The sequence below is a fragment of the Petromyzon marinus genome, chromosome 71 (assembly GCF_048934315.1).
Source record: "Petromyzon marinus isolate PM22_M1 ecotype Great Lakes invasive population chromosome 71, UKy_Petmar_22M1.pri1.0, whole genome shotgun sequence".
Taxonomy (NCBI): Eukaryota; Metazoa; Chordata; class Hyperoartia; order Petromyzontiformes; family Petromyzontidae; genus Petromyzon; species Petromyzon marinus.
Genome location: NC_133737.1, coordinates 2,767,087 through 3,343,706, shown reverse-complemented (window position 1 = coordinate 3,343,706; position 576,620 = coordinate 2,767,087). Strand labels below are relative to the sequence as shown.

The window sequence follows — 576,620 nt, the reverse complement described above, 5'->3', positions numbered from 1 at the left end:
CCGCAGGATACAGTTCTTACAATTAAGATTATTATGCATTAACTTAGGAAGGAACCACTCAGATTCTTCTATGTTAAGCAACTTTAATATCTAAAAACACTCTAATATGTGAATACACTTATGATCAGAATTGTCAACACCGTACTCTGAAGCTGTCCTACTCATTGATCCGTACAATTAACCCTCAATGGTTACGGTTGTTAAAATTGAGCAACAGAACGATCAGCTAACTCCTCAGAGTAGCACGACCATACACGGCGATAGGAAAAGACATTAAAGAAATATGATAATCTTCATACAAAACGTGCTAAAGAAATGTGCCAAATGGCAAAAGTAGGCATCAATGAAATCATTGGTAAGAGTATGCAATTGTAATAAACGACTTCGACAACGACTCTGGACTGGTGTCTTTTATTTAACAATGTCTGCACAGCTCCGCATTCTCTCTCTCTACGGGCAGTTCTCTCACTTTCCCGTCTGCTGCTGCACTCCATCTCCCTCTCGCTTTCTCTCCCCGTTCACGCCGCTGGCTGGCAGCGTGCCCAGAGGGGAGACGGCTTCGCTGGAGGTTCGCCACGTGGTCGTTGGCAAGGAGAGGTAGAGCGGCGATGCAGTCCGGACCCGAGGCTCCCACACCGACCCCGAGTCCTCTCCTGCCTCTGCTTATATGCCCCCCGGCGGAGCAAAGCTCTGCCTGCGGCCACGCCCTTTCGTGGAACCCTCCAGATGGTTCCAGAATATTCCCCGTAGCTCCGCCCGTTACCTTTGGCCTAGAATGAATCCCTACTCCAGATTGGATACCGGTTACCCAGCGGTGGTCGTGCAGATGTCCCCTGTAACCCCCCAGCTGGCACTCTCTCATTACACAATTAACAAAATGTCCTGATCCAAGTGTGCATGCTATGTGCCTGTTTGGCTAATGCGGTTTCAGGAAAGGGCGGTCGTGCACAGATGCCATATTTTCTGTCCGTCTGCTACAGCAGTGGTGTAGGGAATTCCAACAAGACCTACATCTCTGCTTTATTGACCTGGTCAAGGCCTATGATACCATCAGTAGGCCTGGGCTCTGGGTTGTTCTTCGTGCTTGTGGAGTCCCTGACCCTGTGCTCACGATCATTAAGGACCTTCATGATACTCTTTGGTTCTATTCGGTAAAGTCACGTAGGTAAAAAATAAAACCTTCATGATGGTGAGCGGGCCCGGGTAAAACTGCGTGGCCGGGAGTCAGAGCCATTCCCTGTACACCTTGGGGTGCGAGAGGGATGTCCTCTGGCTCCCACATTATTTAACATCTATTTTGACCACGTAGTTCGTGAAGCCTTCAATAGCTGTACCGGGGGAATCTCCATTTGGTACAGATATAATGGGAGGCTGATCGATGCCCGGGTGCGGTCAAGGGATGGCTCCCTATTGGTCAACCACGTTATGTATGCCGATGATTTGGTAATAGCTGCTCATTCAGAGGAGGAGTTGGAGACGCTGCTGCTGAGACTGGAGCGTGCCACTAAGAGATGGGGCCTTACCATCAGCCCCACCAAAACTAAGCACCTGCCTGGGTATTTTGTACCATCGGACACTCCACCCCCACAACTCCCAATCGGTCATGAGGCAGTTGTGGAGTTGAGAGTTTCCCATACCTGGGCAGTGTGCTCATGACTGTCTCCGGTTTAACAGCAGAGGTCTCACTCCGAATCAGCCGAGCGGCAATATCTTTTCATCGGTTGCATAACGCTGTGTGGAAGCTACCTGATCTGTCGCTCCGCACTAAGCTTCAGGTCTTCTCGGCCACGGTCATTCCCTCCATTCTCTATGCTTGCGAAACGTGGACCCCCTTAATGGAACATCTTCACCGGTTAGAAACATTTAGGCTAGCCTGCCTACGATCCATCCTGGGTTTAACCAGGCTGGATTGTGTGAGGAGCTCACAAATCCTTGAAAAATCTGGGCAAGGTCCCATCGGTGAGCTCCTCCGGTAGGCAAGGCTGCGTTGGCTGGGTCATGTAGCCCGCATGCCCAGCCACCGCATGCCGAAACAGCTTTTGTTCGGCCAGATCGAGGGGGCTAAACGGGCGCGGCACGGGCTAGAGAAGAGATGGAGTGATGTGGTACAGGAGGACGTGGAGCTGAGTGGACTTGCCGATGACTGGTACCAGCGGTGTCAAGATCGGCCTCTGTTGGGGAGGCTCGTGAAGGATGCTACTGGGCAGTTGGAGGCAGTCACCCTCCAACAACAACGGAGGGTGGAGGAGCGACGCTCACAACAACGAGCGGAGCGCCAGGTGGCTAAAGCACAGCAGGTTGGCACAGTAGGGGGCACAGGTGGTGCATCAACCAGTCATCTCAGTCAGTCGACCCGTGGCACCTGGGTCTGCCCCGTGACCTCCTGCCAGCGGGCGTTTGACACTTCACGTGGCCTCAAGGTGCACATGGCCTGGCACAAGCGTTGTGGTGACGTCACCGCCACTTAGTGGCGAATGGCAGTTGTTGTTGTTTGGCTAACAGATGGTTATTGGCTAATAGGACATCAATTAATTTGCGGGAAAGATTCTGTGATTAAAAGCAAAATCTCAACACAATAGTATTCCTGCGAGTTTGTAGATTCGTAACATAGACGCTTATAAATGTTTAGTGTGTTATCAACTAATTCATTCGTAAGCTTATGCAATTAATGAAAACGAATGACTTAAATACTTCTAAACGACGGTATTCATGTAATGCAATGGACAGAACAATGCTTTTCACGATCAACTAATAGTTAACACCACATTGGGATGGTAACCCTTTTCGAAAGCAAGATAACTTTTTGGAACAATATTATTAGTACCAATATGCACGTTATGTGTGTGTGGGTGTGTTGTCTTCTTGCTAACTATTGAGTTAGCGGCTTCCGAGGTGCAGTGTTCCTTGTACAGAAAACCCCTCAGGTCTCCAGCAGGGGCGCTGGGTTGGCGTGTGTCGAACACGTGGCGCTCTCGGCTGCTTCGTCAGTCTCTCTCCACCACTGGGGTGGTTGCCAAGTCAGCACGCTGGTCACGCTGTCGGCGGTGCCCGTGCTGGCAGGGATGATGGGTCTGGCTCCATCTGTGTCGATGTGCGCGATGATCCCGTCGCCAGACACCGCTCGCAGCTCGTCCTCTGGTTGCGGCGCGTCACCCCCCTTGGCACCAGACACTGTTGATCCTCGTAGACTGTGGAGCGAATTGGACAGACGCCTGTCGTCTCCCCCCCCCCCCCCCCCCTTCTTCAAGCGAGTCCTCTTCCAGTTGTCTGTACGACTCGTGCTGCACAGAGGACAAGCTACAGATCAAGTTATATTGGTCCATGTCAGTCTCTGATCCGACCCTCAACTAAACTTCACCTGTGGGTTGCGCTTTAAAGGGGCACTCACGAATAGTGGTTGCACCAGTTTTCCCTCGAAGGGTTGACTTTGATCGGAGCACAATTAGAACGATTGTCACTCTATGATCGTATGTGTTGGTTGTACACAGCGACCTCGCAACCGGGAATAGTAATGCTACAGCACTCTTCCCCACATTTGTTTTGTAATACTGCGAGAACCAGCCTTGGCTGGCAGCCTTTCTCAATGATGCAAAAACATTGATTTAAACGCTCCATGATGCGTGGCTTCTGCTCCCTATCAATTTGCCAGTCACAAGAAAATCTCCGGAGCTTGCCACTCGCAGTACTGATTTATGTTCTTGCCTTCTTGCTTACATCTGAATTTTTCACCTCTGGCTCTTTCTTCTGACAAAGGGGCAGCTGTTTTCCTTTTTAAGTCGCTTGGGCTGGTTGTTGTCCAGATGTCTTTATAACCGCCATGTTTCCGTTCACGTTTTGGGCAGCGTTCCCCACGCTCTCATCACGGGTTGGAAGGGTTAAAAAAAATTCGCCTCAGACTCAAAAAGGGGCGATCTGGCATTTAAAGTCGTGACCTATTGTGCACGGGTTTGCTTGCTGTCGCCATGTTTTCCGTCCTCTCATCACGGGTTGGAAGTTAAACAAAAAAATAATTTATATATCTTATAGCTTGGCACTGTACTACTTTACACAGTTTTGACTCAGCAAGCGACTCAAAGTACGTTTTGAGCAGCGTTCAAAGCACTCGCGTCGCGTTTTGGAATTCTTGCGTGGTATTTGATAGATTAGGGGGAGGCGTCCTCTGCATACATAATTTACTGCTACCATGTGCTGTTAGCTACTGGAACACAAAGGTGATTGGTGAGGCTCTGATCCCGTGGAATACATATTATCTTGGTCGTGTGTGATTGACATATTTCGCATTGTATCTCTTCTGAATGGCCCTAGGTCTAATACTTTCATAATCATTATTTGGTTCATGCTTAACCAAGATTTGTGGTATACCATAGTTGTTACCAAGGTTATTCCGAGGGTTTATTAACCTTTGTTCCCCGTCTGTATCGCCAAGGATTCTTGCTTCTTATTCTCAAGTTACATTTTCATGTCTTGAGGTTGAAGATATAGCTAAGCTTTTAACTTTACTGTTGTATTTAAAAAAACACCCAGTCAGCTCGTAAGGATTAACTGCCCTTGGGTGGATTTCGCTGTCGAGGGAGGTTTGTGACTCCTGCTGTTTCCGTCTTGTTTGTTTTATTGTGGGTTGTTTCCTTTATGGAGGCCTTCTCTTGAAGTCAACTGGGGATTCCCGCAGAATCTCATGAATCCCACTTAGGGTTTGCCGTTTTTATTACATTGAATGACTTCCCAAGCAGGCTTGTGAGTAATTATCCTCCAGCTGTCTTTGTGTGGCAAGGCAGGAGGCAACGGGGGAGGGGTGAGGGTGACTCACCCTTTCCGTGCCCCAGCGCTACATCCAGATCAAAATAATTACAAAAAAATTGGCAGAATCATTCTTAATATACATTTTTGGAAAAGGTATATAGACAACGTGCTCTTCAAGTGTTTGTGATGCGATATGATACCAAACTCCGAGTTGCTGAGGCGAATAAGCAAGCACCATATAAATGCTAATATTAGTATTATAACGGAGTGAATGCTTGGTAGCTTATTGGCTCTGGCTCCAAGTTAGAGACCTACCCAACCCACAGGTCAGCAAATACTAGCCGCTCTTATTCTGCAGGTTGAACCTAGGAACTGAGAGTTCAACGTCACTTTATTTTCATTAAAGGCCTGTGACAAAGGTGAATCTATTGGAGCTTCATTGTCTCAAGCTTACACATCTACCGGGTCTCCATTTGACTTTGTATTGTCTAAGAAGTCCACCCACACCTCCACTTCCACGAACTGCTGGGAGTTGCCTTGCTCTGCCTCACAGTCAGAATTCTCCTCCTGCTTCACGTTGCCTCCATCGATGTTAAGGTCCAATATTGGAGTTGAATCTTCATCTTCACATTTTATCATCACTTCTTCGCTCTTCACCATCACTTCTTCACATTTTACCTTCACTTCATCGCTCTTCACCATCACTTCTTCACATTTTACCTTCACTTCTTCGCTCTTCACCATCACTTCTTCACATTTCACCTTCGTCACTTCAAATTTCGCCTTGATACATTTCATAGTGTCCAAGCTGGAATTCACTTCTGGTTCTTTTTTCAGGAGGGATGGGCTCATTGTAGCACTTTGACTTTCACAAGTCAATTTCAGACTACACTCCTTGGGGATCTTCTGATGCCTGTGTGTTCTCTGGTGTCTATGAAGATGTGGTGAATGTGAAAACGCCTTCCCGCACACAGTGCACTTGAAGGGTTTATCTCCTGTGTGTATTCTCTGGTGTATTTTAAGATTTGACGACTCTGAAAATGCCTTCTCACACACAGTGCACTTGAAGGGTTTCTCTCCTGTGTGTGTTTTCTGGTGGCACTGAAGAACTGATGACCGTGCAAATGCCTTCTCACACACAGTGCACTTGAAGGGTTTATCTCCTGTATGTTTTCTCTGGTGCCTTTGAAGACTTGATGACCCTGTAAACACCTTCCCGCACACAGTGCACTGGAAGGGTTTCTCTCCTGTGTGTGTTGTCTGGTGTATTTTAAGATGTGCTGACTCTGAAAATGCCTTCCCACACACACTGCACTTGAAGGGTTTCTCTCCTGTGTGCGTTCTCTGGTGTTTTTTAAGTTGTGCTGACTCTGAAAATGCCTTCTCACACACAGTGCACTTGAAGGGTTTCTCTCCTGTGTGTGTTCTCTGGTGTTTTTTAAGATTTGATGACTTTGCAAATGCCTTCTCACACACACTGCACTTGAAGGGTTTTTCTCCTGTGTGTGTTCTCTGGTGGATCTGAAGATATGATGACTGTGCAAACGCTTTCCTGCACACACTGCACTTGAAGGGTTTCTCTCCTGTGTGTGTTGTCTGGTGTAGTTTAAGATGTGATGAATATGCAAATGCTTTCAAGCACAAAGTGCACCTGAAAGGGTTATCTCCCGTGTGTGTTCTCTGGTGTATTGTAAGATATGATGACTGTGCAAATGCCTTCTCACACACATTGCACTTGAAAGATTTCTCTCCTGTGTGTGTTCTCTGGTGTTTTTTAAGATTTGATGACTTTGAAAATGCCTTGTCACACACACTGCACTTGAAGGGTTTCTCTCCCGTGTGTGTTCTCTGGTGGCTCTGAAGATCTGATGACTGTGCAAACGCTTTCCTGCACACACTGCACTTGAAGGGTTTCTCTCCTGTGTGTGTTGTCTGGTGTAGTTTAAGATGTGATGAATCTGCAAATGCTTTCGAGCACAGAGTACACTTGAAGGGTTTATCTCCCGTGTGTGTTCTCTGGTGTATTGTAAGATATGATGACTGTGCAAATGCCTTCTCACACACATTGCACTTGAAAGATTTCTCTCCTGTGTGTGTTCTCTGGTGTCTTTTAAGATGTGATGACCATACAAATGCCTTCTCACACACAGTGCACTTGAAGGGGTTCTCTACTGTGTGAGTTCTCTGGTGGCTCTGAAGATCTGATGACTGTGTAAATGCCTTCTCACACACATTGCACTTGAAAGATTTCTCTCCTGTGTGTGTTCTCTGGTGTTTTTTAAGATTTGATGACTTTGCAAATGCCTTCTCACACACAGTGCACTTGAAGGGTTTCTCTCCTGTGTGTGTTCTCTGGTGGCCCTTAAGAACTGATGACTCTGTAAATGTCTTCTCACACAGAGTGCACTTGAAAGGTTTCTCTCCTGTGTGTGTTCTCTGGTGTTTTTGAAGATTTGATGACTGTGCAAATGCCTTCTCACACACAGTGCACTTGAAGGGTTTCTCTCCTGTGTGAGTTCTCTGGTGCTGTGTCAAATTTCCAGTATGATCCGTGCTATTTGCATACTGGTCGCATTCTTTCCTTATTGCACCGAGCTGCGCTGAGTGCCTTTGCTCCATCAGACCAATTCTGCAGAGGAAGTGTCAGCTGCCGACAGAAAAACATATTCACACCATCTACGTCAGTATTGAGGCACAGAGGAATTAATATATAGTCACACATGACTTACACGTCTATACTTATTCATATATTCATGATGAAGTTGAAAAGATTCCCCAATTCATCACAGGGGCTGTGAAGCCACACAATGAGAGGGAAAATGGTCATAAATGCCTGGATGCCCTAGTATCTTCAAAATGAATGTTTACCCAAAACTCAAAGCACACAATTTCGGCTATCTAGCGACAAAAGGAATATTTAAGAAAAATTCAGCTAACATAGGAAAGGGTGTGAAAGTAATACTATTTGTATTATGCAGAAATGTATAAATGAATGTTAAATCGAAACTTTGAGGTGTGAAGCCAGGGTCAGATTTGCTTGAATGCTCGGATGAACAGATCTAACTCCAGCTGCATATGTCCTGAGATATTTTCCTGACTTTCCATTCTTATAAAAAGTCCCAGAGGAAAACTAAAACAAACTATCGTTTTGATTTAACCTCCATGTTCAATAGTTAATATACATTACTGCAAATACAACCTTGACCCTGTCACACACTGGCATGGTAAAAAGGTGGTGGTATGTCCAGAACCATTCCTTGCGCCTTCATCTGCTCAGTATTAATGCTTCCTCACTTTACCATGTAATTAATTTAAGATCAATCAACATAGCAGAGGCCCACAATAAGATCTTCTTTCACTTTCACTATGTAACACATTTTTTGTCCCTGGGTAGCAAGTGTTATTTTTTAATTGGTTATTCCTAAAAAGTATTCCTCAGAAACTGTGCTTTTGTGATCAGGACTTTATGTAAAGGAATGACACAAATGCACATGTTTTCTCATTGAAAATAGGTACATTTCAAAATATCACTGTCCATTTTCTGTACTTTTGAGGCATAAGAAATTAGAAAATAACATTTACTACCCAGGAACAAAAAAATGTAGTTACACAGTGTTATTAATGGATTTGATGATTAACTTGCTTTTGTGTCCTGTTCACAAAAGCAAAGTTTATGGGGAATAATATCAATTTTCTGTACTGTTGAGGCGTAAGCAATTAGAAAATAACACTTACTACCCAGGGACAAAAAAAATATATTTTTGTTACAGTGTTATCAATCATGTTTGCTGTCGGTGATAATCAAACTAATTTTTAGTTCATAATGCAGTGAAATAACTGCACTCCAGCTCCCCACAAAGAGTAACACTTAAACACACATACATTTCACATGGATCATTAACATATTATATGAACAAAACATCCACCATTCATGACGAACTGGAAGTAACCTTATGACAATGCTAATGCCATGATAGGTGCAATTTAAGGCCATGTAAGTGTGGATTCCTTGTCAGCAGATAATGGGAATGATCCAGGTGTCAAGGGATGACTGACAGATGAAACAGCTGTGCTCCCCACTGTCTTGCTGGGTTTTAAGAACACAGCTTTCCACCCTTTAATGTGAGTGTCACTCCTCCGACCTCATCGTTGTTGCAGAGCAAATATCTCCAACTGCCCTGCAGCATACCTCACGGCCTCCTCCACAGAGGCCAATATTGACACTACTGATACCAGTCATCGGCGGTTCCTATCACATCCACATCCTCCAATCTCTTTTCTAGCCATAGCCATGCCTGTTTAGCCTCTAATATCTAGATGAACAGAAGCTGCTTGAGCATGCAGTGTCTGGGAATTCGGGATTCATGACCGAACCAATGCAGCCTCGCCTGTCAAAGAGACTCATGATTATAGTCTATATTAAGGATCTGTAAGCTTAATACAAAATAGTCTCGTTGAATCAAGGATGAATCACAGGCAGGCCAGCCTTAATTGTATAAGCCAGCACAGATGGTCATTTAAATAAGTTCATATTTTGCATCCACAGAGTAATATCTGTGGCCAAGAAGAATCACAGCTTTGTTGGTTCGTTTCTAAAAACGCTTGTCCTGGTGATGGTCGCGGTGGCAGCATGCTGAGTAGGCGGTCCAGGCCTCCCTGTCTGGTAGAGTTCCAGGGGAAGTCTATTGGGGTCATCCTTACATATATTCTATTAATATCACTGCTAGAGCCTGGTCCAGAGGTTGTGTGGTCGCCAACAAACGACTCGTGGACGCGTGACCAATGTAACCCAGTCGGGCCAGCTCAAAATGGCTACATGGTGCCATCCTATGCACCAAACATCCGTAGGATGAAGGGTGAGGGGCAGGTGCGATGCCAGTATGGCAGGAAGAGGGATGGTCTCAGGCGGGCTAGACCTTAGCGATGGACACTCACAGCTTTGTATGGAGCAAAAAAGTACAGGCACCTTCCACACAGTGTTACAGTCTAATGAAAAAATGCTGCTTGACTAATTTTAAGTGAGATTCTGACTGCCAAACCAGAGCTGGTTGTGAACACATTAACCAGGTAAGGAAGCTCCTCCACCACTTGTAGAACTGCCTGATTATTCATGGAGAGTTGAACAGGTGCAGTGTTGTATGGCATGAAATTCCCAGGCAGGTGATTTATTTTTGTGGAACATTTGCAAGGCCCCATTTCATGATGGAATTATCAAGCCACAGAACAAGATTCCCTAAATTCCATCTCATTAAGTAACCATTACCAGATCATCAGCAGATGTAACATAGTTGACCAGCAGGGAACAATCCTTTAACTATAACCAGGCGTCAATTAGCGTATCATTGTAACCGCAACAAATGTAATGGTTTTTACATGACCATTGGGAGCTTCCCAAACTACATAGTTATTGAAGATGCTATGTAATGTAATGCATGGGGCCAGAGTGAATTTCTGTCACAAGCCAAGCTGAACAGGATATGGCTTCGATTCCTGGTCACGCATCTTTAGACCATCCTGCCCAAAATAATACAAATCCTCAAATAATGTGAGCAGAGGCATAGATTTGAAAACAAATAACCCAAAGCCCCAAGCCTATTTATGGTACATATCGGCCTTAATTAAATCAAGAATGCAGAGATCTAGTTTCTGTTGAAAATCCGTACACCTCTGCTGTAGTCAATAGACAAAAAAATACAGCAGCCCCTTGCATATCGCGGAGGTTACGTTCTTGGAAATTGACGGGCGAAAGCTAAAAGCACGATATTATATAATTAAGCCTTACCGGAGTAATGGCGTTAGGTAAACTTCAACTAAAATTGACAACATCACAATTGAAATAGGTACTGTACTGTATTCCAAATAAACTAAACAATTGAAATAACATGGAGAAACCGTATACAATAAATACTCCAAGACAAGAAATAGTATAAATCTATAAAGATAAAGCAGACTTTGCGCTTGTGTAGATTTTTTTGCTAACCAAAATGCGCAAACACACCCCAAACCTTCCATGCGTACTCACAGGTGAGTTAGTGGTGTGCGTTGCACTATTTTTATCTTACCTACTCACCTTCAACACCTGTAGTACCACCTGTACACTCCAACCCCTCCCGCTCCTCACCTCCCCCCTCTCTTTCTCTTGCCATGTGTTAAAGCCCGGGAGCATTCTCACTACTTACGGTTTTCCACACATGCAAACACATTATGACATTTCATATCCTACAATTCCACGCACTCACCATAACATAAGTGTCTCCACTGCACTGCTATATTTGTTCTCATATTTACCACGTTATCCTTCCCTATTATCAGCCCTGCGTTTTTGCCGCCAAATTTATCCACTTCCGGCTCCTTACTGTCCTCTCTGCACGTGCCCGGCTCGCCTCTAAAACAAACTGCAATATTTATTTTAAAAAAATAGGTACTATTCTAAAATATTTACATCTACGTACCAACACTACCGACCTCCTTCTACATAACATAAATGCTATACAACAGCTACGACTAAATACATCAAGTCTACATCGCCTGGTAAGGAATAAAAAGCATGCAAATACATGCAATAGCGTTCAAATAATGATACATGTACACAGACCACCACACACATACTATTAATACCAACAACAAGCACTACAAACAGTTACTTTGTTCCTTTGCGGCTATGGCTTCACATTCCTAAAACGATTACACATTCAACTATCATTTCCTTAATCTCTATACAGCATTCACACACACACTCACTATTTACTCTTTTTCATTATTAACTTTGACCTCCACCTATGCTCCTCGCGGAAAACGTGCGCTTCTCTTCACCAAAGCCAATTACAATATCATGGGACATCCTTTGCCAGTACCAAAATACGAGAATAGGTTTCCCCCTTTTTTTTCTGGCAACAAACAGGTGTTAAGTTATTAGAACACCAAACTGAAACCTTTTTACGAGGAATCATGTCTGCATTAACCACAAAACTTGTGGTCAGAATGCAAAAAAAACATACTCTTGATAGTATATGCATTGTTAAATGCAATTTCAACCGAGAAGATGGATTCTGGCTTAGTAACCATTGGAAAGATGTTATAAACCATTTCGGTTCTTAATTGATTGTATTTTACGGTGACCTTCAGACCGCAGCCCTTTTGCTGGCATTGCCTCTTAATACCTCTCACACCACGGTCAATGGTATGGTTTATAACATGTAGTATTAATAGTATAACATTGCAATGTTTAACATAACTCATAAGGCAATATATATCATTGTAATTGCATAGTGAATATACAGCAGTGTGGTATATAGTTGGGTTCATAGAATAAAAGATAGTGTAATGTCACAAGTCTAATATTCAATTTCGATTAATATTATTATTGTGTTATTTTATTTGAGCAATTTATTCTTTTATTCTCATTCTACGTGACTTTACCGAAAGAACCAAAGAAGAAGTCTAATATTTTATAGTTTAAAGTATAGGGTAGTGTAAAGTAACGCATTGTATAATTCAAAGGTGGAATTTGTCTATGGATATGATGTTATACCATGTAGTTTAGATTGGAAGCTATAATATTGTATTATATAGTAGTCCAGTTTATAGCATAGTCATAGGGCAACTCAGGACACAGCAGCGCACCTTGGCTGTTTATCTTGTTTTTCTTGTCTGTATTTCCAGCCCCCTCCCTCCTCCGCTCCGGAGTTGGTGCTGGTAACATGCAAAAACAAATTTTAACTCCGCCCACACAGCTTAATAGACGCGGTCCATGCTTGACAGCGTTCATTCAAGCTCTGTCTTCACCTGAAGGAGGCCACTTGTGTTGTGGCCGAAACGTCGTGAGAATTTTATTGTTTTCTTTTTATTATTTTATTTCCATTCTACGTGACTTTACCGAAAGAACCAAGAAGATATATGCATTGTCTTTGAAATCAATTGGCCCACACCATACAGCTTTCTTTTGAAGCCTAGTCTCAAAACGGTGTTAGACCAGAGGACGCCAAAAGGCGTACAGCACAAAGACAAGCATTATCAGAGTAATGCGAGCTCGGGGTGAGCAACTACATCATGTTTTTGTTTGCATTCTGACCACAGGTATTGTAGTTAATGCAGACACGATTCCTTGTAGAAGTTTTTTTTTGTTGCCAGAAAAAAGGGGAAAAAACCTATTCTCCTATTTTGGTACTGGCAAAGGAGGTCCCATGAAATAGAAGATATAACTCATGCTTCAAAATTACATGTTTTGACACCAACCAATTCATCCCGACATCTGGCTACATGCCCACATTTAAAGTGCAGGGCCAGGTACATAAACGCATTGGCAGTCTGCTGCCACTACCTAATGACCAACCTACATTACCACAGATCTACTTGGATGTCTGACAATACTAGACAGGCTCACCAGCATTGCAAAAAATGTTATCAACACCAAGATGCAAGTCATTGCTGTGGCAAGACATGCTCCATAAGAAAAACTCTTCATGTTCACAGTTTCAAGTGTGCCATAGAGAAGATGACTTCAGAGTACAATGTTGTCATTCATGCCGACTAAACTCCAGTTGGTCAACATGAGTGCCGCTTAAATGCACTCACATCTGAAGTCGCTGTCATGATGACTGCTGAACAACATGTCCCTCAAGGCATCGTCTTGCAACTGAGGAACAATACACTAAACAAAAATGAAACAACGATCCTATGATGCTTTTCAATGTCTACATATTTTCTGGCAAGGTGATGATGGTAACAATTTCCTACTTCGCCAAAGTGACCCAGCAACAGGCTTGTCAACACAAAATAAGATTTCCGCCATGGACTTCTTTGCCTTCAGTATCATGGTGCGAAAAGCCAGCTTCGATCTCTTCTTGAAATGCAAAGAGCTCTTCCACCAATTTGCTGTCGACATGTATGCCAAAATTGAAGCTTCATTCGATTAAACCCACCAGATAGAAAAACATCCAACATTGTCTATGAAACTCTCCAAGGGCAACGAATTTAAAAGCCGTCTTACGGATATATATTTGGAGTTCGCGTGTCTCTCTCCCCGTGGTCGCGTGGATTTTCCTCCGGATACTCCGGTTTTCCCCTCCACATTTAGAGTCAACATCACCACGCGTTTAGAGTATTTGACAGATATGCATTTAAACACGTTGATAAGACACTTTGTTGTGGGCAGGTCGCTTCTGAAAAAGAGCGGTATAGCAGCTCAAGTAGGCTATGCCTGGTGAAATAAAAAAAAACTGTATAAATATTTAAAAGAAACAAAGTTTCAAAGTAGTGAGCCAGGTGAAGACAAATTAAACTTCAGCAGAGAATTAAAGCAAATGCAATCAGGCGAGGGCAGGAGGCAAGGCCCCGCGTTGTAATGTTCCAACCTGGACATCGATTCCATAGTCGCTGCTACTCAATTAATATCCCTACGAGAGAGAGAAGGAGCGAGGCTCTACCTGGGTAAACAACAACAACCACAACAACAACCACCACCACGATGTGAACTTCTCACCTCGGATCTCAGTGAGCGCGCGCGCAGTGCAGCAGCTTCCTGGTATCTTGTGACGTCCGCGGCAGCAGGTGACATGACGTCACTTGCGGGGTTCAAGACATAATCCCCTCCCCCAATGAGCAGCGATGTAATTAAATAAATTTTGTTAAATTTCGATTTAAAGCTTTCGTGACTGCAATGATTCATCTTCCTTGGTTCTTTCGGTAAAGTCACGTAGAATGAGAATAAAATAATAAATTGATAAAATAAAATAACACAATAATATTCTCACGACGTTTCGGCCACAACACAAGCGGCCTTCATCAGGTGAAGGGACGAGACTGTCTGGGAGGACAGCGCTAGAGTGAAAGAGCCACGTTCAGATCACGACCTTTAAGCTGTGTGAGAGGAAACAAAGCGCCTTGACAAAGGAATTAGCATATAATTTAGCATTGAAATGGCTGAGTGATTAGCTTGTGACTGGTCACAGAAATAGCTATGTTAAAAGTTAAAGCATACACATCCTCAGAGGCACCCCTTGATAAAGGAATTAGCATAGAATTTAGCATTGAAATAGCTAAGTTAAAGCATACACATCCGCAAAGGCACCCCTTGACAAAGGAATTAGCATAGAATTTAGTATTGAAATAGCTGAGTGATTAGCTTGTAACTGGTCACAGAAATAGCTACGTTAAAGTCAGAGCATACACATTCACCGAGGCACTTTGTACAAATCAAACAGGAGAATTTAGCATTGAAATAACTAGGCGAATTTAGCATTGAAATAACTGAGTGATTAGCTAGCGACTGGTCACAGAAATGACTATGTTGAAGTCAAGGCCTACACATGTGAGCTATTCACAGTACTATATAGTGAACCAATAAAAAACTAAAATATAAATTACCTTAATGTTATCCATAAACTCTATATTCTCCAATCAGCTAAGCTACCAACAATAAGTCGTTATATATCACAATGCTATATGGTGAAAAATGGGTGGATTCTTACCCTCAACTTTAGCACCACGGATAGCTACGGGCCCCGTTCAGACGGACGAGTTCATCCATGGTCGAAACAGAGGAGGGGGAGAGAGACAGCTGCGAGGCGCTATTATACTCCATGTTGTAAACCATACCATTAACCGTGGTGTGAGAGGTATTAAGAGTCAATGCCAGCGAAAGAGCTGCGGTCTGAAGGTCATCGTAAAATACAATTAATTAAGAACAGAAATGGTTTAAAACATCTTTCCAATGGTTACTAAGCCAGACTCCATCTTCTCGGTTGAAATTGTCTCTGTGCTTGTATATGTGAATGGCCTCATGAACGAATCTCTCATGGTAGCCGGTTGGTTTGCAAAGAACCTCCGTCTTGGAGAAGTCAATGTCATGTGAGCCCACTGAATTATAACAGTGATCTGCCACGGCAGAGGAGTTCGTCCTACCGTGTTTCAAGTCTGCTTTATGTTCGCGGATGCGGTCCGAGATATGTCGTTTGGTTTCTCCAATGTAGCTACTACCACAGAGGCACTTTAGTTTGTAAACGCCCGGGTACTGTATGTCTGGAACAGCATCTTTTACAGATGGAACTAAATCACGGATTTTATGTACTGTGTTGAATCGGACCTGGATCTTGTGTTTATTCAGGATTTTGGAGATCTTTTTAGTGACCCCTGCAATGCAGGGTAAGGTGATGGTTTTGAGTGGCTCCACAAGAGGATGCTTCTTCATGACTGGAGTGATGGCTTTGCGGATTGTGTAGTCGGAGTAACCATTAGCCCTGAGAGCCTGGTGTACGTGCTTGAGTTCACTGGTAATGTGTTCCTGGTCGGAAATGCATTGGGCTCTATGGTATAGAGCAGTGGTTCTTAACCTGGGTTCGATCGAACCCCAGGGGTTCGGTGAGTCGATCTCAGGGGTTCGGCAGAGCCCCCGCCACGGAGGTCCGGACACACTTGAATTATTGTGTAAATTTGTGATGACACACACGGCCCGCTTGGCCATCACTGGCTGCAGATGATCATGCTACACTGTTTGGCCAATCAGCGCTGCGGGGAATTTAGTGCGTACTCAGTAGTCAACGTGTGACTGTTGTCGTACGTCGTGTGATTTCTTTAATATTTTATCCATACTAACTATGTCGGGCAAAATAAGAAAGTGGTCGGACGAATATGTACAACATGGATTCTCATGTATCACGGAACGTGATGGGAGTGAGCGTCCTATCTGCATGATTTGCAACGCCAAGTTGAGCAACTCTAGTCTTGCACCGGCAAAACTAAAGGAATACTTCTTGAAGCTGCATGGAGACGGGGAATACAAGAACACAACACTTGCTGAATTCAGGGTGAAGAGAGCCAGATTCGATGAAAGGGCCACTCTGCCTGCTCTTGGATTTGTACCTGTTAACAAACCGATCCTGACAGCATCGTACAAAGTTGCTTACCTGATCGCAAAGCAGGGCAAGCCACACACCATTGGTGAAACACTTGTGAAACCAGCTGCATTAAAGATGGCGAATCTGATACTCGGAACAGCGGCCGAAGGTAAATTATCCCAAATTCCCCTTTCAAATGACACCGTCAGTGACAGAATAGAAGACATGAGTAAAGACATCTTGGCTCAAGTAGTCGCGGATCTGATTTCAAGCCCGGCAAAATTCAGCCTTCAACTCGACGAAACCACAGACGTTTCTGATCTAAGCCAGCTTGCTGTTTTTGTACGCTATGTGAAAGACGACATGATAAAAGAAGAGTTTTTATTTTGTAAGCCTCTTACAACAACAACGAAGGCAGCCGATGTGAAGAAGCTTGTGGATGACTTCTTCAGAGACAACAATCTTTCATGGGATATGGTTTCTGCAGTTTGTACGGACGGAGCTCCAGTCATGCTGGGAAGAAAGTCTGGTTTTGGTGCGCTAGTAAAGGCCGATGCACCACACATCATTGTGACGCATTGTATTCTGCACAGGCATGCGTTGGCAACAAAAACCTTACCTCCAAAAATGGCAGAAGTATTAAAAACTGTGGTGGAATGTGTGAACTATGTGCGAAAAAGTGCTCTGAGGCACCGCATCTTCAGTGAGCTGTGTAAAGAAATGGGCTCTGAATTTGAGGTACTTCTGCTCCATTCTAATATTCGGTGGTTATCCCGGGGACAGGTGCTGAATCGTGTTTTTGCCATGCGTGTGGAATTAGCCCTGTTTTTGCAAGAGCACCAACACTGCCATGCAGATTGCTTCAAAAATCCTGAGTTCATTCTCATTTTAGCGTACATGGCTGATATATTCGCAGCTCTCAATCATCTCAATCAGCAGATGCAGGGTGGTGGAGTCAATATCATGGAAGCGGAAGAACACCTGAAGGCTTTTCAAAAAAAGCTACCGTTATGGAAACGACGAACAGAGAACAATAACTTCGCAAACTTCCCGCTTCTGGACGACTGTGCAAGTAAGATCGAAGATGTGTCTGGAATCGGAGATATTTCTGTATCCACGGAACTGAAGCAAACAATTGCCACGCACTTAGATGAGCTTGCAAAGTCTCTCGACGGATATTTCCCTACAAGAGAGTCATATCCAGCATGGGTGAGACAGCCGTTCACGTTTGCTGTTGAAACAGCAGATGTCAATGATGAATTCCTCGACGAAATCATTGAAATTCAGCAGAGCCAGGTTCAACAGCAACTCTTCAGAACAACAACGCTCTCAACGTTTTGGTGTCGACAAATGAACAAGTATCCAGTTATTGCTAAGAAAGCCCTGGATTTTTTTATACCATTTGTTACAACATATCTTTGTGAGCAATCCTTTTCGAGGATGCTGGACATAAAAACGAAGAAAAGGAACAGACTTTGCTGTGAAAATGACATGAGAGTGGCACTTGCCAAGGTGAAGCCACGCATATCTGAACTGATCTCTCAAAGGCAACAGCAGAAGTCACATTGATTTCCAGGTATGTAATTTGTTGTGAGTTTATGCATTGTGTTGGTTTTATTCTTTGAACAAGGTAATGTTCATGCACGGCTCATTTTGTGTACCAGTAAAAAACATATCTAGGTCTTGAATTTGAAAAAAATCACATTTTATTTTTCACTAAAGAGGGGTTCGGTGAATGCACATATGAAACTGGTGGGGTTCGGTACCTCCAACAAGGTTAAGAACCACTGGTATAGAGTCTTGATGAGGGAGTTCTTCTGGGATGGTTGGTGGTGGGAATCCGGTTTCAAGTAAGCATCTGTATGGGTAGCTTTCCTGTAGACAGAGTGGCTCATTGAACCATCATGTCTCCTTTTAATTAAGACATCCAAAAAGGGTAGTTTGCCATCTTTTTCGACCTCCATGGTAAATCTGATGGCTGGGTGTATGGAATTGATGTGGTCGCGGAATTGGTCTAGAGCAGGCTGGCCATGTGGCCAGATGACAAAGGTGTCATCAACGTACCTCTTCCATAAGGTCGGGCTTAGAGTGGCAGTCTGGATGGCGTCAGTTTCAAATTTTTCCATGAATACGTTGGTTACAACCGGAGATAGGGGGGAGCCCATTGGGGTGCCCTCAGTTTGTTTGTAGAAAGTTCCATTCCAGGTGAAGTATGTGTTGGTTAAGCAATGTCTCACCAGGGGGGGTACATCAGTATGCAGTCCTTGATGAACCAGGTCTTCAATGATAGCGATGGTGTCAGGTACCGGGATTTTGGTGAACAAGGACACCACATCAAAACTGACAAGCAGGTCGTCTGGGGACAGGGAAATGCCTTTGATTGTCGATACCAGGTGAGTAGAATTTAGTACCGCAGAGGTGTTTTTTCCAGTGAAAGGTCGCAGTATATCAGCAAGAAAACGTGCCAGTTTGTAGGTGGGGGAGTTGATAGTAGAGACGATGGGACGAAGGGGTGTATCTTCTTTGTGTATCTTTGGAAGGCCATATAATCTTGGTGGTCTGGCAGCAGAGGGTTTCAACGAGAACTGTTTGATCTCATCAATTAATGCTGTTGAATCAGAGATGATTTTGTTCGTTTTGGTGACCAGGCTGTTGGTGGGATCTCTTTTTATTTTTATATAGCTGCCATCGTTGAGTAGCTCTTGAATTTTGTTGTTATATTCTGTTTTGTCCATGATGACAGTGGCATTGCCTTTGTCGGCTGAGAGGACGACAATATCATCCCTCTTTTTTAATTGAGATAATTCAAAACGTTCGTCTTTGCTGATGTTGCTGGGTGGCAACTTAGCGTTTTTGAGGGTTGCAGCGATTTCAGATCTTGCTACGTCTGCAGAGATGTGACTCAAGCCCTTGAGTGCAACGTCGACATGGGCAATGATATCATTAACCGGTAAGTGTCTCGGTGTGACAGCAAAGTTTAGACCTTTAGCTAAAACGGATTTCAGACCATCAGAAATGGAAATGTTACTGCGATTCTATACCATAGAGCCCAATGCATTTCCGACCAGGAACACATTACCAGTGAACTCAAGCACGTACACCAGGCTCTCAGGGCTAATGGTTACTCCGACTACACAATCCGCAAAGCCATCACTCCAGTCATGAAGAAGGATCCTCTTGTGGAGCCACTCAAAACCATCACCTTACCCTACATTGCAGGGGTCACTAAAAAGATCTCCAAAATCCTGAATAAACACAAGATCCATGTTATCCGCGAACATAAAGCAGACTTGAAACACGGTAGGACGAACTCCTCTGCCGTGGCAGATCACTGTTATAATTCAGTGGGCTCACATGACATTGACTTCTCCAAGACGGAGGTTCTTTGCAAACCAACCGGCTACCATGAGAGATTCGTTCGTGAGGCCATTCACATATACAAGCACAGAGACAATTTCAACCGAGAAGATGGATTCTGGCTTAGTAACCATTGGAAAGATGTTTTAAACCATTTCTGTTCTTAATTAATTGTATTTTACGATGACCTTCAGACCGCAGCTCTTTCGCTGGCATTGACTCTTAATACCTCTCACACCATGGTTAATGGTATGGTTTACAACATGGAGTATAATAGCGCCTCGCAGCTGTCTCTCTCTCCCTCCTCTGTTTCGACCATGGATGAACTCGTCCGTCTGAACGGGGCCCGTAGCTATCCGTGGTGCTAAAGTTGAGGGTAAGAATCCACCCATTTTTCGCCTTATAGCATTGTGATATATAACGACTTATTGTTGGTAGCTTAGCTGATTGGAGAATATAGAGTTTATGGATAACATTAAGGTAATTAATATTTTAGTTTTTTATTGGTTCACTATATAGTACTGTGAATAGCTCAGATGTGTAGGCCTTGACTTCAACATAGTCATTTCTGTGACCAGTCGCTAGCTAATCACTCAGTTATTTCAATGCTAAATTCGCCTAGTTATTTCAATGCTAAATTCTCCTGTTTGATTTGTACAAAGTGCCTCGGTGAATGTGTATGCTCTGACTTTAACGTAGCTATTTCTGTGACCAGTTACAAGCTAATCACTCAGCTATTTCAATGCTAAATTCTATGCTAATTCCTTTGTCAAGGGGTGCCTTTGCAGATGTGTATGCTTTAACTTAGCTATTTCAATGCTAAATTCTATGCTAATTCCTTTATCAAGGGGTGCCTCTGCGGATGTGTATGCTTTAACTTTTAACATAGCTATTTCTGTGACCAGTCACAAGCTAATCACTCAGCCATTTCAATGCTAAATTATATGCTAATTCCTTTGTCAAGGCGCTTTGTTTCGTCTCACACAGCTTAAAGGTCGTGATCTGAACGTGGCTCTTTCACTCCAGCGCTGTCCTACCAGACAGTCTCGTCCCTTCACCTGATGAAGGCCGCTTGTGTTGTGGCTGAAACGTCGTGAGAATATTATTGTGTTATTTTATTTTATCAATTTATTATTTTATTCTCATTCTACATGACTTTACCGAAAGAACCAAAGAAGATCAATTTTGTTAATGAACAAGGCCCATAGCGGGGTACACCTTCCTCCCCCGTCTCACGCCGATGAGGTAATGCAGTGGTGACGTCAGAAAGCGGGGTTCGGGTTTAAGTTTATTTAGCTTCCTATTCCATTGCTTCCTCTGTTGAACATTGCCCCCTTGGGTGCGTGAGCTCAACAACAACGTGGACATTATTGTGTGTGTACACTATGTATACAATTTGTGTGTGTGTGTGTACACTGCGTATCCACTGTGTGTGTAAATTTTAACTTAAAACTTTCGTGACTGCAGGAATTCATGTTCTTGGTTCTGTCCGTAAAGTCACGTAAGATAGAAGATAAAAATAATAACATGAAATTAAATTTTTTAATAAAATAAAAATAAAAGCAAAAAAACCCACAACGTTTCGATCGCAACACAAGCAGTCTTCATCAGGCGGAGAGAAAAGAAGGCAAGTGTGGTGCCGCCGCAGCGGAGCCGCTCCAGCGGAACCGCGCCCACCACCGCGGCGCCATCACCGATGCCGCGGATTTACCGCCACTCTCCCGGAGCCGGTGCCTTCTCAGACGTCCGCGTTTTGGCCCCTGCACAGTCGTGAGGCCGCTGCAGCAGGGCCGCTCTGCCGAGGTCGTGCCCACCGCCACAAAGCCGCCACCGGGGGATGTCGACGCCGACGCGGCGCACCCTCACCACCGCCTCCCCCCCCCTTCTCCCTCCGACACGAACGTACACACGCCCCACGTAGAGCCGGGAAATTAAGCGATCTTCCCCCTGTAGCTGACATGCACTGCGGCGCCGCGACCTAATATTAAAGTTGCATGGTCACGGCAAGGGCCATCGAACCACCGCGAGTGGAGCCACACACACACAAGCACGGGTCAGTGGACTGGTAGCGGGAGAACAGAGAGCGGACGTCGGTGAGATCACTGCGGCAACGTCACCCGAGCTGGGATCCGGGCATCGATAGGGCAGGAGAATCCGAGCCCCTGATTGGACGGGAGGCCAAGGGTCTGAAAGAGCAAAATTCCTTTGTTGTAGGTAGGATAAAAGGAGGGGGATTGGGGTAGCAGCGGGGTTCTTCTTCTTCAAGATCATCGCGGTCCCGGGAGCAGGAGAGTCAGCCATCCGAGACGTCCGTGAGACGTACTCCAGCATCGACAGGCTCGCCGCCTCATCCCCTTACAGCGGTCAGTACATCGGGGAGAAGTAACTACGTGTGAGAGAGGCGTAAGTTTAGGCGTTTTAAATCCAGGATAGAGAGCGGGGCGATCGGTAGGAAAAATCGACTCGAAGACCTCCGATGGATAGATTAGCGTCCACTGACCATACCATCACAGGTAAATAAAATTCGCTAGTGGGGGGATAAAACTGTGTTGCGTGGTCTTTTGGGAGCGTGAAGTGGAGGGCAGTGTGCGCTGGGTGTCTACGTGTATGCGCGGCTGTGCACCTCGAGACGAAGCGTGGGGTGTTTACGTGCCCGCACGATTGCTCACAATAGTGCTTAGCGATCGCGTACCTGGGTGGCTGTGCCGCGGTCACGCACCCGCACAAGTGTCTGATCGCGAGATAGCTAATTAAAGCGTTGAGCGCACGCGTATTTGCGCGACTGTTTGAGCGGGACCTTTAACTCAGAGCCAAGCGAGTGTCCCCAATCAGCGGCGCGCGCACGGCAGAAACCCCGCCCGCCCGTCCCCCGGCTCCAACCCCCTCGCGTGCGATTGGTTTGTTTAGGGGCAGAGGGTAGGGGCGTGTTTGTTATTGTCGGCACACGTGGAGCGCGGGTGGGAGGGAAACACGCGCCGCGCCTGTTTGTTTACGGGCGGTACAGAGATTTACTGGCGAGCGCGCTTACAGCCCCACCCCGCCGTTGCAAAGTGTAGCGCATCGCAAGCGCAAAGCGTACGAGCCGCTAATTAAACTATGCAAACGCGGTCGACATCCCAGGCAGAGGTACAGGGGGGCGAGACGTTAGGGGTCGGTAGTCTGGACCTGACAGAGCAGCCGGGGGGTAGCGGTATGAGTGGAACGGGGGAGTCGGTGCGCAGCAGCCCCGACAATTCAGTGATGGCGGGGGACGGTAGCCCCCACACAAGCCTCCAAACGGCAGAGGAAGTGTCAGCTACAGACAGAAAAAAACATATCAACACCATCTATGTCAGTATCAAGTCACAGAACAATGCATATAAACACAGTCACACATGACTTACACGTCCATACTTATTCATATATTCATGATATGGTGAAAGAGATTCCCCAAATCATCACAGGGCTGTTAAGGCACAAAATGACAGGGCAAGTGGTCATAAATATGGCTGGACGCCCAAGTATCTTCAAAATGAAGTTTACTCAAAACTCCAAGCACACAATGTAGGCTATATAGCAATGAAAGAAATATATTTTTTAGCAAATTTCAGCGTACATAGCAACGAGTTTTTAAATAGTACTTGTATTATGCATTTATGTATAAATTAATGTTCAATGTAAAGCCAGGCTCAGGTTTGCTTGAATGCTCGGATGAACATATCTCACTTCAGCTGCATGTGCTGTGTTAATTTTTTGACTGTCACCATGCTCATAAAACAGTTCCAGAGGAAAACTAAAATAATCTATTGTTTTGATTTAACCTCCATGTTCAATAGTTAATATACTTTACAGCAGATACAAACTTGATACTGTCACACACTGGCATGGTAAAAATGTGGTGGTGTGTCCAGAAACATGCCTGGCCGCCTTCATCTGCTCAGTATTAATGCTTCGTCACTTCACCAATCAATTAATTGAGGATCAATCAACATAGTGGAGGGCCATAATAAGTTCAGTTTTCACATATCAATCATGTTTGCTGTCAGCAATAATCAAAATCTAATTGTTGAGTTCATAATGCAGTGAATACCTCTTACATACACATACATTGCACATGAATCAGTGACAGATATTTAAAAAAACAGCCACCATTCATCACTAATTGAAGTAATCTTGTCACAGTGCTCATGCAATGATAGGTGTAATTTAATGCCATGTAAGTGTGGATCACTTGTCAGCAGGTCATGCGAATGATCCAGGTTTCAAGGGATGGCTGACTGAGATGATTTACAGATGCACCAGCTGTACTCCCCACTGTCTCGCTGCATTTTTGTTGTTTACCATTATTAAGCAAATAAGTTTTCGAATATTACAAACCTTATGTTTGTGTGCAGATAACTGTGCTTCATTGTTTACTAGTATGAAACTAATAAGTTGGCAAATATTACAATAATGTTTGTGTGCAGAAAACAAATTTTTCATTATGCGGTTGCTAAATATTTCCTTTTTTAGGTGCGTCTTCATGACGCAGCGACGGTGTACTGCCAGTCTGTGCTGTGGACTGCTGCCTGATGATTCATTAACGTCAGTGCACTGCCACTCTATTATCTACACTGCTAATTTTGCTTTTGCCCATTATGAGTGTATGCCAGTCTATAATCTGTTGCCTGCTTCTTTACCTCACTCAGTGTTCTGCCAGCCTTTCATGTCGACTGTATCCTGCTTTTTCACCTGCTGCCTGTATTGCCAGCTTTTTATGTCCACTGTACCAATGCTTATGTCATTGAGTAGGCACACTGGCAGTCTATCATCTAGACTCTAGCCTGCTTCTCAACTTACCTGTGCGTTCTGCTGCTATTTTATGTACACTTTTTTCAGCTTATTTCTTCTATGCATTTCTATTGTTTCGATTGCTCACGTCCCGCTATTTACTCATACCTAGTACTGCGATGCTGATAGCTGTCATAATCGGGGATTGATGTGCACGTTCATATGTGTGGTTGCGTTTAGGTCCATGCGTCTGTGTGTAAGTCCATGTGTGTGTCTGTCTTTTTCGAACCGACAACGCCCGATGTGTGTGTGTACGTCGAAGTGTTTGTGTGTGTCAGTCCAAGTGTGCGTGTCAGTCCATGTGTGTGTATCAGTCGCTGTGTGTGTTAGTCGATGTGTGTGCATGGCCCCATGTCAGTGTGTAAGTCAATCTGCGCGTGTCTATGTGTGTCAGTCAATGTGTGTGTACGTGCATGTGTATGTGTGTGTTAGCACAGTAGAGGGCACAGGTAGTGCATTAGCCAGTCATCTCAGTTAGTCGACCCGTAGCACGTGGGTCTGCCCCGTCACCTCCTGCCAGCGGACGTTCGACACTTCACGTGGCCTCAAGGTGCACATAGCCTGGCACAAGCGTCGTGGTCATGTCAACGCCACTTAGTGGCGAATGCCGGTTGTTGTTTTGTGTGTGTGTACATACATGTGTGTGTGTGCGTAAGTCCATGTGTGTGTCTCAGTCCATGTTTGTGTGCCTCTATGTGCGTGTGTCAGTCCATGTATATTTGTGTGGGAGTCTATGTGTGTGTCAGTCGATGTGTGTATGGCAATGTGTCTATGTGTGACAGTCCATGTGTGTGTGTGCGTCGATATGTGTGTGTGCGAGTCTATGTATGTGTGAGTCGATGTGTGGCTGTCAGTCGATGTGTGTGCGTGGGTCAATGTGTGTGTGTAAGTGCCTGTGTGTGTCTGTAAGTCCATATGTGTGTGTGTAGGTCAATGTGTGTGTGTGACTTGATATGTGTGTGTGTCAGTCCATGTGCATGTGTGTTCGTCGCTGTGTGTGCGTGGCTCCATGTTAGTCAGTATTAGTCCATTTCGTTGCGTGCCTGTAGGTCCATGTGTGCGTGTTAGTCCATATGTGTGCTTTATTCACTTGCTCAGGGCCTATGATACCATCATTAGGCCTGGGCTCTGGGTTGCTCCTCATACTTTTCGAGTCCCTGACCCTCTGCTCACGATCCTTAAGGACATTCATGATGGTGAGCGGCCCCACATCAAACTACGTGACCGTGAATCAGAGCCACTCCCTGTACATCTTGGGGTGCGACAGGGATGTCCACTGCCTCCCACATTCTTTTACATATATTTGGACCACGTACTTCATTACGCCTTCAATGCCTCTACCGGAAGAATTCACATCTGGTACAGATACAATGGGAGGCTTATCAATGCCCAGGTGCGGTCAATCGATGGCTCCCTATTGGTCAACCACGTTATGTATGCCGATGATCTGGTAATTAATGCTCACTCAGAAGAGGAGTTGGACGCGCTGCTGCTCAACCTGGAGCTTGCCACTAAGAGGTGGGGCCTTACCATCAGCCCCACCAAAACTAAGCACCTGCCTTGGTATTTTGTACCATCGGACAATCCACCCCCATAACTCACAATTGGTGATGGGCCAGTTGTGGAGAGTGCAGAGTTTCCCATACCTGCCCAGTGTACTCATGACCGGCTCCGGTTTAACACCAAAGGTCTCACTCTGAATCAGTTGAGCGGCATTATCTTTTCATCAGCTGTGTAACACTGTGTTGAAGCTACCTGGTCTCTCGCTCCGCACGAAGCCTCACGTCGTCTCGCCCAGGTCATTCGCTCCCTTCTCTACACTTGCGAAACTTGGACCCCCCTAATGCAACATTTTCGCCGGTTAGAAACATTTAGGCTGGCCTGCCTACGATCCATCCTGGGTTTAACCAGGCTGCATTGTGTGATGAGCTCACATATACTTGAAAGATCTGGACAAAGTCCCATTGGTGACCTCCTACGCCAGGCAAGGCTGCGTTGGCTGGGCCATGTAGCCTGCATGGCCAGGCAAAGCTGCGTTGGCTGGGCCATGTAGCCTGCATGCCCAGCCACCGAATGCCTAAACACCTTTTGTTCCGCCGGATCGAGGTCTCTAAACGGGCGCGGCACAGGCTAGAGAAGAGATGGAGTGATGTGCTACAGGACGATGTGCAGTTGAGTGGACTTGTCGATGACTGGTACCAGCGGTGTCAAGGTCGGTATCTGTGGAGGAGCCTCGTGAAGGACGCTACAGGCCAGTTGGAGGCAGTCGGCCTCCAACAACAACGGAGGGCGGAGGAGCGATGCTCACAAGAACGAGCGGTGCACCGTGTGGCTAAAGCACAGCAAGTTAGCAGGGTACAGGGCACAGGTGATGCATCTGTCAGTCATCTCAGTCGACCTGTGCCATCTGGGTCTGCCCCGTGACCTCCTGCCAGCAGGTGTTCGACACTTCACGTGGCCTCAAGGTGCACATAGCCTGCCACAAGCGTTGTGGTGACGTCACTGCCACTTAGTGGCGATTGGCGGTTGTTGTTGTTCAGTCTATGTATGTATGTGTGAGTCGATATGTGTGTGTAACTCTGTGTGTTTGAGTCGATTTGTGTGTAACTACGTCTCTCAAGTCGATGTCTGTGTGTGTGAGTCCATATGTGTTTGCGTGCGTGTAAGTCAGTGGGTTTCTATGTGTATGGGTCCATGTCTGTTTGTAAGTCCATGTGTATCTGCCTTTTTCGTCCGGGCAACGCTGGGTTCTAACGGCTATATAACCTATAAATGTCACGGTTTGTCTGTGTGTCTGTGTGTGTGCGGCCCGAAACTTGTGAAGGATTTGGCTCGCATACCATGGGGTTACGTAAAAAAAAAGTAGCCAGGTACTACGCCATAAGCCCCGTGTTGAGCCAGCGCTATTCTGATTTCACGTCCATCAACTTTAAAGTAGTTTAATTAGCGATTTAGTGTTGTTTTCGTTTAAAGATGTATTACACTAGCGAGACGTATCTGGCGTTGCCCTGGCGAAAAAGACACACACACATCGACTTGGACACACACACAGACATCGACCAACACACACAAACACATCGACTTACACACACACAGATATGGACTCACACACACAGCCATCCACTTTAGATACACACACATGGAGTTACATACACATATCGACTGACACACACACATTGACTTACACACGCACATATGGACTCACACACACATACACATCGACGTACACACACTGACACACATAGACTACAATAACAACCACCATTCGCCACTAAGTGGCGGTGACGTCACCACGACGCTTGTGCCAGACCATGTGCACCTTGAGGCCACGTGAAGTGTCGAACGCCCGCTGGCAGGAGGTCACGGAGGAGGCCCAGGTGCCACAGGTTGACTGACTGAGATGACTGAGATGACTGGCTGATGCACCTCCTGTGCCCCCTACTGTGCAAACTTGCTGTGCTTTAGTCACCCGGCTCTCCGCTCATTGCTGTGAGCGTCGCTCGTTGTTGTGAGCGTCGCTCCTCCGCCCTCCGTTGTTGTTGGAGGGCGACTGCCTCCAACTGCCCATTAGCGTCCTTCACGAGCCTCTTCCACTGAGGCCGATCTTGACATCGCTGGTACCAGTCATTGGCAAGTCCACTCAGCTCCACGTATTCCTGTACCACATCACTCCATCTCTTCTCTAACCCGTGCCGCGCTCTTATTAACTCCTATCTATCCGACCGAACAAAAGCTGTTTAGGCATGCGGTGGCTGGGCATGCGGGCTACATGACCCAGCCAACGCAGCCTTGCCCACCGGAGGAGCTCACTGATGGGACTTTGCCCAGATCTTTCAAGGATTTGTGAGCTCCTCGCACAATTCAGCCTGGTTAAACCCAGGATGGATTGTAGGCAGGCCAGCCTAAATGTTTCTAACTGGCGAAAATCCTCCATTAGGGGGGTCCACGTTTTGCAAGTGTAGTGTTGTAAGGACGAGCAGACTTCTTTAGGAGGCACACTCTGTTTATTGTATTATTTCCTTATACAACGCTTAACACACACAGAGGGATATTCGGTCCCCTCACCCGATACCCTAGGGAGGTACAGCCTCCGGACCTGGCGGGACTCACACGTCTACCGCTAACCTCCTTGATACCTAAGGAGGTACAACCTCCGGACTTGGCGGGACTCACACATCTACCGCTATCCTAGTCCTCCGGCTAGGACCTAGGGGAGGCTATCTGACCCACCGCTGGCCCGGTGGGTCCTGACCACTGGGTATGCCGAGCCTTAGCCCTTAGAAGGGCTGAAAGGCTGGTCCAGGGTCCTAGCTAGGCTTCAGCCCAGTCTTCTGTTTTCGTGCAGGGAGAGAACTCCACGAGGTCCGTTGGGTCACCCGTCTTATACCCCTTCGTGGCCAGGTAGAACCAATCATACATTCCCACGTGGAACCGTCTGATTGGTTCGCACCAAACCCTGGCCACGATCCGTTTCACCTCGACTGACCCCAACCGTTGTACCCAGGGGTAATGCTGCACCGCCCTGGTGGCAACGCAGGTTACGCAACAGCGCGTAGTTAACACCTCTACATCACCCCCTCCTTCGGAAGCTCCAGCCGTCCCGGCTGCAACAATGGGAAACTCCGAAATTACCAATGGTAGAAGAATTGTGAGTGTGCCTCACGAACAACAAGAACAATTCAACCCCTATAAATACCCCCCTTAACAACATAACGTATGTACAAGGCACTAGACATGCCAAAAAAACATTATAACAACCGGCGAGATTTTGCGCGCGTGCGTTTCGCGGGACCATCGTAGGGGATGGCAGGCTTTGTCGGCGGCACAAGGGAAGGAGGAGGATGAGCCAGAGCATCCGGTGGGCCTTTATGCATCTCCACGGGGACACCTGCTGTTCCACGGTCCATTGAGGCCGAACGTGGCCTGCATGGAGCCGTCACTCCCGCGTCATCTGCAGGAGGAATGACACGCCTGCGCTGCAGGTTAGGCACCAACGGGGCAACATCCGGCTCGTCGGACGCGTCGCACACTCGGCCCCCATGTCGTGTGTGTTGTGGAGGGACGCGTGGCGTGACGAAGGGTTTTAACCGAGAGGGGTGAACGCACCAGCGACGCCGTCCCCAGCTAATTTTAACACATTGGGGACGCAGGACTTCCACTACCTCAACCGGGCCTCGCCATGGTCTGAGGAGTTTGGCCGACGTGGACACCGGCACCTGGGGGCAGTGGAGCCATGCCCTGTCTCCCGGTGCCCACCGATGCGTGTACGACCGAGGGTCCCGCAGTCGCAAATTCGCCCGTTGGCGGGAAGCCGAATTTTCAATGGCGGCCTCCCGTGCCTCGGCCAACTTACGGAGGTTGAATCGCAAGTGGTCAACGAGCTTTGACTTTTGCGGTGGCTGTTCGATTTCCAGCCAAACGTCGGCGGGAGGAAAGGCATCCCTGCCGTACATTAGAAAGAACGGGGAAAATCCCGTCGCCGCGTGAGGTGCCATACGGTATGCGGCGAGGACCCCCGGAACCTGCAAGTCCCAATCGAGGTGGGATTCATCGACCTGATGGCATAACATAGCGGTGAGAGTTCTATGAAGGCACTCCACCATGCCGTCGGTCTGGGGATGGTAGGGCGAAGTGCGCACTTTCTTAGTGCCCAACAGGCGGCACACATCAGTCAGCAAGGCTCCCGAAAAATTTCTTCCCTGATCGGTCAGCAACCGTTCTGGTGCGCCCTTGTCCAGGACGTAGCCTTGAACAAAGGCGTCCACAACGGCCGCCGCCGACTGGTTGGGGAGGGCCCAGGCCATAGGCCACCGTGTAAAATACTTTACCCCAACCAGAAAGTACTTATTACCCCGTGGCGTAGTAGGAAAAGGGCCCAAAATATCGAGAGCCACCAACTCATTTATACGAGAGACCGAAATGGGTTGCAGGGGTGGACATGCCGGTTTAGCCGGCGGTTTACGTTGCGCACAATGGGTGCATCCCAGCAAAATGTCAGTGACGTCGCGCAGCATGCCCGGCCAGAAAAATTGCAACCGCAACAACCCAATGGTCTTATGAACACCCAGGTGCAATAAACGCTCATGCGCCGCCCATACGGCCTTGCATCGCAAGGCGGATGGCACGACGATTTTATGTTGACACGAGTCAGCATCCCAATGCATCAACAAGCCACGCTTCATGACAAATGAATTAAATTTGCCCTGTCTTGGAACCGCATTATTCGCGTGGCGACGCAACCTCAATAACGAAATGTCCTCGCCCTGGTGCCGACCCCATTCGGCCAAAGTTAGCCCCAGCAAATCGTCACTGGCCATTGGATCTGCATGATCCAACATCGGCGCTGAGGCGGCGGGAAGTGCGGCTGACACCGTTGTGAGAGGCGCGACCTGCGCAGGCAGTGGCGGCTTACAACGGCCCGAGCCCAAAAAACACGCACATTTTTGAGCCGGCGGAAGGCGAGACAACGCATCGGCATTCGTGTGTTGTGCACCCCTACGGTAAGTGACATTGAAATCGTAGTCCTGAAGGACTTCGAGCCACCGAGAAAGCTGCCCAGACGGTTGGTCAACCCGCAGAGCGTACTGTAAAGCCGAATGATCAGATCGCACGGTAAAATGCTGACCATACAGGTACGGCCTGTATTGCTGAATAAAAAAAACAATGGCCAGCAGCTCACGTCTGGTCACACAGTATCTTTGTTCAGCAAGAGACAAGACTCTGCTACCATAGGCAACAACCCTTTCAATGCCATCAACTTTCTGTGACAGAACACCCCCAATCCCCGTATTGCTAGCGTCGGTGTCCAACACGAATGGCACGGAAAAATCGGGGTACGCAAGGGACGGTGCCGTCACGAGCGCGTTCCGCAAGGAGTCGAACGCAGCTTGTTCTGCGTCCCCCCAATGAAACGCCACCCATTTTGACGTAAGGGCGTGGAGCGGCTTGGCAATCGTCGCGAAGCCAGCAACAAACCGGCGGTAGTACGACGCAAAACCAATAAAACTACGAACATCGCCCGCAGATGTAGGGGTCGGCCAATGTTGAACACATTTGGTTTTTTCAGGGTCGGTAGAGATGCCCGAGCGGTTAACTATGTGGCCCAGATAGCGCACAGACTCACGCAGAAGGTGACACTTCTGCGGCTTGAATTTCAAGTTAGCGGCCCGCATTTTCAAGAAGACAGCACGCAACCGTTCGATGTGTTCGCCGAACGTGCGGCTAAAGACGATGACGTCGTCAAGATAAATGAGACATGAGTCCCACTGGAGCCCAGCGAGGACCAGCTCCATGAGCCTCTGGGACGTCGCTGGGGCCGAGTGGAGACCCATTGGCAATCTATTAAACTCGAAAAGGCCCTGTGGTGTCCGAAAAGCAGTCTTAGGTTTTGACGATTCGTCGAGGGGGAGTTGCCAAAATCCCGACAGAAGGTCCAAGGTGGAGAAATAGTGCGCCCCTGCCAGGGCATCCAATGACTCGTCCATACGAGGGAGAGGGTAGGCGTCCGCTACCGAGATTTTATTTAGGCGCCGAAAATCAACGCAAAAACGGAGACTGCCATCGTGCTTTTTGACCAGCACTATTGGAGCACCCCAGGGACTAGCGGAGGGAGAAATTATATCGGCCTTCAGCATGTCATCCACAGCCGATTTAACTTGCTGTTTCTCCGCCGGGCTAAGCCGAAACGGGTTTTGTCGAATCGGGGCAGCGTCACCAGTATCAATGTGGTGACGCAGCAGCTTGGTGCAGCCAATATCAAATTTAGATTTACTAAAGACATCGGAAAATTCTCGCAGAAGAGCGCGCAATTTAATTCGCTGCGAATGAGACAGATCACCCGTGTCTGTGCAGAGCGCATCCAACCATCTCTCATCCGATTCGGAAGGAGGTGGGACCTGCGGCGTGTCATGCACGTGTCCCGCGACTCCGGTCCCCAACGGCACCGGGGTCGCGTGAGCGAGCACAGTTCCTTGCGGAATGACGGTTGTGGACAATCCGACATTCAAAACCTGCAAGAACGGCTCCCTGTCGGCTGCTACGAGGGTCTGTGCAGCCACCAAATCTAACCCCTTAGCAGCTGCGTTTGAAGGCCCCAGCAAAATGCCATGTGCCGAGGCCTCCGGGGCTAGCGGTTTTTTAAGTTGCAAGGGCACGAGCATTTGTGTCCCTGGCGGAATGCGGACTGTGCTCGCAACAAACGCCTGCACCGAGGCACTAGCCATGCGCGGATGTGAGGGTGTGGGCAAGAACGCCATCCGTCGACCCGACGGGAGTTCGATGCAGCCTTGATCTACAAGGATCTTAATAGGCATTTTCGCGAGAAAATCAGTGCCTAACAAACACGGCACGGCGAGGGAAGAAGAGACCAAAATAGGCCCTGCCAATTTAATGTCTCCAATCGAAATTTGCGCCCGAATTTGCCCAATAATACCAAGTGAACTGCCATTAGCGGCGAAACACGGGATAGAAACCCGTTCCAAGGGGCGGCATCGTACGGGCAGTATATTGTAAATCAGATCCGAAATGATCGTAGCCGACGCACCAGTATCGACCAACACGCGAAATTCCACACCCTCGATCGATCCGACAACCACGGACGAACCTGCCGTCGCCGCGACTACCCTATGGGCCAACTCGGACCACTGCCCAGGTCCGAGTGGCCGCGAACAAACGCCAGAATACCCCCCATCACACGCCGAATCGCGAGCCCTTCTTATGGTGCGTTGCAGTGTGTATGGTGTGAATGAGGGCCGAGCGTGAGAGGCGTCGCGACTTGCCTGGTTTTGCCGCGATGCCGTGGACGTCCTGTAGTCTTGGCCCCGGGATGCGGAGGGGCGTCGTCGAGGCGCACGGCAGTCAGAGGAGATGTGGCCTCGTCGGCCACAGTTGAAGCACGTCACGTCGCCGCGTGGAGCAGGCCGTCCCCGCTGCTGGTCATTGCGGCGACCACCGTGGTCGGACGATCGCCGGCCCGTTGACCTGGTCGCCATGAAGGCCCGGTTGGGGGAGAACTCGGCGTCCCTGCTGGCAGGCTCCGACGTCGAAGCCGAGGCGGCGATGGTCGATTCCGTGTGGAGCAGCAGATGTGCGTGGATGCACCGAGCGGCTCGTAGCGAGCACATACCGTCGTCGTCCACCGCTTGGATGACGATGCGCAGCTCGCGCGCCAGCTCCAGCATCTTCTGGAGAACGATGGCATCGATGGCCTCGTCGTCCATGCGAGGGTAACCCACTCTTGCCATCGCCAGTAGAGCGGTCCGGAATGCCAACGGAGACTCTTTAGGGCGGCGTCGCCTGCGAGGGTAACCCGCTCTTGCCATCGCCAGTAGAGCGGTCCGGAATGCCAACGGAGACTCTTTAGGGCGGCGTCGCCTGTCGTAAAATCGGCTGCGGACGTCGGATGGAGGCCCGTACACGTCGGACATCCGTCGGAGGGCCGATTGAAGAGTCGCCCTTTGTTGCCTGGGGATGGTGAGGAGCGAGGCGAGAGCGTCGTCATCCAAAGTGGCCGGTAGTGCGCGGAGCGCCTGTGCGTCCGACCAGCCCACCATCTCTTGGTGGCTCAGGAAGCGACGCTGGAACGCCGCCCAGTCGCCCCCTTCAGATGTGAATTCTCGGAAGATGGGCAGGCGTTGTTGGAGGGCGGACGTCGTCTCCCCCTCAGCTTGTACCGTCTTGAGCCGGAGATCGGCGATTTCCCGGCCGATAGAGTCTACTGTACCGTGTCGGTACAGTGATGACGCGGCGTCCGCTGAGGAACTTGAATCCGCAGCGTCGCGTGCTGATGACGTTGCGGGTTGTGATCGGCCCCCCGCATTCCCAGGATGCCCCTGGCTTCCGCTTCCGGCGGAATCACGTGGTTCCCCGGCGGGAAAATCAAAATGTCTGCCCCGACCGATGGCGGGAACGTCTGCCGGCGGTTGACTCGGCCTGCCCGCAACCTCCAAGTTGATCTCTTCGAGAATGGAGGCCGCGGCATGTAGGAGTTGAGCGAGACGGCCGTGTGCTGCCCTGAGTCCGTCCCCCATGGCAGGGGGAGCAACCGGCTGCTCAACCGGTGGCTGGGCGGCCGTCAACGCGGCAGCGTTTTCAGCGGAGCTGGTGATGCTTGCAGGTGAGACAGCGTTATCTTCGTTCTGGCTCCGCGCGTGGGCTGAACTTCCGGTTTCCATTTCCAACCACTTCTGACTCCAGTTGTAGTGTTGTAAGGACGAGCAGACTTCTTTAGGAGGCACACTCTGTTTATTGTATTATTTCCTTATACAACGCTTAACACACACAGAGGGATATTCGGTCCCCTCACCCGATACCCTAGGGAGGTACAGCCTCCGGACCTGGCGGGACTCACACGTCTACCGCTAACCTCCTTGATACCTAAGGAGGTACAACCTCCGGACTTGGCGGGACTCACACGTCTACCGCTATCCTAGTCCTCCGACTAGGACCTAGGGGAGGCTATCTGACCCACCGCTGGCCCGGTGGGTCCTGACCACTGGGTATGCCGAGCCTTAGCCCTTAGAAGGGCTGAAAGGCTGGTCCAGGGTCCTAGCTAGGCTTCAGCCCAGTCTTCTGTCTTCGTGCAGGGAGAGAACTCCACTAGGTCCGTTGGGTCACCCGTCTTATACCCCTTCGTGGCCAGGTAGAACCAATCATACATTCCCACGTGGAACCGTCTGATTGGTTCGCACCAAACCCTGGCCACGATCCGTTTCACCTCGACTGACCCCAACCGTTGTACCCAGGGGTAATGCTGCACCGCCCTGGTGGCAACGCAGGTTACGCAACAGCGCGTAGTTAACACCTCTACACAAGCATAGAGAAGGGAGGGAATGACCGTTGCCGAGAAGACCTGAAGCTTCGTGCAGAGCGACAGACCAGGTAGCTTCCACACAGCATTATGCAACCGATGAAAAGATACTGCCGCTCGACTGATTCGGAGTGAGACCTCTGCTGTTAAACCGGAGCCGGTCATGAACACACTGCCCAGGTATGGGAAACTCTCCACTCTCTCCACAACTGCCCCATCACTGATTGGGAGTTGTGGGGGTGGAATGTCCGATGGTACAAAATACCCAGGCAGGTGCTTAGTATTGGAGGGGCTGATGGTAAGGCCCCACCTCTTCATGGCATGCTCCAATTTCAGCAGCAGTGTCTCCTACTCCTCCTCTGAATGAGCAGCAATTACTAAATCATCGGCATACATGACGTAGTTGACTAATAGGGGGCCATCCCTTGACCGCACCCGGGCATCAATCAGCCTCCCATTATATCTGTACCAAATGGAAATTCCCCCAGTACCGCTATTGAAGGCTTCACGAACGTGCTCAAAATAGATGTTACATCATGTGGGAGCCAGAGGACATCCCTGTCGCACCCCAAGGTGTACAGGGAATCGCTCTGACCCCTGGCCACGTAGTTTTACCCTGGCCCGCTCACCATCATGAAGTGACATACTCACATGGAGCCATGCACACACATCGAATAACACACACACATCGACTAACACACACAGCGACTGACACACGCACACACACATCGACGTACACACACAGACATCTGGCGTTGCCCGGGCAAAAAAAGACACAGATACACATCGACTTACACACACACACATGGACCTAAACGCACACACATATGGACTCAAACACACACACACATCGACTCACACACACATCGACTTACACAGCAATCCCCGATGATGCCACAGCTAGAGCAATTTTCTCTCTCGAGCGAACCTTAGCGAGGAGCAGTTTGAAAACAAAAGTCTTCCCAGTACTGGCAGGTGCATAAAGAAAAAGACTCGATTTGTAGTCTCAGTGTCTTCTAAGATTTTCGTGTAGGCTCCTATTTGTGCATCCATCAACTTTGGTTAATTTTCCTAATTATGTTAAAGAACCTGTAAAGCATAATAGCATATTTAACGTAGGATCTCTTGAGCAAGGACATGCAGGTTGTCCCTGTAGGGTGTTGGTAGTTCCATAGACGTGAGGTATTTTCCACCAACGGAGTGCAGTTTTAGATTTAAAGCTTTCGTGACTGCGAGGATCCATACTCTTTGGTTCTATTGGGTAAAGTCATGAAGGAGTATGAAGGTCTGTTTGGAGATGACATCAAAAAAGTTGACGTCGAGGTTTGTGTTTTCTCATTGAGCTCCGTGGAGGATTTCCTCACTCCTGCCCTCTTTGTATTTTTGCCAGAGTCCCATGGGGTTAGATGGGCTGCAAACTTGAAGATTTGTGCAGAAGAGCAATGTCAGTTGGAAAAGGGACTGACCAACAAAAGCTTCTGTCATAGCTTTATGAAGATGGTGATCATGCACAAGAATTGCACGAAGATTGCAAGCTTCCCTGTATGTTTGACAAACAACTCCTTCCACTTTTATTTGGTTCTTTCGGTAAAGTCACGTAGAATGAGAATAAAATAATACATTGATAAAATAAAATAACACAATAATATTCTCACGACGTTTCGGCCACAACACAAGCGGCCTTCATCAGGTGAAGGGACGAGACTGTCTGGTAGGACAGCGCTGGAGTGAAAAAAAGCCACGTTCAGATCACGACCTTTAAGCTGTCAGAAGAAACAAAGCGCCTTGACAAAGGAATTAGCATATAATTTAGCATTGAAATGGCCGAGTGATTAGCTTGTGACTGGTCACAGAAATGGCTATGTTAAAGTTAAAGCATACACATCCGCAGAGGCACCCCTTGACAAAGGAATTAGCATAAAATTTAGCATTGAAATAGCTAAGTTAAAGCATACACATCCGCAGAGGCACCCCTTGACAAAGGAATTAGCATAGAATTTAGCATTGAAATAGCTGAGTGATTAGCTTGTAACTGGTCACAGAAATAGCTATGTTTAAAGTCAGAGCATACACATTCACCGAGGCACCTAGTACAAATCAAACAGGAGAATTTAGTATTGAAATAACTAGGCGAATTTAGCATTGAAATCACTGAGTGATTAGCTAGTGACTGGTCACAGAAATGGCTATGTTGAAGTCAAGGTCTACACATCTGAGCTATTCACAGTAACTGGGTATACAATACAATGTATAATGAATACTACATAGTGAACCAATAAAAAACTAAAATATAAATTACCTTAATGTAATTTTCCAAGACGGAGGTTCTTTGTAAGCCATCTGGCTTCCATGAGAGATTCGTTCATGAGGCTATCCACATATACAAGCACAGAGACAATTTCAACCGAGAAGATGGATTCTATCTTAGCAATCATTGGAAAGATTTGATAAATCATTTCAGTTCTTGATTGATTGTTCACGCTTACAGTGGCTTTCAGACAGCATACATAAAAACAAATTTCGTCTCCCCCCTCCTCTTTTCAAAAAATAGATGGACTAGTCCTGGGCAAACTGCCAATCGTTGCGCGTGACGCAAACGTTATTTTTATATATATATATAAATAAATATGCCGTTTTCAAAATAAATTTATGCAAACCGACACACCTGATGATGACCGTTTGAGTTATGGTCGAAACGTCGTGAGAATTTTTTATTGTTTTATATATATTTTGTTATTTTGTTGTTTCTCTTCAACGTGACTTTACCGAAAAAAGAAAAAAAAAACTAAGAATATACCTTAATGTTATCAATAAACTCTATATTCTCCAATCAGCTAAGCTACCAACAATAAGTCGTTATATATCACAATGCTATATGGCGAAAAAATGGGTGGATTCTTACCCTCAACTTTAGCAACACGGATAGCTACGGGCCCCGTTCAGACGGACGAGTTCATCCAAGGTCGGAACAGAGGAGGGGGAGAGAGACAGCTGCGAGGCGCTATTATACTCCATGTTGGAAACCATACCATTAACCGTGGTGTGAGAGGTATTAAGAGTCAATGCTGGTGAAAGAGCTGCGGTCTAAAGGTCATCGTAAAATACAATTAATTAAGAACGGAAATGGTTTAAAACATCTTTCCAATGGTTACTAAGCCAGAATCCATCTTCTCGGTTGAAATTGTCTCTGTGCTTGTATATGTGAATGGCCTCATGAACGAATCTCTCATGGTAGCCGGTTGGTTTGCAAAGAACCTCCGTCTTGGAGAAGTCAATGTCATGTGAGCCCACTGAATTATAGCAGTGATCTGCCACGGCAGAGGAGTTCGTCCTACCGTGTTTCACGTCTGCTTTATGTTCACGGATGCGGTCCGAGATATGTCGTTTGGTTTCTCCAATGTAGCTACTACCACAGAGGCACTTTAGTTTGTAAACGCCCGGGTACTGTATGTCTGGAACAGCATCTTTTACAGATGGAACTAGATCACGGATTTTATGTATTGTGTTGAATCGGACCTGGATCTTGTGTTTATTCAGGATTTTGGAGATCTTTTAAGTGACCCCTGCAATGTAGGGTAAGGTGATGGTTTTGAGTGGCTCCACAAGAGAATCCTTCTTCATGACTGGAGTGATGGCTTTGCGGATTGTGTAGTCGGAGTAACCATTAGCCCTGAGAGCCTGGTGTACGTGTTTGAGTTCACTGGTAATGTGTTCCTGGTCGGAAATGTATTGGGCTCTATGGCATAGAGTCTTGATGAGGGAGTTCTTCTGGGATGGATGGTGGTGGGAATCCGGTTTCAAGTAAGCATCTGTATGGGTGGCTTTCCTGTAGACAGAGTGTCTCATTGAACCATCATGTCTCCTTTTAATTAAGACATCCAAAAAGGGTAGTTTGCCATCTTTTTCGACCTCCATGGTAAATCTGATGGCTGGGTGTATGGAATTGATGTGGTCGCGGAATTGGTCTAGCGCAGGCTGGCCATGTGGCCAGATGACAAAGGTGTCATCCACGTACCTCTTCCATAAGGTCGGGCGTAGAGTGGCAGTCTGGATGGCGTCAGTTTCAAATTTTTCCATGAATACGTTGTCCCCAGACGACCTGCTTGTCAGTTTTGATGTGGTGTCCTTGTTCACCAAAGTCCCGGTACCTGACACCATCGCTATCATTGAAGACCTGGTTCATCAAGGACTGCACACTGATGTACCCCCCCTGGTGAGACATTGCTTAACCAACACATACTTCACCTGGAAGGGAACTTTCTACAAACAAACTGAGTGCACCCCAATGGGCTCCCCCCTATATCCGGTTGTAGCCAACGTATTCATGGAAAAAATGGAAACTGACGCCATCCAGACTGCCACTCTACGCCCGACCTTATGGAAAAGGTACGTGGATGACACCTTTGTCATCTGGCCACATGGCCAGCCTGCTCTAGACCAATTCCGTTACCACATCAATTCCATACACCCAGCCATCAGATTTACCATGGAGGTCGAAAAAGATGGCAAACTATCCTTTTTGGATGTCTTAATTAAAAGGAGACATGATGGTTCAATGAGCCACTCTGTCTACAGGAAAGCCACCCATACAGATGCTTTCTTAAAACCGGATTCCCACCACCATCCATCGCAGAAGAACTCCCTCATCAAGACTCTATACCATAGAGCCCAATGCATTTCCGACCAGGAACACATTACCAGTAAACTCAAGCACGTACACCAGGCTCTCAGGGCTAATGGTTACTCCGACTACACAATCCGCAAAGCCATCACTCCAGTCATGAAGAAGGATTCTCTTGTGGAGCTACTCAAAACCATCACCAAACCCTACATTGCAGGGGTCACTAAAAAGATCTCCAAAATCCTGAAAAAACACAAGATCCAGGTCCGATTCAACACAATACATAAAATCCGTGATCTAGTTCCATCTGTAAAAGATGCTGTTCCAGACATACAGTACCCGGGCGTTTACAAACTAAAGTGCCTCTGTGGTAGTAGCTACATTGGAGAAACTAAACGACATATCTCGGACCGCATCCGTGAACATAAAGCAGACTTGAAACACGGTAGGACGAACTCCTCTGCCGTGGCAGATCACTGTTATAATTCAGTGGGCTCACATGACATTGACTTCTCCAAGACGGAGGTTCTTTGCAAACCAACCGGCTACCATGAGAGATTCGTTCATGAGGCCATTCACATATACAAGCACAGAGACAATTTCAACCGAGAAGATGGATTCTGGCTTAGTAACCATTGGAAAGATGTTTTAAACCATTTCCGTTCTTAATTAATTGTATTTTACGATGACCTTTAGACCGCAGCTCTTTCACCAGCATTGACTCTTAATACCTCTCACACCACGGTTAATGGTATGGTTTACAACATGGAGTATAATAGCGCCTCGCAGCTGTCTCTCTCCCCCTCCTCTGTTCCGACCTTGGATGAACTCGTCCGTCTGAACGGGGCCCGTAGCTATCCGTGTTGCTAAAGTTGAGGGTAAGAATCCACCCATTTTTTCGCCATATAGCATTGTGATATATAACGACTTATTGTTGGTAGCTTAGCTGATTGGAGAATATAGAGTTTATTGATAACATTAAGGTAATTTATATTTTAGTTTTTTATTGGTTCACTATGTAGTATTCATTATACATTGTATTGTATACCCAGTTACTGTGAATAGCTCAGATGTGTAGACCTTGACTTCAACATAGCCATTTCTGTGACCAGTCACTAGCTAATCACTCAGTGATTTCAATGCTAAATTCGCCTAGTTATTTCAATGCTAAATTCTCCTGTTTGATTTGTACTAGGTGCCTCGGTGAATGTGTATGCTCTGACTTTAAACATAGCTATTTCTGTGACCAGTTACAAGCTAATCACTCAACTATTTCAATGCTAAATTCTATGCTAATTCCTTTGTCAAGGGGTGCCTCTGCGGATGTGTATGCTTTAACTTAGCTATTTCAATGCTAAATTCTATGCTAATTCCTTTGTCAAGGGGTGCCTCTGCAGATGTGTATGCTTTAACTTTAACATAGCCATTTCTGTGACCAGTCACAAGCGAATCACTCGGCCATTTCAATGCTAAATTATATGCTAATTCCTTTGTCAAGGCGCTTTGTTTCTTCTGACACAGCTTAAAGGTCGTGATCTGAACGTGGCTTTTTTTCACTCCAGCGCTGTCCTACCAGACAGTCTCGTCCCTTCACCTGATGAAGGCCGCTTGTGTTGTGGCCGAAACGTCGTGAGAATATTATTGTGTTATTTTATTTTATCAATTTATTATTTTATTCTCATTCTACGTGACTTTACCGAAAGAACCAAAGAAGATGAATCCTTGCAGTCACGAAAGCTTTAAATCGAAATTTAACTCCTTCCACTGTTTAGAGGTCTTGGAAACATTTGGCCCTTTTGGCAACATGGAGAAGAATTGGGAGAAAGTAGCACTGCTAATTGTTGGGATGAACTGTGTAGACTCTTCCTAAGGCATAATATTCACCGTCATCAGCACGTCGCTTCCATTTATTTTTAGCAGTCCATGTACAGTAGGAGGGAACTTCATGGAAGAGCAGGTTGGCAGAAAATGGCTCACTTGGGCGCAAAGCAAAGAACACCATCAGGGTGGTATCTTGTATGCACTTGCCTGGGTATTTTGTACCATCGGAAACTCCACCCCCACAACTCCCAATTGATGATAGGGCAGTTGTGGAGAGAGTGGAGAGTTTCCCATACCTGGGCAGTGTGCTCATGACCGGCTCCGGTTTACCAGCAGAGGTTTCACTCCCAATCAGTCGAGCATTATCTTTTCATCGGTTGCATAATGCTCTGTTGGAAGCTACCTAGTCTGTCACTCAGCACGAAGCTTCAGGTCTTCTCGGCCAAAGTCATTCCCTCCGTTCTCTAAGATTGTGAAACGTGGACCCCCTAATTGGAACATCTTCGCCGGTTATAAACATTTAGGCTGGCCTGCCTACAATCCATCCTGGGTTTAACCAGGCTGGATTGTGTGAGGATGCGCACAAATCCTTGAAAGATCTGGACAAAGTCCCATCGGTGAGCTCCTCCGGCAAGCAAGGCTGTATTGGCTGGGCGATGTAGCCCGCATGCCCAGCCACCTCATGCCTTAACAGTTTTTGTTCGGACGGATTGAGGAGGCTAAACGGGCGTGACACAGGCTAGAGAAGAGATGGAGTGATGTGGTGCAGGAAGATGTGGAGCTGAGTGGACTTGCCGATGACTGGTACCAGCGGTGTCAAAATCGACCTCTGTGGAGGAGGCTCGTGAAGGACGCTACTGAGCAGTTGGAGGCAATCGCCCTCCAACAACAACGGAGGGCGGAGGAGCAATGTTCAGAACGAGCGCAGCGCCGGGTGACTAAAGCACAGCAAGTTGGCACAGTAGGGGTCACAGGTGATGAATCAGACAGTCGTTTCAGTCAGTCGACCTGTGGCATCTGGGTCTGCCCCGTGACCTCCTGCCAGCGGGCGTTTGACACTTCACGCGGCCTCAAGGTGCACATAGCCTGGCACAAGTGTCGTGGTGACGTCACCACCACTTCGTGGCGAATGGCGGTTGTTGTTGTTGATATGCATTCTTCTGTGCCTCAAAACTGACGTAGATGGTGTGGATATATTTTTTCTGTCTGCATTTGCACTTCCTCTGCAGATTGGTCTGATGGAGCAAAGGCACTCAGCGCAGTTTGGTACAAAAAGGCAACAATGTGACCGGTGTGCATACAGCACGGATCGTACTGGAAATTTGACAGAGCACCAGAGAACTCACACAGGAGAAAAACCCTTCAAGTGGACTGTGTGTGGGAAGGCATTTGCATGGTCATCAGTTATTCAGAGCCACCAGAGAGCACACAGAGGAGAAACGCCCTTCAAGTGCAGTGTGTATGGGAAGGCATTTTCAGATTAATCTGCTCTTAAAAAACACCAGAGAACACACACAGGAGAGAAACCCTTCAAGTGCACTCTGTGCGGGAAGGCGTTTTCACATTCACATCTTCATAGACACCAGAGAACACACAGGTATCAGAAGATCCCAAAGGAGTGTAGTCTGAAATCGACTTGTGAAAATCAAAGTGCTGCAATCATCCCTCATGAAACAAGAACCAGAAGAATATCCCAGCTTGGACACTTTAAAAGGTATCAATGTGAAATATGAAGAGACGAAGGTGAAATTTTAAGTGACGGTGAAGAGCGAAGTGAAGGTAAAATGTGAAGATGAAGATTCAACTCCAAAATCAGACCTTCACATCGATGGAGGCAACGTGAAGCAGGAGGAGAATTCCGACTGATGCAGAGCGAGGCAACTCCAAGCAGTATGTGGAAGTAGAGGTGTGGGTGGACTGCTTAGACAATACAAAGTCAAATGGAGACCTGGTAGATGTGTAAGCTTGAGACTACGAAGCCCCAATAGATTCACCTTTGGCATAGATTTTTAATGAAAGAACGTGAAGTTGAACACTCAATTGCTAGGTTCAGCTTGCAGAGTAAGAGCAGCCAGTTTTTGTGGACCTGTGGGTTAGGTAGATGTCTAACCAGGAGCGAGAGCCAATAAGCTCCCCATCATTCACTGTTATAATATTAGCATCTTTTTGTGCCTGCTTAATCGCTTTACAACTCGGATTTTTGTATCATATCCTATGACAAACACTCGAAGAGCACCCCCAAGTGCCAGCTCCCCCTGCGTGGCATAATGTGGCCCTGCACCAGTCTGCATGTGGACATGAGTCTATCAGTCGGGGAACGATGATTGATGTGTAATCTCCATTATTTAATTTCTGGATCTTTGGAATTACCCAAATATTGAACATGGCACCAACATGCAATGACCTATGCGTTTTGAATGACACAATAGTATGTTTTACATCTGTAATGACAGGGTGACACCTGCCGGCCTGAAGGGGTAATTATGATTATAGCTGCATTACGTAATGCCTTATTCTGAAGGGGTGTATCTGGGGTAAAGGTGAAGGGTGGAGTCAGTCGAGAAGCTCTAGGAACCATCCGGAAGGGTCTAGAAAGGGAGTGTGGCTATAGGTGGAGCTTGGCTGCGCCACGCTGATATAAGAAGCACCAAACCAGAGGTTCGGGGCTGGAGTGTGCGTCACTGCTCATCGTCATCTCTTTGTCTTTGACCACGTGGCTCTCCTTCTGCAAGACCAGCTCTGTCGTCACCGCTACGCTCCAACCATGAACACCTAACCAGTGAACTCAAACACGTGCACCAACCTCTCAAGGCGAATGGATATTCTGACTACACAATCAGCAAAACCATCACCCCAACCGTGAGGAAGGAGCCATCTGTGGATCCAAGCAAAACCATCACCTTGCCATACATAGGGGTAACCAAAACAATTTTCAAAATCATGAACAAACACAAGATCCAGGTCCGATTTAACACAGTACGTAAAATTCGTGATCTAATCCCATTTGTGAAGGACAATGTCTGACATGCAATATCCCGGCATCTACAAACTAAGCTGTATCTACGGCAACGGTTACATTGGGGAAACGAAGCGACATGTCTCAGACCGTGTTCATGAGCATGAGACCGAGTTGATACACGGTAGGACCAATAAGTTATGACTTGATTTGTGTCGTTTCCTTACCCCAGGGAACATATGCCCCGCCCACTTCACTCCACCGGCAGAGCTCTTGTGCCACGCCCATTTTTGAAACCTTATAAACGGTTGCCTTCGGTAACCTACCCCCTCTTTCCTCCTGAAGATGATCACTTGTGTTGTGATCGAAACGTCGTGGTTTTCATTTTTATATTTTTTACTGCCAGTACTCTCACTCAGGTTAAGAACCAGGCTACAGTCTACATTATAGACTGCCAGCACAACTCACCCAGCTGAATAACCATTGCTCCAGTCTACATTATAGACTGCCAGTACACTCACTTCGATTAAGAACCAGGCTACAGTTTACATTAGTGGGTATTTTTTTCTATCTACGTGACTTTACTGAAAGAACCAAAGAATATGACCTCTGGGGAATTTCCCCACCCAAGATCCTCCAAACTCGCTGGCGCCTTTTCTTTGCATCCAGCCATACCGTCTTTACATGGAGACTTGCTGACAATCTTTGCACAAGCTATAATTTTCAAATGGTTCTTGCGTTACAAGCTATGCCGCTATGGGCTTATTGTGGCACTTGGAATTTTACACCTCTAATGCAGACTCTGCTCCTTATGGATTTCCTTATGCGTGTTTCATTTTCAAAACACTTCAAACACAGTGTACTTGACGGGTTTTATAATGTGTTCCCTGGTGGTTGTGAAGATTTGATGACCGTGCAAACGTCTTACCACATACACTGCACCTGATGGGCTCCTATTCTGTGCGTGTTCTCTGGTGTCGGTCAAGATTTAATGACCGTGCAAATTAATTCCAAGACTCAGTGAACAGTCGTCACGTCCCGTGGACGAAGCGAGGCCTGCTCTTGGTGAGGTCACAAACCAGAGATATGGAGGTGCTGACGTCTCCAGAGGAGGCTTTTACATATTTAAGCCAACATGTGGTAAACAGCGGGATATCGATGGACACGGTTATTTAAGTTTTACTTAAACATATTAAAATTCAATAAAACCTAGGCTAGAATAGAAATCGGTAACAAAAATCCATGATGCATTTCAAATGTGCTCTTAAAATTATCTCCTTGCTATGAAATGGATCAGCAGACACGACGTCTCTTTCATTTATCGGTCTCTCCACGAAACAAAGAAATGTTTTACAGAAACTATAAATAGCACAGCCTTCTGGGAGTGCATTATTGATTCAGTGCAAGCCACCTGTGGACCGGTATTCGTGTAGTGTCTCAACAGCAGTCAGGCTGTCTTCATCCGATGGTTACGAACATCCAGATGTTAATCAGCAAGGAGCATTTCTAGTCCTAGTTCGAAAAATCTTAAATACACGTAATACAAAATAATAATTCATGTTGTAGAGAATGTATCTCCTATACGTAACTTTTAAGTGGTATGCCTTGTAACTGATTAATGATGCGAATGTTCCTTATTTAAAAGACAATGACTTGTTCCAGAGGGAGATGCTTCCTGAATCACGAAAAATACTAGTTGACCCGTATCACAAGAACAACAGCTCTTACGTGAGTTATCTGTACAGGTTACTTCCAAAACACACACTTTCTCCTAACAATCACGTATTCCATGTTTGACCCTTATAGACAAAATGTTACATGTGTAGGGGTGCTATGGGGAATAAACACATGGCACGGGAAGGTGTGGTTCACCCACACCTTGGTGGCTACAACAACGTCCGCTAAGGCTCCAGTGGGTATAAAGTGCGGGGAGCCAGGGAGCTCGGGGCAGAGCGTGGGGCCCGAGGCTGAAGCAACCAGTGAAGAAAGAAGGCCCGCTAGGTGAGTCCCTGGAACTCCTGTGACCGCTGCCCTTTTCAGGGCCGGCACAGCAAGCCAGTGGTGCGGCCCCAGAGCCCCAGAGTCAGAGTCCTTCTAAGGGCCGGTCTGGTCGGCGGGGTGCCGAGATCTGTGCCTAACCAGGGCCAGATCTGATAGCGTCCCTTAGAGCCCTACCAGGAGGAACTGGGAGCCTAGAGCTTAGGCTAGAGAGCCTGGGGTGTGTTCCTGAGTTATACGGGTGGAGGGGCCGCTACCCCTTCTAGTGTAACCCTTGTTAAGGTTTAAATAAATAGTGCTGCTTCTATTCTGCCGTCTCCGTGTCCTGGAACCCACTACACATGTACCCACAACATTAGACAAGTATTCATAAAATTATAACTCTAAATTATCGATAGGCATATTGACAAAATGTAATTACTGCACTGAAATGTACTTCATCATGTTATATCGTATTTACAAGAAGATGATCTCTGTCGGATGAGGCCTACACCTGTACCACTCATATTGAGGGAAAACAAGTGGTAGCGCATTCTCTTTTTGTTGCAGAGGTTCAAGGTTGAAGTCCGACAGGCATCCCCGGTTAGTCCAGGAACATTCATTACAAATATGCACCGTCTGCCAAACAGTTGATTGATTGTAAAACATACTGTCATTAAAACGAGTATGCGATTGCATGCTGTCGTTGTGGTTAAAATTGGGAAAATTCTAAACATTACCCACAAATTACGCAACTGAGTTAACACAACAATCATCGCCCCCTACTGACAGACTCATGCCCACATGGAGGCTGGTGCAGGGCCACCTTATGCCACACAGAGGCAGCTGCCACTTGAGAATGCTTGTTTTATCTAGTGTCTTGGAAGAAAAAATGTAAATAATAAAGCTGTGTTTGCATTAATTTATGCTAATTTATGAAAATATTGACATTAATGCGATTATGCAAATTAGGCACGGCTTCCTTATCTAGGGGTGTATTACCAATCGTGATAAAACAATAAAAAATATTGTAATTTTATAAAATTATGCTAATTCATGGAATTCTGTAAATTTATGCAATTGTAGTGACATCAGGGATGTCACTGTATGGTGCCGGCTCAAGAGGGTAGTGGTGTGCGATGTCCCTACACCGCGGACAGCACCGGGTGGGTTGCTGTGTGAGGCCGGCTCTAGCTCAGCACGGCGTGCGATGCACTGTCATCGCGTACACCCCGTAGGCGGGTGTAGTTCCAGCCCTAGCGGGGCTTGGTGAGTGCTCGGATAGCACAGAAACCACGAGCAGCGTGTAGTGCGGGATCCCACCAGGGGGAGTGGGAGAGTGTCAGCCCAGGGGCAGGGTTGCCCAGGGCCATGGCACTCTGGTTGACCCCGTAGACACGTGATCCGGAGTGTCCACAGAGAGGGCCCCAGGTGGGGGGAGGGGCTAGGGGGTGATCACGTGTCCGGGAGAGCTCTCGAGAGGGAACGAGAGGGAGTTAGAATGGTCGAGGTGGGCAGGGCCAAGGGCGGAGTGGCCCCAACCCCGAGGGGGTATAAGGTGGGTCCCTGGGCGGGACTGGGGTTCCTTGTTCTACAAGCTGGAAGCTCCACGTCTACAACCTGGAAGCTCTACGAAGCATCAACACGTGGTTGGGGACCCGAGTGAGGGTCTGATTCGTAGCTGTAACTCCTGCGTAGAGTAGTTATCTGGGTGGTCACCACTCCAGGCTGTATCTGGTGAAGGGGCAGTTACCCCTTTGTGTTAACGGGTTGATGTTACAAAAAATGTGTTGCATCTAAAGAACGTCTGCGACTCAGTTGGACTCGCTACACAATTATGCAGCTTCGTTGTTTCAGGTTGTATTACCAATTGTAATAACACAATTAAAAACGTGTAATTTTATAAAAAAAAAACAATTACGCAAATATATGAATTTATGTAAATGTATGTCATTATGTAAATTAGGCTCAGAATTCACATCTCACCGCAGGATACAGTTCTCATAATTAGGATTATGCATGAACTTAGGAAGGAACCACTCAGATACTTCCGTGTTAAGCAACTTTAATATCTAAACACACTAAAATGCAAACACTTATGATTGGAGTTGTCAACACCGTACTCCTTAAGTAGTCCTCATTGTTCCGTACAATTAACCCTCAATGGTTACGTTTGTTAAAACTGAATAACAGAACAATCGGCTAACTCCTCAGAGTAGCGAAACCATACACGGCTATATGAAAAGTCCTTTAAAAAATATGACAATATGCATATGAAACGTGCTAAAAAAGACATGTGCAAAATGGCATAATTAGACGTCAATTAATTCATTGGTAAGATTATGCAATTAACGAAATGTCCTGAAACAATCGTGTGCGTGCTAGTGTGCCTTTTTGGCTAACAGATGCTTATCAATTGACTAATGGGAGATCAATGAATTCGGAGCAAGATTCTGTGACCAAAAGAATAATCTCAACACAATAGTATTCCTGTGAGAGTGTAGATTCGTAACATATATGCTTATGTTTAGTGTCATCAATGAATTCACTGGTAAGGTTATGAAATTAACGAAAATGAATCAATAAAATACTTCTAAACGACCGTATTCATGTAACTCAATGGACAGAACAATGCTATTCACGATCAGCTAATAGTTAACGCACCACCTTAGGATGGCAACCCTTTTCGAAACAGATAACTTTTTGGAACGATATAATTAGTACCAATATGCGCGTTATGTGTGTGGGTGTGTATTGTCTTCTTGCTAACTGTTAAGTTAGCGGCTTCCGAGGTGCACCATTCCTTGTACCGAAAACACCTCAGGTCCCCAGGAGGGGTGCTGGGTCGGCGTGTGTGTCGAACACACGGTGCTCTCGGCTGCTTCGTCAGTCTCTCTCCACCGCTGGGGTGGTTGCCGAGTCGGCACGCTGGTCACGCTCTCGGCAGTGCCCATGCTGGCAGGTATGATGGGTCCAGCTCCGTCTGCGTCGATGTGCGCGATGATCTCGTCGCCAGACACCGCTTGCAGCTCATCCTCTGGTTGCCGCGCGTCACCCCCGTTGGCACCAGACTGTTGATCATTGTAGACTGTGGAGCGACTTGGACAGACAACGCCTGTCGTCTCCCCCCCCCTCCCCTCTTCAAGAGTCCTCTTCCAGTTGTCTGTACGACTCGTGCTGCACAGAGGACAAGCTACAGATCAAGTTATACTCTTTGGTTCTTTCGGTAAAGTCACGCAGGTATAAAATACTTATTTCTGTTGCTTGGGCTGTTTGTTTTCCGGATGTCTTTATTACCGCCATGTTTCCGTTAAGGTTTTGGGCAGCGTTCCCCACGCTCCTATCACGGGTTGGAAGTTGGAAGTGTTACTTTATTTGCCTCAGACTCAAAAAGGGGCGCTGTGGCCTTTGCAGTCGTGACCTATTGTGCACGGCTGTGCTTGCTGTTGTCATATTTTCCGTCCTCTCATCACGGGTTGGAAGTAAACATTTTTTTTACACCTCTTACAGCTTGGTACCATACAACTTTCCACAGTTTTGACTCGGCAAGCGACTCACAGTACCTTTTGAGCAGCGTTCACAGCACTCACATCGCGGTTTGGAATTAATGCGTGGTATTGGATATATTAGGGGGAGGCGCCACCCTGCATACATAATTTATTGCTACCATGTGCTGTTAGCTCCTGGAAGACAAAGGCAGTTGGTCAGGCTCTGATCCCGTGGAATACATTATCTTGGTCGTGTGTGATTGACATTACGCATTGTATCTCTTCTGACTGACCCTAGGTCTAATACTTTCATAATTATTATTTGGTTCATGCTTCACCAAGATTTGTGCTATACCATAGTTGTTACCAAAGATATTCCGAGGGTTTTATTAACCTTTGTTTCCCGTCTGTATCAACAGGGATCCGTTATATTTTGATATCCTGAAGTTGAAGATATAGCTAAGCTTCGAACTTTACTGTTGTATTTTAAAAGCCCCAGTCAGCTCGTATTAACTGCCCTTGGGTGGATTTCGCTGTCCGGGGGAGGTTCGTAACTCCTGCTGTTTCCGTCTTATGTTTGTTTTGTGGGTTGTTTCCTTCATGGCGGCCTTCTCTTGAAGTCAACTGAGGATTGCCGTTTTTTATTACATTTTATAACTTCCCAAGCAGGCTTGTGAGTAATTATCCTCCAGTTGTCTTTTGTGTGGCAAGGTAGGAGGCAGGGGATGGGACTCACACTTTCTGTGCCCCAGTGCTACATCCCAATCAAAATTATTACAAAAAAAAGTAGGCAATCACTCAATGTATTTTTTTGGAAAAGGCATATATACAACATGCTCTTCGAATGTTGGTGATGAGATGATGCAAAACTCCGAGTTGCTGAGGCGATTAAGCAAGCACCACATAAATAATAATATGAAAACATTGTGAATGCTTTGGAGCTTATTGGCTCTGGTTCCAGGTAAGAGATCTACCCAACCCACAGGTTTGCAAAAACTAGCCGCTCTTACTCTGCAGGTTGAACCGAGGAATTGAGTGTTCAACTTCACTTTATTTTCATTAAAGGCCTGTGACAAAGGTTAATCTATTGGAACTTCATTGTCTCAAGCTTACACATCTACCGGGTCTCCATTTGACTTTGTATTGTCTAAGAAGTCCACCCACACCTCTACTTCCACAAACTGCTGGGAGTTGCCTCGCTCTGCCTCACAGTCAGAATTCTCCTCCTGCTTCACATTGCCTCCATCGATGTGAAGGTCCAATTTTGGAGTTGAATCTTCATCTTCACATTTTACAGTCACTTCTTCGCTCTTCACCATCACCTCTTCACATTTGACCTTCACTTCGTCGATCTTCACTATCACTTCTTCACATTTTACCTTCACTTCTTCGCTCTTCACCATCACTTCTTCACATTTCACCTTTGCCTCTTCAAATTTCACCTTGATACATTTCATAGTGTCCAAGCTGGAATTTACTTCTGGTTCTTTTTTCAGGAGGGATGGGCTCATTGCAGCACAAGTCGATTTCAGACGACACTCCTTGGGGATCTTCTGATGCCTGTGTGTTCTCTGGTGTCTATGAAGATGTTGTGACTGTGAAAACGCCTTCCCGCACAGAGTACACTTGAAGGGTTTATCTCCTGTGTGTATTCTCTGGTGTATTTTAAGATTTGATGACTCTGCAAATGCCTTCTCACACACAGTGCACTTGAAGGGTTTCTCTCCTGTGTGTTTTCTGGTGGCTCTGAAGAACTGATGACCGTCCAAATGCCTTCTCACACACAGTGCACTTGAAGGGTTTCTCTCCAGTATGTTGTCTCTGGTGCTTTTGAAGACTTGATGACCGTGTAAATGCCTTCCCGCACACAGTGCACAGGAAGGCTTTCTCTCCAGTGTGTGTTGTCTGGTGTATTTTAAGATAAAATGAACTTGAAAATGCCTTCCCACACACACTGCACTTAAAGGGTTTCTCTCCTGTGTGCGTTCTCTGGTGTTTTTTCAGATGTGATGACTCTGTAAATGCCTTCTCACACACAGTGCACTTGAAGGGTTTCTCTCCTGTGTGTGTTCTCTGGTGGCCCTGAAGAACTGATGACTGTGCAAATGCCTTCTCACACACAGTGCACTTGAAAGGTTTCTCTCCTGTGTGTGTTCTCTGGTGTTTTTTAAGATTTGATGACTTTGCAAATGCCTTCTCACACACACTGCACTTGAAGGGTTTCTCTCCCGTGTGTGTTCTCTGATGGCTCTGAAGATCTGATGACTGTGCAAATGCCTTCCCACACAATGGGCACCTGAAGGGTTTCTCTCCCGTGTGTGTTCTCTGGTGGCTCTGAAGATCTGATGACTGTGCAAATGCCTTCCCGCACAATTGGCACCTGAAGGGTTTCTCTCCTGTGTGTGTTCTCTGGTGTATTTTCAGATGTGATGAATCTGCAAATGCTTTCGAGCACAAAGTGCACCTGAAGGGTTTATCGCCCGTGTGTGTTCTCTGGTGTATTGTAAGATAGGATGACTGTGCAAATGCCTTCTCACACAAAGTGCACTTGAAGGGTTTCTCTCCTGTGTGAATTCTCTGGTGTCTTTTAAGATTTGATGACCATGCAAATTCCTTCTCACACACAGTGCACTTCAAGGGTTTCTCTCCTATGTGAGTTCTCGGGTGCTGTGTCAAATTTCCAGTAAGATCCGTGCTGTTTGCATACTGGTCGCATTGTTTCCATTTTGTACCGAGCTGCGCTGAGTGCCTTTGCTCCATCAGACCAATTCTGCAGAGGCAGCATCAGAGGAAGCGTCAGCTGCAGACAGAAAAACATATCCACACCATCTACGTCAGTATCGAGGAACAGAGGAATGAATATATACACAGTCACACATGACTAACACGTCTATACTTATTCATATATTCATGAAATATTAAAAAAGATTCCCCAATTCATCACACGGGCTGTTAAGGTACACAATGAGAGGGCAAGTGGTCGTAAATATGCCTGGATGCATAAGTACACCATTTCGGCTGTCTAGCTATGAAGGGAATATTTAATAGAAATCCAGCTAACATAGCCAAGGGTGTTTAGAATAACACTATTTGTATTATGAGGAAATGCATAAATTAATGTTCAATCGAAACTTTGAGGTGTAAAGCCAGGCTCAGATTTGCTTGAATGCTCGGATGAACAGATCTAACTCCAGCTGCATATGTGCTCAGATATTTTCCTGTTTCCATTCGTTTAAAGAGTTCCAGAGGATTTAACCTCCATGTTCAATAGTTAATATACATTACTGCAAATATAAACTTGACACTGTCACATACTGGCATGGTAAAAAGGTGGTGGTGTGTCCAGAACCATGCCTGGCCGCCTTCATCTGCTCAGTATTAATGCTTCCTCACTTCATGAAATTAATTTTAAGATCAATCAACATAGCAGAGGCCCACAATAAGTTCAGCTTTCACTTACACTATTTTAGGTATGCCTAAAAAGTATTCCCCACAAACTTTGCTTTTGTGACCAGGACTTTACGTTAAGGAATGACACAAACGCACACGTTTTATCATTGAAAATAGGCAAATTTAAAAATATCACTGCCCTGGTCACAAAATGAAAGTTTGTGGGGAATAATAGCCATTTTCTGTACTTTTGAGGCATAAGCAATTAGGAAATAAGACTTACGACCCAGGGACAAAATTAAATTGTTTTGTTACAGTGTTATCAATAAAGTTTGCTGTCAGTGATAATCAAACTAATTGTTGCGTTTATAATGCGGTGAAATAACTGCACTACATCTCCCCACAAAATAAACTCTTAAATACACATACATTTCACATAGATCATTAACATATTATATGAACAAAAGAGTCACCATTCATTACAAATTGGAAGTAACCTTATCACAATGCTAATGCCATGATAGGTGCAATTTAATACCAAGGCAGTATGGATTTCTTGCCAGCAGATAATGGGAATGATCCAGGTGTCAAGGGATGACTGACAAATGAACCAGCTGTGCTCCCCACTGTCTTGCTGGGTTTTAGGAACCCAGCGTTCGACCCATTCATGTGAGTGTCACTCCGACCTCATCGTTGTTGCAGAGCAAATATCTGTTAACTGCCCTGCAGCATACCTCATGGGCCTCCTCCACAAAAGGCCAATATTGATACTACTGATACCAGTCATCGGCGGATCCGATCACATCCACATCCTCCAATCTCTTCTCTAGCCAATGCCATGCTAATTTAGCCCTTAATATCTGAACGAACAGAAGCTGCTTGAGCATGCAGTGTCTGGGAATGCGGGATTCGTGACCGAACCAATGCAGCCTCGCCTATCAAAGAGACTCAAGATTATATTCTATATTAAGGATCTGTAAGCTTAATACAAAATAGTCTGGTTGAATAGAGGATGAATCATAGGCAGGCCAGCCTTAATTGTATAAGCCGGCGCAGATGGTCATTTAAATAAATTCATATTTTGCATCCACAGAGTAATATCTGTGGCCAAGAAGAATCACAGCTTTGTTCATTCGTTTCTAAAAACACTTGTCCTGGTGAGGGTCGCGGTGGCAGCACATCGAGTAGGGCGGTCCAAGCCTCCCTTTACCTGGAGACAGACTCTAGCTCAACCTGGGGAATTCCAAAGTGATCCCAGGCCAGCCAAGCGACATAGTCTCACCAGCGTGTCCGGGGCCAGCCCTGGTATCTTCGTCCAGTGGGACGTGTGTGGTAGAGATCTAGGGGGAGGCCATTGGGGGTCATGCTTACATATATTCTATATTGATATCACCCTTAGAGCCAGGTCCAGGGGTTGTGTTCGCCAACAAGAGACTCGTGGCCGTGTGACCCATGTAACCCAATCGGGCAAGCTCAAAATGGTTACGTGGTGCCATCCTGTCCACCATACATCTGCATGATGAAGGGTGAGGGGCAGGTGCGATGCCAGTATGGCAGGGAGAGGAATGGTCTCATATGGATTAGACCTTGGCGATAGACAATCACAGCCTTGTATGGAGGAAAAGTCCAGGCACTGTCCACACAGTGTTACACAGTCTAATGAAAGAATGCTGCTTGACTAATTTTAATTGAGACTTTGGCTGTCAAACCAGAGCTGGTCGTGAACACATTAACCAGGTATGGGAGCTCCTCCACCACTTGTAGAACTGCCTGATTATTCATGGATAGTTGAGCAGGTGCAGTGTTGTATGACATTAAATTCCCAGGCAGGTGATTTATTTTTGTGGAACATTTGCAAGGCCCCATTTCATGATGAAATTATCAAGTCACGGAACAAGATCCCCGAATTCGATCTCATTATGTGGCCATTACCAGATCATCAGCAGATGTAACATGGTTGACCAGGACGGGACGATCCTTTAACTAAAACCAGGCATCGATTAGCATATCGTTGTAACCGTAACAAATACAATTGTTTTTATATGACCATTGGGAGCTTCTCAAACTACATAGTTATTGAAGATGCTATGAAATGGAATGCATGGGACCAGAGTGAATTTCTGTCACAAGCCAATTTGAACAGGATATGGCTCCGACTCCTGATCACGCAGATTTAGACCGTCCTGCCCAATATCATACAAATCCTCAAATAATGTGAGCAAGAGGCATAGATTTGAAAGCAAAAAACAACCCAAAGCCCAAGTATGTTTTTTTGTTTGCATTCTGACCACAAGTATTGTGATTAATGCAGACATGATTCCTCGTAAAAATTAGGTTTCAGTTTTGTTGCCAGAAAAAATGGGAAAAACCAATTCTCATATTTTGGTCTTGGCAAAGGAGGTCCCATGATGGAGATGCTCACCCCGAGCACTCATTACTCTGATAGTGCATTGTCTTTGAGCTGTACGCCTTTTGGCGTCCTCTGGTCTAACACCATTTGAGATGTGGCTCGAAAAAAGCTGTCTCTGGTGTGAACCAATCAGTTTCAAGGACAATGCATATATTATCAAAGTATGTTTTTTGTTTGCATTCTGACCACTAGTATTGTGGTTAATGCAGACATGATTCTTGTAAAAAGGTTTAAATTTTGTTGCCAGAAAAAAGGGGAAAACCCTATGAAAACCCTATTCTTATATTCAATACTTAAGCCTTACCTGAGTAATGGCGTTCGGTAAACGTCAACTAAAATTTACATCACAATTGAAATAAGTACCGTACTGTATTCCAGATAAACTAAACTATTCAAATAAACATGGAGAAAAAATCTACCAAAAATAGTCCAAGACAAAAAAATAGTCTAAATCTATAAAGATAAAGCAGACTTTGCGCTTGTGTAGATTTTTTCATGAACCAAATTGCGCCAACACACCCCAAACTTTCCACGTGTACTCACGGGTAAGTTAGTGTTTTTCGCACTAATTTTAGCTTACCTGCAAACTCCAACCCCCCCCCCCGCTCATCACCTCCCCCACCCCTCTCTCTCGACATGTGTTAAAGCCCAAGGGTTGCCACACATGCAAACACATGACATTTCATATACTACAATTCCACGCACTCACCATAACATAAGTGTTTTCATTGCACTGCTATATTTGTTCTCATATTTACCACGTTATCCTTCCCTATGTAGGGGTGCTATGGGGAATAAACACATGGCACGGGAAGGTGTGGTTCACCCACACCTTGGTGGCTACAACAATGTCCGCTAAGGCTCCACCCCCTGTGGGTATAAAGTGCGGGGAGCCAGGGAGCTCGGGGCAGAGTGTTGGGCCCGAGGCTGAAGCAACCAGTGAAGAAAGAAGGCCAGCTAAGTGAGACCCTGGAACTCCTGTGACCGCTGCCCTTTTCAGGGCCGGCACAGCAAGCCAGTGGTGCGGCCCCAGAGCCCTTCTAAGGGCCGGTCTGGTCGGCGGGGTGCCGAGGTCTGTGCCTAACCAGGGCCAGATCTGATAGCCTCCCTTAGAGCCCTACCAGGAGGAACTGGGAGCCTAGAGCTTAGGCTAGAGAGCCTGGGGTGTGTTCCTTAGTTATACGGGTAAAGGGGCCGCTACCCCTTCTAGTGTAACCCTTGTTAAGGTTTGAATAAATAGTGCTGCTTCTACTCTGCCGTCTCCGTGTCCTGGAACCCACTACACCTATATTCAGCCCTGCATTTTTGCCACAAAATTCATCCACTTCCGGCTTCTTACTGTCCTCCCTGCACGTGCATGGCTCACCTCTAACACAAACTGCAAGTTTTTTAAAAATGTACTATTCTAAAATATTAACATCTACGTACCAACACTACCGACCTCCGTCTACACAACATAGATGCTATACAACAGCTACAACTAAATATATCAAGTCTACATCGCCTGGTAAGGAATAAAAAGCATGCAAATACACGCACTAGTGTTAAAATAATTATATATGTACACACACCACCAAACACATACTATTAATACCCACATCAAGCACTACGGACAATTACTTCGTTCCTTTGCGGCTATGTCTTCACATTGCTACAACGATTACACATTCAACTATCATTTCCTTAATCTCTATATAGCATTCACTCACACACTCACTATTTACTCTTTTTCATGCTTATTAACTTTGACCTCCACCTACAATCTTCATCGCGGAAAACGTGCGCTTCTCTTCACCAAAGCTGATTACAAGTTCTGCAATTGCTGCACCTAGAGGTAATGAAACTCCTTAACACAAAGTTAGAAAGCATGCTGCCTGGGCTGCACCTGCAGATAATGAATATCCAGATCACTAAGAAGAGCATGTTGCCAGGGCTGCGATGGCTGCACCTATTGATAATATGACGACACTCCTGAACACCAAGAAGCAAGACGGCCTGCTGCCAGTGCTGCGATGATCTACACAGAAAACCAACACATCACAAATGGCTGCTGCCACAGCTAATCAAACTCCTGTCCACCTACAAGCAAGGCAGCTTGCAAACAGGTGCATACCCTGCAGCCAAAAGGAAAAGTCTTTCGTTTCCACATTCCTCACTTCATTTACACTTCTGATTCATTAGTTGCCATTGGTTCCATGTCTACTTCTTGCAGCTACTTCCATGCAATGACATGGAAAGGAATCCCTCCAGAGGGCTATGCTGCAAATGCACCATGGTTCAGCTGCCTACAATTAATGACCATCCCGAGCATATTAATGTATTGATACCTGCCAACACTACCTATGCAAGCCAATTCCGAAGCATGAGTTCTATGTTTTGGCACCAACCAACTCATCACAACATCTGGCTACATGCCCACATTTAAAGTGCAGGGCCAGGTACATAATCGCAAGTCCTATTGCTGTGACATGCTCCATAAGGAAACTTTTATGTTCACAGTTTCAAGTGTGCTATGGAGAAGATGACTTCAGACTACAATGTCATTCATGCCGACTAAACTCCACTCCGTGAGAATTTTATTGTCTCATTTTATTTTATTCTCATTCTACGTGACTTTACCGAAAGAACCAAAGAAGATAAACTCCACAGTCAACATGAGTACCACTTAAATGCATTCACCACATCTGAAGTCGCTGTATTTCTGACTGCTGAACAGCATGTCACTCAAGGCATCGCCTTACAACTGAGGACCAATACCCTAAACAGAAACGAAACACACCGATCATATGATGCTCTTCAATGTCTACTGATTTTCTGGCAAGGTGATGATGGCTTCAATTTCCTACATTGACAAACTGCTGTCGAGATGTATGTCAAAATTGAAGCTTCATTCGATTAAACCCACCAGATGGCAAAACATCCAACATTGTCTATCCTGAAGCTCTCCAAGGGCAACGAATTTAAAAGCTGTCCTCATTATGAAACAAAGCGCTGCGATTGTATAACACAAACGAAACCGTGACAATATACACACGTTTACAGACTTCAATGGCAGGATTCAATAATTCAAATAAAGCCAGCATTGCAAGACATTGCTCTTAATATTTGATTACTGAGACCTGTGTGAAGCCGGGTAACTTAGTTATTACCGAATAAATACGATACTTCTGATGATCATGTTTGTGCCTGAGTGGGGAGCGGTAGTGCAATGGTTAGCGTGCTGCGCTATAAACCCAGAGACCTGATTTATACTCCCAGAGAGTCAAGCCACAACATTTGGCTGTGCCTGATGAAGCTGGCTGTAATTTCTGGCAGTCGTACTCAGATTGTAAATGTTGTGGCTTGGCTCTCTAACACACAACCGGTGTGCTGTACTAGTGACAACCCTTACTAATTGGCTGTGTCGAGTGGTGGCGGGTTTTAACGACACCTCTATATATTGACGCGATCTAACCCAAACAAACCTGTATTAAGGATGTATATTTCAAATGTGCGTGTCTCTCTTCTCGTGGTCGCGTGGATTTTCCTCCGGATCCTCCAGTTTTTCCCTGCACATTTAGAGTCAACATCACCACGCGTTTAGAGTATTTGACCGACAGACATTTCCACACGTTGATAAGCCACTTTGTTGTGGGCAGGTCGCTTCTGAAAAAGAGCGGTATAGCAGCTCAAGTGGGATTGGCCTTGGTAAGATAACAAAAACTGTAGAAATATTTCAAAGAAACAAAGTTTCAAAGTAGTGAGCCAGGTGAAGACAAATTAAACTTCAGCAGAGAATTAAAGCAAATGCAATCAGGCGAGGGCAGGAGGCAAAGCCTCGCATGGCTAGGCCCCGCGTTGTAATGTTCCAACCTGGACATCGATTCCATACTCAATGCTACTCAATTGATATGCCTACGAGAGAGACGGAGCGAGGCTCTACCTGGGTAAACAACAACAACCACCACCACCATGACGACAACAACAACCACGATGTGAACTTCTCACCTCAAATCTCAGTGAGTGCGCGCGCAGTGCAACAGCTTCCTGGTATCTCGTGACGTCACGCGGCAGCAGGAGGGGACATGACGTCACTTGCGGGGTTCTACACATAATCCCCTCCCCCAATGAGCGGCAATGTAACTGAATAGATTATGTTAATGAAGAATATGTCAGTAAACTCGCGGTGGATGCGGGGTTGGGGGGTGAAAACCTTGGTGACATGACGTCACTATTGGGGTACACCTTCCCCCCTCGTCTCACGCCGATGAGGTAATGCAGTGGTGACGTCAGAAAGCGGGGTTCGCGAGTTTAAGTTTATTTATCTTCCTATTCCATTGCTCCCTCTCTTGAACATTGACCCCTTGGGTGCGTGAGCTCAACAACAACGTGAACATTATTGTGTGTGTACACTATGTATACACTGTGTGTGTGTGTACACTGCGTATCCACTGTGTGTGTAAATTTTAACTTAAAACTTTCGTGACTGCAGGAATTCCTCTTCTTGGTTCTTTCCGTAAAGTCACGTAGATAGAAGATAAAAATAATAACATTAAATTTATTTTTTAAATAAAATAAAAATTAAAGCAAAAACCCCACGGCGTTTCGATCGCAACACAAGCAGTCTTTCGATTTAAAGCTTTCGTGACTGCAATGATTCATCTTCTTTGGTTCTTTCGGTAAAGTCACGTAGAATGAGAATAAAATAATAAATTGATAAAATAAAATAACACAATAATATTCTCACGACGTTTCGGCCACAACACAAGCGGCCTTCATCAGGTGAAGGGGCGAGACTGTCTGGTAGGACACTCCAGCGCTGTCCTACCAGACAGTCTCGCCCCTTCACCTGATAAAGGCCGCTTGTGTTGTGGCCGAAACGTCGTGAGAATATTGTGTTATTTTATTTTATCAATTCATTATTTTATTCTCATTCTACGTGACTTTACCGAAAGAACCAAAGAAGACAAGCAGTCTTCATCAGGTGGAGAGAAAAGAAGGCAAGCCTCCAAATGGCAGAGGAAGCGTCAGCTACAGACAGAAAAAAAATCAACACCATCGATGTCAGTATCAAGTCACAGAATAATGCATATAAACACAGTCACACATATTTGTGGTCAGAATGCAATTACACGTCTATACTTATTCATATATTCATGATATGGTGAAAGAGATTCCCCAAATCATCACAGAGCTGTTAAGGCACAAAATGACAGGGCAAGTGGTCATAAATATGGCTGGAAGCCCAAGTATCTTCAAAATGAATGTTTACTCAAAACTCCAAGCAAACAATGTAGGATATCTAGCAATGAAAGAAATCTTTTTTTTAGCAAATTTCAGCGTACATAGCAAAGAGTGTTTAAAATACTACTTGTATTATGCATTTATGTATAAATCAATGTTCAATCGCAACTTAGGTGAAGCCAGGCTCAAGTTTGCTTGAATGCTCGGATGAACATATCTCACTTCAGCTGCATGTGCTGTGTTAATTTTACGACTGTCACCATGCTCATAAAACAGTTCCAGAGGAAAACTAAAATAATCTATTGTTTTGATTTAACCTCCATGTGCAATAGTTAATATACTTTACAGCAGATACAAACTTGACACTGTCACACACTGGCATGGTACAAATGTTGTGGTGTCTCCAGCAACATGCCTGGCCACCTTCATCTGCTCAGCATCAATGCTTCGTCACTTCACTAATCAATTAATTGAGGATCAATCAACAGTGGAGCGCCATAATAAGTTCAGATTTCACATATCAATCATGTTTGCTGTCAGCGATAATCAAAATCTAATTGTTGAGTTCATAATGCAGTGAATAACTCTTACATACACATACATTGCACATGAATCAGTGACAGATATTTAAAAAAACAGCCACCATTCATCACTAATTGAAGTAATCTTGTCACAGTGCTCATGCCATGATAGGTGCAATTTAATGCCATGTAAGTGTGGATCACTTGTCAGCAGGTCATGGGAATGATCCAGGTGTCAAGGGATGACTGACTGAGATGATTGACAGATGCACCAGCTGGACTCCCCGCTGTCTTGCTGCATTTTCGGCACCCAGCATTCCACCCATTCACGTGAGCATCGCTCCTCTGACCTCATCGTTGTTGCAGAGCAAATACCTCCAACTGCCCAGCAGCATACCTCACGGGCCTCCTCCAGAGGCCGAACTTGATACTCCTGGTACCAATCATCGACAGGTTCAATCACCTCCAAATCTTCCATTCTCTTTTCTTGCCAATGCCATCCCTGTTTAGCCCCTAATATCTGGACTAACAGAAGCTGCTTGAGCAGGGAATGCGGGATACATGACCAAATCAATGCAGCCTCGCCTGCTAAAGCGACTCAAGATTATATTCTATATTGGTATATTATGGATCTGGAAGCTTCTAATACAATATAGTCTGGTTGAATAGAGGATGAATCATAGGCAGGCCAGCCTTTATTGTATAAGCCAGCACAGATGGTCCTTAAAATAAGTTCATATTTTGCATCCACAGAGAAAGGAGGAATATCTGTGGCCAAGACGACTCGCAGCTTTGTTCGTTCGTTTCTAAATCCGCTTGTCCTGGTGATGGTTGTGGCGGCAGCACATTGAGTAGGGCAGCCCAGACCTTCCTTTCATTGGCGACAGAATCTAGCTCTTACTGCGGAATTCCCAGGCATTTCCAGGCCAGCCGAGCGACATAGTCCCACCAAAGTGTCCTGGGTCGGCCGCGGGGTCTTCCCCCAGTGGGACGTGCCTGGTAGAGTGCGAGGGGGAGTCTATTGGGTGGCATCCTTCCAGATATTCTATATTTATATCACCCCTAGAACGAGGCCTGGGGGTGGTGTTCGCCAACAAGCGCCCGGTAGCTTGGTGACCCACATCACCCATTCGGGCCCAGTCTAGAATGGCTACTTGGCGCCATCCTGTGCGCCGACCTTCCACAGCATGAAGGGTGAGGGGCGGGTGCGATGCTAGCATGGCAAGGAGAGGGATGGTCTCAGATGGACTAGACCTTGGCGATGCACACTCACAGGTTTGTATGGAGCAAAAGTCCAGGCAGCTTCCACAGTGTTACAGAGCTTAATGAAAGAATGCTGTTCGACTAATTTGAAGTGAGACTTTGGTTGCCAAACCAGAGCTGGTCGTGGACACTTTAACAAGGTATGGGATCTCCTCCACCACTTGCAGAACTGCCAGATTATTTATGGAGAGTTGAGCAAGTGCAGTGTTGAATGACATGAAATTCCCAGGCAGGTGATTTATTTTTGTGAAACATATGCAAGTCCCCATTTCGAATGTAATTGAAGCAATTGGCGGGACCCCGGGGACCCATCACTGCCCCGGGGTGGGAAAAACCGCGTAGCGACACGAGTCCTGCATTACCGACAACAAAACTAGTGTCAATCGATTGGCCTTGTCGAGAGCTGCTCGGGGCACAAAGTTTCGCAAAAAGTTGAAAAATTACATAAACACGTAAAATTCACTGCGGGAGCGGGCTCGCCATGGCAAAGAAGTTAAGGATCGACGGCTGACCGGAGGGCGTTGTCGCCGCGCGCGACTGCGGCGGACGCCCGGGCTTGCGTTTGGCCGGTGGGGTGGCGCCCATCGTGTTGATCGCCGCCTGCTGGCACTTGTTGGCGCGAGTCTGGGCGGGCGGCGCGTTGCTGTTGGGATCACGAGTGGGCGAACTGAAAAATAATAATTATTGATCAGATTTTTGCGGGACCCCAGGGTCCCGCCAAATGATTCAATTGTCCAGGCACAGAACAAGATTACCTATCTGATTGAGTAGCCAATACCAGATCATCAGCAGATGTAACATGGTTGATCAGCAGGGAACGATCCCTTAACTGTAACCAGCAAATCATTATATTCTTGGTTCTTTCGGTAAAGTCACGTAGAAAGGAAACAATAAAATAAAAAATATATAAAATAATACAATTCTCACGACGTTTCGACTGCAACACAAGCAATCATCATCAGGTGTGAAAACCACAGCAATAATTTTATTGTTTTATATTTTAATTATTTTATTGTTTCCCTTCTACGTGACTTTACCGAAAGAACCAAGAATATGAATCCCTACAGTCACGAAAGCTTTAAATCAAACTTCAGCATATCATTGTACCCGAAACGAATGCAATTTATTCATATGGCCATTGTGAGCTTCTCAAACTACATAATTATTGAAAATGCTATGTAGTATGGTTTTTTTATGACCATTTGGAGCTTCTCAAACTACATAGTTATTGAAGATGCTATGTAATGGAATGCATGGGACCAGAGTTAATTTCTGTCACAAGACAATTTGAACAGGAAATAGCTCCGACTCCTGGTCACACAACTTTAGATGAGCCTGCCCAGAATCATAAAAATCCTGAACGCATGTCAGCAGAGCAGCAGTAACATAAAAAAACAACCCAAAGCCCCAAGCCTCTTTATGGTACTATAGGCCTTAATTTAATCAAGAAAGCAGAGATCTAGTTTCTGCTAAAAATCTCCTCTGCTGAAGTCAAAGGACGCAAAATACAGTAGCCCCTTGAATATTGCGGAGGTTACGTTCTTGGAAAGTGACGCGCGAAAGATAAAAGTGCAATATTCAATACTTAAGCCTTACCTAAGTAATGACTTTAGGTAAACGTAAACTAAAATTTACATCACAATTGAAATATGTACCTTACTGCATGTCAAATAAGCTAGAAACTAAACAATTCAAGTAAACAAAAAATAGTATTTTTTCTTTTTATATATAAAAGTCTCCGCGCGCGCTTGCGAGGGATTTGGCTTTCAAACGGTGGGGTTTAAGTCGAAAAAAATGTGTCAGTCAGCATTCCCCAAGCCCCGTGGTGGGAATAGGCTATTCCTTTTTCACGTCCGTCACCTTTAAATTAGTTAAATTAGCGTTTTTTGGCGATTTTCCATTATTTATTTACCTCCACGCCCCCCCCCAAGCTGCATGGGGGTTGCCCCTAGCAACGCATGCGTCTCATCGCGTTCAAAATGCAACCAAAAATACACGCAACCCTGATGGTAAATTCATCAAAGTGTCACGTCCTCTCCTCCTCCCCACCCCAATGTGTGCACTTACTACTCTAGGTTCGGTACATACTAATATTATAGCGCTATGATAGTTTTCTTGTAGGATTATTGTAGCTCAGGTAGAGGGATGGTGGGGGGGGGGGTGGCGGGGGTAGCGGCCCAGCCTGGCAATGTCTCACCTCCTCCGGCTGGCCAATCTAGGTGAGGCCGCGGGCTCTGCACGGGACTAGGTCTCACCACGCCAATGTAAAGTACAATTTCATTTAATCTTTCGCTAAGAACAGGTTTATTGTTTATTATTATTATTAAACAAATACGTTTTTAAATATTACAAACATTATGTTTGTGTGCAGATAACAACTCTGCTTCATTGTTTACTATTATGAAACGAATAAGTTGGCAAATATTACAATAATAATGTTTGTGTGCAGAAAACAAATTTTTCATTATGCGGTTGCTAAATATTTCCTTTTTTAGATGCGTCTTCATGACGCAGCGACGGTGTACTACCAGTCTGTGCTGTGGACTGCTGCCTGCTGATTCATTAACGTCAGTGCACTGCCACTCTATTATCTACACTACTAATTTTGCTTTTGCCCATTATGAATGTATGCCAGTCTATAATCTGTTGCCTGCTTCTTTACTTCACTCAGTGTACTGCCAGCCTTTCATGTCGACTGTATCCTGCTTTTTCACCTGCTGCCTGTATTGCCAGCTTTTTATGTCCACTGTACCAATGCTTATGTCATTGAGTAGGCGTACTGGCAGTCTATCATCTAGACCAGAGGTGTCCAAACTTTTTTTCCCGAGAGCCACATACAGAAGAATATACGAAGGACTGGGCCACTCACTAGATGTGAGGTACACTGCCTCACTTCTCATGCACTAATATTGGCAAAATAAATTAAATGCAGGTAAATTACGTTTGATAATTGAACATATTTGAAGAAAAAAAGCCTCGATCATAGCTCTCCATTAGTAGATTTTCATTTTTTTTCTACAAAAAGGTTGGCAGGTCATTCTCTCAGTGACAGCCTCAGATTGGTTCTTAGGGTGCTGATCCCCCTTCATTGTCCTGTATGAAGGGAGAGACAAGAAGAGAAATAGGAGATGTGGATATTTCAAGCTTATTACCCAAAAAAATTATTGGGCTTGTTAACACATCAACTAACGTTTGTTAAAAAAATGTCATCAACTTTAATTGACTGAATTTATTAAGTAATTGGGCTTATTAACAAATGCAAACTGCGTGTATTTTTAACTTACCTGTAATGGGAAGAATGTTGCGCTCAGTGGGAGCAGTGATGCTGCGCTTTGGTCTGAAGGATAGCTGGCAGGTCAGGAGTAAGTTTGGTGGTTGAGATGCGAAGGACGTCACGGAGATGGCTGGCGGTCGTTCTGGTTCTCAGTCTGCTTTTGTTCAGCGTTAATAGAGAGAATGTCTGCTCACAGATGTATATTGAGCCGAACAGACTCATCATTCGTTTTGCGAGTCGTCTCATCAGAGAAAACTTAGTCTTTTCCAAGCTCCGGTAGAAGTCAGGTAGGGCGAGAAGATAATGCTGATTCTTCAGAGAATCATCACACTGACTTTCGATCAGTTATAATTGCAGACTCTCCTCCACTTCTTTTGCATCCATTGAAAACGGAGCCGCAAACAGTGTGATTTCCTTCTCAATGACAGAAAAATCTTGGAAGCGCTGACTGAATTCTGTCATGAGAGATGTGATCACAGACACATATTCTCCCATTTTTGCAGAGAGCTTGGCATTTGGAAATGCGCATTTGATTTGGGTCAGCGTGGGGAAGTGCGCTACATTGAAGTTGCGCAGTTTGTGACTCGAAGAGATGGAACTTTGCACGGAATGCTTTCATGTGCGCATACAGCTGTGGTACCAGCTGCTCTTTGCCTTGTAGTCTCTTGTTCAGGGTGTTGAGATGATCAGTGAGATCAACTAAAAAAGCCAGGTCAGCCAACCATAAAGGGTCACTGATCTCATGGAGAGGTCTGCCCTTTTCTTTCAAAAACTTGTCGATATTTGATCTCAGGGAATAAAACCGCTGCAGCACGGAGCCGCGACTGAACCAGCTCACTTCAGAATGGTAGAGTAGGTCCCCGTATTCAGCATCGACATCAGAGAGGAACGCTTGAAATTATCTGTGGTAAAGCCCTCGTGCCCGAATTACGATGACAGTTTTCACAACTGTGTTCATCACATCACCAAGCTGGATAATCTTGGCACAGAGGGCTTCTTGGTGGTTGATACAGTGCATTTTGACAGCCTCACCTCCGCTCTCCCGCAGCTTGGCACTCACCATAGAGGCCATTCCTTTGCGCTCGCCTGTCATTGCTGTAGCCCCATCCGTTATAATTCCACACAGCTTGTCCCATTTAAGTCCAGCCTGGTCAATTGCATCAGACACAGCTTCAAACATGTCCTTCCCATATTCTTAGCTCTTTCGGTAAAGTCACGTTGAAGGGAAACAATAAAATAATAAAATATATATAAAATAATACAAATTCTCACGACGTTTCGACCATAACACAAACGGTCGTCATCAGGTATGTCGGTTTGCATCAATTTAGTTATTTATTTTTAAACGGCGTATTTATTTATTAAAAAACGTCAGCGCCACGCGCAGCGATTTGGCAGTTTGTTTAGAAGGACGAGTCCATCTATGTTCTGAAAAGAGGAGGGGGGAGACGAAAAATTAATGTATGCTGTCTGAAAGCCACCGTAAGCATGAACAATCAATTAAGACCTGAAATGGTTAATCAAATCTTTCCAATGATTGCTAAGCCAGAATCCATCTTCTCAGTTGAAATTGTCTCTGTGCTTGTATATGTGGATAGCCTCATGAACGAATCTCTCATGGTAGCCAGATGGCTTTGTGGCTTTGTAAGCCATCTGGCTACCATGAGAGATTCGTTCATGAGGCTATCCACATATACAAGCACAGAGACAATTTCAACCGAGAAGATGGATTCTGGCTTAGCAATCATTGGAAAGATTTGATTAACCATTTCAGGTCTTAATTGATTGTTCACGCTTACGGTGGCTTTCAGACAGCATACATTAATTTTTCGGTCTCCCCCCTCCTCTTTTCAGAACATAGATGGACTCGTCCTTCTAAACAAACTGTCAAATCGCTGTGCGTTCCTCCGTAATGCAAAAATTATCATCAACTCCCCGCAAAAAAAATTAACAGCTGTGCAGTGTCCGTGACATGGGTGCTCTCATCACATGCAATCGAGTAAAAATCGAAAGCACAAGCTTTATCTGACACTTGCTGTTTTAAGTTAGCCGACAAGTCTTCAATTCGCCGCACAACCGTATTTCTGGACATACTAACATCGTTGAAATCCTGCATTTTCTCCGGGCACATTATTCCCACGACTTTAGTGAGGCACTGTTTGATGAAGTCACCGTCTGAGAAAGGTTCCCATTGTAGGGCAATGAATTGAGCTACTTCATAACTGGCCATTGTTGCATTTTCTTGAGCTTTGTTAGCACGGAAAAACACCTACTGCTGCGTTAGCAGGCTAGCTGCCATTTGCTTTACCTTCTCTATCCACTCGGCACCAGTGTAGGACGTGAAGGTCTGATGTTTCGTTTAATAATTCCGTCGTACATTGTACTCTTTCATCACGGCAACACTCTCATTACAAATCAAACACACTTCCCCTTGGTTTCTATGAAAAAATATTCATTTTTCCACCGAGTCTGAAATTTTCTGCACTCGCTTGCAATCTTGCGTCTCTTCAGTTCCGGCATTTCTGGTGACCCTGAGCAATTTTTTCTTCGATTGCTTGCTTTGTGGAGGCGCTGCCTTGTTCAAGACAACAATAGCGCCACCTCGTGTTTAAACTAAGAAGTGCAATACAGTGGGCCATAGTCCATTATATTTTTAGACTTTGATACGGGCCAATTAAAAATGGATGGCCGGCTGCAGTTGGTCCGCGGGCCGTAGTTTGGACACCCCTGATCTAGACTCTAGCCTGCTTCTCAACTTACCTGTGCATACTGCTGCTATTTTATGTACACTTTTTTCAGTTTATTTCTTCTATGCATTTCTATTGTTTCAAATGCTCACGTCCCGCTATTTACTCATACGTAGTACTGCGACGCTGATAGCTGTCATAATCGGGGATTGCTGTGCACGTTCATATGTGTGTGCGTGTAGGTCCATGCGTCTGTGTGTAAGTCCATGTGTGTGTCTGTCTTTTTCGAACCGACAACGCCCAATGTGTGTTGTTGTATATGTGGTTGTTATGAAAATTGATGAAAATAATGAAAATTAAATAGAATTTGAAATTTGCATAATTTATCCGGAATTATGTTAATTTGTGTAAGTATGTGTATAAATTATGCTAATTCGAGAGGTAATCGTGTTAATTCATACGAGTGGGTGTGGTTATGTTAATGACAGCTTTTTGATAATCAGGCCCCACCTCGTCAACGAGGGATAATGCAATCAATCGTATGCAGTTATGCTAGGGTCAACTCGGCTTCTTAGTCTAACTTCATATTATCGATCAGTATAATACAATTATTCTCACTTCAATATTTATTGAGTATGGATTAGTGTGTTTATATTTTAGGTCTCCAAGTTCATATCATTCTCGCTTTAACATTTACTGAGTATGGATTAGTGTGTTTATGTTTTAGGTCCCCAGGTTCATATCTCGTCGCAGGATACAGTCCTTATGCAAAAATTATAGGAAAGAATCACACGACCACTTCTTCATTAATCAACTTATTTTCTAATTAAACCTTAACTCTAATATAGTATGTGAACTCTCAATCTCGGAACTTCAACACGGTATCAATACAGTATCATCACAACAGTGTGGTTTCACTTTGATATTCCCCCCCCCCCCCGCGTAACGCAATTGCTGTTAGTGAGAGAGAGAGTCGGTAAAACATGCGTGCAAGCTATTCTAAACAAAACCTTAACATTCTATGATGAATTATTATATTTGAAATTGGCCACACAGTACTCCTGGATGCTCATTCATCGATCCATAGGCAATCCTTATCATAACGCAAGATACTTAGAGATTATACGGCGATATTCGTACGAAAAGATAATCAAAAACAGTTATTATTCTCAAAGGCGCAAATCTCAATAGATCCATCGGCAAGATTATATGACTACAGAAATGGCTTGTAGTAAGGGCAGGCGATGGTGTGCACTTTTTCCCCCAAGATCTTTATCTTAAACCGAGTTTTAATTAGTTGTGGACTAGATCGCCTGATAAGGATCTGGTTGGACACACCATTCCCCACGTGAGCGTAGCTCTGCGGAAGGTGGCAAGAATCAATTCGTATTGATGGATCTGTTGGGAATTTATGCGATTAAGAGTACAGCCCAACTAAATATTAAGAAGGAAAATTATGATACTTGTAAAACGACGGACTGTTATCGCCCGATCTGTAGCGATGCCTTCACGTTTAGATGCTTCTCGTTTTGGGATTGTCCTCGTTCCTGATATAAATTGTTTTGAATAGTCAGTGTTCGGAGTTGATTCTTTACGTCAAACAGACGCCTGGTTGTTGTGTGGTGAGGGGGCGGTGCACGTCATACGTATCAGTCGATTCTCTACTCTTCGATGATTGATTCGGTTCGGGGACGTAGGTTGAGCAGTTGACACGCTGTTGCAGTTGCGGAACTCGAGCGATAGATGGCGCCCACAGCTCGCTCGCAGCGTGCACGGTGTGTTGAGTGTTGACCCGGTTGCGCAATCGGCGCTGGCGATGCACGTTGGTCGCACGTAGCCTTGTCGCTAAGCAGCGACCCTCGCCACTCCGGCGACAGCAGAGACCTCCGCGTCGGCAGAGCCCGACCCACGCAGGGGCGAGTTGAGCTGTCAAGCGGGTCTTGCCCGCCTGCAGATGAGCTGTCGGCAAGCTGAGGAGCCGAGCTGAGCTCAGCCGAGCTGAACCGAGCTCCGATGAGCCGGCCGAACTGAGTTGAGCTGACGAGCCCCTTGCTGACGAGATGGTGAGCTCAGCTGATGGGGTTAGCTGAGCTCCCGGTGAACTCAGCTGAGTTCCGGACAAACTGCTTCGAGGTGATGAGCTCCTTGCTGGTGAGCTGAGGAGCTCCGTTGAGGAGCTCCGTTGATGAGTTCCCCCGAACTGAGTTTTCAATGTTGTAGCGTTCTCTTTTATGCCAAAAATCCCTTCACTTGGACCCTTCCCACAAGGCGGAGCTTCTTCCGATTTTGCTGTCATGATCTGTCCGTATGTGTACGTGTGTCAGTGTGTGTCCTTGTGGCGTCATTTACGGCATATTCTGTTGTCCTCCTCTTTCCATAAAACACCAAAAAGTAAAACAACCAGATGATACAAATCGTCGAAGGCGTCTGTCTGCCTCTCTGTCTGCCGGTGCGAGAGGGAGGGCAAGCTTCCCTCTCTGCATCATGTCCCCGACACACAAGGGAATGGTTAAAAAGTTTTAAGTTAACACTTATCTCTCACAGTTTAGTATCGCACCACCCGCAGCCATGATTCTGTATGTAACCCAAGGTCTGTGTCAGCTTTCCATCGTGGTGTTTGACTCATGTCAAGGGAAGGTGTTTTCCCGAGCGTATACACACTCCTACCCCGCGCTGCAGGGAGACAAAGACGGCCGGGATCTCCCTTTCTCTCCGACCCTGGGTTTAACATCGCCCAAGTCATGCAATTTATGTTTGTGTAAGCGTAGTATAGTTCACGGTGAATAGCGTTACATTAATGTTATGTATGAACTAGGTATTGTGAATTTCTCTTTTAACTTCGCCTTGCCTGGTTTTTGCTGACGTGCTGGTATTCCAAGCCCCGGCAGTATCTGCCCCACACTCTCTGCCCCCTCGGGTTTTCAGGCTCTTTGCTTACGTTTGCAGTTTTTCTGTGCTCTTGTCTTTAATTTATATTAACTCTGCTTATTATTCGCTTATGGCTGGAGGTTAGCTAATTCATTTGGACTTAGGAAAATTCTGATTGTCATATGCTTCGGGTCAAGTTGTATAGAAGTTATTATAACATGGAAATAACATTTCACATTGAATTAATAGACGGGTGATGGTTCACTGATGTAGCTTGTGGCCTGGTCTAATTGGAGTGGGTGTGAAGATCAATAACTTTAGCCTATCCTGTTGTTAAATTCCGAACTTTAATGTTACTTTAATAGCAATGCAGAATAAATGAGCTTTTTGACTTAACTATTGCTAGGCTAACGGGAACTCTTGGTGACCCTAGGCTCCGCTTACGTCAACCACGCAGCTTGCCGCTGCTTAGCTGAGTCTGCGTCCTTGAGAGAGATAAAACACTTTTATCCTTGTTTCAACGTGGCCAGCCCACTCTCTGCTCTGGGAGTCATTATTCTTAATTTCAGGTCAACGGCCCTTCACGTTCAGACATGCGGTTGTTTAAATTAGCTCCCCCCCTTGCACACAGCCTGTGATAATGGCCTGGCCTTCGGGTGTTTACCTCAGTCTCTTGGAATTCGCTGTTCAGCACTTGGTCAGTGACCTCTGACCCTGGGAGTTATTATTTATTTAATTCACTGGCACGTCCTTGACCTGCAAATGCTGTTGCTGGGGGACTTGGGACTGTTTTATTCATTATTAAAATAAAAAAACACAATAGAAATATGTATCTATATGTATCGGAAAATTACTTGTTAATATTAAGATGGAAAAGGGGCCTATATACAACAGTGTGTACATCGATGTGTTTGTGTGTGTCAGTCCAAGTGTGCGTGTCAGTCCATGTGTGTATCAGTCGCTGTGTGTTAGTCGATGTGTGTGCATTGCCCCATGTCAGTGTGTAAGTCAATGTGCGTTTGTGTGTCTGTGTGTCAGTCAATGTGTGTGTGTACGTCCATGTGTATGTGTGCGTTAGCACAGCAGAGGGCACAGGTGGTGCATCAGCCAGTCATCTCAGTCAGTCGACCCGTGGCACGTGGGTCTGCCCTTTAGGGCCAGCGGACGTTCGACACTTCACGTGGCCTCAAGGTGCACATAGCCTGGCACAAGCGTCGTGGTCACGTCAACGCCACTTAGTGGCGAATGCCGGTTGTTGTTTTGTGTGTGTACGTACATGTGTGTGTGTGTGCGTAAGTCCAAGTGTGTGACAGTCCATGTGTGTGTGGCTCTATGTGTGTGTGTACATCCATATGTGTGTGTAGACACGTGTGTGTGTGAGTCTAAGTGTGTGTGAGAGTCGATGTGTGTGTGTGAGTAGCTCAACGTGTGTGTAAATCTATGTATGCGAGTGTGTGAGTCGATGTGTTTGTGTCACTCCATGTGTGTGTCTAAAGTCGATGTCTGTGTGAGTCCATATGTGTGTGTGTGCGTCTAAGTCGATGTGTTTGTGTGTGTGGGTCGATGTCTGTGTGTAGTCGATGTGTGTGTCTGTTTAATTCGCCCGGGCAATGCCCTTTACTTACCGCTAGTTAACTTATAAATGTCACTGTTTGTCTGTGTGTCTGTGTGTGTGCGGCCCGAAACTTGTGAAGGATTTGGCTCGCATACCATGGGGTTACGTGAAAAAAAAGTAGCCAGGTACTACGCCATAAGCCCCGTGCTGAGCCAGCGCTATTCTGATTTCACGTCCGTCAACTTTAAAGTAGTTTAATTAGCGATTTAGTGTTGTTTTCGTTTAATTATTTATTACACTAGCGAGAGTATCCGGCGTTGCCCTGGCGAAAAAGACACACACACATCGACTTAGACACACAGACATCGACCCACACACACAAACACATCGACTTACACACACACACAGATATGGACTCACACACACAGACATCCACTTTAGATACACACACATGGAGTTACACACACATATCGACTGACACACACACATTGACTTACACACACACATATGGACTCACATACACAGACGTACACACACACACAAACAACAACAACCGCCATTCGCCACTAAGTGGTGGTGACGTCACCACGACGCTTGTGCCAGGCCATGTGCACCTTGAGGCCACGTGAAGTGTCGAACGCCCGCTGGCAGGGGGTCACGGGGCAGACCCAGATGCCACAGGTCGATTGACTGAAATGACTGTCTGATTCACCACCTGTGACCCCTACTGTGCCAACTTGTGCTTTAGTCACCCGGCGCTGCGCTCGTTCTGAGCGTCGCTCCTCCGCCCTCTGTTGTTGTTGGAGGGCGACTGACTCCAACTGCCCAGTAGCGTCTTTCACGAGCCTCTTCCACTGAGGCCGATCTTGACACCGCTGGTACCAGTCATTGGCAAGTCCACTCAATTCAATGTATTCCTGTACCACATCACTCCTGTACCACATCACTCCTTCTCTAGCCCGGGCCGTGCTCTTATTAACTCCTATCTATCCGACCGAACAAAAGCTGTTTAGGCATGTGGTGGCTGGGCATGCGGGTTACATGACCCAGCCAATGCAGCCTTGCCCACCGGAGCTCACCGATGGGACTTTGCCCAGATCTTTCAAGGATTTGTGAGCTCCTCACACAATCCAGCCTGGTTAAAACCAGGATGGATTGTAGGCAGGCCAGCCTAAATGTTTCTAACTGGCGAAGATGCTCCATTAGGGGGGTCCACGTTTTGCAAGCATAGAGAAGGGAGGGAATGACTGTTGCCGAGAAGACCTGAAGCTTCGTGCGGAGCGACAGACCAGGTAGCTTCCACACAACATTATGCAACCGATGAAAAGATACTACCGCTCGACGGATTCGGAGTGAGACCTCTGCTGTTAAACCGGAGCCGGTCATGAACACACTGCCCAGGTATGAGAAACTCTCCACTCTCTCCACAACTGCCATATCACTGATTGGGAGTTGTGGGGGTGGAGTGTCCGATGGTACAAAATACCCAGGCAGGTGCTTAGTATTGGTGGGGCTGATGGTAAGGCCCCACCTCTTCATGGCACGCTCCAATTTCAGCAGCAGCGTCTCCTACTCCTCCTCTGAATGAGCAGCAATTACTAAATCATCGGCATACATAACGTGGTTGACTAATAGGGGGCCATCCCTTGACCGCATTCGTGCATCGATCAGCCTCCCATTATATCTGTACCAAATGGAAATTCCCCCGGTACCGCTATTGAAGGCTTCACGAACTACGTGGTCAAAATAGATGTTAAATAATGTGGGAGCCAGAGGACATCCCTGTCGCACCCCAAGGTGTACAGGGAATGGCTCTGAGTCCTCGCCACGTAGTTTTACCCTGGCCCGCTCATCATCATGAAGTGACATACTCACAAGGAGCCAAACACACACATCGACTAACACACACACATCGACTAACACACACACACAGCGACTGACACACACACTTGGACTTACACACGCACACACACATCTACGTACACACACAGACATTTGGCGTTGCCCGGGCAAAAAAGACACAGACACACATCGACTTACACACACACACATCTACATACACAGCAATCCCCGATGATGCCACAGCTAGAGCAATTCTCTCTCTCTAGCGAACCTTAGCGAGGAGCAGTTTGAAAACAAAAGTCTTCCCAGTACTGGCCGGTGCATAAAGGAAAACGACTCGATTTGTAGTCTCAGTGTCTTCCAAGATTTTCGTGTAGGCTCCTATTTGTGCATTCATCAGCTTTGGTTAATTTTCCAAATTATATTAAAGAAACTGTAAAGCATAATAGCATATTTAACGTAGGATCTCTTGAGCAAGGGCATGCAGGTTGTCCCTATATGGTGTTGGTAGTCCTATAGACGTGAGGTATTTTCCACCAACAGAGTGCAGTTTGTCATGAAGGAGTATGAAGGGCTGTTTGAAGATGACATCAGAAAAGTTGACGTCGAGGTTTGTAGTTTCTCATTGAGCTGCGTGCAGAATGTCCTCACTCATGCCTTCTTTGTATTTTTTGCCAGAGTCCCATGGGGTTAGATGGGCTGCAAACTTGAAGATTTATGCAGAAGAGCAACGTCAGTTGGAAAGGGGACTGACCAACAGAAGCTTCTGCCATAGCTTTATGAAGATGGTGATCATTCGCAAGAATTGCACGAAGATTGCAAGCTTGTCTGTATGTTTGACAAACATACAAATTTAACTCCTTCCACTGTTTAGAGGTCTTGGAAATATTTGGGCCCTTTGGCAACATGGAAAATTGGGAGAAAGTAGCACTGCAAATTGTTGGGATGAACTGGCTAGACTCTTCCTAAGGCATCATATTCACCGTCATCAGCACGTCGCTTCCATTTATTTTTAGCAGTCCATGTACAGTAGGAGGGAACTTCATGGCAGAGCAGGTTGGCAGCAAATGGGTCACTTGGGCGCAAAGCAAAGAACACCATCAGGGTGGTATCTTGTATGCACTTGCCTGGGTATTTTGTACCATCGGAAACTCCACCCCCACAACTCCCAATTGGTGATAGGGCAGTTGTGGAGAGAGTGGAGAGTTTCCCATACCTGGGCAGTGTGCTCATGACCGGATCCGGTTTACCAGCAGAGGTCTCACTCCGAATCAGTCGAGCAGCATTATCTTTTCATCGGTTGCGTAATGCCCTGTTGGAAGCTACCTAGTCTGTCGCTCAGCACGAAGCTTCAGGTCTTCTCAGCCAAAGTCATTCCCTCCATTCTCTACGATTGCAAAACGTGGACCCCTAATTGGAACATCTTCGCCGGTTAGAAACATTTAGGCTGGCCTGCCTACAATCCATCCTGGGTTTAACCAGGCTGGATTGTGTGAGGAGTGCACAGGTCCTTGAAAGATCTGGACAAAGTCCCATCGGTGAGCTCCTCCAGCAAGCAATGCTGCATTGGCTGGGCGATGTAGCCCACATGCCCAGCCACCTCATGCCTAAACAGCTTTTGTTCGGCCAAATCGAGGAGGCTATACGGCCGCGGCACGGGCTAGAGAAGAGATGGAGTGCTGTGGTACAGGAGGATATGGAGCTGAGTGGACTTACCGATGACTGGTACCAGCGGTGTCAAAATAGGCCTCTGTGGAGGAGGCTCGTGAAAGACGCTACTGGGCAGTTGGAGGCAGTCGCCCTCCAACAACAACGGAGGGCAGAAGAGCGATGCTCAGAACGACCGCAGCGCCGGGTGACTAAAGCACAGCAAGTTGGCACGGTAGGGGTCACAGGTGATGAATCAGACAGTCGTTTCAGTCAGTCGACCTGTGGCATCTGGGTCTGCCCCGTGACCTCCTGCAAGCGGGCGTTTGACACTTAAAGCGGCCTCAAGGTGCACATAGCCTGGCACAAGCGTCGTGGTGACGTCACCACCACTTCGCAGAGAATGGCGGTTGTTGTTGTTGATATGCATTCTTCTGTGCCTCGAAACTGACGTAGATGGTGTGTATGTTTTTTCTGTCTGCATTTGCGCTTCAACTGCAGAATTGGTCTGATGGAGCAAAGGCACTGAGCGCAGTTCGGTACAAAAAGGCAACAATGTGACCAGTGTGCATACAGCACGGATCGTACTGGAAATTTGGCACAGCACCAGAGAACTCACACAGGAGAGAAACCCTTCAAGTGGACTGTGTGTGGGAAGGCATTTGCATGGTCATCAGTTATTCAAAGCCACGAGAGAACACCAGAGGATAAACGCCCTTCAAGTGCAGTGTGTATGGGAAGGCATTTTCAGATTAATCTGCTCTTAAAAAACACCAGAGAACACACACAGGAGAGAAACCCTTCAAGTGCACTCTGTGCGGGAAGGCGTTTTCACATTCACATCTTCATAGACACCAGAGAACACACAGGTATCAGAAGATCCCTAAGGGGTGTAGTCTGAAATCGACTTGTGAAAGTCAAAGTGCTGCAATCATCCCTCATGAAACAACAACCAGAAGAATATCCCAGCTTGGACACTTTAAAAGGTAACAATGTGAAATATGAAGAGAAGGTGAAATTTTAAGTGACGGTGAAGAGCGAAGTGAAGGTAAAATGTAAAGATGAAGATTCAACTCCAAAATCAGACCTTCAGATCGATGGAGGCAACGTGAGGCAGGAGGAGAATTCTAACTCTGATGCAGAGCGAGACAACTCCAAGTAGTATGTGGAAGTAGATGTGTGGGTGGACTGCTTAGACAATACAAAGTCAAATGGAGACCTGGTAGATGTGTATACTTGAGACTACGAAGCCCCAATAGATGCACCTTTGTCACAGACCTTTAATGAAAAAACGTGAAGTTGAACACTCAATTGCTAGGTTCAGCTTATAGAGTAAGAGCGGCCAGTTTTTGTGGATCTGTGGGTTAGGTAGATGTCTAACCAGGAGCGAAAAGATAATAATCAATCAGTCGGGGGACAATGATTGATGTGTAATCTCCATTATTTAATTTCTGGATCTTTGGAATTACCCAAATATTGAACATGGCACCAACATGCAATGACCTATGCGTTTTGAATGACACAATAGTATGTTTTACATCTGTAATGACAGGCTGACACCTGCCGGCCTGAAGGGGTAATTATGATTATAGCTGCATTACGTAATGCCTTATTCTGAAGGGGTGTATCTGGGGTAAAGGTGAAGGGTGGAGCAAGTCGAGAAGCTCTGGGAACCATCCGGAAGGGTCTAGAAAGGGGGTGTGGCCATAGGTGGAGCTTGGCTGCGCCAGGCTGATATAAGAAGCACCAAACCAGAGGGTCGGGGCTGGAGTGTGCATCACTGCTCATCGTCATCTCTTTGTCTTTGACCACGTGGCTCTCCTTCTGCAAGAACAGCTCCATCGTCGCCGCTACGCTCCAACCATGAACACCTAACCAGTGAACTCAAACACGTGCACCAACCTCTCAAGGCGAATGGATATTCTGACTACACAATCCACTAAACCATCACCCCAACCGTGAGGAAGGAGCCATCTAAGGATTCAATCAAAACCATCACCTTGCCATACATAGGGGTAACCAAAACAATTTTCAAAATCATGAACAAACACAAGATCCAGGTCCGATTTAACACAGTACGTAAAATTCGTGATCTAATCCCATTTGTGAAGGACAATGTCTGACATGCAATATCCCGGCGTCTACAAACTACGCTGTATCTACGGCAACGGTTACATTGGGGAAACTAAGCGACATGTCTCAGACCGTGTTTATGAGCATGAGGCAGATTTGAAACACGGTAGGACCAATAAGTTATGACTTGATTAGTGTCGTTTCCTTACCCCAGGGAACATATGCCCCGCCCACTTCACTCTGCCTTCAGAGCTCTTGTGCCACGCCCATTTTTGAAACCTTATAAACGGTTGACTTCAGTAACCTTCCCCCTCTTTCCTCCTGAAGATGATCACTTGTGTTGTGATCGAAACGTCGTGGTTTTCATTTTTATATTTTTTACTGCCAGTACAACTCACCCAGCTGAATAACCATTGCTCCAGTCTACATTATAGACTGCCAGTACACTCACTTCGATTAAGAACCAGGCTACAGTTTGCGTGTTTTTTTTTCTATATACGTGACTTTACTGAAAGAACCAAAGAATATGACCTCTGGGGAATTTCCCCACCCAAGATCCTCCAAACTCGCTGGCGCCTTGCTTTGCATCTAGCCATACCGTCTTCACATGGAGACTTGTGAAATCTTTGCACAAGCTAGAATTTTCTAATGGTTCTTGCGTTACAAGCTAAGGGCTTATTGTGGCACTGGGAATTTCACACCTCAAATGCAGACTCTGCTCCTTATGGATTTCCTTATGTGTTTCATTTTCAAAACACTTCAAACACAGTGTACTTGACGGGGTTTTGTAATGTGTTCCCTGGCGGTTGTGAAGATTTGATGACCGTGCAAACGTCTTACCACATACACTGCACTTGACGGGCTCCTAATCTGTGCGTGTTCTCTGGTGTTGGTCAAGATTTCATGACCGTGCAAATGAATTCCAAGACTCAGTACACAGTCGTCACGTCCCGTGGACGAGGCGAGTTCTGCTCTTGGTGAGGTCACAAACCAGAGATAGGGAGGTGCTGACATCACCCACTCGTTATTTTGAGGTGACGTCTCGAGAGGAGGCTTTTACATATTTAAGCAAACATGTGGTAAGCAGCGGGACATCGATGGACACGGTTATTTAAGTTTTACTGAAACATTAAAATTCAATAAAACCGAGGCTAGAATACAAATCGGTAACAAAAATCCATGATGCATTTCAAATGTGCTCTTAAAATTATCTCCTTGCTATGAAACGGATCAGCAGACACGACGTCTCTTTCATTTATCGGTCTCTCCACGAAACAAATAAATGTTTTACACAAACTATAAATAGCACAGCCTTCTGGGAGTGCATCATTGATTCATTGCAAGCCCCCTGTGGACCGGTATTGGTGTACAATGTCTGAACATCCAGATGTTAATCATCAAGGGGCATTTCTAGTCCTAGTTCGACAAAATCTATTTAAACACGTAATACAAAATAATTTGTGTTGTGGGGAATGTATCTCCTATACGTAACTTTTAAGTGGTATGCCTTGTAACTGATTAATGATGCGAATGTTCCTTATTTCAAAGACAATGACTTGTTCCAGAGGGAGATGCTTCCTGAATCACGAAAAATACTAGTTGACCCATATCAGAATAACAACAGCTCTCACGTGAGTTATCTGTCCAGGTTACTTCCAAAACACACACTTTCTCCTAACAATCACGTATTCCATGTTTGACCCTTATAGACAAAATGTTAAATGTACCCACATTAGACAAGTATTCATAAAATTATAATTCTAAATTATCGACAGGCATATTGACAATGTAATTACTGCACTGAAATGTAATTTATATTATATCGTATTTACAAGATGATCTCTGTCGAATGAGGCCTACACCTGCAGCACTCAGATTGAGGGCAACCAAGTGGTAGTGCATTCTATTTTTGTTGCAGAGGTTCAAGGTTGAAGTCCGACAGGCATCCCCGGTTAGTCCAGGAACATTCATTACAAATATGCACCGTCTGCCAAACAGTTGATTGATTGTAAAACATACTGTCATTAAAACGAGTATGCGATTGCATGCTGGCGTTGTGGTTAAAATTGGGAAAATTCTAAACATTACCCACAAATTACGCAACTGAGTTAACACAACAATCATCGCCCCCTACTGACAGACTCATGCCCACATGGAGGCTGGTGCAGGGCCACCTTATGCCACACAGAGGCAGCTGCCACTTGGGGATGCTTGTTTTATCTAGTGTATTGGAAAAAAAATGTAAATAATAAAGATGTGATTGTATTAACTTATGATAATTTATGAAAATATTGACATTAATGCCCTTATGCAAATTAGACTCGGCTTCCTTATCTAGGGGTGTATTACCAATCGTGATAATACAATAAAAATATTGTAATTAAAAAATTATGCAAATTTATGGAATTCTGTAAATTTATGCAAATATAGTGACATCAGGGATGTCAATGTATGGTGCCGGCCCAAGAGGGTAGTTGTGTGCGATGTCCCTACATCGCGGACAGCACCGGGTGGGTTGCTGTGTGAGGCCGGCTCTAGCACAGCACGGCGTGCGATGCACTGTCATCGCGTACACCCCGTAGGCGGGTGTAGTTCCAGCCCTAGCGGGGCTTGGTGAGTGCTCGGATAGCACAGAAACCACGAGCAGCGTGTAGTGCGGGATCCCACCAGGGGGAGTGGGAGAGTGTCAGCCCAGGGGCAGGGTTGCCCAGGGCCATGGCACTCTGGTTGACCCTGTAGACACGTGATCCGGAGTGTCCACAGAGAGGGCCCCAGGTGGGGGGGGGAGGCTAGGGGGTGATCACGTGTCTGGGAGAGCTCTCGAGAGGGAGTTAGAACGTTCGAGAAGGCGGGCAGGGCCAAGGGCGGAGTGGCCCCGACCCAGGGGGATATAAGGTGGGTCCCTGGGCGGGACTGGGGTTCTTCGTTCTACAAGCTGGAAGCTCCACGTCTACAACCTGGAAGCTCTACGAGGCATCAACACGTGGTCGGGGACCCAAGTGAGGGTCTGATCCTTCGGAGCTGTAACTCCTGCGTATAGAGAGTTATCTGGGTGGTCACCACTCCAGGCTGTATCTGGTGAAGGGGCAGTTACCCCTTTGTGTTAACGGGTTGATGTTACAAAAAATGTGTTCCATCTAAAGAACGTCTGCGACTCAGTTGGACTCACTACACAATTATGCAGCTTCGGTGTCTCGGGTTGTATTACCAATTGTGATAATACAATGAAAAATTATGCAAATATAAGCATTTATGTAAATGTATGCCATTATGCAAATTAGGCTCAGAATTCACATCTCGCCACAGGATACAGTTCTCATAATTAAGATTATGCATTAACTTAGGAAGGAACCACTCAGATACTTGTGTTAATTAACTTTATTATCTAAACACACTAAAATGTGAACACACTTATGATCGGAGTTGTCAACACCGTACTCCTTAAGTAGTCCTCATTGATCCGTACAATTAACCCTCAATGGTTACGTTTGTTAAAACTGAATAACAAAACAATCGGCTAACTCCTCAGAGTAGCGAAACCATACACGCCGATATGAAAAGTCCTTTAAAAAATATGACAATATGCATATGAAACATGCTAAAAAAGACATGTGCCCAATGGCAAAATTAGACATCAATTAATTAATTGGTAAGATTATGCAATTAACGAAATGTCCTGAAACAATAGTGTGTGTGTGCTAGTGTGCCTGTTTGGTTAACAGATGGTTATCAATTGGCTAATGGGACATCAATGAATTCGGGGCAAGATTCTGTGACCAAAAGAAAAATCTCAACACAGTATTCCTGTGTGTAGATTCGTAACATATATGCTTATGTTTAGTGTCATCAATGAATTCACTGGTAAGGTTATGAAATTAACGAAAATGAATCACTAAAATACTTCTCAACGACCGTATTCATGTAACTCAACGGACAGAACAATGCTATTCACGATCAGCTAATAGTTAACGCACCACCTTAGGATGGCAACCCTTTTCGAAACAAAGATAACTTTTTGGATCGATATTATTAGTACCAATATGCGCGTTGTGTGTGGGTGTGCATTGTCTTCTTGCTGTTATGTTAGCGGCTTCCTTGTACCGAAAACACCTCAGGTCCCCAGCAGGGGTGCTGGGTCGGCGTGTGTGTCGAACACACGGTGCTCTCGGCTGCTTCGTCAGTCTCTCTCCACCGCTGGGGTGGTTGCCGAGTCGGCACGCTGGTCACACTCTTGGCAGTGCCCATGCTGGCAGGTATGATGGGTCCGGCTCCGTCTGCGTCGATGTGCGCGATCATCCCGTCGCCAGACACCGCTTGCAGCTCATCCTCTGGTTGCCGCGCGTCACCCCCGTTGGCACCAGACTGTTGATCATTGTAGACTGTGGAGCGACTTGGACAGACAATGCCTGTCGTCTCCCCCCCCCCCCCTCCCCTCTTCAAGAGTCCTCTTCCAGTTGTCTGTACGACTCGTGCTGCACAGAGGACAAGCTACAGATCAAGTTATACTCCTCTTTGGTTCTTTCGGTAAAGTCATGCAGGTATAAAATACTTATTTCTGTCGCTTGGGCTGTTTGTTGTCCGGGTGTCTTTATTACCGCCATGTTTCCGTTAAGGTTTTGGGCAGCGTTCCCCACGCTCCTATCACGGGTTGGAAGTTGGAAGTGTTACTTTTTTTGCCTCAGACTCAAAAAAGGGCACTGTGGCCTTTGCAGTTATGACCTATTGTGCACGGCTGTGCTTGCTGTTGTCATATTTTCCGTCCTCTCATCACGGGTTGGAAGTAAAACAAATTTTTTACACCTACCATACAACTTTCCACAGTTTCGACTCGGCAAGCGACTCAAAGTACCTTTTGAGCAGCGTTCAAAGCACTCACGTCACGGTTTGGAATTACTGCGTGGTATTTGATAGATTAGGGGGAGGCGCCACCCTGCATACATAATTTACTGCTACCATGTGCTGTTAGCTACTGGAAGACAAAGGCGGTTGGTCAGGCTCTGATCCCGGGGAATACATTATCTTGGTCGTGTGTGATTGACATTACGCATTGTATCTCTTCTGACTGACCCTAGGTCTAATACTTTCATAATTATTATTTGGTTCATGCTTCACCAACATTTGTGCTATACCATAGTTGTTACCAAAGATATTCCGAGGGTTTTATGAACCTTTGTTCCACGTCTGTATCAACAGGGATCCGTGCTTCTTATTCTCAAGTTATATTTTGATATCCTGAAGTTGAAGATATAGCTAAGCTTCGAACTTCACTGATGTATTTTAAAAGCCCCAGCCAGCTCGTATTAACTGCCCTTGGGTGGATTTCCCTGTCCGGGGGAGGTTCGTAACTCCTGCTGTTTCCGTCTTATGTTTGTTTTGTGGGTTGTTTCCTTCATGGCGGCCTTCTCTTGAAGTTAACTGGGGATTGCCGTTTTTTATTACATTTTATGACTTCCCAAGCAGGCTTGTGAGTAATTATCCTCCAGTTGTCTTGTGTGGCAAGGCAGGAGGCAGGGAATGGAACTCACACTTTCTGTGCCCCAGTGCTACATCCCAATCAAAATTATTACAACAAAAAGTAGGCACTCAATATAATTTTTTGGAAAACGCATATATACATGCTCTTTGAATGTTTGTGATGAGATATGATGCAAAACTCCGAGTTGTTGAGGCGATTAAGCAAGCACCATATAAATAATATTATTATGAAAATATTGTGAATGCTTTGGAGCTTATTGGCTCTGGTTCCTGGTAAGAGATCTACCCAACCCACAGGTTTGCAAAAACTAGCCGCTCTTACTCTGCAAGTTGAACCTAGGAACTGAGTGTTCAACTTCACATCATTTTCATTAAAGGCCTATGACAAAGGTGAATCGATTGGAACTTCAATGTCTCAAGCTTACACATCTACCGGGTCTCCATTTGACTTTGAAATGTCTAAGAAGTCCACCCACACCTCTACTTCCACAAACTGCTGGGAGTTGCCTCGCTCTGCCTCACAGTCAGAATTCTCCTCCTGCTTCACATTGCCTCCATCGATGTGAAGGTCCAATTTTGGAGTTGAATCTTCATCTTCACATTTTACAGTCACTTCTTCGCTCTTCACCATCACCTCATCACATTTGACCTTCACTTCGTCGATCTGCACCATCATCACTTTACATTTTACCTTCACTTCTTCGCTCTTCACCATCACTTCTTCACATTTCACCTTCGCCTCTTCAAATTTCACCTTGATACATTTCATAGTGTCCAAGCTGGAATTTACTTTTGGTTCTTTTTTCAGGAGGGATGGGCTCATCGCAGCACTTTGACTTTCACAAGTCGATTTCAGACGACACTCCTTGGGGATCTTCTGATGCCTGTGTGTTCTCTGGTGTCTATGAAGATGTTGTGACTGTGAAAACGCCTTCCCGCACATAGTGCACTTGAAGGGTTTCTTTCCTGTGTGTGTTTTCTGGTGGCTCTTAAGAACTGATGACCGTCCAAATGCCTTCTCACACACAGTGCACTTGAAGCGTTTCTCTCCAGTATGTTGTCTCTGGTGCTTTTGAAGACTTGTTGACCGTTTAAACGCCTTCCCGCACACAGTGCACAGGAAGGCTTTCCCTCCTGTGTGTGTTGTCTGGTGTATTTTAAGAGAAGATGAACTTGAAAATGCCTTCCCACACACACTGCACTTGAAGGGTTTCTCTCCTGTGTGCGTTCTCTGGTGTTTTTTCAGATGTGATGACTCTGTAAATGCCTTCTCACACACAGTGCACTTGAAAGGTTTCTCTCCTGTGTGTGTTCTCTGGTGGCCCTTAAGAACTGATGACAGTGCAAATGCCTTCTCACACACAGTGCACTTGAAAGGTTTCTCTCCTGTGTGTGTTGTCTGGTGTATTTTAAGATAAGATGAATTTGAAAATGCCTTCCCACACACACTGCACTTGAAGGGTTTCTCTCCTGTGTGCGTTCTCTGGTGTTTTCTCAGAGGTGATGACTCTGTAAATGCCTTCTCACACACAGTGCACTTGAAAGGTTTCTCTCCTGTGTGTGTTCTCTGGTGTTTTTTAAGATTTGATGACTGTGAAAATGCCTTCTCACACACACTGCACTTGAAGGGTTTCTCTCCCGTGTGTGTTCTCTGGTGGCTCTGAAGATCTGACGACTTTGCAAATGCCTTCCCGCACAATGGGCACCTGAAGGGTTTCTCTCCCGTGTGTGTTCTCTGGTGGCTCTGAAGATCTGATGACTGTGCAAATGCCTTCCCGCAAAATGGGCACCTGAAGGGTTTCTCTCCTGTGTGTGTCCTCTGGTGTATTTTAAGATGTGATGAATCTGCAAATGTTTTCGAGCACAACGTGCACCTGAAGGGATTATCTCCCGTGTGTGTTCTCAGGTGTATTGTAAGATAGGATGACTGTGCAAATGCCTTCTCACACACAGTGCACTTGAAGGGTTTCTCTCCTGTGTGAGTTCTCTGGTGTCTTTTAAGATTTGATGACCATGCAAATTCCTTCTCACACACAGTGCACTTCAAGGGTTTCTCTCCTGTGTGAGTTCTCGGGTGCTGTGTTAAATTTCCAGTACAATCCGTGCTGTTTCCATACTGGTCGCATTGTTTCCATTTTGTACCGAGCTGCGCTGAGTTCCTTTGCTCCATCAGACCAATTCTGCAGAGGCAGCGTCAGAGGACGCGTCAGCTGAAGACAGAAAAATATATCCACACCATCTACGTCAGTATCGAGGAACAGAGAAATGAATATATACACAGTCACACATGACTTACACGTCTATACTTATTCATATATTCATGATATATTAAAAAAGATTGCCCAATTCATCACACGGGTTGTTAAGGTACACAATGAGAGGGCAAGTGGTCGTAAATATGCCTGGATGCATAAGCACACCATTTCGGCTCTCTAGCTACGAAAGGAATATTTAATAAAAATTCAGCTAAGACAGCAAAGGGGGGAATAATAGCCATTTTCTGTACTTTTGAGGTATACGCAATTAGGAAATAACACTTACGACCCAGGGACAAATTTTTAGTTTTTTTGTTACAGTGTTATCAATGTTTGCTGTCAGTGATAATCAAACTAATTGTTGCATTTATAATGCAGTGAAATAACTGCACTACAGCTCCCCACAAAAATAAACTCTTAAATACACATACATTTTACATAGATCATTAACATATTATATAAACAAAACAGTCACCATTCATTACAAATTGGAAGTAACCTTATCACAATGCTAATGCCATGATAGGTGCAATTTAAGGCCATGGCAGTATGGATTTCTTGCCAGCAGATAATGGGAATGATCCAGGTGTCAAGGGATGACTGACAAATTAACCAGCTGTGCTCCCCACTGTCTTGCTGGGTTTTAGGAACCCAGCGTTCGACCCATTCATGTGAGTGTCACTCCGACCTCATCGTTGTTGCAGAGCAAATATCTGTTAACTGCCCTGCAGCATACCTCATGGGCCTCCTCCACAAAAGGCCAATATTGATACTGATACCAGTCATCGGCGGTTCCGATCACATCCACATCCTCCAATCTCTTCTCTAGTCAATGCCATGCTAATTTCGCCCCTAATATCTGGACGAACAGAAGCTGCTTGAGCATGCAGTGTCTGGGAATGCGGGATTCATGACCGAACCAATGCAGCCTCGCCTATCAAAGAGACTCAAGATTATATTCTATATTAAGGATCTGTAAGCTTAATACAAAATAGTCTGGTTGAATAGAGGATGAATCATAGGCAGGCCAGCCTTAATTGTATAAGCCAGCACAGATGGTCATTTAAATAAATTCATATTTTGCATCCACAGAGTAATATCTGTGGCCAAGAAGAATCACAGCTTTGTTCATTCGTTTCTAAAAACGCTTGACCTGGTGAGGGTCGCGGTGGCAGCACACCGAGTTGGGCGGTCCAGGCCTCCCTTTACCTGCAGACAGACTCTAGCTCAACCTGGGGAATTCCAAAGTGATCCCAGGCCAGCCGAGCGACATAGTCTCACCAGCGTGTCCTGGGCCAGCCCTGGTATCTTCATCCAGTGGGACGTGTGTGGTAGAGATCTAGGGGGAGGCCATTGGGGGCATGCTTACATATATTCTATATTGATATCACCCTTAGAGCCAGGTACAGGGGTTGTGTTCGCCAACAAGAGACTCGTGGCCGTGTGACCCATGTAACTCAATCGGGCCAGCTCAAAATGGTTTCGTGGTGCCATCCTGTCCACCAAACATCTGCATGATGAAGGGTGAGGGGCAGGTGCGATGCCAGTATGGCAGGGAGAGGAATGGTCTCATATGGATTAGACCTTGGCGATAGACAATCACAGCCTTGTATGGAGGAAAAGTCCAGGCACTGTCCACACAGTGTTACACAGTCTAATGAAAGAATGCTGCTTGACTAATTTTAATTGAGACTTTGGCTGTCAAACCAGAGCTGGTCGTGAACACATTAACCAGGTATGGGAGCTCCTCCACCACTTGTAGAACTGCCTGATTATTCATGGATAGTTGAGCAGGTACAGTGTTGTATGACATTAAATTCCCAGGCAGGTGATTTATTTTTGTGGAACATTTGCAAGGCCCCATTTCATGATGAAATTATCAAGTCACGGAACAAGATCCCCGAATTCGATCTCATTATGTGGCCATTACCAGATCATCAGCAGATGTAACATGGTTGACCAGCACGGAACGATCCTTTAACTAAAACCAGGCATCGATTAGCGTATCATTGTAACCGTAACAAATACAATTGTTTTTATATGACCATTGGGAGCTTCTCAAACTACATAGTTATTGAAGATTCTATGAAATGGAATGCATGGGACCAGAGTGAATTTCTGTCACAAGCCAATTTGAACAGGATATGGCTCCGACTCCTGGTCACGCAAATTTAGACCGTCCTGCCCAATATCATACAAATCCTCAAATAATGTGAGCAAGAGGCATAGATTTGAAAACAAAAAAAACAACCCAAAGCCCCAAGTATGTTTTTTTGTTTGCATTCTTACCACAAGTATTGTGATTAATGCAGACATGATTCCTTGTAAAAATAGGTTTCAGTTTTGTTGCCAGAAAAAAATGGGAAAAAACAATTCTTATATTTTGGTCCTGGCAAAGGAGGTCCCATGATGGAGATGCTCACCCCTGTTGTATATGAGCCTTCACCCCGAGCACTCATTACTCTGATAGTGCATTGCCTTTGAGCTGTACGCCTTTTGGCGTCCTCTGGTCTAACACCGTTTGAGACGAGGCTCGAAAAAAGCTGTCTCTGGTGTGGACCAATCAGTTTCAAGGACAATGCATATATTATCAAAGTATGTTTTTTGTTTGCATTCTGACCACTAGTATTGTGGTTAATGCAGACATGATTCTTGTAAAAAGGTTTAAATTTTGTTGCCAGAAAAAATGGAAAAATCCTATGAAAACCCTATTCTTATATTCAATACTTAAGCCTTACCTGAGTAATGGCGTTCGGTAAACGTCAACTAAAATTTACATCACAATTGAAATAAGTACCGTACTGTATTCCAGATAAACTAAACTATTCAAATAAACATGGAGAAAAAATCTACCAAAAATATTCCAAGACAAAAAAATAGTCTAAATCTATAAAGATTAAGCAGACTTTGCGCTTGTGTAGATTTTTTCATGAACCAAATTGCGCCAACACACCCCAAACTTTCCACGTGTACTCACGGGTAAGTTAGTGTTTTTCGCACTAATTTTAGCTTACCTGCACACTCCAACCCCCCCTCCCCGATCATCACCTCCCCCACCCCTCTCTCTCTCTCTTGCCATGTATTAAAGCCCAAGGTTTGCCACACATGCAAACACATGACATTTCATGCACTACAATTCCACGCACTCACCTTAACATACGTGTCTTCACTGCACTGCTATATTTGTTCTCATATTTACCACGTTATCCTTCCCTATTACCAGCCCTGCGTTTCTGCCGCCAAATTCATCCACTTCAGGCTTCTTACTGTCCTCCCTGCACGTGCACGGCTCACCTCTAACACAAACTGCAAGTTTTTAAAAAATGTACTATTCTAAAATATTTACATCTACCTACCAACACTACCGACCTCCTTCTACACAACATAGATGCTATACAACAGCTACAACTAAATATATCAAGTCTACATCGCCTGGTAAGGAATAAAAAGCATGCAAATACACGCACTAGTGTTAAAATAATTATATATGTACACACACCACCAAACACATACTATTAATACCCACATCAAGCACTACGAACAATTACTTCGTTCCTTTGCGGCTATGTCTTCACATTGCTACAACGATTACACATTCAACTATCATTTCCTTAATCTCTATATAGCATTCACTCACACACTCACTATTTACTCTTTTTCATGCTTATTAACTTTGACCTCCACCTACAATGTTCCTCGCGGAAAACGTGCGCTTCTCTTCACCAAAGCTGATTACAAGTTCTGCAATTGCTGCACCTAGAGCTAATGAAACTCCTTAACACAAAATTAGAAAGCATGCTGCCTGGGCTGCACCTGCAGATAATGAATATCCAGAACACTAAGAAGTAAGAGCATGTTATCAGGGCTGCGATGGCTGCACCTATTGATAATATAATGACACTCCTGAACACCAAGAAGCAAGACGGCCTGCTGCCAGTGCTGCGATGATCTACACAGAAAACCAACAAATCACAAACGGCTGCTGCCACAGCTAATCAAACTCCTGTCCACCTACAAGCAAGGCAGCTTGCAAACAGGTGCATACCCTGCAGCCAAAAGGAAAAGTCTTTCGTTTCGACATTCCTCACTTCATTTACACTTCTGATTCATTAGTTGCCATTGGTTCCATGTTTACTTCTTGCAGCTACTTCCATGCAATGACATGGAAAGGAGACCCTCCAGAGGGCTATGCTGCAACTGTACCATGGTTCAGCTATTCATGTATTGATACCTACCAACACTACCTATGCAAGCCAATTCCAAAACAACAATAGGAGATAGAACTCATGCTTCCAAATTATATGTACTGGCACCAACCAACTCATCCCGACATCTGGCTAAATGGCCACATTTAAAGTGCAGGGCTAGGTACATAATCGCATTGGCAGTCTGCTGCCACTACCCAATGGCCTACCTACATTACCACAGATCTACTTTCACATCAGACAATACTAGACAGGCTCACCAGCACTGTAAAAATGTCATCAACACCAAAATGCAAGTCCAATTGCTGTAGCAAGACATGCTCCATAAGGAAAACTCTCATGGTCAGTTTCAAGTGTGCTATGGAGATGACTTCAGCATACAATGAGGGCTATGCTGCAACTGTACCATGGTTCAGCTGCCTACAATTAATGGCCATCCCGAGCATATTAATGTATTGATACCTGCCAACACTACCTATGCAAGCCAATTCCGAAGCATGAGTTCTATGTTTTGGCACCAACCAACTCATCACGACATCTGGCTACATGCCCACATGTAAAGTGCAGGGCCAGGTATATAATCGCAAGTCCTATTGCTGTGACATGCTCCATAAGGAAACTTTTATGTTCACAGTTTCAAGTGTGCTATGGAGAAGAAGACTTCAGAGTACAATGTTGTCATTCATGGCGACTAAACTCCACATAGTCAACATGAGTACCACTTAAATGCATTCGCAACATCTGAAGTCGCTGTATTTCTGACTGATGAACAAGTCACTCAAAGCATCGCCTTACAACTGAGCACCAATACCCTAAACAGAAATGTAACACACCGATCATATGATGCTCTTCAATGTCTACTGATTTTCTGGCAAGGTGATGGCTTCCAATTCCCTACATTGCCAAACTGCTGTCGAGATGTATGTCAAAATTGAAGCTTCATTCGATTAAACCCACCAGATGGCAAAACATCCAACATTATCTATCCTGAAGCTCTCCAAAGGCAACGAATTAAAAAGCTGTCCTCATTATGAAACAAAGCGCTGCGATTGTATAACACAACCAAAAAACCGTGACAATATACACACATTAACAGACTTCAATGGCAGGATTCAATAATTCAAATAAAGCCAGAATTGCAAGACATTGCTCTTAATATTTGATTACTGAGACCTGTGCAAAGCCGGGGTAACTTAGTGCATGGGTGGGAAGCGGTAGTGCAATGGTTAGCGTGCTGCGCTATAAACCCAGCGACCTGATTTATACTCCCAGAGAGTCAAGCCACAACATTTAGCTGTGCCTGATGAAGCTGGTTGTAATTACTGGCAGTCGTACTCAGATTGTAAATGTTGTGGCTTGGCTCTCTAACACACAACCGGTGTGCTGTACTAGTGACAAACTGGCCACGTTCTGATTTAAAGCTTTCGTGACTGCAGTAATTCATATTCTTAGTTTTTTCGGTAAAGTCACGTTGAAGAGAAACAACAGAATAACAAAATATATATAAAACAATAAAAAATTCTCACGACGTTTCGACCATAACTCAAACGGTCATCATCAGGTGTGTCGGTTTGCATAAATTTATTTTTAAAAAACGGCATATTTATTTTAAAAAAAAACCGTTTGCGTCACGCGCAGCGATTGGCAGTTTGCCCAGGACTAGTCCATCTATTTTTTGAAAAGAGGAGGGGGGAGACGAAATTTTTTTTTATGTATGCTGTCTGAAAGCCACTGTAAGCGTGAACAATCAATCAAGAACTGAAATGATTTATCAAATCTTTCCAATGATTGCTAAGATAGAATCCATCTTCTCGGTTGAAATTGTCTCTGTGCTTGTATATGTGGATAGCCTCATGAACGAATCTCTCATGGAAGCCAGATGGCTTACAAAGAACCTCCGTCTTGGAAAAGTCAATGGCATGTGAGCCTACTGAATTAGAACAATGATCTGCTACGGCCGAGGTGTTGGTCCTACCGTGTTTAAGGTCTGCTTTATGTTCATGAATGCGGTCCGAGATATGGCGTTTGGTTTCTCCAATGTAACTACTACCACAGAGGCAACTTAGTTTGTAGACACCAGGGTATTGTATGTCCGGAATCACATCTTTTACAGACGGAACCAGATCACGGATTTTATGTAATGTGTTGAAACGGACCTGGATCTTGTGTTTATTCAAGATTTTGGAGATCTTTTTTGTGATCCCAGCAATGTAGGGTAAAGTGATGGTTTTGAAAGGCTCCTCAAGAGGGTTCTTCTTCACCTGGTATCAACAATCAAGGGTATTTCCCTGTCCCCAGACGACCTGCTTGTCAGTTTTGATGTAGTTTCCTTATTCACCAAGGTTCCTGTACCTGACACCATTGCAATCATTGAAGACTTGGTTCATCAAGGACTAAACACTGAGGTACCCCCCCTGGTGAGACACTGTTTAACCAATACATACTTCACTTGGAATGGAACTTTCTACAAACAAACTGAGGGCACCCCAATGGGCTCCCCCCTTTCTCCAGTTATAGCTAACATTTTCATGGAGAAATTTGAGACTGACGCCATCCAGACTGCCACTCTGCGCCCAACCTTATGGAAGAGGTACGTGGATGACACTTTTGTCATCTGGCCACATGGCCGGCCTGCTCTAGACCAATTCTTCGACCACATCAATTCCATACACCCAGCCATCAGATTTACCATGGAAGTCGAAATAGATGGCAAGATACCTTTTTTGGATGTCCTAATTAAAAAGAGACCTGATGGTTCAATGAGCCACTCTGTCTACAGGAAAGCTACCCATACGGATGCTTATCTGAAACCGGATTCCCACCACCATCCATCACAGAAGAATTCTCTCATCAAGACTCTGTATTATAGAGCCCAATGCATATCCGACCAGGAACACATAAGCAGTGAACTCAAGCACGTACACCAAGCTCTTAGGGCTAATGGTTACTCCGACTATACAATCCGCAAAGCTATCACTCAAACCATGAAGAAGAACCCTCTTGAGGAGCCTTTCAAAACCATCACTTTACCCTACATTGCTGGGATCACAAAAAAGATCTCCAAAATCTTGAATAAACACAAGATCCAGGTTCGTTTCAACACATTACATAAAATCCGTGATCTGGTTCCGTCTGTAAAAGATGTGATTCCGGACATACAATACCCTGGTGTCTACAAACTAAGTTGCCTCTGTGGTAGTAGTTACATTGGAGAAACCAAACGCCATATCTCGGACCGCATTCGTGAACATAAAGCAGACCTTAAACACGGTAGGACCAACACCTCGGCCGTAGCAGATCATTGTTCTAATTCAGTAGGCTCACATGCCATTGACTTTTCCAAGACGGAGGTTCTTTGTAAGCCATCTGGCTTCCATGAGAGATTCGTTCATGAGGCTATCCACATATACAAGCACAGAGACAATTTCAACCGAGAAGATGGATTCTATCTTAGCAATCATTGGAAAGATTTGATAAATCATTTCAGTTCTTGATTGATTGTTCACGCTTACAGTGGCTTTCAGACAGCATACATAAAAAAAATTTCGTCTCCCCCCTCCTCTTTTCAAAAAATAGATGGACTAGTCCTGGGCAAACTGCCAATCGCTGCGCGTGACGCAAACGTTTTTTTTGTTTTTGTTTTTTTAAATAAATAAATATGCCGTTTTAAAAATAAATTTATGCAAACCGACACACCTGATGATGACCGTTTGAGTTATGGTCGAAACGTCGTGAGAATTTTTTATTGTTTTATATATATTTTGTTATTCTGTTGTTTCTCTTCAACGTGACTTTACCGAAAAAACTAAGAATATGGCCACGTTCTGTTTACGTGACAAACCCTTACTAATTGGCTGTGTCGAGTGGTGGCGGGTTTTAACGACACCTTAATATATTTACGCGATCTAACCCAAACAAACCTGTATTAAGGATGTATATTTCGAATTTGCGTCTCTCTCCTCATGGTCGCGTGGATTTTCCTCCAGATCCTCAGCGAATTTAGAGTCAACATCACCACGCGTTTAGAGTATTTGATCGACAATTCTAGATTTAAAGCTTTCGTGACTGCAAGGATCCATACTCTTTGGTTCTATTCGGTAAAGTCACGTAGGCAAAAAATAAAGCAACAAAAATTACGACGTTTCGGCCACAACACAAGCGGCCTTCATCAGGTGAAGGGATCAAGCTGTCTCGAGGACAGCGCTGGAGTGAAACACAACCATGCTCAGACCGCGGACCTTTAAGCAGTGTGTGAGCAAACAAGGTGCCTTGACAAAGGAATTAGCATAAAAATTAGCATTTGATTGGCCGACTTTAGAAAAGAGGTGGTGTACGTGCCGGTGGACTTGCCGTTTGGCGCGGGGGTGGGGGAGTTTACCTATTGATGGTGTGAAAAGGGAATTTAAAAGAGCTGCGAAAGTTTGGGATACCACTACTTGAAAAATATACTGTACCATTGAAATTAGTTTAATGTTTAGTTCGATCTTTCCAATGGTTGCTTAATTTGAAACCATCTTCTCGGTTGAAATTGTATCTGTGTTTGTAGATCTGAATTGCCTCGTGAACAAATCTCTGATAAAAACCCGTGGGTTTGCAAAGAACCTTGGTATCGGAGAAAATTATATCGTGATCACCCACAGCGTTGTAACAGTGATCAGCCACGGTGGAAGAATTTGTTTTGCCGTGTTTCAAATCTGATTTGTGCTCGCGAATTCGGTCAGAGACATGTCGCTTTGTCTCCCCGATATAGCAATCACCGCAGGTACAACTCAATTTGTAAACCCCGGGGTACTATAAGTCAGGAATGACATCCTTCACGGATGGGATCAGATCACAATTGGTCTCTATGGTCAAAGACGTTGTACTGTCCCCTGACGATATTCTTGTCAGCTTCGATGTGGTCTCTTTGTTCACCAAGGTCCCAGTACCTGATACCATTGAAATAATTGAAAATTTGGTCCAACATGGACTAGACCCCAACACACCTGCACTGGTTAGGCACTGCCTCAACAATACCTACTTTACTTGGAATGGCTCCTTCTACAAACAAAATGAGGGTACCCCCATGGGATCTCCCTTATCACCAGTGATAGCCAATATTTTCATGGAGAAATTTGAATCAGACGCCATCCAGACTTCCACCCACAGACCTTCCCTGTGGAAGAGATATGTGGATGCCACTTTCGTCATTTGGCCACATGGCCTCCCAGCTCTGAACCTTTTCCTACACCACATCAATTCCAGACATCCCGCCATCAAATTCACCATGGAAGTGGAGAAAGATGGCAAGCTACCATTCTTAGATGTTCTGTTTGAGAGGAGACCTGATAGCTCATTGGGGCATTCTGTCTACAGGAAACCCACCCACACAGATTCCTACTTGAAACCTGATTCCCACCATCACCCAGCCCAAAAGAATTCTCTCATCAAAACTTTATACCATAGGGCTCATTGCATTTCGGACCAACACCACCTGACCAGTGAATTAAAACATGTACACCTGGCCCTCAAAAGGAATGGATACTCTGACCGTACCATCCGCCAAGCTGTTTCTCCCTCCATACAGAAACAACCACTTGATACTCCGGTCAAAACCATCACACTACCATATATAGCAGGCGTTACTAAAAAGATTTCCAAAATTCTAAACAAACACAAGATCCAGGTTCGGTTCAACACAGTACACAAAATTCGTGATCTGATCCCATCCGTGAAGGATGTCATTCCTGACTTACAGTACCCGGGGTTTACAAATTGAGTTGTACCTGCGGTGATTACTATATCGGGGAGACAAAGCGACATGTCTCTGACCGAATTCGCGAGCACAAATCAGATTTGAAACACGGCAAAACGAATTCTTCTGCCGTGGCTGATCACTGTTACAACGCTGTGGGTGATCACGATATAATTTTCTCCGATACCAAGGTTCTTTGCAAACCCACGGGTTTTTATCAGAGATTTGTTCACGAGGCAATTCAGATCTACAAACACAGACACAATTTCAACCGAGAAGATGGTTTCAAATTAAGCAACCATTGCAAAGATGTTCTAAATCGAACTAAACATTAAACTAATTTCAATGGTACAGTATATTTTTCAAGTAGTGGTACCCCAAACTTTCGCAGCTCTTATAAATTCCCTTTTCACACCATCAATAGGTAAACTTCCCCACCCCCGCGCCAAACGGAAAGTCCACCGGCACGTACACCACCTCTTTTCTAAAGTCGGCCAATCAAATGCTAATTTTTATGCTAATTCCTTTGTCAAGGCACCTTGTTTGCTCGCACACAGCTTAAAGGTCCGCGGTCTGAGCGTGGTTGTGTTTCACTCTGATCCCTTCACCTGATGAAGGCCGCTTGTGTTGTGGCCGAAACGGCGTGATTTTTGTTGTTTTATTTTTTACCTACGTGACTTTACCGAATAGAACCAAAGAGTATTTGATCGACAGACATTTCCAAAAGTTGATAAGCAACTTTGTTGTGGGCAAGTCGCTTATGAAAAAGAGCGGTATAGCAGCTCAAGTGGGCTTGGCCTTGGTAAGATAAAAAAAAACTGTAGAAATAATTCAAAGAAACAAAGTTTCAAAGTAGTGAGCCAGGTGAAGACAAATTAAACTTCAGCAGAGAATTAAAGCAAATGCAATCAGGCGAGGGCAGGAGTCAAGGCCCTGCATGGCTTGGCCCCGCGTTGTAATGTTCCAACCTGGACGTCGATTCCATACTCGCTGCTACTCAATTGATATCCCTACGAGAGAGAGAGGAGCGAGGCTCTATCTGGGTAAACAACAACAACAACCACCACCACGACAACAACCACGATGTGAACTTCTCACCTCGGATCTCAGTGAGCGCGCGCGCGCATAGAGTAGCAGCTTCTTGGTATCTCGTGACGTCACGCAGCAGGTGACATGACGTCACTTTTGGGGTTCATCACACAATCCCCTCCCCCAACGTGCGTCTGTTTAACTGAATAAATTATTATCTTGGTTCTTTCGGTAAAGTCACGTAGAAGGGAAACAAAATAATAAAAATATAAAACAATAAAGTTCTCACGACGTTTCGACTGCAACACAAGTAATCATCAGGTGTGAAAACCACAGCAAGAAAATTTGAAAAAATGTTTTAATGAAGGACCCATATTCATTGATGGGGTGTGGGAAGCTGACAATCTGGTGACCTGGTGTAGCCAGAACAACTTAGAGCTAAATGCTCTAAAGACAGTTGAGATGGTTGTGGACTTCAGGAAGAATACAGCACCACTCACCCCTATCACCCTGTTAGACTCCCCAGTAAAAATTGTAGAGTCCTTCCGCTTCCTGGGCACTATTCTCTCCCGGGACCTCAAGTGGGAATTGAACATCAGCTCCCTCACCAAGAAAGCTCAACAGAGGATGTACTTTCTACGGCAGCTGAAGAAATTCAACCTGCCAAAGACAATGATGGTGCAATTCTATACAGCGATCATTGAATCCATCCTCACCTCCTCCATAACCGTCTGGTACGCTGCTGCCACTGCCAAGGACAAGAGCAGACTGCAGCGTATCATCCACACTGCTGAGAAGGTAATTGCCTGCAATCTACCGACCCTCGAGGACCTGCACACGACAAGGTCTATGAGGCGAGCGAGGAAGATTATGGCCGATTTCTCCCACCCTGGACACTCTCTGTTTCAGCTACTCCCCTCCGGCAGAAGGCTTCGGTCCATCAGGACCAAAACCTCACGCCATAAAAACAGTTTCTTCCCATCTGCTGCTGGCCTGTTAAACAAGGCCAAGGGCTAACACTGTTTTTAACATTTGATCTACATAACGACACGTTGCTGATATTAACTATGTTTCCCTATTTGTATTTTTAAATTATATCTTAAAGCTATTTTATATTCGATATTTATTTAATTTTATATACTTCAGCCCCTTAGTGTTAGACTTTTAACCCTTATTATAGTAAGACTTGTTTAAAACTTATTTAAGATTTTAGATTCCTATATGTTGAATGTATGCACCATCCTGCCAAAGTAAATTCCGTGTCGGTGTGAACTTACATGGCGAATAAAACCCTTTCTGATTCTGATTCTGGATGCTGACCCCATCGCATTGAACTAGCGACGGTATTTAAGAATAAATTATGTTAATGAAGCCCCAGTGACTGGGCGTAACTTTGCCCAAAAGGATTTTTACTGCAACGGAAATCGGCAAAACCAGACATGACGTCACACTCAAAAGCGCCGTGGAGGGGGGTTGGGGGAGTGAATGCATTGGTGACATGACGTCACTATAAGGGTACACCTCCCCCAGGCGTCTCACGCTGATGAAGTAATGCAGTGGTGACGTCAGAGAGCGAGAGAGCGGGGTTTGAGTTAAAGTTATTTAAATTCATATTTAAATTCCCTTTCCATTGCTCCTTCTCTTGAACAGAGATCCCTTGGGTGCGTGAGCTCAACAACAATGTGAACATTGTGTGTACACACTGTGTGTCTATGTACACTGTCTTGGCACAGTCGGGGGCACAGGTGGTGCATCGGCCAGTCATCTCAGTCGACCCCTGGCACCTGGGTCTGCCCCGTGACCTCCTGCCGGCGGGCGTTCGACACCTTACGTGGCCTTAACGTGCACGTAGCCTGGCACAAGCGCCGTGGTAACGTCACCGCCACTTAGTGGCGAATGGCATGTTGTTTGTTACTGTTTGTATACACTCTGTATGCACATTGTGTGTACACAATAGGTCTACACTGCGTGTGTACACTGTGTGAGCGGTCCGAATCAGTCGGGCGGCATCATCTTAACATCACCTGCGCAATGCTGGTCTGTCGCTCCGCACGAAGCTTCGGTTCTTCTAGGCCAGTCATGCCCTCCCTTCTCTAGGCATGTGAAACGTGGACCCCTCTAAATGGAACATCTGCGCTGGTTAGAAACATTCAGGCTGGCATGCCTACACTCGGATTGCGGGAAGCCAAGTGGTCGCGCATTCTCTTTATTGCAGAGGTTCAAGGTACAAATCCGACAGGCACCCCTGGCTACTCCAGTAACATTAAACAAAATATGCACCGTCTGCTTAACCGTGGATGTAAAACATACTATTGTGTCATTCAAAACACATAGGTCATTGCATGTTGATGTCATTGTCAAAATTTGGGTAATTCCAAATGTCCAGAAGTTACATAACGGATGTTACACATCAATTATCGCCCCCTGCTGACAGACTCATGCCCACATGCAGGCTAGTGCAGGGCCACCTCATGCCACACAGGGGCAGCTGCCACTTCGGGGTGCTCTTCGAGTGTTTGTGATTGAGATATGATACAAAACTCCGAATTGCTGAGCCAATTAAGCAAGTTTAACACGTAGGCTTTCACGACCAATATCCTCCATAATATTTTTTTTGAGTTAATTCGCGTAAATATACGTGTCATTAAACCAGCCAATTAGTGAGGTTTGTCACGTAAACAGATCATGCCAATTTGTTACTAGTGTCGTGTCATCGGAGTGGGAGACGAGGTTTCTCAAGGGCCACCTTTATCAACACCTTCACAAGTTCGCCCTTGTACTCTCGAGTCGTCTACCCTAGCCTAAACACAACCCTGACCGTGTAACACCGATGGCGCTGACCGAGACAGCCAACAACTACCCGGCCGCGCCATATCTAGCGAAGACGGCAGCGACGAAGGTGGCGAAGATGACAGCGACGACAAGACGAGCCCACTCCCAGAACCGGCAGCCCTGAGCTCCCACTCTCAGCTGCTGTAATGCTGCCCAGCACGGCCTGGCTCCACCCTGGTCGCGCCTCCCTTCTCGAACCCACTGGCAGGTTGCAGGGGCTTCCAGATACGGTCTTCTGTGACCCTTGCCCCAGTTCCTCCGCCCTGCTGACACACCCGTGTATATGCTCACCGGCGTGTCAGCATCCAGCAGCTGCAACTGGTGGACAAGCAGAGCAACCCTCAACCCTGAGGAACACCACCAACACAAAAATTTTTTACCACAAAATAAAACCTTGGTTGAAACACTTCCCACGACCGTACAGTACAACTGCAGCGTCTCCCGCGAACCATCACCACATAGCGCAACACTGGGGCCCCCCGCGGACCGCCAACAAAAAAAAACCGCGAAGCCCACCCACCACGAACCGCCAACACATAGGACAACCCGCGGTGCCCCCAGCAAACTGACAACACGCAGCGCAACTGCGACATGGGCAAGAACCCCGTCAGGGACCGCACAACCGCGATGCCCCCCCCCCCCCCCCGCGAACCGATAACGCAACCCAAACAACATACACAACCCCCCCCAAATCCCACCTCACAAGGGAGAGTCAGCCTTTACCAGAATGTAGCTCACATGAGCTGGTCCTTGACACTGGTCAACCCCGCCTTGGCAGCGTCTGGCATTCCTTGGGGTTTCGAGGAACGGGAACAAAAAAACAAATGGGCTAAAGGGCACGCAGTAGCATCTAATCGGATAGAGCTCTTGACACTTAGCCCACTGCGGTCTCAGGAATCATGAGAATCGGTGGAGCTTGGGAAGATGTTGCCGGCGGATTGGAGTGCGTCGGTGGCGCTGCCAGCGCCTTGCTGACACCACGGCATTCTATGGTGATGTGGCCCAGCTGACCACACCTGAAACACTCAGCCGTGGGACCCCAGGGCAGAGGGGGTTGCCCCAGTTGCCAACCCACCCCATGCGTCCCCAGGCCACACACCACAGCCACTATGTCCTCCTCCCGTCACGGCCAAGCCTCCACTTTGCGCCAATGCTGGCGGGCCTCGTGGCCCTGAATTTCCTGGGCCACCTTCAAGGACATTATCCCCATGCCTTCGGTGAAGGGCAGGATGATCCCCGACTCCCACAACAACAGCCTTTCCGCCGCCAAGGTGTCGAGCGCCGCTTCACCCATCTGGGGGTACGCCTTCCGCCCCAGCACCGCCTCCCGGAAAGCGAAGGGCGTCTCGGCCTCCCCTCGCTTCCACTGGAGAAATCTCGTGTGGGTATCGCGCGGTAGCCCAAACATTTCCCCTTGCAACACCATCGACTCCGGCGCCCCTCTAATGCTGTCCCGCGCTCTACACAAAATAGCGCCCACCGGCCATGCTAAGCTCTCCACAGGCAAAATGGCTCCCACCACATGCGTGGTCTCCTGCCCGGGCTCCTCCGCTCTCCCATACCGACAGGGACTACCGCCAAGGTCCCCTCGTGACTCCTTTCCGCGCCGCTGGCCGTGGGGCGCCTCCCCTCAACACGGCAGTCCTCGGACATGCTGCGTGCTGGGCGCATGACTGCGGAGGATCGGGCTCCTCCCCCGCTGATTGGCCGCTGCTCTCCCTCTGATCCGCGGCTGCTCTCCCGCCGACGCGCCGCCGCTCTCCTGCTGATCCGCAGCCGCTCTCTCTCCGCCAACAGGCTTCATAACTAGGGTCCCGGGGCTGCTGGAGGGATGAACGTTTTGCCGTTCCCATCCTCCGACGACACTATAAGTGGGTTTTCTTCATCCCACTCCTGTCACCAGTTGTAGTGTCATCGTAGTGGGAAACACGGTTTCTAAGGGGGCACCTTTTTTATGAACACCTTCACAGGTTCACAGGTTCGCCATCGCACTCTCCCCAGTCGTCTATCCTCGCGTAAACACAACCCTGACCATGTAACACCGGTGACGCTGAGACAGCCAACAACTATCCAGCCGCGCAATATCTAGCGAAGACTGCAGCGACGAAGGCAGCAAAGATGACAGCGACGACGAGACGAGCCCACTCCCAGAACCAGCAGCCCTGAGCTCCCACTCTCAACTGCTTTTATGCTATAATATAATAGGGTTTTTCCCCTTTTTTTCTGGAAACAAAACTGAAACCTTTTTACAAGGATTCATGTCTGCATTAACCACAATACCTGCAGTCAAAATGCAAACAAAAAACATACTATGATAATATATGCATTGTCCTTCAAACTGATTGGTCCACACCAAGGGACGGCTTTCTTTTGAGCCTCGACCCAATTGGTGCTCGACCAGATGACGCCTTTTGGCGTCATCTGGTCGAGCACCAGAAAAAATGGGAAAAACCCTATTATTACATTTTGGTACTGGAAAAGGAGGTCTAATTATGCTTTTATGCTACCCAGCGCCGCCTGGCTCCGCTCGCGCCTCCCTTCTCGAACCCACTAGCAAGTTTCAGGGGCTTCCAGATGGGGTCTTCCGTGACCCTTGCCCCAGTTCCTCCGCCCTGCCGACACACCCGTGTATATGCTCACTGGTGTGTGTACTATTTGTCCACCACAGTTGCCGTTGCTGGACAACAGTCGGCGTTATTACACTACACTAGTACAGCACACCAGTGTGTTGGAGAACAAATCGCGTAGTGGCGGGTTCCACGAAACATTTATATTTACAAGATCTAACAAAAAAAAACATCTTATGGGCAATAAAGCACCACATGAATGCAAATATTATTATCATAACGTAGAGAATGCTTAGGAGTTTATTGGCTCTCGCTCCTGGTTAGACATCTACCCAACCCACAGGCCGCTCTTACTCTGCAGGTTGATCCTAGGAATTGAATGTTCAACTTCACTTTATTTTAATTAAAGACCTGCGACAAAGGGGAATCTATTGGAGCTTCGTTGTCTCAAGCTTCCGCATCTGTATTGTACGACTCCGGAGACAATAAACTGTAGAGGCAACTCATTTATTTCTCATAACTCACACTGTTTCACTCGCTAGCACATAGCACAACACTGACCGCCTAGCAACCACAGCACTGACGGACTAGTTAGCTGGATAACTATCTAGCAGTGGCAACGTCCAGCGATGACAAAGACGGCAGCGATGACGAGGACAGCAGCGTTATGAGACGACCCCGACTCCCACGGACAGCCTTGAGCTCCCTCTCTCGCCCCATTTTATCCTTCCAGGATCTGCCCTGGCCACACCCCCTTCTGGAACCATCTAGCGGGTTCTGGGAGCCACAAGATGGATCCCCCTTGGGTGTGTACACCTGCAATTGCTACACCTGGTCACCACTCAGCGCTGCTACACTACACATCTACCTGGTCTCTTTTGACTTTGTATTGTCTAAGAAGTCCAGCCACACCTCCACTTCTACAAACTGCTGGCAGTTGCCTCGCTCTGCCTGACAGTAAGAATTATCCTCCTGCTTCACGTTGCATCCATCAATGTGAAGGTCTGATTTTGGATATGAATCTTCATCTTCACATTTCACCTTCACTTCTTCGCTCTTCACTGTCACTTCATATTTCACCTTCACCTCTTCATATTTGAACTTGATACCTTTTAAAGTGTCCAAGCAGGGATTTTCTTGTGGTTCTTTTTTTATGAAGGATGGGCGCATTGCAGCACTTTGACTTTCACAAGCCGATTTCAGACTCAGCTCCTTGGGGATCTTCTGATGCCTGTGTGTTCTCTGGTGTCTTTGAAGATGTGATGACGATACAAACGCCTTCCCGCACAGAGTGCACTTGAATGGTTTAGCTCCTGTGTGTGTTATCTGGTGCTTTTTAAGAGCAGATGAACCTGAAAATGCCTTCCCACACACACTGCACTTGAAGGGTTTCTCTCCCGTGTGTGTTCTCTGGTGTATTACAAGAGCAGATGACTGTGAAAACGAGTACCCGCACAGAGTGCACTTGAAGGGTTTCTCTCCTGTGTGTGTTCTCTGGTGTCTTTGAAGCAGTGATGACCATACAAACGCCTTCCCACACACACTACACTTGAAGGGTTTCTCTCCTGTGTGTGTTCTCTGGTGTATTACAAGAGTAGATGACTGTGAAAACGCGTACCCGCACACAGTGCACTTGTAAGGATTCTCTCCTGTGTGTGTTCTCTGGTGTTTTTTAAGATGTGGTGACTGTGCAAAAGCCTTCCCGCACAGAGTGCACCTGAAGGGTTTCTCTCCTGTGTGTGTTCTCTGGTGTTTTTTAAGATGTGATGAATCTGAAAATGCCTTCCCACACACAGTGCACTTGAAGGGTTTCTCTCCCGTGTGTGTTCTCTGGTGTTTTTTAAGTTTTGATGACCGTGCAAATGCCTTCTCACACACAGTGCACTTGAAGGGTTTATCTCCTGTTTGAGTTCTCTGGTGCTGTGTAAAATTTCCAGTAAGATCCGTGCTATTTGCATACTGGTCCCATTGTTGTCTTTTTGTAACGAGCTGCGCTGAGTGACTTTGCTCCATCACACCAATTCTGCAGAGGAAGCATCAGAAGAAGCATCAGCTCCAGACAGAAAACAATATACATACCATCTACATCAGTATCAAGACAGAGGAATGAATATATACACAGTCACACATGACATACACATCTATACTTCTTCATATATTCATGATGAAGTTGAAAAGATTCCCCAATTCATCAAACGGGCTGTTAAGGCACACAATGAGAGGGCAAATGGTCATAAATGCCTGGATGCCCAAGTATCTTCAAAATTAATGTTTACCCAAAACTCAAAGCACACAATTTCGGCTATCTAGCGACAAAAGGAATATTTATTTAAGAAAAATTCAGCTAACATAGCAAAGGCTGTGAAAATAATACTTTTTTATTATGGTGCTGTGTCAAATTTCCAGTCAAATTTGCATACTGGTCGCTTTGTTGACTTTTTGTACTGAGCTGGGTTGAGTGCCGTTGCTGCATCAGATTAATTCTGCAGAGCAAAGTGGCAGAGGAAGCGTCAGCTGCAGACAGAAAAAACATATCAACATCATCTACATCAGTATCAAGTCACAGAAGAATGCATATATACACAGTCACACATGACTTACACGTCTATACTTATTCATATATTCAAGATATTCCCCATTTCATCACACAGGCTGTTAAGGCATACAATGAGAGGGCAAATGGTTATAAATATGCCTAGAAGCCCTAGTATCTTCAAAATAAATGTGAATCCAAAACACCAAGTACACAATTTCGACAGCCTGGCTATAAAAGGAAAATGTATAAAAGCTAAACTCAGTTAACATAGCAAAGGCTGTTGACAATACTATTTGTATTATGCATAAATGAATATTCAGTTGCAACTTAGGTGGAAAGCCAGGCTCAGATTTTCTTGAATCCTCGGAAGAACAGATCTAACGTCAGCAAGATATATATATGCCGTGTTAATTTGCCGACTGTTTCCATTCTTACAAAAAGTTCCAGAGGAAAAGTAAAATAAACTTTTTTTTTATTTAACCTCCATGTTCAATAGTTAATATACTTTACTGCAAATACAAACTCGACACTGTCACACACTGGCATGGTAAAACGGTGGTGGTGTGTCCAGAAACATGCCTGGCCGCCTTCATCTGCTCAGTATTAATGCTTCCTGACTTCACTTTGTAATTTATTTAAGGTCAATCAACATAGCAGAGGCCCATAATAAGTTCAGCTTTCATTTATCAAACATGTTTGCTGTCGGCGATAAACAAACTCTAATTATTGAGTTCATAATTCAGTGAAATAACTGCGCCACCGCTCCCCACATAGATACACTCTTACATACAAATGCATTTCACATGGATCAGGAACAGATTATATTAACAGACCCCATTCATCACAAATTGGAAGTAACCTTATCACAGTGCTAATGCTATGATAGGTGAATTTTAAGGCCACGTAAGTGCGGATTCTTTGTCAGCAGGTAATGGGAATGATCCAGGTGTCAAGGGATGACTGACAGGTGAACCAGCTGTGCTCCCCACTGTCTTGCTGGGTTTTAGAAACACAGTGTTCCACCCATTCATGTGTCACTCCTCCGACCTCATCGTTGTTGCAGAGCAAATCTCTCTTAACTGGCCCTGCAGCATACCTCACGGGCCTCTTCCAGAGAGGCCGATCTTCATGCCTGGCACCAATCATCGGCAGGCCCGATCACCTCCACATCCTCCAATCTCTTCTCTAGCCAATGCCATGCCTGTTCAGCCCCTAATATCTGGACAAATAAAAGCTGCTTGAGCATGCAGTGTCTGGGAATGCGGGATTCATGACCGAACCAATGCAGCCTCGCCTACCAAAGAGACTCAAGATTATATTCTATATTGATATCTTAAGGATCTCTAAGCTTATAATTACAATATAGTCTGGTTGAATAGAGGATGAATCATAAGCAGACCAGCCTTCATTGTATAAACCAGCACAGATGGTCATTTAAATAAGTTCATATTTTACATCCACAGAGTAATATCTGTGGCCAAGAAGAATCAATACTTTATATTCTTGGTTCTTTCGGTAAAGTCACGTAGAAGGGAAACAATAAAATAAGAATATGAATCCCTGCAGTCACGAAAGCTTTAAATAAAAAATCACAACTTTGTTCGTTAGTTTCTAAAGATGCTTGTCCTGGTGAGGGTCGCGGTGGCAGCATGCTGAGTAGGGCGGTCCAGGCCTCCCTTTCCCTGGCGACAGACTCTAGCTCATCCTGGGGAATTCCTCAGCGTTCCTAGGCCAGCCGAGCGACAGAGTAGCGCCAGCGTGTCCTGGGCCAGCCACAGGGTCCTCGCCCAGTGGGACGCGTCTGGTAGAGTTCCAGGGGGAGTCTATTGGGGTGTATCCTTACATATAGTCTATATTGATAGCACCCCTAGAGCCAGGCCCAGGGGTTGTGTTCGACCAACAACTGCCTCGTGGCCGCGTGACCCACATAACTCTGTAGGGCCAGCTCGAAAGGCTAAGTGGTGCCATCCTGTGCGTCGAACATCCGCAGGATGAAGGGTGAGGGGCGGGTGCGATGACAGTATGGCAGGGAGAGGGATGATCTCGGACAAACTAGACCTTGGCGATGGACACTCAAAGCTTTATATGGAGCAAAAGTCCAGGCAACTTCCACCACTGTGTTACACAGTCTAATTAAAGAATGCTGCTCGACTAATTTTAAATGAGACTTTGGGTGCCAAACCAGAGCTGGTCGTGAACACATTAACCAGGTATGGGAGCTCCTCCAACACTTGTAGAACTACCTGATTATTCATGGAGAGTTGAGCAGCTGCAGTGTTGTATGACATGAAATTCCCAGGCAGGTGATTTTTTTTGGAACATTTGCAAGGCCCCATTTCATGATGGAATTATCAAGGCACAGAACAAGATTCCATAATTCCATCTCACTGAGTAGCCATTACCAAATCATCAGCAGATGTAACATGGTTGACCAGCAGGGAACGATCCTTTAACTATAACCAAGCACCGATTAGCGTATCATTGTAACTGTAACAAATGCAATGGTTTTTACATGACCATTGGGAGCTTCTCATACTACATAGTTATTGAAGATGCTATGTAATGTAATGCATGGGGCCAGAGTGAATTTCTGTCACAGGCCAAGTTGAACAGGACATGGCTCCGACTCCTGGTCACGCAGCTTTAGACCATCCTGCCCAAAAACATACAAATCCTCCAATAATGTAATCAGAGGCATAGATTTGAAAACAAATAACAACCCAAAGCCTCAAACCTCTTTATGGTACTACAGGCCTGAATTAAATAAAGAATGCAGAGATCTAGTTTCTGTTGAAAATCTGTGCACCTCTGCTGTAGTCAATAGACTGAAAAAAACAGCAGCCCCTTGCATATCGCGGAGGTTACTTTCTTGGAAATTGCCGCGCGAAAGCTAAAAGCGCGATATTCAATACTTAAGCCTTACCTAAGTAATGGCGTTAGATAAACGTCAACTTAAATTTACAACATCACAATTGAAAGTACTGTACTGTATTCCAAATAAACTAAACAATTGAAATAAACACGGAGAAACCGTATACAAAAAATATTCCAAGTCAAAAAATAGTATAAATCTATTGTGAACCAAAATACGCCGACACACCCCAGACTTTCCATGCGTACTCACGGGTGAGTTAGCGTGCTTGTTGCACTATGTTTAGGTTACCTGCTCACCTTCAACACCTGTACCTTGCCATGTGTTAAAGCCCGGGGCATTTTAACTACTTCCGGTTTGCCACATGCAAACACATGACATTTCATATATTACAATTCCACGCATTCACCATAACATAAGTGTCGCCACTGAACTGCTATATTTGTTCTCGTATTACCATGTTATCCTTCCCTATTATCAGCCCTGCGTTGTTGCCGCCAAATTCACCCACTTCAGGCTTCTAACTGTCCTCTCAGTAGGTGCACGGCTCACCTCTAACACACACTGCAATATTTATTTGAAAAAACACGTACTATTATAAAATATTTACATCTACGTACCAACACCACTGACCTCCTTCTACACAACATAGATGCTATACAACAGCTACGACTAAATACATCAAGTCTCCATCGCCTGGTAAGAAATAAATGCATATACATGTACTATAGTTCAAATAATTATATATGTACAAAGATCCCCCATATAGCCTTAACAGACTGTAGGGGCAAGTGCTGTTAGCGAGCACCTATGAAGGCCGGAACGGTACACGAGGGGGTGGGTGGCCAGCACCACACCCGACCGCCTTTGTCTCCCTAGTGGCAATGTTTACACACCGCACCAGGTACTCATTTGAGGCTGAGTCGACCTAGGGGAGGCCCGGGACCGGTTCAGATAATCGTCACTGGTGTTGGCCGTGAGCGGGAATCGAACCCGGGTCGCCAGGTTCATAGCGCAGCGCGCTAACCGCTACACTATCGCTCCCCATATATGTACACACACCACCACACACATACTATCAATACCCACATCAAGCACTACAAACAATTATTTCGTTCCTTTGTGGCTATGTCTTTACATTTCTACAACGATTACACATTCAACTATCATGTCCTTAACAATCTCTATATAGCATTCACTCACACTCACTAAATCTTGACTTAAAGCTTTCGTGACTGCAGGAATTCATATTCTTTGGGTCTTTCGGTAAAGTCACTTAGACAGAACAATAAAATAATAAAAATAAAGCGAATGAAAAAAAATACCACGACGTTTCGATCGCAACACAAGCAATCGTCATCAGAAGAAGAAAGAGGGGGAAAGCTGCTGAGGCAAGCTGTTTTAAAGGTGTGAAATGGGTGTAGCTCAAGGGTCATAAACGAAGTGGGCAGGGCTAGTGATGTTAAAGTGAGAGAGATTAGCATGTCAATGTAAACGAATCTTTGTTGATAGCCAGTGGGTTTGCAGAGTACCTTCGACTTGGAGAAATCAGTTAGTGTGAGCCCACCGCATTAAAACAATGATCAGCCACGGCTGAGGTATTGGTCCGAGACATGTCGCTTAGTTTCCCCAATGTTAACTACTGCCGCAGGCACAGCTTAGTTTTTAGACGCCGGGGTATTGCATGTCAGGGATCACATCCTTCACAGATGGGATCAGATCAGAATTTTATGTACTGTGTTAAATCGAACCTGGATCTTGTGTTTGCTCATGATTTGGGAAATATTTTTGGTGATCCCTGCTATGTATGGCAAGGTGATGGTTTTGATTGGGTCCTCAGATGGTTCTTTCCCAACTGTTGGGGTGATAGCTTTACGGATTGTGTAGTCTGAATATCCATTCATCTTGAGGACTTGGTGTACGTGTTCCAATTCACTGGCTAGGTGGTGATGGTCGGAAATACAACGAGCTCTATGGTGTAGAGTTTTGATGAGGGAATTCTTCTGGGATGGATGGTGGTGGGAGTCAGGTTTTAGGTCGGCATCTGTATGGGTGGCTTTCCTGTAGACAGTGTCCCATTGAGCCATTTGGTCTCTTTTCGATTAACACATCCAAGAATGGTAACTTGCCATCCTTTTCCACCTCCATGGTGAATTTGATGGCTGGGTGTATGGAATTGATGTGGTTGACGAATTGGTTCAGAGCTGGTAGGCCATGTGGCCAGAGTACAAACGTGTCACCTACGTACCTCTTCCACAAAGACGGACGTAGAGTAGATGCCTGGATGGCATCCGTCTGAAAATTTTCCATGAAAACATTGGCTACAACTGGAGATAAGGGAGAACCCATTCGGGTACCTTCAACTCGTTTGTAGAATATTCCATTCCAGGTTAAGTAAGTGTTGGTGAGGCAGTGTCTAACCAGGGCCGGTACATCAGCATTCAGTCATTGTTGGACCAAATCTTCAATGGCTAGCTTCTTTGCCTGTCCTAGAACGAAAGCTGTAATATTTACGAAAAAATTAGCCAAGTATAATTGTATCTTGTGTAAATTGAATGACAGTGAATCTTGCAAGAAACACTTCACTGCATTTCACTGTAGCACTGTATATAACTGACCTTCAATTTGTTCTAATTCACTGCTCTGATACTTTATTATCTTCTGCTTTCGGTCGCTAGGGTTTAAATAAATTGGATTGCAATAATATATCTCGAAAATAACCGAGCACAAATTAGACTTATCTTTCGTCTCAAGCGTTGAATAAAAAAATAAAGACCCCAAATCTACTTTGTTGCTGCGTATAATTATTTATTAGATTCACTTTCATTTATTAGATTCACTTTCAATAAAGAAACGTGAAACTTCAAGTGAATTTGCGAAAAAATATTATTTCCGCTCGACCTTCTTAATGACGGGGGGTGCGGCATGTGGAGTGATTTCACGCGCGGGACACAAACTCCCTCATTAATAATCATGAGCGGATGATGTCACTCCACATGGAGCTTCCCCCCCCCCCCCATCAATAATCATGAGCTGATGACGTCACTCATGTGAACCACGCCCCCCACCCCCTCATTAATAATCAAGAGCAGATGAGTCACTCCACATGGAGCTCCCCCCCTTCATCAATAATCACGGGATTACGACGTTACTCATGTGGACCCCGGCCCCACCCCCTAAATTAATAATCATGAGCGGGTCATTATTTTCGATTGAATATTTCAGATTAACTGCAACACACCCGTCCTTGGATGCGCTAAAGGCTACTTTAATCATCATTTATAAGCAAAAATTAGACTTAACTTTTGTTTCAAATGCTGAAGGAATAAAGACACCAAATACACTTTGTTGCTGCGTAGAAATATTGATTTCATTACAAGCGAATTTGCGTAAAAAAAAAAATTTCTGATCGACCTGCGGGAGTGTAAAAATCCACCCGCTCATGATTATTAATGGGGGGGGGGGTCTCTTTTGTCACGTACGGATTAAGCATTGTGCTGCGTATATTTATTTTTGAATTTCTGTAAAGAAACGTCGTTATATTTGAAGCGACTTTGCGAAAAAAATATATCTTTCCACTCGACCTTCCGCGTGAGTGTAAAAATCCCCCCGCTCATGATTATTTTATTAATTATGGGGCGGGGGGTGCGGCATGTGGAGTGACGTCACGTGCGTTACACACATTTCTGGGCTATTATAGTAGTAATTGCAATGGTGTCAGGCACAGGAACTTTGGTTAACAAAGATACTACATCAAAACTAACGAGCAAATCACCTGGAGATCGTGAGATGTCCTTAATTAACGATACCAAGTTAGCTGAGTTAAGTACATCTGAGGTGGTCTTACCAGTGAATGGTTGTAAGGTCTCAGACAGAAATCGGGCCATTTTATAAGCGGGTGAGTCAATTGTGGAGACAATAGGATGAAGAGGTGTGCCTTCTCTATGAATTTTTGGTAAGCCATAAAATCTGGGTGGTCTGGCAGCAAAGGGTTTTAAGGAAAACCGCTTGGTTGGTTCGATTAAAGATGTCGAATCAGTGATGATATTGTTGGTTTTCGTAACCAAACGGTTGGTCGGATCTCTGTTGATTTTGGTATAGCTACCATCATTAAGTAGGTCCTCAATTATGTTATTGTATGTGGGTTTGTCCATGATGACAGTGGCATTGCCCTTGTTGGCTGAGAGGATGACTATGCCATCTTCTTTTATTTAGAAAGCTCAAAGCACTCATCCTTACTGATATTGATAGTAGGTGTCTTAGCGTTTGAGAATTTCTGCGATTTCCGATCTTGCCACATCTGCAGGAATGTGTCCCAAACCCTTAAGGGCTACGTCGACCTGGGCAATGATATCACCAACTTTGATGTGTTTAGGGGTGACTGCGAAATTCAACCCTTTATCTAGAACCGATTTTTAGGATGTCGGAAATTGGACTGTGACTCTGATTGATAACAATCTTGTCAACTTTTTAATGCGTGGATCTGGCTTCTTCTTGGAAAGGAGGTTGAACTTGGAAATCAGGTTATCTAAACATACCACTTCATCCTATAGTCTCCATCATTGACTCACCCACCTACAAACCGGCCCGATTTATGTCGAAGACCTTACAACCATTCACTGGTAAGACCACCTCAGATGTACTTAACTCGGCTCACTTGGTATCGTTAATTAAGGACATCTCACTATCTCCAGGTGATTTGCTCGTTAGTTTCGATATAGTATCTTTGTTTACCAAAGTTCCTGTGCCTGACATCATTGCAATAATTTAAGATTTGGTCAAACAATGACTGAATGCTGATGTACCGGCCCCGGTTAGACTGCCTCACCAACACTTACTTCACCTGGAATGTAACATTCTACAAACAAGTTGAAGGTACCCCAATGGGTTCTCCCTTATCTCTAGTTGTAGCCAATGTTTTCACGGAAAATTTTGAGACAGATACCATCCAGGCATCCACTCTACGTCCGTCCTTGTGAAAGAGGTACGTAGATGACACATTAGTCATCTGGCCACATGGCCTACCAGCTCTGAACCAATTCCTCAACCACATCAATTCCATACACCCAGCCATAAAATTCACCATGGAGGTGGAAAAAGATGGCAAGTTACCATTCTTGGATGTTTTAATTGAAAAGAGACCAGATGGCTCAATGGGACACTGTCTATAGGAAAGCCATCCATACGGATGCCGACCTAAAACCTGACTCCCACCACCATCCATCCCAGAAGAATTCCCTCATCAAAACTATACACCATTGAGCTCGTTGTATTTCCGACCATCACCACCTAGCCAGTGAACTGGAACACGTACACCAAACCCTCAAATGAATGGATATTCAGACTACACAATCCTTAAAGCTATCACCCCAACCATTGGGAAAGAACCATCTGAGGACCCAATCAAAACCATCACTTTGCCATACATAGCAGGGATCAGCAAAAAGATTTCCAAAATCATGAGCAAACACAAGATCCAGGTTCGATTTAACACAGTACATAAAATTCTGATCTGATTCAATCCCTGGCAAGCAATACCCCGGTGTCTACAAACTAAGCTGTGCCTACGGCAGTAGTTAACATTGCGGGAACTAAGCGACATGTCTCGGACCATGTTAGTGAACATAAGGCAGATCCGAAATACGGTAGGATCAATACCTCAGCCGTGGCTGATCATTGTTTTAATGCGGTGGGCTCACACGAAATTGATTTATCCAAGACGAAGGTACTATGCAAACCCACTGGCTTTCAGACCGCATCAATTATTTTCGTCTCCCCCCTCCTCTTTTCCGAACATAGATGGACTCGTCCATCTGAACAAACTGTCAAATCGCTCTCCGTGGTGCTAACGTTAAAAAAACCGCCACTTTTTTCAAATTGTCTTGTTGTGGTTTTCACACCTGATGATGATTGCTTGTGTTGCAGTCGAAACGTCATGATAATTTTATTGTATTATACTTTTATTATTTTATTGTTTCCCTTCTACATCACTTTACCGAAAGAACCAAGAATATGAATCCCTGCAGTCACGACAGCTTTAAATAAAAAAAATTCATGTAATTAAACTTAAGCAGAGAATTCATCAGGCGAGGGCAGGAGGCAAGGCCCCGCATAGCTAGGCCCCGCGTTGTAATGTTCCAACCTGGACATCGATTCCATACTCGCTGCTACTCAATTGATGTCCCTACGAGAGAGAGAGAAGGAGCGAGGCTCTACCTGGGTAAACAACAACAACCACCACCACCACGACAACAACCACCACCACCACAACAACCACAATGTGAACTTCTCACCTCGGATCTCAGCGAGCGCGCGCGCGGAACCGCAACTTCCTGGTATCTCGTGACGTCACGCGGCAGCAGGAGATGACATGACGTCACTTGAGGGGTTCACCACACAATCCCCTCCCCCAACGAGTGGTGATGTAAATTAATACTCTCTGGTTATCTCGGTAAAGTCACGTAGAAAATAAAATCGAACAATAATAGAACACGACGTTTCGATTGTAACACAAGCAACCGTCATCATATAAGAATGAATGATAAAACACAGACACGAAAACAACATAGGCAGACACACATGCAGAGAGAGACACACACCAAGACAAACTGGACAACGAATATGTACCGAGGCCTTAAATAGAGAGAGGGGGGAGGGGCCGGGGCAGAGAGAGGACTGGGGAGGTGGACAAACCAAGGGGACCAGCGGACAAACGAGGGGATAAGAAGGGAGCAGTGTGGAATTCCGGACCGCAGTGGCCGGAGGGGAGACAATTGTTTAGAGCAAGAAAAAATAAAGTTTTAGAAAGCAAATTTAGTAAAATTAATAAGTTTCAGTTTATTTATTTTGGTATAGCCCTGTGAGCCATTCGGCTCTTGAATCGGGTGCAACCACAACAAACAAAAAAACAAAAACACGAACAAGAAAAACATCTTAAAGTGTCTGTGTGTGACTGTGCAGACAGAAAATCCATGAAAAAAACCAGCAAAATATTCCTGAAAAAAAGCACCGCACACCAACGCTGTGTGCAAAAAATCCCAGTGGGAAAACTTAGATTAAGGCCATCAGTCTAACTCCGTACTACAACAAAACAAACATGTCCAAACCAAAAAACTTTTCGAAATCACCAAAAAATAAAGCCATAATTGCAACGTAACAGTGATCACAGGGACTGTGACCGAATTTTTACAATAAACTACATAAATAACTTGTAACACCAAATCCTAGAGCCATACCTGGCTGCATGAGTTACTCCACAACAACAGAAGCATCAGTCGGAGTATCATTTTTCAATGCACCTTTAAGATCAGCACGCTAAATCAAAATACAGATAATATTTTGCAGCGTCATCCGGAGCGAAACATTTTATTTTACGCCAATAGCAGTGGCAGCTAGGGGTGTACAACTCCTCTAGAGCAGTTTTGAGAGAAGATCTCATTGGTAGCGATTCAAGTTGCAGTTTATTGACAATACCATTTTAGACCCTCGGGGCATCAATAGCAAAGGCCTTCCTCCAGTTTTTGTACGGCAATAGGGAATGTGAAGCTGGTAAATGAGTGAAGACCTGAGGTCAAATTTGTTCTTTGAAACAGAGAGGAGATCCAGCAGGTAGTTTGCGGATTTTTTTGTAAGTACATCGTGAATAAATACGATCTGGTGCACAAGTATAATGCAATGCAACACAGAGGGGCGGTTAACACACCGTTAATGCATATCCTGGTTGATTAATGTTTTTCCGAAGATTTCTCAATTAGAAGTTAAGTGTGGAACAGACAAGCAAGGAGACATTTAGAGAGAGAAAAAGGAAGTTTGACAACAAATTTAGTAAAATTAGAGAGTGTAATGTAATGCAACACAGAGAGTCGGCTAAGACACAGTTAACACATAGCCTGGTACCTTTCTCACAAAGATTGATCAATTAGAAGTAAAGTGTGAGTTGTGATTTTCTTGCTCTAAACCATTGTCTCTCCTCCAGCCACTGTGGTCCAGAATTCCATACTGCTCCCTCCTTTGTCCCCTCGTTTGTCTGCTGGTCCCCTCGTTTGTCCACCTCCCCAGTCCTCTCTCTGCCCCGGCCCCTCCCCCCTCTCTCTATTTAAGGCCTCGTTGTCCTGTTTGTCTTGGTGTGTGTCTCGCTCGGTGTGTCTTTGTGTGTGTCTCTCTCTGCATGCGTGTCTGCCTATGTTGTTTCCGTGGCTGTGTTTTATCATTCATTCTTACCTGATGATGGTTGCTTGTGTTGCAATCAAAACGTCGTTTTCTATTGTTATTTGATTTTATTTTCTACGTGACTTTACCGAAAGAACCAAAGAGTAATTCCTGCAGTCACGAAAGCTTCGAATCTAGTTTGAATAAATTATGTTAATGACCCGGGCCCCAATGTGGAGTGAATGGGCTTGGCTGCTGAACCCATCGCAATGAACTCGCGACAGTATGTATAATTAAATTATGTTAATGAGCCGCCAGTGACTGGAGTTGGCTTTGCCCAACTAAGAATTTATATGTTCTTTGGGTCTTTCGGTAAAGCCACGTAGATAGAAAAAATAAAAATAATAACAATATCACAACGTTTAGATCCCAACACAAGCAATCGTCATCAGGTGAAAAAAGAGGGGGAAAGCTGTCAAAACGAAGGTACTCTACAAACCCACTGGCTATCAGCAAAGATTGCTCAGTTTGGGTAGGAAGGACGTTATTAACCAGGTACAGTCTTAACTGACTGTGATGTTTCCTTCCTACCTACCTATGTTAGCGGTTATTTTCAACTCTCTGAGTTACATTTACTAACACAGCCACCGTTAGCTGTGTTAGTAAAAGGCGGCTTGCCATCCTTTTCCACCTCCATGTGGCGATGGCTCTTTCTAAGCTCTCTCCGAGCTTACATTTAGAAGAAAATTTCTTACATTGACATGCTAATCTCTCACAATACAATGGCCACCCCCACAGCTTCGTTTCTGAGTCACATTCACTAACACAGCCACCGTTAGCCGTGTTAGTAAATGGCGGCTTGTCATCCTTTTCCACCTCCATGTGGCAATGGCTCTTTCCTAGCTCTCTCTGAGCTTACATTTACAAGCATCTCTCAACCTTTGTAAACAGCTCTTTGATTGGTGTAGACCTACTGCAGGTTACGGAGACCTCTCCTACATTAACATTAGCTGCCCCGCCCATCTCTAAACCTTTATAAACAGCCTGTCGCAGCAGCTTTCCCCGTATATTTTCACCTGATGACGATTGCTTTGTGTTGCGATCAAAACTTCGTAATAATGTTTTTTTCTTCTATCTACGTGGCTTTACCGAAAAACCCAAAGAATATGAATTATTGCAATCACGAAAGCTTTAAGTCAAGATTTAAGGATTTCTACTTGAACAAAAATCGGCAGTGACCAACCAGACGTGATGTCATGCTCAAAAGCGCTGTGGAGGAGGGGTTTGGAGGGGTGAATACCTTGGTGAATACCTCATGACGTCACTTACGGGGTACACCTCCCCCTCGAGTCTCACGCCCACGAGTTAATGAGTGGTGACGTCAGAGAGCGAGAAAGAGATCAGGATTCGAGTTTAAGTTTGCTTAGATTCAATTTCTATTGCTCCCTCTCTTGAACACAGACCTCTTGGGTGTGTGAGCTCAATAACAACAATGTGAACATTACTCTGTGGGTGTATACACTGTGTATGCATATACACTGTGTGTGTGTCTTGGCCTCGCTGTGCGCTGCGTTGCACCACTATCCGAGTAGTTAACCTCACATTCAATAAACCTTCAGAGCTAGGGTGAACGTCTGACTCCGATTTATTTAATGAATAGAACGAGGTAAAACTGATGAAAAAACACAGCACAAAATACAGCATCTGTTAATACTTGCAATATCAATACAATTGGTAGTGAATCTTGATTTGAAGTTTTCGTGACTGCAAGAATCCATGCTCTTCGTTTCTTTCGGTAAAATGACGTAGGTAAAATAAAATAAATTACAACGTTTCAGGTGCTTGTGTTGCGCCCGAAACATCGTGCTTTATTTCGGTAAAGTCACCTACGTGACTTTACCGAAAGAACCAAAGAATTGGTAGTGAGTTCATCTGAGTCGCAGACTCACTTCTTGGAGGCAACACATCTATTAATACCAACACATGGGGTAACTGCCCCTTAATAAGATAACAACCTATGGTGGTGGACCACCAGGCTAACTGCACTAATTACACCATAACTAGCTACAACGGACCGGACCAGAGCTTGGGTCCAGGTCCACGTGTTGGTGACTCTGTAGGACGTAGAACATAGATTCTTCAGGATGAACAACAGCCGCCGGTCCCTCTCAGGGACCCGGCTTATATCCTCTGTGGCGTGGCTGGCTTCGCCCTTAGCCACGACCACCTTCTAGAATCCTCGAGCAGGATCTTGACCCTGACATGTGACCACCCCTAGCCCCAACTTGGGGCCTTTGTGTAGACTTAACTGGTCACGTGTCCTTTGGGGTCAACGAGAGTGCCACGGCCTATTGTAACCCCATTCCCATGGCCGGCACTCTCACCCCCTATTCTCTAGGGGTCGGCACTGCACGCAGAGTGTGATGCCATCTAGCACTGTCAGTCAGTGCTCACCGAGCCCCTCTAGGGCCGGTACTGCACCCACATATGCGTGGTGTCCGTAATGTCAATACATCGCACGCCGTGCCTCTCTAGGGCCGGCATTACACAGTGACATCCGCGATGTCACTACATAATGAATGAACACTGCAGCATCATAACATTGTCTAAGATAACATGAATCTCAATAGTGGGTCCTGGATGGACCAGGCACCTACATTAGCACTGAATAGCTATGCAAAAATAGAATAAGCGACTGTGTTAAATAAGGTTTGTAACCACCACAGCGGCCAAATGGGGGCTTTGGACGGGTACGAGGGTCTGGTAACCCCTCAACCTTCAATTAATTACCACTAAACTACGAGGTAAAACATTTATTAAGCTTGTGCCGGAGGCCCCAGTCTCATGGCTCCCCATTTGGCGGAGCCAAATGGGGAGCCATGAGACTGTTGTGTGGATGCACCGATGCTGTTCCAGCATCGGCGCATCCACACAACATCATGGATGCATGCAGAGTCCAAGCAAGAACATCTGCTGGATTACATAGTGACAGAACAGCAGATGCGGGCCCATGTCCTTGACACCAGGACCTACCATAGAGCTGATCTGCCCACTGACCATCGACTTGTCATCTGTAAGATGCGCCTGCCATTCTTCCACTCCGGTGGTGGGTGTATACCCAGGACCCCATTCAAACATACAGTCGCATGATCTCAGCTAGCTGATGAAAGTTGCATGCGAGAATTTCATCATCACTTGTGGCTGGGGTTGGCATCGTCCCCCACTTCTCCTGATGTCGAAGGGAAATGGGCGAGGTTTAGGACTGTGGCTCATGCAGCTGCAATGGCTGCTTTTGGAACACGGTTCAGATCTCCTCAGAGACCCTGGCTGACAGAGGATGTGTTCAGGCTGGCTGAGAAAAAGCGACAGGCCCACTTTCATCGTCTACAACATCCCACCTCAGAGAAAAAGGAGGATTACCGCAGCCTTCGCTCGGAGGTGCGGAGAACCATGAGGCGCTGCAAGGATGGTTGGTGGTCGCGGGTTGCTGTGGGGATGGAGTCTGCCTCAATGGCCCGCAATCACAAATCGATTTTTAACTTCATCAAAAAAGTAACCTGAAGCGCCACACCTATTAGCATCATTAGGGAAAAGAATGGTGGTCCAATCTCTGACCCCCAGGAACAGGTTTGAAGATTTACTGAACATTTCTGTGAGGTCCTGGGGGAGGAGAAATCACTCAGCCTGGAAAACAATGTGGGAAAAAGTGGGGATGATGCTGCTAAGGCTGCAGTGCCTCAAATATGGGAGGAGGAAGTTACCCTCTGTGAGTGGCTGGCTGAGGTGCCATCTGTTGAGGAAGCACTGAATGTGATCCGGAACCTGAGACCAGGAAAGGCACCGGGCAGAGATGATCTCCCAAGCGAATTGCTGAGAGAGGGTGGCGATTATGCACATACTGCCCTACATTACATCATAACAACAGTCTGGACCACTGGATGGGTTCCACAAGATTGGAAGGATGCCCTGGTGGTCCCCCTCTTTAAGAAATGGAACCGCACAGACTGTAATAACTACAGGGGCATCTCACTCCTCAGTGTGCAAGGAAAGGTCCTAGCAAGGATTATTCAACATCACCTTGTCAGGCACACTGAGGAGAAGCTTTCAGAGCCCCAATGTGGATTCAGGAAAGGGCGGTCCTGCACAGATGTCATATTTTCTGTCTGTCTGCTACAGCAGAGGTCTAGGGAATTCCAACAAGACCTACATCTCTGCTTTATTGATCTGGTCAAGGCCTATGATACCATCAGCAGGCCTGGGCTCTGGGTTGTTCTTCGTGCTTTTGGAGTCCCTGACCCGCTGCTCACGGTCATTAAGGACCGTCATGATGGTGAGTGGGCCCAGGTAAAACTACGTGGCCGGGAGTCGGAGCAATTCCCTGTTCACTTTGGGGTGTGACAGGGATGTCCTCTAGCTCCAACATTATTTTACATCTATTTCGACCACGTAGTTCGTGTAGCCTTCAATAGCACCTGCCTGGGCATTTTGTACCATCGGACACTACTCCCCCACAACTCCCAATTGGAGATAAGGCAGTTGTGGAGAGAGTAGAGAGTTTTGCATACCTAGACAGTATGCTCAGGACCAGCTTCGGTTTGACAGCAGAGGTCTCACTCTGAATCAGTCGAGTGGCATTATCTTTTCATCTGTTGCGTAATGCTGTGTAGAAGCTACCTGGTCTGTCGCTCGCACAAAGCTTCAGGTCTTCTTGGCCACAGTTATTCCCTCCCTTCTCTACGCTTGTGAAACGTAGACCCCCCTAATGGAACATCTTCGCTGGTTAGAAACATTTAGGCTGGCCTGTCTTCGACCCATCCTGTGTTTAGCCAGGCTGGATTGTGTGAGGAACTCGCATATCCTTGAATCATCTAGACCAGTGGTTCTTAACCTGGGTTCGATCGAACCCCAGGGGTTCGGTGAGTCGATCTCAGGGGTTCGGCAGAGCCCCCGCCACGGAGGTCCGGACACACTTGAATTATTGTGTAAATTTGTGATGACACACACGGCCCGCTTGGCCATCACTGGCTGCAGATGATCATGCTACACTGCTTGGCCAATCAGCGCTGCGGGGAATTTAGTGCGTACTCAGTAGTCAACGTGTGACTGTTGTTGTCGTACGTCGTGTGATTTCTTTAATATTTTATCCATACTAACTATGTCGGGCAAAAGAAGAAAGTGGTCGGACGAATATGTACAACATGGATTCTCATGTATCACGGAACGTGATGGGAGTGAGCGTCCTATCTGCATGATTTGCAACGCCAAGTTGAGCAACTCTAGTCTTGCACCGGCAAAACTAAAGGAACACTTCTTGAAGCTGCATGGAGACGGGGAATACAAGAACACAACACTTGCTGAATTCAGGGTGAAGAGAGCCAGATTCGATGAAAGGGCCACTCTGCCTGCTCTTGGATTTGTACCTGTTAACAAACCGATCCTGACAGCATCGTACAAAGTTGCTTACCTGATCGCAAAGCAGGGCAAGCCACACACCATTGGTGAAACACTTGTGAAACCAGCTGCATTAAAGATGGCGAATCTGATACTCGGAACAGCGGCCGAAGGTAAATTATCCCAAATTCCCCTTTCAAATGACACCGTCAGTGACAGAATAGAAGACATGAGTAAAGACATCTTGGCTCAAGTAGTCGCGGATCTGATTTCAAGCCCGGCAAAATTCAGCCTTCAACTCGACGAAACCACAGACGTTTCTGATCTAAGCCAGCTTGCTGTTTTTGTACGCTATGTGAAAGACGACATGATAAAAGAAGAGTTTTTATTTTGTAAGCCTCTTACAACAACAACGAAGGCAGCCGATGTGAAGAAGCTTGTGGATGACTTCTTCAGAGACAACAATCTTTCATGGGATATGGTTTCTGCAGTTTGTACGGACGGAGCTCCAGTCATGCTGGGAAGAAAGTCTGGTTTTGGTGCGCTAGTAAAGGCCGATGCACCACACATCATTGTGACGCATTGTATTCTGCACAGGCATGCGTTGGCAACAAAAACCTTACCTCCAAAAATGGCAGAAGTATTAAAAACTGTGGTGGAATGTGTGAACTATGTGCGAAAAAGTGCTCTGAGGCACCGCATCTTCAGTGAGCTGTGTAAAGAAATGGGCTCTGAATTTGAGGTACTTCTGCTCCATTCTAATATTCGGTGGTTATCCCGGGGACAGGTGCTGAATCGTGTTTTTGCCATGCGTGTGGAATTAGCCCTGTTTTTGCAAGAGCACCAACACTGCCATGCAGATTGCTTCAAAAATCCTGAGTTCATTCTCATTTTAGCGTACATGGCTGATATATTCGCAGCTCTCAATCATCTCAATCAGCAGATGCAGGGTGGTGGAATCAATATCATGGAAGCGGAAGAACACCTGAAGGCTTTTCAAAAAAAGCTACCGTTATGGAAACGACGAACAGAGAACAATAACTTCGCAAACTTCCCGCTTCTGGACGACTGTGCAAGTAAGATCGAAGATGTGTCTGGAATCGGAGATATTTCTGTATCCACGGAACTGAAGCAAACAATTGCCACGCACTTAGATGAGCTTGCAAAGTCTCTCGACGGATATTTCCCTACAAGAGAGTCATATCCAGCATGGGTGAGACAGCCGTTCACGTTTGCTGTTGAAACAGCAGATGTCAATGATGAATTCCTTGACGAAATCATTGAAATTCAGCAGAGCCAGGTTCAACAGCAACTCTTCAGAACAACAACGCTCTCAACGTTTTGGTGTCGACAAATGAACAAGTATCCAGTTATTGCTAAGAAAGCCCTGGATTTTTTTATACCATTTGTTACAACATATCTTTGTGAGCAATCCTTTTCGAGGATGCTGGACATAAAAACGAAGAAAAGGAACAGACTTTGCTGTGAAAATGACATGAGAGTGGCACTTGCCAAGGTGAAGCCACGCATATCTGAACTGATCTCTCAAAGGCAACAGCAGAAGTCACATTGATTTCTAGGTATGTAATTTGTTGTGAGTTTATGCATTGTGTTGGTTTTATTCTTTGAACAAGGTAATGTTCATGCACGGCTCATTTTGTGTGCCAGTAAAAAACATATCTATGTCTTGAATTTGAAAAAAATCACATTTTATTTTTCACTAAAGAGGGGTTCGGTGAATGCGCATATGAAACTGGTGGGGTTCGGTACCTCCAACAAGGTTAAGAACCACTGATCTAGACCATGTCCCATCGGTGAGCTCCTCCGGCAGGCTAGGCTGCGTTGGCCGCATGCCCAGTCACCGTATGCCTAAACAGCTTTTGTTCAGCCAGATCGAGGGGGCTAAACGGGCGTGACACAGGCTCGAGAAGAGATGGAGTGATGTGGTACAGGAGTATGTGGAGCTGAGTACACTTGCCGATGACTGGTACCAGCGGTGTCAAGAACGGCCTCTGTGGAGGAGGCTCGTGAAGGACGCTACTGGGCAGTTGGAGGCAGTCGCCCTCCAACAACAATGGAGTGGGGAGGAGCAATGCTCACAACAACGAGCGGAGCGCCGGTTGGCTAAAGCACAACAAGTTGGGACAGTAGGGGCCACAGGTGGTGCATCAGCCATTCATCTCCGTCAGTCGACCCGTGGCACCTGGCTCTGCCCTGTGACCTCCTGCCAGCGGGAGTTCGACACTTCACGTGGCCTCTACGTGCACGTAGCCTGGCACAAGCATCGTGGTGACATCACCACCACTTAGTGGTGAATAGCGGTTGTTGTGTTGTGTGTATACGGCCCTTTTTCCATAATTAATATAAATAAAATATTTGCCGATATATTGTTTTTTCAAAGTGGCCGAAATAATGAATGAAAACACGCAATCCGAGAATCGCCAGGTTGCCAAAGTACGATTTACCCTGACCTGCTGACATTATTTTGACAGTTCACAAACACGCCCAGGGTCAGAGGTCACAGACCGAGCGCACAGCAAACTGAAGGATTGACGTAAACGCAGAGCCCAGGGTCGCCGAGAGTTCGCGTTAGCCGCAGACAAAGCAAAGCCAAACAGCTAAACCATTTACCCTGCATTGCTATTAAAGTAACGTTAAAGTTCAAAATTCAACAACAGGAGTAGGTTAAAATTATCGATCCTCACGCTCGCTCCAATTGGAGACCAGGCTATGAGCTACATCAATGAACCATTGCCCATTTATTAATTCAATACTGAATGTTAATTCATTTTTAATAGTTTCTGCACAACCGGACCGAAGCATATGGCAATCAGAATTTTTCCTAAGTCAAAACGAATTCTCTAACCTCAGGACATAAGCAAATAATAATGCAGTGTTAACTCAAAGGTTAGAGAGAGAGAAAGAGCCTCCCGGCCGCCTTTGTCTTCCCACAGCGCGAGAGAGCGGACAGAAGCCAGAGCCAAGTAATTATTGCAGCCACCTGCGCTCACGGGAAGGCTGGGAATCCGTAGATAACACTCCCCCACCGCAGCTAGAGGGATAACACACCACACGTGCAAGCAAAGAGGGGGGGGGGGGAAATTCCTTGCTAACGAAGGCGTCAGCAGACCGCAGCAAACAAATTGAGATGGGGAGATTACAAGACATGGTCACACGGAACATTGACACTAACACTATTCACCTTAAAATGACGATGCCCTTGCCCGTTACCCGACCCCACAGACACGAAAATTAATAAAAACTGAGGAAGAGCCGTTGAATTGAAATATATAAATAAATGATAAAAACCAGAGCCAAGAAATAATTGCAGCCACCTAAGCTCACGGGAAAGCTAGGACTCCGTAAACAACCTTGTTGAACATAAAACAAATAATAATTGAGTGACAGTGAACCAAGGGCAACAGAGAGAAGGAGAGACGCCTTTGTCTTCCCGCAGCGTGAGAGAGCAAAGATAGCACCAGAAGGCAAGGAATTATCACAGGATATCTGTGTTCAAGGGAGAGCTAAACCTAATGAACAACGTACACACCACACGTGCAAGCAGAGAGTAGGGGGCGAGGGGAGAGGGGCCTTGGAATGCGCGGCGTGTGTCAGCAGGACCCCAGGCGAGCAATGGTTTCATAAGTAACATTAGTGTTCACGCTATTCACCGTAAACTATATTCCGCTTATATAACCTTGCATACGCCAAGGAATACGAATTCCCAGGATCAAGAGGCCTACCTCTTAACCTAGGATATCAGAAATAAAATGATATAATGATAGCACGAGAAGACGAAGTTAATAAAGGGACTGAGGAAGGGCCAGGATGACGGGGTGAGTCACGACCTTGTCGAACATAAAACTACATGATACTTGAGCGATGTTAAACCGGGGGCCAAGTTGGCGCCACTTCGCGCCACTGTGCGCACCACTTCGCGCCAGAGTGCGCCACTTCGCGCCAGAGCGCGCCACTTCGCGCCACTGCGCACCACCTCGCGATACAACTCATCAGCAAGCGGATAAGACCAGCTTACCAGCTCAACTCATCCCTGCAGAAGATCGACCACCACCAACGCAGAAGAAGTCTAACCGTGCCCGCTAAGAGCGGAACGTGGGCCAGCCGCCAAGCCGACGGCACCACCGCGCACGCTACGAGCGAGCTGTGTGTGCCATCTACCGACGAGCCATCACAACTACAACAACGTGTCAACTGGCCAACCTACGTCAACCAGTGTGGGCCGAACCTAACCAACTACTGTGAGAAGAGAATCAACTAATACGTATGATGCACATTGCCCCACTACACGACAAATCAGGCGTCTGCTTGACATAAAGAATCAATTCCGAACACTGACGACTTAACACAATTCATATCACTCAAACATACACGGGTCCATAACCAAAAAGCCAATATTCTTAGTTCTTTCGGTAAAGTCACGTTGAAGGGAAACAATTGTTTTATATGTATTTTATATATATTTTATTATTTTATTGTTTCCCTTCAACGTGACTTTACCGAAAGAACTAAGACTATGAATTACTGCAGTCTTGAAAGCTTTAAATAAAAAAAGCCAATACTCAAGTCCGTAAACCATCAGTGGCTGTGAAGGCATCGCCGCAGATCGAGTGAACACTCCGTCGTTTATAAGTATATTAATAATTTTCCTCCTTAATATTTGTTTTGGGCTGTACTTCTAATCGCATAAATTACCAACCGATCCATCAATACAAATTAATCCTTGACACCTTCGCCACGGAGCTACGCTCACGTGGAGGAATAGCGTATCCAACCAGCTTCCTTATCAGGCGATCTGGTAAGGATATCAGGGGAGAGCGCGCACCCCACTTCACACCCTCACTCGAAGCCATTTCGGTAATCATATCATCTGTCTGATGGATCTGTTGATATATTTGTGCCTTTGGGAATAACTGTTTTGATCGCCTTTTCGTATGAATATCGTCATATAATCTTTAAGTACCTTTCGTTACTGATCGCCGCATGTACTCGCGTACTCTACAGAATACTCAACTGTTCCATGACCCAATGTGCTAACAACGTGATAAGGGTTGCTTATGGATCTATGAATGAACGCGGTACTGTGTGTGCAAATTCAAGTATAATTTTTCATAATAGAGTATTAGTTTGGAGCAGCGTACCGGTCTGTTGGCTGGACAGAGGAGGAGTCGTTGAGAACTTTACCTACGGCTCTTGATGATGACGGCCTCACAGTGTTCTGGGCCATCCCTGAGGAGAAGAGGGCTACGCTTCAGCATGCCTACAAGGAGATGTCTGCAGTATATGACCCACCGTTGGGCCCGAGAGGTGCCTGCAAGCGTGCAAAACCTTGCAAAGACAGACTGGGGTGGCTGCATGGATCAGAAAATCTCAGCTTGGAGACTAATGAGCTGGCCGACCATCCAAGATTATTGTGGAGCCATCGCAGAAAGAAACAGAGTCTACGGGGGAAGTGACAGCAGCGGATCACGGAGGGGACCAGCGGTGAGGGGGGATGCCAGGACGGCTCCGGGAGTGGCAATCTTGGACTGATTCGGCGCCTTTGCCATGGGTGCCCAAGCTCGCCTGCTCCACTGCGGCCAGCTTCGACACTTTGTGCGGGGATGCCAAGCATCATGGGGACATCATGGAGCCCCTTACTATTCACAAAATAAGACAAATGCAGTCATGCTAAATTTGCATTGCCTCTTTTTGGAGACCTCATTCCGACCTGGTCACGCAAGATTCATCAAATTGTGACAGTCGGTCCCCCCCAAAATTGACAAAAATAAAATGCTGCGATATTTGACATCCTGAGACATCTGCTTGAACATCTGTCCAATAATTTTTTTTAAAGAATATTTATTACTGGTCTAAATTAGCACCAATGGTATGATCAAATACGTCACATATTTGGCCATAACTCGACGAAATGTATTTTTATTGCATGTAATTTGGTGATCTTCATGTGATTCGAGTGCCTTATAAGGTTTACAAAATGTACGACTCTCGTCCGAAAGATAGCCGCTGGAGAGACGAACACAATCCATGCAAAACGCCGGATGCACTGTACTCAGCCCTTACATCTAACTAGAAAGAATCCGAGCAGGACTTGTAAAAATATCTGATTTAACACAGCACAGCAAAACCAGTTGCACCATTAAATTCCGCTTGTCCGGGCGAGTAGAATTCAATCACATTAATTCAATACGACGTTTCTTATGGGATATAATAAGCGACAACATTTGGACCCCAAACCAAGAGGATTCTGGGATGATTATGTTTTTTGGCAATAACTTTAGAATGAAACGTCACAGAACCATGAAGGCGGTACTCGTACTGCTCGTCTCGTCGAGCAGCATCCAAATATATGAGTGGTCAAGCTATGCGAAGTGAAATTGACGAGCGACCACTTAACACTATGTCCTAAAGGGATGATTTTTTTTGCTATTCACAAAATAAAACAAATGCTGTCATGCTAATTTTTATTGCCTCTTTGTGGAGACCTCCTTCCGAAGCGGACACGCAAGTTTAATCAAACTCCCCAAAAATTGACAACAACAAAATTCGAGAAAATACTAATCAAATAATCTCTGCGGCGTGGCTGGCTCCGCTCTTGGCCACCACCACCTTCCAGAATCTGCGAAGGATTTGGATCCCAACCACGTGACCACCTCTAGCCCCCACTTGGGGCCCCTTTGTAGACTTAACTGGTCATGTGTCCTCCCGTGTCTACCAGAGTGCCATAGCCTTTAGTACCTCATCCTTCCTCCGGCACTCACACACCCTGTCCAGTGGGGTTGGCACTGCACGCCAAGTGTGGTGCCATCTAGCACTATCAATCGACGCTCACCGGGCATCTCTCGGGCCGGTACTACACCCACGCCCTTGTGGTATCCGCGATGTTGTTACACAGCACGCCGTGCCTCTCTTGGGCCGGCACTGCACATTGACATCTCGCGATGTCACTACATGTCTACTGTCTGTACGTCGTGTATGTCTACCATGTGTGCACTGTGTGTACGTCTACTTTGTGTATACTGTGTATGTCTACGGGATGTCAAATATCGCAGCATTTTATTGGTATTTTCTTGAAAATTTTTGGTTAATTGTGGGGGGGACCGACTGTCAGAATATTATGAAAGTTGCGTTTCCAGGTCGGAATGGGGTCTCCAAAAAGAGGCAATAAAAAATTTAGCATGACTACCTTTGTCTTATTTTGTGAATAGCTTGTGGTCAGAATGCAAACAAAAAACATGTGGTGCCACCGCAGTGGAGCAGCTCGGCCGGCGCTACCCTCTCCTTGCACCCCCCTCCCCCCCCCCCCCACGAACGCAAGCACGCCCCACTAAACACTCACATGCACCCCCGTAGGCTCTCGAGGAGGGATCACCTGGTACAATGGGTTTTCACCCGAGGACCCCATTAACAGGGACGTTCCACGGTTTCCCCGGACCAGGAAATTGGCTGAGCCCCCCAGACCAGATTACATGGCGGCCCCCCCAAAAAGGAGGCATAGAGTTTTACAGGCCGCGATGAACCATACACAACACGGGGGATGGTACCCCAAGGCAAGCACCCTGCGGCAGTGTAAACAGTGGGGTGGGAGGGAAAAGCCCCTAGGCATATAGGAGGATTTAAGAGGGAGGGACCGAGGGGATTATCGGTGAGTCGGCGTGGGGAACGCAGGTACAGAGACAATGGAAAGGGGGGGATGACGTGACCCCCCCCCCCCCATGGCCAGAGTGCTCAAAACGGCCGCAACAAAGATTCGATTGGATGCGCAGGATGACGTCGAATGACACAGGGATTAATGGGCTTTGGAAACATAAGGAGGGAAGGAGGGCAAATTGGGTCAGAGTTCTTCTGGAGTGGCGGAGAATACCAGCCGCCCTCGGCGTCCGTGGGATGCCTGCAGGGTGGAGCTGAAAACGATTGCCCAGGCAAAGTCCCCGAGGCAGGCATCTTCCCCAACCCCCATCGTGCAGCTGGAAAGGTGAGTAAGTACGGGGGGAGGGGGCCAATTCAGCCCAGCTCGCAGTCAGCTCGAGCTTGGATGATAGACGCACTCTGCGAAGGCTAGGTGATAGGAGGTTAGGCGCTGTCCGAAGGGTGCTGGCTGGAGGGGGCCATAAACAGAAGTTCCCTATTCACTCCGAGAAATAAATCTTAGCACAGACTGACGTTTGACGCGTAGTGCATGTGTAAATAAGTTCCCGACGACTCACTCGGAGGCTAAGGTAAGTTAAGGGCTTCCGCCAAGGGTTTATTACAAATCTTTAACAATACACAGGGGTGAACAACTTCCCAGGGGTTAGGGGTCCCGGGCTAGGTCCCGATACAGCCAGCTGCCCTGTGCTGTCTCCTCTGCGCCGGCCGTGAGATCAACCAACACGGCTGACCGAGGAGCACAGCCACGTGTCGCCTGGCACTGTGCTCTCCCCTATCCCTACCCTCTTGCCCCTCGCTCCCTGTTCCCCACCTTCTCCTACCCTACTCTCCAGCTACGACCCCGCTTACATCACGGGGTCCCCCTTTTATCCTTGAGGAGCCGTGACGTCACTCTGCTGCCCCGAGCACATGACATCACGTCATCGCCCTGGACAGCACACGTGACGCCACTTCCTTATTCTACTCCTCTACATTACCCCCCCCCCCTGTGAAAAAAACAGCTGACCCGGCTGCAACCACCACGCCAGCGGGGCCCAACCCCCCCATTGAAGGCCGAACAACTAACCGTGCACGTGCTCGAAGGTAAAACCGGCTGCTAGAAAACCCCAACCTTAGGGCAGCACGGCATCCCAGGCATCACAGTAACAACAACAACAACCAAACGAACGGGAAAGAAAAAAAAGTAAGACGGCTTCTTCCGGCCGGCAGTGCCGAACGGGCGCCGGGGGCTGGAGCCCTACAAACGGCCGCCCAGGCCATCACCGAAGCCGCATCCCCCTTGAACGGGTATGCGCTGCCGGCCCGCTTCCCCGTGTGGCATCCGTCGCCATTGCAGGTGGGCTGTCAGCAGGCAACAGGCCCACCGCCGTAGCCTCCGGTGGCCGGGGGGTCCTCGCCGGCGCTACTTGGAAGGGCCCTGGGGGCACACAAACAGGGTGAACGCCGCCCCCTTCAACAGGACCCGGCAGGACAGGCACGACGGACGCATCACCCGTTGGCCACCCCGGAGTTGGAGGTGGATCCCCCAGGGTAGATGGAACATAGCGTTTGAGCCGGGACGGGTGCACTATCCACCGCCGGCGTCCGAACCGAATCCGGACACACTGCGGCCGGTGGACTTCCACGACCTCAACGGGACCCTGCCAAGGGCAGTGCAATTTGGCAGATGTGCCAACCGGGACCTGGGGACAATGCAGCCACGCTTTCTGGCCCGCTACCCACGGGAGGCCCGCTGCCTGGTGTTTGGGCAGCCACTCATTAGCCGCCTGCCAGCCAGCAGAATTCTTGGCAGCGGCCTGCCGTGCCTCACGCAGCCGGTCAAGCGCGACTTTCAAAGGGACCGGCACCGCCGACCCCTTCCTGGAGGACCCCACGTCCAGTTTGACATGCACCGGGGGCTCCAGCTCCCTCCCGTACATTAAATAAAAAGGCGAAAATCCCGTTGAGGCGTGAGGAGCCAACCGATACGCTGCCAAGACCCCCGGGACGAACCGGTCCTAGTCCGATTGAGATGTGTTCACATGGTGGCACAGCATGGAAGTGAGGGTGCGGTTCAAGCGCTCTACCATCCCGTCCGATTGGGGGTGGTAGGGCGAGGTGCGGATTTTCTTGGTGCCAAGGAGGTCACACACCTCCTTGAGCAGCTTAGACGAGAAATTCCGCCCCTGATCCGTCAACAATTGTTCCGGCGCGCCCTTGTCCAACACGTACCCCTAGACGAACGCCTCGGTGATAGAAGAGGCCGACTGATCGACCAAAGGCCACACCACAGGCCAACGTGTGAGGTACTCAACGCCCACCAAGAGGTATTTATGGCCCCATTGGGATGCAGGGAATGGGCCCAAGATGTTGAGCGCCACGAGTTCATTAACGCGAGAAATCCGGATGGACTGCAGCGGGGCCCGGTCCTGGACAACTGGGGCCTTTCTCCGCGCGCAGTCGTGGCAACCCTTCAAAATCAGTGTCACGTCACCCTCCACACCTGGCCAGTAATAGTCCCACTTAAGGGTCAATAGGGTCTTGTGGTAGCCAAGGTGCATAAGCTTCTCGTGAATGGCTCGGGTTAATTTACTATGCAGGCTAGTGGGCACAGCCACGCAATAGCGTCCCAATTGGGCATCCCAACGCATGAGGAGTCCGTCATGCACGGCAATCGCTGGGGCCGCCGACAAAGCTGAGCTCCGGGCCTTATGTCCGACGCGTCGCCGTAGCTTCAGCAGAGAGGAATCCTCCATCTGCAAGCTGGACCATACCTCCCGGGGGAGTCCCAGGCCAAAATCCGCGGGTGTCGCCGCACCTGGGGGGTGGCCGTCGCGGCCGACGCGACCAACTGGGCCGCGACGTCCCCTGGGGCCTTGTAACGGCTAGTGCCCAGGGCGCAAGCACACCCGCCGCCTGCCGGCAATCTGGACAAGCCGTCCGCATTTCCATGCTGTGCCCCCTTTCTGTGGATTACGTCAAAGGGGTAATCCTGGAGCACCTCGAGCCAGCAGGACAGCTGACCTGAGGGCTGACCAATCCTTAGTGAATATTGCAGGGCCGCGTGGTCGGTTCGGACCGTAAACCGCCTACCGTACAAGTAGGGCCTATACAATTGAACAAAAAAAAATATGGCCAAAAGCTCCCTCCGAGTCACGCAGTATCGCTGTTCCGTCGGGAACAGAACATGACTGCCATAGGCTACCACTCTCTCCACCCCGTCGACCACTTCGGCCAGGACTGCCCCAATGCCCGTGTCACTGGCATCGGTGTCGAGCAGAAAGGGTTTCGAGAAATTGGGGTACCCCAAGGGCGGCGCATCCGCCAAGGCCGTGCGAAGCGTTGCAAAAGCAGCCTCCTCCTCTGCGCCCCAGTGTCCCAAATACTTCACCGATGGTTGCATTTCTGGGGTTTAAATTTCAAGCCCGCAGCATGCACTTTGACGAACACAGCCTCTGTGGGGGCTACCGTCCCCCGACATCATCGAATTGTCAGGGCCGTTGGCCCCCGACTCCCCCGTAACACTCGTCCCACTACAGCTTGGCTGCTCTGTGGGGTCCGGGCTACCGACCCCCAATTCCTCGCCCCCTTGCGCTCCCAACTTTGCGGCTGCCCGCATCACCATGTTTCAATTGACGCAGTGGTCTGTTTTTACGCTCGCGGTGCGCTTTGCCGTTCAGAGGCGGTGTGCCGCAGTGAACGCGCTTGCCAGGAAAATCTCCGTCCCGCCCGTAAACAAACAGGCGCGGCGCGTGTTTCCCTCCCACCCGCGCTCCACATGTTCCGATAATAACAAACACGCCCCTACCCTCTGCCCAGCCCCGTACACCAATCGCACGCGAGGGGGTTGGAGCTGAGGGATGGGCGGGCGGGATTTTTGCCGTGCGCGCTCCGCTGATTGGGAACGCTCGCTTGGCTCTGAGTGGACGGGCCCGCTCAAACAGTCGCGCGAATACGCGCGCGCTCGGCGCTTTAACTCGCTACTCCGCGATTAGACAATTGTGCGGGTGCGTGACCGCAACACAGCCACCCAGGTACGCGATCACTGGGCACCACCGAAAGTCGCCACGTATGCCCGTACGCGCCGCACAGTACTGTACACAATTGCACGGGTGCGCGATCGCAACGCCGTCAAACCGGTATGCGAGCGCTACGCACTACTGTAAACAATCGTGCGGGTACGTAAACACCGCACACTTCGTCTCGAGGTGAACAGCCGCGCATACACGTAGACACCCAGCACACTCTGCCCTCCACTTCACGCTCCCAAAAGACCACACAACACAGTTTTATCCCCCCACTAGCGAATTTTATTTACCTCGAGTAACCAATTTTATCTACGTGTGATGGTATGGGTCAGTGGACGCTAGTCTATCCCTCGGAGGTCTTCGATTCAATTTCTCCTACCGATCGCCCCGCTCTCTACCCTGGATTTAAATCGCTTAAACTTACGCCTCTCTCCCTCGCACTTACTTCCACCTGCTGTACTGACCGCTGTAAGGGGGACGAGGCGGCGAGTTGTCTCTGTAGAGGGGCGAGCCTGTCGGTGCTGGAGTACGTCTCACGGACATCTCGGACAGCTGACTCTGCTGCTCCTGGAATCGCGATGATCTTGAAGAAGAACTGACTTGCTACCTGAATCCCCCTCCCTTTATCCTACCTACAACAAAGGAATTTCGCCGTTTCGGTCTCTTGGCCTCTCGTCCAATCAGGGGCTCGGATTTTCCCGCCCTATCGATACCCGGATCCCAGCTCGGGTGACATCGCCGCAGTGATCTCACCGACGTCCACTCTCTGTTCTCCCGCTACCAGTCCACTGACCCGTGCTTGTGCGTGTGTGGTTCCACTCGCGGTGGCTCGATGGCCCTTGCCGTGACCATGCAACTTTAATATTAGGTCGCGGTGCCACAGTGCATGTCAGCTACAGGGGGAAGATCGCCCAATTTCCCGGCCGCAGGAAACCATGAAGTTCGATCCCACTAGGGACTTCTGGACAAAAACCTATCAGCCGGCTGACCTTCCCTCCCGGCTCTACGTGGGGCATGTGTGCGTTCGTGCGGAGGAGGGGGGGGGTGGCGAGGGTGCACCGCGTCGGCGTCGGCATCTCACGGTGGCGGCTTCGCGGCGGTGGGCACGACCTCGGCAGAGCGGCTCTGCCGCGGCGGCCTCACGACTGTGCAGTGGGCAAAACGCGGATGTCTGAGAAGGCACCGGCCCCGGGAGAGTGGCGGGAAATCCGAGGCATCGGTGACGGCGTCGCGGTGGTGGGCGCGGTTCCGCTGGAGCGGCTCCGCTGCGGCGGCACCACACCTCAAGGCGTTGCAAGTGCTCGTCAAACGTACGCCCAAAAACAATAACGTCGTCCAAGTAGATTAAACAAGACTTCCACTGCAGCCCCGCCAAGACCATCTCCATGAGACACTGGAAGGTGGCTGGGGCCGAATGAAGACCCATAGGAAGCCGATTGAACTCGAACAACCCCTGGGGCGTGCGGAACGCTGTCTTGGGTCTAGAGGCTTCGTCCAGCGGCAATTGCCCGAAGCCGGAGAGCAAATCTAGGGTCGAAATCAACCGCGCGCCCGAGAGGGCATCCAGGGAATCATCCATGCGAGACAATGGATATGCATCAGCCACCGAGATCTTGTTCAATTTATGGAAATCGACGCAGAACCGGAGACTCCCGTCCCGTTTCTTGACTAGCACAATGGGGGCACCCCAAGGGCTAATAGAAGGGGAGACGATGTCCGCCGCCAACATTTCGTCGACAGCTGAGCAGACATGCTCCTTTTCCGCAGGGCTAAAGCGGTGGGAATTAAGTCGAATAGGGGCTGAGTCGCCCGTATCTATGTGGTGTTCCAAAAGAGGAGTGCGACCCAAATCAAACTTACTTTGGCTAAACACATCGGTGAACCTCTCGATGAGTTCGCGGAGTTGCTGACACTCCCCGATGCGTCGGAGTCCCCCACGCGCATCACGCCCGCCATGACTCCTCCATCCGGGGCAGCGCTCTCGGGTGGGGGAGACGGGGTCGTGTGCGCCAGGACGGCGCCGGCCGGGATTACGATCGGCGTGGGCCCCAAATTGAGGACCTGTAGAAAACGGTCCTGGCCCCCCGACACAGCCGTCATGGCGCCCACCAATCCCTTCGTCCTTGAAAAGTAACTCGACGGGGACAGGAGGATACCTGTCTCCGTGGAGCCCCCTTCGAGCGGTCTGCACAACCTAAGGGGTAGCAAGATTTGTGACGCTGGCGGCACGGTCACCGCCGCCCTATTCAAGGCCCGCATACTGGCAACCAAGAGAGACAGAACGGTAGGCGATTGTAGGAATTGCAGCCGCCTCCCTGACGGCAATTCCACACAGCCCTGGTCAACGAGAATTCGAATGGGCATTCTAGACAAAAAGTCGATCCCCAAGAGGCATAGAACTGCCAACTCAATCTCGTCACCCGAACCGACGCTATAACGTGGCCCAATATGCCCAAACTGCTGCCGTTCGCGGTGATACAATCCCCATGAACCGGCCTTAACGGACCGACGCTGCGGGGTAGCAGCTTGAAAACGGCCTCTGAAATAATGGTGGCAGACGCCTCCGTATCCACCAAGAGGCGAACTTGCACACCCTGCACGCAACCCGCCAACGCTAAGGAGCCAGCAGCTGCCGCCACCATCCGATGCGCCAACGTGTTCCAGTGGCGGGTCCGCCTGGGCCATCCAGTGGGTGACAATGATGGTGCACCCGACCCCTCGAGGATAACCCCCTGACGATGGGTCCTAGCCCCGCTAGATACATGAGGTGAGGGGAGCGGCCGCGCGGGTGATGCGTCGCGACTCGCCTGGGGCCCTGGGCTCGATGCCGATGAGGGTCCGTGAGGAGTTAGAGCCCCCTTGCTGAAGGCTCTCGGGGCATTCCTACAGCCCCGCTCAATGTGGACCTGCTGACCACAGCGGAAGCAGGTCACCGTGGCAGTGTCCTGCAGGCGGAAAGGTCCCGGCCGCCCCCGCTGCTCCGGAAGGCGACCACCCGCCCCCCTCCCGTGACGACCGGGCATCACCAGGGCCGCGAGGGTGTCCCCACCCTGAGAGGTGGCCTCCCCTTCTGGTGCCGGGATCCCTGCGCACGCCGCCATCCGGGGCTGTTGGCGGAGGGAGAGGTGCGCCTGGATGTTCTCGGCCACCGCCAATGACGTGATCTGGCGATCGCTATTGATGGACAAAGCGATCCCCAGCTCACGTGCCAGGTCGAGTAGCAGTTCCAGGGCCATCAAGTCCAGCGCCCTGCCCTGTACATCAGGGTATGCGGCCTGTGCCAGGGCCAGGAGCGAGCAGCGGAAGGCCAATGGCAATTCCCCCTCCTCCCGCCGCCGTAGCAAAAACTTCAGGCGTGCCCTGAACGGTGGCTCAAATACGTTGGCCATCCGGAGGTACGCCGCTGGAAGCGTAGCCTTATCGGTCGGGGAAATGGACTTGAAGACCTGCAGCGCCCTCTCGTCCAGGCAGGTTGGAAGGGCCCCCAACGCCTCCTCCATGGACCAGCCGAACGACATATACGCCGCGTCGAACCGGTCCTGGAAGGCCAAACAGTCGCCCCCTTTTGCGACAAACGGCGCGACGTGGGGTAACCGGCGCAGCCCTTAGCCGCGCGGCGCAGCGAGGTATGGAAGCCCCACGGCACCCACGGGCCACCCTGCAACCACGGCGTGGTGCGGCAGCATGGCAAGGTGCGGTGGCGCTGCGGCCCCCGTAGGCCACGCCGGAGACGCGGTGGGTGGCGGCTGAGTTGCGGCCCCCATAGGCCACGCGGAAGATGTGGCAAGGTGCGGTGGCACTGCGGCCCCCGTAGGCCATGCCGGAGACGCGGCGGTATAATATGGGCCCGCGGTGGCCCCTGCGGGCCACCTTGTAGGCGCGGCGACGGATAGAGCTGCAGCCACAGCCGCGGCAACCTCCTGCGATGCAGCGAGGGGCGGCGGTGTTGCGGCCTCCCCGGGCCACGCCGTAGATGCGGCGAGGTGTGGAGGCACCACAGCGCCCGTGACCCACCTGTCCGCGGCGCCGTACGGAGCCGCGGTGCCAGCGTGCGTGACTGCGGCGGCCTCCGCGGCTGCAGCAACCTCCCGCGACGCAGCGAGGGGCGGCGGCATTGCGGACTCCACTGGCCACGCCATAGTCGCGGCGGTATAATACGGGCCAGCGGTGGCCCCTGCGGGCCACCCCGCCGGCGCGGCGACGTACGGAGCGGCGGTGCCAGCGTGTGTGACCGCGGCGGCCCCTGCAGCCGCGGCAACCTCCCGCGACGCGGCATAGTGCGGCAGCGTTGCAGCCCCCGTGGGCCACGCTGGAGACGTGGCGAGCGGCGGCCGCGTTGTGGACCCCCCGGGCCACGCCGTAGATGCTGCGAGGTGCGAAGGTGCAGCAGCGGCCGCCGCCCACCCCGCAGGTGCGGCGGGATGCGGAGGAGCATTAGCGCCCGTGACCCACCTTGAAGGCACGACGAGGTGCGGGGCCGCGGCATCGCCAACGGCCAGCCCCGCGGCCCCGCCCATGTGCTGAGCCGCGGCAGCCCCCGCGGCCCCTCCCACAGGCGCGACGAGGAGAGTCGGCGTTGGGGCCCCCGTGGCCCACCCCGTAGGCGCGGCGACGTAATGCGGAGGCGCCGTGACTCCCGCGACCCACCCCGCATGCGCGGCGAGGTGTGGAGCCGCTGCAGCAGCAACGGCGACCTCGGGCGACGCGACGAGGGCCGGCGGCGTTGCGGCCTCCGTGGGCCTCGCCGCAGACGCGGCGAGGTGAGGAGGCGCAGCAGCGCCCGCGAGCCACCTCACAATAGCGTCAGCGTGGGGGGGCGCCGCGGCGTCCGTGGCGCCCGCGGCCCATCCCGCCGACGTGGCGAGATACGGCGGCGTTGCGGTCCCCGCAGGCCACGCCGCAGACGCGGCGAGGTGAGGAGCCACGGCGGCATCCGCGGCAGCAATGGCCGCAACAACAGCCGCCGCTTCCGGTGTCGCAGCGGAAATTGCGTCCACCAACATGGCCGCCACCTCCTGCAGCGCATGAAAAATGGCACCGACTTCCAAATTGGCGGGTGGCGAAACGGTGGGAATCCGCCGGTGCAACGCGGAGTGTGGGCCGGGTGGGTGCGTCCGCGCTCCCACCTCTGTAAGGGCGGCGGTGAGCTGCTCCATCGCCCGCAGGAGCAGCTGCGACCGCCCCTCGGCATCGCTCCCCGCCACCGGCGGCGGTGCGCTTGGACCCCCAGCCGCCGACACCTCCTACCCTGCTGAGTCCATCTCCACTAGGCTCGTCTCCGGAGCGCCGGACTGCCCCCGGGTCACAGCCAGAGCCTCCCCGACATCGTCGGCACTCTCTCGGCGTCCCGCCGGTGGATTCTTACGCCGCCCGCCCAATTTAGGCATAGCGACGGCAGCGTAACCACTTCTGACACCAGTTGTTGAGAAGTTCCCGACGACTCACTCGGAGGCTGAGGTAAGTTAAGGGCTTCCGCCAAAGGTTTATTACAAATCTTAACAGCACACAGGGGTGAACAGCTTCCCAGGGGTTAGGGGTTCCGGGCTAGGTCCCGACACAGCCGGCTGCCCTGTGCTGTCTCCTCTGCGCCGGCCGTGGGATCAGCCAACACGGCCGACCGAGGAGCACAGCCACGTCTAGCCTGGCACTGTGCTCTCCGCTATCCCTACCCTCTTGCCCCTGGCTCCCCGTTCCACCCTTCTTCGACCCTACTCTCCAGCTACGTCCCCGCTTACGTTACGGGGTCCCCGTTTTATCTTTGAGGAGCCGTGACGTCATTCTGCTGCCCCGAGCGCATGACGTCACGTCATCGCCCTGGACAGTACACGTGACGCCACTTCCCCATTCTACTCCTCTACACCTTGAACTTCTGCAATACAGAATGTGCTATCACTTGGTTTTCCTCAATCTGAGTGTTGGCATGCCAGCCTGAATGTTTCTAACTGGCGCCGAGAAGACCCGAACCTCCGTGCAGAGCGACAGACCAGGTAGCTTCCAAACAGCATTGCGCAGCTGATGAAAATATAATGCCGCCCGACTGATTCGGATCGCCCACATACAGTGTAGACATACGCAGTGTATACATGTATTGTGTAAACACAATCTACACACAGTGTACACACACACAGTGTACCCACACAGTCTGCACATACACAGTAACAAGAACAACAACCGCCATTCGCCACTAAGTGGTGGTGATGTCACCACGGCACTTGTGCTAGGCTATGTGCACGTTAAGGCCACGTGACGTGTCGAACGCGCGCCGGCAGGACGTCACGGGGTGGACCCAGCAGGTGCCATGGGTCGACTACCTGAGATGACTGACCGATGCACCACCTGTGCCCTCTACTGTGCCAAGACAGTGTACATAGACACTGTGTACACACACACTAATGTTCACGTTGTTGTTGTTGAGCTCACGCACCCAAGGGGTCTCTGTTTAAGAGAGGGAGCAATGGAAAAGGAATCTAAATAAACTTTATCCCCGCTCTCTGACGTCACAACTCCGCATTCCTTCATCGGCGTGAGACACCTGGGGGAATGTATCCCGCTGGTGACGTCATGTCACCAAAGTATTCACTCTCACCCCCGACCCCCCCTCCACCGCGCTTTTTAGCGTGACGTCACGTCTTGTTGGTCACTTGTCGATTTCCGTTCCAGTAAAAATCTTTATTTTACTTAAAGCTTTCGTGACTGCAGGAATTAATATCCTTTGGGTCTTTCTGTAAAGCCACGTAGATCGAAATAAATAATATAACATCACGACGTTTCGATCGCAACACAAGCAATCGTCTTCAGGTGAAAAATGACGATTGCCTGTGTTGCAACCGAAACGTCGTGATATTGTTATTTATTTATTTTTCTATCCTTATTTGGGCAAAGCTACGCCCAGTTACTGGCGGCTCATTAACATAATTTATTCAGTTGCACCGCCGCTCGTTGGGGGAGGGGATTGTGTTGACCCCGCAAGTGACGTCGCGTCACCGCCTGCTGGCGCGTGACGTCACGAGGCACCAGGAAGCTGCCGCTCCGCGCGCTCTCTCGCTGAAGTCTGAGGTGAGAAGTTCACATCGTGGTGGTTGTTGTGGTGGTTGTCGTGGTTATTGTTGTTTACTCAGGTAGAGCCTCGCATCTTCTCTCTCTCGTAGGGACATCAATTGAACATTACAACGCGGGGCCTAGCCATGCGGGGCCTTGCCTCCTGCCCATCGCCTGATTGCATTCGGCTTTAATTCTCTGCTTAAGTTGAATTTGTCTTCATCTGGCTCACTACTTTGAAACTTTGTTTCTTAAGTATTTATACAGTTTTTTTACTGGTAGGAACGAAGTTGTAAACTGAGTGTACCAGCCTACAATAGATTAATGTGTCCGTCCGTCCCCTTTCAATACTTTAACGAAGTGAAATCTCGTGCTGTTGGGGTGTAAAAATAAAATTGCGCAAAATTTCAATGTTCCTACCAGCCCACCCTGCAGGGACCTGTTTTAATCTCATGAGGCCAAGCTTAACGTGTGGAAATGTATATCGGTAAAATACTCTAAACGCATGGTGATGTTGACTCTAAATGTGGTGGCCCCGAAGCTTGCCATGACCGTGGTCATTTACAGCCAACGTTAGTTGAGCGTGGACAATTAGACCCAAGCCGAAACATTACATTTAAAAAATAATGTTTAAAAATACGTAATTTTTATGATAGAAATAGTTTTGTCATCAGTATACCAAGTTTGCAGTCGATGCCACATTGGGAAGTGGGTTAAAATTGAGTTACAAGATGTGAGGATAAAACAACAACAACAGAGTGAGGATCCGGAGGAAAATCACGCGACTATACATCCATAATACAGGTTTTTTTGGGTTAGATCGCGTAAATATATGAACGTGTCGTTAAACCCGCCACCACCCAACACAGCCAACTAGTAAGGGAACCAGAGAGTATAATTAGTAAGGATTGTCACATGAACGGGACGTGGCCAATTCGTCAGTAGTACAGCACACCGGTTGTGCGTTGGAGAGCCAAGCCACAACATTTACAATCTGAGTACGACGTTTTGCCAGTAATTACAACCAGCGTCATCAGGCGACAGCCAAATGTTGTGGCTTTCCTCTGTGGGAATATAAATCGGGTCGCTGGGTTTATAGCGCAGCACGCTAACCCTTGCACTACCGCTCCCCACTCATGCACAAACATTATTATCGGAAGTATAGTATTTGTTCAGTGATAACTAAGTTACCCGGCTTCGCACAGGTCTCAGTAATCAAACATTTGGTACTGGCAAAGCAGGTCCCATGATTAAGAGTAATGTCTTGCAATGCTGGCTTTATCAGAATGATTGAATTTTGCCAATGAAGTCTGTAAATGTGTGTACATTGTAACGTTTTTTTGGTTGTGATATACAATCGAAGGGCATGTTTTTTCATAATGAGGACAGCTTTTAAATGTGTTGCCCTTGGAGAGCTTCATGATAGACAATGTTTGATGTTTTGGCATCTGGTGGGTTTAATCCAGGGGTGGGGAACGTCCGGCCCACGGGCCGTATAAGGCCTGCAAAATCATTTAGTCTGGCCCTGCCAAGGCAAACGCAGGCGGGACTCAATTAAATAAATCTAGGAGCAAACCTGGAAAAGCAGTTGCGAGTAGCAACATCATCAATACCAGCTAACATCACATGCCTCACCAAAGAGAAACAGTTCCAGCCACCACAGGGGTTAATGAAATGTTTGACCAAATATAACAGGCTAATTTTTAAGTTGATAATGTTATGGCCCGCGAATGATGTTATAAATACCCAAATGGCCCTTGGCAGAAAAAAGGTTCCCCACCCCTGGTTTAATCGAATGAAGCTTCAATTTTGGCATACATGTCGACAGAAAATTGGTGGAAGAGCTCTTTGCATCTCAAGAAGAGATTGAAGCTGCGGTTCCTGAAGGCAAAGAAGTCCATGGCAGAAATATTTTGTGTTTGCAAGCCTGTTGCTGGGTCAGTTTGGCGAAGTAGGAAATTGTAGCCATCATCCCCTTGCCAGCAAATCAGTAGACATTGAAGAGCATCATAGGATCGGTGTTTAATTTCTGTGTAGGGTACTGTTCCTCAGTTGCAATACGATGTCTCGAGTGAAATGTTGTTCAGCAGTCAGAATGACAGCGACTTCAGATGTTGTGAGTGCATTTAAGTGGCACTTATGTTGAGCATGTGGAGTTTAGTCGGCATGAATGACAACATTGTACTCTGAAGTCATCTTCTCCATGGCACACTTGAAACTGTGAACATAAGAGTTTTCCTTTTAGAGGCTGTCTTCCCACAGCAATAGGACTTGCATCTTGGTGTTGATGATATTTTTGCTATGCTGGTGAGTCTGTCTAGTATTGTCAGCAATGCAATTAGATCTGTGGTAATGTAGGTAGGTCAATAGGTAGTGTCAGCAGACTGCCAATGCGATTATGTACCTGGCCCTACACTTTCAATGTGGGCGTGTAGCCAGATGTCGGGATGAGTTAGTTGGTGCCAAAACATATAATTTGGAAGCAGGAGTTCTATCTTCTATTGTTGTTTCAGAATTGGCTTGCATAGGTATTGTTGGCAGGTATAAATACATGAATAGGCTCGGGATGGTCATTAATTGTAGGGAGCTGAACCATGGTACATTTGCAGCATAACCCTGGGGAGTCTCCTTTCCATGTCATGCATGGCAGTAGCTGCAAGAAGTAGACAGGAAATTATTTATCTGTAGGTGCAGCCATTGCAGCACTGGCAGCATGCCGTCTTGCTTCTTGGTGTTCAGGAGTGTCATCAATAGGTGCAACCATCGCAGCCCTAGCAACAAGCTCTTGCTATTTAGTGTTCTTTAATTTCATGTCATACAACACTGCACCTGCTCAACTCTCCATAAATAATCATGCAGTTCTTCCTTATGTTGGAAGAGCTCCCATACCTGGTTAATGTGTTCATGTCTAGCTCTGGTTTGGGAGCCAATGTCTCACTTAAATTTAGTCGAGCAGCATTCTTTCATTAGACTATGTAACACTGTGGAAGGTGCCTGGACTTTTGCGCCATACAAAGCTTTGAGTGTCCATCGCCAAGGTCTAGTCCGTCTGAGACCATCCCTCTCCCTGCCATACTGGCATCGTACCCGCCCCTCACCCTTCATCCTGTGGATGTTCGACGCACAGGATGGCACACTTAGCCATTTCGAGCTGGCCCGACTGAGTTACGTGGATCACGCGGCCACGAGGCGCTTGTTGGCGAACACAACCGCTGGGCCTGGCTCTAGGGGTGATATCAATATAGAATATATGTAAGGATGCCCCCCAATTGACTCCCCCTGGAACTCTACCAGACACGTCCCACTGGGCGATGACTAGGCCTCGGCAAGGTAAGGTAATTTACCTTTTTTACCGGGTAAAAAGGTAAAGGGTAAAGGTCTCGACATGCCAAGGGGTAAGGTAAAGGGTAGGGTAAAGGTAGCTCGGAAGAATTACCCGGGAGGGTAAAGGTAGCGCGAAGTATTACCCGGTAAATACGGTACCTTGTTTACTGCTAAAAGCTCCGTGGCACAGTCTAGGGCCTCCATTTAATACGTTTTTTTTTTACTTTTTTAAAAACACGCTGTTATGAAATCTACGAGTAATGGCAGAACTCCACGACTCCAGGAAGTGGCCCCGAAGCTTGCCACAACGTAAGGGACCGTGGGCCAACGTCAGTTGACAGTGGATAATTAGACCCAAGCCGAAACATAACATTAAAAATAATGTTTAAAAATATTTTTATTTTATTTTTAATGATAGAATATAGTATTGTCATCAGTATGACATAAGTATACCAAGTTTGCAGTCGAAACCACATTGCGAAGTGGATTAAAATTGAGTTACAAGGTTTGAGGATACAACAACGACAACAACAACAGAGTGAGTTTAAAGAAAGTGTGTAAAATTGGAATAATCGAGAGTATTCTATATGAATAAAGCACTCTACCTAGCATTTACCTGTTATAAACCTTTTTCATGTGTAGTACCCTAGTAATTACCCTGTAATCGGGTAATTTGTATGGGGTAAGGGTAAAAGGTAGGGTAAAGGTAGGCTCTTTGCTTTTAACCTTTTACCTTACCTGCTGAAGGGTAAAAGGTAGGATAGAGTGATTGTATTGTGGTAAGGTAAAAGGTAGGGTAAAGGTAGGCTCGTTGTTTTTACCTTTTACCTTACCTGCTGAAGGGTAAAAGGTAGGATAGAGTGATTGTATTGTGGTAAGGTAAAAGGTAGGGTAAAGGTAGGCTCGTTGTTTTTACCTTTTACCTTACCTTGCCGAGGCCTAGCGATGACCCCGGGGCTGGACCAAGACTATGTCGCTCGGCCGGCCTGGGAAAGCTTGGGAATTCGCCAGAGAAAGGGAGACCTGGACCGCCCTACTCAGCATGCTGCCACCGCGACCCTCACCAGGACAAGCGTTTTTAGATACTAATGAACAAAGCTGTGATTCTTCTTGGCCACAGATATTACTCTGTGGATGCAAAATATTAACTTGTTTAAATTATCATCTGTGCTGGCTTCTACAATGAAGGCTGGCCTGCCTATGATTCATCCTCTATTCAACCAGACTCTGTTGTATTAGAAGCTTACAGATCCTTAAGATATCAATATAGAATATAATCTTAAGTCTCTTTGGCAGGCGAGGCTGCATTGGTTCGGTCATGAGTCCCGCATTCCCAGACACTGCATGCTCAAGCAGTTTTTGTTTGTCCAGATATTTGGGGCTGAACAGGCATGGCATTGGTTAGAGAAGAGATTGGAGGATGTTGAGGTGATCGGACCTGCTGATGACTGGTGCCAGGAGTGAAGATCGGCCTCTGTTGGGGAGGCCCGTGAGATATGCTGCAGGGCAGTTAAGACATATTTGCTCTGCAACAATGATGAGGTCGTAAGAGCGATGCCCACATTGTTGGGTGGAACGATGGGTTCCTAACACCCAGCAAGACAGTGGGGAGCACAGCTGGTTCATCTGTCAAGTCATCCCTTGACACCTGGATCATTCAAATTACCTGCTGACAAGGAATCCACACTTAGTTGGCCTCAAATTGCACGTATCATGGCATTAGCACTGTGATAAGGTTACTTCCAATTCGTCATGAATGGTGAATATCTTGTTTATATAATACTAGCAGGAAGTACCCTGCGTTGCCCAGGGGAAAAATATATTTAAAAACTTCTCAGCTTAAAAACATGACATATACAAATGAAAATAAAACTTTGATCATTACCTCATGAATTAAAATAAAAAATAAAACCCAACGTGTGGTGGGAAAAAAACATACGCTGCGAACGCCAAGATTCTATTCTTTAAATCGCGCAAAAGAATTGAAGGTTGTAGATTTCTTTAGAATCGGCCTATTCCTGTTTAATCGATACCACAAATGCTCACCAGATATCGATTCTCGCCAGTCCTGTATGCGGGTTGACGCCACACAATGAATTGGCATTCTCCCCCCTCCCCCCCCAAAATACAAAGTCTATTTTTATACTTTTTGCATTGTGTACAGTCTGGAAACTACCTACATGCCAAATTTCAAGTTTGTTGCATGTCGGGAAGTATGCTAAACATTTCAAACAGACACACATTCACAAATTTCCCTTTTTATATATATAGATGTTAATGATCCATGTGAAATGTATATGTATTTAAGAGTTTTTCTTTGTGGGGAGCTGTGGCGCAGTTATTTAACTGCATTATGAACTCAACAATTAGTTTGATTATCGCTGACAGCATACATGATTGATAAGTGAAAGTTGAACTTATTTTGGGCCTCTGTTATCTTGATTGGTCTTACATTTATTGCATGATGCCGTGAGGAAGCATGAATACTGAGCTGATGAAGGCGGGCCAGGCATGGTTCTGGACACACCACCACCTTTTTACCATGCCAGTGTGTGACAGTCTCAAGTTTGTATTTGCAGTAAAGTATATTAACTATTGAACATGGCGGTTAAATCAAAACAATAGTTTATTTTTTAGTTTTCCTCGAACTTTTTGTAAGAATGGAAACAGTCAGGAAATTAACACAGCACATATGCAGTTGAAGTTAGGTTTGTTCATCCGAGCATTCAAGCAAATCTGAGCCTGGCTTCACACCTCTAAGTTGCGATTCAACATTAATTTATGCATTTATGCATAATACAAATAGTATTATTTTCAACAGCCTTTGCTCTGTTAGCTGAATTTCTGCTTTTATAAATATTATTTTTGCAGCCAGGCAGCCGAAATTGTGTGCTTGGTGTTTTGGGTTAACTTTTTTTCAAAATACTAGGGCTTCCAGGCATATTTATAACCATTTGCCCTCTCATTGTGTGCCTTAACAGCCCATGTGATGAATTGGGGAATATCTTGATTATATGAATAAGTATAGACATGTAAGTCATGTGTGACTGTGTATATATTAATTAATCTGTGCCTTGATACTGATGCAGATGGTGTCGATATTTTTTTCTGTCTGCAGCTGAAGCTTCTTTTGACGCTTCCTCTGCAGAATTGGTCTGATGGAGCAAAGGCACTCAGCGCAGCTCGGTACAAAAAGACAACAATGCGACCAGTATGCAAAAAGCACAGATCGTACTGGAAATTTGACACAGCACCAGAGAACTCCAACAGGAGAGAAACCCTTCAAGTGCACTGTGTGTGAGAAGGCATTTGCAAAGTCATCAGTTCTTCAGAGACACCAGAGAACACACACAGGAGAGAAACCCTTCAGGTGCACTTTGTGTGGGAAGCCGTTTGCAGTGTCATCACATCTTCAAAGACACCAGAGAACACACACAGGAGAGAAGCCTTTCAAGTGCACTGTCTGTGAGAAGGCATTTGCATGGTCATCAGGTCTTCAGATCCACCAGAGAACACACACAGGAGAGAAACCCTTCAAGTGCAGTGTGTGTGGGAAGACATTTTCAACTTCATCTAGTCTTAAACAACACCAGAGAACACACACAGGAGAGAAATCCTTCAGGTGCACTCTGTGCGGGATGCTGTTTGCAGTGTCATCAAATCTAAAATCACACCAGAGAACACACACGGGAGAGAAACCTTTCAAGTGCAGTCTCTGTGGGAAGGCATTTTCAAAAGCATTTGCTCTCAAAATACACCAGGGAACACACACAGGAGAGAAACCCTTCAAGTGCACTGTGTGTGAGAAGGCATTTGCACAGTCATCAGTTCTTCAGAGCCACCAGAGAACACACACGGGAGAGAAACCCTTCAAGTGCAGTGTGTGTGGGAAGGCATTTTCAGGTTTATCTGCTTTTAAATATCACCAGAGAACACACACAGGAGCTAAACCCTTCAAGTGCACTCTGTGCGGGAAGGCGTTTGTACTGTCATCACAACTTCAAAGACACCACAGAACACGCAAGCATCAGAAGATCCCCAAGAAACCGAGTCTGAAATCAGCTTGTGAAAGTCAAAGTGCTGCAATGCGCCCATCCTTCATGAAAAAAGAACCACGAGAAAATCTCAGCTTTGACACTTTAAAAGGTATCAAGGTGAAATATGAAGAGGCGAAGGTGAAATGTGAAGTAACAGTGAAGAGCGAAAAAGTAAAGGTGAAATGTGAAGATGAAGATTCAACTCCAAAAATAGACCTTCACATTATTGGAGGTAATGTGAACCAGGAGGAGAATTCTGATTGTGAGGCAGAGCGAGGCAACTCCCAGCAGTTTGTGGAAGTGGAGGTGTGGGTGGACTTCTTAGACAATATAAAGTCAAAAGGAGACCCGGTAGATGTGTAGTGTAGCAGCGTTGAGTGGTGACCAGGGGTAGCAATTTTGGGTGTACCCACCCAAAAGGAAGTTATCCATCTTGTGCCTCCCAGAACCAGCTACGTGGTTCCAGAAGGGGGGCGTGGCCAGGGCAGATCCTGAAAGGATAAAAGGGGGCGAGAGAGGGAGCTCGAGGCTGTCCGTGGGAGTCTGGATCGTCTCGTCGTTGCTGCTGTCCTCGTCATCACTGCCATCTTTGTCATCCCTTGACATCGCCACTGCTAGATATTTAACCAGCTATCTAGTCAGTCAGCGCCGTGGTTGCTCGGCAGTCAGTGTTGTGCTATGTGCTCGCAATTGAAACTAAGTTATGATAAATAAATAAAAAGATGCCTCTACAGTTTATTGTCTCCGGAGTCGTACACTACAGATGTGTAAACTTGAGACAATGAAGCTCCAATAGATTCACTTTTGTCACAGGCCTTTAATGAAAATCAAGTGAAGTTGAACACTCAATTCCTAGGTTCAAACTGCAGGGTTGTGTTTACGCGAGGCTAGATGACTAGGGAGAGTGTGATGGCGAACCTGTGAACGTGTTAATAAAGAAGATACCCCCTTATAAACCATGTCTCTCTCTACGATGACACTACAACTGGTGTCAGGAGTGGGGTGAAGAAATAACCCACCTATAGTGTCGTCGGAGGATGGGAACGGTGAAACATTCATCCCTTCCGCAGCCCCGGGACCCCGGTTACGAAGCCCGTTGGCGGAGAGAGATATCGGCGGGAGAGCGGCTGCGGATCGGAGGGAGAACGGCGGCGAATCGGCGAGGGAGGACCCCGTTCCTCCGTGATCTCGTGTCCCGAGCACGCGGCATGGCCGAGGACCACCGTGTTGAGGAGAGCGCGGGATGGTGCATGAGGCGCACCACGGCCAGCGGCGCGGAAAGGAGACATGAGGGGACCCTGGCGGCGGTCCCCGTCGGTGCGGGAGAGTGGAGGAGCCCCGGCCGGAGACCACGCATGTGGTGGGTGCCAATTTGCCCTTTGAGGGCTTGGCATGGCTGGCGGGCGCTATTTTGCATAGAGCACAGGACAGCGCTGAAGTCGATTGCGCTGCAAGGGGCAATTTCTGGCCTATCATGCGACGCCCGCGCGAAATTTCTCCAGCGGAAGCGAGGGGAGGCCGAGACCCCCTTCACCCCAGATGGGTGAGAAGGCGCTCGACTCCTTTGCGATGGAAAGGCTGTTGGCTCTGGCACGGGCGTCGGGGATCATCCTGCCCTTCTCCGAAGGCATGGGGACCACGTCCTTGAAGGTGGTCCAGGAAATTCAGGACCACGAGGCCTGCCAGCATTGGCCCAAAGTGGAGGCTCGGCCGTGGCGGGAGAAGGACATGGTTGCTATGGTGTGCGGCCTGAGGACGCACGGGAGAAGGCCCCCGCAGGTGTATTGGCAATCGGGGAAGCCCCCTTTGCCCTGCCAAGGCGGGGGAGACCAGTGTCAAGGACCAGCTCACGTGAGCTACGTTCTGGTAAAGGCGGACTCTCCCTTGTAAGGTGGAATTCGATGGGGTTGTATATGTTGTTTGGGTTGCGTTATCAGTTTCCGTTCTAACCCAAAACAACTCTATTATAGATATTGATTACGAAACCCTAAGTGTTAAACCAGCTTAATTGCCTTGGCAATTCGGAGTTTTGTCTAATTTCTCATCACAAACACTCGAAGAGCACCCCCAAGTGGCAGCTGCCTCTGTGTGGCATAAGGTGGCCCTGCACCAGCCTGCATGTGTGCATGAGTCTCGCAGTAGGGGACAATAATTGATGTGTAATCTCAGTTGTGTAAGTTCTGGATAATATTTGGAATTTCCTAAATTTTGATAATGACACCAACATGCAATGACCTATGTATTTTGATTGACACTATGTTTTACATTCACTGTTAAGCAGACAGTGCATATTTTGGTCAATGTTACTGGAGTAGCCAGGGGTGCCTGCCGGATTTGTACCTTTAACCTCTGCAATAAATAGAGAATGCGCTACCACTTGGCTTCCCTCTGAGTGCTGGTATGCAAGCGTAAATGTGTCTAACTGGTGCAGATGTTCCATTTAGAGGGGTCCACGTTTCACATGCCTAGAGAAGGGAGGGCATGACTGTGGCCGAGAAGACCCGAACCTTCATGTGGAGCGACAGACCAGGTTGCTTCCAAACAGCATTGCGCAGCTGATGAAAAGACAATGCTGCCCGACTGATTCGGACCACCCACACACTGTGCACACACATGTATCTTGTGTACACACAATGTACATGCAGAGCATACACAGAGCGTACACACAGTCTACACAAACAGTGTATACACAAACACTTTAACAAGAACAACGACCGCTATTTGCCACTAAGTGGCAGTGATGTCACCACAGCGCTTGTGCCAGGCTATGAGCATGTTAAGGCCACGTGAAGTGTCAAAAGCCTGCCGGCAGGAGCCCACAGAGCACACTCAGGTGCCATGGGTCGACTGAGATGACTGGCCGATGTACCACCTGTACCCCCTACTGTGCCAACACAGTGTACATAGTGTACACACGCACAGTGTACCCACAAGGTTTACACAAACCAGGTACATACGCAATGTACACACACAGTATGCACATACAGAGTGTATACACAGTACAAGACCAACGACCGCCATTCGCCACTAAGTAGCAGTGACGTCACCACAGCGCTCGTGCCAGACCCAGGTGCCATGGGTTGACTGAGATGACTGGCTGATGCACCACCTGTGCCCCCTATTATGCCCACACAGTGTACACACACACAATTTGTACCCACACACAGTTTGTACACACAGCATGTTAATGTGAAATCGAGGAGTGGTGCAATCCAAAGGCATGAGAGTGCAATCTTAAGGACATGTGAGCATGAGAGATCTCAGAGAGAGGCATGGAGAGAGAGGGAGACAGAGTCGTAAATAACAGCTGACATAGGCATGTAGGATGGAAACAATACAGTCAAGACTTTACCTGGTTAATAACGTTCTTCCAATGATTGCTCAGTTTGTACCCATCCTCTCAGTTGAAGTTGTGTCTGTGTTTATATATATGGATGGCTTCATGAACAAATCTCTGAAGGTAGCTGGTAGATTTGCAGAGTACTTCCGTCTTGGAAAAATAAATTTCGTGTGAGCCCACAGCGTTAAAACAATGATCAGCAACGGCAGAGGTATTGGTCCTACCGTGTTTCAGATCTGCCTTGTGTTTATGAACGCGGTCCGAGACATGTTTCGTTTCCCCAATGTAACTGCTGCCGCAACCACAACTCAGTTTGTAGACACCAGGGTATTGCATGTCAAGAATCACATCCTTTACAGATGGGATTAAATCACGGATTTTGTGTACTGTTTTGAAATTAACCTGGATCTTGTGTTTGTTTAAGATTTTGGAAATCTTTTTGGTAACCCCTGTTAGGTAAAGTGATGGTTTTGGTTGGATCCTCAGAAGGTTGTTTCCGCATGGCTGGGGAGACAGCTTTGCGGATTGTACGGTTCGAGTATCCATTCATCCTGAGGGCTTTGTGTACGTGCTGCAGCTCACTGGTGGTCGGAGATGCAACGGGCACTATGGTGTAGTGTTTTGATGAGGGAATTCTTCTGGGCTGGATGGTGGTGGGAGTCAGGCTTTAGATAAGCATGCGTGTGGGTGGTTTGCCTGTAGACCGAATGTCCCAACGAGCCATCAGGTCTCTTGATCAAAACATACAGGAATAGCTTGCCATTCTTTTCCACTTCCATGGTGAATTTGATAGACGGGTGTATGGAATTTATGTGGTTGAGAAATTGGTTCAGTGCTGGCAGGCCATGTGGCTAGATGATGAACAAGTCATCTACGTATCTCTTCCACAAGGAAGGACGTAGGGTGGATGTTTGGATGGCATCTGTCTCAAATTTCTCCATGAAAACATCCGCTACCACTGGTGATAAGGAAGAACCCATTGGGGTACCCTCATTTTGTTTGTAGAATGTACCATTCCAGGTGAAGTATGTGTTGGTAAGGCAGTGCCTTAACAAAGTTGGTACATCTGGATTCAGTCCTTGTTGGACCAAGTCTTCAATGATTGCAATGGTGGCAGGTACAGGTACATTGGTGAACAGAGAGACTACATCGAAACTGACAAGCAAATCATCTGGAGACAGTGAAATGTGCTTGATTAAAGAAACTAAGTGAGCCGAGTTAAGCACAGCTGAGGTGGACTTGCCCGTGAAAGGAAGCATGGTCTCAGACAGAAATCGGGCCAGTTTGTAGTTGGGTGAGTTAATGGTGGAGACGATAGGACGGAGCGCGGTACCTACTTTGTGGAATTTTTGGAAGGCCATGAAATCTTGGTGGTCTTGCAGCCGAAGGTTTTAGGGAGCTCTGCTTGGTCTGATCGATTAGAGAAGTCGATTTAGTGATATTGTTTTTTGTGGCTTGGCGGTTTGTGGGATCTCTGTTGATTTTGGGATCGCTGCCATCATGAAGAAGGTCCTGAATTTTGTTGTAAGTGGTTTTATCTATGATGACAGTGGCATTGCCCTTGTCGGCTGAGAGGATGACAATGTCATCTCTGGTCAAACAGACTGTTAAAATCCCCCCTGGTGCACTTATGCTTATCCCCTTGCGTCTGCGGAAACAACTTGACCGGGAAACGACCGCGGGAGGGATGCTGTTAGTTCCCTCGAAAAAGGTGGTTCGAGGTCTAACTTTAGTGGGTGCACAGACTCTAGTGGCAAATAGCCAGCAACCATTTATTCAGGTTTTGAACGCCGGTTCGGAGACGTTCGTTATACAAGCGGGTACTGTTTTAGCTCACTCGTCTGTCGCATGTTGCGATGGGGAAAACGGCGGGACTATGAGAGTTGCGGTGGCTATGGGAAGGAAGAGATGTGATGAATTATGGATTGATGCACTCTGCTCTGAGAGCCCGTATTTATCCAAGGCACTGAGGCTCATGTTGCCTGCGCTTTTAAAGGAATTGTCGGATGTTTTTAGTAAAAGCAAATATGATATTGGCTGCATGTCTCTGTTACATCACCACATTGATACGGGGAACGCCGCCCCCATTCGCCAAAACCCATACAGATTGAGTCCTAAAGAGAAGGACCACGTGCGTCATGCAGTCGACGAGATGTTGGCCGCTGACATCATTTCCCCATCAAATAGCCCGTGGGGAGCCCCCATTGTGCTTGTGAAAAAGCAGGATGGGAGTCTGAAGTTTCGTGTCAATTTCCGCAAACTTAACAAGGTCTCCGTGGCTGATGCGTACCCGCTCCCAGGGATAGATGACTCCTTGGACGCTTTGCCGGGAGCGCGTTGTCCAGGTTCTGGCAGTTGCCCTTGGACAACAGTTCTAAACCTAAGACTGCGTCCCGTACACCCAAAGGGTTGTTCGAATTTAACCGGCTCCCGATGGGACTCCACTCAGCTCCTGCCACGTTCCAGAGGCTCAAGAAGTTGGTGTTGGCAGGGCTCCAATGGGACGCTTGTCTGATTGACCTCGACGTCATTGTTTTCGGCCGTACGTTCGAAGAACACCTGCAAAGGTTGCGTGTGGTTTTACTTAAAATGCGGACTGCGAAACTCAAACTTAAGCCGCAGAAATGTAATTTGCTGCAAAGGTCGTTTCGGTACATGGGGCACATTGTCAGCAAATCCAGGATAGCGACGGACCCAGATAAAACTGCGCACATAGCCAACCATCAAGTCGGTAGGTGAGGTACATAGTTTCGTTGGGTTTGCCTCCTATTATTGACACTTTGTTCGCGGGTTCGCCACAATCGCAAAACCTTTCCATGTCTTCACTGCAAAGGGACGAAAATTTCGATGGGGGGAGGAGGAGGCTGCGTTTGTCACGCTGCGAGACGGTCTGGTCAACGCACCTCCCCTTCGGTACCTTGATTTTTCTTTGCCCTTCGTTGTGGATACAGATGTAGTGACATCAGGGATGTCACTACATCGGGGTAACTGAAGGGGCAGTTACCCCTTTGTGTAAACGGGTTGATGTTACAATAAAAGTGTTGTCTCTAAAGAACGTCTGCGACTCAGTTGGACTCACTACAACTGGTGTCGGAAGTGGCCAACACGCTCGTTTATACAGCTAGCTGTAGACTATGTCTACGCGTCGCAGACCACGTACCTGGGCGTCGGACGGCTTTTGACGCTGGCGAAAGCCGCCTTCCCGAAGTTGGACCACGATGGCATCGACGCGTTGGTCCTGGAGAGATTGCTGGCTAACATTTTATCTTCTCTCTTTCCTTCCCCTTTCGCGGTAATTGTATTTAGTGTACATTTCCTATTGTTCGTTTGTGGTTGTTCGTTATTGTTGCACAGCAAATTTTGGGAGGCATTTTTGTTGGATTGCTGCTGTTATGGTTAAGGGGTTAGTGATCAGCCGGGATGGCTGTGTTTTATAAGGGGGGGTTATGTCGTGACGTAAATGGTGTCACTATGGTGTTTAGCGCCAACCACTGTCACAAGCGTGGAACTGTACATCTTGAGTCTTTCTCTGGCACCAGAGGGGGCATAGTTCTGGTGACGGCCTGAGAGAGGGCAAGTAAGGACGTGACAGTCTGCGTGAACATGAGAGAGCACGTGACCGGGACAGGGTAGTGGGGGGGGGGCCCAGAGGGGGCTTGAGGGACACGTAATGCTCGGTCGAGATCCTTCTGGTTCAATCCAGAAGGGAACGTGGCCAAAGGCGGAGCAAGGCCACGCTCGGGAGTATAAAGGGGAAGTCCAGAGAGCGATCGCGGCTGTTCTCTGGAATCAACGCTCGGTGCTACATCTCTTCGATCTTCGGTCTTCACTCGGCATAGTGGGTCAGTCAGAATGTGACTGACCCGGTTATGTAGTTGCCCTGTTGGGGTCTAGTTAACTTGTGTATGTTTAAGTAGTAGCCCTGTAGGGGCTGTGTAATATACGTATTGCCTCCAAGTTCAAGTGTGTGTCTCCGTGGAAACTACTACACACACAATGGACAGGAAGGACAATATCAAACGGCTCGCATAATGCGCATGCATAATGTAAGTTGACTAATTAATCCCCCCCCCAATTTGCACAAGAGCGCAGAAGTGTAGTCAACACACCTATGCTTCTATATAAGGAACGAAACAGGTGGACTGCACCACAAATCTGTCGCCTGATGAAGCTGGTTATAATTACTGGCGAAACGTCGTACAAAGATTGTAAATGTTGTAGCTTGGTTCTCCAACATGCCGGTGTGCTGTACTAGTGACGAATTGGCATGTTATGTTTACTTGACAACCCTTACTAGTTGGCTGTGTCGGGTGGTGGCAGGTTTTGATGACATATTTACGCGATCTAACCCAAAAAAACACTTATGGATGATATTGGTCATGAAAGCCTACGTGTTAAACTCAACTAATAACATCCATTATAATTTATGACTACATTAACCCCCCTCACCTATGGTGCTCGCACCTGATTTTACTCACAAGTGACATCACATTGACCCCCTCTATTTGACCGAATCAGGATTTTCTCCACAATTCTGGCTGTCACTTGATGAGTCTAGTTGTAATTACTGGCAAAACATATTAGAATTGTAAATGTTGTGGTTTACTCTCCAACACAACGGTTAGTGCTGATCTGGTAACCAATTGCCATGTTTTGTTTACGTGACAAACCTTACTAATTGGCTGTCTGGTGGTGGCGCATTTAATTACGCATTTATAAAAAAAACTATTATGGGTAACAAATGTACATGATCAATCAGTCCTTGTGACTTTTAAACAATTGTGGCTGACGTGGTTATAATTTGTAGTGGTTGTGTTCACAGTTGAGGGTGCAAAGGGGTTCCAGTTAAGTAGGTTCAGGTGTTCTAGAGTTGTAATGTTTGAATTGATTAGAGTGCATAGTCGTAGCGTAGTGACAGCACACCAAAGACGTGACAACACACCACATGCACCCACACTCTTTTATAAAAAATTATTGCACTCTCAAGTGCATTCACATATCCCCCACACGTGAAATGCAACGCGCACTAGTACACCTAATATGCATTCTCACGTGGGCGTTGTGCACACCCAACATTGTGAAAGTCCATACAAGGTGATCTTCGGGTAAGGACTGTGTATGTGAACTTTTTTCGTAACATACATAGCCAACCGTGTTAATTGGAGGTTCATTGTAAAGCATAAGCACTAGGAGGGAGCCTTTTTTTCAGGATCCCTGGGCACGTGTCTGATTCACTTCAACATTACTTCTATAGTGACTGATTCACTTAAACATTACTTCTATAGTGACTGGGAATGTCACTGTGTGGTGCCGGGCCTGCGAGGCCACAGCGGATATTATGTTATCATTATGTACAGCCCGCTTACTGGGCATAGTACCAGCCCTAGCGGGGCTTGGGGGAGCGCTAGTCAGCGCGAAGGCACCACGTACAGTGTGCGGTGCGGGCTCCCGGTGAGGGAGCGAGAGAGTGTCAGCCAACAAGGGTTACGTTGGGGTATGATATGCTGGTTGACCTGCCGACACGTGACTGGATGATATTGGTGGCGGGCCACCGGTGGAGGGGGGCCGCTGGGTGGTCATGTGGTATAGAAGGGCTCTCGGGAGCCTTCGGGAAAGAGCTCGAGAGATCAAAAATGTGGGCGCGGCGAGAGGGGAACCAGCCCCAGTCCGGGCCGATATAACGGGGGCCCCGTGAGGGGCTCGAGGTTCTTGTCTGTTGGTGGGAGAAGATCCACGTCGGGTTGAAGAAGCCTCTAGCCACGCGGCCCGGGACCCAGCTTGTGGTCTGGACCAGCATAGCGGGACCGTGTCTAGTTCTGCCGTAGCGTGGTTGGATAGGCGTTCACCACCTGAGTGTAGGTTACATTATGTTGTGTCGTTAATAAAAAGTGTTGCTCCCAAGACAACATCTGCGACTCAGTTGGACTCACTACACTTCTGTAGTGACGTTATTGGTGTCACTATGGTATTGGTGCCACCCAACGTCATAAGAGTGATACTGTGTGCCTGGAACCAGAATAAGTACTGTTTGCAAGCAGACTTTAGGGGGCATAGTCCTGGTGATGCCCTGAGAGAGGGCAAGCAGGGACATGGTAGTCTAGGTGAACACGAGAGGGCACGTGACCGGGACAGGGTAGTGAGGGGTGCCCGAGGGGGGCTTGAGGGATACGTGATACTCGGTCGAGATCCTTCGGGAAAGGTTTTGAAGGGGGTGTGGCCGAAGGCGGAGCGAGGCCACGCTCAGGAGCATAAAGGGGCAGTCCCGAGAGCGTTCTTGGCTGTTCTCTGGAATCAACCCTTGGCGCGACGTCTCTTCGATCTTCGGTCTTTGCTCAGCCACGTGGGTCAGCCAGCATGTTGCTGACTGACCCGGTTATGTAGTTACTCTGTTAAAGTAGTGTTATTACCCTGTTGGGGTCTAGTTAGTGTGTACTTGTATGTAGTTAGCCATGCTGGCGCTGTCTAATAAACGTGTTGCCTCCAAGTCAAGTGTGTGCCTCCGTATTCAACACTACACTTCCATGTTTAGCAGAATAACACAATTACTATATTGACTGGGTGGAATTGTCTATAAGGCTGAGCAGGTGGAATGGTTATACTTGTGGCATGTGCTCATTGGCCAGCTGATCCCATGGAGGGAATATAAAAAAAACTAGAGGGGCCAGCACATGTGAAATGGAGTCTAGACAGATTTGTAATCAGGAGTGTGAGAATAAGGTTGCATTGCATTCAACTTATTCACAGGCTTGACTGATTACATGGATGCATCCGGGGGTAGGCATCATCCAATCAGAGATGAGCTTGCTGTACAGCTTATATATATAAAAGTTTCCATGCGCGCGCTTGCGAGGGATTTGGCTCTCGAACGGTGGGGGTACATGTTGAAAAAAAATTGCCAGGCAGCACGCCCTAAGCCCCGCGTTGGGAATAGGCTATTCCATTTTCCCATTCGTAAACTTTAAAATAGTTGAATTAACAAATTAGTGCCATTATATTATTTATTTACTGTGCGACATTGACCGTACCAACTGACGACAATTGCCTGGGGGGGAGGGGGGTAGTGGGGTAGACCCTGCCAAGTTATGCGCGTTCGCTCGAGCTCACGGGGGACATTTTCTTTCACACGTTTAACTTAACATGCAATAAATATACACATAACGCTGCCGATATGCCTTCACAGTGTGATGTCCTTTTTGCCCCCCCCCCCCCCCAACACGATGCGTCCAGTTTATATGACAGAGTCCGTAAATTTATATATTAACCTGCTTAGATATTGTTGCACGGGTGGGGGGATGGTGGGGGGGGGGGGGTAGCGGCCCTTCCCCCAGCCTGCTATAGTGCCACCTCCGCCGCCTCGGCAATGTAGGCCAAGACGGGGGCTCTGTACGGGACTAGGCCTCACCACGCCTATGGTAAATACAAATTTCCCAGCTTCTTACGCTACAATCACGGACGTACAAAACTGTTGTTTTATTCATCACCTTGGAAATATTCTATTATTTTTGTTTGTGTGCTCACAACATTTTTTTTTCGTAACTTTCCCATTACTTTCATCTTTATTATTGCGTCAACTCACGGTCAAATACTCCTCTTTATGCAAATATCACCTTACTATTATTACATTACTTATCTTCACTTACAGCTTTCGTGACTGCAGGATTTCATCTTCTTTGCCTCTTTATGTTACGTCATGTAGCTACAAACATTTTCATACATTGTGCATGTCACAATGCCATACACACCATACAAATCGATTATTTTTGGTTTATTACTTGCCCTTTACTTTCATCTTCATTATTGTGTGAACTCACGTTAAAATATCATCTTTATTCTTGTGTCATATCACATTCTAATACAAATACTTTTAAAAAATATCACCTTCCTATTACATTTCTTCTCTTCACTTACAGCTTTCGTGACTGCGGGATTTCATATTCTTTGCCTCTTTCTGTTACGTCACGTAGCTACAAATTGTTTTAAAAAATTTGCATTTGTCACTATGCCATACACACCATACAAATCGTACACCTAATTTTTTGCCTTATAACTTGGCCATTGCTTACATCTTCATTATTGTGTCAACTCACGTTAAAATATCATCTTTATTATTGTGTTAACTCACGTTCAAATACACCATTTTTTTTAAATATCACCTTCCTAGTATTACATTAATTATCTTTACTTACAGCTTTCGTGACTGCAGGATTTCATATTTTTTGCCGCCCGGGTAAAACTACATGGTCGGGAGTCGGAGCCATTCCCTGTACACCTTCGGGTGCGATAGGGATCTCCTCTGGCTCCCACATTTTTTTACATCGATTTTTACCACGTACTTCGTGAAGCCTTCAATCTGCTACAGATACAATGGGAGGCTTATTGATGCCCGGCTGCGGTCAAGGGATGGCTCCATATTGCTTAACCATGTTATGTATGCCCATGATCTGGTAATTGCTGCTCACTCAGAGGATGAGTTGGAGGTGCTGGTGCTGAACCTGCAGCTTGCCACTAAGAGGTGGGGCCTTGCCATCAGCCCCACCAAAACTAAACACCTGCCTGTGTATTTTGTACCGTCGAACACTCCACCCCCACAACTCCCAATTGGTGATGGGCCGCTTGTGGAGTGGACAGTTTGCCATACCTGGCTAGTGTGGTCATGACCGGCTCCGGTTTAACAGCAGAGGTCTCACTCCAAATCAGCCCAGCGGCATTGTCTTTTCATCGGTTGCGTAACGCTGTGTGCAAGCTACCTGCTCCGTCGCTCCGCACAAACCTTCAGGTCTTCTCGGCCACAGTCTTTTCCTCATTTCTCTATGCATGCGAAACGTGGACCCCCCTAATGGAACATCTTCACCGGTTACAAACATTTAGGCTGGCCTGCCTATGATCCATCCTGGCTCTAACCACGCTGGATTATGTGAGGAGCTCACAAATCCTTTAAAAATGTGGACAAAGTCCCACCCATCAGCTCCTCCGGCAGGCAATGCTGCGTTGGCTGGCCCATGTAGCCCGCATGCCCAGCCACCACATGCTTAAACAGCTTTTGTTCCGCCAGATCGAGGGGGCTAAATGGGCGTGGCACAGGCTAGAGAAGAGATGGAGTGATGTGGTACAGGAGGATGTGCAGCTGAGTGGACTTCCCGATGACTGCTACCAGTAGTCTCAAGATCGGCCTCTGTGGAGGAGGACACTACTGGTCAGTTGGAGGCAGTCGTCCTCCAACAACGGGGGCAGGAGAAGCGATGCTCACGAGCGGAGCTCCGAGTGGTTAAAGCACAGCAAGTTGCCACAGTAGGGGGCACAGGTGGTGCATCAGCCAGTCGTCTCAGTCGACCTGTGCCATCTGGGTCTGCCCCGTCACCTGCCAGCGGGCGTTCGACACTTCACGTGGCCTCAAGGTGCATATAACCTGGCACAAGCGTCGTGGTGATGTCACCTCCACTTAGTGCCGAATGGCGGCTCTTGTTGTATGGTATTGTAATTTTTTACACTTTTCATGACTTTTTCTATCTGCGCCACTTTACCGAAAGACACAATCAATGTACATTAATTATGTTTGCGTGCAGACAATTATTTTTTGTATTCCATGCTTCTTTTGCTCAACTCTTGTACACAGAAACCTGGTATTTTTATCATCACCTTCAAAATATTCACATTTTCCTTTGTGTGCTCACAACTATTCTTTTCTTATTCACTTGCTCTGCATTCGTTTATTTTCGTGTCAAATCACCTTCATATAAAACTATTTTTTCAATAATCACCTTGCTAATATTACAATCATAATGCTTGTGTGTGGACAAATTATATTTATGTTCTAACCTTCTTCCACTAAACTCATGTACATAGAATGTGTGTATAAGTCGATGTGTATGTCTGTCTTTTTCGCCCAGGCAACGCTGGGTACTTACCGCTCGCATGACATAATTGAGTGCAGAAGTTAAAGAGTTGAAACGCAAAGAATTCTGGTGCCTTTTAAAAATATACATTTAGGATCATATTTCAATGGTTACATCGGCAATGATAGAGTATAAATGTTAACTGTTGGACATTGCTATTACAGTGGCCGTCAGGTGTGGCTGTGCCTTTCTGTATGCTCCCAAGGTGTTTTCGATCATTGTTTTTAAACGCACTTTCTTTTTTTAAAGCAATTTAATCCTTATATTATATCATGAGGCCTCCTTTGCCAGTACCAAAATATACTAATAGGGGTTTTCCCCTTTTTTCTGGCAACAAAACTGACTCCTTTTTCAAGGAATCATGTTTACATTAACCACAATACTTGCAGTCAAAATGCAAAAAAAACAAAAAACAATACTCTGATAATTTATGCATTGTCCTTGAAACTCATTGGTCCACCCCAGACAGCTTTTCTTAGAGATTAGTCTCATACGATGATCGACCAAATGACGCCAAAAGGCGCACAGTTCAAAGACAACGCACTATCAGAGTAATGAGAGCTCGGGGTAAACATCTACATCATTAGGCCTCCTTTGCCAGTACCAAAATATACTAATAGGGTTTTTCTCCTTTTTTATGGCAACAAAACTGACTCCTTTTGCAAGGAATCATGTTTATCATGTTTACATTAACAACAATACTTTTTTTGCATTTTGACTACAAGTATTGTGGTTAATGTAAATGATTCCTTGCAAAATGAGTCAGTTTTGTTGCCAGAAAAAATGGAAAAAACTCTTAGTCCTTATATTGTTTTATATACTTTTACATTTTCATAATTTAAAAACATGTTAAATGTCGGGCATGAACTGTTGCACTTGTTTGTTTTTCGTCCATTTGAGGGCGATATAATTGGTCTTAGCCTGCCATAAATGTATTAATTTTACATGATGGCAGGTTTCTCCTCAAGCCGACTGTACATCACAGCTGCTGGCTGTACTAACACATTAAACGTAGTGTAGTGTTTTTGATTTATAGTGCAGAGTATTTCGCCTGCATAGATTGATTACTTAATATCAAATCTGGGGCATAGATTAAGAAAAACGATACGAGAATCAAATACAATAACAGCAGTGTTGCAGGCCAGTCCTGCATTACTGGATGCCTTGTAATATGTTAATGTTACAACCTGGACTCCACTGCTTAGCTGGATTATCAAGAGCAAGTGAAGTTTTCATGAGATTCTTAGTGAGCGGCCATCTTTAGTTTGTTTGGGACAGGTTGAGAAGAAATGTATTATGATTAGGTCAATGGAAGCAGTGTAGTTGAGCAAGGTACAATACATCACAGAGGATCTGTTCAGGGAAGTGTTTTTCAGGTAATTGTTAAGGTTCTCTCCCTTTGCAGGGTTTCAAGATTCAAATGCGGCCGGCAGCTCTGGTTATTACAGCGGATGTTAAAATTCCTCCAATGGCATTCAAAATAAATAAGCCATTCCACGCGAATGTAATTGTTAACATTTATCAAATTTGAAGTATCCAAACGCTACCCACCTGAGATCAATCATCACCCCCTACTGGCAGACGAACGTTCACTTACAGACCGCTGCTGAGTCAACTCATGCGACACAGAGACAGATACACCATGGGAGTGGCCGTCGATTTTTTAAGATGAGATATTATACAAGCCACTTTGAGTTGCTGAGGCATTTAAGCAAGCGTCATATGAATACAATAGTATTAGTACAGTGAAGTAAAAAAGTATTTGATCCCCTGCTGATTTTGTACGTTTGCGCACTGACAAAGAAATGATGAGTCTATAATTTTAATGGTAGGTTTATTTGAACAGTGAGAGACAGAATAACAAAAATCCAGAAAAACGCATGTCAAAAATGTTATAAATTGATTTGCATTTTAATGAGGGAAATGAGTATTTGACCCCCTCTCAATCAGAACGATTTCTGGCTCCTAGGTGTCTGTTATACAGGTAACGAGCTGATATTAGCACACTCTTAAAGGGAGTGCTCCTAATCTCAGCTTGTTACCTGTATAGACACCTGTCCACAGAAGCGATCAATAAGATTCCAAACTCTCCACCATGGCCATGACCATAGAGCTCTCCAAGGATGTCAGGGACAAGACTGTAGACCTACACAAGGCTGGAATGGGCTACAAGACCATTGCCAAGCAGCTTGGTGAGAAGGTGACAACAGTTGGTGCGATTATTCGCAAATGGAAGAAACACAAAAGAACTGTCAATCTCCCTCGGCCTGGGGCTCCATGCAAGATCTCACCTTGTGGAGTTGCAATGATCATGAGAACGGTGAGGAATCAGCCCAGAACTACACGGGAGGATCTTGTCAATGATTTCAAGGCAGCTGGGACCATAGTCACCAAGAAAACAATTGGTAACACACTACGCCGTGAAGGACTGAAATCCTGCAGCGCCCGCAAGGTCCCTCTGCTCAAGAAAGCACATATGCATGCCCGTCTGAAGTTTGCCAATGAACATCTGAATGATTCAGAGGACAACTGGGTGAAAGTGTTGTGGTCAGATGAGACCAAAATGGAGCTCTTTGGCATCAACTCAACTCGCCGTGTTTGGAGGAAGAGGAATGCTGCCTATGACCCCAAGAACACCATCCCCACCGTCAAACATGGAGGTGTCAACATTATGCTTTGGGGGTGTTTTTCTGCTCAGGGGACAGGACAACTTCACTGCATCAAAGGGACGATGGGCGGGGCCATGTACCGTCAAATCTTGGGTGAGAACTTCCTTCCTTCAGCCAGGGCATTGAAAATGGGACGTGGATGGGTATTCCAGCATGACAATGACCCAAAACACACGGCCAAGGCAACAAAGGAGTGGCTCAAGAAGAAGCATATTAATGTCCTGGAGTGGCCTAGCCAGTCTCCAGACCTTAATCCCATAGAAAATGTGGAGGGAGCTGAAGGTTCGAGTTGCCAAACGTCAGCCTCGAAACCTTAATGACTTGGAGATCTGCAAAGAGTAGGACAAAATCCCTCCTGAGATGTGTGCAAACCTGGTGGCCAACTACAAGAAACGTCTGACCTCTGTGATTGCCAACAAGAGTTTTTCTTCTTCTTTGGTTCTTTCGGTAAAGTCACGTAGAATGAGAATAAAATAATAAATTGATAAAATAAAATAACAATAAAATTCTCACGACGTTTCGGCCACAACACAAGCGGCCTTCATCAGGTGAAGGGACGAGACTGTCTGGAGGACAGCGCTCCAGCGCTGTCCTCCAGACAGTCTCGTTGTCCTCCAGACAGTCTCGTCCCTTCACCTGATGAAGGCCGCTTGTGTTGTGGCCGAAACGTCGTGAGAATTTTATTGTTATTTTATTTTATCAATTTATTATTTTATTCTCATTCTACGTGACTTTACCGAAATAACCAAAGAAGATGAATCCTTGCAGTCACGAAAGCTTTAAATCGAAACAAGAGTTTTGCCACCAAGTACCCCAGCTAGAAATGTATTATGGTTATTGCATTACAAGCGATGGGCTTATTGTGGCACTTGGAATTTCACACCTCGAATGCACTCTGCTCCTTATGAATGTCCTTACACATGTTTCGGTTTAAAAACACTTCAAAGACCTTCAGTGTATTTGACGGGGTTTTTAATGTGTTCCCTGGCAGTTGTGAAGGTTTGATGACCGTGCAAACGTCTTACCACACCGCACCTGATGGGCTCCTCTTCTGTGCGTGTTCTCTGTTCTCGGTCAAAATTTGATGACCGTGCAAATGAATTCCAAGACAGTGCACAGTCGTCACGTCCCGTGAAAGAGGGGAGTTCTGCTATTGGTGAGGTCACAATCAGATAGGGAGGCGGGAGGCACTGACATCATCCACTCGTGACTTTCAGGTGACGTCTCCAGAGGAGGCTTTTACATATTTAAGTAAACATGTGGTAAGCAGTGGGATATCGATGGACACGGTTATTTAAGTTTTATTTAAACAGATATTAAAATTCAATAAAACCTAGGCTAGAACACAATCGGCAACAAAAATCCATGATGCATTTCAAATGTGCTCTTAAAATTATCTCCTTGTGCTGAAACAGATCAGCAGACACGACGTCCCTTTCATTTATCGGTCTCTCCACAAACAAATGTTTTACACAAACTATAAATAGCAAAGCCTTCTGGGAGTGCATCATTGATTCCGTGCAAGCCACCTGTGGACCGGTATTGGTGTACAATGTTTCAACAGCAGTCGGGCTTGCTTCAACCGATGGTTACGAACATCCAGATGTTAATCAGCAAGGAGTATTTCTAGTCCTAGTTCGACAAAATCTAAAAAACACGTAATACAAAATAATTAGTGTTGTGGAGAATGTATTTCCTATACGTAACTTTTAAGTGGTATGCCTTGTAACTGACGAATGATGTGAATATTCCTTATTTCAAAGACAATGACTTGTTCCAGAGGCAGATGCTTCCTGAATCACTAAAAATACCAGTTGACCCGTATCACAAGAACAACAGCTCTCATGTGAGTTATCTGTACAGGTTAATTCCAAAATACACACTTTCGCCTAACAATTACGTATTCCATGTTTGACCCTTATAGATACAATGTTACATGTACACACAAAATCAGACAAGTATTCATTAAATTATCATTCTAAATCATCAATAGGCATATTGACAAAATGTAATTTTACTGCACTGAATTGTGCCTCCTCATGTTACATCGTGATTTGAAGCTTTCATGACTGCAGGAATTCATACTCTTTGGTTCTTTCGGTAAAGTCACCTAGGTAGAAAAAATAATAGATCACGACGTTTCAGTCGCAACACAAGCGTCCGTCTTCAGGTGAGAGAAAGCTGCTGAAACAAGGTCTTATGTAGGCTTAAGATGGGTGCAGCCTCGGGGTAAGAGGGCGAGGCTAGAGATGAGGCTGTGGAAGTGGCTATTGTATTGTGAGAGATTAGCATATCAATGCACGAGCTTAGTATGCCACCAAATCGGTGGCTTACCGAGTATGAGAGTGCAATCTAAAGGACCTGTGAGCATGAGAGTGCAATCTAAAGGACATGTGAACATGAGAGTGCAATCCAAAGGACCTGTGACCATGAGAGTGCAATCCAAGAGGCACAAAGAGAAAGAAACAGAGTCGTAAATAACAGCTGACATAGGCAGGTAGGATGGAAACATCGCAGTCAGTTAAGACTTTACCTGGTTAATAACGTCCTTCCAATGATTGCTCAGTTTGTACCCATCTCAGTTGAAGTTGTGTCTGTTTATATATCTGGATGGCCTCATGAACAAATCTCTGAAGATAGCCGATGGGTTTGCAGAGTACCTTCGTCTTGGAGAAATCCCATACACCCGTCTATCAAATTCACCACAGACGTGGAAAAGGATGGCAAGCTAGCATTCCTGGAAGTTTTGATCGAGACCTGATGGCTTGTTGGGACACTGTCTACAGGATATCCACCCACACGGATGCCCATCTAAAGCCTGACTCCCACCACCATCCAGCCCAGAAGAATTCCCTCATCAAAACACGACACCATCTCCGACTAGCACCACCGAGCCAGTGAGTTGGAGAAAGTACACCAAGCCCTCAGGATGAATGGATACTTTAACCGTACAATCCACAAAGCTGTCTCCCCAGCCATGGGGAGACAACCTTCTGAGGATCCAACCAAAACCATCACTTTACCATCCATAGCAGGGATTACCAAAAAGACTTCCAAAATCTTAAACACAAGATCCAGGTTCGTATCAACACAGTACACAAAATCCGTGATTTGATCCCATCTGTAATAAATGTGATTCCTGACATGCAATACCCTGGTGTCTACAAACCGAGTTGTGATTGCGGCAGCAGTGACATTGGGAAAACGAAACGTGTCTCGGACCGTGTTCGTGAACACAAGGCAGATCTGAAACACGATAGGACCAATACCTCTGCCATTGCTGATCATTGTTTTAACGCTGTGGGCTCACAGGAAATTTATTTTTCCAAGACGGAGGTACTCTGCAAACCTACCGACTACCTTCAGAGATTTGTTCATGAAGCCAGCCAGATATATAAACACAGACACAACTTCAACCAAGAAGACGGGTACAAACTGAGTAATCATTGGAAGGACGTTATTAAACAGGTAAAGTCTTAACTGACTGTGATGTATCCATCCTACCTGCCTATGTGAGCTGTTATTTCTGACTCTCTCTTTGTGCCTCTTGGATTGCACTCTCATGCTCACAGGTCCTTTGGATGGCACTCTCATAGTAGGCAAGCCACCAATACGGTGGTATACTAAGCTCGTGCATTGATATGCTAATCTCTCACAATACAATAGCCACTTCCACAGCCTCAGGCAGACCATCTCTAGCCCCACCCTTTTACCCCGAGGCTGCGCATATCTCAAGCCTACATAAGACCTTGTTTCAGCAGCTTTCTCTCTCTCACCTGAAGACGGACGCTTGTGTTCCGACCGAAATGTCGTGATCTATTATTTTTTTTCTACCTATGTGACTTTACCGAAAGACCCAAAGAGTATGTTACATCGTATTTACAAGAAGTTGATATCCGTCCGATGAGGCCTTCACCTGCAGTGCTCAGACTGAGGGAAGCCAAGTGATAGTGCAAGGTTAAAATCCGACAGGCATGCCTGGTTAGTCCAGGAACATTAATTACAAATATGCACCGTCTGCTTAACATTTGATCGATTGTAAAACATACTATTGTGTCATTCAAAATGAGTAGGCGATTGCTTGCTGGCGTTGTGGTTAAAATTTGGCAAATTCGAAAAATTACCCACAAATTACACAACTGAGATTACACATCAATCATTGCCCCCTACTGACCGACTCATGCCCACATGCAGGCTGGTGCAGGACCACCTTATGCCACACAGGGGCAGCTGCCACTTGGGGGTGCTTGTATATAGTCTTGAAAAATAAGAAAAAAACATGTCATTTTTTGAAAGTATGCTACTGTATGAAAATATGCACATTAATGCAATTATGAAGATTAGGGTCAGCTTCATTATCTAGGGGTGTATTACCAATCGTGATAATACAATGAAAAATTTGTATTTTAATAAAATTGTAGTGACATCGCAGACGTCACTGTTTGGTGCCGACCCTAGAGAAGCACGGCGTGCAATGTACTTACATCGCGGACATCGCATACGAAGCAACATCGTGGATGACACTGGGTAATGCCAGCTCTAACGAGGCACGGCGTGCCATGTATTGACATCGCCGACACCCCGTACATGTGGGTGTAGTACCAGCCCTAGAGCGGCTCGGTGAGTGCTGATAGAGCGCTGAGTGGCACCATGCTCGGCGTGCAGTGCTGTCCCCTATAGGAGGGGATGTGAGGGTGCCGGCCATCAATGGGGTTAGTGTAGGCCATGGCACTCTGGTTGACCCTGGATGGCACGTGATGGGTAAAGTCTACACAGGGGCCCCAAGTGGTCATGTGTCGGGGCGAGATCCCGCGAGAGGATTCGAGGTGGTCGTGGCCAAGGGCAGTGCCAGCCACGCCACGACCCGTGATGATATAAACTGGGTCCCCAGAGGGACCGGGGTTCAGCGTTGTTGTTATCCTGAGAAGTCACCAACACGTGACCTGGACCCAAGCCAGGGTCCTGTCCGTTGTAGCTACTCCCAGTGTAATTAGTGTAGTTAGCCTGGTGGTCCACCACCATAAGTTGTTATCTGTTAAAGGGGCAGTTGCCCCTTTGTGTTCGTATCAATAAATGGATTGCCTCCCCTCGTTTGTCCGCTGGTCCCCTTCATTTGTCCACCTCTGCAGTCCTCTCTCTGCCCCGGTTCCTCACCCCTCTATTTAAGGCCTCGGCACAGATTCGTTGTCCTTCTGTTTGTCTTGGTGTGTGTCTCATTCTGGTGTGTCTTTGTGTCTCTATCTCTGCATGTGTCTGCCTATGCTGTTCCCGTGTCTTATCATTCAATCTTACCTGATGATGGTTGCTTGTGCTGCAATCGAAACGTCGTATTCTATTATTTGATTTTATTTTCTACGTGACTTACCGAAAGAACCAAAGAGTAATACAACATGCTCTTCGAGTGTTTGTGATGAGATATGATACAAAACTCCGAGTTGCTGAGGCAATTAAGCAAGCACCATATAAATGCTAATATTATTATAACAGTGAAGGATTGGGAGCTTATTAGCTCTGGCTCCTGGTTAGAGATCTACCCAACCCACAGGTCCGCAAATACTGGCCGCTCTTACTCTGCAGGTTGAACCTAGGAATTGAGTGTTCAACTTCACATTCTTTCATTAAAGGCCTGTGACAAAGGTGAATCTATTGGAGCTTCATTGTCTCAAGCTTACACATCTACAGGGTCTCCATTTGACTTTGTATTGTCTAAGAAGTCCAGCCACACCTCCACTTCCACAAACTCCTGGGAGTTGCCTCGCTCTGCCTCACAGTCAGAATTCTCCTCCTGCTTCACGTTGCCTCCATCGATGTGAAGGTCCGAATTTGGAGTTGAATCTTCATCTTCACATTTTACCGTCACTTCTTCACTCTTCACTGCTGCCTCTTCACATTTCACCTTCGCCTCTTCACATTTCACCTTCGCCTCTTCAAATTTCACCTTGATACATTTCATAGTGTCCAAGCTGGAATTTACTTCTGGTTCTTTTATCAGGAGGGATGGGCTCATTGCAGCACTTTGACTTGCACAAGTCGATTTCAGACTACACTCCTTGGGGATCTTCTGATGCCTGTGTGTCCTCTGGTGTCTATGAAGCTGTGGCGACTGTGCAAACGCCTTCCCGCACAGAGTGCAGTTGAAGGGTTTCTCTCCTGTGTGTGTCCTCTGGTGTCTTTTAAGATGTGATGACAGGGCAAACGCCTTCCCGCACAGAGTGCACTTGAAGGGTTTCGATCCTGTGTGTGTTCTTTCGTGGTTGTGAAGATATGATGACCGTGTGAATGTTTTTCCGCACACAGTGCACTTGAAATGTTTCTCTCCTGTGTGTGTTCTCTGGTGGCTCTGAAGATTTGATGACTTTGCAAACGTTTTATTGCACAAAAGGCACCTGAACGATTTATCTTCAGTGTGCGTTCTCTGGTGTCGTTTAAGAGATGAACCTGAAAATACCTTCCCACACAAATTGCACTTGAAAGGGTTCTCTTCCGTGTGTGTTCTCTCGTGGTCGTGAAGATTTGTTGACCGTGTAAATGCGCTCCCACACACAGTGCACTTGAAAGGTTTTTCTCCTGTGTGTGTTCTCTGGTGGCTCTGAAGATTTGATGACTCTGTAAATGCCTTCTCACACATAGTGCACTTGAAGGGTTTCTCTCCTGTGTGCGTTCTCTGGTGTTGTTTAAGATGTGATGACCGTGTAAACGCCTTCCCGCACACAGTGCACTTGAAAGGTTTTTCTCCTGTGTGTGTTCTCTGGTGGCTATGAAGATTTGATGACTCTGTAAATGCCTTCTCACACATAGTGCACTTGAAGGATTTCTCTCCTGTGTGTGATGTCTGGTGTCTTTTAAGATCAGATGAACTTGAAAATGCCTTCCCACACACACTGCACTTGAAGGGTTTCTCTCCTGTGTGCATTCTCTGGTGTTTTTTAAGATGTGATGACTCTGTAAATGCCTTCTCACACACAGTGCACTTGAAGGGTTTCTCTCCTGTGTGTGTTCTCTGGTGTCTCTGAAGAACTGATGACTGTGCAAATGCCTTCTCACACACACTGCACTTGAAGGGTTTCTCTCCCGTGTGTGTTCTCTGGTGGGTCTGAAGAACTGATGACCATGCAAATGCCTTCTCACACACGGTGCACTTGAAGGGGTTCTCTCCTGTGTGAGTTCTCTGGTGCTGTGTCAAACTTCCAGTACGATCCGTGCTGTTTGCATCCTGGTCGCATCGTTTCCTTCTTGTACCGAGCTGCGCTGAGTGCCTTTGCTCCATCAGACCAATTCTGCAGAGGAAGCGTCAGAGGAAGCATCCGCTGCAGTCAGAAAAACACATCCACACCATCTACATCAGTATCAAGGCACAGAGGAATGCATATATAAACAGTCACACATGACTTGCACGTCTATACTTTTTCATATATTCATGATATAGTTTAAATAATTCCCAAATTCATCACGCCGGCTGTTAAGGCACACAATGAGAGGGCCAATGGTCATGAATATGCCTGGATGCCCTAGTATCTTCAAAATGAATGTTTACCCTAAACTACAAGCACACAATTTCTGCTGTCAAGCTATGAAAGGAATATTTAAGAAAAATTCAGCTATAATAGCAAAGTGTGTTGAAAATAAAACTATTTGTATTATGCAGAAATGCATAAATGAATGTTCAATCGAAACTTTGAGGTGGAAAGCCTGGCTCAGATTTGCTTGAATGCTCGGATGAATACATCTAACTTCAGCTGCATATGTGCTGACATATTTTCCTGTTTACATTCTTACAAAAAGTCCCAGAGGAAAATTAAAAAACTATTGTTTTGATTTACCCTCCATGTTCAATAGTTAATACCCATTACCGCAAATAAAAACTTGACACTGTCACACATTGGCATGGTAAAAAGGTGGTTGTGTGTCCAGAACCATGCCTGGCCGCCTTAATCTGCTCAGTATTAATGCTTTCTCACTTCACCATGTAATGAATTTAAGACCAATCAACATAGCAGAGGCCCACAATAAGTTCAGCTTTCACTAACACTATGTAACACGATTTTTGTCCCTGGGTAGTGTTATTTTGTAATTGCTTATGCCTAAAAAGTATAGAAAATGGCTATTATTCCCCACAAACCTTCTTTTGTGACCAGGACTTTACGTGAAGTAATGACAAAAATGCACACGTTTTCTCATTGCAAATACGTAAATTTCAAAATATCACTGTCCTGGTCACAAAAGCAAAGTGTGTGGGGAATAATAGCTATTTTCTGTACTTTTGAGGCATAAGCAATTAGAAAATAACACTTACTACCCAGGGAAAACATTTTTTTTTGGTTACAGTGTTATAAATCATATTTGCTGTCGGCCATAATCAAAATAATTGTTGAGTTCATAATGCAGTGAAATAACTGCGCTACAGATCCCCACAAAGATAAACTCTTAAATACACATGCATTTCACATGGATCATTAACATCTTACCTATAAATGGCATTCTTTGTGTGGATTGACTCTCAATCGGCGGGGTTTACGTTGAATTTTTTTTTGCCGGGAAGTCGAAAAAGATGGCAAGCTACCTTTTTGGATGTCCTAATAAAAAAGAGAGCCACTCTGTCTACAGGAAAGATCCCCATACGGATGCTTACCTGAAACCGGATTCCCACCACCATCCATCACCAGAAGAATTCCCTCATCAAGACTCTGCACCATAGAGCCCAATGCATATCCGACCAGGAACACATAGGCAGTGAACTCAAGCACGTACACCAAGCTCTTAAGGCTAATGGTTACTCCGACTACACATTCCGCAAAGCTATCACTCCAACCATGAAGAAGGACCCTCTTGAAGAGCCTTTCAAAACCATCACTTTACCCTACATTGCGGGGGTCACAAAAAAGATCTCCAAAGTCTTGAATAAACACAAGATCCAGGTACGATTCAACACATTACATAAAATCTGTGATCTGGTTCCGTCTGTAAAATATGTGATTCCGGACATACAGTACCCTGGTGTCTACAAACTAAGTTGCCTCTGTGGTAGTAGTTACATTGGAGAAACGAAACGACATGTCTCGGACCGCATTCGTGAACACAAAGCAGACCTTAAACATGGTAGGACCAACACCTCGGCCGTGGCAGATCACTGTTATAATTCAGTAGGCTCACTTGACATTGACTTCTCCAAGACAGAGGTTCTTTGCAAGCCATCTGGCTACCATGAGAGATTCGTTCATGAGGCTATCCACATATACAAACACAGAGACAATTTCAACTGAGAAGATGGATTCTGGCTTAGCAATCATTGGAAGGATTTGATAAACCATTTCGGGTCTTAATTGATTGTTTACGCTTACGGTGGCTTTCAGACCGCATCCATTATTTTCGTCTCCCCCCTCCTCTTTTCCGAACATAGATGGACTCGTCCATCTGAACAAACTGTCAAATCGCTCTCCGTGGTGCTAACATTAAAAATAAGCGCCACTTTTTTTCCAATTTTCTTGCTGTGGTTTTCACACCTGAAGATGATTGCTTGTGTTGCAGTCGAAACGTCATGAGAATTGTATTGTTTTATATTTTTATTATTTTATTCTTTCCCTTCTACGCGACTTTATCGAAAGAACCAAGACTATAGTATTATTGTAGTGGGGGGGGGGGTAGCGGCCCAGCCCCCAGCCTCGGCCGGCTGGGCAATCTAGGCGAGGCCGGGGGCTCTGCACGGGACTAGGTCTCACCACGGCCTTCTGTCAGGTGAGTACTTTGTGCTATAGAGTCGATATATACTGCTACTAGCGGGAAATACCCGGCATTGCCTGGGGGAAAAATATATATTGAAAAACTTCTGAAAACTTAAAAACATAACATACAAATGAAAAGAAAACTCATTAATTAAAAATAAAATAAAACCCAAGCGTGCCAAGATTCGATTCTTTAAATCGCTCAAAGGAATCGAAGGTTGTATATTTCTTTCTAATCGGCCTATTCCCGTTGAATACAAGTTGGTTGCATGTCGGGAAGTATGCTAAACATTTTGAACAGACACACATTCGTAAATTTCCCTTTTATATATAAGATACAGTCAGCATGTACTACTGTAGTGATAGCAGGTACCACTACAGTATGTACTGCTGTAATCATACAGGTACCACCACAGTCGGTATGCACTGCTGTAATGAAACCAGGTACCACCACAGTATGCACTGCTGTAATCATAGCAGATCCCACCACACTCAGTATGCACTGCTGTAATCATAGCAGGTACCACCACAGTATGCACTGCTGTCGTGAAAGCAGGAACCACCACAATATGCACTGCTGCGGTGATAGCAGGAACCACCACAGTCGGTATGCAATGCTGTAGTTAAAGCAGGTACCACCACAGTCGGTATGCACTTCTGTGATAGCAGGTACCACCACAGTCGGTATGCACTGCTGTGGTGAAAGCAGGTACCACCAGTCAATATGCACTGCTATAGTAAAAGCAGGTACCACCACAGTCGGTATGCACTGCTGTGGTGATAGCAGGTACCACCACAGTGGTGATGCACTGCTGTAGTGAATGCAGGTACCACCACAGTCGGTATGCACTGCGTTAATCATAGCAGGTGCCACCACAATCGGTATACACTGCTGTAGTGAAAGCAGGTACCACCACAGTCGGTATGCACTGCTTTAATCATAGCAGGTACCACCACAGTCTGCACTACTGTAATCATAGTAGGTACCACCAGTCAGTATGCACTGCTGTAGTGATAGCATGTACCACCACAGTCGGTATGCACTGCTGTAGTGATAGCAGGTACCACCACAGTCGGTATGCACTGCTGTAGTAATAGCAGGTATCACCACATTCGGTATGCACTGTTGTAGTGAAAGCAGGTACCCACGCGGGGGTAAAAATATTTTTGAGAGGGGGAGGTCGACAATTTTCGGAAACCTTTTATATCAGCTATTTAACCCCCACTTTCTATAACTTTTTGGACTTCTGAAAGCGTCTTATAATTGTGTTGGTGGAGAAATGAACAAATGGACAAACGGCCCACCGGGCTTTCACAATAGTTTAGTATCTGTGTATGCATATGTAATGTTTTTAAGATAAGTTTTCAAATATACTCATTGGTTCTTTCGGTAAAGTCACGTAGGTAGAAAAATAAAACAAAATAAAAAGAATACGTTTGTAAATATGTTTTGCCCGGGCAACGGCAGGTACTTCCCGCTAGTCTTACCTATAAATGTCATTGTTTGTCTATCTGCGTATCTGTTTATCTGTATGCGGCCGAAAGTTGTGAAGGATTTGGCTTGCAAACTGTGGGGTTTATGTAAAAAAATAAGTAGCCAGGTACCATGCCATAAGCCCCGTGCTGAGCCAGCGCTATTCCGATTTCGCGTCCGTCACCTTTAAAGAAGTTTAATTAACGATTATTACACAGCGAGCGCTCGACCATACCAACTCACACGCGTTCGGTGGGGGGGGGGGCCCTACCAAGTCACACGCGTTCAGTGGGGGTGAGGGGGGAATTCTCTTTTGTGTGGACACTGCGCAAGGTAACACGCACAGATTCACAGCACCCTTCACAAATCGCCTCTTATAGGTTAAATTAACTGACAGGGATGAACCAATGTTTTTGAAGAAGAGCTTTATTCTGGATTCTTGAGACATAAGCAGCCACGCAATATCACTTACTGCACAGATGGCAAACCAATAAATATACTCAATTACGTCTTCATTCTATAATATTTACACTTGCCCCCTCAGTAGGGGGTTTGAGTAGTGATATTATGTCAATTACGCTTGATTGGTGCGCATCTGCTCATAGTTATAGGTCGATTAGGTTAATTTTGAATTCGTTGACTTTCATTAATTTGCTTAAGCAAATGTTTGCACCAAAATGGCAGAACACCCTCGCAGTCACTCCTAATTATTTACTTATTATACATGCATGCATTTCCCCTCTCCCTTGCTTCTTTCGCTAAAGGCACGTACATAGAAAACTATTATTTAAAAACGTATTTAGTCAATATGAAAGTGAGAGTGTGCGTCTGTACGTCCATGTGGGCGAGGGTCCATGTGTGTGTGCATTGTGTCTGTGCGAGCCCGTGTGTGTATGCGTCAATGTGTGTGCGAGTCAATGTGTGTGACAGTCACTGTTTGTTTGTGTACGTCCATGTGTCTGTGTGCGGTGTGTTTAAGTCGATGTGTGTGTCAGTCGATATGCGTGTGTGTCAGTCAATATGCGTGTAAGTCCATGTGTGTGTGTAGTTCCATGTGCATGTCAGTCTGCGTGTGTTTAAGTCGATGTGTTTGTGTGTTAGACGATGTGTGTGTGTAGGTCCATGTGTGTCAGTCGATGTCTGTGTGTGTGTGTACGTCGAATGTGTCTGCGTGAATCCATGGGCATTTGTAAGTCGATGTGTGTGTATAAGTGAATGTGTTTGTGTGTGGGTCGGTGCATGTGTGTTAGTCAATATGTGTGTTTGTGTAAGTCCATGTGTGTGTGTAGGTCCGTGTGTGTGACGCTACTGGGTAGTTGGAGGTAGTCGCCCTCCAATAACAACGGAGGGCGGAGGAACGACGCTCAGAACAACGAGCGGACCGCCGGGTGGCTAAAGCACAGCAAGTTGGCACAGTAGGGGGCACAGGTGGTGCATCAGCCAGTCATCTCAGTCAGTCGACCCGTGGCACCTGGGCCTGCCCCGTGACCTCCTGCCAGCGGGTGTTCGACACTTCACGTGGCCTCAGGGTGCACATAGCCTGGCACAAGCGTCGTGGTGACGTCACCGCCACTTAGTGGCGAATAGCGGTTGTTGTTGTGTGTGTGACTCTATTAATGTGTGTGTTTAAGTCCATGTGTGTGTGAGTCGCTGTGTGTGTGAGTCCAATGTGTGTGGGTAAGTCCAAATGTGTGTGTAGGTCTGTGTGTGTGCGAGTCTATGTATGTGTGTGCGCGATTCGATGTGTGTGTCAGTCGATGTGTGTGCATGTGTGTAGACAACTAATATTTATCTATTAAGTTCGTAATTTTTACAATGCTAATGTGTGTCTAAGTCCATGTGTGTGTGTCAGTCTATGTGCGTGCGTGAGTTGATGTGTATGTGTAAGTTGATGTGTGTGTCCTTTTTGCCCGGGCAACGCCGGGTACTGCCCGCTAGTATTATATAAACACAACATCGACCATTCATGATGAATTGGAAGTAATCTTATCACAATCCTAATACCATGATAGGTGCAATTTAACACCATGTAAGTGTGGATTCCTTGTCAGCAGGTAATGGTAATGATATAGGTGTCAAGGGTTGACTGACAGATGAACCAGCTGTGCTCGCCACTGTCTTGCTGGGTTTGAGGAACCCAGCGTTCCACCCATTCATGTGGGCGTCGCTCTTCCACCCTCATCATTGTTGCAGAGCAAATACCTCAAACTGCCCTGCAGCATACTTCATGGGCCTCCTCCACAGAGGCCGATCTTCACTCTTGGCAAGTCATCGGCAGGTCCGATCACCTCCACATCCTCCAATCTCTTTTCTAGCCAATGCCATGCCTGTTCAGCCCCTAATGTCTGGACAAACAAAAGCTGCTTGAGCATGCAGTGTCTGAGAATACGGGATTCATCACCGAACCAATGCAGGCTCGCCTGCTAAAGAGACTCAAGATTATATTCTATATTGATATCTTAAGCATCTATAAGCTTCTAATACAATATAATCTGGCTGAATACAAAATGAATCATAGGCAGGCCAGCCTTCATTGTACAAGCCAGCACAGATTGTCATTTAAATAAGTTCATATTTTGCATCCACAGAGTAATATCTGTGGCCAAGAAGAACAGCTGTGTTCATTAGTTTCTGAAAACACTTGTCCTGGTGAGGGTCGTGGTGGCAGCATGCTGAGGGCGGTCCAGGTCTCCTTTTCCCTGGAGACAGACTCGCTCATCTTGGGGAATTCCGAAGCGTTCCCAGGCCAGCCAAGCGGCATTGTCTTGGGCCAGCCCCGGGGTCTTCGCCCAGTGGAACATGTTTGATAGAGTTCCAGGGGGAGCCTATTGGGGGGCATCCTTACATATATTCTATATTGATATCACCCCTAGAGCCAGGCCCAGGGGCTGCGTTCACCAACAAGCACCTCGTGGCCGCGTGACCAACACAACTCAAAATGGCTTAGTGGTGCCATCCTGTGTGTCGAACATCCGCAGGATGAAGGGTGAGGGGCGGGTGCGATGCCAGTATGGCAGGGAGAGGGATGGTCTCAGATGGACTTGACATTAGCGATGGACACTCAGAGCTATGTATGGAGCAAAATTCCAGGCACCTTCCACACAGTGTTACAGTCTAATGAAATAATGCTGCTCGACTAATTTTAAGTGAGACTTTGGCTGCCAAACCAGAGCTGGTCGTGAACACATTAACCAGGTATGGGAGCTCCTCCAACACTTGTAGAATTGCCTGATTATTCGTGCAGAGTTGAGCAGGTGCAGTGTTGTATGACATGGAATTACCAGGCAGGTCATTATTTTTGTGGAACATTTGCAAGGCCCCATTTCAAGATAGAATTATCAAGGCATAGAACAAGATTCCCTAATCCATCTCACTGAGTAGCCATTACCAAATCATCAGCAGATGTAATATGGTTGACCAGCAGGGAACGATCCTTTAACTATGACCAGGCATCGATTAGCAAATCATTGTAACCGTAACAAATGCAATGGTTTTATTATGACGATTGGGAGCTTCTTAAACTACATAGTTATTGAAGATGCTATGTAATGTAATGCATGGGGCCAGAATGAATTTCTGTCACAAGCCATGTTGAACATGAAATGGATCGGACTCCTGGTCACGCAGCGTTAAACCATCCTGCCCAAAATCATACAAATCCTCAAATAATGTGAGCAGAGGCATAGATATGAATACAAATAACAACCCAAAGCCCCAAGCCTCTTTATGGTACAATAGGCCTTAATTAAATCAAGAATGCAGAGATCTAGTTTCTGTTCAAAATCCATACACCTCTGCTGTAGTCAATAGACATAAAATACAGCAGCCCCTTGCATTTCGCTGAGGTTACATTCTTGGAAATTGCCGCGCGAAAGATAAAAGTGCGATATTCTATACTTAAGCCCTACCTAAGTAATGGCGTTAAGTAAACGTCAACTAAATTTTACATCACAATTGAATTAAGTAATGCACTCCAAATAAACTATACAATTGAAATAAAGAAGAAACCGTACACAAAAAAATATTCCAAGATAAAAAATTGTGTAAATCTATAAAGATTAAGCAGACTTTGCACCTGTGTAGATTTTTTGTGAACCAAATTCCACCAACACACCCCAAACTTTCCACGCACACTCAACACCTATACCACGTGCACACTCCAAACCCCCTGCTCCTCAACTCCCCCCTTGCTTTCTATTGCCATGTGTTAAAGCCCGGGGCATTCTCACTACTTCCGGTTTGCCACACATGCAAACACATTTTGACATTTCATATACTACAATTCCACACACTCACCATAACATAAGTGTCTCCACTGCACTGCTATATTTGTTCTCACAGATCTACTTGCATGTCTGACAATACTAGACAGGCTCACCAGCATTGCAAAAATGTCATCAACACCAAGATGCAATTCCTGCAAGGTGATGATGGCTACCATTTCTTACTCCGCCAAACTGACCCAGCAATAGGCTTGCCAAAACAAAATAAGATTTCCGCCATGGACGTACAGTGAAACCTTGGATTGCAAGCATAATTCGTTCCGGAAATGTGCTCGTAATCCAAAGCACTCGTATATCAAAGCGAATTTCCCCATAAGAAATAATACTGTATTCATATAACAAAAATGTAATACAAAATACCTTTTTATATTTTTATTATTTAAATTTAATATAAAGTAATCAAATTTATTAATTGCATTTAATCGTGGCTGGTGTGAGGGAGACGAGAGAGTGGAGAGGAGGGTTATTGTGTAGGACGACATTCACTTGCAGTACAGTTACTAAAGAACAGTCACTACACTTGGACACAAAATTTAAAAAATGCTTTACGCACACACATGTGGTCACAACACTATACTGTAGTAAACAGTATACGCTCGCACGGATGTTGACTATACGAGTGAGACACGCCGACTGAGACCGAGCATGGGAGATGATTACTCACAATCCCGCATCGAGATAACCTTTGGCTGTTGTGATCACGTGACGCTCAGCAGACAAAGCGTATACTGTACGTACTGCTCGTATTGCAAGACATCGCTCGTTTATCAAATTATTATTTATAAAAATGTTTTGCTCGTCTTGCAAAACACTCGCAGACCAAGTTACTCGCAAGCCAAGGTTTCACTGTATTTGCATTCAGGATCATAGTATGAAACGGAGGTTTCAATCTCTTCTTGAGACGCAAAGAGCTCTTCCACTAATTTGCTGTCGACATGTATGCCTAAATTTAAGCTTCATTCGATTAAAACAATCAGATGGAAAAACATCCAACAATGTCTATCCTGAAGCTCTCCAAGGGCAATGGATTTAAAAGCTGCCCTCATTATGAAAACAAGCCCTGCGATTATATAACACAACCGAAAAACCGTTACAAAAACACACATTTACCGACTTCATTGCCAGAAATCAATTATTCGAACAAAGCCAGCATGGCAAGGCATTACTCTTAATGTTTGATTACTGAGGCCTGTGCGAAGCCGGGTAACTTAGCTAGTACTGAATAAATACTATACTTTCGATGATGTTTGTGCGTGAGTGGGGAGCGGTAGTGCAACAGTTAGCATGCTGAGCTATAATCCCAGCGAGCCGAATTATATTTCTACAGAGCCAAGCCACAACATTTGGCTGTCGCCTGATGAAGCTGGTTGTAATTACTGGCGAAACGTCGTACTTAAGATTGAAAATGTTGTGGCTTGGCTCTCCACCACACTGGTGTGATGTACGAGTGACGAATTGGCCACATTCTGTTTACGTGACAACCCCTACTAGTTGGCTGTGTCGGGTGGTGGAGGGTTTAACTACACATATATTTACGCGATCTAACCCAAACAAACCTGTATTACTAATGTATATTTGGCGTTTGCGTGTCTCTCTCCCCGTGGAATTTCCTCCGAATCCTCCGGTTTTTCCCTGCACATTTAGAGTCAACATCACCACGCGTTTAGAGTATTTGACCGACAGACATTTCCACACGTTGATAAGCCACTTTGTTGTGGGGAGGTCGCTTCTGAAAAAGAGCGGTGTAGCAGCTCAAGTGGGATATGCCTGGTAAAATAAAAAAAAACTGTAGAAATATTTAAAAGAAACAAAGTGACAAAATAGTGAGCCAGGTGAAGACAAATTAAACTTAAGCAGAGAATTAAAGCAAATGCATTCAGGCGATGGGCAGGGGGCAAGGCCCCGCAAGGCTAGGCCCCGCGTTGTAATGTTCCAACCTGGACATCGATTCCATACTCGCTGCTACTCAATTGATATCCCTACAAGAGAGAGAGAGAGATAAGATGCGAGGCTCTACCTGGGTAAACAACAACAACTACCACAACAACAACCACGATGTGAACTTCTCACCTCGGATCTCAGTGTGAGCGCGCGCAGTGCAACAGCTTCCTGATATCTCGTGACGTCATTCGGCAGCAGGAGGTGACATGACGTCACTTGCGGAGTGCAGCACAATCCCCTTCCCCCAACGAGCTGCGATGTTACCGAATAAATTATGATAATGAGCCAGGCCAATGTCGGGCGTGGATTCTGAACCCGTCGCAATCAACTCGTGATGGTATTTATGAATATATTATCTTAATGAGGTACCAGTGACTGGGCGTAGCTTTGCCCAAATAAGGATTTTTACTGGAACGAAAATCGGCAGTGACAAACCAGACGTGACGTCACGCTCAAACGCGCGGTGGAGGGGGGGTTGGGGGAGAATACCTAGGTGACATGTCGTCACTAGCGAGGTACACCTCCCTCAGGCGTCTCACACCGATGAGGTAATGCAGAGTGGTGACGTCAGAGAGCGAGAGAGAGGGAGGTTTGAGTTTTAGTTTATTTAGATTACTTTTCCATTGCTGCCTCTCTTTAACAGAGATCCCTTGGGTGCGTGAGCGCAACAACAACGTGAACATTATTGTGTGTGTACACTGTTGGCACAGTAGGGGGCACAGGTGGTGCATCGGCCAGTCATCTCAATCAGTCGACCCATGGCACCTGCTGGGTCTGCCCCGTGAACTCCTCTTCACGTGACCTTAACGTGCACATAGCCTGGCACAAGCGTCACTGCCACTTAGTGGCGAATGGCGATCGTTGTTCTTGTTACTGTGTGTGTGTATACACTGTGTATGTGCAGAATGTGCGTGTACACTGTGTATGTACATGGTGTGTGTACACCTTGTGGGTACACTGTGTCCTAAGTACACTTCTGGAGTCACGACCGCGGAGCAACTCTGCGAACGCCGCGATTCCCGTCCCGGCCCCCGCACTAAACACGCCACCCGCACGCAGCGCACCCACGTAGTGTCCTGGCTGGGGGTTGCCTGGCACATCTGGTTTTAATCCCGAAGGGGCCCCAGGGGGAGAGTCCCACGGTTTCCCGGTGCCAGCAGATTGGCCGACCCCCACAGGACAGGTTACATTGCGGTGCCCCTAAATTGGCTGAAAATTGTATGGGCGCAAAAAGAAAAGATTCCCTGGGCCAACTGCAATGAGTTGCTCACGACATTGGGGGGGGGGGGGGGTGCGGGAGGACAGAGGGTGGAATATTAGGCATAAAGAGCAGACCCGAAGACGCGAACTACTGGGCACGGGAGAACGATGAGAGAAAGGAACCTTGAGCAAGGAACCCTGAGCAAGGGACAATGGGTGGGGGCATAACGGACGCTCCAGGTGAGGGTGGGGCATCAGTTGTAAATTGAAAAGAAGGCGCGTGATTGGCTGCGCGACGCAACGCCCCCCGAGCCTTTGAAGTTTAGAGTAAAAAGGTGGCAGCCCTGGGACGATTGGGGGGGAGTTGTCCACAACCTCTGGTCCGTCACGACCCACTACCTGCCTGCCATCCTGCCTCTTCAAGCCGCTCACAGCATCCGTGTGATGCCAGCGAGTGCTGCTGCGAGACAGTGACTGGGCAAGTCTTCTCTCGTCCTTCTCCCTCCGACTCTCTCAGCGTCTGTTGGACACCACGAGTCCAGTTTCAAGGTACGGGGTAGGACGTTTGAGTAGCTGGGTTCATAGGCTAGGCTCTCCTCGCGAAATATTCCTCCTCCGGGTAATGTGTATCGGTGTAGTGTGATTTCTGTGTGTGGGCAGACCCTCGGCGTAGCATCTGTGATCTGTGTGTGGTGCGTCTGTGTGGAGAGACGGTGTGCCCGGCATGAGAGCGAGCGCAGGGCTGTAGCGTGGGTGTGGTGTGAGTGATTTGAGCATGCGCGTGAAGGCGCGTGTACTACAGCATATACGGACGCCGTCGTTTGCATGTGTTTAAGCTCGCATGCGTTTTTACGCAGCGCGCTTTACGCAGCGAGTTTGCACTGCGTGTTTGCATTATGCTGCCGGGTCCTCCGAAGCCGTAGCGCTGGCCGTATGGGAAGCATGCGCCTATAGAGTGTGCATATTCATACCGCCGCCGTTTCTTTTGATTAGCACTCGGCGTGTGCGGGATAACCTTCGTGGTGGTAAGCCAGCCATTCAGATATGTCCCTCAGAGAGGGCGCTGGCGCTGGAGAGCCGATCACCCGATCGGCGGGGGCCTGGCGAGAGGCGGCCGACGAGGAGGAGGGGGGAGTGGAGGGAGTGGACGTCGCGCCCCGCCCGCTCACGATGAGCAGGGAGGTGGACGTCGGCCCCCACACACTGTGTTGGCACAGTAGGGGGTACAGGTGGTGCATCGGCCAGTCATCTCAGTCGACCCATGGCACCGGAGTCTGCCCTGTGACCTGCCGGCGGGCTTTCGACACTTCACGTGGCCTACATGTGCACATAGCCTGGCAGAAACGCTGTGGTGACATCACTGCCACTGAAACATGGCGGTCGTTATTCTTAGTAAAGTGTTTGTGTATATACTGTGTATGTGCAGACTGTGTGTGTATGTACACTATGTGTGTATGCTCTGCGTGTACATTGTGTGTACACAATACGTCTCCACTGCGAATGTGTGCACACAGTGTGTGGGCGGTCCGAATCAGTCGGGCGGCATTATATTTTCATCATCTGCACAATGCTGTTTGGAAGCTACCTGGTCTGTCGCTCCGCATGAAGCTTCGGGTCTTCTCGGCCACAGTTATGCCCTCCCTTCTCTAGGCATGTAAAACGTGGACCCCTCTAAATGGAATATCTGCGCCGGTTAGAAACATTCACGCTTGCATGCCAACACTCAGATTGAGGGAAGCCAAGTGGTAGCGCATTCTCTATTTATTGCAGAGGTTCAAGGTACAAATCCGACAGGCACCCCTGGCTACTCCAGTAACATTAACCAAAATATGCACCATCTGCTTAACAGTGGATGTAAAACATACTATTGTGTCATTCAAAACACATACATCATTCTTGATTTGGCGCTTTCATGATTGCAGGAATAACTCTGTTTTTTTCGGGAAAGTCACGTAAAAATAACAAATAAAATTACATAATAGCTTACGACGTTTCGATTGCAACACAAGCAATCATCAGGTACAGAAGAGCTAAATTTAAGAGAGAGAGGAAACACATAACCGCAGATATATATACAGACACTCAAGTAGAGGGAATCAACACATACACCAGGGGATACAGAGAGAGACGGAGGAGCACACTAAATATATCTGCGGTTATGTTTCCTCTCTCTCAAATTTAGCTTTTCTGTACCTGATGATGATTGCTTGTGTTGCAATCGAAACATCGTACGCTATTATGTAATTTTATTTCTTATTTCTACGTGACTTTACCGAAAAAAACAAAGAGTAATTCCTGCAGTCACGAAAGCGCCAAATCAAGTTTAAACCACCTCTACGGGGAGGTATGAAGTCTGTGTCTTTGTGTTGTCTCTGCTGGTGTGTCTACCTTTGTGTCTTGGCTTGGGTTTGTGTCACTGTGCTGTCTCTGCCTGTGTGTGTGCCTTGGTGTCTCGGAGTGTGTGCTGCTGTTTCCTCCGCACCCCTATGTGCTTGACAACTTATGTCATCCACCCGCGCCGTCCTTTGATGTATACTCTCTTCATGCTAATTTGTGTCCCATTGTCTCTCAGTCCCAGCCCCGCCGTCTGTCTATTTAAGGCCTCGACACAGAGATGCTGCTTCACTGTGTGCATCTCTCCCCATGTGTCTCTGTGCTAACTCGTTCTGCTTGGATGTCTATATATGTGTATGCGGTCTGTATTCTATCACTCTCTTAAATTTCACACTTAACTTGCAATCTTTGAAATAGTGTAATCAACCAGACCATGCGTTGTGTTTTGACCGACCGTCTGTGTTGCTTTATATGGTTTCCAAATTTTGCTAAACTGTTTGATTTAGTGTGCTCCTCCGTCTCTCTCTGTATCCCCTGGTGTATCTGTGTTAATTCCCTCTACTTGGGTGTCTGTATATATCTCTGTGGTTATGTTTCCTCACTCTCTTAAATTTAGCTCTTCTGTACCTGATGATGATTGCTTGTGTTGCAATCGAAACGTCGTACGCTATTATGTAATTTTATTATTTCTTATTTCTATGTGACTACCGAAAAAACATAGATCATTGCATGTGGGTGTCATTGTCAAAATTTGGGTAATTCCAAATATTATCCAAAAATTACACAACTGAGATTACACGTCAATTTCATCATGGGATCTCCTTTGCCAGTACCAAAATATGAGATTCAGTTTTCTGGCAAAAGGCGTTTTGGCCTCCTCTGCTCTAATACCGTTTTGAGACTAGGCTCAAAAGAAAGCTGTCTCTGGTGTGGACCAATCAGTGTCAAATACAGTGCATATATTATCAGAGTACGTTTTTTTTTGCATTCTAACCAGTATTGTGATTAATGCAGACATGATTCCTTGTCTTCTTTGGTTCTTTCGGTAAAGTCACGTAGAATGAGAATAAAATAATAAATTGATAAAATAAAATAACACAATAATATTCTCACGACGTTTCGGCCACAACACAAGCGGCCTTCATCAGGTGAAGGGACGAGACTGTCTGGTAGGACAGCGCTGGAGTGAAAGAGCCACGTTCAGATCACGGCCTTTAAGCTGTGTGAGAGGAACAAAGCGCCTTGACAAAGAAATTAGCATATAATTTAGCATTGAAATGGCTGAATGATTAGCTTGTGACTGGTCACAGAAATAGTTATGTTAAAAGTCAAAGCATACACATCCGCAGAGGCACCCCTTGACAATGGAACTAGCATAGAATTTAGCATTGAAATAGCTAAGTTAAAGCATACACATCCGCAGAGGCACCCCTTGACAATGGAATTAGCATAGAATTTAGCATTGAAATAGCTGAGTGATTAGCTTGTAACTGCTCACAGAAATAGCTACGTTAAAGTCAGACCATACACATTCACCGAGGCACTTAGTACAAATCAAACAGGAGAATTTAGCATTGAAATAACTAGGCGAATTTAGCATTGAAATAACTGAGTGATTAGCTAGTGACTGGTCACAGAAATGACTATGTTGAAGTCAAGGCCTACACATCTGAGCTATTCACAGTACTATATAGTGAACCAATAAAAACTAAAATATAAATTACCTTAATGTTATCAATAAACTCTATATTCTCCAATCAGCTAAGCTACCAACAATAAGTCGTTATATATCACAATGCTATATGGCGAAAACATGGGTGGATTCTTACCCTCAACTTTAGCACCACGGATAGCTACGGGCCCCATTCAGACGGACGAGTTCGTCCATGGTCGGAACAGAGGAGGGGGAGAGAGACAGCTGCGAGGCCCTAGTATACTCCATGTTGTAAAACCATACCATTAACCGTGGTGTGAGAGGTATTAAGAGGCAATGCTGGCGAAAGAGCTGCGGTCTGAAGGTCATCGTAAAAATACAATTAATTAAGAACAGAAATGATTTAAAACATCTTTCCAGTGGTTACTAAGCCAGAATCCATCTTCTCGGTTGAAATTGTCTCTGTGCTTGTATATGTGAATGGCCTCATGAACGAATCTCTCATGGTAGCCGGTTGGTTTGCAAAGAACCTCCGTCTTGGAGAAGTCAATGTCATGTGAGCCCACTGAATTATAACAGTGATCTGCCACGGCAGAGGAGTTCGTCCTACCGTGTTTCAAGTCTACTTTATGTTAGTGGATGCGGTCTGAGATATGTCTTTTGGTTTCTCCAATGTAGCTACTACCACAGAGGCACTTTAGTTTGTAAACGCCGGGTACTGTATGTCTGGAACAGCATCTTTTACAGATGGAACTAAATCACGGATTTTATGTACTGTGTTGAATCGGACCTGGATCTTGTGTTTATTCAGGATTTTGGAGATCTTTTTAGTGACCCCTGCAATGCAGGGTAAGGTGATGGTTTTGAGTGGCTCCACAAGAGGATCCTTCTTCATGACTGGAGTGATGGCTTTGCGGATTGTGTAGTCGGAGTAGCCATTAGCCCTGAGAGCCTGGTGTACGTGCTTGAGTTCACTGGTAATATGGAATTGATGTGGTCGCGGAATTGGTCTAGAGCAGGCTGGCCATGTGGCCAATTCCGCGACCACATCAATTCCATACACCCAGCCATCAGATTTACCATAGAGGTCGAAAAAGATGGCAAACTACCCTATTTGGATGTCTTAATTAAAAGGAGACATGATGGTTCAATGAGCCACTCTGTCTACAGGAAAGCTACCCATACAGATGCTTACTTGAAACCGGATTCCCACCACCATCCATCCCAGAAGAACTCCCTCATCAAGACTCTATACCATAGAGCCCAATGCATTTCCGACCAGGAACACATTACCAGTGAACTCAAGCACGTACACCAGGCTCTCAGGGCTAATGGCTACTCCGACTACACAATCCGCAAAGCCATCACTCCAGTCATGAAGAAGGATCCTCTTGTGGAGCCACTCAAAACCATCACCTTACCCTACATTGCAGGGGTCACTAAAAAGATCTCCAAAATCCTGAATAAACACAAGATCCAGGTCCGATTCAACACAGTACATAAAATCCGTGATTTAGTTCCATCTGTAAAAGATGCTGTTCCAGACATACAGTACCCGGGCGTTTACAAACTAAAGTGCCTCTGTGGTAGTAGCTACATTGGAGAAACCAAAAGACATATCTCGGACCGCATCCGCGAACATGAAGCAGACTTGAAACACGGTAGGACGAACTCCTCTGCAGTGGCAGATCACTGTTATAATTCAGTGGGCTCACATGACATTGACTTCTCCAAGACGGAGGTTCTTTGCAAACCAACCGGCTACCATGAGAGATTCGTTCATGAGGCAATTCACATATACAAGCACAGAGACAATTTCAACCGAGAAGATGGATTCTGACTTAGTAACCACTGGAAAGATGTTTTAAATCATTTCTGTTCTTAATTAATTGTATTTTTACCATGACCTTCAGACCGCAGCTCTTTCGCCAGCATTGCCTCTTAATACCTCTCACACCACGGTTAATGGTATGGTTTTACAACATGGAGTATACTAGGGCCTCGCAGCTGTCTCTCTCCCCCTCCTCTGTTCCGACCATGGACGAACTCGTCCGTCTGAACGGGGCCCGTAGCTATCCGTGGTGCTAAAGTTGAGGGTAAGAATCCACCCATTTTTTTGCCAAATAGCATTGTGATATATAACGACTTATTGTTGGTAGCTTAGCTGATTGGAGAATATAGAGTTTATTGATAACATTAAGGTAATTTATATTTTAGTTTTTATTGGTTCACTATATAGTACTGTGAATAGCTCAGATGTGTAGGCCTTGACTTCAACATAGTCACTTCTGTGACCAGTCACTAGCTAATCACTCAGTTATTTCAATGCTAAATTCGCCTAGTTATTTCAATGCTAAATTATCCTGTTTGATTTGTACTAAGTGCCTCGGTGAATGTGTATGGTCTGACTTTAACGTAGCTATTTCTGTGAGCAGTTACAAGCTAATCACTCAGCTATTTCAATGCTAAATTCTATGCTAATTCCATTGTCAAGGAGTGCCTCTGCGGATGTGTATGCATTAACTTTTAACATAACTATTTCTGTGACCAGTCACAAGCTAATCATTCAGTCATTCCAATGCCAAATTATATGCTAATTCCTTTGTCAAGGCGCTTTGTTCCTCTCACACAGCTTAAAGGCCGTGATCTGAACGTGGCTCTTTCACTCCAGTGCTGTCCTACCAGACAGTCTCGTCCCTTCACCTGATGAAGGCCGCTTGTGTTGTGGCCGAAACGTCGTGAGAATATTATTGTGTTATTTTATTTTATCAATTTATTATTTTATTCTCATTCTACGTGACTTTACCGAAAGAACCAAAGAAGATGAATCATTGCAGTCACGAAAGCTTTAAATCGAAATGATTCCTTGTAATAGGTTTCAGTTTGGTGTTTTAACATCTTAACACCTGTTCTGTTTGCAGAAATAAGCGGAAAACCTATTCTCATACACATCAATTATCGCCCCCTACTGACTCATGCCCACATGCAGGTTGGTGCTGGGCCACCTTATGCTACACAGAGGCAGCTGCCACTTGGGGGTGCTCTTCGAGTGTTTGTGATGAGATATGATACAAAACTCGAAATTGCTGAGGCAATTAAGCAAGTTTAACACTTAGGCTTTTGTGACCAAAATCTCCATAAGAGGTTTTTTGGGTTAGATCGCATAAATATGAATGCGCTCTCTATAGTCGTCTAGCTGAGCCTAAACACAACACTGACCATGTAACACCGATGGCGCTGACGGAGACAGCCAACAACTATCCAGCCACGCAATATCTAGCGAGGACGGCAGCGACGGAGGCAGCGAAGATGACAGCGACGACGGTACGAGCCCAGTCCCAGAACCGGCAGCCCTGATCTCCTGCTCTCAGCTGCTTTTATGGTACCCAGCTTGGCCTATCCCCGCCCTGGTCGTGCCTTTCTTCTCGAACCCACGAGCTGCTTCCGGGGGCTTCCAGATGGGGTCTTCCATGACCCTTGCCCCAGTTCCTCCACCCTGCAGACACACCCATCTATATGCTCACTGGCGTGTGTACCCTGTTTGTCCACCGCAGTTGCTGTTGCTGGACAACAGTCGGCTGACATCCAGCAACTGCAACCGGTGGACAGGCAGAGCAACCCTCATCCGAGGAACACCACCAAACACAAAAAATTAACCACAAAAAAAACCTTGGTTGCAACACTTCCTGCGACCATAGAGTACAACCGCAGCATCTACTGCGAACCGTAACCACATAGCGCAACCCCGGCGCCCCCCGCGGACCGCCAACAAAAAGGACAACCCACGGTGCCCCCCGCAAACCGACAACACGCAGGGCAACTGCGGCATGGGCAAGAACCCCGTCAGGCACCACACAACCGCGACCCGCCCCCCCCCCCCAAGAACCGATAATGCAACCCACACAATATAAACAAGCCCCCCGAATCCAACCTTACAAGCCTTTACCAGAACGTAGCTCACGTGAGCCGGTCCTTGACACTGGTCAACCCCCGCCTTGGCAGGGTCTTGCAGTCCTTGGGATTTCGAGGAACGGGAACAAAAAAACAATGGCCTAAAGGGCACGCACTCTCCCTGAATTCCGCAGTAGCATCTAATCACATCCAGTCCCTGACACTTTGCACACGGCGGTCTCGGAAAGCATCAGAGACTTAGATCCGGTGGAGCTTGGGAAGACGTTGCCGGCAGGTCGGAGTGCGTCGGTGGCGATACCGGCACCCTGCTGACACCACGGCATTCTATGGCGATGTGGCCCGGTTGACCACACCTGAAACACTCGGCCGTGGGACCCCAGGGCGGAGGGGGCTTCCCCAGTTGCCAACCCATCCTCGGGGACCTTCTCACATGCGTCCCCAGGCCACAGGCCACACACCATGTCCTCCTCTCGCCATGGCCAAGCCTCTACTTTAGGCCAATGCTGGTGGGCCTTGTGGCCCTGAATTTCCTGGGCCACCTTCAAGGAGGTGATCCCCATGCCTTCGGCAGGACGATCCCTGACTCCCGTGCCAGCAGCCTTTCTGCCGTCAAGGAGTCGAGTGCCATCTCACCCATCTGGGGGTACGCCTTCCGCCCCACCATGAGCAAAAAGAATGACCCACCTATGATTATTAATGAGGGGGTGGGGCCGGGGTCCACATGAGTGACGTCATCATCCCATGATTATTATTCATAATGAAGGTTTTTGGGTTAGATCGCATTATTTATAAATGTCGCAACCATCAACCACCCGACACGGCCAATCAGTAAAAAATGTGTCACGTTGACAAAAGACAAATAGTTCACTATTTTAGCCCACCGGTGTGTTGAAGAGTGAATCCACAACATTTACAATTTTTGAGTACGATGTTTCGTTGGTAATCACGTTCAGCATCATCGGGCAATTTGCCAGAATAGTGAAGCCCTCCACCTGCTCCCGGTCTTAAATAGAGCAGCAGGGTGACGTCATAATTTAATCCAATCAGGTGATGTACAATTACAAGCCTTTCCAAATAAGGCGAAATCAAAAATTTATCACTCCGTACGCTTTACCTTTCAGAAGCTTTCCGAAGCATGGGAGGCTTCCAGAGTAAATTCCAATTTGCGCAAATTGGCAAATGAGCGGCTGAGGGGATCCCGTACGACCGCATATGAGTGGGTGCCAGGGGACAGAGCCTGGTTGTACTGTCCACAGGTACCGGTGGGTACGTCACCCAAATTCTTTAAACCCTGGAGGGGGCTGGTTGATGTGATTCGGGTCGTTCGACCAGTGTATTCAGATTCGCTTGGGTCGGCGGAGTTGGTTTGTACATCCCTCACGCCTCAAGCATTTCATCGCTCCGCGTGAGTTCGTTCTATCTCGACACCGCAGGGGCCGAGTATCAGATGTGTCCGGCGAGCTGAGGCGTGTACCCGCTGAGGTTGGTCCACTGCGGAGTCATGTGATTCCGTCCTCAGGTGCCGCGCGTTTAACGTCCCCCGAGCCACCGCCTGCACAGTCTCCACTGGATTCAGAAGAGGACAGCCGTGCCGCCGGTCGACTGCTCTTCGTGAGGTGCCGGGTTCGACGGGACATTTCCATGTTCCCCCGGGGACCTCTTGGGAGAGCAAGTCCACCTCCCCTGGGGGCCCAGCCACAAGGACTCGATCAAAAACTCTTCAGTTTTCGTGATCCCCATGCACGCACACTCCCACACCATGGATTGGTTGTCGCACTCGGCAGGCCATATCGGTTATTGGCTGAACCTAGCCTTTATTGTGCTTGTGGGTGTTGTTACACAGTGAGGGTGGGAGATGTTGGTGATGGAGGGGGTTCCGAGCGTTTGCATGTTACTGTGTTTTGTTTGATTTCTCTCTCTCTTCCCTTGTTGCCTATTGTTCTGTACTTTTGTCCCCTTTCCTCGATAGTTACTGTATAATTGTATATACAGAGTACATATTGTATAGATGGGTTTGGGTATTTATTTGTTGAGGCACGCTAAGGGTTTGTTCAACTGTTTGTTTTTCTAACGGGGAGTTAACAGCCAGGACGGCTGAGTACTATGAAGGCGGGGGGTGATGTAGTGACATCGCGGATGTCACTGTGTAGTTCCCGCCCTTGAGGGGCTCGGTGAGCGCTGGATGGCACCACGCATGGAGTGCAGTGCCGATCCTGAAAGGATGGGGTGTGAGTGCCGGCCACGGGAATGGGGTTACTTTGGGCCGTGGCACTCTGGTTGACCCCAGAGGGCACTGGACCGGTTTAGTCTAAACAGGGGCCCCAAGTGGGGGCTAGGGGTGATCACTTGTCAGGGTCAAGATCTTGCTCGAAGAGTCTGGAGGGTGGGCGTGGCCAAGGGCGGAGCCGGCCATGCCGCAGAGCATATAAGCCGAGTCCCCCAGAGGGACCGGCGCTGTTATCATCCTGAAGAAATCTAGGTTCTACATACCACGTCCTACAGTCTCCAATACGTGGTCCGGGACTCAAGCTGGAATCCGGTCCAGTGTAGCCAGTTACCGTGTAATGAGTGCAGTTAGCCTGGTGGTCCAACACCATAGCTTGCTATCCTGTTAAGGGCCAGTTACCTCGGGTGTTGGTATTATGCAAATTTATGGAATTATGTAAATGTATGCCGTTGTGCAAATTAGGCTCGGCTTCATTGCCTAAGGTGTATTACCAATCATGATAATACAATGATTCTCACTTTAACTTTTGCTGATCATGTTTTAGTGTAATTCTATCAGGTCTCAGAATTCAGATCTAACCGCAGGATACAGTTCTTAAAATTAAGATTATGCATGAACTTAAGAAGGAACCACTCAGACTCTTCTATGATAAGCAACTTTAATATCTAAAAACTCTAATATGCGAACACACTTATGATCGGAATTGTCAACACCGTACTCCTGAAGATTTCCTACTCATTGATACATACAATTAACCCTCAATGGTTACGTTTGTTAAAACTGAGTAAAAGAACAATCGGCTAACTCCTCCGAGTAGTGCGACCATATACGGCGGTAGGAAACGTCCATTAAAATTTGTACAATATTCATACGAAACGTGCTAAAGAAACATGCGCCTCATGGCAAAAGTAGACATCAAGTAGTTACAGTATGGATTCCTGCAGTCACGAAAGCTTCAAATCAAGATTTAAGATTATGTAATTAACGAAATGTCCTGAAACAAGTGTGAGTGCTCGTGTGCCTGTTTGGCTAACAGATGCTTATCAATTGGCTATTGGGACATCAATGAATTCACGGGCAAGATTGTGTGATCAAAAGAAAAATCTCAAAACAATAGTATTCCTGGGTGTAGATTGATAATAGTTGCTTATCAATGTTTAGTGTGTCAAATCATTCATTGGTAAGGTTATGTAATTAACGAAAACAAATTACTAAAATACTTATAAACGACCATATTAATGTAACTCAAGGGACAGAACAATGCTTTTCACAATCAACTAATAGTTAATGCACCACCTTGGGATGGCAACCCTTTTCGAAAAACACGGAGATAACTTTTTGGAACAATCATATTTGTACCAATATGTGCGTTGTGTGTGGTGTGTGTTGTCTTCTTGCTAACTATTGAGTTAGCAACTTCCGAGATGCAGCGTTCCTTGTACCGAAAACACCTCAGGTTCCCAGCAGGGGCACTGGGTCTGTGTGTGTTTCGAACACACAGCGCTCTCGGCTGCTTCGTCAGTCCCTCTCCACCGCTGGGGTGGTTGCCGAGTCGGCACGCTGATCACGCTGTCGGCAGTGCCCGTGCTGGCAGGGATGATGGGTCCGGCTCCGTCTGCGTCAATGTGCACGATCATCCCGTCCCCAGACACCGCTCGCAGCTCATCCGCTGGTTGCCAAGCATCACCCCCCTTGGCACCAGTCACTGTTGATCCTTGTAGATTTTGGAGCGACTTGGAGAGGGAGCGCCTATTGTCTCCTCCCCCACCCCCTCTTCAAGAGAGTCCTCTTCCAGTTGCCTGTATGACTCATGCTGCACAGAGGACACGCTACAGATCAAGTTATATCGTTATGTGTCAGTCTCTGATCCGACCCTCAACTAAACTTTTCCTGTGGGTTGCGATTTAAAGGGGCAATCTCACGAATAGTGGTTGCACCAGTTTTCACTCGAAGGATTGACTTTGATCGGAGCACAATCAGAACGATTTTCTCTATAATCGTAAGTGTTGGCTGTACACAGCGACCTCGACACCGGGAATAGTAATGCTATGGCACTCTTCCCCACGTTTGTATTGTAATACTGCGAGCACTAGCTTTGGCTGGCAGCCTCTCTCAATGACGCAAAAAAGCCTCTCCGTGATGCGTCGCTTCTGCCGATGCGGAGCTCCCTATTCATTTGCCAGTCACGAGGGCAATCCCCGAGCCTGCCACTCGCATTGTGAAAAGCAACAGTTTTTATTTTTAATGATCGCCATAAATGAATGCAAAGGTTCCTCATCCAGTCCAATTATGTGGTTGACGTGTGGATTTCAGCGATACCGCCAGGATGTGCATGGATGGAGCATTCATCGGTGATGTGCTTGATGGTTTGGATTTCTCCACAGTCCACAGTCACAGTTGGACGATTCTTTGAGCAGTACTGATTTCTGTTCTTGCGTTTTTGCTTATATCTGAATTTTTCCACCTCGCGCTTTCTTCTCACAAAGGGGCAGTGGTTTTCCTTTTGAAGTCGCTTGAGCTGTTTGTTGTCCAGATGTCTTCATTACCGCCATGTTTCCATTCACATTTTGGGCAGCGTTCCCCACGCTCCCATCACGGGTTGGAAGTTACATTCTTTTCTAATCACACTTGCAGTCTCTTTCAAAAAGGGGCGCTGTGGCTTTTGAACTCGTGGCCTATTGTGCACGGGTGTGCTTGCTGTCGCCATGTTTCCCGTCCTCTCATCAAGGGTGGGAAGTAAAAACAAGTATTTTACACCTCTTATAGCTTGGTACCATGCCACTTTCCACTGTTTTTACTCTGCAAGTGATTCAAAGTATGTTTTGAGCAGCGTTCACAGCACTCACGACGCAGTTTGGATTTCTTGCGTGGTATTTGATATATTAAGGGGAGTCGCCCCCCTGCATACATAATATACTGCTACCATGTGCTGTTAGCTACTGGAAGACGAAGGCGGTTGGTGAGGCTCTGATCCTGTGGAATACATTATCTTGGTCGTGACTGATTGACATATTTCGCATTGAATCTCGTCTGAATGACTTGAGGTCTAATACTTTCATAATTATTATTTGGTTCATGTTTAACCAAGATGTGGTATACCAAATATGTTAACCTTTGTTCCCCATCAGTATCGCCAGGGATCCGTGCTTCTTATTCTCAAGTTATATTTAGATATCCTGAGGTTGAAGATATAACTAAGCTTCGAACGTTACTGTTCTATTTTTAAAAAAACCCCAGTCAGCTCATGATGATTAACTGCCCTTGGGTGGATTTCGCTGTCTAAGGGAGGTTCGTGACCCCTTCTGTTTCCATCTTACGTTTGCTTTATTGTGGGTTGTTTACCTCATGGCGGCCTTCTCTTTAAGTTAGCCCCCCCCCCCCCATGGGTTTGCCGTTTTTTTATTACATTTTATGACTTCCCAAGCAGGCTTGTGAGTAATTATCCTCCAGCTGTGTGGCAAGGTCGGAGGCGGGGGGGGGGGTGACTCACCCTTTCCGATCCAAATGATTACATTTTTGGAAAAGGCATGTATACAACATACTCTTCGAGTGTTCGTGATACTCCGAGCTGCTGAGGAAATTAAGCAAGCATCATATAAATGCTAATACGATTATCACATCATGAATGCTTGGGAGCTTATTGGCTCTGGCTCTTGGTGAGAGATCTACCCAACCCACAGGTCCGCAAAGACTGGCCGCTCTTACTCTGCAGGTTGAACCTAGGAATTGAGTGTTCAACTTGACATTCTTTCATTAAAGGCCTGTGACAGGTGAATCTATTGGTGCTTCATTGTCTCAAGCTTACACATCTACTGGGTCTCCATTTGACATTGAATTGTCTAAGAAGTCCACCCACACCTCCACTTCCACAAACTCTGGGGAGTTGTCTCGCTCTGCCTCATAGTCAGAATTATTCTCCTGCTTCACGTTGCCTCCATCGATGTGAAGGTCCGATTTTGGAGTTGAATCTTCATCTTCACATTTTACTGTCACTTCTTCGCTCTTCACTGTCGCTTCTTCAAATTTCACCTTCGCCTCTTCAAGTTTCACCTTGATACATTTCATAATGTCCAAGCTGGAATTTACTTTTGGTTCTTTTATCAGGAGGGTTGGGCTCATTGCAGCACTTTGACTGTCACAAGTTGGTTTCAGACTACACTCCTTGGGGAGTGTAGTCTGATGCCTTTGTGTTCTCTGGTGTCTATAAAGATGTGATGACTGTGCAAACGCCTTCCCGCACTGAGTGCACCTGAAGGGTTTCTCTCCTGTGTGTGTTCTCTTGTGTCTACAAAGATATGATGACTGTGCAAACACCTTCCCGCACTGAGTGCACCTGAAGGGGTTCTCTCCTGTGTGTGTTCTCAGGTGTATTTTAAGATAAATTGAAATTGAAAATGCCATCCCACACACACTGCACTTGAAGGGTTTATCTCTTGTGTGCGTTCTCTGGTGTCTTTGAAGATGTGATGACACTGCAAACAGCTTCCCGCACAGAGTGCACCGGAAGGGTTTCTCTCCTGTGTGTGTTCTCTGGTGGTTTTTAAGAGCAGATGAATATGAAAATGACTTCCCACACACACTACACCTGAAGGGGTTCTCTCCTGTGTGAGTTCTCTGGTGCTGTGTAAAATTTCCAGGACGATCCGTACTGTTTGCATACTGGTCGCAATGTTGCCATTTTGTACCGAGCTGCGCTGAGTGCCTTTGCTCCATCAGACCAATTCTGCAGAGGAAGCATCAGGGAAGTGTCAGCTGCAGACAGAAACACATATTTCCCACCATCTAAGTCAGTATCGAGGCACAGAGGAATGAATACATACACAGTCACACATGAATTACATGTCTATATTTATTCATATATTCAAGAAATTCCCCAATCATCACACGGGCTGTTAAGGCATATAATGAGAGGGCAAGTGGTCAGAAACATGCCCGGAAGCCCTAGTATCTTCAAAATGAATGTTTACCCAAAACTCCAAGCACACAATTTAGGCTGTCTAGCTACGAAAGGAATATTTAAGAAAAATTCAGCTAACATAGCGAAGGGTGTTGAAAATAATACTATTTGTATGTAGAGATGCAAAAATTAATGTTCAATCGAAACTTCGAGGTGTGAAGCCAGGCTCAGATTTGCTTGAATGCTCGGATGAACAGATCTAACTTCAGCTGCATATGTGCCGATATATTTTCCTGACCGGTTTCCATTCTTATAAAAAGTTCCAGAGATAAACTATTGTTTTGATTCAACCTCATTGTTCAATCTTACCAATAAATGTAATTTTGTCTGTCTCTGTGTGCGCACGCTTGCGAGGGATTTGGCTCTCAAACGGTGGGGCTTACGTAAAAAAAAGTCAGGTACCATGCCGTAAGCCCCGTGGTGAGCAAGCGCTATTCCTTTTACCCATCCGTCAACTTTAAATTAGTTTAATTAGCGATTTAGTGCAATTTTTCTTTATGTATTTACTCTCGCCGCTCGGCGCGGGACAAAGCACGCATTTGCGCCTGCGCGAAACGCTGACAGGGGTTGCTCCTAGCAACGCACACACGATCGGCAAAAATTATAATTCGCGTTAAAAAAGCTTAAAAAATACACAAAACGCTGAGGTTAATTCTTCACAGTGTAATGTCCTCTTCTCCCCCCCCCCCACCCCAATGCGTGCAGTTACTATCGAGTCCGTAGATATTCATATTATAGCGCTTAGATAATATTATTGTAGCGTGGGTGGGGGTAGTGGCCCAGCCCCCCGCCTGTAAGGTGCCACCTCGGCCCGCTGGGCAATCTAGGCGAGGCCGCCGGCTCTACACAGGACTAGGCCTCACCATGGTATTGTTCAGTGCTAATTTCTTGCTTCGTTCGCTAAACTGATGTCCATAGAAAACGATTATTATATAAAAAAATAACTTAGCAAATCTTACAATAGTAATGTTTGTGTGTAGACATCTAATATTTCAAAATAAAGTTGCTACATATCAATTATTTATGTGTTTTTATTAAGCAGCGCTAGTACACTGGCAGTCTGTAATGTGGCCTGTTGCCTGCTTATTAATTTACGTCAGTGCACTGGCAGTCTATTATGTACACTGTAAACATTGCTACTGGCCAGGGTGAGTGTATGCCAGTCTATAATCTGTTGCCTGCTTCTTTACCTTGCTCAGTGTACTGCCAGTCTTTCATGTAGACTGTATCCTGCTTTTTAAGCTGCTGACCGTATTGCCAGCTTATTATGTCAACTGTAGCAATGCTTAGGTAATTGAGTCAACGTACTTGCAGTCTATAATCTAGACTGTAGTCTGCTTCTTAACTTACCTATGCGCTACTGCTGCTCTATAATGTAGACTTATTTTAGCTTCTTTCTTCAATGCATTTCCATTGTTTCGATTGCTCACGTCACGCTATTTACTGAAATGTAGTACTGCGATGCTGATTACTATGTTTTACTGCTAAATACGTTAGACTTTCCTAGCTACAGCCGATTACATTTCGTCTATCATTTTGTTACATTGGTGCGAAAATCAACTATTTGAAATTTGGCGTACTGCACCTTTTCTTTCCACCCAAGCGGGCAGCACGCAGGAATGTTCAATGCTCCAACTTTTGTTGAGGTTGCTGTTTTTACAGTGGGTGAGGAACATGGTAAGAGAGACATTATGCTTCGATACCAAGACAACACCATCAAATGATTTCCTGAGACAAACAGAGCATATGATGCCCTACAATACCACATTATACTGTGCCAAGGCCAAGATGGGTACCACGTACAGATTTCTAAAATTATCAAAGCTACAGGACAAAGACATCCTCACAAAACTGTCTCCTCTAAAGACGTGTATTCCTTCGTGAACATGGACATAGAAGGAGGAAACCACGTATTACGGTACACCAATCTCTTTCACCAGTATGTTGTCGATGAGTATGCCAAAAATTGAGTGAGCGCCTTCTTTACGTTCAACTGAATAAAAAAAGCCTGTGTGGACAGTGTGCTCATCTCAGGGACGCTATCAATGCCGACGCATATGCAAACGCTCAGAATGTGGGCAGATTAGTTATTTTGCCTTAATCCTTCACGGCTGGACCAAGATACATGCATGTGAAGACTCAGGATGCTATGCTTGTGTTGCAATCGAAATGTCGTATTCTATTATTATTTTATTTCATTTCTTTAATAATACTTTTTGCATTCTGACTGGAAGTATTGTGGTTAATGTAAACATGATTCCTTGCAAAAGGTTTCAGTTTTGTTGCCAGAAAAAAGGGGAAAACCCCTATTATTATATTTTGGTACTGGCAAAGGAAGCCTCATGATCTAGATGCTTACCCCGAGCCCTCATTACTCTGATAGTGCGTTGTCTTTGAACTGTGCACCTTTTGGCGTCATCTGGTCGAACACCGCATGAGACTAGCCTCTAAGGAAAGCTGTATCTGATGTGGACCAATCAGTTTCAAGGACAATGCATGCATTATCAGTGTGGTTTTTTTTTTGCATTCTGACTGCAAGTATTGTGGTTAATGTAAACATGATTCCTTGCAAAAGTTTTCATTTTTGTCGCCAGAAAAATAGGGGAAAAAGCCTATTATTATATTTTGGTACTGGCAAAGGAGGCCTCATGAAACTTTGCCTCTGTGTTGAGGCCTTAAATAGAGAGAGGGGGGGGGGGCAGAGAGAGAGGGGGGTAGAGAAATTAACAGAGGCGGCGGTGTTTCTCTGTGTGCCAATGTGTGTGTCTCTCTCTGTGTCTTTGTGTTATCTCACTCTGCTTGTGTCCGTCTATGTGTGTCTGTGTTTTGTCTCTCTCAAATTTAGCAATCTTTGGAAGAACGTAATTAACCAGGTAGGGTGTTGACTGTTATGTTAGCCGACTCTCTGTGTTATATTGCATTATATTTCTAAGATTACTAGGGTTTTCTCTTTCATTAGTACCTGATGATGATTGCTTGTGTTGCAATCGAAACGCCATATGCTATTATTTAATTATTATTTTCTTTCTACGTGACTTTACCGAAAGAACCAAAGAGTATTCCTGCAGTCAAGAAAGCTCTAAATTAAGTTCGAACCACCTCTATGGGGAGGTTTTAAGTTTTGTCTCTCTCCGTGTCTCTGTGTTGTCTCTCTCTGCTTGTGTCTGTCTTTGTGTCTCCATGTCTGTGTCTGGTCTCTCTCTCAAATTTCACACTTAACTTCTAATTTAGCAATCTTTGGAAGAACGTAAGCAACCAGGCTATGCGTTACCGTATTTTCCTGTATATAACTCGCGGGGTATACCACTTTTTACAAACAAAACAAGACCCTGTGGGGTATATGGAGGTGCGGGCTATCCCAAAAATATTTTATACGTGTGACATATAACTCGTTTAATTTTTTCATGGTAGGACTATCCACTATGCAACACTTACAGTTGACTGAAGAACTGCTGAATAAACCACTAACACTAAAATTGCACGTGTTATCACGTTTTAAATGATTGGAATTATTTGTACAATGTTTACATTTTCCCGTAAACTAAACATATGGCGGCCAAACCCTAGATATGAATATGAATAGAGCAGTATGGATTGCACAATGGGAAGGGTCTTAACAAGCGTCTACGAGATGTGGAATCATAATGGCCGAGTCCCTTAGGCCGCTGCTATTGGCTGAGCACTACCGGTATACAGTCGCGACCATGAGCTTTGTTTCAAACTTCCAATGGCTTTGTTGCCAGGAGACAATGGCGTTACCGTAGTGCCACTATTGTCTAAGCAGTGCGCAATCGACCAGTGCTAAAACTGTACAGGGGTAACTACCGGCAATGAGGTCGAATGCTGGTAAGCCGAACAGTACACTTACTTACTTACCTTCCAGTTATGTGTTACTTATATATTGGATATTTACTTTTGTTACTTATTTACTGTTTTAAGTTCACTCGTTTCCGGTTACCGTAGTTTGTTTTCTTTGTGCACGTTATGATTTTAATGTTAACAATTGATAGTGGAATGTATTACAAATGTAAAACTTTGTATTAATATGATGGAATTAAGCTCCGGTAAGAACGTTAAAGATATGAATGCATGCGGGGTGTATGGCGATGTGGACTATCTGAAATTTGTTTTACACAAAACGCTATTTTTGTGGGGTATATGCGTCTGTGGGTTGTACAGTGAGGGAAAAAAGTATTTGATCCCCTGCTGATTTTGTACGTTTGCCCACTGACAAAGAAATGATCAGTCTATAATTTTAATGGTAGGTTTATTTGAACAGTGAGAGACAAAATAACAACAAAATCCAGAAAAACGCATGTCAAAAATGTTATAAATTGATTTGCATTTTAATGAGGGAAATAAGTATTTGACCCCCTCTCAATCAGACAGATTTCTGGCTCCCAGGTGTCTTTTATACAGGTAACGAGCTGAGATTAGGAGCACACTCTTAAAGGGAGTGCTCCTAATCTCAGCTTGTTACCTGTATAAAAGACACCTGTCCACATAAGCAATCAATCAATCAGATTCCAAACTCTCCACCATGGCCAAGACCAAAGAGCTCTCCAAGAATGTCAGGGACAAGATTGCAGACCTACACAAGGCTGGAATGGGCTACAAGACCATTGCCATGCAGCTTGGTGAGAAGGGGACAACAGTTGGTGCGATTATTCGCAAATGAAAGAAGCACAAAAGAACTGTCAATCTCCCTCGGCCTGGGGCTCCATGCAAGATCTCACCTCGTGGAGTTCCAATGCTCATTAAAACGGTGACGAATCAGCCCAGAACTACACGGGAGGATCTTGTCAATGATTTCAAGGCAGCTGGGACCATAGTCACCAAGAAAACAATTAATAACACACTACGCTGTGAAGGACTGAAATGCTGCAGTGCCCGCAAGGTCCCCCTGCTGAAGAAAGCACATATACATGCCTGTCTGAAGTTTGCCAATGAACATCTGAATGACTCAGAGGACAACTGGGTGAAAGTGTTGTGGTCAGATGAGACCAAAATGGAGCTCTTTGGCATCAACTCAACTCGCCGTGTTTGGAGGAGGAATGCTGCCTATGACCCCAAGAACACCATCCCCACCGTCAAACATGGAGGTGGAAACATGCTTTGGGGGTGTTTTTCTGCTAAGGGGACAGGACAACTTCACCGCATCAAAGGGACGATGGACGGGGCTATGTACCGTCAAATCTTGGGTGAGAACCTCCTTCCCTCAGCCAGGGCATTGAAAATGGGTCGTGGATGGGTATTCCAGCATGACAATGACCCAAAACACACGGCCAAGGCAACAAAGGAGTGGCTCAAGAAGAAGCACATTAAGGTCCTGGAGTGGCCGAGCCAGTCTCCAGACCTTAATCCCATAGAAAATCTGTGGAGGGAGCTGAAGATTCGAGCTGCCAAACGTCAGCCTCGAAACCTTAATGACTTGGAGAAGATCTGCAAAGAGGAGTGGGACAAAATCCCTCCTGAAATGTGTGCAAACCTGGTGGCCAACTACAAGAAACGTCTGACCTCTGTGATTGCCAACAAGGGTTTTGCCACCAAATACTAAGTCATGTTTTGCAGAGGGGTCAAATACTTATTTCCCTCATTAAAATGCAAATCAATTTATAACATTTTTCGAGATGCCTTTTTTTCTGGATTTTGTTATTTTGTCTCTCACTGTTCAAATAAACCTACCATTAAAATTATAGACTGATCATTTATTTGTCAGTGGGCAAACGTACAAAATCAGCAGGGGATCAAATACTTTTTTCCCTCACTGTATGCGTATACGGCCTATATGGGAGACAATACAGTAATAGTGTGTTTATTGTATTACATTTCCAAATTTTACTAAGATTGTTGGATTAAGTGTGTTTTCTCTCTCTCTCTCTGTGTCCCTCGTGTTGTTGCTCTATTATTTCCTGCAGTCACGAAAGCTCCAAATCTCTCATTGATATGCTAATTCCTCTACCCCCCCCCCTCTCTCTTTCTGCCCCCTTGTCTCTCTATTTAAGGCCTCGACATAGAGGCATTGTTTCTCTGTGTGCCTATGTGTGTATGTCTCCGTTTGTATTTGTGAGTCTCTCCCTGCTTGTGTCTGTCTGTGCGTCTCCATGTCTGTTTTGTCTCTCTCTCGAATTTAGCAATCTTTGGAAGAACGTAATCAACCAGGTGGGGTGTTGACTGTTTTGTTGGCCGACTCTGTGTTGTTTTGCATTATATTTCCAAGTTTGCTATGTTTGTTTTCTCATTCATTTGTACCTGATGATGGTTGCTTGTGTTGCAATCGAATAGTCGTATTCTATTATTATTTAATTTCTTTCTACGTAACTTTACCGAAAGAATCAAAGAGTAACTCACGACTAACGAACGCGGCTTCTTTGAAAATACAAGCGGTAACTTGCACACCATTGAGTGCCAAAAATGTCATCTTCCTCATGCTCACATTTTGCGATGGATGAGGGAAAAAATTCATACAAGTAACATTGACACATTTATCAGTGCTGAGCTACCTGACCCCCATCAAGACCCTGCCCTTTTTTGTGGTCTGCAAGCAAATGGTCCATGGCCCATGTGGGCAGTTTAATCCAAATTCGGCATGTATGCAAGACTGCAGGTGTACTAAGAAGTATCCACAAAACTTATTGAAAGACACTCAGTCGAGCCATGATGGCTATCCTCTATATCATCGCAGAAATACTGAGCATGGTGGATTTGAAACAACGCTCAGACCTGCCACTAACTCTCAAATGAAGGTTGACAATCGGTGGATCGTTCCCTGCTGCCCTCTTCTGTGCAAGATCTTCGAGGCACACTTTAATGTGGAATTCTGAAATTCTGTGAAAGCCATCAAATATGTTTGCCCAGACATCAACAAAGGCTCTGACATGGCTGTCTTTGCCTTAAAAAACAGAGGGGCAAAGTGTGGATGAGGTTAAAAATGTTGTCCAAGTAAGATACATCAACAGCAATGAGGCAATTTGGAGAATTCTTGGCTTCGCCATCCATGAGCATTCCCCACAGTAATCCATTTGGCAGTTCACCTCGAAAATGGTCAATGCATCTACGTCACCAAAGGAAATGCCCAACAACAGGCCCTGGCTCCACAAGATACCACCCTGATGGCAATCTTTGTTTTGTGCCAGTGATCCATATGCTGTCAACGTGCTCTACCATGAAGTTCCCTCCTACTATACATGGATTGCTAAAAAAAAATGAAAGCGACGTGCTGCTCACGGTGATTCTGATGCCTTACGAAGAGTCTACACAGTTCATCTCCAACAATCAGGAGTGCTACTTTCTCCGAATGCTTCTCCATGTTGTCAAAGGGCCAAAATCTATCCAAGACCTCAAAACAGTGGGAGGAGTTGTCCGAAAACATACAGGGAAGCATGCAATCTTCGTGGAATTCTTGAAGACGATCAGCATCTTGATAAAGCTATGCCAGAATGTTCTGCTAGTCAGTCCCCTTCCCAACTGAGATTGCTCTTGAGCATAAATCTTCAAGTTTGCAGCCCATCTAACCACATGGGACTCTGACAAAAATACAAAGAGGGCATGAGTGAGGACATCCTCCACAGAGCTCAAGAAGAAAATCCAAACCTCGACGTCAACTTTTCTGATGTCATCTTCAAACAGGCCCTCATCCTCTTTTAGTGCAAACTGCACTCCATTGGTGGAAAAGACCTCACGTCTATGGGACTACCAACACCCTACAGGAGGGACAACCTGCATGCCCTTGCTCAAGAGATCCTACGTGAAATATCCTGAGGTTTAGAGCTTCTTCAATGTATTGAGAAAAATTAACCAAAGCTGATGGATGTGTAACGGTGTTATTGGGCAAATGCACACCGTCTCTGGGGGATAGCTACTACTTACCGATAGGGGTCAGTCGATGGGTTGAGCCAGTACCAGGGGAGTATGACCCAAGGGGTAAATAGTCAGCCGGGAAAATGGATCCTTGAACGAGTGGGCACAGCCCCATGGGGCAATGATGTCACCCTTCCAGAACCTGGTGGAAGGTTCGGGAAGGGAGGCATGACTAGGGCGGAGCAAGCCACGGAGCAAGATAAAAGGCCGGACCCAGGAGGGTCCGGGCAGTCGTGCCAGCTGAAGACAGAAGAGCCAGTGAAGACTGAAGACCGGCTAGCTAGGGGACTCTGGGACTCCTCTGATCCACCGTCCTTCTCAGGGCCGGGCAGAGTGAGCCCGTGGTGCGACCCGGGAAGCCTCAGAGCCCGACTTCTTTATCAGGGCTGGGTCCGTGTGGCTGGAGGTCGAGACCTGTACCGTGACCAGGGTCAGGTCAGCTAGCCTGCCCTAGGACCCTCTTAGCCGGAGGACCTGGGACCATAGCTAGGACTAGGGCGAGTTAGCCGAGGGCATATCTCCCCAGCTATCAGCGGGTGAAGGGGCCAATACCCCTTCAAGTGTAACGACTGTATTGTGTTAAGCTATGTCTTGTAATGAAGAAGCGTTGCCTCTACCAAGTTTTTCTACGCCGTTTTAAGAACCCACTACAGATGCACAAAGAGAAGCCTCCACGAAAATCTTGGAAGACATTTAGACTAAAAATGGAGTCCTTTTTTTCCTTGATGCACCTGGCAGTACTGGGAAGACCTTTCTTCTCAACCTGCTCCTCGCTAAGGTTCGCCAAAGGGAAAAAATTGCTCTAGTTGTGGCATCATCGGGGATTGCTGTCTAAGTCGATATGTGTGTCAGTCGATGTCTGTGTGTGTGTGTAAGTCGATGTGTGTGTCTTTTCCGCCTGGGTAACACCGGGTACCGTATTTTCCCGCATATAGCCCGCATACGCATATAACCCGCAGATGCATATACCCCACAAAAATAGCGTTTTGTGTAAAACAAATTTCAGATAGCCCGCACCTCCATATACCCCGCATGCATTCATATCTTTAACGTCGTTACTGCAGCTTAATTCCTTGTGTTGCAGTCGAAACGTCGTGATAATGTTATTGTTTGATATTTTTATTATTTTATTGTTTTCCTTCTACGTGACTTTCCCAAAAGAACCAAGAATATGAATCCCTGCAGTCACGAAAGCTTTAAATCAAAATTTTATTCCATCATATTAATAGAAAGTTTACATTTGTAATACGTTTCACTATCAATTGTTAACATTAAAATCACAACGTGCACAAAGAAAACAAACTACGGTAACCGGAAACGAGTGAACTTAAAACAGTAAATAAGTAACAAAAGTAAATATCCAATAAATAAGTAACATAACTGGTAGATGAGTAAGCGTACTGTTAGGCTTACCAGCATTCGACCTCATCATATTACAGCTATTAGACCGGTAGTTACCCCTGTACAGTTTTAGCACTGATAGATTACGCACCGCGCAGACAATAGCGGCACTACGGTTGGGCCATTGACTCCTGGCAACAAAGCAATTGGAAGTTTGAAACAAAGCTCATGGTCGCGACTGTATAGTGCTCAGCCAATAGCAGCGGCCTAAGGGACTCAGCAATTATGATTCCGCGTCTGGTAGATGCTTGTTAAGGCCCTTCCGATTGTGCAATCCATAGCTTCAGCTGAAACTTTCACACCCCCTACAGCCACTGAAAGTATTACAGTAAACAAAGGGCGCCCGTTTCATTGTACAAACAATTCGAATAATTTAAAACGTAATAACACGTGCAATTTTAGTATGAGTGGTTTACTCAGCAGTGCTTTAGTCAAAGGTTAAGTGTTGCATAGTGGATAGTCCTACCATGAAAACATTTAATGAGTTATGACATGTCACACGTGTAAAATATTTTTGGGATAGCCCGCACCTCCATATACCCCGCAGGGTCTTGTTTTGTTTGTAAAAAGTGGCATACCCCGCGGGTTATATGTGGGAAAATACGGTATTTCCCACTAGTAGTTAATATACTTTACTGCAAATACAAACTTGACCATGTCACACACTGGCATGGTAAAAAGGTGGTGGTGTGTCCAGAACCATGCCTAGCCGCATTTATCTGCTCAGTATTAATGCTTCCTCACTTCACCATGTAATTAATTTAAGATCAATAAACATAGCAGAGGCCCACAATAAGTTAAGTTTTTACTTATCAATCGTGTTTGCTGTTGGCGAAAATCAAACTCTAATTGTTGAGTTCATAATGCAGTGAAATAACTGCACCACCGCTCCCCACATAGATAAACTCTTACATACACATACATTTCACATGGATCATTAACATATTCTATAAACAAAACATCCAGCGTTCATGACGAATTGGAAGTACCATTATCACAGTGCTAATGCCATGATAGGTGCAATTTAAGGTCATGTAAATGGCCTTAAATTGGTCTCATATGGACTAGACCATGGCGATGGACACTCACAGCTTTGTATAGAGCAAGGGTCCAGGCACCTTCCACAGAGTGTTACACAGTCTAATGAAATAATACTGCTTGACTCATTTTAAGTGAGAGTTTGGCTGCCAAACCAGAGCTGGTCGTGAACACATTAACCATGTATGGGAGCTCCTCCACCACTTGTAGAACTGCCTGATTATTCATGGAGAGTTGAGCAGGTGCAGTGTTGTATGACATTAAATTCCCAGGCAGGCGATTTGTGTGGAACATTTGCAGGGCCTCATTTCATGATGGAATTATCAAGCCACAGAACAAGATTCCCTAATTCCATCTCATTAAGTAGCCATTACCAGATCATCAGCAGATGTAACATGGTTGACCAGCAGGAAACGATCCTTTAACTAAAACCAGACATCGATTAGCGTATCATTGTAACCGTAACAAATGAAATGTTTTTTATATGACCATTGGGAGCTTCTCAAACTACATAGTTATAGAAGATGCCATGTGTAGTGACATCGTTGGATGTCACTGTGTGAAGCTGGCCTGGGAGAGAGGCACGGCATGCCACGTATTGACATCGCAGACACCACTGAAGGTGGATGCAGTACCGGCCCTAGCGGGACTCGGGAAGCACTGACTGAGAGCAATGGATGGCACCACGCTCTGCGTGCAGTGCCAGCCCCTACAGGATAGAGTGCAAGGGTGCAAGCCACGAAACGGGGTTGCAAGGGGCCATGGCACTCTGGGTGACACCGGAGGACACGTGACCGGAGATGATGTTTGCGCGTGTTGCAATCGAAACGTCGTGATATTTTTTTATCCACTTTATTTTCATTTTTGTATTCTTTTATTATTCTTTGTTCTATCTATGTGACTTTACCGAAAGACCCAAAGAATATGAATTCCTGCAGTCACGAAGGCTTTAAGTCAAGATTAAACTGCTGTCAACGTGTATGCCAAAATTGAAGCTTCATTCGATTAAACACACCAGATGGCAAAACATCCAACATTGTCTATCTTGAAGCTCTCCAAGGGTAACGAATTTAAAAGCTGTCCTCATTATGAAACAAACAATTCCTGCGATTGTATAACAACCAAAAAACCGTGACAATATACACACATTCACAGACTTCATTGGCAGAATTCAATAATTCCAATAAAGCCAGAATTGCAAGGCATTACTCTTAATATTTGATTACTGAGATCTGTGTGAAGCAGGGTAACTTAGTTATTGCCAAATAAATACTATACTTCTGATGATCATGTTTGTGCATGAGTGGGGAGCGGTAGGTAGTGCAAAGGTTAGCGTGCTGCGCTATAAACAAAACGACCTGATTTATATTCCCACAGAGCCAAGCCACAACATTTGGCTGTCGCCTGATGAAGCTGGTTATAATTACTGGCGAAACGTCGTACTCAGATTGTAAATGTTGTGGCTTGGCTCCCCAACACACAACCAGTGTGCTGTACTAGTGACGAACTGACCACGTTCTGTTTACATGACAAACCTTACCAATCAGCTGTGTCGGGTGGTGGCGGGTTTAACCCCACCTTTATATATTTACGCAATCTAACCCAAACAAACCTGTACTACGGATGTATAGTTGGAGTTTGTGTGTCTCTCTCCCTGTGGTCGCGTGGATTTTCCTCCACATTTAGAGTCAACATCACCACGCGTTTAGAGTATTGATTGATATACATTTCCACACGTTAAGCCACTTTGTTGTGTGTAGGTCGCTTCCGAAAAAAGAGCGGTATAACCCTAGTGGGCTTGGCCTTGGTAAGATTAAAAAAACTGTAAAATCATTTCAAAGAAACAAAGTTTCAAAGTAGTGAGCCAGGTGAAGACAATTTTAACTTAAGCAGAGAATTAAATATATAGAAACACAGATACAACTTCAACCGAGAGGATGGGTACATACTGAGCAATCATTGGAAGGACGTTAATAGCCAGGTAAAGTCTTAACTGACTGATGTTTCCATCCTACCTGCCTATGTCAGCTGTTATTTCGACTCTCTGTGTCTCTCTCTAAGATCTATCATGCTCACATGTCCGTTGCATTGCACTCTCATGCCTCTTGGATTGCACTCTCATACTCGCAGGCCCTTCGGATTACACCCGTTGGGTTGCACTCCCTCGTCAAGGAGGCCGCTCTTCTTCTCATTTTCTACAGTTACATGCTCATATCTCACATCAACATCATGCTAATCTCTCACATTAACATAGCCACTCCCGTGCCCTCTAATTTCTCACATTAACATCATGCTAATCCCTCACATTAACATAGCCACTCCCGTGCCCTCTAATTGCTCACATTAACATCATGCTAATCCCTCACATTAACATAGCCACTCCCGTGCCCTCTAATTTCTCACATTAACATCATGGTAATGCCTCACATTAACATAGCCACTCCCGTGCCCTCTAATCTCTCACATTAACATCACGCTGATTTCTCACATTAACATCACTAGCCCCGGCCACTTTTTTTATAACCCTTGAGCTACACCCATTTCAAACCTTTTAAAACAGTCTGCCTCAGCAGCAGACCATGCTTTCCCACCTGATGATGGACGCTTGTGTTGCGCCCAAAACGTCGTGATTTATTTTATTTTAAACCTACGTGACTTTACCGAAATAACCAAAGAGTACAGAGAATTAAAGCAAATGCAATCAGGCGAGGGCAGGAGGTAAGGCCCCGCATGGCTAGGCCCCGCGTTGTAAAGTTCCAACCTGGACATCGATTCCATATTCGCTGCAACTCAAGAGAGGAGCGAGGCTCTTAACTGAGTAAACAACAACAATCACCACAACAACAACAACCACCACAACAACAACAACAACCACGATGTGAACTTCTCACCTCGGATATCTGTGAGCGCAGGCGCGCGGATCGGCAACTTCCTGGTATATCGTGACGTCATGCGACAGCAGGTGACATGACGTCACTAGCGGGACACACCTCCCCCTCGCGTCTCACGCCGATGACGCAATGCAGTGGTGACGTCAGAGAGCGAGTTTCGTGTTTAAGTTTATTTAAATCTTGACTTAAAGCTGTCGTGACTGCAGGAATACATTCTATGGGTCTTTCGGTAAAGCCACGGCCTCAGGGCGCTCTCCAACCTTACATTTACATACAAATACCATCTCTAGCCCCGCCCACTTACCCTTGAGGGCCGTCAATAAATGACGTCACGCAATTTTTGGCCGATATTTGACCACCCCTCCTTCGCCACATAGCGTCCCAAAAAGTCAAACCCCCCTCAAATATGACGTCACAAAGCTCTGCCCCCCCACAAAACATGAAACATGCTTCAAATCGGTTTAAACTATTGTCATTGTAGTGCGTATTTAGTGTGGCGCTGCACTCTGATGTTGTAGGAAAAAAACATTTATTAATAAGTAGAACGTGTTGTCTGTTTATTTAAAATTGCGCATTTTGATGTGACGTCACATTTCTCAACCCCCCCCCCCCCTCGTCACACATCGTCACAAATGTCTGACCCCCCTCCCCCCACTAGGTGTGTGACGTCATTTATGGACGGCCCCTTGGGCTGCACCCATGCCAGGCCTATTTCACGTCCTGCTTCAGCAGCTCTCTCGCTGTATTTTTTTTACACCTGAAGACGATCGCTTGTGTTGCCATCGAAACGTCGTGATTTTTTATTATTTTTATATCTGCTTGGCTTTACCGAGAGACCCACAGAATACCATGTGCATACACACACAATAATGTTCACGTTGTTGTTGAGCTCACGCACCCAAGGGGTCAATGTTCAAGAGAGAGGGAGCAATGGAAAAGGAATCTAAATAAACTCAAACCCCCCGCTCTCTGACGTCACAACTTCTCATTACCTCATCGGTGTGAGACGCCTAGGGGAGGTGTACCTCGCTAGTGACGTCATGTCACCAAGGTTTTCACCCCAACCCCCCCTTCCACCGCGCTTTGCAGCGTGACCTCGCGTCTGGTTGGTCACTGTCGATTTCCGTTGCAGTAAAAATCCTTATTTGGGCACAGCTACCCCCAGTCACTGGCGGTTCATTAACATAATTTATTGATAAATACCGTCGCGAGTTCACTGCGACTGGTTCAGCATCCACGCCTCATCACTGTACATGAGCCCGTCTCATTAACATAATTTATTCAGGTTCACTGCCGCCGGTTGGGGGAGGGGATTGTGTGTGAACTCTGTAAGTGACGTCATGGCATCTCCTGCTGCCGCGTGACGTCACGATATATCCGGAAGCTGTTGCACCGCGCGCGCTCTCACTGAGATCCGAGGTGAGAAGTTCACATCGTGGTTGTTGTTGTGGTGGTGGTTGTTGTTGTCGTGGTTGTTGTTATTGTTTACCCAGGTAGAGCCTCGTTCCTTCTCTCTCGTAGGGGTATCAATTGAGTAGCAGCGAGTATGGAATCGATGTCCAGGTTGGAACATTACAACGCGGGGCCTAGCCTTGCGGGGCCTTGCCTCCTGCCCCCGCCTGATTGCATTTGCTTGAATTCTCTGCTAAAGTTTAATTTGTCTTTACCTGGCTCACTACTTTAGTATCAAAATATAAGAAGAGCTTTTCCCCTTTTTTTCTGGCAACAAAACAGGTTTTAAGATGTTAACCTTTTACAATGAATCATGTCTGCATTAACCACATATACTTGTGATCAAAATGCAAATAAAAAACATGCTCTGATAGTACAGTATATGCATTGTCTGTGAACATGATTGGTCCACACCAGAGACAGATTTCTTTACGGTGTTAGACCAGAGGACGCCAAAAGGCGAACAGCACAAAGACAATGCCACTATCAGAACAATGAGAGCTCGGGGCGAGCAGCTACTTCATGGGACCTCCTTTGCCAGTATCAAAATATAAGAAGAGGTTTTCCCCTTGTATCATTTATAGATTTATACATTTTTTTTGTCTTGGAATATTTTTTGTATACGGTTTCTCAGTGTTTATTTCAATTGTTTAGTTTATTTGGAACACAGTACAGTACTTGATTTGAAGCTTTCGTGACTGCAGGAATTACTCTTTGGTTATTTCGGTAAAGACACGTAGAAAGAAAATGCATTAAATAATAGATTAGGACGTTTCGATTCCAACATACGCAATCGTCATCAGGTAGAATTACATTTCAGAGAGAGACAAAACACAGACACGGAGACACAGATAGACACAAGCAGAGAGATACAACACAGAGACACACAGAGAGACACACAACATAGACATGGCCTGAAATAGAGAGAGGGGGGGGCAGAGAGAGAGGTGGGTCTGCTGGAGTAGAGAAATTAGCATGTCAATGAGAGAGTTGTGTGGAAATCCACCCCGAAGCGGCCGGGGGAGAGAAAGAGTGAATGGACCTATGAGAGCCTGGTAAATTTTTAGAGAAAGAAATAGGCCGTTTGATAAAACAAACTTAGAAATGTTTTTGGAAATGTAATGCAATGCAACACAGAGAGACGGCTAACACACAGTTAACGCATAGGCCTGGTCGTTCTACCTGATGACGATTGCTTGTGTTGCAATCAAAACGTATTTTATTATTTAATTTATTTCCTTTTTACATGACCTTAACGAAAGAACCAAAGAGTTATTCCTGCAGTCACGAAAGCTTCAAATCAAGTTTGAACCACCACTATGAGGAGAATGTAAGTTTGTTTTCTCTCTCTGTGTCTCTGTCAAATTTCACACTTAACTTCTAATTTGGCAATCTCTGGAGATTGTAATAAACCAGCCTATGCATTAACTGTGTGTTTGCCGACTCTCTGCGTTGCATTGCATTACATTTCCAAGCATGAGAGTGCATGTGGATTGCACTCTCATGCTCACATGTCCTTTGGATTGCACTCTCATGCTAACATGTCCTTGGGATTGCACTCTCATGGTCACATGCCCTACAGTCCATCTCTCACAATGGCTGGCCCCACCCTCTTGCTCGATGTGGCAACCCCCCCTCCCTTCCCCTCTCTCGGGTCAACATAATGCCTCGTCCACAGCAGTCTGATTCTCTCACGTGAAGACGGTCGCTTGTTGTTGCGATCGAAATGTCGTGATCTATTATTTTTTCTACCTACGTGACTTTACCGAAAGAACCAAAGAGTATTGATTCCTACAGTCACGAAAGCTTCAAATCAAGATAGTACTTATTTCCATTGTGATGTGAATTTTAGTTGACGTTTACCTAACGTCATTACTTAGTAAAGGCTTAAGTATTGAATATTGCGCTTTTAGCTTCTGTGCGGCAATTTCCAAGAACGTAATCTCCGCGATATGCAAGGAGCTGCTGTATTTTATGTCTATTGGATTTTGAACAGAAACTATATCTCTGCATTCTTGATTTAATTAAGGCCTATTGTACCATGAAGAGGATTGGGGCTATGGGTTGTTATTGGTTTTCAAATATATGCCTCTGCACACATTATTTGAAGATTTGTATGATTTTTGGCAGGACGGTCTAAAGTTGCGTGACCAGGAGTCGAAACCATTGCCTGTTCAACATGGCTTGTGACAGAAATTCACTCTGGCCCCATGCATTATATTACATAGCATCTTCAATAACTATGTACTCTTTGGGTCTTTCGGTCAAGTCACGTAGATAGAAAATAACACAAGCAATCATCTTCAGGTGAGGGAGAAAGCTGCTGAGACAAGGTCTTATATAGGCCTGAGATGGGTGCATCAAGGTAGGTTGGTGGAGCTATAGATGGTCCAACCACAGAGGCTGGGGCAATGGCCTTTTTATTGTGAGAGATTTGCCTGTCCTGAGATCTGTCAACTTTAAAGTAGTTGAATCAACAATTTAGTGCTATTTTCATTATTTAATTAATTCCTCGCGTCGCTAAAGCTACCCTGGGGTTGCCCCTAGCAACGCACACGCGTCATCGGTGGAGGGGGGGTGGGGGGAATTTCTTTTTCGCGTTCAAAATGCAAAAAAATAGGCAACCCTGAGGCGAATTCATCAAAGTGTCATGTCCTGTTCTCCCCCCCCCCCCACCCCAGTGTGTGCACTTACTACTATAGGGTCGGTAGATACTAATATAGCGTTTGTTGTAGCGTGGGCGGGGGATGGGGGGGGGGGGAAAGCAACCCAGCTCCCAGCCTGCCAAGGTGCCACCTCGGCCGGCTAGGCAATCTAGGCGAGGCCGGGTGCTCTGCTCGGGACTAGGCCTCACCACGCCACTCTGTCAGGTTAGTACTTTGTGCTAAAGAGTCGATATACGGTAGTCCTCTACTTACGATGGAGATGTGTTACGACGACCCCATCGTAAGTAAAAAAATATCGTAAGTCAAAGATGGCCTAGCCGACCCAGGAGTCTTAAAGAATGGTGATAATTTAGCAAAACAGAGTAATTTACAGTACCGTATTGTATAAACTATTTACTGTATGTATTTATTAATTACAATTCTGTATTGCACAGTAAAATGTAAAGTAAAAAAAACAAGGTGAATTCTTAGCCTGCCGATATGAACTGCAATTTAATAAAGTTTTTTCAGGAAACAATCCTATCTGCTTTAAAAAAAACTTTTAACATGCATTGAACGTATTGTGGTAACCCTAAAAGGAAATCGCTAAAGCTACGTATCATACATGCATTTATCGTAACGTATCATATTGTACTGTACTCACCAAGATTTGTACGCTGCTGCGTTTGCCTGCCGTGCAAAATTTTAAATATTTTACAATTTTTTCGTATCACTATCGCCATCGTAAGATCGAGATATCGTAAGTCGGGCCATCGTAACTCGGGGACTATCTGTATACTTCCATAGAGTCAGCATGTACTACTGTAGTGATAGCAGCTACCACCACAGTCAGTATGCACTGCTGTAATCATAGCAGGTACCACCACAGTCAGTACGCACTGCTGTAATCATAGCAGGTACCACCACAGTATGCACTGCGGTAATCATAGCAGGTACCACCACAGTGAGTACGCACTGCTATAGTGAAAGCAGGAACCACAGTATGCACTGCTTGAATCATATCAGCTACCACCACGGTCGGTATGCGCTGCTGTAATCATAGCAGGTACCACCACAGTCAGTATGCACTGCTGTAATCATAACAGGATACCAGCACAGTCACTCGGCACTGCTGTAGTCATAGCAGGCAGCACCACAGCAGTATGCACTGCTATAATCATAGCACGTACCACAGTCAGCATGCACTCCTATAATCATAGCAGTTGCCACCACAGTCAGTATGCACTGCTGTAATCATAACAGGTACCACTACTATGCACTGCTGTAGTCAAAGCAGGATACCACCACAGCAGTATGCACTGCTGTAATCATAGCACGTACCAGGCAGCATGCACTCCTATAATCATAGCAGGTACCACCACAGTCACTATGCACTGCTGTAATCATAGCAGGTACCACCACCGTTTGCACTGCTGTAATCATAGCAGGTACCACCACAGTCAGTATGCACTGCTGTAATGATAACAGGTACCAACCATTATGCACTGCTGTAATAGCAGGTACCACCACCGTTTGCACTGCTGTAATCATAGCAGGTAGCACCACAGTCTGTATGCACTGCTGTAATCATTGCAGGTTCCACCACAGCCAGTATGCACTACTGTATTCATAGCAGGTAACACCACAGTCAGTATGCACTGCTGTAATCATAGCAGGTACCACCACAATTAGTATGTACTGATATAGTGAAAGCAGGTGCCACCACAGCATGCACTGCTGTAATAATAACAGGTACCACCACTATGCTGTGCTGTAATCATAGCAGGTACCACTATAGCAGTTTGCACTGCTGTAATCATAGCAGGTAGCACCACAGTTTGTATGCACTGCTGTAATCATTGCAGGTTCCACCACAGTCGGTATGCACTGCTGTAATCATAGCAGGTACCACCACAGTCAGTATGTACTGGTGTCATGACAGCTGGTACCACCACAGTCGGTATGCTCTGCTGTAGTTTTAGTTGATACTGCTATGGAGTTGGTAGATACTGCTATATACAGTTAGTAGATACTAAAACAGTCAGTATATACCACTACGCTCATTAAATACGGGCTAGTCAGTATATACTACTATACAGTCAGTAGATACTACTACTATAGTCAGTAGCTACTGCTATAGAGTCATAAGATACTACTATAGAGTTGGTTACTACCATAGAGTCGGTAGATACTACTTAGGGCCAGTAGATACTACTGCATAATACAAATTTTATTGTTGTGGTTTTCACACCTGATGATGATTGCTTGTGTTGCAGTCGAAACGTTGTGATAATTTTATTGTTTTATATTTTTATTATTTTATTGTTTCCCTTCTACGTGACTTTACCGAAAGAACCAAGAATATGAAGCTTTTGCTATGTTAGTTGAATTTTGTTTTTTTAAATATTCCTTTTGCAGCCAGACAGCCGAAATTGTGTTCTTGGTGTTTTGAGTTAACCTTTATTTAGAAGATACTAGGGCTTCCAGGCATATTTATAACCATTTGCCCTCTCATTGTGTTCCTTCACAGCCCGTGTGATGAATTGGGGAATATCTTGAATACATGAATAAATATAGACATGTAAGTCATATGTCACTATATATTCATTCCTCTGTGCCTCGATATTGACATAGATGTGGATTTTTTTTCTGTTTGCAGCTGACACTTATTCTGACAAGTCCACTGCAGAATTGGTCTGATGGAGCAAAGGCACTCAGCGCAGCTCGGTACAAAAAGACAACAATGAGACCAGTATGCAAACAGCATTGATTCTACTGAAGATTTGACACAGCACCAGAGAACTCAAAGAGGAGAGAAACCCTTAAAGTTCACTGTGTGAGAAGGCATTTGCATGGTCATCAGTTCTTCAGATCCACCAGAGAACACACACAGTAATGAAACCCTTCAGGTGCACCCTTTGCGGGAAGGCGTTTGCAGATTCATCACATCTTAAAATACACCGGAGAACACACACGGGAGAGAAACCCTTCAGGTGTAGTGTGTGTGGGAAAGCATTTTCCGATCCATCTGCCCTTAAAAGACACCAGAGAACACACACGGGAGAGAAACCCTTCAGGTGTACTCTGTGTGGGAAGCCCTTTGCACTGTCATCACATCTTAAAGAACACCAGAGAACACACACAGGAGAGAAACCTTTCAAGTGCACTGTCTGTGAGAAGGCATTTGCATGGTCATCAGGTCTTCAGATCCACCAGAGAACACACACAGGAGAGAAACCCTTCAAGTGCAGTGTGTGTGAGATGGCATTTTCACAGTCATCAAATCTTAACATGCACCAGAGAACGCACACAGGAGAGAAACCCTTCAAGTGCAGTGTGTGTGGGAAGGTATTTTCAAGTTCATTTTATTTAAAAATACACCAGAGAATACACACAGGAGATAACCCCTTCAAGTGCAGTGTGTGTGAGAAGGAATTTTCACAGTCATCAAATTTTAAAATACACCAGAGAATACACACAGGAGATAAACTATTCAAGTGCACTCTGTGCGGGAAGGCGTTTGCACAGTCACCACAGCTTCATAGACACCAGAGAACACACAGGCATCAGAAGATCTCCAAGGAGTGTAGTCTGAAATCGACTTGTGAAGGTCAAAGTGCTGCAATGAGCCTATCCCTACTTAAAAAAGAACCAGAAGTAAATTCCAGCTTGGACACTATGAAATGTTTTAAGGTGAAATTTGAAGAGGCGAAGGTGAAATGTGAAGAGGCGATAGTGAAGAGCGAAGAAGTGAAGGTAAAATGTGAAGATGAAGATTCAACTCCAAAATCGGACCTTCACATCAATGGAGGCAACGTGAAGCAGGAGGAGAATTCTGACTGTAAGGCAGTGCGAGGCAACTCCCAGCAGTTTGTGGAAGTGGAGGTGTGGGTGGACTTCTTAGACAATACAAAGTCAAATGGAGACCCTGTAGATGTGTAAGCTTGAGACAATGAAGCCCCAGTAGATTCGCCTTCGTCACAGGCCTTTAATGAAAAGAAAGTGAAGTTGAACACTCCATTCCTAGGTTCAACCTGCAGAGTAAGAGCGGTCAGAATTTGCGGTCCTGTGGGTTGGGTAGATCTCTAACTAGGAGCCAGAGCCAATAAGCTCCCAAGTATTCACTATGTTACAATAATAATATTAGCATTTATATGGTGCTTGCTTAATCGCCTCAGCAACTCGCAGTTTTGTATCATATCTCATCACAAACACTCGAAGAGCACGCCATTTGGAGTCCTCTGGTCTAACACCGTTGAGACTAGGTTATCTTGTGTGGACCAATCAGTTTAAAAGACTGCATATAATATCAGTGTTTTTTGTTTGCATTTTGATCACAAGTATTGTGGTTAATGCTGACATGATTCCTTGTAAAAGGTTTCAGTTTGGTGTTTTAACATCTCAACACCTGTTTCCATAAAAAAGGAGAAAACCTATTCTCACTCAAAAAGCATGTTGTATATATGCCTTTTCCAAAAATGTACATTAAGAGTGATTCTGCCTATTCTTTTTTGTAATAATTTTGATCGGGATGTAGCGCCGGGGCATGGAAAGGGTGAGTCCCCCCCCCGCCTCCTGCTTTGCCACACAAAAGACAGCTGGAGGATAATTACTCACAAGCCTGTTTGAGAAGTCATGAAATGTGAAAAAAAAACTGCAAACCCAAGGGGGGGGCTAATGAGATTCTACGGGAAATCCCCAGTTGCCTTCAAGAGAAGGCCGCCATAAAGGAAACAACCCACAATAAAATAAACATAAGACGGAAACATCAGGGGTCACGAACCTCCCTTGGACAGCAAAATCTACCCAAGGGCAGTTAATAATTGAGCTGACTGGGGATTTTTTAAAAATACAACAGTAAAGTTCTACGCTTAGCTATATCTTCAACCTCAGGATATCAAAATATTACTTGAGAATAAGAAGCATGGATCCCTGGCGATATAGATGGGGAACAAAGTTTAATTAAACCCTCGAAATATCCTTGGCAACAACTATGGTATACCACGAATCTTGGTTAAGCATGAACCAAATAATAATTATGAAAGTATTAGACCTAGTGTCATTCAGAAAATATACAATGCGAAATATGTCAATCACACACGCCCAAGATAATATGTATTCCACGGGATCAGAGCCTCACCAATCGCCTTTGTCTTCCAGTAGCTAATAGCACATGGTAGCAGTAAATTATGTATGCAGGGGGGCACCTCCCCCTAATATATCAAATACCACGCAATAATTCAAAACTGCAACGTCAGTGCTATGAACGCTGCTCAAAACGTCCTTCGAGTCACTTGCAGAGTCAAAACTGCGGAAAGTGGTACGGTACCAAGCCATAACAGGTGTAAAATAATATTGTTTTTTACTTACGACCAGTGTTGAGAGGACGGAATACATGGCGACAGCAAGCACACCCGTGCACAATAGGTCACGACTTCAAAGGCCATAGCGCCCCTTTTTGAGAGAGACTGCAAGTCTGATGACTGCAAGTCATTAAGAGAGGCTTCCAGCCAAGGCTGGTGCTTGCAGTATTACAATACAAATGTGGGAAAGAGTGCCAAGCATTACTATTCCCAGTGCCGAGGTCGCTGTGTACAGCCAACACTTAGGACCATCGAGTGACAATCGTTCCGATTGTGCTCCGATCAAAGTCAACCCTTCGAGGGAAAGCTGGTGCAACCACTATTCGTGAGAGTGCCCCTTGAAATCGCAACCCACAGGTGAAGTTTAGTTGAGCGTCGGATCAGAGACTGACACGGAACGATATAACTTGATCTCTAGCGTGTCCTCTGTGTAGCACGAGTTGTACAAACAACTGAAGAGGACTCTCTTGAAGAGGGAGGGGGGGGGGGGAAGCCGACAGGCGCTGTCTTTCCAAATCGTTCCACAGTCTCCAATAATCAAAAGTGTCTGGTGCCAAGGGGTGTGACACGCGGCAACCAGCGGACGAGCTACGCGTGATGTTTGGCGACAGGATCATCGGACACATTTACGCAGACTGAGCCGGACCCATCATCCCTGCCAGCACGGGCACCGCCGACAGCGTGACCAGCGTGCCGACTCGGCAACCACCCCAGCGGTGGAGAGAGACTGACGAAGCAGCAGAGAGCACCGTGTGTTCGACACACGCCGACCCAGAGCCCCTGCTGGGGACCTGAGGAATTTTTGGTACAAGGAACGCAACACCTTGGAAGCCGCTAACTCAATAGTGAGCAAGAAGACAACACACCCACACACACAACGCGCATATTGGTACTAATAAGATTGCTCCGAAAAGTTATCTTTGTGCTTCGAAAAGGGTTGCCATCCCAAGGTGGTGCGTTAACTATTAGTTTATAGTGAAAAGCATTGTTCTGTCCCTTGAGTTACATGAATACGGTCATTTAGAAGTATGTCATTTTCATTAATTGCATAACCTTACCAATGAATTCATTGATGACACACTATACATTGATAAACATCTATGTTACAAATCTACACACAGGCATACTATTGTGTTGAGATTTTTATTTTGATCACAGAATCTTGCCCGCGAATTCATTGATGTCCCATTCACCAATTGATAAGCATCTGTTAGCCAAACAGGCACACTTGCACTCACTATTGTTTCAGGACATTTCGTTAATTGCATAGTCTTACCAATGAATTCATTGATGTTTACTCTTGCCCTTGGGCACATGTTTTTTTGGCATGTTTTGTATGAAAATTGTAAAAAAATTACGGACTTTTCCTATCGCCGTGTACAGTGAGTGAAAGTATTTGATCACCTGCTGATTTTGTACGTTTGCCCACTGACAAAAATGATCAGTCTATAATTTTAATGGTAGGTTTATTTGAACAGTGAGAGACAGAATAACAACAAAATCCAGAAAAACGCATGTCAAAAATTTTATAAATTGATTTGCATTTTAATGAGGGAAATAAGTATTTGACCCCCTCTCAATCAGACAGATTTCTGGCTCCCAGGTGTCTTTTATACAGGTAATGAGCTGAGATTAGGAGCACACTCTTAAAGGGAGTGCTCCTAATCTCAGCTTGTTACCTGTATAAAAGACACCTGTCCACAGAAGCAATCAATCAATCAGATTCTAAACTCTCCACCATGGCCAAGACCAGAGAGCTCTCCAAGGAAGTCAGGGACAAGATTGTAGACCTACACAAGGCTGGAATTGCCTACAAGACCATTGCCAAGCAGCTTGGTGAGAAGGTGACAACAGTTGGTACGATTATTCGCAAATGGAAGAAACGCAAATAACTGTCAATCTCCCATGGCCTGGGGCTCCATGCAAGATCTCACTTCGTGGAGTTGCAATGATCATGAGAACAGTGAGGAATCAGCCCAGAACTACACGGGAGGATCTTGTCAATGATCTCAAGGCAGCTGGGACCATAGTCACCAAGAAAACAATTGGTAACACACTGCGCCGTGAAGGACTGAAATCCTGCAGCGCCTGCAAGGTCCCCCTGCTCAAGAAAGCACATACATGCCCGTCTGAAGTTTGCCAATGAACATCTGAATGATTCAGAGGACAACTGGGTGAAAGTGTTGTGGTTAGATGAGACCAAAATGGAGCTCTTTGGCATCAACTCAACTCGCCGTGTTTGGAGGAGGAGGAATGCTGCCTATGACCCCAAGAACACCATTCCCACCGTCAAACATGGAGGTGGAAACATTATGCTTTGGGGGTGTTTTTCTGCTAAGGGGACAGGACAACTTCACTGCATCAAAGGTATGATGGACGGGGCCATGTACCATCAAATCTTGGGTGAGAACCTCCTTCCCTCAGCCAGGGCATTGAAAATGGGTCGTGGATGGGTATTCCAGCATGACAATGACCCAAAACACATGGCCAAGGCAACAGGAGTGGCTAAAGAAGAAGCACATTAAGGTCCTGGAGTGGCCTAGCCAGTCTCCAGACCTTAATCCCATATAAAATCTGTGGAGGGAGCTGAAGGTTCGAATTGCCAAGCGTCAGCCTCGAAACTTTAATGACTTGGAGAAGATCTGCAAAGAGGAGTGGGACAAAATCCCTCCTGAGATGTGTGCAAACCTGGTGGCCAACTACAAGAAACGTCTGACCTCTGTGATTGCCAACAAGGGTTTTGCCACCAAGTACTAAGTCATGTTTTGCAGAGGGGTCAAATCCTTATTTCCCTCATTAAAATGCAAATCAATTTATAACATTTTTGACATGTGTTTTTCTGGATTTTTGTTGTTATTCTGTCTCTCACTGTTCAAAGAAACCTACCATTAAAATTATAAACTAATAATTTATTTGTCAGTGGGTAAACGTACAAAATCAGCAGGGGATTAAATACTTTTTTTCCCTCGCTGTATGGTCGTGCTCCTCGGAGGAGTTAGCCGATTGTTCTGTTAATCAGTTTTAACAAACGTAACCATTGTATGGATCAATGAGTAGGACATCTTCAGGAGTACGGTGTTGACAGTTCTGATCATAAGTGTGTTCACATATTACAGTGTTTTTAGATATTAAAGTTTCTTAACATAGAACAGTCTGAGTGGGTCCTTTCTTAAGGTCATGCATAAAAATCTTAATTATAAGAACTGTATCCTGCGGTGAGATCTGAATTCTGAGACCTGATAGAATTCCACTAAAACATAATCAGTAAAAGTTAAAACGAGAATCATTGTATTGGTAATACACCTTGATTTGAAGCTTTCATGACTGCAGGAATCCATACTCTTTGGTTCTTTCGGTAAAGTCACAGGTATAAAATAAAATACGTGACTTTACCGAATGAACCAAAGAGTATGGTAATACACCCTAAACAACGAAGCTAAGCCTAATTTGCTTAATTGCATTAACAATTCCATACATTTGCAAAAAAATTCAAATTAGACATTTTCAATTGTATTATCACGATTGGTAATACACCCATGACAACGAAGCTGAGCCTAATTGGTATACAGTGGTACCTCGGAGATCGAACTTAATTCGTTCCAAAACCGTGTTCGAACACCGAATCAATTTTCCCCATAAGAATGAATGGAAATAGCATTAATTGGTTCCCCACCCAAGGATGCTCCTATTATGGGCCATTTTTTACAAAGTTTACAATATTAAAGTACAGTACATAAAAGCATACAAGAAACAGTTATAATTAATAGAATAAATGGACATTGAACTTCACTTTACCTGTAGTTAAGGAGAGTGGATGGCTTGAGTGGAAGGTGGTGAGGAAAAAGCTAACGGAACGATGTTTTGCGGTTCTGCACTGGGCGAGAGCTACGCGTAAACTGGGTCATTCGCCTTTGTCTCGGTCACCCTGGCTACGCGTCTCGGCCCATACAGGTTCTTTCAAGTTGTTCTACCTCCGAATTTTTGTTCGATGTCGGGGGCAAAAAATGGTCGAAAATTTTGTCCGATCACCAAATTGTTCGAGTTTTGGGGCGTTCGATCTCCGAGGTTCTACTGTAATTGCATACATTTACAGAATTTCATAAAATGACACATTTTCAATTGTAGTATCATGATTGGTAATACACCCCTAGATAACTAAGCCAAGCCTAATTTAAATTAGCATAATTTAATAAAATTTATTTTTTATGCATTTTTTTCATTTTCAAGACGATATATACAACAAGCACCTCCAAGTGGCAGCTGCCCCTGTGGCATAAGGTGGTCCTGCACCAGCCTGCATGTGGGCATGAGTCTGTTAGTTGGGGGCGATGATTGATGTCTAATTACAATACTGTATTTCACAGTAAAATGTAAAGTAAAAAACACAAGGTAAATTCTTAGCCTACCTATATGAACTGCAATTTAATAGAAAGTTTTTTCAGGAAACAATCCTATCTGCTATTAAAACTTTTAACATGCTTCGAAACACAAAAACAGTAAAAAAATACATGCGCTATCACCGAGACAACTTAACTCCGTCGACCGCTGGTAAGAGTGAGGCATCACACGAGGCGGGAGATGCGTACATCCCGGCAGCATCCCAACGCACAGCATCGTACCTCGTATGCTGCGTTTGCCTCCCGTGCGAAATTTAATATATTTGACAATTTTGTCGTATCGCCATCGTAAAATCGAAATATCGTAAGTCGGACCATCGTAACTTGGGGACTATCTGTAGTATGTTTTAGAATCTGCTGTTAAGAAGACGGTGCATATTTATAATTAATGTTCCTGGACTAACCAGGGATGCTTGTCGGATTTGAACCTTGAAACTCTTCAACAAAAGAGAATGCACTGCCACTTGGCTTCCCTCAATCTGAGTGCTGCAGGTGTAGGCCTCATCCGACAGACATCAACTTCTTGTAAATACGATATAACACGATGAAGTACATTTCAGTGCAGTAATTACATTTTGTCAATATCGATTATTTAGAATGATAATTGAATGAATAGTTGTCTGATTTTGTGCTTACATGTAACATTTTATCTATAAGGGTCAAACATGGAATACGTAATTGTTAGGCGAAAGTGTGTATTTTGGAATTAACCTGTACAGATAACTCACATGAGGGCGGTTGATCTTGTGATACGGGTCAACTGGTATTTTTCGTGATTCAGGAAGCATCTGCCTCTGGAATAAGTCATTGTCTTTGAAATAAGGAACATTCGCATCATTCATCAGTTACAAGCCATACCACTTAAAAGTTACGTATAGGGTATACATTCTCCACAACACAAATTATTTTGTATTACGTGTTTAAATAGATTTTGTCGAACTAGGACTAGAAATGCTCCTTGCCGATTAACATCTGGACTGTTCGTAACCATCGGTTGAAGCAAGCCTGACTGCTGTTGAGACACTGTACACCAATACCGGTCCACAGCTTGCACTGAATCAATGATGCACTCCCAGAAGGCTGTGCTATTTATAGTTTGTGTAAAACATTTATTTGTTTCGTGGAGAGACCGATAAATGAAAGAGACGTCGTGTCTGCTGATCTGTTTCATAGCAAGGAGAGCACATTTGAAATGCATCATGGATTTTTGTTACAGATTTGTATTCTAGCCTAGGTTTTATTGAATTTTAATGTTTAAAGGAAACTTAAATAACCGTGTCCATCGATATCCTGCTGCTTACCACATGTTTACTTAAATATGTTAAAGCCGCCTCAGGAGACATCACCTCAGTCACGAGTGGGTGATATCAGCGCCTCCCTATCTCTGGTTTGTGACCTCACCAAGAGCGGAACTCCCCTCGTCCACGGGACGTGACGACTGTACACCGAGTCTTGGAATTCATTTGCACGGTTATCAAATCTTGACTGACAACAGAGAACATGCACAGAAGAGGAGCCCACCAGGTGCACTTTGTGTGGTGCACGGTTATCAAATCTTCACAACTGCCAGGGGACACATTAAAAACTCCGTCAAGTACACTGTTTTTGAAGGCCTTTGAAGTGTTTTGAAACAAACACGCATAAGAAGATCAATAAGGAGCAGTCTGCATTCGAGGTGTGAAATTACAATTGCCACAATAAGCCCATAGCTTGCAACGCAAGAATCATTCGAAACTTGACGAAGCTTTGGTGACTGCAGGAATGCATACTCTGGCTCTTTCGGTAAAGTCACGTAGATAAAAAAATAAAAATAAACATGACGTTTAGATCGGAAGACAAGCAATCGTCTTCAGGTGAAAAAAAAGACAGCAGGCAGACTGCTGAGGCAGGAAGAAATATAGCGAGAGGGCTACTGCAGCCAAAGGTTATATAGGTTTGAGATGGGTATAACCCAAGGGTACGTGGGTGGGGATAGAAATGGAATTTGCATGTAAATGTAAGATCGCAGAGCTAGGTATACCTCGGCTGTTGTGTTGCTAGAGATTAGCATGTCAATCTGTTAATGTAACCCCATGGCTACGGTGCTGAAGAAGCCATTTTATTGCTCGAGATTAGAGATTAGCATGTCAATGTGAGACGGCTCCTGCAGCAGCGGCTATGTGAATGGGAGACAGCCTATTAAACAAGCGCCATCACCGCATCGAGGGAAAGGGAGCAGCAGCGATGTTAGTGAGACTTGTAGCCTGTTAATGTAAAGACATTTAACAAGGTAATGTAACTCAGAGTCGGAAATAACTGCTAATATAGGCAAGTAGGATGAAGCATCACAGCCAGTTATGACTTTACCTGAGGTTAATAACGTCCTTTCAATGATTGCTCAGTTTGTACCCATCTCGGTTGTCTCGAAGCTGACAAGCAAATCACCTGGAGATAGTGAGATGTCTTTAATTAGAGATAGCAAGTGAGCTGAATTAAGTACAGCTGAGGTGGTCTTGCCAGTGAATGGAAGCAAGGTCTCAGAAATCGGGCCCGTTTGTAGGTGGGTGGTGGAGACGATAGGACGGAGTGGTGTACCTTTATGGATTTTTGGTAAGCCATAAAATCTCGGTGGTCCAGCAGTAGCTGTACTTAATTCAGCTCACTTGGTATCTCTAATTAAATACATCTCACAATCTGCAGGTGATTTGCTTGTCAGCTTCGATTTAATTTCTTTGTTTACCAATGTCATGTGAGCCCACTGAATTATAACAGTGATCTGCCACGGCTGAGGTGTTCGTCCTACTGTGTTTCAGGTCTGCTTTATGTTCACGGATGCGGTCCGAGACGTTGTTTGCTTTCTCCAATGTAACTTCTACCACAGAGGCAACTTAGTTTGTAGACGCCCGGGTACTGTATGTCTGGAACCACATCTTTTACAGACGGACCAGATCATGGATTTTATGTACTGTGTTGAATCGGACCTGGATCTTGTGTTTATTCAGGATTTTGGAGATCTTTTTTGGGACCCCCGCAATGTAGGGTAAGGTGATGGTTTTTAATGGCTCCTCAAGGGGATCCTTCTTCATGGTTGGAGTGATGGCTTTGCGAATTGTGTAGTCGGAGTAACCATTAGCGTTGAGAGCTTGGTGTACGTGCTTGAGTTCACTGGCTATGTGTTCCTGGTCGGAGATGCATTGGGCTCTATGGTGTAGAGTCTTTATGAGGGAATTCTTCTGGGATGGATGGTGGTGGGAATCCGGTTTTAAGTAAGCATCCGTATGGGTAGCTTTCCTGTAGACAGTGGCTCATTGAACCATCAGGTCTCCTTTTAATTAGGACATCCAAAAAGGGTAGCTTGCCATTTTTTCGACTTCTATAGTGAATCTTATAGCTGGGTGTATGGAATTGATGTGGTCGAGGAATTGGTCTAGAGCCGGCCGGGCATTTGGCCAGATGACAAAAGTGTCATCCACGTACCTCTTCCATAAGGTTGGGCGTAGAGTCGCAGTCTGGATGGCGTCAGTCTCAAATTTCTCCATGAAAACGTTGACTACAACCGGAGATAAGGCGGAGCCCATTGGAGTGCCCTCAGTTTGTTTGTAGAAAGTTCCATTTCAGGTGAAGTATGTGTAGTGTTGTAAGGATGAGCAGACTTCTTAGGAGGCACACTCTGTTTATTGTATTATTTCCTCATACAATCCTTAACACACACACAGAGGGATATACGGTCCCCTCACCTGATACCCTAGGGAGGTACAGCCTCCGGACTTGGCGGGACTCACACGTCTACCACTAACCTAGCCTAGCGTCCTCCGGCTAGGACCTAGGGGAGGCTATCTGACCCACTGCTGGCCCGGTGGGTCCTGATCACTGGGGATGCCGAGCCTTAGCCCTTAGAAGGGCTGGAAGGCTGGTCCAGGGTCCTAGCTAGGCTTCAGCCCAGTCTTTTGTCTTCGTTTAGGGAGAGAACTCCCCGAGCTCTGTTGGGTCACCCTTCTTATACTCCTTCGTGGCCAGGCAGAACCAATCATACATTCCCACGTGGAACACTCTGATTGGTTCTGACCAAACCCTGGCCACGATCCGTTTCACCTCGACTGACCCCAACCGTTGTACGCAGAGGTAACGCTGCACTGCCCTGGTGGCAATGCAGGTTACGCAACAGTGCGTAGTTAACACCTCTACATATGTGTTGGTTAAGCAGTGTCTCACCAGGGGGGGGGGGGGGTACATCAGTATGCAGTCCTTGAAACACCTCTACATATGTGTTGGTTAAGCAGTGTCTCACCAGGGGGGGGGGGGGTACATCAGTATGCAGTCCTTGATGAACCAAGTCTTCAATTATTGCGATGGTGTCAGGTACAGGAACGTTGGTGAATAAGGAAACTACATCAAAACTTTTGATTTAAAGCTTTCGTGACTGCAGTAATTCATATTCTTAGCTCTTTCGGTAAAGTCACGTTGAAGGGAAACAATAAAACAAAATATATAAAACAATAATAAACAATAAAATATATGTTTTATTGTTTCCCTTCAACGTGACTTTACCGAAAGAGCTATGAATATACATCAAAACTGACAAGCAGGTCGTCTAGGGACAGGAAAATACCCTTGATTGTCGATACCAGGTGAGTAGAGTTTAGTACCGCAGAGGTGGTTTTTCCAGTAAAAGGCCACAGGATTTCAGACAAAAAAACGAGCCAGTTTGTAGGTGGGGGAGTTGATAGTAGAGACAATGGGACAAAGGGGTGTATCTTTTTTGTGTATCTTTGAACGCCAGATAAACTTGGTGGCCTGGCCGCAGAAGGTTTCAACGAGAACGGTTTGGTTTTATCAATGCGGTTGAATCAGAAATGATTTTGTTGGTTTTAATGACGAGGCTGTTGGTGGGGTCTCTTCTTATTTTTGTATAGCTGCCATCGTTGAGTAGTTCCTGAATTTTGTTATATTCTATTTTGTCCATGATTACAGTGGCATTGCCCTTGGCTGAGAGGATGACAATGTCATCCCTATATTCTTGGCTCTTTCGGTAAAGTCACGTAGAAGGGAAATAATAAAATAATACAAATATAAAACAATAAAATTATCATGACGTTTCGACTGCAACACAAGCAATCATCATCAGGTGTGAAAACCACAAGAAAATTTGAAAAAAGTGGCGTTTTTTAACGTTAGCACCACGGATAGCGATTTGACTGTTCAGATGGATGAGTCCATCTATATTCTTAGTTTTTTCGGTAAAGTCACTGAATTACTGCAGTCACGAAAGCTTTAAATCAAGAGTCCATCTATGTTCGGAAAAGAGGAGGGGGGGGACGAAAAAATAATGGATGCGGTCTGAAAGCCACCTTAAGTGTGATCAATCAATTAAGACCCGAAATGGTTTATCAAATCCTTCCAATGATTGCTAAGCCAGAATCCATCTCGGTTGAAAATGTCTCTGTGTTTGGCTGAACAATCTCTCATGGTAGCCAGATGGCTTGCAGATCGCAGTAACAGTTCTTTTTCCGATGGTCTGAAATCCGTTTTAGCTAAAGGGATAAACTTTGCAGTCACACCTAAACACATACCAGTTAATGATATCATTGCTCAAGTAGACGTGGCTCTCAAGGGCCTGGGTCATATCGCTGCAGACATAACAAGATCTGAAATCGCTGCAACCCTTAAAAAACGCTAAGATGCCAGCTAGCAACCTCAGCAAAGATGAGCGTTTTGAATTGTATAAATTAAAAAGAGGGATGACATTGTCATCCTCTCAGCCGACAAGGGCAATGCCACTGTCATCATGGATAAAATAGAATATAACAACAAAATTCAAGAATTACTCAACGATGGCAGCTATACAAAAATAAAAAGAGATCGCACCAACAGCCTCGTCATAAAAACCAACAAAATATTTTCTGATTCAACCGCATTAATTGATCAAACCAAACAGTTCTCGTTGAAACCTTCTGCTGCCAGACCACCAAGATTATATGGCTTACCAAAAATACATAAAGTAGATACACCCCTTCGTCCCATCGTCTCTACTATGAACTGCCCCACCTACAAACACTCTCGTTTTCTGTCTGAAATCCTGCGGCCTTTCACTGGAAAAAACACCTCTGTGGTACAAAATTCTACTCACCGGGTATCAACAATCAATGGTATTTCCCTGTCCCCAGACGACCTGCTTGTGAGTTTTGATGTAGTTTCCTTATTCACCAAAGGTCATGTACCTGACACCATCGCAATCATTGAAGACTTGGTTCAAGGACTGCATACTGATGTACCCCGTACCCCCCCCCCCCACCCCCCCCTGGTGAGACACTACTTAACCAACACATACTTCACGTGGAATGGAACTTTCTACAAACAAACTGAGGGCACACCAATGGGCTCCCCCCTCTCCGGTTGCAGCCAACATTTTCATGGAAAAATTTGAGACTGACGCCATCCAGACTGCCACTCTGCGCCCAACCTTATGGAAGAGATACGTGGATGACACTTTTGTCATCTGGCCACATGGCCGGCCTGCTCTAGACCCAATTATTCGACCTCATCAATTCCATACACCCAGCCATCAGATTTACCATGGAAGTCGAAAAAGATGGCAAGCTACCTTTTTTGGATGTCCTAATAAAAAAGAGACCTGATGGTTCAATGAACCACTCTGTCTACAGGAAAGATACCCATACGGATGCTTACCTGAAACCAGAATCCCACCACCATCCATCCCAGAAGAATTCCCTCATCAAGACTCTGCACCATAGAGCCCAATGCATGTCCGACCAGGAACACATAGCCAGTGAACTCAAGCACGTACACCAAGTTTTTAAGGCTAATGGTTATTCCGACTACACAATCCGCAAAGCTATCACTCCAACCGTGAAGAAGGATCCTCTAGAGGAGTCTTTCAAAACCATCACTTTACCTTACATTGCGGGGATCACAAAAAAGATCTCCAAAATCTTGAATAAACACAAGATCCAGGTCCAATTCAACACATGACATAAAATCCGTGATCTGGTTCCGTCTGTAAAAGATGTATTCCGGACATACAGTACCCTGGCGTCTACAAACTAAGTTGCCTCTGTGGTAGTAGTTACATTGGAGAAACCAAACGACATGTCTCGGACTGAATTCGTGAACACAAAGCAGACCTGAAACACGGTAGAACCAACACCTTGGCCGTGGCAGATCACTGTTCTAATTCAGTAGGTTCACATGACATTGACTTCTCCAAGACAGAGGTTATTTGCAAGCCATCTGGCTACCATGAGAGATTCGTTCATGAGGGTATCCACATATACAAACACAGAGACAATTTCAACCGAGGAGATGGATTCTGGCTTAGCAATCGTTGGAAGGATTTGATAAACCATTTCGGGTCTTAATTGATTGATCACACTTAAGGTGGCTTTCAGACCGCATCCATTATTTTTTAGTCTCCCCCCTCCTCTTTTCCAAACATAGATGGACTCGTCCATCTGAACAAACTGTCAAATCGCTATCCATGGTGCTGTTAAAAAAACGCCACTTTTTCAAATGTTCTTGTTGTGGTTTTCACACCTGATGATGATTGCTTGTGTTGCAGTCAAAACGTCGTGAGAATTTTATTGTTTTATATTTTTATTTTATTGTTTCCCTTCTACGTGACTTTACCGAAAGAACTAAGAATATGAATCCCTGCAGTCACGAAAGCTTTAAATGAAAATGGCATCCCTCTTTTCTAATTGAGATAATTAAAAACGCTCATCTTTGCTGATGTTGCTAGCTGGCATCTTAGCGTTTTTGAGGGTTGCAGCGATTTCAGATCTTGCTACGTCTGCAGCGATGTGACCCAGGCCCTTGAGAGCCACGTCGACATGGGCAATGATATCATTAACTGGTATGTGTCTAGGTGTGACTGCAAAGTTTAGCCCTTTAGTTAAAACGGATTTTAGACCATCAGAAATAGAACTGTTACTGCGATTAATTACTATGTTAACGTCTAGCTTTTCGGTGTGTGGGTCCGGTTTCTTCTTGGAGAGGAGGTTGAATTTGGAAATCAAGTTGTCCTTACATTTGGTCGACATAGTGGCAGCTGAAGAGGCAGTCATATTGTCTACATGTTCCCAATCCGATCTGGACATTGTTGCCGTCAGTGATGTGTGATTTGTAGAGTGTCTTGTCTAACTGATCTAGTTCGGTGCGCATAAGTCTGATTTTTTCTGAGATAAGAGTTAAGCTAGTTCTAGATAGAATTCGTCTTGCATTAGAAGTTACAGCAGCAGAGGTTAGTGTAAATGCGGTTGGTATTACCTTCGAGTCGCGGCTTATCTTCAGAAAGGTGAGAGACTCGATTAGTTGAGCCTTCTTATCCCGGAGTTTGTTGAAGGATCTCAAGGTTATGTGGAATCCCTCCCCGTAGAGGCAGTTAAATTTTGATTTAAAGCTTTCATGACTGCAGGGATTCATCTTCTTGGTTCTTTCGGTAAAGTCACGTAGAAGGTAAATAATAAAATAATAAAAATAAACCATTATATCCTGAATAAACACAAGATCCAGGTCCGATTCAACACAGTACATAAAATCCGTGATCTGGTCCCGTCTGTAAAAGATGTGGTTCCAGACATACAGTACCCAGGCATCTACAAACTTTTGCCTCTGTGGTAGCAGTTACATTAGAGAAACCAAATGACGTCTCGGACCGCATCCGTGAACATAAAGCAGACCTGAAACACGGTAGGACGAACACCTCAGCCGTGGCAGATCACTGTTATAATTCAGTGGGCTCACATGACATTGACTTCTCCAAGACGGAGGTTCTCTGCAAGCCATCCGGCTACCATGAGAGATTCGTTCATAAGGCCATCCACATATGCAAACACAGAGACAATTTCAACCGAGAAGATGGATTCTGGCTGAGCAATCATTGGAAGGACGTGATAAACCATTTCGGGTCTTGATTGTGCATTGCCTCTTAGTACCTTCCACGCGACGGTCAATGGTATGGTTTATAGCAGATTGTATAATAGTAGAACAGTGTAATGTTTAATATAATTTATAAGGTAATATATAGTATCGTAATTGTATGGTGAATATACAGCAGTGTGGTATACAGTAGGGTTGGTAGAATAATACATGGTGTAATATTACAAGTCTAATATTATAGTCTAAAGTATAGGGTAGTGTATAGTAACGCAGTGTATAATTCAATGTTGGGGTCTATGGCAGTTTATAATACGGGGTATAGGCGTGTGATGTAAGAAAAAAAGATTAGTTTGAGGCATATATTTTTTGCGACATAGAAGTGTAATGTATAATTACTTATTGTTCGTAGCTCAGATTATTGGAGAGTATATTGAGTATATTGATGATATTTATGTAGTTTATATTTTAATTTATCGGTTCACTATATGGTAGTCATTATATAGTGAAGTGTATACCCAGTTACTTAATGTTAATAGCTCAACTTATTGGAGAATATATTGAGTAAATTGATTATATTGACATAGTTTATATTTAGTTATTTCACATCGGTTTATTGTATGAAAGTTGGGTAGTTGCAGTTCTTTAGTGTTAATATAATAAATGCCTTTGTTGATATGTAAACTCTGACTTTAACATAGCCACTTCCGTGACCAGTTACATGCTAATTCCTCACATTAACATCATACTAATCTCCCAGTTACATGCTAATTTCTCACCTTAACATCCTAATCTCTTAGTAACTTTCAGTGTAATGTAAAAAAAATGTATTTGGTAATATATAGTATCGTACTTGTATAGCGAATATACAGCAGTGTGGTATACAGTAGGGTTAGTAAAATAATACAGTGTAATATTACAAGTCTAATATTATAATCTAAGGCATAGAGTAAAGTAACGCAGTGTATAATTCAATGTTGGGGTCTGTCTATAGCAATTTATAATAAAAATATTAGTTGGAGGCATATTATAATAATTTTTGCGACATAGAAGTGTAATGTATAATGACTTATTGTTAGTAGCTCAGCTTAGTGGAGAATATATTGAGTACATTGATTATATTGATGTAGTTTATATTTAGTTCTTTCACATCGGTTTATTGTATGATAGTTGGGTAGTTGCAGTTCTTTAGCATCAATATACTAAATGCCTCTGTTGATATGTAAACTCTGACTTCAACATAGCTACTTCCGTGACCAGTTACATGCCAATTCCTCACATTAACATCATGCTAATATCCCAGTTACATGCTAATTTCTGACTTTAACATCCTGTTAATCTCTCACATTAACATAGCTACTTCTATGCTAAATTATTCTATTGATATGTAAACTCCTTTGTCAAGGCGCTCTGCTCCTCCCACCCAGCTTAAAATACGCTGCCAAGCTTAGCAGTGTCCATTGGAGCACTGTCTTTCCGACAGCTGTTTCTTCACCTGAGGACAGCTGCTTGTGTTGTGGCCGAAACCCCGTGAGCATTTTTATTTTTTATATTTTTTTTATTATTTCCCTTCTACGTGACTTTACCAAAATAACCAAGATAAATGTATGCATTTATACAAATTAGGCTCAGCTTATTTGCCCAGGGTGTATTACCAATCGTGATAATACAATGATTCTCGCTTTAACTTTTACTGATTATGATTTAGTGTAATTCCATCAGGTCTCAGAATTCAGATCTTACTGCGAGATACAGTTCTTATAATTAAGATTATGCATGCACTTAAGAAGGCACCACTCAGACTCTTGTGTTAAGCAACTTTAATATCTAAAAACACTAATATGCGAATATATTTATGATCGGAATTGTCAACACCATACTACTGAAGATGTTCTACTCATTAATCTGTACAATTGACCCTCAATGGTAATGTTTGTTAGAACTGAGTAACAGAACAATCGGCTAACTCCTCCGAGGAGCGCGACCATACACGGCAATAGGAAAAGTCCATTAAAAAATTACAATATTCATACGAAACAATCTAAAGAAACATGTGCCCAATGGCAAAAATAGACATCAATGAATTCATTGGTAAGATTATGCAAGTAACGAAATGTCCTGAAACAATAATGTGAGTGCTAGTGTGCCTGATGGGCTAACAAATGCTTATCAATTGGCTAATGGGGCATCAATGAATTTGCGGGCAAGATTCTGTGACCCACCACTGCGATCTCTACATTGGGTCAAACTTAACTTATCTTAATGATCGACGGCTTGTGCATTAAGACTTATTTATTCACGATGTACTTACAAAAAAATCAGCAGACTTCCTGCTGGATCTCCTCACTTTCGAAGAACAAATGTGACCTAAGATATTCACTGTTACATTGTTTTTATAGCTTTATTTTGATTTTGAAAACTTTTGGTTTAGCCATGTCTGTTTGTTATAGTACAGAGTTAGCCTGATAACTTTAATCTACATTGTCTTATGGTTGTTATTGTTTGACTTGCATCCCACTGGGATTTTTGCACACAGCGTTGAAAGTGTTTTTTCTGGACGACTTTCTGTTTTTTCCAGGATTTTTCTGTTGCATGTAGTCACTTTAAGATGTTTCTTGTTCATGTTTTTGTTTTGTTGCGGTTGCACCCGAGTCAAGAGCTGCATGGCTCGCATGGTTATACCTAATAAATGAAACTGAAAAACATAGCCTGGAATAAGCGTCGTGGTGACGTCACCGCCACTTAGTGGCGAATGGCAGTTGCTGTATCTTGCTAACTTGAGTTAGCAGCTTCCGAGGTGCTGCGTTCCTTGTATCGAAAATACCTCAGGTCCCCAACAGGGGCGCTGGGTCGGCGTGTGTTGAACATGGTGTTCTCGGCTGTTTTGTCGGTCTCTCTCCACCGCTGGGGTGGTTGCCGAGTCGGCACGCTGGTCACTCTGTCGGCGGTGCCCGTGCTGGCAGGGATGATGGGTCCGGGTCCGGATCCGTCTGCATCAATGTGCGCGATGATCCCGTCACCAGAAACCACTCGCAACTCGTCCGCTGGTTGCCGCGCATCACCCCCACTGTGGAGCGACTTGGAGAGACAGCGACTATCGTCTTCCCCCTCCTCCGCCCCCTCTTCAAAAGTCCTCTTCCAGTTGTCTGTTCGACTCGTGTTGCACAGAGGACACGCTACAGATCAAGTTATATCATTCCGTGTCAGTCTCTGATCCGACCCTCAACTAAACTTCGCCTGTAGGTTCCGATTTCAAGGGGCACTCTCACGAATAGTGGTGGCACCAGCTTTCCCTCGAAGGGTTAACTTTGATCGAAGCATAATCGGAACTATTGTCACTATGGTCGTAATGGTTGGCTGTACACAGCGACCTCGCCACCGGGAATAGTAATGCTAGGCACTCTTCCCCACGTTTGTATTGTAATACTGTGAGCACCAGCCTTGGCTGGCAGCCTCTCTCAATGACGCAACAAAAAAAACCTCTACGTGATGTGTGGCTTCTGACGATGCAGAGCTCCCTATCAATTTGCCAGTCACGAGGGCAATCCCTGGAGCCTACCACTCGCAGTTCTTCTTCTTTAGTATGGCATTGTGAAAAGTAACAGTTTTTATTTTTAATGATCGTCATAAAGAAATGACGATCAGCTGTTTTCCTTTTAAAGTCGTTTCGGCTGTTTGTTGTCCGGATGTCTTTATTACCGCAATGTTTCTGTTCACATTTTGGTCAGCGTTCCCCACGCTCCCATCACGGGCTGGAAGTATTACTTTTTTGGGCATCAGACTTGCAGTCTCTCTCAAAAAGGGGCGCTGTGGCCTTTGAACTCGTGACCTATTGTGCCTGGGTGTGCTTGATGTTGCCATGTATTGTCCTCTCATCACGGGTTGGAAGTAAAAAAAATAATTGTATACCTCATAGCTTGGTACCGTACCACTTTCTGCAGTTTTGACTCTGCAAGTGACTCAAAGTACGTTTTGAGCAGCGTTCATAGCACTGACGTTGCAGTTTTGAATTATTGCGTGGTATTTGATATATTAGGGGGAGGTGTCCCCCTGCATACATAATTTACTGCTACCATGTGCTGTTAGCTACTGGAAGACAAAGGCGGTTGGTGAGGCTCTGATCCTGTGGAATACATATTATCTTGGTCGTGTGTGATTGACATACTTCGCATTGTATATCTTCTGAATGCCCCTAGGTCTAACACTTTTATAATTATTATTTATTTCATGCTTAACCAAGATTTGTGGTATACCATAGTTGTTACCAAGGGTATTCCGAGGGGTGTATTAATCTTCGTTCCCAGTCTGTATCGCCAGGGATCCGTGCTTCTTATTCAAGTTGTATTTTGATATCCTGAGGTTGAATATATAGCCAAGCTTCGGACTTTACTGTTGTATTTTTAAAAAATCCCCAGTCAGCTCAATTATTAACTGCCCTTGGATGGATTTTGCTGTCCAAGGGAGGTTTGTGACCCCTTATGTTTCCGTCTTATGTTTGTTTTATTGTGGGTTGTTTCCTTTATGGCGGCCTTCTCTTGAAGTCAACTGGGGATTTCCTGCAGAATCTCATTAGCCCCCCCCTTGGGTTTGCAGTATTTTTATTACATTTTATTCCCAAGCAGGCTTGTGAGTAATTATCCTCCAGCTGTCTTTTGTGTGGCAAGGCAGGAGGCAGCGGCGAGGACTCACCCTTTCTGTGCCCCAGCGCTCCATCCCGATCAAAATTATTACAAAAAAGAATAGGCAGAATCATTCTTAATGTACATTTTTGGAAAAGGATATATACAACATTCTTTTTGAGTGAGAATAGGTTTTCTCCTTTTTTATGGAAACAGGTGTTGAGATATTCTTAGTTTTTTCGGTAAAGTCACGTTGAAGAGAAACAACAAAATAACAAAATATATATAAAACAATAAAAAATTCTCACGACGTTTCGACCATAACTCAAACGGTCATCATCAGGTGTGTCGGTTTGCATAAATTTATTTTGAAAACGGCATATTTATTTATATATATAAAAAAATAACGTTTGCATCACGCGCAACGATTGGCAGTTTGCCCAGGACTAGTCCATCCATCACAGAAGAATTCTCTCATCAAGACTCTGTATCATAGAGCCCAATGCATATCCGACCAGGAACACATAAGCAGTGAACTCAAGCACGTACACCAAGCTCTTAGGGCTAATGGTTACTCCGACTATACAATCCGCAAAGCTATCACTCAAACCATGAAGAAGAACCCTCTTGAGGAGCCTTTCAAAACCATCACTTTACCCTACATTGCTGGGATCACAAAAAAGATCTCCAAAATCTTGAATAAACACAAGATCCAGGTCCGTTTCAACACATTACATAAAATCCGTGATCTGGTTCCGTCTGTAAAAGATGTGATTCCGGACATACAATACCCTGGTGTCTACAAACTAAGTTGCCTCTGTGGTAGTAGTTACATTGGAGAAACCAAACGCCATATCTCGGACCGCATTCGTGAACATAAAGCAGACCTTAAACACGGTAGGACCAACACCTCGGCCGTAGCAGATCATTGTTCTAATTCAGTAGGCTCACATGCCATTGACTTTTCCAAGACGGAGGTTCTTTGTAAGCCATCTGGCTTCCATGAGAGATTCATTCATGAGGCTATCCACATATACAAGCACAGAGACAATTTCAACCGAGAAGATGGATTCTATCTTAGCAATCATTGGAAAGATTTGATAAATCATTTCAGTGCTTGATTGATTGTTCACGCTTACAGTGGCTTTCAGACAGCATACATAAAAACAAATTTCGTCTCCCCCCTCCTCTTTTCAAAAAAATAGATGGACTAGTCCTGGGCAAACTGCCAATCGTTGCGCGTGACGCAAGCGTTTTTTTATATATATAAATAAATAAATATGCCGTTTTCAAAATAAATTTATGCAAACCGACACACCTGATGATGACCGTTTGAGTTATGGTCGAAACGTCGTGAGAATTTTTTATTGTTTTATATATATTTTGTTATTTTGTTGTTTCTCTTCAACGTGACTTTACCGAAAAAACTAAGAATATGAATTACTGCAGTCACGAAAGCTTTAAATCAAAATTTAGGTGTTGAGATGTTAAAACACCAAACTGAAACCTTTTACAAGGAATCATGTCTGCATTAACCACAATACTCAGAATCACTCTCAATATATATTTTTGGAAAAGTTATATATATAACATTCTCTTCGAGTGTTTGTGATGAGATATGATACAAAACTCCGAGTTGCTGAGGCGATTAAGCAAGCACCATAAAATGCTATTATTATTATAACATAGTGAATGCTTGGGAGCTTATTGGCTCTCACTCCTAGTTAGAGATCTACCCAACCCACAGGTCCGATAATACTGGCCACTCTTACTCTGCAGGTTGAACCTAGGAATGGAGTGTTCAACTTCACGTTCTTTTCATTAAAGGCCTGTGACGAAGGCGAATCTACTGGGGCTTCATTGTCTCAAGCTTACATATCTACCGGGTCTCCATTTGACTTTGTATTGTCTAAGAAGTCGACCCACACCTCCACTTCCACAAACTGCTGGGTGTTGCCTCGCTCTGCCTCACAGTCAGAATTCTCCTCCTGCTTCACGTTGCCTCCATCAATGTGAAGGTCCGATTTTGTAGTTGAATCTTCATCTTCACATTTCACCTTCACTTCTTCGCTCTTCACTGTCACCTCTTCAATTTTCAGCTTGATACATTTCACAGTGTCCAAGCTGGAATTCACTTCTGGTTCTTTTTTCAGGAGGGATGGGCTCATTGCAGCACTTTGACTTTCACAAGTCGATTTCAGACTACACTCCTTGGGGATCTTCTGATGGTTGTGTGTTCTCTGGTGTCGATGAAGATGTCGTGACTGTGAAAATGCCTTACCACACACACTGCACTTGAAGGGTTTCTCTCCAGTGTGTGTTCTCTGATGGCTCTGAAGAACTGATGACTGTGCAAATGCCTTCTCACACACAGTGCACTTGAAATGTTTCTCTCCTGTGTGTGTTCTATGGTGTTTTTTAAGATTTGATGACTGTGAAAATGCCTTCTCACACACAGTGCACTTGAAATGTTTCTCCCCTGTGTGTGTTCTATGGTGTTTTTTAAGATAAGATGACTGTGCAAACTCCTTCCCGCACAGAGTGCACCTGAAGGGTTTCTCTCCTGTGTGTGTTCTCTGGTGTATTTTAAGATAAAATGAAAATGAAAATGCCTTCCCACACACACTGCATTTGAAGGGTTTCACTCCTGTGTGTGTTCTCTGGTGTATTTTAAGATTTGATGAATCTGAAAATGCCTTCCCACACACACAGCACTTGCAAGGTTTCTCTCCGGTGTGTGTTCTATGGTGTTTTTTAAGATGTGATTCATCTGAAAATGCCTTCCCACACACACTGCACTTGAAGGGTTTCTCTCCTGTGTGTGATCTCTGGTGCCTTTGAAGATATGATGACCGTGTGAACACCTTTCCACACACAGTGCACTTGAAGTGTTTCTCTCCTCTGTGTGTTCTTTGGTGTTTTTGAAGATCTGATGACTTTGCAAACGCTTTATCGCACAAGAGGCACCTGAAGGGTTCCTCTCCCATGTGTGTTCTCTGGTGCCGTTTAAGAGGCAATGAACCTGAAAATACCTTACCACACAAACTGCACTTGAAAGGTTTCTCTGCTGTGTGTGTTCTCTCGTGGATCTGAAGACCTGATGACCATGCAAATGCCTTCTCACACACAGTGCACTTGAAATGTTTCTCTCCTGTGTGCGTTCTCTGGTGGATCTGAAAACCTGATGACCATGCAAATTCCTTCTCACACACAGTGCACTTGAAAGGTTTCTCTCCTGTGTGCATTCTCTGATGTATTTTAAGATGTGATGAATCTGCAAAGGGCTTCCCGCACAGAGTGCACCTGAAGGGTTTCTCTCCTGTGTGTGTTCTCTGGTGCATTTTAAAACAAAATGAACTTGAAAATGTCTTTTCACACAAACTGCACTTGAAAGGTTTCTCTCCTGTGTGTGTTCTCTGGTGGATCTGAAGACCGGATAACCATGCAAATGCCTTCTCACAGACAGTGCACTTGAAGGGTTTCTCTCCTGTGTGCGTTCTCTGATGTATTTTAAGATGGGATGACTCTGCAAATGCCTTCTCACACACAGTGCACTTGAAGGGTTTCTCTCCTGTGTGTGTTCTCTGGTGACTCTGAAGAACTGATGACTGTGCAAATGCTTTCTCACACACAGTGCACTTGAAAAGTTTTTCTCCTGTGTGTGTTCTATGGTGTTTTTTAAGATTTGATGACTGTGCAAATGCCTTCTCACACACAGTGCACTTGAAATGTTTCTCTCCTGTGTGTGTTCTATGGTGTTTTTTAAGATTTGATGACTGTGCGAATGCCTTCTTACACACACTGCACTTGAAGGGTTTTTCTCCTGTGTGTGTTCTTTGGTGTTTTTCAAGATCTGATGACCATGCAAATGCCTTCTCACAGACAGTGCACTTGAAAGGTTTCTCTCCTGTGTGCGTTCTCTGGTGTTCTTTAAGATGTGATGACACTGCAAAGGGCTTCCCGCACAGAGTGCACCTGAAGGGTTTCTCTCCTGTGTGTGTTCTCTGGTGTCTTTTAAGGGCGGATGAATCTGAAAATGCCTTCCCACACACACTACAGCTGAAGGGTTTCTCCCCTGTGTGTGTTCTCTGGTGTTTTTTAAGAACAGATGAATCTGAATATGCCTTCCCACACACACTACACCTGAAGGGTTTCTCTCCAGTGTGTGTTCTCTGGTGTTTTTGAAGAACTGATGACCATGCAAATGCCTTCTCACACACAGTGCACTTGAAGGGTTTCTCTCCTGTTTGAGTTCTCTGGTGCCGTGTCACACTTCCAGTACAATCCATGCTGTTTGCATCCTGGTCCCATTGTTGTCTTGTTGTACCGGGCTGCGCTGAGTGCCTTTGCTCCATCAGACCAATTCTGCTGAGGAAGCGTCAGCTGCAGACAGAAAAAATATCCACACCATCTCGGTCAGTATCAAGGCACAGAGGAATTAATATAGAGTCACACATGACTTACACGTCTATATTTATTAATATATTCAAGATATTCCCCAATTCATCACACGGGCTGTTAAGGCATACAATTTAGAGGGCAAATGGTTATAATTATGCGTGGACGCCCTAGTATCTTCAACATTAATGTTAACCCAAAACACCAAGCATACAATTTTGGCTGCCTGGCAACAAAAGGAATATTTATGAAAGCAAAATTCAGCTAACATAGCAAAGGCTGTTGAAAATAATACAATTTGTATTATGCAAAAGTGCATAAATTAATGTTCAATCACAACTTAGAGGTGTGAAGCCAGGCTCAGATTTGCTTGAATGCTTGGATGAACAGAGCTAACTTCAACAGCACATACGCTGTGTTAATTTCCTGACTGTTTCCATTCTTACAAAAAGTTCCAGAGGAAAACTAAAATAAGCTATTTTTTATTTAACCTCCATGTTGAATAGTTAATATATTTTACTGCAAATACAAACTTGACACTGTCACACACTGGCATGGTACAAAGGTGGTGGTGTGTCCAGAAGCATGCCTGGCCACCTTCATCTGCTCAGTATTAATGCTTCCTCACTTCACCATGTAATGAATTTAAGATCAATCAACATGGCAGAGGACCACAATAAGTTCAGCTTTCACTTAACAATCATGTTTGCTGTCAGCAATCAAACTTACTGTTGAGTTCATAGCTACCCACAAAGATAAACTCTTTAAAACATATACATTTCACATGGATCATTACATCTTACCTATACAAGTCATTTTTGTCTGTCTGACTGTCCGTCGGTCTGTGGACGAAACTTGTGACGGATTTGACTCACGAACCGTGGGGTTTTTTCTGTGGACGAAACTTGTGACGGATTTGACTCACGAACCGTGGGGTTTTTTGGTTAAAAAAAAGTACCCAGGAACCATGCAATAAGCCCCGTGGTGAGTACTATTTTTATTTCGCGTCCGCCAACTTAAAAGTAGTTAAATTAACAATTTAGTATAATAATAGGTTTTCCCCTTTTTCTGGCAACAAAACGGGTGTTAAGATGTTAAAACACCAAACTTAAACCTTTTGCAAGGAATCATGTCTGCATTAACCACATATACTTGTGGTCAAAATGCAAAAAAACATGCTCTGATAGTACAGTATATGCATTGTCCTTGAAACTGATTGGTCCACACCAGAGACAGATTTCTTTCGAGCCTCGTCTCAAACAGTGTTAGACCAGCGGACGCCAAAAGGCAAAGGAGGTCCCATGATATAACAATTTAGTACTATTAATTATTATATTACTATGCTGAGCACGTGCCAAAGCACACATCTGCACATGTGCAAGACAGCTGACCCGTGGCTGTCCCTAACAATACACACACGCTATCAGTGGAGGGGGGAATTTTGCCTTCACGTTCAAAATTGACAAAAATAATACACAGAACTGAGGTAAAATTTTCACACTGTGATGTCCCCCCCCCCACCCCAAGTGTGCATTTACCACGATAGTCGGTTGATGATACTACTATAGTCCGTAGATAACTACTGTCGAGCGGGCGGGGGATGGTGGGGGACGGGGGGCGGGGTAGCAGCCCAGCCCCAGCCTGCCAAGGTGCCACCTCGGCCGGCTGGGAAATCTAGGTGAGGCCGGGGCCCCTGCATGGGAATAGGCCTTACCACGGCACTGTTAAGTAAGTACTATATTCTTGGTTCTTTTGGTAAAGTCACGTAGATAGAAATAGTAAACATAATATAAAACTAATCTAGATTTGAATATAGAGTTGGTTGATTCCCACCACCATCTGGCACAGAAGAATTCCCTCATCAAACACTACACCATAGGGCCCACTGCATTTCTGACCAACACCACCTAGCCAGTGAACTGGAACACGTACACCAGGCCCTCAAGATGAATGGGTACTTGGACCGCATTATTCGCAAAGCTGTTTCTCCAACCATGGAGAAACAACCCCCTGAGACGCCGATCAAAACCATCACGTTATCATACATAGCAGGCGTTACCAAAAAGATTTCCAAAATCTGAAACAAACACAAGATCCAGGTCCGATTCAGTACCAGTATCAACATGCTCATGATTTTGGAAATATTTTTGGTGACCCCTGCTATGTATGGCAAGGTGATGGTTTTGATTGGGTCCTCAGATGGTTCTTTCCCAATGGTTGGGGTGATAGCTTTACGGATTGTGTAGTCCGAATATCCATTCATCTTGGCTTGGTGTACGTGCTCCAGTTCACTGGCTCAGTGGTGATGGTCGGAAATACAAGCTTCATGGTATAGAGCTCTATGGTATACTACTATAGTAATTAGATACTACTGTAGTCAGTAATTACTACTATAGAGTTGGTTGATACTACTATGAAGTCAGCAGATACTCCTATAGAGTCAGCAGATACTACTAAACAGTTAGTAGTTACTATAGAGTCAGTAGATACTACTGTTGAATCAGTAGATAGTACTGTAGGGTCAATATATACTGCTATACAGTCAGTAGATACTACTGTAGAGCCAGATACTACTATAGAGTCACGAGATACTACTCACTCTATTGTATGTAGCGTGTGTAGGTATATATGCTTACGGAGGGGTAAAACATTTTTTGAGGTCGACAATTTTCGGAAACCTATTATATCATCTATTTACCCGCCACTTTCTACTACTTTTGGATTCAGGACTTTTTCAAGCCTCTATTAATTTTGTTGATGGACAAATGGACAGACAAACGGAACGCCGGGCTTTCACAATAGCTTAGTACTTGTGTATGAATGTTATGTTTTTAACAGAAGTTTTGAAATATATTTTTCACCCGGGCAACGCCGGGTACTTCCCGCTAGTATTATATAAACCAAACATCCACCATTCCTGACAAATTTCAAGTAACCTTATCACAGTGCTAATGCCATGATACGTGCAATTTAAAGCCATGTAAGTGTGGATTCCTTGTCAGCAGGTAATGGGAATGATCCAAGTGTCAAGGGATGACCGACAGATGAACCAGCTGTGCTCCCCACTGTCTTGCTGGGTTTTAGAAACCCAGCGTTCTACCTATTCATGTGGGCGTTGCTTTTCCAACCTCATCATTTTTGCAGAGCAAATATCTCTTATCTGCCATGCAGCATACCTCACGGGCCTCCTCCACAGAGGCCGATCTTCACTGGCACCAGTCATTGGCAGTTCTGATCACCTCCACATTCTCCAATCTCTTTTCTCGCCAATGCCATGCCTGTTCAGCCCCTAATATCTGGACAAACAAAAGCTGCTTGAGCATGCAGTGTCTGGGACTGCGGGATTCATGACCGAATCAATGCAGCCTCGCCTGCCAAAGAGACTCTAGATTAGAGGCTAACCGAAACTGAATTTCTGGTTTCGGCCGAAACCAAACTGAAAGTTAAAAATGTTCTTTCGGCGAAACCGAAGCCGAAACCGAAATTTTTACTCCACTTTCGGCCGAAACCGAAGCCGAAACCGAAAGTTTACATACACTTTCGACCGAGACCGAAACAGAAAGGTATATAACCGAAGTTACCGAACACAAGATTTATTAAATATGTTATGATGCAATGCTACTTTAATTAAAAATAAATCTAGAAGTAACCATTCAGAGCCTGCAGTAAGAGTCGCTAAATATCAAATCTTTAGGTATTACTTACTTAGTAATTATATCCCAACAAATGAATGTTGTAGTTAAGAAAGAACAGTTTTTCCACATTTTCGCCCAGCAGGTTGCTGCGCCAGTCTGCATACAACTGTCCTGCTGCACTAAACAACTGTTCACTGGCCACGCTGATCAGCGGTGCAGACAAGTATTTTTGAGCAGCGGCTTCCAGAAGTGGGTATTGACTGCAATGCCAGTACGCATATATGCCCGTGGTCATTCGAGGCAAACGCAGTTCCTTTAAGTAATTGGTCAACTGCTGTTCGAACGGCGGTATGGCGTCAGTTTGAATGTCGAAAATTTTGTGATGGATTCACATTAGCAGGTTGGCTGTCATACGCAGCCCAGGGATCATCCTCCTCTTGGGCACCGGATTCGGAAGTCTCGCTGCTCTCAAGTCCTGGCTCAACGTTGTCAATTGGCGAAGCTGCGGATGGCGCAGTCATATTTTTCATAGCGCTTTCTTGGACTGAGCGTAGAAAGTTCAGAACCACTTTCTTCGCTGCCACTGCCTTCTGGACATTGAAATAAGTATCCTTGAAGTGTGGGTCAATCAGCGTCGCAGCAAGGAAGGGTGCCGAGGAACTGATATCAGAGAATCGACAGCACATTGCATCACGCAGTGTCGCTTTCATTTGCTTGAGGCCCTGGTCTGCTGCTGTAGTGTTGAGCATGTTATTCAAATTTGAGACGAGCAGGATAACAACAGAAATACATGCATCGTCAACACAAATCTCCAGCGTTGCAGTGTAAAATGGTTTAAGAATTTTAACAACTCTTGCTGCCAGTTCCCACTCTGCGAGAGAGAAACTGTCGATTCCACTACGCTGCACACTGTACAGATTAACCGCCTTGCGCTGTTCGACCAGCCGCTCCAGCATAAGATACATACCATTCCATCTCGTCTCGACATCTTGCAGTAGTGAATGTTCTGGGGATTTAACCGTTTGCTGTTGTTCCACGAGATGACGGCAAGCCTGCTCACTATGCTTCAAGTGAGTAACAATCTTGCGAGCCTTCTTGATGACAACTTCTACTGATGTCTGCGTGAACAGGGCATCATGCAAAACCAACTGTAATGTGTGGGACATGCAGCCAATATCAGTGACGCCTGCGAGTCTCATTGCCAGTTTCATGTTGGCGGCATTGTCTCGCACTCCAACGTGAATCTTCTCCGCAATCTCCCATTTCGTCATGGCTTCACAAAGTTTCGATGCAAGATATGTTCCATCATGATCTTGTTCCAGCACCGTCACACTCAAGATAACTTTGGGCCACACAGCATCATGAATGAAATGATCCGTGAAGCTGAGTAATGAGCATGATTTTGTTGGATTGCTCCATCCATCTGTAGTAAACGATATCCATGTGGCCTCCTGCAACAGATTTGTCACGTGTTTCACGAGTTTGTCATATGTGGCAGGCATCAGCGTTGTTCTGTAGTATTTTTCGCATTTCACCTTATAGCGATGAGCGCTGAGTGGATCACCAATGTTCAGTCTTTTGAATGCTTCACCTTCAACAACTGAGTAGGGTAACATGTTGACAACGATCAAGTCCATGATGCACTCATCAATTCGCTGAACTGCAACGTGGTCATCAGGCCAGATGATTCTGCTCTCGGCCATTTATGTCAAGGATGTCTGCACAAAATTTGGTAATGCATGTTTAGTCGCTTTCTCTTCTATCATCATCTAACAGTTTGTTGCATTCTTTGCACTGCGCCTTGCTTGCATCAGAATCAACTTTAGTGAAGTAATCCCACACCGCATGTTTCGACATTCTTCACGGTGATTAACGGCTCCGTTTATTAACTTTAATTTTCTACTTCACTGAATTTCGTTATCACAAATTCAATGTGGAACTATTAACTAATTGAATATCAATATTGTCAGACTTCGAATCTCAGTATCAACATGCGTGTAGATTGAAGCGAACGCAACACATAAGCCAAGGCGGGCAGGCGGCTGAAACAGACAACGGAGGCACTTTGTTGTCTTCCCGCCAAAGAGACTCCACCCACAGATGTAGATGCAGGCTGCCGTCTGTTGACCGGTCGTATATACATTAGCAGAGGGGCCGCCCATAAATGACGTCACGCAATTTTGGACGATTTTTTACCCCCCCCCCCCTCTTCGTTACACGGCGTGACAAAAAGTCAGACCCCCCTCAAATATGACGTCACAAAGCTCTGCCATTTTGATGTGACGTCACATTTCTCACCCCCCCCCCTCGTCACACATCGTCACAAATGTCTGACCCCCCCCCCCCCCCCCCCTAGGTGCGTGACATCATTTATGGACGGCCCCAGAGCATGGTTGCGGTTGTAACCTCGCTCATAAGCTGCTGCTGACATGTGTGTGTTTGCAGCCTATCGCATAAGATTGCCTAGCGCCGACTGACCGACTGATAGACGTAGCACTAGCGTTATATTCTAAAAATAGATCTTCGGTTGATGACCGAAAGTCAATATCAGTTTCGGCCGAAACCAAAACCAGACCGAAAGTTAAAAACTGACTTTCAGCCGAAATCCAAAGTATGCCGAAAGAGGCCACTTGCCAACTTTCAGCACCGAAACCTAATTTCAGTCAGCCTCTACTCTAGATTATATTCTGTATTGATATCTTAAGGATCTATAAGCTTCTAAAACAATATAGTCTGGGTGAATAGAGGATGAATCATAGGCAGGCCAGCCTTCATTATATAAGCCAGCACAGATGGTAATTGAATAAGTTTATACTTTGCATGCACAGAGTAATATCTGTGGCCAAGAAGAATCACAGCTTTGTTCGTTAGTCCTAAAAACGCTTGTCCTGGTGAGGGTCGCGGTGGCAGCATGCTGAGTAGGGCGGTCCAGGCCTCCCTTTCCCTGGCGACAGACTCTAGTTCATCCTGGGGAATTCCCAAACGTTCCCAGGCCAGCCGAGCGACATACTCCCGCCAGCGTGTCCTGGGCCAGCCCAGGGGTCTTCGCCCAGTGGGACGTGTCTGGTCGAGTTCCAGGGGGAGTCTATTCGGGGGCATCCTTGAATATATTCTATATTGATATCACCCCTAGAGCCAGGCCCAGGGATTGTGTTCGCCAACAAGCGACTCGTGGCCGCGTGACCCACATAACTCAGTTGGGCCAGCTCGAAATGGCTAAGTGGTGCCATCCTTTGCGTCGATTATCCGCAGGATTAAGGGTGAGGGGCAGGTGCGATGCCAGTATGGCAGGGAGAGAGCTGGTCTCAGATGGACTAGACCTTGTCGATGGACACTCAAAGCTTTGTATGGAGCAAAAGTCCAGGCACCTTCCACAAGTGTTACACAGTCTAATGAAAAAATGCTGCTCGATTAATTTTAAGTGAGACTTTGGCTGCCAAACCAGCGCTGGTCGTGAACACATTAACCAGGTATGGGAGCTCCTTCAACACTTGTAGATCTGCCTGATTATTCATGGAGAGTTGAGCAGGTGCAGTGTTGTATGACATGAAATTCCCAGGCAAGTGATTTATTTTTGTGGAACATTTGCAAGGCTCCATTTCATGATGGAATTAATTATCAAGGCACAGAACAAGATTCCCTAATTCCATCTCATTGAGTAGCCATTACCAAATCATCAGCAGATGTAACATGGTTAACCAGCAGGTAAAGATCCTTTAACTATAACCAGGCATCGATTAGCATATCATTGTAACCGTAACGAATGCAATGGTTTTCATATGACCATTGGGAGCTTCTCAAACTACATAGTTATCTAATATGCTATGTAATGTAATGCATGGGGCCAGAGTGAATTTGTGTCACAAGCCAAGTTGAACAGGAAATGGCTCCGACACCTGGTCACGCAGCTTGAGACCGTCCCACCCAAAATCATACAAATCCTAAAATAATGTGAGCAGAGGCATAGCTTTGAAAACAAATAACAGCCCAAAGCCCCAAGCCTCTTTATGTTACTATAGGCCTTTATTAAATAAAGAATGCAGAGATCTAGTTTCTGTTAAAAATCTGTACACCTCTGCTGTAGTTAATAGACAAAAAATACAGCAGCCCCTTGCATATCGCAGAGTAATGTTCTTGGAAATTTCCGCGCGAAAGCTAAAAGTGTGATATTCAATACCTTACCTAAGTAATGGCGTTAGGTAAACGTAAACTAAAATTGACAATATCACAATTGAAATAAGTACTGTACTGTATTCCAAATAAACTAAACAATTGACATGAACACGGAGAAACTGTATACAAAAAATATTCCAAGACAAAAAATAGTATAAATCTATTAAGATAAAGCAGACTTTGCGCTTGTGTAGACTTTTTTGTGAACCAAATGGCGCCAACACAATCCAAACTTTCCATGCGTACTCACGGGTGAGTTTGTGTTTTTCTCACTATTTTTAGCTTACCTGCTCACCTTCAACACCTGTACCACCTGCACCCCCCCCCCGCTCCTCAACTCCCCCCTCTCTTTCTCTTGCCATGCGTTAACGCCCGGGAGCATTCTCACTACTTACGGTTTTCCACACATGCTAACACATTATGACATTTCATATACTAGAATTATACGCACTCACCATAACAAGGTGCCTCCACTGCACTACAATATTTGTTCTCATATTTACCACGTTATCCTTCCCTATTATCAACCCTGCGTTTTTGCCGCCAAATTCATCCACCTCCGGCTCCTTACTATCCTCTCTGCACGTGCACGGCTCACCTCGAACACACACTGCAATATGTATTTTAAAAACATGTACTATTCAAAAATATTTACATCTACGTACCAACACTACCGACCTCCTTCTACATAACATAGATGCTATACAACATCTACGACTAAAATACATCAAGTCTACATCGCCTGGAAAGGAATAAAAAGCATGCAAATACACGCACTAGCATTAAAATCATTACATATGTACACACCACCACACACATACTATAATACCCACATCAAGCACTACAAACAATGACTTCGTTCCTTTGCGGCTTATGTCTTCACCTTCTTACAACGATTACACAATCAACTATCATTTCCTTAATCTCTAAATAGCATTCACTCACACACTCACTATTTACTCTTTTTTATGCTTATTAACTTTGACCTCCACCAATAATGTTCCTCGCGGAAAACGTGCACCTCTCTTCACCAAAGCCGATTACAATAATTTATGCCATTCAAGTTCTGCAATGGCTGCACCTACAGGTAATGAATCTCCTTAACACTAAGAAGCAAGAGCATGTTGCCAGGGCTACCATGGCTGCACCAACTCCTCAACAGCAATGAGCTTCACAGAAAACCAACACAGCACAAATGGCTGCTGCCACAGCTAATCAAACTTCAGTCCACCAACAAGCAAGGCAGTTTGCAAACAGCACAACAATGGCTGCAACCAGGTGCCTACCCTGCTGCCAAACGGAAAAGTCTTTCTTTTCCACACATTCCTCACTTAATTTACACTTCTGATTCAGTAGTTGCCATTGGTTCCATGTCTACTTCATGCAGCTACTGCCATGCAATGACATGGAAAGGATATGCTGTAACTGTACCAATTAATGACCATCCCGAGCCTATTCATGTATTGATACCTGCAAACACTACCTATGCAAGCCAATTCCGAAACAACGGTAGAATGCTTCCAAATTACATATTTTGGGTGCAAACCAACTCATCCCGACATCTGGCTACATGCCCACATTTAAAGTGCAGGGCCAGGTACATAATCGCATTAGCAGTCTGCTGCCACTACCTAATGACCTCCCTACATTACCACAGATCTACTTGCATGTCTGACAGTTCTAGAAGGCTCACCAGCATTGCAAAAAGGTCATCAACACCAAGATGCAAGTCCTATTGTTGTGGCAAAACATGCTCCATAAGGAAAACTATGATGTTCACACTCTTATGTTCACAGTTTCAAGTTTGCCATGGAGAAGATGACTTCAGAGTACAATGTCATTCATGCCGAGTAAACTCCACATGGTCAACATGAGTGCCGCTTAAATGCACTCGCAACATCTGAAGTCGCTGTCATTCTGACTGCTGAACAACATGTCACTCGAGGCATGGTCTTGCAACTGAGGAACAATACCCTACACAGAAATGAAACACACCGATCCAATGATGCTCTTCAATGTCTACTTATTTTCTGGCAAGGTGACGATGGCTACAATTTCCTCCGTCGCCAAACTGACCCAGCAATAGGCTTGGCAACACAAAATAATATTTCCACCATGGACTTCTTTTCTATCAGGATCATGGTGCGAAACGGCAGCTTGACAACATTTGGCTGTCGCCTGATGAAGCTGGTTGTAATTACTGGCGAACGTCGTGCTCAAGATTGTAAATGTTGTGGCTTGGCTCTCCACCACACAACCGGTGTGCTGTACTAGTATACAAAACACTATACACTATACTATACACTACACACTACACTATTCACTACACTATACACTAGTGCTGTACTAGTGACGAATTGGCCACGTTCTGTTTACGTGACAAACCTTACTAATTTCCTGTGTCGAGTTTACCGACACATATTTTTACGCGATCTAACCCAAACAAACCTGTATTACTGCTGTATATTTGGAGTTTGCGTGTCTCTTTCCCCGTGGTCGCGTGGAATTTCCTCCGGATCTTCCGGTTTTCCCTCCACATTTAGAGTCAACATCACCACGCGTTTAGAGTATTTGACCGAGAGACATTTCCACACGTTGATAAGCCACTTTGTTGTGGGCAGGTCACTTCTGAAAACAAGAGCGGTATAGCAGCTCAAGTGGGCTTGGCCTTGGTAAGATAACAAAAAAAAACTGTAGAAATATTTAAAAGAAACAAAGTTTCAAAGTAGTGAGACAGGTAGAAGACAAATTAAACTTCAGCAGAGAATTAAAGCAAATGCAATCAGGCGAGGGCAGGAGGCAAGGCCCCGCGTTGTAATGTTCCAACCTGGACATCGATTCCATACTCGCTGCTACTCAATTGATTTCCCTACGAGAGAGAGAGAGGAGCGAGGCTCTACCTGGGTAAACAACAACAACCATCACCACGACAACAACCACGATGTGAACTTCTCACCTCGGCTCTCAGTGAGCGCGCGCAAGGATCAGCAGCTTCCTGGTATCTCGTGACGTCATGCGGCAGCAGGTGACATGACGTCACTATTGGGGTCTCACACCGATGCGGTAATGCAGCTGTGACGTCGGAGAGCGGGGTTAGAGTTTTAGTTTATTTAGATTCATATTCCATTGCTCCCTCTCTTGAACATTGGATGCGTGAGCTCAACAATAACGTAAACATTATTTATTCTAGATTTAAAGCTTTCGTGACTGCAAGGATCCATTCTCTTTGGTTCTGTTCGGTGAAGTCACCTACGTGACTTTACCGAATAGTACCAAAGAGTGTGTGAACATTATTGTTTATAAACTGTGTATACAGTATACTCTCTGGTTCTTTCGGTAAAGTCACGTAGGTATAAAATAAAATAAATCACGACGTTTCGATTGCAACACAAACAATCATCATCAGGTGGGAAACCACAGCAATAATTTATTTTTCTGAAGTGGGAGAGAGATGCCGTGGTAAGAGGTTATATAGGTAAGAGAGGGGGGAGGGGCAAGAGAGAGGGGTAGGGGGAGGGGAGTGTTGCGTGGACGCTAGGAGAGGGACGTGAAGCTAGACGGGGGGAAGTGGGCCGGGGTGAGAGAGCTGGGGATGTGCGGGGTGGGGGGTGCAACGTCACTGCAGCAACAATGCCAATGAAGCCACTCAAAACCATCACCTTACCCTACATTGCAGGGGTCACTAAAAAGATCTCCAAAATCCTGAATAAACAAGATCCAGGTCCGATTCAACACAGTACATAAAATCCGTGATTTAGTTCCATCTGTAAAAGATGCTGTTCCAGACATACAGTACCCGGGCGTTTACAAACTAAAGTGCCTCTGTGGTAGTAGCTACATTGGAGAAACCAAACGACATATCTCGGACCGCATCCGCGAACATAAAGCAGACTTGAAACACGGTAGAACGAACTCCTCTGCCGTGGCAGATCACTGTCATAATTCAGTGGGCTCACATGACATTGACTTCTCCAAGACGGAGGTTCTTTGCAAACCAACCGGCTACCATGAGAGATTCGTTCATGAGGCCATTCACATATACAAGCACAGAGACAATTTCAACTGAGAAGATGGATTCTGGCTTAGTAACCATTGGAAAGATGTTTTAAACCATTTCTGTTCTTAATTAATGGTATTGTACGATGACCTTCAGACCGCAGCTCTTTCGCCAGCATTGACTCTTAATACCTCTCACACCACGGTTAATGGTATGGTTTACAACATGGAGTATAATAGCGCCTCGCAGCTGTCTCTCTCCCCCTCCTCTGTTCCGACCATGGATGAACTCGTCCGTCTGAACGGGGCCCGTAGCTATCCGTGTTGCTAAAGAACCAAAGAAGATGAATCATTGCAGTCACGAAAGCTTTAAATCGAAATTTAACCGCCTCTACGGGGAGGGATTCCACACATCCTTAAGATCATTCAATAGACTCTGGGATAAGAAGGCTCAACTAATCGAGTCTCTCACCTTTCTGAAGAGATGCCGCGACTCTAAGCTGTCTCTCTCCCCCTCCTCTGTTCCGACCATGGATGAACTCGTCCGTCTGAACGGGGCCTGTAGCTATCCGTGTTGCTAAAGGTGAGGGTAAGAATCCACCCATTTTTTCGCCATATAGCATTGTGATATATAACGACTTATTGTTGGTAGCTTAGCTGATTGGAGAATATAGAGTTTATTGATAACATTAAGGTAATTTATATTTTAGTTTTTTTATTGGTTCACTATATAGTACTGTGAACAGCTCAGATGTGTAGGCCTTGACTTCAACATAGCCATTTCTGTGACCAGTCACTAGCTAATCACTCAGTTATTTCAATGCTAAATTCGCCTAGTTATTTCAATGCTAAATTCTCCTGTTTGATTTGTACTAAGTGCCTCGGTGAACGTGTATGCTCTGACTTTAACATAGCTATTTCTGTGACCAGTTACAAGCTAATCACTCAGCTATTTCAATGCTAAATTCTATGCTAATTACTTTGTCAAGGGGTGCCTCTGCGGATGTGTATGCTTTAACTTAGCTATTTCAATGCTAAATTCTATGCTAATTCCTTTGCCAAGGGGTGCCTCTGCGGATGTGTATGCTTTAGCTTTTAACATAGCCATTTCTGTGACCAGTCACAAGCTAATCACTCAGCCATTTCAATGCTAAACTATATGCTAATTCCTTTGTCAAGGCGCTTTGTTTCCTCTCACACAGCTTAAAGGTCGTGATCTGAACGTGTTTTTTTCACTCCAGCGCTGTCCTACCAGACAGTCTCGTCCCTTCAACTGATGAAGGCCGCTTGTGTTGTGGCCGAAACGTCGTGAGAATATTATTGTTATTTTATTTTATCAATTTATTATTTTATTCTCATTCTACGTGACTTTACCGAAAGAACCAAAGAAAATGCCAATGAAGCCAACAATGCCAATGCAGCTGCAATGGCAAACGCTGGGGATGCAATTAACTCGGCAAAAATAGACTAGTGCCCGGCAAATATGATGGAACAACCATAAATAGTTAAGGTTTTACCTCGTTAATAACATCCTTCCAATGATTGCTCAATTTGCATCCATCTTCTCGGTTGAAGTTATGTCTATGTTTCTATATCTGGATGGCTTCATGAACAAACCTTTTAATAGTAGCCCGAAGGTTTGCAGAGTACCTTGGTCTCGGAAAAAACAATGTCATGCGAGCCCACAGCGTTATAACAATGGTCAGCCACGGCCGAGGTATTGGTTCTGCCATGTTTCAGATCTGCCTTGTGCTCAGCGGACATGGTCCGAGACATGTCGTTTCGTTTCCCCAATGTAACAGCCACCGCAGGTACAACTTAGTTTGTAAACTCCAGGATATTGCATGTCAGGAATGACATCCTTTACAGATGGGATTAGATCACGGATTTAGATAACAGATATCAAATCTAGATTTAATGTGTACACAGTGTGTATGTGTATACAAACTGTGTCTACACTGTGTGTGTACAAACTGTGTATACACTGTGTACAAACGGTGTATACAGTGTGTGTGTAGAAACCGTGTGTGTACACTGTTGTCACAGTAAGGGGCACAGATGGTGCATCGGCCAGTCATCTCAGTCGACCCATGGCAACTGAGTCTGCCCTGTTACCTCCTGCCGGCGGGCATTCGACACTTAACGTGGCCTCAATGTGCAAATAGCCTGGCACAAGCGCCGTGGTGACGTCACCGCCACTTAGTGGCGAATGGCAGTCGTTGTTCTTATTATAGTGTGTTTCTGTATACAGTGTATGCGCCGGGAAAGGTCCTGGCAAGCATTATTCAAAATCGCCTTGCTAGGCACGCTGAGGAGAGGCTTGCGGAGCCCCAATGCGGTTTGTTTCCAGAAAGGGCAGTCCTGCACAGATGCCATATTTTCTCTCCATCTGCTACAGCAGAGGTGTAGGGAATTCCAACAATACCTACATCTTTGCTTTCTTGACCTGGTCAAGGCCTATGATACCATCAGTAGGCCTGTGCTCTGGGTTGTTCTTTGTGCTTTCGGAGTCCCTGACCCTCTGCTCACAATCATTAAGGACCTTCATGATGGTGAGCAGGCCCGGGTAAAACTACTTGACCGGGAGTCAGAGCCATTCCCTGTACACCTTGGGGTGCGACAGGGATGTCCTCTTGCTCCCACATTATTTAACATCTATTTTGACCATGAAGCCTTCAATAGCTGTACCAGAGGAATTTCCATCTGGTACAGATACAATGGGAGGCTGATCGATGCCCAGGTGCGGTCAAGAGATGGCTTCCTATTGCTCAATCATGTTATGTATGGCAATGATCTGGTAATTGCTGCTCACTAAGAGGAGGAGTTGGAGGCGCTGCTGCTGAACCTGGAGCTTGCCACTGAGAGGTGGGGACTTACCATCAGCCCCACCAAAACTAAGCCCCTGCCTGGGTATTTTGTATCGGACACTCCACCCCCACAACTCCTAATTAGTGATAGAGCATCTTCTTTGGTTCTTTCCGTAAAGTCACGAAAGAATGAGAATAAAATAATAAATTAATAAAATAAAACAATAAAATTCTCACGACGTTTCAGCCACAACACAAGTGGCCTTCATCAGGTGAAGGGACGAGACTGTCTCGAGGACAGCGCTGGAGCGAACATGGCCAAGCTCAGACCGCGACCTTTAAGCTTAGAGTCGCGGCATCTCTTCAGAAAGGTGAGTGACTCGATTAGTTGAGCCTTCTTATCCCGGAGTCTGTTGAATGATCTTAAGGTTGTGTGGAATCCCTCCCCGTAGAGGCGGTTAAATTTCGATTTAAAGCTTTTGTGACTGCAAGGATTCATCTACTTTAGTTCTTTCGGTAAAGTCACGTAGAATGAGAATAAAATAATAAATTAATAAAATAAAATTACACAATAAAATTATCACGACGTTTTGGCCACGCCGTCGTCGCTCCTTGCTTGGCTCCTCCCCCCCACCTTAACCTTAGCCCCACACGCCGTCGTCGCTCCTTGCTTGGCTCCTCCCCCCCACCTTAACCTTAGCCCCGCACGCCGTCGTCGCTCCTTGCTTGGCTCCTCCCCCCCCACCTTAACCTGTATATAAGCTCGAGGGTCTCAGAGCTCACCAATTGATGCAGCTATCTTGCTGTGACTGTTCCACCTGTGTTGCCTCCGAAACGTCATGATTTCATTTAGTTGTTTTCTTTTATTAAAATTTTGTTTTACCTACGTGACTTTACCGAAAAAAACAAAGAATATGAATCCTTGCAGTCACGAAAGCTTCAAATCTAGAATCAGGTGACATTTTTCAGCTAGCCAGAATTTCTCTATGGATGACACAGTGTGTAGACTCACATTCAGAAGCGACCTCCTTGACTCGACTAGTGAAACCAGAAAGCCGTCCAGTCATGACAGCCGCTCTGTCCGTGCATATATCGACACAAAATGACAAATTCCGTTTTCCTCATATGTAATCATTCAAAGACTTGAATAGTTCTGCAACTGTGGTGTTGGTTGGCAACAAAAGTGCACATAACATATCCTCATGCACATCCTCCTGAAAAATATATCTCACAAAAACAAGAATTGTTGCCTTGTTGTTAACATCGGTAGACTCGTCAACCTGGATTGGTGACTCATTAATCCTCTCTAACAATTGTGCCTCATTATCCTCTGCTATTTAATCTATTCGTCTAGTTATGGTGCTAGCCGAAAGAGGAACACGTGCCACGTTTTGAACTGCAGCCTGTCCTAAAAGTTCACGGCAAATGTCCTTAGCAGCAGGCAGGATCAACTCTTCACCAATAGTAAAGGGCTTCTTAGCTTTAGCAATGCAGTTACCCACTAAGAATGATGCTCTCAGTGCAGACACATTTGATGAAGTGGTCGCCTTGAATAATTGCTTCTGTTCTTCGTGTTCACGTTTTTTTGCTGTTTTAAAACTCCAAAGGCTTATCTTTTAATGCAGTGTGCTTAGTCTCCATGTGGTGAAGCAGTTTTGAAGGTTTCATGGTTTCGTTAGATAGCCGGCCGCCACATATTATACAAAGCGGGCTTGGAGAATGCGAATCACCTGTTGCAATGAAATCGTAATTTAAGTAGGTATTTTCTTTTAAATGCAGCTTTCTTTTTGTTGGCAGTCTTTGAGTCTTCTGCTGTCTCATCATTGGTTCTTTCCCCCTTTTCAAAGAAGCTCTCCAGCGACGTTGTTTTTTACTCATTCTGGCTTGGGTTAGCTTGTGAGCCTACCAAAACTGTGATTGAGACAAGTGCGCAGTGCGCGAAAGACGTGCGGACAGAAGTGGTAAATAAAATAATGGGCGGGCCACGCGCGGACTAAAATAAGTGTCGGATTCTGACTTCTCATAAAGAGCGCGCAACCTAGATCCTCGCATGTGCCGTTTACAGTAGGGTTCGCGCTCCTATGAGAATTGAATGTTGCCGCTGATCTGACAGGAGGCGGAGCTCAAACGGTAATGTGAGCGATGGGGAGCGGCTGGAAATACAGATGATGAAGCTTCACTCGCTCGCCCACCGCTCACCTCCTGCTGTGCGGCCCGGTTCCTAACAGGCCACGGACCGGTACCGGTACTGGTCCGTTGTGGTAAAAATTTGGCCACGGACCGGTACCAGTACCGTTCCGTGGCCCGGGGGTTGGGGACCCCTGCCCTCAACAACGAAGTTAAGCCTAATTTGCATAATTGCATGTACATAATTCCATAAATTTGCATAATTGTATGAAATTACACATTTTACATTGCATTTTCACGATTGTTAATACACCCCTAGATAACGAAGCCAAGCCGAATTTAAATTAGCATACTATAATACAATTTCATGATTTTTTCAAGACAATATATACAACAAGCACCCTCAAGTGGCAGCTGCCTCTGTGTGGCATAAGGTGGTCCTGCACCAGCCTGCATGTGGGCATGAATCTGTTAACAGGGGGCGATGATTGATGTGTATTCTCAGTTGTGTATTTTGTGGGTATTGTTTCGAATTTGCCAAATTTTTACCACAACGCCAGCATACAATCGAATACGCGTTGTGAATGACACAATAGTATGTTTTAGAATCAGATGTTAAGAAGACGGTGCATATTTGTAATAATTGTTCCTGGACTAACCAGGGATGCCTGTCGGATTTGGTCTGGAGACTGGCTAGGCCACTCCAGGACCTTAACGTGCTTCTTCTTGAGCCACTCCTTTGTTGCCTTGGCCGTGTGTTTTGGGTCGTTGTCATGCTGGAATACCCATCCATGACCCATTTTCAATGCCCTGGCTGAGGGAAGGAGGTTCTTACCCAAGATTTGACGGTACATCGTCCCTTTGATGTGGTGAAGTTGTCCTGTCCCCTTAGCAGAAAAACACCCCCAAAGCATAATGTTTCCACCTCCATGTTTGACGGCGGGGATAGTGTTCTTGGGGTCATAGGCAGCATTCCTCCTCCTCCAAACACGGCGTGTTGAGTTGATGCCAAAGAGATCCATTTTGGTCTCATCTGACCACTAGACTTTCACCCAGTTGTCCTCTGAATCATTCAGATGTTCATTGGCAGACTTCAGACGGGCATGTATGTGCTTTCTTGAGCAGGGGGACCTTGCGGGCGCTGCAAGATTTCAGTCCTTCATGGTGTAGTGTGTTACCAATTGTTTTCTTGGTGACTATGGTCCCAGCTGCCTTGAGATCATTGACAAGATCCTCCCGTGTAGTTCTAGGTTGATTCCTCACCGTTCTCATGATCATTGCAACTCCATGAGGTGAGATCTTGCATGGAGCCCCAGGTCAAGGGAGATTGACAGTTTTTTTGTGTTTCTTTCATTTGTGAATAATCGCACCAACTGTTGTCACCTTCTCACCAAGCTGTTTGGCAATGGTCTTGTAGCCCATTACAGCCTTGTGTAGGTCTACAATCTTGTCCCTGACATCCTTGGAGAGCTCTTTGGTCTTGGCCATGGTGGAGAGTTTGGAATCTGATTTGCTTCTGTGGACAGGTGTCTTTTATACAGGTAACAAGCTGAGATTAGGAGCACTCCCTTTAAGAGTAACAAGCTGAGATTAGGAGCACTCCCTTTAAGCGTGCTCCTAATCTCAGCTCGTTACCTGTATAAAAGACACCTGGGAGCCAGAAATCTTTCTGATTGAGAGGTCATACTTATTTCCCTCCATTAAAATGCAAATCAATTTATAACATTTTTGACATGCGTTTTTCTGGATTATTTTATTATTCTGTCTCTCCCTGTTCAAATAAACCTACAATTAAAATTCTAGACTGATAATTTATTTTTCAGTGGACAAACGTACGAAATCAGCAGGGGATCAAATACTTTTTTCCCTCGCTGTACCGGCAGTGGTCTTGGTTGTGTTTCCCGCATTGTAATATCGCGTGAAATAGAGGCCCCACCGTAATTTAAACAACACTGATGCTAGCTAGGGTTTCGGATGTAGACCGAAACCCGCTAAATCACGTGCCAAAAGGATGCACCATTGCAACGCGTTTTTTAGATTTTGTCGAACTAGGACTAGAAATGCTCCTTGCTGATGTTCGTCACCATCGGTTGAAGCAAGCCCGACTGCTGTTGAGACATTGTACACCAATACTGGTCCACAGGTGGCTTGCACTGAATCAATGATGTATTCCTAGAAGGCTGCTATTTATAGTTTGTGTAAAACATTTCTCTGTGTCATGCTGATCTGTTTCATAGCAAGAAGATAATTTTAAGAGCACATTTGAAATGCATCATGGATTTTTGCAATAGATTTGTCTTCTAGTCTAGATTTTATTGAATTTTAATCTCTGTTTGAATGAAACTTAAATAACCGTGTCCATCGATATCCCGCTGCTTACCACATGTTGACTTAAATATGTAAAAGCCGCCTCTGGAGATATCGCCTCAAAGTCACGTGGGTGATGTCAGCGCCTCCCGATATCTGGTTTGTGACCTCGCCAAGAGCAGAACTCCCCTCGTCCACGAGGCGTGATGACTGTGCACGGAGTCTTGGAATATATTTGCACAGTCATCAAATTTTGACCAACAACAGAGAACATGCACAGAAGAGGAGCCCATCAGGTGCACTTTGTGTGGTAAGACGTTTGCACGATCATCAAATCTTCACAACCGCCAGGAAACACATAAACTTCGTCAAGTACACTGTGTTTGAAGGCCTTTGAAGTGTTTTGAAACTGAAACACGCGTAAGGAGATCAATAAGGAGCCTGCATTTGAGGTGTGAAATTCAAAGTGCCACAATAAGCCCATAGCTCGCAACGCAAGAACCATTAGAACATTCTTGCTTGGACACATGGTCAGGGGGAAAGGTGACATGAAGACTCCAGGGTTTGAGCTCCAGGTCGTCGATGAAGGCAGCTGAAAGCGGGAGGAGAGGTTGGACTATGAGGGAACCCGGGACAAATCCCAGCCGATTTTCGATGTGTAGGTTTGGGTGGAATTTTTTAATAATGTAGAGTAGGAGCAGCCAGTATATATTACCAGACGTGTTGGGTAGATCATATAACCAGGAGGCTGAGACACGGAAGCTCAATAGCATGCACCTTGGAATACTAATAAAAAACATTTATTTATATGGCGCTTAATTGCCTCAGCAACTCAAAGTGGCTTGTAAAATTTCATCTCAAACAGTGGACGGCCACTCCCATGGTGTAACTGTCCCTGTTCCGCATGAGTTGACTCACAGCCCCCAACCGCTCCTGGGCTGTCTGCCGTTGCAGGCAACTGCAGCCGCAGCCTCCAGCTATTGGGAGGGGCTGCGGGGGATCCTAAAACCCCCCCCCCCCACAGCCCCCAACCGCTTCTGGGCTGTCTGCCGTTGCAGGCAAGTGCAGCCCATCTACGGCGCTACATTACCCCTGTTGTATATGCCCGGTCTTGAAAATGTAATAAAAATAATACAATGAAATTAAATTTAAAAGAAATGCGTCATTGTCTGAAATTATGCGCATGAAATATGCGCATAAATTATGCTAATGAGAGATTTAATCGTATTGCGCCATGCACATGCATGCGATTATGCCAATGTGGGCAGTTATGATAAGTAAGCTCAACCTCGTTGTCGAGGGTAGTATTACCAATCGGGATCATGCAATGAATTGTATGAAGTTATGCAGGTGTGCTGTAAGTATGCCAGATTAAGCTCGGCTTCGCTCTCTAGGTTCGTATTATCGATCGGTATAATACAATTATTCTCGCTTAACATTTACTGATTATCTTCTTTGGTTCTTTTAGTAAAGTCATGTAGAATGAGAATAAAATAATAAATTGATAAAATATAATAACACAATATTCTCACGACGTTTCGGCCACAACAAGCGGCCTTCAGAAGGTGAAGGGACGAGACTGTCTGGAGGACAACGCTGGAGTGAAAGAGCCACGTTCAGATCACGGCCTTTAAGCTGTGTGAGAGGAACAAAGCGCCTTGACAAAGGAATTAGCATATAATTTAGCATTGAAATGGCTGAATGATTAGCTTGTGACTGGTCACAGAAATAGCTATGTTAAAAATTAAAGCATACAAAAAGAAAGAGAAAACATAACGACTAAAATACTTCTAAATGACCGTATCCACGTAACTCGATGGGCCGCAATGTTCTTCGTTATCAGCTAATAGTTGACGTACTTATCATGAGTCTTCTTGTATGTGTTAATGTGTGTGTTGGTCTTCTTGCGTTAATTCTTTGCGTTAAGCAGACGCCGGGGTTGAGCATCCCTTGTATCAAAAATATGTGTGTCCTCTGCGGAGCGGTGAGGGTGTGTGTATCATTTGGACAGCTTGGCACTCCTTCTTTCACACGGGCTGCCTCAGTTTCTGTCCACAGCTGGGTGGAAGAGTCGGCACGACGCTCGCCGTCGGTGCGCGATGATCCGTCGTCAGATAGCGCCCGCAGCTCGTCCGCTGGCTGCAGTTCCTCACTCTTGTCTTGGTTCCCAGCCGGTGCTGTTCGGTGTGCGTGTGGATCGAACCCACGGCGCGCTCGCTGGCGCTGACACTCTTACTCACGGGCGGCTGGTCAGGCTCTTTTCGCTGCTGGATGAGCCGAGTCGGCACAACGCTTGGCCGCTGGCAGCTGGCACCCGCGATTGGTGGCGCTGGTGGCGCTGCTGCGCTCCGTCTCTCTCTGGCGGTGCCGATTGCGCGTGCAGCTGGTTTTCTGCAATACTGGCTTGGTCGATGCTTGGCCCTCTCCGCCCTTTCTCGAGGTTGATTGCTTGACGCTGAGAATAACTTTCAGCGATACTCTATCGGTGCATGCCGAACTCAACACAAAGCATCACCACGCCCCTCTTCTCTGCGATGCACCACACGCATTGTTGATCTCGAGGCCATGCCCCGGAGCTGGCTTGCTGTCCTCTTCCGAGCTGTCCCTTGCCGAGCTGCCGCTGGTAGCTGTGATCGTGTGGTTCTGTCTCTCTTTTAAAGGCGAAATTTCTTCCTCTGGCTCGCCTTCTCACAAAGGACCGGAACTTCCTTTGATCTCGCTCTGTGTTGTGGGGGGAGGGGGGGTTGTACGTGTGTCCGTGTGTGTGTCATTTATTAAGCCATCTGTGTCTCTCCCTGTCTTGATTACTGTCACCCTCCTCAAGCCATCTTTTCATCCGTGGAACACAGATGCCCCACCTGCAATAAAAGCTCTCTGTGAGAGCCACTTCCCTCACTCTGGGAGTTACATTCTTTGCTATCCCTTGCTGCGGGAAGACAAAGACGGTTGGGAGGCTCTTTTCCTACGGAGTGCATTATATCTTGGTTAGGTATGACTGACTTATTTCGCCTTTAATTCTTCTAGGTGACCCTTTGTCTATCACTTCGTAATTATTATTTGGTTTGTGTTTATTGAAGATTTGTGATTTAGCATTGTTATCATTACCGCATATTTCGTAGGGTTTTACTAACCTTCGTTAGAAGGGGGGGGGGGGGGCGCGTGTGTGTTTTTTTTTCTTTATGACTGACCCTTTCCGTTGGTGGGAGGGGAGGGTGTCATTATCTTTGCGAGAGTGACAAGGCAGCTGCTCGAGAAGGGGGGGGGGGGGGTCCGTTCGTTTGTGCTCCCAGCGACCCCGCGAGTGATTATATGAAAACAAATATTGGCAAAATAATTCTTAATATCAAAAATGGAAAAAGGCCTATATATACAACACCCCCCCCCCTAAGGACCCGTGAAAGGTAAGTGTTGCAACACACAACAACAAAAATATCGAACAACCAACATCCCGACGCATTATCCCCCATAAATCACCCCAACCCACCTGTACAAAAATACAGAATGTTAATTTTTACAGGTAATTCCACCCCGCCCGTGTTTTCTTTTCGCGCCCATTCGTGAAGAAGGTTCGTCTGACCGCATACATCAATAAAACAGCAATGCAAAAGGGCCCCACCGAACTGTGTGGTGTCAATAATTTGTGACGCGAGTGGTTGGGGAGGTGTGGGGTGGTAACGAGAGCTTCAGGAGAACCTGTGAGTTCTAGAGCGTGTTCTTGTTGCTGGGCCCCCATTTGGTGGTGTTTCCTTGGACTCCTGCAGAGCAGGGGCGATGGAGGTAAGTGACGGGGGGCCACCATCAGAGGCAACTGCTCCTGGCACTGCTGGGCTGCTCCGCTGGGCGGAGATTCCGGCCGCGGCGTCAGTTGCGTGGCGTCTGTGGTTGGGGCCACAGACGTGAGCTTTGGGGAAGCCATGCCGGGTTTGTCGGGCACTCTCGGCCATTCTGACATGTTGGAGATGAATGTGAATCATGTGCGCCGGAAAAAGGCTTAAGACGAGACGGGTGCACGTACCACGTATGACGACCCCACCAGATTTGCACACACTGTGGGCGAACGACGCAAACGATCTCAATCGGGCCCCTCCACAGTTGTGCCAACTTATGCGAGGTACCCACAGGAATTTGTGGGCAGTGGAGCCACGCCTTGTGACCCACGGTCCATTTGTGGTTTGAGGTATGTCAGCCCATCAATCGTTCATTGGCGAGCTGCCTCTTGGTCGCGTTCACCAATGCAGCCTCACGTGCTTCCCGGAGCCAATCGAGGTTGAACCGGAGCGATTCCTCAATTCTATTAGCATCTTTTGAGGGGACCAAGCCCAATTGTGCGTCCACGGGGGGTTCGCTGTCGCGGCCATACATTAGAAAAAAAGGTGAATACCCCGTTGATGCATTGGGGGCCATACGGTATGCTGCCAGAACCCCGTTAATTTGCAAATCCCAATTGAGGTGTGTCTCAACCCGATGGCTCAGCATTACTGTCAAGGTATGGTGAAGTCCTGACCTTTTGCATCCCCAGCAGAAGGCACACTTCCTTCAAAAGCTTTGAGGAAAAGTTTTTTCCCTGGTCAGTTAGTATTTTTTCTGGGGGCCCCTTGTCCATAACATAGCCGTTGACGAAGGCCTCTGTGATGGACTGTGCCGATTGGTTTGGAAGGGCCCATGCTATGGGCCATCCGGTCAGGTATTCGACCCCAACCAAAATAAATTTGTTTCCCCGAGGTGTGGTGGGGAAAGGGCCCAAAATGTCCAAAGTGACAATCTCATTAACCCGTGTAATGTTGATGGATTGCAGTGGGGGTCGGCAGGGTTGCGCCGGCTGGTTCCGGTGGGCGCACGGAACACATCCTTTCAAAATATTTTCGACGTCGGCAGACATACCCGGCCAAAATAAATAATTTTGGATTGTGTTGAGAGTTTTGTGAACTCCCAAGTGAGCCAATCATTCGTGTGTGAGACGAATGATTTTTCCCCTGAGTATCGTTGGGACCACAAGAAGCTGTTTCTGGGCCCTTTTGTCCCAGCACATCAACAACCCAAGGCGGAGAACAAATACCGGCGACGAAAGTCCAGGAGGTGACCCTTTCTGCGTGATTACCCGACGATGCATAGGAAGTAGGCACATATCCTCCATTTGGAGGCGTCCCCACTCGGCAGAATCCAGGTGTAGGACAGCGTCGCGAGGAATGGAGCAACCATCATTGGCTTCGGAGGGCTTTTCCATCCTAACTGAGGCCGCGAGTGGATGGATAGTGTGACCTGTAGGCAGCTTGCAACGGTCTGAGCCGGACAAGCAGGTACACTCACTACCCTGCGGCAACCGCGATAGTGCGTCGGCGTTAGAATGTTTCGTTCCCTTCCTGTACGTGATTTCGAAGGAAAAATCTTGTAAAATTTCCAACCATCTGGACAGTTGTCCAGATGGTTGCTCGACACGCAAGGCGTATTGCAGTGCCGCGTGGTCAGATCGTACAAGAAATTTACGTCCGTACAGGTAGGGGTGATACATTTTTACGAAGACGACAATGGCAAGCAACTCCCGGTTTGTGACGCAATAACGCTGCTCCGTCGGTGACAGCACTCTGCTCCCATAAGTGACCCCACGTTTAACACCGTCGATGACCTGCGACAGAACGGCGCTGATTCCTGTGTCGCTAGCTTTTGTGTCAAGAATGAATGTTTTATTAAAGTCCGGGTAGCAGAGTGGTGGTACGTCAGCCAATGCCAGTCGAGGTGCAAGGAATGAGGATTCCTCTTCCTTACCCCAGTGAAATTTTGTTCCTTTAGCTGTCAGAGCATGGAGTGGTTTTGTCACGGTGACAAAGTTGGCAACAAATCGTCGATAATGACGCAAACCCAATGAAGCTTCGTACTTCTCCCACCGACATAGGTCTGGCCCATGTCCGGACGCACTTCGTTTTCTCGGGGTCCGTCGCAATACCGGATTCGCTAACGATGTGGCTGAGGTATCTGACAGACTTTTGCAAAAAATGGCATTTTTGAGGTTTAAATTTCAAATTTGTGCCACGCATTTTAATGAATACAGCTCGCAACCGTTCGAGGTGTTCGTCGAAGGTGCGGCTGAAGACGATGATGTCGTCGAGATAGATCAAGCAGGAATCCCATTGAAGACCGGCCAGAACCAGTTCCATTAATCTCTGGAATGTTGCTGGCGCGGAGTGAAGACCCATAGGGAGGCGGTTAAATTCGAAAAGGCCTTGAGGTGTTCAAAAGGCCGTTTTGGGTCTGGACGCCTCGTCAAGTGGCAGTTGCCAGAATCCGGAAAGGAGGTCCAAAGTTGAATAATACTTACCGCCGGCCAAGGCATTTAGAAAATCATCGATCCTTGGCAGCGGGTATGCATCTGCAACAGTTATTTTATTTAACTTACGAAAGTCAACGCAGAAGCGGTGGCTTCCATCGTGCTTTTTAACTAGAACTATTGGTGCACCCCACGGGCTGTTGGATGGTGAGATGATGTCGGCTGCCAACAGGTCATCAACGGCCAGCCGAACATAATCTTTCTCAGTGGGAATCAACCTGTACAGATTCTGGCAAATGGGAGCCGCATCCCTTGCGTTAATATGATGGCTCAAAAGGTTAGTTCGGCCCAAGTCGAATTTTCCTTTGCTAAAAAATGTCTGTGAATTTGAGTAAAAGCGATTGCAATTTACGTTGCTGTGATTCAGAAAGCTCAGCCGAGTCCGAGCACGGCGAATCAGCACAGAGAATATCTAAGCTTGATTTGGGCGTCGGACATGGACCTACCCCAGCGCTAGCAGTGACGTGTGCGCCGAATATCGCGGCCGACGCATGAACTCAGACCGTGCCCTCCAGAACCACAGAGGTAACCAAGCCAGCATTTATTACCCGCAGAAAGGGCTCCCTATGCTGTGACACCAACGTCTGGGCACCCACAAGATTCAAACTTCGAGCTGCTCTACTTGACGGAACTAGCAAAATGCCCTTGGCAGCGGTCACCGGATCAAGAGGCTTTCGCAACCACAGGGGAAATCAGTATTTGCGCACCCGGAGAATATTTTAACACTAACCACAGCAAGTGCTTGTACTGAGACATGAGCGGAATGCGGTTGTGTAACGTGTGGCAAAAAGGCGACACGGCGACCGGATGGTAACTCAATACAACGTTGATCCACCAATATTTTGCTGGGCATTTTTGCAAGGAAGTCAGTACTGAGGAGACATGGTACAGTGAGGGAAGATGAAACCAACACGGGACCTGCCAATTCAATATCCCCGATGCAGATTTTCGCGTCAATTTGCCCTATAATTCCTAGGGAACCCCCATTAGCAGCTACAGGTATCCCGGGAACGAAGAGACACAACATGACCCGGCACACGACCTGACGCAACAGAGCGAGATGGGTGATGTGGATAATGTGGCCGAGAGTGTGTGGTGCCGCAACTCACCTGGTGCTGACGGGAAGAGGTGGGAAGACGGCCCGGCGCAGTCGAAAGTCCCGAAGGGCTGCGACGAGGGGTTCGGTAGCCGACAGCGACGTGGCCCGGAAGGCCACGGTTAAAGCAGACGATGTCGCTGCATTCTTGGCGCTGTGACATCCTCTTGTGAGTAATATTCAATCTCGGCTGACCCCTCCATACACATTGGTCGTCGGCAGCGAAGGCGTGAGGAGGAGCGGAGTCCTCTTGAAGCTCCTGCACCGCAGCGCACGTAGCAGGAGCGGCGGCGGCAAGTGGAGTGGCATGGCGTTGGAAGAAGAGATGGGCCTGTATATTTTTGGCCACTTGTAACGAGTTAATATCCGCTTCATCAATGGTATAAATGGTAGCTCGGAGGTCCCTCGCCAACGCCAGCATCTTCTCCATGACGAGGGTATCAAGTCCCTCCTCCCCCATCTTGGGATATGTTGCCTTCTAGATTTAAAGCTTTCGTGACTGCTAGGATCCATACTCTTTGGTTCTATTGGGTAAAGTCACGTAGGTAAAAAATAAAATAACAAAAATCACGACGTTTCGGCCATAACACAAGCGGCCTTCATCAGGTGAAGGGACGAGACTGTCTGGAGGACAGCGCTGGAGTGAAAAAAGCCACGCTCAGATCACGACCTTTAAGCTGTTTGAGAAGAAACAAAGCGCCTTGACAAAGGAATTAGCATATTTTTTTCACTCCAGCGCTGTCCTCCAGACAGTCTCGTCCCTTCACCTGATGAAGGCCGCTTGTGTTGTGGCCGAAACGTCGTGATTTTTGTTATTTTATTTTTTACCTACGTGACTTTACCCAATAGAACCAAAGAGTATGCTGCCTTCGCCAACGTGAGCAGGGAGCTCCGGTAAGCGAGGGGAGTTTCGTGCTCCCTGCGCCGTCCCTCCACGAAGTGGTGGCGGATGGCCGACGGTGGCGCATAGATATCTGCCAGCTGCTGAAGAGCTTCCTGCAGGGTGGCGTGATCTGCCGGCGGCACAGTGAGGAAGGCCACCAGCGCTTCATCGTCGAGTGCCGATGGTAGAGCTTGAAGCGCCACCTCTTCTGACCACCCCGACATTTTAGCGCTGGAAGGCGGCCCAGTCGCCTTCCGAAGCGGAAAACTCCTTGAGCGCCGGCAGCCTCTGCTGTAACTGTGGCTCCTTTGTGAGAAGGCGGGCAGAGGGGAGAGAATTTCACATATAAGCAAGGATACAGATCATGCAACTGAGTGCTGCGAGCGGAAGGTTCTGGGAACCTGCCCCCGTGACAGGCACATCGATAGGGAGCTGCATCGGCAGTAGCCACGAGTCTACGAAGTCAACGCAAACAGTTGAGTCTTGCTGCGGCAAGCTCCGGGGGTGGGCCCTGCAATCGACCAAGGATGGCGAGGCTTGCAGAGTAGCGATGTGTCACCGAGTACGAGTTCGGCGCTGACAGATGACATATCGCTCAAAGTTTTATTCTACATTGAGTGCCAGCTCGCACCCAGCAGCGGCACGATCAAGGAGAGAGCAAGAGAGAACGAGAGAGAAAGAGTGACGAGCAATGACAAGCAATCAACCTGGAGAAAGGGCGGAGAGCGCCAAGCATCTATCAAGTGAGCATCGCAGAGGACCAGCAGCAACGGACGAGCTGCGAGCACAATCGTCCATCGCCAGAGAGCACAGGACAGGAGAGCGTGCAACCAGCGTCACCGAGCAAGGGTGTCTGCCACCAGCGAACGAGCTACGAGCACAATCGTGCATCGCCAGAGAGCACGTGGCAGGAGAGAGCACGCAACTAGTGCGACCGGGCGGGGGTGTCAGCGGCCAGCGGACGAGCTGCGAGGTACAATCGAGCACCTTCAAAGACAAGCGTCGTGCTGACTCAGCTCATCCAGCAATGGACAAGCAGCTGCAGCTGCCGCCTCGAAAGAGAGAGCCGTGTGTATGACACGCCCACGCACACACCCACGGCTCATCGCTCAGTAGGGAACCAAGGCATTTTTGGTACCAGAAACACCACGACGTCTGCTTAAAGCAAAGAGTTGAGCAAGGAGACAATACATACACCAACACACACATAACGCACATACAGTGAGGGAAAAAAGTATTGATCCCCTACTGATTTTGTACGTTTGCCCACTGACAAAGAAATTATCAGTCTATAATTTTAATGGTAGGTTTATTTGAACAGTGAGACACAGAATAACAACAAACAAATCCAGAAAAACGCATGTCAAAAATGTTATGAATTGATGTGCATTTTAATGAGGGAAATAAGTATTTGACCCCTCTGCAAAACATGACTTAGTACTTGGTGGCAAAACCCTTGTTGGCAATCACAGAGGTCAGACGTTTCTTGTAGTTGGCCACCAGGTTTGCACACATCTCAGGAAGGATTTTGTCCCACTCCTCTTTGCAGATATTCTCCAAGTCATTAAGGTTTCGAGGCTGACGTTTGGCAACTCGAACCTTCAGCTCCCTCCACAGATTTTCTATGGGATTAAGGTCTGGAGACTGGCTAGGCCACTCCAGGACCTTAATGTGCTTCTTCTTGAGCCACTCCTTTGTTGTCTTGGCCATGTGTTTTGGGTCATTGTCATGCTGGAAAACCCATCCACGACCCATTTTCAATGCCCTGGCTGAGGGAAGGAGGTTCTCACCCAAGATTTGACGGTACATGGCCCCGTCTATCGTCCCTTTGATGGGGTGAAATTGTCCTGTCCCCTTAGCATAAAAACACCCCCAAAGCATAATGTTTCCACCTCCATGTTTGACGGTGGGGAAAGTGTTCTTGGGGTTATAGGCAGCATTCCTCCTACTTCAAACACGGCGAGTTGAGTTGATGCCAAAGAGCTCCATTTTGGTCTCATCTGACCACAACACTTTCACCCAGTTGTCCTCTGAATCATTCAGATGTTCATTGGCAAACTTCAGACGGGCACGTATATGTGCTTTCTTGAGCAGGGGGACCTTGCAGGCGCTGCAGGATTTCAGTCCTTCACGGCGTAGTGTGTTACCAATTGTTTTCTTGGTGACTATGGTCCCAGCTGCCTTGAGATCATTGACAAGATCCTCCCGTGTAGTTCTGGGCTGATTCCTCACCGTTCTCATGATCATTGCAACTCCACGAGGTGAGATCTTGCATGGAGCCCCAGGCTGAGGGAGATTGACAGATCGTTTGTGTTTCTTCCATTTGCGATTAATCGCACCAACTGTTGTCACCTTCTCACCAAGCTGCTTGGCAATGGTCTTGTAGCCCATTCCAGCCTTGTGTAGGTCAACAAACTGGTCCCTGACATCCTTGGAGAGCTCTTTGGTCTTGGCCATGGTGGAGAGTTTGGAATCTGATTGATTGATTGATTGCTCCTATGGACAGGTGCCTTTTATACAGGTGTAGAGTAGTAGTAAGTGACGTCATGTCACGCGCGCCCTCCGGTACGATGACGTCACGTATGGTGACGTCATGGACAGGGGCGGGACGGTGACATCATGTACCCCTGGGATATTTAGGTTGGGACCCGTGACGGGTTCGAGGTCGTTGCGGGGAGCCAGGGTAGGGGGAAATTGGCACTAGGCTAGCGTAGCCTGCGGGTGCTAGGGAATCCCCAGTACCCTTCCCCTGGGGTGTGGAGTGTAGGCCTGTGAGTGTGCAGTACACGGGGTCGTAGCTGGAGAGTAGGGTCGGAGAAGGTGTGGAACGGGGAGCCAGGGGCAAGAGGGTAGGGATAGGGGAGAGCACAGTGCCAAGCTTGACGTGGCTGTGCTCCTCGGATCGGCCGTGTTGGGTGATCCCACGGCCGGCGCAGAGGAGACAGCACAGGGCAGCCGGCTGTGTCGGGACCTAGCCCGGGACCCCTAACCCCTGGGAAGTTGTTCACCCCTGTGTATTGTTAAAGATTTGTAATAAACCAACTGGCGCAAGCCCCTACATGAAGATCTGCCTCCGAGTCGTCCATTACGCCGCAACACAGGTAACAAGCTGAGATTAGGAGCACTCCCTTTAAGAGTGTGCTCGTAATCTCAGCTCGTTACCTGTATAAAAGACACCTGGGAGCCAGAAATCTTTCTGATTGAGAGGGGGACAAATACTTATTTCCCTCATTAAAATGCAAATCGATTTATAACATTTTTGACATGCGTTTTTCTGGATTTTTTTGTTGTTATTCTGTCTCTCACTGTTCAAATAAACCTACCATTAAAATTATAGACTGATCATTTATTTGTCAGTGGGCAAACGTACAAAATCAGCAGGGGATCAAATACTTTTTTCCCTCACTGTATCGGGACTAATAAGAGTACTCCACAAGTTATCCTTGTGTTTCACCCATTGAGTTACGTAGATACGGTCGTTTAGCAGTATTTTAGTTATTCTTTTTTGTTGTTGCAAAATCTGTACCAATTAATTAAGTGATGAAACTAAACATTTAGAAAAATCTATGTTACGAATGTACACATTCACAGGGAGACTATTGTGTTGAAATCTTTCTTTTGATCACAGAATCTTGCCCGATAATTTATTGAAGCCTTAGCCAATGGATAAGCATTTGCTGAAGCAGGCACACTGCCACACACCATTGTTCCAAGACATTTTGTTAATTGCATAATCATACCAATGAATTTATTGAGGTCTACTTTTGCTTTCGGGACATGTTTAATGCTGTTTGTATGAATATTGTCACATTAATTTTTATGGACTTTTTCCTATCATCATGTATGCTCGCTTTACCCAGTTTAACAAACGTAATCATTGAGGGTTAAATGTACGGATCAATGAGTAGGACATCTCGAGGAGTACTGTGTTGACAATTCCTAGCATAAGAGTTAGCATATTAGCGTGTTCTGTTTATGTTTAGAGATAAAAGTTGCTTAACACAGAAGAGTCTGAGTGGTGCCTTCCTAAGTTCATGCATAAACGCATTCCTGCGGAGGGAGCTGGTAGGAACGTTGGGTTGCTCGGTCAATGGCCAGGGTCAACGGCGGCGTTGTGTATTCCGCAAATATGCCCGACTGTGAGGGCGGGCACAATCCGGCGTGAGTAGGTTAAACGTTGAGTTTTATAAGGGCACCACGGGGTGACCAGCCCCTCCCCTCCCCACCCAGCCCCACCCCTCCCACCCCCCACCCAGCCCCTCCCCACCCTCCCCTCCCCACCCAGCCCCACCCTCCCCACCCAGCCCCTCCCCACCCAGCCCCTCCCCATCCAGCCCCACTCCTCCCATTTTTGGATGTACGGCGGATGGACGGACACAATAAGCCCCTGTGGGCTGGTGTAACCAGGAGGTTCCTACCAGTATAATCTTAATTATAAGAACTGTATCCTGGGGTGAGATCTAAATTTTGAGACCTGACATAAAACACACTAAGACATAATCAGTGAAAGTTAAAGTGAGAATCATTGTCTTATCCCGATTGATAGACAACGAAGCTGAGCTTAATCAGCATACTTACATCACACTTGCATAACTTCAAACAATTCATTGTATTATCCCGATTGATAATACAACCCTAAACAACGAGGCAGAGCCTAATGATCATAATTGCATAAATTAGCCTAATATACACTTGCATAGCTTAATACAATTACATCATCCTAATCAACATAACATTATTTGCATAATTACACACATTAGCATAATTTCGGATAATTACACATTTCTAAATTTTCATTTAATTTTTCTTATTTTTATAAATGTTTCAAGACCCAATATATACAACACCCTCCCCCACGACTTCACAAAAATGCTCACCAAATCTGTAAACCTGTTCCTGGGGGTCGGAGATTGGATCACCGTTTTTTCCCCTAATGATGGCAATAGGTGTGGCACTGCAGGTTACTTTTTTGATGGAGTTAAACGGGGATTTGTGATCGCAGGCCACTGACGCAGACTCCATCTCCACCAGAACCCACGGCCACTACCCATCCTTGCAGCGCCTCACGGCTCTCCGAACCTCCGAGTGAAGGCTGCGGTAAGCCTCATTTTCAGAATCAGAAAGGGTTTTATTCGTCATGAAAGTTCGCACAGACAAGGAATTTACTTTTGCAGGAAGGTGCATACATTCAACATATAGGAATCTTAAATAAGTGGTATACAAGTCTAACTATACTAAAGGTACAAAGTCTAACTAACACTAAGGGGCTAAAGTATGTAATTTTTTAAATAAATATTGAATATAAGATATAATCTAAAAATAAAAAAATACAAATAGGGTAATGTTGTATACGCCCCTTTTTCAACAATTAATATCAATAATATTTGCCGATATAATAGTAACCGAAATAAATAAACACCTGCTACCTCATCCCAGCTACCAGCAGATGGAGGTCGTAAAAAGGCCATTAAAAATAAATAATAAATTCCGGGGCCCTCCCCTCGAACACCAGGCCGCCAGTAGATGAACCATAAAAGGTAATAAACGAAGTGAAAAGGAGACGGGGGGGAGTAAATACTCCAAGGGAATTCCAGGCGCCAAGGGCTCCATTTTGGAAATCCTAGACGGTGTGACACCATGCGCACAAGCGATTTAAACAATTTTCCTCTTCTTTGCTATTAAAACAACGGTTATAGTTCAGAACTCAACTACAAGGATAAGCTAACATCAATCCTCACACTCACTCCAATTAAAAACAAGGCCACAATCTACATCAGTGAATCATTACCCATTTATTAATTCTATACTAAATGTTATTTTCACCTTTAATTTTCTACATGACCTGACCGAAGCATCAAGAATAGTTCTGGCAATCAGAGTTATTCCTAAGTCAAAACGAATTCTCTAACCTCAGGACATAAAATTAAATAAATGATAACGCAAACATAATAGCACGGACCCTCGGATACAGACGAGGAGCAAAAGTTAATACAATGGTAAATCACAAATATTGGGGAACATAAACAATAATAATGATGCAGTGTTAAATCAAGGGTTGTCCAGAAGAGATGAGGCAAACGGGTCAAGCTTACGAAACCAGGATAAACTGTGTTCCAGAGAGACACCAGCTGCCTTTTGTCTTCCCGCAGCGCGGGAGAGCAGAAATTAACCACCAGAGCGATAAATTACTCTTTATCACGGGGACCATCTGTGCCAACGGAGGACGGTGATCACAGGAAGGAAAACAGATGGCTTAATAAACACGCACACAACAACAACAACCGCCATTCGCCACTAAGTGGCGGTGACGTCACCACGACGCTTGTGCCAGGCCATGTGCACCTTGAGGCCACGCGAACTGTCGAACGCCCGCTGGCAGGAGGTCACGGGGCAGACCCAGGTGCCACGGGTCGACTGACTGAGATGATTCGCTGATGCACCACCTGTGCCTCCTACTGTGCCAACCTGCTGTGCTTTAGCCACCCGGCGCTCCGCTCGTTGTTGTGAACGTCGCTCCTCCGCCCTCCGTTGTTGTTGGAGGGCGACTGCCTCCAACTGCCCAGTAGCATCCTTCACAAGCCTCCCCACAGAGGCCGATCTTGACACCGCTGGTACCAGTCATCGGCAAGTCCACTCAGCTCCACGTCCTCCTGTACCACATCACTCCATCTCTTCTCTAGCCCGTGCCGTGCCCCCTCGATCCAGCCGAACAAAAGCTGTTTGGGCATGCGGTGGCTGGGCATGGGGGCTACATGACCCAGCCATCGCAGCCTTGCCCGCCGGAGGAGCTCACCGATGGGACCTTGCCCAGATCTTTCAAGGATTTGTGAGCTCCTCACACAGTCCAGTCTGGTTAAACTCAGGATGGATCATAGGCAGGCCAGCCTAAATGTTTCTAACCGGCGAATATGTTCCATTAGGGGGGTCCACGTTTCGCAAGCGTAGAGAAGGGAGGGAATGACAGTGGCCGAGAAGACCTGAAGCTTAGTGCGGAGCGACAGACCAGGTAGCTTCCACACAGCGTTATGCAACCGATGAAAAGATATTGCCGCTCGACTGATTCGGAGTGAGACCTCTGCTGTTAAACTGGAGCCGGTCATAAGCACACTTCCCAAGTATGGGAAACTCTCCACTCTCTCCACAACTGCCCCATCACCAATTGGGAGTTGTGGGGGTGGAGTGTCCGATGGTACAAAATACCCAGGCAGGTGCTTAGTTTTGGTGGGGCTGATGGTAAGGCCCCATCTCTTAGTGGCACGCTCCAGTCTCAGCAGCAGCGTCTCCAACTCCTCCTCTGAATGAGCAGCTATTACCAAATCATCGGCATACATAATGTGGTTGAGCAATAGGGAGCCATCCCTTGACCACACCCGGGCATCGATCAGCCTCCCATTATATCTGTGCCATATGGAGATTCCCCCGGTACAGCTATTGAAGGCTTCACGAACTACGTGGTCAAAATAGATGTTAAATAATGTGGGAGCCAGAGGACATCCCTGTTGCACCCCAAGGTGTACAGGGAATGGCTCTGACTCCCGGCCACGTAGTTTTACCATCATGAAGGTCCTTAATGATCGTGAGCAGAGGGTCATGGACTCCAAAAGCACGAAGAACAACCCAGAGCCCAGGCCTACTGATGGTATCATAGGCCTTGACCAGATCAATAAAGCAGAGATGTAGGTCGTGTTGGAATTCCCTACACCTCTGCTGTAGCAGGCAGACAGAAAATATGGCATCTGTGCAGGACCGCCCTTTCCTGAAACCGCATTGGGGCTCTGCAAGCCTCTCCTCAGCGTGCCTGGCAAGGTGATGTTTAATAATCCTTGCCAGGACCTTTCCCGGCCCACTGAGGAGTGAGATGCCCCTGTAGTTGTTACAGTCTGTGCAGTCCCCCTTCTTAAAGAGGGGGACCATCAGGGCATCCTTCCAATCCTGCGGAACCCGTCCAGTGGTCCAGACTGTTGTTATGATGTCATATAGGGCAGTCTGTGCACAAACGCCACCCTCCCTCAGCATTTTGCTTGGGAGATCATCTCTGCCTGCTGCCTTTCCTGGTCTCAGACTCCGGATCGCCTTCAGTACTTCCTCAACAGATGGTACCTCAGCCAGCCACTCACAGGGGGTGACTTCTTCCAATATTTGAGGCACCGCAGCCTCAGCAGGGTCATCCCCGCTTTGTGCCACGATGTTTTCCTGGTTGAGGGATTTTCCCTCCCCCAGGACCTCACAGAAATGCTCAGCAAATCTGCAAACCTGTTGCTGGGGGTCGGAGATTGGATCACCGTTTTTTCCCCTAATGATGGTAATAGTTGTGGCGCTGCAGGTTACTTTTTGATGGAGTTAAATAGAGATTTGTGATCACGGGCCACTGAGGCAGACTCCATCTCCTCAGCAACCCGCGACCACCACCCATCCTTGCAGCGCCTCACGGCTCTCCAAACCTCCGAGCGAAGGCTGCGGTAAGCCTCCTCATTCTCTGACGTGGGATTCTGTAGCCGATGACAGTGGGCCTGTCGCTTTTTCTCAACCATCCTGAACACCTCCTCTGTCAGCCAGGGTCTCTGGGGAGGTCTGGACCACGTACCCAAAGCAGCCATTGCAGCTGCATGAGTCACAGTCCTAAACCTCGCCCATTTACCCTCGACATCAGGAGGAGTGGGGGACGATGCCAACCCCAGCCGCAAGCAATGATGAAATTCTCATCAGCTAGTTGAGACCCGGCCACCTTAGGTTGGAATGGGGTCCTGGGTGTACACCCACCACCGGAGTGGAAGAATGGCAGGTGCATCTTACAGATGACTAGTCGATGGTCAGAGGACAGATCAGCTCCACGGTAGGTCCTGGTGTCAAGGACATGGGCTCGCATCTGCTGGTCCGTCACTATGTAGTCCAGCAGATGTTCTTGCTTGGACCCGGCATGCATCCATGATGTTGTGTGGATGTGTCGATGCCGGAACAGCGTGTTGGTAATTACAAGCCCATTGGCTGCACAAAAATCTAGCAGCCTCCTACCGTTGTTATTGAGCTGATCTGGCCCATGCCCTCCAATCACTCCAGACCAGGTGCCAGCATTATGACCAACTCGGGCATTGAAGTCACCCAACAAGATGCCTCTATCCCGAGGGGCCACTTTAGCCAGCACCTGTGACAGGAGGTCATAGAAGGCATCTGACTCATCGGCTTTGCCTGCATCCCTCCACAGATGTTCGTCTTCGGTGGGGGCATAAGTAACCACGACCACCACTCCTCGCCTCCGGTTGATGGGAAGGCGAGCCCAAAGTAGCCTGGGGCTTACAGCTTCCCACACCTCACCGCCACGCTCCCACACCCCCTTCATTCTTTTGTTCAAAAGAAGAGCCACACCCTGTTGTTTGGCAGTCTGCTGCCCCGAGTATAGGACTGTCAACCCCTCATGGTGGCAGGAGCCAGAACCGGTCCCCCGGACCTCCTGAATGCCACAGAGATCCAGGTGATACCGTTCCAGCTCCCGACAGAGGAGTGGCAGCCTCTCCTCCGCAGTGAGCGTTCGAACATTCCATGTGGCCATCTGTAGTGGCTTTTCGTTGTTTCTGGAGGAGCCCCGAGGGTAGAGATTCAATCTCCTGGCTCCGCCAATTGGGGTTTGGCCAGGAGACGTCATAGACGCCTGTCCCCCCGGGGCCTCCAACACAAGCTTAATAGTTACATTTTGTATTCGTAGTTTATTGGTAATTAATTGAAGGTGGAGGGGTTACCAGCCCCTCGCACCCGTCCAGAGCCCCCGTTTAGCCACTGTGGTGGACACAGACGCCATGAGGGAAGGAGCCAATCAGAATTGGACCTCCCCCCACAGCACTGTCCACGACAGAGTTGCCCGTCCGGCACCGCGAGGAGGACACACACACACACGAACACACGGACAATACCCCACCCCCACCAACGCAGAACGGAGATTTTTCAGATATAACAACAGCACGACACACACTATTCAGTTCAACAAGGCACAGCTCGGTGAGCGCCAGAAGAGGGCGGCGAGCGGCAGGCTCCAAGGGGCCCCGCGATCAACCGAGGATGGCGAGGCTGGCAGAGTAGCGATGTGCCACCGAGTGTGAGTTCAAAGCTGAAAGACGAAGTATCGCTCAAAGACTTTTATTCTACATCGAGTGCCAGCTGCCAGCACCAAGCATTGTGCCGACTTGGCTCATCCAGCAGGGGAAAGAGGCTGACCAGCCGCCGTGAGTAAAAGAGTCGGCGAACCAGCGAAGAGCACGTTCGAGCATCTCCACAGAGAGTGCGCATGAGGCGCAGCTACTACAGCAGTGTAAAGAGCCTGCTGCTGTCAGCGAACCAGCGGTGAGCGTGTTCGAGCATCTTCACGGAGAGAGCACGTGCGGTGCAATCCTCCAGCAGCGGAAAGAGCCTGTATCTGTCAGCACGAGCAGCCAAGCCAACGCCCCGAGCAAGAGAATGAAGCAGTTCGTATAACCCTCCCCCACACTCACTCCCTCATGAAGCATTACCTGGCGTCTGCTTCATGAAGACACACAACACGCATATCGGGACAATCAAGAAGAGTGACATTCCATGGTGGTGCATTAAATATCAACTGATTGTGAAGAACATTGCTGCCCATTGAGTTACGCGGATACAGTCATTTAGAAGTATCTCAGTCATTCGTTTTCTTTTTAATGGCATAATCTTGCCAAATAATCTATTGACGTATACTTCTGCCTTTGAGAATAATAATTGTTTTGACTGCCTTTTCGCATGAATATCATCGCATAATATTGAGGACTTTTTATTCGTATTTGCCGCGTATGCTCGTGGTACTCAGAAGTAATCAATTGTTCTGTTATCCAATTAACAACGTGATTATTGAGGGTTGAAGAGATGGATGAATGTACTACTGTGTTGACAATTTCAAGTATAATAATTAATATTATAGTGTTAAGGATTTTGTTTAGAATATCGTGCATGCAGGTTTTAACGACTCTCTCTATCACCAATTGAGCTCGCGTTATGCGGGGAATTAATCATATGTACAGTTGCTAAAGTGAAACAACGCAATCATTGATGGTTACTGTGTTGGTACTGTGTTGATAATTCCAAGCCTGAGAGTTTGCATATTATAAAGTTAAGGTTTCGTTTAGAATAAATTGCTTAGCACAGAAGTGTTTGCGTGTTTCTTTCCAGACTTCATGCATAATAATCTTATTTATAAGAACTGTATTCTGCGTTGAGATTTGAATTTGGAGACCTGACAAAAACACACTAATACATTCTCAGTAAATGTTAAAGCTAGAATAATTGTACTACCGAGCGTTAATACGAACCGAGACAACTAAGCCGAGCTTACTCTGGCATACTTGCATCACACTGGCATAACTTCATACGATTAATTGTATGATCCCGATTGATAATCCGACCCTCGTGAGCGAGGCGGGGCCTAATTATCATAGCAGCTTACATTAGCATAATCACACCCACTCGCATACATTAATAGTTATCTCTCGAATTAGCATAATTTATGCGCAAAATTGCATCAATTAACATAATTTAGGATAATTACGCAAATTCCAAATTTCATCTAATTTTTATTATTTTCATCAAAATTTTTACAACCAACATATACAACAGTAACATAGTGTAAATATGGCAAGGTGTCATTTTGTATATAAAATGTTAAAGTCAGTGTAAGCCCTTGGCCTTGTTGAAGAGGTCAGCAGCGGATGGGAAGAAACTGTTTTTGTGGCGTGAGGTTTTGGTCCTGATGGACCGCAGCTTTCTGCTGGAGGGGAGTAGCTGGAACAGAGAGTGTGCAGGTTGGGAGGAAATGGCCACAATCTTCCTCGCTCGCCTCATGGTTCTCGAGGTGTGCAGGTCCTCGAGGGTTGGTAGATTGCAGAAAATCACCTTCTCAGCAGTGTGGATGATACGCTGCAGTCTGCTCTTGTCCTTGGCAGTGACAGCAGCGTACCAGACGGTTATGGAGGTGAGGATGGATTCAATGATTGCTGTATAGAAGTGCACCATCATTGTCTTTGGCAGGTTGAATTTCTTCAGCTGCCGTAGGAAGTACATCCTCTGTTGAGCTCTCTTGGTGAGGGAGCTGATGTTCAGTTCCCACTTGAGGTCCCGGGAGAGAATAGTGCCCAGGAAGCGGAAGGACTCTACAGTTTTGACTGGGGAGTCGCACAGGGTGAAGGGGGTGAGTGGGGCTGTATTCTTCCTGAAGTCCACAACCATCTCAACTGTCTTTAGAGCATTTAGCTCTAAGTTGTTCTGGCTACACCAAGTCACCAGGTTGTCAACTTCCCACCTATAGTCAGACTCATCCCCACCAGAGATCAGCCCAATGAGGGTGGTGCCATCCGCAAACTTCAAGAGTTTGATGGACAGATGATTGGAGGTGCAGCTGTTGGTGTACAGGGGGAAGAGCAGTGGGGAAAGGACGCAGCCCTGAGAAGTTCCGGTGCTGATGGATCTGGAGTCAGAGACTTGTGTTCCCAGCTTAACGCACTGCTTCCTGTCAGACAGGTAGTCTGTGATCCACCTGCAGGTGGAGTCGGGCACGTTCAGCTGGAAGAGCTTGTCCTGAAGCAGGGCAGGGATGATGGTGTTGAAGGCAGAGCTGAAGTCCACAAACAAGATCCTGGCGTAGGATGCTGGCGAGTCCAGATGCTGTAGGGTGAAGTGGAGGGCCATGTTAACTCCGTCGTCCACAGACCTGTTGGCTCTGTAGGCAAACTGAAGGGGGTTCAGGAGAGGGTCTGTGATGGCTTTGAGGTGTGCCAGAACCAGGCGCTCAAATAATTTAGTCCTGTTGGCCTTAGCTTTGTGGGCACAGGGATGATGGTGGAAGACTTGAGACAGGCTGGTACATGGCATGTCTCCAGGGAGGTATTAAAGATGTTGGTGAACACCGGAGACAGCTGGTCAGCGCAGTGCCTGAGGGTGGCTGGAGAGACAGAGTCCGGCCCAGCTGCTTTGCGTGGGTTCTGCCTCTTGAAAAGTCTATTAACGTCTCCCTCCTGAAAGGAGAGAGTCGTCTCTGTAGTAGGAGTGGGGGATGGGGCCTCTTGGGTGGGAAGGGGTAGTTCAGGACAGTCCAATTGTCTTTCAAATCTGCAGTAGAACTCGTTCAGGTCGTTGGCCAGGCGGGAGTCGTTAGTGGTGTGGGGGGCTCTGGGCTTGTAGTTGGTGATCTGCCTGAGCCCTCTCCAGACAGAAGCAGAGTCGTTAGCAGAGAACTGGTGTTTTAGTCTCTCTGAGTACAGTTGTTTAGCCTCTCTCACCACCTTGCTAAACCTGTTCTTCGACTCCTTGAATCTGTCTCTATCCCCACTCCTAAACGCTTCCTCCTTCTCCAACATCAACCTTCTGAGCTGTGCTGAGAACCAGGGCTTGTTGTTGTTGAAGTTCACCCTGGTACGTGTTGGAATACAGCAGTCCTAACAGAAGCTGATGTACGACGTCATAGCCTCTGTGAGTTCATCCAGACAATTGGTAGCAGTCGTGAACATATCCCCGTCAGTACAGTCCAAGCACGCCCGCAAATCCTCCACAGCCTCACTGGTCCACTATTTAGATGTCCTCACAGCAGGTTTACAGAGCTTTAGTTTCTGCCTGTATGCAGGAATCAGGTGGACCATGGCATGATCAGTGTCCCAGTGCTGCTCGGGAGATGGCGTGGTAGGCTCTGCGGACTGTAGTGCAGCAGTGATCCAGAGTGTTCCCTTCTCTGGTAGGGCATTTCATGAATTGTATGTATTTGGGGAGTTTGTGGCTGAGGTTACCTTTGTTAAAGTCGCCAAGTACGATAACCAGCGAATCTGGATTTGCTCGCTCCACACTCAGAATCTGGTCGGCGAGCATGCATTGGGCCTCTTTAACCTGAGGACCCGGCGGCAAGTAAACTCTGACCAAAATGAGCGACGCGAACTCACGAGGCGAATAAAAAGATTTACAGTTTATAAAAAAAATATTCAAGGAGCGGAGAACAATGTTGCAGAATCACTGTGACATCTACACACCAGCCACTGTTAATGTAAAAACAAATACCACCACCTTTCGTCTTGCCGGAAAGTGCTATGTCATGATCCGATCTTACAAGATGGAATCCTGCCAGTTGTAGCACAGTGTCCGGAATCAAATCACACAGCCATGTCTTCGTGAAGCACAAAACAGAAGATGAAAGAAAGTCTCTGTCTTTCACCATCAGTAGCTGAAGTCCGTCCATTTTGTTGCACAGTGAACGTACGTTGGAGAGGAAAAAGCTCGGAAGCACTGTTTGGATCCCGTGTCTGCGTAGCCGTACAAGAGCCTCCGACCGTTTACCCCTTGGGCGGCGTTTCGCTGCTTGAGCAAAGCCTAGCGCGGCTTTGACTAGAATGCCCACTAATTCTGCCGCTGGAAGCAGAAAAGTTGGAAATAAATCCACATGAGTTGTTTCCCTGATGTTGAAAAGTTCATCTCTTGTTAGGAAACTCCGAAAATCTTGGCAAAACACTGAATTAACAGCATGGGTGTGCTGAACAGCAGGCCCCTCACACCAGCACAGGTGTGCTGAACAGCAGGCCTCTCTCACCAGCACAGGTGTGCTGAACAGCAGGCCTCTCTCGCTAGTACCGGTGTACTGAACAGCAGTTCCCTCTCACCAGCACGGGTGTGCTTAACAGTAGGCCTCTCTCACCAGCACGAGTGTGCTGAACAGCAGGCCTCTCTTACCAACACGGGTGTGCTGAACAGCAGGCCCCTCTCATCAGCACGGGTGTGCTGAACAGCAGGCCCCTCTCACCAGCACGGGTGTGCTGAACAGCAGGCCCCTCTCACCAGCACGGGTGTGCTGAACAGCAGGCCCCTCTCACCAGCACGGGTGTGCTGAACAGCAGGCCTCTCTCACCAGCACAGGTGATCGAGCAAAACAAGACAAAACCGGACAAAACAGGGCGCACCAACCGGCCGAGGCTGCCATCATCGGCGCCAACTGACGTGGAATGCTGTAGACAATTAGAGCGGGCCTGTCGCTTTTTCTCAACTATTCTGAACACCTCCTCCGTCAGACAGGATCTCTGGGGAGGTCTGGACCGCATACCCAAAGCAGACATTGCAGCTGCATGAGTCACAGTCCTAAACCTCGCCCATTTACCCTCGACATCTGGAGGAGTGGGGGACGATGCCAACCCCAGCCGCAAGCGATGATGAACTTCTCATCAGCTAAATTTCGGTTTAAAGCTTTCGTGACTGCAAGGATTCATCTTCTTTGGTTCTTTCGGTAAAGTCACGTAGAATGAGAATAAAATAATAAATTGATAAAATAAAATAACACAATATTCTCACTTTTACGTTTCGGCCACAACACAAGCGGCCTTCATCAGGTGAAGGGGATGAGACTGTCTGGAGGACAGCGCTGGAGTGAGAAAGCCACGCTGAGATCACGACCTTCATCATCAGCTAGTTGAGACCCGGCCACCTTAGGTTGGAATGGGGTCCTCGGTGTACACACACCACCGGAATGGAAGAATGGCAGGCGCATCTTACAGATGACAAGTCGATGGTCAGAGGGCAGATCAGCTCCACGGTAGGTCCTGGTGTCAAAGACATGGGCCCGCATTCGCTGATCCGTCACTATATAGTCCAGCAGATGTTCTTGCTTGGAGCCGGCATGCATCCATGATGTTGTGTGCATATGCCGATGCTTGAACAGCATGTTGGTAATTGCAACCCCAAGGGCTGCATAAAATTCTAGCAGCCTCCTACCGTTGTTATTGAGCTGATCTGGCCCATGCCTTCCAATCACTCCAGACCAACTTGGGCATTGAAGTCACCCAACAAGATGACTCTATCCCGAGGGGCCACTTTAGCCAGCACCTGTGATAGGTTATAGAAGACATTTGACTCATCGGCCTTGCCTGCATCCCTCCACGGATGTTCGTCTTCGGTGGGGGCATCAGAAACCACAACCACCACTCCTCGCCTCCGGTTGATGGGAAGGCGGCCCAAAGTAGCCTGGGGCTTACAGCTTCCCACACCTCACCGCCACATTCCCAAGGCCCCTTCATTCTTTTGTTCAGAAGAAGAGCCACTCCCTGTTGTTTAGTAGTCTCCTGCCCTGAGTAGAGGACTGTCCACCCCTCATAGTGGCAGGAGCCAGAGCCGGTCCACTGGACCTCCTGAATGCCACAGAGATCCAGGCGGTACCGGTCCAGCTCCCAACAGAGGAGTGGCAGCCTCTCCTCCGCAGTGAGCGTTGGAACATTCCACGTGGCCATCCGTAGTGGCTTTTTGTTGTTTCTGGAGGAGCCCTGAGGGTAAAGATTCAATCTCCTGGCTCCGCCAAATGGCATTGGGCCAGGAGACATCATAGACACCTGTCCCCCCGGGGCCTCCGGCACAAGCTTATTAATAAGATATTTTAGACATGGTTTAGTGGTAATTTATTGAAGGTGGAGGGGCTACCAGCCCCTCGCACCCTTCCATAGCCCCCATTTAGCCGCTGTGGTGGCTGCAAATGCCCCGAGGGGAAAGGTCAATCGGAATTGGCCCTCCCCCCACGGCACTGTCCATGACGTTGCCCGTCTGGCACCACGAGGAGGTAAGGGGTTGTTTTGCCACACTGGACTAACACACACACATATGGACTCATACACATCGACGTACACACACACATTGACTGACACACATAGACACACACAGTGACTTACACTCACATGGAGCCATGCACACACAGCGACTGACACACACATACATCAACTAACACGCACAGCGACTGACACACACATGGCCTGACACGCACACTTAGACTTACACACACATACACACATCGACGTACACACACAGACATCTGGCGTTGCCCGGGCAAAAAAGACACAGACATACATAGATTTACACACACACATGGACATAAAGGCACACACATGGACATAAAGGCACACACATATGTACTAAAACACACACACATCGGCTTACACAGCAATCCCCGATGATGCACACCTAGAGCAATTTTCTCTGGTGAGCTTTAGCGAGCAGCAGTTTGAAAACAAAGGTCTTCACAGTACTGGCAGGTGCATCAAGGAAAAAAAACTCAATTTGTAGTCTTAATGTCTTCCAAAATTTTCGTGTAGGCTTCTATTTGTGCATCCATCAGTTTTGGTTAATTTTCCTGAATAAATTTAAGCTCCAAAGCATAATAGCATATTATACGTAGGATCTCTTGAGCAAGGGCATGCAGGTTGTCCCTGTAGGGTGTTGGTAGTCCCATAGACGTGAGGTATTTTCCACCAACGGAGTGCAGTTTTAGATTTAAAGCTTTCGTGACTGCTAGGATCCATACTCTTTGGTTCTATTGGGTAAAGTCATGAAGGAGTATGAAGGTCTGTTTGAAGATGACATCAAAAAAGTTGACATCGAGGTTTGTATTTTCTCATTGAGCTCCGTGGAGGATGTCCTCACTCCTGCCCTCTTTGTATTTTTGCCAGAGTCCCATGGGGTTAGATGGGCTGCAAACTTGAAGATTCATACAGAAGAGCAATGTCAGTTGGAAAGGGGACTGACGGACAGAAGCTTCTGTCATGGTGATCATGCGCAAGAATTGCACGAAGATTGCAAGCTTCCCTGTATGTTTGACAGACAACTCCTTCCACTGTTTAGAGGTCTTGGAAAGATGTGCCATTTGGCAACATGGAGAAGCATTCGGAGAAAGTAGCACTACTGATTGTTGGGATGAACTGTGTAGACTCGTCCTAAGGCATCAGATTCACCGTCAGCAGCATGTCGCTTCCATTTTTTTCAGCAATCCATGTATAGTAGGAGGGAACTTAATGGTAGAGCAGGTTGGCAGCAAATGGGTCACTTGGGCACAAAACAAAGAACGCCATAAGGGTGGTATCTTGTTGGGCATTTTCTTTGGTGATGTAGATGCGTTGACCATTTTGGAGGTGAAGTGCCAAATTGACGACTGTGGGGGAACGGTCATGTATGAGGAAGCCCAGAATTCTGCAAATGGCTTAATTGTTGCTGATGTACCTTCCTTGGTAAAACAAGTTTTAGCTCATGCACACTTTGCCCATCTGTTTTGTAAGGCAAAGACAGCCATGTCAGAGCCTTTGATGATGTATTGGCAAAAATATTTGATTGCTTTTTTGCAGAATAGCAGAATTTCACATTAAAGTTGGCATGGAAGATCTTGCACAGAAGACGGCAGTACGGAACGATGCATCGGTTGTCAACCATAATTTCTGAGTTAGTGGCAGGTCTGAGCGTTGTTTGAAATCTACCATGCTCAGTATTTCTGTGACGATATAGAGGATAGCCATCATGGGCCAACTCGAGTGTCTTTCAAGTAGTTGCGTGGATACCTCTTGGTACACCTGTGGTCTTGCATACATGGCGCATTTGGATTGAACCGGCCACATGGGCCATGGACAATTTGGTTGCAGACCACAGAAAAATGGCAGGGTCTTGATGGGGGTGAGGTAGCTCAGCACTGATAAATGTGTCAATGTGAATTGCATGAATTGTTTCCCTCATCTGGAGTGAAATGTGAGCATGAGGAAGACGACGTTTTTGCCACCCAATGGTGTGCAAGTTACTGCTTGTCTATCCAAAAACGCCGCCTTCATTGGTCGTAATAAGCATCATGAGGTCATAAACTTAGAGTTTTAAGATGTCATGTCTGTCTTGTGGCTTTTGGTTTCGATAAAGGTAAACCTGGATCTCCTTTAATTTGGGATTGCAAGTGAAGGTGATGAAGAGATGGGGCGTGGCATATTGGATAATGTACGTCATGGCATCCTGAGTCTTCTCATGCATGTATCTTTGTGGAGCTTCCTGCAAGGACCAATTCCATTAATTGCTGAAAGGTGGCTGGCGCCAAATGAAGTCCCATCGGAAGGCAATTGATTTGGTCGAGCCCCTGGAGTGTGCGAAAATAGTGTTTTGGTATAGATTCATCATCGAGGGGCAATTGCCAAAACCCGGACAGCAAATCGAGGGTCGAAAAAAATTACCCGCCCCGCTCACGCATCTAGTGAGTCGTTCATATGAGGGAGGGGATATGCATCTGCTACCAATCTTATTTAAATTGTGGAAATCAACGCAAAATCGCAAGTTATCATGGCATTTTTTCACTAAGACTATGGGTGCCCCCCACGGGTTGTTGGACGGGGAAATAATATCAGCTGCCAGCATCTCATCCACAGCCAGGCGTACCTGTTCCTTCTCCAGGGGGCTGTCTGTGCAAATTTAACTGAACGGGGTGCGAGTCGCCCGTGTCAATATGATTCTGCAGGAGGAGTGCGACCGATATCAAATTTGCTGGCGCTAAAGACATAGGAAAAATCGCGTAAGAGCCGGCGCAGCTGAGCTCGCTGAACCTCCATCAATCCGGGGTTCTCGGAGTACAGATTCCAACCCGCGAAACCAGTAGCTGACTCCGTATTGTCAAAAGACTGGGCGGCTGTGGCGTGCGCCAGAACAGTGCCCACCTGAATCACAACCAGTGCATGCCCTGTATAAAGCTCTTGTAAGAACGGCACCCGCTCGGCGGATACAAGTCATAGCGCCCGCCAGGAAAGGAGATCGCGCCCTCAGGGCCCATCAATGGCAATTCCTTGTGCTATCGCAGCAGAATGAGCATCTGGGCACACGGAAGAACTTTAACAGTTTGGCTAGCCATCGCTTGAATGACAGCGTTCTGCGATGGCTCCCGGCTGGGGGAGTTCAGAAACAGCAATCGCTGTCCCGAATGCACCCCTGGTCGACAATAATTTTCAAAGGCATCCTGCATAAAAAATCGGTGCCCAGCAAACAGGGCAAGGCCAATGTCCATGAAACCAACACCGGTCCTTCCAAAGTGATTTCCCAAATTTGCACGGAGGCCAACATCTGACCCATTATGCCCAGACTCTCCCTATTAGCCGCCACACAAGCACTCTCTACGGGGGCAAGATGACTGGACGACGAAGGTAACATGTGAAACACAGCCTCGGAAACCATGGTCGCCGAGGTTCCTGTGTCTACCAGCAAACAAACCTGGATCCCCTGAATGAACCCCATGATTGTTCAGGAACCCACTGCACGGGGCAACCCCCAACTCACGAGCCGAGGAGAGAAGCCGCTCCAAGGCGAGGGAATCCAGGGGGACCCTGTCCATGTGAGGGTAGGCCATGCGCCCCAAGGCAAGGAGTGCACTGCGATAAGCCAGCAGCGTCTCGTTCTCTCCCCGTCGCCTCAGCATGAATCTTCTTTGAACATTAGACGGTGGATCAAAAACAGCAGCAATCTTGGCGCAGGCGCGCTCAGGGGTCGCTCTATCCGACTCGGGGATGGCAAAAAAAGCGGCCAAAGAGTCGTCGTCGAGGGCCGTGGGAAGAGCTTGGAGCGCCTCATGGGATGTCCATCCCACAGAGGTGTGGAAGCCTCGAATCGATGATGAAAAGCCATCCAATCTCCTCCTGCAGCGGTGAACTGGCGAACTGGTGGCAGCCGCGGAGACTTGGAAGCGCCCAGCAAGAGTGATGAGGTGGCTTCAACCTTAGATGTCGGCAGCTGCTGCTGCGGGGATATGGTGGCTGGCTGCTGCGGCGCGGGCGGATTACTCGAAACAGCGGACGAGCAGAGCGTGGCTGCAGCCACAGAAATGGCGGGAAGGTCCAGCGCCCATCACCTCGGCCGCGACAGCAGCGGGAATTACGTCTTGACGTCCCGCGTAAGTTGCAGCTGTCATTCGCTCGTAGAGATAAGCGGCAGCTGACAGCAATTTTCCAAGGTGACCGGCGATCTCCAGCCAGCTTTGCGGAGGAGGTGGCTGAGCTGCGGTCGCCACGCACTCTTGGGCAGATGGCAGCGCGTCGTTGGAACGGGTAATCAGGGCCCCGACACCTGGAGCTTTCGTAAAAACGTCTTGCTCGGTGTAGTCGTCAGAAGATGCAACAGATGGTTTTCTGCACTTTACCGCTGCCTTGGACATGACGGCGAAGGATCTTCAGCACTTCTGACACCAAATGTAGTGTATATGTAGTGACATCGCGGATGGCACTGTGTAATGCCGGCCCTAGAGAGGCACGGCGTGCGATGTATTGACATTGCGGACACCACTTATGTGGGTGCAGTACTGGCCCCAGAGGGGCTCGGTGAGCGCTGACAGCGGTGGATGGCACCACGCTCCGCGTGCAGTGCCGACCCCCACAGGATAGGGTGTGGTCTAGGGGTTGTCATGTGTCAGGGTCGAGATGCAGCTAGAGGATTCCAGAAGGTGGTCGTAGATAAGGTCGCAGCCAGCCACGCCACAGAAGACATAAGCCGGGTCCCCGAGAGGGACCAGCTGCTGTTGTTCATCCTGAAGAATCTACGTTCTACGTCCTATAGAGTCTCCAACACGTGGACCTGGACCCAAGCTGGGGTCCGGTACATTGAAGCTAGTTAAGTATAATTACCATAGTCAGCCTGGTGGTTCACCACCATTGGTGTTATGTAAAGGGGTTGTTACCCCGTGTGTTGGTATTAATAAATGTGTTGCCTCCAAAGAGTATGTCTGCGACTCAGTTGAATTCACTACAACTGGTGTCGGAAGTGGCCAAACTTTATTTAGTAAGCTCGCCGTCTTAGGTTCTGTTTGCTCAAAGCAGACCACATACCAGGACGTCAGATGACGAGAACGAAGACCTCATCTCTCAAACAACTCAGGGGATGGCGTCCCCGGAGAAGGGAGGCGAGGCGCCGTCGGCAGAGCAGCTCGTACGAACGGGCACGCAATAGCTCACCGCCGTCAGGGAGGGAACTCTGTTCCGCACACTCCCGCCTCACAGAGCTCCTCCAAGGTGCGGCGTCCATCGTCGCTTGTGCACAGCCAATGCTACCGTGCAAGCACTTGCACATAAAACAGTTAAGATTCCCCCTGGCGCACAAATGTTGGTCACCTTGCGATTGCGGAAGCCGCTACACCAGGATGCGATGGCAGGAGAAATTATCTTGGGACCCTCTAATAAAGCCGTTCGTGGGTTAACATTAGTTGGGGCCCAGACTTTGGTATCCAACGATCAGGAACCCTTCATTCAGGCCCTTAACGCAGGGTTAAAAACGTCGGTCATTCAGGAGGGTACCGTGCTAGCTCATGCGTCGCCAGCATTTCGTGCGGGAAGCATCATTGGCAGTGTGGGGGCCGCATCCAACATGCGGCCGCACAAAAGTTCTGGTGAGGGGTAGATGGATGTGCATTGTTCGGAAAATGCGGAATTGTCCGAGGTCCAGAGGGGGAAGTTGAGGGCGCTTTTGCGCAAATTCTCGTAATGAGTGCAGTTAGCCTGGTGGTCCAACACCATAGGTTGCTATCCTGTTAAGGGCCAGTTACCCCGTGTGTTGGTATTATGCAAATGTATGGAATTATGTAAATGTAGGCACTTATGCAAATTAGGCTCAGCTTAATTGCCTGTGTATTACCAATCATGATAATACAATGATTCTCGCTTTAACTTTTGCTAATCATGTTTTAGTGTAATTCTATCAGGTCTCAGAATTCAGATCTAACCGCAGGATACAGTTCTAATTATTAAGATTATTACGCATGAAGTTAGGAAGGAACCACTCAGGCTCTTCTATAAGCAACTTTAATATCTAAAAACTCTAATATGCGGACACACTTATGATCGGAATTGTCAACACCGTCCTCCTGAAGATTTCCTACTCATCGATCCATAAATTAACCCTCAATGGTTACGTTTGTTAAAACGGCGAGAGGAAACGTCCTTTAAAAATTTACAATATTCATACGAAACGTGCTAAAGAAACATGCGCCTAATGGAAAAGTAGACATCAATTAATTCATTGGTAAGATTATGTATACTCTTTGGTTCTTTCAGTAATGTCACGTAGTTAGAGTATGGATTCCTGCAGTCACGAAAGCTTCAAATTAAGATTTAAGATTATGTAATTAACGAAATGTCTTGAAACAATAGTGTGAGTCCTAGTGTGCCTGTTTGGCTAACAGATGCTTATCAATTGGCTAATGGGACATCAATGAATTCGTGGGCAAGATTCTGTGATCAAAAGAAAAATCTCAACACAATAGTATTCCTGTGAGTGTGTAGATTTATAACATAGATGCTTATCAATGTTTAGTGTGTCAATGAATTCATTGGTAAGGTTATGCAATTAACAAAAAAAATACTAAAATACTTCTAAACGACCGTATTCATATAACTCAAGGGACAGAACAATGCTTTTCATGATCAACTAATAGTTAACACACCACCTTGGGATGGCAACCCTTTTCGAAAAACACAAAGATAACTTTTTGGAACAATCATATTAGCACCAATATGCGCGTTGTGTGTGGGTGTGTAGTGTCTTCTTGCTAACTGTTGAGTTAGCAGCTTCCTAGGTGCAGCGTTCCTTGTACCGAAAACACCTCAGGTCCCTAGCAGGGGCGCAGGATCTGCGTGTGTGTCGAACACACGGTGCTCTCGGCTGCTTCGTCAGTCTCTCTCCACCGCTGGGGTGGTTGCCGAGTCGACACATTGATCACGCTGTCGGTGGTGCCCGTACTGGCAGGGATGATGGGTCCGGCTCCATCTGCGTCGATGTGCGCGATCATCCTGTCGCCAGACACCACTCGCAGCTCGTCCGCTGGTTGCCACGCGTCACCCCCCTTGGCACCAGACACTGTTGATCCTTGTAGACTGTGCAGTGACTTGGAGAGACAGCGCCTGTTGTCTCCCCCCCCCGCCCCCCCCCTCTTCAACAGATTTGTATATCGTTCCGTGTCAGTCTCTGATGCTACCCTCAACTAACCTTGGCCTGTGGGTTGCAATTAAAGGGACACTCACGAAGTGGTTGCACCAGTTTTCCCTCGAAGGGTTGACTTTGATCAGAGCACAATCAGAACGATTTTCTCTATGATCGTAAGTGTTGGGTAAACACAGCGACCTCCCCACCGGGAATAGTAATGCTACAGCACTCTTCCCCACGTTTGTATTGTAATACTGCGAGCACCAGCCTTGGCTGGCAGCCTCTCAATGACGCAAAAAAGAACCTCTCGGTGATGCGTGGCTTCTGCCGATGCAAAGCCCCCTATCAATTTGCCAGTCACGAGGGCAATCCCCGGAGCCTTCAACTCGCAGTTCTTCGTCTTTCATATGGCATTATGAAAAGCAACAGTTTTTTTTATTTTTAATGATCGTCATAAATGAATGCAAAGGTTCCTCATCCAGTCCAATGATGTGGTTGACGCAGTGTGGATTTCTGAATGATCCTATGTCTAATACTTTCATAATTATTATTTGGTTCATGCTTAACACATTTTTGTGCAATGCCATAGTTGTTACCGAGGATATTACGAGGGTTTTATTAACCTTTCTTCCCCGTCTGTATTACCAGGGATCCATGCTTCTTATTCTCAAGTTATATTTTGATATCCTCAGGTTGAATATATAGCTAAGCTTCAAGCCTTGCTGTTGTATTTTAAAAACCCCAGTCAGCTCATAATGATTAACTGCCCTTGGGTGGATTTCGCTGTCCAAGGGAGGTTCTTGACCCCTGCTATTCCCGTTTTGTTTGTTTTATTGTGGGTTGTTTCCTTTATGGCGGCCTTCTATTGAAGTCAACTGGGGATTTCCCGCAGAATCTCATTAGCCCCCCTTTGGGTTTGCCGTTTTTTATTACATTTAATTTCCCCAGCAGGCTTGTGAGTAATTATCGTCTAGCTGTCTTTGTGTGGCAAGGCAGGAGGCAACAGGGGAGGGGTGAGGGTAACTCACCCTTTCCGTGCACCAGCGCTACATCCGATCAAAATTATATATATAAAAAAATCAGAATCACTCTTAATAAAAACATGCTGTTCAAGTGTTCGTGATGAGATGTGATACAAAACTCCGAGTTGCTGAGGCGATTAAGCAAGCACCAGATAAATGCTAATATTATTCCGAAAACATAGTGAATGTTTGGGAGCTTATTGGCTCTGGTTCCTGGATAAAGATCTACCCAACCCCCAGGTCCGCAAATATTGGCCGCTCTTCCTTTGCAGGTTTGAACCGAGAAATTGAGTGTTCAACTTCACATTATTTTCATTAAAGGCCTGTGAAAAAATGAATCTATTGGAGCTTCATCTCAAGCTTACACATCTAACCGGACTCTATTTGACTTTGAATTGTCAAAGAAGTCCACCCACACCTCCACTTCCACAAACTGCTCGGAGTTGCCATGCTCTGCCTCAAAGTCAGAATTATCCTCCTGCTTCACGTTGCCTCCATCGATGTGAAGGTCCGATGTTGGAGTTGAATCTTCATTTTCACATTTTACCGTCACTTCTTCGCTCTTCACAATCACTTCTTCCCATTTCACCTTCACTTCATCGCTCTTCACCATCACTTCTTCACGTTTTACCTTCGTCTCTTCAAATTTCACCTTGATACATTTCATAGTGTCCAAGCTGGAATATACTTCTGGTTCTTTTATCAGGAGGGATGGGCTCATTGCAGCACTTTGACTTTCACAAGTCGATTTCAGACTACACTCCTTGGGGATCTTCTGATGCTTGTGTGTCCTCTGGTGTCTATGAAGACCTGATGGCCATGCAAATGCCTTCTCACACGGAGTGCACTTGAAAGGTTTCTCTCCTGTGTGTGTTCTCTGGTGTCTCTGAAGACCTGATGACTGCGCAAACGCCTTCCCGCACAGAGTGCACCTGAAGGGTTTCTCTCCTGTGTGTGTTCTCTGGTGCATTTTAAGATGAATTGAAATTGAAAATGCCTTCCCACACACACTGCACTTGAAGGGTTTCTCTCCTGTGTGTATTCTCTGGTGTATTTTAACATTAAATGAAGTTGAAAATGCCTTCTCACACAAACTGCAGTTGAAAGGTTTCTCTCCTGTGTGTGATCTCTGGTGTTTTTTAATATGTGATGACTGTGTAAACGCCTTCCCGCACACAGTGCACTTGAAGGGTTTCTCTCCTGTGTGCGTTCTCTGGTGTCTTTGAAGATGTGATGACACAGCAAACGGCTTCCCACACACACTACACCTGAAGGGTTTCTCTCCTGTGTGAGTTCTCTGGTGCCGTGTCAAATTTCCAGTACGATCCGTGCTGTTTGCATACTGGTCGCAATGTTTCCTTTTTGTACCGAGCTGCCCTGAGTGCCTTTGCTCCATCAGACCAATTCTGCAGAGGAAGCATCAGAGGAAGCGTCAGCTGCAGACAGAAAAACAAATCCACACCATTTACGTCAGTATCGAGGCAGAGGAATGAATAAATTAAAATTTTCCGTCGTGGTTTAGCGGTAATTAATTGAAGGTGGAGGGGTTGCCAGCCCCTCGCACCCGTCCAAAGGCCCCTATTGGCTGCTGTGGTGGTCACAAACGCCATGAGGGGAAAGGCCAATCGGAATTGGCCCTCCCGCCCACAGCACTGCCCATGACAGGGTTGCCAGTCCGGCACCACGAGGAGGTAAGGGGGTTGCTTTGCCGGACACAGTCAGACATGACTTACACGTCTATACTCTTTGGTTCTATTCGGTAAAGTCACGTAGGTAAAAAATAAAACAAAAATCACGACGTTTCGGCCACAACACAAGCGGCCTTCATCAGGTGAAGGGATCAGGCTGTCTTGAGGACAGCGCTGGAGTGAAACACAGCCACGCTCAGACCGCTACCTTTAAGCTGTGTGCGAGCAAACAAGGTACCTTGACGAAGGAATTAGCATAAAAATTAGCATTTGATTGGCCGACTTTAGAAAAAAGGTGGTGTACGTGCCGGTGGACTTGCCGTTTGGCGCGGGGGGGAAGGGGGAGTTTACCTATTGATGGTGTGAAAAGGGATTTATAAGAGCTGCGAAAGTTTGGGGTACCACTACTTGAAAAATATACTGTACCATTGAAATTAGTTTAATGTTTAGTTCGATTTAGAACATCAAACACATTACATAAAATCCGTGATCTGGTTCCGTCTGTAAAAGATGTGATTCCGGACATACAATACCCTGGTGTCTACAAACTAAGTTGCCTCTGTGGTAGTAGTTACATTGGAGAAACCAAACGCCATGTCTCGGACCGCATTCGTGAACACAAAGCAGACCTTAAACACGGTAGGACCAACACCTCGGCCGTGGCAGATCATTGTTCTAATTCAGTAGGCTCACATGCCATTGACTTTTCCAAGACAGAGGTTCTTTGTAAGCCATCTGGCTTCCATGAGAGATTCGTTCATGAGGCTATCCACATATACAAGCACAGAGACAATTTCAACCGAGAAGATGGATTCTATCTTAGCAATCATTGGAAAGATTTGATAAACTATTTCAGGTCTTAATTGATTGTTCACGCTTACAGTGGCTTTCAGACAGCATACATTATAAAAAATTTCGTCTCCCCCCTCCTCTTTTCAGAATATAGATGGACTAGTCCTAAATAAACTGCCAAATCGTTGCGCGTGGCGCTAACGTTTTTTATAAATACAAAATGCGCCGTTTAAAAATAAATTCATGCAAACCAACACACCTGAAGACGACCGTTTGAGTTATGGTCGAAACGTCGTGAGAATTTTTTATTGTTTTATATATATTTTATTATTTTGTTGTTTCCCTTCAACGTGACTTTACCGAAAAAACTAAGATTATGAATTACTGCAGTCACGAAAGCTTTAAATCAAAATCTTTCCAATGGTTGCTTAATTTGAAACCATCTTCTCGGTTGAAATTGTGTCTGTGTTTGTAGATCTGAATTGCCTCATGAACAAATCTCTGATAAAAACCCGTAGGTTTGCAAAGAACCTTGGTATCGGAGAAAATTATATCGTGATCACCCACAGCGTTGTAACAGTGATCAGCCACGGCAGAGAAATTCGTTTTGCCGTGTTTCAAATCTGATTTGTGCTCGCGAATTCGGTAAGAGACGTGTCGTTTTGTCTCCCCAATATAGCAATCAACGCAGGTACAACTCAATTTGTAAACCCCGGGATACTGTAAGTCAGGAATGACATCCTTCACGGATGGGATCAGATCACGAATTTTGTGTACTGTGTTGAACCGGACCTGGATCTGATCCCATCCGTGAAGGATGTCATTCCTGACTTACAGTACCCCGGGGTTTACAAATTGAGTTGTACCTGTGGTGATTGCTATATCGGGGAGACAAAACGACATGTCTCTGACCGAATTCGCGAGCACAAATCAGATTTGAAACACGGCAAAACGAATTCTTCTGCCGTGGCTGATCACTGTTACAACGCTGTGGGTGATCACGATATAATTTTCTCCGATACCAAGGTTCTTTGCAAACCCATGGGTTTTTATCAGAGATTTGTTCACGAGGCAATTCAGATCTACAAACACAATTTCAACCGAGAAGATGGTTTCAAATTAAGCAACCATTGGAAAGATGTTCTAAATAGAACTAAACATTAAACTAATTTCAATGGTACAATATATTTTTCAAGTAGTGGTACCCCAAACTTTCGCAGCTCTTATAAATTCCCTTTTCACACCATCAATAGGTAAACTCCCCCTTCCCCCACCCCGCACCAAACGGCAAGTCCACCGGCACGTACACTACCTCTTTTCTAAAGTCGGCCAATCAAATGCTAATTTTTATGATAATTCCTTTGTCAAGGCACCTTGTTTGCTCGCACACAGCTTAAAGGTCCGCGGTCTGAGCGTGGCTGTGTTTCACTCCAGCGCTGTCCTCGAGACAGCCTGATCCCTTCACCTGATGAAGGCCGCTTGTGTTGTGGCCGAAACGTCGTGATTTTTGTTGTTTTATTTTTTACCTACGTGACTTTACCGAATAGAACCAAAGAGTATGGATCCTTGCAGTCACGAAAGCTTTAAATCTAGAAATACACGTCTATACTTATAAATATATTAATGATATAGTGAAAACGATTCCTCAATTCATTATACGGGCTGTTAAGGCACACAATGAGAGGGCCAATGGTCATAAATATGCCTGGATGCCCTAGTATCTTCAAAATAAATTTTTACCCAAAACTCCAAGTACACAATTTCGGCTGTCTCGCGACGAAAAGAATATTTAAGAAAAATTCAGCTAAAATAGCAAAGGGTGTTGAAAATAATACTATTTGTATTATGCAGAAACTTATAAATTAATGGTTAATCAAAAATTTGAGGTGTGAAGCCAGACTCAGATTTGCTTGAATGCTCGGAGGAACAGATCTAACTTCAGCTGCATATGTGCTGAGATATTTTCCTGACCGTTTCCATTCTGACAAAAAGTTCCAGATGAAAACTAAAATAAACTATTCGTTTGATTTAAGCTCCTTGTTCAATGGTTAATATACTTTACTGCAAATACAAACTTGACACTGTCACACACTGGCATGGTAAAAAGGTGGTTGTGTGTCCAGAACCATGCCTGGCCGCCTTCATCTGCTCAGTATTAATGCTTCCTCATTTCACAATGTAATTAATTTAAGATCAATCAACACAGCAGAGGCCCACAATAAGTTCAACTTTCACTTATCAATCATGTTTAATCAATCTATTTGTTGAGTTCATAATGCAGTGAAATAACTGCACCACCGCTCCCCCACAAAGAAAAACTCTTAAATACACGTACATTTCACATGGATCATTAACATATAAAAAAATCCACTATTCATGAATAATTGAAAGTAATCTTATCAGTGCTAATACCATGACAGGTGCAATTTAACACCATGTTTGTGGCCTTAAATGTGTCTCATATGGACTAGACCTTGGCGATGGACACTCACAGCTTTGTATGGAGCAAAAGTCTAGGCACCTTCCACACATGATAATAGGTTTGTCCCCTTTTTTCTGGCAACAAAACAGGTGGTAAGATGTTAAAACAACAAACTGAAACCTTTTACAAGGAATCATGTCTGCATTAACCACAATGCTTGTCGTCAGAATGCAAAAAAAACACTGATAATATATGCATTGTCTTTAAAACTGATTGGTCCACACCAGAGACAGCTTTCTTTTGAGCCTCGTCTCAAACAGTGTTAGACCAGAGGACGCCAAAAGGCGTACAGCACAAAGACAACGCACCAGAGTAATGAGAGCTCGGGGTGAGTATCTACATCTACATCATGGGACCTCCTTTGCCAGTACCAAACACAGTGGTATACAGTCTAATGAAAGAATGCTGCTCAACTAATTTTAAGTGAGACTTTGGCAGCCAAACCAGAGCTAGTCGTGAACCCATTAACCAAGTATGGGGGCTCCTCCAACACTTGTAGAACTGCCTGATTATTAATGGAGAGTTGAGCAGGTGCAGTGTTGATGACATTCAATTCCCAGGCAGGTGCATTTTTCGTGGAACATTTGCAAGGCCCCATTTCATGATGAAATTATCAAGCCACAGAACAAGATTCCCTAATTCCATCTCATTAAGTAGCCATTACCAGATCATCAGCAAATGTAACATGGTTGACCAGAAGGAAACGATCCTTTAACTATAACCAGGCATCGATTCGCATATCATTCTAACCCTAATGAATGCAATGGTTTTCAAACGACCATTGGGAGCTTCTCAAACTACATGGTTATTGAAGATGCTATGTCATGTAATGCATGGGGCCAGAGTGAATTTCTGTCACAGGCCAAGTTGAACAGGAAATGGCTCCGACTCCTGGTCACGCAGCTTTAGATGGGCCTGCCCAAAATCATACAAATCCTCAAATAATGTGAGCAGAGGCATAGCTTTGAAGACAAATAACAACCCAAAGCCCCAAGGCTCTTTTTGGTACTATAGGCCTTAATGAAATAAAGAATGCAGAGATCTAGTTTGTTGAAAATCCGTACGCCTCTGCTATAGTCAATCGACAGAAAAAACAGCAGCCCCTTGCATATCGCGGAGGTTACGTTTGTAGTGACATTGAATGAGTCACTGTAGCGCGTGCCGCAGGGAGATTGGTAGACAATGGGATTGGGGTAGCAGCCCGTACTACCAGCTGGACCTGTGGGCAAGGCACGGAGCCTTCTGGGGGATCCAGAGGGGTGCGGGGCCGAGGGAGGAGCCCGGCCACGCTGGGGAGGATAAAAGGCGAGCTCCCACTCAGTCGGGGCTGCTGCGATCTGGAGTGAAATCGTCGTGCTGCCGTCGTCGTGATCTTCACCCTCTTCCAGCTGTAGGTCGGGAAGCATGTTGACTGTCCCGACCCGGTATGTAGTTATCCCCTATGGCTGTGAAGGCCGGAATAAAATAGAGAGAACCTCCTACTATTGTCTGTGAATTAGTACACTACACGTTCTTGGAAAATGCCGCGCGAAAGCTAAAATCGCGTATTCAATACTTAAGCCTTACCTAAGTAATGGCGATAGGTAAACGTCAACTAAAATTCACATCACAATTGAATTAAGTACAGTACTGTATTCCAAATAAACTAAACAATTGAAATAAACACGGAGAAACTGTATCCAAAAAATATTCCAAGACAAAAAATAGTATAAAGCTATAAATATAAAGCAGACTTTGCGCTTGTGTAGATTTTTTTGTGAACTAAATTGCACCAACACACCCCAAACTTTCCATGCGTACTCACGGGTGAGTTAGTGTTTTTTTCACACAAGTTTTAGCTTACCTGCTCACCTTCAACACCTGTACCACCTGCACACCCTCCCCTCCTTACCTCCCCCCCCCCTCTCTTTCTCTTGCCATGTTTTAAAGCCCGGGGAATTCTCACTACTTCCGGTTTGCCACACATGCAAACACATGACATTTCATACACTACAATTCCACGCACTCACCATAACATAAGTGTCTCCACTGCACTGCTATATTTGTTCTCATATTTACCACGTTATCCTTCCCTATTATCAGCCCTGCGTTTTTGCCGCCAAATGCATCCACTTCCGGCTTCTTACTGTCCTCTCTGCACGTGCACGGCTCACCTCTAACACACACTGCAATATTTATTTTTAAAAACATGTTCTATTCTAAAATATTTACATCTACGTACCAACACTACCGACCTCCTTCTACACAACATAGATGCTATACAACAGCTACGACTAAATACATCAAGCCTACATCGCCTGGTAAGGAATAAAAAGCATGAAAATACATGCACTCGCATTAAAATATGAATACATGTACACACACACTTTTAATACCCACATCAAGCACTATTAATAATTACTTCGTTCATTTGTGGCTATATCTTCAAATTCCTACAACGATTACACATTCAACTGTAATTTCCTTTACTATCTCGAGCATTCACTCACACACTCACTATTTACTCTTCATGCTTATTAACTTCAACCTCCACCTACAATGTTCCTCGTGGAAAACGTGCGCTTCTCTTCAAAGCCGATTACAATAATTTATACCATTCAAGTTCTGCAATGGCTGCACCTACAGGTAATGAAGCTCCTTAACACAAAGTTAGACAGCATGCTGCCTGTGCTGCACCTACAGCTAATGAATCTCCTGAACACTAAGAAGAGCATGTTGCCAGGGCTGCGATGGCTGCACCTATTGATGACACTCCTGAACACCAAGAAGCAAGACGGCATGCTGCCAGTGCTGCAATGGCTGCACCGACAGCTAAATAATTTCCTGCCATTGATTCCATGTCTACTTCTTGCAGCTACTGTCATGCAATGACATGGAAAGGAGACCCTCCAAGGCTATGCTGCAATTGTACCATGGTTCAGATGCCTACAATGAATGACCATCCAGAGCATATTCATGTATTGATATCTGCCAACACTACCTATGCAAGCCATTTCCGAAGGATAAGTTATATGTTTTGGCACCAACCAACCCATCCCGACATCTGGCTACATGCCAACATTTAAAATGTAGGGCGAGGTACATAATCGCATTGGCAGTCTGCTGCCAGTTGCTAATGACCTACCTACATTACCACACATCTACTTGCATGTCTGACAATACTAGACAGGCTCAACAGCACTTCAAAAAGTGTCATTAACACCAAGATGCAAGTCCTATTGCTGTGGCAAGACATGGTCCATAAGGAAAACTCTTATATTCTTAGCTCTTTCGGTAAAGTCACGTTGAAGGGAAACAATAAAATATATATAAAACAATAAAAATTCTCACGACGTTTCGACCATAACACAAACGGTCGTCATCAGGTGTGTCGGTCCGCATTAATTTATTTTTAAACGGTGTATTTATTTATGAAAAACGTCAGCGCCACGCGCAGCGATTTGGCAGTTTATTTAGAAGGACTAGTCCATCTATGTTCTGAACATAGATGGACTAGTCCTTCTAAATAAACTGTTCTGAACATAGATGGACTAGTCCTTCTAAATAAACTGCCAAATTGCTGCGCGTGGCGCTGACGTTTTTTTATAAATACACCGTTTAAAAATAAATAAATTAATGCGGACCGACACACCTGATGACGACCGTTTGTGTTATGGTCGAAATGTCGTGAGAATTTTTATTGTTTTATATATATTATTATTTTATTGTTTCTCTTCAACGTGACTTTACCGAAAGAGCTAAGAATATGAATTACTGCAGTCACGAAAGCTTTAAATCAGAAAACTTTTATGTTCACAGTTTCAAGTGTGCCATGGAGAAGATGACTTCAGAGTACAATGTTGTCATTCATGTCGACTAAACTCCACATGGTCAACATGAGTACCGCTTAAAAGCATTCACATCTTAAGTCACTATCTTTCTGACTGCTGAACAACATGTCACTCAAGGCATCGCTTTGCAACTGAGGACCAATACCCTAGACAAAAATGAAACACTTCGATCCTATGATGCTCTTCAATGTCTACTGATTTTCTGGCAAGGTGATGATGGCTACAATTTCCTACCTCGCCAAACTGCTGTCGACATGTATGCCAAAATTGAAGCTTCATTCGATGACATCCATCAGATGTCTATCCTTAAGCTCTCCAAGGGCAACGAATTTAAAAGCTGTCCTCATTATGAAACAAACAAGCCCTGTGATTGTATAACACAACCAAGAACCCGTGGCAATATACAGACATTTACAGACTTCATTGGCAGGATTCAATAATTCAAATAAAGCCAGCATTGCAAGACATTACTCTTAATGTTTGATTACTCAGACGTGTGCGAAGCCGGGTAACTTAGTTATTACTGAATACAATACTGCCGATGATGTTTGTGCATGAGTGGGGAGCAGTAGTGCAATGGTTTACGTGCTGCGCTATAAACCCTGCGAGCCGATTTATATTCTCAGAGCCAAGCCACAACATTTGGCTGTCGCCTGATGAAGCTGGTTGTAGTTACTGGCGAACGCCGTATTCTGATTGTAAATGTTATGGCTTGGCTCTCCAACACACAACCGGTGTGCTGTACTAGTGGCCACGTTCTCTTAATGTGACAATCCTTACGAGTTGGCTGTGTCAGGTGGTTGGGGGTTTCAGGACACATTTATATATTTCCGCTATCTAACCCAAACAAACCTGTATTACGATGTATATTTGGAGTTTGCGTGTCTCTCTCCCCGTGGTCGCGTGGAATTTCCTCCGGATCCTCCGGTTTTCCCCTCCAAATTTAGAGTCAACATCACCACGCGTTTAGAGTATTTGACCGACAGACATTTCCACACGTTCATAAGCCACTTTGTTGTGGGCAGGTTCCTTCTGCAAAAGAGCGGTATAGCAGCTCAAGTGGGCTTGGCCTGGTGAGGTAGAAAAAAACTGTAGAAATATTTAAAAGAAACAAAGTTTCAAACTTAGTGAGCCAGGTGAAGACAAATTAAACTTAAGCAGAGAATTAAAGCAAATGCAATCAGGCGAGGGCAGGAGGCAAGGCCCCGCGTTGTAATGTTCCAACCTGGACATCGACTCCATACTCGCTGCTACTCAATTGATATCCCTACGAGAGAAATAAGATGCGAGGCTCTACCTAGGTAAACAACAACAACCACCACCACAACAACAACCACGATGTGAACTTCTCACCTCGGCTCTCAGTGAGCGCGCGCGCGAATCGGCAGCTTCCTGGTATCTCGTGACGTCACGCGGCAGCACGAGTGACATAACGTCACTCGTGGGGTACACCACCCCTTGCGTCTCACTTTGATGAGGTATTGCAGTGGTGACGTCATCGAACGAGGTTTAAGTTTAAGCTTCTATTCCATTGCTCCCTCTCTTGAACATTGACCCCTTGGGTGCGTGAGCTCAACAACAACAACGTGAACATTGTGTGTACAAACTGTGTATACTGTGATTTGAGGCTTTCGTGACTGCACAAATTCAAACTCTTTGGTTCTTTCAGTAAAGTCACGTAGATAGAGAATTAAAAAAGTATATACAAAAATCTAAGAAACCCATTAGCAACATCGGCAAGGACGAACGTTTTGAACTCGCTCAATTGAAAAAGAGAGATGACATTGTCATCCTGGACCTTCTTAATGGAAGCTATGCTAAAATCAGTAGAGATCCTACCAACCGCCTGGCCACGATTTTTTTTCTCTAATCGAACCGACCAAGCAGCTCTCTCTAAAACCTTCGGCTGCTAGACCACCCAGATTTTATGGCATTCCTAAAATACATAAAGGTACTCCACTCCCTCCTATTGTCTCCGCAATTAACTCACCCACCTACAAACTGGCCCGATTTCTGTCTAACACCCTGCTTCTATTCACGGGCAAGACTACCTCAGCTGTACTTAATTCAGCTCACTTGATTGCTCGAATCAAAGACATCTCACTATCTCCAGATGATTTGCTTGTCAGTTTCGATGTAGTCTTTCTGTTCACCAAGGTACCTGTGCCTGATACCATTGCAATCATGGAAGACTTACTCTTTGGTTCTATTCGGTAAAGTCACGTAGGTAAAAAATAAAACAAAATACTTGAAAAATATACTGTGCCATTGATAATTAGTTTAATGTTTGGTTCGATTTAGAACATCTTTCCAATGGTTGCTTAATTTGAAACCATCTTCTCGGTTGAAATTGTGTCTGTGTTTGTAGATCTGAATTGCCTCGTGAACAAATCTCTGATAAAAAAAACCCGTGGGTTTGCAAAGAACCTTGGTATCGGAGAAAATTATATCGTGATCACCCACAGCATTGTAACAGTGATCAGCTACGGCAGAATAATTCGTTCTGCCGTGTTTCAAATCTGATTTGTGCTCGCGAATTCGGTCAGAGACATGTCGCCTTGTCTCCCCGATATAGCAATCACCGCAGGTACAACTCAATTTGTAAACCCCGGGGTACTGTAAGTCAGGAATGACATCCTTCACGGATGGGATCAGATCACAAATTTTGTGTACTGCAATGAACCGGACCTAGATCTTGTGTTTGTTTAGAATTTTGGAAATCTTTTTAGTAACGCCTTTTATATATGGAAGTGCGATGGTTTTGACCGGAGAATCAAGTGGTTCTTTCTGTATGGAGGGGGAAACAGCTTGGCGGATGGTACGGTCAGAGCATCCATTCCTTTTGAGGGCCAGGTGTACATGTTTTAATTCACTGGTCAGGTGGTCTTGGTCCGAAATGCAATGAGCCCTATGGTATAAAGTGTTGGTGAGAGAATTCTTTTGGGCTGGGTGGTGGTGGGCATCAGGTTTCAAGTAGGAATCTGTGTGGGTGGGTTTCCTGTAGACAGAATGCCCCAATGAGCCATCAGATTTCCTCTCAAACAGAACATCTAAGAATGGTAGCTTGCCATCTTTCTCCACTTCCATGGTGAATTTGATGGCGGGATGTCTGGAATTGATGTGGTGTAGGAAAAGGTTCAGAGCTGGGAGGCCATGTGGCCAAATGACGAAAGTGTCATCCATATATCTCTTCCACAGGAACGGTCTGAGGGTGGAAGTCTGGATGGCGTCTAATTCAAATTTCTCCATGAAAATATTGGCTATCACTGGTGACAAGGGGGATGCCATGGGGGTACCCTCATTTTGTTTGTAGAAGGAGCCATTCCAAGTAAAGTAGGTATCGTTGAGGCAGTGCCTAACCAGTGCAGGTGTATCGGGGTCTAGTCCATGTTGGACCAAATTTTCAATTATTTCAATGGTATCAGGTACTGGGACCTTGGTGAACAAAGAGACCACATCGAAGCTGACAAGGATATCGTCAGGGGACAGTACAACGTCTTTGACCATAGAGACCAATTGGGCTGAGTTAAGTACTGCTGAGGCGGTCTTGCCAGTGAAAGGCAGCAAGGTATCTGACAGAAAACGGGCTAGTCTATAGGTAGGGGAGTTGATCGTGGATACGATGAGTCGTAGTGGGGTGCCTTCTTTATGAATCTTGGGAAGACCATAGAATCTATGGGGTCTTGCAGCAGAAGGTTTTAGGAAGAGATGTTTAGTTGGGTCGATTAGGGAGGTCGAACTTGTGATGATCTTGTTGGTTTTTATCGCTAGGCTATTGGTAGGGTCATTTTTTTATTTTTGAGTAACTTCCATCGTTGAGCAGATTCTGGATTTTGTTGTTGTATAAATCTTTATCCATAATGACAGTAGCGTTGCCTTTATCGGCTGAGAGGATGACTATATCACTTCTGTTTTTTTTAATTCGCGAGTTCAGAGCGTTCATTTTTGCTGATGTTACTAATGGGTTTCTTAGCATTCTTAAGAATAGTCGCTATTTCAACTCTCGCAACGTCTGCTTGGATGTGTCCTACGCCTTTGAGGGCTACATCGACCTGAGAGATGATATCATCTACTGGTGTTTTGGGGTGACAGCAAAATTCAGTCCCCTAGCCAGTACTGTTTTCATTGTCCGAAATCGGGGTGCTACTCTGATTAATGACGATTTTGTTGACGTCTAGTTTTGTTATATGTGGAACTGGGTTCTTCTTTGATAGGTGGTTGAATTTAGAAATCAGGTTAGCTTTAGATTTGACTGACAGTGAATCAGCAGAAGAAGCAGTCATGTTGTCTACGTGATTCCAATCAGAAGGTGACATTTTTTGTGTTAACATTAAATGAGCTTGTAGTATCGAGTTCAAATCGGAGTAGCCTTATCCTCTCTGAGATTAAAGATAGGCTGGCCTTAAACAGAATCTGTTTAGGATTCGGAGAAGATACAGCAGCAGAAGTGAGTGTGAAAGCGATGGGTATTACCTTGTGATCGCGGCATCTTTTGAGGAAGGTCAGCGTCTCGATGAGCTGTGACTTCGTGTCCCGTTGTCTGTTAAAAGCTCTAACAGATAGGTGAAAGCCCTCCCCGTAGAGGTTATCAATTCTAGATTTAAAGCTTTCGTGACTGCAAGGATCCATACTCTTTGGTTCTATTCGGTAAAAGTCACGTAGGTAAAAAATAAAACAAAAATCACGACGTTTCGGCCACAACACAAGCGGCCTTCATCAGGTGAAGGGACAATACTGTCTCGAGGACAGCGCTGGAGTGAAACACAGCCACGCTCAGACCGCGACCTTTAAGCTGTGTGCGAGGAAACAAGGTGCCTTGACAAAGGAATTAGCATAAAAATTAGCATTTGATTGGCCGACTTAGCATGATGAACAGTGTAGAGGTGGTGTACATGCGGGTGAACATGCCGGTTGGCGAGGGGGGGAGGGGGAGTTTACCTATTGATGGTGTGAAAAGGAAATTTTTAAGAGCTGCGAAAGTTTGGGGTACCACTACTTGAAAAATATACTGTGCCATTGAAAATTAGTTTAATGTTTGGTTCGATTTAGAACATCTTTCCAATGGTTGCTTAATTTGAAACCATCTTGGTCCAACATGGATTGAATCCTGATGTACCAACTTTGGTGAGGCACTGCCTTACCAACACTTACTTCACCTGGAATGGTACATTCTACAAACAAAATGAAGGTACCTCAATGGGTTCTCGCTTATCGCCAGTGGTAGCAAATGTTTTCATGGATAAATTTGAGACAGATGCCATCCAGACAACCACCCTACGTCCTTCCTTGTGGAAGAGATACGTAGATGACACGTTCATCATCTAGCCACATGCCCTTCCGGCACTGAAACAATTCTTCAACCACATGAATTCCATACACCCATCAATCAAATTCACCATGGAAGTGGAAAATGATGGCAAGCTACCATTCCTGGATGTTTTGATCGAGAAGAGACCTGATTGCGCGTTGGGACACTCTGTCTACAGGAAAGCCACCCACATGGACTCCTATTTGAAGCCTGATTCTCACCACCATCCAGCCCAGCACCACCTAGCCAGTGAACTGGAGCATGTATACCGTGACTTGATCCCATCTGTGAAGGATGGGATTCCTGACATGCAATACCCTGGTGTCTACAAACTAAGTTGTGTCTGCAGCAGCAGTTACACTGGGGAAACGAAACGACATGTCTCAGACCGTGTTCGCGAACACAAGGCAGATCTGAAACACGGCGGAACCAATACCTCTGCTGTGGCGGGTCACTGTTTTAACGCGGTGGGCACACACAAAAAGTTTTTTTTCAAGACCGAGGTGCTCTGCAAACCTTCTGGCTACCATCAAAGATTTGTTCATGAAGCCATCTAGATATACAAACATAGACATAACTTCAACCGAGAAGATGGATACAATTTGAGCAATCATTGGAAGGAATTGATCAACCAGGTAAAGTTTTAACTATTGTGTTGGCCGACTCTCTGAGTTGCATTGCCTTGTTAAGTTTTTTCTAAGTTTGATGTCTCAGCTTTCTTCTCTCTCTCATCTAAGCCCTGGTGGGATTGCACTCTCTTTCTCACATGCCCTCATTTCATTGCACACTCCTTTAGTCTCATTTTATTGCACTCTCTCATTCTCACAAGACCTTTGGATTGCACTCTCATTGTCACATTCCCTACATGCTAATCCCTCAATCTCTAGCCCCCACCCTCTGGCCCGATGTGGCAACCACCTCCCTCCCCCCTCTCGGGTCTATATAATGCCTCGTCCACAGCAGTCCGTTTCTTTCACCTGAAGACAAACGCTTGTTGTTGCGATCGAAACGTCGTGATCTTTTTTATTTCTTAACTCTCCATGTACGTAACTTTACCGAAAGAACCAAAGAGTATGTGTATACTGTGTTTATAAACTGTATACAGTGTGTGTGTGTACAAACTGTGTTTACACTGTGTGTACAAACTGTGTACACATTCTTTGGGTCTTTCGGTAAAGCCACGTAGATAGAAAAAATGCAAAAATCTAAATCACATTTCGATCGCAACACAAGCAATCGTCGTCAGGTGTGTATGCAGTGTACAAACTGTATATACACCGTGTGTGTACAAACTGTGTATACACCGTGTGTGTGTACAAACTGTGCTTACACATATTCTTTAGGTCTTTTGGTAAAGCCACGTAGATATAAAAAACATCAAAATAATAACAATATCACGTATTGATTGCAACACAAGAAATCGTCTTCAGGTGAGAAAAGAGGGGGGAATCTTCCGAGGCAGGCTATTTATAAAGGTTTAGAGATGGGTGGGGCAGCTAATGTTAATGTACAGTGAGGGAAAAAAGTATTTGATCCCCTGCTGATTTTGTACGTATGCCCACTGACAAAGCAATGATCAGTCTATAATTTTAATGGTAGGTTTATTTGAACAGTGAGAGCCAGAATAACAAGAAAATCCAGAAAAACTTATGTCAAAAATGTTCTAAATTGATTTGCATTTTAATGAGGGAAATAAGTTTTTGACCCCGTCTCAATCAGAAAGATTTCTGGCTCCCAGGTGTCTTTTATATAGGTAACAAGCTGATATTAGGAGCACACTCTTAAAGGGAGTGCTCTAATCTCAGCTTGTTACCTGTATAAAAGACACCTGTCCACAGAAGCAATCAATCAATCAGATTCCAAACTCTCCACCATGGCCAAGACCAAAGAGCTCTGCAAGGATGTCAGGGACAGGATTGTAGACCTACGCAAGGCTGGAATGGGCTACAAGACCATTGCCAAGCAGCTTGGTGAGGTGACAACAGTTGGTACGATTATTCGCAAATGGAACATAAAATAACTGTCAATCTCCCTCGGCCTGGGGTGCCATGCAAGATCTCACCTCGTGGAGTTGCAATGATCATGAGAACGGTGAGGAATCAGCCCAGAACTACACAGGAGGATCTTGTCAATGATCTCAAGGCAGCTGGGACCATATTCACCAAGAAAACAATTGGTAACACACTACGCCGTGAAGGACTGAAATCCTGCAGCGCCCTCAAGGTACCCCTGCTCAAGAAAGCAAATATACATGCCCGTCTGAAGTTTGCCAATGAACATCTAAATGATTCAGAGGACAACTGGGTGAAAGTGTTGTGGTCAGATGAGACCAAAATGGAGCTCTTTGGCATCAACTCAACTCGCCGTGTTTGGAGGAGGAATGCTGCCTATGACCCCAAGAACACCATCCCCACCGTCAAACATGGAGGTGGAAACATTATGCTTTGGGAGTGTTTTTCTGCTAAGGGGACAGGACAACTTCACCGCATCAAAGGGACGGTGGACGGGGCCATGTACCGTCAAATCTTGGGAGAGAACCTTCTTCCCTCAGCCAAGGCATTGAAAATGGGTCGTGGATGGGTATTCCAGCATGACAATAACCCAAAACACATGGCCAAGGCAACAAAGGAGTGGCTCAAGAAGAAGCACATTAAGGTCCTGGAGTGGCCTAGCCAGTCTCCAGACCTTAATCCCATAGAAAATCTGTGGAGGGAGCTGAAGGTTCGAGTTGCCAAACGTCAGCCTCGAAACCTTAATGACTTGGAGAAGATATGCAGAGGAGTGGGACAAAATCCCTCCTGAGATGTGTGCAAACCTGGTGGCCAACTACAAGAAATGTCTGACCTCTGTGATTGCCAACAAGGGTTTTGCCACCAAGTACTGTCATGTTTTGCAGAGGGATCAAATACTTATTTCCCTCATTAAAATGCAAATCAATTTATGACATTTTTGACATGCGTTTTTCTGGATTTTTGTTGTTGTTATTCTCTTTCTCATTGTTGATATAAACCTACCATTAAAATTATAGACTGATTTATTTGTCAGTGGGCAAACGTACAAAATCAGCAGGGGATCAAATACTTTTTTCCCTCACTGTATGTGTGTACACAGTGTGTGGGTGGTCCGAATCAGTCGGGCAGCATTATCTTTTCATCAGCTGTGCAATGCTGTGTGGAAGCTACCTGGTCTGTCGCTCCGCATGAAGCTTCAGGTCTTCTCGGCCACAGTCATGCCCTACAATCTCTAGGCATGTGAAACGTGGACCCCTCTAAATGGAACATCTGCGCTGGTTAGAAACACTGGCTGGCATGCCGACACTCAGATTGAGGGAAGCCAAGTGGTAGCGCATTCTCTATTTATTGCAGAGGTTCAAGGTCCAAATCCGACCGGCACCCCTGGCTACTCCAGTAACATTAACCAAAATATGCACTGTCTGCTTAACAGTGGATGTAAAACATACTATTGTGTCATTCAAAACACATAGGTCTTTGCATGTTGGTGTCATTGTCAAAATTTGTGTAATTCCAAATATTATCCAGAATTTGCACAAGTGAGATTACAAATCAATTATTGCCCCCGACTGACAGACTCATGCCCATGTGCAGGCTAATGCTGCGCTAACCTTATGCCACACAGAGGCAGCTGCCACTTAGGGGTACTCTTCGAGTGTTTGTGATGAGATATGATACAAAACTCCGAATTGCTGAGGCAATTAAACATGTTTAAAGCATAGGCTTTCACGAACAATATCATCCATAAGAGTTTTTTCGTGTTAAATCGTGTGCATATAAATGTGCTCTCTCTAGTCGTCTAAGCCAGCCTAAACACAACCCTGACCGTGTAACACCGATGGCGCTGACCGAGACAGCCAACAACTATCCAGCCGTACAATATCTAGCGAAGATGACAGCGACGACGATACGAGCCCACTCCAGAACCGGCAGCCCTGCGCTCCCGCTCTCAGCTGCTTTTATGGAACCCAGCGTGGCCTGGTTCCGTGCCTGTCTTCAGGTTCCAGGGGCTTCCAGATGGGGTCTTCCATGACCGTTTCCCCAGTTCCTCCACCCTGCCGACACACCCGTGTATATGCTCACCGGCGTGTGTACTGTTTTCCCACCGCAGTTGCCGTTGCTGGACAAGTCGGCTGACATCCAGCAACTGCAACTGTTGGGCAGGCAGAGCAACCCCAACCTCCGAGAAACACCAACACAAACATTTTTTTACCAAAGAAAAACCTTGGTTGCAACACGCGAACCGCCAACATGCAGCACAACCGTGGCATGTGCAAGAACCCCGTCAGGGACCGTCCAACCGCGACACCCCCCCCTCCCCCATAGAGCCGATAACGTAACCCAAACAAAATACACAACCCCCACCCCCCGCATTTCACCTGACAAGGGAGATTCCGCCTTTACCAGAACGTAGCTCACGTGAGCCGGTCCTTGACACTGGTGACCCCCACTTTGGCAGGGTCTTGCATTCCTTGGGATTCCGAGGAATGGGGACAAAAAAGACAATTGCCTGAATTCAGCAGTAGCATCTAATCGGATCCAGCCCCTGACACTTCACACACGGCAGTCACGGAAAGCATCAGAGACTCGGATCCGGTGGAGCTTGGGAAGATGCTGCCGGCAGGTCGGAGTGCGTCGGTGGCGCTGCCGGCACCCTGCTGACACCCCAGCATTCTATGGCGATGTGGCCTGGCTGACCACACCTGAAATACTCGGCTGTGGGACCCCAGGGTGGAGGGGGCTGCCCCGGTTGGCAACCCACCCGCGGGGGCCTTCTCTCGTGCGTCCCCAGGTCGCACACCACAGCCACCATGGCCTCCTTCCGCTACAGCCGAGCCTCCACTTTGGGCCAATGCTGGCAGGCCTCGTGGCCCTGAATTTCCCGGGCCACCTTCAACGACGTGATCCCCGACTCCCGCGCCAGCAGTCTTTCCGCCACCAAGGAGTCGAGCGCCGTCTCACCCATCTGTGGGTACGCCTGTTGTATATGTAGGTTATGAAAATTTGATGAAAATAATGAAAATTAAAGGAAATTAGCATTTCGCATAAGTTATCCGAAATTATGTTAATTAGTGTAATTATGCACATAAATTATGCTCATTCGAGATACTCGTATTAATTTATGCGCGTGGGCGTGGTTATGATAATGCAGGTCGTTATGATGATTAGGGTCCAGCCTCGGTGACGAGGGTTGATTAATTGGAATAATGCAATTAGCCGTATGCAGTTGATTAGGTGTTGTGAGCGTGAGAGTCAACACGACTTCGTTGCTTAACTCCGTATTATCAATAAGGATATGATTATCTTCGATTTAACGTTGATTATATTATGGATTATGTGCTTAGTGTGCTTATGATAGGTCCCCAGACTTCAGATCTCAATCGCAGATTATGCAGAATCACACACAACCTTCTGCTTTAATCAATTTTATTTTCTAGCTAAAATTTTATTTTTGGATAATATAAGAACTCTCAATCTCGGAATTTCAACACAGCATTAACACGGAAACCATCACGATTGCGTTGTTTCACCTCGATAACAGCACCTGTGGTTAATTCCCGACACGTAATGCAATCAATCGGTTGTTGAGAGAGAGATTAAACATGCATCACTATTCTACCAACACCTTGACTCTATCATATGTAAATTCGTATACTTGAATTGTTACCAACATGACACTCGGTCATTGATCATACACGACCCTTAATGCACATTCTTGTCACGTTGTTAACCAGTAGGACAATTGATTATTATGCAACTCAATGACATGAAAAGACACTCAAACCGTTATTATTCCTAAAGGCACAAATATGTGTTCATGGATTTCGGTATGTTCAAATACTCCCAAGTGACAGTATTCCCACAACGTTTTCCTTTGAGATTCTTATCCTGGACCAATCTTTTAATTGTGTCCTGATCCCTGACAGGGAAACCGGTTGAACACGCTATCCACCCCCGTGGGTGGCGCTCCGTTGAAGGTGCCGAGAATTAATCCGTATTGATGGATAAGTTGGTAACTTATGCGATTAGAAGTACAGCCCCAACAAAATATTAACGAGGAAATTATGAACACTCTTATAAACGACGGATTGTTCACTCGGTCGTTGCGATGTTCTCACAGTCACGGATGGTTTAATGACTTGAGGTTCTAGGCTTTTGTTAATGACCCGTGTGTGTTTAGTGATATGAATGATGAAAGAGTAGGCCAATGTTCGGAATCGATTCTTTGCATCAAGCAGACGTCTAGTTTGTCGTGTAGTGGGGGGGCAGTGTATCATACGTATCAGTTGATTCTCCTTTCAGTAGTTGGTTCGGACTCGGCTGACATCGGTTGACGAGTGGACAGGTTGATACGTTGTTGTATTTTTCGATTTAAAGCTTTCGTGACTGCAATGATTCATCTTCTTGGTTCTTTCGGTAAAGTCACGTAGAATGAGAATAAAATAATAAATTGATACAATAAAATAACACAATAATATTCTCACGACGTTTCGGTCACAACACAAGCGGCCTTCATCAGGTGAAGGGACGAGACTGTCTGGTAGGACAGCGCTGTCCTACCAGACAGTCTCGTCCCTTCACTCGCAGTACGTCTACGAGCAGCTGGCACGCTGGTGTCGGCGCGGTTGTAGATTGCAGGCTCATGATTCGTTCGTGGTTGCGCTGGCCCTGCAGTGGGCAGCGTGTCGCCAATCGGCGACACTCGCCAATTTGGCGAGTTTGTAGAGGCGTCTCCGGCGTCGGTGGTGGCTGGTCTTCTGCTGAGATGAGTTGAGACGAGTCTTCTTCTGTTGAGCTGGCCCCGCGGCTGATGAGTTTTTTAATGCTGAAACGGCTCATTTTTATGCTAAAAATCTCTCCTCTTAGCTCCTCCTCACGAGGCGGAGCTACCTTTTGATCTGGTTGTGTGTCGGTGGTGGGGGTTCGTGTGTCAGTGGGTATGTCTGTGTGTGTGTCATTCATGACATGGTTCTGTTCTGGTCTTCCTCAAGCCATAAACCATCAAGGGAAACAGACGCTTCGATTCATCTTGAAGGCGTCTGTCTGTCTACCCTGTCCATCCAGAGGGAGGGAGGGCGGGTTCCCCCCCCCCCCCTTTTGTACACGTTTCCGACGCACAAAGAAATGGTTAGTTTTTAAAGTTTAACATTTCTTATCTGACAGCGTATCGTACCATACACATATATGAGTCTGTTTGTGATTCGGGGTATTTGATTTTATTTCCAAGTGAAGATGCTCTACCGAGCGTCTGCATTTTTTTTTATCACGTGCTGCGGGGAGAGACATAGGTGGCCAGGATCTTTCTATCTATACTTTGAGTTGACATCGCTCAAGTATCATTTCGATTTTATATTCAACCAGTTTGATCCCCCATTACCTTGGCTCTTACTTAGTTTATTAATTTTCGTCATTGTGTGTCTTATCACCATATAGATGTATTGCGATTTTCTTTTAACTTAACTTGTTCGCCTGGTTTACGCTGGCGTGGTTGTGGGGTGGGGCCATTATTAAGCCTGCGTCGGTGTGCAGATGGCCTTTGCGATAACGATCTTTTTGCTCTGGCGTGAAATTCCTTCCTCGCGCCCTGCAGTAGATACAAAGGCGGCCGGGAGTGCCTCTATCTCTGGCTGCTTTCGGTTTAATGTTTCTCAAGTATCATTTCCTTATGTTCACCAAGGCTCGTGGTTTGTAACTCTTTCCTCCCGACGCACCTCTCGGGTTACAAAGATTCGCATTGTTATGATGGAGTTATTTAAAATAATTTTTATCCTAAGTTTAAAGGTCCGTTTCTTGATTGTCTGTGACCTATTCCTTGGTTCTGTAAGGTTCTATAATGGAATATCGTTTAAGGTTAACGCGTTATTATTGATGGTATGTGTGATTTGTATTGCAGTTTCTTTAACTTAAAGCGTGTTCGCGGGCTGTTGGGTGTGGGGTGGGGTGTGTCTTCTCATTAAACCCGTCTGCTCGCTCCAGATTGGTCCTTGTGATGAGGTGTAATTCCTGTTTCTCCGCGCTGTGAGAGAGACAAAGGTGGTCGGGGTTTCTTGGGATATTGTTTTAAACTTGTTTCGTAAGTTTGCCCGTTCGCATCATTCCTTCTCGAAAACCTTTGACGTGACTCGGTATTTCTGTACCCAAGCTTGTGATTTAACAGTAAAAGTATTAAAGGTGAAAATCATTTGACAGTGAATAATTGGATAAAAATTCACTGATGTATCTGGTGGCCTGGTCTTAATTGGAGTGAGCGTGAGGACCGCTAACTTTAGCTTATTCTTGTTGTTGCCCTTTTAACTTTTAACCGTTGTTTCAATAGCAAATAAGAAAAATATATGGTTTAACCCGTTGGCGTCAACGTGTCTGGCTTGGCGGATCTGACCCCTGAGAGACCCCCCTTCCTTAGGGCACATCAACCTCTTGTTCATCTGGAGATCTTCGCAGATAGCTGTTACATCCTCGCCTTGAGAGTTTTATTATTTCTTTATTTATGGCCTGTTTATGATCGACATCTGGCTTCTTGTGCGCCTTACGTGTTTCTTTATTTATTAAAACAAAAAAACATATCTATAAGCAAATATTATTAATATCAATTTTGGAAAAGCCTTATATATCCAACACGCCTTCTGCCCCAGCACCAGCAGAGCCTACCGGAAAGTGAAGGGCGTCTTGGCCTCTCCTCGCCTCCGCTGGAAAAGTCTCGTACGGGCGTCGCACAGTAGGCCAAAAATTTCCCCTTGCAGCGCCATTGACTCCGCCACCCCTCCAGCGCGGGACCGCGCTCTTCGCAAAATGGCACCCGCCAGTCATGCCAAGCCCTCCACGGGAAAGATGGCGCCCACCACATGTGCGGACTCCGGCCGAGGCTCCTCCACTCTCCCGCACCGACGGGGACCACCGCCAGGGTCCCCTCATGACTCCTTTCCGCGCCGCTGGCTGTGGCGCGCCTCCCACGCCGTCCCGCACTCCCCTGCGATCCCCTCAGCACGGTGGTCCTTGGCCATGCCGCGTGCTCGGCGCGTGACCGCGGAGGATTGGGCTCCTCTCTCGCCAATTCGCCGCCGCTCTCCCGCCGACCCGCAGCTGCTCTCTCTCCGCCAATGGGCTTTGTAACCAGGGTCCCGGGGCTGCCGGACGGATTCATGTTTCGCCGCTCCCATCCTCCGATGACACTATAGGTGGGTTCTTTCTTCACCCCACTCCTAACACCAGTTGTAGTGTCATCGTAGTGGGAGACAAGGTTTCTAAAGGGGCACCTTTATTAACGCCTTCACAGGTTCACCATCGCACTCCCTAGTTGTCTAACCTAGCATAAACACAATCCTAATCATGTAACACCGATGGCGCTAACCGAGACAGCCAACAACTATCCTGCCGCGCAATATCTAGCGAAGACGGCATTGATGAAGGCGGCGAAGATGACAGCGACGACGAGACAAGCCCCCTCCCAAAACCGACAGCCCTGAGCTCCCACTCTCAGCTGCTTTTATGCAACCCAGCGCGGCCTGGCTCCGCCCTGGCCATGCCACCTTCTCGAACCCACTAGCAGGTTCCAGGGGCTTTCAGATGGGGTCTTCGGTGACCCTTGCCCCGATCATTCTGCCCTGCCGACACACCCGTGTATATGCTCACTGGCGCGTGTACTATTTGTCCACCGCAGTTGCCGTTGCTGAACAACACTACACTGGTACAGCACACCGGTGTGTTGGAGAACAAATCACATGGTGGCGGGTTCCACCAAACATTTAAATTAATGCGATATAACCCAAAAAAAACTATCATGGGCAATTAAGCACCACGCAAATATTATTATCATAACAGAGTGAATGCTTGGGAGCTTATTGGCTCTCACTCCTGGGTAGAGGTCTACCCAACCCACAGGACCGCAAATACTGGCTGCTCTTACTCTGCAGGTTGAACCTAGGACTTGAGTGTTCAACTTCACGTTATTTTAATTAAAGGTCAGTGACAAAGGTGCATCTATTGGAGCTTCATTGTCTCAAGCTTATACATCTACCAGGTCTCCATTTGATTTTGTATTGTCTAAGAAGTCCACCCACACCTCTACTTGCACAAACTGCTGGGAGTTGCCTCGCTCTGCCTCACAGTCAGAATTCTCCTCCTGCTTCACGTTGCCTACATCGATGTGAAGGTCCAATTTTGGAGTTGAATCTTCATCTTCACATTTTACCATCACTTCTTCGCTCTTCATCACTTCTTCACATTTCACCTTCACTTCTTCACTCTTCACCATCACTTCTTCATATTTCACCTTCGCCTCTTCAAAATTCACCTTGATACATTTCATTGCATCCAAGCTGGAATTAAATTCTGGTTCTTTTTTCAGCAGGGATGGGCTCATTGCAGCACTTGGACTTTCACATGCCGATTTCAGACTCCGCTCCTTGGGGATCTTCTGATGACTGTGTGTCCTCTGGTGTCGATGAAGCTGTGGTGACTGTGCAAACGCCTTCCTGCACAGAGTGTACTTGAAGGGTTTATCTCCTGTGTGTGGTGTCTGGTGTCTTTTAAGATCAGATGACCTTGAAAATGCCTTCCCACACACACTGCACTTGAAGGGTTTCTCTCCTGTGTGCATTCTCTGGTGTTTTTTAAGAGATGATGACTCTGCAAATGCCTTCTCACACATAGTGCACTTGAAGGGTTTTTCTCCTGTGTGTGTTCGCTCGTGTATCTTAAGAAGCGATGACTTTGCAAATGCCTTCTCACACACACTGCACTTGAAGGGTTTCTCTTCTGTGTGTGTTCTCTGGTGGCTCTGAAGATGTGATGACAGTGCAAACGCCTTCCCGCACAGAGTGCATTTTAAGGGTTTTTCTCCTGTGTGTGTTGTCTTGTGCCTCTGAAGATTTGATGACTGTGCAAATGCCTTCTCACACACACTGCACTTGAAGGGTTTCTCTTCTGTGTGTGTTCTCTGGTGGCTCTGAAGAACCGATGACTGTGCAAATGCCTTCTCACACACACGGCACTTGAAGGGGTTCTCTCCTATGTGTGTTCTTTGGTGTTTTTGAAGATATGATGACTTTGCAAATGCTTTATCGCACAAAAGGCACCTGAAGGGTTTTTCTCCTGTGTGTGTTCCCTTGTGGCTCTGAAGATTTGATGACTTTGCAAATGCCTTCTCACACACACTGCACTTGAAGGGTTTCTCTCCTGTGTGCATTCTCCGGTGTTCTTTAAGATGTGATGACTCTGTAAATGCCTTCTCACACACAGTGCACTTGAAAGGTTTCTCTCCTGTGTGCATTCTCTGGTGTTTTTTAAGATGTGATGCCTCTGTAAATGCCTTCTCACACATAGTGCATTTGAAGGGTTTATCTCCTTTGTGTGTTCTCTGGTGGCTCTGAAGAACCGATGACTGTGCAAATGCCTTCTCACACAGACTGCACTTGAAGGGTTTCTCTCCTGTGTGTGTTCTTTGGTGGTTTCGAAGATCTGATGACTTTGCAAACGCTTTATCGCACAAAAGGCACCTGAATGGTTTCTCTCCTGTGTGTGTTCTCTGGTGGCTGTGAAGAGTTGATGACTTTGCAAATACCTTCTCACAGACACTGCACTTGAAGGGTTTCTCTCCTGTGTGCATTCTCTGGTGTTCTTTAAGATGTGATGACTCTGTAAATGCCTTCTCACACACAGTGCACTTGAAGGGTTTCTCTCCTGTGTGCATTCTCTGGTGTTTTTTAAGAGAAGATGACTCTGTAAATGCCTTCTCACACATAGTGCACTTGAAGGGTTTCTCTCCTGTGTGTGTTCTCTGGTGTCTCTGAAGAACTGATGACGTTGCAAATGCCTTCTCGCACACACTGCACTTGAAGGGTTTATCTCCTGTGTGCATTCTCTGGTGTTCTTTAAGATGCGATGACTCTGTAAATGCCTTCTCACACATAGTGCACTTGAAGGGTTTTTCTCCTGTGTGTGTTCTCTTGTGGCTCTGAAGATTTGATGACTGTGCAAATGCCTTCTCACACACACTGCACTTGAAGGGTTTCTCTTCTGTGTGTGTTCTCTGGTGGCTCTGAAGAACCGATGACTGTGCAAATGCCTTCTCACACACACTGCACTTGAAGGGTTTCTCTCCTGTGTGTGTTCTCTGGTGTTTTTGAAGATCTGATAACTTTGCAAACGCTTTATCGCACAAAAGGCACCTGAAGGGTTTTTCTCCTGTGTGTGTTTTCTTGTGGCTCTGAAGATTTGATGACTTTGCAAATGCCTTCTCACACACACTGCACTTGAAGGGTTTCTCTCCTGTGTGCATTCTCTGGTGTTCTTTAAGATGTGATGACTCTGTAAATGCCTTCTCACACACAGTGCACTTGAAAGGTTTCTCTCCTGTGTGCATTCTCTGGTGTTTTTTAAGATGTGATGACTCTGTAAATGCCTTCTCACACATAGTGCACTTGAAGGGTTTCTCTCCCGTGTGTGTTCTCTGGTGTCTCTGAAGAACTGATGACCATGCAAATGCCTTCTCACACACAGTGCACTTGAAGGGGTTCTCTCCTGTGTGAGTTCTCTGGTGCTGTGTCAAACTTCCAGCACGATCCGTGCTGGAAGTTTTGTCGCATTGTTTCCTTCTTGTACCGAGCTGCGCTGAGTGCCTTTGCTCCATCAGACCAATTCTGCAGAGGAAGCGTCAGCTGCAATTAGAAAAAACATATTCACACCATATAAACACAGTCACATATGACTTACACGTCTATACTTATTTATATATTCATGATATAGTGAAAGGTATTCTCCAATTCATCACACAGGCTGATGGCCAATGGTCATAAATATGCCTGGATGCCCTAGTATCTTCAAAATAAATGTTAACCCAAAACTCCAAGGACACAATTTCGGCTGTCTAGCTACGAAAGGAAAATGAATATGTATTGAAGAAAAATTCAGCTAACATAGCAGAGGGTAGTGAAAATAATACTATTTGTATTATGCAGATATGCATAAATTAATGTTCAATCGAAACTTCGAGGTGTGAAGCCAGGCTCAGATTTGCTTGAATGCTCGGATGAACAGATCTAACTTCAGCTGCATATGTGCTGAGATATTTTCCTGACTGTTTCCATTCTTATATAAAAGTCCCAGAGGAAAACTAAAATAAACTATTGTTTTGATTTAACCTCCATGTTCAATAGTTAATATACAGGGTGTTTCAAAAAGATTGATCGGATTTGAAATCGCTATATCTCTGCAACCACAACCCGCCCATGAATGAAACTCTTACCACTTGAAAGGGCGGGCATAGAATTTCAAATTAATAACGCTAGATGCCTCTCCTAGCGCACAAACAGCCCCGAGCCTCAGTCATTCGCAAGATGGCGACCCCGCAACACAAGGCGTTCTGCGTTCTGCAGTTCGGCAGACTGAATCCGTAATTGCGGTGCAGCGTGCGTTTCAACGGCGTTTTGGCATTGATCCGCCAATGTCAAGGAGCATTCGTCGTTGGTACCGGCAATTTGAGGAAACAGGCTGTTTATGTAAGGGGGAGAACACAGGGCGACCACGCACCTCAGAGGAAACTGTGAGAAGAATTCAAGAGAGTTTTCTGCCTAGCCCACGCAAGTCGACTCGCCGTGCCAGCCGAGAACTTGCGACTTGTCATGCGACTGTCTGGCGTGTGTTGAGGCAACGCTTAATCATGAGGCCATACCGGTTGCAAATGGTACAGGCTCTTCGTGCAGGTGACAAAGGAAAGCGTGTAGAATTTTGTGATGCGATGTTACAGAACATGGAGGCCGAACGCTTCTTACCGCGTTTGATTTCTAATGCAAAAAAATACACGCAACGCTGAGGTAAATTCATCAAAGTGCCACGTCCTCTTCTCTCCCCCCCCCCCAACCCCAATGTGTGCACTTACTATTATAGGGTCGGTAGATACTAAAAATATAGCGTTTATACAGGATTATTGTAGCTATAGAGTCGATATATGCTGCTCCTCGCGGGAAATACGCAGCGTTGCCCGGGGCAAAAATAGATTTAAAAACGTCTGAAAACTTAAAAACATAACATACAAATGAAAAGAAAACTCATTAATTAAAAATTTTACCCAAGCGTGCCAAGAATCGATTCTTTAAATCCCGCAAAGGAATTGAAGGTTGTAGATTACTTTAGAATCGACCTATTCCCATTTAATATAACTTTGTTGCATGTCGCAAAGTATGCTTAACATTTCGAACAGACACACATTCACAAATTTACTTTTTAGATATAAGATACATAGCGCCAGCATGTACTACTGTAGTGATAGCAGGTACAAGCACAATATGCACTGCTGTAATCATAGCAGGTACCACCACAATATGCACTGCTGTAATTATAGCAGGTTCCACCACAATCAGTATGCACTGCTGTTATCATAGCAGGTACCACCACAATATGCACTACTGTAATCATAGCAGGCACCATCACCACAGTTATGTACTGCTGTAATCATAGCAGGTACCACCACACTCAGTATGCACTGCTCTAATAATAGCAGGTACCACCACAGTCAGCATGTACTGTTGTAATCATAGCAGGTACCACCACAGTATGCACTGCTCCAATCATAGCAGGTACCACCACAGCAGTATGCACTTCTGTAATCATAGCAGGTACCACCACCACAATATGCACTGCTGTAATCATAGCAGGTACCACCACCACAATATGCACTGCTGTAATCATAGCAGGTACCACCACAGTATGCACTGCTGTAATCATAGCAGGTACCACCACCACAATATGCACTACTGTAATCATAGCAGGTACCACCACAATCAGTATGCACTGCTGTTATCATAGCAGGTACCACCACCACAATATGCACTGCTGTAATCATAGCAGGTACCACCACCACAATATGCACTGCTGTAATCATAGCAGGTACCACCACCACAATATGCACTGCTGTAATCATAGCAGGTACCACCACCACAGTATGCACTGCTGTAATCATAGCAGGTACCACCACCACAGTATGCACTGCTGTAATCATAGCAGGTACCACCACCACAATATGCACTGCTGTAATCATAGCAGGTACCACCACCACAGTGTGCACTGCTGTAATCATAGCAGGTACCACCACAGTATGCACTGCTGTAATCATAGCAGGTACCACCACCACAGTATGCACTGCTGTAATCATGGCAGGTATCAGTCAGTATGCACTGCTCTAATCATATCAGGTACCGCAGTATGCACTGCTGTAATCATAGCAGGTACCACCACCACAATATGCACTGCTGTAATCATAGCAGGTACCACCACAATATGCACTGCTGTAATCATAGCAGGTACCACCACCACAGTATGCACTGCTGTAATCATAGCAGGTACCACCACAGTATGCACTGCTGTAATCATAGCAGGTACCACCACCACAATTTGCACTGCTGTAATCATAGCAGGAACCACCACAGCAGTATGTACTGCTGTAATCATAGCAGGAACCACCACACTCAGTATACACTGCTATAATAATAGCAGGTACCAACACAGTCAGCATGTACTGTTGTAATCATAGCAGGTACAACCACAGTATGCACTGCTCCAATCATAGCAGGTACCACCACAGCAGTATGCACTGTTGTGATCAAAGCAGGTACCACCACAATTTTCACTGCTGTAATCATAGCAGGTACCACCACAATAGTATGCACTGCTGTAATCATAGCAGGTACCACCACAATATGCACTGCTGTAATCATAGCAGGAACCACCAGTCAGTATGCACTGCTGTAATCATAGCAGGTACCACCACAGCAGTATGCACTGCTGTAGTGATAGTAGATACTGCTATCGAGTTGGTAGATACTGCTATATAGAGTTAGAAGATACTAAAACAGTTTGTATATACCACTACGGCCAGTAAATACTGCTACAGTCAGCAAATACTACTACACAGTCAGTAAATACTACTATGGTCAGTAGCTACTGCTATAGAGTTAGTAGTTACTACTATAGCCAGTGGATACTACTATAGAGTCAGCAAATACTACTATAGAGTTAGTCTTTACTACTATAGAGTCGGTAGAGACTACTGTAGGGCCAGTAGATACTCCTACGGTCAGTCATTACTAAAGTCAGTAAAATACTACTATACAGTTTCGATTTAAAACTTTCGTGACTGCAATGATTAATCTTCTTTGGTTCTTTCGGTAAAGTCACGTAGAATGAGAATAAAATAATAAATTGATAAAATAAAATAACACAATAATATTCTCATTCTACGTGACTTTACCGAAAGAACCAAAGAAGATACTATACAGTCATTAGCGACTACTGGCTCAGTAGTACTACTGTACAGTCAGTAGATACAACTGCAGAGTCAATAGATACTACTTACTCTATTGTATGTAGTGTGTGTAGGTATATATACCTACGCGGGGATGAATATATTTTTGAGGGGGTGGGTCGACAATTGTCGGAAACCTTTGAGAGCAACTATTTACCACACACTTTCTATAACTTTTTAGACTTTTGTAAGCTTCTTTAATATGTATTTAAAGCTTTCGTCACTGCAGGGATTCATATTCTTTGTTCTTTTGGTAAAGTCACGTAGAAGGGAAACAATAAAATAAGAAAAATATAAAAAATAAAATTATCACGATGTTTCGACTACAACACAAGCAATCATCATCAGGTGTGAAAACCACAGCAAGAAAATTTGAAAAAAGTTGCGTTTTTTTTAACGTTAGCACCACGGAGAGCGATTTGGCAGTTATTCAGATGGACGAGTCCATCTATGTTCGGAAAAAGAGGAGGGGGGAGACGAAAATGATGGATGCGGTCTGAAAGCCACCGTAAGCGTGAACAATCAATTAAGACCCGATTGTTCACCCTTACGGTGGCCGGGTACTTCTCGCTAGTCTTATATATAAAAGTCTCCACGCGCGCTTGAGAGGAATTTGGCACTCGAAGAGTAGGGTTGACGTCCAAAAAAATTTGACAGCCAGCACGCCCTAAGCCCTGCGGTGGGAATAGGCTATTCCTTTTTCACGTCCATCACCTTTAAATTAGTTAAATTATAGATTTCGTGGGATGTCGCTATATTTATTTATTTAATGCGTGCTACCGGCCGTACCAACTCACGCCAATTGGGTGCGCGTGAGTTGGCACACTGCCAAGTGATGCGCGTTTGGTCGAGCTCACGGGGGACATTCTCTTTTACACGTTTAACATGCAATAAATATACACATAACGCTGCGGCTATTTCTTCAGTGTGATGTCCTCTTCGCCCCCACCCCCCCCAACACGATGCGTGCAGTTACTGCTATAAAGTCCGTTGATATTAATATTATTACAGCACTTACATAGCATTATTGTAGTATTAATGTTTACTACTATTAAACAAATACGTTCGCAGATATTACAATGTTTGTGTGCACAAAACTAATTTTTCATTATTAGGTTGCTAAATGTTCCCTTTTTTATCTGTGCTTTTATGACGCTGGGATGGTCTACTGCCAGTCTGTGATGTAGCCTGCTGCCTGCTGATTAATTAATGTCAGTGCACTGACATTCTGACATTCGATGATCTACACTGCTAATTTTCCTTTTTACCATTATGAGTGTATGCCAGTCTATAATCTGTTGCCTGTTTCTTTACCTCACTCAGTGTACTGCCAGCCTTTCATGTCGACTGTATTCTGCATTTTCAGCTGCTGCCCGTATTGCCAGCTTTGAATGTCGCCTGTAGCAATGCTTATGTCATTGAGTCGGCGTACTGGCAGTCTATAATCTAAACTGTAGCCTGCTTCTCAACTTACCTGTATGTACTGCTGCTCTTTAATTTACACTTATTTCTGCTTATTTCTTCAATGCATTTCTATTGTTTCGATTGCTCACGTCACGCTATTAACTCATACGCAGTACTGCGATACTGATTGCTGTGTCATCATCAGGGATTGCTGTGCACGTCGATGTGTGTGTGTGATTCGATGTGTGCGAGTCCATATGTCTGTGCGTGTACAAATGCCAATCAATTTATAACATTTTTGACATGCATTTTTCTGGATTTTGTTGTTGTTATTCTGTCTCTCACTGTTCAAATAAACCTACCATTAAAATTAATCATTTCTTTGTCAGTGGGCAAACGTACAAAATCAGAAGGGGATCAAATACTTTTTTCCCTCACTGTAGGTCCATGCGTGTGTTTAAGTCCATGTGTGTCTCTTTCTTTTATGAACGGACAACGCCCGATGTCTGTGTGCATGTCGAAGTGTTTGTGTGTGTCAGTCCATGTGTGTGCGTATCAGTCGCTGTGTGTGTATTAGTCCATGTGTTTGTGTTAGTCGGTGTGTGCATGGCTCCATCTGAGTGTGTAAGTCAATGTGCGTGTACGTCGATGTGTATGTGTGTGTCAGTCCATATGTGTGTGTGTAAGTCCATACATGTGTGTGTCACTCGATGTGTGTGTGTAAGTCAATGCGTGTGTGTAAGTCGATATGTGTGTGCTGATCCATGTGTATCTAAAGTAGATGTCTGTGTGTGTGTAAGTCCATGTGTGTGTGTCTTAGTCGGTGTGTATGTAAGTACATGTGTGTACTTACATACACACAAAGATCTTTTTTCTTTGTAAGTACATGTGTGTTTACGTCAACGTGTGTTTGAGTCCACGTATGTCTGTGTGCGAGTCGATGTGTGTGTGCAACTCCATGTGTGTGTACCTAAAGTGGATGCCTATGCGTGTGTGAGTCCATATGTGTGTGTGTAAGTCCCTGTGTTTGTGTGTGTGAGTCGATATGTCTGTGTGTCAGTCCATGGGCGTGTTAGTCGCTTTGTGTGCGTGGCTCCATGTGAGTCATTGTAAGTCCATTTCTTTGCGCGTCTGTAGGTCCATGTGTGCGTCTTAGTCCATGTGTGTGCTTTATTGACCTGCTCAAGGCCTATGATACCATCAGTAGGCCTGGGCTCTGGGTTGTTCTTCATGCTTTCGGAGTCCCTGCCAATCTGCTCATGATCCTTAAGGACCTTCATGATGGTGAGCGGCCCCACGTCAAACTACGTGGCCGTGAGTCACAGCCATTCCCTCTACACCTTGGGGTGCGACAGGGATGTCATCTGGCTCCCATATTCTTTTACATATAGTTGGACCAAGTAGTTCGTTAAGCCTTCAATGGCTGTACCTGATGAATTACCAGCTGTTACAGATACAATGGGAGGCTGATCGATGCCCGGGTGCGGTCAAGAGATGGCTCCCGATTGGTCAACCAAATTACGTATGCCGATGATCTGGTAATTGATGCTCACTCAGAAGAGGAGTTGGACGCGCTGCTGCTGAACCTAGAGCTTGCCACTAAGAGGTGGGGCCTTACCATCAGCCCCACCAAAACTAAGCACCTGCCTGGGTATTTTGTACCATCGGACAATCCACCCCCATAACTCACAATTGGTGATTTGGCAGTTGTGGAGAGAGTGCACAGAGTTTCCCATACCTGGCCAGTGTGCTCATGACCGGCTCCGCTTTAACAGCAGAGGTCTCACTCCCCATCAGTCGAGCAGAATTATCTTTTCATCGGCTGCATAACACTGTGTGGAAACTACCTGCTCTCTCACTCCGCACGAAGCTCCAGGTCTTCTAGCCCACGGTCATTCCCTCCCTTCTCTACGCTTGCGAAACTTGGACCCCCCGAATGGAACATCTTCACCGGTTAGAAACATTTAGGCTGGTCTGCCTACGATCCATCCTGGGTTTAACCAGGCTGGATTGTGTGATGAGCTCACAAATCCTTCAAATATCTGCACAAAGTCCCATTGGTGACCTACGGTAGGCAAGGCTGCGTTGGCTGGGCCATGTAGCCCGCATGCCCAGCTACCGCATGCCTAAACAGCTTTTGTTCCGCCAGATCGAGGGGGCTAATTTGGTACAGGACGATGTGGAGCTGAGTGGACTTGTCGATGACTGGTACCAGCGGTGTCAAGATCGGCCTCTGTGGAGGAGCCTCGTGAAAAACGCTACTGGCCAGTTGGAGGCAGTCGCCCTCCAACAACAACGGAGGGCGGAGGAGCGATGCTCAGAACAACGAGCGGAGCGCCAGGGTGGCTAAAGCACAGCAAGTTAGCACATTAGAGGGCACAGGTCCTGAATCAGCCAGTCATCTGAGTCATTCGACCCGTGGCACCTGGGTCTGCCCCGTGATCTCCTTCCAGCGGGCGTTCGACGCTTCACGTGGCCTCAAGGTGCACATAGCCTGGCACAAGCGTCGTGGTCACGTCAACGCCACTTAGTGGCGAATGCCGGTTGTTGTGTGTGTGTACGTACATTGTGGGGAGCGGTAGTCTAGCGGTTAGCGCGCTGCACTGTGAACCCTATGACCCGAGTTCGATTCCCGCTCACGGCCAACACCAGTAACGATTATCTGAACCGGTCCCGGGCCTCCCCTAGGTCGACTCAGCCTAAAATGCGTACCTGGTGCGGTGTGTAAACATCGCCACTGGGGAGACAAAGGCGGTCGGGCGTGGTGCTGGCCACCCACCCCCTCGTGTACTGTTCCGGCCTTCATTGGTGCTCGCTAACAGGACTTGCCCCTACAGTCTGCAAAGGCTATATGGGGGATCTTTGTCTTTGTTGTGTGAGTCGATGTGTGTTTGTGTGTGAGTCAATGTGTGTACGCCAATGTGTGTATGTGTGACAGTCCATGTGTGTGTGTAGTGTGTAGATCCATGTGTGTGTGAGTCTATCTATGTGTGTGTGTGTAAGTCGATGTCTTTGTGTGTGTGTGGGTCAATGTCTGTTTGTGTAGGTCGATGTGTGTGTCTGTATTTTTCGCCCGGGCAACGCCGGGTACTTACCGCTAGTCTTATGTATAAATGTCATTTTTTGTGTCTGTGTGTGTGCGCACACTTGCAGGAATTTGGCTCTCAAACGGTGGTGTTTACGTATAAAAAAAAATAGCTAGGTACCACGCTGTAAGCCCCGCGGTGAGCAAGCCCTTTGATTTAGTGCACTTTTCTGTTTATGTATTTAACAGTGGCGCTATCGACCATACCAACTCACACGCGTTTGGTGGGGGGGAAAGGCCCTACCAAGTCACACATGTTCGGTGGGGGTGAGGGGGAAATTTGCTTTAGCGTTAAACATGCTTTAAAAAAACCCTAAATGCCGAGGTAAATTCTTCACAGTGTGATGTCCTCCCACCCCTACCCCGATGCGTGCAGTTACTAATATAGTCGGTGGATGCTACTACTATAGGCATAGATATTACTGCACAGCGGGCAGGGGGATCGTGGGTGGGGGGGTGAGGGCTAGCGGCCCAGCCCCCAGCCTGCCAAGCTGCCACCTCAGCTGGCTGGGCAATATAGGCGAGGCCGGGGGCTCTGCGCGGGACTAGGCCTCACCACATCACTCTGTCAGGTTGTTACTTTGTGCTATAGAGTCCATATATACTGCTAAAGAGTCAGCTTGTACTACTATAGTCATAGCAGGTACCACCACAGTCAGTATGCACTGCTGTAATCATTGCAGGTACGACCTGTCAGTATGCACTTCTGTAATCATAGCAGGCACCACCACAGTATGCACTGCTGTAATAATAGCAGGCATCACCACAGTCAGTATGCACTGCTGTAATCATTGCAGGTTCCACCAGTCACTATGCACTGCTGTAGTGAAAGCAGGTACCCATGCGGGGGTAAAAATATTTGAGGGGGGGGGAGGTCGACAATTTTCGGAAACCTTTTATATCAGCTACTTACCCCCCACTTTCTATAACTTATTGGATTTCTGCAAGCCTCTTATAATTTTGTTGGTGGAGAAATGGACAAACGGCCCATCGGGCTTTCACAATAGTTTAGTATCTGTGTATGCATATGTAATGTTTTTAAGAAAAGTTTATAAATATACTCTTTGGTTCTTTCGGTAGGTAGAAAAATAAAACAAAATGAAAATAATAAGCTCTGAAATATATTTTTCGCCCGGGCAACGCTGGGTACTTCCCCGCTGTCATTGTCTGTGTGCGTATCTATGTATCTGTGTGCGGCCGAAAGTTGCCAAGGATTTGGCTTTCAAACCGTGGGGTTTAGGTAAAAAAAAAAGTAGCCAGGTACCATGCCACAAGCCCCGTGATGAGCAAGCGCTATTCCAATTTCGCGTCCGTCACCTTTAAAGTAGTTTAATTAGCGATTGCATTTTTATTTATTTATTACATAGCACGCGTTCGACCATACCAACTCACACGCGTTCGGTGGGGGGGGGGGCGGGCCCCTACCAAGTCACACGCGTTCGGTGGGGGTGAGGGGAGAATTCTCTTTCGTGTGAACACTGCGCAAGGTAACATGCACAGATTCACAGCTCCCTTCACACATGTATTGCCATGACTGTTTACTCATTACGAATTGCCTCTTAAATGTTACACATTAACTGACATGGATGAACCAATGTTGTTGAAGAATAGCCTTATTCTGGACTCTTGAGGCATAAGCAGTCAAGCAATATCACTTACTGCACAGATGGCAAACCAATAAATATACTCAATTACGTCTTCATTCTATATTTACACTTGCCTCCCTCAGCAGGGGGTTTGAGTAGTGACAGTATGTCAATTACGCTTGATTGGTGCGCATCTGTTCATAGTTACAGGTAGGTTAGGTTCATTTTGTATTCGTTGACTTTCAGTAATTTTCTGCTCGTGCTCGCGGCAAATGAATGCACCAAAATTGCGGAACACCCTCGCAGTCACTCCTAATGACTTATTATACACGCGTGCATTTCCCCTCTCCCTTGCTTCTTTCCCTAAAGTCATGTACATAGAAAGCTATTATTTACAAACTTATTTAGTCACTATAAAAGTGAGAGTGTGCATGTACATCTATGTGGGCGTGTGAGTCCATATATGTGTGTGCGTTGTGTCTGTGCGAGTCCGTGTGTGTATGCGTCAATGTGTGTGCGAGTCAATGTGACAGTCACTGTTTGTGTACGTCCATGTGTGTGTGCAGTGTGTGTTTAAGTCGATGTGTGTGTCAGTCAATGTGTGTAAGTCCATATGTGTGTGCGTAGTTCCATGTGCATGTCTGTCGATGTCTGTGTGTATACGTCGAAATGTGTGTCTGCGTGAGTCTATGTGCATTTGTAAGTCAATGTGTGTGTGTATATAAGTCAATGTGTTTGTATGTGTGTCGATGTGTGTCAGTCAATGTGTGTGTGTACATCGATATGTGTGCGAGTCCATGTGTGTGTTAGTCGATATGTGTGTTTGTGTAAGTCCATGTGTGTGTGTGTGGGTCCATGTGTGTGTGACTATGAATGTGTGTGTTTAAGTCCATGTGTGTGTGAGTCGCTGTGTGTGTGAGTCCATGTGTGTGTAGGTTTATGTGTGTGCGAGTCTATGTATGTGTGTGTGCGTCGATGTGTGTATGCAAGTCGCTGTGTGTGTGCGCGATTCGATGTGTATGTGTCAGTCGATGTGTGTGTGTCAGTCGATGTGTGTGTGTCAGTCGATGTGTGTGTGTCAGTCGATGTGTGTGTTAGTCAATGTGTGTGCGTCGTGTGTGTGTGTAGACAACTAATATTTATCTATTAAGTTCGTAATTTTTACAATCATAATGTGTGTGTCTAAGTCCATGTGTGTGTGTCAGTCTATGGGCGTGCGTGAGTCGATGTGTATGTGTAAGTTGATGTGTGTGTGTGTCTTCTTCGCCCGGGCAATGCCGGGTACTGCCCGCTAGTATTATATAAACAAAACATCGACCATTCATGACGAATTGGAAGTAATCTTATCACAATGCTAATACCATTAAAGGTGCAATTTAATACCATGTAAGTGTGGATTCCTTGTCAGCAGGTAATGGTAATGATACAGGTGTCAAGGGTTGACTGACAGATGAACCAGCTGTGCTCGCCACTGTCTTGCGGGGTTTGAGGAACCCAGCGTTCCACCCATTGATGTGGGCATCACTCTTCCGACCTCATCGTTGTTGCAAAGCAAATATCTCCAACTGCCCTGCAGCATACCTCACGGGCCTCCTCCACAGAGGCCGATCTTCACTCCTGGCAACAGTCAACGGAAGGTCCGATCACCTCCACATCCTCCAATCTCTTCTCTAGCCAATGCCATGCCTGTTGAGCCCCTAATGTCTGGACAAACAAAAGCTCCTTGAGCATGCAGTGTCTGGGAATGTGGGATTCATCACCGAACCAATGCAGCCTCGCCTGCTAAAGAGACTCATGATTATATTCTATATTGATATCTTAAGGATCTATAAGCTTATAATACAATATAGTCTGGTTGAATAGAAAATGAATCATAGGCAGGCCAGCCTTCATTGTATATGCCAGCACAGATGGTCATTTAAATAAGTTCATATTTTGCATCCACAGAGTTATATCTATGGCCATACGAATAACAGCTGTGTTCGTAAGTTTCTGAAAACGCTTGTCCTGGTGAGGGTCGTGGTGGCAGCATGCTGAGGGCGGTCCAGGTCTCCCTTTTCCTGGAGACAGACTCTAGCTCATCTTGGGGAATTCCGAAGCGTTCCCAGACCAGCTGAGCGGCATAGTCTTGGGCCAGCCCGGGGTCTTCGCCCAGTGGAACGTGTCTGGTAGAGTTCCAGGGGGAGTCTATTGTGAGGCATCCTTACATATATTCTATATTGATATCACCCCTAGAGCCAGGCCTAGGGGCTGCATTCACCAACAAGCACCACGTGGCCGTGTGACCAACGCAACTTGAATTGGCTAAGTGGTGCCATCCTGTGCATCGAACATCCGCAGGATGAAAGGTGAGGGGCGGGTGCGATGCCAGTATGGCAGGGAGAGGGATGGTCTCAGATGGACTAGACCTTGGCGATGGACACAAAGCTTTGTATGGAGCAAAAGTCCAGGCACCTTCCACACAATGTAACAGTCTAATGAAAGAATGCTGCTCGACTAATTTTAAGTGAGACTTTGGCTGCCAAACCAGAGCTGGTCGTGAACACATTAACCAGGTATGGGAACTCCTCCAACACTTGTAGAACTGCCTGATTATTCATGCAGAGTTGAGCAGGTGAGTGTTGTATGATATTAAATTCCCAGGCAGATTATTATTTGGTGGAACATTTTCAAGGCCCCATTTCAAGATGGAATTATCAATGCACAGAACAAGATTCCCTAATTCCATCTCACTGAGTAGCCATTACCAAATCATCAGCAGATGTAACATGATTGACCAGCAGGGAATGCTCATTTAACTATAACCAGGCATTGATTAACGTATCATTGTAACCGTAACGAATGCAATGTTTTTTATATAACCATTGGGAGCTTCTCAAACTACATAGTTATTAAAGATGCTATGTAATGTAATGCATGGGGCCAGAGTGAATTTCTGTCACAAGCCATGTTGAACAGGAAATGGCTCGGACTCCTGGTCACGCAGCGTTAGACCATCACTAATTCCAGTTTGCCACACATGCAAACACATTTTGACATTTCATCTACTACAATTCCACGCACTCACCATAACATAAGTGTCTCCACTGCACTGCTATATTTGTTCTCACAGATCTACTTGCATGTCTGACACTACTAAACAGGCTCACTAGCATTGCATAAATGTCATCAACACCAAGATGGAAATCCTGCAATGTGATGATGGCTACCATTTCCTACTCCCCCAAACTGACCCAGCAACAGGCTTGCCAAAACAAATTAAGATTTCCGCCATGGACGTCTTTGCCTTCAGGATCATGGTACGAAACTGCAGCTTCAATCTCTTCTTGAGATGCAAAGGGCTCTTCCACTAATTTGCTGTCGACATGTATGCCAAAATTTAAGCTTCATTCGATTGAACCTATCAGATGGCAAAACATCCAACATTGTCTATATTGAAGCTCTCTGAGGGCAAAGGTTTTGAAAGCTGTCCTCATTATGAAAACAAGCCCTACAATTGCATAACACAACCGAAAAATCGTTACAAAAAAGCACACATTTACCGACTTTATTGTCAGAAATAAATTATTCTAACAAAGCCAGCATGGCAAGACATTACTCATAATGTTTGATTATTAAGACCTGTGCGAAGCCGGGTAACTTAGCTAGTACTGAATAAATACTATACTTTCAATGATGTTTGTGCGTGAGTGGGGAGCGGTAGTGCAACAGTTAGCATGCTGAGCTATAATCCCAGCGAGCCGATTTATATTTCCACAGAGCCAAGCCACAACATGTGGTTGTCGCCTGCTGAAGCTGGTTGTAATTATTATAAAAACGTCGTACTCAAGATTGTAAATGTGGCTTGGCTCTCCACCATACGCGATCTAACCCAAACAAACCTGTATTAAGGATGTATATTTGGAGTTTTCGTGTCTCACCCCCCGTGGTCGCGTGGATTTTCCTCCGGATCTTCCGGTTTTCCCTGCACATTTAGAGTCAACATCACCACGCGTTTAGAGTATTTGACCGACAGACATTTCCACACGTTGATAATCCACTTTGTTGTGGGCAGGTTGCTTCTGAAAAAGACCGGTACAGCTCAAGTGTGCTTGGCATTGGTAAGATAACAAAAACTGTAGAAATAATTCAAAGAAACAAAGTTTCAAATTAGTGAGCCAGGTGAAGACAAATTAAACTTTAGCAGAGAATTAAAGCAAATGCAATCAGGCGAGGGCAGGAGGCAAGGCCCCGCATGGCTAGGCCCCGCGTTGTAATGTTCCAACCTGGACATCGATTCCATACTCGCTGCTACTCAATTGATATCCCTACGAGAGAGAGAGGAGCGAGGCTCTAACTGGGTAAACAACAACAACCACCACCACCACAACAACCACGATGTGAACTTCTCACCTCGGATCTCAGTGAGCGCGCGCGCGGATAAGCAGTTTCCTGGTATCTCGTGACGTCATGCGACAACAGGAGGTGACATGACGTCACTAGCGGGCACAACTCCCCTCGCGTCTCACGCCGATGAGGTAATGCATTGGTGACGTCAGAGAGAGGAGTTAAAGTTTTATTTGATTTAAATCTTGACTTCAGTCGGGTGCGACCGCAACAAACAAACTATGAACAGAGAACATCTTGAAGCTACGACGCGAAACAAAAACATCCTGGTATAAAGCAGCAAATTTTCTAGAAAAAAAATCACCGTATTACAACGCTGTCTGCAAAAATCCCAGTGTGATGCAAGTCAAACAATAACAACAACAATAAGACATCTTCTTTGGTTCTTTCGGTAAAGTCACGTAGAATGAGAATAAAATAATAAAATAAAAATAAGACAATAAAATTCTCACGACGTTTCGGCCACAACACAAACGGCCTTCTTCAGGTGATAGAACAGAACTGTCGGGACGACAGTGCTTCAATGAGTGCTGCTGAGAATCGTGGCGTCTTTTAAGCCCGGTGATAGGTCTGATGCAACTAGAAAGCAGGAGAATTTAGCATTGAAATAGCTAGGGATTAGCTTGTGTGTTAAAGTCAAAGTTTACATATCAACAGAGGCATTTAGTATATGGACGATAAAGGGCCTCCAACTACCCAACCATCATACAGTAAACCAACGTGAGAAAAAAACTAAGTCTTTATTACATCAATATAATAATTGTACTTAATATATTCTTCAATAAGCTGAGCTATTAATCGCAAAGCAACTGGGTATACACTACACTATGTAATAAATACCATATAGTAAAACCAAAATATAAACCACCTCAATGTTATCAATAAACTCTATATACTCTCCAATTAGCTGAGCCACCAACAATAACGCCCAGCACCTGTGGTGCCGCCGCCGCCGCAGACGGAGCCGCTCCAGAGGAACCGCGCCCACCACCGCGGCTCCATCACCGATGCCGCGGATTTTCTGCCACTCTCCCGGGGCCGGTGCCTTCTCAGACGTCCGCGTTTTGGGCCCCCTGCACAGTCGTGAGGCCGCTGCAGCAGTGGCCGCTCTCAGTGTGGGTGCGCCGTGGTCATTTAATTCTAAGTTAAGCCACGGCGCCGCAGTGCCATTTGGCCTGGGGGGGCCTGCCAATTCCCTGACCCTGAGAAACCGTGGAGCACCCCCACGAGGGGGCCTCTCGGGTAAAAACTCAGGGCAAGTGCCCCCCCTCCCCATGAGGCCCTACTTGAGTGTGTGTGTTTATGCGGGGTGGGGGGGAGGGTTGCTGTGATGGGAGCCGGGTGGCTTCTCGGTCGCAGCAGCACAGCGACAGCCCAGGTTTCGACGGAGCGGCTTCACTTGTTGTGGCACCACACATTTATGGCTTTATTTTGGTGATTTCGAAAAAGTTTTTTGGTTTGGCCATGTTTGTTTGTTTTAGTACGGAGTTAGACTGATGATAAGTTGTATTGTGGTTGTTGGTGTTGTTGTTTGACTTGCATCCCACTGGGATTTTTGCACACAGCGTTGGTGTACGGTGCTTTTTCAGGAATATTTTGCTGTTTTTTCATGGATTTTCTGTTTGCACAGTCACATAGTCACTTTAAGATGTTTTCTTGTTCGTGTTTTTTTGTTTGTTGCGGTTGCACCCGATTCAAGAGCCGAATGGCCGAATGGCTCACAGGGCTATACCAAATAAACTGAAACTGGAAAAAAAGTGCGTGGCGAGAATCGATATCTGGTGAGCGTTTGTGTTATCGATTAAACGGGAATAGGTCTCGTCCCTTCACCTGAAGGCCGCTTGTGTTGTGGCCGAAACGTCGTGAGAATATTGTGTTATTTTATTTTATCAATTTATTATTTTATTCTCATTCTACGTGACTTTACCGAAAGAACCAAAGAAGAAAGAACCAAAGAAGAGAAATAGGCCGATTCTAAAGAAATCTACAACCTTCGATTCCTTTTCGCGATCTAAAGAATCGAATCTTGGCGCGCGAGCGTAAGTTTTTTTTCCACCGCGTTTTGGGTTTTATTTAAAAAAAATTGATATAATGATGAAAAAAATTTCATTTGTATATGTTATGTTTTTAAGTTTTGAGAAGTTTTTCAATCAATTTTTCCCCCGGCAAACGCCGGGTGCTTCCCGCTAGTACCTAATAAATGAAACTGTCACTGGCGGTTCATTAACATAATTTATTAATAAAGACCGTCGCGCGTTCTTGCGACGGGTTCAGCATCCACGCCTCATCACTGTACATGGGACCGTCTCATTAACATAATTTATTCAGTTACACCGCCGCTCGTTGGGGAAGGGGATTCTGTGTTGGAACCCCGCAAGTGACGTCATGTCACCTCCAGCTGCCGCGTGACGTCACGATATATTCGTAAACTGCTGCACCGCGCGCGTTCACTGAGATCCGAGGTGAGAAGTTCACATCGTGGTTGTTGTGGTGGTGGTGGTTGTTGTTGTTTACCCAGGTAGAGCCTCGCTCCTTCTCTCTCTCGTAGGGGTATCAATTGAGTAGCAGCGAGTATGGAATCGATGTCCAGGTTGGAACATTACAACGCGGGGCCTTGCCTTGCGGGGCCTTGCCTCCTGCCCTCGCCTGATTGCATTTGCTTTAATTCTCTGCTAAAGTTTAATTTGTCTTCACCTGGCTCACTACTTTAGTATCAAAATATAAGAAGAGCTTTTCCTCTTTTATCATTTATTGAGTTGTGCTATTTTTTGTCTTGGGATATTTTTTTTTGCATACGGTTTCTCCGTGTTTATTTTAATTGCTTAATTTATTTGAAATACTGTCCAGTACTTATTTTAATTGTGATGTGAATTGTAGTTGACGTTTACCTAACGCCATTACTTAGGTCAGGCTTAATTATTGAATATCGCGCTTTTAGCTTTCGCGCGGCAATTAATTTTATGTCTGTTGACTACAGCAGAGGCTTACGGATTTTCAACAGAAACTAGATCTCTGCACTATTGATTTAATTAAGGCCTATTGTACCATAAAGAGGCTTGGGGCTTTGGGTTGTTATTCGTTTTCAAATCTATGCCTCTGCTCACATTATTTGAGGATTTGTATGATTTTGGGCAGGATGGTCTAAAGCTGCTTGACCTGGAGTCGGAGCCATTTCTGACAGAAATTCACTCTGGCCCCATGCATTACATTACATAGCATCTTCAATAACTATGTACTTTTTGGGTCTTTCGGTCAAGTTCCGTAGATCTAAAACAATAGGTCACGACGTTTCGATCGCAACACGAGCAATCATCGTACGGTGAGAGAGAGGGAAAGCTGCTGAGACAAGGTCTTATATAGGCCTGAGATGGGTACATCAAGGTAGGTGAGTGGAGCTAGAGATGGTCCAACCACAGAGGCTGTGGCAGTGGACACCCAGCCTGTCAATACAAAGACATCCAAGCTAGTAATGAAACTCAGAGAGTCAATTAACATCGGTAGACAGGATGGAAACATCATAGCAAGTTAAGACTTGACCTGGTTAATCACGTCCTTCCAATGATGCACCCATCTCAGGACAGGCCAATCTCTCACAATACAAAGGCCTCTGCCCCAGCCTCTGTGGCTGGACCATCTCTAGCTCCACCCACCTACCTTGATGTACCCATCTCAGGCCTATATAAGACCTTGTCTCAGCAGCTTTCTCTCTCACGAAAGCTTTAAATCAAGAAATAACTATGTCGTTTAAGAAGCTCCCAATGGTCATATAAAACCATTGCATTCGTTACGGTTACAATGATACGCTAATCGATGACTGGTTATAGTTAAAGGATCATTCCCTGCTGGTCAACCATGTTACATCTGCTGATGATCTGGTAATGGCTACTTAATGAGATGGAATTATGGAATCTTGTTCTGTGCCTTGATAATTCCATCATGAAATGGGGCCTTGCAAATGTTCCACAAAAATAAATCACCTGCCTGGGAATCTCATGTCATACAACACTGCACCTCCTCAACTCTCCATGAATATCAGGCAGTTTTACAAGTGTTGTAGGTGCTCCCATACCTGGTCAATGTGTTCATGACCAGCTCTGGTTTGGCAGCCAAAGTCTCACTTCAAATTAGTCGAGCAGCATTCTTTCATTAGACTGTGTAACACTGTGTGGAAGGTGCCTGGACGTTACATACAAATCTTTGGAGTGTCCATTGCCAAGGTCTAGTCCATCTTGAGACCATTCCTCTCCCTGCCATACTGGCATCGCACCTGCCCCTCACCCTTTATCCTGCGGATGTTCGACGCACAGGATTGCACCACTTAGCCATTTTGAGCTTACCCGACTGAGTTACGTGGGTCACGCGGCCACGGCGCGCTTGTTGGTCGAACACAACCGCTGGGCCTGGCTCTAGGGGTGATATCAATATAGAATATATGTAAGGATGCCCCCCAATAGACTCCCCCTGGAACTCTACCAGACACGTCCCACTGAGCGATGACCCCGGGGGTGGCCCAGGACACGCTGGCGGGACTATGTCGCTCTGCTGGCCTGGGAACGCTTGGGAATTCCCCAGGATGAGCTAGAGTCTGTCGCCAGGGAAAGGTAGGCCTGGACCGCCCTACTCAGCATGCTGCCACCGCGACCCTCGCCAGGACAAGCGTTTTTAGAAATTAACGAATAAAGCTGTGATTCTTCTTTGCCACAGATATTACTCTGTGGATTCGAAATATGAACTTATTTAAATTACCATCTGTGCTGGCTTATACAATGAAGGCTGGCCTGCCTATGATTCATCCTATATTCAACCAGACTATATTGTAATTAGCTTACAGATCCTTAAGATATCAATATAGAATATAATCTTCAGTCTCTTTGGCAGGCGAGGCTGCATTGGTTCGGTCATGAATCCCACATTCCCAGACACTGCATGCTCAAGCAGCTTTTGCTTGTCCAGATATTAGGGGCTGAACGGGCATGGCATTGGCTAGAGAAGAGATTGGAGGATGTGGAGGTGATCGGACCTGCCAATGACTGGTGCCAGGAGTAAAGATCGGCCTCTGTGGAGGAGGCCCATAAGGTATGCTGCATGGCAGATAAGAGACATTTGCTCTGCAACAACTGAGGTCGGAAGAGCAATGCCTACATGAATAGGTGTAATTCTGGGTTCCTAAAACTCAGCAAGACAGTGGGGAGCACAGCTGGTTCATCTGTCAGTCATCCCTTGACACCTGGTTCATTCCCATTACCTGCTGAAAGGAATCCACACTTACATGGCCTTAAATTGCACCTATCACAGCATTAGCACTGGGATAAGGTTACGTGCAATTCGTCAGGAAGGGTGGATGTTTTGTTTATATATGTTAATGATTCATGTGAAATCTGTGTGTATTTAAGAGTTTTTTCTTTGTGGGGAGCAGTGGTGCAGTTATTTCACTGCATTATGAACTCAATTAGTTGGATTTTTGCTGACAGCAAACATGATTGATAAGTTGAAAGCTGAACTTATTGTGGGCCTCTGCTATGTTCATTAATCTTAAATTAATTACATGGTGACGTGAGGAAGCATTAATACTGAGCAGATGAATGTGGCCAGGCATGGTTCTGGACACACCACCACGTTTTTACCATGCCAGTGTGTGACAATGTCAAGTTTGTATTTGCAGTAAAGTATATTAACTCTTGAACATGGAGGTTAAATCATAACAATAGTTTATTTTAGTTTTCCTCTTGAACTTTTTTTTTTAAATGGAAACAGTCAGGAAATTAACACAGCATATATGCCTCTGAAGTTAGATCTGTTTATCCGAGCAGTCAAGCAAATCTGAGACTGCTTCATACCTCTCAGTTGCGATTGAACATTTATTTATGCATTTCTACATAATACGAATCTTATTATTTTCAACAGCCTTTGCTAAGTTAGCTGAATTTTGCTTTTATAAATATTCCTTTTGCAGCCAGGCAGCCGAAATTGTGTTCTTGGTGTTTTTGGGTTAACATTTATTTTGAAGATACTAGGGCTTCCAGGCATATTTATAGCCATTTGCCCTCTCATTGTGTGCCTTCACAGCCCGTGTGATGAATTGGGGAATATCTTGAACCTTTTATATAAAAGTCTCCGCGCGCTCACACTTGCAAGGGATTTGGCTCTCGGACCGTGGGGTTCGCGAAAAAAAATTTTGCCGGGCGACACGCCCCGGGCCCCCTGCTTGGCATAGGCTATTCCGTTTTGCCGTCCGTCACCTTTAAAGTGGTTCAATTAACGATTCGGCGCGATTCCTCTTTATTTATTTATTTACTTTACCGCCCGGCTCGCTGCTGCGCATGCGCGAAACGCCGTTGCCCCTGGCAACGCACAGACGCCGCCGCTGCAGGGTGGACGCCATTGCTCATTCAAAACGCAAAACAATTTACACGCAACGCTGAAGTAAATTCATCAAAGTGTAAAGTGTCACGTCCTCTTCTCTCCCCCTCCACCCCAATGTTGTGCACTTACTATTATAGGCTCGGTAGATACTAAAATTACAGCGATTAAATAGGATTATTGTAGTGCGGGGGGGGGGGGTAGCGGCCCAGGCCCCAGCCTCGGCCGGGCAATCTAGGCGAGGCCGGAGGCTTTGCACGGGACTAGGCCTCGTCACGGCAATCTGTCAGGTGAGTACTTTGTGCAATAAAGTCGATGTATATATACTGCTACTAGCGGGGAAATATATTTAAAAACGTCTGAAAGCTTAAAAACAACATACAAATGAAAAGATAACTCATTAATTTAGAATAACATAAAACCAGAGCGCGCCAAGAATCGATTCTTTAAATCGTGCAAAGGTTGTGGATTTCTTTAGAATCGCGCTATTCCCCATTTCAAAACTTGCTTGCATGTCGCCAAGTATGCTTAACATTTCGAACACACACATACTCGCAAATTTACCTTTCACATTTAAGATGCATAACGTCAGCATGTACTGCTGTCTTCACAGCAGGTACCACCACACTCGGTATGTACTGCTGTCATCATAGCAGGTATCAACACAGTATGTACTGCTGTCATCATAGCAGGTACCACCACAGTATGTACTGCTGTCATCATAGTAGGTACCACCACAGTATGTAATGCTGTCAGCAGGTACCACCACCACAGTATGTACTGCTGTCATCATAGCAGGTACCAGCACCACAGTATGTACCGCTGTCATCATAGCAGGTACCACCACAGTATGTAATGCTGTCAGCAGGTACCACCACCACAGTATGTACTGCTGTCATCATAGTAGGTACCACCACAGTATGTAATGCTGTCAGCAGGTACCACCACCACAGTGTACTGCTGTCATCATAGCAGGTACCAGCACCACAGTATGTACCGCTGTCATCATAGCAGGTACCACCACAGTATGTAATGCTGTCACAGCAGGTACCACCACACTCGGTATGTACTGCTGTCACAGCAGGTACCACCACACTCGGTATGTACTGCTGTCATCATAGCAGGTACCACCACAGTGTACTGCTGTCATCATAGCATGTACCACCACACTCGGTATGTAATTCTGTCATCATAGCAGGTATCACCACACACGGTATGTACTGCCGTCATCATAGCAGGTACAACCACAGTATGTACTGCTCTCATCATAGCATGTACCACCACACTCAGTATATAATGCTGTCATCATAGCAGGTACCACCACAGTATGTAATGCTGTCATAGCAGGTACCACCACCACAGTAAGTACTGATGTCATCATAGCAGGTACCACCACCACAGTATGTACTGCTGTCATCATAGCAGGTACCACCACCACAGTATGTACTGATGTCATCATAGCAGGTACCACCACCACAGTATGTAATGCTGTCATAGCAGGAACCACCGCACTCGCTATGTAATTCTGTCATCATAGCAGGTACCACCACCACCACAGCATGTAATGCTGTCATCATTGCAGGTACCACCACACTCGGTATGTTATTCTGTCATCATAGCAGGTACCACCACACTCGGTATGTACTGCCGTCATCATAGCAGGTACCACCACAGTATGTACTGCTGTCATAGCAGGAACCACTACAGTATGTACTGCTGTGATCATATCATATACCACCACACTCAGTATGTAATGCTGTCATCATAGCAGGTACCACCACAATCGGTATGTACTGCTCTCATCATAGCAGGTACCACCACAATATGCACTGCTGTTATCATAACAGGTACCACCACCACAGTATGTACTGCTGTCATCATAGCAGTGATCACCACAGTATGTACTGCTGTCATCATAGCAGGTACCACCACAGTATGTACTGGTGTCATCATAGCATGTACCACCACACTCAGTATGCAATGCTGTCATCATAGCAGGTACCACCACAGTATGTAATGCTGTCAGCAGGTACCACCACCACAGTATGTACTGCTGTCATCATAGTAGGTACCACCACAGTATGTAATGCTGTCAGCAGGTACCACCACCACAGTGTACTGCTGTCATCATAGCAGGTACCAGCACCACAGTATGTACCGCTGTCATCATAGCAGGTACCACCACAGTATGTAATGCTGTCACAGCAGGTACCACCACACTCGGTATGTACTGCTGTCACAGCAGGTACCACCACACTCGGTATGTACTGCTGTCATCATAGCAGGTACCACCACAGTGTACTGCTGTCATCATAGCATGTACCACCACACTCGGTATGTAATTCTGTCATCATAGCAGGTATCACCACACACGGTATGTACTGCCGTCATCATAGCAGGTACAACCACAGTATGTACTGCTCTCATCATAGCATGTACCACCACACTCAGTATATAATGCTGTCATCATAGCAGGTACCACCACAGTATGTAATGCTGTCATAGCAGGTACCACCACCACAGTAAGTACTGATGTCATCATAGCAGGTACCACCACCACAGTATGTACTGCTGTCATCATAGCAGGTACCACCACCACAGTATGTACTGATGTCATCATAGCAGGTACCACCACCACAGTATGTAATGCTGTCATAGCAGGAACCACCGCACTCGCTATGTAATTCTGTCATCATAGCAGGTACCACCACCACCACAGCATGTAATGCTGTCATCATTGCAGGTACCACCACACTCGGTATGTTATTCTGTCATCATAGCAGGTACCACCACACTCGGTATGTACTGCCGTCATCATAGCAGGTACCACCACAGTATGTACTGCTGTCATAGCAGGAACCACTACAGTATGTACTGCTGTGATCATATCATATACCACCACACTCAGTATGTAATGCTGTCATCATAGCAGGTACCACCACAATCGGTATGTACTGCTCTCATCATAGCAGGTACCACCACAATATGCACTGCTGTTATCATAACAGGTACCACCACCACAGTATGTACTGCTGTCATCATAGCAGTGATCACCACAGTATGTACTGCTGTCATCATAGCAGGTACCACCACAGTATGTACTGGTGTCATCATAGCATGTACCACCACACTCAGTATGCAATGCTGTCATCATAGCAGGTACCACCACAATTGGTATGTACTGCTGTCATCATAGCAGGTACCACCACACTCAGTATGTACTGCCGTCATCATAGCAGGTACCACCACCACAGTATGTACTGCTGTCATCATAGCAGGTACCACCACAGTATGTACTGCTGTCATCATAGCAGGTACCACCACCACAGTATGTACGGCTCTCATCATAGCAGGTACCACCACATCGGTATGTATTTCTGTCATCATAGCAGGTACCACCACACTCGGTATGTACTGCTCTCATAGCAGGTACCACCACAGTATGTACTGCTGTCATCATAACAGGTACCACCACCACAGTATGTACTGCTGTCATCATAGCAGGTACCACCACACTCGGTATGTACTGCCGTCATCATAGCAGGTACCACCACACTCGGTATGTACTGCTGTCATCATAGCAAGTACCACAGTATGTACTGCTGTCATAGCAGGTACCACCACCACAGCATGTAATGAGGTCATCATAGCAGGTACCACCACCACAGTATGTACTGCTGTCATCATAGCAGGTACCAGCACCACAGTATGTACCGCTGTCATAGCAGGTACCACCACAGTATGTAATGCTGTCACAGCAGGTACCACCACACTCGGTATGTACTGCTGTCACAGCAGGTACCACCACACTCGGTATGTACTGCTGTCATCATAGCAGGTACCACCACCACAGTGTACTGCTGTCATCATAGCAGGTACCACCACACTCGGTATGTAATTCTGTCATCATAGCAGGTATCACCACACACGGTATGTACTGCCGTCATCATAGCAGGTACAACCACAGTATGTACTGCTCTCATCATAGCATGTACCACCACACTCAGTATGTAATGCTGTCATCATAGCAGGTACCACCACAGTATGTAATGCTGTCATAGCAGGTACCACCACCACAGTAAGTACTGATGTCATCATAGCAGGTACCACCACCACAGTATGTACTGCTGTCATCATAGCAGGTACCACCACCACAGTATGTAATGCTGTCATCATAGTAGGTACCACCACAGTATGTAATGCTGTCAGCAGGTACCACCACCACAGTATGTACTGATGTCATCATAGCAGGTACCACCACCACAGTATGTAATGCTGTCATAGCAGGAACCACCGCACTCGCTATGTAATTCTGTCATCATAGCAGGTACCACCACCACCACAGCATGTAATGCTGTCATAATAGCAGGTACCATCACCACAGTATGTACTGCTGTCATCATTGCAGGTACCACCACACTCGGTATGTTATTCTGTCATCATAGCAGGTACCACCACACTCGGTATGTACTGCCGTCATCATAGCAGGTACCACCACAGTATGTACTGCTGTCATAGCAGGAACCACTACAGTATGTACTGCTGTGATCATATCATGTACCACCACACTCAGTATGTAATGCTGTCATCATAGCAGGTACCACCACAATCGGTATGTACTGCTTTCATCATAGCAGGTACCACCACAATATGCACTGCTGTTATCATAACAGGTACCACCACCACAGTATGTACTGCTGTCATCATAGCAGTGACCACCACAGTTTGTACTGCTGTCATCATAGCAGGTACCACCACAGTATGTACTGGTGTCATCATAGCATGTACCACCACACTCAGTATGTAATGCTGTCATCATAGCAGGTACCACCACACTCGGTATGTACTGCCGTCATCATAGCAGGTACCACCACCACATTATGTACTGCTGTCATCATAGCAGGTACCACCACCACAGTATGTACGGCTCTCATCATAGCAGGTACCACCACAATCGGTATGTACTTGTCATCATAGCAGGTACCACCACACTCGGTATGTACTGCTCTCATAGCAGGTACCACCACAGTATGTACTGCTGTCATCATAACAGGTACCACCACCACAGTATGTACTGCTGTCATCATAGCAGGTACCACCACACTCGGTATGTACTGCCGTCATCATAGCAGGTACCACCACACTCGGTATGTACTGCTGTCATCATAGCAAGTACCACAGTATGTACTGCTGTCATAGCAGGTACCACCACCACAGCATGTAATGAGGTCATCATAGCAGGTACCATCACCACAGTATGTACTGCTGTCATCATAGCAGGTACCACCACCACAGTATGTACTGCTGTCATTATAGCAGGTACCACCCCACTTGGTATGTAATTCTGTCATAGCAGGTACCACCACACTCGGTATGTACTGCCGTCATCATTGCAGGTACCACCACAGTATGTACTGCTGTCATAGCAGGTACCACCACAGTATGTGCTGCTGTCATCATAGCATGTACCACCACACTCAGTATGTAATGCTGTCATCATAGCAGGTACCACCACAGTATGTACTGCTGTTATCATAACAGGTACCACCACAGTATTTACTGCTGTGATCATAGCAGGTACCACCACGGTATGTACTGCTGTCATAGCAGTTACCACCACACTCGCTATGTAATTCTGTCATCATAGGTACCATCAGTATGTACTGCTGTCATCATAGCAGGTACCACCACAGTATGTACTGCTGTCATCATAGCAGGTGTTACCACAGTATGTACTGCTGTCATAGCAGGTGCCACACAGTATGTACTGCTGTCATCATAGCAGGTACCACCACAGCAGTATGCACTGCTGTAATCATAGCAGGTACCACCACAGTCAGTATGCACAGCTGTAATCATAGCAGCTACCACCACAGCAGTGTGCACTGCTGTAATCATAGCAGGTACCACCACAGTATTCACTGCTGTAATCATAGCAGGAACCACCACAGTTGGTATGCACTGCTGTCATCATAGCAGGTGCCACACAGTATGTACTGCTGTCATCATAGCAGGTACCACAGCAGTATGCACTGCTGTAATCATAGCAGGTACCACCACAGTCAGTATGCACTGCTGTAATTACAGGTACCACCACAGTATGTACTGCTGTCATAGCAGTTACCACCACACTTGCTATGTAATTCTGTCATCATATGTACCATCAGTATGTACTGCTGTCATCATAGCAGGTACCACCAGTCAGTATGCAATGCTGTAATCATAGCAGGTACCACCACAGTCAGTATTCACTGCTGTAATCATAGCAGGTACCACCACAGTATGCACTGCTGTAATCATAGCTACCACCACAGTCGGTATGCACTGCTGTTATCATAGCAGGTACCACCACAGTCGGTATGCACTGCTCTAGTGATAGCAGGTTCCACCAGTCGGTATGCACTGCTGTCATCATAGGTACCACCACAGTCGGTATGCACTACTGTCATCATAGCAGGTACCCCCACAGTCGGTATGCACTGCTGTAATCATAGCAGGTACCACCACAGTCGGTATGCACTGCTGTAATCATAGCAGGTACCACCATAGCAGTTTGCACTGCTATAATCATAGCAGGTACCACCACAGTCAGTATGCACTGCTGTAATAGCAGGTACCACCACAATATGCACTGCTGTAATCATAGCAGGTTCCAGCACAGTATGCACTGATGTAATCATAGCAGGTACCACCAGTCAGTATGCAATGCTGTAATCATAGCACGTACCACCACAGCAGTATGCACTGCTGTAATAGCAGGTACCACCATAATATGCACTGCTGTAATCATAGCAGGTTCCAGCACAGTATGCACTGCTGTAATCATAGCAGGTACCACCACTGTCAGTATGCACTGCTGTAGTGATAGCAGGTACCACCTCAGTCGGTATGCACTTCTGTAGTGATAGGAGATACTGCTATCGAGTTGGTAGATACTACTATATACAGTTAGAAGATACTAAAACAGTCAGTATATACCGCTACAGTCAGCCAATACTGCTACAGTCAGTATATACTACTATACAGTCAGCACATACTACGGTGAGTAGCTACTGCAGTCAGTATATACTACTATAGAGTGAGTAGATACTGTTGTAGAGTTAGTAGTTACTACTATAGTCAGTGGATACTACTATAGAGTCATCAGATACTACTATACAGTTAGTCGTTACTACTATAGATTCGGTAGATACTACTGCAGGCCCAGTAAATACTACTACGGTCAGTAGTTACTGCTACAATCAGCAAATACTACTACACAGTCAGTAGCTACTACTGGCTCAGTAGATACTACTGTACAGTCAGTAGATACAACTATAGAGTCAATAGATACTACTTACTCTGTTGTATGTATGGTGTGTAGGTATAGATACCTACGTGGGGGTAAATATATTTTTTTGGGGGAGGGGGGGGGGTGTCCACAATTTTTGGAAACCTTTTAGATCAACTATTTACCCCACACTTTCTATTACTTTTTAGACTTTTGCAAGCCTCTTATAATTTTGTTGGTGGTGATATGGACAAATGGCCCACCGGGCTTTCACAATATCTTAGTATCTGTGTATGTATATGGAAGGTTTTTAATAGTAGTTTTAAAATATTTTTTGACCTGGGCAATGCCGGGTACTTACCGCTAGTATATAAATAAATATAGACGTGTATGTCATATGTGACTGTGTATATATTCATTCCTCTGTGCCTCAATACTGACGTAGATTGTGTGGATATTTTTTTCTGTCTGCAGCTGACCCTTCTTCTGACGCTTCCTCTGCAGAATTGTTTTGATGGAGCAAAGGCACTCAGCGCAGCTTGGTAAAAAACAACAATGGGACCAGTATGCAAACAGCATAGATAGTACTGGAAATTTAACACAGCACCAGAGAACTCAAACAGGAGAGAAACCCTTCAAGTGCACTGTGTGTGAGAAGACATTTGCATGGGCATCAGGTCTTCAGGTCCACCAGAGAACACACACAGGAGAGAAACCCTTCAAGTGCAGTGTGTGTGAGAAGGCATTTTCACAGTCATCAAATCTTAAAATACACGAGAGAACGCACACAGGAGATAAACCAAACAAGTGCAGTGTGTGTGGGAAGGCATTTTCAAGTTCATTTTATTTTAAAATACACCAGAGAATACACACAGGAGATAACCCCTTCAAGTGCAGTGTGTGTGAGAAGGAATTTTCACAGTCATCAAATCTTAAAATACACCAGAGAACGCACACAGGAGAGAAACCCTTCAAGTGCATTGTGTGTGGGAAGGCATATTCAAGTTCATTTTATCTTAAAGTGCACCAGAGAATACACACAGAAGATAAACTCTTCAAGTGCACTCAGTACGGGAAGGCATTTGCACAGTCACCACAGCTTCATAGACACCAGAGAACACACAGGCATCAGAAGATCCCCAAGGAGTGTAGTCTGAAATCGACTTGTGAAAGTCAAAGTGCTGCAATGAGCCCATCCCTCCCGAACAAAGAACCAGAAGTTAATTCCAGCTTGGACACTAGGAAATGTATCAAGGTGAAATTTGAAGAGGCGAAAGTGAAATGTGAAGAGGCGATAGTGAAGAGCGAAGAAGTGAAGGTAAAATGTGAAGATATGATGGTGAAGAGCGAAGATGTGAAGGTAAAATGTGAAGATGAAGATTCAACTCCAAAATCGGACCTACACATCGATGGAGGCAACGTGAAGCAGGAGGAGAATTCTGACTGTGAGGCAGAGCGAGGCAACTCCCAGCAGTTTGTGGAAGTGGAGGTGTGGATGGACTTCTTAGACATTACAAAGTCAAATGGAGAGCTGGTAGATGTGTAAGCTTGAGACAATGAAGCTCCAATAGATTCACCTTTGTCACAGGCCTTTAATGAAAAGAACGTGAAGTTGAATACTCCATTCCTAGGTTCAACCTGCAGAGTAAGAGCGGTCAATATTTGCGGACCTGTGGGTTGGGTAGATCTAACTATGAGCGAGAGCCAATAAGCTCCCAAGCATTCACTGTTATAATAATATTAGCATTTATATGGTGCTTGCTTTAATCGCCTTAGTAACTCAGAGTTTTGTATCATCTCATCACAAACACTCGAAGAGCACGCCGTTTAGCGTCCTCTGGTCTAACACCGTTTGAGACTAGGCTCGAAAGAAAGCTGTTTCTGGTGTGGACCAATCTGTTTCAAAGACAATATATTATCAGTGTTTTTTGTTTGCATTCTGACCTCAAGTATTGTGGTTAATGCAGACATGATTCCTTGTAAAAAGGTTTCAGTTTGGTGTTTTAACATCTCAACACCTGTTTCCATAAAAAAGGAGAAACCCTATTCTCACTCGAATGAGCATGTTATATTGAGTGATTCTGCCCATGTTTTTTTGTAATAATATTGATCGGGATGCAGCGCTGGGGCATGGAAAGGGTGAGCCCCCCCCCACCCGCTGCCTCCGGCCATGCGACACAAAAGACAGCTGGAGGATAATTACTCACAAACCTGTTTGGGGAGGCTAACAGCGCATGTTAGCAGTAAATTATGTATGCAGCGGGGTGCCTCCCCCTAATATGTCAAATACCATGCCAGAATTCCAAACCGCGACGTGAGTGCTGTGAACGCTGCTCAAAACGTACTTCGAGTCACTTGCAGAGTCAAAACTGCAGAACGTGGTACGGTACCAAGCTATAAGAGGTGAATAATATGTTTTACTTCAAACCCGTGATGAGAGAACGGAATACATGGCGACAGCAGGCACACCCGTGCACAATAGGTCACGACTTCAAAGGCTACAGCGCCCCTTTTTGAGAGAGACTGCAAGTCTGATGCGAATTTTTTTAAACACTTCCAGCCCGTGGTGGGAGAGTGGGGAATGGTCCCCAAAACGTGAACAGAAACATGGCGGTAATAAAGACGTCTGGACAACAAACAGCTCAAGCGACTTCAAAAGGAAAAAGCTGCCCCTTTATAAGAAAGTGCCTGACGTGGAAAAATTCAGATATAAGCAAGAATGCAAGACCATAAATCAGTACTGCTCAAATAATTGCTCCATCCATGCACATCCTGGCGGTATCGCTGAATTCCACACTGCGTCAACCGCATCATTGGACTCGATGAACCTTTGCATTCATTTATGACGATCATTAAAAATAAAAACTGTTGCTTTTCAGAATGCCATATGAAAGAAAAAGAAGTACTGAGAGTGATAGGGAGCTCTGCATCACAGAGTTATTTTTTGCATAATTGAGAGGCTGCCAGCCAAGGCTGGTGCTCACAGTATTACAATACAAACGTGGGGAAGAGTGCCTAGCATTACTATTCCCGGTGGCGAGGTCGCTGTGTACAGCCAACCATTACGACCATAGTGATAATAGTTCCAATTATGCTCCGATCAAAGTCAACCCTTCGAGGGAAAGCTGGTGCAACCACTACTCGTGAGAGTGCCCCTTGAAATCGGAACCTACAGGCGAAGTTTAGTTTAGGGTCGGATCAGAGACTGACACGGAACGATATAACTTTATCTCTAGCATGTCATCTGTGCAGCACGAGTCGTACAGACAACTGAAGAGGACTCTGTTGAAGAGGGAGCGGGGGGGGAGACGACAGGCCCTGTCTCTCCAAGTCGTTCCACAGTCGACAAGGATCAACAGTGTCTGGTGCCAAGGGGTTGTGATGCGCGCCAACCAGCGTACGAACTGCGAGCGGTGTCTTGCGACGGGATCATCGCGCACATCGACGCAGACTGAGCTGGACCCATCATCTCTGCCAGCACGGGCACCGCCGACAGCGTGACCAGCGTGCCGACTCGGCAACCACCCCAGCAGTGGAGAGAGACTGACGAAGCAGCCGAGAGCACCGTGTGTTCGACAGACACGCCGACCCAGCGCCCCTGCTGGGGATTTTCGGTCCAAGGAACGCTGCACCTCGGAAGCGGCTAACTGAACAGTTTGCAAGAAGACAACACACACCCACACACAACGCGCATATTGGTACTAATAAGATTGTTCCAAAAAGTTGCCTTTGTGTTTCGAAAAGGGTTTCCATCCCAAGGTGGTGTGTTAACTATTAGTTGTTCGTGAAAAGCATTGTTCTGTCCCTCGAGTTACATGAATTCGATCATTTATAAGTATTTTAGTCATTTAGTTTCATTAATTGCATAACCTTACCAATGAATTAATTGATGACACACTTAACATTTGTCAGCATCTGTGTTACAAATCTACACACAGGAATACTATTGTGTTGAGATTTTTATTTTGATCACAGAATCCTGTCCGCGAATTCATTTATGTCCCATTCGCCAATTTATAAGCATATGTTAGCCAAACAGGCACACTAGCACTCACACTCTTGTTTCAGGACATTTCGTTCATTGCATATCTTACCAATGAATTCATTGATGTCTATTTTTGCCTTTGGGCACGTGTTTCTTTAGATTGTTTCGTATGAATATTGTAATTTTTTAATGGACTTTTCCTATTGCCTTGTATGGTCCCGCTCCTCGGAGGAGTTAGCCGATTGTTCTATTACTCAGTTTTAATAAACGTAACCATTGACGGTTAATGGTACGGATCAATGAGTAGGACATCTTCAGGAGCTCGGTGTTGACAATTCCGATCACAAGCGTGTTCACATAGAGTGTTTTTAGATATTAAAGTTTCTTAACATAGATGAGTCTGAGTGGTTCCTTCCCAAGTTCATGCTAAATAATCTTAATTATAAGAACTGTATTCCACGGCACGATCTGAATTCTGAGACCTGATAGAATTACACTAAAACATAATCAGTAAAAGTTAAAGCGAGAATCATTGTATTATCACGATTGGTAATACACCCATGACAACGAAGCTGAGCCTTATTGGTATAATTGCATACATTTACAGAATTTCATAAAATGACACATTTTCCATTGTATTATCACGATTGGTAATACACCCCTAAATAACTAAGCCGAGCCTCATTTAAATTATCTTAATTAATAAAAATTTCATTAAAAAATATTTCAAGACAATTTATACAACAAGCACCCCCAAGTGGTAGCTGCCCCTGTGTGGCATAGGGTGGTCCTGCACCAGCCTGCATGTGGGTATGAGTCTGTTAGTAGGGGGCGATGATTGATGTGTAATCTCAGTTGTGTAATTTGTGGATAATGTTTAGAATTTGCCAAATTTTAACCACAACGCCAGCATGCAATCGCATACACGTTTTGAATGACAATAGTATGTTTTAGAATCAGCTGTAATTCATGTTCCTGGACTAACCAGGGATGTCTGTCGGATGTGAACCTTGAACCTCTGCAACAAAAAGAGAATGCACTTCCACTTGGCTTCCCTCAATTTGAGTGCTGCAGATGGAGGCCTCATCCGACAGACTCCTTGTAAATACGATATAACATGATGAAGTACATTTCAGTGCAGTAATTACATTTTGTCAATATGTGTATTGATAATTTAGAATTATAATTTAATGAATACTTGTCTGATTTGTGCGTACATGTAACATTTTGTCTATAAGGTCAAACATGGAATACGTGATTGTAGGAGAAAGTGTGTGTTTTGGAAGTAACCTGTACAGATGACTCACGTGAGAGCTGTTCTTGTGATACGGGTCAACTGATATTTTTCGTGATTCAGGAAGCATCTGCCTCTGGTACAAATTGTCTTTAAAATAAAGAACATTCGCATCATTCATCAGTTACAAGGCATACCACTTAAAAGTTACGTATAGGGTATACATTCTCCACAACACAAATTATTTTGTATTACGTGTTTAAATAGATTTTGTCGAACTAGGACTAAAAATGCTCCTTGCCGATTAACATCTGGACTGATTCAGGAAGCATCTGCCTCTGGTACAAATCATTGTCTTTGAAATAAGGAACATTCGCATCATTCATCAGTTATAAGACATACCGATTAAAAGTTACGTATAGGGGATACATTCTCCACAACACGAATTAGAATTTTGTATTGTGTTTTTTAGATTTTGTCGAACTAGAACTAGAAATGCTCCTTGCTGATTAACATCGGGATGTTTGTAACCATCGGTTGAAGGCAGCCTGACTACTGTTCAGACATTGTACACGAATACCGGTCCACAGGTGGCTTGCACTGAATCAATTATGCACTCCCAGAAGGCTGTGCTATTTATAGTTTGTGTAAAACATTTATTTGTTTCGTGGAGAGACCAATAAATGAAAGAGACGTCATGTCTGCTGATCTGTTTCATAGCAAGGAGGTAATTTAAAGAGCACATTTCAAATGCATCATGAATTTTTGTTACAGATTTGTCTTCTCGTCTAGGATTTATTGAATTTTAATCTCTTTAAATAAAACTTAAATAACGGTGTCCATCGGTATCCCACTGCTTACCACATGTTTACTTAAATATGTAAAAGCCGCCTCTGGAGACATCACCTCAAAGTCACGAGTGGGTGATGTCAGAGCCTCCCTATCTCTGGTTTGTGACCCCACCAAGAGCAGAACTCCCCTCGTCCACGGGACGTGACGACTGTGCACTGAGTATTGGAATTCATTTGCACAGTAATCAAATCTTGACCGACAAGAGAGAACACGCACAGAAGAGGAGCCCATCAGGTGCACTTTGTGTGGTAAGACGTTTGCACGGTCATCAAATCTACACAACCGCCAGGGGACACATTAAAAACCCCATCAAGTACACTGTTTGAAGGCCTTTGAAGTGTTTTGAAACTGAAACACGCGTAAGGAGATCAATAAGGAGCAGAGCCTGCATTCGAGGTGTGAAATTCCAATTGCCACAATAAGCCCATAGCTTGCAACACAAGAACCATTAGAAACTTTGCTTAAAGCTTTCATGACTGCAGGAATTCATACTCTGTGGCTCTTTCGGTAAAGTCACGTAGATAGAAAAATAATTTTAAAAAGTCACGACGTTTCGATCGCAACAAGCAATCGTCTTCAGGTGAAAAAAATACAGCAGACGGACTGCTGAGGCAGGAAGAAATATAGCGAGAGAGCTACTGCAGCCAAAGGTTATATAGGTTTGAGATGGGTACAACCCAAGGGTAAGTGGGCTGGGGCTAGATGGAATTTGCAAGTAAATGTAAGATCGCAGAGCTAGGTATACCTCGGCTATTGTGTTGCTAGAGATTAGCATGTCAATCTGTTAATGTAACCCCACGGCTACGGTGCTGAAGAAGCCATTGTATTGCTCGAGATTAGAGATTAGCATGTCAATGTGAGACGGCTCCTGCAGCAGCAGCGGCTATGTGAATGGGAGACATTCAGCCTATTAAACGAGCGCCACCGCCGCATCGAGGAAAAGGGAGCAGCAGCTATGTTAGTGAGAAATTTAGCCTGTTAATGTAACAATAACAACTGAACAATAACAACCGCAATTTGATACTAAGTGGCGGTGACATCACCACAACGCTTGTGCCAGGCTATATGCATCTTGAGGCAACGAAGTGTCGAACGCCCGCTGGCAGGAGGTCACAGGGCAGACTCAGATGGAACAGGTCGACTGACTGAGACGACTGGCTGATGCACCACCTGTGCCCCCTACTGTGGCAACTTGCTGTGCTTTAGCCACCCGGCGCTCCGCTCGTTGTTGTGAGCGTCGCTCCTCCGCCCTCCATTGTTGTTGGAGAGCGACTGCCTCCAACTGCCCAGTAGCGTCCTTCACGAGCCTCCACAGAGGCCGATCTTGCCATGGCTGGTACCAGTCATCGGCAAGTCCACTCAGCTCCACGTCCTCCTGTACCACATCACTCCATCTCTTCTCTAGCCCGTGCCATGCCCGTTTAGCCCCTGAGTCATGTAGCCCGCTGGGCATGCGGGCTACATGACTCAGCCAACGCAGTATTGCCTGCCGGAGGAGCTTGCCGAAGGGACTTTGTCCACATCTTTCAAGGATTTGTGAGCTCACGCAATCCAGCCTGGTTAAACCCAGGATGGATCGTAGGCAGGCCAGCCTAAATGTTTGTAACCGGCGAAGATGTTCCATTAGGGGGGTCCACGTTTCGCAAGCATAGAGAAGGGAGGGAATTACCGTGGCCGAGAAGACCTGGAGCTTCATGCGGAGCGAGAGACCAGGTAGCTTCCACACAACGTTACGCAGTCGATGTAAAGATAATGGCGCTCGACTGATTCGGAGTGAGACCTCTGCTGTTAAACCGGAGCCAGTCATGAGCACACTGGCCAGGTATGGGAATCTCTCCAATCTCTCTACAACTGTCCCATCACCAATTGTGAGTTGTGGGGTGGATTGTTCGATGTTACAAAATACCCAGGCAGGTGCTTAGTTTTGGTGGGGCTAATGGTAAGGCCCCACCTCTTAGTGCCATGCTCCAGGTTCAGCAGCAGTGCCTCCAACTCCTCTGAGTGAGCAGCAACCACCAGAGCATCGGCATACATCACATGGTTGAGCAATAGGAAGCCATCGCTTGACCGCACCCGGGCATCGATCACCCTCCCATTGTATCTGTACCATATGATAATTCCTCCGGGACAGCCATTGAAAGCTTCACAAACTACGTGGTCAAAAGATATGTTAACTAATGTGGCAGCCAGAGGACATCCCTGTCACACCCCAAGGTGTAGAGGGAATGGCTGACTCACGGACACGTAGTTTGGCGTGGGGCCACTCACCATCATGAAGGTCCTTAAGGATCGTGAGCAAAGGGTGAGGGACCCGAAAGCATGAAGAACAACCCAGAGGCCAGGCCTACTGATGTTATCATATGCCTTGACCAGGTCAAGAAAATACAAAAGACAAAGATCCCCCATATAGCCATAACAGACTGTAGGGGCAAGTGCTGTTAGCGAGCACCTATGAAGGCCGGTAACAGTACATGAGGGGGTGGGTGGCCAGCACCACGCCCGACCGCCTTTGTCGGCAAAAGGAAATAAATAAAGAGGAATCGCGCTACATCGTTAATTAAACCACTTTAAAGTTTAGGGATGGGAAAACGAAATAGCCTATTCCCACCGCGGGGCCTGGGGTGTGCTGCCCGGCAAATTTTTTTTGACGCGAACCCCACGGTCCGAGGGCCAAATCCCCCCCAAGCGAGTGTACACAGAGGGACAGACGGACAGACAAAAAATGCCTTTTATAGGTTAGACTAGCGTTAAGTACCCGTCGTTGCCCAGGTGAAAAGGGCAGACACACACATGGACTTACACACACATCGACCCACACATAAACTCAACGACTTAGACGCACACACATGGTTAAACCCAGGATAGATCGTTAGCAGGCCAGCCTAAATGTAACCGGCGAAGATGGTCCATTAGGGGGGTCCACGTTTCGCAAGCGTAGAGAAGGGAGGGAATTACCGTGACCGAGAAGACCTGGAGCTTCATGCGGAGCGAGAGACCAGGTAGCTTCCACACAACGTTACGCAGTCGATGAAAAGATAATGGCGCTTGACTGATTCGGAGTGAGACCTCTGCTGTTAAACCGGAGCCGGTCATGAGCACACTGTCCAAGTATGGGAAACTCTCCACTCTCCACAACTGCTCTATCGCCAATTAGGAGTTGTGGGGGTGGAGTGTCCGATGGTACAAAATACCCAGGCAGGGGCTTAGTTTTGGTGGGGCTGATGGTAAGTCCCCATCTCTCAGTGGCAAGCTCCAGGTTCAGCAGCAGCGCCTCCAACTCCTCCTCTGAGTGAGCAGCAATTACCAGATCATTGCCATACATAACATGATTTAGCAATAGGAAGCCATCTCATGACCGCACCTGGGCATCGATCAACCTCCCATTGTATCTGTACCAGATGGAAATTCCTCTGGTACAGCTATTGAAGGCTTCACGGTCAAAATAGATGTTAAATAATGTGGGAGCAAGAGGACATCCCTGTCGCACCCCAAGGTGTACAGGGAATGGCTCTGACTCCCGGTCACGTAGTTTTACCCGGGCCCGCTCACCATCATGAAGGTCCTTAATGATTGTGAGCAGAGGGTCAGGGACTTCAAAAGTACAAAGAACAACCCAGAGCACAGGCCTACTGATGGTATCATAGGCCTTGACCAGGTCAAGAAAGCAAAGATGTAGGTCTTGTTGGAATTCCCTATACCTCTGCTGTAGCAGACGGACAGAAAATATGGCATCTGTGCAGGACTGCCCTTTCCTCAGCGTGCCTAGCAAGGCGACTTTGAATAATGCTTGCCAGGACCTTTCCTGGTGCATACACTGTATACAGAAACACACTTTAACAAGAACAACGACCGCCATTCGCCACTAAGTGGCGGTGACGTCACCACGGCGCTTGTGCCAGGCTACGTGCACGTTGAGGCCACGTTAAGCATGAGTTCTACTGTTGTTTCGGAATTGGCTTGCATAGGTAGTGTTTACAGGTATCAATACATGAATAGGCTCGGGATGGTCATTAATTGGTACAGTTACAGCATATCCCTGGAGGGTCTCCTTTTCATGTCATTGCATGGCAGTAGCTGCATGAAGTAGACATGGAACCAATGGCAACTACTGAATCAGAAGTGTAAATTAAGTGAGGAATGTGTGGAAAAGAAAGACTTTTCCGTTTGGCAGCAGGGTAGGCACCTGGTTGCAGCCATTGTTGTGCTGTTTGCAAGCTGCCTTGCTTGTTGGTGGACTGGAGTTTGATTAGCTGTGGCAGCAGCCATTTGTGCTGTGCTGGTTTTCTGTGAAGCTCATTGCTGTTGAGGAGTTGGTGCAGCCATGGCAGCCCTGGCAACATGCTCTTGCTTCTTAGTGTTCAGGAGATTAATTAGCTGTAGGTGCAGCACAGGCAGCACGCTGTCTAACTCTGTGTTAAGGAGATTCATTACCTGTAGGTGCAGCCATTGCAGCACTTGTGCGAATGGCATCAATTATTGTAATCGGCTTTGGTGAAGAGAGGTGCACGTTTTCCGCGAGGAACATTATAGGTGGAGGTCAAAGTTAATAAGCATAAAAAAGAGTAAATAGTGAGTGTGTGAGTGAATGCTATTTAGAGATTAAGGAAATGATAGTTGATTGTGTAATCGTTGTAGGAAGGCGAAGACATAAGCCGCAAAGGAACGAAGTCATTGTTTATAGTGATAGATGTGGGTATTAATAGTATGTGTGTGGTGGTGTGTACATATATAATTATTTTAATGCTAGTGCGTGTATTTGCATGCTTTTTATTCCTTACCAGGCGATGTAGACGATGTATTTTAGTCGTAGCTGTTGTATAGCATCTATGTTATGTAGAAGGAGGTCGGTAGTGTTGGTACGTAGATGTAAATATTTTAGAATAGTACATGTTTTTAATATAAATATTGCAGTGTGTTAGAGGTGAGCCGTGCACGTGCAGAGAGGATAGTAATGAGCCGGAGGTGGATGAATTTGGCGGCAAAAACGCAGGGCTGATAATAGGGAAGGATAACGTGGTAAATATGAGAACAAATATTGTAGTGCAGTGGAGGCACCTTGTCATGGTGAGTGTGTAGAATTATAGTATATGAAATGTCATAATGTATTAGCATGTGTGGAAAACCGTAAGTAGTGAGAATGCTCCCGGGCGTTAACACATGGCAAGAGAAAGAGAGGGGGGAGTTGAGGAGCGGGGTGGGTGCAGGTGGTACAGGTGTTGAAGGTGAGCAGGTAAGCTAAAAATAGTGAGAAAAACACAAACTCACCCGTGAGTACGCATGGAAAGTTTGGATTGTGTTGGCGCCATTTGGTTCACAAAAAAGTCTACACAAGCGCAAAGTCTGCTTTATCTTAATAGATTTATATTATTTTTTGTCTTGGAATATTTTTTGTATACAGTTTCTCCGTGCTCATGTCAATTGTTTAGTTTATTTGGAATACAGTACAGTACTTATTTCAATTGTGATATTGTCAATTTTAGTCTACGTTTACCTAACGCCATTACTTAGGTAAGGTATTGAATATCACACTTTTAGCTTTCGCGCGGAAATTTCCAAGAACATTACTCTGCGATATGCAAGGGGCTGCTTATTTTTTGTCTATTAACTACAGCGTACAGATTTTCAACAGAAACTAGATCTCTGCATTCTTTATTTAATAAAGGCCTATAGTAACATAAAGAGGCTTCGGGCTTTGGACTGTTATTTGTTTTCAAAGCTATGCCTCTGCTCACATTATTTTAGGATTTGTATGATTTTGGGTGGGACGGTCTCAAGCTGCGTGACCAGGTGTCGGAGCCATTTCCTGTTCAACTTGGCTTGTGATACAAATTCACTGTGGCCCCATGCATTACATTACATAGCATATTAGATAACTATGTAGTTTGAGAAGCTCCCAATGGTCATATGAAAACCATTGCATTCGTTACGGTTACAATGATATGCTAATCGGTGCCTGGTTATAGTTAAAGGATATTTACCTGCTGGTTAACCATGTTACATCTGCTGATGATTTGGTAATGGCTACTCAATGAGATGGAATTAGGGAATCTTGTTCTGTGCCTTGATAATTAATTCCATCATGAAATGGGGCCTTGCAAATGTTCCACAAAAATAAATCACTTGCCTGGGAATTTCATGTCATACAACACTGCACCTGCTCAACTCTCCATGAATAATCAGGCAGTTTTACAAGTGTTGAAGGAGCTCCCATACCTGGTTAATGTGTTCACGACCAGCGCTGGTTTGGCAGCCAAAGTCTCACTTAAAATTAATCGAGCAGCATTTTTTCATTAGACTGTGTAACACTTGTGGAAGGTGCCTGGACTTATGCTCCATACAAAGCTTTGAGTGTCCATCGACAAGGTCTAGTCCATCTGAGACCATCCCTCTCCCTGCCATACTGGCATCGCACCCGCCCCTCACCTTTCATCCTGCGGATGTTCGACGCACAGAATGGCACCACCAAGGATGCCCCCGAATAGACTCCCCCTGGAACTCGACCAGACACGTCCCACTGGGCGAAGACCCCAGGGCTGGCCCAGGACACGCTGGGGGGAGTATGTCGCTCGGCTGGCCTGGGAACGTTTGGGAATTCCCCAGGATGAACTAGAGTCTGTCGCCAGGGAAAGGGAGGCCTGGACTGCCCTACTCAGCATGCTGCCACCGTGACCCTCACCAGGACAAGCGTTTTTAGAACTAACGAACAAAGCTGTGATTCTTCTTGGCCACAGATATTACTCTGTGGAAGAAAAGTATAAACTTATTTAAATTACCATCTGTGCTGGCTTATATAATGAAGGCTGGCCTGCCTATGATTCATCCTCTATTCAACCAGACTATATTGTTTTAGAAGCTTATAGATCCTTAAGATATCAATACAGAATATAATCTAGAGTAGAGGCTGACTGAAATTAGGTTTCGGTGCTGAAATTTGGCAAGTGGCCTCTTTCGGCATACTTTCGGTTTCGGCTGAAAGTCAATTTTTTACTTTCGGTCTGGTTTCGGTTTCGGCCGAAATTGATATTGACTTTCGGTCATCAACCGAAGATCTATTTTTAGAATATAACGCTAGTGCTGTTGTATATATATAGGTGTTATGAAAATTGATGAAAATAATGAAAATTAAATGAAATTTGAAATGTGCATAATTTATCCGAAATTATGTTAATCAGTGTAATTATGCGCATAAATCATGCTGATTCGATAGATAATCGTATTAATTTATGTGAGTGGGCGTGGGTATGATAATGCAGGTCGTTATGGATTATCAGGTCGAGCCTCGGTGACGAGGATTGTGTTATGAATTGGAATAACGCAATTAATCGTATGCAGTGACGCAGGCGTTGTGAGCGTGAATGAGAGAGAGTCGATTCGACTCTGCTCTTTAATTCCGTATTATCGATAAGGATACGATTACTCTCGATTGAACATTATGAATTATGTGTGTTATGGATTATGTGTGGTGATAGTGTGCTTATGATAGGTCCCCAGGATTCAGATCTCATACACAGAACAATATTATGCAGAATTTCAGGAAGAATCACACACAAACCTTCTGCTTTGATCAATTTTATTTTCTAGCTAACTTTAATTTTTGGATAATATGAAAAATCAATCTCGGGATTTTGGAATTTCAACACAGCGTTAACATGATACCATCACAATTGCGTTGTTTCACCTCGATAGCGGCACTTGTGGTTAATTCCCGACGCGTAACGCAATCGATCGGTTGTTGAGAGAGAGATTAAAAACAAGCGAACTATGCTATCAAACCTTAACCTTATAATATGCAAACTCGTATTCTTGAATGATTACACAACACAGCACTCGGTCTTTGATTCGTATCCAATCCTTAACACATTCTGATATGCGAAATTATTATGCTTGAAATCGTCAGCACAGTACCACGGCGATGTTCGTTCATTGATTCATCAATGATTATGCAATTAAAGCGTTCGACTGAAATAATTCTGATTGCCTCATCAACGTAACTCAATGGGTGGCGATGTTTTTCGTTATCAGCTAATAGTTGACGCAGTTATCATGAGTCTTGTATGTTTAATGGGAAGGTTGTTGATTTCTTGCGTTGAGCAAACGCCTATGTTGATTTCCTTGTCAAAAAAAATGTTTGTTCGTTGTGTAGCGGTGGGGGAGTGAGGAGGGAGTGTGGGGGAGGAGCATACGAACGACTGCCAGTTTCTGTCCACCGCTGGCTGGATGAGTCAGCACGACGCTCGCCGTCGTCGCGCCGATGGGTGTTGAGTTGCAGGGCCGCTTCCCTCTCAGCCCTGGTGACGCGAAGTTGCGCGCTGTAGCACGCTGGTGGCACGCTGTTGGCACGCTCTGGTGCTGGTGGCACGCTGTTGGCACGCGCTGGTGCTGGTGGCACGCTGGTGCTGATGCTGGTGCTGATGGCACGCTGGTGGCGCGCGCTCCCTCTCCTTGAAGATGCGCGAACGCGCCCGTGCTGGTTCGCTGATAGCAGTTTCTCTCCACTGCTGGCTGAGCTGCTGCACGCTCTTGCTTGGCGTTGCTGGCCGCGCTCTTTCTCCTTGAAGATGTGCGAACGCGCCCGTGCTGATTCGCTGACAGCAGTTTCCTCCACTGCTGGATGAGCTGCGCCGGTGCGCGCTCTTTCCGCTGCTGTAGTATCTGACACTGCGCTCGCGGGCGACAGGTCAAGTTTTTCTTCTGCTGAGTGAGCCGAGTCGCACGTGCTCTCTCTGTTGAAGTGCGCGAACGCGCCCGTGCTGGTTCGCTGATAGCAGTTTCTCTCCACTGCTGTATGACTCACTTTTGTTGATACATCGCGACTCAGCGATCCTCGCTACTCAGCGAGGCTCGGAGCCAGCCGCTCCATGCGACTGCTCGTCCTGTGGACGTCTTGACTCGCTGATCTGTCTTGACTCTTGACTTAACTTCACTGACTTTTGAAAATGCGGCTGACCGTTATATTCAAAGACAATTCTCTCTGCGCAGTGGAAAAGGGGGGGCGGGGTCTGTGTGTGTGAGTTCGTGTGTGTGTACAGATGGCTCCTGCGATAACGATCTGTTTGCCCTGGCGTGAAATTCCTCTCTCGCGCTCTTCGGGAGAGACAAATGTGGTCGGGGTTGCTTGGGATATTGTTTAAACTCTTTCGTAAGTTTGCCCGTTCGCCTCATTCCTTCTCGAAAACCTTTGATGTGACTGTATTTTGTCTCCAAGCTTTGTTTCAACAGTCAAAGTATTAAAGGTGAACATCATTTGATAGCGAATTAATTATTGGATAATAATTCACTGATGTATCTGGTGGCCTGGTCTTAATTGGAGTGAGCGCGAGGACCGCTAACTTTAGCTTATTCTTGTTATTGCATTTTACATTTTAACCGTTGTTTTAAAAAAAAATGGTTTAACCCGTGGGCGTCCTCATTTCTGGCTTGCGGAGGGCTTCCCTCTGCATGACCTCCCTTAGGGCACATCAAACTCTTGTTCATCTGGAGATCTTCGCAGATAGCTGCTAACATCCTCGCCTCGAGAGTTTTATTATTTCTTTATTTATTAATGGCCTGTTTATGACCGACATCTGGTTTTTCGTGTGCCTGGCTTACGGGTTGTATTGATTTTTTTTCATTTGTTAAAAAAATATGATATATAACGGCAAATATTATTGTTAATATCAATTTTGGAAAAGGCTCATATACAACAGTGCTACGTCTATCAGCCGGTCAGTCGGCACTAGGCAATCTTATGCGATAGGCTGCAAACACGTCAGCAGCAGCTTGGGAGCGAGGTTACAATCGCAACCATGCTCTGGGGGGTAAGACATTTGTGACGATGTGTGACGAGGGGGGTGGGGGGTTGAGAAATGTGATGTCACATCAAAATGCGCAACTTTAAATAAATATAGACAACACGTTCTACTTAATTAAGTAGACTTTTTAATAAATATTTTCTCCTACAACATCAGAGTGCAGCGTCACATAAAGTACGCCCTATGACACTAGTTTAAAGGGATTTGAAGCATGTTTTTTATTTGGGGGCAGGGGGGAGCAGAGCTTTGTGACATCATATTTGAGGGGGGGTCTGACTTTTTGTCACGCCGTATAACGAAGGGGAGGGGGGGGGAAATCGTCCAAAATCGCGTGACGTCATTTATGGGCGGCCCCTCTGCTAATGTATATACGACCGGTCAACAGACGGCAGCCTGCATCTACATCTGTGGGTGGAGTCTCTTTGGCGGGAAGACAACAAAGTGCCTCCATTTTCTGTTCCAGCCGCCTGCCCGCCTTGGCTTATGTGTTGCGTTCACTTCAGTCTACACGCATGTTGATACTGAGATTCGAAGTCTGACAATATTGATATTCAGTTAGTTAATAGTTCCACAGTGAATTAGTGATAACGAAATTACAAATCTCAGTGAAGTAGAAAATTAAAGTTAATAAACGGAGCAGTTAATCACCGTGAAGAATGTCGAAACATGCGGTGTGGGATTACTTCACTAAAGTTGATTCTGATGCAAGCAAGGCGCAGTGCAAAGAATGCAACAAACTGTTAGATGATGATAGAAGAGAAAGCGACTAAACATGCATTACCAAATTTTGTGCAGACATCCTTGACATCAATGGCCGAGAGCAGAATCGTCTGGCCTGATGACCACGTTGCAGTTCAGCGAATTGATGAGTGCATCATGGACTTGATCGTTGTCAACATGTTACCCTACTCAGTTGTTGAAAGTGAAGCATTCAAAAGACTGAACATTGGTGATCCACTCAGCGCTCATCGCTATAAGGTGAAATGCGAAAAATACTACGGAACAACGCTGATGCCTGCCACATAAGGCAAAGTCGTGAAACACGTGTCAAATCTGTTGCAGGAGGCCACATGGATATCGTTTACTACAGATGGATGGAGCAATCCAACAAAATCATGCTCATTACTCAGCTTCACGGGTCATTTCATTCATGATGCTGTGTGGCGCAAAGTTATCTTGAGTGTGACGGTGCTGGAACAAGATCATGATGGAAAATATCTTGCATCGAAACTTTGTGAAGCCATGACGAAATGGGAGATTGCGGAGAAGATTCACGTTGGAGTGCGAGACCATGCCGCCAACATGAAACTGGCAATGAGACTCGCAGGCGTCACTGATATTGGCTGCATGTCCCACGCATTACAGTTGGTTTTGCGTGATGCCCTGTTCACGCAGACATCAGTAGAAGTTGTCATCAAAAAGGCTCGCAAGATTGTCACTCACTTGAAGCATAGTGAGCAGGCTTGCCGTCATCTCGTGGAACACCAGCAAACGGTTAAACCCCCAGAACATTCACTACTGCAAGACGTCGAGACGAGATGGAATGGTATGTATCTTATGCTGGAGCGGCTGGTCGAACAGCGCAAGGCGGTTAATCTGTACAGTGTGCAGCGTGGTGGAATCGACAGTCTCTCAATCGCAGAGTGGGAACTGGCAGGAAGAGTTGTTAAAATTCTTAAACCATTTTACACTGCAACGCTGGAGATTTGTGTTGACGATGCATGTATTTCTGTTGTTATCCTGCTCGTCTCAAATTTGAATAACATGCTCAACACTACAGCAGCAGACCAGGGCCTCAAGCAAATGAAAGTGGCGCTGCGTGATGCAATGTGCTGTCGATTCTCTGATATCAGTTCCTCGGCACCCTTGCTGCGACGCTGATTGACCCACGCTTCAAGGATACTTATTTCAATGTGCTGAAGGCAGTGGCAGCGAAGAAAGTGGTTCTGAACTTTATACGCTCAGTCCAAGAAAGCGCTATGAAAAATATGACTGCGCCATCCGCAGCTTCGCCAATTGACAACGTTGAGCCAGGACTTGAGAGCAGCGAGACTTCCGAATCCGATGCTCAAGAGGAGGATGATCCCTGGGCTGCGCATGACAGCCAACCTGCTAATGTGAATCCATCACAAAATGTCGACATTCAAACTGACGCCATACCGCCGTTCGAACAGCAGTTGACCAATTACTTGAAGGAACTGCGTTTGCCTCGAATGACCACGGGCATATGTGCGTACTGGCATTGCAGTCAATACCCACTTCTGGAAGCCGCTGCTCAAAAATACTTGTCTGCACCGCTGATCAGCGTGGCCAGTGAACAGTTGTTTAGTGCAGCAGGACAGTTGTATGCAGACCGGCGCAGCAACCTGCTGGGCGAAAATGCGGAAAAACTGTTGTTTCTTAACTACAACATTCGTTTGTTTGGATATAATTACTAGGTAAGCAATACCTAAAGATTTGCCATTTAGCGACTCTTACTGTAGGCTCTGAATGATGAGTTCTAGATTTATTTTTAAAGTAGCATTGCATCATAACATATTTAATAAATCTTGTGTTCGGTAACTTCGGTTATATACCTTTCTGTTTCGGTCTCGGTCGAAAGTGGAGTTAAACTTTCGGTTTCGGCTTCGGTTTCGGCCGAAAGTGGAGTAAAAATTTCGGTTTCGCCGAAATAAAATTTTTAACTTTCAGTTTGGTTTCAGCCGAAACCAGAAATTCAGTTTCGGTTGGCCTCTAATCTAGAGTCTCTTTGGCAGGCGAGGCTGCATTGATTCGGTCATGAATCCCGCAGTCCCAGACACTGCATGCTCAAGCAGCTTTTATTTGTCCAGATATTAAGGGCTGAACAGGCATGGCATTGGCGAGAAAAGAGATTGGAGAATGTGGAGGTGATCGGACCTGCCGATGACTGGTGCTAGTGAAGATCGGCCTCTGTGGAGGAGGCCCGTGAGGTATGCTGCATGGCAGATAAGAGATATTTGCTCTGCAAAAACGATGAGGTTGGAAGCGCAACGCCCACATGAATAGGTGGAACGCTGGGTTTCTAAAACCCAGCAAGACAGTGGGGAGCACAGCTGGTTCATCTGTCGGTCATCCCTTGACATTTGGATCATTCCCATTACCCGCTGACAAGGAATCCACACTTACATGGCCTTAAATTGCACGTTTCATGGCATTAGCACTGCGATAAGGTTACTTGCAATTCGTCAGGAATGGTGGATGTTTTGTTTATATAATACTAGCAGGAAGTACCCGGCGTTGCCCGGGTGAAAAATCTATTTCAAAACTTCTGTTAAAACATAACATTCATACACAAGTACTAAGCTATTGTGAAAGCCCGGCGTTCCGTTTGTCTGTCCATTTGTCCATCAACAAAATTATAAGAGGTTTGAAAAAGTCCTGAATCCAAAAGTAGTAGAAAGTAGCGGGTAAATAGATGATCTAAAAGGTTTCTGAAAATTTCGACCTCAAAAAATGTTTTACCCCTCCGTAGGCATATATACCTACACATGCTACATACAATAGAGTGAGTAGTATCTCGTGACTCTATAGTAGTATCTGGCTCTACAGTAGTATCTACTGACTGTATAGCAGTATATATTGACCCTACAGTACTATCTACTGATTCAACAGTAGTATCTACTGACTCTATAGTAACTACTAACTGTTTAGTAGTATCTGCTGACTCTATAGGAGTATCTGCTGACTTCATAGTAGTATCAACCAACTCTATAGTAGTAATTACTGACTACAGTAGTATCTAATTACTATAGTAGTATACCATAGAGCTCTATACCATGAAGCTTGTATTTCCGACCATCACCACTGAGCCAGTGAACTGGAGCACGTACGCCAAGCCAAGATGAATGGGTATTCGGACTACACAATCCGTAAAGCTATCACCCCAACCATTGGGAAAGAACTATCTGAGGACCCAATCAAAACCATCACCTTGCCATACATAGCAGGGGTCACCAAAAATATTTCCAAAATCATGAGCAAACACAAAATCCAGGTACGATTCAACACAGTACATAAAACTCATAAATTGATCCCATCTGTGAAGGATGTGATCCCTGACATGCAATACCCTGGTGTCTACAAACTAAGCTGTGTCTGCGGCAGCAGTTACATTGGGGAAACTAAGCAACATGTCTCGGACCGGATTCGTGAACATAAGGCAGATCTGAAACATGTTAGGACCAATACCTGAGCCGTGGCTGATCATTATTTTAAAGCTGTGGGCACACGCAAAATTTATTTTGCCAAGATATAAACACAGACACAATTCCAACCAAGAAGATGGGTACAAACTGAGAAATCATTGGAAGGAGGTTATTATTTGGTCATAACTGGCTGTGTTGTTCCCTTCCTACCTACTACCTATGTTAGCAGTTATTTTCGAATCTCTGAGTTCCATTCACTAACATAGCCACCGTTAGCTGTATTAGTAAATGGCAGCTTGCCATCCTTTTCCACCTCCATGTGGTGATGTTCCTTTCCGAGCTCTCTCTTGCTTACATTTACAAGCAAATTTCTTACATTGACGTGCTAATCTCTCACAATACAATGGCCACTCCCACAGCTGCGTTTATCAAGATTTCTCCTATCTTACATTTACATGCAAATTTCATCTCTAGCCCCACGCACTGACCGAGGGGCTATACCCATCTTAAACCTCTATAACTCCCTGTCTTAGCGGCGCTCCCACCATATATTTTTTCTTGCTTCAGCAGCTCTTACCTACCTAATGACGATTGTGTTGCAATCGAAACGTCGTGATATTGTGATTATTTGTATTACTTTTTATATCTACGTGGCTTTATCGAAAGACCAAAAGAATATGACTATAGTATCTACTTAATCTATAGTCGTATCTATTGACTGTATAGTGGTAACCACTTACAATAGTAGTAACTACTAGCTCTATAGCAGTAACTACTGACTTTATGGTAGTATCTGTAAACTCTATAGCAGTATACTGACTATTGTGGTATCTACTGACTCTACGGTACTATCTACCGACTCTATAGTAGTATCTACCGACTATAGTAGTATACCCTGACTAGCAGTATTTACTGACTGTAGTGGTATCTACTGGCTAGTATCTACTGACTATAGTACAGTGGTTCTTAACCTTGACTGCAGCCTGCGCCCCCTTTGGTTCTCAATAATAAAAAGATATAATGTGAATAAATGCATTGGTTTGATTAAACAAAGTAAGTTGTACTTAACGTGCCCATGCTTGATGTGTTTTCGATCATTTGCCTTCGAAAAAATCTGGCCGTGTCTCGCACCCCCAGAAAGGGCATCTCGCACCCCCAGGGGGTGCGTGCTGAACCCCAGGTTAAGAACCACTGCTATAGTAGTATTTACCGACTATAGTGGTAACTATTAACTCGAAAGTAGTATCTGCTTACTCTATAAAAGTAGCTTCTACTGACTCTGCAGCTGTATCTCCCGACTTTACAGTAGTATCTACCGACTCCACCGTAGTATCTACCAACTCTATAGTCGTAACTGCTGACTATAGTAGTATATAGTGAATCTACAGTAGTTTATACTGACTGCAGTCGTGTCTACCGATTCTATAATAGTATATATCGACACTATAGCAGGCGCTACTAACTCTATAGTAGGAAATACTGACTTTAGTAATATCTACTAACTCTATAGTAGTACATACCGACTCGATAGCACTATCAACTATCACTACAGTAGTTTGTACTGGCTGTAGTAGTAGCTACTATCACTACAGTAGTATGTACTGGCTGTAGTAGTAGCTACCATCACTACAGTAGTATGTACTGGCTGTAGTAGTATCTATTATCACTACAGTAGTGTGTACTGGCTGTAGTAGTAGCTACTATCACTACAGCAGTATGTACTAGCTGTAGTAGTAGCTATCACTCCAGTGGTATGTATTAGCTGTATTAGCTATACTAACTATAGCAGTACGTACTGGCTGTAGTAGCTATATTAACTCTGTAGCAGTGTGTACTGTCTGTAATAGTAGCGAAACTAACTCGCCAGCAGTGTGTACTGGCTGTAGTAGCTCGACTAACTCTATAGCAGTGTCTACTGGCCGTAGTAGTAGTTATACTAATTCTATATCAGTGTATTGGCCATAGTATTATCTATATTAACTCTATAGCAGTGTGTACTGGCTGTAGTAGTAGCTATACTATATGTATATCAGAGTGTGCTGGCTGTAATTGTAGCTATACTAACTCTATAGCAGTGTGTACTGGCCGTAGTAGTAGCTATACTAACTCTATAGCAGTGTGTACTGGCTGTAGTAGTAAGGTAGAACTCATTTGGGTAGCCTCATTTTGTTTGTAGAATGAACTATTCCAGGTGAAGTAAGTGTTGGTAAGGCAGTGCCTTACCAAAGTTGGTACATCTGGATTCAGTCACTGTTGGACCAAGTCTTCAATGATTGCAATGGTGTCAGGTACAGGTACCTTGGTGAACAGGAAGTCTACATCGAAACTGACAAGCAAATCATTTGGAGACAGTGAGATGTCCTTGATTAGAGAAACAAAGTGAGCTGAGTTAAGTACAGCTGAGGTGGTCTTACGCGTGAAAGGAAGCAGGGCCTCGGACAGAAATCGGGCCAGTTTGTAGGTGTGTGAGTTCATGGTGAAGATGATAGGACGGAGCAGGGTACCTTCTTTGTGGATTTTTGGAAGGCCATAAAATCTGGGTGGTCTAGCAGCCGAAGGTTTTAGAGAGCTGCTTGGTCGGTTCAATTAGAGAAGTCGAATTAGTGATGATATTGTTGGTTTTCTTGGCTAGGTGGTTGGTGGGATCTCTATTGATTTTGGTATAGCTGCCATCATTTAGAAGGTCCTGCATTTTGTTGTTGTGAGTGGTTTTATCCATGATGACCGTGAGATAGCCTTTGTCGGCTGAGAGGATGACAATGTCATCTCTCTTTTTTAATTGAGCGAGTTCAAAACGCTCATCCTTGCTTATGTTGCTCACATGTTTCTTTGCGTTTTTGAGGATAGCAGCTATTTCAGATCTTGCAACGTCTGCCGGGATGTGTCCCAAACCTTTGAGGGCTATATCGACCTGGCGCAATGATATCACTCACTGGGATGTGTTTAGGGGAGACTGCGAAATTCAACCCTTTAGCTTAGACATGGGCAAATTACAGCCCCCGGGCCGTATACGGCCCATTGGGCTTTTTAATCTGGCCCGCCAAACTTGTCCAAATATTATTATTAAATTAATTTTTACCTTTCTCCTGTAATGCCCCCATTTCCCCATTAGATGGTGCACTTTGACCGGGAGTTACGACATGTTTTTGTATTGTTCATGTTCGTGCAATTTGTTAAATTGCCTTGCAAATAAATGCTGTTAAAGGCCAAATCCTTTCATGTAATTATTTTTACATGTCATTTATATTAGTTCACACAAACACTCCATCCATCTGTTCCTGTCCCAGCCCCTCTGTCAAATTTTAGAACCCATTGTGGCCCGCGAGTCAAAAAATTTGCCCACCCCTGCTTTAGCTAGTACCGATTTTAGGCTGTCGGAAATTGGGCTGTTACTCTGATTGATAACAATCTTGTTAACATCTGACTTTTTAATGTGTGGCTTTGGCTTCTTTTTGACAGGAGGTTGAATTTACCAATCAATTAACTTTACATTTAGTTGACATTGAAGTAGCTGAATAAACTGTCATGTTATCTACATGGTCCCAATCAGATGTGGACATTTTATCTGTTAATGCTAACAGAGTCTTATCTAAATTATCAAGTTCAAATCGGAGCAATCTTATTCTCTCTGAGATTAGAGCTAGGCTAGCCCTAAACATAGTCTACATTATAAACTGCCAGTACACTTAACTCTGATTAAGAACCAGGCCTATCTGCATTAGTGTTTTTTTGTTTATTATTTTTATATCACTCTTTGGCTCTTTCGGTGAAGTCATGTAGGTATAAAATAAATTAAATCACGTTTCTGGCACAACACAAGTATTCGTCATCAAGTGGGACAACCACAGCAAGAGACAATTGCTGAAGTGGGCAAGAGAGCTGCTGTGACAAGAGTCTATATAGGTAAGAGGGGGGAGGAGCCAGGGAGGAGAGATAGAGAGGGGGGGTGTGTGGTAGGGCGAGCAAGGAGAGCAAGGCAAAATGCCGGGGGGGGGGGGGGGCGGGGAAGTGAGCAGGGCTGGGAGTGGGAGGCTGAAGAAACTGGAGATGCGGATATGAAGGCAACACCGTAAAGCAGTTAAGGTTTTACCTGGTTCATAATATCCTTCCAATAATTGCTCAATTTGTATCCATCTTCTAGGTTGAAGTTATGTCTATGTTTATATATCTGGATGGATTCATGAACAAACCTTTGATAGTAGCCCGAAGGTTTGCAGAGTACCTTGGTCTCGGAAAAAACACAATATCATGAGAGCCCACAGCGTTATAGCAATGGTCAGCCACGGCGGGGGTATTAGTTATGCCGTGTTTCAGATCTGACTTGTGCTCGCGAACACGGTCCGAGATATGTCGTTTCGTTTCCGCAATGTAATACCTACCACAAGTGAAACTTAAATTTGGATATAAAGCTTTCGTGACTGCAGGGATTCATCTTCTTGGTTCTTGCGGTAAAGTCACGTAGAAGGGAAATAATAAAATAAAGACAGCGCTCCAATGAGCGCTGTCTTTCCGACAGTTCTGTTTCTTCACCTGAGGACAGCTACTTGTGTTGTGGCCGAAACGTCGTGATAATTTTATTTTATTATGTTCATTTTTTATTTTATTATTATTATTTCCCTTCTACGTGACTTTACCGAAAGAACCAAGAAGAAGTGCAACTTAGTTTGTAGACTCCGGGATATTGCATGTCAGGAATGACATCCTTCACAGATGGGATTAGATCACGGATTTTGTGTACTGTACTGAATCGGACCTGGATCTTGTGTTTGTTTCAGATTTTGGAAATCTTTTTGGTAACGCCTGCTATGTATGATAACGTGATGGTTTTGATCGGCGTCTCAGGGGGTTGTTTCTCCATGTTTGGAGAAACAGCTTTGCGAATAATGCGGTCCAAGTACCCATTCATTTCAAGGGCCTGGTGTATGTGATCCAGTTCACTGGCTAGGTGGTGTAGGTCAGAAATGCAGTGGGCCCTATGGTGTAGTGTTTGATGAGGGAATTCTTCTGTGCCAGATGGTGGTGGGAATCAACCAATTCTATATTCAAATCTAGATTATTTTTATATTATGTTTACTATTTCTATCTACGTGACTTTAGCAAAAGAACCAAGAATATAGTACTTACCTAACAGTGTCGTGGTAAGGCCTATTCCCATGCAGGGGCCCCGGCCTCACCTAGATTTCCCAGCCGGCCGAGGTGGCACCTTGGCAGGCTGGGGCTGGGCTGCTACCCCTCCCCCCGTCCCCCACCATCCCCCCGCCTGCTCGGCAGTAGTTATCTACGGACTATAGTAGTATCATCAACCGACTATCGTAGTAAATGCACACCTGGGGTGGGGGGAGGACATCACAGTGTGAAAATTTTACCTCAGTTCTGTGTATTATTTTTGTCAATTTTGAACGCGAATGCAAAATTCCCCCCTCCACTGATAGCGTGTGTGTATTGTTAGGGGCAACCACGGGTCAGCTGTCTTGCACATGCGCAGATGTGTGCTTTGGCGCGTGCTCAGCATAGTAATATAATAATTAATAGTACTAAATTGTTATATCATGGGACCTCCTTTGCCTTTTGGCGTCCGCTGGTCTAACACTGTTTGAGATGAGGCTCGAAAGAAAGCTGTCTCTGGTGTGGACCAATCAGTTTCAAAGACAATCCATATACTGTACTATCAGAGCATGTTTTTTTGCATTTTGACCACAAGTATATGTGGTTAATGCAGACATGATTCCTTGCAAAAGGTTTAAGTTTGGTGTTTTAACATCTTAACACCCGTTTTGTTGCCAGAAAAAAGGGGAAAACCTATTCTTATACTAAATTGTTAATTTAACTACTTTAAAGTTGGCGGACGTGAAATACAAATAGTACTCACCACGGGGCTTATCGCATGGTACTTGGGCACTTTTTTTACCAAAAAACCCCACGGTTCGTGAGTCAAATCCGTCACAAGTTTCGTCCACAGACCGACGGACAGTCAGACAGACAAAAATGACTTGTATAGGTAAGATGTAATGATCCATGTGAAATGTATATGTTTTAAAGAGTTTATCTTTGTGGGTAGCTATGAACTCAACAGTAAGTTTGATTGCCGACAGCAAACATGATTGATAAGTGAAAGCTGAACTTATTGTGGTCCTCTGCTATGTTGATTGATCTTAAATTAATTACATGGTGAAGTGGGGAAGCGTTAATACTGAGCAGATGAAGGTGGCCAGGCATGCTTCTGGACACACCACCACCTTTGTACCATGCCAGTGTGTGACAGTGTCAAGTTTGTATTTGCAGTAAAGTATATTAACTATTCAACATGGAGGTTAAATCAAAACAATAGCTTATTTTAGTTTTCCTCTGGAACTTTTTGTAAGAATGGAAACAGTCAGGAAATTAACACAGCATATATGCAGCTGAAGTTAGCTCTGTTCATCCAAGCATTCAAGCAAATCTGAGCCTGGCTTCACACCTCTAAGTTGTGATTGAACATTAATTTATGCACTTTTGCATAATAAAAATAGTATTATTTTCTACAGCCTTTGCTATGTTAGCTGAATTTTGCTTTCATAAATATTGCTTTTGTTGCCAGGCAGCCAAAATTGTATGCTTGGTGTTTTGGGTTAATATTTATGTTGAAGATACTAGGGCGTCCAGGCATATCTATAACCATTTGCCCTCTAAATTGCATGCCTTAACAGCCCGTGTGATGAATTGGGGAATATCTTGAATATATTAATAAATATAGACGTGTAAGTCACGTGTGACTATGTATATATGTATTCCTCTGTGCCTTGATACTGACGTAGATGGTATGGATATTTTTTCTATCTGCAGCTGACGCTTCCTCAGCAGAATTGGTCTGATGGAGCAAAGGCACTCAGCGCAGCCCGGTACAAAAAGACAATGGGACCAGGATGCAAACAGCATGGATTGTACTGGAAGTGTGACACGGCACCAGAGAACTCAAACAGAAGAGAAACCCTTCAAGTGCACTGTGTGTGAGAAGGCATTTGCATAGTCATCAGTTCTTCAAAAACACCGGAGAACACACACTGGAGAGAAACCCTTCAGGTGTAGTGTGTGTGGGAAGGCATATTCAGATTCATCTGTTCTTAAAAAAACACCAGAGAACACACACAGGGGAGAAACCCTTCAGGTGTAGTGTGTGTGGGAAGGCATTTTCAGATTCATCCGCCCTTAAAATACACCAGAGAACACACACGGGAGAGAAACCCTTCAGGTGCACTGTCTGTGAGAAGGCATTTGCATGGTCATCAGATCTTGAAAAACACCAAAGAACACACACAGGAGAAAAACCCTTCAAGTGCAGTGTGTGTAAGAAGGCATTCGCACAGTCATAAAATCTTAAAAAACACCATAGAACACACACAGGAGAGAAACATTTCAAGTGCACTGTGTGTGAGAAGGCATTTGCACAGTCATCAAATCTTTAAAAAAACACCATAGAACACACACAGGAGAGAAACTTTTCAAGTGCACTGTGTGTGAGAAGGCATTTGCAGAGTCATCCCATCTTAAAATACATCAGAGAACGCACACAGGAGAGAAACCCTTCAAGTGCAGTGTGTGTGGTAAGGCATTTACACAGTCACGACATCTTCATCGACACCAGAGAACACACAAGCATCAGAAGATCCCCAAGGAGTGTAGTCTGAAATCGACTTGTGAAAGTCAAAGTGCTGCAATGAGTCCATCCCTTCTGAAAAAAGAACCAGAAGTGAATTCCAGCTTGGACACTATGAAATGTATCAAGGTGAAATGTGAAGAGGTGACAGTGAAGAGCGAAGAAGTGAAGGTGAAATGTGAAGATGAAAATTCAACTACAAAATCGGACTTTCACATCGATGGAGGCAACGTGAAGCAGGAGGAGAATTCTGACTGTGAGGCAGAGCGAGGCAACTCCCAGCAGTTTGTGGAAGTGGAGGTGTGGGTCGACTTCTTAGACAATACAAAGTCAAATGGAGACCCGGTAGATATATAAGCTTGAGACAATGAAGCCCCAGTAGATTCGCCTTCGTCACAGGCCTTTAATGAAAAGAACGTGAAGTTGAACACTCCATTCCTAGGTTCAACCTGCAGAGTAAGAGCGGCCAGTATTTGCGGACCTGTGGGTTGGGTATATCTCTAACTAGGAGTGAGAGCCAATAAGCTCCCAAGCATTCACTATGTTATAATAATATTAGCATTTATATGGTGCTTGCTTAATCGCCTCAGCAACTCGGAGTTTTGTATCATATCTCATCACAAACACTCAAAGAAAATGTTATATATATAACTTTTCCAAAAATATATATTGAAAGTGAGTCTAACTTTTTTTTGTAATAATTTTAATCGGGATGGAGCGCTGGGGCACAGAAAGGGTGAGTCCTCGCCGCTGCCTCCTGCCTTGCCACACAAAAGACAGCTGGAGGATAATTACTTACAAGCCTGTTTGGGAAGTCATAAATGGTAATAATAAACAGCAAACCCAATGGGGTGATCATGAGATTCTGCCGGAAATCCCCAGTTGACTTCAAGGGAAGGCCGCCATAAAGGAAACAACCCACAATAAAACAAACATAAGACGGAAACATCAGGGGTCACAAACCTCCCTTGGACAGCAAAATCCATCCAAGGGCAGTTAATAATTGAGCTGACTGGGGATTTTTTAAAATGCAACAGTAAAGTCCGAAGCTTAGCTATATATTCAACCTCAGGATATCAAAATATAACTTGAATAAGAAGTACGGATCCCTGGCGATACAGACGGGGAACGAAGATTAATACACCCCTCGGAATACCCTTGGTAACAACTATGGTATACCACAAATCTTGGTTAAGCATGAAATAAATAATAATTATGAAAGTGTTAGACCTAGGGTCATTCAGAAGATATACAATGCGAAATATGTCAATCACACACGACCAAGATAATATGTATTCCACGGGATCAGAGCTTCATCAACCGCCTTTGTCTTCCAGTAGCTAACAGCACATGGTAGCAGTAAATTACGTATGCAGGGGGCACCTCCCCCTAATATATCAAATACCATGCAATAATTAAAAACTGCAACGTCAGTGCTGTGAACGCTGCTCAAAACGTACTTTGAGTCACTTGCAGAGTCAAAACTGCAGAAAGTGGTACGGTACCAGGCTATAAGAGGTATACCATTTTTTTTACTTCCAACCCGTGATGAGAGGACAGAATACATGGCAACATCAAGCACACCCAGGCACAATAGGTCACGAGTTCAAAGGCCACAGCGCCCCTTTTTGAGAGAGTCTGCAAGTCTGATGCGCAAAAAAATGTAACACTTCCAGCCCGTGATGGAAGCGTGGGGAATGCTGCCCAAAACTTGAACAGAAACATGGCGGTAATAAAGACATCCGGACAACAAACAGCCGAAGCGACTTTAAACGAAAAACAGCTGATCGTCATTTCTTTATGACGATCATTAAAAATAAAAACTGTTGCTTTTCACAATGCCATACTAAAGAAGAAGAACTGCGAGTGGTAGGCTCCGGGGATTGCCCTCGTGACTGGCAATTTGATAGGGAGCTCTGTATCGGCAGAAGCCACACATCACGTAGAGGTTTTTTTGTTGCGTCATTGAGAGAGGCTGCCAGCCAAGGCTGGTGCTCACAGTATTACAATACAAACCTGGGGAAGAGTGCCTAGCATTACTATTCCCGGTGGCGAGGTCGCTGTGTACAGCCAACCATTACGACCATAGTGACAATAGTTCTGATTATGCTTCGATCAAAGTCAACCCTTCAAGGGAAAGCTGGTGCAACCACTATTCGTGAGAGTGCCCCTTGAAATCGCAACCCACAGGTGAAATTTAGTTGAGGGTCGGATCAGAGACTGGCACGGAATGATATAACTTGATCTGTAGCGTGTCCTCTGTGCAACACGAGTCGTACAGACAACTGGAAGAGGACTCTTTTGAAAAGGGAGCGGAGGGGGGGGAAGACGATAGGCGCTGTCTCTCCAAGTCGCTTCACAGTGGGGGTGATGCGCGGCAACCAGCGGACGTGTTGCGAGTGGTTTCTGGTGACGGGATCATCGCGCACATTGATGCAGACAGAGCCGGACCCATCATCCCTGTGTTGTATATATGGGTGTTATGAAAATTGATGAAAATAATGAAAATTGAATGAAATTTTAAATTTGCATAATGATGTTAATTAGTGTAATTATGCGCATCAATTATGCTGATTCGAGAGATAATCGTGTTGATTTATGCGAGTGGGCGTGGTTATGATAATGCAGGTCGTTATGATAATTAGGTCCAGCCTCGGTGACGAGGTTTGGTTATTAATTGGAACAATGCAATTGATCATATGCAGTTCTGTAGGTGTTGTGAGCATAAATGAGAGAGAGTCGATTGGACTCTGCTATTTAATTCCGTATTATCGATAAGGATACGATTACTCCCATTTAACGTTTATTGATTATGTGCTGGATTAGTGATTAGTGTGCTTATGATAGGTCCCCTCAAGGTTCAGATCTCATACGCAGAACAATTTTACGCAGAATTTCAGCAAGAATCACACACAAACCTGCTTTAATCAATTTTATTTTCTAGCTAACTTTAATTTTTGGATAATATGAAAACTCTCGATCTTGGAATTTCAACACAGCGTTAACATGATACCATCACGATTGCGTTGTTTCACCTCGATAACGGCACCTGTGGTTAATTCCCGACGCGTAACGCAATCAATCGGTTGAGAGAGAGATTAAGACATGTAAACTATTCTTTCAAAACCTTAACCTTATAATATGTAAATTCGTGTTTAAACATTGCCCACACAGTACCACATCCATTCATCGACCTTCAAGTCAATTCTTATCACGTTAACAGTAGGACGATTGGTTATTATGCAACTCAATGACAGCAGTATTTTTCGTTATGAATTGATTTTTTTAATGCACCACCTTGGAGTGGCGACCCTTCTTGATTATCCCGATATGCGTATCGTGTGTCTTATTTATCACTTGTTCAATTTTTTGCGTAAAGCAGACGCCGAGGTTAGCATCTCTTGTGTCCAAAATGTGTTTCCTGTGTGTTGCGGTGGGGGAGTGAGGGGGAGAGTGTGGGGGAGGGGGGGCATACGAACGGCTTTGTCACAGTTTCTGTCCATCGCTGGCTGGATGAGTCAGCGCGACGCTCGCCGTCGTCGCACGATGATGGGTGTCGAGTGCGGGCCCGCTGCCCTCTCAGCCCTGGTGACGCGAAGTTGCGCGCTGTAGCACGCTGGTGGCACGCTGTTGGCACGCGCTGGTGCTGGTGCTGGTGGCACGCTGGTGGCACGCTGTTGGCTCGCGCTGGTGCTGATGCTCGTGCTGATGGCACGCTGGTGGCACGCGCTCCCTCTCCTTGAAGATGCGCGAATGTGCCCGTGTTGGTTCGCTGACAGCAGTTTCTCTCCACTGCTGGATGAGCTGCGCACGCTCTTGCTTGGCGTTGCTGACCGCGCTCTTTCTCCTTGAAGATGCGGCTGCCCAAGCTTTTTCTTCTGTTGCGTGAGTTGAGTCGCACGTGCTCTCTCTGTTGAGCTGCGCGAACGCGCCCGTGCTGGTTCGCTGACAGCAGGTTTCCTCCACTGCTGTATGACTCAAGTCGCACGCGCTTGGTCGCTGGTTTGCTGAAGTTGTTGGTGGCTGTCCAAGCTTTTCCACTGCTGGTTGAGCCACGTTGCACGTGCTTGCTTGGCGGTGCTGGCGGTCTTTTTCCGCTGCTGGATGGCTGCGTGCTCTTGCTTGGCGGCTGGCCAAGCTTTTCCTCTGCTGAATGAGTCGAGTCGGCGCACGCTTGGCCGCTTGTTGCAGAAACTCTTGCTTGGTGCGTCGGTCGCGCTACAGCTGGACTCGACGTAGAAATAAGGGTCTTTAAGCGATACTTTGTCTTTCAGCTCTAAGGTCACTTTCATTGATACATCGCGACTCAGCGATCCTCGCTACTCAGCGAGGCTAGCGCTCCTTCGAGCCAGCCGCTCGCTGCGACTGCTCGTGCCTTGTCGACGTCTTGAATCGCTGATCAGTCTTGACTGCCTCCTTCGGCTGGACTGCACTGACTGAACTTTTTTGAAAGATACCAAGCCGTTATAGTCAAAGACATTCTTCTCTCTGTGCAGTGAAGGGGGGGGGGGCGTGGTCTGTGTGTGTGTGCGTGTGTGTGGCATTTATGACATGGTTCTGTTTGGGTCTTCCTCAAGCCATAAACCATCAAGGAAACAGACGCTTCGATTCATCTCGAAGGCGTCTGTCTGTCGACGCTGTTCATCCAGAGAGAGGGGCGGGTTTCCCCCCCCCCCCCTTTTTCGTACACGTTTCCAACGCACAAAGAAATGGTTAAGATTTTTTAAGTTTAACATTTCACATCACAGTTGGTATCTTATCATACACAGTTATGATCCTGCTTGTGATTCATAGTATTTGATTTATTTCCAAGTGAAGATGTTCTCTCGAGTATATATTATCACGTGCTGCGGGGAGAGACAAAGGTGGTTGGGGTTTCTCTCTATACTTTGAGTTGACATCGCTCAAATATCATTTCGATTTTATATTCAACTAGTTTGATCCACCCCGTTACCTTGGCTCTTAGTTTATTTATTTTCGTCATTCTGTCTTATCACCATATAGATGTATTGCGATTTCTTTTTAACTTAAAACTCGTTCGCCTGGCTTACGCTGGCGTGGTTGTGGGGTGGGGCCATTATTAAGCCTGTGTGCGGGCAGATGGCTCCTGCGATAACGATCTGTTTGCCCTGGCGTGAAATTCCTCTCGCGCTCTGCGGGAGAGACAAAGGTGGTCGGGGTTCCTTGGGATAGTTTAAACTCTTTAGCAAGTTTGCCCGTTGTCTCATTCCTTCTCGAAAACCTTTGATGTGACTGTATTTTGTCCCCAAGTTTGTGATTTAACAGTAAAAGTGAAAATCATTTGATCTCGAATTAATAATTGGATAATGATTCACTGATGTGTCTGGTGGTCTGTTCTTAATTGGAGTGAGCGTTAGGACCGCTAATTTTATATTATTCTTGTTGTTGCCTTTTAAATTTTGACCATTGTTTTAATGGCAAATAAGAAAAATTGGTTTAACTGGCTGCGCCTCCGTGTCTGCCTGTGAGGCTCGCCTCTGGGTGACCCTTCTTTTAGGGGCACATCAACTCCTGTCCATCTGGAGATTTTCGCGGATAGCTGTTAACATCCTCGCCTTGAGAGTTTTATTATTTCTTTATATATTTATGGCCTGTTTATGATCGACATCTGGCTTTTCGTGTGCCTGGCTTACGGGTTTTATGAATTACATTTTTTTCGTTTGTTAAAAAATGTGATATATATAATGGCAAATATTATTGTTAATATCAATTTTGGAAAAGCCTTATATATCCAACACCTGCCAGTACAGGCACCGCCGACAGAGTGACCAGCGTGCCGACTCGGCAACCACCCCAGCGGTGGAGAGAGACTGACAAAACAGCCGAGAACACCGTGTTCAACACACGCCGACCCAGCGCCCCTGTTGGGGACCTGAGGTATTTTCGATACAAGGAACGCAGCACCTCGGAAGCTGCTAACTCATGTTAGCAAGAAGACACAGCAACTGCCATTCGCCACTAAGTGGCGGTGACGTCACCACGACGCTTATTCCAGGCTATGTTTTTCAGTTTTCAGTTTCACTTATTAGGTATAACCATGTGAGCCATGCGGCTCTTGACTCGTGTGCAACCGCAACAAAACAAAAAAACATGAACAAGAAACATCTTAAAGTGCAAAATTCTCAGTGGGATGCAAGTCAAACAATAACAACCATAAGACAATCTAACTCTGCACTACAAGAAACAAATAAGGCTAAACCAAAAAGTTTTAGAAATCACCAAAATATAGCTATAAAAGCAATGTAATAGTTATCATAGGAACTGTGATTGAAATTTGACAATAAACGATATACATATCATGTACTACCAAACTTTGCAGCTATAGCTGGCTGCACGAATCACTCCATAACAGGAGTATCAGTAGGAGTATCAACATTTTTCAATGCGCCTTTAAGATCAGCACACTATAATCAAAACACAAGATCATACGTTGCAGCGGTCATCCGGAGCGAAACATTTGATTTCAGGCCACTGAATAGCAGTGGCAGCTAGGGGTGTACAACTCCTCGAGAGCAGTTTTGAGTGAAGATCTCACAGGTAGTGATCCAAGTTGCAGTTTATTGGCGATAGCATTCCAGATCCTGGGGGCATCAATAGCAAAGGCCTTTCCTCCAGTATCTGTATGGCAATAAGGAATGTGAAGCTAGTAAATGAGGTCACATTTGTTCTTCGAAACAGAGAGGAGTTCCAGCAGGTAGTCTGCGGATTTTTTTGTAAGTACATCGTGAATAAATAAGATTTGATGCACAAGCTGTGGAACATTAAGAGATGTTAAGTTTGACCCAATGTAGAGATCACAGTTGTGGGTCCTATATGGGCATCTTCTTTGGTTCTTTCGGTAAAGTCAGGTAGAATGATAATAAAATAATAAATTGATAAAATAAAATAACACAATAATATTCTCACGACGTTTCGGCCACAACACAAGCGGCCTTCATCAGGTGAAGGGGGCGAGACTGTCTGGTAGGACAGCGCTGGAGTGAAAGAGCCACGTTCAGATACGGCCTTTAAGCTGTGTGAGAGGAACAAAGCGCCTTGACAAAGGAACTAAGGGCCTCGGTAAATGTGTATGCTCTGACTTTAACGTAGCTATTTCTGCAGCAGGTACAAGCTCTATTTCTGCAGCAGGTACAAGCTAATCACTCAGCTATCTCAATGCTAAATTCTATGCTAATTCCATTGTCAAGGGGTGCCTCTGCGGATGTGTATGCCTTAACTTAGCTATTTCAATGCTAAATTCTATGCTAATTGCTTTAACAATGGGTGCCTCTGCGGGTGTGTATGCTTTAACTTTTAACATAGCTATTTCTGTGACCAGTCACAAGCTAATCATTCAGCCATTTCAATGCTAAATTATATGCTAATTCCTTTGTCAAGGCGCTTTGTTCCTCTCACACAGCTTAAAGGCCGTATCTGAACGTGGCTCTTTCACTCCAGCGCTGTCCTACCAGACAGTCTCGCCCCCTTCACCTGATGAAGGCCGCTTGTGTTGTGGCCGAAACGTCGTGAGAATATTATTGTGTTATTTTATTTTATCAATTTATTATTTTATTATCATTCTACGTGATTTTACCGAAAGAACCAAAGAAGATGAATCATTGCAGTCACGAAAGCTTTAAATCGAAACCTATATGGGCAGTTCAATGCATATCTTAAGGCCGAGTGATAAATTGAGTCAAGCTTCTTCAGTACAGTACTGGGGGCTGATTTATATACGATGTCACAGTAATCAAGTAGAGGCAGTATGGTAGCTTTTATCAATGCCAAACGGAACATAGGGGGGAAGCAGTGCTTGTGTCGATACATAATTTTTTGTCTTTTTACCAATATAATCAATGTGATCTTCAAAATTCAGTTTTGAATCAAGGATGACCCCAAGATACTTATAGATCTTGACTCGCTCCATTTTATCATTATTTAAGGAATGTAATTGGGGAAAAATTACTTATTGCTTTAGTCCTGGTGAGAAGCAAAGCACCTTGGTTTTGGAGGTATTCAGGACTAGTTTAAGAGCAACTAGCTGATATTGCAGTTTGTTGAAATCACCCTGGAGCTTAGCCATCACGTCATCCGGAGAGCGGCCAGTAGTAATCAGTATCGTGTCATCTGCAAAAAGATTTACCCTGGAATGATGTAGGTCAGTGCCCAAGTCTTTGACATGAAGAGAAAACAAGAGAGGGCCGGGGATGGAACCCTGTGGAATCCATTTTGTTATCTTAACAGTGACCTCCAACCATCTGTGAATACAGTTTGGATGCGAGAAGAGAGGTAATTTTTTTTTTACCATTCTACTGCATGCTTGGAGAAACGGAGGCAACTTAGTTTACTAAGCAGGATGTTGTGGTCCACTGTATCAAAGGCTTTGGACAAGTCAAGAAAAAGACTGGCGCAGTACTGATTTTTATCAAGGCTACTGTAAATGTGATTCAGAGTGTTTAATGCAGCAGATGTGGTGCTGTATTTTTTTCGGAAACCAGATTGTTTTTGATGTAATAGATTGTTGTTGGACAGGAAACTGCTAATCTGGTAGTTATAATTTTTCAAAATTTTTCATCAATGGGGACAAAATTGAGATAGGTCGGTAGTTATTTGGATCATATTTAGGGCCCCCTTTGTGAAGTGGACGAACATAGGAATGTTTCCATTCTAAAAGTACTGATGCTTCAGTGATGGACAGGTTGAAAATATGGGCTATAGGTTTGTATATTAGGTGATCAACAGTTAGCAGAGCAAAAACGGGAATACTATCTGCTCCGGTAGGGGAGGACCCTTTGAGGTAGGACAGTTGTTTCAGAACATTACTTTCGTGGATTGGCTGGAAACCAAATTCGTTTAATGTTTGGAGAGGGTTGTAGGAATTTGCATGCGCAGGGGTGACTCCCAATTTATTATCAAAAAGGTCACTAGCTTCAGAAAAATGAAGGTTAAAATTGTCAACTATTTTTTGGGGCTCTGAAAAATAGTCCCCATTTTGGTTAAGCTCAATGGGCAGATTATCTGTTTTGGATGCCTTTTCGATACATTTGATTGTTTTCCAGAAGATCCTGGAATTTCCATGTGATTCCAGGAGAGTGGAGGAAAAGTAAGCATTTTTTGCATGCCGTATTTTTTTGACGCATCTATTCCTTAAAATCCTGTATTCTAGCCAGTCATTGACCAAATTACTTTTCTTAACACATGCCCAAGCCTTGTCCATAGCTTTCATGAGCTTAGTATTCAAAGAATCAAACCATGGTGGGCGGTTGCCTTTAGTTTTAAATCTAACCTACGAAGCATGTTTGTTAAGAATTTGGAGAAACGTGTACCTGAAGATCTCCCAAGCCATAGTCAGGTTGAGGATATCACAGACCTTGTCAATATCCGAGTAAAGCACATCATTAGTAAATGCCTGAATGCTGAAGTGCCTCATGGAGTGCTTCTCAACCAATTTAGGGGGGCTTTGGGTCTGGCTGATGATCTCACCCCAAATATGAAGGAGTGATCACTAAGGTTATTACCCGGAACACCAATCAGTGCGAAATTGTGAGGGGCATTTGTCAATAGGACATCAAGCAGAGATGACTGTCCCGGATGTTTTAGGTTGGGTCTTGTGGGGAAATTTATTGATTGAAATAGGTTAAATTCATCTGCAAAATTTGTGGCCACGGCTGGTGGGTTTAGCCAAATCTTAGATCACCCACTAAAACTATTTCACGTTTATGGAGGCCCCAAAGAAGCTCCCTCAGTGCAGATGCAACTTCAACATCCTTACCACTAGGCGGTCTATAGCAGCACACTACCAATATCTGTTGATTATTTGGGAGAGTTATTCTGAGAGCCAGACCTTAAAAGCAACATTTTCAAACAAGGAATGAGTTGGTGAACATGCAATAGTATTACGAACATTGATTGCAATTCCACCTCCTTTAGACCCTCGGTCAAACCAAAAAAAGGTTGTAGATGTCAATCATAATCTGCTAGTCATTTACGGCAGGAGTGAGAAATTTGTCTGTTAGGCACAAATGTCTGGGTCCAGATTTGTCACTTCTAGTTTTAGTTGACTTAATTTAATCACAAGTCCTCTGATGTTGACATGTAGAACACCAACACCTTTTCTGCCAGAAAAATCTACAGAATTATACTAGTTCTTTACATTTGGGCCAGGATGAAGCTCAATACCACCCAGACATAAGAAAAGTAGAATTAATAGTTTGCACAAGTATTTTCTGTGAAAGGATGAAGAGCGACGAACCTTAGACAAATCATAGCAGCTTGCAGATGGTGATATTTTTGAGAGCAGAATTAAGTTTGGAAGGAGTGCTGGTGAAGTAATGGGACAAAGATAGGGTTTAAAATGATACAATGATGGAGTGTAGAAGTTTCTATAAGCTGTTTAATTAGCAGGTGTAGTGGCAAATTGAGCAACAAGTATGGACGCGAAGTAACGAGAGTAGCCGTTTGTCGACTTGAGTGTGGCACGAGATATGGCCGGGAGGGACAGCAGTAGGATACACAGCAGGATAATTGGCATATTTAAAATATCACACAGTTTAACACACAAGCAAATAAAATATATATACTTGTAGGCCGAGCACGAGAAATGTCTTGCCGCACTCGTCACACATGCACGGCTTCTCGTCCGTGTGCTAGAGTTTTTGGAGATGAGCACCGCCCTCAATGTGACATCCGAGCAAGAGATCACTATTGGTCACAGCATTGGAGTTGACGCGGAAGAGGGTGGCACGCTCATTGATGGTCTTTAGCTTCTCGCTGCACTCGGGCTGCAGCTTAAGGTTTTCCAGGTCGTTGAGCGAGCGCTGGAGAGCGGCTCCGTGCTTGCCGATCAGGTCGTTGCATGTGCTCATATCCTCAGGTTTGTAGGACAGCGAGCAGAGCGTGGTCTGCAGTTCCCTCTTTGTTGGCCTGTGTGCCTGATTTCTCATCGCCCGAGTCATATGCTTGCAACACGCTTGTAGAGCCAGCCCTTCTTCACCACCGTCACCTCCGCTATGGCGTCGTAGTCCTTCTGCCGTGGCTCTCTCAAGCACTCCGCCACAGACTCTCCGTGCACTTCACACGAGCATGAGCGACTCGTCACTTCTCACCACCACGACCACAGTGGTCCGCAGGGCCCTGGATGCTGCTCCCTGTGACTCGGGAGACAAAGGCAGCTGGGCCTGGTGCTACCCACACACCTCCTCCTGTGGTATGGCGGCCCCCATTTATACTGCTTGGGAACAGCACTTACCCCAAAAGCACGTTAAGGCTAAATGGGGTTCTTCGTCTGAGTGTGGTTGTGTGTCAGTCGACCCGTGGCACCTGGGTCGTGCACATAGCCTGGCGCAAGCGTCGTGGTGACGTCACCGTCACTCAGTGGCAAATTGCGTTTTTTGTTGTCACCGTTTGCGTGTGGGTTTTTGTGAGTGTTGAGTTGAATATCTGCGCTTTTTTTTAACGTCCCGGGAGTCCTGCCTACGACCCGTCCTGGGTGTCACCAGGCCATCTCGTGTGAGCAGCTCACAGACCTACGTTGAACTTTCGCACTGTACACAGCCGACCGCGATAATCGGAGGTGTGGGTGAAGGATAAACTAAATACGCAAAAAAACTGTTCTAAATAAAATCTTTCCAATCTGCCCCAGTGGCTTCCTCATATTCATAAACCGTGAAGGATAATAAATACACAATATGAAAAGCTTGAAGCCTAGGGCTTTAGACGATGCGCTGGCGAACTAGGTCTTGATATTCTTGGTTCTTTCGGAAAAGTCACGTTGAAGGGAAACAATAAAATAATAATATATATATAAAACAATAAAATTCTCACGACGTTTCGACTGCAACACAAGCAGTCATCATCAGGTGTGAAAACCAACGGCAAGAACATTTGAAAGAAGTGGCGGTTTGTATTGATTTATTTTTAAACGTTAGCACCACGGATAGCGATTTGACAGTTTGTTTAGATGGACGAGTCCATCTATGTTCGGAAAAGAGGAGGGGGGAGACGAAAAATTAATGTATGCTGTCTGAAAGCCACCGTAAGCGTGAACAATCAATTAAGACCCGAAATGGTTTATCAAATCCTTCCAATGATTGCTAAGCCAGAATCCATCTTCTCGGTTGAAATTGTCTCTGTGTTTGTATATGTGGATAGCCTCATGAACGAATCTCTCAAGAATATGAATCACTGCCGTCACGAAAGCTTTAAATCAAAATTTAGGTCTTGATACTTTTTTACTCAATAAACAAACAAAAAACCCTAAATTTAAATAAATATTGTATTTGTATTATAATAAATATAGACACATTTATATTTGAAAGTGCATGAATGTACACAAATTAAACAGAAAAAAAACAATACAAAAGCTGAGTGCTTTAGTCAAGGTGCTGACGGACTAAGCCTTTATCACATTTCAACTCGATATACAAAGTGAATAAATCTTAAATTAGAATAAATATACGTGTGTTTGTATCTTGTTGCATTATGAACCCGGTGACCTGAGTACGATGTATTGTGCATAAATTTACACAAATTTACAAACTATTTAAAATAATAATCAAAAAGCCGAGGGCTTTAGGCAAGCCGCTTATGGACTAGGCCCTAAATCAGATTCAAACTCATTAACATTAAATAAACGTAGTTAATAAACCTTACAATTAGAATAAATTAACATTCATTTGTATTGTAATGAATACCGTAATGAATAGAGACATGTACATTTACACTGACACGAAAGAGATGAAGGAAAGTGATGATTCCGGACATATGGAAAAAGAACACACGATTAAACCCGAGTAAAACGATTTAACCCCCCCCCCCCTGCACTCGCCAATCTCAATTTAAACACACACACAGCTCACTCACACAGCTCACTCACACTCACCTCATTCTCACTCATCACGCACAGTTTATACGCAGCACAACTCACACGCCGCCGCCACCATCTTCTTTGCTTTTATTGCGATCGAAACGTGACACATAATTACAACACCGTTGTAATTACAACACCGTTGTAATTATGTGTAAGATGTGCCCTTCTTTGAGCTGCCGTTTTGTATTTACAAGAGGTGGTCCTTTTTTGAGCTGCCCCCTCTCTCTCTGCCTCCCTGTCCGTCTTTCCTCCCTCCTTACCTCTTGGTGGACTTGTGTATGTATTTCTATTGACCGTGTACCTCGTATTTTTCATTCTATCTATGCTGGTATGTGCAATCCAAAGGTTGAACACGAAATTTAACACTCTTCTGAAATTCGTGGTCCGCCAGGAAGTGTCTAACTGTGTTGTTGGCCTGACTGGATGTGCTTCACGTAATGTTTTTTTCAGGTTTGTTGAATTCTCGTCTCTCATATTTTTGCTGTATTTACCTCCGTGATTTGTTCTCGACACCTGATGAAGATCGCTTGCGTTGTGATCGAAACGTCGTGATTGTTTTTTGTTTTAATATAATTTTATTGTATTTCTACGTACGTGACTTTACCGAAAAAAACAATGAGTAGATAACCCTGTGAGTCATGCGGCTCTTGACTCGGGTGCATCTGCAACAAAACAAAAACATGAACAAGAAAACATCTTAAAGTGACTACACGCAACAGATAAATCCTGGAAAAAACAGCAAAGTCTTCCAGAAAAAAAACACTATTTCAAGCTGTATGTAAAAATCCCAGTGGAATGCAAGTCAAACAATAACAACCTTAAGACAATGTAGATTAAAGCTATCAGGCTGACTCTGTGCTACAACAAAGAAACATGGCTAAACCAAGAAGTTTGCAAAATCACCAAAATAAAGCTTTAAAAACAATGTAACAGTGATCATAGGAACTGTGATTCAAATTTAACAAGAGCAGAATCAAAAAAATTCAATACACCTTTAAAGATCAGCACACTATAATCAAAACTCAAGATCATACTTTGCAGCGGTCATCCGGAATGATACATTTGATTTCAGGCCATTCAGAATAGCAGTGGCAGCTAGGGGTGTGTAACTTCTCTAAGAGCAGTTTTGAGTGAAGATCTCACAAGTAGTGATCCAAGTTGCAGTTTATTGGCGAAGGCATTCCAGACCCTGGGGGCACCAATAGAAAAGGCCTTTTCTCCAGTATTTGTATGGCAATAAGGAATGTGAAGCTAGTAAATGAGCGAAGACCTTTGATCACATTTGTTCTTCGAAACAGTGAGCAGATCCAACAGGTAGTCTGCTGATGAATAAGATCTGATGCACAAGCCGTCGATCATTAAGAGAAGTTAAGTTTGACCCAATGTAGAGATCGAAGTGGTGGGTCCTATATGGGCAGTTCAATGCAAATTTAAAGGTCGAGTGATACATTGAGTCAAGCTTCTTCAGTAAAGTACTGGGGGCTGATTTATATACGATGGCAGTACGGTAGCTTTTATCAATTCCAAGCGGAACATAGGGAGGGAAGCAGTGCTTGTGTGGATACAGAAAACCAATTTTTATTTTGTCTTTTTACCAATATAGTCAATGTGATCATGAAAATTCAGTTTTGAATCAAATATGACCCCAAGATACTTATCGATCTTAACTTTTTTCATTTGATTATTTAAGGAATATAATTGGGGAAATTTTACTTCCTGTTTTAGTCCTGGTGAGAAGCATAGCACCTTGGTTTTGGAGGTATTCAGGACTGGTTTAAGAGCAACAATCTGATGTTGTAGTTTGTTGAAATCACCCTGGAGCTTAGCAATCACGTCATCCATATGGATGAGGCCATCCATATATATGTAGTGTTGTAAGGACGAGCAGACTTCTTAGGAGGCACACTCTGTTTATTGTATTATTCAATATACAATGCTTAACACACATAGAGGGATATTCGGTCCCCTCACCCGATACCCTAGGGAGGTACAGCCTCCGGACTTGGCGGGACTCGCACGTCTACCGCTATCCTAGTCCTCCGGCTAGGACCTAGGGGAGGCTATCTGACCCACTGCTGGCCCGGTGGGTCCTGACCACTGGGTATGCCGAACCTTAGCCCTTAGAAGGGCTGGAAGGCTGGTCCAGGGTCCTGCTAGGCTCCAGCCCAGTCTTCTGTCTTCGTGTAGGAAGAGAACTCCCCGAGGTCCGTTGGGTCACCCGTTTTATACTCCTTCGTGGCCAGATAGAACCAATCATACATTCCCACGTGGAACCGTCTGATTGGTTCGTACCAAACCCTGGCTACGATCCGTTACACCTCGACTGACCCCAACCGTTGTACCCAGGGGTAATGCTGCACTGCCCTGGTGGCAATGCAGGTTACGCAACAGCGCGTAGTTAACACCTCTACATCACCCCCTCCTTCGGAAGCTCCAACACGGCACAGCGAGGGAAGAAGAGACCAAAATAGGCCCTGCCAATTTAATGTCTCCAATCGAAATTTGCGCCTGAATTTGCCCGATAATGCCCAGCGAACTGCCATTAGCGGCGAAACACGGGATAGAAACCCGTTCCAAGGGGCGGCATCGTACGGACAGTATATTGTAAATCAAATCCGAAATGATCGTAGCCGACGCACCAGTATCGACCAACACGCGAAATTCCACACCCTCGATTGATCCGACAACCACGGACGAACCTGCCGTCGCCGCGACTACCCTATGGGCCAACTCAGACCACTGCCCAGGTCCGAGTGGCTGTGAAAAAACGCCAGAATACCCCCCATCACACGCCAAATCGCGAGCCCTTCTTATGGTGCGTTGCGGTGTGTATGGTGTGAATGAGGGCCGAGCGTGAGAGGCGTCGCAACTTGCCTGGTTTTGCCGCGATGCTGTGGACGTCCTGTAGTCCTGGCCCCGGGATGCGGAGGGGCGTCATCGAGGCGTACGGCAGTCAGAGGAGATGTGGCCTCGTCGGCCACAGTTGAAACACGTTATGTCGCCGCGTGGAGAAGGCCGTCCCCGCTGCTGGTCGTTGCGGCGACCAGCGTGGTCGGACGATTGCCGGCCCGTTGACCTGGTCGCCATGAAGGCCCGGTCGGGGGAGAACTCAGTGTCCCTGCTGGCAGGCTCCGACGTCGAAGCCGAGGCGGCGATGGTCGATTTCGTGTGGAGCAGCAGATGTGCGTGGATGCACCGAGCGGCTCGTGGCGAGCACATACTGTCGTCGTCCACCGCTTGGATGACACTGCGCAGCTCGCGTACCAGCTCCAGTATCTTCTGGAGAACAATGGCGTCGATGGCCTCGTCATCCATGCGAGGGTAACCCGTTCTTGCCATCGCCAGTAGAGCGGTCCGGAATGCCAACGGAGACTCTTTAGGGCGGCGTCGCCTGTCGTAAAATCGGCTGCGGACGTCGGATAGAGGCCCGTAGACGTCGGACATCCGTCGGAGGGCCGATTGAAGAGTCGCCGTTTGGTGCCTGGGGATGGTGAGGAGCGAGGCGAGAGCATCGTCGTCCAGAGTGGCCGGTAGCGCTTGGAGCGCCTGGGCGTCCGACCAGCCCACCATCTCTTGGTGGCTCAGGAAACGACGCTGGAACGCCGCCCAGTCGCCCCCTTCAGATGTGAATTCTCGGAAGATGGGCAGGCGTTGTTGGAGGGCGGACGTCGTCTCCCCCTCAGCTTGCACCATTGCACCATCTCGAGCCGGAGATCGATGATTTCCCGGCCGATAGAGTCTACTGTACCGTGTCGGTACAGTGATGACGCGGCGTCCGCTGAGGAATTTGAATTCGCAGCGTCGTGTGCTGATGACGTTGCGGGTTGTGATTGGCCCCCCACGTTCCCAGGATGCCCCTGGCTTCCGCTTCCGGCGGGATCACGTGGTTCCCCGGCGGGAAAATAAAAATGTCCGCCCCGGCCGATGGCGGGAACGTCTGCCGGCGGTTGACTCGGCCTGCCCGCGACCTCCAAGTTGATCTCTTCGAGAATGGAGGCCGCGGCGTGTAGGCGTTGAGCAAGACGGCCATGTGCTGCCCTGAGTCCGTCCCCCATGGCAGGGGGAGCGACCGGCTGCTCAACCGGTGGCTGGGCGGCCGTCAACGCGGCAGCATTTTCAGCGGAGCTGGCGGTGCTTGCAGGTGATACAGCGTTATCTTCGTTCTGGCTCCGCACGTGGGCTGAACTTCTGGTTTCAATTTCCAACCACTTCTGACTCCAGTTGTAGTGTTGTAAGGACGAGCAGACTTCTTAGGAGGCACACTCTGTTTATTGTATTATTTCCTTATACAATGCTTAACACACACAGAGGGATATTCGGTCCCCTCACCCGATACCCTAGGGAGGTACAGCCTGCGGACTTGGCGGGACTCACACGTCTACCGCTAACCTCCTTGATACCTAAGGAGGTACAGCCTCCGGACTTGGCGGGACTCACATGTCTACCGCTATCCTAGTCCTCCGGCTAGGACCTAGGGGAGGCTATCTGACCCACCGCTGGCCCGGTGGGTCCTGACCACTGGGTATGCCGAACCTTAGCCCTTAGAAGGGCTGGAAGGCTGGTCCAGGGTCCTGCTAGGCTCCAGCCCAGTCTTCTGTCTTCGTGTAGGGAGAGCACTCCCCGAGGTCCGTTGGGTCACCCGTCTTATACTCCTTCGTGGCCAGGTAGAACCAATCATACATTGCCACGTGGAACCGTCTGATTGGTTCGTACCAAACCCTGGCTACGATAAGTTTCACCTCGACTGACCCCAACCGTTGTACCCAGGGGTAATGCTGCACCGCCCTGGTGGCAATGCAGGTTACACAACAGCACGTAGTTAACACCTCTACATATACAAGCACAGAGACAATTTCAACCGAGAAGATGGATTCTGGCTTAGTAACCATTGGAAAGATGTTTTAAACCATTTCGGTTCGTAATTAATTGTATTTTACTGTTACCGTCAGACCGCAGCTCTTTCGCTGACATTGCCTCTTAATAACTCTCACACCACGGTTAATGGTATGGTTTATAACAAGGGTGATCACGATATAATTTTCTCCGAAACCAAGGTTCTTTGCAAACCCACGGGTTTTTATCAGAGATTTGTTCACGAGGCAATTCAGATCTACAAACACAGACACAATTTCAACCGAGAAGATGGTTTCAAATTAAGCAACCATTGGAAAGATGTTCTAAATCGAACCAAACCTTAAACTAATTTTCATTGGTACAGTATATTTTTCAAGTAGTGGTACCCCAAACTTTCGCAGCTCTTAAAAATTCCCTTTTCACACCATCAATAGGTAAACTCCCCCTCCCCCCCCGCGCCAACCGGCATCATGTTCACCCGCATGTACACCACCTCTACACCATTCATCATGCTAAGTCGGCCAATCAAATGCTATTTTTTATGCTAATTCCTTTGTCAAGGCACCTTGTTTCCTCGCACACAGCTTAAAGGCCGTGGTCTGAGCGTGGCTATGTTTCACTCCAGCGCTGTCCTCGAGACAGCCTGGTCCCTTCACCTGATGAAGGCCGCTTGTGTCGTGGCCAAAACGTCGTGATTTTTGTTGTTTTATTTTTTACCTACGTTACTTTACCGAATAGAACCAAAGAGTATGGATCCTTGCAGTCACGAAAGCTTTAAATCTAGAATTGATAACCTCTACGGGGAGGGCTTTCACCTATCTGTTAGAGCTTTTAACAGACAACGGGACAAGAAGTCACAGCTCATCGAGACGCTGACCTTCCTCAAAAGATGCCGCGATCACAAGGTAATACCCATCGCTTTCACACTCACTTCTGCTGCTGTATCTTCTCCGAATTCTATAAAGATTCTGTTTAAGGCCAGCCTATCTTTAATCTCAGAGAGGGTAAGGCTACTCCGATTTGAACTCGATACTTTAGACAAGCCTCTCCTACAAGCTCATTTAATGTTAACACAAAAAATGTCACCTTCTGATTGGAATGACGTAGACAACATGACTGCTTCTTCTGCTGATTCACTGTCAGTCAAATGTAAAGCTAACCTGATTTCTAAATTCAACCACCTATCAAAAAAGAACCCAGTTCCACGTATAACAAAACTAGACGTCAACAAAATCATCATTAATCAGAGTAGCACCCTGATTTCGGACAATCTGAAAACAGTACTGGCTAGGGGACTGAATTTTGCTGTCACCCCAAAACACATACCAGTAGATGATATCATCTCTCAGGTCGATGTAGCCCTCAAAGGCGTAGGACACATCCAAGCAGACGTTGCGAGAGCTGAAATAACCACTTTTCTTAAGAATGCTAAGAAACCCATTAGTAACATCAGCAAAAATGAACGCTCTGAACTCGCGAATTTAAAAAAAACAGAAGTGATATAGTCATCCTCTCAGCCGATAAAGGCAACGCTACTGTAATTATGGATAAAGATTCATACAACAACAAAATCCAGAATCTGCTCAACGATGGAAGTTACTCAAAAATTAAAAATGACCCTACCAATAGCCTAGCGATAAAAACCAACAAGATCATCACAAGTTCGACCTCCCTAATCCACCCAACTAAACATCCCTCCTTAAAACCTTCTGCTGCAAGACCCCCTAGATTCTATGGTCTTCCCAAGATTCATAAAGAAGGCACCCCACTACGACTCATCGTATCCACGATCAACTCCCCTACCTATAGACTAGCCCGTTTTCTGTCAGATACCTTGCTGCCTTTCACTGGCAAGACCGCCTCAGCAGTACTTAACTCAGCCCAATTGGTCTCTATTGTCAAAGACGTTGTACTGTCCCCTGACGATATCCTTGTCAGCTTCGATGTGGTCTCTTTGTTCACCAAGGTCCCAGTACCTGATACCATTGAAATAATGGAAAATTTGGTCCAACATGGACTAGACCCCGATACACCTGCACTGGTTAGGCACTGCCTCAACAATACCTACTTTTCTTGGAATGGCTCCTTCTACAAACAAAATGAGGGTACCCCCATGGGATCCCCCTTGTCACCAGTGATAGCCAATATTTTCATGGAGAAATCTGAATCAGACGCCATCCAGACTTCCACCTTCAGACCTTCCCTGTGGAAGAGATATGTGGATGACACTTTCGTCATTTGGCCACATGGCCTCCCAGCTCTGAACCTTTTCCTACACCACATCAATTCCAGACATCCCACCATCAAATTCACCATGGAAGTGGAGAAAGATGGCAAGCTTCCATTCTTAGATGTTCTGTTTGAGAGGAGACCTGATGGCTCATTGGGGCATTCTGTCTAAAGGAAACCCACCCACACAGATTCCTACTTGAAACCTGATTCCCACCACCACCCAGCCCAAAAGAATTATCTCATCAAAACTTTATAACATAGGGCTCATTGCATTTCGGACCAACACCACCTGATCAGTGAATGAAAACATGTACACCTGGCCCTCAAAAGGAATGGATACTCTGACCGTACCATCCGCCAAGCTGTTTCTCCCTCCATACAGAAACAACCACTTGATAGTCCGGTCAAAACCATCACACTACCATATATAGCAGGCGTTACTAAAAAGATTTCCAAAATTCTAAACAAACACAAGATCCAGGTCCGGTTCAACACAGTACACAAAATTCGTGATCTGATCCCATCCGTGAAGGATGTCATTTCTGACTTACAGTACCCCAGGGTTTACAAATTGAGTTGTACCTGCGGTGATTGCTATATCGGGGAGACAAAGCGACATGTCTCTGACCGAATTCGCGAGCACAAATCAGATTTGAAACACGGCAGAACGAATTCTTCTGCCGTAGCTGATCACTGTTGCAATGCTGTGGGTGATCACGTTATAATTTTCTCCGATACCAAGGTTCTTTGCAAACCCACGGGTTTTTATCAGAGATTTGTTCACGAGGCAATTCAGATCTACAAACACAGACACAATTTCAACCGATAAGATGGTTTCAAATTAAGCAAGCATTGGAAAGATGTTCTAAATCGAACCAAACATTAAACTAATTTTCAATGGTACAGTATACTTTTTCAAGTAGTGGTACCCCAAACTTTCGCAGCTCTTAAAAATTCCCTTTTCACACCATCAATAGGTAAACTCACCCTCCCCCCCGCGCCAACCGGCATGTTCACCCGCATGTACACCACCTCTACACCGTTCATCATGCTAAGTCGGCCAATCAAATGCAAATTTTTATGCTAATTCCTTTGTCAAGGAACCTTGTTTCCTCGCACACAGCTTAAAGGCCGCGGTCTGAGCGTGGCTGTGTTTCACTCCAGCGCTGTCCTCGAGACAGCCTGGTCCTTTCACCTGATGAAGGCCGCTTGTGTTGTGGCCAAAACGTCATGATTTTTGTTGTTTTATTTTTTACCTACGTGACTTTTCCGAATAGAACCAAAGGGTATAGTATATAGTGTTTATTGATTACATTGAGGTAGTTTATATTTTGGTTTTCATTGGTTTTACCATATGGTATTTTTATATAGTATAGTGTATACCCAGTTGCTTTGTGATTAATAGCTCAGCTTATTTAAGAATATATTAAGTACAATTATTACATTGATGTAATAAAGACTTAGTTTTTTTCTCACATTGGTTTACTGTGTGATGGTTGGGTAGTTGCATGCCCTTTTTCGTCCATATACTAAATGCATCTGTTGATATGTAAACTTTGACTTTAACACAGCTATTTTTATCACAAGCTAATCCCTAGCTAATTCAGTGCTAAATTCTCCTGCTTTCTAGGTGCTTCACACCTATCACCGGGCTTAAAAGACGCCACGAATCTCAGCAGCACTCATTGAAGCACTGTCGTCCCGACAGTTCTGTTCTTTCACCTGAAGAAGGCCGCTTGTGTTGTGGCCGAAACGTCGTGAGAATTTTATTGTCTTATTTTTATTTTATTATTTTATTCTCATTCTACGTGACTTTACCGAAAGAACCAAAGAAGATGTCTTATTGTTGTTGTTATTGTTTGACTTGCATCACACTGGGATTTTTGCACACAGCGTTGTAATACGGTGATTTTTTTCTGGAAGATTTGCTGCTTCATACCAGGATGTTTTTTTGTTGCGCGTCGTAGCTTTAAGATGTTCTCTGTTCATAGTTTGTTTGTTGCGGTCGCACCCGACTGAAGTCAAGATTTAAATCAAATTAAACTCTAACCCCTCTCTCTGATGTCACCACTGCATTACCTCATCGGCGTGAGACGCGAGGGGGAGGTGCCCGCTAGTGACGTCATGTCACCTCCTGTTGTCGCATGACGTCACGAGATACCAGGAAGCTGCCTATCCGCGCGCGCGCGCTCACTTGGATCCGAGGTGAGAAGTTCACATCGTGGTTGTTGTGGTGGTGGTTGTTGTTGTTGTGGTGGTTGTTGTTGTGGTGGTTGTTGTTGTTTACCCAGGTAGAGCCTCGCTCGGTCTCTCTATCTCGTAGGGATATCAATTGAGTAGCAGCGAGTATGGAATCGATGTCCAGGTTGGAACATTACAACGCGGGGCCTAGCCATGCGGGGCCTTGCCTCCTGCCCTCGCCTGATTGCATTTGCTTTAATTCTCTGCTTAAGTTTAATTTGTCTTCAACTGGCTCGCTACTTTGAAACTTTGTTTCTTTGATTTATTTCTACAGTTTTTTTAAATCTTACCAAGGCCAAGCCCACTTGAGCTGCTGTACCGCTCTTTTTCAGAAGCGACCTCCCCACAACAAAGTGGCTTATCAACGTGTGGAAATGTCTGTCGGTCAAATACTCTAAACGCGTGGTGATGTTGACTCTAAATGTGCAGGGGAAAACCGGAGGATCCGGGGGAAATTCCACGCGACCACGGGGAGAGAGACACGCAAACTCCAAATATACAGCAGTAATACAGGTTTGTTTGGGTTAGATCGCGTAAATATATAATTGTGTCGTTAAACCCGCCACCACCCGATACAGCCAACTAGTAAGGTTTGTCACCTAAACAGAACGTGGCCAATTCGTCACTAGTACAGCACTACACCGGTTGTGTGTTGGAGAGCCAAGCCACAACATTTACAATCTGAGTACGACATTCGCCAGTAATTACAACCAGCTTCATCAGGCGACAGCCAAATGTTGTGGCTTGGCTCTGTGGGAATATAAATCGTCTCGCTGGGTTTATAGCGCAGCATGCTAACCATTGCACTACCGCTCCCCACTCAGGCACAAACATGATCATCAGAAGTATCGTATTTATTCGGTAATAACTAAGTTACCTGGCTTCGCACAAGTCTCAGTAATCAAATATTAAGAGTAATGTCTTGCAATGCTGGCTTTATTTGAATTATTGAATTCTGCCAATGAAGTCTGTAAATGTGTGTATATTGTCACGGTTTCTTGGTTGTGTTATACAATCACAGGGCTTGTTTGTTCATAATGAGGACAGCTTTTAAATTCGTTGCCCTTGGAGAGCTTAAGGATAGACAATGTTGGATGTTTTGCCATCTGGTGGGTTTAATCGAATGAAGCTTAAATTTTGGCATACATGTCGACAGCAAATTAGTGGAAGAGCCCTTTGCATCTCAAGAAAAGATTGAAGCTGCAGTTTCGTACCATGATCCTGAAGGCAAAGACGTCCATGGCGGAAATTTTAATTTGTTTTGGCAAGCCTGTTGCTGGGTCAGCTTGGCGGAGTAGGAAATGGTAGCCATCATCACATTGCAGGATTGGCATCTTGGTGTTGATGACATTTTTGCAATGCTGGTGAGCCTGTCTAGTATTGTCAGACATGCAAGTAGATCTGAGAACAAATTTAGCAGTGCAGTGGAGACACTTATGTTATGGTGAGTGCGTGGAATTGTAGTAGATGAAATGTCAAAATGTGTTTGCATGTGTGGCAAACCGGAAGTAGTGATGGTCTAACGCTGCGTGACCAGGAGTCCGAGCCATTTCCTGTTCAACATGGCTTGTGACAGAAATTCACTCTGGCCCCATGCATTACATTACATAGCATCTTTAATAACTATGTAGTTTGAGAAGCTCCCAATGGTTATATAAAAACCATTGCATTCGTTACGGTTACAATGATGCGCTAATCAATGCCTGGTTATAGTTAAATGAGCGTTCCCTGCTGGTCAACCATGTTACATCTGCTGATGATTTGGTAATGGCTACTCAGTGAGATGGAATTAGGGAATCTTGTTCTGTGCATTGATAATTCCATCTTGAAATGGGGCCTTGAAAATGTTACAACAAAATAATGACCTGCCTGGGAATTTAATATCATACAACACTGCACCTGCTCAACTCTCCATGAATAATCAGGCAGTTCTACAAGTGTTAGAGGAGTTCCCATACCTGGTTAATGTGTTCACGACCAGCTCTGGTTTGGCAGCCAAAGTCTCACTTAAAATTAGTCGAGCAGCATTCTATCATTAGATTGTAACACTGTGTGGAAGGTGCCTGGACTTTTGCTCCATACAAAGCTTTGTGTCCATCGCCAAGGTCTAGTCCATCTGAGACCATCCCTCTCCCTGCCATACTGGCATCGCACCTGCCCCTCACCTTTCATCCTGCGGATGTTTGACGCACAGGATGGCACCACTTAGCCAATTCAAGTTCCATTGGTCACGCGGCCACGAGGTGCTTGTTGGTGAACGCAGCCCCTGGGCCTGGCTCTAGGGGTGATAACAATATAGAATATATGTAAGGATGCCTCCCAATAGACTCCCCTTGGAGCTCTACCAGATACGTTCCACTGGGCGGAGACCCCGGGCTGGCCCAAGACTATGCTGCTCGGCTGGTCTGGAAACGCTTCGGAATTCCCCAGGATGAGCTAGAGTCTGTCTCCAGGAAAAGGGAGACCTGGACCGCCCTCAGCATGCTGCCACCACGACCCTCACCAGGACAAGCGTTTTCAGAAATTAACGAACACAGCTGTTATTCTTATGGCCACAAATATTACTCCCCCTGGAACTCTTTCGCTTCAACGTGACTTTACCGAAAGAGCTAAGAATATGAATAAGATATTACTCTGTGGATGCAAAATATGAACTTATTTAAATTACCATCTGTGCTGGCTTATACAATGAAGGGTGGCCTGCCTATGATTCATTTTCTATTCAACCAGACTATGTTGTATTATAAGCTTATAGATCCTTAAGATATCAATATAGAATATAATAATGAGTCTCTTTAGCAGGCGAGGCTGCATTGGTTCGGTGATGAATCCCACATTCCCAGACACTGCATGCTCAAGGAGCTTTTGTTTGTCCAGACATTAGGGGCTCAACAGGCATGGCATTGGCTAGAGAAGAGATTGGAGGATGTGGAGGTGATAGGACCTTCCGATGACTGTTGCCAGGAGTGAAGATCGGCCTTTGTGGAGGAGGCCCGTGAGGTATGCTGCAGGGCAGTTGGAGATATTTGCTTTGCAACAACGATGAGGTCGGAAGAGTGACGCCCACATGAATGGGTGGAACGCTGGGTTCCTCAAACCCAGCAAGACAGTGGCGAGCACAGCTGGTTCATCTGTCAGTCATCCCTTGACACCTGTATCATTACCATTACCTGCTGACAAGGAATCCGCACTTACATGGTATTAAATTGCACCTATCATGGTATTAGCATTGTGATAAGATTACTTCCAATTCGTCATGAATGGTCGATGTTTTGTTTATATAATACTAGCGGGCAGTACCCGGCATTGCCCGGGCGAAAAAGACACACACACACATCAGCTTACACATACACATCGACTCACGCACGCCCATAGACTGACACACACACATGGACTTAGACACACACATGATTGTAAAAATTACGAACTTAATAGATAAATATTAGTTGTCTACACACACATACGACGCACACACATTTATTAACACATCGACTGACACACACACATCGAATCGCGCACACACACAGCGACTTGCATACAACAACAACCGCCATTCGCCACTAAGTGGCGGTGACATCACCACGATGCTTGTGCCAGGCTATGTGCACCCTGAGGCCACGTGAAGTGTCGAACGCCCGCTGGCAGGTCACGGGGCAGACCCAGGTGCCACAGGTCGACTGACTGAGATGACTTGCTGATGCACCACCTGTGCCCCCTACTGTGGCAACCTGCTGTGCTTTAGCCACCCGGCGCTCCGCTCGTTGTGAGCGTCGCTCCTCCGCCCTCCGTTGTTGTTGGAGGGCGACTGCCCTCCAACAACAACCACTAAACCACGAGTTAAACTGACTTGCATACACAAACGGACATACACACACATCGACGCACACACACACATCGATGCACACACACATACATAGACTCGCACACACATAGACCTACACACACACGGACTCACACACAGCGACTCACACACACGTGGACTTAAACACACACATTCATAGAGTCACACACACATGGACCCACACACACACATGTACTTACACAAACACATATCGACTAACACACATGGACTCGCACAGATATCGATGCACACACACATTGACACACATCGACACACATACAAACACATTGACTTATATATACACACACATTGACTTACACATGCACATACACTCACGCAGACACACATTTCGACGTATACATACACAGACATCGACAGACATACACGTGGAACTACGCACACACATATGGACTTACACACATTGACTGACATACACATCGACGTAAACACACTGCACACACACATGGACGTACACAAACAAACAGTGACTGTCACACATTGACTCGCACACACATTGACGCATACACACACATTGACGCATACACACACGGACTCGCACAGACACAACGCACATACATGGACTCACACGCCCACATGGACGTACACGCACACTCTCACTTTTATATTGACGAAATGAGTTTGAAAGTAATAGTTTTCTATGTACATGACTTTAGGGAAAGAAGCAAGGGAGAGGGGAAATGCACGCGTGTATAATAAGTAAGTAATCAGGAGTGACTGCGAGGGTGTTCCGACATTTTGGTGCATTTGCCGCGAGCAAGAGCAGCAAATTACTGAAAGTCAACGAATACAAAATAGTTCATAGTTCATTTATTTGGTATAGCCCTGTGAGCCATTCGGCTCTTGAATCGGGTGCAACCGCAACAAACAAAAAACATGAACAAGAAAACATCTTAAAGTGATTATGTGACTGCGCAAACAAAATACAGGAAAAAAATCCAAATATTCCTGAAATAGCACCGTACACCAACGCTGTGTGCAAAAAATCCCAGTGGGATGCAAGTCAAATAACAACAACAACCACAAGACAACTAAGATTAAGGCCATCAGTCTAACTCCGTACTACAATAAACAAAAACATGGCCAAAATGAACCTAACCTCCCTGTAACTATGAACAGATGCGCACCAATCAAGCGTAATTGACATATCGTCACTACTCAAACCCCCTACTGAGGGGGGCAAGTGTAACTATAGAATGAAGACTTAATTGAGTATATTTATTGGTTTGCCATCTGTGCAGTAAGTGATATTGCCTGACTGCTTATGCCTCAAGAGTCCAGAATAAGGCTATTCTTCAACAACATTGGTTCATCCATGTCAGTTAATGTGTAGCATTTAAAAGGCAATTTGTAATGAGTAAACAGTCATGGTAATACATGTGTGAAGGGAGCTGTGAATCTGTGCAAGTTACCTTGCGCAGTGTTCACACGAAAGAGAATTCTCCCCTCACCCCCACCGAACGCGTGTACTTACATACACACACATCGACTAAGACACACACACATGGACTTACACACACATACACACAGCAATCCCTGATGATGACAGCTATCAGTATCGCAGTACTGCGTATGAGTTAATAGCGTGACGTGAGCAATCGAAACAATAGAAATGCATTGAAGAAATAAGCAGAAATAAGTGTAAATTAAAGAGCAGCAGTACGCACAGGTAAGTTGAGAAGCAGGCTACAGTTTAGATTATAGACTGCCAGTACGCCGACTCAATGACATAAGCATTGCGACAGGCGACATTCAAAGCTGGCAATACGGGCAGCAGCTGAAAATGCAGAATACAGTCCACATGAAAGGCTGGCAGTACACTGAGTGAGGTAAAGAAACAGGCAACAGATTATAGACTGGCATACACTCATAATGGTAAAAAGGAAAATTAGCAGTGTAGATCATCGAATGTCAGTGCACTGACATTAATCAGCATGCAGCAGGCTACATCACAGACTGGCAGTAGACCATCCCAGCGTCATAAAAGCACAGCTAAAAAAAAGGGAATATTTAGCAACCTAATAATGAAAATCAGTTTTGTGCACACAAACATTATTGTAATATCTGCGAACGTATTTGTTTAATAGTAAACATGAATACTACAATAATGCTATGTAAGTGCTGTAATAATATTAATATCAACGGACTTTATAGCAGCAACTGCACGCATCGTGTTGGGGGGGGTGGGGGCGAAGAGGACATCACACTGAAGAAATAGCCGCAGCGTTATGTGTATATTTATTGCATGTTAAACGTGTAAAAGAGAATGTCCCCCGTGAGCTCGACCGAACGCGCATCACTTGGCAGTGCCAACTCACGCCACCCAATTGGCGTGAGTTGGTACGGCCGGTAGCACGCATTAAATAAATAAATATATCGAAATCCCACTAGATCTATAATTTAACTCATTTAAAGGTGACGGACGTGAAAAAGGAATAGCCTATTCCCACCGCAGGGCTTAGGGCGTGCTGGCTGTCGAATTTTTTTGGACGTCAACCCCACCCTTCGAGTGCCAAATTCCTCTCAAGCGCGCGTGGAGACTTTTATATATAAGACTAGCGAGAAGTACCCGGCCACCGTAAGGGTGAACAATCGGGTCTTAATTGATTGTTCACGCTTACGGTGGCTTTCAGACCGCATCCATCATTTTCGTCTCCCCCCTCTTTTTCCGAACATAGATGGACTCGTCCATCTGAATAACTGCCAAATCGCTCTCCGTTGTGCTAACGTTAAAAAAACGCAACTTTTTTCAAATTTTCTTGCTGTGGTTTTCACACCTGATGATGATTGCTTGTGTTGTAGTCGAAACGTCGTGATAATTTTATTGTTTTATATTTTTCTTATTTTATTGTTTCCCGTCTACGTGACTTTACCAAAAGAACAAAGAATATGAATCCCTGCAGTCACGAAAGCTTTAAATAAATATTAAAGAAGCTTAGAAAAGTCTAAAAAGTTATAGAAAGTGTGTGATAAATAGTTGATCTCAAAGTTTTCCGAAAATTGTCGACCCACCCCCTCAAAAATATATTCATCCCCGCGTAGGTATATATACCTACACACACTACATACAATAGAGTAAGTAGTATCTATTGACTCTGCAGTTGTACCTACTGACTGTACAGTAGTACTACTGAGCCAGTAGTCGCTAATGACTGTATAGTAGTATTTACTGACTTTAGTAATGACTGACCGTAGGAGTATCTACTGGCCCTACAGTAGTCTCTACCGACTCTATAGTAGTAAAGACTAACTCTATAGTAGTATTTGCTGACTCTATCGCAGTATCCACTGGCTATAGTAGTAACTACTAACTCTATAGCAGTAGCTACTGACCGTAGTAGTATTTACTGTGTAGTAGTATTTACTGACTGTAGCAGTATTTACTGGCCGTAGTGGTATATACAAACTGTTTTAGTATCTTCTAACTCTATATAGCAGTATCTACCAACTCGATAGCAGTATCTACTATCACTACAGCAGTGCATACTGCTGTGGTGGTACCTGCTATGATTACAGCAGTGCATACTGACTGGTGGTTCCTGCTATGATTACAGCAGTGCATATTGTGGTGGTACCTGCTATGATTACAGCAGTGCATACTGTTGTGGTGGTACCTGCTATGATTACAGCAGTGAAAATTGTGGTACCTGATATGATTACAGCAGTGCATATTGTGGTGGTACCTGCTATGATCACAACAGTGCATACTGCTGTGGTGGTATCTGCTATGATTGGAGCAGTGCATACTGTGGTGGTACCTGCTATGATTACAACAGTACATGCTGACTGTGGTGGTACCTGCTATTATTAGAGCAGTGTATACTGAGTGTGGTGGTTCCTGCTATGATTACAGCAGTGCATAACTGTGGTGGTACCTGCTATGATTACAGCAGTGCATACTGTGATGGTGGTACCTGCTATGATTACAGCAGTGCATACTGTGATGGTGGTACCTGCTATGATTACAGCAGTGCATATTGTGGTGGTGGTACCTGCTATGATTACAGCAGTGCATACTGTGATGGTGGTACCTGCTATGATTACAGCAGTGCATATTGTGGTGGTGGTACCTGCTATGATTACAGCAGTGCATACTGTGATGGTGGTACCTGCTATGATTACAGCAGTTCATATTGTGGTGGTGGTACCTGCTATGATTACAGCAATGCATACTGTGGTGGTGGTACCTGCTATGATTACAGCAGTGCATATTGTGGTGGTACCTGCTATGATTACAGCAGTGTATATTGTGGTGGTGGTACCTGCTATGATTACAGCAGTGCATATTGTGGTGGTGGTACCTGCTATGATTACAGCAGTGCATATTGTGGTGGTACCTGCTATGATCACAGCAGTGCATACTGCGGTACCTGATATGATTAGAGCAGTGCATACTGACTGATACCTGCTATGATTGCAGAAGTGCATACTGCTGTGATGGTACCTGCTATGATTAAAGCAGTGCATACTGTTGTGGTGGTACCTGCTATGATTACAGCAGTGAAAATTGTGGTGGTACCTGCTATGATTACAGCAGTGCATATTGTGGCGGTGGTACCTGCTATGATTACAGCAGTGCATATTGTGCTTGTACCTGCTATCACTGCAGTAGTACATGCTGACGCTATGTATCTTATATCTAAAAAGTAAATTTGTGAATGTGTGTCTGTTCGAAATGTTAAGCATACTTTGCGACATGCAACCAAGTTATATTAAATGGGAATAGGGCGATTCTAAAGTAATCTACAACCTTCGATTCCTTTGCACGATTTAAAGAATCGATTCTTGGCACACTTGGGTAAAAATTTTAATTAATGAGTTTTCTTTTCATTTGTATGTTATGTTTTTAAGTTTTCTGACGTTTTTAAATCTATTTTTGCCTCGGGCAATGCTGGGTATTTCCCGCGAGGAGCAGCATATATCGACTCTATAGCTACAATAATCCTGTATAAACGCTATATTTTTAGTATCTACCGACCCTATAATAGTAAGTGCACACATTGGGGTTGGGGGGGGAGAGAAGAGGACGTGGCACTTTGATGACTTTACCTCAGCGTTGCGTGTATTTTTTTTTGCATTAGAAATCAAACGCGGTAAGAAGTCTGTAACATGGCATCACAAAATTATACTCGCTTTCCTTTGTCACCTGCACGAAGAGCCTGTACCATTTGCAACCGGTATGGCCTCATGATTAAGCGTTGCCTCAACACACGCCAGACAGTCGCATGACAAGTCGCAAGTTCTCGGCTGGCATGGCGAGTCGACTTGCGCGGGCTAGGCAGAAAACTCTCTTGAATTCTTCTCACGTTTTCCTCTGAGGTGCGTGGTCGCCCTGTGTTCTCCCCCTTACATAAACAGCCTGTTTCCTCAAATTGTCGGTACCAACGACGAATGCTCCTTGACATTGGCGGATCAATGCCAAAACGCCGTTGAAATGCACGCTGCACCGCAATTACGGATTCAGTCTGCTGAACTGCAGAACGCAAAACGCCTTGTGTTGCGGGGTCGCCATCTTGCGAATGACTGAGGCTCGAGGCTGTTTGTGCGCTAGGAGAGGCATCTAGCGTTATTAATTTGAAATTCTATGCCCCGCCCTTTCAAGTGGTAAGAGTTTCATTCATGGGCGGTTCGTGGTTGCAGAGATATAGCGATTTCAAATCCGATCAATCTTTTTGAAACACCGTGTATATTAACTATTGAAAAGGGAGGTTGAATCAAAACAATAGTTTATATTAGTTTTCCTCTGCGACTTTTTATAAGAATGGAAACAGTCAGGAAAATATCTCAGCACATATGCAGCTGAAGTTAGATCTGTTCATCCGAGCATTCAAGCAAATCTGAGCCTGGCTTCACACCTCGAAGTTTCGATTGAACATTAATTTATGCATATCTGCATAATACAAATAGTATTATTTTCACTACCCTCTGCTATGTTAGCTGAATTTTTCTTCAATACATATTAATTTTCCTTTCGTCGCTAGACAGCCGAAATTGTGTGCTTGGAGTTTTGGGTAAACATTCATTTTGAAGATACTAGGGCATCCAGGCATATTTATGACCATTGGCCCTCTCATTTTGTGCCTTATCAGCCTGTGTGATGAATTGGAGAATACCTTTCACTATATCATGAATATATAAATAAGTATAGACGTGTAAGTCATATGTGACTGTGTTTATATGGTGTGAATACTTTTTCTGATTGCAGCTGACACTTCCTCTGCAGAATTGGTCTGATGGAGCAAAGGCACTCAGCGCAGCTCGGTACAAGAAGGAAACAATGCGACCAGGATGCAAACAGCACGGATCGTACTGGAAGTTTGACACAGCACCAGAGAACTCACACAGGAGAGAACCCCTTCAAGTGCACTGTGTGAGAAGGCATTTACAGAGTCATCACATCTTTAAAAACACCAGAGAATGCACACAGGAGAGAAGCCTTTCAAGTGCACTGTGTGTGAGAAGGCATTTGCAGAGTCATCACATCTTAAAAACCACCAGAGAATGCACACAGGAGAGAAACCCTTCAAGTGCAGTGTGTGTGAGAAGGCATTTGCAAAGTCATCAGATCTTCAGAGCCACAAGAAAACACACAAAGGAAGAAAACCCTTCAGGTGCCTTTTGTGCGATAAAGCGTTTGCAAAGCCATCAGAACTTCAAAAACACCAGAGAACACACACAGGAGAGAAACCCTTCAAGTGCAGTGTGTGCGAGAAGGCATTTGCAATGTCATCAGTTCTTCAGAGACACCAGAGAACACACACAGGAGAGAAACCTTTCAAGTGCACTGTGTGTAAGAAGGCATTTACAGAGTCATCACATCTTAAAGAACACCAGAGAATGCACACAGGAGAGAAACCCTACAAGTGCAGTGTGTGTGAGAAGGCATTTGCAAAGTCATCAAATCTTCAGAGCCACCATAGAACACACACAGAAGAGAAACCCTTCAAGTGCAGTGTGTGTGAGAAGGCATTTGCACAGTCATCACATCTTCAGAGGCACAAGAGAACACACACAGGAGAAAAACCCTTAAAGTGCACTATGTGTGAGAAGGCATTTATAGATTCATCACATCTTAAAAAACACCAGAGAATACACACAGGAGATAAACCCTTCAAGTGCACTCTGTGCGGGAAGGCGTTTGCACAGTCACCACAGCTTCATAGACACCAGAGGACACACACAGAAGAGAAACCCTTCAAGTGCAGTGTGTGTGAGAAGGCATTTGCAAAGTCATTGGTTCTTCAGAGACACGAGCGAACACACACAGGAGAAAAACCCTTCAAGTGCACTATGTGTGAGAAGGCATTTATAGATTCATCACATCTTAAAAAACACCAGAGAATACACACAGGAGATAAACCCTTCAAGTGCACTCTGTGCGGGAAGGCGTTTGCACAGTCACCACAGCTTCATAGACACCAGAGGACACACACAGAAGAGAAACCCTTCAAGTGCAGTGTGTGTGAGAAGGCATTTGCAAAGTCATTGGTTCTTCAGAGACACGAGCGAACACACACAGGAGAAAAACCCTTCAAGTGCACTATGTGTGAGAAGGCATTTACAGAGTCATCACATCTTAAAAAACACCAGAGAATACACACAGGAGATAAACCCTTCAAGTGCACTCTGTGTGGGAAGGCGTTTGCACAGTCACCACAGCTTCATAGACACCAGAGGACACACAGGCATCAGAAGATCCCCAAGGAGTGTAGTCTGAAATCGACTTGTGAAAGTCAAAGTTCTGCAATGAGCCCATCCCTCCTGATAAAAGAACCAGAAGTAAATTCCAGCTTGGACACTATGAAATGTATCAAGGTGAATTTTGAAGAGGTGAAGGTGAAATATGAAGAAGGGATGGTGAAGAGCGAAGAAGTGAAGGTGAAATGTGAAGAAGTGATGAAGAACGAAGAAGTGATGGTAAAATGTGAAGATGAAGATTCAACTCCAAAATTGGACCTTCACATCGATGTAGGCAACGTGAAACAGGAGGAGAATTCTGACTGTGAGGCAGAGCGAGGCAACTCCCAGCAGTTTGTGCAAGTAGAGGTGTGGGTGGACTTCTTAGACAATACAAAATCAAATGGAGACCTGGTAGATGTATAAGCTTGAGACAATGAAGCTCCAATAGATGCACCTTTGTCACAGACCTTTAATTAAAATAACGTGAAGTTGAACACTCAATTCCTATATTCAACCTGCAGAGTAAGAGCAGCCAGTATTTGCAGTTCTGTGGGTTGGGTAGACCTCTAACCAGGAGTGAGAGCCAATAAGCTCCCAAGCATTCACTCTGTTATGATAATATTATTTGCGTGGTGCTTAATTGCCCATGATAAGAGTTTTTTTGGGTTATATCACTTTAATTTAAATGTTTGGTGGAACCCGCCACCACGTGATTTGTTCTCCAGCACACCGGTGTGCTGTACTAGTGTAGTGTTGTTCAGCAACGGCAACTGCGGTGGACAAATAGTACACGCGCCAGTGAGCATATACACGGGTGTGTCGGCAGGGCAGAATAATCGGGGCAAGGGTCACCGAAGACCCCATCTGAAAGCCCCTGGAACCTGCTAGTGGGTTCGAGAAGGTGTGGCATGGCCAGGGCGGAGCCAGGCCGCGCTGGGTTGCATGAAAGCAGCTGAGAGTGGGAGCTCAGGGCTGTCGGTTTTGGGAGGGGGCTTGTCTCGTCGTCGCTGTCATCTTTGCCGCCTTCATTAATGCCGTCTTCGCTAGATATTGCGCGGCAGGATAGTTGTTGGCTGTCTCGGTTAGCGCCATCGGTGTTACATGATTAGGGTTGTGTTTATGCTAGGTTAGACAACGAGGGAGTGCGATGGTGAACCTTGTCTCCCACTACGATGACACTACAACTGGTGTTAGGAGTGGGGTGAAGAAAGAACCCACCTATAGTGTCATCGGAGGATGGGAGCGGCGAAACATGAATCCGTCCGGCAGCCCCGGGACCCTGGTTACAAAGCCCATTGGCGGAGAGAGAGCAGCTGCGGATCGGCGGGAGAGCGGCGGCGAATTGGCGAGAGAGGAGCCCAATCCTCCGCGGTCACGCGCCGAGCACACGGCATGGCCAAGGACCACCGTGCTGAGGAGATCGCAGGGGAGTGCGGGACGGCGTGGGAGGCGCGCCACAGCCAGCGGCGCGGAAAGGAGTCATGAGGGGACCCTGGCGGTGGTCCCCGTCGGTGCGGGAGAGTGGAGGAGCCTCGGCCGGAGACCGCACATGTGGTGGGCGCCATCTTGCCCATGGAGGGCTTGGCATGACTGGCGGGTGCCATTTTGCGAAGAGCGCGGGACAGCGCTGGAGGGGTGGCGGAGTAATGGCGCTGCAAGGGGAAATTTTTGGCCTACTGTGCGACGCCCGCACGAGACTTTTCCAGCGGAAGCGAGGAGAGGCCAAGACGCCCTTCACTTTCCGGTAGGCTCTGCTGGTGCTGGGGCAGAAGGCGTGTTGGATATATAAGGCTTTTCCAAAATTGATATTCATAATATTTGCTTATAGATATGTTTTTTTGTTTTAATAAATAAAGAAACACGTAAGGCGCACAAGAAGCCAGATGTCGATCATAAACAGGCCATAAAACAGGTCCCTGCAGGGTGGGCTGGTAGGAACATTGGAATTTTGTGCAATATTATTTTTACACCCTAACAGCACGAGATTTCACTTCGTTAAAGTATTGAAAGTGGACGGACGGACACGTTCAGATACGGCCTTTAAGCTGTGTGAGAGGAACAAAGCGCCTTGACAAACGAACTAAGGGCCTCGGTGAATGTGTATGCTCTGACTTTAACGTAGCTATTTCTGCAGCAGGTACAAGCTCTATTTCTGCAGCAGGTACAAGCTAATCACTCCGCTATCTCAATGCTAAATTCTATGCTAATTCCATTGTCAAGGGGTGCCTCTGCGGATGTGTATGCCTTAACTTAGCTATTTCAATGCTAAATTCTATGCTAATTGCTTTAACAATGGGTGCCTCTGTGGGTGTGTATGCTTTAACTTTTAACATAGCTATTTCTGTTACCAGTCACAAGCTAATCATTCAGCCATTTCAATGCTAAATTATATGCTAATTCCTTTGTCAAGGCGCTTTGTTCCTCTCACACAGCTTAAAGGCCGTATCTGAACGTGGCTCTTTCACTCCAGCGCTGTCCTACCAGACAGTCTCGCCCCCTTCACCTGATGAAGGCCGCTTGTGTTGTGGCCGAAACGTCGTGAGAATATTATTGTGTTATTTTATTTTATCAATTTATTATTTTATTATCATTCTACGTGACTTTACCGAAAGAACCAAAGAAGAAGCCAGATGTCGATCATAAACAGGCCATAAAACAGGTCCCTGCAGGGTGGGCTGGTAGGAACATTGGAATTTTGTGCAATATTATTTTTACACCCTAACAGCACGAGATTTCACTTCGTTAAAGTATTGAAAGTGGACGGACACATTAATCTATTGCAGGCTAGTACACTCAGTTTACAACTTCGTTCCTACCAGTATAAAGAAATAATAAAACTCTCAAGGCGAGGATGTAACAGCTATCTGCGAAAATCTCCAGATGAACAAGAGGTTGATGTGCCCTAAGGAAGGGGGGTCTCTCGGGTCAGATCCACCAAGCCAGACACGTTGATGCCAACGGGTTAAACCATATATTTTTTCTTATTTGCTATTGAAACAACGGTTAAAATTTAAAAGGGCAACAAGAATAAGCTAAAGTTAGCGGTCCTCGCGCTCACTCCAATTAAGACCAGGTCACCAGATACATCAGTGAATTATTATCCAATAATTAATTCGCTATCAAATGATTTTCACCTTTAATACTTTTACTGTTAAATCACAAGCTTGGGTACAGAAATACCGAGTCACGTCAAAGGTTTTCGAGAAGGAATGATGCGAACGGGCAAACTTACGAAACAAGTTTAAAACAATATCCCAATAAACCCCGACCACCTTTGTCTCTCTCGCAGCGCGGAGAAACAGGAATTACACCTCATCACAAGGACCAATCTGGAGCGAGCATACGGGTTTAATGAGAAGACACACCCCACCCCACACCCAACAGCCCGCGAACACGCTTTAAGTTAAAGAAACTGCAATACAAATCACACAACATCAATAATAACGCGTTAACCTTAAACGATATTCCATTATAGAACCTTACAGAACCAAGGAATAGGTCACAGACAATCAAGAAACGGACCATTAAACTCAGGATAAAAATTATTTTTAATAACTCCATCATAACAATGCGAATCTCGGTAACCCGAGAGGTGCGTCGGGAGGAAAGAGTTACAAACCACTTGCCTTGGTGAACATAAGGCCAAATGGTACTTGAGAAACATTAAACCGAAAGCAGCCAGAGATAGAGGTACTCCTGGCTGCCTTTGTATCTCCTGCAGAGCGCGAGGAAGGAATTTCACGCCAGAGCAAAAAGATCGTTATCGCAAAGGCCATCTGCACACCAACGCAGGCTTAATAATGGCCCCACCCCACAACCATGCCAGCGAAAGCCAGGCGAACAAGTTAAGTTAAAAGAAAATCGCAATACATCTATATGGTGATAAGACACAGAATGACGAAAATTAATAAACTAAGTAAGAGCCAAGATAACGGGGTGGATCAAACTGGTTGAATATAAAATCAAATGATATTTGAGCAATGTCAACCTAAAGTATAGAGAGATAGAAAGATCCCGGCCACCTTTGTCTCTCCCTGCAGCACGTGGTAAAAAAATGCAGACGCTCGGTAGAGCGCTCAGGTAGAGCGTCTTCACTTGGAAATAAAATCAAATACCCCGAATCACAAACAGACTCATATATGTGTATGGTACGATACGCTGTCAGATGAGAAATGTTAAACTTTAAAAACTAACCATTTCTTTGTACGTCGGAAACGTGTACAAAAGGGGGGGGGGGGGTGACCCGCCCTCCCTCTGGATGGACAGGGTAGACAGACAGACGCCTTCAAGATGAATCGAAGCATCTGTTTCCCTTGATGGTTTATAGCTTGAGGAAGACCAGAACAGAACCATGTGATGAATGACACACACACAGACATACCCACTGACACACGAACCCCCACCACCGACACACAACCAGATCAAAAGGTAGCTCCGCCTCGTGAGGAGGAGCTAAGAGGAGAGATTTTTTGCATAAAAATGAGCCGTTTCAGCATTGAAAAACTCATCAGCCGCGGGACCAGCTCAACAGAAGAAGACTCGTCTTAACTCATCTCAGCAGAAGACCAGCCACCACCGACGCAACGACCGAGTGAACAATCCGTCGTTTATAAGAGTGTTCATAATTTCCTCGTTAATATTTTGTTGGGGCTGTACTTCTATTCGCATAAGTTACCAACTAATCCATCAATACGGATTAATTCTCGGCACCTTCAACGGAGCGCCACCCACGGGAGTGGATAGCATGTTCAACTGGTTTCCCTGTCAGGGATCCGGACACAATTAAAAGATTGGTCCAAGATAAGAATCTCAAAGGAAAACGTTGCGGGAATACGGTCACTTGGGAGTATTTGAGTCGTTCGTTTTTTTATTGCATAATCTTGCTGGTATCCATGAATGAACATAACAAATCCATGAACGCATATTTGTGCCTTGAGGAATAATAACGGTTTGAGTGTCTTTTCATGTCATTGAGTTGCATAATAATCGTCCTACTGGTTAACGTGACAAGAATGTGCATTAAGGGTCGCGTAATGTGCATTAAGGGTCGCAATGACCGAGTGTCGTGTTGGTAACAATTCAAGTATACGAATTTACATATGATAGAGTCAAGGTGTTGGTAGAATAGTTATGCATGTTTAATCTCTCTCTTAACAACCGATTGATTGCGTTACGCGTCGGGAATTAACCACAGGTGCCGTTATCGAAGTGAAACAACGCAATCGTGATGGTTACCGTGTTAATGCTGTGTTGAAATTCCGAGATTGAGAGTTCTTATATTATCCAAAAATTGAATTTTAGCTAGAAAATACAATTTATTAAAGCAGAAGGTTGTGTGTGAGTCTTTCCGTGATTGTGCATAATAATTGATCTGCGATTGAGATCTGAAGTCTGGGGACCTTATCATAAGCACACTAAGCACATAATCCATAATATAATCAATAACGTTAAATCGAAGATAATCATATCCTTATTGATAATACGGAGTTAAACAACGAAGTCGTGTTGACTCTCACGCTCACAACACCTAATCAACTGCATACGGCTAATTACATTATTCCAATGAATCAACCCTCGTCACTGAGGCTGGACCCTAATCATCATAACGACCTGCATTATCATAACCATGCCCATGCGCATAAATTAATACGAGTATATCTCGAATGAGCATAATTTATGTGCATAATTACACTAATTAACATAATTTCAGATAAATTATGCAAAATGCAAATTACCATTAAGTTTAATTATTTTCATAAAATTTTCATAACCTACATATACAACAGGCGTACCCACAGATGGGTGAGACGGCACTCGACTCCTTGGTGGCGGAAAGACTGCTGGCGCGGGAGTCGGGGATCACGTCGTTGAAGGTGGCCCGGGAAATTCAGGGCCACGAGGCCTGCCAGCATTGGCCCAAAGTGGAGGCTCGGCTGTAGCGGGAGGAGGACATAGTGGCTGTGGTGTGCGACCTGGGGACGCACGAGAGAAGGCCCCCGCGGGTGGGTTGCCAACAGGGGCAGCCCCCTCCACCCTGGGGTCCCACAGCCGAGTGTTTCAGGTGTGGTCAGCTGGGCCACATCGCTATAGAATGCTGGGGTGTCAGCAGGGTGCCGGCAGCGCCACCGACGCACTCCGACTTGCCGGCAGCATCTTCCCAAGCTCCACCGGATCCGAGTCTCTGATGCTTTCCGTGACTGCCGTGTGTGAAGTGTCAGGGGCTGGATCCGATTAGATGCTACTGCTGAATTCAGGCAATTGTCTTTTTGTCCCCATTCCTCGGAATCCCAAGGAATGCAAGACCCTGCCAAAGTGGGGGTGACCAGTGTCAAGGACCGGCTCACGTGAGCTACGTTCTGGTAAAGGCGGAATCTCCCTTGTCAGGTGAAATGCGGGGGTGGGGGTTGTGTATTTTGTTTGGGTTACGTTATCGGCTCTATGGGGGAGGGGGGGTGTCGCGGTTGGACGGTCCCTGACGGGGTTCTTGCACATGCCGCGGTTGCGCTGCATGTTGGCGGTTCGCGTGTTGCAACCAAGGTTTTTTTTGGTAAAAAAATGTTTGTGTTGGTGTTTCTCGGAGGTTGGGGTTGCTCTGCCTGCCCAGCGGTTGCAGTTTCTGGATGTCAGCCGACTTGTCCAGCAACGGCAACTGCGGTGGGAAAACAGTACACACGCCGGTGAGCATATACACGGGTGTGTCGGCAGGGTGGAGGAACTGGGGCAAGGGTCATGGAAGACCCTATCTGGAAGCCCCTGGAACCTGAAGACAGGCACGGAGCCAGGCCACGCTGGGTTCCATAAAAGCAGCTGAGAGCGGGAGCGCAGGGCTGCCGGTTCTGGAGTGGGCTCGTATTGTCGTCGCTGTCGCCTTCGCTAGATATTGCGCGGCCGGATAGTTGTTGGCTGTCTCGGTCAGCGCCATCGGTGTTACACGGTCAGGGTTGTGTTTAGGCTGGCTTAGACGACTAGAGAGAGCACATTTATATGCACGCGATCTAACACGAAAAAACTCTTATGGATGATATTGTTCGTGAAAGCCTATGCTTTAAACATGTTTAATTGCCTCAGCAATTCGGAGTTTTGTATCATATCTCATCACAAACACTCGAAGAGTACCCCTAAGTGGCAGCTGCCTCTGTGTGGCATAAGGTTAGCGCAGCACTAGCCTGCACATGGGCATGAGTCTGTCAGTCGGGGGCAATAATTGATTTGTAATCTCAGTTGTGCAAATTCTGGATAATATTTGGAATTACACAAATTTTGATAATGACACCAACATGCAAAGTCCTATGTGTTTTGAATGACACAATAGTATGTTTTACATCCACTGTTAAGCAGATGGTGCATATTAGGGTTAATGTTACTGGAGTAGCCAGGGGTGCCTGTCGGATTTGTACCTTGAACCTCTGCAATAAATAGCGAATGCGCTACCACTTGGCTTCCCTCAATCTGAGTGTAGGCATGCCAGCCAGTGTTTCTAACCAGCGCAGATGTTCCATTTAGAGGGGTCCACGTTTCACATGCCTAGAGATTGTAGGGCATGACTGTGGCCAACAAGACCTGAAGCTTCATGCGGAGCGACAGACCAGGTAGCTTCCACACAGCATTGCACAGCTGATGAAAAGATAATGCTGCCCGACTGATTAGGACCACCCACACACTGTGTACACGCATACAGTGAAGGAAAAAAGTATTTGATCCCCTGCTGATTTTGTATGTTTGCCCACTGACAAAGAAATTATCAGTCTATAATTTTAATGGTAGGTTTATTTCAACAATGAGAGAGAGAATAACAACAACACAAATCCAGAAAAACGCATGTCAAAAATGTTATAAATTCATTTGCATTTTAATGAGGGAAATAAGTATGTGACCCCTCTGCAAAACATGACTTAGTACTTGGTGGCAAAACTCTTGTTGGCAATCACAGAGGTCAGACGTTTCTTGTAGTTGGCCACCAGGTTTGCACACATCTCAGGAGGGATTTTGTCCCACTCTTTGCATATCTTCTCCAAGTCATTAAGGTTTCGAGGCTGACGTTTGGCAACTCGAACCTTCAGCTCTCTCCACAGATTTTCTATGGGATTAAGGTCTGGAGACTAGCTAGGCCACTCCAGGACCTTAATGTGCTTCTTGAGCCACTCCTTTGTTGCCTTGGACACGTGTTTTGGGTCATTGTCATGCTGGAATACCCATCCACGACCCATTTTCAATGCCCTGGCTGAGGGAAGAAGGTTCTCTCCCAAGATTTGACGGTACATGGCCCTGTCCATCGTCCCTTTGATGCGGTGAAGTTGTCCTGTCCCCTTAGCAGAAAAACACTCCCAAAGCATAATATTTCCACCTCCATGTTTGACGGTGGGGATGGTGTTCTTGGGGTCATAGGCAGCATTCCTCCAAACACGGCGAGTTGAGTTGATGCCAAAGAGCTCCATTTTGGTCTCATCTGACCACAACACTTTCACCCAGTTGTCCTCTGAATCATTCAGATGTTCATTGGCAAACTTCAGACAGGCATGTATATTTGCTTTCTTGAGCAGGGGTACCTTGCGGGCGCTGCAGGATTTCAGTCCTTCACGGCGTAGTGTGTTACCAATTGTTTTATTGGTGAATATGGTCCCAGCTGCCTTGAGATCATTGACAAGATCCTCTCATGTCGTTCTGGGCTGATTCCTCACCGTTCTCATGACCATTGCAACTCCACGAGGTGAGATCTTGCATGGCGAGGGAGATTAACAGTTCTTTTATGTTTCTTCCATTTGCGAATAATCGTACCAACTGTTGTCACCTTCTCACCAAGCTGCTTGGCAATGGTCTTGTAGCCCATTCCAGCCTTGTGTAGGTCTACAATCTTGTCCCTGACATCCTTGGAGAGCTCTTTGGTCTTGGCCATGGTGGAGAGTTTGGAATCTGATTGATTGATTGCTTCTGTGGACAGGTGTCTTTTATACAGGTAACAAGCTGAGATTAGAGCACTCCCTTTAAGAGTGTGCTCCTAATCTCAGCTTGTTACCTGTATAAAAGACACCTGGGAGCCAGAAATATTTCTGATTGAGACGGGGTCAAAAACTTATTTCCCTCATTAAAATGCAAATCAATTTATAACATTTTTGACATAAGTTTTTCTGGATTTTCTTGTTATTCTGGCTCTCACTGTTCAAATAAACCTACCATTAAAATTATAGACTGATCATTTCTTTGTCAGTGGGCATACGTACAAAATCAGCAGGAGATCAAATGCTTTTTTTCCTCACTGTACATTAACATTAGCTGCCCCACCCATCTCTAAACCTTTATAAATAGCCTGAATCGGAAGATTCCACCCTCTTTTCTCACCTGAAGACGATTGCTTGTGTTGCGATCAATACGTGATATTGTTATTATTTTGATTCTTTTTTTATATCTACGTGGCTTTACCGAAAGACCTAAAGAATATGTGTATGCACAGTTTGTACACACACACGGTGTATACACAGTTTGTACACACACGGTGTATATACAGTGTGTACACTGCATACACACCTGACGACGATTGCTTGTGTTGCGATCGAAATGTCGTGATTTAGATTTTTGCATTTTTTCTATCTACGTGGCTTTACCGAAAGACCCAAAGAATGTGTACACAGTTTGTACACACAGTGTAAACACAGTTTGTACACACACACACTGTATACACAGTTTATAAACAGTATACACATACTCTTTGGTTCTTTCGGTAAAGTTACGTACATGGAGAGTTAAAAAAAATAAAAAAAGATCACGACGTTTCGATCGCAACAACAAGCGTTTGTCTTCAGGTGAAAGAAACGGACTGCTGTGGACGAGGCATTATATAGACCCGAGAGGGGGGGAGGGAGGTGGTTGCCGCATCGGGCCAGAGGGTGGGGGCTAGAGATTGAGGGATTAGCATGTAGGGAATGTGACAATGAGAGTGCAATCCAAAGGTCTTGTGAGAATGAGAGAGTGCAATAAAATGAGACTAAAGGAGTGTGCAATGAAATGAGGGCATGTGAGAAAGAGAGTGCAATCCCACCAGGGCTTAGATAAGAGAGAGAAGAAAGCTGAGACATCAAACTTAGAAAAAACTTAACAAGGCAATGCAACTCAGAGAGTCGGCCAATACAATAGTTAAAACTTTACCTGGTTGATCAATTCCTTCCAATGATTGCTCAAATTGTATCCATCTTCTCGGATGAAGTTATGTCTATGTTTGTATATCTGGATGGCTTCATGAACAAATCTTTGATGGTAGCCAGAAGGTTTGCAGAGCACCTCGGTCTTGAAAAATACATTTTGTGTGTGCCCACAGCGTTAAAACAGTGACCCGCCACAGCAGAGGTATTGGTGCTGCCGTGTTTCAGATCTGCCTTGTGTTCGCGAACACGGTCTGAGACATGTCGTTTCGTTTCCCCAGTGCAACTGCTGCTGCAGACACAACTTAGTTTGTAGACACCAGGGTATTGCATGTCAGGAATCCCATCCTTCACAGATGGGATCAAGTCACGGTATACATGCTCCAGTTCACTGGCTAGGTGGTGCTGGGCTGGATGGTGGTGAGAATCAGGCTTCAGATAGGAGTCCATGTGGGTGGCTTTCCTGTAGACAGAGTGTCCCAACGAGCAATCAGGTCTCTTGATCAAAACATCCAGGAATGGTAGCTTGCCATCATTTTCCACTTCCATGGTGAATTTGATTGATGGGTGTATGGAATTAATGTGGTTGAAGAATTGTTTCAGTGCCGGAAGGCCATGTGGCCAGATGATGAACGTGTCATCTACGTATCTCTTCAACAAGGAAGGACGTAGGGTGGTTGTCTGGATGGCATCTGTCTCAAATTTATCCATGAAAACATTTGCTACCACTGGCGATAAGCAAGAACCCATTGAGGTACCTTCATTTTGTTTGTAGAATGTACCATTCCAGGTGAAGTAAGTGTTGGTAAGGCAGTGCCTTACCAAAGTTGGTACATCAGGATTTAATCAATGTTGGACCAAGATGGTTTCAAATTAAGCAACCATTGGAAAGATGTTCTAAATCGAACCAAACATTAAACTAATTTTCAATGGCACAGTATATTTTTCAAGTAGTGGTACCCCAAACTTTCGCAGCTCTTAAAAATTTCCTTTTCACACCATCAATAGGTAAACTCCCCCCTCACCAACCGGCATGTTCACCCGCATGTACACCACCTCTACACCGTTCATCATGCTAAGTCGGCCAATCAAATGCTAATTTTTATGCTAATTCCTTTGTCAAGGCACCTTGTTTCCTCGCACAGCATTAAGGTCGCGGTCTGAGCGTGGCTGTGTTTCACTCCAGCGCTGTCCTCGAGACAGTCTGGTCCCTTCACCTGATGAAGGCCGCTTGTGTTGTGGCCAAAACGTCGTGATTTTTGTTGTTTTATTTTTTACCTACGTGACTTTACTGAATAGAACCAAAGAGTATGGATCCTTGCAGTCACGAAAGCTTTAAATCTAGAATTGATAACCTCTACGGGGAGGGCTTTCACCTATCTGTTAGAGCTTTTAACAGACAATGGGACAAGAAGTCACAGCTCATCGAGATGCTGACCTTCCTCAAAAGATGCCGCAATCACAAGGTAATACCCATCGCTTTCACACTCCTACTGCTGTATCTTCTCCGAATTCTAAAGAGATTCTGTTTAAGGCCAGCCTATCTTTAATCTCAGAGAGGATAAGGCTACTCCGATTTGAACTCGATATTTTAGACAGGACTCTCCTACAAGCTCATTTAATGTTAACACAAAAAATGTCACCTTCTGATTGGAATCACGTAGACAACATGACTGCTTCTTCTGCTGATTCACTGTCAGTCAAATGTAAAGCTAACCTGATTTCTAAATTCAACCACCTATCAAAGAAGAACCCAGTTCCACATATAACAAAACTAGACGTCAACAAAATCGTCATTAATCAGAGTAGGACCCCGATTTCGGACAATTTGAAAACAGTACTGGCTAGGGGACTGAATTTTGCTGTTACCTCAAAACACATACTAATAGATGATATCATCTCTCAGGTCGATGTAGCCCTCAAAGGCGTAGGACACATCCAAGCAGATGTTGCGAGAGCTGAAATAGCCACTATTCTTAAGAATGCTAAGAAACCCATTAGCAACAGCAAAAATGAACGCTCTCAACTCGCGAATTTAAAAAACAGAAGTGATATAGTCATCCTCTCAGCCGATAAAGGCAATGCTACTGTAATTATGGATAAAGATTCATACGACAAAATCCAGAATCTGCTCAACGATGGAAGTTAATCAAAAATTAAAAATGACCCTACCAATAGCCTAGCGATAAAAACCAACAAGGTCATCACAAGTTCGACCTCCCTAATCGACCCAACTAAACCTCCCTCCCTAAAACCTGCTGCAAGACCCACTAGATTCTATGGTCTTCCCAAGATTCGTAAAGAAGGCACCCCACTACGACCCATCGTATCCACGATCAACTCCCCTACCTATAGACTAGCCCGTTTTCTGTCAGATACCTTGCTGCCTTTCACTGGCAAGACCGCCTCAGCAGTACTTAACTCAGCCCAATTGGTCTCTATGGTCAAAGACGTTGTACTGTCCCCTGACGATATCCTTGTCAGCTTCGATGTCGTCTCTTTGTTCACCAAGGTCCCAGTACCTGATACCATTGAAATAATTGAAAATTTGGTCCAACATGGACTAGACCCCGATACACCTGTACTGGTTAGGCACTGCCTCAACAATACCTACTTTACTTGGAATGGCTGCTTCTACAAACAAAATGAGGGTACCCCCATGGGATCCCCTTGTCACCAGTGATAGCCAATATTTTCATGGAGAAATCTGAATCAGACGCCATCCAGACTTCCACCCTCAGACCTTTCCTGTGGAAGAGATATGTGGATGACACTTTCGTCATTTGGCCACATGGCCTCCCAGCTCTGAACCTTTTCCTACACCACATCAATTCCAGACATCCCGCCATCAAATTCACCATGGAGGTGGAGAAAGATGGCAAACTACCATTCTTGGATGTTCTGTTTGAGAGGAGACCTGATCGCTCATTGGGGCATTCTGTCTAGAGGAAACCCACCCATACAGATTCCTACTTGAAACCTGATTCCCACCACCACCCAGCCCAAAAGAATTATCTCATCAAAACTAACATCTAGAAAAAAAATTGTGTCTGTCCGGTCAAAACCATCACACTACCATATATAGCAGGCGTTACTAAAAAGATTTCCAAAATTCTAAACAAACACAAGATCCAGGTCCGGTTCAATACAGTACACAAAATTCGTGATCTGATCCCATCCGTGAAGGATGTCATTCCTGACTTACTGTACCCCGGGGTTTACAAATTGAGTTGTACCTGTGGTGATTGCTATATCGGGGAGACAAAGCGACATGTCTCTGACCGAATTCGCGAGCACAAATCAGATTTGAAACATGGCAAAACTAATTCTTCTGCCGTAGCTGATTATTGTTACAATGCTGTGGGTGATCACGATATAATTTTCTGCGATACCAAGGTTCTTTGCAAACCCACGGGTTTTTGTCAGAGATTTGTTCATGAGGCAATTCAGATCTACAAGCACGGACACAATTTCAACCGAGAAGATGGTTTCAAATTAAGCAACCATTGGAAAGATGTTCTAAATCGAACCAAACATTAAACTAATTTCAATGGTACAGTATATTTTTCAAGTAGTGGTACCCCAAACTTTCGCAGCTCTTAAAATTCCCTTTTCACACCATCAAGATGTAAACTCCCCCCCCCCCCCCCCCGTGCCAACCGGCATGTGCACCCGTACAACACCTCTATGCTAAGTCGGCCAATCAAATGCTAATTTTTATGCTAATTCCTTCGTCAAGGCACCTTGTTTCCCCGCACACAGCTTAAAGGTCGCGGTCTGAGCGTGGCTGTGTTTCACTCCAGCGCTGTCCTCAAGACAGCCTGATCCCTTCACCTGATGAAGGCCGCTTGTGTTGTGGCCAAAACGTCGTGATTTTTGTTGTTTTATTTTTTACCTACGTGACTTTACCGAATAGAACCAAAGAGTATGGATCCTTGCAGTCACGAAAGCTTTAAATCTAGAACTTTTTTTCATCTTCCGTTTTGTGCTTCACGGAGACATGGCTGTGTGATTTGATTCCGGACACTGCGCTACAACTGGCAGGATTCCATCTTGTAAGATCGGATCGTGACATAGCACTCTCCGGCAAGACGAAAGGTGGTGGTATTTGTTTTTACATTAACAGTGGCTGGTGTGTAGATGTCACAGTGATTCTGCAATATTGTTCTCCGCTCCTTGAATAATGTTTTATAAACTGTAAACCTTTTTACTCACCTCGTGAGTTCGCGTCGCTCATTTTGGTCAGAGTTTACTTGCCGCCGGGTCCTCAGGTTAAAGAGCCCCAACGCATGCTCGCCCACCATATTCTGAGTGTGGAGCGAGCAAATCCAGATTCGCTGGTTATCGTACTTGGCGACTTTAACAAAGGTAACCTCAGCCACGAACTCCCCAAATACATACAATTCATTAAATGCCCTACCAGAGAAGGGAACACTTTGGATCACTGCTGCACTACAGTCCGCAGAGTCTACCACGCCATCCCCCGAGCAGCACTGGGACACTCTGATCATGCCATGGTCCACCTGATTCCTGCATACAGGCAGAAACTAAAGCTCTGTAAACCTGCTGTGAGGACATCTAAACAGTGGACCAGTGAGGCTGTGGAGGATTTACGGGCGTGCTTGGACTGTACTGACTGGGATATGTTCACGACTGCTACCAATTGTCTGGATGAACTCACAGAGGCTGTGACGTCGTACATCAGCTTCTGTGAGGACTGCTGTATTCCAACACGTACCAGGGTGAACTTCAACAACAAGCCTTGGTTCTCAGCAAAGCTAAGGTTGATGTTGGAGAAGGAGGAAGCGTTTAGGAGTGGGGATAGAGACAGATTCAAGGAGTCGAAGAACAGGTTTAGCAAGGTGGTGAGAGAGGCTAAACAACTGTACTCAGAGACTAAAACACCAGTTCTCTGCTAATGACTCTGCGTCTGTCTGGACAGGGCTCAGGCAGATCACCAACTACAAAACCCAGAGCCCCCCACACCACTAACGACTCCCGCCTGGCCAACGACCTGAACGAGTTCTACTGCAGATTTGAAAGACAATTGGACTGTCCTGAACTACCCCTTCCCACCCAAGAAACCCCATCCCCCACTCCTACTACAGAGACGACTCTCTCCTTTCAGGAGGGAGAATAGACTTTTCAAGAGGCAGAACCCACGCAAAGCAGCTGGGCCGGACTCTGTCTCTCCAGCCACCCTCAGGCACTGCACTGACCAGCTGTCTCCAGTGTTCACCAACATCTTTAACACCTCCCTGGAGACATGCCATGTACCAGCCTGTCAAGTCTTCCACCATCATCCCTGTGCCCAAAAAGCTAAGGCCAACAGGACTAAATGATTTGAGCGCCTGGTTCTGGCACACCTCAAAGCCATCACATACCCTCTCCTGGACCCCCTTCAGTTTGCCTACAGAGCCAACAGGTCTGTGGATGACGCAGTTAACATGGCCCTCCACTTCACCCTACAGCATCTGGACTCACCAGCATCCTACGCCAGGATCCTGTTTGTGGACTTCAGCTCTGCCTTCAACACCATCATCCCTGCCCTGCTTCAGGACAAGCTCTTCCAGCTGAACGTGCCCGACTCCACCACAGACTACCTGTCTAACAGGAAGCAGTGCGTTAAGCTGGGAACACAAGTCTCTGACTCCAGGTCCATCAGCACTGGAACTCCTCAGGGTTGCGTCCTTTCCCCACTGTTCTTCCCCCTGTACACCGACAGCTGCACCTCCAATCATCTGTCCGTCAAACTCTTAAAGTTTGTGGACGGCACCACCTTCATTGGGCTGATCTCTGGTGGGGATGAGTCTGACTATAGGTGGGAAGTTGACAACCTGGTGACTTGGTGTAGCCAGAACAACTTAGAGCTAAATGCTCTAAAGACAGTTGAGATGGTTGTGGACTTCAGGAAGAATACAGCCCCACTCACCCCCTTCACCCTGTGCGACTCCCCAGTCAAAACTGTAGAGTTCTTCCGCTTCCTGGACACTATTCTCTCCCGGGACCTCAAGTGGGAACTGAACATCAGCCCCCTCACCAAGAGAGCTCAACAGAGGATGTACTTCCTACGGCAGCTGAAGAAATTCAACCTGCCAAAGACAATGATGGTGCACTTCTATACAGCAATCATTGAATCCATCCTCACCTCCATAACTGTCTGGTACGCTGCTGTCACTGCCAAGGACAAGAGCAGACTGCAGCGTATCATCCACACTGCTGAGAAGGTGATTTTCTGCAATCTACCAACCCTCGAGGACCTGCACACCTAGAGAACCATGAGGCGAGTGAGGAAGATTGTGGCCAATTCCTCCCACCCTGGACACTCTCTGTTCCAGCTACTCCCCTCCAGCAGAAGGCTGCGGTCCATCAGGACCAAAACCTCACGCAACAAAAACAGTTTCTTCCCATCCGCTGCTGGCCTCTTCAACAAGGCCAAGGGCTTACACTGACTTTAACATTTTATATACAAAATGACACCTTGCCATATTTACACTATGTTACTGTTGTATATGTTGGTTGTGAAAATTTTGATGAAAATAATAAAAATTAGATGAAATTTGGAATTTGCGTAATTATCCGAAATTATGTTAATTGATGCAATTTTGCACTTAAATTATGCTAATTCGAGAGATAACTGTATTAATGTATGCGAGTGGGTGTGATTATGCTAATGTAAGCCGTTATGATAATTAGGCCCCGCCTCGCTCACGAGGGTCGGATTATCAATCGGGATCATAAAATTAATCGTATGAAGTTATGCCAGTGTGATGCAAGTATGCCAGAGTAAGCTCGGCTTAGTTGTCTCGGTTCGTATTAACGCTCCGTAGTACAATTATTCTAGCTTTAACATTTACTGAGAATGTATTAGTGTGTTTTTGTCAGGTCTCCAAATTCAAATCTCAACGCAGAATACAGTTCTTATAAATAAGATTATTACGCATGAAGTCCGGAAAGAAACACGCAGACACTTCTGTGCTAAGCAATTTATTCTAAACGAAACCTTAACTTTATAATATGCAAACTCTCAGGCTTGGAATTATCAACACAGTACCAACACAGTAACCATCAATGATTGCGTTGTTTCACTTTAGCAACTGCACATTTGATTAATTCCCCGCGTAACGCGAGCTCAATTGGTGATAGAGAGAGTCGTTAAAACCTGCATGCACGATATTCTAAACAAAATCCTTAACACTATAATATTAATTATTATACTTGAAATTGTCAACACAGTAGTACATTCATCCATCTCTTCAACCCTCAATAATCACGTTGTTAATTGGATAACAGAACAATTGATTACTTCAGAGTACCACGAGCATACGCGGCAAATACGAATAAAACGCCCTCAATATTATGCGGTGATATTCATGCGAAAAGGCAGTCAAAACAATTATTATTCTCAAAGGCAGAAGTATACGTCAATAGATTCATTGGCAAGATTATCTAAATGACCGTATCCACGTAACTCAATGGGCAGCAATATTCTTCACAATTAGTTGATATTTAATGCACCACCATGGAATGTCACTCTTCTTGATTGTCCCGATATGCGTGTTGTGTGTCCTCGTGAAGCAGACGCCGGGTAATGCTTCATGAGGGAGTGAGTGTGGGGGAGGGTTATACGAACTGCTTCATTCTCTTACTCGGGGCGTTGGCTTGGCTGCTCGTGCTGACAGATACAGGCTCTTCCCGCTGCTGGAGGATTGCACCGCACGCGCTCTCTCTGTGGAGATGCTCGAATGCACTCACCACTGGTTCGCTGACAGCAGCAGGCTCTTTACACTGCTGTAGTAGCTGCGCCGCACGCGCTCTCTCTGTGGAGATGCTCAAACGTTGTCTTCGCTGGTTCGCTGACTCTTTTACTCACGGCGGCTGGTCAGCCTCTTTCCCCTGCTGGATGAGCCAAGTCGGCACAATGCTTGGTGCTGGCAGCTGGCACTCGATGTAGAATAAAAGTCTTTGAGCGATACTTCGTCTTTCAGCTTTGAACTCACACTCGGTGGCACATCGCTACTCTGCCAGCCTCGCCATCCTCGGTTGATCGCGGGGCCCCTTGGAGCCTGCCGCTCGCCGCCCTCTTCTGGCGCTCGCCGAGCTGTGCCTTGTTGAACTGAATAGTGTGTGTCGTGCTGTTGTTATATCTGAAAAATCTCCGCTCTGCGTTGGTGGGGGTGGGGTATGGTCCGTGTGTCCGTGTGTGTGTCCTCCTCGCGGTGCCGGACGGGCAACTGTTGTGGACAGTGCTGTGGGGGGAGGTCCAATTCCGATTGGCTCCTCCCCTCATGGCATCTGTGTCCTCCACAGTGGCTAAACGGGGGTTCTGGATGGGTGCGAGGGGCTGGTAACCCCTCCACCTTCAATTAATTACCACTAAACTACGAATACAAAATTTCACTATTAAGCTTGTGCCGGAGGCCCCAGGGGGACAGGCGTCTATGACGTCTCCTGGCCAAACCCCAATTGGCGGAGCCAGGAGATTGAATCTCTACCCTCGGGGCTCCTCCAGAAACAACGAAAAGCCACTACAGATGGCCACGTGGAATGTTCGAACGCTCACTGTGAAGGAGAGGCTGCCACTCCTCTGTCGGGAGCTGGACCGGTACAGCCTGGATCTCTGTGGCATTCAGGAGGTCCGGTGGACCGGTTCTGGCTCCTGCCACCATGAGGGGTGGACAGTCCTCTACTCGGGGCAGCAGACTGCCAAACAACAGGGTGTGGCTCTTCTTTTTGAACAAAAGAATGAAGGGGGTGTGGGAGCGTGGCGGTGAGGTGTGGGAAGCTGTAAGCCCCAGGCTACTTTGGGCTCGCCTTCCCATCAACCAGAGGCGAGGAGTGGTGGTCGTGGTTACTTATGCCCCCACCGAAGACGAACATCCGTGGAGGGATGCAGGCAAAGCCGATGAGTCAGATGCCTTCTATGACCTCCTGTCATAGGTGCTGGCTAAAGTGGCCCCTCGGGATAGAGTCATCTTGTTGGGTGACTTCAATGCCCGAGTTGGTCATGATGCTGGCACCTGGTCTGGAGTGATTGGAGGGCATGGGTCAGATCAGCTCAATAACAACTGTAGGAGGCTGCTAGATTTTTGTGCAGCCCATGGGCTTGAAATTACCAACACGCTGTTCCGGCATCGGCGCATCTACACAACATCATGGATGCATGCCGGGTCCAAGCAAGAACATCTGCTGGACTACATAGTGACGGACCAGCGGATGCGAGCCCATGTCCTTGACACCAGGACCTACCGTGGAGCTGATCTGTCCTCTGACCATCGACTAGTCATCTGTAAGATGCGCCTGCCATTCTTCCACTCCGGTGGTGGGTGTACACCCAGGACCCCATTCCAACCTAAGGTGGCCGGGTCTCAACTAGCTGATGAGAATTTCATCATCGCTTGCGGCTGGGGTTGGCATCGTCCCCCACTCCTCCTGATGTCGAGGGTAAATGGGCGAGGTTTAGGACTGTGACTCATGCAGCTGCAATGGCTGCTTTGGGTACGTGGTCCAGACCTCCCCAGAGACCCTGGCTGACAGAGGAGGTGTTCAGGATAGTTGAGAAAAAGCGACAGGCCCACTGTCATCGGCTACAGAATCCCACGTCAGAGAATGAGGAGGCTTACCGCAGCCTTTGCTCGGAGGTTCGGAGAGCCGTGAGGCGCTGCAAGGATGGGTGGTGGTCGTGGGTTGCTGAGGAGATGGAGTCTGCCTCAGTGGCCCGTGACCACAAATCTCTATTTATCTCCATCAAAAAAGTAACCTGCAGCGCCACACCTATTACCATCATTAGGGGAAAAAACGGTGATCCAATCTCCGACCCCCAGGTACAGGTTTGCAGATTTGCTGAGCATTTCTGCGAGGTCCTGGGGGAGGGGAAATCCCTCAACCAGGAAACCATCGTGGCACAAAGTGGGGATGACCCTGCTGAGGCTGCGGTGCCTCAAATATTGGAAGAAGTCACCCCCTGTGAGTGGCTGGCTGAGGTGCCATCTGTTGAGGAAGTACTGAAGGCGATCCGGAGTCTGAGACCAGGAAAGGCAGCGGGCAGAGATGATCTCCCAAGCGAAATGCTGAGGGAGGGTGGCGTTTGTGCACAGACTGCCCTATATGACATCATAACAACAGTCTGGACCACTGGACGGGTTCCGCAGGATTGGAAGGATGCCCTGGTGGTCCCCCTCTTTAAGAAGGGTGGTAAGAAGGGGGACCGCACAGACTGTAACAACTACAGGGGCATCTCACTCCTCAGCGTGCCGGGAAAGGTCCTGGCAAGGATTATTAAACATCGCCTTGCCAGGCACGCTGAGGAGAGGCTTGCGGAGCCCCAATGCGGTTTCAGGAAAGGGCGGTCCTGCACAGATGCCATATTTTCTGTCCGTCTGCTACAGCAGAGGTGTAGGGAATTCCCACACGACCTACATCTCTGCTTTATTGACCTGGTCAAGGCCTATGATACCATCAGTAGGCCTGGGCTCTGGGTTGTTCTTCGTGCTTTTGGAGTCCCTGACCCTCTGCTCACGATCATTAAGGACCTTCATGATGGTGAGCAGGCCCGGGTAAAACTACGTGGCCGGGAGTCAGAGCCATTCCCTGTACACCTTGGGGTGCAACAGGGATGTCCTCTGGCTCCCACATTATTTAACATCTATTGTGACCACGTAGTTCGTGAAGCCTCAATAGCAGTACCGGGGGAATCTCCATATGGTACAGATATAATGGGAGGCTGATCGATGCCCGGGTGCGGTCAAGGGATGGCTCCCTATTGCTCAACCACGTTATGTATGCCGATGATTTGGTAATAGCTGCTCATTCAGAGGAGGAGTTGGAGACGCTGCTGCTGAGACTGGAGCGTGCCACTAAGAGATGGGGCCTTACCATCAGCCCCACCAAAACTAAGCACCTGCTTGGGTATTTTGTACCATCGGACACTCCACCCCCACAACTCCCAATCGGTGATGGGGCAGTTGTGGAGAGAGTGGAGAGTTTTCAATACCTGGGAAGTGTGCTTATGACTGGCTCCAGTTTAACAGCAGAGGTCTTACTCCGAATCAGTCGAGCGGCAATATCTTTTCATCGGTTGCGTAACGCTGTGTGGAAGCTACCTGGTCCGTCACTCGGCACTAAGCTTCAGGTCTTCTCGGCCACGGTCATTCCCTCCCTTCTCTACGCTTGCGAAACGTGGACCCCCCTAATGCAACATCTTCGCCGGTTAGAAACATTTAGGCTGGCCTGCCTACGATCCATCCTGAGTTTAACCAGACTGGACTGTGAGCTCACAAATCCTTGAAAGATCTGGGCAAGGTCCCATCGGTGAGCTCCTCCGGCAGGCAAGGCTGCGATAGCTGGGTCATGTAGCCCGCATGCCCAGCCACCGCATGCCCAAACAGCTTTTGTTCGGCCGGATCGAGGGGGCTAAACGGGCGCGCACGGGCTAGAGAAGAGATGGAGTGATGTGGTACAGGAGGACGTGGAGCTGAGTGGACTTGCCGATGACTGGTATCAGCGGTGTCAAGATCGGCCTCTGTGGAGGAGGCTCATGAAGGATGCTACTGGGCAGTTGGAGGCAGTCGCCCTCCAACAACAACGGAGAGCGGGAGCAGCGACGCTCACAACAACGAGCGGAGCGCCGGGTGGCTAAAGCACAGCAGATTGGCACAGTAGGGGGCACAGGTGGTGCATCAGCCAGTCATCTCAGTCAGTCGACCCGTGGCACCTGGGTCTGCCCCGTGACCTCCTGCCAGCGGGCGTTCGACAATTCACGTGGCCTCAAGGTGCACATGGCCTGGCACAAGCGTCATGGTGATGTCACCACCACTTAGTGGCAAATGGCGGTTGTTGTTGTGTGTGTGTTTATTAAGCCATCTGTTTTCCTTCCTGTGATCAGCGTCCTCCGTGGGCACAGATGGATCCCCGCGATAAAGAGTATTTTTTTTCGCTCTGGTGTTAATTCCTGCTCTCTCGTGCTGCGGGAAGACAAAGGCGGCTGGGGTCTCTCTGGAACACAGTTTATCCTGGTTTCGTAAGCTTGACCCGTTTGCCTCATCTCTTCTGGACAACCCTCGATTTAACACTGCATCATTATTATTGTTTATGTTCCCCAAGATTTGTGATTTAACATTGTATTAACTTTTGCTCCTCGTCTGTATCCGAGGGTCCGTGCTGTTATGTTTGCGTTATCATTTATTCACTTTTATTCCTGATGTCCTGAGGTTAGAGAATTCGTTTTGACTTAGGAATAACTCTGATTGCCAGAACTATTCTTGATGCTTCGGTCAGGTCATGTAGAAAATTATTAAAAGGTGAAAATAACATTTTGTTTCGAATTAATAAATGGGTAATGATTCACTGATGTAGATTGTGGCCTGGTTTTTAATTGGAGTGAGTGTGAGGATTGATAATGTTAGCTTATCCCCGTTGTTTTAATAGCAAAGAAGAGGAAAATTGTTTAAACTCGCTTGTGCGCGTGGTGTCACACTGTCTAGGATTTCCAAAATGGAGTCCTTGGCGCCTGGAATTCCCTTGGAGTGTTTACTCCCCCCCCCCCCCCCCCCCGTCTCCTTTTGACTTCGTTCATTACCTTTTATGGTTCATCTACTGGCGGCGTGGTGTTCGAGGGGAGGGCCCCGGAATTTATTATTTATTTTTAATGGCCTTTTTATGACCTCCATCTGCTGGTAGCTGGGATGAGGTAGCAGGTGTCTATTTATTTATTTATTTAGGTTACTATTACATTGGCAAATATTATTATTGATATTGTGGAAAAAGGGGCATATACAACATTACCCTCTTTGTATTTTTTTATTTTTAGATTATATCTTATATTCAATATTTATTTAAAAAATTACATACTTTAGCCCCTTAGTGTTAGTTAGACTTTGTACCTTTAGTATAGTTAGACTTGTATACCACTTATTTAAGATTCCTATATGTTGAATGTATGCACCTTCCTACAAAAGTAAATTCCTTGTCTGTGCGAACTTTCATGACGAATAAAACCCTTTCTGATTCTGAAAATGAGGAGGCTTACCGCAGCCTTCGCTCGGAGGTTCGGAGAGCCGTGAGGCGCTGCAAGGATGGGTAGTGGCCGCGGGTTGCTGTGGAGATGGAGTCTGCATCAATGGCCCGCGATCACAAATCCCCGTTTAACTCCATCAAAAAAGTAACCTGCAGCGCCACACCTATTGCCATCATTAGGGGAAAAAACGGTGATCCAATCTCCGACCCCCAGGAACAGGTTTACAGATTTGGTGAGCATTTTTGTGAAGTCCTGGGGGAGGGTGTTGTATATATTGGGTCTTGAAACATTTATAAAAATAATAAAAAATAAATGAAAATTTAGAAGTGTAATTATCCGAAATTATGCTAGTGGGTGTAATTATGCAAATAATGTTATGTTGATTAGGATGATTTAATTGTATTAAGTTATGCAAGTGTATACGAGTATGCTAATTTATGCAATTATGATCATTAGGCTCTGCCTCATTGTCTAGGGTTGTATTATCAATCGGGATAATACAATGAATTGTTTGAAGTTATGCAAGTGTGATGTAAGTATGCTGATTAAGCTCAGCTTCGTTGTCTATCAATCGGGATAAGACAATGATTCTCACTTTAACTTTCACCGATTATGTCTTAGTGTGTTTTATGTCAGGTCTCAAAATTCAGATCTCACCGCAGGATACAGTTCTTATAATTAAGATTATACTGGTAGGAACCTCCTGGTTACACCTGCCCAAGGGGCTTATTGTGTCCGTCCATCTGTCGTACATCCAAAAATGGGAGGGGTGGGGCTGGATGGGGAGGGGCTGGGTGGGGAGGGTGGGGCTGGGTGGGGAGGGGCTGGTAACCCTGTGGTGCCCTTATAAAACTCAACGTTTAACCTACTCACGCCGGCTTGTGCCCGCCCTCACAGTTGGGCATATTTGTGGAATACACAACGCCGCCGTTGACCCTGGCCATTGACCGAGCAACCCAACGTTCCTACCAGCTCCCTCCGCAGGAATGTGTTTATGCATTAACTTTGGAAGGCACCACTCAGACTCTTGTGTTAAGCAACTTTTATCTCTAAACAAAAAGATAACACGCTAATATGCTAACTCTTATGCTAGGAATTGTCAACACAGTACTCCTCGAGATGTCCTACTCATTGATCCGTACATTTAATCCTCAATTATTACGTTTGTTAAACTGGGTAAAGCGAGCATACATGGCGATAGGAAAAAGTCCTTAAAAATTAATGTGACAATATTCATACAAACAGCAATAAATAAACATGTCCCGAAAGCAAAAGTAGACCTCAATAAATTCATTGGTATGATTATGCAATTAATAAAATGTCTTGGAACAATGGTGTGCGGCAGTGTGCCTGCTTCAGCAAATGTTTATCCATTGGCCAAGGCTTCAATAAATTAATCGGGCAAGATTCTGTGATCAAAAGAAAGATTTCAACACAATAGTCTCCCTGTGAATGTGTAGATTCGTAACATAGATTTTTCTAAATGTTTAGTTTCATCACTTAATTAATTTGTACAGATTATGCAACAAAAAAGAATGACTAAAATACTTCTAAACGACCGTACCTACGTAACTCAATGGGTGAAACACAAGGATAACTCGTGGAGTACTCTTATTAGTCCCGATACAGTGAGGGAAAAAAGTATTTGATCCCCTGCTGATTTTGTACGTTTGCCCATTGACAAATAAATGAACAGTCTAGAATTTTAATTGTAGGTTTATTTGAACAGTGAGAGCCAGAATAACAAGAAAATCCAGAAAAACTTATGTCAAAAATGTTATAAATTGATTTGCATTTTAATGAGGGAAATAAGTACGACCTCCTCTCAAATCAGAAATATTTCTGGCTCCCAGATGTCTTTTATACAGGTAACGAGCTGAGATTAGGAGCACTCTTAAAAGGGAGTGCTCCTAATCTCAGCTTGTTACCTGTATAAAAGACACCTGTCCACAGAAGCAATCAATCAGATTCCAAACTCTCCACCATAGCCAAGACCAAAGAGCTCTCCAAGGATGTCAGGGACAAGATTGTAGACCTACACAAGGCTGTAATGGGCTACAAGACCATTGCCAAGCAGCTTGGTGAGAAGGTGACAACAGTTGGTGCGATTATTCACAAATGGAAGAAACACAAAAAAACTGTCAATCTCAATTGGCCTGGGGCTCCATGCAAGATCTCACCTCATGGAGTTGCAATGATCATGAGAACTGTGAGGAATCAGCCCAGAACTACACGGGAGGATCTTGTCAATGATCTCAAGGCAGCTGGGACCATAGTCACCAAGAAAACAATTGGTAACACACTACACTGTGAAGGACTGAAATCCTGCAGCGCCCGCAAGGTACCCCTGCTCAAGAAAGCAAATATACATGCCCGTCTGAAGTTTGCCAATGAACATCTGAATGATTCAGAGGACAACTGGGTGAAAGTGTTGTGGTCAGATGAGACCAAAATGGAGCTCTTTGGCATCAACTCAACTTGCCGTGTTTGGAGGAGGAATGCTTCCTATGACCCCAAGAACACCATCCCCACCGTCAAATATGGAGGTGGAAACATTATGCTATGGGGGTGTTTTTCTGCTAAGGGGGCAAGACAACTTCACCGCATCAAAGGGACGATGGACAGGGCCATGTACCGTCAAATCTTGGGTGAGAACCTCCTTCCCTCAGCCAGGGCATTGAAAAATGGGTCGTGGATGGGTATTCCAGCATGACAACGACCCAAAACACACGACCAAGGCAACAAAGGAGTGGCTCAAGAAGATGCACATTAAGGTCCTGGAGTGGCCTAGCCAGTCTCCAGACCTTAATCCCAAAAAAAAATCTGTGGAGGAAGCTGAAGGTTCGAGTTGACAAACGTCAGCCTCGAAACGTTAATGACTTGGAGAAGATCTGCAAAGAGGAGTGGGACAAAATCCCTCCTGAGATGTGTGCAAACCTGGTGGCCAACTACAAGAAACGTCTGACCTCTGTGATTGCCAACAAGGGTTTGCCACCAAGTACTAAGTCACGTTTTGCAGAGGGGTCAAATACTTATTTCCCTCATTAAAATGCAAATCAATTTACAACATTTTTGACATGTGGATTTTTGTTGTTGTTATTCTGTCTCTCACTGTTCAAATAAACCTACCATTAAAATATAGACTGATCATTTCTTTGTCAGTGGGCAAACGTACAAAATCAGCAGGGGATCAAATACTTTTTTTCCCCTCATTGTATATTCGATGTATAGTGTTTACTTAGAATAGAATCTCTACACAAATCTTACAACATTGTTAAAGGGCAACAGGGTTACTACTTCTCCGGAGGAGTGCACGCATCACAAGCCACTATACCAACCCAAATGACCCTCGCAATAACACAAAAACCAACACAGTCACACAACAACCCGACAACCACGGCCTCACCGACTTACTCCACCACGAATGCTAGTGGGAGAAAACCGCCGAGCAAAACTCCGAAGGCACGCACGACGCACCACCCGGCTCTGGAAAAGACCAAACAAAAAAAAAGGCTCCTTACACCACCTCAGTGGATCGATCGCAGCCACCTCGAGCCGATCAGCCCCAGCCACCTGGAGCCAGATCAGTCCCAGCCACCTCGAGCCAGTTCAGCAGGCCACCTTGAGCCGGATCAGGAGCGTAATGAAATTCCCCGCCCCTTCCTCTTGGTTCCCCATAGCGGGGCCTTTTATTGAATCACACCCTTGGGTCCTTCCCCCCATTTGATTGGCACGGCGTGCCCACGAGTCCAAACCCCCGTGCGCACGAGCCAATCCAATACCACGCACCTGCAACCACTTTCACACAAAGCCACCCCCGCGAGTCCCTCGCTTCTCCCCAATCTAAGAAACACCCTGCTCCCCAAAGCTATCACTCTGACTGCCACACACGTATGACAACGTTATAATTAGTGTTGTGGAGAATGTGTCTCCTATACGTAACTTTTAAGTGGTATGCCTTGTAACTGATGAATGATGCGAATGTTCCTTATTTCAAAGACAATGACTTGTTCCAGAGGCAGATGCTTCCTGAATCACGAAAAATACCAGTTGACCCGTATCACAAGAACAACAGCTCTCACGTGATTTATCTGTACAGGTGACTTCCAAAACACACACTTTCTCCTACAAACATGTGTTCCATGTTTGACCCTTATAAACAAAATGTTACATGTACGCACACAATCAGACAAGTATTCATTACATTTCATTCTAAATTATTGATAGGCATATTGACAAAATGTAATTACTGCACTGAAATGTACTTCATCGTGTTATATCGTATTTACAAGAAGTTGATCTCTGTCAGATGAGGCCTACAACTGCAGTACTCAGATTAAAGGAAGCCAAGTGGTATTGTATTCTCCTTTTGTTGCAGAGGTTCAAGCTTCAAATCCGACAGGCATCCCTGGTTAGTCCAGGAACATTAATTACAAATATGCACCGTCTTCTTAACATCTGATTCTAAAACATACTATTGTGTCATTTACAATGAGTATGCGATTGTATGCTGGCGTTGTGGTAAAAATTTGGCAAATTCGAAACATTACCCACAAAATACACAACTGAGATTACACATCAATCATCGCCCCCTATTAACAGATTCATGCCCACATGCAGGCTGGTGCAGGACCACCTTATGCCACACAGAGGCAGCTGCCACTTGAGGGTGCTTGTTGTATATATTGTCTTGAAAAAAATCATGAAATTGTATTATAGTATGCTAATTTAAATTCGGCCTGGCTTCGTTATCTAGGGGTGTATTAACAATCGTGAAAATACAATGTAAAATGTGTAATTCTATACAATTATGCAAATTTATGGAATTATGTACATGTAATTATGCAAATTAGGCTTAACTTCGTTGTCGAGGGCAGGGGTCCCCAACCCCCGGGCCACGGACCGGTTCCGGTACCGGTCCGTGGCCCGGGCCGCACAGCAGGAGGCGAGCGAGTGAAGCTTCATCATCTGTATTTACAGCCGCTCCCCATCGCTCACATTACCGTTTGAGCTCCGCCTCCTGTCAGATCAGCAGCAGCATTAGATTATCATAGGAGCGCGAACCCTACTGTCAGGGGTGCCGCCAGAAATTCTGGGCCCTATGGAAACCAAAATTTCTGGGCCTCCTACATTTTTTACAGATAAAATTTAACCCAATAAACATGCCCAGTATACTTTTAAAAAGATACTTAGCACATTGCATAGTTAAAATGTCTAAAGATGCGTACAAAGCCTACAAAAACAAGAAAAAAATATAGAAATATGTACTTGTTTACATAAAAGGGAGAACATTTATTATCTCAATTGCAATTGCAAGCACAACAGAACATAATGTACACATATTGACATATACTTTACATGAAGAAGCTTTAGCTGGGTCAAACTGCTCAATCAGGAAACATCAGTTAGAACTAACCCATAATTAAATCAGTCCAGGAATAAAACTAGCTAGGCCAAAAGGGCTCAAAATGAAGACACACCAGGAGTAATGCCAGGCCTAAACCAGTCCAGGACTAAACAAGTACTGAACCAGACATCAACTGTTTGTTATCCAGGTCTAACAAAGTTATGTTCAACATCACTTTATAATGGCCCAGCAGCGTGCCATTCTGCTGGCAAAATCACGTATCAAATCATCAAAGTTCAGCTTTCTTGCCAGTTTGCTTTCAATGGATAGTATGGCAAGGTGACAAAGTCTATCCTGCAACATAGCAGACCTCAGATAATTTTTTTTATCAGTTTCAGCTTACTGAATGCTCTCTCGCCACCAGCAACGGTCACAGGCAGTGTGCAAAATATTCGCAAAACTATGCAGACCTGCCCAAAAATACTCTGCAGCTGCATCTTGTAAATGCTGTTGAGCAGATAAATTGGTGACATACACCCTGGGAAAGTGGCCCTATATACAGAGTTGAGGTGTCTGACTTCATCTTCAAATTCACAAGTCAGATCAGTGTTGTATTTTGAAATCAATGGCTGGCATACAGAATGGATTTGATCATCACGTAACTGACCCATTTTTACAACTACAGAAAACTGATCCAAGATCTCAGCTGTTGTGGCAAACCTGGTACTTAAGTCATTGATTATGTGGTCCATCATGGGAAGAAACACAGTGTTTCTGAATATGGTGTCTGCACTGTGCTCCCTTGCTCCCTCTACCTCTGTCTCATCGTGAAACCGTTTTCTTTTCCTCTGGCGGCTGAATCCTGACCTGAACAGAGGGTTAATGCTCATCTGTTGGGCAACAAGTGATGCTTCAGAAAAGAAACTCTCCCATTCATCCCTCAGATGTTGCATCTCTTCCTGCAATGCTCTGATATTTTCTGCCTCTGTCTCAAGAGTTAATTTCCCTGACTGGAGAATAATATTCCTTTTGTCAATGGCTTGCAGAACTTTGACCCAAACAGTCAACAGAAAAACAGTATCAAAAGTTTCAAAATACTTTTTTAGGCCGCTGGCTTCAGACCGAGCCTCTGGTGTCAGACTGCAGGTTGAGAGGATGGCATCAAGAGCTTCTAGGACACTGGGCAGGTGCTTGGCTATAGGTTGAACAGCCTTAACCCTTGCACTCCACCGAGTGTCTGACAGACGATGTAAAGTGCAACCCGTTTTGCCTTATAGATGGCCCATCGCTCTGGGCTGGCACTAACAAGTGCATAAAGACGATTGACAAAGCCAAAAAAGTTGGTAACCTCTGGACTTGATTGAGCTGCATGCACACCAACAAGGTTCAGAGTATGAGACGCACAAGGGGAAAAAGTAGCCAGCTTATTCTTTTTTAATAATTGGGCTTGAACCCCCTTGATTTTTCCAGACATGTTTGCCCCATTATCATAGCCTTGGCCCCTGCAGTCATTCAGATCTATGCCATGACTGTTAAGCACATTTACAATCATGTCTGCAATCTCACTTCCTGTTTTTTTGTGAAAATCTTTAAACTCCAAAAACCTTTCAACAACCTCCCATTTCCTGTTTTCTTGATCAAAACCTACATATCGTAAGAGTAATACATTTTGCTCTGTATGTGAAATATCAGGAGTAGCATCGCAAATGACTGAATAATAGACTGATTCCTCCCTTTCCTTAAGAATACTACTTAACACTCGTTTTCCATATAACTCAATAAATTCGTTCTGAATATCTGAGCTTAAATAGTGTGTCAATCTTGTTCCTGTTTTTTTGTCTCTGGCTTTTTGTAGATGTTCGTTGAGTAGTGGGTCATAATGGGACAGGAGCTCAAGGGTGCCCAAGAAGTTGCCATTATGAATGTCCCCCAGGTCTTTTGTTTTACCCCTAAAGGGTAAATTTCGAGAGGCCAAGAACAAGGTTACATCTAGTATCCTCTTCAGAATAGCTCTATTTTTGTCTATTTCTGTTTGTATGAGCTTCTTCAGCTTGCTGTCTATTCCCCCAGGGACAGCTGCCATTACAGACTGTTGTAAGGGTTTCCATTTTAAGTAGCACTCCGTGTGCTTTGCTGCTTTCGTGGTTATGGAATTTATCATACATTCGACACCATGTTATGTCTTTGATTTTATAACCATGTTGACTGCTTAGTGCGCTCATACAAGGTTTCTTTAGCTGATGACCAAATAATACACAAGGAATACAAAATAGTGCATTTGTGCTTTGGCTGTAAATGACCCAGTCTCTCTTAATCTTTTCCCTGCAATTTCCTGGCTTTGTGTACTTGAGGTATTCGGGGAAGGCTTTACCTTTTGAATCATGTGGAATTTCTTGTTCTTTATCTTTAGAAGAAGCTATTTTTTCCACAATTTTTTCTCTGTCTGCATTGCTAATTTTTGCTGGCCACAAACCAGGATCATTTGACACAACAGTCTCTTCTTCATCTTCCTCTGAGTCTGCTCTCATGGCTTCCCCTGTTCTCTCATCTTCCTCTGAGTCTGCACTCATGGTTTCCCCTGTTCTCTCATCTTCCTCTGAGTCTGCTCTCATGGCTTCCCCTGTTCTCTCATCTTCCTCTGAGTCTGCTCTCATGGCTTCCTCTGTTCTCTCATCTTCCTCTCTTCTGTTATCTTCCTTTACACTTAGGGCTCCCTCTGTGCTCTCATATTCCACTATTCTCACCGCTTCCTCAACTTCCACACTCTTTCCTGGTAAAACTCTCTGTCTCTCTCTTGTTTCTGTGGGGTTAGGATAGCAAAATCATTTTTGTCCCCCAGTCAACAACAAGTTACAGCTTAGAATTAATATTTTCTTAACTGCATTGTTGAATAATATTATATGAAACATATAACTATACAACATAAGAAAAAATTAGACAATCCAAAACTTAATTAGTTTTTTACTACCTTGGTAGCTGACCATGTTCACCTTACCTGACACTGAGAGGACTGGGTCATTAGGAGAACGAGGTGCAGACAATAAAGCTGACTCTGCATCTGTATAAGTCAAACACACACGTAATAATAACCATATTATTTTTATTGGCCTATTTAGTTTTCTTAATATAAAATATTAAAATATCTATTTTGTAAACTCCTTATAGCCAGACACATTTTTATTCAATTTTATATTATTTTTTTCTGGGGCATTTTATTGACATTAAGAACGTCAAGTTTGACAGCATCGATCGTAGCAGCAGCACTGTCACTTCACAGAACACACGACACACACGGCAAACTGATTTTGTAATTTTTGAAGCGCGTAGATTACTTTTTGTTTTGTAAAGTTATCATCATGTGGCGAACACAGTAGATAAGACGTGTTTAGAGGCTTCAATCTTCGTGAAGTTTCGCGCTCAGGCTCACCTTGTTCGGCTGAGACGGGGACGGGGGACGTGGGGGAAGGAGGACGTGGGTGTGCAGCAGCCGCTGAATCTGTCTACGAGACATGATAACCCCGGAGACAGCAGAAATGTTATTATTGTTGGATGTAAATCATAATTCAGTAATTATTTTACTAAGCTAGCTAGATAAAAGCAGGTCATGTAGCAACAAAAATAAGTAACTCTGAAAGTTTTGGAATACAGGAATAGGGCAAGCTACCTTTCTTTTCGAAAAACTGTGTGACATACTGTCGACTTCGGCGTTCTCTGTCTTCTCTTTCCTTCTTTTCTTTCCGTTTTTGATGCCCTGACTTTTGATGTGACATGCCTGCGTGTGTCACTGTCTGCACTGCATCATAGCAAGTGCAATAAGCAAGAGACGCTACACTAGCGATCGTAGCTCGGACAGCGCAGGTGGAATGAACCATTGTGAGGGGGAGGGGTGTGACTGAAACAGTAAATACATTATTTGTTTTTGTTTTATTATTAAATCTATGGTCAAAACGGGCAAAATAAACATTTAGTGCATGAGGGGCCCCAGCACATTTAATGTATTTATAAAAAAAGAGAAAAGAAATAAGAAAAGATAAAGGGGGTCTGCTCTTCTGGGCCCTAAATCAGCCTGGGCCCTTAGAATCGTCCTAACCTTCCACCCCTTTACGGCGCCCTTGCCTACTGTAAACTGCGCATGCGAGGATCTAGGTTGCGCGCTCCTTATGAGAAGTCAGAATCCGACACTTATTTTAGTCCGCGCGTGGCCCGCCCATTATTTTATTTACCACTTCTGTCCGCGCGTCTTTCCCGCACTGCGCACTTGTCTCAATCACAGTTTTGGTAAGCTCACAAGCTAACCCTAGCCAGAATGAGTAAAAAACAAACGTCGCTGGAGAGCTTCTTTGAAAAGGGGGAAAGACCCAATGATGAGACAGCAGAAGACTCAAAGACTGCCAACAAAAAGAAAGCTGCATTTAAAAGAAAATACCTACTTAAATTGCGGGTTCATTGCAACAGGTGATTCACATTCTCCAAGCCCGCTTTGTATAATATGTGGCGGCCGGCTATCTAACGAAACCATGAAACCTTCAAAACTGCTTCACCACAATGAGACCAAGCACACTGCATTAAAAGATAAGCCTTTGGAGTTTAAAAAAATAAAAAAAACGTGAACACGAAGAACAGAAGCAATTATTCAAGGTGACCACTTCATGAAATGTGTCTGCACTGAGAGCATCATTCTTAGTGGGTAACTGCATTGCTAAAGCTAAGAAGCCCTTTACTATTGGTGAAGAGTTAATCCTGCCTGCTGCTAAGGACATTTGCTGTGAACTTTTAGGACAGGCTGCAGTTCAAAAGATGGCACGTGTTCCTCTTTCGGCTAGCACCATAACTAGACGAATAGATTAAATAGCAGAGGATAATGAGGCACAATTGTTAGAGAGGATTAATGAGTCACCAATCCAGGTTGACGAGTCTACCGATTTTGATTTAAAGCTTTCGTGACTGCAGTAATTCATATTCTTAGTTTTTTCGGTAAAGTCACGTTGAAGAGAAACAACAAAATAACAAAATATATATAAAACAATAAAAAAATTCTCACGACGTTTCGACCATAACACAAACGGTCATCATCAGGTGTAAAAAGCAACGGCAAGAAACATCTGAAAGAAGTGGCGGTTTGCATTTATTTATTTTTAAACGGTATATTTATTTATTTTAAAAAAACGTTAGCACCACGGGCAGCGACTTGGCAGTTTATTTAGAAGGACGAGTCCATCTATGTTCTGAATAGAGGAGGGGGGAGACGAAAAATTAATGTATGCTGTCTGAAAGCCACCGTAAGCGTGAACAATCAATTAAGACCTTAAATTGTTTATCAAATCCTTCCAATGATTGCTAAGCCAGAATCCATCTTCTCGGTTGAAATTGTCTCTGTGCTTGTATATGTGGATAACCTCATGAAGGAATCTCTCATGGTAGCCAGATGGCTTACAAAGAACCTCCGTCTTGGAGAAGTCAATGTCATGTGAGCCTACTGAATTATAACAATGATCTGCCATGGCCGATGTGTTGGTCCTACCGTGTTTAAGGTCTGCTTTGTGTTCACGAATGCGGTCCGAGACATGGCGTTTGGTTTCTCCAATGTAACTACTACCACAGAGGCACCTTAGTTTGTAGACACCAGGGTACTGTATGTCTGGAATCACATCTTTTACAGACGGAACCAGATCATGGATTTTATGTAATGTGTTGAAACGGACCTGGATCTTGTGTTTATTCGTGATAATTTGTATTGTTTTATATATATTTTATTATTTTATTGTTTCCCCCCAACGTGACCCCACCGAAAGAGCCAAGAACATATACATTTATAATTCACATGAATAAAAAAAAACGACCAGGACACTATTAAAAAAAAAATACATGGAAAATAAAGAAAATACAGTGTGCAAAACAAACAATTGTAGATGTATTTTTTTATTTAAAGCTTTCGTGACTGCAGTAATTCATATTCTTAGTTTTTTCGGTAAAGTCACGCTGAAGAGAAACAACAAAATAACAAAATATATATAAAACAACAAAAAAAAATTCTCACGACGTTTCGACCATAACTCAAACGGTCATCATCAGGTGTGTTGGTTTGCATTAATTTATTTTTAAAACGGCAAATTTATTTATTTATTAAAAAAAACGTTGGCGTCACGCGCAGCGATTGGCAGTTTGCCCAGGACTAGTCCATCTATTTTTTTTTTGAAAAGAGGAGGGGGGAGATGAAATTTTTTATAATGTATGCTGTCTGAAAGCCACTGTAAGCGTGAACAATCAATCAAGAACTGAAATGATTTATCAAATCTTTCCAATGTTTGCTAAGATAGAATCCATCTTCTCGGTTGAAATTGTCTCTGTGCTTGTATATGTGGATAGCCTCATGAACGAATCTCTCATGGAAGCCAGATGGCTTACAAAGAACCTCCGTCTTGGAAAAGTCAATGGCATGTGAGCCTACTGAATTAGAACAATGATCTGCTACGGCCGAGGTGTTGGTCCTACCGTGTTTAAGGTCTGCTTTATGTTCACGAATGCGGTCCGAGACATGGCGTTTGGTTTCTCCAATGTAACTACTACCACAGAGGCAACTTAGTTTGTAGACACCAGGGTATTGTATGTCCGGAATCACATCTTTTACAGAAGGAACCAGATCACGGATTTTATGTAATGTGTTGAAACGGACCTGGATCTTGTGTTTATTCAAGATTTTGGAGATCTTTTTTGTGATCCCAGCAATGTAGGGTAAAGTGATGGTTTTGAAAGGCTCCTCAAGAGGGTTCTTCTTCATGGTTTGAGTGATAGCTTTGCGGATTGTATAGTCGGAGTAACCATTAGCCCTAAGAGCTTGGTGTACGTGCTTGAGTTCACTGTTTATGTGTTCCTGGTCGGATATGCATTGGGCTCTATGATACAGAGTCTTGATGAGAGAATTCTTCTGTGATGGATGGTGGTGGGAATCCGGTTTCAGATAAGCATCTGTATGGGTAGCTTTCCTGTAGACAGAGTGGCTCATTGAACCATCAGGTCTCTTTTTAATTAGGACATCCAAAAAAGGTATCTTGCCATCTATTTCGACTTCCATGGTAAATCTGATGGCTGGGTGTATGGAATTGATGTGGTCGAAGAATTGGTCTAGAGCAGGCCGGCCATGTGGCCAGATGACAAAAGTGTCATCCACGTACCTCTTCCATAAGGTTGGGCGCAGAGTGGCAGTCTGGATGGCGTCAGTCTCAAATTTCTCCATGAAAATGTTAGCTATAACTGGAGAAAGGGGGGAGCCCATTGGGGTGCCCTCAGTTTGTTTGTAGAAAGTTCCATTCCAAGTGAAGTATGTATTGGTTAAACAGTGTCTCACCAGGGGGGGTACCTCAGTGTTTAGTCCTTGATGAACCAAGTCTTCAATGATTGCAATGGTGTCAGGTACAGGAACCTTGGTGAATAAGGAAACTACATCAAAACTGACAAGCAGGTCGTCTGGGGACAGGGAAATACCCTTGATTGTTGATACCAGGTGAGTAGAATTTTGTACCGCAGAGGTGGTCTTTCCAGTGAAAGGACGCAGGATTTCAGACAAAAAACGAGCTAGTTTGTAGGTGGGGGAGCTGATAGTAGAGACTATGGGACGAAGAGGTGTATCAACTTTATGTATTTTTGGTAAGCCGTATAATCTTGGTGGCCTGGCAGCAGAAGGTTTCAACGAAAACTGTTTAGATTGATCAATTAATGCGGTTGAATCAGAAATTATTTTGTTGGTTTGTGTGACGAGGCTGTTGGTGGGATCTCTTTTTATTTTTGTATAACTACCATCGTCGAGTAATTATTTAATTTTGTTGTTGTATTCTATTTTATCCATGATGACAGTAGCATTGCCTTTGTCAGCTGAGAGAACTACAATATCATTCCTATTTTTTAATTTATATAATTCAAAACGCTCATCTTTGCTGAGGTTGCTAGCTGGCATCTTAGCGTTTTTGAGGGTTGCAGCGATTTCAGATCTTGCTACGTCTGCAGCGATGTGACCCAGGCCCCTGAGAGCAACGTCTACTTGGGCAATTATATCATTAACTGGTATGTGTTTAGGTGTGACTGCAAAGTTTAGACCTTTAGCTAAAACGGATTTCAGACCATCGGAAATAGAACTGTTACTGCGATTAATTACGACTTTATTAACGTCTAACTTTTTGGTGTGTGGGTCCGGTCTTTTGTTGAAGAGGAGGTTAAATTTGGAAATCAGGTTTTCCTTACATTTGGTCGACATAGTAGCAGCTGAAGAGGCAGTCATATTGTCTACATGTTTCCAATCCGATGTGGACATTATTGCCGTCTCCCCCCTCCTCTATTCAGAACATAGATGGACTCGTCCTTCTAAATAAACTGCCAAGTCGCTGCCCGTGGTGCTAACGTTTTTTTTTTAAATAAATAAATATACCGTTTAAAAATAAATAAATGCAAACCGCCACTTCTTTCAAATGTTTCTTGCCGTTGCTTTTTACACCTGATGATGACCGTTTGTGTTATGGTCGAAACGTCGTGAGAATTTTTTATTGTTTTATATATATTTTGTTATTTTGTTGTTTCTCTTCAACGTGACTTTACCGAAAAAACTAAGAATATGAGTCTATCGATGTTAACAACAAGGCAACAATTCTTGTTTTGTGAGATATATTTTTCAGGAGGATGTGCATGAGGATATGTTATGTGCACTTTTGTTGCCAACCAACACCACAGTTGCAGAACTATTCAAGTCTTTGAATGATTACATATGAGGAAAACGGAATTGGTCATTTTGTGTCGGTATATGCATGGACAGAGCGGCTGTCATGACTGGACGGCTTTCTGGTTTCAGTAGTCGAGTCAAGGAGGTCGCTTCTGAATGTGAGTCTACGCACTGTGTCATCCATAGAGAAATGCTGGCTAGCTGAAAAATGTCACCTGATTCTAGATTTGAAGCTTTCGTGACTGCAAGGATTCATATTCTTTGGTTTTTTCGGTAAAGTCACGTAGGTAAAACAAAATTTAAATAAAAGAAAACAACTAAATGAAATCATGACGTTTCGGAGGCAACACAAGCTTCCGTCTTCAGGTGGAACAGTCACAGCAATATAGCTGCATCAAGTGGTGAGCTCTGAGACCCTCGAGCTTATATACAGGTTAAGGTGGGGGGGAGGAGCCAAGCAAGGAGCGACGACGGCGTGCGGGGCTAAGGTTAAGGTGGGGGGGAGGAGCCAAGCAAGGAGCGATGACGGCGTGCGGGGCTAAGGTTAAGGTGGGGGGGAGGAGCCAAGCAGGGAGGTTTGCATAGTACTTTGGTATCGGAGAAAACAATCTCATGAGAACCCGCTGTGTTGAGACAATGATCAGCTACGGCCGACGAATTCGTTCTGTCGTGTTTCAAATCTGATTTGTGCTCGCGAATTCGGTCAGAAATATGTCGTTTAGTCTCCCCGATATAGCAGTCACCGCAGATACAACTCAATTTGTAAACACCGGGGTACTGTAAGTCAGGGATGGCATCCTTTACGGATGGGATCAGATCACGGATTTTGTGTACTGTTTTGAATCGAACCTGGATCTTGTGTTTATTTAGAATTTTGGAAATCTTTTTGGTAACGCCTGCTATGTATGGCAGTGTGATGATTTTGATCGGAGTGTCAAGTGGCTGTTTCTGTATGGTGGGAGAAACAGCTTGGCGGATGATACAATCAGAGTAACCGTTCATCTTGAGGGCTAGATGTAAACGTTTTAATTCACTGGTCAGGTGGTGTTGGCCAGAAATGCAATGAGCTCTATTGTATAATGTTTTGATGAGATAATTCTTTTGAGCCGGGTGGTGGTGGGAATCAGGCTTCAAGTAGGAATCTGTGTGGGTGGACTTCCTGTAAACAGAATGTCCCAAAGAGCCATCAGTCCTCCTCTCAAACAGAACATCCAAGAATGGCAGCTTGCCATCTTTCTCCACTACAGTCCACCAACAAGCAAAGCAGCTTGCAAACAGCACTACAGTGGCTGCAACCAGGTGCCTACCCTGCAGCCAAAAGGAAAAGTATTTCTTTTCCACACATTCCTCACTCCATTACACTTCTGATTCATTAGTTACCATTGGTGCCATGTCTACTTCTTGCAGGTACTGCCATGCAATGACATGGAAAGGAGACCCTCCAGGACTATGCTGCAACTGTACCATGGTTCAGCTGCCTACAATTAATGGCCATCCCGAGCCTATTCATGTATTGATACCTGCCAACACTACCTATGCAAGCCATTTCCGAAACAATAGAAGATACAACTCATGCTTCCAAATTACATATTTTAGCACTAACCAAATCATTCCAACATCTTGTTACATGCTCACATTTAAAGTATAGGGCCAGGTACATAATCGCATTGGCAGTCTGCTGCCACTACCCAATGACCTACCTACACTACCACAGATCTACTTGCATGTCTGACAATACTAGACAGGCTCGCCAGCATTGCAACAATGTCATCAACACCAAGATGCAAGTCCTATTGATGTTGCAAGACATGCGCTATGAAGAAAACTCTGATGTTCACAGTTTTAAGTGTGCCATGGAGAAGATGACTTTAGAGTACAATGTTGTCATTCAGATTAAACTCCACATGGTCAACATGAGTGCCGCTTAAATGCACTCACAACATCTGAAGTCGCTGTCATTCTGACTGCTAAACAACATGGCACTTGAGGAATCATCTTGAAACCAAGGAACAATACCCTACACAGAATTGAAACAACGATCCTATGATGCTCTTCAATGTCCGCTGATTTTCTGGCAAGGTGATGATCGCTACCATTTCCTACTTCGCCAAACTGACCCAGCAACAGGCTTGCCAACACAAAAGAAGATTTCCGCCATGGACTTCTTTGCCTTCAGGATCATAGTGCGAAACGGCAGCTTCAATCTCTTCTTGAGATGCAAATAGCTCTTCCACCAATTTGCTGTCGACATGTATGCCAAAATTGAAGCTTCATTCTATTAAACCCACCAGATGGCAAAACATCTAACGTTGTCTATCCTGAAGCTCTCCAAGGGTAACGAATATAAAAGCTGTCAATGTGAAACAAACAAGCCCTTCAATTGTATAACACAACCAAAAAACCGTGACAAGATACGCACATTTACCGACTTCATTGGCAGAACTCAATAATTCTAATAAAGCCAGCATGGCAAAACATTACCCTTAATGTTTGATTTCTGAGACCGTACCCAAACAAACCTGTATTACGGATGCATATTTGGAGTTTGCGTGTCTCTCTCCCCGTATTTGTGTGGATTTTCCTCCGGCATCAGGGGATGCCACTGCATGTCACTTTAGACCGACCCGTGTGTGAAGCACGGGACATGCTGCTCACACCACCTACAGCACAGCAGATGTGCAATGTGCACGCCGTGCACAGTCACAACCCTTCGAAGCTACGGGGCGAGATTGCCGGGAGTGGCGCAGGGGTGACAGGGGGCCATGGCACTCTGGATGAACCCGGAGGGCTGGTGGCCGGAGGTACCGGGGGTGGGGCCCCCAAAGAGGGCGGCTGGGGGACCCCGGGACCGGTTCCAGGGGCCTCTGGAAAAGTTGAGAAGGAAGGCGTGCCTAGGGGCGGGGGAGGCCCCAGGACTGGGAATATAAGCCGGACCCCTCATTGGGTCCGGCGGTTGTTGCTGGTCTCAAGACATGAAGACGTCCTCCTGAAGAAGCCCGGGGTCAAGACCAGGGCTCGAGTCGGAGTCCGGATTGACGGCTCCCTCCCCCAGTCGCGTTAGGGCGAGTTAGCCTGAAGGGACCACCTTCCCAGTTAGCTGGTGGAAGGGGCAACTACCCCTTGTGTTAGAAAGTATTGTTATAATAAAACGTGTTGCCTCCAAGAAGCCTCACTCTCCCTCTGTACCCACTACATATGCATTGTCTTTGAAACTGATTGGTCCACATCAGAGACAGCTTTCTCTTGAGCCTAGGCTCAAAAGAAAGCTGTCTCTGGTGTGGACCAATCAGTTTAAAAGGCAATGCATATATTATCACAGTACGTTTTTTGTTTGCATTCTGACCACAAGCATTGTGGTTAATGCAGACATGATTCCTTGTAAAAGGTTTCAGATTGGTGTTTTAACATCTAGAAAAAAGGGTAAAACCTATTCTCAATAATAACAATATCACGACGTTTCGATCGCAACACAAGCAATCAAAGAAGATGGCGGCGGCGGCGTGTGAGTTGTGCTGCGTATGAACTGTGCGTGATGAGTGAGAATGAGGTGAGTGTGTGTGAGTGAGCTGTGTGTGTGTTTAAATTGAGATTGGCGAGTGCAGGGGGGGGGGGGGGTTAAATCGTTTTACTCGGGGTTAATCGTGTGTCCTTTTTCCATATGTCCGGAATCATCACTTTCCTTCATCTCTTTCGTGTCAGTATAAATGTACATGTCTCTATTCATTACGGTATTCATTACAATACAAATGAATGTTAATTTATTCGAATTGTAAGGTTTATTAACTACGTTTATTTAATGTTAATGAGTTTGAATCTGATTTAGGGCCTAGTCCATAAGCAGCTTGCCTAAAGCCCACGGCTTTTTGATGATTATTTTAAATAGTTTGTAAATTTGTGTAAATTTATGCACAATACATCGTACTCGGGTCACCGGGTTCATAATGCAACAAGATACAAACACACGTATATTTATTCTAATTTAAGACTTTAACGTAGCTATTTCTGTGACCAGTTACAAGCTAATCACTCAGCCATTTCAATGCTAAATTCTATGCTAATTCCTTTGTCAAGGGGTGCCTCTGCGGATGTGTATGCTTTAACTTAGCTATTTCAATGCTAAATTCTATGCTAATTCTTTCATCAAGGGGTGCCTCTGCGGATGTGTATGCTTTAACTTTTAACATAGCTATTTCTGTTACCAGTCACAAGCTAATCACTCAGCCATTTCAATACTAAATTATATGCTAATTCCTTTGTCAAGGCGCTTTGTTTCCTCTCACACAGCTTAAAGGTCGTGATCTGAACGTGGCTCTTTCACTCCAGCGCTGTCCTACCAGACAGTCTCGTCCCTTCACCTGATGAAGGCCGCTTGTGTTGTGGCCGAAACGTTGTGAGAATATTATTGTGTTATTTTATTTTATCAATTTATTATTTTATTCTCATTCTACGTGACTTTACCGAAAGAAGCAAAGAAGATCAGAGGGCTTGTGATTAAATTAAGTCAACTAAAACTAGAAGTGACAAATCTGGACCCAGATATTTGTGCCTAACAAATTTCTCACTCCTGCCGTAAATGACTTGCAGATTATGATTGACAACTACAACCTTTTTTGGCATGACCGAGGGTCTAAAGGAGGTGGAATTGCAATCTATGTTCGTAATACTATTGCATGTTCACCAGCTCATTCCTTGTTTAAAATGTTGCTTTGAAGGTCTGGCTCTCAGAATAACTCTCCCAAATAATCAACAGATATTGGTAGTGTGCTGCTATAGACCGCCTAGTGGTAAGGATGTTGAAGCTGCGTCTGCACTGAGAGAGCTTCTTTGGGGCCTCCCTAAACGTGAAATAGTTTTAGTGGGTGATCTAAGAAAAAAAACCCACCAGCCGTGGCCACAAATTTTGCAGATGAATTTAACCTATTTCAATTAATAAATTTCCCCACAAGACCCAACCTAAAACATCCGGGACAGTCATCTCTGCTTGATGTCCTATTGACAAATGCCCCTCACAATTTCGCACTGACTGGTGTTCCGGGTAATAACCTGAGTGATCACTCCTTCATATTTGGGGTGAGATCATCAGCCAGACCCAAAGCCCCCCTAAATTGGTTGAGAAGCACTCCATGAGGCACTTCAGCATTCAGGCATTTACTAATTATGTGCTTTACTCGGATATTGACAAGGTCTGTGATATCCTCAACCTGACTATGGCTTGGGAGACCTTCAGGTACACGTTTCTCCAAATTCTTAACAAACATGCTTCGTTGGTTAGAATTAAAACTAAAGGCAACCGCCCACCATGGTTTGATTCTTTGATTAATAAGCTCATGAAAACAATGGACAAGGCTTGGGCATGTGTTAAGAAAAGTAATTTGGTAAATGACTGGCTAGAATACAGGATTTTAAGGAATAGATGCATCAAAAAATATGGCATGCAAAAAATGCTTACTCTTCCTCCACTCTCCTGGAATCACATGGAAATGCCAGGATCTTCTGGAAAACAATCAAATGTATCGAAAAGGCATCCAAAACAGATAATCTGCCCATTGAGCTTAACCAAAATGGGGAATATTTTTCAGAGCCCCAAAAAATAGTTGACAATTTTAACCTTCATTTTTCTGAAGCTGGTGACCTTTTTGATAATGTATTTGGAGTCACCCCTGCGCATGCAAATTCCTACACCCCTGTCCAAACATTAAACGAATTTAGTTTCCAGCCAATCCACGAAAGTAATGTTCTGAAACTGTCCTACCTCAAAGGGTCCTCCCCTACCGGAGCAGATAGTATTCCCGTTTTTGCTCTGCTAACTGTTGATCACCTAATATACAAACCTATAGTCCATATTTTCAACCTGTCCATAAAAGAAGCATCAGTACTTTTAGAATGGAAACATTCCTATGTTCGTCCACTTCACAAAGAGGGCCCTAAATATGATCCAAATAACTACCGACCTATGTCAATTTTGTCCCCGTTGATGAAATTTTTTGAAAAATTATAACTACTAAATTAGCAGTTTCCTGTCCGACAACAATCTATTACATCAAAAACAATCTGGGTTCCGAAAAAAATATAGCACATCTGCTGATCACATTGATTATATTGGTAAAAAGACAAAAAAAATTCTGTATCGACACAAGCACTGCTTCCCCCCTATGTTCCGTTTGGAATTGATAAAAGCTACCATACTGCCTCTACTTGATTACTGTGACATCGTATATAAATCAGCCCCCAGTACTGTACTGAAGAAGCTTGACTCAATTTATCACTCGGCCATAAGATATGCATTGAACTGCCCATATAGGACCCACAACTGTGATCTCTACATTGGGTCAAACTTAACATCTCTTAATGTTCGACAGCTTGTGCATCAGATCTTATTTATTCACGATGTACTTACAAAAAAATCCGCAGACTACCTGCTGGATCTCCTCTTTGTTTCGAAGAACAAATGTGACCTCATTTACAAGCTTCACATTCCTTATTGCCATACAAATACTGGAGGAAAGGCCTTTGCTATTGATGCCCCCAGGATCTGGAATGCTATCGCCAATAAACTGCAACTTGGATCACTACCTGTGAGATCTTCACTCAAAACTGCTCTCGAGGAGTTGTACACCCCTAGTTGCCACTGCTATTCAGTGGCCTGAAATCAAATGTTTCGCTCCGGATGACCGCTGCAACGTATGATCTTGTGTTTTGATTATAGTGTGCTGATCTTAAAGGTGCATTGAAAAATGTTGATACTCCTACTGATACTCCTGTTATGGAGTGATTCGTGCAGCCAGCTATGGCTGCAAAGTTTGGTAGTACATGTTATGTACATCGTTTATTGTCAAATTTCAATCACAGTTCCTATGGTAACTATTACATTGCTTTTATAGCTATATTTTGGTGATTTCGAAAACCTTTTGGTTTAGCCATATTTGTTTCTTGTAGTGCAGAGTTAGACTGATAACTTTAATATAAATCGTCTAATGGTTGTTATTGTTTGACTTGCATCCCACTGGGATTTTTGCACAGTATTGATATACGGTGCTTTTTCTGGAAGACTTTGCGTTTTTTTCTGAATTTTTCTGTTTGTGCGTAGTCACTTTACGATGTTTCTTGTTCATGTTTTTGTTTGTTGCGGTTGCACCCGATTCAAGAGCCGAATTGGCTCACAGGGCTATACCAAATAAATTAAACTGAAAACTGAAAATCGTCTTCTTTATTCACCTGAAGACGATTGCTTGTGTTGCGATTGAAACGTGGTGATATTGTTATTTTGATTATTTTTTTCTATCTACGTGGCTTTACAGAAAGACCCCAAAAATATGAATTCCTGCAGTCACGAAAGCTTCAAGTCAAATAAGGATTTTTACTGGAACGGAAATTAGCAGTGGCCAACCAGACGTGACGTCACGCTCAAAAGCGCGGTGGAGGGGGGGTTGGGGGAGAATACCTTGGTGACTTGACGTCACTAGCGAGGTACACCTCCCTCCGGCGTCTCACACCGATGAGGTAATGCAGAGTGGTGACGTCAGAGAGCGAGAGAGAGGGGGGTTTGAGTTTAAGTTTAGATTACTTTTCCATTGCTGCCTCTCTGGAACAGAGACCCTTTGAGTGCATGAGCTCAACAACAACGTGAACATTATTTTGTGTGTACACTGTGTATGTACACAGTGTACTGTGTACACACACTGTGTAGTGTGTACAAACTGTGTGTATACACTGTGCGTGAGTACACTGTCTCTGTACACTGTGTTGGCACAGTAGGGGTACAGGTGGTGCATCGGCCAGTCATCTCAGTCGACCCATGGCACCTGAGTCTGCCCTGTGACCTGCCGGCGGGCTTTCGACACTTCACGTGGCCTTAACGTGCACATAGCTTCGCACAAGCGCCGTGGTGACGTCACCGCCACTTAGTAGCAAATGGCGGTCGTTGTTCTTGTTAAAAGTGTTTGTGTATACACTGTGTATGTGCAGACTGTGTGTGTGTACGCTCTGTGTGTGAATGCTCTGCGTATACATTGTGTGTACACAATACGTCTACACTTCGTATGTGTGCACACAGTGATCCGAATCAGTCGGGCGGCATTATCTTTTCATCAGCTGCGCAATGCTGTTTGGAAGCTACCTGGACTGTCGCTCCGCATGATGCTTCGGGTCTTCTCGGCCAGTCATGCCCTCCCTTCTCTCGGCATGTGAAACGTGGACCCCTCTAAATGGAACATCTGCGCCAGTTAGAAACATTCACGCTTGCGTGCCAACAATCATATTGAGGGAAGCCAAGTGGTAGCACATTCTCTATTTATTGCAGAGGTTCAAGGTACAAATCCAACAGGCACCCCTGTCTACTCCAGTAACATTAACCAAAATATGCACCGTCTGCTTAACAGTGGATGTAAAACATACTATTGTGTCATTCAAAACACATAGGTCATTGCATGTGGGTGTCATTGTCAAAATTTGGGCAATTCCAAATATCAAAAAATTACACAACTGAGATTAGACATCAATTATCGCCCCCTACTGACAGATTCATGCCCACATGCAGGCTGGTACTCGGCCACCTCATGCCACACAGATGCAGCTGCCACTTGGGGGGTGCTCTTCGAGTGTTTGTGATGAGATATGATCCAAAACTCCGAATTGCTGAGGCAATTAAGCAAGTTTAACACTTAGGCTTTCGCGACCATAAATATAAATGCGTTCTCTCTAGTCGTCTAGCCTAGCCGAAACACAACCCTGACCGTGTAACACCGAAGGCACTGACCGAGAAAGCCAACAACTATCCGGCCACGCAATATCTAGTGAAGACAGCAGCGACAAAGGCGGCGAAGATAACAGCGACGACGATACAAGCCCACTCCCAGAACCGGCAGCCCTGAGCTCCCACTCTCAGCTGCTTTTATGCTACCCAGCACGGCCTGGCTCCGCCCTGGCCACGCCACCCTTCTCGAACCCACTAGCAGGTTCCAGGGGATTTCAGATGGGGTCTTCCGTGACCCTTGCCCCAGTCCCTCTGCCCTGCCAACACACCCATGTATATGCTTACTGGCGTGTGTACTATTTGTCCACCGCAGTTCCTGTTGCTGGACAACAGTCAGTGTTATTACACTACACTAGTATAGCACACCGGTTTGTTGGAGAACAAATCGCGAAGTGGCGGGTTTCACCAAACATTTTAATTAACGCGATATAACCCAAAAAAACCTCTATCATGGGCAATTAAGCACCACAAATGCAATTATTATAACATAGTAAATGCTTGGGAGCTTATTGGCTCTCACTCCTGATTAAAGGTCTACCCAACCTACAGGTCCACAAATACTGGCTGCTCTTACTCTGAAGGTTGAACCTAGGAATTGAGTGTTCAACTTCACATTACTTTCATTAAAGGCCTGTGACAAAGGTGAATCTATTGGAGCTTCATTGTCTCAAGATTACACATCTACCGGGTCTCCATTTGACTTTGAATTGTCTAAGAAGTCCAGCCATATGTAATGGGTTCGATTGAGACGCACACTCAACTTGGAGGCAACACTATTTATCAACACATAACACCAACGTGAACACTATACATAAAGTGGTGACCACCGTTCCTAATCTTACGAACACTCGGGGAACACTACACAGCGTGACCAAGGCAGGTGACGGCTGCCTGGTCATGAACGACGATCGGAGACTTGAGGACTTCTCATGGCGTCTTCATCCCGGAGTAGAAAGCCCAGCAGCCCGTTCACACCCTGCTTATAACCGCTCCGGCGTGGCCGGCTCCGTCCCAGGCCACGCCCCCCTTCTCGATCCTTCGGGAAGGTCTGGGCCCCTAACCACGTGAGCCCCAAGCTTCCCCCTGGGGCCCCTGGTTCCCCTTTATCCAGTCACGTGTCCTGTTGGATTCACGTGGAGTACCACGGCCTGACACAACCCCCGTGACACCCGCCTACAGCCCCCATACCGAGCCGATGTGGGAGTGACGTCATATGTCCCTACGCTCGTACAGTCCTGACATAGTAGTGACGTCATATGCCACTACATCACCCCCCCCCCCCCCCCCGGCTGTAACGCAACTATGTAAAAATGGAAAGGTGTTCCTCCCAAAAAGCAATGTCAATAAATAACTAGCGACCGACAATAAATACCGCGAATAACATATGTACACATACCGCGAGGGAGGGAAGGAGGGGAATTAAACGACAACAAATGTACATGAATCGGTTAACTCGCTTACCCCTCACAGCACGGTGCACCCATGCAAATCGCGCGCACACAGTACAATAAAAAAGGCCAGGTTCAGCCAATGACCTCCATGGCATGTGAGCGTGACTGTGTGACCGACGGTGTAGGCAACCAGCAAGGTGTGTGAGCGTCATACTGGCCGACTGGCACGGTCCCTCCATAGGAGATAACGGCGTCGGAGGAGAACGGCTGGTCAACAGCCGCTCCGCACCCAGCAGAGCATCCGGGGAAGCAGCAGCCGATGGTGCCGAGGGTGTTACGCCCTCCGGTCCTGTGGGCGGGACTGCAGAACCACCCTGAGGAACAACCTCAACAGGCGCCCCCGCCCCCCCCCCAGCTCGCTCAGCATACCTGACACTCGGCTCTCATGGATTGGAGATGAAGGGATGTGACGGAGAGTGACAAAAGGCTTGAGGCGGGATGGATGCACAAACCAATTCCGACGGCCGAACCAGATCTTAACACATTGTGGCCGGTCGGCCCGTATCACCTCAACCGACCCCTGCCAGGGTCTGTACAACTTGGGGGATGTGCCCACGGGCATTTGAGGGCAGTGCAGCCAAGCCCTGTCCCCCGGGGCCCACCGTTTACCCGGCACGCGAAGGCCCCTTAGACGTTCGTTGGCCAATTGCCGTGAGCCGTCATTTTATTTCCAAGCCTTGGGTGCTTCCGAAACCCGCTGAAACGCATGGGTTCCGAGATGGTAACCCTCGGCTTCCTAGGAGCCGTATTTAGCTGGATGTCAATGGGGGGGGGGGGGGTTTGGTTCTCCCCCGTACATGAGAAAGAATGGCGAGTAGCCGGTGGAAACGTGCGGAGCCATTCTGTAGGCTGCAAGTACCCCTGGAATGTGCAGGTTCCAGTTTTTCTGGGACGCATCGACCTGTTGACTCAACATAGAGGTTAGAGTCATGTTAAGTCGCTCCACCATCCCTTCCGTCTGGGGATGATAGGGTGACGTGCGGACCTTCTTCATGCCCAAAAGTTCACACATCTCTTGCAATAATTTTGATGAAAAATGTTTCCCTTGGTCAGTAAGGAGGCGCTCCGGGGCCCCCTTATCCAGCACGTATCCGTGCAAAAATGCCTCGGTGATGGCGGCGGCCGATTGATTGGGGAGCAGCCAAGCCACAGGCCAACGGGAGAAATACTCCACACCCACCAGCAAATATTTATTACCTCGGGCTGTGACGGGGAAAGGTCCAAGCATATCGAGTGCGACAAGCTCGTTGATACGAGAAACCCGAACAGATTTCAAGGGCAGACAGCATTTAGCAGATGGCGGTTTGTGGCGAGCACACTGCACACAACTCTTCAGGATGTTCTTGACGTCTCCCGCTATTCCGGGCCAGAAAATACCAAGCTCAAGGGTAGCCAGGGTTTTGCGAACTCCCAGGTGCATCAGCCACTCGTGGATGGTCAAAATTAGTCTACCCCTGAGGCTCATAGGTACCATGATACTGTAGCAACGCAAGCAGCCGTCCCAACGCATTAAAATACCTTCCTTGAGAATGACAGGAGCTACCCTGCATTGGCTCGACCCGTCGCCCGGATCACTGACGCGGCGCCACAACTTCAATAGGGAGGCATACCCCGCCTGGAGACGCCTCCATTCGTCGTGGCTCAACCCAAGGGTAGCATCGCGTTTGACGGAATCGCTGGGATTATCAGGGGTGGAGGTCCCCGCCGACGCGACAACCGGGGGAGGCACAGGCACGGTAGTCAATCTGCATCGGCCCGAACCCGAGAGGCACGCACATTCGTCGCCCGGGGGAAGCCGCGAAAGCGCGTCCGCATTAGTGTGCCGTGCAACCTTACGGTAAGACACCCGGAATGAGTAGTCCTGCAGAATTTCCAACCAGCGGGAGAGCTGGCCGGATGGTTGCTCAACACGTAAAGCATACTGGAGGGCGGCGTGATCGTAACGCACCTCGAATCGCCTGCCATACAGATAGGGCCGGTACTGCTGTATGAAGAAGACTATGGCAAGCAGTTCCCGACGCATCACACAGTAGCGTTGCTCAACCGGGGACAGCACTCTGCTGCCATACACCACGACCCTCTCCACCCCGTTCACCACCTGGGACAACACTGCGCCAATGCCCGTGTTGCTAGCATCAGTGTCCAGGATGAATGGTAATGAAAAATCTGGGTATTGATGAGAGGAGCGTCTACCAGCCCATCGCGGAGCACAACGAATGCTGCCTCTTCCTCCGCTCCCCATCGAAATTTCAGGCCCTTTGCCATCAGGGCTTGGAGGGGTTTGGCAATGGTGGCGAACCTGGGCACAAAGCGGCGGTAGTAGGATGCAAATCCGATAAAGCTACGCACCTCACCCACCAACTTGGGGGTTGGCCATGTGCGCACGTACGCAGTTTTATCAGGATCTGTCGCAATACCCGACTCGCTGACTATGTGCTCAAGGTACCGAAATGAACGTCTGCAACAGGTGGCATTTCTGAGGTTTAAATTTGAGGTTAGCCACTCACATTTTAAGAAAAACAGCGTTTAGCCGGACTAAGTGCTCATCAAATTTGCGGCTAAACACGATAACATCATCCAAGTATATCAGGCAGGAGTCCTATTGGAGTCCTGCCAGGACCAACTTCATGAACCTCTGGAACATCGCCGGGGCCGAGTGGAGGCCCATCGGAAGCCGGTTAAACTCAAATAAACCTTGCGGCGTACGAAAAGCAGTCTTAGACTTTGAGCAATCATCCAAGGGCAGTTGCCAGAATCCCAAAAGCAGGTCAAGTGTCGAGAAAAAACGCGCCCCTGCCAGCGCGTCCAGCGAATCATCCATACGTGGCAGGGGGTACGCGTCCGCCACAGATACTTTGTTAAGTTTGCGGAAGTCCATGCAAAAGCGTAAACTCCCATTGTGCTTCTTTACGGGCAAAATCAGAGCACCCCATAGGTTCGTGGATGGGGAAATGACGTCGGCGGCCAACATTTCGTCGACCGCCTGGCGCACATGTTCCTTTTCAGCAGGACTCAAGCGGTAAGGGTTTTGCCGAATGGGGGCAGTCACCTGTGTCAATATGGTGGCGCAGGAGGACCGTACGACCAATGTCAAATTTACCCCTGCTGAAAATGTCCCCAAACTCGAGCAACAGCATGCGCAGCGCGGACCTCTGAGCGCTGGACAAGTTCTGATTTTCAGAGCAGAGGGCATCTGCCCAGCTGTCCTTGCCAATTAGCCCTTGGTCCGTGTTCAGCGTGAGCCCTACACCCCCCACTATGTTACCGTCTACCTTGGCGGCCGATGCGTGGGCGAGCACCGTGCCCGCCTGTATAACTGACGCGTCCGGCCCAACATTTAGCATCTGAATGAACGGCTGCTGATCCCACGAGACCAGCGTCTGAGCTCCCATGAGCATCATCCCCCAGATCTCTCTGTTAGAGGGTCCCAACATGACCCCTCCCACGGTGGCCTCCCGATTGAGCGGCTTCCGCAGCCAGAGGTGGACAAGTATTTGCACATCGGGGGAAATCGTAACCGTGACGGTAGCTAACGCTTGGACGGTCGGGTTAACCGCATGCAGACAGGTGAGGGAAGACAAGAACGCAATGCGACGGCCCGAGGGCAATTCTAAACATCCCTGATCTGTCAAAATCTTCAGGGGCATTTTACCGAGAAAGTCTGTTCCCAGCAGACAGGGCACGGCCAGGGAGGCGGAAACACGCACAGGCCCTTCCAATTTAATGTCAGAAATGGACACATCTGCCGGTATCTGGCCAATAATGGCAAACAAACCCCCGTTAGCGGCAAAGTAAGGAACGGTAACGGGGCGCAAGGAACGACAACCCCATGGCAAGATATAAAACAAATCTATTAAGAAATAATGGTGGCGGATGCTTCCGTATCGATGAGCACCCGCACCTCCACCCCCTGTATTGTTCCGATGACTGCTGATGATCCCGCTGCCGCGGCAACAACACGGCGGGCCAACTGCGACCACTGGGCCATCCGGAGCAGCCAGCCTTTACCCAACACAACCGAATCATCACGCGCCGCGATCCGACGAGGGCGAACAACGACCAGACGCGGATCAACACGAGGATGAGATGGGTGAGGTGAGAATGACGGCCGAGTGTGTGGTGCACCGCGACTTGCCATAGGGCCCCAATCTCACCTTTGTTCCCTGTCTGTATCGCCAGGGATTCGTGCTTCTTATTTTGATATCCTGAGGTTGAAGATATAGCTAAGCTTCGAACTTTACTGGTGTAATTTAAAAACCCCAGTCAGCTCGTAATGATGAACTGCGCTTGGGTGGATTTCGATGTCCGGGGGAGGTTCGTGAACCCTGCTGTTTCCGTCTTATGTTTTTTTTATTGTGGGTTGTTTCCTTTACGGCGGCCTTCTCTTGAAGTCAACTGGGGATTTCACGCAGAATCTCATTAGCCCCCCCTTGGGTTTGCCGTTTTTTTAATATTACATTTTATGACTTCCCAAGCAGGCTTGTGAGTAATTATCCTCCAGCTATCTTTTGTGTGGCAAGGCAGGAGGCGGGGGGGGGGTGAATCACCTCCGTGCCCCAGGGCTACAACATGATAAAAATTATTACAGAAAATAGGCAGAATCACTTTTCATGCATTTTGTTTAGAAAAGGCACATATGCAACATTCTGTTCAAGTGTTTGTGTGAGATGATACAAAACTTCGGGTTGCTGAGGCGATGAAGCAAGCACCATATAAATGCTAATATTATTATAACATAGTGAATGCTTGGGAGCTTATTGGCTCTGGCTCCTGGTCCGGAAATACTGGCCACTCTTACTCTGCAGATTGAACCTAGGAATTGAGTGTTCAACTTCACCTTATTTTCATTAAAGGCCTGTGACAAAGGTGATTCTATTGGAGCTTCATTGTCTCAAGCTAAGACATCTACCGGATCTCCATTTGACTTTGTATTGTCTAAGAAGTCCACCCACACCTCCACTTCCACAAACTGCTGGGAGTTTCCTCGCTCTGCCTCACAGTCAGAATTCCCCTCCTGCTTCACGTTGCCTCCATCGATGTGAAGGTCCAATTTTGGAGTTGAATCTTCATCTTCACATTTTATTGTCACTTCTTCGATATTCACCATCACTCCTTCACATTTCACCTTCACTTCTTCGATTTCCACCATCACTTCTTCACAATTCACCTTCGCCTCTTCAAATTTCACCTTGATACATTTCATACCGTCCAAGCTGGAATTAACTTCTAGTTCTTTTTTCAGGAGGGATGGGCTCATTGCAGCATTTTGACTTTCACAAGCCAAATTCAGACTCTGCTCCTTGGGGATCTTCTGATGCCTGTGTGTTCTCTGGTGTCTTTGAAGATGTGATGACAGTGCAAACGCCTTCCCACACAGAGTGCACTTGAAGGGTTTAGCTCCCGTGTGTGTTCTCTTGTGATATTTAAAAGCAGATGAACCTGAAAATGCCTTCCCACACACACTGCACTTGAAGGGTTTCTCTCCTGTGTGTGTTCTCTGGTGGGTAAGAAGAACTGATGACTGTGAAAATGCCTTCTCACACACAGTGCACTTGAAAGGTTTTTCTCCTGTGTGTGTTCTCTGGTGTTTTTTAAGATTTGATGACTGTGCAAATGCCCTCTTACACACACTGCACTTGAAGGGTTTCTCTCCTGTGTGTGTTCTTTGGTGTTTATGAAGATCTGATGACTCTGTAAATGCCTTCTCACACATAGTGCACTTGAAGGGTTTCTCTCCTGTGTGTGTTCTTTGGTGTCTCTGAAGAACTGATGACTTTGCAAATGCCTTCTCACACACACTGCACTTGAAGGGTTTCTCTCCCGTGTGTGTTCTCTGGTGGTTCTGAAGAACTGATGACCATGCAAATGCCTTATCACACTCAGTGCACTTGAAGGGTTTCTCTCCTGTGTGAGTTCTCTGGTGCCGTGTAAAATTTCCAGTACGATCCGTGCTGTTTCCATACTGGTCGCATTGTTTCCTTCTTGTACCGAGCTGCGCTGAGTGCCTTTGCTCCATCAGACCAATTCTGCAGAGGAAGCGTGAGAGGAAGTGTCAGCTGCAGTCAAAAAACATATCCACACCATCGAAGTCAGTATCAAGGCACAGAGGAATGCATAAAACAACCGCCATTTGCCACTAAGTGTCGGTGACATAACCACGACGCTTGTGCCAGGCTATGTGCACCTTGAGGCCACGTGAAGTGTTGAATGCCCGCTGGCAGAAGGTCATGGGGCAGACCCAGATGCCACAGGTCGACTGACTGAGACGACTGCCCCCTACTGTGCCAACCTGCTGTGCTTTAGCCACCCGGCGCTCTGCTCGTTCTTGTGAGCATCGCTCCTCCGCCCTCCGTTGTTGGAGGGCGACTGCCTCCAACTGCTCAGTAGCGTCCTTCACGAGGCCAATCTTGACACCGCTGGTAACAGTCATGGGAAAGTCCACTCAACTCCACATCCTACTGTACCACATCACTCCATCTCTTCTCTAGCCCGTGCCGCGCCCGTTTCGCTGTTTAGGCATGCGGTGGCTTGGCATGCGGGCTACATGGCCCAGCCAACGCAGCCTTGACTGCCGGAGCTCACCGATGGGACTTTGTCCAGATCTTTCAAGGATTTGTGAGCTCCTCACACAATCCAGCCTAGTTAAACCCAGGATGGATCGTAGGCAGGCCAGCCTAAATGTTTCTAATCGGCGAAGATGTTCCATTAGGGGGGTCAACGTTTCGCAAGCGTAGAGAAGGGAGGGAATGACCGTGGCTGAGAAGACTTGAAGCTTCGTGCGGAGTGACAGACCAGGTAGCTTCCACACAGTGTTACGCAACCGATGAAAAGATAATGCCGCTCGACTTATTCTGAGTGAGACCTCTGCTGTCAAACCGGAGCCGGTCATGAGCACGCTGCCCAGGTATGAGAAACTCTCCACTCTCTCCATAACTGCCCCATCATCAATTTGGAGTTGTTGGGATGGAGTGTCCGATAGTACAAAATACCCAGGCAGGTGCTTAGTTTTGGTGGGGCTGATGGTAAGGCCCCACCTCTTAGTGGCAAGCTCCAGGTTCAGCAGCAGCGCTTCCAACTCGTCCTCTGAGTGAGCAGCAATTACCAGATCATCGGCATACCTAATATGGTTGAGCAATAGGGAGCCATCCGTTGACTGCACCTGGGAATCTATCAGTCTACCATTATATCTGTACCAGATGGAAATTTCTCTGGTACAGTTATTGAAGGCTTCACGAACTACGTAATCGAAATAGATGTTAAATAATGTGGGAGCCAGAAGACATCCCTGTCGCACCCCAAGGTGTACAGGGAATGGTTCCAACTCCCAGCCACGTAGTTTTACCCGGGCCCGCTCACCATCATGAAGGTCCTTAATGATCGTGAACTCCGAAAGCACAAAGAACTACCCAGAGCCCAGGCCTACTGATGGTATCATATGCCTTGACCAGGTCAATAAAGCAGAGATGTAGGTCTTGTTGGAATTCCCTACACCTCTGCTGTAGAAGACAGACAGAAAATATGGCATCTGTGCAGGGCCGCCCTTTCCTGAAACTGCATTGGGGCTCCGCAAGCCTCTCCTCAGCATGCCTAGCAAGGCGATGTTGAATAATCCTTGCCAGGACCTTTCCCGCACACTGAGGAGTGAGATGCCCCTGTAGTTATTACAGTCTGTGCATTCCGCCTTCTTAAAGAGGGGGACCACCAGGGCATCCTTCCAGTCCTGCGGAACCCATCCAGTTGTCCAGACTGTTGTTATGATGTCATGTAGGGCAGTCCGTGCAGAAATGCCACCTTCCCTCAGCATTTCGCTTGGGAGATCATCTCTGCCCGGTGCTTTTCCTGTTCTCAGACTCTGGATCGCCGTCAGTACTTCCTCAACAGATGGCACCTTAGCCAGCCACTCTTAGGGGGTGACTTCTTCCAATATTTGAGGCACCGCAGCCTCGGCAGGGTCATCCCCACTTTGTCCCACATTGTTATGCAGGCTGAGGGATGTCCCTTCCCCCAGGACCTCACAGAAATGCTCAGCAAATCTGTAAACCTGTTCCTGGGGGTCAGAGATTGGATCACCGTTCTTTCCCCTAATGAAGGTAATAGGTGTGGTGCTGCAGGTTACTTTTTTATGGAATTAAAGAGCGATTTGTGATCGCGGGCCATTGAGGCAGATTCCATCTCCTCAGCAACCCGCGACCACCACCCATCCTTGCAGTGCCTCACGGCTCTCCGAACCTCCGAGCGAAGGCTGCGGTAAGCCTCCTCATTTTCTGACGTGGGATGCTGTAGCCGATGAGAATGGGCCTGTCGCTTTTACTCAGCCAGCTTGAACACCTCCTTTGTCAGCCAGCGTCTCTGGGGAGGTCTGGATCGTGTACCCAAAGCAGCCATTGCAGCTGCATGAGCCACAGTCCTAAAGCTCGCCCATTTCCCCACAACATCAGCAGGGGTGGGGGACGATGCCAACCCCAGCCGCAAGCGATGATTAAATTCTCGCTTGCAACTTTCATCAGCTAGCTGAGACCACGCCACTAAGGGCTTGAATGGGGTCCTGAGGGTACACCCACCCCTGAAGTGGAAGAATGGCAGGTGAATCTTACAGATGACAAGTCAATGGTCAGTAGGCAGATCAGCTCCACGGTAGGTACTGGTGTTAAGGACATGGGCCTGCACCCGCTGTTCCATCACTATGTAGTCCAGCAGATGTTCTTGCTTGGACCCGGCATGCATCCATGATGTTGTGTGGATGCGCCGATGCCGGAACAGCGTGTTGGTAATTACAAGTCCATGGGCTGCACAAAAATCCAGCAGCCTCCTGCCGTTGTTGTTGAGCTGATCTGCCCCATGCCTTACAATCACTCCAGACCAGTGCCAGCATCATGACCAACTCGGGCACTGAAGTCACCCAACAAGATTACTCTATCACGAGGGGCCAGTTTAGCTAGCACCTGTGACAGGAGGTCATGCAAGGCTTACGACTCATTGGCCTTGCCTGCATCCCTCCAAAGATGTTCGTGTTCAGTGGGGGCATAAGTAACCACGACCACCACTCCTCGCCTCTGGTTGATGGGAAGGCGAGCCCAAAGTAGTCTGGGGCTTCCAGCTTCCCACACCTCACCGCCATGCTCCCATGCCCCCTTGATTCTTTTGTTCAGAAGAAAAGCCACTCCCTGTTGTTTGGCAGTCTCCTGCCCCGAGAAGAGGACTGTCCACCCCTCATGGTGGCAGGAGCCAGAACCGGTCCACCAGACCTCCTGAATACCACAGAGATCCAAGGAGTACCGGTTCAGCTCCTGACAGACGAGTGGCAGCCTCTTCTCCGCAGTGAGCGTTTGAACATTCCACGTGACCACAAGTAGTGGTTTTATGTTGTTTCTGGAAGAGCACCGAGGGTAAAGATTCAGTCTCCTGGCTCCGCCAAATGGGGTTTGGCCAGGAGACGTCATAGATGCCTGTCCCCCCGGGGCCTCTGGCACAAAGCTTATAAATTACAAATTTTCGTCATGGTTTAGCGGTAATTAATTGAAGGTGGAGGGGTTACCAGCCCCTCACACCCGTCCAAAGGCCCCTTTTGGCCGCTGTGGTGGTCACAAATGGCATGAGGGGAAAGGCCAATCGGAATTGGCCCTCCCCCCACAGCACTGCCAACAACAGCGTTGCCCGTCCGGCACCACGAGGAGGTAAGGGGGTTGTTTTGCCGGACACAATCACACATGACTTACACGTCTATATTTATTCACATATTCATGATATAGTGAAAAAATATTCCACAATTCATTATACGGGCTGTTAAGGCACACAATGAGAGGGCCAATGGTCATAAATATTCCTGGATGCTCTAGTATCTTCAAAATGAATGTTTACCCAAAACTCCAAGTACACAATTTCTGCTGCCTAGCTACGAAAGGAATATTTAAGAAAATTTCAGGGTGTTGAAAATAATACTATTTGTATTATGCAGAAATGCATAAATTAATGTTCAATCGAAAATTCGAGGTGTGAAGCCAGGCTCACATTTGCTTGAATGCTCGGATGAACAGGTCTAACTTCAGCTGCTTATGTGCTGAGATATTTTCCTGACTGTTTCCATTCTTACAAAAAGTTCCAGAGGAAAATTAAAATAAACTATTCTTTTGATTTAAGCTCCTTGTTCAATGGTTAATATACTTTACTGCAAATACAAACTTGACACTGTCACACATTGGCATGGTAAAAATGTGGTGGTGTGTCCAGAACCATGCCTGGCCATCTTTAGCTGCTCAGTATTAATGCTTCCTCAAAATATTACTGTCCTGGTCAGTCAGTATGCACTGCTGTCGTGAAAGCAGGTACCACCAAAGTCAGTATGCACTATACTCTTTGGTTCTATTGGGTAAAGTCACGTAGGTGAAAATAAAATAACAAAAAATCACGACGTTTCGGCCACAACACAAGCGGCCTTCATCAGGTGAAGGGACAAGACTGTCTGGAGGACAGCGCTGGAGTGAGAAAAGACACGCTTAGATCACGACCTTTAAGCTGTGTGAGAAGAAAACAAAGCGCCTTGACAAAGGAATTAGCATATAATTTAGCATTGAAATGGCTCATTGAAATAGCTAAGTTAAAGTATACACATCTGCAGAGGCACCCCTTGACAAAGGAATTAGCATAGAATTTAGCATTGAAATAGCTGAGTGATTAGCTTGTAACTGGTCACAGAAATAGCTATGTTAAAGTCAGAGCATATACATTCACCGAGGCACCTAGTACAAATCAAACAGGATAATTTAGCGAAACACAACCACGCTCAGATCGCGGACCTACTTTACTTGTAAGTAGGTAGACAAGGATATCGTATCAAAAGGAATGGTTACTCTGACCGTACCATCCGCCAAGCTGTTTCTCCCTCCATACAGAAACAACCACTTGATACTCTGGTCAAAACCATCACACTACCATATATAGCAGGCGTTACTAAAAAGATTTCCAAAATTCTAAACAAACACAAGATCCAGGTCCGGGTCAATACAGTACACAAAATTCGTGATCTGATCCCATCCGTGAAGGATGTCATTCCTGACTTACAGTACCCCGGGGGTTTACAAATTGATTTGTACCTGAGGTGATTGCTATATCGGGGAGACAAAGCGACATGTCACTGACCGAATTCGCGAGCACAAATCAGATTTGAAACACGGCAAAACTAATTCTTCTGCCGTGGCTGATCACTGTTACAACGCTGTGGGTGATCACGATATAATTTTCTCCGATACCAAGGTTCTTTGCAAACCCACGGGTTTTTATCAGAGATTTGTTCACGAGGCAATTCAGATCTACAAACACAGACACAATTTCAACCGAGAAGATGGTTTCAAATTAAGAAACCATTGGAAAGATGTTCTAAATCGAACTAAACATTAAACTAATTTCAATGGTACAGTATATTTTTCAAGTAGTGGTACCCCAAACTTTCGCAGCTCTTATAAATTCCCTTTTCACACCATCAATAGGTAAACTCCCCCCCCCCCCCCGCGCCAAACGGCAAGTCCACCGGCATGTACACCACCTCTTTTCTAAAATCGGCCAATCAAATGCTAATTTTTACGCTAATTTCTTTGTCAGGACACCTTGTTTGCTCGCACACAGCTTAAAGGTCCGTGGTCTGAGCGTGGTTGTGTTTCGCTAAATTCTCCTGTTTGATTTGTACTAGGTGCCTCGGTGAATGTATATGCTCTGACTTTAACATAGCTATTTCTGTGACCAGTTTCAAGCTAATCACTCAGCTATTTCAATGCTAAATTCTATGCTAATTCCTTTGCCAAGGGGTGCCTCTGCGGATGTGTATACTTTAACTTAGCTATTTCAATGCTAAATTCTATGCTAATTCCTTTGTCAAGGGGTGCCTTTGCGGATGTGTATGCTTTACTTTAACATAGCCATTTCTGTGACCAGTCACAAGCTAATCACTCAGCCATTTCAATGCTAAATTATATGCTAATTCCTTTGTCAAGGCGCTTTGTTTCTTCTCACACAGCTTAAAGGTCGTGATCTGAGCGTGGCTTTTTTCACTCCAGCGCTGTCCTCCAGACAGTCTCGTCCCTTCACCTGATGAAGGCCGCTTGTGTTGTGGCCGAAACGTCGTGATTTTTGTTATTTTATTTTTTACCTACGTGACTTTACCCAATAGAACCAAAGAGTACACACAAACATTATTGTAATATCTGCGAACGTATTTGTTTAATAGTAGTAAACATTAATACTACAATAATGCTATGTAAGTGCTGTAATAATATTAATATCAACGGACTTTATAGCAGTAACTGCACGCATCGTGTTGGGGGGGTGGGGGCGAAGAGGACATCACACTGAAGAAATAGCCGCAGCATTATGTGTATATTTATTGCATGTTAAACGTGTAAAAGAGAATGTCCCCCGTGAGCTCGACCGAACGTGCATCACTTGGCAGTGTACCAACTCACGCCACCCAATTGGCGTGAGTTGGTACCAAATTCAAAAACTAGAATCTTGCACTAAAGACGCATTACCTAAATTATCAACAGAAGGTGTATATCGGATTAATTGTTTATGTGGCAGATGCTATATTGGACAAATGGGACGTAACATCAGCATAAGACTAAAAGAACATCAAATAAATATTAAATTATCTCAAACACAACTGTCGGCAGTGGCAGAACATGCTTGTCAACAAGGACACACAATTGATTTTGATAACGTTGAAGTGTTGTGTAAAACTAATTATTACTGGCAAAGACTAATTAGCGAATCCATTGAAATTGAGAGGAATAGAAATAACTTTAATTGCTCTGACAGCTACAGGCTTAGTGCGGCTTGGAAGCGTATTATTAAATAATACATATTACAATTCCTTATAGGGGAAACACATACTAATTAACGGATTACTAGCTTAGCATATAATCACAATAACACACTACAACTAATTACTAATCTACCAGTCATTACTAATCATAACCATTGACTGATTACCAATCGATTCTATAATTACAATACCCCCCTCCGCCTCAAATCACTGCACCTGAAATGAGTTAAATTATGATGTCACCCTGCTGCTCTATTTAAGACCAGGAGCAAGCGAGTGCTTTACCATTCTGGCGAATTGCCCGATGATGCTGGATGTAATTACCAGCAAAACGTCGTACTCAAACTGTAAATGTTGTGGATTCACTCTTCAACACACCGGTGGGCTAAAGTAGTGAACTATTTGTCTTTTGTCAACGTGGCACTTTTTTGCTGATTGGCCGTGTCGGGTGGTGGAGGGTTACGACACATTTATAAATAACGCGATCTAACCAAAAACCCTTTATTATGAATCCTTACATATATTCTATATTTATATCACCCCTGGAGCCAGGACCAGGGGTTGTGTTCACCAACAAGCGCCTTGTGGCCGCGTGACCCACGTAACTCAGTCAGGCCAACTCAAATTGGCTAAGTGGTGCCATGCTGTGCGTCGAACATCAGCAGGATGAAGGGTGAGAGGCGGGTGCGATGCCAGTATGGCAGGGAGAGGGATGGTCTCAGATGGACTAGACATTGGCGATGGACACACAAAGCTTTGTATGGAGCAAAAGTCCAGGCACCTTCCACACAGTGTTACAGTCTAATAAAAGAATGCTGCTCGACTAATTTTAAGTGAGACTTTGGCTGCCAAACCAGAGCTGGTCGTGAACACATTAACCCGGTATGGGAGCTCCTCCACCACATGTAGAACTGCCTGATTATTCATGCAGAGTTTAGCAGATGCAGTGTTGTATGACATTAAATTCCCAGGCAGGTGATTTATTTTTGTAGAACATTTATAAGGCCCCATTTCATAATGGAATTATCAAGGCACAGAACAAGATTCCTTAATTCCATCTGACTGAGTAGCCATTACCAAATCATCAGCAGATTTAACATGGTTGACCAGCAGAAAACGATCCTTTAACTATAACCAGGTATCGATTAGCGTATCATTGTAACCGTAACCAATGCAATGGTTTTTATATGACCATTGGGAGCTTCTCAAACTAAATAGTTATTGAAGATGCTATGTAATGTAATGCATGGGGCCAGAGTGAATTTCTGTCACAAGCCATGTTGAACAGGAAATGGCTCGGACTCCTGGTCACGCAGCGTTAGACTGTCCTGCCCAAAATCATACAAATCCTCAAATAATAGATTTGAACACAAATAACAACCCAAAGCCTCTTCATGGTACAATAGGCCAAAATTAAATCAAGAATGCAGAGATCTAGTTTCTGTTGAAAATCTGTAAGCCTCTGCTGTAGTTAATAGACAGAAAAAACAGCAGTCCCTTGCATATTGCGGAGGTTACGTCCTGGGAAGTTGCCGTGCGAAAGCTAAAAGCGCAATATTCAATACTTAAGCCTTACCTAAGTAATGGCGTTAGCTAAACGTCAATTAAAATTTACATCACAATTGAATTAAGTACTGTACTGTATTCCAAATAAACTGAACAATTGAAATAAACACGGAAAAAACGATTCCAAAAAAATATTCCAAGACAAGAAATAGTATAAATCTATAAAGATAAAGCAGACTTTGTGCTTGTGTAGATTTTTTTGTGAACAAAATTGCGCCAACACACCCCAAACTTTCCATGCGTACTCACGGGGGAGTTAAGTGTTTTTTGCGCTATTTTTATTTTCCCTGCTCACCTTCAACACCTGTACCACCTGCACACCCCCCCCCCCACTCCTCACCTCCCCCCTCTCTTTCTCTTGCCATGTGTTAAAGCCCGAAGCATTCTCACTACTTTCGGTTTGCCACACATGCAAACACATTTTGACATTTCATTTACTACAATTCCATGCACTCACCATAACATAAGTGTCTCCACTGCACTGCTATATTTGTTCTCACAGATCTACTTGCATGTCTGACAATACTAGACAGGCTCACCAGCATTGCAAAAATGTCATCAACACCAAGATGAAAATCCTGCAAGGTGATGATGGCTACCATTTCCTACTCCGCCAAACTGACCCAACAACAGGCTTGCCAAAACAAAATGAGATTTCTGCCATGGACGTCCTTGCCTTCAGGATCATGGTACGGAACTGCAGCTTCAATCTCTTCTTGAGATGCAAAGGGCTCTTCCACTAATTTGCTGTCGATATGAATGCCAAAATTTAAGCTTCATTCAATTAAAACCACCAGATGGCAAAACATCCGACAAGTCATATTGCTGTGGCAAGACATGCCCGTAAGGAAAACTCTTATGTTCACAGTTTCAAGTGTGCCACGGAAAAGATGACTTTAGAATGCAATGTTGTAATTCATACCGACTAAATTCCACATGGTCAACATGAGTGTCGCTTAAATGCACTCACAACATCTGACGTCGCTGTCATTCTGACTGCTGAACAACATGTCACGAGGCATCGCCTTGCAACTGAGGAACAATACCCTACACAAAAATGAAACACACCAATCCTATGATGCTGTTTAATGTCTACTGATTTTCTGGCAAGGTGATGATGGCTACAATTTCCTACTTCGCCAAATTGACCCAGCAACAAGCTTTCCAACACAAAAGATTTCCACCATGGACTTCTTTGCCTTCAGGATCATGGTGTGAAACGCCATTTTAAATCTCTTAGTGAGATGCAAAAAGCTCTTCCACCAATTTGCTGTCGACATGTATGCCAAAATTGAAGCTTCATTCGATTAAACCTATCAGATGGAAAAACATCCAACATTGTCTATCCTAAAGATATCCAAGGGCAACAGTTTTAAAAGCTGCCATAATTATGGAACAAACAAGCCCTGCGATTGTATAACACAACCGAAAACCCGTTACAAAAACACACGTTTACCGACTTCATTGTCAGAAATCAATTATTCTAACAAAGCCAGCATGGCAAGGCATTACTCTTAATGTTTGATTACTGAGAACTGTGTGAAGCCGGGTAACTTAGCCAATACTGAATAAATACTATACTTTAGATGTTGGTGCTTGAATGGGGAGCGGTAGTCCAACAGTTAGCGTGCTGAGCTATAATCCCAGCGAGCCGATTTGTATTCCCACAGAGCCAAGCCACACCATTCGGCTGTCGTCTGATGAAGCTGGTTATAATTACTGGCGAAACGTCGTACTCAGATTGTAAATGTTGTGGCTTGGCTCTCCAACGCGCAACCTGTGTGCTGTACTAGTGACGAATTGGCCACGTTCTATTGACATGACAACCCTTACTAGTTGGCTGTGTCGGGTGGTGGCGGGTTTAATGACACCTTTATATATTTAGACGATCTAACTCAGGGATCCCCAACCCCCGGGGTCACAGACCGGTACCGGTCCATGGCCTGTTAGGAACCGGGCAGCACAGCAGGAGGTGAGAGCGGCGAGTCCGCGCGTGGCCCGCCCATTGTTTTATTTACCACTTCCGTCCGCGCCTCTTTCCCGCACTGCGCACTTGTCTCAGTCACAGTTTTGGTAAGCCCACAAGCTAACCCTAGCCAAAATGAGTAAAAAACAAACGTTGCTGGAGAGCTTTTGAAAAGAGGGAAAGACCCAATGATGAACCCCCTTTGCGGATTGTACGCTCAGAATATCCGTTCATCCTGAGGGCTTGGTGTACGTGCTCCAGCTCACTGGCTAGGTGATGCTAGTCGGAGATGCAACGGGCCCTATGGTGTAGTGTTTTGACGAGGGAATTCTTCTGGGCTGCATGGTGGTGGGAGTCAGGCATTAGATAGGCATCCGTGTGGGTGGCTTTCCTGAAGACAGAGTGCCCCAACGAGCCATCAGGTCTCTTCTCGATCGAAACATCTAGGAACGGTAGCTTGCCATCCTTTTCCAATTCCATTGGGGAATTTGATAGATTGGTGTATGGAATGGATGTGTACTCTTGGCGGGGCTAGAAGTTTACTGCTCTCCCCGCACACGCCCCCCCACCCCAGCCTCACGTCCTCTTCCCCTAGCGCTCACGCGTCCCCCTCCCCCACACCTCCCCCTCTCTCTCTACCTCTCTCTCCCCCCTTGCCTCCTCCTCCCTCTCTGACCTATATAACCTCTTGCCACGGGCAGCTCTCCCGCCGACTAAAGCATTTTCTTGCTGTGGTTGTCCCACCTGGTGAAGATCGCTCGCGTTGCATTCAAAACGTCGTGATTAGTTTTATTTAATTATATTCTCTACCTACGCGGCTTTACCGAAAGAACCAACGAGTAGGGATTCCTGCAGTCACGAAAGCTTCAAATCAAGATTAAGCAGAGAATTAACGCAAATCCAATCAGGCGAGGGCAGGAGGCAAGGCCCCGCGTTGTAATGTTCCAACCTGGACATCGATTCCAAACTCGCTGCTACTCAATTGATATCCCTACGAGAAAGGAGCGAGGCTCTACCTGGGTAAACAACAACAACCACCACTAACACGACAACAACAACCACGATTTGAACTTCTCACCACGGATCCTAGTGAGCGCGCGCGTAGAGCGGCAGCTTCCTAGTGTCGAGTGACGTCATATAGCAAAAGGTGACATGATGTCACTAGCGGGGTACACCTCCCCCTCACGACGATGAGGTCATGCAGTGGTGACGTCAGAGAGCGGGGTTAGAGTTCAAGTTTATTAAGATTCCTATTCCATTGATCCCTCTATTGAACATTGCCCCCTTGGGTGCGTGAGCTCAACAACGTGAACATCGTGTGTACAAACTGTGTATACGGTGTGTACAAACTGTGTATACAGTGTGTACAAACTGTGTATAAGTGTGTGTGTACAAACTGTGTATACAGTGTGTGTACAAACTGTGTATACTGTGTGTGTGTACAAACTGTGTATAAGTGCGTGTACAAACTGTGTATAAGTGTGTGTGTACAAACTGTGTATAGAGTGTGTGTACAAACTGTGTATAAGTGTGTGTACAAACTGTGTATAAGTGCGTGTACAAACTGTGTATAAGTGTGTGTGTACAAACTGTGTATAAGTGTGTGTGTACAAACTGTGTATACAGTGTGTGTGTACAAACTGTGTATACGTGTGTACAAACTGTGTATAAGTGTCTGTACAAACTGTGTATAGAGTGTGTGTACAAACTGTGTATAGAGTGTGTGGGTACAAACTGTGTATACAGTGTCTGTACAAACTGTGTATACACTTGATTTGAAACTTTCGTGACTGCAGGAATCCATACTCTTTGGTTCTTTCGGGAAAGTCACTGAAGTAGAAATAAAATGAATCACGGCGTTTCGAACGCAACACACCTGAAGACAGGCGCTTGTGTTGCGTTCGAAACGTCGTGATTTATTTCTACTTACGCGACTTTACCGATGTTCACGTTGTTGAGCTCACGCACCCAAGGGGTCAATGTTCAATAGAGGGATCAATGGAATAGGAATCTTCATAAACTTAAACTCTAATCCCGCTCTCTGACGTCACCACTGTGTGTGTCACGCACCTTGGGGGGGTCAGACATTTGTGACAATGCGTGACGATGGAGGGGGGGGGGTGTTTGAGAATGTGACGTCACATTAAAATGCGCAACTTTAAATAAATATAGACAACACGTTCTTCTCAACTACATTTTAATAAATGTTTTCTCCTACATCAGAGTGTAGCACCACATTACATACGCACTACAATGACAATAGTTTAAAGCGATTTGAAGTATGTGGTTTTTTTTTGGGGGGGGGGGGGCAAAGCTTTGTGACGTCATATTTGAGGGGGGTCTAACTTTTTGTGACGTGTGACGAAGGGGGGGGGGGTAAAAAAAATCGTCCAAAATCGCGTGACGTCATTTATGGACGGCCCCTGTGTACAAACTGTGTTTCAGTTTCATTTATTTGGTATAGCCCTGTGAGCCATACGGCTCTTGAATCGGGTGCAACCACAACAAACACAAAAAACACGAACAAGAAAACATCTTAAAGTGACTATGTGACTGTGCAAACAGAAAATCCATGAAAAAACACAGCAAAATATTTCTGAAAAAAGCACCGTACACCAACGCTGTGTGCAAAAAAAATCCCAGTCCAGCCTCGCCTGCCAAAGAGACTCAAGATTATATTTTATATTGATATCTTAAGGATCTGTAAGCTTCTAATAGAATATAGTCTGGTTGAATAGAGGATGAATCATGGCAGGCCAGCCTTCATTGTGTAAGACAGCACAGATGGTCATTAAAATAAGTTCACATTTTGCATCCACAGAGTAATATCTGTGGCCAAGAAGAATCACAGCTTTGTTCGTTAATTTCTAAAAACGCTGGTCCTGGTGAGGGTCGTGGTGGCAGCATGCTGGTTCTTGAATCGGGTGCAACTTCAACAAACAAAAAACATGAAAAAGAAAACTTCTTAAAGCGACTTTGTGACTGTGCAAACAGAAAATCCAGGAAAAAACAGCAAAAATATTCCAGAAAAAGCACCGTACACCAACACTGTGCAAAAATCCAAGTGGGATGCAAGTAAAACAACCACAACCACAAGACAACTTAGATTCAGGCCGTAAGTCTAACTCCGTACTGCAACAAACATGGCCAAACCAAAAAAACTTTTCGAAATTACAAAAATAAAGCCAAACCGTACAAACCGTGTATGGATAAACCGTGTGCGTACCAACTGTGTACACTGTTGGCACAGTAGTGGGCACAGGTGGTGCATCGGTCGACCCATGTGACCTCCTGCCCTGTGACCTCCTGTCGGCGGGCGTTCGACACTTCACGTGGCCTTAACATGCACATAGCCTGGCACAAGCGCCATGGTGACATCACTACCACGTATTGGTGAAAAGCGGTCGTTGTTTTTGTTAAAGTGTTTGTGTATACAGTGTATGTGCAGACTGTGTGTACGCTGTGTGTACATTGTGTGTACACAATACGTCTACACTGCGTAAGTGTACAGTGTGTGGGTGGTCCGAATCAGTCGGGCGGCATTATCTTTTCATCAGCTGTGCAATGCTATGTAGAAGCTACCTGGTCTGTCGCTCCGCATGAAGCTTCGGGTCTTCTCGGCAACAGTCATGCCTTCCATTCTCTAGGCATGTGAAACGTGGACCCCTCTAAATGGAACATCTGTGCTGGTTAGAAACACTGGCTGGCATGCCTACACTCAGATTGAGGGAAGCCAAGTGGTAGCGCATTCTCTCTTTATTGCAGAGGTTCAAGGTTCAAATCCGACAGGCACCCCTGGCTACTCCAGTAACATCAACGAAAATATGCACCGTCTGCTTAAAGAGTCGATGTAAAACATACTATTATGTCATACAAAACACATCGGTCTTTGCATGTTGGTGTCATTGTCAAAATTTGGGAAATTCCAAATATTATCCAGAAATTGCACAACTGAGATGACACATCCATTATTGCCCCCTAATGACAGACTCATGCCCCCATGCAGGATGGTGCTGGGCCACCTTATGCCACACAGAGGCAGCTGCCACTTGGGGGTGCTCTGCGAGTGTTTGTGATGAGATATGATACAAAATTCCGAATTGCTGAGGCAATTAAGCAAGTTTAACACGTAGGCTTTCGCGACCAATATCATCAATAAGAGGTTTTTTGGGTTAGATCGCGTGAATATAAATGCGCTCTCTCTAGTCGTCTAGCCTAGACTAAACACAACTCTGACCATGTAACACCAATGGCGCTGACCGAGACGGCCAACAACCATCCAGCCGCGCAATATCTCGCTAAGATGACAGCGACGACGATACAAGCCCATTCCCAAAACTGACAGCCCTGAGCTCCCACTCTCAGCTGCTTTTATGCTACTCAGTGCGGCCTGCCTCCGCCTTGGCCGTGCCTCCCTTCTCGAACCCACTAGCAGGTTCCAGGGGCTTTCAAATGGGGTCTTCTGTGACCCTTACCCCAGTTCCTCCGCCCTGCCAACACACCCGTGTATATGCTCACTGGTGTGCGTACTGTTTGTCCACCGCAGTTGCCGTTGCTGGACAACAGTCGGCGTTATTACACTACACTAGTACAGCACACCGGTGTGTTGGAGAACAAATTGCGTAGTGGCGGGTTTCACCAAACATTGAAATTAACGCGATATAACCCAAAAAAAACTCTTATGGGCAATTAAGCTCCACATGAATGCAAATATTATCATAACATAGTGAATGCTTGGGAGCTTATTGGCTCTTACTCCCGGTTAGAGATCTACCCAACCCACACGTCCACAAATACTGGCAGCTCTTACTCTGCAGGTTGAATCTAGGAATTGAGTGTTCAACTTCTCATTCTTTCATTAAAGGCCTGTGACAAAGGTGAATCTATTGGAGCTTCATTGTCTCAAGATTACACATCTACCGGGTCTCCATTTGACTTTGTATTTTCTAAGAAGTCCAGCCTTACCTCCACTTCCACAAACTGCTGGGAGTTGCCTCGCTCTGCATCAGTCAGAATTCTCCTCCTGCTACACGTTGCCTACATCGATGTGAAGGTCTGATTTGAGAGTTGAAGCTTCATCTTCCCATTTTACCTTCACTTCTTCACTCTTCACTGTCACTTCCTAACATTTCACCTTCGCCTCTTCATATTTCACCTTGATACCTTTTAAAGTGTCCAAGCTGGGATTTTCTTGTGGTCCTTATCATTAAGGATGGGCGCCTTGCAGCATTGACTTTCACAAGCGGATTTTAGACTCTGCTCCTTGGGGATCTTCTGATGTCTGTGTTCTCTGGTGATTTTTAAGAGCAGATGAACCTGAAAATGCCTTCCCACACACACTGCACATGAAGGGTTTCTCCCGTATGTGTTCTCTGGTGGATCTGAATAACTGATAACCGTGCATACGCCTTCTCACAGACAGTACACTTTAAATGTTTATCTCCAGTGTGTGTTCTCTGGTGTCTTTTAAGAAGTGATGAAGCTGAAAATTTCTTTCCCACACTCACTGCAATTGAATTGTTTCTCTCCTGTGTGAGTTCTCTTGTGCTGTGTCAAATTTCCAGTACGATCCGTGCTGTTTGCTTTCTGATCGTATTGTTGACTTTTTGTACCGAGCTGAGCTGAGTTCCTTTGCTGCATGAGACCAATTCTGCAGTGCAAAATGGCAGAGGAAGCGTCAGCTGCAGACAGATAAAAAAATCAACATAATCTACGTCAGTATCAAGTCACAGATGAATGCATATATAGTCACACATGACTTACACATCTATACTTATTCATATATTCATATTATTTGGGTCTTTCGGTAAAGTCACGTAGATACCATCATATGAAGCAATTGGCGGGGCCCCGGGGTCCCATCACTGCCCCGGGGTGGGAAAAACCGCGTAGCGACACGAGTCTTGTTGCCTTACCGACAACAAAACTAAGTGTCAATCGATTGGCCTCGTCGAGAGCTACTCGGGGCACTAAGTTTCATAAAAAGTTGAAAAATTACATAAACACGTTAAATTCACTGCGGGATCGGGCTCGCCTTGGAAAAGAAGCTGAGGATCGACGGCTGACCGGAGGGCGTTGTCGCCGCGCGCGACTGCGGCGGATGCCCGGGCTTGCGTTTGGCCGGTGGGGTGGCGCCCATCGTGTTGATCGCCGCCTGTTGGCGATTGTTGGCGCGAGTCTGGGCAGGCGTCGCATTGCTGTCGGGATCACGAGTGGGCGGACTGAAAAATAATTATTGACCTGATTTTTGCGGGACCCCAGGGTCCCACCAAATGATTCATATGACATTGTGAAAAGCAACAGTTTTTATTTTTAATGATCGTCATAAATGAATGCAAAGGTTCCTCATCCAGTCCAATGATGTGGTTGATGCAGTGTGGATTTCAGCGATACCGCCAGGATATGCTTGATGGTTCGGACTTCTCCACAGTCGCAGTTGAGCAATTCTTTGAGCAGTACTGATTTCTGTTCTTGCATTCTTGCTTATATCTGAATTGTTCCACCTCAGGCTCTTTCTTCTCATAAAGGGGCAGCTGTTTTCCTTTTGAAGTTGCTTGGGCTGTTTGTTGTCCGGATGTCTTTACTACCACCATGTTTCTGTTAACGTTTTGGGCAGTGTTCCCCACGCTCCCATCACAGGTTGGAAGTGTTACATTTTTTTCGCATCAGACTTGCAGTCTCTCTCAAAAAGGGGCACTGTGGCCTTTGAAGTAGTGATCTATTGTGCACGGGTGTGCTTGCTGTCGCCATGTATTCCGTTCTCTCATCACGAGTTGGAAGCAATTTTATTTTTCTTTCACACCACTTATAGCTTGTGTTGTATATGTCGGTTATGAAATTTTTGATGAAAATAATAAAAATTAAATGAAATTTGGAAATTGCGTAATTATGCTAATTGATGTAATTGTGCGCATAAATTATGCTAATGCAAGAGATAATCGTATTTATTTATGTGAGTGTGTGTGCTCATGCTAATGCGAGACGTTATGATAATTAGGCCCCGCCTCGCTGACGAGGGTCGGATTATCCAATCGGGATAAGACAATTAATCGTATGCAGTTATGCAGGTGCTGTGAGCATGCCAGAGTCAACTCGGCTTCGTTGTTTAACTTCGTATCATCGATCAGTATAGTACAATTATTCTCGCTTTAACATTTACTGATTATGTATTAGTGTGTTCAGGTCTCCAAATTCAGATCTCAACGCAGAATACAGTTCTTATGCATTAAATTTCAGGAAAGGAACACGCAACCACTTCTGCGTTAATCAATTTTATTTTCTAACTAAACTTGAACTCTAGAAGATGCAACTCTAGGCTTGGAATTATCCATACAGTACCAACACAGTAACCATGATTGCGTTGTTTCACTTCGACGATGGCACATGTGATTCATTCCACCACGTAACGCGAGCTCAGTTGGTGAGAGAGAGTCGTTAAAACATGCATACGCTATTCTAAACAAAAACCTTAACTTTATAATATGCAAATTCGTATACTTGAAAATTGCCCACACAGTACCGCATTCATTCATAGATCCATAAGCAACCTTCAAGATAATTCTTATCACGTTGTTTCACTTTGGGTATCAGAGCAATTAATTCTTATGCAGTGTAACACGAGCATGTGCGGCAATTATGAACGAAAGGTCCTTAAAATTATGCGACAATATTCATACGAAAAGGCAATAAAAACAGTTATTATTCCCAAAGGCACAAATATATCAATAGATCCATCAGCAAGATTATATGATTACAGAAATGGCTTGGAGTGAGGGTGTGCGATGGGGTGTGTGCTCTCCCCTGAGATCCTTAACTTGGGCCAACTTTTAATAAATTGTGGACCAGATCGCCTGATAAGGACACCGGTTGGATGCGCTATTCCCCCCGTGAGCGTAGTTCCGTGGCGAAGGTGTCAAGGATTAATTCGTATTGATGGATCTGTTGGTAATTTATGCGATTAGAAGTACAACCCAAAATAAAAAAATTGAGGAAAAATTATTACTGTACTTATAACGACGGATGGTTATCACTTGGCCTGTCGCGATGCTTTTACAGCCACTGATGGTTCACGTCTTGAGGATTAGGCTTTTGTTAATGACTCGTGTATGTTTTGAGTGATATGGATTGTGTTGAGTAGTCCAATGTCCGGAATTAATTCTTTGCGTCAAGCAGACGCCTGGTTTGTCCTGTGGTGCGGGGCAGAGTGCGTCATACGCATGGTTGATTCTCCTTTCCCAGCAGCCGGTTCGGCCCACACTAGTTGACGGATTGGCACGATGCGCTGTAGGCGCAGCGTTGTCGGTAGAGGGCGCTCACAGCTCGCTCGTAGCGGGTGCGGTTGTGCGCCGTCGGCGTAGTAGCCCATCGCTAGGTGGCTGGCTCACGGCTCGCTCGTAGCGGGCACGGTTGTACGACCGGTAGATGGCCCTCGTCTGCTGGTCGCTGGCACGGTTGTGTAGAGACTTCTTCTGCGTCGGTGGTGATTGATCTTCTGATGGTTGACCTTCTTCTGCAGGGATGAGTTGAGCTGGTCCGCTGGTCGCTGAGCTTGTCCGCTGGCTGATGAGTTGCTTTCAGTGCTGGAGCATCCTACTCTTATGTCAAAATTTCTCCCCTTGGCTCCTCCTTACAAGGGCGGAGCTCCTTTTGATTTATCTGTGTGTCGTGGTCTGAAGTGTGTGTCCGTATGTGTGTCAGTGTGTGTCTCATTTATGGCATGGTTCTGTTCGTTGTCCTCCTCTTTCCGTCTGCGTTACACAATCTGGAGGGAGGGGCGAGTTCCTCCCCTGTATGACATTTTCCGATGCACAAAGGAAGGGTTAAGGTTTTTAAAGTTAACATTTATTCCATCATAGTTTTTGGTACCGTACCACTCGCAGTTAGGATTCTGTCTGTGACTCCAGGTATCTGCTTTTATATTCACGAGGATATGATGCTCTCTTGAGCGTATGCATATTCTTATCACGTGCTGCGGGAAGACAATGACGGCCGGGAGGCTCTCTCTCTGGCTAGCCCTCGGTTTAACGTCGCTCAAATATCACTTGGTGTAATGTTTAACAAGGTTGTGTTTTACCCCGTTATCCTGGCTCTTCCTCAGTTTTTTTTATTAATTTTCGTCATTCCGTGTGCAAGCTTTATCATTTATATCATTTTATTTCCGATATCCTGAGCCAAGAGATAAGCCTCTCGGTTGTTGGAATTTTGTACTCCTTGGTGTTTTGCAAGGTTATATAAACGGAATATAGTTTAAGGTGAACCACGTTAGCATTGACGTTCGGTGTGATATTATGTATTAATATTCTTTTTCTTTAACTTAAAACTTGCTCGCCTAGGTTTTGCTGACGCACGCTGCGCATTCTAAGGAATTTCTCCCCCCCCCGCCCCCTCTCTGCTTACACGGGGGTGTGCCATTTGTCTGGCATGTGGTGGGGGAAAGTGTTGTTTCTTGAGTCATAGCTCTCCCGTGAGTGCAGATGGCCTGCGATAATTCTTTGTCTCTGGTGTTATCTTTGCTCTCTCGCGCTGCGGGAAGACAAAGGCGGCCGGGAGGCTCTCTGGAACACAGTTTATCCTGGTTTCGTAAGCTTGAACCGTTTGATTCATCCCTTCTGTATAACACTGGGTTTAATACTGCATCATCATTATTGTTAATGCTCCCCAGGATTTGTGATTTAACATTGTATTAACTTGCTCTCTGTCTGTACCTGGTTGGGTCTGTGCTGTTATGTCATCATTTACTTTATTTTATTCTTGATGTCCCGAGGTTAGAGAATTCTCTTTGACTTAGGCATAACTCGGACTGCCAGGATTATTTTTGACGCTTCGGTCAGGTCGTGTAGAAATTATTAAAGGTGAAAATGACATTTAGTATCGAATTAATAAATGGGTAATGGTTCATTGATGTAGCTTGTGGCCTGGTTTTTTAATTGGAGTGTGAGGATCGATAATTTTAGCTTATCTGTTCTTGAATTTTGAACTTTAACGTTACTTTAATAGCAATGAAGGGGAAAATGGCTTTAGCTGTTGGCGTCAGTTTGTCTGCGCTGACGAAGGGGGGGGGGGGGGGGGTCCTGGGGGTCTGGAATTTTCCTTTATATTGGTCTTTTTACGATTTCCATCTGTGGTTTGCTGTGCTCTGGTATTGCGTGTTTTCATTTATTATTTCTGTTAAAAAATATCGGCAAATATTCTTATTGATATAAATTGTGGAAAAAGGGCCATATACAACACTTGGTACTGTACCACTTTCCGCAGTTGACTATATTCTTATTGATATAAATTGTGGAAAAAGGGCCATATACAACACTTGGTACTGTACCACTTTCCACAGTTGACTCTGCAAGTGACTCCAAGTACGTTTTGAACAGCATTCACAGCACTCACGTCGCGGTTTGGAATTCTTGTGTGGTATTTCATATATTAGAGGGAGACGCCCCACTGCATACATAATTTACTGATACCATGTGCTGTTAGCTACTGGAAGACAAAGGCGGTTGGTGAAGCTCTGATCCCATGGAATACATATTATCTTGGGCGTGTGTGGTTGACATATTTCGCATTGTATCTCTTATGAATTACTCTCGGTGTAATACTTTCATAATTATTAATTGGTTCATGCTTAGCCAAGATTTGTGGTATACCATAGTTGTTACCAAATATATTCCGAGGGTTTTATTAAACTTTGTTCATCTGTATCACCAGGGATCCGTGCTTCTTATTCTCAAGTTATATTTTGATATCCTGAGGTTGAAGATATAGCTAAGCTTCGACTTTACTGTTGTATTTTAAAAAAAACCGTCAGTTCATAATTATTAACAACCCTTGGGTGGATATTGCTGTCCAAGGGAGGTTCGTGACCCCTGCTATTTCCGTCTTATGTTTGTTTTATTGTGGGTTGTTTCCTTTATGGCGGCCTTCTCTGGAAGTCAACTGGAGATTTCCTGCAAAATCTCATGAGCCCCCCTTGGCTTTGCAGTTTTTTATTACATTTTATGACTTCTCAAACAGGCTTGTGAGTAATTATCCTCCAGCTGTCTTTTTTGTGGCAAGGCAGGAGGCAGCGGCGAGGACTCACCTTTTCCGTGCCCCAGCGCTCCATCCCGATCAAAATTATTACAAAAAGTCAAAATCACTCTCAATATACATTTTTGGAAAAGTCATATATACAACATTCTCTTCGAGTGTTTGTGATTAGATATAAGGTGATTAAGCAAGCACTATATGAATGCTAATATTATTATAACATAGTGAATGCTTGGGAGCTTATTGGCTCTCGCTCCTAGTTAGAGATCTACCCAACCCACAAGTCCGCAAATACTGGCCCGCTCATACTCTGCAGGTTGAACCTAGGAATGGAGTGTTCAACTTCACGTTCTTTTCATTAAAGGCCTGTGACGAAGGTGAATCTATTGGGGCTTCATTGTCTCAAGCTTACATATCTACCGGGTCTCCATTTGACTTTGTATTGTCTAAGAAGTCGACCCACACCTCCACTTCCACAAACTGCTGGGAGTTGCCTCGCTCTGCCTCACAGTCAGAATTCTCCTCCTGCTTCACGTTGCCTCCATCGATGTGAAGGTCCGATTTTAGAGTTGAATATTCATCTTCATATTTCACCTTCACTTCTTCGCTCTTCACTGTCACCTCTTCAAATTTCACCTTGATACATTTCATAGTGTCCAAGCTGGAATTCACTTCTGGCTCTTTTTTCAGGAGAGATGGGCTCATTATAGCACTTTGACTTTCACAAGTCGATTTCAAACTACACTCCTTGGGGATCTCCTGATGCCTGTGTGTTCTCTGGTGTCTTTTAAAAGAAAATGAGCTTGAAAATGCCTTCCCACACACACTGCACTTGTTTGGTTTCTCTCCTGTGTGTGTTCTCTGGTGGATCTGAAGACCTGATGCCCATGCAAATGCCTTCTCACAGACAGTGCATTTGAAAGGGTTATCTCCTGTGTGTATTCTCTGGTGTCTTTTAAAAGAAAATGAACTTGAAAATGCCTTCCCACACACACTGCACTTGTTTGGTTTCTCTCCTGTGTGTGTTCTCTGGTGGATCTTAAGAACTGATGACTCTGAAAATGCCTTCTCACACACACTACACCTGAAGAGTTTTTCTCCCGTGTGTGTTCTCTGGTGTTTTTTTTAAATAAGGTGAACTTGAAAATGCCTTCTCACAGACAGTGCACTTGAAGGGTTTCTCTCCTGTGTGCGTTCTCTGGTGTGTCTTAAGATCTGATGACTCTGCAAATGCCGTCTCACACACACTGCACTTGAAGGGTTTCTCTCCTGTGTGTGTTCTCTGGTGAATCTGAAGACCTGATGACTGTGCAAATGCCTTCTCACATAGAGTGCACTTGAAATGTTTCTCTCCTGTGTGTGTTCTCTGGTGTTTTTTAAGATTCGGTGAACTTGAAAATTCCTTCCCACACACACTACACTTGAAGGGTTTCTCTCCTGTGTGTGTTCTCTGGTGCTGTTTCAAATTTCCAGTATGATTTGTGCTGTATGCACACTGGTCGCATTGTTTATTTTTTGTACCGAGCTGCGCTGAGTGCCTTTGCTCCATCAGACCAATTCTGCAGAGGAAGTGTCAGAGGAAGCGTCAGCTGCAGACAGAACAACATATTCCATACCATCTACGTCAGTATCGAGACAGAAAGGAATGAATACAATCTTTGATTTCAAGATTTAGTGACTGCAGGAATTACTTTGGTTCTCTTTCAGTAAAGCCACGTAGAAATAAAATGAAAAATAAAAGAAATAATATAACACGACGTTTCGATTGCAACATAAGCAACCGTCATCGGGTGAGAACTGTATGTAAATGCAAGCTTGGAGAGAGACATATAGAGAGAGACAAACAGACATGGAGAGAGACACACAGAGAGAGAGAACCACAGAGAGAGACAACCATAGAGACACACACAGGAGAGACACATATAGAGACGCACGCAGAGAGACACACACACAGAGACACACAGAGAAACAACGCCTCTGTGACGAGGTATTATATAGAGAGGGGGGGGGGGGTTGGGGCAGAGAAACTAGTATGTCAATGAGAGACAAGGGGGGGATGATGGGATCTGCGGCAGGGGGAGAGAAATTGGAAGCTTGAGAAATCAAACCTAGTAAACTTAGAAATGTAATGCAATGCAACCAAGAGTCGGCTAACACAACAGTTAACACTTTACCTGGTTGACTACGTTCTTCCAAAGATTGCTAAATTTCAAGTTAAGTATGAGTTGTTTGGAAACCTAGGTTTGGTTGTCTCTCTCTCTGGTTATCTCTCTCTCTCTGTATGTGTCTCTCTCCATGTCTGTGTTTATCTCTCTCCCTGTGTGTATGTCTCCCTCCGAGCTTGCATTTACATACAGTTCTCACCTGATGACGGTTGCTTGTGTTGCATCGAAACGTCATGTTCTATTCATTGTTTTATTTTTTCTTTCTACGTGACTTTACTGAAAGAACCAAAGAGTAATTCCTCCAGTCACGAAAGCTTCAAATTAAGATTGAACCACCTCTACGGGGAGGATTTCCACACAACTCATACTTAACTTCAAATGTATCAATCTTTGGAAGAACCTAATCAACCAGGTAAAGTGTTAACTGTTGTGTTAGCCGACTCTCTGTGTTGCATTGTATTACATTTCTAAGTTTACGAGGTTTGATTTCTCAAGCTTCCAATTTATCTCCCCATGCCGCAGATCCCATCCCCCCCTTGTCTCTCATTGACATGCTAATTTCTCTACCCCCCTCTCTCTCTATATATAATACCTCATCACAGAGGCGTTGTTTCTCTGTGTCTAAGCGTGTGTATCTGTTTGTCTCTCTGTTTGTCTCTCTCTGTATATGTGTCTCTCTCAGAGCTTCCATTTTCATAAGTTCCCACCTGATGACGGTTGCTTGTGTTGCGTCCGAAACGTCATGATTTATTTTATACCTACGTGACTTTACCGAAAGAACCAAAGAGTATGGATTCCTGCAGTCACAAAAGCTTCAAATCAAGATTAATACTGAGCAATGAATGTGGCCAAGCATGGTTCTGGACACCTCACCACCTTTTTACCATGCCAGTGTGTGACAGTGTCAAGTTTGTATTTGCAGTTCAGTGCTCAGTATTAATGATTCCTCACTTCACCATGTACTTAATTTAAGATCAATAAACATATCAGAGGCCCACAATTAGTTCAGCTTTCACTTATCAATCATGTATCCTGTCGGCGAAAATCAAACTCTAATTGTTGAGGTCATAATGCAGTGAAATAACTGGACCACCGCTCCCCACAAACTCTTACATGCACATATATTTCACATGGATTATTCACATATTATATAAGCAAAACATCCACCATTCATTATGAATTGGAAGTAACGTTATCACAGTGCTAATGCCATGTAAGTGGCCTTAAATTGGTCTCATATGGAGTAGACCTTGGCGATTGACACTCACAGCTTTGTATGGAGCAAAAGTCCAGGCACCATCCACAGTGTTACAGTCTAATTCAATAATGCTGCTTGACTAATTTTAAGTGAGACTTTGGCTGCCAAACCAGAGCTGGTCATGAACACATTAACCAGGTATTGGAGCTCCTGATTATTCATGGAGAGTGTGCTGGTGAGACAAGCCTGCTGTTCAGCACACCCGTGCTGGTGAGAGGGGCCTGCTGTTCAGCACACCCGTGCTGGTGAGAGGGCCCTGCTGTTCAGCACACCCGTGGTGGTGAGAGAGGCCTGCTGTTCAGCACACCCATGCTGGTGAGAGAGGCCTGCTGTTCAGCACACTCGTGCTGGTGAGAGGCCTGCTGTTCAGCACACCCGTGCTGGTGAGAGGGGACTGCTGTTCAGCACACCAGTGCTAGTGAGAGAAGCCTGCTGTTCAACACACCTGTGCTGGTGAGAGGGGCTTGCTGTTCAACACACACGTGCTGGTGAGAGAGGCCTGCTGTTCAGCACACCTGTGCTGGTGAGAGGGGCCTGCTGTTCAGCACACCCGTGCTGGTGAGAGGGGCCTGCTGTTCAGCACAAACGTGTTGGTGAGAGGGGCCTGCTGTTTAGCACACCTGTGCTGGTGAGAGGGGCCTGCTGTTCAGCACACCCGTGCTGGTGAGAGGGGCCTGCTGTTCAGCACAAACGTGTTGGTGAGAGGGGCCTGCTGTTCAGCACACCTGTGCTGGTGAGAGGGGCCTGCTGTTCAGCACACCCGTGCTGGTGAGAGGGGCCTGCTGTTCAGCACAAACGTGTTGGTGAGAGGGGCCTGCTGTTCAGCACACCCGTGCTGGTGAGAGGGGCCTGCTGTTCAGCACAAACGTGTTGGTGAGAGGGGCCTGCTGTTCAGCACACCTGTGCTGGTGAGAGGGGCCTGCTGTTCAGCACACCCGTGCTGGTGAGAGGGGCCTGCTGTTCAGCACAAACATGTTGGTGAGAGGGGCCTGCTGTTCAGCACACCTGTGCTGGTGAGAGGGGCCTGCTGTTCAGCACAAACGTGTTGGTGAGAGGGGCCTGCTGTTCAGCACACCTGTGCTGGTGAGAGGGGCCTACTGTTCATCACACCAGTGCTGGTGAGAGAGGCCTGCTGTTCAGCACACCTGTGCTGGTGAGAGGGGCCTGCTGTTCAGCACACTCATGCTGGTGAGAAGATGGCGCCGATGATGGTAGCCTCAGCCGGTCGGTGCGCCCTGTTTTGTCTGTTAATTCAGTGTTTTGCCAAGATTTTCGGAGTTCCCTAACGAGAGACGAACTTTTAAACATCAGGGAAACAACTCCTGTGGATTTATTTCCCACTTTTCTGCTTCCAGCGGCAGAATTAGTGGGCATTCTAGTCAAAGCCGCGCTACGCTTTGCTCAAGCAGCGAAACGCCGCCCAAGGGGTAAACGGTCGGGGGCTCTCGTACGGCTACGCAGACGCGGGATCCGAACAGTGCTTCCGAGCTTTTTCCTCTCCAACGTACGGTCACTGTGCAACAAAATGGACGAACTTCAGATACTGATGGTGAAAAACAGAGACTTTCTTTCACCTTCTGTTTTGAGCTTCACGGAGACATGGCTGTGTGATTTGATTCCGTACACTGCGCTACAACTGGCAGGATTCCATCTTGTAAGATCGGATCGTGACATAGCACTCTCCGGCAAGACGAAAGGTGGTATTTGTTTTTACATTAACAGTGGCTGGTGTGTAGATGTCACAGTGATTCTGCAACATTGTTCTCCGCTCCTTGAATCATTTTTTATAAACTGTTAACCTTTCTACTCGCCTCGCGTCGCTTATTTTGGTCGGAGTTTACTTGCCGCCGGGTCCTCAGGTTAGAGAGGCCCAACGCATGCTCGCCGACCAGATTCTGAGTGTGGAGCGAGCAAATCCAGATTCGCTGGTTATCGTACTTGGCGACTTTAACAAAGGTAATCTCAGCCACGAACTCCCCAAATACATACAATTTATTAAATGCCCTACCAGAGAAGGGAACACTCTGGATCACTGCTACACTACAGTCAGTAGAGCCTACCACGCCATCCCCCGAGCAGCACCGGGACACTCTGACAATGCCATGATCCACCTGATTCCTGCATACAGGCAGAAACTGAAGCTCTGTAAACCTGCTGTGAGGACATCTAAACAGTGGACCAGTGAGGCTGTGGAGGATTTGTCGGCGTGCTTGGACTGTACTGACTGGGATATGTTCACGACTGCTACCAATAGTCTGGATTAACTCACAGAGGCTGTGACGTCATACATCAGCTTCTGTGAGGACTGCTGTATTCCAACACGTACCAGGGTGACCTTCAACAACAACAAGCCCTGGTTCTCAGCAAAGCTCAGAAGGTTGAGGTTGGAGGAGGAAGCGTTTAGGAGTGGGGATAGAGACAGATTCAAGGAGTCAAAGAACAGGTTTAGCAAGGCGGTGAGAGAGGCAAAATGACTGTACTCAGTCAGAGAGACTAAAACACCAGTTCTCTGCTAACGACTCTGCTTCTGTCTGGAGAGGGCTCAGGCAGATCACCAACTACAAGCCCAGAGCCCCCCACACCACTAACGACTCCCGCCTGGCCAACGGCCTGAACGAGTTCTACTGCAGATTTTAAAGACAATTGGACTGTCCTAAACTACCCCTTCCCACCCAAGAGGCCCAATCCCCCACCCCTACTAAAGAGATGACTCTCTCCTTTCAGGAGGGAGAAGTTAATAGACTTTTCAAGAGGCACAGCCCACGCAAAGCAGCTGGCCGGACTCTGTCTCTCCAGCCACCCTCAGGCACTGCGCTGAACAGCTGTCTCTGGTGTTCACCAACATCTTTAACACCTCCCTGGAGACATGCCATGTACCAGCCTGTCTCAAGTCCTCCACCATCATCCCTGTGCCCAAAAAGCTAAGGCCAACAGGACTAAATGATTATAGACCGGTCGCCCTTACCTCTGTGGTAATGAAGTCTTTTGAGCGCCTGGTTCTGACACACCTCAAAGCCATCACATACCCTCTCCTGGACCCCCTTCAGTTTGCCTACAGAGCCAACAGGTCTGTGGATGACGCAGTTAACATGGCCCTCCACTTCACCCTACAGCATCTGGACTCACCAGCATCCTACGCCAGGATCCTGTTTGTGGACTTCAGCTCTGCCTTCAACACCATCATCCCTGCCCTGCTTCAGGACAAGCTCTTCCAGCTGAACGTGCCCGACTCCACCTGCAGGTGGATCACAGCCTTCCTGTCTGACAGGAAGCAGTGCGTTAAGCTGGGAACACAAATATCTGACTCCAGGTCCATCAGCACCGGAACTTCTCAGGGCTGCATCCTTTCCCCACTGCTCTTCTCCCTGTACACCAACAGCTGCACCTCCAATCATCTGTCCGTCAAACTCTTGAAGTTTGCGGACGACACCACCCTCATTGGGCTGACCTCTGGTGGGGATGAGTCTGACTATAGGTGGGAAGCTGACAACTTGGTAACCTGGTGTAGCCAGAACAACTTAGAGCTAAATACTCTAAAGACAGTTGAGATTTTGATTTAAAGCTTTCGTGACTGCAGTAATTCATATTCTTAGCTCTTTCGGTAAAGTCACGTTGAAGGGAAACAATAAAATAATAAAATATATTTTATTAGTTGAGATGGTTTTGGACTTCAGGAAGAAGACAGCCCCACTCACCCCGATCACCCTGTGCGACTCCCCAGTCAAAATTGTAGAGTCCTTCTGCTTCCTGGGCACAATTCTCTCCCGGGACCTCAAGTGGGAACTGAACATCAGCCCCCTCACCAAGAGAGCTCAACAGAGGATGTACTTCCTACGGCAGCTGAAGAAATTCAACCTGCCAAAGACAATGATGGTGCACTTCTATACAGCAATCATTGAATCCATCCTCACCTCCTCCATAACCGTCTGGTACGCTGCTGCCACTGCCAAGGACAAGAGCAGACTGCAGCGTATCATCCACACTGCTGAGAAGGTGATTGCCTGCAATCTACCAACCCTCGAGGACCTGCACACCTCGAGGACCATGAGGCGAGCGAGGAAGATTGTGGCCGATTCCTCCCACCCTGGACACTCTCTGTTCCAGCTACTCCCCTCCAGCAGAAGGCTGCGGTCTATCGGGACCAAAACCTCACGCCACAAAAACAGTTTCTTCCCATCCGCTGCTGGCCTCTTCAACAAGGCCAAGGGCTTACACTGACTTTAACATTTTATCTACAAAATGACACCTTGCCATATTTACACTGTTACCCTATTTGTATTTTTAGATTGGATCTTATGGCTACTTTATATTCAATATTTATTTAAAAAATTACATACTATAGCCCCTTCGTGTTAGTTAGACTTTGTACCTTTAGTATAGTTAGACTTGTATACCACTTATTTTAAATCTAAGATTACTATATGTTGAATGTATGCACCTTCCTGCCAAAGTAAATTCCTTGTCTGTGCGAAATTTCATGGCGAATAAAACCCTTTCTGATTCTGAGCAGGTGCAGTGTTGTATGACATGAAATTCCCAGGCAGGCGATTTATTTTTGTGGAACATTTGCAAAGCCCCATTTCATGATGGAATTATCAAGCCACGGAACAAGATTCCCTCATTCCATCTCATTAAGTAGCCATTACCAGATCAACAGATATAACATGGTTGACCAGCAGGGAACGATCCTTTAACTATAACCAGGCATCGATTAGCGTATCATTGTAACCGTAACAGATGCAATGGTTTTATATGACCATTGGGAGCTTCTCAAACTACATAATTATGGAAGATGCTATGTGTAGTGACATCGTTGGATGTCACTGTGTGAAGCTGGCCTGGGAGAGAGGCACGGCACGCCCCGTATTGACATCGCAGACACCACTGAAGGTGGATGCAGTACCGGCCCTAACGGGGCTCGGGGAGTACTGAGAGCAATGGATGGCACCACGCTCTGCGTGCAGTGCCAGCCCCTACAGGATAGAGTCCAAGGTGCCATGGCACTCTGGGTGACCCCGGAGGACACGTGACCGGAGATGACGATTGCTTGTGTTGCGATCGAAACGTCGTGATATATTATTTTCATTTCACTTTATTTTCATTTTTTATAATTATATTATTTTTTCTATCCACGTGACTTTACCGAAAGACCCAAAGAATATGAATTCATACTGCTGTCGACATTTATGCCAAAATTATAGCTGCATTCGATTAAACCCACCAGATGGAAAAAAAAACATCCATGAAGTAGTGAGCCAGGTGAAGACAAATTAAACTTAAGCAGAGAATTAAAGCAAATGCAATCAGGCGAGGGCAGGAGGCAAGGCCCCGCATGGCCAGGCCCCGCGTTGTAATGTTCCAACCTGGACATCGATTCCATAGTCGCTGTTACTCAATTGCTAGCCCTACGAGAGAGAGAGACGGAGCGAGGCTCTACCTGGGTAAACAACAACAAAAACAACCACCACAACAACCACGATGTGAACTTCTCACCTCGGATCTCAGTGAGCGCACGGCAGCTTCCTGGTATCTCGTGACGTCATGCGACTGTAGGAAGTGACATGACGTCACTAGCGGGACACACCTCCCCCTCGCTTCTGACGCCGATGACGCAATGCAGTGGTGACGTCAGAGAGCGGGTTTAGAGTTTAAGTTTATTAAAATATTGACTTAAAGCTGTCGTGACTGCAGGAATATATTCTATGGGTCTTTCGGTAAAGCCACGGCCTCAGGGCGCCCTCCGATCTTACATTGACATGCAAATTCCATCTCTAGCCCCGCCCACTTACCCTTGAGGGCCGTCTATAAATGACGTCACGCAATTTTGGACGATTTTTGACCCCCCCCCCTTCGTCACACGGCGTCACAAAAAGTCAGACCCCCCCTCAAATATGACGTCACAAACCTCTGCCCCCCCACCCTCCCCAAAAAAATAAAACATGCTTCAAAGCGCTTTAAACTATTGTCATTGTAGTGCGTATTTAATGTGGCGCTGCACTCTGATGTTGTAGGAGAAAACATTTATTAAAGTCTATTAAATGAAGAAGAACGTATTCTTGGTTACATACTCTTTGGTTCTATTAGGTAAAGTCACGTAGGTAAAAAATAAAATAACAAAAATTACGACGTTTCGGCCACAACACAAGCGGCCTTCATCAGCTTGTGTTGTGCCCGAAACGCCTTGATTTTTGTTATTTTATTTTTTACCTACGTGACTTTACGCAATAGAACCAAAGAGTATGGATCCTTGCAGTCACGAAAGCTTTAAATCTAGTATTCTTGGTTCTTTCGGTAAAGTCACGTAGAAGGGAAACAATAAAATAATAAAAATACAAAACAATTAAATTTTCACCACATTTCGACTGCAACACAAGCAATCATCATCAGGTGTGAAAACCCACAGCAAGACTTTACCGAAAGAACCAAGAATAGGAATCCCTGCAGTCACGAAAGCTTTAAATCAAGAAGTAGAACGTGTTTATATTTATTTAAAATTGCGCATTTTGATGTGACGTCACCTACCGTCACAAATGTCTGTCCTCCCCCTCCCTCCAGGAGCGTGACGTCATTTATGGACGGCCCCTTGGGCTGCACCCATCCCAGGCCTATTTCACGTCCTGCTTCAGCAGCTCTCTCGCTGTATTTTTTACACCTGAAGACGATCGCTTGTGTTGCCATCGAAACGTCGTGATTTTTTATTATTATTTTTCTTCTGTCTTCTGCGTGGCTTTACCGAGAGACCCATAGAATACCATGTGCATGCACACACAATAATGTTCACGTTGTTGTTGAGCTCACGCACCCAAGGGGTCTCTGTCAAAGAGAGAGGGAGAAATGGAAAAGGAATCTAAATAAACTCAAACCCCCCGCTCTCTGACGTCACGACTTCGCATTACCTCATCAGTGTGAGACGTCTAGGGGAGGTGGACCTCGCTAGTGACGTCATGTCACATAGGTATTCACCCCCTCCCCCAACCCCCCATCCACCGCGCTTTTGAGCGTGACGTCACGTCTGATTGGTCACTGTAGATTTTCCTTTCCAGTAAGATTCTTTATTTTGGGTACAGCTACGCCCAGTCACTAGCAACTAATTAACATAATTTATTCATTTTTATTTAAAGCTTTCGTGACTGCAGGGATTCATATTCTCGCTTTTTTCGGTAAAGTCACGTAGAAGGGAAACAATAAAATGATAAAAATATAAAACAATAAAATGCTCACGACGTTTCGACTGCAACACAAGCAATCATCATCAGGTGTGAAAACCACAGCAAGAAAATTTGAATTTTTTTCAAATTTTCTTGCTGTGGTTTTTGAAAATGTTTCAAATTTTCTTGCTGTGGTTTTCACACCCGATGATGATTGCTTGTGTTGCTAGTCCAAACGTCGTGAGAATTTTATTGTTTTATATTTTAATTATTTTATTGTTTCCCTTCTACGTGACTTTACTGAAAGAACCAACAATATAATTTATTCAGTTACACTGCCGCCCGATGGGGGAGGGGATTGTGTGATGAACCACGCAAATGACGTCACGTCACCTCCTGCTACCGCGTGACGTCACGAGATACCAGGAAGCTGCTGCTCTGCGCGCGCTCACAGAGATCCGAGGTGAGAAGTTCACATCGTGGTGGTGGTTGTTGTGGTGGTTGTTGTTGTTGTTTACCCAGGTAGAGCCTCGCTCCTTCTCTCGTAGGGATGTCAATTGAGTAGCAGCGAGTATGGAATCGACGTCCAGGTTGGAACATTACAACGCGGGGCCTAGCCATGCGGGGCCTTGCCTCCTGCCCTCGCTTGATCGCATTTGCTTTAATTCTCTGCTAAAGTTTAATTTGTCTTCACCTGGCTCACTGCTTCATGGGACCTCCTTTGCCAGTATCACAATATAAGAAGAGCTTTTCCCTTTTTTGGCAACAAAACAGGTGTTGAGATTTTGATTTAAAGCTTTCGTGACTGCAGGGATTCATATTCTTGGTTCTTTCCCTTCTGCGTGACTTTACCGAAAGAACCAAGAATAGGTGTTAAGTTGTTAAAACACCAAACTGAAACCTTTTACAATGAATCATGTCTGCATTAACCACATATACTTGTGGTCAGAATGCAAACAAAAAAACATGCTCTGATAGTACAGTATATGCATTGTCTGTGAACATGATTGGTCCACACCAGAGACAGATTTCTTTACGGTGTTAGACAAGAGGACGCCAAAAGGCGAACAGCACAAAGACAATGCCACTATCAGAACAATGGGAGCTCGGGGCGAGCAGCTACTTCATGGGACCTCCTTTGCCAGTATCAAAATATAAGAAGAGGTTTTCCCCTTTTATCATTTATAGATTTATACTATTTTTTGTATACGGTTTCTCCGTGTTTATTTCAATTGTTTATTTGGAATGCAGTACTTATTTCAATTGTGATGCTAATTTTAGTTGACGTTTACCTAACGCCATTACTTAGGTCAGGCTTAAGTATTGAATATTGCGCTTTTAGCTCTCGCGCGGCAACTGCCCAGAACGTAATCTCCGCGATATGCAAGGGGCTGCTGTATTTTATGTCTATTGACTACAGCAGAGGTGTACGGATTTTCAACAGAAACTAGATCTCTGCATTATTGATTTAATTAAGGCCAAATTTCTTGGTGATGTGAGGAAGCATTAATACTGAGCAGATGAAGTTGGCCAGGCATGGTTTTGGACACACCACCACCTTTTTACCATGCCACTGTATGACAGTATAAAGTTTGTATTTGCTTCTAGATTTGAAGCTTTCGTGACTGCAAGGATCCATACTCTTTGGTTTTATTCGGTAAAGCTACGTCGTTTGTATTTGCTATGAATTATATTAACTCTTTTGAACACGGAGATTGTCAAAACAATAGTTTATTTTAGTTTTCCTCTGGAAATGTTTACAAGAGTGGAAACAGGAAATTAACACGGCACATATGCAGCCGAGCTTAGATCTGTTCATCGGAGCATTCAATTCTAGGGCGTCCAAGCATATGACCATTTGTCCTATCATTGTGTTCCTTAACAGCCCATGTGATGAATTGGGAAATCTCTTTTTTACTATATCATGAATATATGAATAGGAATAGACATGTAAGTCATGTGTGACTGTGTATATATGCATTCCTCTGTCCCACGATACTGACACAGATGGTGTGGATACTTTTTTTTCCTGTCTACAGCTGACACTTTCTCTACAGAATTGGTGTGATGGAGCAAAGGCACTCAGCGCAGCTCTGTAAAAAAAGGCAACAATACAACCAGTATGCAAACAGCACGGATCGTCTTGGAAACTTGACACAGCACCAGAGAACACACACAGGAGAGAAACCTTTTAAGTGCACCGTGTGTGAGAAGGCATTTTCAAAGTCATCAAGTCTTCAGAGGCACCAGAGAACACACACGGGAGATAAACCCTTCAAGTGCACTGTGTGTGAGAAGGCATTTTCACAGTCATCAAATCTTAAAATACACGAGAGAACGCACACAGGAGATAAACCAAACAAGTGCAGTGTGTGTGGGAAGGCATTTTCAAGTTTATTTTCTTTTAAAAGACACCAGAGAATACACACAGGAGATAACCCCTTCAAGTGCAGTGTGTGTAAGAAGGCATTGTCAGATCCATCTGCCCTTAAAAGACACCAGAGAATACACACAGGAGAGAAACCCTTCAGGTGTAGTGTGTGTGGGAAGGCATATTCAGATTCATCTGCTCTTAAAAAACACCAGACACACACAGGAAATAAACTCTTCAGGTGCACTCTATGCGGGAAGTGCTTTGCAGTGTCATCACATCTTAAAAAACACCAGAGAACACACACAGGAGAGAAACCCTTCAAGTGCAGTGTGTGTGGGAAGGCATTTTCAAGTTCATCTTCTCTTAAAATACACCAGAGAATACACACAGGAGATAAACCCTTCAAGTGCACTCTGTGCGGGAAGGCGTTTGCACAGTCATCACCGCTTTATAGACACCAGAGAACACACAGGCATCAGAAGATCCCCAACGAGTGTAGTCTTAAATCGACTTGTGAAAGTCAAAGTGCTGCAATGAGCCCATCCCTCCTGAAAATAGAACCAGAAGTAAATTTCATCTTGGACACTATGAAATGTATCAAGGTGAAATTTGAAGAGGCGAAGGTGAAATGTGAAGAGGCAACAGTGAAGAGCGAAGAAGTGACGGTAAAATGTGAAGATGACCATTCAACTCCAAAATCGGACCTTGATATTTATGGAGGCAACGTGAAGCAGGAGGAGAATTCTGACTGTGAGGCAGAGAAAGGCAACTCCCAGCAGTTTGTGGAAGTGGAGGTGTGGGTGGACTTCTTAGACAATGCAAAGTCAAATGGTTATCCTGTAGATGTGTAAGCTTGAGACAATGATGGCCCAATAGATTCACCTTCGTCACAGGCCTTTAATGAAAAAAACATGAAGTTGAACACTGCATTCCTAGGTTCAACCTGCAGAGTAAGAGCGGTCAGTATTTGCGGACCTGTGAGTTGGGTAGATCTCTAACTAGGAGCGAGAGCCAATAAGCTCCCAAGCATTCACTATGTTATAATAAGAATATTAGCATTTATTTGGTGCTTGCTTAATCGCCTCAGCAACTCGGAGTTTTGTTTCATATCTCATCACAAACACTCGAAGAGCACGTCTTTTGGCATCATCTGGTCCAACACCATGTGAGACGAGGCTCTAAGCAAAGCTGTCTCGGTGTGGATCAATGAATTTCAAGGACAGTGCATATATTATCAGTGTTTTTTGTTTGCATTCCGACTGCAGGTATTGTGGTCAATGCAAACATGACTCCTTGTAAAAAAGGTGTCATTTTTGTTGCCAGATAATACGGTAAAAATCTATTTTCATCTCAACACCTGTTTCCTAGATAAAAGGAGAACCTATTCTCACTTGAGAATGTTTTTATGTCTTTTCCAAAAAATTATATAAAGAGTGAATCTGCCTATTTTTTGTAATAATTTTGATCGGGATGTAGTGCTAGGGCATGGAAAGGGTGAGTCCTCGCCGCTGCCTCCTGCCTTGCCACACAAAAGACAGCTGGAGGATAATTACTCACAAGCCTGCTTGGGAAGTCACACAATGTAATGAATAAACTGGCAAACCCAAGGGGGGGGGCTAATGAGATTCTGCGGGAAATCCCCAGTTGACTTCAAGAGAAGGCCGCCATAAAGGAAACAACCCACGATAAAACAAAAACAAACATAAGAAGGAAATGGCAGGGGTCACGAACCTCCCTTGGACAGCAAAATCCACCCAAGGGCAGTTAATTATTATGATCTGACTGGGGTTTTTAAAATACAACAGTAAAGTTTGAAGCTTAGCTATATCTTCAACCTCAGGATATCAAAATATAACTTGAGAATAACCACGGATCCCTGGCGATACAGATGGGGAACAAAGGTTAATAAAACCCTCAGAATATCTTTTGTAACAACTATGGTATGCCACAAAACTTGGTTAAGCATGAACTAAATAATTTTAAAAGTATTACACCTAGAGTCATTCAGAAGTGATACAATCCGAAATATGTCAATCACACACGACCAACATAATATGTATTCCACGGGATCAGAGCCTCACCAACCGCCTTTGTCTTCCTGTAGCTAACAGCACATGGTAGCAGTAAATTATGTATGCAAGGGGGTGCCTCCCCCTAATATATCAAATACCATGCAAGAATTCCAAACTGCAACGTGAGTGCTGTGAACGCTGCTCAAAACGTACTTTGAGTCACTTGCAGAGTCAAAACTGCAGAACGTGGTATGGTACCAAGCTATAAGAGGTGAATGATAATATTTTGTTTTCCAACCCGTGATGAGAGGACGGAATACATGGCGACAGCAAGCACACCCGTGCACAATAGGTCACAACTACAAAGGCCACAGCGCCCCTTTTTGAGAGAGGACTGCAAGTCTGATGCGAAAAAAAATTAACACTTCCAGCCCGTGGTGGGAGCGTGGGGAACGCTGCCCAAAACGTGAACAGAAACATGGCAGTAATAAAGACATCCGGACAACAAACAGCCCAAGCGACTTGAAAAGGAAAACAGCTGCCCCTTTGTGAGAAGAAAGCCCGAGGTGGAAAAATTCAGATATAAGTAAGAATGCAAGAACAGAAATCAGTACTGCTCAACGAAGTGCCTAACTGCGACTGTGGAGAAGTCCAACCATCAAGTGCATCCTGGCGGTATTGCTGAAATCCACACTTCGTCAACCACATCATTGGACTGGATGAGGAACCTTTACATTCTTTTGTGACGATCATTAAAAATAAAAACTTTTGCTTTTCAAAATGCCATGCGAAAGAAGTACTGCGAGTGGCAGGTTCCGGGGATTGCCCTCGTGACTGGCAAATTGATAGGGGGCTCTGCATCAGCAGAAGCCACGCATCATGGAGAGTAATTGTTTTTGCGTCATTGAGAGAGGCTGCCAGCCAAGGCTGGTGCTCGCAGTACTACAATATAAACGTGAGGAAGAGAGCCGTAGCATTACTAATCCCGGTGGCGAGGTTGCAGTGTACAGCCAACATGACCATAGTGTGACAGTCATTCCGATTGTGCTCCAATCAAAGTCAACCCTTCGAGGGAAAGCTGGTGCAACCACTATTCGTGAGAGTGCCCCTTTAAATCGCAACCCACAGGCGAAGTTTAGTTGAGGGTCGGATCAGAGACTGACATGGAACGATATAGCTTGATCTGTATCGTGTCCTCTGTGCAGCACGAGTCGTACAGACAACTGGAAGAGGACTCTTGAAAAGGGGGGGGGGGGGAGAGACGACAGTCACTGTCTCTCCAAGTCGCTTCACAGTCTACAAGTATCAAAAGTTTCAAGTTTCATTTATTAGGTATCGCCCTGTGAGCCATGCGGCTCTTAAGTCGGGTGCAACCGCAACAAACAAAATTTGAACACAGAACATCTTAAAGCGACAACACGTAACAGAAACATCCTGAAATAAACCAGCAAATATTCCAGGCAAAAAAAGTATTAAAACGCTGTGTGCAAAAATCAATGTGGTGCAAGCCAACAACAACCATAAGACAATTTAGATTAACCATATGTTTTCGAATCACCAAAATAAAGCTATAAAAACAATGTAACAACAGTAATCATAGGAACTGTGATATTAAATTTAACAATAAACAATATACATAACACGTATGACAAAAAACTGCAGCCATAGCTGGCAGCACGACACTCCCAGTGTATGTGTGAGTGAGTCTGCATCAGCGTGAGTGTATGTGTGAGTAAGCGCACGATGTGTTAGCGCATGATGAGTGTGAGTCAGTGTATGATGTGTGAGCGAGTCAGCGGCAGTGTGAGTGAGTGTATGATGTGCGAGTGAGCCAGCACATGATTGAATCTGTGTATGATGAGTAAATGGGTCAGTGGTTGTGGGAATGTATGATGTTAGTGAGTAAGTGCATGATGTGCGAGTCAGTGCATGATGTGTGAGTGAGTCAGTGCATGGTGTGAGTGAATCACACCATGCATTTAGAGGTATTTTAGTCATGTTTTCATTGCATAACCTTGCCAATGAATTCATTGATGACACACAGCATTTATAAGCATTTATGTTACGAATCTACACACTCAGGAATACTATTGTGCTGAGATTTTTCTTTTGATCACAGAATCTTGCCCGCGAATTCATTTATGTCCCATTCGCCAATTTTTAAGCATGTTAGCCAAGCAGGCACACTAGCACTCACATTATTGTTTCAGGACATTTCGTTAATTGCATAGTCTTACCAATGAATTCATTGATGTCTACTTTTGGCATTGGGCACATGTTTCTTTAGCACGTTCAATATGAATATTGTACATTTTTACAGACTTTTCCTATCGCCGTGTATGGTCGTGCTCCTCGGAGGAGTTTGCCGATTGTTCTGTTACTCAGTTTTAACAAACGTAACCATTGACGGTTAATTGTATGGATCAATGAGTAGGACATCTTCAGGAGTACGGTGTTGACAATTCCGATCATAAGTGTGTTCACATATTAGAGTGTTTTTAGATATTAAAGTTGCTTAACATAGAAGAGTCTGAGTGGTTCCTTCCTAAGTTCATGCATAATAATCTTAATTATAAGAACTGTATCCTGAGGTGATATCTGAATTCTGAGACCTGATAGAATTACACTAAAACTTAGTCTGTAAAAGTTAAAGCGAGAATCATTGTATTATAACGATTGCTAATACACCCTAGACAACGAAGCAAAGCCTAATTTGCGGAATTTCATTTACATAATTCCATAAATTTGCATAATTTTATAAAATGACACATTTTCAATTGTATAATCACGATTGGTTATATACCCTAGACAACGAAACTGAGCCTAATTGGTATAATTGCATACATTTACAAAATTGCATAAAATTGCACATTTGACATTGTATTATCACGATTGGTAATACACCCATAGATAACGAAGCCGAGCCTAATTTAAATTAGCATAATTTGTTTTTCAAGACAACAAGCACCCCCAAGTGGCAACTGCCCCTGGGTAGCATAAGGTGGTCCTGCACCAGCCTGCATGAGGGCATGAGTCTGTTATTAGGGGGAGATGATGTGTAATCTCAGTTGTGTAATTTGTGGGTAATGTTTCAAATTTGCCAAATTTTAACCACAACGCCAGCATGCAATGGCATACACGTTTTGAATGACAGTATGTTTTACAATCAGATGTTAAGAAGACGGTGCATATTTGTAATTAATGTTCCTGGACTAACCAGAGATGCCTGTCGGATTTGAACCTTGAACCTCTGCAACAAAAAGAGAATGCACTCCCCCTGGACTCCCCTCAATCTGAGTACTGCAGTTGTAGGCCTCATCCGACAGAGATCAACTTCTTGTAAATACGATATAACACGATGAAGTACATTTCAGTGCAGTAATTACATTTTGTCAATATGTGTATTGATAATTGAGAATCATAATTTAATGAATACTTGTCTGATTTTGTGCGTACATGTAACATTTTGTCTATAAGGGTCAAACATGGAATACGTGATTGTTAGGAGAAAGTGTGTGTTTTGGAAGTAACCTATACAGATAACTCACGTGAGAGCTGTTGTTCTTGTGATATGGGTCAACTGGTATTTTTCGTGATTCAGGAAGCATCTGCCTCTGGAAGACGTCATTGTCTTTGAAATAAGGAACATTCGCATCATTCATCAGTTACAAGGCATACCACTTAAAAGTTACGTATAGGAGATACATTCTCCACAACACGAATTATAATGTCATACGTGTGTGGCAGTCAGAGTGATAACTTTGGGGGGCAGGGTGTTTCTTTGGGCAGAAGCGAGGGACTCGCGGGGGTGGCTTTGTGTGAAAGTGGTTGCAGGTGTGTGTGATTGGATTGGCTCGTGGGCACGGGGGTTTGGACTCGTGGGCAGACCGTGCCAACCAAATGGGGGAAGGCCCCGCCGTGGGGAACCGAGAGGAAGGGGCGGGAAATTTCATTACGCTCCTGATCCGGCTCAAGGTGGCCTGCTGATCTGGCTCTAGGTAGCTGTGCCTGATCCACTGAGGTGGTGTTTGGAGCATTTTTGTTTGGTCTGTTCCAGAGCCGGGTGGTGTGTCGTGCGTGCCTTCGGAGTTTTGCTCAGCGGTTTTCTCCCACCAGCATTCGTGGTGGAGGAAGTCGGTGAGACCGTGGTTGTCAGGTTGTTGCGAGGGTCATTTGGGTTGGTATGGTGGCTTGTGATGCGTGCTCTCCTCCGGAGAAGTAGTAGGCCTGTTCCCCTATAACATTGTAAGTTTTCTGTAGAGATTCAATTCTAAGTGAACAATTTACATTTGAAATCTACCGGCAGTGGTCTTGGTTGTGTTTCGCGCATGGTAATTTGGGGCGTCGCGTGAAATAGAGGCTGCACCGTAATTTAAACAACAGTGATGCTAGCTAGGGTTTTGGGTATAGACCAAAACCCGCGAAAGCATATCCCAAAAGGATGCACCATTGCAACGTTTTTTATATCGTCGAACTACGACTAGAAATGCTCCTTGCTGATTAACATCTAGATGTTTGTAACCATCGGTTGAAGCAAGCCCGACTGATGTTGAGACATTTTTATACCAATACCGGTCCACAGGTGGCTTGCACTGAATCAATGAAGACTGCTATTTATAGTTTGTGTAAAACATTTATTTGTGTTGTGGAGAGACCAATAAATGAAAGAGACGTCGTGTCTGCTGATCTGTGTCATAGCAAGGAGGTAATTTTAAGAGCACATTCCAAATGCATCGTGGATTTTTGTTACCGCTTTGTCTTCTAGTCTAGGATTTATTGAATTAAAATGTTTAAATTAAATTTAAATAACGGTGTCCATCAATATCCCGCTGCTTACCACATGTTTACTTAAATATGTAAAAGCCGCCTCTGGAGACATCACCTCAAATTCACGAGTGGGTGATATCAGCGCCTCCCTATCTCTGGTTTGTGACCTCACCAAGAGCAGAACTCCCCTCGTCTACGGGACGTGACGACTGTGCACTGAGTCTTGGAATTCATTTGCGCGGTCATCAAATCTTGACTAACAACAGAGAACACGCACAGAAGAGGAGCCCGTCAGGTGCACTTTGTGTGGTAAGACGTTTGCACGGTCATCAAATCTTCACAACCGCCAGGGGATACATTCAAAACCCTGTCAAGTACACTGTGTTTGAAGGCCTTTGAAGTATTTTGAAACTGAAACACGCGTAAGAAGATCAATAAAGAGCAGAGTCTGCATTTGAGGTGTGAAATTCAAAGTACCACAATAAGCCCATAGCTCGCAACGCAAGAACCATGATAACATTCTTGCTTGGACCCATGGTCAGGGGGAAAGGTGACATGAAGACTCCAGGGTTTGAGCTCCAGGTCGTCGATGAAGGCAGCTGAAAGCGGGAGGAGAGGTTGGACTGTGAGTGAACCCGGGACAAATCCCAGCCGATTTTCGATGTGTAGGTTTGGGTGGAATTTTTGAATAATGTAGAGTAGTAGCAGCCAGTATATATTACCAGACGTGTTGGGTGGATCCTGTAACCAGGAGGCTGAGACACGGAAGCTCAATAGCATGCACCTTGGGATACTAATAAAATATTTGTATTTATATGGCGCTTGCTTAATTGCCTCAGCAACTCAAAGTGTCTTGTGTTAAATCTCATCTCAAACAGTCGACGGCCGCTCCCATGGTGAAACTGTCCCTGTGCCGCATGAGTTGACTCGGCAGCGGTCTAAGTGGATGTTCCTCTGCCAGTAGGGGGTGATGATTGATCTCAGGTGGGTAGCTTTTGGATACTGGTTAAAATTTGGTAAATGTTAACAATTACATTCGCATGGAATGACTTATTTATTTTGAATGACAGAGGCACTTTAACATCCACTGTGAAGCAGATGGTGCATATTTTTTCATGTTACTGCAGCCGCAGTAATAACCAGAGCTGCCGGCCGCATTTGAATCTTGAACCCCTTCAAAGGGAGAGAACTGACAATTACCTGAAAAAACACTTCCCAAACAGATCCTCTGTCATCCTCATGTATTGTACCTTGCTCAACTACACTGGTTCCATGGACCTAATTATAATACATTTCTTCTCAACCTGTCCCAAATAAACTAAAGATGGCCGCTCACTAAGAATCTCAATAAACCTTCACTTGCTCCTGATAATCCAACTAAGCAGTGGAATCCATGTCCAGGATGTAACATTAAAATATTACAAAGCCGTGTCAAGCCATGCAGGACTGGTCTACAACACTTACCGCTGTTATTGTGTTTGATTCTCGTGTAGTTTGTCTTTGATTACTTCACATCAAATGTGGGGCCTAATCTATGCAGGCGAAATACACTGCACGATAAATAAAAAAATACTACACTACATGTAATGTGTGTTAGTACAGCCAGCAGCTGGGATGTACAGTGAGCTTGCAGAGAAACCTGCCATTATCATGTCAAATTAATCAAGTAATGTCAGGGTAAGAACAATTATATCACACGCAAAAGAACTAAAAACAAACAAGTGCAACAGTCATTCCCGACATTTTGCATGTTTTTTAATTATGAAAATGTAAAAGTTTATAAAACCTAATGTGAGTATTAAATTACTTTTAAAAAATAAAGTACGTTAAAAAAAACACCTTGGGAGCATACAGAAAGGCACGGCCACACCTGACGGCCACTAATAGCAATGTTCAACACTTAACATTGATACTCTATCATTGCATATGTAACCATTAAAACACGATCCTAAATTTCGATTTAAAACTTTCGTTACTGCAAGGATTCATCTTCTTTGGTTCTTTCGGTAAAGTCACGTAGAATGAGAATAAAATAATAAATTGATAAAAAATATTATTGTGTTATTTTATTTTATCATTTTTTTATTTTATTCTCATTCTACGTGACTTTACCGAAAGAACCAAAGAAGACGATCCTAAATGTATATTTTCAAAAAGCACTAAAATATTTTGCATTTCAACTACTTACCTTATGCACTCAATTACGTCATATGTACAGCAAGCTCATCTCTGATCGGATGAGTGAAGCTGTGGGGGCTAGTGCCCCCCTGCCCACTCCCCATTACGTGGGGGCTGATCTCCCCCTCTCCACTCCCCGCGAGCGGGTGGGGTGCGACGTCTGCCCCCTCCACCCCCACTCGCCGCTCGTGGCTGTTTAGAGTTAATGAATTATTTCTACTAAGCCGTTGTGTCAACAAGCCCACGGCGCTCGGAATCCATTCATTAATCTCTGCGCGCTACGCTTGCGGCGCGACCAAGCGTTGGTATTTTAATATATGCGCGCGTCGTGCCTATATTGATTAAAGTCACCCACACACCGTCGTACGCCGATCGCTATCCCATCGCTCTTCACACGCACACAGGCACCACGCGTCACAACGTCAGTCTGTGCTAAGATTGTATTCCCGAAGCGAATAGTGAACCCCTGTCTATGGCCCCTTACAGCCAGCACCCTTCGGACGCGCCTAATCTCCTATCACCTACCCGTCGCAGAGTGCGTCTACCCTCCAAGCTCGAGCTGACTGAATTGACCTCCCCCTTTTCCATACCCACTCACCTCTCCAGCTGCCGGATGGGGCTGGAGAAGATGCTCGCCTTGGGAACTTTTTTCTGATTGATCGCTTTCAGCTCCACCCTGCAGGCGTCGCACGGACGCTGAAGACGGCTGGTCTCTCCCGCCGCTCCAGAAGGACTCTCACCCCAAATCTCCCTCCTCCCCCCTTATATGTCCAAAGCCCCTTAACCCCCGGGTCATATGAACATCCAATCGAATACTCTTCCTCGGCCGTTTGAGCACTCTGACCGTTGGGGGGGGGGGGGGGGGTCGCGTTATCCCCCCCCCCTTCCCATTGTCTCTGTGCCTATGTTCCTCGCCGGTGATTAATTGATAATCCCTTCGCCCTCTCCTACTTAAGTCAACTCTTATCGGCCTGTTTACCCTGTCGCTGGGTACTGGCTGAAGTTTCCATCCCCCCGTGTTGTGCATGCTTCATCGCAGCCGGCCTGTAAAGCTCCACGCCCCCCTTTTTGGGGGGGCCGCCATGTAATCCGGTCTCGGCGGCTAAGCCAATTTCCTTGTCCGGGGAAACTGTGGAACGTCCCTGCTAGTGGAGTTCTCGGGTCAAAACCCATCGTACCACGTGATCCCTCCTCGAGACCCTACGGGGGTGCATGCGGGTGTTTAGTGGGGCGTGCGTTCGTGGGGTGGGTGTGGGGGGGTGCGTGGAGGGGGTAGCGCCGACCGAGCTGCTCTGCTGCGGTGGCACCATTAATCCTGTGAATAAGGCGAATGCTTTGCAACCTGATTGTTTCAATGATTACAAATCTGTCCAGACTCCTTTTCACATGTGCTGGCCATGGGATCAACTGGCCAATGGGCACACGCCACAAGTACTGTATAACCAAAGCCACCTGCTCAGCCTTATAGACAATTCCACTCAGGCATTAGGGTAATTCTGCTATTCTGCTGAACATATTTTGGAAGTGATGTTTCAGTGCATTAGACATGTGCCCGGGTCTCTTGAAGAGAAGGCTCCCTAAAAGTGCGTATGCATTACAGTGCACTTCCGATTCACACGATTGGCTATGTACGGTGTTAAAGAAGTTCAACAAATATATATATACTACACTATACCCTTATACACTATAATATACACTATACAATACACCACTACACTACGCAAACACTACTTAGATTATAAGTATTGGCTGCGTACGGTGCGAAAAAATGTTCACCATATTTAGAGGATGTCTCATCCATCCTCACAAACTCGCACCACAAACAACACGAATTCCTTCGACATCACAAGCGCTGCACACGTCAATTATGCGCACGGGGGATGCACCAGGGAAGGTTCGGAGGACAGGTCACTGACGTCACACGCACAAAGCACACTCGGGCAGGGAATGAAGATCAGTGGTGTGAGCACTGACGTGCACGACATGCAATCCGATTGGTGAGTGGATGACACTGATCGGACTGGTGCAGAGAAACGGACCGTAGAAGAGCGGAAAATTGGATAAGGGTGATTGGTAGAGAAGGGCAGAGAGGAGGTATAAAAAGGACTGAAACGAGGGGACAGGATTGGTTTGATAACAAGTGTTGCTGTGGTGTGCGAGCGGTGACAACAAAATAAAAAAGGTCCCCTCTTCACATATGTAGTGTTACAGCGCTGGCTGCTGGCGGAAAAGGGTAACTGTGGTTCAATCTTGATTTGAAGCTTTCGTGACTGCAGGAATCCATATTCTTGGGTTCTTTTGGTAAAGTCACGTAGGTAGAAAAATAAAATAAAAAGTTATATATCACGGCCTTTCGATCACAACACAAGAGATCGTCCAAAGAGTATGGTAACTGCGGTGTATGGCAGTACTCGCATCAGCAGGCCACGATATATACGAGAGGGGGACATCCAGGGGAAAGGTCACAGAAGGGGACCATCGGGAAGCCCCGGGAACCCGTTAGGAGGTTCCTGAAGGGAGGCGTGGCCAGGGCGGAGCAAGGCTATGCTGGGAGTATAAGAGGGGGCCCTGAGCGGAAGCTCAGGGCTGTTTCTGGAAGTGGAATCCCTGTCGTGCTGTTCAAGATCATGGTCATCTCCGTCTTCATTATCCCAGGGTGCTGTTAGTCAGACAGCTTACCAACCGTTCTAACGAAGTAGTGCCCCGACAATAGACGGTCTTAATTACAATAGTGTGCATCCACGCAGGGTGTGTATTATCCCGATTGTGCTTGTGAAATAAAGAAATGCCTCCACGTATTACTGTCTCCAATCTGCGTCACTACAAAATCATGAAGTCCTTCCCAGAAGATTACCGCGTGTGGACTCTTTCACAATGATGAGTGCAGGCAAAGCCCGCGTGTGAGTGTACATTAGATGTGAGCGTGCATGTTGCACCTCATGTGTGGGGATGCTTAAGAGTGTGAACATTTAAAAAAATTAATTGAGTATGTGGGTGCATGGGGTGTGCTGTCACTATGCCACTACTATGCACTGTATTCCAAACATAACTCTAGAACACCTGAACCCCCTTAACTGAACCATTGACTGAGCACAACTACTTAGAATTCTCACCACGTCACCCAAAATTGTTTATAAGTCACAAGCACTGATTGACAACGATCAGAGGTTAAGTATTGTGCAACTGCGTGTGTGTGGAAATATACGTTTCACCTCAGATCCAGTTGGCATTGTCGTGTCTTTACAAGGTACGTTTGTTACCCATAATATAGATTTTTTTTTGGGTTAGATCACGTAAGTACAAATTTTTCGTTACACCCGCCACCACCTGACACAGCCAATTAGTAAGGTTTGTCACGTAAACAAAACATACCAATTACTACTTAAGCACTAACATGAGCATCAAGGATATGGACCTTAAGGGGCATCCTACAGCCCATTGTGCCATAGTTCTTCACCAGATTCTCAATCATCTCCACGTAGTTTTCGACCTTGTGATTGCCCAGGAAGCCACGACAAAGCTGTTCTAAGCCGCTTTCTCCTTCGTCAGACCACAGATAAAGGATCATCTTTATCTGTGGTCTGACAAAGACACTGGCTTTGACCTTTGCCTCAGACAGTTTAGAGAAGAGTCTGGAAGGTACTTGAAGGCTGCCGACTCCTTATCTACAGCTCTGACAAATTGTTTCATCAGGCCCAATTTGATGTGCAATGATGGCATCAGCACCTTCTGGGGGTACGCCAGTGGCTCCCACTTGACGTTGTCCCTCCCCACAGAGAACTCGGTTGCTGTGGCCAGTCCCGCCTGTAGTAGTGTGGCTTGGTGCCCCTACTGTCCCAAAGGCAAAGATAGTAGGGAAACTTGGTGAAACCGTGTTGGAGACCCATCAGGAATACCACCATTTTGAAGTCTCTGATGACCTCCCAGCCATACTCCTCATACTTCAAGGCATCCAACAAGGTCTTGATGCTGTTGTAATCCTCTTTGAGGTGCACCGAGTGAGCCAGGGGAAGAGACGGGTACTTGTTACCATTATGGACCAGCACGGCTTTGAGGCCCCTGGATGAGCTATCAATGAAGAGGCGCCACTCATTCTGGTTACAGGTGATTCCGATTGCCTCGAACAGACTTCACATTCTGGCAGAAACAGAGCCCATCTTGACGGGTGAAGAAGCTCAAAATAAGTTGGTGACGCTTCCTCTGATCTGCGACTTGCACACTCTCATCCAACTAGCTCCACTGCTTGAGCCTAGACGTCAAAAGCTCAGGATTGGACTTTGTGAGACCAAATTCTCCGAACAAGTCGTTGAGGTATTTTTGGTTGGGGTAGTATGGGTTTCTCTCCTCAGCTCTACCTCTGAAATTGTCATCTGGATCTACAGCGTCTTCCTCGCTCTCTGACTTGCTGCTGTCTTCAAAAGACGGCTGCTCTCTCTCCGGAGTAGTGGGTACGGGGAGCTCATGGAAGTGTGGCACCGGGGCAATGGATGAAGGAAGGTCTGGATAAGTGGTAGCAGGTGCATTCTTGTCAGTCCGACGTTTGGAAGGGTCCACCATGCAGAAGTAGCAGTTGCTTGAGTGGTCAGTGAGTTCCCACCAAATTCTTGGGATAGAAAACTTCATAGCTCTCTTTTCCCCTCTGTACCATCCTACAAAAGTCCATTTATTTTTGCACATTCTTGAGTGACATTGTTTTAGGTGTTGTTTTTCAGTTTTTGTCTTTTAAGTTTCTTTACCATCTGAAATGAGCACACATAAACAAAAATAGACAAGAATACAAATCCTGTAAAAAATTGTTTACTGTACTTACCACTCCAATCTCGAAGACTCTACATGGGGTGATGTACGTACGACCCTTTTGTTTCAACAACCTGTTTGACGATCTGATGCGAATGCAAATTACATGCACTTTTCGCCGTATGGCACTGAATATTTTATGTTTTTATAACTGCAGTTATTATCCATTAACATTTTATTCGTGTAGTATTTTCATTGTTTGAGTAGTATGTCGTGTATAATGTACTGTATATAATGTGACACTGAAATTAAGCTTAGTTACTTTTTCGGAATGCGTATGGTTGCTGATTGCCAGACTGGTTACAGCCTTTGGAGCAGTTTTGTCCATCTCCCCGGGTAATGTTGGAAGCCGAATAATCACAGGTCGGATAATCGATGATCAACTGTATGTATTTGTTGCTTTTTCTAGGCTGATGAACCATCTGTGAGGAAGTGTGAGGGAAAATCCAGTCTAAGAGCAGTCTTCGTGCCGGGAATAATTTACCTCCAAATGAAGCTGCCGAGGGAGGGTGGTGATTTTATTCAGGTTGCAATACAGAACAGTATTGCAACTTCATGAACCAAAGGATGACCACACTGATTTCCAGATAATGATTATTCAACATTGGCTTGCCAGACCTGCTGAGAAGAAACTTGCAAAGCCCCATTGTGGTTTCAGGCCAGGATACTTCTGCACAAATGTCATAGAGGAGACCCTTGAATTTCGCGGGAATTATAATGTGGGTTCGACCTTAAGCGGGAAACCTCTACGCATACCAATTTAGCCTTTCGCCGGTATACTGTACCCGGAAGTACCGTTTCATTGGCTTGTACTGTGGTGCGGGTCAGGGCGGGCGAGGGATGCGAGGCAATCAGTGAGACCTCAATCGTAGCCTCAACAGATTGTTGGGGCAAGTGCTGTTAACGAGTAGCACCTATGAAGTCCGGCATGACACACGAAGGGGTGAGTGACCAACGCCATGCTCTGCCGCGTTTGACTGTCCTGTGGCGATGTTTGCACAAGTTTATATATCACACTCGGTACTTTTTTTGAGGTGGAGTGGACCTAGGGAAGGCCCAGGGCCAATTTAGATAATCACCATTGTGTTGGGCATGAGCAGGAATTTAAATCGGGTCGCTGGGTTCATAGTGCAGCATGCTACCACTCCCCACTCATGCACTGCTCCCCACTCGCGCGCAACCATTATCATCGGAACTATAGTATTTATTCAGTACTTAGTGTAATGAGTCCAACTGAGTCGCAGACGTTGTATTAGGAGCAACACGTTTATTAACTATTTGCACAACACACTCCAGGGCTATTAACACCACATACTATCGGTGGTGACCACCCAACTAACCACGCTACGGCAGAACTAGACACGGTTCCACTATCCCGGTCCGAACCACAATTTGGGTCCCAGACTATGTGACTGGAGGCTTCTTAAAGCTTTACGTGGATCTCCTGCCTCTCCAACAGTAAGAACCCCGAGCCCTTCACAGGGCTCCCCTTATATCGGGCCGGGCTGGGGCTGGCTCCGCCACCTTCTCGATCTCTCTCGCCCTTGCCCGAAGGCTCTCGAGAGTTCTTCTGGGACCATGTGATCACCTATTGGTCCCCTCCACCGGTGGCCCCTCTCCAGTATCATCCGGTCACATCCCCAGGACACTCTCGCTCTCTCAACGGGAGCCTGCACCGCACGCTGTGCGTGGTGCCACCGCGCTTAACCAGCGCTCACCCAAGCTCCCACTAGGGCTGGTACTACACCCCGTGTCAGGGGTGTACACACAACAGTATACATCACGTCATGGCCTCGCAAGCCCGGCACCACACAGTGACATTCCCAGTCACTCCACATTTACATGCAAATTCCATCTCTAGCTCCGTGCAATTACCCTTGGGATGAGCCCACCTCAAGCCTATATAACCTCTTGTTGCAGCAGCTCTTTATCCTGCCTCAGCAGTTCTCCTGCTGTTTATCTCACCTGATGACGATTGCTTATGTTGCGATCGCAACGTCGTGATCTATTAATTTTGTATCTACGTGACTTTACCGAAAGAACCAAAGAGTATGAATTCCTGCAGTCACGAAAGCTTCAAATCAAGATTGAACCGCCTCTACAGGGAGGGTTTCCAAACAACTGTTAGATCTTTTAACACTGCGAGACAAGAAGGCTCACCTGATCGAGTCACTCACCTTTCTGAAGAGATGCCGCGACACCCTTTACACTCACATCTGCTGCTGTCACTTCTCCTAATGCTGAAGGGATCTTGTTCAGGACTAGCCTAGTCCTAATCTCAGAGAGAATAAGACTGCTCCGATTTGAACTTGATAATTTAGAGAAGACTATCTTACAATCTCACTTAGATTTGACAGAAAAAAAATGTCCACATCTGATTGGGACCATGTAGATAACATGATAGTTTCTTCTGCCACTTCAATGTCAACCAAATGTAAAGTTAACCTGATTGCTAAATTCAACATGCTGTCTAAGAAGAAGCCAGATCCACACGTTAAAAAGTTAGATGTTAACAAGATTGTTAGAGTAACAGCCCAATTTCTGACAGCCTAAAATCGGTACCAGCTAAAGGGTTGAATTTCGCAGTCACCCCTAAACACATCCCAGTGGATGATATCATTGCCCAGGTCGATGTAGCTCTCAAAGGTTTAGGACACATCCCGGCAGACGTAGCAAGATCTGAAATCGCTGCTATCCTCAAAAACGCTAAGAAACCCGTTAGCAACATCAGCAAGGATGAGCGTTTTCAACTCGCTCTCAGCCGACAAGGGCAATGCCACTGTCATCATGGATAAAACCACATACAACAACAAAATTCAGGACCTTCTTAAGGATGGTAGCTATACCAAAATCAAGAGATCCTATCAACTACCTGGTTACTAAAACCAACAATATCATCACTAATTCGACTTCTCTAATCGAACCAACCAAGCTGCTCTCTCTAAAACCTTCTGCTGCAAGACCACCCAGATTTTATGGCCTTCCAAAAATCCATGAAGGTACACCGCTCCATCCCATGGTCTCCACCAATAACTTACCCACCTACAAACTGGCCCGATTTCTGTCTGAGACCCTGCTTCCATTCACTGGCAAGACCACCTCAGCTGTGCTTAGCTCACTTGGTTTCTCTAATCAAAGACATCTCACTATCTCCCGATGATTTGCTTGTCAGTTTCGATGTAGTCACTCTGTTCACCAAGGTACCTGTGCCTGACACCATTCAGTCATTGAAGACTTGGTCCAACAGGGACTGAATTCTGATGTGCAAACATTGGTGAGGCACTGCTTTACCAACACTTACTTCACCTGGAATGGTACATTCTACAAACAAGATGAAGGTACCCCAATGGGTTCTCCCTTATTGCCAGTGGTAGCAAAAGTTTTCATGGAGGCATTTTAGACAGATGCCATCCAGACATTCACTCTACGTCCTGCCTTGTGGAAGAGATACGAAGATGACACGTTTGTCATCTGGCCACACGGCCTGCCAGCTCTGAAGCAATTCTTCAACCACATCAATTCCATACACCCAGCCATCAAATTCACCATGGAGGTAGAAAAGGACCATTATTGGATGTTTTAATCGAAAAGAGATCAGATGGCTCATTGGGACACTGTCTACAGGAAAGGCATCCGTGCTCAACTCCAGTCGCAGTTGAGCACTTCGTTGAGCAGTACTGATTTCTGTTCTTGCATTCTTGCTTATATCTATTTTTTTCCACCTGTTGTATATATTCGGTCTGAAAAGTTATGAAAATTTAATGAAAATTAAAAAACAGCAATTTTTCCGAAATTGTGCTAATTTATTAAATTATGAAAAATGTGTGTATGCTAATTAGAAAGGTGTAATTGTATTTAGTTATGCAAGTGTATGTATTTATGCTAATGTATGCAATTATGATAATTAGGATCTGCCTCGTTGTCTCGGGTGAAATATCAATTGGGATAATACAATGATGTAATTGTATGAAGTTATGCAAGTGTATGTAATTGTGCTAATTAGGCTCTGCTTCGTTTTCTAGGGTTGTATTATCAATCAGGATAATACAATGATTCTCACTTGAACTTTTACTAATTATGTCTGTGTGTTATGTCAGGTCTCAAAATTCAGATCTCTCCGCAGGATACAGTTCTTATAATTAAGATTATTATCCATGGACTTAAGAAGGCACCACTCAGACTCTTCTGTGTTAAGCAACTTTAATCTCTAAAAAAACCCATAAAATTTTAATATGCGAACACTTATGCTAGGAATGTCAACACAGTACTCCTGGAGATGTCCTCCTCATTGATCCGTATATTTAACCCTCAATGATGTTTGTTAAACTGGGTAACAGAACAATTGGCTCATTGTTCAGAGTAGGGTGATCATACACAGCGACAGTAAAAAGTCCTTAAAATGAATGTGACAATATTCATACGAACAGTAATAAAGAAACATGTGCCTAAGCAAAGGTAGACCTCAATGAATTCATTGGTAAGATTATGCAATTAACGAAATGTATTGGAACAATGGTGTGTGGTAGTGTGCCTGCTTGTCTAACAAATGTTTATCAATTGGCTAAGGGCTTTAATAAATTTGTGGGCAAGATTCTGTGATGAAAATAAATATTTTAACACAATTGTATCCCTGCGTGTAGATTCGTAACATAGATGTTTATAAATGTTAGTTTCATCAATGAATTCATTGGTACAGAGTATGCAATTAACAAGAATGACTAAAATAAATTTCGATTTAAAGCTTTCGTGACTGCAAGGATTCATCTTCTTTGGTTCTTTCGGTAAAGTCACGTAGAATGAGAATAAAATAATAAATTGATAAAATAAAATAACACAATAAAATTCTCACGACGTTTCGGCCACAACACAAGCGGCCTTCATCAGGTGAAGGGACGAGACTGTCTGGAGGACAGCGCTGTCTTATTAGTCCCAGCGCTGTCCTCCAGACAGTCTCGTCCCTTCACCTGATGAAGGCCGCTTGTGTTGTGGCCGAAACGTCGTGAGAATTTTATTGTGTTATTTTATTTTATCAATTTATTATTTTATTCTCATTCTACGTGACTTTACCGAAAGAATCAAAGAAAATTACTAAAATACTTCTAAACGACCGTATCTACGTAACTCAATGGGCAGCAATGCTTTCCACAATCAGCTAATAGTTGACGCACCACCTTAGGATGGCCACCCTTTTTGAAACACAAAGATAACTTTGGAGTAATCTTATTAGTCCCGATATGTGCGTTATTTGTGTATTGGTGTATTGCCTCCTTGCTCAACTCTTTGCGTTAAGCAGATGCCGAGGTGGGGCGTTTCTTGTACCAAAAATGTGTTGGTTCCCTGCTGAGTGATGAGTCGTGTGTGTGTGGGGGTGTCATACAGACGGCATCCTCGCTCTCTCTTGGCGGCAGCTGCAGGCCTCTCTGCTGCTGGATGAGCTGAGTCGGCACGACGCTTGTCTTTGAAGGTGCCCGATTGTGCTCGCAGCTCGTCCACTGGTCGCTGATGCCGACACTCTTGCTCGGTTGCGCCGGTCACGCTCTCTCACTTGCACCAGGCAAGGTTGGTCCTTGTAGGCTTGACCTTTGCAGGAGTGTGATCGGCTTCAGAGTCCGCACACTCGTGGGTAGTCGTTAGCCGCTGCTGCTGGTCCTGTGCGATGCTCGCTTGATAGATGCTTGGCGCTTTTCCGCCCTTTCTCCAGGTTGATTGCTTGTCGTTGCTCGTCACTCTTTCTCTCTCTTTCTCTCTTGCTGCAGCTGGGTGGGAGCTGACACTCAATGTAGAATAAAACTTTTAGCGATACTTCGTCTGCCAGCGCTGAACTCGTACTCGGTGACACATCGCTACTCTGCAAGCCTCACCATCCTTGGTCGATTGCGGGGCCCACCCCCGGAGCTTTCCACAGCAAGACTTAGTTGCATGATCTGTGTCCTTGCTTATATGTGAAATTCGCCCACCTCAGCTCGCCTTCTCACAACGGAACGGAATTCCTTTGATTTCGCTCTCAGCCTGTGGGAACAGCTGTTTGTCTGTTGTGTGTGTGTTCTAAGTTTATTAAAGTAATCTGTTGAGTCTCATCAAGGCCTGATTCCTGTCCCCTTCCTCAAGCCACCCCGCCATCAATGGAAATAGATGCTCCAAATTGCCCCCAAGTGCGTCCTTCCAGTCCTCCAACCCTCTGCAATAATTAATCTGGAAGGGGGGGGGGGGGGAGTTTCCCCTGTCCAGTTGCGTTCTCCCCCCTCTTCCTTCACGGTCGGGGTGTTACATTTTTGTCTCTCTCAAAGAGGGGCGCTGTGGCCTTTGAAGTCGTGTTCTCTCGTGCACCGGTTGGAAGTTAAAATAATATTTGACTTCTTATAGTATGATACCGTACCCTTTTTGCGGTTTTGATTCTGTGACTCAAGGTATGTTTTGAGCAATATTTGCAGTACTTCCGTCGTGGTTTGGAAATCCTTCATGGTGTTTGATATCTCAAGGGGAGGCGCCCTCCCTGTGTATGCAATGTCGTGCTACCATGTGCTGCTGGGAGACAAAGGCGGTTTGGAGACTCTGGTCCTTTGGAATACATATTATCTTGGTCGTGTGTGATTGACCTATTTTGCATTGTTTTCTTTTGAATTACCCTAGATCTGATACTTAATAGTTATTATTTGGTTTATGTTTAACCAAGATTTTTGATGTACCATAGTTGTTACCTCAGGTATTCTGAGGGTTTTATTAAGCTTTGTTCTCCTTTTGTGTTGCTAGGGATCTGTGCTTCTTATTTTCGAGTTAAATTTTGGTATCATGAGGTTGGAGATATAACTAGGTTTTGACTTAAGCTTTCGTGATTGCCGGAACTCATATTTGGTTATTTCGGTAAAGTCACATAGATAGAAAGATACAATAACAAATAAAAAATGTGGTAAGTAATAAAAGCCACTAATGTAGACTGCAGTCTGGTTCTTAATCTGAGAGTGTAGTGGCAGTCTGTAATGTCAATTTATACTTGTCGCCCTGTGCTCTGCGTCCGTCTGAATGGGGTGGTGCAACGACCGTGTTAGTATGTTTCGATTGAGACCAGGCGGTTCCTCCCACACCAGTGAGTCTGGATAGTTGTGAACTGTCCAAAACGTCCGTGGAGGTGGTGTCATATGGTTCTTTGACAATCCGGAGATTTCCCAGATTGTCATTATGACCTCCTCCCTCCAGTTGCTTTAATTTGGCAAGGCAGCTGGGGTGTGAGGGGTGGGAGTTTGCCTCACCCCTTCATGCCCCATGCTTCACCCCGATTATTATATAAAAAAAATTATAGGAATAGGTTTTACCCTTTTAACTGGCACAAAAACTGACACCTTTATTCAAGGCATCATGTTTGCAATAACCACAACACAAGCAGTCAAAATGCAAACAAAAAAGACAACTCTGATAATAATATGCACTGTCCTTGAATTTGATTGGTCCACACCCGAGACAGCTTTTCTTAGAGCCTAGTCTCCATTGGTGTTGGACCAGGAGACGCCAAAAGGCGTACTTGTTGGACCAGAAGACGCCAAAAGGAGTACAACTCCTGGTCCAACACCAATGGAGACTAGGCTCTAAGAAAAGCTGTCTCGGATGTGGACCAATCAAATTCAAGGACAGTGCATATTATTATCAGAGTTGTCTTTTTTGTTTGCATTTTGACTGCTTGTGTTGTGGTTATTGCAAACATGATGCCTTGAATAAAGGTGTCAGTTTTTGTGCCAGTCAAAAGGGTAAAACCTATTCCTATATCTTGATTCTGGCAAAGGTCTCATAAAAAAAAATTGGCAGAATTATTCCTACTATAATTTTTTGTAAAAAGGCCCGTATATACAACACACACCTCATGCTCTCTTCTCATAAAGGGGCAGCTGTTTTCCTTTTGAAGTCGCTTGGGCTGTTTGTTGTCCGGATGTCTTTACTACCAACATGTTTCTGTTCACGTTTTGGGCAGCGTTCCCCACGCTCCCACCACGGGCTGGAAGTGTTAATTTTTTTCGCATCAAACTTGCAGTCCTCTCTCAAAAAGGGGCGCTGTGGCCTTTGTAGTTGTGACCTATTGTGCACGGGTGTGCTTGCTGTCGCCATGTATTCCCGTCCTCTCATCACGGGTTGGAAGTAAAAAATATATTATTATTCACCTCTATTAGCTTGGCACCGAACCACTTTCCGCAGTTTTGAGCAGCGTTCACAGCACTCACGTCGTGGTTTGTAATTCTTACGTGGTATTTGATATATTAGGCGCCCCCCTGCATACATAATTTACTGCTACCATGTGCTGTTAGCTATTGGAAGACAAAGGGAGTTGGTGAGGCTCTGATCCCATGGAATACATATTATCTTGGTCTTGTGTGATTGACATATTTCAGATTGTATCACTTCTGAATGACTCTAGGTCTAATACTTTTAAAATTATTTAGTTCATGCTTAACCAAGTTTTGTGGCATACCATAGTTGTTACAAAAGATATTCTGAGGGTTTTATTAACCTTTGTTCCCCATCTGTATCGCCAGGGATCCGTGCTTATTCTCAAGTTATATTTTGATATCCTGAGGCTGAAGATATAGCTAAGCTTCAAATTTTACTGTTGTATTTTAAAAACCCCAGTCAGATCATAATAATTAACTGCCCTTGGGTGGATTTTGCTGTCCAAGGGAGGTTCGTGACCCCTGCCATTTCCTTCTTATGTTTGTTTTTGTTTTATCGTGGGTTGTTTCCTTTATGGCGGCCTTCTCTTGAAGTCAACTGGGGATTTCCTGCAGAATCTCATTAGCCCCCCCTTGGGTTTGCAGTTTTTTTTTAAATAATAGATTTTATGACTTCCCAAACAGGCTTGTGAGTAGTTATCCTCCAGCTGTCTTTTGTGTGGCAAGGCAGGAGGCAGGGGGGGGGACACTCACCCTTTCCATGCCCCAGCGCTACATCCCGATCAAAATTATGAAAAACAATAGGCAGAATCACTCAATAATTTTTTTTGGAAAAGGCATTTATGCAACATACTCTTCGAGTGAGAACAGGTTTTCTCCTTTTTTCTGGAAACAAGTGTTGAGATGTTAAAACACCAAACAGAAACCGTTTACAAGGAATGTGGTCAGAATGCAAACAAAAAACACTGATAATATATGCGTTATCTTTGAAACTCATTACTTCACACCAGAGACAGCTTTCCTTCAAGCCTCGTCTCAAACGGTGTTAGACCAGAGGACGCTGAAAGGCGTACAGCACAATGACAATGCACTATCAGAACAATGGGTGCCAAAAGGCGTGCTCTCAGAGTGTTTGTGATGAGATATGATACAAAACGCCAAGTTGCTGAGGCGATTAAGCAAGCACCATATACATGCTAATATCATAACAGTGAACGCTTGGGAGCTTATTGGCTCCCGCTCCTAGTTAGAGATCTACCCAACCCACAGGTCCGCAAATACCGACCGCTCTTACTCTGCAGGTTGAACCTAGGAATGGAGTATTCAACTTCACGTTCTTTTCATTAAAGGCCTGTGATAAAGGTGAATCTATTGGAGCTTCATTGTCTCAGGCTTACACATCTACAAGGTCTCCATTTGACTTTGTATTGTCTAAGAAGTCCACCCACACCTCCACTTCTACAAACTGCTGGGAGTTGCCTCGCTCTGCCTCACAGTCAGAAATCTCCTCCTGCTTCACGTTGCCTCCATCGATGTGAAGGTCCGATTTTGGAGTTGAATCTTCTTCACATTTTACCATAACTTCTTCGCTCTTCATCACTTCTTCACATTTTACCTTCGCTTCTTCGCTCTTCACTGTCGCCTCTTCACATTTCACCTTCGCCTCTTCAAATTTCTCCTTGCTACATTTCATAGTGTCCAAGCTGGAATTGACTTCTGGTTCTATTTTCAGGAGAGATGGGCTCATTGTAGCACTTTGACTTTCACAAGTCGATTTCAGACTGGACTCCTTGGGGATCTCCTGATGCCTGTGTGTTCTCTGGTGTCTTTTAAGAGGTGATGAACCTAAAAATTCCTTCCCACACACAGTGCACTTGAAAGGTTTCTCTCCTGTGTGTGTTCTCTGGTGTTTTTGAAGATGTGGTGACTGTGCAAATGCCTTCTCACACACACTGCACTTGAAGGGTTTCTCTCCTGTGTGTGTTCTCTGGTGGATCTGCAGAAATGATGACTCTGCAAATGCCTTCTCACAGACAGTGCATTTGAACGGTTTCTCTCCCGTGTGTATTTTCTGGTGTGTTTTAAGGACAGATGGATATGAAAATGCCTTCCCACACACACTACACCTGAAGGGTTTTTCTCCTGTGTGTGTTCTTTGGTGTTTTTCTAAATCTGATGACAATGCAAATGCCTTCTCACAGAGAGTGCACTTGAAAGGTTTCTCTCCAGTGTGTCTTCTCTGGTGTTCTTTAAGATTTGATGACTCTGCAAAGGGCTTCCCGCAAAGGGTGCACGTGAAAGGTTTCTCTCCTGTGTGTGTTCTCTGGTGTTTTTGAAGATGTGGTGACTGTGCAAATGCCTTCTCACACACACTGCACTTGAAGGGTTTCTCTCCTGTGTGTGTTCTCTGGTGGATCTGCAGAAATGATGACTCTGCAAATGCCTTCTCACAGACAGTGCATTTGAACGGTTTCTCTCCCGTGTGTGTTCTCTGGTGTCTATTAAGGGTGGATGAATCTGAAAATGCCTTCTCACACACAGTGCACTTGAAGGGTTTCTCTCCTGTGTGTGTTCTCCAGTGTTTTTGAAGAACTGATGACCATGCAAATGCCTTCTCACACACAGTGCACTTGAAGGGTTTCTCTCCTGTTTGAGTTCTCTGGTGCCGTGTCACACTTTCAGTACAATCCATGCTGTTTGCATCCTGGTCCCATTGTCTTTTTGAACCGGGCTGCGCTGAGTGCCTTTGCTCCATCAGACCAATTCTGCTGAGGAAGCGTCAGAAGATGCGTCAGCTGCAGACAGAAAAAATATCAACACCATCTACGTCAGTATCGAGGCACAGAGGAATAAATATATATACATAGTCACACATGACTTACACGTCTACATTTATTCATATACTCCAGATATTCCCCAATCCATCACACGGGCTGTGAAGGCACACAATGAGAGGGCAAATGGTTATAAATATGCCTGGAGGCCCTAGTATCTTCAAAATAAATATTAACCCAAAACACCAAGCAAATTTCAGCTAACATAGCAAAGGCTGTTGAAAATAATACTATTTGTACTATGCAGAAATGCATAAATTAATATTAAATTGCAACTTAGAGGTGTGAAGCCAGGCTCAGATTTGCTTGAATGCTTAGATGAACAGAGCTAAATTCAGCTGCATATATGCTGTGTTAATTTCCTGTTTCCATTCTTACAAAAAGTTTCAGAGGAAAACTAAAATAAGCTATTGTTTTGATTTAACCTCCATGTACAATTGTTAATATACTTTACTGCAAATACAAACTTGACACTGTCACACACTGGCATGGTAGAAAGGTGGTGGTGTGTCCAGAACCATGCCTGGCCGCATTCATCTGCTCAGTATTAGTGCATCCTCACTTCACCATGTAATTAATTTAAGATTATTCAACATAGCAGAGGCCAACAATAAGTTCAGCTTTCACTTTGCAATCATGTTTGCTTTCGGCAATAATCAAACTAATTGTTGAGTTCATAATGCACTACAGCTCTCTACAAAGATAAACTCTTAAATACACATACATTTCGCAAGGATCATTAACATTGTATAAACAAAACATCCATCATTCATGACGAATTGCAAGCAAACCTTATCCCAGTGCTAATGCCATGATAGGTGCAATTTAAGGCCATGTAAGTGTGGATTCCTTGTCAGCAGGTAATGGGAATGATCCAGGTGTCAAGGCATGACTGACAGAAGAACCAGCTGTGCTCCCCACTGTCTTGCTGGGTTTGAGGAACCCAGCGTTCCACCTATTATTCATGTGGGCGTCGCTCTTCTGGCCTCATCGTTTTTGCAGAGCAAATATCTATAATCTGCCCTGCAGCATACCCCACGGGATTCCTCCACAGAGGCCAATCTTGACACTCTGGTACCAGTCATCTGCAGGTCCGATCACCTTCACATCCTCCAATCTCTTCTCTAGCTAATGCCATGCCTGTTCAGCCTCTAATATCTGGACAAAAAGCTGCTTGAGCATGCAGTGTCTGGGAATGCGGGATTCATGACCGAACCAATGCAGTTTACAGTTTCAGTTTATTTTGGTATAGCCCTGTGAGCCATTCGGCTCTTGAATCGGGTGCAACCAGAACAAACAAAAAAACACGAACAAGAAAACATCTTAAAGTGACTATGTGACTGTGCAAACAGAAAATCCATGAAAAAACACAGCAAAATATTTCTGAAAAAAAGCACCGTACACCAACGCTGTGTGCAAAAAAATCCCAGTGCAGCCTCGCCTGCCAAAGAGATTCAAGATTATATTCTATATTGATATCTTAAGGATCTGTAAGCTTCTAATAGAATATAGTCTGGTTGAATAGAGGATGAATCATGGCAGGCCAGCCTTCATTGTGTAAGACAGCACAGATGGTCATTAAAATAAGTTCACATTTTGCATCCACAGAGTAATATCTGTGGCCAAGAAGAATCACAGCTTTGTTTGTTAGTTTCTAAAAACGCTGGTCCTGGTGAGGGTCGCGGTGGCAGCATGCTGAGTAGGATGGTCCAGGCCTCCCATTGCCTGGTGACAGACTCTAGCTCATCCTGGAGAATTTCCAAGTGTTCCCAGGCCAGCAGAGCGACATAGTCCCGCCAGCGTGTCCTGGGCCAGCCCCGGGGTCATCGCCCAGTGGGACGTGTCTGGTAGAGTTCCAGGGGGAGTCTATTCGGGGGCATCCTTACATATATTCTATATTGATATCACCCCTAGAGCCAGGGCCCAGGGGTTGTGTTCGCCAACAGTCATGCAAGCTCGAAATGGCTAAGTGGTGCCATCCTGTGTGCCCGCCATCTGCAGGATGAAGGGTGAGGGGCGGGTGCGATATGGCAGGGAGAGGGATGGTCTCAAGCCGGACTAGACCTTGGCGATGGACAAAGCTTTGTATGGAGAAAAAGTCCAGGCACCTTCCACACAGTGTTACACAGTCTAATGAAATAATGCTGCTCGACTAATTTGAAGTGAGACTTTGGCTGCCAAACCAGAGCTGGTAATGGACACATTAACCAGGTATGGGAGCGCCTCCAACACTTTTAGAACTGCCTGATTATTCATGAAGAGTTGAGGAGGTCCAGTGTTGTATGACATGACATTCCCAGGCAGGTGATTTATTTTTTGTGGAACATTTGCAAGGCCCCATTTCATGATGGAATTATCAAAGCACAGAACAAGATTCCCTAATTCCATCTCATTGAGTAGCGATTACCAAATCATCAGCAGATGTAACATGGTTGACCACCAGGGAACGATCCTTTAACTATAACCAGGCATCGATTAGTGTATCATTGTAACTGTAACGAATGCAATGGTTTTCATATGACCATTGGGAGTTTCTCACACTACATAGTTATTTCTTGATTTAAAGCTTTCGTGACTGCAGGAATTAATACTCTTCGGATCTATCGGTCAAGTCACGTAGATAGAAAATAATAGATCACGACGTTCCAATCACAACACAAGCAATCGTCTTCAGGTGAGAGAGAGCGAGAAAAAGCTACTGAGACAAGGTCTTATATAGGCCTGAGATGGGTGCATCAAGGTAGGTGGGTGGAGATAGAGATGGATGAACCACAGAGGCTGGGGCAGTGGACACTCAGCCTGTCAATACAAAGACATCCAACCTAGTAATGTCAGTTAACATCGGTAGAAAGGATGGAAACATCATAGCAAGTTAAGCCTTTACCTGGTTAATCACGTCCTTCCAATGATTGCTCAATTTGTACCCATCTTCTTGGTTGAAGTTGTCTATGTTTATATATCTGGATGGCTTCTAGAAAAATCTTTGATGATAGCCAGTGGGTTTCCAGATTACCTTCGTCTTGGAAATATCAATATCATGTGAGCCCACAGCATTAAAACAATGATCAGCCACGGCCGAGGTATTGGTCCTAACGTGTTTCAGTTCCGCCTTGTGTTCACAAACACGGCCCGAGACATGTCGTTTAGTTTCCCCAATGTAACTACTGCCACAGACACAACTTAGTTTGTAGACACCGGGGTATTGCATGTCAGGAATCATATCCTTCACAGATGGGATCAGATCACGAATTTCAAGCAGCTTTCTCTCTCTCTCACCTGAAGACGATTGCTTGTGTTGTGATAGAAACATCATGATCGATAATTTTCTATCTACGTGACTTGACCGAAACACCCGAAGAGTACATAGTTATTGAAGATGCTATGTAATGTAATGCATGGGGCCAGAGTGAATTTATGTCAGAAGCCAAGTTGAACAGGAAATGGTTCCGACTCCTGGTCATGCAGCTTTAGACCGTCCTGCCCAAAATCATACAAATCCTCAAAACATGTGAGCAGAGGCATAGCTTTGAAAACAAATAACAACCCATAGCCCCAAGCCTCTTTATGCAAAGATCTAGTTTCTGTTGAAAATCCGTACACCTCTGCTGACAATTTCAACCGAGAAGATGGATTCTGGCTTAGCAATCACTGGAAGGATTTGATAAACCATTTCGGGTCTTAATTGATTGTTCAGGCTTACGGTGGCTTTCAGACAGCATACATTAATTTTTCGTCTTCCCCCCCCCCTCCTCTTTTCCAAACATAGATGGACTCGTCCATCTAAACAAACTGTCAAATCGCTATCCGTGGTGCTAACGTTTAAAAATAAATAAATACGATCCGCCACTTCTTTCAAATGTTCTTGCCGTTGGTTTTCACACCTGATGATGACTGCTTGTGTTGCAGTCGAAACGTCGTGAAAATTTTATTGTTTTATATATTTGATTATTTTATTGTTTCCCTTAAACGTGACTTTACCGAAAGAACCAATAATATATATACCTCTGCTGTAGTCAATAGACGTAAAATACAGCAAACCTTGCATACCGTGGAGGTTACGTTCTTGGAAATTGCCGCGCAAAAGCTAAAAGCGCAACATTCAATACTTAAGCCCGATCTAAGTAATGGTGTTAGGTAAAGGTCAACTAAAATTAGCATCACAATTGAAATAAGTACTGCATTCCAAATAAACAATTGAAATAAACACGGAGAAACCGTATACAAAAAATAGTATAAATCTATAAATGATAAAAGGGGAAAACCTCTTCTTATATTTTGATACTGGCAAAGGAGGTCCCATGAAGTAGCTGCTCGCCCCGAGCTCCCATTGTTCTGATAGTGGCATTGTCTTTGTGCTGTTCGCCTTTTGGCGTCCTCTTGTCTAACACCGTTTGAGACTAGGCTCGAAAGAAAGCGGTCTCTGGTGTGGACCAATCTGTTTCACAGACAATGCATATACTGTACTATCAGAGCATGTTTTTTTGCATTTTAACACCTATTGTTGGTTCATTCTTGGAAACCAAGAATATGAATCCTTGCAGTCACGAAAGCTTTAAATCAAAATCTTAACACCTGTTTTGTTGCCAAAAAAATGGGATAACCTCTACTTATATTTTGATACTGGCAAAGGAGGTCCCATGAAGTAGTGAGCCAGGTGAAGACAAATTAAACTTTAGCAGAGAATTAAAGCAAATGCGATCAGGCGAGGGCAGGAAGCAAGGCCCCGCATGGCTAGGCCCCGCGTTGTAATGTTCCAACCTGGACATCGCTTCCATGCTCGCTGCTACTCAATTGATATCCCTACGAGAGAGAGCGAGAGAGAGGAGCGAGGCTCTACCTGGGTAAACAACAACAACAACCACCACAACAACAACAACCACGATGTGAACTTCTCACCACGGATCTCAGTGAGAGCGCGCGCGGTGCAGCAGCTTCTGGATATATCGTGATGTCACGCGGCAGCAGAAGGTGACATGACGTCACTTGCGTGGTTCAACACACAATCCCCTCCCCCAACGTGCGGCGGTGTAACTGAATAAATTATGTTAACGAGATAGTTTCATGTCCAGTGATGAGGCATGGATGCTGGACCCGTCACAATGAACTCGCGACGGTAATTTTGAATAAATTATGTTAATGAACCGCCGGTGACTGGACGTAGCTGTGCCAAAATAAGGATTTTTTACTGGAACAGAAATCGACAGTGACCAACCAGACGTGACGTCACGCTCAAAAGCGCGTTGGAGGGGGGGTTGGGGGAGGGGGTGAATACCTAGGTGACATGACGTCACTAGCTAGGTACACCTCCCTCAGGCGTCTCATACCGATGAGGTAATGCGGAGTTGTGACGTCAGAGAGCAGGGGTTTCAGTTTTCAGTTTCATTTATTTGGTACGTATAGCCATGTGAGCCATTCGGCTCTTGAATCGGGTGCAACCGCAACAAAAAAAAACATGAACAAGAAAACATCTTAAAGTGACTGTGCACAAACAGAAAAATCTAGGAAAAAACAGAAATATCTTCCAGAAAAAGCACATTACACCAACGCTGTGTGCAAAAATCCCAGTGGGATGCAAGTCAAACAACAACCACAAGACAACTTAGATTAAAGCCATTAGTTTAACTCCGTACTACAACAAACAAACATGGCCAAACCAAAAAACTTTTCGAAATCACCAAAATAAAGCCATAAAAGCAATGTAACAGTGATCATAGCAACTGTGACCGAAATTTCACAATAAACGACATAAACAACATGTACCACCAAACCCTATAGCCATAGCTGGCTGCATGAGTCACTCCACAACAGCAGGAGCATCAGTAGGAGTATCAACATGTTTCAATGCACCTTTAAAGATCAGCACACTAAATCAAAACACAAGTTAACACTTTGCAATGGTCATCCGGAGCGAAACATTTGATTATAGGCCACTGAATAGCAGTGGCAGCAAGGGGTGTACAAATCCTCTATAGCAGTTTTGAGTGAAGATCTCATAGGTAGTGATTCAAGTTGCAGTTTATTGGCAATAGCATTCCAGACCCTGGGGGCATCAACAGCAAAGGCCTTTCCTCCAGTATTTATACGGCAATAAGGAATGAGAAGCTAGAAAATGAGTGAAGACCTTAGGTCACATTTGTTCTTCGAAACAGAGAGGAGATCCAGCAGGTAGTCTGCAGATTTTTTTGTAAGTACATCGTGAATTTAATAAGATCTGGTGCACAAGCCGTCGAACATTAAGAGATGTTAAGTTTGACCCAATGTAGAGATCACAGTGGAGGGTCCTATATGGGCAGTTCAATGCAAATCTTAAGGCCGAGTGATGAATTGAGTCAAGCGTCTTCAGTACAGTACTTGGGGATTGATTTATACACGATGTCACAGTAATCAAGTAGAGGCAGTATGGTAGCTTTTATCAATTCCAAACGGAACATAGGGGAGAAGCAATGCTTGTGTCGATACAGAAAACCAATTTTTACTTTTGTCTTTTTACCAATATAATCAATGTGATCGTAAAAATTCAGTTTTGAATCAATGACCCCAAGATACTTATAGATATTGACTTGTTCTATTTGATCATTATTTAAGGAATGTAATTGGGGGGAAATAACTTCCTGCTTTAGTCCTGGTGAGAAGCATAGCACCTTGGTTTTGGAGGTATTCAGGACTAGTTTAAGAGCAACTAGCTGATGTTGTAGTTTGTTGAAATCACCCTGGAGCTTAGCAATCACGTCATCCGGAGAGCGGCCAGCAGAAATCAGTATCGTGTCATCTGCAAAAAGATTTACCATGGAATGAGTTTATTTTGAGTTTATTGATATTTCTATTCCTTTCCCATTGCTCTCTCTCTCTTGAACAGAGACTCCTTGGGTGCGTGAGCTCAACAACCACGTGAACACTATTGTGTATGTGTATACACATGGTATTCTATGGGTCTTTCGTTAAAGCCAAGCAGATAGAAAAATAATAAAAATATCACGACGTTTCGATCGCAACACAAGTGATCGTCTTCAGGTGGAAAAATACAGCGAGAGAGCTTCTGAAGCAGGACGTTATATAGGCCTGAGATGGGTGCAGCCCAAGGAGCCGTCCATAAATGACGTCACGCACCTGGGGGAGGGGGGGTGTCAGACATTTATGACGATGTGTGACGAGGGGGGGGGGTTGAGAAATGTGACGTCACATCAAAATGCGCAATTTTTTATAAGTATAGAATTACTCATTGGTTTTATCGGTAAAGTCACATATGTAGAAATACCATAAAATTATATTAAAATAAATCAATCACGACGTTTCGACAGTAACACAAGCGATCTTCATCAGGTGTAAAAAAAACAAATAGCGAGGGAGCATATAGGGCGACACCAACGCAACATATAGAGAGCGCCAAACTGGCCTGACTGGTTTTGCATCACGTAATTTTTTCTTAGGTTGGTTGAATTTCCGTCTCTCATCTTCTTGTTGTATTTACCTCCGTGCAGTTTGGTGATCTCTATGTGTTGCGTTGGTGTCGCTATTTGTTTTTCACACCTGATGAAGATCGCTTGTGTTGCGGTCGAAACGTCGTGATTGATTAATTTTAATATAATTTTATGGTATTTCTACATACGTGACTTTACCGAAAAAAACAATGAGTAATTTATGCAGTCACGAAAGCTTTAATTATTTTTAGATTTAAAGCTTTCGTGACTGCAGTAATTCATATTCTTAGTTTTTTCGGTAAAGTCACGTTGAAGAGAAACAACAAAATAATAAAATATATAAAACAATAAAAAATTCTCACGACGTTTCGACCATAACTCAAACGGTCGTCTTCAGGTGTGTTGGTTCGCATAAATTTATTTTTAATTCTTTATTAACACACTTCTACGGGGAAGTTACCTTTACAATTCTGTCCTAAACGTATTGTACCCCTTGCTTTCTCCTACCCCTCCCCCCGCCTCTGCTGCCGTGCCCCCTTGCTCTCTTCGGCCCCTCCCCCCACCTCTACTTCTTATTTAAGGCCTCTGTCTGTTCATCCCTCCGGCCCTTTTTCTTTTTTCCTTGCTTCTCTGTCCGTCTTTCCTCTCCTTGCCTCTTGGTGTCCCTGTATATGTATTTCTGCTGACTTGTACCTCGTATTTGTTCACTCTGTCTATGCTGGTATGTTCAATCCAGAGGATGGACACGAAATTTAGCACTCTTCTGAAATTCGTGGTCCGCCAGGCAAGTGTCTAACTGTGTTGTTGGCCTGACTGGTTTTGCATCACGTAATTTTTTCTTAGGTTTGTTGAATTTTCGTCTCTCATCTTCTTGTTGTATTTACCTCCATGCAGTTTGGCGCTCTCTATGTGTTGTGTTGGTGTTGCCCTAAATGCTCCCTCGCTATTTGTTTTTTACACCTGATGAAGATCGCTTGTGTTGCAGTCGAAACGTCGTGATTGATTTATTTTAATATAATTTCATGGTATTTCTACATATGTGACTTTACCAAAAAAAACAATGAGTCATTTATGCAGTCACGAAAGCTTTAATTCTTTATTAAATATAGAATTGTTATTACAACACTAATTGTGAAAACAACACTCCTACAACATCAGAGTGCAGCCCCACATTAAATACACACTACAATGGCAATAGTTTAAAGCGATTTGAAGCATGTTTTATTTTCAAAATGGAAACATGTGTTTTTTTGGGGGGTGCAGAGCTTTGTGATGGCATAATTGAGGGGGGTTTGACTTTTTGTGACGCCGTGTGACAAGGGGGGGGGGGGGCTTGACAAGGGGGGGGGGTCAAAAACCGTCCAAATTCGCGTGACATCATTTATGGACGGCCCCCAAGGGTAAGTGGGCAGGGCTAGAGATGGTATTTGCATGGACAGTCATACCTCGGTATACGACCGCTTTGGACTACGTCGAATTTGGTATACGTTGTATTTTGACGAGAAAAAAATGTCTTGGGATACGACGCACTTGCTAGAACTTGTATGGGTCGGAATGAGTCACCGCATACCCGCGTAGACCCCGTTCATGACTGATACAAAGTGCCGCTCGTAACAGTATTGTGCGGAATGACCAGGCAATGTCACACTTCAGGAACATTCTTAGAAGAAGGCAAAAACAAACTTCAATGGACAGGTTTTTTTTTAGTAAAACTCAAACCTGATGAGCCTCAACCAGGTCCAAGTCAAGAAAAAAAGACAGAAAAGAGAAGGAAAAAAAAACACAGAATTTCAGCATCCTGAAGTTTTAATGGAAGGGGACTCTACTCCCAAAAAATAACATCTCCTCCTCCTCCCCTTCCTCACCACCATTTTTAATTTATGTATGCATTTTAGTAATAAGTAGTGTCTAAATTATTTTATACCACCCCATTAATGTATAATATGCCATATAAAATATAACTTCTTATAATCTGGAACGGATTATTCCCTTTCCCTTTATTTATTATGGGAAACATTCGTTTGGTATTCGTCATTTTCGGTATAAGTCCTACCTTCTGGAACGAATTAACGAGGTATACCGAGGTGCCACTGTAAATGTAAGATCGGAGGGCGCCCTGAGGCCGTGGTTTTACCGAAAGACCCATAGAATGTATTCCTGCAGTCACGACAGCTTTAAGTCAAGCTTTAAATAAACATAAACTCTAACCCCGCTCTCTGACGTCACCACTGCATTGCGTCATCGGCGTGAGACGCCAGGGGGTGGTGTGCCCAGCTAGTGACGTCATGTCACCTACAGTCGCATAACCTCACGAGACACCAGGAAGCTGCCGATCCGCGCGCGCGCTCACTGAGATCCGAGGTGAGAAGTTCACATCGTGGTTGTTGTTGTTGTGGTGGTTGTTGTTGTTGTTGTTTATCCAGGTAGAGCCTCGCTCCTTCTCTCTCTCTCTCGTAGGGATATCAATTGAGTAGCAGCGAGTATGGAATCGATGTCCAGGTTGGAACATTACAACGCGGGGCCTAGCCATGCGGGGCCTTGCCTCCTGCCCTCGCCTGATTGCATGTGCTTTAATTATCTGCTAAAGTTTAATTTGTCTTCACCTGGCTCACTACTTTGAAACTTTGTTTCTTTTAAGTATTCAGTTTTTTTTAATCTTACCAAGGCCAAGCACACTTGAGCTGTACCGCTCTTTTTTCAGAAGCGATCTGCCCACAACAAAGTGGCTTATCAACGTGTGGAAATGTATATCTGTCAAATACTCTAAACGCGTGGTGATGTTGACTCTAAATGTGCAGGGAAAACCGGAGGATCCGGCCACGCGACCACGGGGAGAGAGACACGCAAACTCCAAATATACAGCAGTAATACAGGTTTGTTTGGGTTAGATCGCGTACATATATAATTGTGTCGTTAAACCCGCCACCACCCGATACAGCCAACTAGTAGGGTTTGTCACCTAAACAGAACGTGGCCAATTCGTCACTAGTACAGCACTACACCGGTTGTGTATTGGAGAGCCAAGCCACAACATTTACAATCTGAGTACGACATTCGCCAGTAATTACAACCAGCTTCATCAGGCGACAGCCAAATGTTGTGGCTTGGCTCTGTGGGAATATAAATCGTCTCGCTGGGTTTATAGCGCAGCATGCTAACCATTGCACTACCGCTCCCCACTCAGGCACAAACATGATCATCAGAAGTATCGTATTTATTCGGTAATAACTAAGTTACCCGGCTTCGCACAGGTCTCAGTAATCAAATATTAAGAGTAATGTCTTGCAATGCTGGCTTTATTGGAATTATTGAATTCTGCCAATGAAGTCTGTAAATGTGTGTATATTGTCACGGTTTCTTGGTTGTGTTATACAATCACAGGGCTTGTTTGTTCATAATGAGGACAGCTTTTAAATTTGTTGCCTTTGGAGAGCTTCAGGATAGACAATGTTGGATGTTTTGCCATCTTGTGGGTTTAATCGAATGAAGCTTCAATTTTGGCATAAATGTCGACAGCAGTTTAAGCTTGACTTTAAGCTATCGTCGCTGCATGAATTCATATTCTTTGGGTCTTTCGGTAAAGTCACGTGGATAGAAAAAATAATAATATAATTATGAAAAATGAAAATAAAGTGAATTAAAAATAATAAAATATCACGATGTTTCAATCGCAACACAAGCAATCATCATCTCCGGTCACGTGTCCTCCGGGGTCACCCAGAGTGCCATGGCCCCTTGCAACCCCTTTCCGTGGCTGGCACCCTTGCACTCTATCCTGTAAGGGGCTGGCACTGCACGCAGAGCGTGGTGCCATCCATTGCTCTCAGTCAGTGCTCCCCGAGCCCCGCTAGGGCCGGTACTGCATCCACCTTCAGTGGTGTCTGCGATGTCAATACGTGGCATGCCGTGCCTCTCTCCCAGGCCAGCTTCACACAGTGACATCCAACGATGTCACTACACATAGCATCTTCCTTAATTATGTGGTTTGAGAAGCTCCCAATGGTCATATAAAACCTTTGCATCTGTTACGGTTACAATGATATGCTAATCGATGCCTGGTTATAGTTAAAGGATCGTTCCCTGCTGGTCAACCATGTTACAACTGATGATGATCTGGTAATGGCTACTTAATGAGATGGAATTAGGGAATCTTGTTCTGTGGCTTGATAATTCCATCGTGAAATGGGGCCTTGCAAATGTTCCACAAAAATAAATCACCTGCCTGGGAATTTAATGTCATACAACACTGCACCTGCTCAACTCTGCATTATGAACTCAACAATTAGAGTTAAATTTTCGCCGACAGCGAACACGATTGATAAGTGAAAGCTGAACTAATTGTGGGCCTCTGCTATGTTTATTGATCTTAAATTAATTACATGGTGAAGTGAGGAAGCATTAATACTGAGCAGATGAAGGCGGCCACACATGGTTCTGGACACACCACCACCTGTTTACCATGTCAGTGTGTGACAGTGTCAAGTTACTTAACTTCAAATTAAGCAATCTTTGGAAGAACGTAATCAACCAGGTAAAGTGTTAACTGTTGTGTTAGCCGACTCTGTGTTGCATTGCATTACATTTCTAAGTTTACTTGGTTTGATTTCTCAGGATTGCAATTTCTCTCCTCCTGCTGCAGATCCCATCCCCCCCCCCCCCCTTTGGCTCTACATGCCCCCTGCTGCAGATCCCATCCCCCCTTGCCTCTCAGCCCCCCCCCCCCCCCTCTCTATATATAATACCTCGTCACAGAGGCGTTGTTTCTCTTTGTGTCTCTGCGTGTCTCTATATGTGTCTCTTCTGTGTCTCTCTGGTTGTCTCTCTCTGTGTGTGTCTCTCTCCGTGTCTGTTTGTCACTCTGTATATGTCTCTCTCCAAGCTTGCATTTACTTGCAGTTCTCACCTGATGACGGTTGCTTATGTTGCAATCGAAACATCGTGTTATATTATTTATTTTATATTTCATTTTATTTCTACGTGACTTTACTGAAATAACCAAATAGTAATTCCTGCAGTCACAAAATCTTGAACTAATTTTTTGTTATTCATTCCTCTCTGTCTCGATACTGATGTAAATGGTATTGAATATGTTTTTCTGTCTGCAGCTGACGCTTCCTCTGACGCTTCCTCTGCAGAATTGGTCTGATGGAGCAAAGGCACTCAGCGCAGCTCTGTACAAAAAGGAAACATTGCGACCAGTGTGCATACAGCACGGATCATACTGGAAATTTGACACAGCACCAGAGAACACACACAGGAGAGAAACCCTTCAAGTGCACTGTGTGTGAGAAGACATTTGCACGGTCATCAATTCTTCAGAGCCACCAGAGAACACACACGGGAGAGAAACCCTTCACGTGCACTTTGTGCAGGAAGGCGTTTGCAGAGTCATCACATCTTAAAATACACCAGAGAACACACACGGGAGAGAAACCCTTCAGGTGTAGTGTGTGTGGGAAGGAATTTTCAGATTCATCGACTCTTAAAAAACACCAGAGAACACACTCAAGAGGGAAACCTTTCAAATGCACTGTGTGTGAGAAGGTATTTGCATGGGCAGCAGGTCTTCGGATCCACCAGAGAACACACACAGGAGAGGAACCCTTCAGGTGTAGTGTGTGTGGAAAGGAATTTTCAGATTCACCGACTCTTAAAAGACACCAGAAAACACACACAGGAGACAAACCTTTCAAATGCACTGTCTGTGAGAAGGCATTTACATGGGCAGCAGATCTTCAGAGCCACCAGAGAACACACACAGGAGAGAAACCCTTCAAGTGCAGTGTGTGTGAGAAGGCATTTTCACATTCATCACATCTTAAAACACACCAGAGAACGCACACAGGAGAGAAACCATACAAGTGCAGTGTGTGTGGGAAGGCATTTTCAAGTTTATTTTCTTTTAAAAGACACCAGAGAATACACACAGGAGATAACCCCTTCAGGGATAGTGTGTGTGAGAAGGAATTTTCACAGTCATCACATCTTAAAAGACACCAGAGAACACACACAGGACAGAAACCCTTCAGGTGTACTCCGTGCGGAAAGACATTTGTACAGTCATCAGATCTTCATGTACACCAGAGAACACACAGGCATCAGAAGATCCTCAAGGAGTGTAATCTGAAATCGACTTGTGAAAGTCAAAGTGCTGCAATGAGCCCATCCCTCCTGAAAAAAGAACCAGAAGTGAATTCCAGCTTGGACACTATGAAATGTTTCAAGGTGAAATTTGAAGAGGTGACAGTGAAGAGCGAAGAAGTGAAAGTGAAATGTGAAGATGAAGATTCAACTCCAAAATCGGACCTTCGCATCGATGGAGGCAACGTGAAGCAGGAGGAGAATTCTGACTGTGAGGCAGAGCGAGGCAACTCCCAGCAGTTTGTGGAAGTGGAGGTGTGGGTGGACTTCTTAGACAATACAAAGTCAAATGGAGACCCTGTAGATGTGTAAGCTTGAGACAATGAAGCTCCAATAAATTCACCTTTGTCACAGGCCTTTAATGAAAAGAACGTGAAGTTGAACACTCCATTCCTAGGTTCAACCTGCAGAGTAAGAGCGGTCAGTATTTGCGGACCTGTGGGTTGGGTAGATCTCTAACTAGGAGCGAGGGCCAATAAGCTCCCAAGCATTCACTATGTTATAATAATATCAGCATTATAATGATGCTTGCTTAATCGCCTCAGCAGCTCAGAGTTTTGTATCATATCTCATCACAAACACTCGAAGAGAATGTTGCATATATGACTTTTCCAAAAATATACATTGAGAGTGATTCTGACTTTTTGTAATAATTTTGATCGGAGGATAATTACTCACAAGCCTGATTGGGAAGTCATAAAATGTAATTGAAAAATGGCAAACCCAAGGGGGGGGGGGGGCTAACGAGATTCTGCGGGTAATCCCCAGTTGACTTCAAGACAAGGCTGCCATAAAGGAAACAACCCACAATAAAGCAAACAAGACGGAAACAGCAGAGGTCATGATCCTTCCTTGGACTTTGAAATCCACCCAAGGACAGTTAATCATCTTGAGCTGACTGGGGTTTTCAAAATACAACAGTAAAGTTCGAAGCTTAGCTACATCTTCAACCTCAGGATATCAAAATATAACTTGAAAATAAGAAGCACAGATCCCTGGCAATACTGACGGAACAAAGGTTAATAAAACCCTCGGAATATCCTCGGTAACAACTACGGTGTACCATATCTTGGTTAAACATGAACCAAATAATAATTATGAAAGTATTAGATCTAGGATCATTCAGAAGAGATACAATGCGAAATATGTCAATCAGTCACGACCAAGATAATGTATTCCACGGGATCAGAGCCTCACCAACTGCCTTTGTCTTCCAGTAGCTAACAGCACATGGTAGCAGTAAATTATGTATGCAGGGGGGCGTCTCCGCCTAATATAACAAATACCCCGCAATAATTCCAAACCGCGACGTGAGTGCTGTGAACGCTGCTCAAAACGTACTTTTGAGTCGATTGGAGTCAAAACTGCGGAAAGCTATGAGTTATAAAAATATATTTTTTTCCAACCCGTGATGACAGGACGGAAAATATGGCGACAGCAAGCACACCCGTGCACAATAGAGAGAGGACTGCAAGTCTGATGTGAAAAAAAATGTAACACTTCCAGCCCGTAGTGGGAGCATGGGGAACGCTGCTCAGAATGTGAACAGAAACATGGTGGTAGTAAAGACATCCGGACAACAAACAGCCCAAGCGACTTCAAAAGGAAAACAGCTGCCCCTTTATGAGAAGAAAGAGCCTGAGGTGGAAAAATTCAGATATAAGCAAGAACGCAAGAACAGAAATCAGTACTGCTCAAAGAATCGGCCAACTGCGACTGTGGAGAAGTCCAAACCATCAATCACATCACCGATGAATGCTCTATCCATGCACATCCTGGCGGTATCGCTGAAATCCACACTGCGTCAACCACATAATTGAACTGGATGAGGAACCTTTGCATTCATTTATGGTGATCATTAAAAATAAAACTGTTGCTCTTTACAATGCCATACGAAAGAAGCAATGCGAGCGATCATTAAAAATAAAAGCTGTTGCTTTTCACAATGCCATACCAAAGTACTGCGAGTGGTAGGCTCCGGGGATTGCCCTCGTGACTGGCAAATTAATATGGAGCTCTGCATCAGCAGAAGCCACGTATCACGTAGAGGTTTTTATTTTTTTTGCGTCATTGAGAGAAGCTGCCAGCCAAGGAAAAATGCCGTAACATTACTATTCCCGGTGACGAGGTCGCTGTGTACAGTCAACACAATCAAAGAGTGACAATTGTTACGATTGTGCTCCGATCATAGTCAACCCTTCGAGGGAAAGCTGGTGCAACCCACTATTCGTGAGAGTGCCCCTTTAAATCGCAACCCACAGGCGAAGTTTAGTTGAGGGTCAGATCAGAGACTGACACGGAAAGATTTCGATTTAAAGCTTTCGTGACTGCAAGGATTAATCTTCTTTGGTTCTTTCGGTAAAGTATAATTCTCAGAGAGAATTGTGTTATATTATTTTATAATTCTCAGAGAGAATTGTGTTATTTTATTTTATTATTCTACGTGACTACCGAAAGAACCAAAGAAGATGACACGGAATGATATAACTTGATCTGTAGCGTGTCCTCTGTGCAGCACGAGTCGTACAGACAACTGGAAGAGGACTTTCTTGAAGAGGGGGGGGGGGAGACGACAGGCACTGTCTCTCCAAGTCGCTGCACAGTCTACAAGGATCAACAGTCTGGTGCCAAGGGGGGTGATGCGCGGCAACCAGCAGACGAGTTGCGAGCGGTGTCTGGCAACGGGATGATCGCGCACATCGACGCAGCCAGACCCATCATCCCTGCCAGCACGGGCACCACCGACAGCGTGACCAGCGTGCCGACTCGGCAACCAGCCCAGCGATGGAGAGAGACTGACGAAGCAGCCCAGAGCATCATGTGTTCAACACACACGCAGACCCAGCGCCCCTCCTGGGGACTTGAGGTCTTTTCGGTACAAGGAACGCAGCACCTCGGAAGCTGCTAACTCAACAGTTAGCAAGAAGACAACACACACAACGCGCATATTAGAACGAATAAGATTGTTCCAAAAAGTTATCTTCGTGTTTTTCTAAAAGGGTTGCCATACCAAGGTGGTGCATTAACTATTAGTTGATCGTGAAAAGCATTGTTCTGTCCCTTGAGTTACATGAATACGTTCGTTTAGATGTATTTTGGTCATTTGTTTTTGTTTATTGCCTAACCTTCCCAATGAATTCATTGACACACTAAACATTGATCAGCATCTATGTTATCAATCTACACACAGGAATATTATTATGTTAAGATTTTTATTTTGATCACAGAATTTTGCCCACAAATTCATTGATGTCCCGTTAGCCAATTGATAAGCATCTGTTAGCCAAACAGGCACACTAGCATTCACACTTGTTTCAGGACATTTCGTTAATTGCATAATCTTCCCAATGAATTCATTGGTGTCTACTTTTGCCATTGGGCACATGTTTCTTTAGCACGTTTCATATGAATATTGTAATTTTTTACGGACTTTTCCTATCGCCGTGTTTGGTCGCTCTACTCGGAGGAGTTATCCAATTGTTCTGTTACTCAGTTTTAACAAACTTAACCATTGAGGGTTAATTGTATGGATCAATGAGTAGGAAATCTTCAGGAGTATGGTGTTGACAATTCCAATCGTAAGTGTCTTCGCATATTAGAGTGTTTTTAGATATTAAAGTTTCTTAACGTAGATAAGTCTGAGTGGTTCCTTCCTAAGTTCATGCATAATAATCTCAATTATAAGAACTGTATCCTGCGGTTAGATCTGAATTCTGAGACCTGACAGAATTACACTAAATCATAATCAGTAAAAGTTAAAGCGAGAATCATTGTATTATCACGATTGGTAATGCACCCTCGGCAACGAAGCTGAGCATAATTTGCATACGTTCATATATTTACATTTTCCATAAATTTGCATAATACCAACACGTGGTAACTTCCCCTTAAAAACATAACCGATGGTGTTGGACCACCAGGCTAACTGCACTCATTACACGGTAAGTGGCTACACTGGACCGGACCCCAGCTTGGGTCCCTGACCACGTGTTGGAGACTGTACGACGTGGGATGTAGAACGTAGATTTCTTCAGGATGACAACAGCGCCAGTCCCTCTGGGGGACCTAGCCTATATGCTCTGCGGCGTGGCCGGCTCCGCCCTTGGCCACGCCCACCCTTCAGACTCTTCGATCAAGATCTCGACCACCCCTAACCCCCACTTGGGGCCCCTGTGTAGGCTCAACCGGTCACGTGTCCTCTTGGGTCAACCTGAGTACCAAGGCCCAAAGTAACCCCATTTTCGTGGCCGGCACTCTCACACCCCATCCTATAGGGGTCGGCACTGCATGCCACGCGTTGTGCCATCCAGCGCTCACTGAGCCCCTCTAGGGCCGGTACTACACGGACAGTGACATCTGCGATGCCACTACATCACCCCCCCCCCCCCCCCCCATCGTAGCACTCGGCCGTCCCGGCTGCCAACTCCCCCTTAAACAATTGAACAAACCCTTAGCGTGCCTCAACAAATAAATACGCAAACCAATCTATACAGTATCTACTCTATATACAATTATACAGTAACTAACGGGGAAAGGGGACGAAAGTACAGAACAATAGGCAACAAGGTAAGAGAGAAATCAAACAAAACACAGTAACATGCAAACGCTCGGAACCCCCTCCATCACCAACATCTCCCACCCTCACTGTGTAACAACACCCGCAAGCACAATAAAGGCTAGGTTCAGCCAATAACTGATACGGCCTGCCGAGTGCGACAACCAACCGATGGTGTGGGAGTGTGCGTGCATATGGATCATGAAAACCGAAGAGGGAGGTGGACTCACTCTCCCTGGAGGTCCCGGGGGGAACATGGAAATATCCCGTCGAACCCGGCTCCTCACGAAGAGCAGTCGACCGTGTGGACGGGCCGTCCTCTCCCGAATTCAGTGGAGACGGCACAGGCGACAGCTCGGGGGACGTTAAACACGCGGCACCTGAGGATAGGATCACATGACTCAGCAGAGGACCAACCTCAGCGGGTACACACCTCAGCTCGCTGGACACATCTGCCACGCAGCGCCTACGGTGTGGAGATGGAACGAACTCACGCAGAGTGATGAAAGGCTTGAGGGATGTACAAACCAACCCAGCCGACCCAAGCGAATCTGAACCCACTGTGGTCAAATGACCCGAATCACATCAACCAGCCCCCTCCAGGGTTTAAATAATTTTGGCGACGTACCCACCGGTACCTGTGGACCGTGCAACCAGGCTCTGTCCCCTGGCACCCACTCATGTGCGGAAGTACGGGAACCCCTCAGCCATTCAATTGCCAATTGGCACGAATTGGAATTTACTCTGGAAGCCTCCCGTGCTTCAGAAAGCTTTTTAAGGGTAAAGCGCAAGGAGTCATAATTGTTTATTTAGCCTTGTTTGGAGCGGCTTATAATTGGACATCAATTGAGGGGATGTGTTCTCTCCTGTACATTATAAAAAAAAAGTAGCCAGTGGATGCGTGAGGAGCCATCCTATATGCAGCCAGGACTCCAGGAATATGCAAACCCCAGTCTAGTTGGGACTCGCTGACCTAATGGCTCAACGTGGAGGTCAGAGTCCTGTGCAGCCGCTCAACCATGCCATCCGTCTGCGGGTGGTATGGTGATGTGCGTACTTTATTTGTTCCCAACAAATCGCACACCTCGCACAGCAATTTTGAATAAAATGTTTTGCCCTGATCGGTCAAAAGACGTTCAGGGAGTACCCTTGTCCATTACGTAGCCATTGAGGAATGCCTCAGTGATCGTCGCCACTGACTGGTTGGGGAGCGGCCAGGCCCCCAGCCATCATGAGAAATACTCGACTCCCACTAGCAAATACTTATTCCCACGACGAGTAGTGGGATATGGACCAAGGATGTCCAGAGCAACCAGTTCATTTATGCGGGAGACCTGAATTGATTGCAACGGTAGACAACAGGGTTTCGACGGCAGTTTCAGCCACGTGCAACTGTACACACCCTTTCAACAAATTAGCGACACCTTCTGCCATGCCAGGCCAGAAGAAGTCCAGCTTAAGTATGGCCAACTTCTTATGCACACCCAGGTGCAACAATCATTCGTGTACCGCCCAAATGACCTTACCCCGCAGGGCTGTGAGCACAACAATGTTATAATGGCGCAACCCTCTGTCCCAATGGATGAGCAATCCGCCCGCTTGAGAATGACAGAGGCAACACCCCGTCGATCCACGCCCACATCAGCCTCCTGACACGGCGTCGTATTTTAAGTAGGGAAGTGTCCTCAGCCTGGAGGTGCCCCCATTCTTCGTGGTCCAACCAAATGACGGTGTCACGCGCCACCTGACCCTCGACCACCTCAGGTTCCAACCTTGGCCGACGCCGCAAGGGGAGGGGGCGAATGCTCGTTGGGCGGCTTACAGCGCCCAGAGCCCGAAAAACATGCGCACCCATCGCTCGTTGGTAATCGCGACAGAGCGTCCGCGTTCGTGTGTCGGGAGCCTTTGCAATAAGTAACATGAAAGGAATAGTCCTGGAGGACCTCCAACCAACATGAAAGTTGGCCAGATGGCTGTTCAATACGCAGTGCGTACTGTAGAGCTGCATGGTCACAACGCACCTCAAAGTGTCTACCATACAAATAGGGCCAATACTGTTGCAAGAAAAACAAAAGAGCTAACAGTTCCTGGCGTGCGACACAGTACCATTGTTCAGCCGGAGACAGCACTCTGCTTCCATATGCGACAACACTCGACGCCATTGACAACTTGAGACAGAACAGCTCCTATTCCAGTGTTACTAGCGTCTGTATCAAGGACGAACAGCAAGGAAAAATCGGGGTAACGGAGGGGAGGGGCGTTCACCAAGCCATCCCGGAGCTCAACAAATGCGGCTTTCTCCTCCCCCAAATGGAATTTCTGACCCTTTTCCGTCAAAGCGTGGAGAGGTTTAGCGATGGAAGTGAACCCGGCGACAAAACGGCGGTAATAGGACGCAAATATTATGAAACTGTGCACCTCCCCCACTAACGTGGGGGTCGGCCAAGTAAGAACACACGTGCTTTTATCTGGGTCAGTCGCAATACCCGATTTACTCACTACGTGGCCAAGATACCGAACCAATTTATGAAGAAGGTGACACTTCTGAGGTTTAAATTTTAGGTTGGCCACACGCATTATAAGAAAGACAGCACGTAACCGTTCAAGGTGTTCGTCAAACGTACGGCTGAAGATGACAACATCGTTGAGATATATCACTGGAAACCAGCTAGAACCAGCTCCATCAATCGCTGGAACGTAGCCGGGGCAGAATTAAGACCCATCGGAAGCCGATTTAATTTGAACAAGCCTTGTGGTGTAAGAAAGGCTATTTTGGGCTTAGAGGCGTCGTCTAGTGGCAACTGCCAGAATCCGGATAGAAGGTCAGGAGTGGAAAAGGAGTGTGCTCCTACTAGAGCATTCAGGGAGTCGTCCATCTGAGGTAGAGGGTACGCGTCAGCAACAGAGATCTTATTGAGCTTACGGAAGTCAACACAGAAGCGCAAGCTACCATTCTGCTTTTTAACAAGGACAATAGGGGCTCCCCACAGGCCGGTGGACAGTGAAATAATATCTGTGGCTAACATTTCGTCAACCGCCAGCTGTACGTGTTCTTTTTCTGTAGGGCTCAGCTGGTAGGGATCCTGCCGGATGGGAGTGGCGTCACTCGTATCGATGTGATGACTCAGAAGCGTAGTGCAGCCGATGTCAAATTTGCTGAAAACATCCGAGAATTCGCGCAAAAGCGCCCTCAACTTCCCGCTCTGGACCTCGGACAATTCCGCATTTTCTGAACAAAGTGCATCCATCTACCCCTCACCAGGACTTTTGTGTAGCTGCATATTGGATGCGGCCCCCACACTGCCAACGATGCTTCCAGCACGAAGCGCTTGCGATGCATTAGCTAGCATGGTACCCTCCTGAATGACCGACGTTTTTAACCCTGTGTTAAGGGCCTGAATGAAGGGTTCCTGATCGTTGGATACCAAAGTCTGGGCCCCAACTAATGTTAACCCACGGACGGCTTTATTAGAGGGTCCCAAGAGAATTCCTCCTGCCATCGCATCCTGGTCTAGCGGCTTCCGCAATCGCAAGGGGACCAACATTTGTGCGCCAGGGGGAATCTTAACTGTTTTATGTGCAAGTGCTTGCACGGTAGCGTTGGCTGTGCACAAGTGAATGTGAGAAGGCAGAAATGCCATTTGATGGCCCGATGGTAATTCAAGGCACCCTTGGTCGATGAAAAATTTCAGGGGCATCCTTCCCAAAAAGTCATTCCCGAGCAAGCAAGGAATATCAAAGGACGTCGATAAAAGAGCTGGTCCCTTCAATTTGACATTCGCAATGCACACCGCTGTTATTCTCCCAATGATGCCCAATGAGCTGCCGTTTGCGGCGAAGCACAGAGCTTCGACAGGACATAAGGTACGACATTTACGAGGCAAGATGTTATAAATCAACTCTGAAATGATAGTCGCTGATGCACCAGTGTCAACGAGCATCCTGATTCAAATCCCCTCTATCAACCCAATAATAGCGGACAAATCTGCGGTCGAGGCAACCACTCTATGGGCCAGCTCTGACCACTGACCCGCTCGGAGCGGCCGGTCGGCCCGATCAAAATCCGGACCCTCTCGCACCGACGCACAACTGGAACGGAACCCAAACCAATGAGATGGGTGAGGTGGAATCAGGGACCGAGTGTGTGATGTGTCGCGACTCGCTTTTGGGTGTAGTGGAGAGGAAGACGGTCGGGTGGATGATGGCGGTGATCCAGGGGGGCATCGTCACAGCACGCGGCAGCCCGACGAGACATGTCCCAGCAAGCCGCAGTTGTAGCACAACGTGAGCCCGCTCCCAGGACGAGGAGATGTCTTTTGCCATCGTTCTTCCACCCGTCGCACAATGCCATCCCCTCGCCAGCCTCCGCCCTGGGTCGATGCGCAGGCTGGGACGGGCTTCATGTCTTCAGGTGTATCACACGCCTCATGATGCGCGGTACATGTCGCCAACCCCTTATACCGTTGCAAGAGCTGTTGCGCCTGGATGCATCTTGCAACCTTGATGGACGATAGATTGTCGTCGTCGTTGACTGCCGGCAGGACAATGTTGAGGTCCCTAGCTAAAGCCAGCAATCTCTCGAGGACCAGCGAGTCAGCTCCTGTCATGGTCTATCTTCGGAAAAGCAGCCTTCGCTAGCACCAAAAGTGCGCTACAGAAGGCGAGGGGCGTCTCGTCAAAGGCTTGATTCAGCGTGGCCGTCTCTGACGACATCGTTATCAAAAGCGGCGGGCAGTGCTCTCAATGCCTCCGCCTCCGTCCACCTCGCCAAGTCGGCGTTCATCAGGAACCGCTGCTTGAAGGCCACCCAGTCGCCTCTGGTGGCTACAATTTTTTTTACGAAGGGCAGTCATCGCCGGAGAGATGGGACGTCCACTGTTGAAATCGATACAGCTTCAGATTTGGCAGGCTCCGCGTTCCGCTCCTCCATCAAAATGGTGGCTGTAAGCATAGGCTGCGCCATGGAGGTTCCTGGTTGGCAGGAAATGGCAGAGGGATCCACGTTCCCGCTCAACTCCCTTGCTCTCCCCTCCACCGCTGGCTCTTCGCTGTAGAGCTCCGCGATGATGGACGGAGGAGCTCTGTGAGGCGGGAGTGTGCGGAATGGCATTCCCTCCCCGACGGCGGTGAGCTGTCGCGTGCCCGTTCGTACGAGCTGCTCTGCCGATGGCGCTTCGCCTCCCTTCTCCAGGGACGCCATCCCCTGAGCTGCTTGAGGGATGAGGTCTTCGTCCTCGTCATCTGACGTCCTGGTACATGGCTGCTTTGAGTAAACAACCTAAGACGGCGAGCTTACTAAATAAAGTTTGGCCACTTCCGACACCAGTTGTAGTGAGTTCAAATGAGTCGCAGACATACTCTTTGGAGGCAACACTTTTATTAATACGAACACACGGAGTAACAACCCCTTTACACAATAACACCGATGGTGGTGGACCACCAGGCTGACTATGCTAATTACACTTAACTAGCTTCAACGTACCGGACCCCAGCTTCGGTCCAGGTCCAAGTGTTGGACACCCGGTTTATGTCTTCTGTGGCGTGGCTGGCTGTGACCTTATCCACAACCACCTTCTGGAATCCTCTAGCTGTATCTCGACCCTGACAAGTGACAACCCCTAGACCACACCTGGGGCCCCTGTGTAGACTTAACCGGTCACATGTCCTCAGGGGTCAACCAGAGTGCCACGGCCTATAGTAATCCCATTCCCATGGCCGGCACTCTCACACCCTATCCTGTGGGGGTCGCACTGCACGCAGAGTGTGGTGCTATCCAGCGCTATCAGTCAGGGCTCACCGAGCCCCTCTAGGGCCGGTATTGCACCCACATATGAGTGGTGTCCGCAATGTCAATACATCGCACGCCGTGCCTCTCTAGGGCCAGCATTACACAGTGACATCCGCGTTGTCACTACGCATACACTACATTTGGTGTCAGAAGTGTTGAAGATCCTTCACCGTCACGTCCAAGGCAGCGGTAAAGTGCAGAAAACCATCTGTTGCTTCTTCCGACGACGGCGAGCAAGACGTTCTTCTGACAGCTCCAGGTGCCGGGTCCCTGATGACCCGTTCCGATGACGCGCTGTCATCTGCCCAAGAGTGTGTGGCGACCCCAGCCCAGCCACCTCCTCCGCAAGTTGGCTGGACATCGCCGATCACCTTAGAAAATTGCTGTCAGCCGCCGCTCATCTCTTCGAGTGAATGACAGATGCAACGTCCGCGGGACATCAAGACGTAATTCCCGCTGTTGTCGCGGCAGTACACAGGCAAGTCCAGACGCATCAGACACACTGCCGCTTTTGTCCCATCACTCATCTAGCTTAGGTCGGGTGCGGATTTATCCTGTAAAAACTCATCCCGTCGTATCTCATACACAGTGCAGGGTCGGTAGCATGTTGGCCACACGGCGCCGAGCAGCGGAACGCACTGGCTCATCGTGTAGTGGGCGCCGCAGTGGGTTCCTGAACAATCATGGGGTTAAATTTTGATTTAAAGCTTTCGTGACTGCAGTAATTCATACTCTTAGTTTTTTCGGTAAAGTCACGTTGAAGAGAAACAACAAAATAACAAAATATATATAAAACAATAAAAAATTCTCACGACGTTTCGACCATAACTCAAACGGTCATCATCAGGTGTGTCGGTTTGCATAAATTTATTTTGAAAACGGCATATTTATTTATATATATAAAAATAACGTTTGCGTCACGCGCAACGATGGCAGTTTGCCAGGACTAGTCCATCTATTTTTTGAAAAGAGGAGGGGGGAGACGAAATTTGTTTTTATGTATGCTGTCTGAAAGGCACTGTAAGCGTGAACAATCAATCAAGAACTGAAATGATTTATCAAATCTTTCCAATGATTGCTAAGATAGAATCCATCTTCTCGGTTGAAATTGTCTCTGTGTTTGTATATGTGGATAGCCTCATGAACGAATCTCTCATGGAAGCCAGATGGCTTACAAAGAACCTCCGTCTTGGAAAAGTCAATGGCATGTGAGCCTACTGAATTAGAACAATGATCTGCTACGGCCGAGGTGTTGGTCCTACCGTGTTTAAGGTCTGCTTTATGTTCACGAATGCGGTCCGAGATATGGCGTTTGGTTTCTCCAATGTAACTACTACCACAGAGGCAACTTAGTTTGTAGACACCAGGGTATTGTATGTCCGGAATCACATCTTTTACAGACGGAACCAGATCACGGATTTTATGTAATGTGTTGAAACGGACCTGGATCTTGTGTTTATTCAAGATTTTGGAGATCTTTTTTGTGATCCCAGCAATGTAGGGTAAAGTGATGGTTTTGAAAGGCTCCTCAAGAGGGTTCTTCTTCATGGTTTGAGTGATAGCTTTGCGGATTGTATAGTCGGAGTAACCATTAGCCCTAAGAGCTTGGTGTACGTGCTTGAGTTCACTGCTTATGTGTTCCTGGTCGGATATGCATTGGGCTCTATGATACAGAGTCTTGATGAGAGAATTCTTCTGTGATGGATGGTGGTGGGAATCCGGTTTCAGATAAGCATCCGTATGGGTAGCTTTCCTGTAGACAGAGTGGCTCATTGAACCATCAGGTCTCTTTTTAATTAGGACATCCAAAAAAGGTATCTTGCCATCTATTTCGACTTCCATGGTAAATCTGATGGCTGGGTGTATGGAATTGATGTGGTCGAAGAATTTGTCTAGAGCAGGCCGGCCATGTGGCCAGATGACAAAAGTGTCATCCACGTACCTCTTCCATAAGGTTGGGCGCAGAGTGGCAGTCTGGATGGCGTCAGTCTCAAATTTCTCCATGAAAATGTTAGCTATAACTGGAGAAAGGGGGGAGCCCATTGGGGTGCCCTCAGTTTGTTTGTAGAAAGTTCCATTCCAAGTGAAGTATGTATTGGTTAAACAGTGTCTCACCAGGGGGGGTACCTCAGTGTTTAGTCCTTGATGAACCAAGTCTTCAATGATTGCAATGGTGTCAGGTACAGGAACCTTGGTGAATAAGGAAACTACATCAAAACTGACAAGCAGGTCGTCTGGGGACAGGGAAATACCCTTGATTGTTGATACCAGGTGAGTAGAATTTTGTACCGCAGAGGTGGTCTTTCCAGTGAAAGGACGCAGGATTTCAGACAAAAAACGAGCTAGTTTGTAGGTGGGGGAGCTGATAGTAGAGACTATGGGACGAAGAGGTGTATCAACTTTATGTATTTTTGGTAAGCCGTATAATCTTGGTGGCCTGGCAGCAGAAGGTTTCAACGAAAACTGTTTAGATTGATCAATTAATGCGGTTGAATCAGAAATTATTTTGTTGGTTTGTGTGACGAGGCTGTTGGTGGGATCTCTTTTTATTTTTGTATAACTACCATCGTCGAGTAATTCTTTAATTTTGTTGTTGTATTCTATTTTATCCATGATAACAGTAGCATTGCCTTTGTCAGCTGAGAGAACTACAATATCATTCCTCTTTTTTAATTTATATAATTCAAAACGCTCATCTTTGCTGAGGTTGCTAGCTGGCATCTTAGCGTTTTTGAGGGTTGCAGCGATTTCAGATCTTGCTACGTCTGCAGCGATGTGACCCAGGCCCCTGAGAGCAACGTCTACTTGGGCAATTATATCATTAACTGGTATGTGTTTAGGTGTGACTGCAAAGTTTAGACCTTTAGCTAAAACGGATTTCAGACCATCGGAAATAGAACTGTTACTGCGATTAATTACGACTTTATTAACGTCTAACTTTTTGGTGTGTGGGTCCGGTCTTTTGTTTAAGAGGAGGTTAAATTTGGAAATCAGGTTTTCCTTACATTTGGTCGACATAGTAGCAGCTGAAGAGGCAGTCATATTGTCTACATGTTCCCAATCCGATGTGGACATTATTGCCGTCAATGATAAGTGTGATTTGTAGAGTGTCTTGTCTAACTGATCTAGTTCTGTGCGTATAAGTCTGATTTTTTCTGAGATAAGAGCTAAGCTAGTTTTGAAAAGAATTCGTTTCGCATTAGAAGAAGTTACAGTAGCAGAGGTGAGTGTAAATGCGATTGGTATTACCCCAGAGTCGCGGCATCTCTTCAGGAAGGTGAGAGACTCGATCAGCTGAGCTTTCTTATCCCGGAGTTTGTTGAAAGATCTTAAAGTTATGTGAAAACCCTCCCCGTAGAGGCGATTAAATTTTGATTTAAAGCTTTCGTGACTGCAGTAATTCATACTCTTAGTTTTTTCGGTAAAGTCACGTTGAAGAGAAACAACAAAATAACAAAATATATATAAAACAATAAAAAATTCTCACGACGTTTCGACCATAACTCAAACGGTCATCATCAGGTGTGTCGGTTTGCATAAATTTATTTTGAAAACGGCATATTTATTTATATATATAAAAATAACGTTTGCGTCACGCGCAACGATGGCAGTTTGCCAGGACTAGTCCATCTATTTTTTGAAAAGAGGAGGGGGGAGACGAAATTTGTTTTTATGTATGCTGTCTGAAAGGCACTGTAAGCGTGAACAATCAATCAAGAACTGAAATGATTTATCAAATCTTTCCAATGATTGCTAAGATAGAATCCATCTTCTCGGTTGAAATTGTCTCTGTGTTTGTATATGTGGATAGCCTCATGAACGAATCTCTCATGGAAGCCAGATGGCTTACAAAGAACCTCCGTCTTGGAAAAGTCAATGGCATGTGAGCCTACTGAATTAGAACAATGATCTGCTACGGCCGAGGTGTTGGTCCTACCGTGTTTAAGGTCTGCTTTATGTTCACGAATGCGGTCCGAGATATGGCGTTTGGTTTCTCCAATGTAACTACTACCACAGAGGCAACTTAGTTTGTAGACACCAGGGTATTGTATGTCCGGAATCACATCTTTTACAGACGGAACCAGATCACGGATTTTATGTAATGTGTTGAAACGGACCTGGATCTTGTGTTTATTCAAGATTTTGGAGATCTTTTTTGTGATCCCAGCAATGTAGGGTAAAGTGATGGTTTTGAAAGGCTCCTCAAGAGGGTTCTTCTTCATGGTTTGAGTGATAGCTTTGCGGATTGTATAGTCGGAGTAACCATTAGCCCTAAGAGCTTGGTGTACGTGCTTGAGTTCACTGCTTATGTGTTCCTGGTCGGATATGCATTGGGCTCTATGATACAGAGTCTTGATGAGAGAATTCTTCTGTGATGGATGGTGGTGGGAATCCGGTTTCAGATAAGCATCCGTATGGGTAGCTTTCCTGTAGACAGAGTGGCTCATTGAACCATCAGGTCTCTTTTTAATTAGGACATCCAAAAAAGGTATCTTGCCATCTATTTCGACTTCCATGGTAAATCTGATGGCTGGGTGTATGGAATTGATGTGGTCGAAGAATTTGTCTAGAGCAGGCCGGCCATGTGGCCAGATGACAAAAGTGTCATCCACGTACCTCTTCCATAAGGTTGGGCGCAGAGTGGCAGTCTGGATGGCGTCAGTCTCAAATTTCTCCATGAAAATGTTAGCTATAACTGGAGAAAGGGGGGAGCCCATTGGGGTGCCCTCAGTTTGTTTGTAGAAAGTTCCATTCCAAGTGAAGTATGTATTGGTTAAACAGTGTCTCACCAGGGGGGGTACCTCAGTGTTTAGTCCTTGATGAACCAAGTCTTCAATGATTGCAATGGTGTCAGGTACAGGAACCTTGGTGAATAAGGAAACTACATCAAAACTGACAAGCAGGTCGTCTGGGGACAGGGAAATACCCTTGATTGTTGATACCAGGTGAGTAGAATTTTGTACCGCAGAGGTGGTCTTTCCAGTGAAAGGACGCAGGATTTCAGACAAAAAACGAGCTAGTTTGTAGGTGGGGGAGCTGATAGTAGAGACTATGGGACGAAGAGGTGTATCAACTTTATGTATTTTTGGTAAGCCGTATAATCTTGGTGGCCTGGCAGCAGAAGGTTTCAACGAAAACTGTTTAGATTGATCAATTAATGCGGTTGAATCAGAAATTATTTTGTTGGTTTGTGTGACGAGGCTGTTGGTGGGATCTCTTTTTATTTTTGTATAACTACCATCGTCGAGTAATTCTTTAATTTTGTTGTTGTATTCTATTTTATCCATGATAACAGTAGCATTGCCTTTGTCAGCTGAGAGAACTACAATATCATTCCTCTTTTTTAATTTATATAATTCAAAACGCTCATCTTTGCTGAGGTTGCTAGCTGGCATCTTAGCGTTTTTGAGGGTTGCAGCGATTTCAGATCTTGCTACGTCTGCAGCGATGTGACCCAGGCCCCTGAGAGCAACGTCTACTTGGGCAATTATATCATTAACTGGTATGTGTTTAGGTGTGACTGCAAAGTTTAGACCTTTAGCTAAAACGGATTTCAGACCATCGGAAATAGAACTGTTACTGCGATTAATTACGACTTTATTAACGTCTAACTTTTTGGTGTGTGGGTCCGGTCTTTTGTTTAAGAGGAGGTTAAATTTGGAAATCAGGTTTTCCTTACATTTGGTCGACATAGTAGCAGCTGAAGAGGCAGTCATATTGTCTACATGTTCCCAATCCGATGTGGACATTATTGCCGTCAATGATAAGTGTGATTTGTAGAGTGTCTTGTCTAACTGATCTAGTTCTGTGCGTATAAGTCTGATTTTTTCTGAGATAAGAGCTAAGCTAGTTTTGAAAAGAATTCGTTTCGCATTAGAAGAAGTTACAGTAGCAGAGGTGAGTGTAAATGCGATTGGTATTACCCCAGAGTCGCGGCATCTCTTCAGGAAGGTGAGAGACTCGATCAGCTGAGCTTTCTTATCCCGGAGTTTGTTGAAAGATCTTAAAGTTATGTGAAAACCCTCCCCGTAGAGGCGATTAAATTTTGATTTAAAGCTTTCGTGACTGCAGTAATTCATACTCTTAGTTTTTTCGGTAAAGTCACGTTGAAGAGAAACAACAAAATAACAAAATATATATAAAACAATAAAAAATTCTCACGACGTTTCGACCATAACTCAAACGGTCATCATCAGGTGTGTCGGTTTGCATAAATTTATTTTGAAAACGGCATATTTATTTATATATATAAAAATAACGTTTGCGTCACGCGCAACGATGGCAGTTTGCCAGGACTAGTCCATCTATTTTTTGAAAAGAGGAGGGGGGAGACGAAATTTGTTTTTATGTATGCTGTCTGAAAGGCACTGTAAGCGTGAACAATCAATCAAGAACTGAAATGATTTATCAAATCTTTCCAATGATTGCTAAGATAGAATCCATCTTCTCGGTTGAAATTGTCTCTGTGTTTGTATATGTGGATAGCCTCATGAACGAATCTCTCATGGAAGCCAGATGGCTTACAAAGAACCTCCGTCTTGGAAAAGTCAATGGCATGTGAGCCTACTGAATTAGAACAATGATCTGCTACGGCCGAGGTGTTGGTCCTACCGTGTTTAAGGTCTGCTTTATGTTCACGAATGCGGTCCGAGATATGGCGTTTGGTTTCTCCAATGTAACTACTACCACAGAGGCAACTTAGTTTGTAGACACCAGGGTATTGTATGTCCGGAATCACATCTTTTACAGACGGAACCAGATCACGGATTTTATGTAATGTGTTGAAACGGACCTGGATCTTGTGTTTATTCAAGATTTTGGAGATCTTTTTTGTGATCCCAGCAATGTAGGGTAAAGTGATGGTTTTGAAAGGCTCCTCAAGAGGGTTCTTCTTCATGGTTTGAGTGATAGCTTTGCGGATTGTATAGTCGGAGTAACCATTAGCCCTAAGAGCTTGGTGTACGTGCTTGAGTTCACTGCTTATGTGTTCCTGGTCGGATATGCATTGGGCTCTATGATACAGAGTCTTGATGAGAGAATTCTTCTGTGATGGATGGTGGTGGGAATCCGGTTTCAGATAAGCATCCGTATGGGTAGCTTTCCTGTAGACAGAGTGGCTCATTGAACCATCAGGTCTCTTTTTAATTAGGACATCCAAAAAAGGTATCTTGCCATCTATTTCGACTTCCATGGTAAATCTGATGGCTGGGTGTATGGAATTGATGTGGTCGAAGAATTTGTCTAGAGCAGGCCGGCCATGTGGCCAGATGACAAAAGTGTCATCCACGTACCTCTTCCATAAGGTTGGGCGCAGAGTGGCAGTCTGGATGGCGTCAGTCTCAAATTTCTCCATGAAAATGTTAGCTATAACTGGAGAAAGGGGGGAGCCCATTGGGGTGCCCTCAGTTTGTTTGTAGAAAGTTCCATTCCAAGTGAAGTATGTATTGGTTAAACAGTGTCTCACCAGGGGGGGTACCTCAGTGTTTAGTCCTTGATGAACCAAGTCTTCAATGATTGCAATGGTGTCAGGTACAGGAACCTTGGTGAATAAGGAAACTACATCAAAACTGACAAGCAGGTCGTCTGGGGACAGGGAAATACCCTTGATTGTTGATACCAGGTGAGTAGAATTTTGTACCGCAGAGGTGGTCTTTCCAGTGAAAGGACGCAGGATTTCAGACAAAAAACGAGCTAGTTTGTAGGTGGGGGAGCTGATAGTAGAGACTATGGGACGAAGAGGTGTATCAACTTTATGTATTTTTGGTAAGCCGTATAATCTTGGTGGCCTGGCAGCAGAAGGTTTCAACGAAAACTGTTTAGATTGATCAATTAATGCGGTTGAATCAGAAATTATTTTGTTGGTTTGTGTGACGAGGCTGTTGGTGGGATCTCTTTTTATTTTTGTATAACTACCATCGTCGAGTAATTCTTTAATTTTGTTGTTGTATTCTATTTTATCCATGATAACAGTAGCATTGCCTTTGTCAGCTGAGAGAACTACAATATCATTCCTCTTTTTTAATTTATATAATTCAAAACGCTCATCTTTGCTGAGGTTGCTAGCTGGCATCTTAGCGTTTTTGAGGGTTGCAGCGATTTCAGATCTTGCTACGTCTGCAGCGATGTGACCCAGGCCCCTGAGAGCAACGTCTACTTGGGCAATTATATCATTAACTGGTATGTGTTTAGGTGTGACTGCAAAGTTTAGACCTTTAGCTAAAACGGATTTCAGACCATCGGAAATAGAACTGTTACTGCGATTAATTACGACTTTATTAACGTCTAACTTTTTGGTGTGTGGGTCCGGTCTTTTGTTTAAGAGGAGGTTAAATTTGGAAATCAGGTTTTCCTTACATTTGGTCGACATAGTAGCAGCTGAAGAGGCAGTCATATTGTCTACATGTTCCCAATCCGATGTGGACATTATTGCCGTCAATGATAAGTGTGATTTGTAGAGTGTCTTGTCTAACTGATCTAGTTCTGTGCGTATAAGTCTGATTTTTTCTGAGATAAGAGCTAAGCTAGTTTTGAAAAGAATTCGTTTCGCATTAGAAGAAGTTACAGTAGCAGAGGTGAGTGTAAATGCGATTGGTATTACCCCAGAGTCGCGGCATCTCTTCAGGAAGGTGAGAGACTCGATCAGCTGAGCTTTCTTATCCCGGAGTTTGTTGAAAGATCTTAAAGTTATGTGAAAACCCTCCCCGTAGAGGCGATTAAATTTTGATTTAAAGCTTTCGTGACTGCAGTAATTCATACTCTTAGTTTTTTCGGTAAAGTCACGTTGAAGAGAAACAACAAAATAACAAAATATATATAAAACAATAAAAAATTCTCACGACGTTTCGACCATAACTCAAACGGTCATCATCAGGTGTGTCGGTTTGCATAAATTTATTTTGAAAACGGCATATTTATTTACATATATAAAAATAACGTTTGCGTCACGCGCAACGATGGCAGTTTGCCAGGACTAGTCCATCTATTTTTTGAAAAGAGGAGGGGGGAGACGAAATTTGTTTTTATGTATGCTGTCTGAAAGGCACTGTAAGCGTGAACAATCAATCAAGAACTGAAATGATTTATCAAATCTTTCCAATGATTGCTAAGATAGAATCCATCTTCTCGGTTGAAATTGTCTCTGTGTTTGTATATGTGGATAGCCTCATGAACGAATCTCTCATGGAAGCCAGATGGCTTACAAAGAACCTCCGTCTTGGAAAAGTCAATGGCATGTGAGCCTACTGAATTAGAACAATGATCTGCTACGGCCGAGGTGTTGGTCCTACCGTGTTTAAGGTCTGCTTTATGTTCACGAATGCGGTCCGAGATATGGCGTTTGGTTTCTCCAATGTAACTACTACCACAGAGGCAACTTAGTTTGTAGACACCAGGGTATTGTATGTCCGGAATCACATCTTTTACAGACGGAACCAGATCACGGATTTTATGTAATGTGTTGAAACGGATCTGGATCTTGTGTTTATTCAAGATTTTGGAGATCTTTTTTGTGATCCCAGCAATGTAGGGTAAAGTGATGGTTTTGAAAGGCTCCTCAAGAGGGTTCTTCTTCATGGTTTGAGTGATAGCTTTGCGGATTGTATAGTCGGAGTAACCATTAGCCCTAAGAGCTTGGTGTACGTGCTTGAGTTCACTGCTTATGTGTTCCTGGTCGGATATGCATTGGGCTCTATGATACAGAGTCTTGATGAGAGAATTCTTCTGTGATGGATGGTGGTGGGAATCCGGTTTCAGATAAGCATCCGTATGGGTAGCTTTCCTGTAGACAGAGTGGCTCATTGAACCATCAGGTCTCTTTTTAATTAGGACATCCAAAAAAGGTATCTTGCCATCTATTTCGACTTCCATGGTAAATCTGATGGCTGGGTGTATGGAATTGATGTGGTCGAAGAATTTGTCTAGAGCAGGCCGGCCATGTGGCCAGATGACAAAAGTGTCATCCACGTACCTCTTCCATAAGGTTGGGCGCAGAGTGGCAGTCTGGATGGCGTCAGTCTCAAATTTCTCCATGAAAATGTTAGCTATAACTGGAGAAAGGGGGGAGCCCATTGGGGTGCCCTCAGTTTGTTTGTAGAAAGTTCCATTCCAAGTGAAGTATGTATTGGTTAAACAGTGTCTCACCAGGGGGGGTACCTCAGTGTTTAGTCCTTGATGAACCAAGTCTTCAATGATTGCAATGGTGTCAGGTACAGGAACCTTGGTGAATAAGGAAACTACATCAAAACTGACAAGCAGGTCGTCTGGGGACAGGGAAATACCCTTGATTGTTGATACCAGGTGAGTAGAATTTTGTACCGCAGAGGTGGTCTTTCCAGTGAAAGGACGCAGGATTTCAGACAAAAAACGAGCTAGTTTGTAGGTGGGGGAGCTGATAGTAGAGACTATGGGACGAAGAGGTGTATCAACTTTATGTATTTTTGGTAAGCCGTATAATCTTGGTGGCCTGGCAGCAGAAGGTTTCAACGAAAACTGTTTAGATTGATCAATTAATGCGGTTGAATCAGAAATTATTTTGTTGGTTTGTGTGACGAGGCTGTTGGTGGGATCTCTTTTTATTTTTGTATAACTACCATCGTCGAGTAATTCTTTAATTTTGTTGTTGTATTCTATTTTATCCATGATAACAGTAGCATTGCCTTTGTCAGCTGAGAGAACTACAATATCATTCCTCTTTTTTAATTTATATAATTCAAAACGCTCATCTTTGCTGAGGTTGCTAGCTGGCATCTTAGCGTTTTTGAGGGTTGCAGCGATTTCAGATCTTGCTACGTCTGCAGCGATGTGACCCAGGCCCCTGAGAGCAACGTCTACTTGGGCAATTATATCATTAACTGGTATGTGTTTAGGTGTGACTGCAAAGTTTAGACCTTTAGCTAAAACGGATTTCAGACCATCGGAAATAGAACTGTTACTGCGATTAATTACGACTTTATTAACGTCTAACTTTTTGGTGTGTGGGTCCGGTCTTTTGTTTAAGAGGAGGTTAAATTTGGAAATCAGGTTTTCCTTACATTTGGTCGACATAGTAGCAGCTGAAGAGGCAGTCATATTGTCTACATGTTCCCAATCCGATGTGGACATTATTGCCGTCAATGATAAGTGTGATTTGTAGAGTGTCTTGTCTAACTGATCTAGTTCTGTGCGTATAAGTCTGATTTTTTCTGAGATAAGAGCTAAGCTAGTTTTGAAAAGAATTCGTTTCGCATTAGAAGAAGTTACAGTAGCAGAGGTGAGTGTAAATGCGATTGGTATTACCCCAGAGTCGCGGCATCTCTTCAGGAAGGTGAGAGACTCGATCAGCTGAGCTTTCTTATCCCGGAGTTTGTTGAAAGATCTTAAAGTTATGTGAAAACCCTCCCCGTAGAGGCGATTAAATTTTGATTTAAAGCTTTCGTGACTGCAGTAATTCATACTCTTAGTTTTTTCGGTAAAGTCACGTTGAAGAGAAACAACAAAATAACAAAATATATATAAAACAATAAAAAATTCTCACGACGTTTCGACCATAACTCAAACGGTCATCATCAGGTGTGTCGGTTTGCATAAATTTATTTTGAAAACGGCATATTTATTTATATATATAAAAATAACGTTTGCGTCACGCGCAACGATGGCAGTTTGCCAGGACTAGTCCATCTATTTTTTGAAAAGAGGAGGGGGGAGACGAAATTTGTTTTTATGTATGCTGTCTGAAAGGCACTGTAAGCGTGAACAATCAATCAAGAACTGAAATGATTTATCAAATCTTTCCAATGATTGCTAAGATAGAATCCATCTTCTCGGTTGAAATTGTCTCTGTGTTTGTATATGTGGATAGCCTCATGAACGAATCTCTCATGGAAGCCAGATGGCTTACAAAGAACCTCCGTCTTGGAAAAGTCAATGGCATGTGAGCCTACTGAATTAGAACAATGATCTGCTACGGCCGAGGTGTTGGTCCTACCGTGTTTAAGGTCTGCTTTATGTTCACGAATGCGGTCCGAGATATGGCGTTTGGTTTCTCCAATGTAACTACTACCACAGAGGCAACTTAGTTTGTAGACACCAGGGTATTGTATGTCCGGAATCACATCTTTTACAGACGGAACCAGATCACGGATTTTATGTAATGTGTTGAAACGGACCTGGATCTTGTGTTTATTCAAGATTTTGGAGATCTTTTTTGTGATCCCAGCAATGTAGGGTAAAGTGATGGTTTTGAAAGGCTCCTCAAGAGGGTTCTTCTTCATGGTTTGAGTGATAGCTTTGCGGATTGTATAGTCGGAGTAACCATTAGCCCTAAGAGCTTGGTGTACGTGCTTGAGTTCACTGCTTATGTGTTCCTGGTCGGATATGCATTGGGCTCTATGATACAGAGTCTTGATGAGAGAATTCTTCTGTGATGGATGGTGGTGGGAATCCGGTTTCAGATAAGCATCCGTATGGGTAGCTTTCCTGTAGACAGAGTGGCTCATTGAACCATCAGGTCTCTTTTTAATTAGGACATCCAAAAAAGGTATCTTGCCATCTATTTCGACTTCCATGGTAAATCTGATGGCTGGGTGTATGGAATTGATGTGGTCGAAGAATTTGTCTAGAGCAGGCCGGCCATGTGGCCAGATGACAAAAGTGTCATCCACGTACCTCTTCCATAAGGTTGGGCGCAGAGTGGCAGTCTGGATGGCGTCAGTCTCAAATTTCTCCATGAAAATGTTAGCTATAACTGGAGAAAGGGGGGAGCCCATTGGGGTGCCCTCAGTTTGTTTGTAGAAAGTTCCATTCCAAGTGAAGTATGTATTGGTTAAACAGTGTCTCACCAGGGGGGGTACCTCAGTGTTTAGTCCTTGATGAACCAAGTCTTCAATGATTGCAATGGTGTCAGGTACAGGAACCTTGGTGAATAAGGAAACTACATCAAAACTGACAAGCAGGTCGTCTGGGGACAGGGAAATACCCTTGATTGTTGATACCAGGTGAGTAGAATTTTGTACCGCAGAGGTGGTCTTTCCAGTGAAAGGACGCAGGATTTCAGACAAAAAACGAGCTAGTTTGTAGGTGGGGGAGCTGATAGTAGAGACTATGGGACGAAGAGGTGTATCAACTTTATGTATTTTTGGTAAGCCGTATAATCTTGGTGGCCTGGCAGCAGAAGGTTTCAACGAAAACTGTTTAGATTGATCAATTAATGCGGTTGAATCAGAAATTATTTTGTTGGTTTGTGTGACGAGGCTGTTGGTGGGATCTCTTTTTATTTTTGTATAACTACCATCGTCGAGTAATTCTTTAATTTTGTTGTTGTATTCTATTTTATCCATGATAACAGTAGCATTGCCTTTGTCAGCTGAGAGAACTACAATATCATTCCTCTTTTTTAATTTATATAATTCAAAACGCTCATCTTTGCTGAGGTTGCTAGCTGGCATCTTAGCGTTTTTGAGGGTTGCAGCGATTTCAGATCTTGCTACGTCTGCAGCGATGTGACCCAGGCCCCTGAGAGCAACGTCTACTTGGGCAATTATATCATTAACTGGTATGTGTTTAGGTGTGACTGCAAAGTTTAGACCTTTAGCTAAAACGGATTTCAGACCATCGGAAATAGAACTGTTACTGCGATTAATTACGACTTTATTAACGTCTAACTTTTTGGTGTGTGGGTCCGGTCTTTTGTTTAAGAGGAGGTTAAATTTGGAAATCAGGTTTTCCTTACATTTGGTCGACATAGTAGCAGCTGAAGAGGCAGTCATATTGTCTACATGTTCCCAATCCGATGTGGACATTATTGCCGTCAATGATAAGTGTGATTTGTAGAGTGTCTTGTCTAACTGATCTAGTTCTGTGCGTATAAGTCTGATTTTTTCTGAGATAAGAGCTAAGCTAGTTTTGAAAAGAATTCGTTTCGCATTAGAAGAAGTTACAGTAGCAGAGGTGAGTGTAAATGCCTCCTCTTAAACAAAAGACCGGACCCACACACCAAAAAGTTAGACGTTAATAAAGTCGTAATTAATCGCAGTAACAGTTCTATTTCCGATGGTCTGAAATCCGTTTTAGCTAAAGGTCTAAACTTTGCAGTCACACCTAAACACATACCAGTTAATGATATAATTGCCCAAGTAGACGTTGCTCTCAGGGGCCTGGGTCACATCGCTGCAGACGTAGCAAGATCTGAAATCGCTGCAACCCTCAAAAACGCTAAGATGCCAGCTAGCAACCTCAGCAAAGATGAGCGTTTTGAATTATATAAATTAAAAAAGAGGAATGATATTGTAGTTCTCTCAGCTGACAAAGGCAATGCTACTGTTATCATGGATAAAATAGAATACAACAACAAAATTAAAGAATTACTCGACGATGGTAGTTATACAAAAATAAAAAGAGATCCCACCAACAGCCTCGTCACACAAACCAACAAAATAATTTCTGATTCAACCGCATTAATTGATCAATCTAAACAGTTTTCGTTGAAACCTTCTGCTGCCAGGCCACCAAGATTATACGGCTTACCAAAAATACATAAAGTTGATACACCTCTTCGTCCCATAGTCTCTACTATCAGCTCCCCCACCTACAAACTAGCTCGTTTTTTGTCTGAAATCCTGCGTCCTTTCACTGGAAAGACCACCTCTGCGGTACAAAATTCTACTCACCTGGTATCAACAATCAAGGGTATTTCCCTGTCCCCAGACGACCTGCTTGTCAGTTTTGATGTAGTTTCCTTATTCACCAAGGTTCCTGTACCTGACACCATTGCAATCATTGAAGACTTGGTTCATCAAGGACTAAACACTGAGGTACCCCCCCTGGTGAGACACTGTTTAACCAATACATACTTCACTTGGAATGGAACTTTCTACAAACAAACTGAGGGCACCCCAATGGGCTCCCCCCTTTCTCCAGTTATAGCTAACATTTTCATGGAGAAATTTGAGACTGACGCCATCCAGACTGCCACTCTGCGCCCAACCTTATGGAAGAGGTACGTGGATGACACTTTTGTCATCTGGCCACATGGCCGGCCTGCTCTAGACAAATTCTTCGACCACATCAATTCCATACACCCAGCCATCAGATTTACCATGGAAGTCGAAATAGATGGCAAGATACCTTTTTTGGATGTCCTAATTAAAAAGAGACCTGATGGTTCAATGAGCCACTCTGTCTACAGGAAAGCTACCCATACGGATGCTTATCTGAAACCGGATTCCCACCACCATCCATCACAGAAGAATTCTCTCATCAAGACTCTGTATCATAGAGCCCAATGCATATCCGACCAGGAACACATAAGCAGTGAACTCAAGCACGTACACCAAGCTCTTAGGGCTAATGGTTACTCCGACTATACAATCCGCAAAGCTATCACTCAAACCATGAAGAAGAACCCTCTTGAGGAGCCTTTCAAAACCATCACTTTACCCTACATTGCTGGGATCACAAAAAAGATCTCCAAAATCTTGAATAAACACAAGATCCAGGTCCGTTTCAACACATTACATAAAATCCGTGATCTGGTTCCGTCTGTAAAAGATGTGATTCCGGACATACAATACCCTGGTGTCTACAAACTAAGTTGCCTCTGTGGTAGTAGTTACATTGGAGAAACCAAACGCCATATCTCGGACCGCATTCGTGAACATAAAGCAGACCTTAAACACGGTAGGACCAACACCTCGGCCGTAGCAGATCATTGTTCTAATTCAGTAGGCTCACATGCCATTGACTTTTCCAAGACGGAGGTTCTTTGTAAGCCATCTGGCTTCCATGAGAGATTCGTTCATGAGGCTATCCACATATACAAACACAGAGACAATTTCAACCGAGAAGATGGATTCTATCTTAGCAATCATTGGAAAGATTTGATAAATCATTTCAGTTCTTGATTGATTGTTCACGCTTACAGTGCCTTTCAGACAGCATACATAAAAACAAATTTCGTCTCCCCCCTCCTCTTTTCAAAAAATAGATGGACTAGTCCTGGCAAACTGCCATCGTTGCGCGTGACGCAAACGTTATTTTTATATATATAAATAAATATGCCGTTTTCAAAATAAATTTATGCAAACCGACACACCTGATGATGACCGTTTGAGTTATGGTCGAAACGTCGTGAGAATTTTTTATTGTTTTATATATATTTTGTTATTTTGTTGTTTCTCTTCAACGTGACTTTACCGAAAAAACTAAGAGTATGAATTACTGCAGTCACGAAAGCTTTAAATCAAAATTTAATCGCCTCTACGGGGAGGGTTTTCACATAACTTTAAGATCTTTCAACAAACTCCGGGATAAGAAAGCTCAGCTGATCGAGTCTCTCACCTTCCTGAAGAGATGCCGCGACTCTGGGGTAATACCAATCGCATTTACACTCACCTCTGCTACTGTAACTTCTTCTAATGCGAAACGAATTCTTTTCAAAACTAGCTTAGCTCTTATCTCAGAAAAAATCAGACTTATACGCACAGAACTAGATCAGTTAGACAAGACACTCTACAAATCACACTTATCATTGACGGCAATAATGTCCACATCGGATTGGGAACATGTAGACAATATGACTGCCTCTTCAGCTGCTACTATGTCGACCAAATGTAAGGAAAACCTGATTTCCAAATTTAACCTCCTCTTAAACAAAAGACCGGACCCACACACCAAAAAGTTAGACGTTAATAAAGTCGTAATTAATCGCAGTAACAGTTCTATTTCCGATGGTCTGAAATCCGTTTTAGCTAAAGGTCTAAACTTTGCAGTCACACCTAAACACATACCAGTTAATGATATAATTGCCCAAGTAGACGTTGCTCTCAGGGGCCTGGGTCACATCGCTGCAGACGTAGCAAGATCTGAAATCGCTGCAACCCTCAAAAACGCTAAGATGCCAGCTAGCAACCTCAGCAAAGATGAGCGTTTTGAATTATATAAATTAAAAAAGAGGAATGATATTGTAGTTCTCTCAGCTGACAAAGGCAATGCTACTGTTATCATGGATAAAATAGAATACAACAACAAAATTAAAGAATTACTCGACGATGGTAGTTATACAAAAATAAAAAGAGATCCCACCAACAGCCTCGTCACACAAACCAACAAAATAATTTCTGATTCAACCGCATTAATTGATCAATCTAAACAGTTTTCGTTGAAACCTTCTGCTGCCAGGCCACCAAGATTATACGGCTTACCAAAAATACATAAAGTTGATACACCTCTTCGTCCCATAGTCTCTACTATCAGCTCCCCCACCTACAAACTAGCTCGTTTTTTGTCTGAAATCCTGCGTCCTTTCACTGGAAAGACCACCTCTGCGGTACAAAATTCTACTCACCTGGTATCAACAATCAAGGGTATTTCCCTGTCCCCAGACGACCTGCTTGTCAGTTTTGATGTAGTTTCCTTATTCACCAAGGTTCCTGTACCTGACACCATTGCAATCATTGAAGACTTGGTTCATCAAGGACTAAACACTGAGGTACCCCCCCTGGTGAGACACTGTTTAACCAATACATACTTCACTTGGAATGGAACTTTCTACAAACAAACTGAGGGCACCCCAATGGGCTCCCCCCTTTCTCCAGTTATAGCTAACATTTTCATGGAGAAATTTGAGACTGACGCCATCCAGACTGCCACTCTGCGCCCAACCTTATGGAAGAGGTACGTGGATGACACTTTTGTCATCTGGCCACATGGCCGGCCTGCTCTAGACAAATTCTTCGACCACATCAATTCCATACACCCAGCCATCAGATTTACCATGGAAGTCGAAATAGATGGCAAGATACCTTTTTTGGATGTCCTAATTAAAAAGAGACCTGATGGTTCAATGAGCCACTCTGTCTACAGGAAAGCTACCCATACGGATGCTTATCTGAAACCGGATTCCCACCACCATCCATCACAGAAGAATTCTCTCATCAAGACTCTGTATCATAGAGCCCAATGCATATCCGACCAGGAACACATAAGCAGTGAACTCAAGCACGTACACCAAGCTCTTAGGGCTAATGGTTACTCCGACTATACAATCCGCAAAGCTATCACTCAAACCATGAAGAAGAACCCTCTTGAGGAGCCTTTCAAAACCATCACTTTACCCTACATTGCTGGGATCACAAAAAAGATCTCCAAAATCTTGAATAAACACAAGATCCAGGTCCGTTTCAACACATTACATAAAATCCGTGATCTGGTTCCGTCTGTAAAAGATGTGATTCCGGACATACAATACCCTGGTGTCTACAAACTAAGTTGCCTCTGTGGTAGTAGTTACATTGGAGAAACCAAACGCCATATCTCGGACCGCATTCGTGAACATAAAGCAGACCTTAAACACGGTAGGACCAACACCTCGGCCGTAGCAGATCATTGTTCTAATTCAGTAGGCTCACATGCCATTGACTTTTCCAAGACGGAGGTTCTTTGTAAGCCATCTGGCTTCCATGAGAGATTCGTTCATGAGGCTATCCACATATACAAACACAGAGATAATTTCAACCGAGAAGATGGATTCTATCTTAGCAATCATTGGAAAGATTTGATAAATCATTTCAGTTCTTGATTGATTGTTCACGCTTACAGTGCCTTTCAGACAGCATACATAAAAACAAATTTCGTCTCCCCCCTCCTCTTTTCAAAAAATAGATGGACTAGTCCTGGCAAACTGCCATCGTTGCGCGTGACGCAAACGTTATTTTTATATATATAAATAAATATGCCGTTTTCAAAATAAATTTATGCAAACCGACACACCTGATGATGACCGTTTGAGTTATGGTCGAAACGTCGTGAGAATTTTTTATTGTTTTATATATATTTTGTTATTTTGTTGTTTCTCTTCAACGTGACTTTACCGAAAAAACTAAGAGTATGAATTACTGCAGTCACGAAAGCTTTAAATCAAAATTTAATCGCCTCTACGGGGAGGGTTTTCACATAACTTTAAGATCTTTCAACAAACTCCGGGATAAGAAAGCTCAGCTGATCGAGTCTCTCACCTTCCTGAAGAGATGCCGCGACTCTGGGGTAATACCAATCGCATTTACACTCACCTCTGCTACTGTAACTTCTTCTAATGCGAAACGAATTCTTTTCAAAACTAGCTTAGCTCTTATCTCAGAAAAAATCAGACTTATACGCACAGAACTAGATCAGTTAGACAAGACACTCTACAAATCACACTTATCATTGACGGCAATAATGTCCACATCGGATTGGGAACATGTAGACAATATGACTGCCTCTTCAGCTGCTACTATGTCGACCAAATGTAAGGAAAACCTGATTTCCAAATTTAACCTCCTCTTAAACAAAAGACCGGACCCACACACCAAAAAGTTAGACGTTAATAAAGTCGTAATTAATCGCAGTAACAGTTCTATTTCCGATGGTCTGAAATCCGTTTTAGCTAAAGGTCTAAACTTTGCAGTCACACCTAAACACATACCAGTTAATGATATAATTGCCCAAGTAGACGTTGCTCTCAGGGGCCTGGGTCACATCGCTGCAGACGTAGCAAGATCTGAAATCGCTGCAACCCTCAAAAACGCTAAGATGCCAGCTAGCAACCTCAGCAAAGATGAGCGTTTTGAATTATATAAATTAAAAAAGAGGAATGATATTGTAGTTCTCTCAGCTGACAAAGGCAATGCTACTGTTATCATGGATAAAATAGAATACAACAACAAAATTAAAGAATTACTCGACGATGGTAGTTATACAAAAATAAAAAGAGATCCCACCAACAGCCTCGTCACACAAACCAACAAAATAATTTCTGATTCAACCGCATTAATTGATCAATCTAAACAGTTTTCGTTGAAACCTTCTGCTGCCAGGCCACCAAGATTATACGGCTTACCAAAAATACATAAAGTTGATACACCTCTTCGTCCCATAGTCTCTACTATCAGCTCCCCCACCTACAAACTAGCTCGTTTTTTGTCTGAAATCCTGCGTCCTTTCACTGGAAAGACCACCTCTGCGGTACAAAATTCTACTCACCTGGTATCAACAATCAAGGGTATTTCCCTGTCCCCAGACGACCTGCTTGTCAGTTTTGATGTAGTTTCCTTATTCACCAAGGTTCCTGTACCTGACACCATTGCAATCATTGAAGACTTGGTTCATCAAGGACTAAACACTGAGGTACCCCCCCTGGTGAGACACTGTTTAACCAATACATACTTCACTTGGAATGGAACTTTCTACAAACAAACTGAGGGCACCCCAATGGGCTCCCCCCTTTCTCCAGTTATAGCTAACATTTTCATGGAGAAATTTGAGACTGACGCCATCCAGACTGCCACTCTGCGCCCAACCTTATGGAAGAGGTACGTGGATGACACTTTTGTCATCTGGCCACATGGCCGGCCTGCTCTAGACAAATTCTTCGACCACATCAATTCCATACACCCAGCCATTAGATTTACCATGGAAGTCGAAATAGATGGCAAGATACCTTTTTTGGATGTCCTAATTAAAAAGAGACCTGATGGTTCAATGAGCCACTCTGTCTACAGGAAAGCTACCCATACGGATGCTTATCTGAAACCGGATTCCCACCACCATCCATCACAGAAGAATTCTCTCATCAAGACTCTGTATCATAGAGCCCAATGCATATCCGACCAGGAACACATAAGCAGTGAACTCAAGCACGTACACCAAGCTCTTAGGGCTAATGGTTACTCCGACTATACAATCCGCAAAGCTATCACTCAAACCATGAAGAAGAACCCTCTTGAGGAGCCTTTCAAAACCATCACTTTACCCTACATTGCTGGGATCACAAAAAAGATCTCCAAAATCTTGAATAAACACAAGATCCAGGTCCGTTTCAACACATTACATAAAATCCGTGATCTGGTTCCGTCTGTAAAAGATGTGATTCCGGACATACAATACCCTGGTGTCTACAAACTAAGTTGCCTCTGTGGTAGTAGTTACATTGGAGAAACCAAACGCCATATCTCGGACCGCATTCGTGAACATAAAGCAGACCTTAAACACGGTAGGACCAACACCTCGGCCGTAGCAGATCATTGTTCTAATTCAGTAGGCTCACATGCCATTGACTTTTCCAAGACGGAGGTTCTTTGTAAGCCATCTGGCTTCCATGAGAGATTCGTTCATGAGGCTATCCACATATACAAACACAGAGACAATTTCAACCGAGAAGATGGATTCTATCTTAGCAATCATTGGAAAGATTTGATAAATCATTTCAGTTCTTGATTGATTGTTCACGCTTACAGTGCCTTTCAGACAGCATACATAAAAACAAATTTCGTCTCCCCCCTCCTCTTTTCAAAAAATAGATGGACTAGTCCTGGCAAACTGCCATCGTTGCGCGTGACGCAAACGTTATTTTTATATATATAAATAAATATGCCGTTTTCAAAATAAATTTATGCAAACCGACACACCTGATGATGACCGTTTGAGTTATGGTCGAAACGTCGTGAGAATTTTTTATTGTTTTATATATATTTTGTTATTTTGTTGTTTCTCTTCAACGTGACTTTACCGGAAAAACTAAGAGTATGAATTACTGCAGTCACGAAAGCTTTAAATCAAAATTTAATCGCCTCTACGGGGAGGGTTTTCACATAACTTTAAGATCTTTCAACAAACTCCGGGATAAGAAAGCTCAGCTGATCGAGTCTCTCACCTTCCTGAAGAGATGCCGCGACTCTGGGGTAATACCAATCGCATTTACACTCACCTCTGCTACTGTAACTTCTTCTAATGCGAAACGAATTCTTTTCAAAACTAGCTTAGCTCTTATCTCAGAAAAAATCAGACTTATACGCACAGAACTAGATCAGTTAGACAAGACACTCTACAAATCACACTTATCATTGACGGCAATAATGTCCACATCGGATTGGGAACATGTAGACAATATGACTGCCTCTTCAGCTGCTACTATGTCGACCAAATGTAAGGAAAACCTGATTTCCAAATTTAACCTCCTCTTAAACAAAAGACCGGACCCACACACCAAAAAGTTAGACGTTAATAAAGTCGTAATTAATCGCAGTAACAGTTCTATTTCCGATGGTCTGAAATCCGTTTTAGCTAAAGGTCTAAACTTTGCAGTCACACCTAAACACATACCAGTTAATGATATAATTGCCCAAGTAGACGTTGCTCTCAGGGGCCTGGGTCACATCGCTGCAGACGTAGCAAGATCTGAAATCGCTGCAACCCTCAAAAACGCTAAGATGCCAGCTAGCAACCTCAGCAAAGATGAGCGTTTTGAATTATATAAATTAAAAAAGAGGAATGATATTGTAGTTCTCTCAGCTGACAAAGGCAATGCTACTGTTATCATGGATAAAATAGAATACAACAACAAAATTAAAGAATTACTCGACGATGGTAGTTATACAAAAATAAAAAGAGATCCCACCAACAGCCTCGTCACACAAACCAACAAAATAATTTCTGATTCAACCGCATTAATTGATCAATCTAAACAGTTTTCGTTGAAACCTTCTGCTGCCAGGCCACCAAGATTATACGGCTTACCAAAAATACATAAAGTTGATACACCTCTTCGTCCCATAGTCTCTACTATCAGCTCCCCCACCTACAAACTAGCTCGTTTTTTGTCTGAAATCCTGCGTCCTTTCACTGGAAAGACCACCTCTGCGGTACAAAATTCTACTCACCTGGTATCAACAATCAAGGGTATTTCCCTGTCCCCAGACGACCTGCTTGTCAGTTTTGATGTAGTTTCCTTATTCACCAAGGTTCCTGTACCTGACACCATTGCAATCATTGAAGACTTGGTTCATCAAGGACTAAACACTGAGGTACCCCCCCTGGTGAGACACTGTTTAACCAATACATACTTCACTTGGAATGGAACTTTCTACAAACAAACTGAGGGCACCCCAATGGGCTCCCCCCTTTCTCCAGTTATAGCTAACATTTTCATGGAGAAATTTGAGACTGACGCCATCCAGACTGCCACTCTGCGCCCAACCTTATGGAAGAGGTACGTGGATGACACTTTTGTCATCTGGCCACATGGCCGGCCTGCTCTAGACAAATTCTTCGACCACATCAATTCCATACACCCAGCCATCAGATTTACCATGGAAGTCGAAATAGATGGCAAGATACCTTTTTTGGATGTCCTAATTAAAAAGAGACCTGATGGTTCAATGAGCCACTCTGTCTACAGGAAAGCTACCCATACGGATGCTTATCTGAAACCGGATTCCCACCACCATCCATCACAGAAGAATTCTCTCATCAAGACTCTGTATCATAGAGCCCAATGCATATCCGACCAGGAACACATAAGCAGTGAACTCAAGCACGTACACCAAGCTCTTAGGGCTAATGGTTACTCCGACTATACAATCCGCAAAGCTATCACTCAAACCATGAAGAAGAACCCTCTTGAGGAGCCTTTCAAAACCATCACTTTACCCTACATTGCTGGGATCACAAAAAAGATCTCCAAAATCTTGAATAAACACAAGATCCAGGTCCGTTTCAACACATTACATAAAATCCGTGATCTGGTTCCGTCTGTAAAAGATGTGATTCCGGACATACAATACCCTGGTGTCTACAAACTAAGTTGCCTCTGTGGTAGTAGTTACATTGGAGAAACCAAACGCCATATCTCGGACCGCATTCGTGAACATAAAGCAGACCTTAAACACGGTAGGACCAACACCTCGGCCGTAGCAGATCATTGTTCTAATTCAGTAGGCTCACATGCCATTGACTTTTCCAAGACGGAGGTTCTTTGTAAGCCATCTGGCTTCCATGAGAGATTCGTTCATGAGGCTATCCACATATACAAACACAGAGACAATTTCAACCGAGAAGATGGATTCTATCTTAGCAATCATTGGAAAGATTTGATAAATCATTTCAGTTCTTGATTGATTGTTCACGCTTACAGTGCCTTTCAGACAGCATACATAAAAACAAATTTCGTCTCCCCCCTCCTCTTTTCAAAAAATAGATGGACTAGTCCTGGCAAACTGCCATCGTTGCGCGTGACGCAAACGTTATTTTTATATATATAAATAAATATGCCGTTTTCAAAATAAATTTATGCAAACCGACACACCTGATGATGACCGTTTGAGTTATGGTCGAAACGTCGTGAGAATTTTTTATTGTTTTATATATATTTTGTTATTTTGTTGTTTCTCTTCAACGTGACTTTACCGAAAAAACTAAGAGTATGAATTACTGCAGTCACGAAAGCTTTAAATCAAAATTTAATCGCCTCTACGGGGAGGGTTTTCACATAACTTTAAGATCTTTCAACAAACTCCGGGATAAGAAAGCTCAGCTGATCGAGTCTCTCACCTTCCTGAAGAGATGCCGCGACTCTGGGGTAATACCAATCGCATTTACACTCACCTCTGCTACTGTAACTTCTTCTAATGCGAAACGAATTCTTTTCAAAACTAGCTTAGCTCTTATCTCAGAAAAAATCAGACTTATACGCACAGAACTAGATCAGTTAGACAAGACACTCTACAAATCACACTTATCATTGACGGCAATAATGTCCACATCGGATTGGGAACATGTAGACAATATGACTGCCTCTTCAGCTGCTACTATGTCGACCAAATGTAAGGAAAACCTGATTTCCAAATTTAACCTCCTCTTAAACAAAAGACCGGACCCACACACCAAAAAGTTAGACGTTAATAAAGTCGTAATTAATCGCAGTAACAGTTCTATTTCCGATGGTCTGAAATCCGTTTTAGCTAAAGGTCTAAACTTTGCAGTCACACCTAAACACATACCAGTTAATGATATAATTGCCCAAGTAGACGTTGCTCTCAGGGGCCTGGGTCACATCGCTGCAGACGTAGCAAGATCTGAAATCGCTGCAACCCTCAAAAACGCTAAGATGCCAGCTAGCAACCTCAGCAAAGATGAGCGTTTTGAATTATATAAATTAAAAAAGAGGAATGATATTGTAGTTCTCTCAGCTGACAAAGGCAATGCTACTGTTATCATGGATAAAATAGAATACAACAACAAAATTAAAGAATTACTCGACGATGGTAGTTATACAAAAATAAAAAGAGATCCCACCAACAGCCTCGTCACACAAACCAACAAAATAATTTCTGATTCAACCGCATTAATTGATCAATCTAAACAGTTTTCGTTGAAACCTTCTGCTGCCAGGCCACCAAGATTATACGGCTTACCAAAAATACATAAAGTTGATACACCTCTTCGTCCCATAGTCTCTACTATCAGCTCCCCCACCTACAAACTAGCTCGTTTTTTGTCTGAAATCCTGCGTCCTTTCACTGGAAAGACCACCTCTGCGGTACAAAATTCTACTCACCTGGTATCAACAATCAAGGGTATTTCCCTGTCCCCAGACGACCTGCTTGTCAGTTTTGATGTAGTTTCCTTATTCACCAAGGTTCCTGTACCTGACACCATTGCAATCATTGAAGACTTGGTTCATCAAGGACTAAACACTGAGGTACCCCCCCTGGTGAGACACTGTTTAACCAATACATACTTCACTTGGAATGGAACTTTCTACAAACAAACTGAGGGCACCCCAATGGGCTCCCCCCTTTCTCCAGTTATAGCTAACATTTTCATGGAGAAATTTGAGACTGACGCCATCCAGACTGCCACTCTGCGCCCAACCTTATGGAAGAGGTACGTGGATGACACTTTTGTCATCTGGCCACATGGCCGGCCTGCTCTAGACAAATTCTTCGACCACATCAATTCCATACACCCAGCCATCAGATTTACCATGGAAGTCGAAATAGATGGCAAGATACCTTTTTTGGATGTCCTAATTAAAAAGAGACCTGATGGTTCAATGAGCCACTCTGTCTACAGGAAAGCTACCCATACGGATGCTTATCTGAAACCGGATTCCCACCACCATCCATCACAGAAGAATTCTCTCATCAAGACTCTGTATCATAGAGCCCAATGCATATCCGACCAGGAACACATAAGCAGTGAACTCAAGCACGTACACCAAGCTCTTAGGGCTAATGGTTACTCCGACTATACAATCCGCAAAGCTATCACTCAAACCATGAAGAAGAACCCTCTTGAGGAGCCTTTCAAAACCATCACTTTACCCTACATTGCTGGGATCACAAAAAAGATCTCCAAAATCTTGAATAAACACAAGATCCAGGTCCGTTTCAACACATTACATAAAATCCGTGATCTGGTTCCGTCTGTAAAAGATGTGATTCCGGACATACAATACCCTGGTGTCTACAAACTAAGTTGCCTCTGTGGTAGTAGTTACATTGGAGAAACCAAACGCCATATCTCGGACCGCATTCGTGAACATAAAGCAGACCTTAAACACGGTAGGACCAACACCTCGGCCGTAGCAGATCATTGTTCTAATTCAGTAGGCTCACATGCCATTGACTTTTCCAAGACGGAGGTTCTTTGTAAGCCATCTGGCTTCCATGAGAGATTCGTTCATGAGGCTATCCACATATACAAACACAGAGACAATTTCAACCGAGAAGATGGATTCTATCTTAGCAATCATTGGAAAGATTTGATAAATCATTTCAGTTCTTGATTGATTGTTCACGCTTACAGTGCCTTTCAGACAGCATACATAAAAACAAATTTCGTCTCCCCCCTCCTCTTTTCAAAAAATAGATGGACTAGTCCTGGCAAACTGCCATCGTTGCGCGTGACGCAAACGTTATTTTTATATATATAAATAAATATGCCGTTTTCAAAATAAATTTATGCAAACCGACACACCTGATGATGACCGTTTGAGTTATGGTCGAAACGTCGTGAGAATTTTTTATTGTTTTATATATATTTTGTTATTTTGTTGTTTCTCTTCAACGTGACTTTACCGAAAAAACTAAGAGTAATCATGGGGTTCATTCAGGGAATCCAGGTTCATCTGCTGGTAGACACAGGAGCCTCAGGGACCATGGTTTCCGAGGCTGTGTTTCACATGTTACCTTCGTCATCTAGTCATCTTGCCCTCGTAGAGATTGCTTGTGTGGCGGCTAACGGGGAGAGCCTGGGCATAGTGGGTCAGATGTTGGCCTCCGTGCAAATTTGGGAAATCACTTTGGAAGGACCGGTGTTGGTTTCATGGATATTTTTTTATGCAGGATGCCTTTGAAATGTTTCGTCGACCAGGGGTGCGTTAAAATGCCATCGGGACAGCGATTGCTGTTTCTGAACTCCCCCAGCTGGGAGCCATCGCAGAATGCTGTCATTCAAGCGATGGCTAGCCAAACTGTAAAAGTTCCTCCGTGTGCCCAGATGTTCGTTCCGCTGCGATTGCACAAGGAATTGCCATTGATGGGCCCTGAGGAGGGTGTCCTGCTAACCCTTTCAAACGCCGTGGCGCAATCTCCTTTCCTGGCGGGGGCTATGACTATTGTTTTCCGCCGAGCGGGTGCCGTTCCTACAAGTGCTTTATACAGGACATGCACCTGTTGTAATTCAGGTGGGCACTGTTCAAGGCGCACGCCACAGCCTCCCAGTGTTTTGACAATACGGAGTCAGCTACTGGTTTCGCGGGAAGCATTGAAAAGATTAACGAGCCGGACTCCACATGGTTGGAAACTCTGTGCTCCAAGAACCCCGGATTTATGGAGGTTCAGCGAGCTCAGCTGCGCTGGCTCTTAGGTGATTTTTCCTAAGTCTTTAGCGCAAGCAAATTTTATATTGGTCGCACTTCTCTCCTGCAGCATCATATCGACACGGGCGACTTCCTCCCCATTCAGTTAAATTCGCAGACAGCCCCGCGGAGAAGAAACAGGTACGCCTGGCTGTGGATGAGATGCTGGCAGCTGATATTATTTCCCTGTCCAACAGCCCGTGGGGGGCGCCCATAGTCCTAGTGAAAACATGCCATGGTAACTTTCGATTTTGCGTTGATTTCCGCAAATTAAATACGATCAGTGTCAGATGCATATCCCCTCATATGGACAACTCCCTAGATGCGTGAGCAGGCGTGAAATTTTTTTCGACCCTCGATTTGCTGCCCGGGTTTTGGCAATTGCCCCTCGATGATGAATCTATACCAAAAAACGATTTTCGCACACCCCAGGGGCTCGACCATTAAATTGCCTTCCGATGGGACTTTATTCAGCACCAGCCACCTTTCAGCGATTAGTCGAATTGGTCCTAGCAGGGTTTCAATGGGATTCTTGCCTAATTTATTAGGACGACGTCATCGTTTTTAGCTGTATCTTTGATGAACATCTGCAGCAGATGCGTTCGGTCTTTGAGAGACTGAACGCATCCGTGCGGCTAAAATGTAATTTAATTTCAGACATCGGTGAAATATTTGGGCCATATTGTCAGTTGTATATATAGGCCTTTTTCTAAATTTATATTAAGAATGATTCTACTCTTTGTTTTTTTTTCGGTAAAGTCATGTAGAAATAAGAAATAATGAAATAAAATTACATAATAGCATACAACGTTTCGATTGCAACGCAAGCAATCATCAGGTATAGAATAGCTAATTAGATCTAATTTTAGCTCTTCTATACCTGATGATGATTGCTTGCGTTGCAATCGAAACGTCGTATGCTATTATGTCATTTTATTTTATTATTTCTTATTTATACGTGACTTTACCGAAAAAACAAAGAGTAATTCCTGCAGTCACGTAAGCACCAAATTCAAGAATGATTCTGCCTATTTTTTTGTAATAATCGATCGGGGTGAGCATGGGGCATGAAAGGGTGAGGCACATCCCCACCCCTCACACCCCAGCTGCCTTGCCACATTATAGCAACTGGAGGGAGGAGGTCATAAAGAGCCATTAAATAATAAACCCCAGGGAAAATAGAGGTTAATGGCAATCTGGGAAATCTCTAGATTGTCAAAGGACCATATGACAACCACGGACGTTTTGGAGAGTTTCACAAACAAATCTCAAGACTCCCTGGCGCGGGAGGAACAGCCTGTTCTCATCGAAATTTGCTGACACGGTAGTTGCACCACCCCATTCAGATCTCCACGGACGCAGAGCAGGGGCAATCGGACATTACAACTTATTTTTTTACAACTGTAAAGTTCGAAACTTAGCAACAAGAATAAATCGACATCATAGGCTGCCATTACACTCTCAGATTAAGAACCAGACTGCAGTCTACATTAGTGATTTTTATTATTACTTACTTTATTTTACTCTTATTCACTGCATATGTTTTTTTATTGTATCTTTCTATTTACGTGACTTTAATTAAATAACCAAAGAACATTAATTCCGGCAGTCACGAAAGCTTTACTAAAAACTCCAACCTCAGATATCAAAATATAACTCGAGAATAAAAAGCACGGATCCCTGGATACAGGTGGGGAACAAAGGTTAATAAAACCCTTGGAATACCTGTGGTAACAACTATGGTAGATCCCAAATCTTGGTTAAACATAAACCAAATAATTGTGAAGTATTAGACCGAGGGTCATCCAGAAGAAATACAATGCGAAACA

The 576,620-nt window shown here is 45.4% G+C and overlaps 15 protein-coding genes and 1 long non-coding RNA gene across 59 annotated transcripts; 6 read left to right on the top strand and 10 right to left on the bottom strand.

Annotated features, from left to right (window-relative positions):
• Positions 1 to 395: 395 nt before the first annotated feature.
• Positions 396 to 14,522, bottom strand: LOC116957222 (uncharacterized). 2 transcript variants are annotated; one of them, XM_076055387.1, is made up of 3 exons: positions 14,222 to 14,335; positions 12,364 to 12,432; positions 396 to 7,387 (listed from the first exon to the last, which is right to left on the bottom strand). In XM_076055387.1, the coding sequence occupies exon 3, from the start codon at positions 7,357 to 7,359 to the stop codon at positions 5,191 to 5,193; it is 2,169 nt and encodes a 722-aa protein (XP_075911502.1). In that variant the 5' UTR covers positions 7,360 to 7,387; positions 12,364 to 12,432; positions 14,222 to 14,335; the 3' UTR covers positions 396 to 5,190. The 2 variants fall into 2 exon arrangements, with proteins under 2 accessions (XP_075911502.1, XP_075911503.1); XM_076055388.1 differs by lacking the exon at positions 12,364 to 12,432 and having other exon boundaries at positions 14,222 to 14,522.
• Positions 14,523 to 48,970: 34,448 nt separating this feature from the next.
• LOC116957216 (uncharacterized) lies at positions 48,971 to 60,853 on the bottom strand. 5 transcript variants are annotated; one of them, XM_076055556.1, is made up of 4 exons: positions 60,198 to 60,853; positions 59,675 to 59,758; positions 55,011 to 55,140; positions 48,971 to 53,210 (listed from the first exon to the last, which is right to left on the bottom strand). In XM_076055556.1, exon 4 carries the CDS (start codon positions 53,168 to 53,170, stop codon positions 52,106 to 52,108), a length of 1,065 nt encoding a protein of 354 aa, XP_075911671.1. In that variant the 5' UTR covers positions 53,171 to 53,210; positions 55,011 to 55,140; positions 59,675 to 59,758; positions 60,198 to 60,853; the 3' UTR covers positions 48,971 to 52,105. The 5 variants fall into 5 exon arrangements, with proteins under 5 accessions (XP_075911671.1, XP_032835131.2, XP_032835128.2 ...); XM_032979240.2 differs by having other exon boundaries at positions 55,083 to 55,140; XM_032979237.2 differs by lacking the exon at positions 55,011 to 55,140 and having other exon boundaries at positions 60,198 to 60,852.
• A 21,673-nt stretch (positions 60,854 to 82,526) lies between these two features.
• LOC142906825 (uncharacterized) lies at positions 82,527 to 106,886 on the bottom strand. 4 transcript variants are annotated; one of them, XM_076055418.1, is made up of 4 exons: positions 105,681 to 106,886; positions 104,533 to 105,283; positions 92,384 to 92,407; positions 82,527 to 86,715 (listed from the first exon to the last, which is right to left on the bottom strand). In XM_076055418.1, exons 1-4 carry the CDS (start codon positions 105,791 to 105,793, stop codon positions 85,060 to 85,062), a joined length of 2,544 nt encoding a protein of 847 aa, XP_075911533.1. In that variant the 5' UTR covers positions 105,794 to 106,886; the 3' UTR covers positions 82,527 to 85,059. The 4 variants fall into 4 exon arrangements, with proteins under 4 accessions (XP_075911533.1, XP_075911532.1, XP_075911531.1 ...); XM_076055417.1 differs by lacking the exons at positions 92,384 to 92,407; positions 104,533 to 105,283; positions 105,681 to 106,886 and adding exons at positions 88,103 to 88,232; positions 97,931 to 98,043 and having other exon boundaries at positions 82,527 to 86,848; XM_076055416.1 differs by lacking the exons at positions 92,384 to 92,407; positions 104,533 to 105,283; positions 105,681 to 106,886 and adding exons at positions 88,175 to 88,232; positions 97,931 to 98,043 and having other exon boundaries at positions 82,527 to 86,848.
• Positions 106,887 to 140,833: 33,947 nt separating this feature from the next.
• Positions 140,834 to 150,657, top strand: LOC116957247 (uncharacterized). Its single transcript, XM_032979310.2, has 2 exons — positions 140,834 to 140,938; positions 147,363 to 150,657. Exon 2 carries the CDS (start codon positions 147,403 to 147,405, stop codon positions 148,642 to 148,644), a length of 1,242 nt encoding a protein of 413 aa, XP_032835201.2. The 5' UTR covers positions 140,834 to 140,938; positions 147,363 to 147,402; the 3' UTR covers positions 148,645 to 150,657.
• A 14,811-nt stretch (positions 150,658 to 165,468) lies between these two features.
• On the bottom strand, positions 165,469 to 335,337 carry LOC142906830 (uncharacterized). Of its 5 annotated transcripts, XM_076055441.1 has the most exons (3): positions 181,730 to 181,820; positions 177,579 to 177,721; positions 165,469 to 171,460 (listed from the first exon to the last, which is right to left on the bottom strand). In XM_076055441.1, the coding sequence occupies exons 2-3, from the start codon at positions 177,596 to 177,598 to the stop codon at positions 169,852 to 169,854; spliced, it is 1,629 nt and encodes a 542-aa protein (XP_075911556.1). In that variant the 5' UTR covers positions 177,599 to 177,721; positions 181,730 to 181,820; the 3' UTR covers positions 165,469 to 169,851. The 5 variants fall into 5 exon arrangements, with proteins under 5 accessions (XP_075911556.1, XP_075911558.1, XP_075911557.1 ...); XM_076055443.1 differs by lacking the exons at positions 177,579 to 177,721; positions 181,730 to 181,820 and adding an exon at positions 335,255 to 335,337; XM_076055442.1 differs by lacking the exon at positions 177,579 to 177,721 and having other exon boundaries at positions 165,469 to 171,490; positions 181,730 to 181,835.
• Positions 212,378 to 223,683, top strand: LOC142906863 (uncharacterized). Of its 3 annotated transcripts, XM_076055565.1 has the most exons (3): positions 212,378 to 212,493; positions 213,789 to 213,856; positions 217,831 to 223,683. In XM_076055565.1, the coding sequence occupies exon 3, from the start codon at positions 218,067 to 218,069 to the stop codon at positions 219,111 to 219,113; it is 1,047 nt and encodes a 348-aa protein (XP_075911680.1). In that variant the 5' UTR covers positions 212,378 to 212,493; positions 213,789 to 213,856; positions 217,831 to 218,066; the 3' UTR covers positions 219,114 to 223,683. The 3 variants fall into 3 exon arrangements, with proteins under 3 accessions (XP_075911680.1, XP_075911679.1, XP_075911681.1); XM_076055564.1 differs by lacking the exon at positions 213,789 to 213,856; XM_076055566.1 differs by lacking the exons at positions 212,378 to 212,493; positions 213,789 to 213,856 and adding an exon at positions 215,271 to 215,396.
• On the bottom strand, positions 239,965 to 335,793 carry LOC142906816 (uncharacterized). 4 transcript variants are annotated; one of them, XM_076055378.1, is made up of 3 exons: positions 253,584 to 253,677; positions 245,996 to 246,115; positions 239,965 to 242,804 (listed from the first exon to the last, which is right to left on the bottom strand). In XM_076055378.1, exon 3 carries the CDS (start codon positions 242,774 to 242,776, stop codon positions 240,293 to 240,295), a length of 2,484 nt encoding a protein of 827 aa, XP_075911493.1. In that variant the 5' UTR covers positions 242,777 to 242,804; positions 245,996 to 246,115; positions 253,584 to 253,677; the 3' UTR covers positions 239,965 to 240,292. The 4 variants fall into 4 exon arrangements, with proteins under 4 accessions (XP_075911493.1, XP_075911494.1, XP_075911492.1 ...); XM_076055379.1 differs by lacking the exons at positions 245,996 to 246,115; positions 253,584 to 253,677 and adding an exon at positions 335,766 to 335,793; XM_076055377.1 differs by lacking the exon at positions 245,996 to 246,115 and having other exon boundaries at positions 253,584 to 253,687.
• Positions 246,122 to 248,630, bottom strand: LOC116957243 (zinc finger BED domain-containing protein 4-like). Its single transcript, XM_032979306.2, has one exon. It carries the CDS (start codon positions 248,155 to 248,157, stop codon positions 246,811 to 246,813), a length of 1,347 nt encoding a protein of 448 aa, XP_032835197.2. The 5' UTR covers positions 248,158 to 248,630; the 3' UTR covers positions 246,122 to 246,810.
• Positions 314,412 to 335,826, bottom strand: LOC142905296 (uncharacterized). Of its 9 annotated transcripts, none has more exons than XM_076055370.1 (4): positions 335,766 to 335,809; positions 335,255 to 335,337; positions 332,955 to 333,077; positions 314,412 to 321,657 (listed from the first exon to the last, which is right to left on the bottom strand). In XM_076055370.1, the coding sequence occupies exon 4, from the start codon at positions 321,627 to 321,629 to the stop codon at positions 319,005 to 319,007; it is 2,625 nt and encodes an 874-aa protein (XP_075911485.1). In that variant the 5' UTR covers positions 321,630 to 321,657; positions 332,955 to 333,077; positions 335,255 to 335,337; positions 335,766 to 335,809; the 3' UTR covers positions 314,412 to 319,004. The 9 variants fall into 9 exon arrangements, 8 of the variants coding, with proteins under 8 accessions (XP_075911485.1, XP_075911487.1, XP_075911488.1 ...); XM_076055372.1 differs by having other exon boundaries at positions 314,412 to 321,639; XM_076055373.1 differs by lacking the exon at positions 332,955 to 333,077 and having other exon boundaries at positions 335,294 to 335,337; positions 335,766 to 335,826.
• Positions 335,827 to 338,046: 2,220 nt separating this feature from the next.
• On the top strand, positions 338,047 to 380,484 carry LOC116957252 (uncharacterized). 9 transcript variants are annotated; one of them, XM_076055543.1, is made up of 4 exons: positions 338,130 to 338,221; positions 340,236 to 340,360; positions 340,713 to 340,835; positions 349,894 to 355,456. In XM_076055543.1, the coding sequence occupies exons 3-4, from the start codon at positions 340,786 to 340,788 to the stop codon at positions 350,933 to 350,935; spliced, it is 1,092 nt and encodes a 363-aa protein (XP_075911658.1). In that variant the 5' UTR covers positions 338,130 to 338,221; positions 340,236 to 340,360; positions 340,713 to 340,785; the 3' UTR covers positions 350,936 to 355,456. The 9 variants fall into 9 exon arrangements, 5 of the variants coding, with proteins under 5 accessions (XP_075911661.1, XP_075911659.1, XP_075911657.1 ...); XR_012930528.1 differs by lacking the exons at positions 340,236 to 340,360; positions 349,894 to 355,456 and adding an exon at positions 345,434 to 349,857 and having other exon boundaries at positions 338,047 to 338,221; positions 340,713 to 345,397; XR_012930526.1 differs by lacking the exons at positions 340,236 to 340,360; positions 349,894 to 355,456 and adding an exon at positions 344,706 to 349,857 and having other exon boundaries at positions 338,049 to 338,221; positions 340,713 to 344,218.
• An 18,600-nt stretch (positions 380,485 to 399,084) lies between these two features.
• Positions 399,085 to 416,113, top strand: LOC142906827 (uncharacterized). Its single transcript, XM_076055429.1, has 4 exons — positions 399,085 to 399,209; positions 399,675 to 399,758; positions 409,310 to 412,528; positions 414,074 to 416,113. The coding sequence occupies exon 3, from the start codon at positions 409,522 to 409,524 to the stop codon at positions 411,205 to 411,207; it is 1,686 nt and encodes a 561-aa protein (XP_075911544.1). The 5' UTR covers positions 399,085 to 399,209; positions 399,675 to 399,758; positions 409,310 to 409,521; the 3' UTR covers positions 411,208 to 412,528; positions 414,074 to 416,113.
• A 25,492-nt stretch (positions 416,114 to 441,605) lies between these two features.
• LOC116957263 (uncharacterized) lies at positions 441,606 to 445,185 on the bottom strand. Of its 2 annotated transcripts, XR_012930544.1 has the most exons (3): positions 442,944 to 445,185; positions 442,707 to 442,779; positions 441,606 to 442,337 (listed from the first exon to the last, which is right to left on the bottom strand). It is a non-coding gene; the product is annotated as an uncharacterized LOC116957263 (long non-coding RNA). The 2 variants fall into 2 exon arrangements; XR_004405137.2 differs by having other exon boundaries at positions 442,707 to 445,185.
• An 11,073-nt stretch (positions 445,186 to 456,258) lies between these two features.
• On the bottom strand, positions 456,259 to 475,706 carry LOC116957272 (uncharacterized). 5 transcript variants are annotated; one of them, XM_076055538.1, is made up of 3 exons: positions 475,611 to 475,706; positions 462,344 to 464,215; positions 456,259 to 458,515 (listed from the first exon to the last, which is right to left on the bottom strand). In XM_076055538.1, exon 2 carries the CDS (start codon positions 464,203 to 464,205, stop codon positions 463,081 to 463,083), a length of 1,125 nt encoding a protein of 374 aa, XP_075911653.1. In that variant the 5' UTR covers positions 464,206 to 464,215; positions 475,611 to 475,706; the 3' UTR covers positions 456,259 to 458,515; positions 462,344 to 463,080. The 5 variants fall into 5 exon arrangements, with proteins under 5 accessions (XP_075911653.1, XP_075911654.1, XP_075911652.1 ...); XM_076055539.1 differs by having other exon boundaries at positions 456,259 to 458,503; XM_076055537.1 differs by having other exon boundaries at positions 456,259 to 458,490.
• Positions 475,707 to 496,457: 20,751 nt separating this feature from the next.
• Positions 496,458 to 505,187, top strand: LOC142906855 (uncharacterized). The gene is made up of 2 exons (XM_076055531.1): positions 496,458 to 496,588; positions 498,165 to 505,187. Exon 2 carries the CDS (start codon positions 498,193 to 498,195, stop codon positions 499,348 to 499,350), a length of 1,158 nt encoding a protein of 385 aa, XP_075911646.1. The 5' UTR covers positions 496,458 to 496,588; positions 498,165 to 498,192; the 3' UTR covers positions 499,351 to 505,187.
• A 14,676-nt stretch (positions 505,188 to 519,863) lies between these two features.
• LOC116957276 (uncharacterized) lies at positions 519,864 to 528,237 on the bottom strand. Of its 3 annotated transcripts, none has more exons than XM_076055494.1 (2): positions 528,137 to 528,217; positions 519,864 to 523,174 (listed from the first exon to the last, which is right to left on the bottom strand). In XM_076055494.1, exon 2 carries the CDS (start codon positions 523,159 to 523,161, stop codon positions 521,800 to 521,802), a length of 1,362 nt encoding a protein of 453 aa, XP_075911609.1. In that variant the 5' UTR covers positions 523,162 to 523,174; positions 528,137 to 528,217; the 3' UTR covers positions 519,864 to 521,799. The 3 variants fall into 3 exon arrangements, with proteins under 3 accessions (XP_075911609.1, XP_075911610.1, XP_075911608.1); XM_076055495.1 differs by having other exon boundaries at positions 519,864 to 523,171; positions 528,137 to 528,210; XM_076055493.1 differs by having other exon boundaries at positions 519,865 to 523,201; positions 528,137 to 528,237.
• A 4,508-nt stretch (positions 528,238 to 532,745) lies between these two features.
• Positions 532,746 to 540,435, top strand: LOC116957241 (uncharacterized). Of its 4 annotated transcripts, none has more exons than XR_012930523.1 (3): positions 532,746 to 533,019; positions 533,457 to 533,531; positions 539,315 to 540,435. XR_012930523.1 is itself a non-coding variant. In XM_076055504.1 (3 exons), exon 3 carries the CDS (start codon positions 535,804 to 535,806, stop codon positions 537,109 to 537,111), a length of 1,308 nt encoding a protein of 435 aa, XP_075911619.1. In that variant the 5' UTR covers positions 532,912 to 533,019; positions 533,457 to 533,531; positions 535,764 to 535,803; the 3' UTR covers positions 537,112 to 540,435. The 4 variants fall into 4 exon arrangements, 3 of the variants coding, with proteins under 3 accessions (XP_075911619.1, XP_075911618.1, XP_032835195.2); XM_076055504.1 differs by having other exon boundaries at positions 532,912 to 533,019; positions 535,764 to 540,435; XM_076055503.1 differs by having other exon boundaries at positions 532,913 to 533,019; positions 535,794 to 540,435.
• Positions 540,436 to 576,620: the final 36,185 nt, after the last annotated feature.

Bases quoted from the DNA above. Each gene is read 5' to 3' on its own strand.
- LOC116957222 (XM_076055388.1), bottom strand. From the start codon at position 7,359: ATGGAGCAAAGGCACTCAGCGCAGCTCGGTGCAATAAGGAAAGAATGC.
- LOC116957216 (XM_076055556.1), bottom strand. From the start codon at position 53,170: ATGGAGCAAAGGCACTCAGCGCAGCTCGGTACAAAATGGAAACAATGC.
- LOC142906825 (XM_076055418.1), bottom strand. From the start codon at position 105,793: ATGTTTTTTCTGTCTGCAGCTGACGCTTCCTCTGCCACTTTGCTCTGC. The intron at 92,408-104,532 runs GTATCGTCATCA...AATTACAACCAG, and splicing joins CTCTGTGCGGGAAGGCGTTT to CTTCATCAGGCACAGCTAAA. The intron at 86,716-92,383 runs GTGGCTTGACTC...AATTTAACACAG, and splicing joins ATCAGGCACAGCTAAATGTT to CACCCGAGAACTCACACAGG.
- LOC116957247 (XM_032979310.2), top strand. From the start codon at position 147,403: ATGGAGCAAAGGCACTCAGCGCAGCTCGGTACAAAAAGACAACAATGC.
- LOC142906830 (XM_076055441.1), bottom strand. From the start codon at position 177,598: ATGCTGCAGGGCAGTTTGAG. The intron at 171,461-177,578 runs GTATTTGCTCTG...CTTCCTCTGCAG, and splicing joins ATGCTGCAGGGCAGTTTGAG to AATTGGTCTGATGGAGCAAA.
- LOC142906863 (XM_076055564.1), top strand. From the start codon at position 218,067: ATGAAACCCTTCAGGTGCACCCTTTGCGGGAAGGCGTTTGCAGATTCA.
- LOC142906816 (XM_076055379.1), bottom strand. From the start codon at position 242,776: ATGGAGCAAAGGCACTCAGCGCAGCCCGGTACAACAAGACAACAATGG.
- LOC116957243 (XM_032979306.2), bottom strand. From the start codon at position 248,157: ATGGCCGAGAGCAGAATCATCTGGCCTGATGACCACGTTGCAGTTCAG.
- LOC142905296 (XM_076055373.1), bottom strand. From the start codon at position 321,629: ATGGAGCAAAGGCACTCAGCGCAGCTCGGTACAAGAAGGAAACAATGC.
- LOC116957252 (XM_076055542.1), top strand. From the start codon at position 340,786: ATGACTGGTGCCAGGAGTAAAGATCGGCCTCTGTGGAGGAGGCCCATA. The intron at 340,836-349,893 runs GTATGCTGCATG...CTTCCTCTGCAG, and splicing joins CTGTGGAGGAGGCCCATAAG to AATTGTTTTGATGGAGCAAA.
- LOC142906827 (XM_076055429.1), top strand. From the start codon at position 409,522: ATGCACACAGGAGAGAAGCCTTTCAAGTGCACTGTGTGTGAGAAGGCA.
- LOC116957272 (XM_076055538.1), bottom strand. From the start codon at position 464,205: ATGGAGCAAAGGCACTCAGCGCAGCTCGGTACAAGAAGGAAACAATGC.
- LOC142906855 (XM_076055531.1), top strand. From the start codon at position 498,193: ATGGAGCAAAGGCACTCAGCGCAGCTCTGTAAAAAAAGGCAACAATAC.
- LOC116957276 (XM_076055493.1), bottom strand. From the start codon at position 523,161: ATGGAGCAAAGGCACTCAGCGCAGCCCGGTTCAAAAAGACAATGGGAC.
- LOC116957241 (XM_076055504.1), top strand. From the start codon at position 535,804: ATGGAGCAAAGGCACTCAGCGCAGCTCTGTACAAAAAGGAAACATTGC.